The sequence below is a fragment of the Plecotus auritus genome (assembly GCF_963455305.1).
Source record: "Plecotus auritus genome assembly, chromosome: 7".
NCBI lineage: Eukaryota > Metazoa > Chordata > Mammalia > Chiroptera > Vespertilionidae > Plecotus > Plecotus auritus.
Window position 1 is genome coordinate 86,179,735 of NC_137774.1, and position 532,768 is coordinate 86,712,502.

Here is a 532,768-nt window from a genome sequence, read left to right on the forward strand (position 1 = left end):
CACTTATTTTTCAATTGCTGTTGACATACAACATTAAATTACTTTCAGGTGTACAACATAGTGATTTAAACATTTATATAACTTACAAAGTGATCACCCTGATAAGTCTAGTGCCCATCTGACAGCATGCATAGTTATTAGAATATTATTGACCATATTCCCTATGCTGTACTTTACATGCCGGTGACTATTTCTGTAACTGGAATTTGTACATATTAATCGCTTCCCCTTCCCCTTCACCTCTACCCCCCTTCAATCTGGTAACCATGAAAATGTTCTATCTCTGAGTTTGTTTCAGTTTTTTGTTTGTTTATTTTGTTTCTTAGATTCCACATAAGTGAAATATTGTATTTATCATTCTCTGACTGACTTATTTCACTTAGCATAATACTGTCTAGGTCCATCCATGTTGTCCCAAATGACAAGATTTCATTCTTAGCTTAAAAGTAATATTCCATTGTGTGTACATACTACATCTATATCCATTCATCTATCAATGGACATCTAGGTTGCTTCCAAATCTTGGCTGTGGTAAACAATGTTGCAATGAACATAGTACATATGTTAGTATTTTTTTTCTTTGATAGATACCCATAGTGGAATTGCTGGGTCATGTGGTATTAGTCTATTTAATTTTTTGAGGATTCTCCATACTGTTTTACATAGTGGCTATATATCACTTTACAGCTGTCAGAACATCTATCATCAATAAATCAACAAGTGTTGGCAAGGATATGGACAAAAGGGAACCTTCACATACTGTTTGTGGGATTATAAAATGGTGCAGCCACTATGTAAAACATAATGGAGGTTCTTAAAAAAATTAAAAATAGAACTACCACCTGACCCAGCAATTCCACTTCCTGTTATTTATCTGAAGGAATTCAAAACACTAATTCAAAAAGACACATGCATCCCTATGTTTATTGCAGCCTTATTCACAATAGCCAAGATATGGAGACAATCTGTGTCCATTGATAGATGAATGGATAAATAAGATGTGATACATATATACTTTGGAATATTACTCAGCCATAAAAAGAATGAAATCTTGCCAAATGTGACAGCATGGATGGACTTAGAGGGTATTGTGCTAAGTGAAATGTCAGACAGAGAAAAACACATACTATATTATTTCATTTATATGTGGAATCTAAACAAAATAAATGAATAAAAAAAACAAATCCATAGATACAGAAAAAATTCAAAGGTTGTTAGATTAGAGGGAGTTTAGGGGAGTAGGTGAAAAATGGAAAGGGATTAATATGTATAATTTTCCAGTTATAAAAACAGTCACAGGTATGTAAAGTACAGCACAGGGAATATAGTCAATAATATTGTAATAATCATGTATGGTGTCAGATGGGCACTAGACTTATCTGGGTGATCACTTTATAAGTCTCATAAATGCCTTATCACTATGCTGTGCCCCTGAGGCTAATATAATATGTCACTTGTAATTTAAAAATAAAAATAAAACATAAAAAGCGTTCAAAGTAGACTGAAATAAATGGAGTGACATACCATGTTCATAGATTGGAAGAGCCAATGTGGTAAAAATGTAAATTGTTTTCAAATTCATCTATAGTATATGTAATAAGAAATTTGGCCTTACCCAAAGAGAGGTTTGGCCATTGTCCCTGGCTCACTTATAAATCTTTGACATTTCCCAACTATCTTTGCTTTTCATGGTGAGCCCCTCAGACCAAACATAATAGTTTATGGTAATAAACCTCTTCATAGTTGAATTCCTGGGAACTCAATATCCAGGGAGTAGTGTGTGGGTACTGGAGATTGAGTTCAAGCCCTTGGTCAATGAATAAATTAGTCATTTCTTCATAATTAAACTTCAATAAAATCTCCGGACACAAAGCTTGAGTGGATTCCATGGTTGGCAATTGTTTTTGTATATTGTGAGATGTCATGGTTCAGAAGACATAACCCCATCAATGGCTTCATGGGGAGAGGAATGACTCAGACCAGACTCTGCACTCTGTGCTTCTTCCTTTGGCTGGTTCTAAATTGTGTCCTTTCCTTGTGATAAATTTGACCATAAATATAACAGTTTTTAATGAGTTCTGGAAATCTTCCTAGCTGATTATTGAACCTGTGGGTGGTTTGGGGAAACCCCCAAACTTACAGTTGGCTTCAGAAATCTCGAGCAGACTTGGCAGTCTAAAAGATTTTGCTCTCAAACTTCACAGTCTGGCTAACTTCAGATAAGTATTATTGCAGTTTCTATAAAAATTCCAGGAGGAATTTCTTGTATAAGTAAGTTGATTCTAAAACTTATATAGAAAGCCAAAAGAAACTAGAATAGCTAAAGCAATTTTGAAAAAATAAAAATAAAATCGAGGACTCACACTATCCATTTGTAAAAATTACTAGAGAGCTACAATAATCAAGACCATATGGTATTGTTAGAGGGATAGAAAACACATCAATAGACTAAACCCACAGAAATACAGCTGACTGAATTTTGAACAAGATGTAAAAGCAATTTGATGGAGAAAGGATCATCTTTTTAACAGATGGTGTTGAAACAATTGGACATCCATTGGCAAAACAAACAAACAAACAATCACCTCAACCTCAACGTCACACCCTTTACAAAATATGTCCTCAAAACTGATCATAGAAAAAGTTAAACTTCTGGATGAAAACATAGGAAGAAAATTTTGGAAACCTGAGGATATTTGAATTTCTTAGACATTACACAAAGAGCACAATTAATAAAAGATGAAAAATGATAAATTGATTTGATCAAAATTAAAACTTTTGCTCCGTGACAATAATGTTAAAATAATGGAAAGAGAGCTACAGACTAGAAAAATATTTGTATATCATACATCCAACAGACTTTTATCTTGAATACATAAAGAACTCTCTAAACTCAAGAGTAAGAAAACAATCCAATTTAAAAATGGGCAAAGTACTGGAAGAGATATTTCACCAGAGAGGATATAAGGATCAATAATAAGCACATGAAAAATGTTTAATATCATTAGCCAAATCAAAACCTTGATGAGATACCACTGCATATCTATTAGAAATAGCTAAAATTAAAAATACTGACAAAATCAAGTGATGGTGATAATATGGAGAAACTGGAACTCTTATCCACTGCTGGTTGGAATGCAAAAAGATATAGCTACTCAGGGAAACACTTTATCAGTTTCCTTAAAATGTTAAATATATACATACTATAGTACCCAGCAATTTCACTCCCAAGATAAATGAAACTATGTTCACACAAAAACCTGTACACAAATATTTATAGAAGCTTTCTTTGTAATTTTGCAAACCTGTATGCAACTCAAATGTCCTTTGATAGATCAACAGTTAAGTGAAATATGGTATAGTTTCATTTATCTTGGGAGTGAACCATTGATACATGCAACACATTGGTTGGACTTCAAGGACATGACACTGAGTGAAAAAAAGTCAGACTCAAAAGGTTACAGATGGTATGATTCCATGATATAATATTGTAAAATGACAAAATGATAGTGTTGGAGAACAGAGCAATATTTTGCCAGGGTGAGAAGAGGGTGTGATCTTGGAGAAATAGCATGAGGGAGTGTTTTGAGGTAATGGATATTTTCTATAGCCTGATTGTGGTGATGGTTACACAAATGTGTATATATTATAATATTCATAGAACTAAATATGAAAAAAACACACCCAAGTACTTATAAAACTTGTAAAATCCAAATGAGATCTATAGGTTAGTTGACAGTATTGTATCAATGTCAATATCATGGCTTTGATCATTGTACTACAGTTATGTAAGATGCTAACATCAGGGGAAGATGAGTGAAGCACACACAAGAACTTTAGACAATGTTTTAGCAACTTTGATATAAATCTAAAAATATTTCAAAGTCGAAAGTGGAAAAAAATTAAAAGCAATTGGATCCTCAGCTCTTTACCTGGCTGTGCGGCCTGCACTTCCTTCCTCTCCCCCTGGTGGAAGAACAGAGATTTATTACCTAAGAAGTAGCTGTGGGTTGTGGTGGATGGGGGTCATCAGCCCAACCGAAGGCAGGTGAACTGTACTGAAATAAAATGAACATTTATATTCTGATTCAGAGGCCCACCCCCAGTCCTGTTCCCTTATTTAAGTCCCAATATTGCAGACAACTTCCTGCAGATGATCCTGACCAGCCCAGGGAAAAAGACTTAGAGATCCTGACACAAAGTTATCTTCAATGAAAGGGCCCAGTCAGACCACCTTCCATGCTAGGCCATAGTCTGAGGGTTCACTAGTTCCAGCCTGTTCCCTAGCCCTCAACTCTTAAACATGAGTAGAATGCGAAGGAATATCAGATGGCTAAGGAAATGCTCTAACGTGAAAAACTACTACAAGCAAGCAAGCAAGCAAGCAAGCAAGCAAACAAACAACAAGCATCTGGGAGGAAACAGACAATTCAGGAAAAAGAACACACACACACACACACACACACACACGCACACACACACACACAGCACCCAGAACAAAAAGGGGCGCCTAGAAATTAAAAGTTAGATAGAAGACATGACAAATTCAATATAGAATGTTTGGAAGATAAAATTAAGAAGTCATAGACAACAGTATGGTGATTGCTAGAGGGAAAGGGAGTGGGGGTAGGTAGAAGAAGATAAATAGGGAATAAATAGTGATGGAAGGAGACTTGACTTGGGATGGTAAATACACAATACAATATATAGATGATGTGTTATAGAATTGTATACCTGAAACCTGTATAACCAATATCACCACAATAAATTTCATTAAAAAAGAAAATAAGAAAAAATGAGGGAGAAAACCTAGAAATAAAAAGACCCGAGGCCCAGGAAATAGGGGCTCCCACCCTGGTGCCTGTCACCAGGACCAGGGGGCAACAGGTCCCAGGGGAGAGGTCAGCAGACACCCAGAGAGAGTTTTTCAAGAACATGAATTTGACAAATATCTGTTGCATAGTACTATGAGGAGAGAGGAGTTGCAGACAACTGAGAAGCATTTAGTTTTAATATAAAGCTAAGTATATAGCAAAGTGCAATGAGACAGTAGGAAGATCAATGGTTCTGCAGGAAGGGAAGGAGGGAGGGATGAATAGTGGAGCACAGGGGATTTCCAGGGCAGTGAAACTATTCCATATGGTACTGAAATGATGGGGAGAGAATCTACTTGTCAAATAGATTCATTTGTCAAAATGCACAGAATATACAACACAAAGAATGAACTTAATGTAAACCATAGAGTTCAGTTAGTACTAAAGTATCAATATTGGCTCATTGATTTTAACAAATGTGCCAGAGTAATGCAAGATGTTAAAATAGGAAAACTGTGTGTAGGCAGAGAGGGAGTACATGAGAACTCGCTGTACTTTCCATTCAATTTTTCTATGAACCAAAAATGTCTCTAAGAAACAAAGTCTATTAATTTTTTTAATGTGCACTGAAAAAAACAAGAAATGTATTAACTCCAGGGGAGAAAGAAGTTGTGTTTAACAGGAAAACGATTCATAATATAGCCAGGGAGTACCTGTGTAAACAGCATGCTATTAGCATACTGTGAACATTGGGGATGGGACCAGTATATGGGAGTGAACAGGGTGTGAAAGAGCAAATCCTCATCTTCCATAGTGGAAAGTACATAAAATGGCGGAAACCCCAAAGCCATGAAATAGCCATATGTCAGGGAATTGGGTGTGGGAGGTGGGGAGAGTCTTGTAGAACTATTTGTCTTTTTAGAGTGTGTACAACACTTTTTAGTCAAAAATAAAACCTTTGAAGACAATTCTAGATCAACAATATATTCAATGTCAATGCTATTAAAAATCTCAGAGAAATTTCTTAAGTTTATGTTAGATACTAGAGGCCTGGTGCACAAATTCATGCACCAGTGGGGTCCCTTGGCCTGACCTGTAGGATCGGGCTGAAACCAGCTCTCTGACATCCCCCGAGGGGTCCCGGATTGTGAGAGGGCACAGGCCAGGACAAGGGACCCCACTGGTGCATGATTGGGGCTGAGGAGGGACACTGGAGGTTGGCCAGTGTGGGAGGGAATGCGCGAGGGCTCCAGGGCGTATCCAGCCCATCTCACTCAGTCCTGATCAGCCGGACCCCAGCAGCAAGCTCACCTACTGGTCAGAACGTCTTCCCCCTGGTGGTCAGTGCACATCATAGCGACTGGCCGACCGGTCAACTGTCTGCCCCCTGGTGGTCAGTGCACCTCATAGCAAGCAGTTGAGCAGCCTTAGCATATCATTAGCATATTACACTTTGATTGGTTGAACGGCCAACCAGACACTTAGCATATTAGGCTTTTATTATATAGGATATTCCCGTTGTCGTTTTGAATAGATTCTCTCCCCACTTTCTATTTTTTCTAAATGGAAAGCATTAATTTGAAAACGCCTTCCCTCATATTGAATTTTCTTGCTAATTTTCAGAGTTTGATTTGGACACTTTGGATTTCTTAGGTATTTGATAATATGTGCTAATATTTACTCCTTTGTGTCTGTTTCAAATCTTTTTGCATCAGTCAGAACTTCTAAAACTCTGTAAAATTGTAATCATGCTGGCTGACATCTTTGTATTACTCTTGATTTTATGGAAATAGCCCAGTCAAAAGTGTTCTGTACTGTAAATTATACTGTTGGCTGTTGAATTAAGATATAAAATCATGCTAGAGAGGAATCTTTTTAATTTTAACTATTGTGTTTCATCAAGAATAAATATTAAATAGCATAGGTCTTTGAGGCTTCTTTAAAATTGTGATATGATTTTTCTTATTGGTCCCACCTTTTGTGACTTTTCATAATATTAGACATCTTATTATTCAACTGTCTTGCATTCTTTTTTCTTTAAAAATATTTTATTGATTTTATTACAGAGAAGAAGGGAGAGGGATAGAGAATTAGAAACATCGATGAGAGAGAAACTTCAATCAGCTGCCTCCTGCACACCTCCTACTGGGGATGTGCCCGCAACCAAGGTACATGCCCTTGACCGGAATCGAACCTGGGAACCTTCAGTCCGCAGGCCAACTCTCTATCCACTGAGCCAAACCGGTTAGGGCTGTCTTGCATTTTTGAGATAAACTCTAGGTTGCCATGACTCTTAATGTATCATTAGGTTTGGTTTGCAATTATTTGTTATTCTACATTTGTCAATGAGATTTTGGTAGAGTTTTCCTTCATCCTGCTTTTCTCCCCCACATTTTGACATCAGACTTCTTTGCTATATAGCATCAAAACCACTTATTCCTTGAAAAGCATAAGGTGTCTTGTTTAAGGGTCAGCCTGCACCCACATTTGCCTTTCCTGCCTCCTTAATTCCCTTTGAAATGCCTGCATAAGGAAGTACAAAGAGATGAGTACATTGGTCATGCATTATGGGGTAGAGAGAAACCTTAGCTGACCAGAGATGGTAAGAAACTGCTGGGGGATCCTACAGCATTGGTCTAAGAGCTGCTACGGTGGGGGGGCTCATATGCTCAGTGGGGTCCTGGGGAAGTCTTAAGCCCACAAAGAAAGATGGCAAAGGGGAAGAGGGCACAGATTTAAGTACAACCTAAAGACTTGTCAGGGCTGTAGCCTTGTCCTGTCCCGTGAGTGTGCTACTGGGAAAGCCTGCCTGCGGTTTTGATTTGTAGTTCCCTGATGTTGAGCATCTCTTTGTGTGCTTATCTGCCATTTGTATGTCTTCTTTGGAGAAATGTCTGCTCAGATTCTTTGCCCATATTTTACTTGGGTTATTTGTCTTTTTATTATTGTGTTGTAAGAGTTCTTCAAATATTCTGGATACAAGTCCCTCATCAGATATGATTTGCAAAAGCTTTCTCCCATTGTACTGGTTGTCTTTTGACTTTAATGGTAATGTTTGTAGCACAAAATATTTTAATTTGAGGGCCAATTTATCTATTTTTTCATTAGTGACTTGTGCATTTGGTGCCATATCTAAAATCATGAAGATCTCTCCCATGTCTTCTTCTTAGAGTTGTAGAATTTTAGCTCTTACTTTGGATCTTTGATTCGTTTGAGGTATTTTTTTTTTTTGTATACAGTGTTAGGTTGGAGTCCAAATTCATATTTTTTCATGTGATACACAATTTCCCCAGCACCACTTGTTGAAATGACTGTTCTTTTATCATTGAATTTTCTTGGCATTTTTGTTAAAATATCTATTGACTGTAAATGTAGAGATTTATTTGGGAAAGTCTCAATTCTCTTCCATTGATCCATCTGTCTATCTGTATGCCAGCACCACTTACTGGCATTTTGAATTCAAGAGATTAAGTTTTCTAAATTTGTTCTTTTTCAAGATTGTTTTTGTCTATTCTGGATTCTTCTAAATTTTCATACGAATTTTAAGACCATTTTTTTTTTCCCCTGCAAAACGTCCATCTGAGTCAGCTCACTTTTTACTTATGCTTGGGAATGGCTGGTTCATCCCATCCACTCTCCTTGTTCCTTTGTTTTCTATGGTTTTTGTTATTGGATGGTTCTTATGAACTGTTACACTTGTTCTGGAAGTTTTAAAAAATATATCATATACATATATATAGAGAGAGTGGGGGGAGGGAGAGGGGGAGAGAGAGAGAAAAACATCAACGAGAGAGAAACATGGATCAGCTGCCTTCTGCAAGCCCCATATTGGGAATTGAATCTGCAACCCGGGAATCGAACCAACGACCTCTCGATGCATGGGATGATGCCCAAGCAACTGAGCCATTCTGGTCAGGGCTGTTCTGGAAGTTTTGATGAAGGCACGTTTAATATCTGAATGTGTTTGGGGCAGGACAACTAGGCCCTCTGTGCCACTGGCCAGAAGTGATTGTGAGTCTTCAACTATTGACATACATTGATTTTAGAAAAGTGAAAGTGTGAAAAGAATGTGTGTGTTAGAATTGACAAAATATGGTACCTGATTTCCTTTTTTCATCCTTGCCCCAAAGTATACTTTGGTATAGAACAATGGGTTGAACCATATAACTTCTTGGCTTAAGGCCTTCTGATGACGACCCATGTCAGTCATTACAAAATCCAAACTGCCTACCATTGTGTCCAATATTTTAGGGGATGTGATTCCCATAGAAAATCCACCTCTGAGATGGCTTTTCCTGCAGCTCGCCCTCTGACTGCTCTGCTCTGGTCACCCTGGCCTCCTTGCCACTCCTCAGGCACACCAGGCACGTTCCTATTTCAGGGCTTTTGCACTCGTTGCTCCCACTGCCTGGAATGTTCTTCCTAAGATACCTACACAACTCATTTCCTCACTTCATTTAGGTCTCTGCTCATTTCCTCCCAGAAAGGCCTCTTGCCCAACTGACCTAGAAGAGCCCCTCCTCCCAACACTGTGTCCTTTATCCCTTGTTTTTTCATTTTAGCACCATCCCCTTCTTCCACAGTGTAATCTCTGTGAGAGCAGGGAATTTTTCTGGTTATTACCCTGTGTTTAGAATGACCAGCGTGTATTAGGTGCTCAATCAGTATGTGCTAAATAAATGAAAAGAAGTACAGAGCACACGGAAACAGCGGTGTTTACTCCCTTGTAAAACAGAGTGGCCCAAACTTTGGAGCAGGAGCAGAAAATTCAAACCTGTGAAGAGGCCTAAGACAGTAGGGAGCAGTGGGGACTGTGGAAAACTGGAGAGTGCAGACCCCACTCAAACGTTTCTGTTGTTAATTTTTCCTAAAGCACGTTTGTGGCTGGATTTGGCTGTGTGTGTGTGTGTGTGTTGGGGGGCGGGGAGGGTTGGAGAGAAAAGAAGCAGATTCTGATAGAAGGTGAAATGAAATTGAATGACTTGCTTGGGCATGGTAGGGTCCCCCAGGAGGGTGTTGGCATCTTAGAGCCAGGGTTTGCAAAGAGACTGTTCATCAGGTGAAGTTCAAGGCAATCCACCAACCTAAGAGAAGGAAACAGTAAGACTTTTATTTATATCTATTTTTATGAAAATAAAAATTGAGCTCTACTGATATTTACCATATAGATTAACCATGGCCTCCTCACTTTCTGCCTGTCTGACAGCCAGGGATCATGGGCACCACACAGGGGCTCTGGAAGGAAGAATGGGAGTAAGAACTTCAAAGTCCTCAGTGCCTCCCTCAGTTATTCACTTTCAGAACATTGTGGCATATTGCGATGGTTGAGTAGGTATATAGACTATATTGTCTGTTTTATACTGATATCACCCTCACAAAATGGACAAGTGTTTTCAAAATGTTCTGCAGAGAAATTGTAGATGAAAGGTAATACTAATCAAAAAGGAACATTCACCACAACAAAAGAGCATGGCCATCACTCATCACCAAGTAAGAACAAGAACAATCACTTCAGATTTATACATTCACTTCCTTTGTTATGATAATTTGTTATAGGTAGTATAGAAATATACTTTTTAACCATTAAACTTGCTAAGCTAAAAATAAAAGGCCTTTCCAAATGAGAGGCAACAAGCATTTATTAGAGATCAATAAGAATAGCCATTTAGGACACACTGATTCAGGCAGAGCCCAAATAATGTTCTGATTGGGAGACAAAGCCAATGGGTATTTATGAGGACGGGAAGGGGAATAATTACATCAATAGAAGAAAGGCATTTCTGTTGATGCAGATAACATAACATATTCAAACAATGTTTTAAAATGTTCAGTCTGGTGGTAGCTCCAGCTCCATTTTAAAGTGGCTTCATTTATTATTATGTTTTTATAGATTAAAACAAAAATTTCCTCATATTATCTGCAACCTGGGAATCGAACCAGCGACCTCTCGGTGCATGGGATGATGCTCAAGCAACTGAACCATTATTGATTCTTTGGAAAATCCTTTTATAATTTCTATTTGTGTATTTTTCATGCACATAATAAACTAGTACATTTGTACATGAAATTTGTAATTAATTATACATATGTTGAGATAGTGTGCACATTTTAAAGTTTCTACTGGTAAGGCTGTGATGTTGGTCCGTGGGAGCAACATCACACCCAAAAGCTTAAAGTGAAGGCTGCAGATTATTCTGTTGTTCACCTTTCCAAAGTCACAGTGGAAAGGGTGTCCAGAAATATAAACCAATTAATGTCAGAAGAAGTAAGATCAGCTTCCCTTATTAAGCAACCTAGACCTTTTTACATAATTGTAAATGACTATTAAGGATCTCCACATATTTTAAGAAAGTCAACAGTGTATAAGACAGTAAATTAATTAGAAGGTAGCCGGTGGGGAGGACTGGGCAAGATGGGCCAGACATGCCCTGGAGCCAACCTCCCATGTTACCTCTCTGACCGGCTGCACTTGGGATGGCGCTGGGGCTTAAAGGGTGTCTGCGGAGTGAGTGGGGTCCCTGCGGGGATCGGGCCAAAACCGGCATTTTGACATCCCCTGAGGGGTCCCAGAGTGCAAGAGGGCACTCTGCAAAGTTGCTGTCTCTCAGCAGCTCCTGCGTTGAGCATCTGCCCTCTGGCGGTCAGTGCACGTCATAGCTACCGGCCAGTTGGCTGGTCACTTAGGCTTTCATATATATAGATATTAGATATATTAAATATATTCCTAAATTAATTTGTACATCCAGTACCATCTCAATAAAAATACCAATAAGCTTCTTTTTTTTTTTTTTTTTTTTTTGAACTAGGCAGGTTAAAACTAAATCCCCAAGTCATTTGGAATTTATTCTTATATATGGTATGAAGTATGGATCTAATTTTATCTTTTTTCAAGTAGCTAACCAGTTGTCCTAGCACAATTTATTAAAAAGTCCCTTTGCCAACTGATTTGAGATGCCACCATTATTACACACTGAAATTCCACAGGTACTTACATCTATTTCTGGATATTCTATTCTTGTCCACTGGCCTATTCTCTGTTCAGGTAGTAACACTCCACTATTTCAATTAGCAAAGCATTGTAGTATATTTTAATATCTGACAGGGCTAGTTGTCTCTCATAGTTTTTATTTTATAGTGGTTTCTTGGCCGTTATTGAATGATAATTTTTTCACATGAAGTTTATTATTATTTACTGATATCTTCTTTGTTACTTATATGATCAGTTATTATAAATATTCCATGTGTGCTTGAGAAGATTAAATTTTATTATCGATGGTACAATTTAATACATATTCATAAGGTCTATGTTTTTTATTATGATACTAGTTTATTTTATATTCTTACTTGTTTTTGCCCACTTATTTAAAGTCATTGAGCAGGTGAGACTTATCCAAGGGATACTTTGATCCAGATGACTTTGGGTTTTAGCCTTTTGTTCCATCAGTGAGAGATTTTTCATTGGTTCATGCTGTGTTTTGTAGAATTTCACCTGGATACTGTTTATGCAGCTACCTGCTCTCCTTGCCTTTTTTCTTAGATTAACACTGTGATGCTTGGCTTCTCTTTCCTCCCACATGCCCATCATAAGCTTATTTTTCTGGCATAAAATTTGTGGTGATCCTGAGCAATGTCTTAATACCATTTTTATAATTTCCTATGTGTACATAAATCTGGGAAAGACAGAATATTTTGGGATGTGGTACTGAGGCACTTGTGGGACAGAGGTGAGCTGAGGTTTTTGTATGTGGTCATAGGAAGAGAGCCGGGGAGTTTCTTGGGAGCTTTGGGTATTTGGTAGCCTGGAAATGTGGGACCAGTTCTGGGGGCACTTGACAGAAGTGAAATGAACTTCATGTCAGCCTCTTTCTGTTTCTCTGGGTTTGCCTTCAGCACATCTGACTCCCAGAAAAACCTCTAGAAAGGGGGTGAGGTCAAGCATGGCAGTTTGAGTGGATTTTCACCGCCCCCCCAGACCCTCGAGGATGTCTTCATCCAATAGTTAGCAGAGACCGGCAACTGGTGATAAAGAGGATGGACTTTTCTTCATGTCCCAGTAGACTGAAGACCTGGGCACTGGCCCTCCTCCTCATTCCACCACCCCTTTATAACCCATTTTCTTCTCCAAGGTGTCTTCTGTAAACCTTTTACCTGAATTTCCATATTGGGGTGGCCTGGGTGACTGGCCTCACCCCCACTTTCCTTCTATGGCCTCAGAGCTATGGGGCCAGCCCCTGCACATGCGCAGAAGAGTAGAGAGAAAGGGGAGTGCTGAGGGCTGCTCTGGAAGGAAGCAGGGAACTCATTTGCAGACAGAGGCAAAGCAATCTGAATTACAAGCGAAAACCTATATTATGAAAGAAAATTATGCTGCCAACCTTGAAATAGGGAACCCAGATGACATCCATTTTTCTAAAGCCCGTGTTTTGATCCATTTAAAGCCCTCACTGGAGTTAGTCTTGTAAGTTTCATAATCCATCAGACAGCTGGCCTTGTAGAATGATATTTCATCATGAAAATAGACATCAGGGAGGGGTAAGAGGAATCAAAGACACATGGGATTTATGAAGTAATCAGTTTGCTGTCATAATCTTAACTTCTGTTGCAGGAGTCTCGTCGGAGCCTCAGCTGTGGCCACCCACGGTGTCCACCGTGATGTGGGGTCTACCCACTTGGGAAATGGATGCCCTAGGGGAGAGTCAGGACATAGCAGGACAACAGGCCATTTGTCTTTCTCTCTCTTCTCTTCCCCCTTTTTATCCCTCTAGGGGTGACTGGATTTGTTTCCAGACTCTTGGTAATAGGAGCAGCTATAAAAGGTATGTTTTTGTGGCAGTCTCTGTGAGCCATTAATAAACCTAGGCATTTCCACCTTGACTGACAGCTCAGGTAAAGCATTAGCATCCCCAGCACGTCCTCAGCTCTGGCCATAAGCCCTCAGAGATCCTCACAGCAAGCGGGGATGAGATAATGTGTGTGAATCAAGGGTGCTGTGGGATTCACATCTGGGTGCTGCTGAGGAAGCATGACTGTTTTCATTTAATAGACTGGGAAACAGACTCAGATAAGGCTACTGGTACTGGATTAAATGGTTTTCAAGAAAAATCATAATACAAATAAAATTTTGGAAGTTGGAAATAAGAAGAATGAATGGAAAGGAACTTGGAGAAAATTGGAGAAAATAGAAACTTGAGATTGCAGAGGGGAAGGCTAAATGCAACACGGAGTTGCATGTCTGAACTCCTGAAGGCCACAGGTATCTCTGAAGGTGGGGATACAGCCTGGACTCAAATAGATTGGTGGAAAGTGTATAAGAAGAAGTTGGATCCCCAACAGTCAACTTCAGTGACTCTGCCTATCTTAACAGAACATGCACTATTCCTCTTAGGAGGGCTTGATCCAAATGGAACCTGGACTCAGGGACACTGGGCCAGGGGGATTAAGTACAAATGAACACATTGAATGGTGCTGGCATCCCAATCCTTGCCCCTCATTCGCCACCTAGAATAATTCATAGTCAGGAGTATACAACTACCCGTGTTTTCCCAAAAATAAGACAGTGTCTTATATTAATTTTTGCCCCCAAAGACATGCTAGGTCTTATTTTCAGGGGATGTCTTATTTTTTCCTTGAAGAAGAATACGGTACACATTTATTGTTAAATGAAAATAAAGGAAATTTATTACCTGTATACGGTACGGTAGTACAGTAGTTGTCAACACAAACCAGACAAACTGTGAATCCTACAGTATCAAGAATTTACTCATTTATTCAATGACAATCATGTCATCATCTTCTGGAACATCATAACAATCCAATTCCTGAATTTCCTGGTGAATTTCTTGTGACTCCATTTCTTTCAGAATCAGTGAACCAAATCTCTCATGTTTAGCAATAGCACTGTCTTTAAATGAGTACTTCTTGTCAAGGTAGCCTGCTCGCAGTGCATTTGCAATGCAAATGTCAGTGATTTTCTCCCATGAATTCCTCACCCAAGTTACAACTTCTTGCAGTTTAGGTTTCACAAAGTTTCCACGCTCATTTCTCTACATTCTATTTTCAATGTAGTCATTAATTTCCATGCGCAAATTGTCTTTGAATGGCTTGTTTATTGCAATATCAAGAGTCTGGAGATAGGCCGTCATTCCTGCGGGAATCATTATCTGATCTATTTTTCTTTCGTGAAGAAATGTCTTCATGTCTTTAGCGCGGTGAGTGCTGGCTGCATCCCAGACTAGCAGACCTCTTTGGCTCCCTCGCATAATAAGCGGCAGCATTAAATCGACCCACTTCCTTATAACTGCTTGTGTGGCCCAGGCTTTTTCAGTTTCAAGAATAAAAACGCCCAAAACACGTTCAATCTTTTCCTTCTTGCCCTTAGAAATGATTAAAGGTGGGATTTTAGTGCCATCCAGATGAATTGCCAAAATACAGGAAACACGTGCACTTTCGTAAGCAGTGGAGGGAATGTACGCTAAGGAGGCACCCCGCTGTTCAATTGTTGTTTGAGATGATTGGCCCATAAACACTACACTTTCATCCATAGCAATCATGTTGGAAAGATTGTATTTAGAGAAGTCAGCATCATCAATAAAGGACTTGAATGCAAGTGCTCGCTTAATAACTTGAGTATCTTCCAACCTAAATAATGTTGTAGATCTTCTTAAAGACAGTTCACTTCGCTGAAGGAAATTATCCAGCCAGTGTTGTTATGCTTTGAAATCTTCGGGGGCTATGTCAAACTGTGGTGCCATTGCAAGGGCAAATTCTTGAATCTGAGCCCTATTCACAACCAAAGCCTTTGCTCTCCTGTCAACAACCCATTCACAGATCAGGTCTTCCAGCTCGGAAAATAATGGTTGCCGACCTGATCCACACTTGCGCTTTTTAGCATTTCCCTTTCCACTTGTTCAATGAGGTTACCATACTCTGCTCGCCATTTTCGGACCAATCGGATACTCAACATCTTCTCTTTGCAGAAAGCAGTAAGATTTTGGCCCCAAGAGTCTTCCACGATTCCTTTCTTGTACTCCACGGAGTAGCTTTTTCTTTTTGCGCTCATTTCTAGGGGTAAAAAAAAAAGGAATTGGGGTATCAAGGTGGGGGGAGGGGGATCACTCAAAATGACACAGGGGGGATCAGAGGGGGGAATCAAAATGGCACAGGAGAATCAGAGGGAGGATTACCATTTTAGTAACCCCTTTTGATCCTCCTGTGTCATTTTGATTGTCCCCTCTGATCCTCCTGTGTCATTTTGATTGTCCCCTCTGATCCTCCTGTGTCATTTTGATTGCCCCCTCTGATCCTCCTGTGTCATTTTAAGTGATCCCCCTCCCCCTACCCCTGTGCCACTGAACACCTTCACCAGACATCCCCCTACCCCTTTATCAGACATTTACCCCCTGGGGCCTGCCTGGGGACTGTCACTGGGCTTGCTGGGGCCTGGATCTGGGCTGGAGCAGGGTCTGCCACTGACTGAGAACCTTCAGTCATCATGAAGGCAGCCGCGAGCATCAGGTAGTGTCACCAGAGACAGACCAGCACTCACCACCTTCGCCGCGTCCCGTCTGCTCTAATCCTCCTGTTCTTCTACACGCATCTGCGAAAGTCTCCTCCTCTCTCCCGCCTCGCGCTCACCGCTCACTCCGACCTCCGCTCCGCCTCCACACAGCAGTGACGTCAGGACTCTGCGTAACATCACTGGTTGCTAGACGCCAGTCGGGGTGGCCCTAGCGACCAGTTTACGGTAAATTAATTTTCATTCTGAGACAGAGCCTGGTGCCTTATTTTCGGGGGATGCCTTATATTTCACTCAGAAGGGAACCTGTAAGTAGGTCTTATTTTCGGAGGATGTCTTATTTTCGGGGAAACACGGTATATACAATTGCTGATGGGGTAGAAAACGAACACATGAAAATATGAGACAATCATTCTTTTTTAAAAAATTTCTTTATTGAATAAGGTGTTACATATTCCCCCATTACCCCCTCATCCCCCCTTACTCATGCCCTCACCCCCGTGTTGAGACAATCATTCTTAACTCTAAGAAAATGTTTATAAGAGAGAAATTGTTTCCATGGAATGCCCTCAGCCATGAATAATGCCATATAATAAATAGCTAATATGCTAATTAGACCGAACAGCAGAACAACTGTCTGGACGACCTTCCGGACGACCTTCTAGATGAAGCTGGGGCTGCGAGGGCCCGCCGAGGCAGGTGGGGCTGTGAAGGCTGACCCCTTGCACGAATTTTGTGCATTGGGCCTCTAGTACTTATATAAGCACTGAATATTGATTTAACCAAAAATCATACTGGAACAACATTGGGAGAATGAGGGAAGATTTATGAGGAATTTATATCCTCATCTTCCATATTAGAAAGTCAGTAGTTAATATCTGAGAAATCAAGAAATAGTAGGCTAACTATGCAATTCTATAATGTAAAAGTAAACACATGTACATACTCAGATGCAAAATGGAGAGAAGTATTTACTCTGTGCAGCAGGAATGGGGAATGGTGGAATTTACTTTAAAGTTTTGAATATGTGTAATAGTAGTTAATAGAGACATGATAAGGTGTTTGAATTATAATCATACATAATATATGTTATATACAATATATGTGAATACACACATAATCTGTAGTAGGTGGAGAAGATGTCACAGATTGAAAGATATGTCAAAGTGCTCAGATGTTTAGGAACTTCTACCTCATAATTTTAGACTTCAATCATAAAATATCTGAAGATTCTAAAGTCAAACATCTACCACCACTGTATTTATATGAAATAATTTCTGCTAAGCAACTAGGCAATGAAAATGTAGCATTTAAACCTCCCACCTCCCAATATTAATAAGGTTTCTTCCAATAAGTACAGCAGGAAAATAAATTGCAGTAATTTATGAACATGTAACTCAAATAAATCTTGAGGCCCTAAGTACCCACAAAGAAACAATAGTCAACAATTAAAAAATAATCCCAGTGTTTACTTCCATCACTTAAAGAATATTATAATGGATCCATTCATAGCCCAGATCCACGGCTCTTAGAATGTCCTTTCTTTCCTTCAGTTCCCTTTCATCTCCAGCTATTCCAAAGTCACCCAATAGTGAACACTTTGATTATTCACTCTTTATCCCAACTTACCTCTAAGCCTTTTACCTCTCCAGTTATGGCATCTTTACCCATCCTTCTGATTTGGTGTCACCAAAGCTCCTCTCAGAAGGTGTGGGCAGAAACGAAAGACAGAAATGTCTTCAGCAGATTAAAAAAAGAGAGAGGTCCTGGCAATATTTGTTAATGAATCTTGTTGTCATCACAAATGCAGAAATTTATTTTTAACCAATTTCTCATTATGATAAAGTGATAATTTAGGCATTGTTTCTTTGAATGTTTTCATATAAACATCCTTATAAATTATTCATGTAGATTATTATTATTTTGAAAAAATTGTTTAAAACTAATGAACTCATACACAGTGACTCAGAAATGGAAATAATTGGAAATTTTTAACCAAAAGTTTTAAAATATAGAAATGCATAAAGAATAAATAATAACACCAGTGCCTCACTACTCAGAAGTAATATAGGCTACCAGCTTTTTGTGTTTGCTTTAGGCATTTTTTAATTTTAAGAAACAAGATTAAATTAAGTAAGTTACAAATTAAATAAAATAAGGACGGGGAGGTTATATAAGTGGGGGTGGGGGTGGTAGGGAAGAGAAGGCAGGGCGCAGAAGTGTTCTGCAAGTGAGTCCAGGAAGCACACAAAAGACAGGCACAGAAAGTTAAAGCTGGAAACTTCCAGCAAAAATTGTAAGTAAAGGTGTTAAAACTCCTTTCTTATAGAAACAATTGTTTATATATATTTGCCCACATATTAACTATTTCCATTACTACTCATTTCTTTTAGATTTAAATTTCCAATAGTATTATTTCCCTTCAGCTTAAATAACTTTCTCTTGCACTTTTTGTAATGTGAGTCTGCTGACAGAAAATTATGTCAAATTTATCTAAAAATATATTTTTTTGCACTCATTGTTAAAGACTAGTTATAGACTTCTAAATTGACAGGATTTTCTTTCCACACATTAAGATATTCTTTCATTGTCTTCTGGTCTCTATTTACCAGGTGAGAAGTCAGCTGATGGTCATGATAGTTCTCATGAATGTAATAAGCCTTTCTGCGTGGCTTCTTTTAAGATTTTCTGTTTAACTGTGGTATTTAACTGTGATGTGACGAGGTATAGGTTGTTTTTAGTATAGATTCTCTTTGGAGGCTTGTTCATTCTCTTATATATGATGTTTATAATTAAATTTGCTTACTCCCTAAGACCATTGTACAGTTGTTTTAATATTTTGTCTATAATCTATAATTGTCATCAGCAGGTGAGTTTTGTCTGATACAAGCTACCCTGCCATTATTAGAGATGTAAGAAAAAAAATTTAAAAAGAAAGTAGTATCACTACTTCTATTCCACATTACACTAGAGATCTTAACAAGTGCAATAGAATAAGAAAAAAGAAAAAGTATATGAATGGAAAAGAAAGAAATAGAATTTAAATTATTTGCGGATGATATGAAAATTCAAAATAGTCATTAAAAAGTTTTTAATAATAAGAGTTAAGGAAGGATGCTAGATATTAGAGCAACATTTACAAATCCATTGCTTTCTATACATCAGATTCAGGTCCCTTAAATTATATTTTAAGAACAATAAATATTTGTCTCAGATTCAGGACAACCTTACCATTCCAATTCCCATTCATGTTTATCTGGTATCTTGAGGCAAGTTGAATTTTGTTCTCTGTTATTTGGTACCAGAAGAGCTTTATTTTTTTTTTTTTTTTTTTTTTTTTTTTCTTGAGAATACACTAAATGGCATTCTTTTTTTTTTTTTTTTTTTTCTTTCTTTTTTTTTTTATTTATTTTTTTTAAATAAATCTTTATTCAGATTATTACAATTATTTCTCCTTTTTCCCCCCATAGCTCCCCTCCACCCCTTTCCCACCCCACCTTCTGCCCTTACCTCCCCCCCACTGTCCTCATCCATAGGTGTATGATTTTTGTCCATTCTCTTCATGAACCCCCCCATACCCCTTTCCCCCTGAGAATTATCAGCCCACTCCCTTTCTATGCCCCTGATTCTATTATATTCACCAGATTATTCTGCTCCTCAGGTTTTTAATTCACTTGATTTTTAGGTTGGCTTGTTGATAGATATGTATTTGTTGTTCATAATTTTTTCTCTTTACTTTTTTCTTCTTCCTCTTCTTTAAGAATACCTTTCAGCATTTCATATAGTACTGGTTTGGTGGTGATGAACTCCTTCAGCTTTTTCTTATCTGTGAAGCTCTTTATCTGCCCTCCAATTCTGAATGATAGCTTTGCTGGGTAGAGTAATCTTGGTTGTAGGTTCTTGCTATTCATCACATTGAAAATTTCTTGCCACTCCCGTCTGGCCTGCATAGTTTCTGTTGAGAAGTCAGCTGACAGTCGTATGGGTGCTCCCTTGTAGGTAATTAACTGTTTTTCTCTTGCTGCTTTTAATATTCTCTCTTTGTCTTTTGCTCTTGGCATTTTAATTATGATGTGTCTTGGTGTGGTCCTCTTTGGATTCCTTTTGTTTGGGGTTCTGTGGGCTTCCTGGACTTGTAAGTCTATTTCTTTCACCAGGTGGGGGAAGTTTTCGGTCATTATTTCTTCAAATAGGTTTTCAGTATCTTGCTCTCTCTCTTCTTCTGGCACCCCCATAATTCTGATGTTGGTACGCTTGAAGTTGTCCCAGAGTCTTCTTACATTATCTTCAACTTTTTGGATTTTTTTTTTTGCTTTTTGCTTTTTCGGTTGAGTGTTTTTTGCTTCTTTGTATTTCAATTCTTTGACTTGATTCTTGTGTTCCTCTATTCTGTTTCTGGGTCTCTGTATAATATTTTTTATTTCAGTCAGTGTATGTTTAATTTCTAGTTGGTCCTTTTTCATATCTTCGAGGGTCTCGTTATATTTATCGGCCTTTTCTAGGATATTCTTAAAAAGTCTTATAACGGTGGTTTTGAATTCTATATCCAGTCGTTTGTTTTCCTCCATTTCTTTCGTTTGTGATCTGATTCTTTGACCCCGCATTTTCACTGAATCCCTGAGTTGGTAAGGTAGATATTTGTGCTAGGTTTCCAATATGGCCCAGTGGGTCTGCTTCCCCAGTTAACCTGAGGTGGACACTCTTGGTGCACCCCTTTGTGGACTGTGTGTACAGCCTTGTTGTAATTAAGTCTTTATTGTTGTTGGTATCACTGGGAAGAATTGACCTCCGGGCCAGTTGGCTGTAAGGATCAGCTGTGTCTATGCTGGGAGAAGTTCGGTGCTGGAGACAGCCTTATAGGATTAGACTTGCCAAATTGCAATAGCCTCTGTGCTCAGCTTGGATGGGGTGGAGTCTCAGTCTTGGCTTCCTGTCAGCCCCGCCCCTGCGCGCATGTGCGCTTTCAGTCCTCCGCTTTCCCCAGCTCGAGTCTCCGCCTGAGAGTCCAGACTCCCCCCACAAGAGCGTGGGTCCCCAGGGGCTCGCCTGGAACTGGGGTTCACTGCAGTCAGAACTGGGGCTCGGTGCAGTCAGAATCCTCTGACTCCCCTCCACTAGGGAAAGCCTGTGGCAACCCCCGCAGCCTTTGTGCGCACCGGCGCGGCGCGTGTGCGCACTTTCAGTCCTCCGCCTTCCCCGGCTCCTGAGTCTCCGCCCGAGAGTCCAGACTCCCCCTACAAGAGCGTGGGTCCCCAGGGGCTCGCCTGGAACCGGGGTTCACTGCAGTCAGAACTGGGGCTCAGTCAGGATCCTCTGACTCCCTTTCACTAGGGAAAGCCTATGGCTACCTCCGCAGCCTTTGTGCGCACTGGCCCGTGTGCGCCTTCAGACTTCTGCCTTTCCCAGCTCGCGGTCCGAGGCTTCCTTCCCCCTTCCGCCAGAGGAAGTCAGCCAAGCTCTCAGCCGCCCTTCCTCTCTGCGCGCACAAAGCCCCTTTGCCGTACCTCCAATTCTCTGTGAGCTTTTCTCCTTCCTTCTAGTTGTAGAATTTTCACTCAGCCTGCTTTCCTGTGGTTCTGGATGGTGTCTGTTCTGTCTTTTAGTTGTAGTTTTGAAATTGTTGTGCGAGGCAGCAGTTTAGGTGTTTACCTATGCCGCCATCTTGGTTTCTCCGGTACCAGAAGAGCTTTAGCTAAAAGAGAAAGACTTTATCTGAAGTCAGGTGTAGAGAAGATGGATAAAGGGTCCCTTGCTCATGCGGTGTGTCATGGGCCTGCTGGGACAGACTGAGGAAGCTAAACCAAAATAAGCTTTTGGAGGCAAAGACTGTATCTCGTTCACTGCTGTATCCCAGCAGCTAGCACACCAGGCCTGGTGCAGAGAATGTATCAATCAATGCTTATTGGAGAAACAAGATTATTATTTTTAAGTATTTGAAGGTTTCAAAAGGAGGAGACCTTCAAATACTTCAAACTTTCAGATGAGTCCAGCCCCCCTGACATCTGACTACAACTTTACAAGATACCCTGAGGCAGAACTTCCCAACTGAGCCATTCCTGAATTCCTGACCCATGGAAACTATGAGAGATAATAAATTACTATTATTGTTTTAAGTTACTTGGCTGTAGGGTGATTTGATACCCATAACCTTTAAGGACAATGGAATCTCACTCCAATTTTCTTTGGCTCTAACAATCTATGCCGGTTGTTTACATTTTAGCGCCTCTCTTCTAGTTGCCTTTGATATGGCATCAGAGACAAGTGTTCTGGGCAGGGTCCAGTTTCAGCAAATTCCTGAAGTTGGGGAGGTTGTGTTGAGCAGGAGTCCCATTAAGCATGTGTCTGAACGAACTTCTCCTCTGATCAAAGAGTTCCTGGAGGACAAGACTCACACCCCATGTTTGCATTATTACCAGCACAGTGCCTGACACAGCATAGGTGCCCTCTAAGTGTTATTTGAATTGAACAAATAAAGGTGAGCTTGTCAGAAGCAGGTCCTCTGGTATCTCTTGTTCTTCTGATTTTCAGTCTTCCTGGCATACTCCTCAGCAGAGGGCAGTGTAGCGCATCCTGGGAAGCATGAAAATTCATCTATTGAAATAGGTTTTCCCAAGTTTCATGGCTCTGTTACTTGAGGGATAATTTCTTTTTGCAATAAGCCCTAGATTTATATATATGACTAGAAAGCTATACCCATAGAACACAGCTAAACATTCCTGAAGCCAAGGCATCCAGTGGCTATAGATATAGATATACAAATAGATTGTAATTAACACAATGCCACCTACATTAGCTCACTAAAAGCTTGGATAAATAGAATTTATTTTCATTCTGATTTACAATAGCAACCAAAATGTTTGAAGCTGGCCCAGAAGGCACTGCAAGATCTAGAAAAGATGCTGTAAGAACTATGAAAAGAAGAATTCATCTACAGCTGTGATTTTCAACCAGTGTGCTGCATAAATTTTTAAAACATGCAATACCTGACTATTTAGTCATGGGCACTGACCTCTTTTCTCTTGAATTGTGAAAAAAAAAAGACAGCCAACAACAACAGCCATACGGGGACATGAATAAAAAATTATACCAATTTTTTTTTATCGTATTGGCATAAAATATATTTTTGGTGTGCTGCAGCATTCTAGTAATTAATTTACATATGGCATGAAATGAAAAAGGTTGAAAATTGCTAATCTACAGCATGGATGAACCGTGAAAACATTATGCTAAGTGAAAGAGGCCAATCACAAAAGACTGCATATCATATGATTCCATTTCTATGAAATATCCAAAATAGGCCAATCCATAGAGACAGAAAATAAATTAGTGTTCTAGGGCTGGGGAAATGAGGGATGACAGCTAAGGGATGAGGAGTTTCTTTTTGGGGCTGATTAAACATTCTCTAAAATTAGATTGAGGTGATCATTGCAAAATTTTGTGACTATACTAAAATTATTAAATTGTATATTTTAAATGAGTGAATTGTATGGTGTGTGAATTATCTCTCAAAGTTGTAAAAAAGAATTCTTAACATTCAGCTAAATGTTTACACTTATCTTGTTATCCCCTTGGTTTAGTCTCTGAAAACGTGTTAGTTTATGATGGAGATGGTGGCTTTCTAAGGACCAAAGATATCACTGCCCATACGTCCTGGATAGCACATGCCAGCAGGGATCCATGACTCTTCTGTTGCTGGGCAGCCAGTCTGCATTCTGGGCACTGGTGCTGTGAGGGACTCATCTGTTGTCTCCTTTCACAAATAAAGACGAGGTCAGGATGAGAGTCAGTTTCTCATTCTCATCATCAGTCCCACTACTGAGCCATGGGGGCTGACCTGGAGGTTGGCATGGAGCCCTCCAGCCCTGCGGGCATTAACGAGGGGCCTGAAAGAGCCTCTGGCCATGAGGAACAGCAGTCCCAGGATGCACGCAGGCAGCAAGGCTTTGCTTCCAATTCTCACTCAGCTTGCATCCCAGACCTACCTTCTTCCCATTAGCATGACAGTTCCTGTAACAAGCGCTTTCAAGGAGGTGGTACTCTCTGGACCAACAGTCTCAACGAAAAAGCAAAAGCCATCTTTAGAGGAAGCGTCCCTGGCTGGGAATTAGGAGGCTTGGCTTCTAGTCCTGACTCTGATAGTTGAATTGACCAAGATCACTCCCTGAGTTCTCTCTGACCTTGAGCGAGTCAGTAAATCAAGCTTCCTATGGGGCATCTAGGCTTAGAACTGTAAGGTCATTCTCCATCCTAAATTTCATGAGCTAGTGGTTCACACTCTTGGAGATAAATGTAGTTCAAGTGTTGAAGGCCAGCAGAAAAGGTGGCAAAACTCTAAATGTCTCTTTCTTGTCTGCTCTCCCTGCTGCTTGTAATAGTCATAGTTTGAGAAGCTGTGGTTACTTTGTCTACTTCCCAGCCTAGGTGCCTGATGGGAGGGCTGTGCCTGACGGGGCACTGGAGACGCTGCCTTGGACAGCTTGAGCCTCCTGTGTGGCCTCCAGGGTTTAACCCATATATGAGTTAAGGGGAAATTCTTTCCGTTATGTAACATTTGCAGGGAGAGAATACAACTGATTAACACCTGCAATTTTATGTAGCCTGAAATGGCATCTCAGCATTTTCTTTTTAATATATTTTTATTGATTTCAGAGAGGAAGGGAGAAGAAGAAAGAGATAGGCACAGCAATGCTGAGAGAGAATCACTGATTGGCTGCCTCCTGCACGCCACCCACAGGGATCAAGCCCACAACCCAGGCATGTGCACTGACCGCGAATTGAACCTCAACCCCCTGATTCATAGGTCAACGCTCAATCACTGAGCTACGCTGGTCAGGCTCAGCATTTTCTATTTGCACAAATATATGACTCTTGATGTTCTTTGGGCCTTTGGTCACTTAGTGAGAAGAAAACAATGCAAATGTGTGCAGCGGCCTTCCTTGCTGCTTCCGTGGTTACCATGATCACATCCCATCCCCACTGTAGCTGACTGCATGGAGCAGTGGCTGTTCTAGCAGAAGCAAGCCTTCTTTGCACACAGCAGGCCTGAAGACACTGTGAGGACCCTCACTGAATGAGCCCAGGTGGAAAGAACTCTTCTCAGGGGGATGCAGAGCACGCAATGTATGTTCATTGTACAAAATGTGGACAATCCAACAAGAAAACAAAAAAAGAAAAAAAAAAAAAGAAAAAAGTTACCCCTAGTCTCACCATGCATAAGCCACAATAATCAATAGTTTCCCATTTTTGAGCATTATTTTAAGTACTAGGCTCCCTGCTGTGTAATTGTATACATTATGTAATATAATTTTCACAACAACTCTCTGAGGTATTATTTATATGCTGTTATTTCCTTCTGTAGAGAAGGTAACAGAGCGTCAGAGAAGTTAGACAACATGCCCAAGGCAGCTCAGCTGCTAAGTGCCAGAGCTGAGATTAAAATCCAAGTCACAACCTTCCCTCCTAACATCGTGTAGTACTTTCTACCAGTCATCTGTCTGCACAGGTTTTGTTTTGTTTTCTCCTTGCATAATTGTTATAGTGTGTTTTCTAGAGGTCTTTGACCTGCCAGACTCCCAAGCTCTCATGACTCTTGGGTATTAGATCTATGCAGAAATTCACACTGTAGGGTGAAAAAGGTGAAGGGATTAAGCAACACACACACACACACACACACACACACACACCAAAAAAACTCATAGACACAGACACCAGAGGGAACGGAGGGTGAGGGGAGGTAGAAAGGGGTAGAGGAGGAATAAATGGTGATGGGAGGAGACTTGACTTGGGGCAGTGAACACAAAATACAATATACAGATGATGTATTATAGAATTGTACATCTGAAACCTATATAATTTTATTAACCAATGTCACCCTAATAAATTCAATTAAAAAAAGAAAAGAAAGAAATTCTGCTGTAGATGAAACCATTTCTGGAGGATTCCAGTGCATTCTATTTGGCAGAAGAAGTCATGGTCTCTTTTTCAATCTTTCTTCAGTCCCTAATCTCTGAGGCTTTACTTGCAATTCCTTTGCCTAAAAATGCAAAGATGCAAAAGAGAGTTGTGTGTTTCTGGATGATCTCCACTGGGCTGCCCAGGGAGCCCTGGCTGGGAGCCAGGAGGCCAGCTCATGTGAAGGCCCAGGCATGTGTGAGCTCCTTGCTCCCTGAGATTATACAACAAACATTGGGGTACACGTCCCAGCAGCCCTGGAGTGCAGGGGTACTGAGAAAGGGTCTGTGTGAGGCCCCTGCAGGGAATGCAGCCCGAATGCCACGAGGGAGCCAGCACCTCTGCCCAGTCAGGGGGCTCCAAGTTGGAGCTGCTTCGTGGATCTGGCCCCAGACAGGGCCTCTCCCCATTGGGCTAAGCCATTCCCACTCATCCTCATACAAATGCTTGACTCCAGCAGCACACTCTATTGCCCTGCCCCCTCTCCCCTTTCTTGTTGTTTCCTCCAGCTTTCAGGAATATCAAATAAAGGCAGAGGATCCCTGGGGGCAAACAGCCAAGAAGCAACATTTAGTTCTGTATTTCCTGCAGGTGAGCCAGCCTGATGGGATTCAGCCATTTCAATAGAGAGAGGCTTCCTGGAGATTAGGCTGTGCTGGGCCTGATCCCTCACATTGCATAGGTCATCAGGCTTAGGCTGGGAGAAACATCGCATGGAGAAAATGTGAGTGAGAAATAAAAAGCTCCTGTTAGGAATATTTACAGATCAGATTGTGTCAGATATTAAAGCCCCAGGGGTCCAGGGCCATGGGTACTTAGCAAGCACATCTTGAATTGAAGTTAGAGAAGCTATGATGATTCTTTGTGGTAAAAGGGGGGTGGATTGCCCCTTTTTGTGTGTTTCCAGAGAGGAGACACCCTCTGGTCAGTACCCTAGAGGAGGAGTGTTGCCGTGAAAGCCTCCACACTGATTCCTGCCACTTGGGCAGGGAGTGGCTGATGTACTCACAGGGCCCAACAGTCATTGATCCATGTCACCAGGGGTTGAGTCACTGCTTCAGAAACGAAAAATATTCCACTACATCTGTCTAAACCGTCTGCCTCATATGGGTAAGAGAGTCCTTGGGCTCCCCTCAGCGCAGGTTCCCATGAGTAAGCACACTGGGCCAGGACAGGGGCTGGTTTCCAGAAGTAACTGGGCATGTGAGGTAGGCCCGTGGTCCTCCACGAAGCAGGCAGGGTAGGAGGAGACCCATTAGGAATCTGGTCCATGGCGAAGCTCTAACCATTCAGCAGAGAGCCCTATTCTCCGGGGTCACTGGTACTACTTGGTCCATTAATAAGGCTGATTCTCTGGTATCCACTGAGTGTGTTCTCAGCCGGAATCCTGGAGAAAAAAGGGAGTGAACCTAGTGAGCCTCTACGCACCAGAGTGTCCAAGGAACTTACTCATCCTTGAACTCAGGCTCTACCTGGTCTCCAGGCTGCTTTCTACTTTCTCATCCCCCAGTGGGGCTTTCTCTTCTCATCTCGATGCCCAGAGGAAGCTTCTCCCTCACTCTTTTTATGTGTGTCAAACCTTATAGCCTCCTCTTTTGGTTCTCCTCCAGTGCCCACTCATCTTTTCTTTTTTCATACTATTCTCCCCAATGGTCTACCCCTGTGGATCTTTGTCCATCAATGACCCACACTGAAGAGCTAGTAGAGACACACATTACATCTATGATAATTATACTTAAGCGCACCATACTCCCTGAATGTTGCTGGACTTTGAGCCCTTTAACATTTTTAATAGAAGCAAAATAAATGGTTCCCCAGATGCTTTTATAACTTTGTAATTAAAGGAGCCATTAAAAATAAATTTGGGCTCTGGCCAGTGTTACTCAGTTGGTTGGGCACCGTCCCATGCACCAAAAGATTGCTGGTTTGATTCCTGGTCAGGCCACAGGCCCGGTTTGCAGGCTTGATACCCAGTAGTGAGGTGTAGGAGGCAGCCAATTGATGTTTCGCTCTCACATTGGTGTTTCTCCCTCTCCCTCTCCCTCTCCCTCTCCCTCTCTCTCTAAAAATCAATAAAAAATCCAGGCTTGGGAAAGTCAAGGATTTCATGAAGTCAGCACAGGAGTAATCCAGATGAACAGGTGGAGCAAGAGTGTTTCAGGTTCAGGAAATAATGAGGCTCAGGCAAAGTCCAGGGTGGAAGAGTCCAACCAGTGTGTTCGGGGATTGGCGTGGGTTAGGATTCCGGGTGCATGTGCAGAAGCACCTAGAAGAGGGCTGGTGAAGGGCTCGGTGCCTGCAGGGCTATGTGTGCCCTGCCCAGGACTTGGCAACAACCAGGTGTCCCTATCAGATTTCAAACACTGCAGGTCCATGTTTAAAGACATCTTCATAAGGGCTTGGCTTTCCTAGGTCTTAGGGAGACTTCCACAACCCATCCATTGAGTTAAGAAAAATGTCGAAATCTTGGAAATAAGGCAAAGAAAGGAAAACATCTTCCTTCAATGTCACACAGAAGCACTGTTTTCCTCCAAGCAATATTTAATTATAGGGGAATGTACCTTTGTTTGACTCATTAGTCATCATTGATTAAAACCCCAGACATTGTGGAGTTACATGTTAACTTGATTTTTTTCCTGGTAGAGATGCAATTGATTTCTGTCTGATAGAAAAGGTAAGTCCAAATGTTATGGTTTTATTGCATTATCAGGACATTTACCAGTTTTGTATCTAACCTAACAACTTTATTCTAACATCTTCTTTCAAAAATCTATAGATACCCAGGTCCTCAAATGCTATTTGAGTCAGCTTTACCCAACCCTCTAATTCTCTCATTAACAAGTTGAATAAATCTGATGTGCATTCCTTTTACATTTTCATGAGAACCATATTGTTAACTTTTGGAAAGTCATACTTTGACGCTGGTGTTTTGGCCAAAAATCCCTGCGAAAGAGTAAGTGATGGAACAGGAAAGCCTGGAACTGCTTTATCAGCCTGAGACTCAAGATGCCCAGCTGAGAGCTCCTTGCTCCCTGGTGCTCCTTGCACCAGTGTGCTCCTGAGATAGTGGGAAAGGTTACTTTGAGGATTAGGAGGGGCTGTCTCAACTCACGATGGCACCCTGGGACCTCAGCAGCTCTGATTGATGGGCAGGGGAGCCGATTTGCTAAGCGTGGGTGCATGGGGTTTGGCTGGGGTCAGCAGATAGGACAGGTAGGGGTTTCTGCGGCAGGTAATAGCCAAGTCAGAGCAGTAGTAGCACCCCTCCTGATATGTTGCTAGATGTAAATCTATTCAAGGCAGGACTTGAGCCAACAGCTGGCCAACATCCAGGGATACAGGCAGTGGGTTCAACCCCTGTGGGGAAGGTAGCAAAGGTGTTCAGGCTGCAGGAACTCACATTTCAACGGGGAACTGAAAACAAGGCAAAAGCTGCATCTTTCAGATCTGGCCAATGGATTGGGGGTGGGTGAGAGTAGGAAGACTACGGTTTAGGAATATGTGAGGTCCTGGGGCTCAATTCCAAATATGCCAGATATTGTGCCTGAGGTGAATAAGATCTGCCTGCATTATCTCATTCATTCGTTCGTTCATTCATTCATTCATTTGTTCATTCAACAGGGATGAATTGCCTAGCAAATGCCAGGCTCAGATGGCAGGTGGGAAGGTTTCTGTGACTATGGTTGATTGCACTAGGGCAGGTGGCACTGTCATATCCTATGTTTCTATTTACCCAATTCCCTTGCCCTCACTGGAATGAGGTTGGGAGGAGAAGAGCAGTATTCTGTTTACCAAGACTAAATAGGACCTCATTATGACAACCCCATAGTGGGCAACTGTCCTTGTTAACACTTAGCTCCTTTGACCACCTAACCTGTGTTGGGAGAAATCCCCACTTGATGGGACAGCACCTCCCCAATGTAAAGCTCAGGAATAAGCTTCCCCAGCCACCGCTGAGGCTGGAGGCCGGCATGCAACTGAGGCTCTGCGGGTCTCATGCTCCCTGTACAAACTTCAGTTTGAAAGCAATAGCCCACAGAGGGAGGGTCCGCATAGGCTTCACTTTGTTGATGGTGGTGCAGACACATGCAGCCCTCAGAAGCAGGGCAGGTCCAGCCTGTGTCCAGCGATGGTGTGGGCATGTGTCCTCAGGAATTCTCAGGAATAAATGCCCACTGGTTGTTGGCAGTCCCTCTGCAGCACTTGGCTCAAGCTGGTTGCCCTGCAGGCCCTTAGTGGGGTACTCCTCCTAGGACCGTGGTCGGCAAACCGCGGCTCTTTGGCCCCCTGAGTGTGGCTCTTCCACAAAATACCACGGCCTGGGCGAGTCTATTTTGAAGAAGTGGCATTAGAAGAAGTTTAAGTTTAAAAAATTGGGCTCTCAAAAGAAATTTTAATCATTGTACTGTTGATATTTGGCTCTGTTGACTAATGAGTTTGCCGACCACTGTCCTAGGAGATCCAATTCATCAGTCTCCAATTAAGGATTTACTTAAACATCTCAAGATTTTTCACACAAAAGAAATTCTGGGAAGCAATTAAAAAAAAAATTCTGTAAGCTCTATCTTGCCTGTTTCTTTACTAGAAGTGTGGGATGATGAATGATATTGCATCCCTTCCATCAGGGAGGATCAGTGATGCGCTATCAATGGAAATAGACCCTCATTCAGGATAGGAGTTTGCCTTCCCTGCTCACCAAGCTTCTGACAGCAACAATTTGTGTGGACTTTGCAGCAAGCATTGCTTAGTAGTATGCTATTCCATATAACACTTAAAAATAAGTTAATTAGCCCTAACTGGTTTGGCTCAGTGGGTAGAGTGTCTGCCTGCGGACTGAAAGGCCCCAGGTTTGATTCCGGTCAGGGGCATGTATCTTGGTTGCATGCATATCTCCCGTAGGAGGTGTGCAGGAGGCAGCTGATCGATGTTTCTCTCTCATCGATATTTCTAACTCTCTATCCTTCTCCCTTCCTCTCTGTAAAAAAAATCAATAAAATATATATTTAAAAAATTAATTAATCAAGGAACTCATTTACAGCAAAGGAAGTAAGGACATATAAAAGACTAATTCTGTCTCTTCCACCTGGCCTGATTCAGGATGTGCCCGAGTCAAAAGATCTATCCTCAATGCACACCCTTCTAGAATAGGCAAATCTGATCATGAAGGAGTTAGGATATGCCAAGTTTCCATGGTCATTTCTCAATTCCATTTTGTGCTATTTATTGAGCAGAAACACTGGGCCAGGTGCTTTATGTACATTATTGCACGTATGTAGTTATCACAGCAGCTTTTTTCCACATGACAAAGCTGAGGGCCAGCGAGGATAAGTTGCCCAAGACTACATAGCTAGAAGGCTTCAGAGTTGGGCTTGAAACCCACTTGTGCCCATGTTCTTTTCACTCTATCATTCCCTGCTTTCCATAAAGAACTGAAGGAGGCAATTCTCTTATGGCTCTTTCTCTTCCCTCTCCTTCCTCTTACTCTGACTTCAGATTAGAGCTATAATCCACAGTTTCAAAGGACGTTTTAGAGTTAGGTGTGATTTATGATGTATTCAGTTGGGAAAAGGAGCACTGATTCAGGCCACTTCCCCTTGACTGGTTTAGACAAGATTAAGGAAAGAGATTTTACAACTTATTATAAAGCTATAGCAATCAAAACAGTGTGATACTAGCACAGTATAGATAGCTATACCAAGGAATAGACTTGATGATCCAGAAATAAGCTCCTACAGCTATGGCCAATGGACTTTTGACAAGGATGTTAAGACCAATCAATGGGAAAAAAATGGTTTCTGCAACAAATGGCGCTGGTACAAGTGACAATTTGCATGAAAAAGAATGAAGTTGGACCCCTACCTCACACCATATACAAAAATATAAATTCAAAATGGATCAAAGATCTAAATATAAGAACTAAAACCATAAGATTCTTAGAAGAAAACATACGGGTAAATGTTTATGACCTTTAATTGAGTAACGGAGTCTTAGATATGACCCCAAGAGAAGTATAAGTAACAACAACAACAACAAAAGGATAAATTGGATTTATCAAAATTTAAAGCTTTTGTGCACCCAAGAACATTATTGCGTAAATGAAAAGATAACCTACAGAATGTGAGAAAATATTTTCAAATTATATGTCTAATAAGCATCTAGTATCCAGAAGATATAAAGAACTCTTACAACTCAACCACAAAAAACAACCCAATAAAAAATGGGCAAAGACATTACTATGAAGAAGATATACAAATGGCCAACAGGCACATGAAAAGATGCTCAACATCATTAGTCATTAAAGAAATGCAGATCAAAACCCCAGTGAAACAGCACTTCACAGTTTCAATAATGGCTATTAAGGAAAAAAGTGTTAGTAAGAATATGGAGAAACTGAACTCATATATTGCTGGTGGGAACATAAAATGGTTCAGCCACTTTGATGATTCTAAAAAAGTTAAACATAGGAGAAACCAAGATGGCGGCATAGGTAAGCACCTAAACTGCTGCCCTGCACAACAATTTCAAAACTACAACTAAAAGACAGAACGAATACCATCCAGAACCACAGGAAAGCTGGCTGAATGGAAATTCTACAACTAGAAGGAAAGAGGAAATCTCACAGAGAAGGAGCGGCAAAGAGCTGAGGTATGGAGACACATGCGCACAGAGAGGAAGGGCGGCAGAGTGCCTGGCTGTCTTTCTCTGGCGGGAGGGGGAAGGAAGCCCCCGACTGCACTGAACCCCAGTTCCGACTGCACTGAACCTCAGTTCCGGGTGAAACCCTGTGGACCCATGCTCATACAGGGGGAGTTTGGACTGTCAAGTAGAGAGAAAGGCACATGGAGACTGGGAGACTCAGGGGAACTGCGGCGTCAGGGGTCTGGAGGTGCGAGGGTGCACAAAGACTGACTGTGGAGGTTACCACAGGTTATCCTTAGCGGAAGGGAGTCGGAAGCTCCTGACTGCACTGAACCCCAGTTCCGACTGCACTGAACCGCAGGTCTGGGCGAGCCCCTGGGGACCCATGCTCTTACGGGGGAAATGTGGACTGTAAGGTGGAAACTTGGGAACTGCGGAAGGCAGAGGTCTGGAGACTCGCACGTAAGGGCAGGGTTGATGGGAAGCCAAGACTGTCTGCCCCGCCCTGAGACTCCACCCCTTCCAAGCTGAGCACAGAGGCTTTTGCAATTTTGCAAGTCTAATCCTATAAGGCTGTCTCCAGCACCGAAAATCTCCCAGTGTAGACACAGCTGATCCTCACAGCCAACTGGCCTGCATGTCAATTCCTCCCAGTGATACCAACAACAATCAAGACTTAACTACAACAAGGCTGTACACATAGTCCACAAAGGGGTGCACCAAGAGTGTCCACCTCAGGTTAACTGGGGAGGCCGACCCACTGGGCCATATAGGAAACCTAGCACACAACTCAGGGAAGCAGTGAAAAATGGAGAGATGAAGAAACAGATCACAAACGAAAGAAATGGAGGAAAACAAACGACTGGATATAGAATTCAAAACCATGGTTATAAGGCTCTTTAAGAATATCCTAGAAAAGGCTGATAAATATAACGAGACCCTCGAAGATATGAAAAAGGACCAACTAGAAATTAAACATACACTGACTGAAATAAAAAATATTATACAGAGACCCAACAGCAGACTAGAGGATTGCAAGAATCAAGTCAAAGATTTGAAATACAAAGAAACAAAAAACACTCAACTGGAAAAGCAAAAAAAAGAAAAAAGTTGAAGATAGTGTAAAAAGCCTCTGGGACAACTTCAAGCATACCAACATCAGAATTATGGGGGTGCCAGAAGAAGAGAGAGAGCAAGATACTGAAAACCTATTGGAAGAAATAATGACAGAAAACTTCCCCCACCTGGTTAAAGAAATAGACTTACAAGTCCAGGAAGCTCACAGAACCCCAAACAAAAGGAATCCAAAGAGGACCACACCAAGACACATCATCATTAAAATGCCAAGAGCAAAAGACAAATATTAAAAGTAGCAAGAGAAAAACAGTTAATTACCTACAAGGGAGCACCCATACGATTGTCAGCTGATTTCTCAACAGAAACTATGCAGGCCAGACGGAAGTGGCAAGAAATATTCAAAGTGATGAATAGCAAGAACCTACAACCAAGACTACTCTACCCAGCAAAGCTATTATTCAGAATGGAAGGTCAGATAAAGAGCTTCACAAATAAGAAAAAGCTAAAGGAGTTCATCACCGCCAAACCAGTATTATATGAAATGCTGAAAGGTATTCTTTAAGAAAAGGAAGAAGAAAAAAATAAAGAGAAAAATTATGAACAACAAATACATATCTATCAACAAGTGAACCTAAAAATCAAGTGAATTAAAAATCTGAGGAACAGAATAAACTGGTGAATATAATAGAATCAGGGGCATAGAAAGGGAGTGGACTGATAATTCTCAGGGGGAAAGGAGTGTGTGGGGTGCAGGAAGAGACTGGACAAAAATCGTACACCTATGGACAGTGTGGGGGGAGGTAAGGGCAAAGGGTGGGGTGGGAACCAGGTGGAGGGGAGCTATAGGGAAAAAAAGGAGAAACAATTGTAATAATCTGAACAATAAAGATTTATTAAATTAAAAAAAGATTATAAATAACAAAAATAAAATAAAATAAAATATTATGTACTTAAAAAAAAATAAAAAAGTTAAACATAGAATTATCATATAATCCAGGAATTCTACTCTTAGATTCCCACTTCACAGAATTGAACCAACAAATAGCTGTTCCTGAATTTTTATAGCAACTATACAATAACCAAAACTAGGGAAAAAACCCTCACAAAAACAAATGTCCAGCAGTAAATGAATGAATAAATAAATTGTGGTTTATAAATATACAATGGAATATTATTTGGTCATAAAAAGGAATGAAGTGCTGATACATGTCACAATGTGGATAAACCTTAGAAATGTTATGCTAAGTGAAAGAGACTAGACACAAAAAATTACATATTGTATGATTCCATTTATATGAAATATCCAGAATAGGCAAATCCATAGAGACAGAATACTAATTGTGGTTGTCAGGGCCTGGGGGTGAGGGGACTGGGAAGTAACTGCTTAATAGAGGGTTTCATTTTATAATAATGAAAATATTTTGCAACTAGATAGAATGGTGGCTGCACAACATTGTGGATGTATTAAATGCCACTGCATTGTCCATTTTATGTAATGCAAGTTTTACCTCAATAAAAATTGTATTTAAAAAAAGATTAAAGTGAAACAACAGCCAGTCTCTTTGCAGAGTACTCTAACCAGAATGTGTTGCTGATGGGGTCCAGCTCAGAGTGAAGCAGCAAATAGAAGATCAGCAGGGGCATCTCCAGAGGAATGGGGAAGGAGGTGCACCCCACCAGCCTGGCAGGAGCTCTGCATGGGCATAGAAGGTGCCATCAGCTTGCTGGATCCACAGCTTCTCTGGAGTTAATCTGACCCTCTGGAGGTTTTATAAGGCTCTCTCTCCAGCTCCTCCTCCACCTGCCTGTCTGGCCACGGAGAACTGGCTGGGCTCCAGGATGCTCACAGTTCACTTCTCCCTCTTGCAGTTGGAGTAGGCAGCCTAGCCAGGGTCTGGCACAACTTCATTGGCTCCAAGGGGCTGGACTGGGGGCAGCTCTGGAGTGGGGCTCCCCAGTGTGCGGACACTGCAAATCTATATTCTCAGCCCAGCTAGCAGGATTGGGACCTTTTTGGCAGATCCAGGGAAAGGTTTGGGAGCCCATCCAGGAACACAGGTAAGTGAAAAGGGCCTCATAGGGGAATTGACAGGCTGTAACACATCCGAGTGTGTGACCCCACACTGTTTCCTTACCTTACACCTGCAGGAGGGCCTGTAGCTGTCCTCCAGGGGTGGGGGTATTGCAGGGATGGCTTCTGGTTAATTTCTACTTGTTTTTCAGAGCTCAACAAGGACATCGCCTTCTCTAGGAAGCCTTTCTGAGCCCTAAAGTATCCTTTCCCTGTGTCCTCAAAGCATCCTGAACTTTTATAGCATTTTGTATATTGTATTTTAAAAGCCTAACGACCCATTGGTTTCCCATAGATACTCGTCTGTGGACTCTCATGTTGCTGAGTGCCCTCCACCAGGCATCCCCTTACCCTCACATCAGTGACCCTATAGGTGTCTTGGGTGCCTGTTATTGACCAAAGGAAGAATGGGTAGTTCTTCGCGCGTGCGCGCGCACACACACACACACACACACACACACACACACACACACACACACACGACCTCTAAAAAAAGTTCAGTCTCTTTTTCAATCCAGGTCCCAGTGATAGAATTTAAACTCTACAGAACTGGGGTGGCAATGGGCCAAGGTGTGGGTATTGTGGCCTCACAGAGCAAACCCAGATTCACAGGTGATTCAAGAAGGTAGAGCTCTGTGCTCTGCTGTGGGGGACGCAGGTGGCGGAGGAACGACACCTGTATTAAATCCACATGAAACCCTTGCATAATACCAAGTAATGGTATTTAGGGTGTTGTCTCCCATGTGAATGTCCTCTTGGTTGACCAGCTATCCCACTTGGACCTATTTTTCATCCTCATTCTGCTCCATTTTGCTTTCCTCCTCCCCAGGCTGGGGCTATACCCTTGGTTGGGGGTGTCCCAGCTCCTCATAAGTATTAGAGTCCCCATTCATTTTACTGCTGCTGAGAGTGAGGGGAAGCTTGGAACCTAGAGTCAGATTGGAGAAGGGAGAGGACCCTGCTCTCTGGATAGAGGCATGCTTTTTCTTTCTGTTCCTTTATGATCATCCCAAAGTACTTTATATATCAAATCGCTTACACTGAAAGTGTTCATCTCATGCCCACAGACTTCAGTGGTCTACATACAAGATTCATGTCTTTCTGCTAGCATAATTTTTGGACTTTATTATCCCGAAAGAGTGTCCGACTCTTTCCCAACCTTGCTGTGACATTACAAACTCTTCTTCTGTTGGTTTGGCCTTGGGAGCCCTGTTTTCAATTCTCACTTCTCATTTTCCCAGGCTGTAGCAATTAGGGGTTGGGTGTGAGTGGAAAGATGTTAATCTTGGTACAAACAGACATAGGCCATGTATTAAAACTCAAATTGGAGCTGGGGGTCCCCAGGCCCCCAGCAGATGAAGAAGGTCACTTATATAACCTCCCGTAAGGGCCAATAAGGCCAACCCCTTGGGGCTCAAAGCACACAGTCTAGCATGTGTTTGAAAGCAGAGGGGTGGCCAGGAATTTACAATATAATGTGATAAGTCTAGATAAGTACACGATGCTTTGAGAGTGCAGGGAACAGAAGCCCAACCTTGTGCATGACAGAAGACTTCCTGATGAGGTGATGTCTGAGTTGAGCCATGAAGAACAAATAAAAGTTATCCAGGAGCATGTTCATCTGCACTCTGATCTCCGAATTCTCATTCTGGAAAGACCAGAGAGAGGCCCTTGAGATACCCTGCTGTGCTTTGTCCAGGATATTTGGGTTTGGTAGCCTGGACTCTGAAGCATTAGCTGAACTGGGAGTGCAGCAGTCATGTGGAATGAATAAGAACTCTGGCCAGAGAAAACATAAATCCAGTCCGACCTCAGAGTGGACCATGACAAGTGGCTAGGCTGGAGTGAATCACATGGGAGTCTTTTGGTCTGGGAGGAGAGTGGGTGATTTGAGCATCCTGGCAGCCCCATCCCTTACCCCACTCAAACCTCCCTGCATAGCTCCATCTCTTGGCCAGAAAGACCTGGATTATAGGGCTGTTTGGGGGTTACTCACACCCCCGTAAGGGTTGCCTTTTGCCCAGAACCTCATAGCTTGACTGTTGCTCTCTCTCCACAGTGGGTTTTCTGTGTTTGGACCCAGAATACTGAGGCCAAGGACATAACTCTCCTTTGCTTCTGCTGGTCCCAGCTTGTGTCCTTACACACAGCTTGTCTGACTGATTTGTTTTCTTAGAAGCCAATGGTTTTATCATTGAGTTTGGCATCTCTCTGGCTAAGAGATAAGGAGAGGAAGTTGGGCCTTTGAGCCCGGTAGATGGCCTTGCCAAGTGATAGCAATATGATTTAAGGAAATGACACTGACATTCAAAATACACATTATCCAGAGTGCCCTGATGGGGCCACTTTATCTACTCTGAGAGCCTTGCAGTAGGGCATAGCCAGCTGTGCTGGTGGCCAAGGGCAGGTGGATGGAGTAAGGTCATTCATCAAGCTGTTTGTGAGCTGCTCATGGCCTCCAGGAAATTCACCCGGCGATGCCTCCCTGCCTCCCTGCTTCCCCACCTCTGAGGGCTGCAGCATTAGCCAGCATGCAGCTTGGGAATCCAATGTCTGCCCAGGCTGCACCTCTGTGTTTGGATTTAGAGGGGCATCCTGAGGCCCAGAGGTCACCATGCTCTGGGAACAGATTTCACTAGTGACATTTTTATCCTTCACTTGTCTAGTGCATGCCAGTCTCTCAGGAGTGGGGTAGAGAGAAGGAAGGAGGAAAGAGAGGGAAACTGGAGACAGAGGAATCTGGGATGGTTGGAGAGAACAAAACAGGGTGCTGTTTCTATTATTTGCAAATCTTCTGGGCCACAGAGCAAACCCAGATTCACGGGTGATTCAAGAAGGCAGAGCTCTGTGCTCTGCTGTGGGGGATGCAGGTGGTGGAGGAACAACACCTATATTAAATCCACATCCTTCAGGTAAATGTGGCCGTGGAGCGTGACCCAGGATATGTCAGAGAACAGATCCTAAGAGCTGATCAAGAAGTTAGATCTGGACTCAAGGGGATTTTGACCAAGACTTTACATTTATATAATTGATCCAATGTGTCCACAAAAATCTCATGGAATGGGGATTTTTATCTCCACTTTATCACACGCGGAATGAGATAGGCATCTTTCTACTTTCATGGGAGGAGGCTGTAAGTTGGTTCTTTGCCTTAAGCTGGTGGCTCCACACCTTGTGCACCTGTACTTCATGCACATGGAAGCCATGCTGTGTTGGACCTCTTATTCTTTAAGTTGTGATCTTACACATTTCTTTTGATTTAGCAACTCCTGGGCAAGACTAGAAGAGCAGCTCCCAGCAGGAGACCTTTCGTTCTTGCATTTGGGCCAGTCTACTTCTGTGGGTAGGGACACAGTGAAACAACTCTAGAAAATTTGACTAATGCGAGGGAAATGATAAAATTAAGAAATGATGACTTGCGTATTATTTTGTGTGTTATTCTAACAAATAAGACAATTACGTACTTATTGAACAGACTTTCCTTGGATTACAGGCTATTAATGGCTACAGATTGTTGACTTTATTAGAACTTCACAGGTGTGAGTTTTATAAATTTTGCACTTTACATCACTTAGCTTATCAATGTGGAAATATATTCTTCAGTTCCTTTTAATCAGAACTTATTGTGGCACCACCCTATACCAGGAACTAAGAATAAGTAAGTAAAGGACACCTGCCATTACCTTTATAGAGTGGGAGACAGTCATGTGGGAGGAAAAATTGCTATAGGAGAGGCGGGTTCCCCTTTCTGCCTGGAAGAAGAAGGTGGTAGGGGAAAAGTTGGTTATAGAGAATGTGACATCTGAGTAGGGCCTTGATGGATAAGTAGGAGTTCACTGGGGTAGCAAAGAAGGATATTTCAGGCTGAAGGAACAGCATGTGCTAAGGCCCAGAGATGAGAGGTAACAAAAGGTAGATTGGGGCCAGCAGCTTTAAAAAGGCCTTTTAGGTAGATTAAGGAGTTTGGTTTTATTCCAAACACCATGGGTAGCAAATGATTTGTATTTTAGAAGGACTGACCCAATTGTAAACCTTGTTCAATGTGCAGCGGATTCTTCAGCACTCCCATATGGATGAAGGCTCTTTTGTAAAGGTGCCTCTCCCATTATGTCACAATCCAACTTAGCTCAGTAGCAGCTTCCTTTCTCCCTGACCATGACATCTACAGACCTCCAGAACGCCTCTGCTTACTTCTTCATCTGACCACGAATCAGTCTCTCCTTGATCAGCGTTGGCTTTCTTCCATTCTCCATTCTTGCTTGGTGCCTCAGAGCCTGTTCTGTCTGTCGAGAGCAATCTCTGCTCCATCAAACATCAACACCTACTTATCTTCCAGGTCCCAGCCTTACCATCCTTTCAGGAGCCTTTCCTGACTCTCCCAGAGTAAGTCAGTCCTGTGATGAGAATCGGCGGTGGCACTCTGCACGTCCTGTCCTTTGTCCTTGTCTCCTTTGCAATTGATTGACATTTGTCTTTCTGCCAGCTCCTGAGATCCTCCAGGGCTGGGCTTCATCTTCCCAGTTTGCCACCATATCTCTGATACCTAGCAGGACACTGGGAAGTATTTATGAACAAATGGAGGTAGGGGATTCATTTAGAAATTTCTTGCAGGAGATCAGATGAGAGATAAAAGGGATCAAGTGAAGCCAGCTGCAGTGGGAATGGGGAGGAAGGACTGTGTAGGCCAGACTTCTAGGTAGCACATGCTGGATCCCACTGCATGTGGTGTCCTGGAAGAGTGGAAAGAGGTAAAGAGGATGATGTGAAGGACTGCAAACACATTTTTAAAAATATGTATTTTTATTGATTTCAGAGACGAAAGGAGAGGGAGAGAGAGATAGAAACATCAATGATGAGAAGTAATCATTGATCGGCTGTCTCCTGCATGCCCCACACTGAGGGGACTGAGTTGGGGACTGAGCCCGCAACCCGGGCGTGTATCCTGACCGGGAATCGAACCGATTTTCTGGCTCATGGGATGACGCTCAACCACTGAGCCACGCTGGCCGGGCCTGCAAAAACATTTGCCCACTCTCCCCACATCCTTACCCCTGCCAGTAGAGGAGGGAATGGTTTTGCTCTCTGTGATTTGCCTTGCTGCAGCCCCTCTCTATAACAGCCTCCCAAGAGGAAGAGGGCTTGCTAATCACCAGGCAGAGCCCACACATAGATGCATGGGCAGGGTCTGGTCCCTATAGCCAGAAAGTCATGGCCATGCAGGGCCACTGTGTGGCTCTTCCTGTCTGTTTTTGCAGAGAAACCACCCCCTACTTCCCTCCCCGGACAGGGCCTCGTTTAAAGCAGGCCTTGCTGCCCCTCTCTATCTGTGTCTGGGCAGATGTCAGACCACAGCTTGCTCTCAGGTCGCATCATCAGGCGTTCGGTGTGGAGGAGAAGGCACCAGGGTCCTCCCTCGAACGTCCCAGCCTAGGGCACGTTGTCCAGGCTCTGTCCAGGGGTCCTTTATTCTCGGTAGACTGTTCTCAGAACATAGACCCCTGAGGGGATGAAATGAGAGATGAATTAGGCTCTCCAATTGCCTAATATTCTACATTGCCCAAGTCCCAAGATATTAGTGAAATGTATTAACATTTACCTGACGCACCTAACATAGCTAAATAATAAGCAGAATGGTAATGTGCACGCTACCCAGAGTTCTTCCCTGCTGGGTTGGCATTCAGTTCAGGTCTCTCGAGGTTGACTTCCTCAATTATGCCTTAAGATTCTTTTGTTTTGATCTAAATTTAGTCTGGGAGCCTTTTTTTCTTTTTGATATTTGCAAATGTGGTACAATAAATAACAAATACGTAATACAAGGATGTGTCAATGGGCTCCAACCTGCAGAATGATCTTAAAACTTTACTCTCTCTTGTAATTCCTTGTAATCTGTTAACATGTATATGACGAAATATGTGACCTGTGCCAAAATGTTCTGATTATGGCTTGATCATGACTATTAGAACACTCCAATTTGGAAAATTCTTGTCCAGTCAGGAAAACAAACCACATTCCATGTTTCAAACAGATGGCATTTAGGCAGAGAATTAGTTACACTGGACGTGCAAAGTGGAAATAACCCAACAATTAATAATTGCAGAACAGCTTCTATCCCCAGCACTGGGGAAACAAAAGAGAAGAAGTGGTCTCATCTGGCCTAGGATGCTCAGACCCCTGAGGGAGCCGTCAACCCAGCAGGATTGCCATGCTGAGGGGCAGAGGGTGCGGGGTGGACTGTGACATGGCTGGTGGCCTGACCACCGAGGGTCATAGCCTAGTCAGGCGTCCTCAAACTATGGCCCACGGGCCACATGCGGCCCGCCGAGGACATTTATCCGGCCCGCCGGGTGCCGCTGCCTGTCCTGCTTAGCAGCCGACTCGTCCCGGGCCCGCAGTGCGCATAGGAATTTGTTCATAGTTTTGTTTTTTTAAACTATAGTCCGGCCCTCCAACGGTCTGAGGGACAGTGAACTGGCCCCCTGTTTAAAAAGTTTGAGGACCCCTGGCCCTAGCTGCTACCAGCACCGCTACAAGGAGGGCAGAACTGGTGCTGGACTTTGAAGGGGGTGCAGTGAGGCTGGTCTTAGCAGAAGGTAGCAAAGAGATCCTCTGCGGCTTTCTCCCTCCTGGCCTGCATTTCTCCCTCTGAGTCCTCGTTTGGCTGAACCAGCAGGAAGCCAGCTGAAGGGGCATAGAGAATAACCAGAGTTGCAAAAGCAGATTTGTGGACAGGCTCATTTCAAGGCCCCACAAATCACTCCTACCTTCAACCGAGATTAGGCCTCCTGAGTTGTATTTTGATAAGCTTATCTGGTACAAGTCCAATAAAGTTAAGCTCCCACAGATAGGAATGAAGAGGTGCAGGTTCCCACTTGTCAATCACAGGAGAAGAGGCAGGTCATTATTAAAGGGTGCAAACAGTGAACCTTGGACTAGAGGGGAGGGTGGTCTCTTCAGTTTGACCTTGGAGAGGTCGGAACACTCTCAAGGGCACTTCTTGGTGGTGGATGTGGCAGACAGCCTCCCTCTCCCTTACTCAGCCAGGGCTGAGGCAGAGCTGCGTAAGCCACTGGCTTTCTGTTGCTCTCTGGGTTCATAGCCCTTTGTTCTGAGGAACCCCAGAGAGAGTGTGGAGGAAAGACTTACGGGGCACGGAGGCCCATGGAGGGACCCAGGACCAGCTCCCGAGGGCCCTCCAGGCCACCCTGGCATTAGCTATAGTAACGTGGGGAGAGACCTCCATTTACCCTAAGCAAAGGGGGCCAGGCTGTTGTTCTTCCCCACGTGAATATTGTCTTCGTTGTCAGTCTGAGAGTTGTGGGACTTAACTTGATTCATGAAACTGGAAAAGAAATCCCAAGGGTTTGGGGGGCAGGTAGTAGGAACAGAGCTTGGAATTCCCCTCCAGATGTTTCCTTGTCCAGTGGTTCTTGGGCATCTCTGCCATGCCAGCTTCTACCGACTCCAGAGTCCACCTTCCTGGAAGATGCCCATGAGGAGTCACAGGGCGCTGGGGTGGTGAGTCTGAGAACGCTTTGTGTCGGGCACACATCTCCCGCCTCACCCCAGCCCCGAGCTCACTGTTTTCCTTACTCACTTTCTGTAGCGAGAGAGGGTGCCATATGCACGCCTCTCTGGAAGAAGGAGACAGGAAATTACATTGAACTGATGTCTCAATGGGCGATGGCAGATTCTTTGACAAGGTTTTTATTGCCAGTGGATGGGAGGACTTTGGCATCGGAGGTGAGGGAGGAAGATGCCAGGCAGGGGTAAAGTGGGCACAAAGAGCTTTTCGGGAAAGGTGGGGAGAGACGGTATTGCTCGGTGATTTTGCCTGAGGTCAGCCGGAAAGGGCTCTCTCTCTCTGACCTTGGTCAGTCTGAGTTGGTTGCCCAGGCCCCGCCTCTCAGAGCAGAGGCTGGATCCGGTGAGTGTGTGCCCCACTCCATCCCTCGCTCACTCTGAGGCCCTTGGGGACGATTTCACAGTGTTTCTCAGGATTTTTTAGTGCATGCCCTCTGCGGTGTCTGTCCGCAGGAGCCAAGATTTGGTTAAGCTTAGAACAAGCTTTCTAAGGTCTGTGTTTCGACTTTTGCTTCCTCTTTCTGTTAAGAGCATTGCTGTTTAGCTTAAAGCTGCCGTTTTACAAAGGAGAACATCCAGGCTCAGGAGGGGAAGGGTCACACATGTGGGCTCCCTCCTGGCCGCGCTCTGTGTCACAACCATTTCTCTTGGTGCTCTACCTGTAAGATACAGGTGCCTGGGGAGGGCGTCTGGCTGGCTGCACGTCACGTGCCTTTGCATCTGGGTGTTTGGAAGGTGGGCATGTGTATGTGCATGGACAGGCATGTGTGTGTACATGGGTAAGTATGTAGGTACATGGGCAGACGTGTGTGTTTAAGGGTAGGCACGTGTGCATGCAGCTTACGTGGTGGCTGTCACCAGCAGTGCTCCCAGGAGAGGAGCACAGCAAAGACCACTCCGTCCTGGGGCGCTGTCCATCAGTTCCAAGTCTGGAGAGGGTGTCCCCGAAGCCACTTGCGCCCAAGGAGGCCGCCTTTCTCGCTGCTCTGGGAGACAGCACGTGGACCACTGATGCCCTGTGGTTCTGATTCAAACTGTGCAGCCACGACCTTCCTGCCTGCACTTTTCCACCTTCACAGCTCCGTCTCCCTGCTGAAGGGAGGTCTGCAGGACGCTGTTCCAGCAGCAGCCACGGCAGCAGCAAGAGCAGCACCGGCACCCTCCAAATTGGGACTCTAGCCCTTTAAATCTGCTCAGTTACCAAAAAAGAAGAGGCACCAGACCCTGTTAATTAAAGCTCGCCCTGGTCCATCATTCTGAGGAGCTGCAGTGCTCTGCTCCTTCCTGATGGCTTAGAGATTCTCCTTAACTCCCAGCCATGGATCTTGGAGAATTTCCCCCGAGATCAGCAGGAGGTATGATCCTTATCGATGGCACTCTGGGGCTTATGTGGCTCAAAATCAATAATACAACCGACTGCATGGATGCTGCCTGGCCCCCCTTCCTTTCCCTCTTCCCCTCTGCCTCCTCTCCAATTTCCCAGCTTGTGTTTAGTTGAGACAAATCAAGTTTTCATGGGTTTCAGAGGAAGGGGAGGGGCCGGGGGGTCTGGAGGTAGCTCCCAATGTGTTCGCTTCGGTCCTGGCTTCACCCGGCTGCCCCAGGGGCTTGAAAGAGCCAGGAAAGATGTTTCTTCAAGCTCGGGATCATGCAATACCATTCCCTCCTGGCCGGGTCCCCTCCCTCAGGCTAGAATGAAAAGGGCATAACCCTGACTTGACTGGCTCCTTAAATCAATGAGCTGCCTCTCGGTCGGTCGGTCTGAAGATGGCTGTGCGGCTGTGCCCGTTATTGGGAAACTCGTTGCATACAACTTTCTCTCTGTGCGTTGTCCCGGCAGGAACACCTGTCCCCCAGGCTCCCCTCCCCTGTACTCTGAATGCTGCTTGGTGAAATGCTTGCTGCAGGATTTCAGGAATTCATACCCCTTTCCCTGTGCCTTTTGAGGAAACTCACTTCCAGACGAGTCTAAGGTTCTGTTGCAAAGAGTTGTTTTTATTCAGGAATCTGCTCTAGCCTGGCAGAGAGGGAGAGATTTATCTTCTTCTTCTTCTTCTTTTTTTTTTTTTTTACATTGCATTTTGCAAATTGTACTAGAGCCCAGAGAACATCTATCTGCAAATCCTTCTTTGATTTGTTTTTGCCCCCACGGCTTCCTCCTGGGGAAATGCTCTTCTTGAGTCTTACCCGAAGGAAAGGTTTGCCCTCAGTCAGCTTGACACGACTTCGCAGATGTCCCTGAAAGCCAGCCCGGTGGAGGGAGTGGAGCTGTTTTCATCGCCCAGGGCCCAGAGCAAGGGTCCATGTGCCTTGAGAGGAGGCTTCCCAACTGCCCCCTGGCCCCCCAGGAGCGTAGCTTAGGAGGGAAAGCACTTTGACTGACTTTCCCAGGAGCTTTAAAACACTGTGGGCGATTAACATTGCTGTTCGACCTTTGAGAGGGATCTGAGCCAAAACACAGCTCACAGGAGTGGGGATTTCCCCCCAAAGTTACTGCCAGCCGGATCCTAAACTGTTTACACAAACAGTAGTTATGGTGTGTGCAGCGGAATCCTTTCCAATCCCCCTAGCATAAGGCTGGGAACTTTCTCTGATGAGTGTCCCGGAAGCCAGCATGTCTGCCTCCCAGATGCCACGGGTTCCATGTGATTCCAAGTCTCAGAATAATGAACTCTCAGCTGTGGCTCCACTTAGGCGACTAGTCGCAGCTTGATGGAATTCCTGATCACCGTGCCCATCAGTGGACTCCATGGTAGGTTCCCAGGGAGGCAGCCCCGGGGGGAGAGGTTTCCTGCAAACGGAAGCCACCGTGGAGGGAGGATGAGGGAAGCCGGAGCAGAAGGAGGAGAGGAGGCCTGCGGGAGGCGGCATTCTGGGCGCGCTCCTCCAGGCTTTGCTTCCCAGTGGGTCTGTGAATGGCTCAGTGAGGGGTGACCTGAGCTCATAGATGGAGGGCCCAACCCATGAGCTCCTCTCAGAGCTCTTGTCCACGACCCTCTGGGGAACCGACCATCCTGGGCCCCCTGCCTCTCCAGGTGCTATTGCTCAAGAGTCAACACCTTCTTCCACCCGGAGAAACGGGGCTTCACAAAACCCTTCGCCGGGCAGCGAGAGGCCAGGGTCGATGTCACTGTTGTGTGATCATGTCCTTGGACTGGTGGGATCTGAGAACAGTGAGGAAAGGAGTAGACGGTTCCTTTGTGTCCATTTTTCTTTGCAACTTAATGATGTATGTATGTGTTTTGTTTTTAATTTACTGGATGGCTGCTGGCTCTCGAGCTGTAAGCAGATCCTAATGGAGTCTGCTTAGACCTGGCGACTTGGTGGTTTTGTGGTCCTCGGGTGTTCTTTCCGCAGCCTTGGCGGTGCTCCCATCACCAGGGTGTTGGTGTGGAAAGGTCATGGCCTTGGGGAAATGACAGGTCTTCATTGGCCTCTCGGTTCCACGTACTTGTGTGTGGCCTACGCCATTATCTAATAATCTCTTGAGCCTCAGTTTCTTCATCTGTAATGTGGTGAAGTTGTCAGGATTAAATGGAGTAATTTAGCTAAAGTCTGTGCACACAGAAGGCACAAAATAATTTTTTCCCCTTCCAATTGCAAGCATCTGCCTTGTGTTAAGTAAACCTTAAGGGGAGGGTGGAACCATTTAAACAGGTCCAATGGCTCCTTCACTGACCCTGGACTCTGACTTCTCTGGGGCAGGGGCAACCTCTTCCGTGTCATCACACCCTCCTGATGGCTCGCATAGGACCCAATGTGGGGCTGAAACTGCATAAAACATCTATACATGAAGGTCTGTGGACATTTAACCTTCAACATAGGTAGATTTTTAATGACTAAGCGAAACCACTTCTCCTTCAATTCATTTAAGAAATACAACTGAGCCAGACAGATCAAAGAGTCCCATGACTGTAATACATTCAGACTAAAATATATCCTTTTGAGAACTGTAATAAAAAACACCTTCTGCACAAGGACCTGCGCCAGGTGCCTGTGGATTCCTAGAGCACCCCTGGGGCCAGGCTGGCTGCTGAGGAGAGTCCAGGTGACCACTGCCTTCCCTGGCCATGAGCTGCTTTCCCTTCCTCATGCTCTGAAGAGAAGAGGCTCTGAAGAGAGAAAACAGCTCTAGTTGGAAGGAGGCACATTCCCTGTCTCTCTGCTGTGTAGAACAACTCAATCAATATATCAATCAATTAATCAATAAGTCTATCTGTCTGTAGCCACTACTATTGGGGTAAGTCATTGATTTAATAAATATATATCAAAATAATGATAATAATAACAACAAATATCACCACTGCCACCTAATATTCACTAGGGTCTCCTTGGCTCCAGGCTGGGGGTACCGGCCCGAGAATGACAACAGCTCTGCTCCGGAGCAGGGGACCAGGAGTAGACAGTGTGCCCCTGGAAGACTGGTAGAGGCTATGACAAGAAAGAGCCAAGTACACTTGGGAACACAGGAGAGACATTTAAAAATGGTTCTTCTAACTACTGTGTTGAGAAAAGGTTGTAGGTGTCAATGGTGGAAGCAAGAAGGCCAGCTAGGAGGTACATAAAAAATCCCAGTGCGAGGGGATATGGCTAGACCAGGGGGAACAGTGGAGGTGTGAAAAGTGCTAGGAATCTGGATTTTTGAAATTTTTTCTCCTTCCTTCCTTCCTTCCTTCCTTCCTTCCTTCCTTCCTTCCTTCCTTCCTTCCTTCCTTCTGGATGAAGGCAATGGGATTTGCTGATGGATTGGATAGTTGTGTGAGTGAAAGAGATGAGTCAAGGATGACTCAAGCTTCTTTGGACTCCAATGGGGATAACTGGGGGTGGAGCAGGTTTGGGAGAAGATCAGGAATTCGATGTTTCTCCTGTTAACTTCAAGAAGGGTTTGAGCATTCTGGCAGAGATGTTGAGTAGGCAGTCCTGAGTTCATAGCAGAGATCTGGGCTGGATACAGAATCTTAGGAGCCGTTAGAGCACACTCGGTATTTAAAGCTGTTTCAGATGAGATAATCAGAAGGTGAGTTATGGATGGAGAAGACTAAGGACTGGATTTTAAGGCAATACAACTATCTACAGGTTAAAGAGAGGAGGTGAAGCCAATTGTGGAGACTGAAGAAGAGTGTCTCTTCTGTTTAAGACAATTTACCCCCTTCTTATACTCTAGCTCCTCCCCTCTCCTGGGAACAAGATTCATAAATCACCCTCTCCATTTTCAACTTAATCCCTTTCTCCTGGTTTCTTCCCACCTCCTCGGAGACCTGCTCAGATGGCTCTCATCTTAAAAATAACCTGTTCTTGACTCCTAAGTGCTCCATTGCTTTTACCCTATTTTTCTCTTTTCCTCTACAGATAAACATCTCTTTCTTTCAATATTAATTAAATAACTACTATATGCCAGGCAAGAACGATGTACACACAAAAAATAGACTTTATCTACTTGAAAGAATATCTATTTATTTCTACCTTTTCTACTTCCATAAACCATTTTTGATAGCATTTTGGATGTATAATGGGATATCTATCTATATAAAAGGCTAAGTGACTGGCAGACTGGCTGGTAGCTATGACATGCACTGACCACCAGGGGGCAGACTCTCAATGTAGGCGCTGTCAAGCAACAGCAACTTTGCAGAGTGCCCTCTCACACTCCAGGACCCCTTGGGGGATGTTGGACTTCAGGTTTTGGTTCGATCCCTGCAGGCCAGGCCGAGGGACCCCACCTGCTGGAGGAACCCTACTCACTCTGCAGATGCCCTTTGAGTCCCTGTGCCGCCCCAGGTGCGGCCAGCTGGGGAGGGACCATGGGAGGTTGGCTCCAGGGCATGTCTAGCCCATCTTGCCTGGTCCCACCCCACCAGCCACCTTTTAATTAATTTCCTTTCAATGTGCATAAATCCATGCACCAGGCCCGTAGTAAAATATATAATTGTAAAGCAAGCACAAAAATTCTATACTAAAGAAAATACAATTTAGAATAGAAGAGCAAGATCAGAATAAAGGTCAACAGGTGTATAAGAATATAATTGAGCCACCAATCTGATCCTAACTTCCTTGTCAGTAAGAGGAAATTCCTTAAAAAATTTAACCATCCAGGAATTTTTCATATCATGATTACATGGCTCCATACCTTTTACAAACTGAACACCCTCTTTCACCAGCACCCAGAGCAAGAAATGGGACATAATTCACACCCCACGCTCTCCCTTTGTGGTTGTTTCTAGTCAGTACTCTCCACAAGGGCCGACATGATCAATTTCCCTATTTCAAGCTTTCTGGGAATTACTTTTTGAGTTTCATTGCTCGTGAGATGATATGCTAGTTCCTCAAGGAAACATGTTTTCTGGAATTTAATTCTCAAAGAGTATTTTTTTCTGGGGTTTTATTTAAGAGCCACTGAAAAAATTAGATAGACTATACCTTGGCTATTTCTATAACATATTCTGGATGGCATATACACATATGTGTTTATGTAATGAAATATAAAATTAGAAACTAAAGATAAAAATGGGCAAAGTGTGGCAGTTATTTAGTATCATTTGAAGTCTGATGGTGGACAGTCAGAAGGTAGAACCTGCAGAGGATGGTGTGTTAAATGCCAGAGGGAGCGAGCAAGACAGGGGCCGGGGAGTGCCCCTCGGACTTGGAAAGTAGGAGGCAGCTGGCCCAGTTTCCTGGAGTGATGGAGGCAGAAGCCACATTGAGGGAGGACAAGAATAGACATGGAGCTTTAAAGTGATGGCTCTGAGTTGAGACCTCTATTTCTAGAAGGTCCATTCTCATGGGAAGGAGAGGGTGGTAGGCAGTGAAAGTTGCAAAACACAAAGAAGGGTTTGGTTTATTTCTCAGTAGAATGGCAGAGACGGAATCATGTTCTTGGAGAAATAGGTAGTCAAGAGAGAGAGGAGAGAGATAAAGGGGAGAGGAAAGAAAAAGAAGCAAGTACCTAGATAAATTCTCATACTGCACATGCACACACATGCACACAGACACATGCACACAGACACACACACACACACACACACTCAGCCACTAACTTGGATTCTCCCTCTAACTTTTTCTGGCCATGGACCCCTCTCCTTGCCATCGTTCTCCTTTGTTTCAAAGCCAAATGGCCCTTAGCAACCGCACACTCTGTGGGGGCTCCCACAGGATGTGATCCAATTGGGCCTCTCCCTAAAGGGAAGGGCACTGTGGGATCTGCTGGACTTGATTTCAGCCATCTGTCCCACAGTGTCAGGGCTGCAGGGGCCTGCATGTCCTTATTTTCCAAATGAGGACACTGAGGCCCAAGCCTTCCTATTGAGGAAGAGCCAGCAGCAGCAGAGCTGAGCCCCAGGCCTCTGGGGGTCTTGGTTGTAGCCTCAGCAGGCATTTCCAGAGTCCTCCTTCTGAGCTCTCAAGCTTGAGCATTTCTCAGATTTCAGCAAGCATCCACATCACCCGAGGGTTTGTGAAGACCCAGATTCCCTGGGCCCCAACCTAGAATTTCAGATTCAGTGGGACTGAGATGGGGCCAAGAGTTTGCATCTCTAACAGCCCCCCAGGTGACACAGAGGCTGCTGGTCAGGGGGCCACGCTCTGGGGACACTGCAGGGGAAGTGCTGTTGGCGGGGTGACAGGGAGGGAGCAAAAGGAACCTGGATCCTAGGGGCTTTCCCTTTGGGCTGCTCTCATTTCCCAAAGGTGAGGCCCGAATGAGATGGAGGTGGCCAGTTGCCAGCCCTGAGAAGATGAGATACCCCCGCCCCCCCCTCACCAGCCACCAAAGATCCAAAGAATGCGGTGGGGCAGGCTGCACTCTGAGACTAATCCTGGCAGAGTCAGGCTGTTGTTCACCAGGCTGTTAACCGCAGCACAGCCTGGGCCATGACATCCCTCCCCCACCCCTGGAGACAGTCACAGGGAACCTGCTGGTGGGCCCCAGGCTGGGGCTGGGAGAGTACACTCCGCTTCCAGCAACTGGAGAGCAGCTCCCTTCCCTGGGAGTGCCTTGCTGGGTGGGACCCAAGGTTTTTCTTCTGCATATTCCATTATCTTGGGGCTCAGAGCATATGTCAAATGAATTCTGTGTCTGGCAGGTTATTACGCACTGAATTAGTGTGGTGAAATAAAAACTATAATAAAGCCGTACCAGACTCTTAAATTGTTAAAATTTATTATAAAATGTGCATAGTTATTAACTGATTTTTGCCCGTGTGCGTTTGCCCGTGCCTGAAGGCAGGGAAGATGAAAAGTGACTCTGTCAACGGGAGGCCCGGAGTGGCTCCTGGAATTCTCCACAGTCCCAAAGGGCAGCACATGCCCAAGTCCCTGGGAGCACTGGGCCTCTCCCCATGCTGATGCCACGGCTCTCCAGGCTGCAAGTCTCGGTCCCAGGGGAGGGAGGCTGTCCAATGCAAGAAGATCCCGCTGAGGGCGGCGTGCGTACACGGGGCCTTGCGTTTCTCCAGTGTTTACACCCGGAGGCTCCCTCACTCACCTCCAGTCCTGGGACCCAGTGTTCAAGCTCTGGGAAGCTGTTGCAAATGGGCTTCCCCATGTTCTTTCTGCCATAACCTCAGGCCTGTTTCCTACTCTGCCTTTTGAGAACCTTAGAAAGTGCCAGATTTCCTTGGCTCAGCTGAGACTGTTTTCCTGATTGGCCCATCCCCGAGGCGCCAGGCACTGGGCAGCCCAGCCTCCGAGCCTTCTCCAGGAGTGAGCGTGGTGTTTTCCCCGCTGTCTCACTGTGGAAGGTGGAGGATGGCGCTGTCTCTGTTGCAGGGAGAGATGCTCTGGAGTGACCCCAGGATGGAAGGGGCTTCCCGCGCATTCTGAATCAGGTCCTGGGTTGCGGTTGTTGACCCTGATGCCACCCCCCTGACAGGGGCTTTTGTGATTTTGAGCGACATCCTCCTTGGTTTTTCAGCCTTATTAGCCACCCGGAGACCAGCTAGACCGTCAATTCACTTGAAGCTGGAGATGCTTTGGCTAAGAAAAAGTGGGCGAGAAAAGCTCAGAATGTTTCCCAAACATAAGGCTGAAAGTGTTCTTTTGTCTCTGCCACTGTACCCTGGAGCTGCCCTTGGGGGCACTGCGGATTCTACCCCAAGCATCCAGGACCACAGGCACCATCTCCAAGTCCCGGGGGCACTGGGCCCTGATCATGGGGACTCTCAGCCTTCCCTGTGTGGGCCATGTGAACTGAAAAACCCAGGGCCAGCGTGGGAGACCTCCTTGGTCCCTCTGGGAGGTGTTCTCCAGCCTGTTTCTATTTAGTCCCTTTGTACAGGCACTGCCCACGTCTGAGCCCGAGTTCACCATCAGTGCACCCCAAAGTTTGAGGTCCTGCTTCCTGTGGATGTATTGCTTTTGTTGGGACCCCAGTTAACCCACTTTCTGACCCTGGGACACTCAGACTGCCATTTGAGTGAGGAGTTGTGAGGAAGGTGACCTGCATTTTAAAGACTATTGGATGGTGCAGGTTGCTTTCTCCCCTCCAGTACCTGATTTGGAGAAAATGAAATGATACCAGCAGAAATGTGAGCCACCTAAGGTCCAATGCTGTCCAAAACCCTAAATTCTCCCTCTTCTTCCCTTTGCCCCATCAAAGCCGACAGAGAGTCCACGGGGAGCGCAGGGAGAGTAACAGTGTTTGGATTCAAACAGAGTGATGGGTTCATTCCTTTCCTGCCTCCCCTTGGCAGGGCGGCGGGGTGCACACGGAGCATAGCAAGATTGCATCAATATGTAACAGGGAATGAAATCTGGTAAGTGCATCAGTATCGTCCTTTGGCCTGGCAAAGTGATTTCCTAATTTTAAAAGACAGTGACGTTGCTGATGTGAGAACTGGTGCCTGCGTAAGTCGATCATAAAGTGGCCAACTTTGGAGAGCCATTTATACTAGTAAATTCCCACATTGTCCCCTAGAGATGCAATGTGCTTTGCACTGATGCCTATGCCACTGCCAGACATAAATCAATGAAGTTCAATGGACAAAGACAATAAGACAAGAAAAGCAAGTGTGGATCCAGGAAGGAAGTTAGGACACAAAATTCATGACATCAGACCCTGTAATTTGCTAGAGGTGGAACTCTGAGCTGTCCTGAGCTTTCTCTCAGCCAACACAGAGAAGTAAACAGTCCCTCATTGCAGACCCAGCATCCTTGCAATAGAAGCAAAGCAACTTGCTCAGAAAAGGCACAGCTATTCCTGGTACTGGTGGCAGGGAGAAGTCTCCCCCTGGGTCCTCACAGAGAGGACATGTCTACTGCAACAGTGTCCCAATGGCCTTACTGTGCACATGGCAAGGAGTTTGCTAGGGCGACCTCTTGGAACATTCCTCAAGGAAGGGGGTTGGGTCGGGGGATAGAGCTGAAGGTCTGACTCAGTCTTAATCAGAGACTAGATTACCAATGATGGGCTGCCTTTCTTTAAAGCAGTGGTTCTCAACCTTTTTAATGCCGTGACCCTTTAATACAGTTCCTCATGTTGTGGTGACCCCCAACCATAAAATTATTTTCGTTGCTACTTCATATCTGTAATTTTGCTACTGTTATGAATCGTAATGTAAGTATCTGTGTTTTCCGATGGTCTTAGGCTCTACAGCAGCGGTTCTCAACCTGTGGGTCACGAGCCACAGGTTGAGAACCGCTAGCAGGGTCACCTAAGACCATTGGAAAACACAGATATTTACATTACGATTCATAACAGTAGCAAAATTACAGTTATGAAGTAGCAACGAAAATAATTTTATGGTTGGGGGTCACCACAACATGAGGAACTGTATTAAAGGGTCGCGGCATTAAAAAGGTTGAGAACCACTGCTTTAAAGCCATTTCATGAGGAGTGGTTCCATGGTGTGGTGTCAGAGGCTGCTGTGGTGTCTAAAGTGTGTGTGTTGGGATGGTGAAGGCCAGGGGTACACTGAGGGGTTATGTACCCCAAGCCCTCAACCTTGTTCCTCTAATTTGTGTACTGGGGTTCCTCATAAGATTTACTTGAAGGGGGAGGGGTCCCCACTACTCATCATGGCTTAAAAGTCATCATTTAGAAAGATGGATTGACGTAATTCGATGGGTGGTTGTTTTCCCAACTGTGTGAGCACTGAGCAATGAATTTTGAGCTAATTCTCCTTGACAAGTGCCTGGAGGGCAGCATCCCTGGGCTGCTGGTTGGGTACAACCCCATATGTTTGAACAGTTGGTGGAGCTGGAGGTGGCCCTGAAATCCTCTCATGAACCCCGAGGAGGTGACCAGGACACCTTCCTGCACAGAACACCATTCAGGATGTGGCTGCTGCCAGGCCTGGCCCTCAGAGCTGGCATCTCTCCCAAATGGTCAGTGTTCCACTAGCACCCATCTCGACTGGGCAGTGCCTACCCCCTCAGGGCTGTCACGCATTCTGAATGCCAGCCTACCTGGGAGCAGGACTGCGGGCGTCCTCCAGGAGAATTAGGGGTCCCATGCGGAGGCCAGGCCATGGTCTAAGAGCTCCCCAAACTCTGGTCATGGCAAAAGAAACTGCCACCTAGAAATAATGGAAACAACTACCGCAGTCAACAACCTCTTGATGGAAGCCCATTATGTTTCCCTGCAGACATCATCATTTCCTCTGATATACACCGGCCACAGATTAAACACCTGGATCCTGGAATGAGCTGACTTCACACACACAATTTTTACTCCAAGGCAGTTCAGTGATGACAAGTATTTTTGAAAAATGATGACATTGGGTTTCAACATAGCCGATCTACATGCTTTCTTTTTGGCAATAATTAGAGATCAAAGTCACTTGTCTGTGATTGCCACTACTGATTCATGAGCATGAAACGGTGCCCTCTGCTCAAAAGAGAACACGATTACTCTGTTCTCTGTCAGTGTTCAGTTCATCGAGGAGGGCCTCAAGGTTTAGGAGAGGAGATAGAAGGAAAGATACAATTCTGCTTTGCAGCACAGCCATATTTTTGGGTGCTTTCTCTGCACCCTTTGCTATCCTGGTTGCTGGGGAGCGAGCAAGGCACAGACCGATAAGGTTCCTGCTCTTAGCTCACACACTTCTGTGGAAGACAAGAAAACCTTAGCAAACATATCTTTTATGATTTGAGCTAATTCCAAAATCTGAATCCACTTGAGGCTGGTGTCCTTCAATTTCCCTTTCTCTCGAGTGTGGATCCCATTTTCCTGTTGGCTTGTACATCCAGTAATGCTGAAGTGTGCCCTGGACTGTGGAAATGCAATGTCGTAGAGACTTGGGTTCTGTTCTGTTCATCTGCAGAGAGTGTCGAGCTGTTTGTCGGCGTGTTTGCTTAGCAGGAAGTTACCTTGGCTGAACAGCATCTAAAGTGTCCGTTCAGTCTTGTGAGGGTTAACGGGGCTGCTTGAGTCTTGCCCAGGGAGTCGACCAGAAGTTTGGCAGAATTATGCTATTGGGGTCTCCCTCTCTGTGATCCTCTCTGTTCCTCATACTTCCTAGCTGCTGGGGATGCTCTGAATTCTGTCTTCTGAATCCTCGGCAGTACGACTCCAATTTCTAGCCTCATTGGTCACTGGCTGGGGTGAGCGTGGGGAGGGGGCTGCCTTCAGGTAAAACCACAAAAATGGGAATTCGCCTGGAGCCTTTCTAACTTTCTAATACCAACTCCCCTTCCGTTTCTTCCTGCTGTTGGTCCCTCTCCATGGCCTTTTGGGCACTGTCTTTTATGTAATGTCCAGAATTTATGGTTTCTACTTGTATGAGAGTTGATCTCATATGAGCTACTCTGTAATTATTAGAAGTAGAACTCCCAAATGTAGCAAACAAAGCGATCAGGTAATCTCAGATAGTGACAAATGCTATGATGGGATAAAATGGGACAGAAGAGTGTCTGGAGTGTGTATGTGGTGGGTGCACTTCACCTGAGTGACTGGGGAGAGTCCTTAGGAGGTGACATTGAGCTGAGACCTGAATGATAAGGAGAAGCCAGATGTTAATGGATTTTGCAGGAGCGCTCCAGGGGGAGCATCAGGTAGACCCATGCTGAGGCAGGAGAGTGTGGTGAGCTGGAGAGGCAGGGAGCAGGCCGTGGGGACCAGAGAGCAGGCCGTCAGAGGAGGGCGACAGCTAGAGCTCACAGGGCCTCACAGAGCATGGTGCAGCAGTAGTGTTTTATTGCACGGATGATGAGAAATCACAGGAGGATTTTAAGCAAGGCATCATGGGATCTATTTTATGCTTTCAAATGATGGCTCTGCGGAGACAGGCACGAGTGGAAACAGGCTGCTGTGATCATCCAGGTGGGGAAGACAGAGGCTTGGGCAAGAGCAGTGCCCACAACAGGCCCTTCCCGCTGTGGGTGATGGGCCCCAGCAGCATAGAGTCTGAATGAGCAGCAAACAGGGGTCAGTGCACACCTTCGCTGGTCACTGTTCCCAGAACCGAGACCAGATGAGGTTGACAGAGGGGTTCCTAAGAAACCACTCCTAGTGGGTAAGTACAGCCCAGTGGTCACAGCAGAACTGCCCTGGCCCGCCCTGCCTGTCTCTGCGGAGCCTGGCCTGGGAAGGTCAGGCTGGAGGTGTTTCAACTAGGAACTTCGCAGGCATCAGATGGGCCAAGAGCCTGTCAGGCCAGGCTGGGTGGGGCCCACACCCACTCTGGGCCTCAGCCAGGTGGGGCTCTTCCAGTCAGTCCCGAGGTAAGTGGACTCAAGTCTAGGCCTCATAACCTGCCAGTCTGGGGGTTTCCTTCACTTTCTGGAAGAAAATAGCAGAAAATCCCTCCTGGTTTCCCAGTCTAAGCTGGGGTGCCAGCACAGCCAACAGAGAAGCCCCAACTGGGGCAGCAGCCCACCCTTGGTCTGAGCACTCTGCTCCTTCTCGACTGGGGTTCTTGACATGTTTGGCTCCTTTGGAGGCACCGTGGAAAGAGGAGGATGGCAGTGCAATGACGGAACCTCTTTCCCAGAGCCAGCAGGGCCGTCTTGCTGGGCTGAGAGGGGCAGGGGGCAGCTCAGGCTTTGGACTCTGTGTACAGACGGGCCTGGGTTCAAATGCGGCTCTGCCACTCTCTGGGTGTCCACTATCACCTACATTCTGCAACCTTTTCAATCCCTGTTTCCTGATCTGCCAGTGGACCGAAACCCCTCCTGCTGCCATGTGGGGAGAGGAGATACTAACAGCTGTCTGCAAAGTGCTGGATGGGACTTGGCAACAGGAAGCGCTGAATCAAAGTGAGCGGCAATAATAATGATAACATATTGCTTTTCTTAAATAAGGCTGCTGATCACCAGAAGGAGGATGTACTGCTCACAGTGTCACAGACCAGAGGGCCTGCAGCTACGCCACAGCTCATGACCCAGGAAGCTTCCCCCAGGGGCACCTATGTCTTGAGGGCCACAGTCCCTGGCAGGAACCAAACAAGAGGCGCCCTCTGTGACGCTGTGCGGGTGTGACAGACACGCAGCAAGTGCTCTCTGTCGAGGTCCTGTAGCAACGTAGGTGCTGGCAGAGGGGTCAGGCCAGTGAAGCTGGGCTGGAGAGTTGATCAAATCACCAGGCAGAGAGTTGATTAAATCTTACCTCCAGGAGCGAACCCTCAGAGAGGGGTGCAGCCTCAGTCCCACCTCAATCTATAGTTCGTCTAGAATGGGCCTCAGTAACGAAGGTAGAAGCTAAGAAGGGTGGAATGAAACAATCCTGTTCTCCACCACATTTTTATTTTTGCAGGGCCCATGGTTCGGAGGCAAGATGGGTAGGGTTTGCGCATCTAAAATTCACCCACACAATTTACAGGTGCCACCAGGTTAGGGCACTAAAAGTTTTGGTCTCTAGTTCTAGGAGTTTTAAACTTTAAAATACTTTAAATATGTGAAAGCCCCGGATGTTGGCACTGAAGCTGGGCCTCTGCTGTAGGAGGTGTCTCATGCACTTGAAGATGGACGGGGCACCTTTTCTGTCAATCACAGTGACATGCAATATTACATTCGTTTCAGGTGTACAACACAGTGATTAGACATTTATATACCTTACAAAGTGATCCCCCCATAATTCTAGTGCCCATTTGACACCATACGTAGTTATTACAATACTAGAGGCCCGATGCACAAAATTCGTGCAAGGGGCTTGCCCCCCCGCCCCCCCCCCCCACCGCCCCCGCCTGCTGCGGCTACCGCCACAGCTTCATCCAAAAGGTCGTCCTGAAGGATGTCTGGTCTAACTAGCATATTATGCTTTTATTATTATTGATTATTGACTATGTTCTCTAGCTGTACTTTACATCTGTGACATTTTTATAACTGGCAATTTGTACTTCAGAAGTATCTTCTTAAAATCCCTCAAAGCAAGGGGTCTCAGTCTGGAATTTGTCATACCTTGGGGGCTGGTGCTGGCGTCTCTTTGCCGCCTTCCTGGGACTCAGCCTGTCTCAGAGGCTCCTACTCGGGGTCAGGAAGCCAGACCCTCCCACATCTGGCAGGAGGGAACACCCTGGGATGCGTGTATTTTCCAGGAAGCTGATTATAAAATGTGCACCCCCCTTCTCCTGTGCCCAGATGGCATGGGACGTGGGGTGCAAGCCCTTCCTGCAGAGCGGCCTGTCTCCTGTAGGGAGGTCACAGGTGCACCCCTGTCCCAGGGGCAGTTTCCTGGGTCTCTGGAGGGGGTGGCTGCCTGGAGAGCCAGCCCTGGAAGGACTGGACCGAGGGAGGAAGGTCCCCTAGCTCACCTGTGTGAGGCCTGGCTGTCCCTGCAGTAGGGTTTGGCTTTCTGCTGGCTCCTCAGAAAAATAAGAAAGAGAAGCAGATGAAGAGAACCATGGGGGCTGAGTGGGGGGCACATGAGTGTAATGTGCAGCAATGGTAGAAAGTAGAAAAATTGCAATTTGACATTGAAGGAAAAATAAGGGAGTGAAGAGAAAAGGGAATAAAATAGAAATGCAAACTCTGAATAATTAAACATGGTGATAAAAATAAGATGAAGTCAATGAGATTGGTGTCAAAGATAAAGCCAACAAGATAAGTTAATAACAGAAAGGTTAAAAAAGAAAGCAACAGGATGAAAAGGTAAAAATTTACAAAAGGATTAAGGGTCAGAATGAAAACCAGTCAGGGTTGCTCTGGGGGCTGGGTTTTTGTCAGCTCATGGACTCACGGACTCACGGACTCACGTTCTTGAGCAGAGGTGCTGGGCAGAAAGGAAGGCGCAGTGAGGACCCGCCAGGTTTCCATGCCCAGGGGTCCCCGCAAATAGATCAGCCCTCAGCCCCAAGCGCTGTCGCCCTTCCTGCCTTCCTGCGTTTAAGAGGGAACTCGTTCCCCTGGGGCCCAGGTGTCAGGTGAGTGCGGAGTCTCCCCTTCTCTGTACCTGGCTCCCTGCCCCTGGGCACTGGGGATAAAGGAGCCCTGAAATTCAAGTCCATCCGCAGGGAGTGAAGCCGCTCAGGCAGCCCCTACCTAGCGAGAAGCAAACATGGGCCTGTTGGCGGTGCGACAGGCCGTGCTGCCTGTGGGATGAGGGCCAGATCAGGGCGTTAGTCCATCCTGGGTTGGAGCAAAGCTATGTGGATTGTTGGTTGTGTTTGAAACGTATGCATCGGTTGCATCTTGCCTTCTTTTCCCAAGCTGCTTCCTGGTTAGGTCTTCATACAAATCGAGGGTCAGGGGGTTAGTGGTACAATGAGCACCTGATCTGCATACCCGCCCTGGGAATGCTGGGAAATAGGGCAGGTCCCCAGGATGACTCCGAGCTGGGGAAGAAGTGTGGTCTCTGGGACACCAGTACTCTGCTGTCAGAACTAAGAGAGGTAAACAGCGCTCCCCAAACCCAGCCTCGGAGGGTTACCTGAGGAGATCCAGACAGGAGCCCTGACTTAAAGATGATCCACAAATGCCTTGCCCTATGCACCACAGGGTGCTAGTAAGGGAAAGCCAAGTAGAGTTGGGGATGTTGCTTCCATTCTGAAGGAGTTGGGGTCTGCCAAGCCACCGAAGTTACCCTTAAGGGATGTAAAGAATTTGAACTACTAGAGGCCATCCAGGTATGGTTGGCTGAGAAAGTTATAATCCATGTGGGAGGTTCTAAGCTGGAGGAGGCCTAGGTGGGTTGGGAGAAAGACTGGCAAGTGTGTATTTTCCAGGAAGCTGATTATAACATGTGCAGCCCCCTTCTCCTGTGCCCAGGTGGGGGTTGTCTAGAAATGGTAAATGTATGGCTATAGGCATCCCTGTACCAGGTGCTGGGGACAATGTGGTGAATGTGGAGACTATTGTCCTCTGGAGGGGGTAGTGGACAGTCTTACCTAAGATGAAGAGTGGGCAAGAACAGCCAGCCAGGGTGGGGAGCTCCAGGTGGAACTTGGTTACCCCAGGATTCCTGGTTGGGGCTCAGGGCACAAGGTCGCTGTGCTGGAGTCTAAGGCCTGTCCGTGTGTCTCAGGGCAGCATGGTTACCCCAACCCAGTGCAGCCCCCACCATCATAGCCAAGGAACACAAAGAACTCACGGGCTCCTCTCCTCACCGTCCTCGGAGCTTCTGCCAACACTGCCATCAAGAGTAATAAGCATGCAGGAACTAATTATCACATCTGAACAAATCTGTTTCAGTCTACTGGATTGGACATAATCATATTAAAATATAATGAATACAGTCAAACACGCAATGTGTGATGGAATAACCATTTAGGAATCAGCACACTGTTGGTTTAGGTCCTAATCTATTGCCTCCCACCCCGATGCAGGCTTGTCCACACAAACTAGTGGTGCTTCTGCGCCCTGATTTTGCCGTCTGGTGTTTAATCTTTGTCCCATTTGGAGTGTAGGGGTGGAGAAAGGGTTGTAGGATGTTTTTGGCATTGTGGGGACCACAGCCCTCATCCCTCTGAGCAAAGTCCATTGTACAGGTGGCCTTGCCAATCACATTCATTGTGTGGGAGGCCTCGCCCACATCTTCCCAAGGGAGGGATCAAATAGCACTGGTCCTTCCCAGACCCCCAGCTTCCAGATGCCAGCCTGGACCTTCCTCGGCTGGACTGACTGAGCACAGCCCCGGGTCTCAGCCTGGATTAGACTCAGGCCTCTCCTGGGAATCCCTGAGATGCCCAGCCTCTTCTGGCAGCTGACCTGGCACCTGGAGCACGTTTTGGCTAAGCTACAGCCTTGGGTTCAGCTCCCATGGCTTCTTCCTGCTGCCCTGCACTCTCTGCCTCCTGCCCAAGCCCAGCCCAGCCCAGCACAGCCCAGCACAGCCCTCAGCTGAGTGCAACATCACAGGTGGAATTGGAAAGTGCTGAGTAGAGTGAAGGCGGGGGTGGGGGGGCGGGCATCTGCGGTCAGCTTCGGGAAGAGCAGCCCTGCAACATGAAAGCAGATGGATTCCAGGCCGACGCTGTCTGTGTCGGTGCTGCCCCTAGATGGGGGCCCTGGACCCTGGGATACACCTGAGACAGGCACCCGGGAGACGGCGGGCGAGGGAAGCCACAGGTGAGAGAGCCTGGCTGTACTTCCCAAAATGAGAAATCAACTGATTTACTGTTTGAACAGTCTGGGCTCCCAGCTTCTCTTTAAACATTACCCCTGGAGGTGCTGGGCCATACCCCATAGCACCTGCCAGCTGGTGGCAAGCTGTGGCTGTCCCTTTGGACAAGGCGAGTCATTCCACCATGCTGTCCTGCCACTTCCTGGACCCCATTCGGCTGCTTTGCTTCTCTCCAGGGCTGCCATGGACTGGGGGTGGAGTGGGGGGGGGCATACATAGCAAACATTTCTTTTCTCACAGTGCTGGAGATGGACCTCTGAGACACATGGAGAGAGGGAGAGAGAGAGAGAGAGAGAGAGAGAGAGAGAGAGAGAGAGAGAGAGAGAGAGAGAGAGAGATCACTTCCTTTTTTTTTTCACTTCCTTTTCTTATAAGGCCACACATGGTCCTATGAGATTAGGGTCCTATCCTTATGACCTCATTTAACCTTAATTACTTCTTTAAAGGCCCTGTCCCCAAATATAGTCATATTGGGGGTTAGTGTTGCTACCTATAAATTTGGGGGGAGGCATAATTCAGTCCAGAGCGTACCTGGGATTCAGGATGTCCATTTGGAAGCAAAAGGGCAGCTGTGGGGAAGAGAAAGTAAATGACCCCTAGGAGTCTCTGGCCACCAGGCTTGCCACGAAAATGGTAACAGACACACTTGAGAAAGGGATGAACTGGAAACTGGAAGGCTGGGGGCACAGAGCACAGGTTCCCTGGCACACAGCTCCTGCCTCCCAGCGGTCCCAGGAGACGTACAGTGCATGGAAAATTTTGCATATACTCCCTCAAACATTTGCTTGGACTATCCTTCTTGGCAGTTTATACTGGACATTTCCAAACTCGGTTACTCTGTCGTATCTCTGGAGCGTTTGGTGCTTCCACACTGGGGTGAGGAGGAGAACGGTGGTAGGATCAGGGAGAGTGATGTGAGGGTCCTCCCCCCACCAATCACGAGACCCCCTGGTGTCTGGCATCAGGAAGGCCTCTGGCCTGGGCGAGAAGCTGTGTGATCTTTGGAAATGTCTCAGCCCCTCTGAGCTCCAGTCTTCCCAAAGTGAACGGGGAGTGCCTGGGTTGGTCTCCTTCACAGGTTGGTTTTTGGATTTTCGCATGTAATTGTAATCCCTGGTTAAGGCTCCAGCCCTGTTGTGGGCACACAAAATGAGTGACCCAGTACCTGTCTCACGTGGACTGTCCAGGCCTCCTGTTACACTCCCTGGATCTTCCCATAATCTCATTCCAGAGTGTGAATTAGCCTTCCACCCCACTGCTCCCACCTGGTGAGGGCGATGGGAAGATATGGTATTAGCTCACAATTAAGTTATTAGCTACCAAAGCTTAATTGCTCTTGGGAGTATTTTAATTTTAATAGGGGGCTCTTAAAAACAGAGAGCCTTGGAGAGAGTGGAAGGAAGGAGAACGTGTGTGTGTGTGTGTGTGTGTGTGTGTGTGTGTGTGTGTGTGTGTGTAGCAGAACCTGCTTTAGCAACTTCCTCCAGGATGCCCAGCAGCAAAAAAGCAGATACTAATGTCCACCCATGCATGAGGCCGCCACAGGCCTGAAGGTTGATTCCTGGTGGCAGCCTGCATGGCCTTCAGGGAGCTGGCAGGAACAGGACCTGCTGTGGGCAGGAGGCAGATGGATGAATATTATCCTACCTGGAAAGCCAGGCCTGGGCTGAGGCCTCCGTGATCTGGGAGCTTCTGTTGGGAGCGGGAGAGGGGTCTTCCAGAGACTGCTGGGGACTCTGGGGGTTTCTCTGGATTTGGAATGTGGGGTATTTTTGATGTCCCAGTTTGTTTTTCCCAAACTGGGTTCAGAGGGGCAAGGTGGGGGATGGGGCTAGGGGGTCATCGAGTGGCTGGCCCTGGATGGTCCAGAAACCAAAGGGCACTCAGCTCACCTGTGTTACAGATGACAACTGGGTCCTGGCTGGGCCGGGGGCGGGCAGGGTAGGGAGGTTCAGGCTGCAGTAAGCCTTCTGAGTCCACATTTGGGAGCCATCTGAGTACCTTTGGTTGTCTAGGGAAGAGCTCCAATGTGGCCAGATTCCAGCCAGGGAGCCTGGTGCCATGGGGGCAGGTCCCTAGTGAGGGAACATGGTGGGGAGGCAGCGGCTGGAGCCCATGCAGGGTTCATGACAAAATACAGGGTGCCCCAAAGCAAAGGCAGCGCTCCTGTCCCCAGAGTTGCTGACATGCTTGAGAGAGGCGGTCGAGTGCCATATCTGCCAACCACGGTCACGTCTTGGCACACATGGCAGATGACAACATGTGTGCAGTGTGCTAGGTTAACAGAGAGGCTGCTGGTGGCCAGAGGGACCCTGCCAGGACACTCCAATGAACCCTAGGGCTGGGGGAGGGACACCAGCCTGGCACTCCCCGAGCCTATTGGCAGCAACTTCATGGGCCCTGAAGGGAGAGCGGGTGAGAAGCATGCTTGGGAGCACAGCTGGCGAGTTCCTGATCCCTCCACTCACCAGTCCTGGGCCTGGTGCCTCAGTCTCGTTGTCTCTAAGACGTTAATATCAGTCCTTGCCACCCAGGGTTGTTATGAGGATTCAGTGAGTAAATTCATGTAAAGTACCTAGAAGTACGCCTGGCATGAGGTACTTAATATGTGCCAACTATTACCAGGTATTTAACCCAACTCAGGACGTCAGTGGTTGTAAAAGGCGCCCTGGTTTCGGAGATGCTAAAACATGAAAATAATGAGTCTTGGAGCTCAGTAAGTACGGTATTGTTTTGTGTTCATTATGAGGGAATCAGAACAAGGGGACTTTGCATAAAGGGAAGCCAGCTCCTGTGAACCATGCCAACACAACAAGTAGGACATGATTCGACTTGAGTCCCATGCCCTCAGGTCAGAGGATGGATGTGGGGCCAAGGTGGCAGTGACGGTGAGATTAAGGTGGTGGGGAGCAGCATGGGGCCCAGCATGGCTCTGGGGCCTGGAGGCAGGCTGGTAGAATTACTGAGCACCAAGTCCTGCGGGGCCAGCCAGCCACACCAGAACCTTGGGCAGGGCTGAACCTACCAGGGCCTTTGAAGACCAGGGCAAGGCCACAGATGTCCCCTCCTTTCTCGCTATTCCATGCAAGATTCTCTGATTATGTTACTACTAGTGGCCAGGTGCACGAAATTCGTGCACGGGCGGGGGGGTGGTGTTTCTCAGCCCGGCCTGCACCCTCTCCAATCTGGGACCCCTGGGATGTCCTACTGTCAGTTTATAGGGATAGGGTCTAAACCGGCAGTCGGACATCCCTCTCGCAATCCAGGACTGCTGGCTCCTAACGCTCAACTGCCTGCCTGCCTGCCTGACTGCCCCTAACCACTCTGCCTGCCGGCCTGCTCGCCCCCAACTGCCCCCCGCCGCAAGCCTTCTCGCCCTCAAATGCCCCCACCGCCAGCCTGATCACTCCCAACTGCCCGCCCTGCTGGCCTGCTCGCCCCCACCTTCCCTCCCCACTGGCCTGCTCGCCCCCAACTGCCCCCCTGCTGGCCTGCTCACTCCAAACTGCCCCTCGCCCGCTGTCCTGATCACCTCCAACTGACCCCCACTGATGGCCTGCTGGCCCTCAACTGGCCCCCCTGCTGGTCTGCTTACCCCCAACGGCCCCACCCCCCACCAGCCTGATCACCCACAACTGCCATCCCATCCTGGCCTGATCACCCACAACTGCCCTCCCCTCTTGGCCTCTAACTGCCTCTACTTTGGCTCCGTCACCATGGCTTTGTCCAGAGGAACGTCCAGAAGGTCTCCTAGAAGGTCTCCCAGTCTAATTAGCATATTACCCTTTTATTAGTATAGACTAGAGGCCCGGTGCACGAAATTCGTGCACAGGGGTGTGTGTCCCTCAGCCCAGCCTGCACCCTCTCCAATCTGGGACCCCTCGAGGGATGTCCGACTGCCCGTTTAGGCCTGATCCCGGTAGGATCAGACCTAAACGGGCAGTCGGACATCCCTCTCACAATCCAGGACTGCTAGCTCCCAACTGCTTGCCTGCCTGCCTTCCTGATTGCCCCTAACTGCTTCTGCCTGCCAGCCTGATCACCCCCTAACCACTCTCCTGCCAGCCTGATTGATGCCTAACTGCTCCCCTGCCAGCCTGTTTGCCCCTAACTGCCCTCCCCTGTAGGCCTGGTCACCCCTAACTGCCCTCCCCTGCAGGCCTGGGTTCCCCCCAACTGTCCTTTTCTGCAGGCCCCGTCGCCCCCAACTTCCCTCCTCTGCCAGCCTGGTCACCCCTAACTGCCCTCCCTTGCAGGCCTGGTCCCTCCCCTGCTGGCCTGATTGCCCACATCTGCCCTCCCTTGCAGGCTTGGTCCCTCCCAACTGCCCTCCCCTGCTGGCCATCTTGTGGCAGCCATCTTGTGTCCACATGGGGGCAGCCACCTTGTGTGTTGGAGTGATGGTCAATTTGCATATTACTCTTTTATTAGATATAATAGAGGCCTGGTGCACGGGTGGGGGCCAGCTGGTTTGCCCTGAAGGGTGTCCTTGATCAGGATGGGGGTTCCCTTGGGGTGTGGGGCGGCCTGGGAGAGGGGCCTGTGGTGGTTTGCAGGCCGGCCACGCTCCCCAGTGACCCAAGTGGAGGCCCTGGTATCTGGGATTTATTTATCTTCTATAATTGAAACTTTGTAGCCTTGAGCAGAGTCAAGCCTCCTGCTGGCTCCGTGGCTGCAGCCATTTTTATTGGGATTTATTTATCTTCTATAATTGAAACTTTGTAGCCTTGAGTGGAGGCCAGGGCCAGCCAGGGTGGGCGGGAAGCTTGGCTTCCTCCATTGCCGGGGAAACCCAAGCCTCCTGCTCACTCCAGCTCCGTGGCTGCAGCCATCTTGGTTGGGTTAATTTGCATACTCACTCCTGATTGGCTGGTGGGCGTAGCAGAGGTATGGTCAATTTGCATGTTTCTCTTTTATTAGATAGGATCCTTGTACTATGAAGTAAGATTAATGATACACTTCTCTTTTTTAAAAATTGAATTTATTGGGTTGACATTGGTTAATAAAGTTTTATAGGTTTCAAGTATACAATTCTATAATATATCACCTGCATATTGCATGTGCTCTCACCAACCAAAATCGTATCTCTTTCCAACATCATTTATCCCCCCTTTGCTCTCTTCCACCTCCTCCCACCCCCCCCCCCCCCTTCCCCTTTGGTAACCACTATACTGTTGGCTATGTCTGCTTTTGTTTTTTTTTTGGCTTATTTCTTTTACCTTTTTCACCCAGTCCCCCAACACCTTTCCCCTCTGACAGCTGTCAGTCTATTCTCTGAGTCTATGAGTCTGTTTCTATTTTGTTTGTTAGTTTATTTTGTTCATTAGACTCCACATACAAGTGAAATTACATGGTATTTATCTTTCTCTGACTGGCTTATTTCACTTAAAATAATACTCTCTAGGTCCATCCATGTTGTTGCAAAAGCTAAAATCAATCTCTCTCTCTCTCTCTCTCTCTCTCTCTCTCTCTCTCTCTCTCTCTCTCTCTCTCTCTCTCTCCCTCTCCCTCTGTAGTATTCCGTTTTTTAAATGTACCACAGCTTTTTTTTTTATCCACTCATCTACTGATGGGCACTTGGGCTGCTTCTAAATCTTGGCTATTGTAAATAATGCTGCAATGAACATAGATAGTGGTGCATATATTCTTTTGAACTAGTGTTTTGGATTTCTTTGGATATATTCCCAGAAGTGGAATTGCTGGGTCATCAGGCAGTTCCATTTTTAATTTTTTGAGGAAACTCTATACTGTTTTCTACAATGGCTGTACCAGTCTGCATTCCCCCCAACAGTGCACATCCTCACCGACACTTGTTGTTTGTTGATTTAATGATGATAGGCATGAGGTGATATCTTACTGTGGTTTTAATTTGCATTTCTCTGATTATTACTGACATTGATCATCTTTTCTTATGTCTATTGATCATCTGTATGTCTTCTTTGTAAAAGTGGTTGCAATTGCCCATTTTTAAATTGGACTTTTGTTTTCTTAATGTTCAGTTGTATAAGTTCTTTATAAATTTTGGAAATTAACCTCTTATCAGATATACCATTGGTGAATATGTTTTCCTATTCAGTGGGTTGTCTTTTCATTTTGTTGATGGTTTCCTTTGCTGTGCAGAACCTTTTTAGTTTGATGTAGTCCCATTTGTTTATTGTTATTTTTATTTCTCTTGCCTGAGGAGATATATCAGAAAAAATATTGCTATGAGAAATGTCTGAGATTTTACTGCCTATATTTTCTTCTAGGATTTTAATGGTTTCATGACTTACATTTAAGTCTTTTATTCATTTTGAGTTTATTCTTGTGTATGGTGTAAGGAGCTGGTCTAGTTTCATTTTTTTTTTGCATGTATCTGTTGTACTTTTCCCAACACCATCTAATGAATAGACTGTCTTTACCCAATTGTATGTTCTCGCCTCCTTTGTCAAATATTAATTGACTTTATAGGCATGGGTTTATTTCTGGGCTCTCTATTCTGTTCCATTGATCTACATGTCTGTTTTTATGCCAGCACCATGCTGTTTTTATTACTATCACCTTCTAATATAGTTTGATATCAGGTAGAATGATACCTCCAACTTTGTTCTTCTTTCTCAAGATTACTGAGGCTATTTGAGGTCTTTTGTGGTTCCATGTAAATGTTTGGAATATTTGTTCTCCTTCTGTGAGGCATGCTATTGGTATTTTCATAGGAATTGCATTGAATCTATAGATTGCTTTGGGTAGTATGGAAATTTTAATTATGTTAGTTCTTCTAATCCATGAACATGGTCTATGCTTCCTCTTATTTGTATCTTCCTTCCATATCTTAAAATTTTCTGAGAACAGGTCTTTTACCTCCTTGGTTAAATTCATTCCTAGGTACCTTATTTTCTTGGTTGCAATTGTAAATGGGGTTGTTTTCTTAGTTTCTCTTTCTGAGAGTTCATTATTTGTGTATAAAAATGCAATAAATTTCTGATGTTTACTTTATATCCTGCTACTTTACTGAGTTCATTTATCAGTCTCACTAGTTTGTTGTTGTTGTTGTTTTTTTTTGCAGTAATGATACACTTTCCTTAAATTGCTTTACTATTATTAGTAACAACCTGCTTTCCACTTACTTTATAAGTGACAGTTATGACTCCACTGCACAGAGACACCACGTTTGAGAACAATTGCTTTAACAATGCCATGAACAAAAGGAGTGTCTTTAACTGTAGAAATTCTAGCCATTGTGATAGGCTGTGACAGGGATGGGTGGGAGTGGATTGTTTGGAATGCATCACAGTACTTCCTGTAGGTAGTTGACTTTATAACATCTGACACTCATTCAACAAACATTTATGAGGTGCCTACTAATGCCAAGCCCCGAGCATATTTGTAGGGACAGGCCTAGCTACCATGTCAATGATCACAGCTTGGGTGGCAGAAACCCTCTTATGCCATATTATTCATCCCAGGAAAGCTAAGAAAAGACCCCTGACCTGTGCCCTAGTTTCTAACCTGGCTTCCCCATCTCCAAAGCTGCTCATCTTATTCAACATTATTGAATTTCAGCTCCACTTGAATGCAAAACTGACCGTATGTGTGTAAAGCATATTTCTTTTCCCTTAATTTACACACAAGATATCTTGCCAAGATCCAACTCACCAAGTTCTTTTTCTAAACATTAAAAAAAAACACCACCTTCTTATTGTGGAAATTTTAAAATATCCACAAAAGTAGAGAGACTACTATAATAAAACCACATGTATCCAAACAAAAACTTGAATAATTAATGATACTCTCCCAATCTTGTTTATGTTTCTTGTATAACATACTAGAGGCCCAATGCATAAAATTCATGCACTGGGGAGGGTGTCCCTCAGCCTAGCCTGCACCCTCTCCAATCTGGGATCCCTCTCACAATCCGGGACTGCTGGCTCCCAACCACTCGCCTGCTTGCCAGTCTGATCACTCCCTAACCACTCCCCTGCCAGCCTGATCGACACCTAACTGCAACCCTGCTGGCCCAATTGCCCCCAACTGCTCTCCCCTTCTGGCCTGGTCACCCCTAACTGCCCTCCCCTGCTGGTTGTTTAACATATTTGTTGTTTAACATATTTGCTCTTTAACATATTACTGGTCACCCCTAACTGCCCTCCCCTGCAGGCCTGGCCACCCCTAACTGCCCTCCCCTGCAGGCCTGATTGCCCACAACTACCCTCCCCTGCTGGCAATCTTGTGGCAGCCATCTTTGACTACATGGGGCGGCCATCTTGTACAAGGGTGTGAGGGTCACTTTGCATATTACCTCTTTATTATATAGGATAATTTCACATGTAACTACTTCATTGTGTATTTCTCACAGATAAGGATGCTTTTATTTAATATAACTAAAATATCATTATCACTCCCAACAGAATTAATAATATTGCTCAATATCATCTCTATGTTCTATTTTCCCTGTTGCCTCAATTATACAGTTTACTTAAATCAGGGTTTAAAAGGCCCACAGCTCACAACTGTAGTTCTTTTAAGTACCATAACAGTGTCCTCCTTTTCTTTCCATGCCCTTTATTTGTTAAAGAAATGGTATAATTAGTCCTGAAGGACTCCCTGCATTCTGGTTGTGGCTTACTCTATTCTCCTGTATTGTTTAACATATTTCTCGATGCTTTTAAGACCTTAGATTTAAATCTGAGGGCTTGATTAAAGTCTTATTCTGTTCTTCTAGGTTGTGCTGTGTGCTTCCTCTTACCTCACTTCAGAAAGCACTTAATATCTGGTTGTCCCCCTTCATTCATGTTAAGGTTGAGGTTCTGTTAGCTTGATTCATCCATGATCAAGTTCTCTATTAACCTTACACCTAATGATTTTAGTAGCCATTGATGATTATTACCTAGATCTATTATTCATTGGAGGTAGCCAAATGGTAATGTTTTAATTCTATCATTTCTTCTTAATTAATTAGGAACTTTGTCTCATCAACTATTTTTTTACCTTCTAATACAGTCTGCATAGAAAAATGGTAGTTACAAAATAGTCATGGGGATGTACAGTACAATATAGGGAATTTAGTCAATAATGCTGTAATAATTATGTATGAAGCCAGGATTTATTGGGGGACTCCCTTCATAAATTGTATGTATCTAACCACTATGCTGTATACCTGAAACTAACATAATATTGAATGTCAACTGTAATTGAAAATAGAAAAAAAAAACTGCATGGTAATTGCTTGATACTTTCTTTCATTTATCATTTAAAAATAATAATTAATTGGTGCCTTAGCAGTTATATTCCTATCAATTTTCAGAATAATGAACTGTCCCATATCTGGCCATTGGACATGTCTTCAAGTTGGTTCCTCTGTCACTTGACATCACTGGGAGCTTACCTGTGTTCTTGACATCACTGGGGCCTTATCTATATTTGGGCCTGACAAGAAGTCCCATCCTACCTTTCACATTTCCTCCCCTGGAGCTGATTATTCACACTGGAAATGGCATTTAGAGATCACCGATAAAGTGCTAGTGGTGTTCATTGCAACTGAGTTTTATTACTTTGAAGCCTTTTCAATGACAGACCTGGGACCTACATATTCTTGAAAGAAAAAAATAAATTCTGAGTTCATACTAATATTCTTATTCAAATTAGATTTCTGGTTTTTTTTATTGTACTTTAAAATTTTATATAGATCTCTTTTCTCTAATACAGAACATCTTGTTTCCTAATGATATTAACTTATTTATGTCTTTTTCTGTGGTTCTTTTTGTCCTTAGCATCTGCCTCACAGTCAAAATATTATGTTTTAACAGAACTGAAAAAATTCTTCTTTCCTTAGTTAAGCCATTAACCTGAAACACAGTTGTATTTGCATGTTTTCATTTGTTTTCTATTTTTAAGAATTGCATTACTTTTCCATTAAAAAAAGATTTTTAAAATTGATTTTTAGAGTGAGAGGGAGAGAGAGAAACATCAATGTGAGAGCAAAACATGGATCAACTGCCTCCTGTACACCCCTTACCGGGGACCAAGTCAGCAACCTGACCAGGAATTGAACTGGCAACCTTTTGGTGCACAGGACAATGCCCAACCAACTGAGCCACACCAGCCAGGTGTGGCTTTTCCATTTGGTATATTTTTAAATATGTAGAAGTTATTTATTTAATTATTTTTTGCCATTGTAAATGGGTTCTGCTCAGACATTATTTCTTCCCAGTATATGTTTCTAATAAATTCTGTATGTTACTCTTAAATCCTGCAAATTTACTAAATTCTTTTATTATTTGTAATAGACCTTTTAGGGATTCTTTGGGTTTTCCAGATATATAATCATATTATCTTCAAGGAGAGATAGTTTTATTTCATTTCTTCTTTTCCAGACTTATGCCTTTTAATACTTACCTAGTCATATTGATTCATGCCTACAATACAGAGTTAATAGTAGTGGAGACAATGAACAATATATGAATAGTAAGGATGACAGTGACTTTTTTCTGCTTTTAGCAATTAAGTCTCTGGTGTTGCCTCAATAGAGAGGCTGGATGCTGGCTTTTGGATTAATGTGGATTTATGTAATTTGTGCTAAAAAAATCGATTATTTCCTATTTTATTGTGATTTTCAACTTCAGTTGCTCTAAACCATTCCTAGTCTTGTTTTTCATTTTGAGGGACCAGGGTTAGGATGTACTCTCCTGAGGGTCTGAGCCAGGACGTGGAGGGACATGGGGCTCCTGAGGAACAGCCTTTGCAGAGTCGTAATGCAGGTGCTGCTGAGGGGTCAGGTCTCCAGACGTGGACTTAGGATTTTGCCTTTGCCTGGGTACAAATTTTATCTTCATGATATGAAATTGGTTTTGGACAGAAATAGGGAGAAAAAGAACGTAAAAATTAAATTTATTGGGGTGACATTGGTTAATAACATTATGTAAGTTTTAAGTGTACAATTCTATAACACACCATCTGCATATCACATTGTGCTTACCATCCAAAGTCTAGTCTCCCTCTGTCACCATATATACGGTGTCCCAAAACATGTATACACAAATTTCTGTAGATTCTTTTACATTTTTAAAATGAATGTTAATAAACTTTATAATCATTCAGAGTGTATACACGTTTGGGGACACCCTATAATTGACCCCCTTTGCTCTCTTCATCCTCCCCTCACCCCTTTTCTCTCTGGTAACCACCATACTGTTACCTACGTCTATTGAGTTTGTTTGTTCATTTGTTGCTTTCTGTGTTATACCCCATGCATGAATAAAATCATATGGTTCTTGTCTTTTTCCATCTGATTGATTTCATTTAGCATGATACTTCCAGATCCATTTGTTTTCACATGAAGTTTAAGGTAGCATTTAGCTTTAGCTGGTGCTTTTGCATTTTTCAGGAGTTCAGTGAATATTTTCTACATGCTAGACCAATGGCTTTTTTATTTCTTAATTCTCTCCCAAAGATATTTTTCCATTGACTTTTAGAGAGAGTAGAAGGGAGGGAGGGAAAGAGAGAGAGAAACATCAGTGTTAAAGAGACACATCAATTGGTTGCCTCCCTCATGAGCCCCGACCTGGGCCAGGATCCAATCTGCAACCCAGGTACGGGCCCTTGACCGGGAATCGAACTCAAGACCCTTCTGTGCTCAGGCTGACACTCTAACCACTGAGCAACACCAGCTAGGGCACCAGCAGTTTATTTTTATCTTTTACCTGCGCTTTGAATATTCCTTAGTATTAAACTATTTTAATGGCAAGAACAGCCACTTTTACAAGATGACAGTGTCTCAGACTCAGTAAACAGAGGTGCATTGGGTCGACTTGGTGGCTCTTCAGCACTTGGAGCTGAGTATTTGCTTCTTTGACAGCCTCTCTTGTGTGGAAGGAGTCTCAGTGCTCACGTGTTCCGGTCAATGTGAGATTCCTTGGCTTTGGGGCTAGCAAAACCTCACACCCAGCCTCCGACTTCCTGTTCTCAGCAAATTGTACTCCACTAAATATCATGTGGCATGACTCATTTCACTCAACATTTTGTCCAAAAGGTACCTTCAAAACAGAATTAAATTAAAGGGAACACTCTGCACCCTTGGTGAGAGTATAAATTGCTACAACCACTATGGAAAGGAGTATGAAGGTTCCTCCAAAAATTAAAAATAAGACTACCATAAAATCCAATAATCCCACTTCTGAGTATATACCCAAAGGAAATAAAATCCTTATCTCAAAGAGATATCTGCACCTCTGCATTCTTTGCAGCATTAGTCACAGTAGCCAAGAAAAGAAAACAACCTATGTGTTCATCAATAGGCAAATGGATAAATAAAATGTGGTACATCTACGCAATGGGCTATTAACCCCACAAAACAGGAAATCCTGCCGTTTGCTACAATATGGGTAAAACTAGAGGGCAGTATGCTAAATAAAATAAGCCAGACATAGAATGACAAATATTGCATGATCTCATTTATATGTGGAAAAAAAGGGGCGGGGGAAGGGGGGCGGGTGGTGGTTACCAGGGGCTGAAGGGTTGAGGGTTGAGAGGTAGGAAAAAGGGGAGATGTTGGTCAAAGTGTACAAATCTGCCCTGACTGGTTTGGCTCAGTGGATAGAGCGTTGGCCTGCAGACTGAAGGGTTCCAGGTTCGATTCTGGTCAAGGGCATGTACTTTGGTTGTGGGCACATCCCCAGTAGGGGGCGTGCAGGAGGCAGCTGATCGATGTTTCTCTCTCATCGATGTTTCTAACTCTCTATCGTCTCCCTTCTTCTCTGTAAAAAATCAATAAAATATATTTAAAAAAACACAAAGTGTACAAATCTTCAGTTATAAGATCAATAAATTAAATTTTACTGTGGATCAAATTTGATGGCATGTTGTGGAGAGTTTTGAAAGAAAAGACCCACATGCAAAACCCTTGTCAAGCATTACAGAGGATACAGTTATGGTTATAATATGGCCATCAACAACTGGAAGATGTAGCAGGGGCCACAGACACAAAAGGCTCTAACCTAGGGGTGGGCAAACTTTTTGACTCGAGGGCCACAATGGGTTTACTGGACCAGAGGGTCAGAACAAAAGCATGGATGGAGTGTTTGTGTGAACTAATATAAATTCAAAGTAAAGGAGCGGAGGGGAGAGCAAGAGAACCGGATAGAACAGCCGGATCCGGCCCGTGGGCCGTAGTTTGCCCAAGGCTGCTCTAACCTGATGATGTCCCATGTGGTCAGAATGCAGGGAGCGTTTCATGGGAACATTTAAACTGAACTTTGGAGTATCAGTTTGGGAATTACTGTTCCTTGGGGTTCCCAGAAACTAAGTAGTACCATCTACCCCATATTAATAGATTATTTATGCTGGTAAAAATTAATCCTCATACACTTTGCTCATAAGCATTAGATTTTCAGCCCCTGTTCCCACAGTGATTATAATTTTAAACACTCCAAAAAGGACCCAAATCCGTGAAGGACTGAGTTTCCCTGTGACTCATGCATCCCACTGAATGCTCATAGCCACATGCTAGGGTGACGAGGTTGACCAGTTCACCCAGACTGTATCCATATATCTCCCTTCCTCAGAGGCAGGAACAGGGATCCATTTAGGAGCATACTTTGTGGGATTGAAGAGGAGAATCAAAATCTCTTTGTTTGGTTACCTCGGGGCCAAACTGACTCTTCGAACTGAAGGAGTAAGGAGCAGCCTCCTTCTCTGGTCTGTGTGTTGTGTCTGTGCCCCTGGCTTGATTCTGAACTCCATGAGGCTGTATCTGTGGTGGATTCACTCTGTAACTGCCCCCTCTATCCCACTATGGGTTCAGCCCAGCACCCATCTGAGCAGAGTGGGTGCTCAGCCACTGCCTGTTAGGTGCAAAAGGAAGGAATGAATAATGATAGCTAGCACATGTAGTACTTACTCTGTGCCAAACACTTGATTATAATCATAAAAATTAGGTACTATTATCAATCCCATTTTGCCAATGAAGGAGCTGAAGCACAGAAAGGTTAACTTGCCCAAGATCACACAGCTCATAAGCGACAGAACTAGGATTTGACCTGCATGATCTGATTCAATTAGCCATGTTCTTTAAAAAATATATATATATTAGAGGCCCGGTCCACGAAATCCGTACATGGTTAGGGTCCCTAGGCCTGGCTAGCGATCAGGGCTGATCAGGGCCTTCTGGCTGCGGGCTGGGGCTTCCCTTCCTCGGCTGCCAGCTGCTGGCTGTGTCCTTCCTTCATTCCACACTGCCCCCTGGTGGTCAGTGCATGTCATAGTGAGCCATCGAACTCCCGGTCTCCTGGTGGAACTCCTGAGGGGACACTTTGCATATTAGCCTTTTATATACACTGAGTGGCCAGATTATTATGATCTCTGAACACATAATAATCTGGCCACTCAGTATGTGTGTGTGTGTGTGTGTGTGTGTGTGTGTGTGTGTGTGTGTGTATGTGTATATATATATATATATATATATATATATATATATATATATGTATGTATATATATATTAGAGGCCCGGTGCATGAATTCGTGCATGGATGGGTCTGGCCAGCCTGGCCAGGGGGAGGAGACATGGGTGGTTGGCCGGCCTGCCTGCTGGTCGAACTCCTGGTTGAGGGGACAATTTGCTTATTAGCCTTTTGTTATATAGGATATACACTGAGTGGCCAGATTATTATGTGTTCAGAGATCATAATAATCTGGTCACTCAGTGTATATAGACTAGAGGCCTGGTGCATGAATTTGTGGACTATGGGGTCCTTCAGCCCAGTCTGCACCCCCTTGCAGTCCGGGACCTCTTGGGGGATGTCTGCCTGCCGGCTTGTGGCTGGATGGCCTTCTGTTGCTGCACGGCCTGCTGCTTGAGCTTCAGCAGCTGCTGCACATGCATGGGCTGGGCCACCACGGTCTGTCCTGCGAACACCATTGAGTGGGTGAGTCAAGCACAGAGGCAGGCTTACCCTGAATTCCCTGCACTTCCTGAGTCACTGAGTTGTTCAGACTGACTGCCTTCTATAGAGAATGGTACCGGGATTGGGCCTAAGATGGCAGTTGGACATCCCTCTCACAGTCCGGGACTCCTCGGGGGATGTAGCAATGTGCCAAGTGGCAGGTGGCCAGGGAGGAGTCCAAATCGGGGCCAGGAACTGCACTGCTCACACTCATCCTGGCCCGCTGTGCTTGCTGCCACAGCTCGGTAGTGCTGCCGCGGGTGGAGTCGGGAGAGGCTCCCACTGTGGCAGCTGCACTCGCCAGCTGTGAGCTGGCTTCTGGCTGAGTGGCACTCCCCCTGTGGGAATGCACTGACCACCAGGGGGCAGCTTCTGCATTGAGCATCTGCCTCCTGGTGGTCAGTGAGCATCATAGTGACCGGCCATTCTGGTCGTTCCGCTGTAACAGTCGCTTAGGCTTTTATTATATAGATATATCCATACTAGTAAGAGGGTAATATGCTAATTAGACCAGATAGACTGGACGTCCTTCCTGACAAAGGCAGGGCCTGGCCTGGGGGAAGCCGCCCACGGTCCTGGGTGCCTGTGGCTGGCCCGGGGGAAGCCGCCTATGGTCCCAGGTGCCTGCGGCTGGCCCAGGGGAAGCTGGCCAACTGGAGGAGGGACACCTGGGTCCCAGGTGCGGGGGCTGAGGCAGAGGTGGTTAGGGGTGATCAAGCAGGCAGGTGAGCAGTTAGGGGCGACCAGGCAGGCAAGCAGAGGTGGTTAGGGGCAAACAGGCAGGCAGGCAGGCAGAGGGTTTAGGGGTGATCAGGCAGGCAGACAGGCAGGCAAGTGGTTAGGAGCCAGCAGTCCCAAATTGTGAGAGGGTGAAGGCTGGGCTGAGGGACCCGCCCCTCCCCCCCACATGTATTTCATGCACCGGGCCTCTAGTATATTTAATAATTCTTTTTTTTTTTAAATTATATTTTATTGATTTTTGACAGAGAGGAAGGGAGAGGGATAGAGAGTTAGAAACATCGATGAGAGAGAAACATCGATCAGCTGCCTCCTGCACACCTCCTACTGGGGATGTGCCCGCAACCAAGGTACATGCCCTTGACCGGAATCGAACCTGGGACCCTTCAGCCCGCAGGCCGACGCTCTATCCACTGAGCCAAACTGGTTTTGGCTAATAATTCTTTATTGTTGAACGTATTACATATATCCCTCTTTTTCCCCCATTGAACCCCTCAAGCCTGTCCCTGCCTCCCACCCAGGCCCTTACCGCCCCATTGTCTGTGTCCATGGGCCACACACATATACATACAAGGTCCTTGGTTGATTACCTCCCACCCACGCACTCCTCCCCCGCACCTCCCACCACCCCGGCCTTCTCTCTGAGATTCTGCACTCTGTTCCATGCTTCCATGTCTCTGGATCCACGCCGTTTATCAGTTTATTTGTTACTTAGATTCTACATATGAGTGAGATCATGTGATACTTATCTCTCTCTGACTGACTTATTTCACTTAGCGTGATACTCTCCAGGTCCCTCCATGCTGTCTCAAAGGGTAAGATATTCTTCTTTTTTACTGCTGCATAGTATTCCATAGTATAAATGTACCACAGCTTTTTTGTCCACTCATCTACTGATGGGCACTTGAGCTGTTTCCAGATCTTAGCTATTGTAAGTTGTCAATTAGCCATGTTCTTAACCACATCAAGAACATGGGTTGGTAAAAGTTATGGAGCTGATAGAACACCTTGAGGGCTGAACCAAGTCAGTGTCACTTTCTGGGTGGCCTGGAGTGCCTCACACTAGGAGCCAGTTCTCAGGGAACATTTCAGGTGCTGAAGGAAGTTGATGGGGTCATTTGCTGAAACAAAACGTGGAAAGGACACTAATGTGGGTCCAGCAGTTAGCACAAAGCTCTAACTTCGGGACCTGGGCTCACAAACCAGCTCCTGGCCGACCTTTCAGATGATTATAAAGGTAAATGGACTTAGTGGGGAAATTCTGAAATTTACCTGCCCTTAAGAATCTCAGCAGGAAATGAGGCAACCAGTTAATTTGGGGACCAAGACTCGGTTTTCAGTAGGTATTTACGGTGGGTGCCAAGGTGCACAAGGCCACTGAAAACGTGGGAGGTGTGTGCATTATGGCTCTCCTCTTCTAGAAGCTCCTAGTGCGATGGGGAGATGCAGGTTCATCTTCTACCAGGGGTCCTCAAACTATGGCCCGCGGGCCACATGCGGCCCGCCGAGGACATTTATCCGGCCCACCGGGTGCCGCTGCCTGTCCTGCTTAGCAGCCGACTCGTCCCGGGCCCGCAGTGCGCATAGGAATTTGTTCATAGTTTTTTTTTTAAACTATAGTCCGGCCTTCCAACGGTCTGAGGGACAGTGAACTGGCCCCCTGTTTAAAAAGTTTGAGGACCCCTGTTGCAGATGCCACCTTAGGCTATTTCATTAGTTGGCTGTGGTTGGCCAGTCCCAGCCCGTGGAGGGCAGCTTGGCTTCCCCTGCTGTGTGCCAGGCCAGCCATGACCTGTAGAGGAGCATTCTGGTGGGATGGCTTCTGGCTGGAGGAGCCAGCCCCCTGGCTTTGTGATTTTCTGGCACAAAGTAAGTGCTGCAGTAAAGGGCATCAGAGGCCGGCCGAGCAGCAGGAGCGATGTTCCTTATGGAGAGCTGTCACCTCCAGGGCCACGCTCCTGTTGAGCTCAAGCACATTCCAAGTAATTAAGTGGATTAGGTTCTCAAGCCGTTGTGAGCATCAGCTTGGACATCCTTGCCAGGAGCTCCTGGCAGGTCCCATAGCTGGCTTGGCAGCCAGACCAGCATTGTGGGGTGCCCCTGCCCTGGTGCCCACTCTGTGTGGAGGGGACTGATGAGAAAGTACACTCAATATATTTGCAAGGTTTTGTGTATAGGGAGCTAATTACGTTCTTTTAAAATCTACTTGCCACCAATCACAGCTTTCATGGTGCTGTGACTGTCATGGCAACTAAAAGCATATCTGAAAATAACATGTCACTTTTTTTTCATTTCTACTGTAATGACACAGGAAAAAATGCTTTCCTTTTTAACTTAACATGATAACTAGAGATGAGTAAAAAAGTATAGGTGTGAGTGCAGCTCATGTGGATAAGCAGGTGCCATAGTATTTGTGAACACATGATTTATGTGTGTGTGTGTGTGTATGTGTGTGTGTGTGTAGCTGTGTACAGCTGTGTGGCTGTGGAGTGAGTCCTCCTTGTGTGTATGTCTAGGACAGGGGCTGAGATCACACATAGTCTGTGAGTGTTTGAAGACTGGTCTGTGAGCATGTTTGTATGTGTACAATACTGATATGTGTGTGTGTGTGTGTGTGTGTGTGTGTGTGCACGCGTCTGTGTGTCTGAAGACAAGTGCTGTTGCATGGGTGTGTTAACCTTGTATTGTTTGGTAAGAAAAGGCTTCTGCCTTTCTTTCCATAGGGTGTCCCTGTGGGAAGTTCCACCCAGTCACAGGAGATAGAGCCCCTCTTTGGGGAAGGGCCCACCTCCTTGTCATGACCCTAAGAAAACCAGAGCTCTCACAGGTCAGGAGCACCCAGACACCGTCTGGCCTGGCCCTGATCTAGAGTATGGGGTTTTTGGTCAAGGTGGATGTTACAAAGCACAGGGTCAGTTTATGCGTCTGTCACTCACTCGTTGCAGTACCTGACACTTGTTATGTCTAGAGCTGAGCTTACCTCACTTGACCGGGATGGGACTGACAGATTTACAACCCTAACTTACAACAATAATGACATTTGCACACACCTCTGCAAGGCTTCATGCTTCCTAAGGTCATCTTCTTAGTCCCACCTCCTAAGGGCCGGCTTCCACAGGAGGACACTTCCCAGGTGTGGAAATGCACCTCTGGTCAGACTCAAGGGGATGGAAGCAGAGCAGGGAGCCTCTTCCCAGGATGTGATACGCAGCCTGAGCTCCAGGAGGGGGCTGCTTGTTGCAGGGAGAGGCCACTGCCCACTGCAATGTGCGGCCGTCCCCTGGGGCCAGCTTTCTCGGACAAGGACTCCATCCATGATGCCAAGGCTCATTCTTTTCATCACCAAAATGCTTCCAGTTACATTCTGTGCTTTACATCTCTTGAGATTCTTTGTTTTGTTACTAATTTTTAAACGTCAATCCAGAGGACCAATATTGATTAAATGTGAGTTTAATAAGTGTTTATTGGGCACCAATTATTTTAAGGTTGTCCCTGCCTGGGCCCAGATGACACAGCATGCATTGGAATTACTCTCTGCCTGGAGCTTTTCTCAATGCAGTGTCGTGGGAAGAGAGTGTTCAGCAACCAAAGTAGGCACAGATGCGGGGTGCCTTAACATGAGTGGATTTGTAAAGGACAAGTAGGGGTTAACCAGATGTTGGGGAGAGATGGTGACATCCAAGGAATGCAGCGGCTCCCTCCCTGTGGGAAGCAAGTCTGGACTGGAGACATAAAGGGACTCTGGTCCTGGATGCTCTTTGCTTTGTCTGAGGAAGTTAGGATGACACTGTCTTGGGATCATGAGTAGCATCCCAGGCTTAGGAGCTTTGACAAGAATCTTCTCCGTAAGGCAGTTATCCCTAACTCTGCCCCCAACTTTGTTTCTGTGGCTCTGTTAATGCCAGCAGCAAGGAAACAAATTATGTTGGCAAGGAGCTGGGCTTTCTTGTGAGTTGCAATCACGTTGCTGGCTGTAGCTCTCTCCACATCGCTTCTACTACAGCAGTTCCCACGGGAGTGTGAATGGTAAAGTACCTGTAAATATTAAGGTTGGTTCCAAAGGCACATACTGTTTTATTGTGTAATACCCTCTGGTGACATTGAGGCCTTATTAATAACTAAACAACTGTCATGACTGTAATTATATTTCTTGCGTCCGGATTGTGTTTCTTTCATTGTCCTGTTTAAACACGGAAGGGAGGGTGTGAATTATTTAGGCAACTGACTGAGTAAATGATCAACCAGCACTGTGCAGGCAGTAAGTTTCTGTCAACTCCTTGCAGAGCCTCAGTGTCACCGCTGACGTTTCCTTGATGTGCTCACAAATCTCTCTGAGAACATCGCCCTGGACCCCCGATGCGGCTGCCCGAGCAACCTGGAGAGGGGAAGCCTGAGCATGAGGAAAAGGGGGGCAGAGGAGCCCCTGGAGGGGGAGAGGAGCCGCCGAGGAGCCAGGCCCCCGACTTCCCTACTTGGCAAGTCTTCTCCCCCCAAACCCCCTGGAGAAACGAGCTTTCTCACGTGTTTGCTCAGGATTGATTGTGTTCTGCCCTCAGGTAGGGGGTGGTGCGGGGGCTGGGAGTCTCTGCTGCTGAGTGTGGGGGGAGAGGAGACCTACAGACAGGACATCTGGGAGGGGTCCAGAGGGGTCATGTGTCTAAGCTGGGTACAGAGATGAAGTCCTGAGCCTGACAGGTTCAAGGTGTGTGGTGGGTGAGGGGATGGGTTTGCAAGCTGACTCTCTCAGGTGCTGGTTGGGTTGGGGTGATGCTGGTGGCTAGAAAAGCAGCAACAGATATCATTTAGAGAGTGGGACTGTGTGTCAGCATCGAAGCGGGAGTGTCACATAGGTAATTTCAACAAATCCTCATAATAACCCCGCAAGGGTGTCATTAACACCGTTTTTACAGGAGAAAAGTAAGACAGACATTAATCAACTCACTCCAGATCGCACAGGCAAAGGTAAACCTGTGATTCCTGCCACGGATCTCTGAATCCAAAACCGAGGTTCCTAACCACTGGGAAACGCAGCCCCTCACTTACAGGTGAGGAGGTCAGTTCAGGGGGAGGGGGTCTCACGTTACCAAGCCACTGGCTTCCCTGGCTTTGACCCTGCTTTCTTTCTTCTCCCTGGAGACATTCATGGCTGTATAAACTTAAGAGGAATTTCAACTCTGGGTGGTTTTGTATAGAAGGAAATTTTGATCTGTGATGCTGGCATTGAGGAGTTGGTCTGTGCTGAGTCCTATAAACGGTTATGTTTGAATGGTCTCCTTAAGGCTGTTGGAATGGAATCGCCAGACCTTTCTGCCACCAACTCCTCATGGTGGCCGAATGTGTTGATGGGGGGGGGCCATGAATTTAAGTTTAGGCTTAGGAGGGAAAAAAAGAACTAGAGATGTTTCTAACTGTATCTCCTGATTTTTAGAAATTTCTCCCAGGAGGGGCTGGGCCTAGCACAGGAGGCTATAAGTATCTATTTAGAGCCATTGTTTGGGAACTCAGAGGTGGGAGCTAGTGAGATCCCTGGCCCAGGGCCTGCTGACCTGTGGGTGAGCCCTTCTCGTCTACTCTGAGGAAAGATCTGGAAGGAGGTGACATGAGCTAGAAAGGACACATGCTGCAGGGCAGGCTCAGCATGAGTTCTGCTCAGCAAGGCTGGTCAGGGACCAGAGCAACCTGGGCGGGGCCTCCTCAACCCAGCTCACCCTTTCCAAGAGAGGAGCCTGGTCGGAGGCATGGTCTAGTTCAAGGGTAAAGTTCCCAGTTGGCCTTTCCTCAGGCTGGCATAAGTGACAGCATCCTGGGCAACTGTCGTGGAAAAGGGGGGCATGTTGAGGAAAAGAGGTAAGGACTGGGGTGACAGATGTTTCTGCATGTCCTACAGAGGCTGTAACAAATGACAAACATGGCAGATGCCACAGAGGGAAAGGACAGGTTTCTACCTTAGTAGAAATGAAGGTATCATATAGCAAACAGACAAAGAAGTCTAATAGAGTTAGATAGACGGTTTTTGCTCAATATACTCCCAAATTTAAAAAAAAAAGTTTTTCTATTTGTTCCTGTGACTTTGGGATTTAGAATTTTGGGGCCAGAACTGTGATGGGCATGAATTAGGCAATTTAATTTCATCTGTCTTTGGGAGTAGCACTAGCTCAATTGGAATGAACCAAACCATCAGCTTCTTCTTGGGGCATTAACCCTTTTTGGACCCAAGGCTGAGGGTCTCTAGGGCTTCTGGCTTGTTCCCCTCACACATTCAATCCCCCTCCCCCACATTACACTTTGCTTGCTCCTTCCTTGGGAGCATACCCACAAAGATTTCTTGGTGCAGTGGGCAGGGAGATACAGGTCAAAAGGAGGGATGGAATGGGGCCGTGAGAGGGAGTCCTGAGGTTCTGGCCTCAGCGCCAGGGATTGGAGAGGAGGGGAAGGAAATACAGCTCATTTGGAGCATGGTCCCACATCAGTTTCCAGCAGTGCGGTCTCTCAGAGCAGTGGTCGCCAACCTTCGGACCTCACGGACCACCAGTGGCTCGCGGACCACCGGTTGGCCACCACTGCTCCAAAGGTTTCCTCAGAGTACATTGCCTCCCTGTCCTTCAGTCCCTTGGCTGGGACCTCCTTCAGCTAAAGCACAGGCTGGGTACTGGGTTAAGCCTACAGAGCATCAGGGGCCTCCTCAGATCTCAAGCCCTCTGGGCAGTTGCCTAGGTGCTGTGCCTGGCATGGGCAGGGTAGGCAAAATTATAAACTAAGGAGTCTCTTCAACGTGTCCCATCTTCCCACCGGATCATTTTCACATTTCCTTGTACCATTTTGGTTGCAAGTAACAGAAGTCCAGTAGAGCTCTCCTAAGTGAAAAGAGAGACCTATTAGAAAGACTTCAGGCAGGGGTTGGGAGAGGTGTCTTATAGAATACAAGGCCTAAAGGATGGATAACCCATAGGCCTAGAGGGATTTTGAAAACCAAATAAAGCTGTTCCTCTCTACCTGTCCACACTTCTCTGGTTTCTCTGACTATATGAAAATTGTTCTTGTCAAAAAGCTCCCAATTTGTCTTCCAGGCTTGGCTGGGAATCAGTATTGTCTCAATTCCAAATTCTCCATGAACAGACTCATTGCTGCCCACTCCTGATCAAATAAATAGTATATAGGATAGGAGAGCCAGAGGTTATTAACATGGCTGCTTCCACTATAAATATGTGGATGGAAAAGGGGAGAGGCAATGGCTAGAGTGGTGGGGCACTTCTTCACCACAGTTCCTGGGATAGTGGTTTTGTATTCCATTCTAGAAGTTGATTAACTATCCATTAGTGCTGATAAGGTGCTTACTATTAATGCTTTAAATTGCAGCCTTTAAAAGAAGGTGGTCCCTGCGAGACCTAGAAGACTATCACTGGTGGAACAAGCACAGTGAGGTGGATAAGCACAGTGGGCCGGGGGCTCTGCAGGGGAGTGTAGAGAGAGACCTTATACAGAGGGCGGGGACTGGAGAAGAAAGACCTACTCCCAGCCTTCCTCCCAGTTGTTCTCCTCCTGCTTGTCAGCTCAGAGGTTTGCAGAATCCCCCAGAGTGTCTTTTCCTATGTCTTTGCCAAGGTGTGGCCATGTCTGCAGGAGATAACTCATAGATGGGACCTCTTTCTTTTCTACTTCTTTCCCTTAAGAGTCTCCCAAGTACACACACAACAATGGAGCCCCGACTTGTCTTGGGCCTGCCAAGGTGCCAGCTTCTCAATCTGGTGACCTGAAAGGATGGTCTCTCCCTTCTGTCCAGAATATTATATCTGGGGTGCTCTCTGGGTCAAGTATGGAGCTGACTTGTGGATGGTCAGTAGGCCCAGAAAGCCAGCTAGGAGAGTGTCCCCAGGTAATAGAGAGATACCCAGGTGGCTTCATCAAATTACAATTAAATAAACAACCCTACTAGTATGGTGCTGCTCCAACCCAATCCAAAGGAAGCTTTTCTAATATGGGGAGAAATGGATGTGCACTATTGATATATGAGCTAAGAATAGCTCGTGTTCCAAACAAAGTGTTTTTTAGTATTTTGAAATAAAAACGTGTAGACAAAGCAAAGAATTAGAATGCATGACTCATTGCTGATTCTGAAAGCAATAGAAATTCAAAGGGAATTATTCTATTCCTATTTCTCCCTCCCACCCCTGTTCTGAATAGCTTATAAAAAGAGTCTCTACATAAACAGGACCCATAAACTCCTCCATGATTTAAGGTTCAACACAGTGAGAGGCAGGAGGAACTCAACCTTTATTGCTTGGTTACTAAGCTGGACTCCCCACTAGACTGGAATCATTTATCAGAGTCCTCCATGGCTTGTCCATCCTCATTTCTCCTCCTCTTGTCTTCCATTCTTTGGACCCACTGTGGCCACTGCTCCTCTCTCCCCCAGTGCCTGGCTCTGCTAGACCTCAGAAGACTCAACCCATCAGCCTTAACAAGGGTGTTTCATCAATAAGCATTAGCTCTATGGGCTATGTCTTAGGGGAGAGTGCCAACTGTATGGTATTGTAGCAGGATGCAGGATGTGGGCATCTCCATCAACTCACTGGGTAGTCTCGAGCTCATTTGTGTGTTGAATGGAATGGTTGGGCCTCATCAGTGATGTTTAGTTCTTTGTTGTTGTTGTTGTTGTTGTTGTTTTTGTTTGTTTTTTTGCTCATAAACACCTTTTAAAAATAAGTGCCTGTCCTTCTTATGGGGAATCCAATACTTAAAACAGAAAAGAGAGAGCCCATTCTGGTTGGAGAAAGGTGGTGTGTGTGTGTGTGTGTGTGTGTGTGTGTGTGTGTGTGAGAGAGAGAGAGAGAGAGAGAGAGAGAGAGAGAGGATGGGAGGTCCTCCAGGACCCCTGAGAGGAACAGCAAGATGTTTCACTTGAAGGAACTATTGGTCGACCTTCATGGCATGATTCCTTAAGAAATGTGTAAAAGTCTTACCTCAAACCTCTCCTTGCTGTCTCTTTTCATTTTGACCAATCTCATGCTCCTTGAATACTTACCAGCTTGTTCAGTCTTATATCTGTCTCAAATCTTGATGTCATATGGGGAAGCTGAGATGATCATGTGGATGACCAAGCAACATTTTCACCTCATGTTGCCTCAGCTTTAACTCTATGACTTTCTTTCCTCTTGACTTCCAGTCCCACGGCTTCCACCTTGCTCCTGTTACCCTCTGGAGTAACCCACCTCTGAGAGCTCACACGGAAATACTGGTCTCTTTGACAACCTTCGCTATAGCTGTTTACCATTGCTAGTCCTATTTTGGGATGAGGAGCATACTGAGAGCAAATCCTGTATGAATATGGGACACGGATAGTTGACCCTACGTACTCATAGCCTTCAACTCCAATAGGTCTTCAGTGTTGGCTCAGTAGTTCTTCTATTGGTCAGGTTCCACCCATTTTCTACCATGACTGTTTCAACCCCTACCCATTCTTCTAAAAATGATGTCACTTCCTCATTCACACAAAATACAAAGGTCCTAGGAAGAAAATTCTTCATCTTGTTGAACACCATCTCTGTCATTTTTTCTTTATTCATGTCCCTCTTCACCTCTACATGCCCATCATTGTGGAGGAGAGGACCCCTCTACCAGTCCAAGGACCATCTGCCACATGTGCTTGAATATCTGTTCCCCACCATCCCCTCTTAAGGGACCTATTCCATCAAATATACTTCCTCTGTTATTCTTTAACTTCTTGTTCTTCCTCTAAGCACAAACATTTGTTCTAATGTCACTCATCTTTTCTTTTTAAAGCAGATACAAAATTTTCTTCAAACTTTTTGAAAAATTGCCTACACATGTTTTATTTCTTCCCCTTTCATTTGCTTTTCACCCCTCACTCACTGAAATCTGGCCTCTGCTTCCATCAGTCCACTGCTCATATTCTGACTGGAACAAGGGATAGTGTTAGAGCAGAAGGAGCAATGCCAAGGAATGGGCCAGTTCAAAATTTAGCTCATCATCAAAATTTATCTACTGAGTTTATAAAATCTATATGTTCTTATAGGCTCTGCCTACTGAGTCAGAAGCTTTCTCAAGCAGGACCTGGAAATCTGTTGCCACCAATTCTCTTCTCATTGGGAACTTCATTGACAGCCCTGCCAAGTCCCCAGGGGTCCAGTCAGGAGGGTCTCTGCCATCACGATGCCACACCAACAATTGCGCTTTGCTCACTCTTGTCACATTGGCTAAATCTTTCTCCTTTCTCTTTTCTCATCAGTTCCAGCCATCCAATTGGAATTTCAAGTGATCTTAGCTAAGAAACATTTAATCACTCTTCTGGAGATTTTCTGACCCTGTCAACTTGGAAATCTACCTTTCACCCAGGACCCATTTACTTCCTTTTGCTTCTTCTAAGGCAACGTGCTACAAATTGATGATCCTCAGAACATCAATGTAAACAAATACCCTCTAAAAGTGCTTCACAGTCAATAAAATTCAAATGATGCTCTAGAGCTACATCTTGGAGAATATCAATGCACATTAAAATCTTAGTGATACCCTCCAGCAGAGAAAATGGCTTCTCTTTGGCTGACTCAGCTTTTCCAAACACAGTTTGAGCCAGGAACACTGGGTGTGAGTGAGTCTCTGTGTGTGTATAAAAGCCTAGAAACCACATATTAAGTGTTGATTCCATCTTCCTAGGACATAGCTATTCTCAGATCAATGCTAACAATAAGTAACTGACATCCTCTAGGCCCAGTGGATGGTTACCCTGGTATTCATTCACACTCCAGTAATTGGTGTACCAAGCTGTGTGTTGGGTGTTGGGGATAAAGCAATGAATACTTCAGTTCATAGGCTCATGGAAAAGATAGATTAGTACTCATATAGAGTTCATGTGTTAAGATAAATTCATGCGCAGGGTGTGCCTAGGAGCATGTCAAAGGACACACACACACACACACACACACACACACACACACACACACAGGCTGTTTTATAGCTCCAGGGTACACCATCTATATATATAAAAGTCTAAGCAACTGAAGGACCGAACAACTGAACAACCAGTTGCTATGACACATACTGACCACCAGGGCAGATGCTCAATGCAGGAGCTGCCCCCTGGTGGTCAGTGCATTCCCACAGCCAATCTCCTGCAGTCCCTCCCCCTGGCCAGCTGGCCTCCCTCCCTGTCCCCCTCCCCCGCATTGGCCCCCATCACCAGGCAGGCTGAGGGACTCCACCCTTGCATGAATTTATGCACCAGGCCTCTAGTTAACTTATAAAACAAGAATACGATGTGAGTAGTACTCCATGAAGTTATGGATTATAAAAGGATGGATATATATCCATCCAAATATGAATTGTTTGTTGTTTTAATAACAACATGTGGTCACATTGTTCTGCAAGGTGTTTCAACTCAATTTATTAACAACATACTTTTGCATTGCATCATGATTTATGTAAGCAGTTCGATATTGATGGTTATTTAGGTTGCTCTGTTTGCTTTCACAAGCAGGGCTACAATGAGCATCCTTGTATATTTATCCCTATAAACTTGTACAAGTATACCTAAATATAAGTTTTATAGAAGTAAAATTTCTGGGTCAGAAAGCATCCACATTTTTTTCTCTTGCTAGATTTGCCAAATTGCTCCAGAATTATTATCTAAGGTAGGGCTTCTGAGGACAGGGGATGCTGGCGTGGAGGGGAAGGAGGCTTACTTTCCGCATGATTCTTCTAATAAAACACCACGAACTGAGGCTTAACATCAATATTAATAAGTATTTCTTTAAAAGCACTTCCTGGTCAGGAACCCAATTGGTCCCTGGGAACCATATGTCTTTGGAAGAGCTTTGGGCGTCAGGATTCCACATGCCTGTCCTTCTGGAATTTGCACAGGGGATGTAACCACGGGGAGAGCCTACCCAGCATCAGAGATAAACAAGATGCATGTTCATGCAATGTCCATGTCACCTCATGCCAGGCAGTCTAAGCCAGTCTAATATTCAAGCAAAGCCTGGTATGTTATGGTGCAGAATGCTAGTTTTTAAGACAAAAATGTTGGACTTTAAAAGTGGTGTCTTGCTTGCAGGGGATTATTTTGGGCTATGACCACATAATTCTTTATCATTAGAAGCCCTTTAATGGAAAAATTTAGAATCACTGGGACAGGCCATATTCAACTAGTACATTCTTTGTGTTTGTGTCAAATTTTAATCAGGGCATTTTGATCCTATTGAGAAAGTGAGGGGGGAGGGGAGAGACAGTGGCGTTCATGCCCTAATAGACTTGCTGTTAGCAGAAGGCAGCACTTTACCTCAAGTTCAAGTCAGTCCTGCCCATCACAGAGTCCAAAGGGAACTGGAGAGACATGGAGGCTCCTCCTCCACTGTCTCCCCTGGGAACCGAGTCCAGCTCTCTGTCCATGGTCCACACATCTGGCCATTGCAGGAGCCTTTTCCTCCTGAACCTCTTGTCCCTTGGTCCAGCTACAATTGCTTTGTAGTCAACCACCCCAAACTCAATGGCACAAACCAGAAAACATCTTATGCTCATGGAGTCTCTGGGTCAGGAATTCAGTGCGGATGGCTTATTTGCCCCACAATGTCTCGTGCCTTTGTTGGAAAGACTCGGATGGCTGGGGGCTGAGATCATGTGGTCACTTGTATGCTTGGTACCTGGGCTGGGCTGGCTGAAAGATCACCTTAGCTGGGACCATCTCCCTATGACTTCTCCATGTGGTGTGTGCATCTCACAGCATGGCATCTGGGCTGTAAGATGGGCATCCAAGGTGAACCTTGCAGGAGGACCAGCTGGAACCTGGTTGGCCTTTTATGACTTCACTCTGTACGCATCACCTCTGGTATATTTTAGTGGTCAAAGCCATCAAATCCTCCTAGATTCAGGGGGTGGAAGCATAGATAGCACCTCTCAGTGGGGAAAGGTTAAAAAATTTTAGGACAATATAGTAAAACCACACTTTTCCTCCCTGGATCCTGGGTCCTCTGCCACCTGCTCCAAGTGATGCACCCCTTTTAGCACCTTCTGGTTTCCTGCTGGGTGGTGTGGGAGAATAGGATGCTGGGTAGTCCAGATAAGGGGTCTTTCCAGTGATCTGAGAATCCTCTTGATAGCTTGGAACATTATTATGTTAGAAGAATATTTGTCTCCTTAAGTTATCCTAACCTGGTGTTCCCGGAGGAGGAAGGACAGGGAGGAAGCACCTAGGCTGGCACATTAGGAACTTTAGACACATGGGCTGGGACAACCAGGACAGGTGTCCAGGGAAAGTGGTAACAAAGCACATTCAGGAGAGAGAGTGGCCGGGTCATGCATATCCTTATGCAAATGGTGGGCTCAACAGCTCTAGGGGGCGCTTAGGGAATGTAACTAATGGGCCGGGTCGCACAGACCTTTGATGGGACTTATTTAAGGGAAAGCAGTCACTGGTTTCACTGTGCTGCTGTTATTCAAGTGCCGACCAAGAGTCATCTTCCCATATTATTTCTGGGGAAACAGCTGGGCATCAGATCTGTACTGAGTCTATCCACCCTGCAGCCGATTCTGGTTACCTGCTCCCACCCACAGGCTTAGCACCATTTCAGCCCTGTGCAGCCTCACTCCAGGTCCACGCTGGGGACTCCGGGACTCCCATCTTCTTTCTCTCCATATGCAGCAGCCACCAAGTCCCAGTCTCTGGGGGGCGGTGCTGCAGAGAAAGCTCAATTTCCTCTGCTGTGCTGTGTCTCCAGTCCCCACAACACCACTAACACACAGCAGATATATATAAATCTCAGATTTTACCGAACGCTTGGGAATAACCGGGGAATTGAAATGTAGGAAGAAATCACAATATACAGAGCCATCATCTTAGAGTCAGAAAAATAAAAATCTTCTTAAGGGGACTTTCCATGCATAGATCCCTTTGCCAGCCTGGTGAAGTCTGTGATTTTATGTTCTTAAATGCATGTAATAGAGTAGTTAAGGCAACCACAAAGGAAATCAATTTAAGCATAGTGTTAAAATATTAAACAAAATAAATGTGTGATATAATAATACATGTGCTTCTTTGTTGATGCGTTAAATAACGTGATCCAGCAGTGGTGTAATAACTATCATAATTTTGAGGTGCTGGAGTGGAAGGGTAAACAACAGTGTGAAATAATGTGCGATAGCGGTAACCTGATAGGAATAGATTAGTGGCAAAGTCACGGTGCAGCTAATTCCACGGTGCCTGTGGCTTGCGCTGATAATAAAAAACCCCCACACATTCTATTTAGAGGTTTATGAAAATAAAGGTATATTCTTTCCCATTCAAATTCATGGACCCCTTGAATCCTGTGCTCAAGCCCCCAAGGTCCCTCAGGACCCCTGTCTGGTGTATTTTTCAGCCGTGTTCCCAACCTCAGTGGCAGCCCAGCCTTCTCTCTTTCCCTTTTAAAAAATATATTTTTATTGATTTCAGAGAGGAAGGGAGAGAGAGGGAGAGAGAGAGAGATCAATGATGAGAGAATCATTGATTGGCTGCCTTGTGCATGCCCCCCATTGGGGATCGAGCCAGCAACCCAGGCATGTGCCCTTGACTGGAATCAAACCCAGGACCCTTCAGTCCACAGGCTGATGCTCTATCCACTGAGCTAACCAGCTAGGGTAGCCCTGTCTTCTCTTGCTCAAGCCAGTGCTCCTTTTCAAAGCTTTTTAGGAAAATCTCCATCCCTCCTTAAGATACTGATACCCCACTACTGGATCCATCTCCCTCTGACTTCCTTTCCCACAGGGACAATCCATAAAACTCAATCCACTCTGTCCGTAGGCAATAAGAATGATATTCTGGCGAGGTGTCACGCTGGTGTGTGTTAATATTAATAAGCCCGAGTCAGGGACTTCTTTACCCCAGGTCAGAACAAGAGGGACTGGACCTCTTAGGGAGACAGGAGGCTTCAAAGCCAACCCTCCCAGGCAGAGAAAACTTGCAAGATTAAAGGTGCAGACCTCTGAATTCTTCTCCTGTGTAAGGAGGATCCCTCTGACCACCTCTCAGGTGTAAGGTGAGGCTGGAGCCAGGAAGAAGGAGCATATAACACAGAAGAAGTAAAGGAAACTTCTCTCCATTTTCTGGTGGGAGGTTAGAGGGAGAAGGACAAAGGATAAGGAGGTAGGAGAGTTGGAAGGATGTTCTGCTTCCACCTCTCTCTCGGCAACCAGGGACAGGGGCTCCTGCCTCACCCCTCCATGGGGACTGTGGGAGCCCATCAGACAGGCACCTGTCTCAGGATGCTGCCTCTGGTCTTGCTAAATGTGTGGAAAGTAGAGAAAGGTAGCTCCCCGAGTCTCGCTATGGGGCAGGCACTGAATGGAGAGCTTGCGAGTCTGCTGCGTGGGCACAGCAAGGTGTCTGTAGAACGGAGGGTGGACGCTCTGTTCCCTGGCCAGACCTGGATGGAGGGCAACGCAGACACCCAGGGATGAGCGGCCAAACAGAGAAGAGTGGAACCAAGTAGTAAGGGCAGGCACCAGGGTTCCTGAAAGCTTTGCGCATACTGGAAGGAGCCCAAGTCACCAGTTCCAAGCTTCAGGTTTGGAGGCCAGCAGGACATTCGTGACTGTATGACAAGACACATCACCCTGGGAGATGCTATGAGAGACTAGACATTCTTTAAAGTAAACTTTGTTTATGGGGGAACACTTTTAGATTTACAGAAAATTTGAGAAGATAGTAGTACAGAGTTTCCACATACCTAACACATGTTACAATGAATGAATCAATATTGATGCAGTATTGTTAACTAGGGTCCATACTTTATTCAAATTCCCTTATGTTTTCTCTAAAATCCTTTTCCTCTCCCAGGATCTCATCCTGAATATGACATTACCTTTAGTAGTCACATCTCTTTAGGCTCCTCTTTGCTGAGACAGTTTCTCAGACTTTCTTTGTTCTTGATGACCTTGAAGTTTTGAGGAATACTGGTCAGGTATCTTGCAAAATGTTCTCAATTGGGATTTGTCTCATGATCGCATGGGGGTTATAAGATTGGGGGCAGAAGACCACAGAGGTAAGGTGCCATTTAAAAAATATATTTTTATTGATATATAGAGGAAGGGAGAGAGAAAGAGAGAGAGATAGAAACATCAATGATGAGAATCATTGATTGGCTGCCTCCTACATGTCCGCCACTGGGGATTGAGCCCGCAATCCAGGCACGTGCCCTGATCAGGAATCGAACTGTGATTTCTGGCTCATAGGTCGACGCTCAACCACTGAGCCACACCAGCCAGGTGGAAGAGTGCCATTTTCATTACATTGTATCAGGGGTATATACTATCAATGTGACATCACTGTTGATGTTGATCAACCTGCCTGAGGTAATGTTTGTCAGCATCGTCCACTGCAAAGCCACTGATTTTCCTCTTTCCTTGGTGTCCCCTTTTGAAGAAAGTTCCTTTGCACAGACTACACTTAAGAAACGAGGAGGGCAGAGTATCAACTAAACTACTTGGAATTCTGTACGGGAGATCTTGTCTCTTCTCTATTCATTTGTTTGATTGTGTATTTATACATGTATGGATTCATAGATATTTATATTTTGGGTAATAAGCCATTTCAATGTTGTTTTGTTGCTCTCATTGCCGTCGCCTTGGCCATGGGGAGCTCTTGGTTCCTGTGTTTTGAGCACGTCCTTATTTTCTGGCACTAGAACATGTTCCAGGCTCTAGAATATGCTCCAGGCTCATCTTGTGTATTTCCTGTCCCAGTTCCCTGGCCTGGTTTCCTTTAAGAGAATGGTACTAGAAACCAAGATCTGAATACTAAGTGTGTTTGATGTTACTGTGATATTATTGCTTCTAGGCCCACTCAACTAACAGAAAATATACATGTGTGTATTAATACCTATGTACATGCACATATCTATACGTGTTTCCATATGTAACCATCTGTATCCAGATAGAAGTAAACATGGCTTTATCCTGATGTCTCCAACACTAATCCATTTCCACATGGATCATTCTAGCATCCTCCCCTTACTTACTTAGCAGGGTCTTTTGCAGATTGGATTTTAATCCCAAATTTTTTTTTCTAACAGTGAGAAAACTGGCTCCCACTATCCACCATCCATTTACACATTTGGTCGTTGAACATTGCAGGGTTTAGGAGCACTGACCCCCCATGCAGTTGAAAATTCATGTATAACTTTTGACTCCCCCAAAACTTAACTGCTAATAGCCAACTGTTGACCTGAAGCCTTACCGATAATATAAACAGTGGAATAACGTACATTTTGTATGTTATATATCTTATATACTATATTCTCATAATACTAAGCTAGAGAAAACAAAACGCTATTAAGAAAATCATAAGGAAGAGAAAATACATTTACTAAAGAAAATCCACGTGTAAGTGGACCCCTCAGTTCAAACTGTATTGTTCAAGGGTCAACTGGACTTGATTGTTTAATTGCAGCACAGATGTAGAGCAGTATCAGAATTGCTAACACACACCTGTGGGAAACAACTTCATCAACTATTCTTATGTGTCCTTCCTTTGCCCTTAGTTTTACAGAATCCACTCATTGCCAAAGTTACTATGTCAGCACTCCCGACACTGCTCCCTTCCTTGAGGTTGTTTCATACCTTATAATACAGATTAATTGGCCACATTCTATGTGTCATCCTGGGATTCTACTGACCTGCTCAATGACTTTTAAAATTTGCATACATTAAGGTTCACTCAGTGCTGAAGTTCAGTAGATTTTTGCCAAATGCATAGTCATGTATCCACAACTGCAGTATCATGTGGAATAGTTTCTCTGCTCTAAAAAATAACCTGTGCTTCACCTATTCAACCTTCTCTTTTACCCCTAAACTCCAGAAACCTGTGATCTATTTATGTCTCTATAATTTTGCCTTTTCCAGAATATCATGTATTCAAACCACACAGTATGTAGCTTTACAGATTGGCTCCTTTCACTTCCATGTATTCATTTAAGATTCATCCAGGTCATTTTGTGGCTTGATACCTCATTTGTATCACTGAATAATATTCCATTTTATAGATGCACCACAGTTTGTTTATCAGTTCCCCGCTTACGGACTTCTTGGTTCCATCCAGTTTTTGGCAAATATAAATAAAGCTGCTATAAATGTATAAGTTTCTATATACTTATATAGATTTATAAATAAACATTATGCTATAAAGCTGCATGCAGATTTTTGTGGGGACGTAAGTTTTCAAATTAGTTGGGTGAAAATTTGGGAGTATGATTGTTGGAAAGAATGTTAAGACTATGTTTAGTTTTATAAGAAACTTCCAAACTATTTTCCAAGGTGGCTGCACCATTTTTGCATTCCCACCAGCAAGGAAGAAAGCCCCTCTTGCTTCACATTTTCACTAGCAACCAGTATTATCTTTTTAGTTTTGGGTTTTAGCCACACTAATAAGTATGTAGTAGTATCTCACTGTTTTAAATTTGGTTTCCTAATGACATATATGTGGAACATCTTTTCATGTGCTTGTTTGCCATCTGTATGTTTTCTTTGGTGAGGTGTCTGTTAAAACCTTCCTCCCTCCCCCCCCTTTTTTCCCCATTAAATTGCTTGTTTTCTTATTGTTGAGTTTAATGATTTCTTTGTACAATTTGGCTATAAGTCTTTTATGAGATACATGTTTTTCAAATATTTTCTCTCAATCTGTGGTTTATCTTTTCATTCTCTTAGCAGGGTCTTTTGCAGATTGGATTTTAATCCCAATGAAGTTAAAGTTATCAACATTTTTTCATAGATCATGTTTTTGGCATTTATCTAAAAGCTCATTATCAAACACAAGATCATCTAGATGTTCTCCTATATTTTCTTCTAGAAACATTATAGTTTTGCATTTTGCATTTAGGTCTACAATCCATTTTTAATTAATTTTTATGGAAGTTATAAATTCTGTGCCTAGGTTAATTTTTTTCACCAATGGATGTCCAAGTGTTCCAGCTCCATTTGTTGAAATCAACATATGCCTTTCATTCTCCCTGTGGTCCTCTGGTCTCCCAGGACTGGGTCTTGTAGAAAATATGCATGCAGATGCACATTTGCCAACACTCACCTCCCAAGGACAAGCAGTATTCCCAGAGATAGCTCAGTGTAAGTCCACAGAAAAGGAGAAAACTATTTTATTCAAAGCAACATAGTCTGCAAAGTGTCCTCTGTTGATAATGGAGAAAGCATTTTGTCTCCTTTTTCTAGGTCATACTCAGAGATGCAATTGTGCACACGAAGCGAGGATGTTGTGACAATAATGTGACAACAGAGCCAACTGCTCTATATCCCATCTTTAGTTTCACTGCGGATTGCATATAAGCTGTGAAATCATTGCTTTTTCCATTGACTGGGCAGCAACCAATTTTCAGACAAGGCTTTTATCCTCTTCAGTATAAAGACACACTCCCTCCCCTTCCCAGAAACACCTCTGGGAGGTGCGAATAAAGTCGTGTGCTTGCAGCTCTACAAGGACCTTCTGTGCCAGCTGCTAGGGACAAAAGTGGAGATGGTATCACGTAGGTCCTGCTCTTCAGGGCTCCTATTGAGTTAAAAAAAAAAGCAGACTTGAGTTAAAAATGAAGTTATAAGAACAGTAACCAAGCAGCATTTTTCTGACTGCCTGCCAGTCATTCTTTCAGAACTAGAGCTTCCCAAAGTCTCCAGCAGTGTTTCTCACAAGTCTGTGCGCACGGGTTCAAGACACTCTTGTGTGATGGTTGCCATTGTCTCCTGTTACTGTCAAGGTGATGCTTCCTCTTCTGTGGGCTCCGCTGCCTGACCCAGAAGTGTCCACTGCTGACCCTCGTGGATGTGGCCAGTGCTGGGACACAGCTGGATAGTGCCCATGGATGTAATCTGCTGAAGGGCGTATCACCAACACTTACAGTTTTTATTCACCCAAGACCCATCTAAGAGACTTGGGTTTTCTTTGTTTTGGATTTTTTTCTTATCAATTGAGAGAGAGAGAGAGAGAGAGAGAGAGAGAGAGAGAGAGAGAGATATCAATTTGTTGCTCCACCTATTTATGCATTCATTTGTTGTTTCTTGTATGTGCCCTGACCATGGATTGAAATCATAACCTTGGCGTATCAGGACAATGCTCCAACCAACTGAGCTACCCAGCCAGGGCTATTTGTTTTGGATTTTTTTTCTTTTCTGGTCTATAACTCCAGTGATTTCCACCCCTCATCCTTGAATTTCAAAAGCTTTATCAGCACATATCTACATGTGAGTCTCTTCTTATTAATTTTGCCAGGAGGTGTGATCCACTGTAATCTTCATAATTACTTTTTAATCAGTTCAAAAAATTTTCTTTGGCAATATTTTTTATTATTACCTCTTTTCTATGGTTTGGGCTCATTTCTTGGGAACACCTCTGATTCTTAGGTTGCATCTCCATTTCTTTGCCCTACACACACCTAACACATTTTTCTTTCAACATGTTTATATCTTTGTCCTTTTCTTCTGCATTCTGGGAGAGTTCTTCTAATTTTTCTCCCATAATAAAACTTTGGTTTATTTTTCAATGAAATATCTACTCTTTGTTGCCTCTGATGTGCCTTTTTAATCTGCTGCCAGATGTTTCTTTCCTTCCTCTCATTTTCGCATCTGTATCTCTGCCTTCAGCTTAGTTTGTTCTCTCCCTGACTCAGTATCACAAAGTTTGGGCCTTCCTGTATCTTTTATGATGACCCCAAGGACACCGTTTCTAAAATTTATTTCCGTTTATAAAGATGTCATTTTCAAGAACAGTTTTCCTGTAACTTTTAAGACAATGTTTTCCTTCCTGCATGTTGCAATGTCATCTGATAGGCTCTACATTTGGCTTTTTCATTCTTATTGAAGCTTGGCATGTGCCAATTTGTGGACTTTGACTGGTACCCATTTGGACTGGGGCTGTGGGAATGATGTGGGATCTTCTCTTACTCTGATTGTTGGATTTCCTGACTCAGTTAGAGAATTCCTCAAATTAATAAAAATAACATGTACTGCTTCCAATTATCTATCAAAAATGCTTTTCATATATTATATTTCAATAATAAATAGCCTATTTACTGTTGGATTGGGGCCAGGAGGCATACTTGGGTTCTTACATACAGCATATGCCAGGAGTCATACTTGGTTTCCTGCATACTGAGAGTTGTAGTGACTTAAAGCAGAAAGAAGAGCTGAATTATGGGGAAGAGAGTTGCACATGATGACAGCTCAGAAAATATTCTTATTCTTATGCACCTGAGAGGTGGTCGCCTACTTTTCAGGTCCCTGCAGCCTCCATGTCCTAGAATCAGAGTCATGCTAAGGGACACACCAACTGGACAGCTGTTCAGGGTTTATATAGATAGATAGGTTGAATTATAATTCTATATCTACATATGTATAACTATATCAATCTCTATGCAACAAACCAAGTACACCTCCTGGTATATGCTATAGAAGGAAAAGTATTATAAATAGGATATTTTTTATTTAAAAGTATTATTAATATTTGATATTGAAATATAAAAATGTATTGTCACACAGAGAGATAGATATAGATATATAAATAAAGAACTATAATTATATCTAGCTTTCTATGGAGGGCTAAAACATTATTGAAATAAATGAAAAATTGGATGGCTGTTAACTTGGATTTTCACACATAATGCTTGGTAAAATATTTGTTCTACTGTTACTGAAATAAGAGTGCCTTCAAGTAGTGTGAAGAAAACTCCTCTTTGGTAGGGTCCAATTTCTGTTGGATACTTTTATGAATGTGTTTGTACAAGTTTCAAGGTGAAAGTTGGTCTATGTCACCAACACTGTGACTAGAGAAAAACTGGTAGTTACCGAGAGTTGACAGTCTTAGTCAGAATTCTGAAACAATATAATAAATGGTGTAGTGCTATTTACAGGGGTTGAGTAATTTTCCTGGTATAACGCTTGTATTAAGTGAGATAATTCAGAGAGAGCATTTAGCCCAGTGTCTGGCACATGGTATACACCTCATAACTGTTAGCTATTACCATTGTCATTAATTGAATGTACTTTATCTCAAATTAAACCTGTTAATGTGGCCTTTAAAAACTGTTTTATCAGAGAAAATAAGAATAAACTATTTTCATTAGGATAGACTTTGTCATACTAACCTAAAACCTTTATTGGCTTAACAAATGAAGAATATGTGTTACTCCTATGAAGTCGGACACAGATGGAGACCTGTTTCCCTATCTTGTTGCTATTCCATGGGGAGCACAACCCTTCAAGGGTTGTATCGCAGGGGAGGAGAGAGAGGAGGAGACACAGCAGATTTTAATTGCTTTGATGGAAGTAGTATAGGTCATTTCAGAATACAGTTCACTGGCCAGAGCTAGTCACTCGGCCCCAATCCAACTGCAAGAGAGGATGGGAAGTACAAAAGAGCTCATTGATAGATCATAAATCTTAATAGATTCTACCACAGACTAAAAAGTAGGAAATCTGAATTTTGGACAAGACTTCAAAATCAATTTCATGTAACTTATTTCTATATTTTCAGACAGATAACAAATTCTAGCCAATTCTGTGAGATTGCAAAGCATACAAATTAATAATAATTCAAAAGGAAAGGGTCATAATGTTTTATCCTATTAAGTACCTGTAAGAAACTCCTTATTTTGAGATAAGACAAGATCAGGCAAGTTCAGGGTGGTAGGATCTCAGAGGGAAGGCGGGGGTGGGTGGATGGGAAGAGATCAACTAAAAAACTTGTATGCATATATGCATAACCCATGGACACTGATGATAGGGTGGTGGAGGCCTGGGGTGGGAGGGGGGATGGGTTACAAGGGGGTTATTGGGGGGAAAAGGGAGGACATATGTAATACTTTTAACAATAAAAAATTAAAAACAAAAGGAAAAAAAACCTCCTTATTTTGAAAATACAGAGGTAATTCTAAAACAAAAGTTTAAGTCCCCAAATTCCCACTGAACATTGACCAATATCATTTTGAAGAGGGTCCAGATTATTAGCTTTCTGAGATACTCAAGTCTAGAACTGGATTTCCCTGGAGTCAGGAATAAATAGTAGGTCTAAATCAAATCCTGTTGAACATATTCTGAAATTACTTGTGCTGTTCAAATAAAGCAGTGAACATATAATGTCAACACTAATTTTTTTTTTTTTTAATAAAAATGGTGTTTCAAGAGATGTTCACTTCTGGTTAAGAAGGAATAACGTAAGTTGGATTTACGCTGCCTTCTGAAACAATCAGAACAACAGAAATTGGAAAAGTACATGAAACAATGCTTTTCAAGGTATTAAATAAGGCGGTGAAGAATAGTGAGACCTGAGAAACAGGAAGCAGTGAGTCCTATGTTTGTCCCAACGTAGCGCCTGAAAGGTTCCCAGGTCTCAGTTCAGGGAGGACGAGCTTAGACACAGCAGAACTTCAAAATGCGTGAAGTAAACACTGAGAGGACACCAGGAGAAATGGACATACCTGTCATAATAGTGGAGATTTTAACACTATCTCAAACTTGCCTTGTATAATGCTATTATTCAGCTTGACATAATTAGAATTTATAGAATGGTCCATCCAACAACAGAACACACATTCTTTTTAGGTAAATAGGCAACATTTACCAAGATAGACTATTTTATGGTATATAAGTAAATAAATAACTTTAAAAGAATTCAAATCATACAAAGTATGTTCATTGATAACAATAAAATTAAATTCGAAATCTATAGCAGGCAGATTTCCTTACATAACCTATGAGTCAAAGAAATCAAAAGATAAGTGGGAAAGTATGTTGAACTGAGTGGAAGTATAAATATATCTTATCAAAATTTATGGAATGTAGCTAAAGCAGTACTTAAGGAAATTTTGTAGCATTAAATATCCATATTAGAAAAGAAGAAAGGTCTCAAACCAGTAATACAAGATTCCACTTTAAGAAACCAGAAAAACAAAATACTGTGAAAATAATAAAGGTCAGAACAAAATCAATAAAATAGACAAAAGAATTGATGAAACCAACAAAACCAAAAGCTGATTCTTTGAGAAGATCAATAAAATTGATCTAGCTAGATTGATCAAGAAAAAAATGTGAAGTCATAAATTACTAATATAAGGAATGAGAGAGTTGATATCACTATAGATTGTATAGATTAAAAGAATAATAATAGAATATTGTGATTAACTTTATGCCAATAAATTGGATAATAGATTAAATGGATGAATTCATAAAAGACACACACCACCAAAGCCTCGATGCTATACTAATATCAGACAAAGTATATTTCTGAGTAAAAGATTTATAAGGCAACTCTAGCTTCCTCTTGATTAATATTTGCATTGTATATTTCTTTTCCATACCTTTATTTTTTAGCCTACCTCTGTCATTATGTTGGAAACAAGTTTCTTGTAGACAGCATATAGTTGGATATCATCTTTATCCATTCTGACAATCTCTATTTTTTTAATTGTGCTTAAACCATTTACCTTTAATAATATAATTATTGACATATTTGGGTTTGTGCCTATAATTTTATTGTTACTTATCTGTTTATTTCCTCTGTTTTTCATTCTCTTCCCTCCCTTCTTTTGGGTTTTTTAATCATCTTTTTAGTATTCCATTTTAATTTATTATTATTTACTATACCTTTTTGCATAATATTTTCACTTTTACTGTAGGAATTACAATATACATACTTAACTTTTCACAATCTCATTAGAATCCATGTTTTAAAAATTTGTTTATTGAAATGTATTTTATTGACATAAAAGATACATAGCATGAAATTCATAAAATTCATGCATTTTAAAGTATATAGCAGAGTGGTTGATAGTATATTTACAATGTTGTGCAACCATCACAACTATCTAATTTCAGAACATTTCCATGACCTCAAACAGAAATCCCATACCTCCCATTTCCCTCTTCTCTCCATCCCAACATAGCACAGATTTGCCTATTCTGGACATTTCTTATAAATGGAATCATGTTATATGTGGCCTTTTTGGTCTGATTTATTGCACTTAGCATAATGTTTTCAGGTTCAGCCATGTTGTAGTTTGTATTAGTACTTCATTCCTTTATTTGGCAGAATAATATTTTATTGTGTAGATATACTGTATTTTGTTTATTTAATCATCACTTGATGGACATTTTAGGCTGTTGCTCATTTTGTTATGAACATTCATGTACAAATTTTTGTGTGAACATATGTTTTTGTGTGAACATATGTTTTCAATTCTTTTTTGCATATCCTAGGAGTAGAATTGCTAGGTTCAATAGTAACTGTATGTTTAATTTTTTGAGGAACTGCCAAACGATTTTCCAAAGTAACTACTTCATTTTACATTCCCACCAATAATGCACAAGAGCTACAATGTCTCCACATCCTTGCCAACACACTTGTTAATTTTATTATTATTATTGCCATCGTAGTGGATTTTGGTCTCATTATGGTTTTGATTTGCATTTCTCTAATGACTAACAATGTTGAACATCTTTTCATATGTTTATTGACTATTTATACAGGGTGTCCCATAAAGATGTATACACACTTTTTTGTTGTTGTTGTTAGCTCAATTGATATTTCTTTCTTTTCAGATTTAACCCATTGGAATGAATAATTATTCAAAGTGTATATACATTATTTGGGAACACCCTCTATATCTTCTTTGGAGAATAACTATTTAAATCTTTTGCCCATTTTAAATGGATTATTTGGGGTTTTGTTGTTACTGATTTGGAAGAGTTCTTTATATTCTAGATATTAGACCATTATCATACACATGGTTTGCAAATATTTTTCTCTCATTCTGTAAGTTGACTTTTCATTTTCTTGATACGGCCCCTTGATTCACAAAAGTTTCTAATTTTGATGAAGTCCAATTCATCTATCTATTCTTTGGTTGTTTGTGTTCTCTGTGTCATATTTAAGAAGTTGTTGCCTAACTGAAGGTCATGAAGATTTACAACTGTTTCCTTCTAAGAGTTTTTTAGTTTTAGTTCTTAAATTTAGGCCTTTGATCCATTTTGAGTTAATTTTTATATGTGGTGTGAGGTAGGAGTTCAAATTTGTCCTTTGGCACTATGGATATCCACTTGTTCCAGCATCATTTGTTGAAAAGACTGTTCTTTCCACAATGAATGAATGGTCTTTGTACCCTTGTCAAAAATCAATTAATCACAAATATATAGGTTTTATTCCTGGACTCTCAATTCGATTCCATTTTATTCTTATGCCAATACCACACTGCTTTGATAACTGTAGTTTTGTAGTAAAATTTGAAATCAGGAAGTATGAATACTCCAACTTCGTTTTCTCTTTCAAGATTGGCTATTCAGGGGCCATGGAAATTTTAATGCATTTTAGGATAAGCCTGTTCATTTTTTGCAAAAAGACAGTTGGAATTTGATAGAGTTTTCAAATTTAGAGAGTATTGTTCTTTAGTTCTTTAGGTATAGTTTCTGTTAGCTCTTTGAACATATTCAAAGTAGTTCTCTTGAAGTCTATGCCTAGTAAGCCCAACACCTGGGTTCAAGTATAATTTCTATTGATTGTTGTTTTACTCCATAGACCATAGGGACCATACTTTCTTGTTTCTTTGCATGTCTTGTAATTTTTTGTTGCATACTAGAAATTTTGACTAGTATAATGGAGATAATTCTGGAAATTTAATCTTCTTCTTCCCCCCAGGAGTTGTCGTTGCTGTTTGTTTTAGTTGCTGTAGCTTGTTTAGTGACTTCTCCAAAGTACATATTGTGAAGTCTGTATTTTTTTGTCATGTGTTGCCACTAAAGTCTCTGTTCTGTTAACTTAGTAGTCAAGTATTTAAAAGAAATTTCCTTAAACTCTTGAAATCAAAATATCTCCCAGTCTTTGCAGAGCGACTCTGTGTATAGGCATGCCAGCAACACTAACTCAGGAAGTTGATAACTTTCCCTTAATCTCCAATGTTCACTTACATAGATTCTGAAGGTTCGCCAGAGGTGAGTACTTAGGCCTTCTCAGGTCTTTCCTTACAGCATGCTTTCACCCCTGGGAATGCATGTTGCCTCCTAAATCCCCAGGAATATGTTGGAGCTTTATAAAATGCTTTCCCCCCACTAAGTTTTTTTTTTTTAATCTAGTTAATGTTTTTCTTTCTTTATTGATTAAGGTATTATTTCACCTAACTTTCTGGTTAGTCTATTGTTTACCCTAATTGTTATCCATTAGCTCAGGCAGCAGTGACTAAAACATTTGCTTGTAAATGTTTTCAACTAATGACAACGGGGTAATGGCTTTCACACTGAGTGAATTTTAACTAAGGTGAGATAAAAATCAAGACTTTTGATTATTGTATGTGCCCTAACAGGGGAGCAATCCCACAACCTTGGCATATCAGGATGATGCTCTAACCAACTGAACTACCTTTTGCTATAGCATGGATAGACCTGGAGATTATTATACTAAAATAATAAGCTAGACAGAGAAAGACAAATACCATATGATCTCACTTATACATGAAATCTAATGAACACAATAAACTGATGAACAAAATAGAACTAGAGGCATGGAAACATGGAACAGACTGACAGAAGTCAGAGGGGAGGAGGAGGGGAGACCTGGATGAAAAAAGGTGAAGAGATTAGCCACAGAACATATATGCATAGCTCATGGTCACAGACAACAGTGTGGTGATGGCCAGAGGGAGGGTGGCGGGAGCTGGGTGGAGGTGGGTAAAAGGGGGGGAAATGGGAGACATCTGTAATAGTATCAACAATGAAAAAAAAAAAAGAGAGAGACCTTTGAGCCACTAGACAGATCAAAACAAAATAATTACAATTCTTTGTGAGTAAGGTTCATTTTGCTGTTTCTGGTACCAATACTGGCGATGTGAGCTGTTGTTTTTAAGGCTGCTAGTGGTCTGAGGATCAGAAACTAGGATGAGTTAACATGTCACAAAGCATATTGTTCTGACCAAAATTTAGCCGTTTGTCTTGAATAAGTGGTTCTGGATTTCTACAAGCTTTTGGCTAGTTTCCAGACTTCCCAAAAAAGTTAATTCTGATTTTTTGTTGTTGTTGCCTGTTTTGTATTACTTTATGGAGGGGCAGAATTTCAGTTTCCTATTCTGCCATTTTTGCTGATGTCACTCCCTATCGACTTCAAGTGGAATGTAGAAATTTTACTACCATACAGAATTCTTTATTCTCTCCTTTTATGTGGTAGTTGCTTTACATCTTATGTCTACATGCATTGGAAAGCCTTTCAGATAATGTTATAATTTTTACTTTCATACATTTAAGCATATTGCAACAAGAGAAGCATATAGTCAGTCTATTACATTAACCCAGATGCTTTTCTTTATGTTGTTTTCCTTTATTCCTAATGTTCCTACTTTCCCTTTTGCATCATTTACCTTCTGTTTAAATAACTCTTTTTCAGCAGTTCTTTTAGCGCATACCTGCCAGTAAGAAATTATCTTTGTTTTCCCGTATCTAAAGTTTTTGTTTTACCTGAATTCCTAAAGAATATTTTCATTACATATCAAATTCTTGGTTAATAGTTATTTTCTTTGAGCACTTTTAGAGTGTTGTTACATTTCCTTCTGCCTTCTTAAATTCTCATGAGAAGTTCAAAGTTATGTGAATCATCATTCTCATATAAACTATTTATTGCTCAGATTGCATAATTTTGATGGATCCATCTTTAAGTTCTCTGGCTCTTTATTATCTCGTTTGAAGCTTATCAAATGTGTTTTTATTTTGATTACTGTATTTTGAAGTTCTAAAATTTCCATTTGATTATTCTTTCTATTTTTTTAGTTCTTAGCTGAGACTTTCTATCTTTTCATGTTTTAAAAAAGTGTTCACCTTTATGTCTTGGAGCATTTTACAACTGCTTTAAAGCATTTGTCAGATAATGTTATTGTCCATGTCCTCTTGGCACTGGCATGTGTTGGCTACATCTCTTTCCAAACAAGTTTAGATTTTTCTGGTTCTTTGTATTTTAAGAATTTGGGATTGTATCCTGGACATTTAGAATATTTCTTATATGACCCAGGGTTTTGTTTACACTCTATGGACAATGTTTATTTTTTTTTTTTCTTTTAGTTAGTTAGGCAGTCATACCGGTTGGTTTCAGGCCACAAGTTCCAACCAGTTTTATATGGTTGTGATTCTAGTTTCAGTTAAGTTTTCAAAGCCTTTGCATTGCTATTCATATCTGTTCCGTGTGTGACACCAGTGGCTACTTTGGCAACTGGGCTAACACATTGTTCAGGCTTCAAAGTCTATGAGCTCATTAAGGGAAGATTAATCTGCTCATGTGCCATTAAGCTCAGAAGTTTACAAACAACTGAAAGTAGTCTTTTAGCGAACGTTTCCCTCTCCTTGAGTTTGTCGGCACTTTCCACTTCCCTGGAACTCTCCATTTTGGTCTTCCGACCAGAAAGCTGCCATGTTGGTTATCCCAGTCTGCTGCCACCTTCACGCAACTGCACTTGTGTCGGGGACAAGCGAAGGGCGGACAGAGGGACACAATGCATTGGAGGAACTCTCTACTCTTGGGAATCACATGTTACCTGATTACAGAGGAAGGTCTTCTTCCTCAAAGTTTTAGGCTCCTAGTGCTGCTTCTGCTTCTGCTTCCAAGACTTGTTTAGGGGATGAGATACAAGAGAATAGAGAAAGGAAAAGAAAGTGTGATGGAGAATTTCCATACTCTCTGAGTCTTAGGCAACCCCTTTCTCATTCAGCAAGCCAGACTTTGAGGCATCTCCTGGGGCTTTCTCTGCTGCGCTAATGCTCACTTTCAAATGTCAGGCTGCATTGCACTCAGGCCTGGAAATACCAGGAGAAAGAAACGATAAACTTATCACTGTGCTGCGCCAGCACAGCCAAGGGTTCGGCGAGCCTGAGGGAGGGCCAGCGAAGGATGAAGAAAAGACAGACAAAGAGAATAAGCTGGGTCGATCTTCTGTGTGTGACTGAGACCACAGAACAGATCCAGACTGCAAGCTGATGCTTTATTTTATAGTCAGAGGTAAACGAGGTAATTTACAATGTTCTTGTAAGTTTCACTTGTTTTGGCAGCACTTGCTGCACCTCCCACAGCCCATTAGTTACCCAGGAAAGATCTAGGGAGCAGTTACAAGATCAAGCTTAATTATGCTAAGAGGGCTGTGCCCTCTAAGCTGGGACTTGTTTGCGGCTTTGCCAGCAGGTCAGTCCGAGGCTTAACCCTATAACTGCTCCCTACACATCACAAGCTGGTAGCCCTTTGAATTCTTATATTCTTTTCTAGTCTTCCTGGTTGCGTTTATTTTCAGAGTCCTCAAATAGATGCTCCATGCATTCTCCCATAATTTTAGGCTGCACTCAGTGGGAGATACAGTATGCTCGCCTCACCCAGAAGTGAAAGCCTAGTCATTTGATTTTTTTAACAAAAATGCAGAAACAATTAAATGGAGAAAGGATAGTTGTGTTGACAAAACTTGTTGAAACAGCAGGATATCCATTTGTAATACATACATACATACATACATACATACTTCAATTCATACATCTGACCATATATAAAACTTAACTTATAATGAATCATAGACCTAAATGTAAAGGATAAGATTATAAAACTTTGGAAGGAAACATAAGACAACAACTTTGTGACCTTGGGTTAGCAAATATTTGAAAAATGTGATTCCCAAAGTATCCATAACATTTTATTAATTTAATATACTAGACTCATTTAAATTGAGAACTTCCTCTTTGAGAGACACTGTTAAGAGAATGAAAGGACAAGCCGCAGAGTGAAAATATTAGTAAATCACATGTCTTATAAAGGACTTGTATCTAAAACATATAAAGAGCTCTTCAAATTCAATAAGAAAAGAACCCAAAATTAAAAAGGGTAAAAGATAAGACCAGATAATTCACCAAAAAAGGTACACATATGGCAAATACATATGGCAAATAAGCACCTGAGAAGACATTCAACATTATCAACATTAGGGAAATGCAAATCACAAATACAATGAGATGAAATTAGACACCTATTAAAATGTCCAACATTTAAAAGACTAACTATACCAAGTGATGGTGAGAAAGTAGAGCCCCTGGAATGCTCATACACTGGTGGTGGACATGTAAAATGGTACAACTTCTCTGCATAAGAATTTGGCAGTTTTTCAAACAGTTAAACATACATCTTAATACCTTAATTAATATATTCTTAATACATCTGTCATATAACTTACTACCACTATGTATTTAGCCAATATAAATAAAAGAATATGGTCACACAAAGACTCAAACATGACTGCCTATTGCAACTTCATTTGTAATAGTCAAAACTGGGAGCAACCTAAATGTCCACCAGTGGGTTAGTCAATTAACAAATTATGGTATATTCATACAACAAAATTCTACTCAGCAAACTACTGTTACACACAAAATTATGGATGAATTTCAAAATAATTATGCCGAAATAAAGAAGCCAGATGACAAAAGTGCATACAGCACATTCTACTTATATAAAATTCTAGAAATTGCAAACTATAATAATTCTTATGGGTGAGGAGAGAGGATGAGAGAAGGAGGGTGAAGGAATTAAAAAGAAATGAGGAGACTTTGGGGGGCAATAGATATATTTATCATCTTGATTGTGGTGATGCTTTCACAGGTATATACATGTATTAAAATGTGTCAAATAGTGCAGTTTATTATATGTCCTACCTCAATAAGCCTGTTTTATTTATTTTTTCAATAAATCTTTATTCAGATTATTACAATTGTTCCTCTTTTTTCCCCCCATAGCTCCCCTCCACCCAGTTCCCACCCACCCTCTGCCCTTACCACCCCCCCTCACTGTCCTCATCCATAGGTGTACGATTTTTGTCCAGTCTCTTCCCGCACCCCACACATCCCTTTCCCCCTGAGAACTGTCAGTCTACTCCCTTTCTATGCCCCTGACTCTATTATATTCACCAGATTATTCTATTCATCAGATTTTTTATTCACTTGATTTTTAGATTCACTTGTTGATAGATATGTATTTGTTGTTCATAATTTTTATCTTTACCTTTTTCTTCTTCTTCCTCTTCTTAAAGAATACCTTTCAGCATTTCATATAATACTGGTTTGGCGGTGATGAACTCCTTTAGCTTTTTCTTATCTGTGAAGCTCTTTATCTGACCTTCAATTCTGAATGATAGCTTTGCTGGGTAGAGTAATCTTGGTTGTAGGTTCTTGCTATTCATCACTTTGAATATTTCTTGCCACTCCCATCTGGCCTGCATAGTTTCTGTTGAGAAATCAGCTGACATTCGTATGGGTACTCCCTTGTAGGTAACTAACTGTTTTGCTCTTGCTGCTTTTAATATTCTCTCTTTGTCTTTTGCTCTTGGCATTTTAATTATGATGTGTCTTGGTGTGGTCCTCTTTGGATTCCTTTTGTTTGGGGTTCTGTTCACTTCCTGGACTTGTAAGTCTATTTCTTTCACCAGGTGGGGGAAGTTTTCTGTGATTATTTCTTCAAATAGGTTTTCAGTATCTTGCTCTCTCTCTTCTTCTGGCACCCCCATAATTCTGATGTTGGTACGCTTGAAGTTGTCCCAGGGGCTCCTTACACTATCTTCATATTTTTGGATTATTTTTTCTTTTTGCTTTTCTGGTTGGGTGTTTTTTGCTTCTTTGTATTTGAAATCTTTGACTTGATTCTTGCTATCCTCTAGTCTGCTGTTGGATCTCTGTATATTATTTTTTATTTCAGTCAATTTATGCTTAATTTCTAGTTGGTCATTTTTCATATCCTCAAGGGTCTCACTAAATTTATTGACCTTTTCTAGGAAATTCTTGAAAAACCTTATAACCGTGGTTTTGAACTCTATATCCAGTCATTTGCTTTCCTCCATTTCTTTCATTTGTGATTTATTTCTTTGTCTCCACATTTTGGCTGCTTCCCTGAGTTGATAGAGTGGCTTTGTGTGCTAGGTGTCCTATAGGGCCCAGTGGCTCAGCCTTCCCAGTTACCTGAGGTGGACACTCTTGGTGCACCCCTTTGTGGGCTGTGTGTACAGTCTTGTTGTAGTTAAGCCTTGATTGTTGTTGGTATCACTGGGAGGAATTGACCTCCAGGCCAATTGGCTGTGGGGATCAGCTGTGTCTACTATGTGAGAACTTCTGTGCTGGAGACACCCTTATGGGACAAGACTTGCTTCAGTGGGGCTTTGGTGCTCACTGAGTCTGCCCCCTGAGTGTGTCCCTTATGGATCTTAGGAGTTGTAATCTGGATGGTCCTACTCTGACCCCTGGGTACACTGGCTCTTGGATCTCCAAGGAGGTGCTATTTTAGCCTCTGCCTGAGGCCACCCAGCAGGAGCTATGGAGAGATCTGCAGATTCCTCTTCTTTGTTTGGGGTTTGGAGGTGCCCAGATGAGGCCCAGCTGTGAAGCAATGCAAGCTGCTGCAGGGCCTAGGGCCTTCTTTTGGATGTTCTGGGTCTCACTGACTCAGCTGCAGTTTGTTAGGTAAGTTTAGATTTTAAAGGACCAGGTCATTCATATGCAAAAGCCTCTGCACACAAATGGGGTGGGGCGAGGTCTCAGGGAATCCACAGGGTGGAGCAAGCAGCAATGGTTTCGTGAGGTGGAATCTCAGGGCAGAGCAAACAGCAATGGCTTCCCGTCAGCCCTGCTCTAAGAGGCCCCTGGATCTCAGTGTCCCTTGGTAATCGCTGCAAGCACCTCTAAGAGAAAGCCACCCTTGAGTTCCGCCCGCTGCCAGACAGTCCAGTTTCTCCTCGTATGAGTCTGGGTCCCCAGAGTGTCGCCCGGAACTGAAGTTCAGAGCAGTCGGGAGCTTTTGTCTCCCTCCCACTTGAAAAAGACAGCCCCGTACTCAGTTGCCAGCCCTCTCCGCGCATGTGCATGCGCCTCCGTACCTCTGCCTTTACTTCCGCAGCTCCTCTGCATCTCATTGTGCTTTTCTCTTCCCTTCTAGTTGTAGAATTTCCACTCAGCCAGCCTTCCTGTGGTTCTGGATGATGTTCATTTTGTCTTTTAGTTGTAGTTTTGAAGTTGTTGTGCAAGGCAGCAGTTCAGGTGTTTACCTATGCCGCCATCTTGGTTTCTCCCATCAGAAAACTTTTCTCGATAAGCCTGTTTTAAAAATAGGTTTTCAAATTATTGTCTGTGATAGTGAAATCAGCATAAATTCCCCCAATTCTTGGCTTACAATAAAATTGCCATTTTCTACGTGTGTGTGTGTGTGTGTGTGTGTGTGTGTGTGTGTGTCTGTGTGTAAATTCATAATTTTATTAATGGTCACTTGGTAGAAAGTGTATCAATCACTTTTTTCTACCTTCATATTATCTGACTAGAGGCTTGATGCATGGATTCATCCAGGGTGTGTCTGGCCCATCTTGCCCAGTCCCAATCGGCCAGAACCCAGCAGCAAGCTAACCTACCAGTCAGAGCATCTGCCCCCTGGTGGTCAGTGCACATCATAGCAACTGGTCGAATGGTTGAACAAACAGTTGGACACTTAGCATATTAGGCTTTTATAATATAGGACTAGAGGCCCAGTGCACAAAATTCGTGCACGGGGGGGGGGGGGTGTCCCTCAGCCCAGCCTGCATCCTCTCCAATCTGGGACCCCTCGAGGGATGTCCGACTGCCCGTTTAAGCCCGATCCCAGTGGGATCAGCCCTAAACAGGCAGTCAGATATCCCTCTCACAATCCAGGACTGCTGGCTCCCAACTGCTTGCCTGCCTGCCTTCCTGATTGCCCCTAACCGCTTCTGCCTGCCAGCCTGATCACCCCCTAACCACTCCCCTGCCAGCCTGATTGATGCCTAACTGATCCCCTGCCAGCCTGTTTGCCCCTAACTGCCCTCCCCTGTAGGCCTGGTCACCCCTAACTGCCCTCCCCTGCAGGCCTGGTCACCCCTAACTGCCCTCCCCTGCAGGCCTGGTCACCCCTAACTACCCTCCCCTGCAGGCCTGGGTCCCTCCCAACTGCTTTTCCCTGCAGGCCTGGTCACCCCCAACTTCCCTCCTCTGCCGGCTTGGTCACCCCTAACTGCCCTACCCTGCTGGCCTAATCGCCCACAACTGCCCTCTCTTGGAGACCTGGTCCCTCCCAACTGCCCTCCCCTGCTGGCCATCTTGTGGTGGCCATCTTGTGTCCACATGGGGGCAGGGTCTTTGACCACATGGTGGCAGCCATCTTGTGTGTTGGAGTGATGGTCAATCTGCATATTACTCTTTTATTAGATAGGATAGAGGCCTGGTGCACGGGTGGTGGCCAGCTGGTTTGCCCTGAAGGGTGTCCCAGATCAGGGTTGGGGTTCCCTTGGGGCGTGGGGCGGCCTGGGTGAGGGGCCTGTGGTGGTTTGCAGGCTGGCCATGCCTTCTGGCAACCCAAGCGGAGGCCCTGGTATCTGGGGTTTATTTATCTTCTACAATTGAAACTTTGTAGCCTGGAGCGGAGCCAAGCCTTCTGCTTGCTCCATGGTGGCAGCCATTTCTGTTGGGACTTATGTATCTTCTATAATTGAAACTTTGTAGCCTTAAGCGGAGGCCTGGGCCGGCCAGGGCTGCATAAGCTTGGCTTCCTCCATTGCCGGGGGCAACCCTAGCCTCCTGCTCTTTCCAGCTCTGTGGCTGCCACAATTTCTGTTTGGATTTATGTATCTTCTATCATTGAAACTTTGTAGCCTTGAGTGGAGGCCTAGGCAGGCAAGGGCAGGTGGAAAGCTTGGCTTCCTCCATTGCCAGGGAAACCCATGCCTCTCTCCTGCTCTCTGTGGCGGTAGCCATCTTGGTTGGGTTTATTTGCATATTCACTCCTGATTGGCTGGTGGGTGTGGCTTGTGGGTGTAGCGGAGTGATGGTTAATTTGCATATTACTCTTTTATTAGATAAGATTGTCTTCTAGCTCTTATTTTCATTACTTCATTCATCCTATGTTCCGATTTTTATTATTTTTATAAGTTCTTGAGTTGAATGATCCGTAAATTTATTTTCATCCCTTCTGTCAAATTGTGTTTTTATATATATAAACCTATTGGTATGGACAAGTACACAGGAGGAAGCCAAAGTTGTGCTGAATACCCTCTCCAGTTGAGGCCACTATTCACATTTCTGCTAACATCCTTCCTGACATCTCTCTGTGCATGTATACCCTTTGTGTGTATGGACGTGTGTCTGTGTTTGTGTTTTCAGAAAAGTGCACAAATTGTGAATGTACAGATCACCACAAAGTGAACATCCCCATGTAACCAGCACTCAATCAGTTAAAAGAACATTGCCAACATCCAGAAGCCATGTTTGTGTCCACTCCCAGTCACAACCCACTCCCCACAAACCCAAGGGTACCTATTGTCTTAACTTCTAATGACATGGATTACTTTTGCCAGAATTTAAATTTTATCCACACTAATAAAAGAGAAACATGCAAATTAACCATCACTCTGCTATGCCCACAAGCCCCGTCCACCAGCCAATCAGGAGCGAGTATGCAAATTAACCCAACCAAGATGGCGTCTGGCCATGGAGCTGGAGCAAACAGGAGGCTTGGGTTGCCCCGGCGATGGAGGAAGCCAAGTTTCCTGCCTGCCCTGGCCTCCGCTCAAGGCTACAAAGTTTCAATTATGAAAGATAAATAAATCCCAACAAAAATGGCGGCGGTCACAGAGCTGGAGCAAGCAGGAGGCTTGAGTTGCCCCAGTGATGGAGGAAGCCAAGCTTCCCACCCGCCCTGGCCGGCCCTGGCCTCTGCTCAAGGCTACAAAGTTTCAATTATAGAAGATAAATACATTCTAGATGCTTTCTTCCAGATGGCCCTGGCCTCCGCTCAAGGAGGCACTGAAAAAAAAAAAAAAAAGTAAAAAAGGAGGGGCTGGGACCTTGGGTCGCCAGGGGGTGATCAGGCCAGGATGGGATGGCAGGGGCCATTGGGGGTAAGCAGACCAGCAGGGGGGCCAGTTAGGGGTGAGCAGGCCATCAGTGGTGGTCAGTTGGAGGTGATCAGGACAGCAGGGCAGTTTGGAGTGAGGAGGCCAGCAGGGGGGCAGTTGGGGGTGAGCAGGCCAGTGGGGAGGGAAAGTGGGGGCAAGCAGGCCAGCAGGGGGGCAGTTGGGGGTGAGCAGGCTGGCACAGGGGGCAGTTGGAGGTGATCAGACTGGTGGGGGAGGCCATTTGGGGGCGAGCAGGCCGGCGGCGGGGGGCAGTTGGGGGTGAGCAGGCCGGCATGCAGAGTGGTTAGGGGCAATCAGGCAGGCAGGCAGGCAGGTAAGCGGCTGGAGCCAGCAGTCCTGGATTGTGAGAGGGATGTCTGACTGCCAGTTTAGGCCCGATCCCTGTAAACCGGCAGTAGGACATCCTTCGAGGGGTCCCAGATTGGAGAGGGTGCAGTCTGGGCTGAGGAACATTCCCCCCACCCCCCCCCGTGCATGAATTTTGTGCACTGGGCCACTAGTTAAAATATAATCATGTAGTATGTATCTTTATCTGTCTTATTTGACACAACATGATATTTGTGAGATTAAGCTATATGGTTTTAGGGGGTTGTAATTCATTCACTATTGTTGAAATGTATTCTTTCTCCATTCTGTGAATATATCATAATTTATTTATCCATTTTATTGTTGATGGGCATTGGGTGGTTTCCAGTTTGGAACTATGATGAATACTGCTGCTATAAATATTCTAGTGCAACTTTTATGAGCATATAAATGATTTTTTATTGGTTATACACATAATAGAGATTGTTGGGTCTATACATGCAATTTAACTTTGAATAAATGGTATCATACTAGACAAAGTAGTTTTTAATTTGTTTTAATGATTGAAGAATAAGTAACAGGCATCTTTTCATGTTAATTTATAGTATTTATCATATGGCTGTACCATACTTTAATCATTTAGTTGTTTATTTATGAGCATTTACTTTGCTTACGATTTCTCCTAATATAAACAATGCTATACTCCATATCTTTGTTTAATTGATTTTTAGGATAAATACTTAGAATTGCATCTAAGGGTATGACCAGGTACATTTAAAATTTGATACACATTATCCAATTTGCATTTTGAAATGAGGCACAAGTTACAATTTCACCAACATTGACGAAGAGGGAACATTTTTTTACGTTCTCACTCACACTGGATTTTCTCTGTATTTTTAAATTTTGTCACTCTGATAGAAAAAGAATAACCTCACATTTTTGCTTTAAGTTATATTTCTTTCTTAGTGAATTTAAACATCTTTTTTAATAAGTGTATTTCTCATTTTATGTGCCTTGCTAATTATTTTATTATCTTTTTCTCATTGATTTATAGTTCTTTATATGTTCAGAAAAATAATTACTTGACTCATATCTATGTTGTGAATACTTAGTTCTGGTTTTTGTTTACCCATTAATTTGATTATATGTGTTGTGCTTGCCGCTGTTTTGGCACATTTTTTTTTTTCCTTATTACTATATTTTGCTTTTTCAGTAATGGAATCAACTTGATACTTCTTTGCCTTTATGGTTTCTGGCTTTGGTTTCATACTTATTTGGGGTGGGGGATCACTGTGTATTTATGCCTCTCCTAATTCCAAATAATTTCAAAATTTTCAATGATAAAATACATTTTATAATAGCAAGGTATAATGTTTTTCCGGAAAGGAAAGATATATGTTTTAAATTTTTTCTTTATTTTTAAATTATAGTTGACACTCAGTATTATATTAGTTTTAGGAGTACAGCGTAGAGGTTAGATAATTATATAACTTACAAAGTGTTCCCCTGAGAAGTCTAGTATGCACCTGGCACCATACATAGCTTTTACAATTTTTATTGACTATATTACCTGTGCTGTAATTTATATCCCTGTGACTATTTTGTAACTTCCAGTTTGTACTTCTTATTCCCTTCACCTTTTTTCTCAAAGCCCCCAACTACCTCCCAACTAGCAACCATCCGTTTGTTCTCTGTATCTATGAATTTGTTTTGTTTGTTCACTTATTTTGTTTTTTAGATTCCATATATAAGTGAAGTCACATGATTCTTGTTATTCGCTGTGCACTTATTTCACTTAGCATTATACCCACTAGGGCTTAATCACAAGGAACAATAACAGTCTGTAATTATTGGAATCGAGAGTCTAGGTCCATATTGTTGCAAATGGTAAAATTTCATTCTTTTTATGGCCTCATAATATTACATCACACACACACAGAGATATATATATATATATATATCACATCTTCTTTATTCAATTATCTATCAATAAACACAGGTTGTTTCCATATCTTGGCTATTGTAAATAATGCTACAATAACTATAGGGATGCATGTACCTTTTTGATTAGTGTTTTGGACTTTTTGGATACTTCTGTGTATAGTTGGGTCATATGGTAGTTCTATTTTTAAATTTTGAAGAACCTACATACTGTTTTCCAAAGGGGCTGCACCAATTTGTAATCACACCAACAGTTCATGAGGGTTTCTTTTTCTTCACATCCTTGCCAACACATTGTTAATTTATTGATGGTAGCCATTCTGACAGGTGTGAAATGATAACTCATTATAGTTTTAATTTGCATTTCTCTGATGATTAGTGACATTGAGCATCTTTTCATATGTCTATTGGTCATCTGTATGTTCTCTTTGGAGAAATGTCTATTCAGACCCTCTGCTCATTTTTTAATTGGATTGTTTGTTTTTTGGTGGTTAGTTGTAAGAGTTCTTTATATATTTTGTATATAAACCCAGTAACAGATGTATTACTGGTGACTATATACTTCCATTCAATAGGTTATCTTTTCATTCTGTTGATGGTTTCCTGTGCTGTGCCAACCTTTTTAGGTTGATGTAGTCCTCTTTGTTTAATTTTTAATTTGTTTTCCGTGCCCAAGAAGACATATTTAAAAAAATATTACTAAGAGCAATGTTAAAAATTTTCTGCCTGTTTTTTTTCTCAGAGGTTTATCAGGTCTTTCATTTACATCTTTAATCCATTTTGAGTTTATTCTTGTATATGGTGTAAGAAAGTGGTTATTTCATTTTTGCATGTATCTGTCTAGTTTTTCCAACATCATTTATTAAAGAGAATGTCTTTACCCCATTGTATATTCTTGCATCTTTTGTCATAGATTAATTATCCATGTAAGTATAGGTTTATTTTTGGGCTTTCTATTCTGTCTCATTGATCTATGTGTCCATTTTTATGGCAGTATCATGCTGTTTTGATTACTAAAACCTTGATATCGGGTAGCATGATACCACTAATTTTGTTTCTTTTTCTGAAAATTGCTGTGGTTATTCAGGGTATTTTTTTTGGTTTCATATAAATTTTAGGATTATTTGTTCTAGTTCTGTAAAAAATTCTACAGTATTTTCATAGGGATTACATTGAATCTATAGATTGCTTTGGGTAGTATGGACATTTTAATTATGTTAATTCTTTCTATCTGTGAGCATTGTATATGTTCCCATTTTTATATCCTCAACTTCTTTCTTCAATGTCTTCTAATATTTTGAGTACAGGTCTTTTACCTCCTTGGTTAAATTTCTTTCTTGAAATTTCATTCCTTTTGATGCGATTATAAATGATTGTTTTCTTAATTTTTTTCTGATGGTTTGTTATTGCTGTATAAAATGCAATTAATTTATGAATATTAACTCTGTATCCTTCTACTTTACTGAATTTATTTATTAGTTCTAATAATTTTTTGGTGAAGTCTTTAGTGTTCTCTCTATATAGCATTATATCATCTGCAAATAATGGTAGTTTTACTTCTTTCTTTTTGACTTGGATACCTTTCATTTCATTTTCTTATCTTGATTATTATAGCTCAGAATTCTAATAATATGTTAAATAGAAGTGGTAAAAGTGTACATCCTTGTCTTGTTCCTGAATTAAAAACCCCCACACTTGTAGCTTTTCCTTGTTGAGTATGATGTTAGCTGTTGTCACATAAGATCTTTACTATATTGAGGTATGTGCCCTATATTCCCATTTGCTGAGAGTTTTTATTATAAATGGATGCTGGATTTTGCTACCCCAACTTTTTTTGGTTTCCATTTGCATGAAATATCCTTTTCTACCTTTTTACTGTCAATCTGTGTGTCTTTTGACCTGAAGTGGATCTTTTCTAGATAGCATATGTTTGGGTCTTGTTTTCTTACCCATTCAGTTATCCTGTCTTTTGGCTTGAAAAATTTAACCCATTTGCATTTAAAGGAATTATTGATAGGTATGTAGTTATTGCCATTTTATTATTTATGTTTATGTTTCCCCCCCCCTTCTTCTTCTTAAAGAAGTCCCTTTAACATTTCTTGTAATACTAGTTTCGTGGTGATGAACTCCTTTAGCTTTTTCTTGTCTGGGAAACTATCTGTCCTTCTACTGCAAATGATAGCTTTGCTGGGTAGAGTAGTGTTAGTTGTAGGTACTTGCTTTTTATCACTTTGCATATTTCATGTCAATCCCTTCTGGCCTGCATAGTTTCTGTTAAGAAATCAGCTGACAGTTGTATGGGAGTTCCCTTGTAGGTAACTAACTGCCTTTCTTTTGCTGCCATTAAGATTCTCTTTGTTTTTAACCTTTGGCATTTTAATTATTATGTATTTTGGTGTAGGCTTCTTTGGATTCATCTTGTGTGGATGCTTTCTGGTCTTGTATGCCTATTTCCTTTGCAGGTTAGAGAAATTTTCCATCATTAGTTTTTCAAATAGGTTTTCAACCCCTTGACCTGTCTCTTTTCCTTCAGGTACCCCTGTGATGTGAATGTTTTTATGTATGATGTTGTCCCAGAGATACCTTAATTATCCTCATTTAAAAAAATTATTTTTTCTTTTCTGATAGGGTGTTTTTGCTACCTTGTCTTTCAAATCACTGATTTAATCCTCTGTTTTATCTAATTTGCTCTAATTTGAAATATCACTTGATCATTATCTGAAATCCCTAAATATGTGTGTGTGTCTATTTCTGTACTGAAAATTCATTTCCATTGCTTTGTTCATCCATTCATATGACAAATATTTATGTTCCAGGTTCTTTCTAAGCACTTGAGTTACATCAGTAAAAAAAAAAGTAGAGAGAGAGAGAGACTGATCTCTTCTCCTCATGGAGCTTACCTTACAGAGGGAGATATAAAGACAGATAATAAACCACAAACATTATTTTTATTTCATTTCCTGAATTACTATAACGAGGTGTTAATTACCTTAGATTTATGGTTTCCTTTAATATGTGGTAGAGCTAGCTCTTCCACATTAATCATTTTGCCTTTTTGTAAATATTAAATCTTACAGATGTACTTTAGAATCATTTGACAAGTTTCAATATAAATCCCATTGGGGTTTTTAATCGTGACTGCCTGGAATTTTGAACATCTTTACAGTAGCTTTTCTTATCAAATAATAAGGTATGCTTATCTATTCAAGTTTCCTTTTATTCAAATGTCCTTCTATGACCCTTAGTTGAATTTAAAAAATTTTCTCCATAGAGATTGAGTACCTTTTTTGTTTGCTATTGTAAATGGAATTTTATTTTTATATGTTTTATATCTTGTTATTGTTGTATATGATTTTAGAAAAGATTTTTATAACTTCCCACTTAAGTGATTTCCCATATGGTTCCTAATAATTTTTCAATTGATTTTTTCTTAGGTTATTTGTTCCATAATGGAACATTACAAATATCTTAACTGTGGGCTATACTCATCATTACTGAAAGATTCTCTTTGTCCCCTTAATCATTTTAATTTCCAATTCAATTTTTTCTGATATTTAAATTGTGGGCTTCATTTTCTTGTTTAAATTGGCCTACATTACCTACACTTTCACTTAAAAATGTTCTCCTATTACAAACTTTCTCTCTATATATATGTTATACATATAGTATATAGTATACATATACTACTATACATTTAGTATATATACTTGTTATTCAGACACCAAAAATTCTGTTCCAACCCCAAATGGTTACTGCAATTTGTTTCTGGCTCTGACCACCCAGAGTTAGCACAAATTAAGGGCTCAGTCCTCTATAAGGCTGCCCCACTTCAGGTGCCAGGCCTCATACTAACGGCAAACTGGGCAGGGTTCAAGGTCCCCTCAGTTTCAATAATTTGCTAGAATAACTCAAAGAACCCAGGAGAGCGTGTACTTATGATTTCCAAGGATTCAACGCAAGAACAGCCGAAGGATGAGACATGTAGGGTGAGCTCTGGAAGGGTTCCAAATGCAGAGCTCCCATGCCCTCTCCCTGTGGAATCAGGACACGTCACCTCCCCTTCCCCACCCCCCGCCCCACATCAGTGTTTTTATCAGCCAAGAGCTCTACCAAGTCTCAGTTTTCAGAGTTTTGACTGGGCTTTCTTTCCATAGGGAGGTTTGATTAAATTATTGGCCACATGATTGAACTTAATCTCCAGCTTCCTTCCCTCCCTGGAGATTAGGCTGGCTCAAAGTCCCAACCCTCTAATTACATGGTTGGTCTTTCTGGTGACCTGTTCACATTCTGAAGCTACCTTGGGGCACACCATGCGTTATCTCATTAGGGTGAACTAGGATGTGATCCAGGGGCTTATGAATAAAGACTCTTATCACTTGGGAAATTCCAAGAATTTTAGAGGCTCTGTGCCAGGAATTGGGGACAAAGACCAGACAAATTCCTTATTACACAGCATTCATGTAAAAGTTTAACAACATAGCCCTGGCTGTTGTGGCTCAGTTCATTGGGCGTCGTCCTTTGCACTAAAAGGTTGCTGGTTCAATTCCCAGTCAGGGCACATGCCAGGGGTTGCAGGCTCCATTCCTGGTCAGGAGCATGCAGGAGGCAACCGATTGATGTTACTTTGTCATATCGATGTTTCTATCTCTCTCTCCCTCCCCCTTCCTCCCTCTCTAAAAATCATAAACTATTTTTAAAAAGTTGAACAACATGGAAAATGTTTATATAGAAAACAAGTTACCTATAACACACAACCCAAAGAACGAATGGTAAAGTTGAAAAGTTGGTGAATGTTCTTGTAGAGTTCTCTGTGCACATATGAGCACATAAATAAAATTGCTTTTATGCAAATGTCACTATATTTAAAATATTATTTTGAAACTTTTTTTCTTTCAGTTGATAATTTATTTTGGGTCTTTCTGTATATCACTACATATAAGCCAACCTTGACCTCATTATTTTAAACTGTTGTATTAAATGCACCACTGATTGTTTTCTAAAACAAAAACAAAATGCCCTTTAGTGGGAATTAGGGTCATTTCTAGTTTTTTTCTCTTCTTTTGAAATTATGACAATTTTTTCTATCAATACCTTTGTGTTTTTGTTCAAATACACATTTAAGATAAATTCTTATAAAAGAAATATTTTGGTAAAAATATACATGCATTTAAAATTTTATCATTTATTGCAATTAGCCCTTTAAAAACAGTTCACTAATGCATATTCCTACCAGTGAATTCCTGCTATCAATTTTTTTACTTTCAACTTTTTGTGTCTATAAAATATAAAACCTAACCTGACCTTTTTTTTTTTTCTTCTTTTTTTTTAATCCTCACCCCAGGATATTTTTTTCATTGATTTTTTTAGAGAGAGAGAGTGAAAGGGATGGGGGCAGGGTGGGGGGGAGGGAGAGAGAGAGAGAGAGAGAGAGAGAGAGAGAGAGAGGGAGAGAGAGAGAAATGTTGATGTGAGAGAGACACATAGACTGGTTGCCTCCCACTCTTCCCCCTGGGGATTGAACCTACAGCTGAGGTGCATGCCCTTGACCAGGTATCAAACCCATGGCGCTTCGGTCAGTCCTCAGGCCAATACTCTAACCACTGAGCCAGGGCTGACCCTTTTTAAAAAAAAAGTATATTTTATTGATTTTTTACAGAGAGGAAGGAAGAGGGATAGAGAGTTAGAAACATCAATGAGAGAGAAACATCAATCAGCTGCCTCCTGCACACCCCCTACTGGGGATGTGCCCACAACCAAGGTACGTGCCCTTGACCGGAATTGAACCTGGGACCCTTGAGTCTGCAGGCCGACACTCTATCCACTGAGCCAAACCGGTTAAGGCCCCCCCCCCCACCTTTTTTTTTTTTTTTTTTTTAAATAAAAGGTGAATTTTATGTGTATTTTAAAATATGTGTCAAAAAGTCGTTTTTCTCTTTGGTGATTTGGAATGTATATTATATGTATATTTAGTTCCACTAATTTATAATTGTAGTTTTCATGTTTAAATTTATATTTTCAATTAAACAACTTGTTTAATTGAAAGTGTTTCTATTTGAACCTTTCCTCCGAAAGATAGGAAAACATCATTTTTCCCAGTTCTTCCATTTCTTTCTCCTCTGCTTTCTCCTCCTCCTCGGTTGACTTTTCCTGAGTTCACTATATAACTCAGTAAGCTTTTTGTAAACCATGCTATCATATAAATGTGACATCACTAGGTCCATAGTATGATATCACAGTAAATTTTTAAAAAATATCTACATGTACAAATTAACATCTAAATTCACAGGCAGAATCATTTTTATTTAACATCCGTTTTACATATTACTACGTTTTATGGGAAGTGATATTCAAAATACTTAGCATCCAGCCTTAGGGACCAATGTTATGCTTCCTGCTGAACCTTGGGCTTTGATATGGGGAATCCAGGGGCTCCAGGGCTGAGGTGAGGAGGATTGGGGGCTATGTGGAGAGACTTGGTGCTTAATCCTGATTTGCTCATGAATAACCTATGGAGATATTTTTTTATTATGAAAAGTTAGCTTTTTTGGACACAAATGATCAAAAACAATACATTCTCGGTGTAACAAATGCCAACAAGGCAGGGCTAAATAGAGGTAGGAATGTTACAGTATTTATTCCTCTATCCAACCCCCCATCCCCCACCCCCCCGCCACCAGGCTACCCCTCAGAGGTGACTGACAGCCAATGTTACCAACTGGTTTTTATTTAATACATTTTTTTTCTGTGCCCATAGAGCAAGTATGATTTCTTCATTCTTTCTCCGATTTTGTATTTAAAAAATGTCAAACCTAGAAAAAATTGCAAAAATTATATAAAAAAGCCCAGATACACTTCACATTTTCTTTCTTTCTCTAGCTATCTTTTTGGAACCATTTGAAAGTTAGATAAGAATACAATGAACACATCATAACAGACTTCACCCTTAAATATTTAACACATACTTTCAAAGAACAATTCCCATTGACCTTTCAACTGTGTGGGTCCACTTACATGCAGTTTTTCAATAAACCCATAATGTTTTCGATTCGTGATTGGGAGTCTGCAGATGCAGAGGGCCGACTGTATGCATTGTTCTATACCAGTGGTCGGCAAACTGTGGCTCCCGAGCCACATGCGGCTCTTTGGCCCCTTGAGTGTGGCTCTTCCACAAAATACCACGTATGGGCGCACACGTACAGTGTGATTGAAACTTTGTGGCCCATGCGCAGAAGTCGGTTTTCGGCTCTCAAAAGAAATTTCAATTGTTGTACTGTTGATATTTGGCTCTGTTGACTAATGAGTTTGCCGACCAGTGTTCTATGCCATTTTATAGAGGGGACTTGAACATTCGTAGATTTTGGTATCTTTGGGGGAAGGGGATTTTGGCACCAACTCCCAAGGGAACAATTAAGTTTTCAGGGCATTATACATGGATTTTTTATTATGTGGGGTCGGATCCTCTAACCCTCCCCCTCCCCATGTTGTTCAAAGGTCACCTGTACATTCTTCTACCTGGCCATCATATAATTATCACACTTAGGAAATTTAACAGTGATAGTAAAGCATATACAGGCCAAAATAAGGTTTCCCTGATTGTTGCCATAATTGCCTGCATTATGTGAAAGATAGGTGAAGGGAATGTGGAGAAATCAGGCTGCATCACGTTACTAATGATTAAACTTCATAGTGGGACATGTGGGCATTGTGTGCCATAATTGCCATAATGTCCTTTATAGGTGTTGGTTTAAACCCAAGATGCAAAATAGTAGCCGCCTACGACATTGAGTTGTCAGGTGTTTAATCCTAATGAGTTTCCTGGCCTCTTTCTACGTGTTTTATGGCATTGCATTTTTGCCGAGTCTGGGTCAGTGTTTTGCATAAGGGTTTATATGATGTTTCCTTGTGTTTAGAATCGGGTTATGCATTTTGGCAAGAATGCTACAGATGTGAGGTTATCTTTCTAGTGTATCACATTAGGAGGCACACAAAGTAAAGCAAACCCTTGCTTTAGTGATTGTAAAATGGTTATTCTTTCTACATTTATTAGTTGGCATTCTTCTACAAAAAAGAACTGTCCCTCCTCTCCTTCCTTAAAAATGTTTTTGGAATCAGTATTCAGTTATGCATTTGAGTCTATTTTTTAATGACTGCAAAAAATGCTGAATGTGTTAATTTATGATTCAGCTAGAATTTACAGAGTGCCGACTGTGCTAGTGACTGGGTATGCAATGTTAAACAGAAGTAGATAGAGTCCCTGTCCCCATGGGACGTACCTTCTAAGTGAAGGAAACGGGCATTAATGATCACAAATGAATGTATAAATGTAAACTTTGGGCTGTAATTAGTTCTGTAAAGGGGAGCTTTTATCAGAGGATATGAGCTGGTCAGACAGCTCCCTCAGGAGGTGATGGCCTGGCTGAGATCCGGAGGATAAGTACCATTACTTCTGAGAAGATGGGCTGTGAGAGCAGAGTCCTGAGGACAAGGGAGCGCAGGGGAGCATCTGGAGACGGGCAGGAGCAGGGCACACAGGTGGGCCTAAATGGCAGCCGGCAGTGTGGAAAGGCAGAGAGAATACAGAGTAAAGAATAGTGTCCAATGAGCACAGAGAGGTCGTGGAACCAGGCCATGGGGGGCGGAGGGGGGGGGGTGTCATGGTCCATGGAGAATTTGGATATGTTTCCTGAGAGCAAAGGAAGTGTGTTTTATAGATGGAGTGATGTCTTTGAAAAAAGCATTCAGCCAGAGTGGGGTGGCTGAGAGACCAGTCAGTCAGCTCAGTGAGGCTGGTAGAGAGGGATGACTACTTGGTTAAAGTGCTCTATTGGCTGTGAGAGAGGTCAACAAACCGAGAAATGTGTACGATACAAAACTAACGTGACTCTGAGTTAGTGATGGAAATAGTCCATATCTTGATTGTGAGGTGGTCACATGGGTGTATTTCTACCGAAATGATCAAACACCCCAAATAAGATCCAGGCACCTCACTATATGTAAATTTTACCTAAAAACAGTGCTCTATCAAGTGAGAATGAAAGGTGCAAAACAGTATATACGGTGCGGTGTTGTTTGTATAAAGAAGCAGCACCTATCTGGACAATAGCTCTGGGTGGACACACAGAAGATAACAGTAGTGCTTCCCGATGGAGGAGAGCCGAGTATGTGGGACACAGAGGCGCCGGAGGTGTTTTGCTCAGTATTATTTTTACTTTGGGATCTTGAACCATGTGAGGGGTCTTGGAGATGCATTGGGTATGGGGTCAGGGAAGAGAAAGGTGCCAAGAATGACTCCAAAGTGGTCTGGCCTCCAAAATTGAGGGTTGTGCCAATTATTGAACTAAAGGTATCAGGTCTAGTGCAGAATTGCTGGGAAATTGGGGGTGGGGGGTGGGGTGGGTTATGACCCTAAGCACAGAAGAGGGGTTGGCCTGAGGCAGGAAGAGACGGGGCCTTCAGTGGGGAAGGAGGACAGGATACATGGCCATGAAGGTGGCAGGCTTGTATGGAGGGGTGCAATGACCATGACTTTTCCGTGTAGCTTTGTTGACTTTGCCACTGCTGACAAATTGAGAGGGAACAATAAATTGCACTTTTTTTCTCCCTTTAATTGAAATTGTTTTGAGTGCTGGGGTCAGGCAGATGGGGATCAAAATGCCAGCTTTGTTGTACTGCACTTGGAATTGGGTAATTTACCACCTGGCCAGTCATTGGAAGTGAGGGACACATGCGAGTTCAAAGCCAAACAGTGTCCTGGCAAGTGTGAACAGCCCATGAGAGAGCTGGCGAGGCTGAGCTGCCAGTCCTTTCCCTTTTCCAAATTCACCAGGTAGAGGAGTGAGTGGGAAGCGGTGCTGCACTAATTGATATGGCTCCACGTGGAAACATGAAATCCAAGAAAAGCAGATTCCCTACCACCAACTTGTCCTTCAGTATTCCCAGAAACATTCTATCTCTACACTTCCCACCAAAATTGGGTGTTAAGAATACTTTAAAATTTTTATCTATTGATTGGGCTAAAAACGTAATTCATTATGGAGATATTTTTCAGCTACAGTTGCCTGGGACTCACTTGTGTAGATTCTGAGTCAGTTGGGTTGGCATGATTCTCCATTGTGCATTTAAAAACATTCAGAAATCTCATTCTTGGTGATCCTGGTATATAGTTAACATTGAAAAAGCTCTGACATTTTATTGGTGTTGGGTGGGTGGGTGCTGTCAGTAAATGCTTCTCTCTACCTTTGATGTTATGCTTTGATTAGAAATTTTTTTTTTTTCTAATCTAATCCCTCCCTTTTCAATCAAAAAGCTGGGGTTCATTAACATTGGTGGTGGTGGGTCACACAAGGTCCCCTCCCCAGCCTCTGCTCTGGAGCTGATCTGAGGTGAAGGGGAAGCCTGGCTCTCTCTGGGGCCCTCCCTCGCTCCAGATCTCTGCTCTAGCGTGGGGTGGGGGCGCTGTTAGGGAGGCTGCTTGGCCCACCGCACTGTGCTGGATCTCCAACTCAGGAAACGTGCTCAACCCCCAGCATCCGATTTCATTTTGGTTCAAGCTGTGCTATGTCTGGCAACTACTCTTCACCATTTGTAGGAAAAGGTTAAGGTTGTCCGAAGTCTCAGTTTAGTTTTCATTTTAATTGTTAGTGCCTTTGTTGATTTTTGTAGGTTTCATGGAGGAGGCTTTAAAAATGTCTATCTACTTATGCTGCCATAGTTCCTGGAACGCCCTCCTTTCTTCCCTGAATTTTAAAAAAAAAAAAAAAAGCTCAGAAGTGTTTATGCTGAAAAACAGAAATTTCTAGCTCCAAGCTTTCTCTCCAGCCCTGAGGCAACTATGTTTAAACAGTTTTTTCAATATGCACAGATTCAAGAATATGCTCAGACATTTTTCTTAATTTATAGATTTTAGTTAATATATTTTGATTCTCTCATATTTTTATTTCTGTTCTATTTTTAGATCTTTTATTATTTATTGGATCAGTCAGATTGGGCTAGGCTACTATTTTGCTTTACATATTTTGAGCATATGCTATTAGGTATATCTAAGTAGAGATATCTTCCTGGGAGATTGACACTTTTATCATTATGAAGTGTCATTCTTTATCTTTAGTAAAACCTCTTTACCTTAAAATTCACTCTGTTGGAAGGAAACCAGACTTTTGGTGGTGAGTATGCAATAGAGTATTCAGATTTTGAATTATGTTGTATACCTGAAATGTATATGTTGTTATTTAATTAAAAAATATGCCATAAACCAAAGATTATAATTAATTCAAGTCTGTGCCTCTTCAATCTATAAACAAACACACACACAAACAAATAGTAAACCAATAGAAATGGAGACTTAGAGGCCCAAACTTTCACATTTCTTCCCTGATCTTTCCATCAAGCTACTTCTATTTTTGTATTGTTAAAAGATGCAAATAAAGTTCACTGTTGAGACAAATAGGGGAAATTTTTCTCTGTGTTCGTTATTAGTACACTTGTGCCAGCTTTCTTTCAGTTAGTGTTTGCATATACCATCCTTTCATGTTTGAAAATTCTAATATTTAAAGTATTTATTATAAGCAAAATCTAGTTGGACATTTGTATATTCATATCTCACCCAACAATCTTTGTCTTGAAGCCAGAATATATTTAGCCTAGTAATACTGAATATAGTTGCTGATTTATTTGGATTTCAATTTAAAATCTTATTATTTACTTTCCATTCATCTCATCTGTTTTATGTTTCCCTTTTACTTCTTTCTTCCTTTTTGTGGAATTAAGTATTTTTATTATTACTTTTTCCTCTTATTAGTTATATATTCTTTTATTTTTTTTTATTGATTACCCTAGAGGTTGCCACATATACCCTAAGTTAGTATATTTATTGCTTTGATACGATGCAAGGACCTGAGAAAAGTTTAACTCCATTTACTTCACTTCCACCTTTTGTATGATTGTTATGTATGTGTGTTTTATTACTCACCTGAAGAGATGGTATTTTTTTTAATGCCTTTTTTTTTTTTTTTCAGAGAGAAAATGAGGGAGAGGGAGACGGGCAGGGAGAGGGAGAGGAGGAGGGAGAGGAGGGGTGGGGGAGAGAGAGAGAGAGAGAGAGAGAGAGAGAGAGAGAGAGAGAGAGAGAGAGAGAGAGAGGAAAGAGAGAGGTGAGAGAGAAAGAGGTGAGAGAGAAACATCAGTGGGTTGCCTCCTGTATGTGCTCTGACTGGGGACTGAACCTATAGCCTGAGTATGTGCTCTGACTGGGAATTGAACTTGTGACTCTTTGGTGCATGGGATGATGCTCTAACTACTGAGCCGTGCTGGCCAGGGCAACAGTGTTTTGTAGTTTTTAGTATACAGGTCTTGCCCTCGTTAAACTTGTTCCTAATATTTCATGTTTTTGATACTATTGAGAATGGTGCTAGTTTTCAAATTTCATATTCCAATTGCTTATTTTTGGTATTGATCTTTTATTCCATGACCTTGCTAAAGACACTTACTATTTTTAACAGTTTTCATTTGTAGATTCCTTAAGATTTTCTACATAATCATGTTGATTTTGAATGAAAACAGTTTTACTTTTTTCTTACCAACATATATGCACTTTACTTCTTCTAACTGCTTATTTCACTGTTGGAGTCTCCCAGCAGTGTTCAGTCGAAGCCCTGCTCCTGATTTTGAGGGAAAGCGTTCAGTCTCTGACCATGGGTGTGATGCCGCTGGAAGTGTTTTGTAGGTGTTCTTTATCGAGTTCCCTTCTATTCCTGCTTTCTAAGAGGGTTTATGATGAACAGGTGTGGACTTTCGTTCAGTGCTCTTCGTGCGTGCATTAAGATGAGCATGATTTTTTTCTTCTCTGAATATGATAAATTATGCAGATTCATTTTTTAAAAAATCTAAACCACCTTTGTTTGCCTGGGAAAACTTCAAATTTTAAGATATAGTATCCTTTTTATGCATTGCTGGGTTTGGTTTGCTAATATACTGTTAAGGCTTTTGCATTTGTATTCGTTTTCTTTTCTTGTAAAAAATTATTTGATTTTGGTAACAGGGTAACATTGGCCTCATAAAGTGATGAGACATGTCATGCTCTATGTTATGAAAGATTTTTTTTTTTATAAGATTGGTGGTTGTTCTTCATTAAATCTTTGTTAGGATTCACCAGAAAAGTCATCTGGGCATAAAGGGATTTCATTTTTGTTTTTGAAAGAAGGAGATTATTAATTAATTTCTTTAAGAGATATAGAGTTATTCAGATTTTCTATCTCTTCTTGGATATGTTTTGTCAATTTGTATTTTTAAAGGAGTTTTTCTATTTTATATAAGTTTTCAAATTTACTGGCATAAAGTTGTTTGTAATATTCCTTTGTTATTTGTAACGTCTTGAGGATATATAATGCATAATCATCATGCATAATATTGGTAATTTTGTTTTCTTCATATTTTAAAATCAGGTTATATAGAGATCTATCCATTATATTGACATTTTCATTAATTTTTTTCTATTGTTTGTCCATTTTCTATTTCACTGATTTCTGCTCTTCATTTTTTCCATTTTTCTATTTTCTTTGGGTTTAATTGCTCCCCCACCCCCAGCTTTTTAAAGTCAAATCTTAGAATATTTGTTTTAAACTTTTCATCTTTTTTCTAAAGTAAGCACTTAAGCTTCAATTAAAAATTTTTTTTTTTTTATTGATTTCAGAGAGCAAAAGAGAGGGAGAGAGAGATAGAAACATCAATGATGCGAGAGAATCATTGACTGGCTGCCTCCTGCACACCCCACACTGGGGATTGAGCCCGCAACCTGGGCATGTGCCTTTGGCTGGAATCGAACCTGGGACCCTTCAGTCTGCAGGCCGACACTATCCACTGAACCAAACCAGCTGGGGCCAATTTCTTCTTTAAGCATTGTTGTAGCTCTATCCCACAGATTTTAAAATACTGTGTTTTTATTTGGTTCAAAATATTTTCAAATTTCCTTTGTGATTTATTCATTGACTTATGCTTTATGTAAAACTGTATCTTATTTAGAAAATATTTGAGAATTTTCCAGGTATCTTATTATTATTGATTTCTAATAGGTATCTCTTATGGTCAGAGACTATTCTGTTTGATCTCAATACTTCACAGTATATTCTGTGGCCCAACATATGAGCTATATTTTATGAATATTCCATGTGTACTTGAAAAGGTTGTATGTCTTGCAGTTATTGATGAAGTAATCTATACATTCACTTTAGTCAAGTTATTTGCCAGTGTTCCACAAGTCTTCTATGGTTTTTTTTATGTTTTGTCCATTCTGAGAGAATTGTGTTAAAATCCACTATATTTATGGATTTGATGTTTTCTTCATGTATTGTGCTTCACGTATTTTTTAAAAATTATATTTAATTGGTGAAAAGTATTACAGATTTTAAAGCTTTATTATGAGTTGTTATATTTTCTCAATGAATTGAGCTTTTGTCATTATGTATTAACCCTATTTTTTTCTGGAAATATATATATATATATTAGAGGCCTGGTGCACGAAATTCATGTGCTCGCGGTGGGCGTGGGGCCCTCAGCCTGGCCTGCACCCTCTTGCAGTCCGGGAGCCCTCAGGGGATGTCCGACTGAGGGGGAGCGGGCCTAAGCCAGCAGTCGGACACCCTTAGCGCTGTCACGGAGGCAGGAGAGGCTCCCACCACCAGCCATGAGCCCGGCTTCTGGCTGAGCAGCGCTCCCCCTGTGGGAGCGCACCGACTACCAGGGGGCAGCTCCTGCATTGAGCGTCTGCCCCCTGGTGGTTAGTGTGCATCATAGTGACCAGTCATTCTGCCGTTCAGTTGATTTGCATATTACCCTTTTATTATATAGGATGGATATGTGTGTGTGTGTGTGTGTGTGTGTGTGTGTGTGTGTATAATTTCTTTTGTTCATCCTCACCTGAGGATATTTTTTCCATTGATTTTTTAGAGAGAGTGAAAGGGAGAGAGGGGAGGAGAGACAGACACATGCCCACTCACACACATTGAGTGGTTGTCTCCTACACATGTCCTGACAAGTGCCAGGGATCAAACCTGCAACCCAGGTATGTGCCCTTGACTGGGAATCAAACCTACTATGCTTAGGCGTGCAGGCTGATACTCTAACCGCTTAGCAACACTTGCTAGGGCTTGTGGTCATATTTAATTCATCATATTAAAACAGTTATTTATATTCTTCTAATATGAAAACAAACACAGAAACATCCAAAAACCTCAAAAATTCTCAACTCCTTGTGGAACCAGGCTCAGGCTTGAGGTCCTGGATCTGCTCATCTAAAGCGGGTTCAGGGAATGAGTCTCCCTGGGTAAAGTTCTTCTCAATATGAAGATCTGTAAGCTGAAGAGATGATTTATCTCCCCCCTCTCTTCCCTAAACACCCAACATACACTAGTGAGGCAAAAAAATAACTGTAATAGACACCCTATTCAGTAATGGAGGGTACGGGAGGTATTTCTTGAAGCAGTCACTGGTTCATAGCAATTTTGAAATCCATCTGGGAAAATGTCATCAGTTCCTTAATTAGGCCCCAGTCCTGCTTCTTGGGAATGATTCTTGGCATCACCTTTTGGGCTCTTGGTTCCACTATCTGAGTCATTCACCCTCTCCCATTAGAAGTGGTCCCTGTTCGCAGTGTGTTTATTGCCTCTTAGATTGGGGGTTCGAAGGTCTCCTTTCATTTTGTACTGTTTTTGTCCCTTAACTCTCAAACTAGTATACTTTCTTTTTTTTTTTTTTTTTTTTTCAAATTTTTATTAAGGTATTATATGTGTACATATCTTATCATTGCCCCCCACCCCCACCCCACTCCCATATATGCCCTCATCCCCCAATGTTTTGCATCCGTTGGTTACTCTTATATACATGCATATAAGTCCTTCAGTTGATCTCTTATTTCCCCCACCTCTCCCTAACCTTACCACTGTAATTTGACAGTCTGTTTGATGCTTTACTGCCTCTGTAACTATCTTTTTGTTCATCAGTTTATAATGTTTTTCATTATCCCCAAATGAGTGGGATCATGTGGTATTTTTCTTTCATTGACTGGCTTATTTCACTTAGCATAATGTTCTCTAATTCCATCCAAGTGCCTACAAATGGTAGTAATTCCTTCTTTTTTACGGCAGCATAGTATTCCATTGTGTAGATGTACCATAGTTTTCTGATCCAGTCATCTGCTGATGGGCATTTAGGCTGTTTCCAAATCTTAGCTATTGTAAATTGTGCTGCTATGAACATAGGGGTGCATATATCCTTTCTGATTGGTGTTTCTGGTTTCTTAGGATATATTCCTAGGAGTGGGATTACTGGGTCAAATGGGAGTTCCATTTTCAGTTTTTTGAGGAAACTCCATACTGTTCTCCACAGTGGCTGCACCAGTCTGCATTCCCACCAGCAGTGCACGAGGGTTCCTTTTTCTCCGCATCCTCGCCAACACTTGTCGTTTGTTGATTTGTTGATGATAGCCATTCTGACAGGTGTGAGATGGTATCGCATTGTTGTTTTGATTTGCATCTCTCGGATAATTAGTGACTTTGAGCATGTTTTCATGTGTCTCTTGGCCTTCCTTCTGTCTTCTTTCGAAAAGCTTCTATTTAGGTCCGTTGCCCATTTTTTTATTGGATCATTTATCTTCCTTTTATTAAGTTGTATAAGCTGCCTGTAGATGTTGGAAATTAAACCTTTATCAGTGATACCATTTGCAAATATGTTCTCCCATACAGTGGGGTTTCTTGTTGTTTTGTTGATGGTTTCTTTTGCTGTGCAAAAGCTTTTTATTTTGATGTAGTCCCATTTGTTTATTTTCTGTTTGGCTTCCATTACCCTAGGGGCAGTATCACTGAAAAAGTTCTTTTGGCATATGTCTGAGATTTTGCTGCCTGTGGATTCCTCTAGTATTTTTATGGTTTCCCGTCTTATATTTAAGTCCTGTACCCATTTTGAGTTTATTTTTGTGTATGGTGTAAGTTGGTGATCTAGTTTCATTTTTTTGCATGTATCTGTCCAATTTTCCCAACACCATTTATTAAAGAGACTGTCTTGACTCCATTGTATGCTCATGCCTCCTTTGTCAAATATTAAATGCGCATATTGGTTTGGGTCGATATCTGGATTCTCTATTCTGTTCCATTGATCTATATGTCTGTTCTTGTGCCAGTACCAGGCTGTTTTGATGACAGTGGCTTTGTAATACAGCTTGAAATCTGGTATTGAGATCCCTCCTACTTTATTCTTCTTTCTCAGGATTGCTGTGGCTATTCGGGGTCTTTTTTTATTCCAGATGAATTTTTGGAGAGTTCTTTCTAGGTCTGTGAAATACGCCGTTGGTATTTTAATGGGGAGTGCATTGAATCTATAGATTGCTTTGGGTAGTATGGACATTTTAATGATGTTGATTCTACCAATCCATGAACATGGTATGTTCTTCCATCTGTTTACATCTTCCTCTATCTCTTTTTTCAGTGTCCTGTAGTTTTCCGCATATAGGTCTTTTACCTCCTTGGTTAGGTTTATTCCTAAGTATCTTAATTTTTTTGGTGCGATGGAAAATGGGATTGCTTTTTTAGTCTCTCTTTCTGTAAGTTCATTGTTGGTGTATAGAAATGCCATAGATTTCTTGGTGTTAATTTTGTATCCTGCTACATTGCCGAATTCATTTATTAAGTCTGTTAGTTTTTTGATGGAGTCTTTCGGGTTTTTTATGTACAATATCATGTCATCTGCAAATAAGGACAGCTTTACTTCTTCTTTTCCAATTTGGATGCCTTTTATTTCTTCTTCTTGTCTAATTGCAGTGGCTAATACTTCCAGTACTATGTCAAACAGGAGTGGTGAGAGTGGGCATCCCTGTCTTGTTCCTGTTCTTAGGGGAAATGGTTTTAGTTTTTGCCCATTGAGTATGATGTTAGCTGTGGGTTTATCATATATAGCTTTTATGATGTTGAGGTATGATCCTTCTATTCCCACCTTGTTGAGAGTTTTTATCAAGAAAGGGTGTTGGATTTTGTCAAATGCTTTTTCTGCATCAATTGATATGACTATGTGATTTTTATCTCTCAATTTGTTTATGTGATGTATCACATTTATTGATTTGCGGATATTGAACCATCCTTGCATTCCTGGGATAAATCCTACTTGGTCATGGTGTATGATCTTTCTGATGTACTGCTGGATCCTATTTGCTAGAATTTTATTGAGGATTTTGGCATCTACATTCATGAGGGATATTGGCCTGTAATTCTCCTTCATTGTGTTGTCTTTATCTGGTTTTTGTATTAGGGTGATGCTGGCTTCATAGAAGGAGCTGGGAAGTGTTCCTTCCTCTTGAATTTTTTGGAATAGTCTGAGGAGGATAGGTTTTAGTTCTTCCTTGAATGTTTGGTAGAACTCTCCTGTGAAGCCGTCTGGCCCCGGGCTTTTGTTTGCCGGAAGCTCTTTGATGACTGCTTCAATTTCTTCCATAGTTACTGGCATGTTGAGCTGTTTAGATTCTTCCTGATTGAGTTTTGGAAGGTTATATTTTTCTAGGAATATGTCCATTTCCTCCAGGTTGTCCAGTTTGTTGGAATAGAGTTGTTCGTAGTATTTTTTAACAATCCTTTGTATTTCGGCGGGATCTGTTGTTATTTCACCTCTTTCATTTCTGATCTTGTTTATTTGGGTCCTCTCCCTTTGCTTCTTGGTGAGCCTGGCTAGAGGTTCATCAATCTTGTTTATCCTTTCAAAGAACCAGCTCTTGGTTTTGTTGATCTTTTGTATTGTTTCTTTGGTCTCTATGTCGTTTATCTGTGCTCTGATCTTTATTATTTCCTTCCTTCTGCTTACACTGGGCTTTTCTTGTTGCTCTTTTTCTAACTCTTTGAGTTGTTGGGTTAGGTAATTTATTACCCCTGTTTCTTGTTTTTTGCAGTAGGCTTGTAGAGCTATGAACTTCCCTCTCAAGACTGCTTTCGCTGTGTCCCATAGATTTTGGATTGTAGTGTTTTCATTGTCATTTGTTGTCATGATGTTTTTTATTTCTTCTTTGATCTCTCTGGTAACCCAGTCATGGTTTAATAGCATGCTGTTTAGTCTCCATGTGTTTGATTTCTTTGGGTTGTTTTTATTGTAGTTGATTTCCAGTTTTATGCCACTGTGGTCTGAGAAGATGCTTGATATGATTTCTATCTTCTTGAATTTGAAGAGACTTTGCCTATGTCCCAACATATGGTCTATCTTTGAAAATGACCCATGTGCGCTTGAGAAGAATGTATATTCTGTGGCTTTGGGGTGAAATGTTCTGAAGATGTCAATTAATTCCATCTGGTCTAGTGAGTCATTTAGGATTGATGTTTCTTTGCTGATGTTTTGTTTAGAGGATTTGTCCAATGGTGATAGTGGGGTATTAAAGTCTCCTACTATGATTGTATTGCTGTCAATGTCTCCCTTAATATCCTCCAGGAGTTTTTTTATGTATTTGGGTGCTCCTGTATTGGGTGCATATATGTTTACCAGAGTTATTTCTTCTTGTTGGATTGCTCCCTTTAGTATTATGAAATGGCCTTCCTTATCTCTTGTTATGTCCTTCAGTTTGAGATCTAATTTGTCAGAAATAAGTATTGCTACCCCAGCTTTTTTTTCAGTTCCATTTGCCTGGAAAACCTTTTTCCATCCCTTCACCCTCAGTCTGTGTGCGTCTTTTTTTCTGAGGTGGGTTTCTTGTAGACAGCAGATATATGGGTCGTGTTTTCTTATCCAATCTGTTACCCTATGTCTTTTGATTGGGGCATTTAATCCATTTACATTTAAAGTTATTATTGATAGGTACTTATTTGTCGCCATTCCTATTCTTTACCCCTGTGTTACTTCTTCGCTTCCTGTTTCTTTCTTTCTTTCTTTTTTTTTTTTTTTTACAGTAGACCCTTTAGCATTTCTTGCATTGCTGGTTTGGTGGTAATAAATTCCCTTAGTCCTTTTTTGTCTGTGAAGCTCCTGATTTCACCTTCAATTTTGATTGACAGCCTTGCTGGGTACAGTATTCTTGGATTCAGCCCCTTCCTTTGCATGACTTTGTATATTTCATTCCATTCCCTTCTGGCCTGATGAGTTTCTGTTGAGAAATCAGTTGCTAGTCTGATGGGGGTTCCTTTGTATGTAACTTTCTGTCTCTCTCTTGCTGCTTTTAAGATTCTTACTTTGTCGTTGGTGTTTGCCAATTTAATTATAATGTGCCTTGGCGTCGGTCTTTTGGGGTTCATTTTGCCTGGGACTCTGTGAGCTTCTTGGATTTGTGTGGGTTTTTTCTTCCCTATATCTGGGAAATTTTCTGTCATTATTTCTTCAAAGAGGTTTTCTATTCCTTGCTCAGCTTCCTTTCCTTCTGGAACCCCTATTATGCGGATGTTGTTTTGTTTCGTGTTGTCCCAAAGTTCCCTTAGACTCTCCTCCTGCCTTTTAATTTTTTTTTCTAGAAGTTGCTTTTCTTGGGTATTTTTTTCCATCTTGTCTTCTAGCTCACTGATGCGGTCCTCTGCTTCTTCTAGTCTACTCTTGATGCTTTCTATTGAGTTCTTTACAGCAGCGATGTCATTTTTCATTTCTTCTTGGTTCTTCTTCATTTCCTCTTGGTTCTTGCTCATATTGTCGAATTTGTCTTCCATTCTTTTCAGCCACCTTATGACCATTTCTCTGAATTCTTTTTCTGGAAGGTTGCTTGCCTCCATTTCGTTTACTTCCTTTTCTGGTGATGCCTGCTTTTCTTTCATATGCGGGCTGCTTCTTTGTCTCCCCATGGTCTCTCTTCTCTGGGTGTCTGGTTATGTAGTTCTCTCTCTCCTGGGTTGATTTAAAGGCACAAAATACAGCACTACCAGGTACAACTCACAAGGCACTGAACAGGAATGTATTCACGATATTAATAACCTCCAATAAAGGTGACCACCAGAGAAAGGCAAATTAGGTGATAGGAGAGAAAGAAGAAGAGGAAAAAAGAAAGAAAGAAAGAAAAAAAGAAAAAAGGAGTGTGAAAATGAAATTGGGAAAAGGGAAAGTAAAGAGAAAAAAAAAAAGTAAGAGAGACAAGAAAGTGACTAAGAGAGAAAGGGGAACAGACTATATATATTGGGGATAAAACTCCAATAGAACAATCACTAATCCCAGCAAATGCCAGCAACAAGTGCCTGGGGATTAATACAAACTACAACACCAACTAATATGGATTGAGGCAAGGGAAAGCTGAAGCACAAAACAAACAAAAAAATAAACAAAAGAAGAATAAGCAAAACAATCTCACAAAAACAGCATATAAATTGGATATAATCTACATTCAAGCAAACAACAACAAAAGGACAGAGAGAAGGACAAGTTTATGGATAGCTCAGACAGCGAAGGGAGAGGTGTATGTGGACTTGGAGCAGGGGATTAGAGATTAGATATGTAAGTAGGGTGAAATTTTAACAAGGGGTAAACAGAAAGAATAGGGAAAATCTAAAGCAGTAAAAGGGTAAGACAAACAGGACACTGAAAAGGGGGAGGTTAGGAAGAGAGTGATGGCCTAAAGGTAGAGTTGAGATAGAGTAAAACGATGCTAAAGGAAAGATAAAAAATAGAATGTAGAACCCTAATCCCAAAATAAAATGAAGAGAAAATAAAATGACACTTTAAAAAAAAAAAAAAAGATAAAATAGCAGTAGTAATAATACGGATTGAAAATAAAAATGTAATCATTAAAAAGGTAAAATCAAGTGATGAAAAAAGAAAAAAAAGTTTCTTGATTAAAAGATGCAAAAAATGAAAATAAAAAAAAATAAAAAAATAAAAAAATAAAAGGTAAAAATAAAATGTGAAGTAGTGAAGGTCATTCACTTCCTCTGTTTTTCTGTTTGGCACGCCTGTTTCTCAGTCCAGACAGTATTGCAGTTCCCTGCGATCCACTGCTCTTCGGTGTTGTAAGCCAGTCCTGATTTTAAGCAGGCGGTGTGTCTTAATTTCTCGTATTCCTTTATTTTTGATTACGCAAGAGTCAATTTGTGATTCAGCCCCTGGGTGGCAGTGTTTCTGGATTGACTTCCGGGTCTATCTATGGCCTCTCTAGGCAGTGTTAGAGCCTTCTTTCCCTGTGGCACTCGCCACCGGCCTGTGGGCGTGGTCTGCCTCAGAGCTGACTCTCTGATGGTCACTCCCCGCTCCGATCCCCAGGTTCCAGAAAAACAACTTTCCCCTGCAGTCTCCCAGGGTGTCCCCAACTGGGTGATCCTATGTATTGGGCTTAGTAATCAGAAGCAAGGATTTGAAGAGGAAAAAGCCCAAGTGTGCGAACTCCAGGACTGCGAGTAGACCCAGGCACAAAGGGAGCGCACAGGCTGCGCGTAAGTCTGGACAGCCTGAAATTCTTAGGGTGTCCCTGCACTTCAGATCAAAATGGGTTGCTTTTTAGAGTGCCCTTCTCTTAGCAGCTCTGAGGACCCCTTTCCACAATCACAGATCACGCCAGCCCCTACAGCCACGGATTTTTCTAGGCACAGACTTCCCTGGTCCTCCAGCTCCCGCAAAACGCGCGTTCCTCTCTCCCGCCGGGACCAGAGACCTCACCTTATCCCAGGCGAAATCTGACCTTTCCGTGGTGGAGTGTAGAGCTCCTCTGAACCCGTGTGCTTGCGCCAGTTGGGGAGCGTTGTTCTGGGGCTCGCAGCTGTTCCTGGGGTGCCGCAGTTGTGGATTCTCAGGCTTCAGATAAGCTCCACTTTCCGGATCAAGATGGCGCAGACTCCGCGTCCAAGCCCGCAGCTCCGGGAGGGGACCCAGCCGCAGTTGGTGCTGCCAGGTCAGGGGAACCCCGTTCAGCAGTCCCCCACCTCCTTCTGGAATTCAGCTGTCTCCCAACCAGCCAACAAACACTCCTTGTGCGTCCCTCAGCTGTTCTTTCTTTCTGCTCCGGGACAAGGCTCAGAACACGTCTGTCTATTCCGCCACCATTATTCCCTCTCACCTCAAACTAGTATACTTTCTTTAAAAACATTGAAGGCAGCCTGTGATTCAAATTACATCCACTTATTAGACAAAAGCCATACTTACAAATCTCTTTAAGAATAGGCCCTTCTCTATCTTTAGCCCCCACAAGGCTACAGAGAGACTATGTCTCTAAATTCCTTAGAAGCTCTTTTGGGCATGCTCTCAAATATGTGTGAAGTCTCAACAAAGGATCCAATAGCTTAATCTTTATACAGAGATCCCATTTTACTGCTCTGGATTTGAAGTTTTTGCTTGGAGATAGTAGAATGAGAAAGTTATCTTTTCTAACCCAGAAAGTCCTGGTTCTCTCTATTTCCTCTAAGTCCTACTAAAAAAACAAAGTAGTTTCTTCTTTAACTCATCTCCACTTGTCTTTTAGCATAGGCAACTAGAAAAACACAGTTTGCACTTTCTCATTCATCTTGGAACTCTCCCCAGTCAGATCCATGAATTCATTAGGTATCCTTTTTATTTGTCGCATAATGAGAGGCAACAGCTTTGCTAACTGTCCTACCAGTATGTGACTCAGGTGCTCTTTTCTCCAGCTTCCATGAACAGTTTTCTTGGTGTTCTTCAAGTCCCCCCACCCCCCTGCAAGAGTCTTCTGTTATCTTGCATCTTTCAAGAAACTTCTAGCTTTTCCCCAGTGTCCAATCCCAAAACCATGTTTTAACTTTTTGTTACAGCAGCCCTCTACTTCCAGATACCAAATTTTGTTCTGGTTATCTGTTGCTGCCTAACAGCATTCTAAACCTCTTGTCTCAAAGTAAAGAATGTATATTGGAAAGAATTCAAAGCATTCTATACTCTGTATTTAGTGGACTACATGAAAAACGTTACTCTCTAACATATGCTTGCCCACATGATTTTTCTTTTTCTGCCTATTTCTGTTCAGAATGTAACATACCACTTCATCACTCTCTGCCCTTGGCTGTCTTGGAAGTAGATTTATTTACTGAAGGCAAAACAAAAGAATGAAGGTTAGGGGAACAGAAGAGGTAGAGGCAGGAATGACTTTGGCCATGCCAGAAAATTATTACTGTGTGGTAAGGTAGCAATTTGTCCAGGTGTCTGATTTGTGTACCTCTGAGTCCCAAAGCTAGAGGCAGGTGGTTGAACAAAGTTAATTTCTAGCTGTCTTATGGAGGGCTGAATTTTTCTGGGTTGGAGAGACTACTTATGCTAAATCCAGCTGCAAATGTATAATAAAGGGAAACAACGCCCCCCCCCCCCATTTTGTTTTAGGATGACTTGAGCTTCCATTCTTACAATTGGTACAAGATTGTCTTTGGCATTTTAATAAGGAGCTGACGCATTTTGACTCTTAATTAATGTATTTTGAACAAAGCATAAAAGTTGAAGCAAGAGTACCAGGGCCTGTGAACCTGCAACTTCCTTAACATGGAAGTCTCAGAATCATCATACTTGGTGAGGACCAGGAGACTCCATTTGGCATTCTCACCAAAGTTTGACACCTGGCTTCTCTAGTTCTTGAGATCTCTTGAGCTTAGTATCCTTGATTCCCTCCCCTCACCCCCCCCCCCAGAAATGTCTTTGATATGTGTCAATTACTCACCAATAATGCCAACATTTATTGAAAGTTTACATTATGCCTGGAACTGTGTTAGCTGAGGGAACTGCTATTCATGTTATCACATTGAATCACAGCCACCATGGGGGTTAAGCACCATAATTATTCCCATTTTACAGATGAGGATAGTTGAGATTTAGAGAGAACAAACAACTTGCCCAAATTCATACAAGCAGTAAGTGAGAGCAGAGAGCTTCTGCCAGATGTGTCCCACCCTGGTTAAATGGTGACCCTCACATTCTACCATGTGTGTATATAGACTGGCAAAGGGCTTTGTGACCCTCACATTCTACCATGTGTGTATATAGACTGGCAAAGGGCTTTGTGACCCTCACATTCTACCATGTGTGTATATAGACTGGCAAAGGGCTTTGGTGACACAGTTGCCATCCAGAAAGTGACAAACAATTGCTTACATAAGCAACCGATTGTTAGAAGATGCAGCTTTCATCCAAACTAAGAGATCAGAGGGAAAGATCATACTGAGACCCCACCCACTCTTTCAATTCATCTGCCCAAGACCTGTCATGGAAACCCCTGGAAATGCCTTCTGTGCACCTCTCTGAACTATGTCCATAAGACTCAGCCAGTGCCTCAAAAGGTTATTAGCTAACTTGGGGAGTTGAGCTGGTACAAGAAAAAATAGTAAGAATACAGGGTAGCAAATACTAAATGACAAAGGTGTGATACAGTGAGTACTGTGGGGGTCTCAGGAACCACTCCCAGGCTGCAAGCCAGGAAGCGCAGATAAGGAGGGGACCCTGATTAACCTGTGCCACTGGCTGGCAGTGCCAGTGTCCACACTCCCTTGGCAGGTATACCAGCCAGCAGAGAGGTGATGGCCGAGCTGTTTGCATGAGATGCTTGTGGCAGTATTGCCTGCTTTGTTTCCGATTGGTGTAAGAATTTTTATGCTGTAGCTTTTCTTTGATTCTGCGAATTGGAGTCGTTTGAGCTGGCGAGCAGTCATTCTGCCACCTAGAGCAGGCAAGAAACGGGAGACCCTGGAAAGAAGAGTGCTGTAAGGAAAGACCCTCCTGCTCCAGCCAGGTGGGTGTCCCTTCTGCCTTGGTACACTCAGCGAGGAGCAGAAAGGAACTGGCAGGCTTCTGACTTTGTCTATGGGACAGTCTGTGAACCATCTTGCTATTTTTATTTTCATTTTTACTTGCAACACAAACCTTCGCTTCACTGTGCATTCCGTCAGCTTCTGGGCACATGAGAGGTAGGCAGGTGGGGACCAGGGATGGTGACTGGAGACTCTTAAGCAACTATGCTGTCCTTCAGGCATGGGGCAGAAGAGAAAAAAAGGGGTCTGTCTGCGAATGGACTTGACAGAGGTCAGCGCCCTGCAGGTTTCAGATAGTCTTAAAGATTTCTAGCTTACACCTGTGTCCAAGCACCCTCTTTCTCTCATCAAATCTATTTGACCTTGGAGGTTGACGGGCAGTGGCCCCAAACGTGCCTCCCTAGATAGTAGGGGTGGGCAAACAGAAGAGCTTCCACCTCCTCCACCCATTTCTGCAGCCCCGGCGAAGACGCAGGTGTGATTGTGGCCCAAGGGTGTGGGCGCCGGGGATGAATTAGTTAAGGCGGGGGGCGCCGGGGTGAGTAGTCCAATACAGAAGAACAGCAGTTTGCCAGAGTTAACGTGGGCAGCTTCTTTGGGTAGGAAAGGAAGGAGGACCGTCTGCCAAGCTCCAGCTCGCCCCCCGCGTGTGCCTGTGTGCGCGCGCGAGTGTGAGTGCGCGCGCGCCAAGGCGTTCCTCAGGTTGCGCTGCCTGGAAACCAAGGGAGCTTGGTTATTGGCAAGGCGACGGAGTGGGGGTGGGGGCTCCCCGACCCTCGGGGAAGCGCGCGGGCTGCCGAGCCGAGCCCTGAATACCGGCTCCCGGCGCGCGCTAAGGCAGAGTGGGGCGGGCGCTGCGAGAGGCCTCCAGGCCCCGGGGGGCTCGCCGGGGAGGAGCTGGGGAGGAGGCCGAAGCTGCATGGAGTTTCTAGGGCGCGCAACTCCAGCGGGGCCTCGGCCACTGGGCTCCCGGGCGCTGCGAGGCAGCCGCGCACATGGGCTGAGCCCGCGCGCTGGGGCTCTGCACGGCCAGCGGGAGCGGGAGGGGTAGAGGAGCGCGCCGTGCAGGGTGCGGGGCACGCGATCCCCAGACGGGAGCCGAAGACAAGGACAGGGAGGCACGCGCCCAGATAGTGCTCCAAGCCGACGAGGGACTCGCGCTGGCTCGGCGCGCGCTTGGGGAGCGGCCTGGGGCGCCGTGGGAGCCGGCGGCAGCGAGGATGCCGGCGCGGGGACGCGGCCGCTGGCTGGGTGTGTGAGTGTGCGGCGAGAGCTGCCCGCCGGCGCCCGCATCCGCGCCGCCCCCTCCCTGCGGGCCTCTGAGGGAGCCCCCCAGCTCCGCGCCTCCGCGCCTTGGAACCCGGGCTTCAGGGCTGTGGGCCCGCGCGGCCGGCCCTGGCCCTGCGAGAGGTGAGTGCCACCACCCGTTCGCCCCCTCTCCTCGTCTCCTGCCCTCGCCTTCCCCTGCGTTCTCACCCCTCTCCACGGTGCGCAAAGCCCTTGGCTGTCTCGGGCCCCTCTCCCCGAAGTGGGCGGGCAGGTGGCCGACAATGCCTCCATACCTGTTGGCCCGGACAGAGGGCATCCCAGCTCGCCTGAGCCACCTTGCTCCCCTTTGGGGTGGCTCCTGGACGCCGCCCGGGGGCGTGGGGCTGGGAAAGGGCCATGGGTGTCCCACTTGGATGTCCCGGAACTGTGCCGGCTGTAGGTTGGGGGCCAGGCGCCAGGGCGGAGGGAAGGGACGGGAGGGCAGGGAATCCGAACCGCAGCCCAGGTGGGAGGGCAGCACGGCTTCCAGGTCTTCGGGAAGCCGGGAGTCATGGCGATCAGGCGAGGCGGGAGGCGGGAGGCAGGCTTCTCTCCACCTCCAGCCCCTAGCGCGGGTTGCTCGCCTGCCTGGGCGCACGCTCCTCGCCTCCACCCGATCGGGGTCCGGGCCCTGCGGAGTTCGGGATAACCGGGGAGGCCTCTGGCAGCCCAGACTGGGACCTGCTGATGCTCAGCTGGCCTCTGGGCATCAAGCAGCTCCGTGGGTCCGGCGCCTGGGCAGCGGCAGGCTTCGGCTCTCAGGGTAGTTTGGGTTGAAACTCGTGTTCCACCCTCCCCGGACTGGCCGCCACAAGGAGTGAACTTCCTCAGACTTGGCCTGAGGGCTCCTAGGCAGCAGGTAGTTCTGGGGCCGGGCGGGGGACCAGGGCGAGCGCGGAACGCCTCTCACCTACAGGACGGTGGTGCGGAGGGTGGATGGAGGGTTCGTTCGTTTCGCCTCCGAGGCGCCAGCCACGTGCGCCCTCTGCCCCCGCCCGCCGCGGCGCTTCCACAGCTCTTTCTGATTTGGGGAGGAGTGTGTGAGGAAGGCGCCTTGCTTGCCATTGCCCAGGTTCCCGCTCTTAGCCCAGGTGAAACAGGGACTGCAGTTCCCTGGGTGCCAAGACCGGGGCGCCATCCCAACCCCTGAGCCCATTTTTCCGCAGAAAAAGGAGACTTAACCTGGGCTCAGAGAATAGGGGCTCATTGCGGACTGTGTGTGGCTATGTTGGGTCGCGAAGTCTGATTAGTTTTAATAGTTACATTCCAGAGTGAGTAAGAGCGGCCTGGTGATAGAGGTGAGGTGACCTCTGGAAGAATGGTGAAATTTCTGCCTTCTGTGTCCAGACACACCCAGCGTTTGTGCAAAAGGCAACACTTAACTCTCAGGATTTCCACATTTTGCTTCTTTAACTGCCGACTTTTAGTAAAAAAGATAAACTCTTTTTCAAGTCAGGCATCAGAGCTTTGGAAAGGGTTTTAAAGCCATTTGGTGTGAAATTGTCTGGAGGCTAGAGCAGGACAGGTTTTTTTTTTTTTTTTTTTTCCAAATCAAAGCCTGACTGCAGCTCTCCTTGGCTTGCTGGTGGTTTTAATTTCATCTTGGGAGGAGGAGTGTCCATGGAGTCCCAATTTTATTTATTGGAGGCTTTGACTGAAGCCTAGATGGCAGCTGAGACCTCCCTCCCCCATGCTTGCAGCTCTGGGTGGCATCCAGCTCAGGATTCATTCCTGGGCTCCCGAGCTGGGCGCTGCTAGTCCCTTAGGCAGTTGGTGGTGGCCCTGATGAGTGCCCCGTGGATGCTCTGGGCTGCGTTCCCCCAGCAGCAAGGCCCTCCTTGTTGAGTTCACTGCAGACCTGTGGGTTTTTCATGGCACCAGCTGCCTGGAGAACAGCTATGTTTACTGAGAAGCTGGTCTAAGACACTGACATTGGTTACTGGATCTATCCAAGTGGAGTAATGAAAACAAAACTGGTAGGAAACCCAATCCCTAGGCTATTTTATTGGAGGAGCGCTAAATCCTCTTAGAATGATCACCTTTCTCTGAACTCAGAATGTAACTATTGCCAGTAATCAGGCCTTCGGTGAGAGTGCAGAGTAAGGGCTTTTTAGAAAGAAAATAATTTAATTCAGCTGGTTCTGTGGAGAAACTGATGGGCATGACTCGATGAAGACACACCACTCTAAGGGGCGGTGGGGATTGGCATGCAGTGAGGGTGTGTGTGTGTGTGTATGACAGCTGCTTGGTTGACTTGAACGTTGATCTCCACGGTGGGAGGACTCTGATCTGTGCTTAATACTGGGGAGTGTTGGGCTCCAGTCTAGAAATTTCTTTTCCATGGTGAGTGGACAGTGTGCTCCGAGGTCACCAGCCAGTGAGAGAGGTTTCTGTGCACTTTAAGCCTGCAGTCCAGGCTTTGCCAGCCCAGTTCATTACAGGCCGCCCATGCAGTACTCTTGGGTGGCAGAAAGGATGCTAGTTCTTATGCTGAGAGGAATTCTCCTGGCTCTGATAGAACTTTGGACATTTCAGGTCTTTGAAGACACTCTTTATTCAGATGTCGGAGCCTCTGCTTACGGAAAGACGCTCTCACACATTTGAGCTCACATAATCCTAATTTTTCATATTTGCAAACGGATACTAAGGGAGGTTAGGTTAAGTAACTTTCCTGGGGCTGCGTAGCTTGTGAGAAAGAGGCAGGGTTATGGTTTGATTCTAAGAGGCTGGGCTTTCTGATCCTAAGTCCCGGGCTCTTTCCACACTGCTGCCTATGATCTGAAGCGTATTGGACCTTTGGTGCCTCTTTCGGAGTCAGACCCATAGTGGGTGCCCTGTCTGTGTTTGCTGAGTGAATCTAGGTCAGCGTCTCATTCCTCATTCCCGATGAGGAAGCTCAAGCTTGGGAGGGAGCTGGGCTTTGTGCAGTGGGTCAGAGGAGAAGGCCCTGCCCTCTAGGGGTGCCCCTATCCCAGGCTTGTGAGGTATAAGACCAGATTTGGTTTGATTATGGGCGACTGCTTGTTTGTTTGCATACTCCCTATCAGTGTGCTCACATTAGTGTGGGGTGGGTGGCATCTTTGCCCTTCACTGGAGGCTTAACCTAATGTAGTCAGAGTGTTTGAAACATCCTTTTATGATGAAGAACCATTAGGCAGTGCAATGAACAATAGCCTCCGATTCGTGTTAAAACTGTGCGCCCTGGCTCTCAAGCGATGAAACCGTCTTCAAGATGGGCAGCCTAGACTGATCCCTCAGTCACTCAGTTTCAGAATAATTCTGAATGTGGTTAGAAAGATGGAAAATTAAAACACAGTGGTTGTATCCGGCCTGTGGCTTTTAAAGTGAAGTAGGATTTTAATCATTTAAACAAGATCATCTAATAAGTGGTTAGTTGATATATTATCTAACAAAATGTATTCAGTGCCTGTTATGTGGTATGGATATTGAGATAAATATGACACAGCACCTGTCATAAAAATTCACAGGAGAGTGGGGAAGGCAGACCATGGATTGGGGGCACACATTGGTGAGCAGAGACAGCAGGCAGCTAGCTTAGGATGGAAGTGATGTCTGAGCTGAGCTTAAAGGGTGATTAGGAAGTGGTCAGCCTTAAATAGGTAATCCATGCAGAGGACATAGGGTAGGCACAGGGAGAGAGGTAAGAAAACATATAGAGAATATGGGGAAGCAGCTGGTAGTTTGGAGTTCCTGGAGCTTATAGGTCGAGGCAGAGAGTGACAAGAGAAGAAGCTAGAATGATAGATGGAGGTCTTCGGTCAGGACTGGAGGTGCCACATTTCTCCATTAGGGGATGGGCAGCATGGTCAGATTTGAAGTTTAGGTAAGACTTGTTGGGGACCTTGTAGAGAATGGATTTGGCAATCCAGCGGTATGGATACCAGTGAGGTGGCTGGTGCTGAGACCATGGGGTGTGGAGCAGAAGAGATGGATTGGGCACACATTTAGGAGAATTCTCAGAGTTCCTGGGTTACAAGCAACAGAAACCAACTCTGTATAACAACTAAACCAAAGAGAATGTATTAGCAGTATTGATGGGAACTCACAGGACTGAAGACACACCTAAAAAGCCAGGCTTGGAGCAGACAGGAATTAGGCAGAGGGGATATTGGTGGCAGGAATGGCCCATGGTTTCTCTCAGGACATTGTATGGAAGCAAATGATCTCCAGCCTTTTCCTCCTCCATCCTCCTCCATCCTCCTCCTCCTCCTCCTCCTCCTCATTCTCCTCCTCCTCCTCCTCCTCCTCCTCCTCATTCCCCTCCTCCTCCTCCTCCTCCTCCTCCTCCTCCTCATCCTCATTCTCCTCCTCCTCCTCCTCCTCATTCCCCTCCTCCTCCTCCTCTTCCTCCTTCCTCCTCCTCCTCCTCCTCCTCCTCCTCCTCCTCCTCCTCCTCCTCCTCCTCCTCCTTATTCTCCTCCTCCTCCTCGTCCTCCTCCTCCTCCTCCTCCTCATCGCATTCTTCTGTTACATTCAAATGCACAGAGGAAATGTCCACTTGGCATAGCTTTGGGTTTGCATGTTTAGTAGCACTTTTCTGAAATATCATTGGAATGGGGAGAGGTAGTTTTCTGAAAGACACGAATGACCCTGTGAAAACACGGCGACTTAGAAGTTGGGCATGTCCTCCACAGGAAGGGATGTTGGTGAGGCTTTTTGATTAATTGATGTAGGAGTAGGAGAAAGGAAGGGTACAGCATGACTCCTGGGTTTCTGATTTAGGTAATGAGGTGGATAAAAAATGAAACTGTGGCTAAGACTAAATAACTCACTTTTTCCCCCAATGGCAGGGCTATGGGCAGCATTGTCTGATCAGTCTGCCCGAGAAGGTGGTGACCTATTTTTAAAAGTCTCATTAAGGGGCTGTGCTCCTATCAATAAGACCATTTAAGTAGTTACTTTATCTCATGCCCCACAAATCTGTGTACTTTGAGTACATTGTCATCCATTCAACCAATATTTATTATGCATCTCTGGCTTAGGTCCTGGAGAAAAAGGTGAAATAGACAGAGGTGGTACACTCGTATTCTGGTGGTACAAGACAATAAAATAGAAAATAAAATTAGACGATCTGATGGAGACCGGTGCAGTGAGTGCTCACCAAGGAGCCCTATTTAAAGAGGTAGGTCAGGGGAAGACCTGGAGAAGAACTTCCAGACAGTGGGTGCATCCAGTGCAAAGTCCTGAGGTCTGAACATGCTGGGTGCATTAAAGGAACAGGAAGGAGGCTGGCATGACAAGAGGTGAGTTTAGAGAAGCAGGGACTAGTTCATGGGGAGCCTCAGAAGTCACCCTGTAGAGTTTGAATTTGATACTGTGTTTGAGGGAAGCCACTGGAGGGTTTTAAATGGGAGAGTGAGTGACTTAAACATGTTTTCGAAAGATCATACCCGCAGCTTTGCATTCTGTGTGCACTATCTTGGTACAGTAAAACGAGTCTTAATTAGAGTGTAAAATGAAACATGTAATGTTTAAGAGTAACAGATGGAGAGAAAATGCTTTGGTAACCTTAATTTAGTGGTTTCTAATGTAGCAATTAAGTGTGGGTACTGACAAAACCACATTTTAGAAGAATAATGAAAATCAGTGGTCTAAAAATGTTCATACTGCTTGTTCAAAGATGTTGGCATTTTGACTGATTTTTATTTTTATTTTTTGAAAATGAGCACATATTTATTTTATAATCAGAAAAGAATTGTTTGAAAATGTGGACACTGATGACCACAAATGTCTTGAATGGGTGTTGTAAGAAGCATATCTACGAAACACTTTTTCCTACCATTCTATTTCTGGACATATTTTGCACCAGCTGCCCCAATGGGTGGCTCTTTGTTTGATTCTTAAAAACATTTTTAGTTGCAAAAGCAATCATTTATTAAAAATTAAAGCAATACAGAAATGTTACATAAAAAGTGATAGCACTTTTCTGTTCTCTCATTCCCCAGACAATTACCATTCTGTACATATATTGTTAGACATTTTTCCTATGCATTCCAAATATCCTATATAATAAAAGTGTAATATGCTAATTAGACCAGGTGTCCTTCTGGGTGACCTTCCCCATGAAGCCGGAGCTGAGGGAAGCCTGGTCCCGGGTGCCAGAGGGAAGCTGGTGCCGGCAGCCAGAGGAAGGAAGGCCTACTCCTGCACGATTTTCATGCATCAGGCCTTTAGTATTAGTACATCTAATATTTTGTTGAAGGATTTTGGAATATTGCTGTAACAAAATTCCTTCCTCTACAGCTTGAAACCTAGGTGACCTTCCCCCCTTAAATCAAAGTCATCAGGAAACTTGAATATATAGCTTAGCTAGGAGAAGCTGCATCTTGCCTTTTTAGTTCAGAGTGTTCACTGAAAGCATACTTTATACTTATAAAGAATAGAGCAATTAAATATTCATTAAATGTTCATTTTTTGAGCATTGAAATATATTGCTCTAACATTGGAGCCCAGAAGTTGGTACATGATTACAAACCACTTGCAGTGTTTCATTAACAAAAGTTAGCCAATATGGAAGCTCAGAAGTGCAAATTAGGGAGCTTAGCTAATTATTTTGGTGACATATTTATTGCAGTGGAGTACTATCCTTTGAAAACAGGAAAGGAAAAACCTTCAATGAAGTGTTCCTTAGAGGCGTTGATGTGTTTGGGAAGAGCTGTACATTTGTGTGGTCTCATCGTGCAGACGGGGTGTGGGGCTGGTGTTGGGAATGAAACTCAGTGTTAGGGTAATTGAACAGTGTCAGATTGGTCTCATTATGTGATTCAGCAGAATTACTACTTTCTCATCATTATTTTAATTACATCCTTTCTTGGAGAAGAGAAGAGCCAATATGTGCTTAGAAGAGAATGGTTATAAAAGTAATAGAACCATGGAGTTTACGGGGGAGCGGGGAGCAGGGACCAAGGTTATCTCATTTTATAGATGGGAAGAATGAGGACCGCAGGAGTAAATGACATGCACTCTGTCAAACAGAGTCTATTTCCTCACCCTAGAACCTCTTCCCTGTACTCCGCAATGGCTCTGTGTTGTCAGTAAATGTATTTGTTTTGGTAAACCCAAGAATTAGAAAAGCACTCTGAAGCTGATGAAAAAATGGGAGGGTGTTTGAGCTGTTCGTTCATTCTGTAAAATTGTAATCTGTTTGTGTACTGATAACAGGCCCGACTACTGTGTAAACATCTTTATAGCCTGGGAAGAAAGCCCCAAACATCTGTACTACACATTGATGTAGCATGTCAGCCTCCAGCATTCCTACGGCTTGTCCTTAAAGCCAGTTGTTCTGTTTAATCTGGTCTATGGTGGCCAATTCATTTTATACACAGTCACGTAAACACATTCCATACCCAGCAGGAAGTGACAAGTATTCATCCTCCTCTGATTATTAGTATTTCCTCATTTTACAGATGAAGAAACGAAGATGCAGCAAAGCTGGTTAACTTGCCCAGGGTCCCAGGTTAGCCTGTGGTGGGAACCATAGAGGCATGTGATGTACTACCTGAAATCTCCACCTTCCATTGCCCCTCAAAGACAAGCACACTTTCTACACGAAAGATCAGACTTTCCCTGGCTGATGTGGCTTGGTTGTTAGGCGTCATCCCATGTACCAGGAGGTTGCTGGTTCCATTCCGGATTTCCGATCAAGGGGGCATGTCTGGGTTTTGGGCTTGATCCCCGGTAGGAGGTATGCAGGAGGCAGTCGACTTATTGACGAGGCCTTCTTACATTGATGTTTCTATCTTTCTCTCCCTCTCCCTTCCTCTCTCTCTCAAAATCAATAGACTATTCTTTTTTTTTTCTTTTTTTTTAAAAAATAGGAAGAGCAGACTCTGACTTTGTGAAATTGCTTTAACTAGTTGAATTACCTTTTGTCTGGGCAAACTCATGGATGTAGACCTGGAAAGATCTCTTCTGGGGATTGAGTTTTCAAGTCTGTTCTGTGGGTTGACCCCAACCCCTTCCCTTCATGAGTTACTTGGTGGCAGCAGGTTGAGGATGGATCATCTCTCAGCTGAGGCTGGTGGTCCTCTTTTCACTCCCAGACCCAGTCCTCAAGTTAGTTGCAAGGATGCTAACCCGCTTCTGAGCTCTGGTAGATCTAAGTACTGCTGTATTCCAGCTTGGCTCCTGTTTTATCTTTTAATAAATACCAAAGTTCTCTACTTCTCACACATAGAGAAATAAATGCTTCTTTCAAAAACCCAGAGGCACGGAATCTGTGGGGCCCTCAAAGGGCAGGAATCACAGGGGAAGGATCACAAAATTAAAAAGGAGGGAAATATAAATACTGGCAGATACTGTCAATGGGTCCTCACTCAGAGATCATAGCCTTAAATTTGTAGTTACGGTGCAGGCTGACTCAGAGTCTTGCACACCAGGAGGGACTGAACAAGGGCATCGCCGTGGACTCTTCTACTCCCTCCGTTTTGGCCTCTGGCCCTGGGGTCCATGTGCTTTGGGATCTCTGAATGAAAGGTGTTGCTGAAAAAGAAAGTTCTGTACTCTGATTTGAAATGGTGCAGTTGCCGAGAGAGAGAGAGAGAGAGAGAGAGAGAGAGAGAGAGAGAGAGAGAGAGAGAGAGAGAGACAACTAAAAGCTAAAAGATGGCTTTCTTTTGGAGTGAGCACCTTGCAGGAGCTTGGCGGTCCGGGGCGTAACCTCAGACGCGAATGTAAACACAAGAGGCAGGTTCTGATTCGGGATGGTGACCCATCATCACTTGGAACTTTAGTGGGTGATCCTGCTCTCTTCTTGGGAAGGGTGATACAGACCTTTCCAGAGGGAAGTCGGTTGACCCTGGATTTGAGTTTTAGAACCAGAAGTGGAGAATCTAGCTCAGTGTTTCTCAAACTTTGCTGCGCATTAGAATCCTCTGAGGAGCCTTAAAAATGTCCCAGTGCCCCATCACATCCCAGGAAAGTGACGTCAGATTCTTGGGAGTGATGGGACCCAGACCCCCAGGTGATTCAGTGCACTGTACAGTCAACTTTGAGAATCAGGGCTCTCAGCTGTTCTCAAACTGAGGTACCCTGCAAGTCCCTGAGGGATGTTGTTCAAACGCAAATTCTGATGCCAGGTCTGGAGCAGGCCTGGCGCCTGCGTTTCTAAGAAGCTCCAGGTTCTCCTGCTGCTTCTCATGGGCCACACGGGGAAGGCAAGGCCCAGGCAGGAGAATCAGGTTCCTGATCTGTTTGGCTTCACATGAAAGGCTTCTGGAACCATTGCCTTTTCATGGGATTATCTTTGGTTCATTCAGAGTAGGAGAACCATGAGCCTGGACCCTGCCTCCCCCTCCCTCTTTAATATTATAAAGAACAGATTAATTAAATACTCATTAAAAATTCATCTCTGGACATTTAAAAATTATTGCTCTAGTATTGGAGCCCAAAAGTTAGAATCATGACTATAAATCACTTGCACCTCTTTGTCCTTCAGAATCCAGAGCATCCTTCTGCCCCTGGTCAGCATTTATAGAGTCAGAATCAGAGGCTCAGAGAGCTGCAAGGGACCTTACCAATTATCTAGTCTAAACCCCTTAGTTTTGAAAGGGAGGAAACTGATTGGTCCAGGGCTGCTGTGGACTTGAGACCAGGAGGAGGGACATGGCAGGATGAGGCTTGGGGAGAAGGAACCCCTGCTGCTCCCCATGCAGGGGAATCAGGAGACAGAGGCACCCAGAAAGACAGACGATGTAGTCAGAGTAAAAGCGCCTGTGGATCGAGAGACATTGCTGTTAATTATACCTGTGATTTTCCATCGCCTTCCTCCAGCCAACTTTAGGTAACTGCACAGGAGCTTGACAAAGTTCTTTGCTTATGCGGTTGGAGCTGACACTTTGACAGATGTTCAGTAGCTTGTTCCCAGGTGGGATGCTAATGCAGGCTGCCCTACCTGATGCAAAATAATTACATTTACTGTTTTCACCCCAATATTTTCCTCCTGTCATTGAAACAAATAAAGAACACTCTTGACATATAGGTTTCTTGATGTCATGATGATTATTTAAACCTGTTGTAAGAATAGTTCCTAATTGATGCTCTTGGCATTTATCACCTAGATGTGATGTGTTCAGCATGTGATGACTAATAGATTATATTTTGTTGGATCCTTTCCTTCTGCTTTTTTCAACTGAAGGCACCTGTTTCAGCATGTCAGTGTTGACGGGGACAATTTCCTGCCTATCTCTTCATGCTTTGCTTCACATGAAGGTTCAGAGACTGAAGGGGACATTGCATGCTCAGGGCGGGTGTATTTCGTCCTAGAAGATCAAGTCTTTAAAATAGAGTAGGAAAAGACTTAGGGGCACATGAAAGTTAGCATAAAGGTTGAGGCAGTATAATTATAGCTAATGGTTATATAAGTACTCCTTTCTAAGTACTTCACATATGTTAACTCATTGAATCCCTTCAACAACCCAGGGAGGTAAGGTAGATGCCATTATTGTCTCCATTTGTGTAGATGAGGATGCCGAACCACAGAGAAGTTAAGTACCTTCCTGAAAGTCACACAGCTAATGAGTAGTGAAGCTTGTCTCACGGCTCTGGAAGCTGGGCTCTTAGGCCACTAGGCTGTACTGCCTCTGTAATGCCGATTGTCCAGATGTGCTAGGCGTTTCAGAGAACTTCCATCGGACACTTTTACACAGACTCCGACGTTCCCCTCTCAGAGCACCCTTTTACCTTCACGGGGGTGGGTTCTCCCTCACACCATTGGAGTCGGTCCTGCTGGTGTTGGCCCTGTCCTATTTCCCCAGTCTTTGCTTTTCTAGCTCTCTGTAGATGTGTCAATTGATGGGCCCACATGTGGGCAAACCCCAGCTCGTAAAGAAGAGAAGCCACAACAATGGGTAAGGTTGGAATGTCATTTGGGGCAACCCTGTGCACGGTAAGCACCAGATACCTGTTTTGCATTTGACTTAGAGACTTTACTACTGCACTCTGTTTGGTCTTAATCCTCCTTTGGTGTCTACCCTTTACCCATGTCGTCGTAGGCTTCCGAGACTGTGGCTCTGCTGTGTTTTGAGCACGGTAGCCTCTGTTTTGTACTTGCTGGATTGTTCAGATTGATCACATTACCCAAAAAGGAGTCTCAGTGGGGGTTCCATACCTGGTGGAGACAGGGGACCCCCTGAGTTCTCCTTCACTTCAGGTCTGCTCTCTGGGCTGGATTTTCTGAATCTGGTCCTTGCCTTGATTGCTCTGTCCTTGATCGGGGGCTGGTCTGCCTGATGGCTCATTGGTAATCAGCTGGCCTGGTCTTGGTGCTCCCTTTCTTCTCACTGGCCTGGTGTTGCCACCTGATTTTCACACTACAGCCGTTCGCTTAATGCAGTGGTCGGCAAACTCATTAGTCAACAGAGCCAAATATCAACAGTACAACGATTGAAATTTCTTTTGAGAGCCAAATTTTTTAAACTTAAACTTCTTCTAACGCCACTTCTTCAAAATAGACTTGCCCAGGCCGTGGTATTTTGTGGAAGAGCCACACTCAAGGGGCCAAAGAGCCGCATGTGGCTCGTGAGCCGCAGTTTGATGACCATTGGAATGGTTAGCAAACTTTTTTTTAAAGGGGCAGATAGTAAATATTTTAAGCTTTGTAGTAGGCCACACGGTGCTTGTTGCAATTACTCAGTTCTGCGATTATAGCCAGAAAGCAACCATAGACAAGATGTAAATGAATGAGCAGACTGTGTTGCAATAAAACTTTATTTACAAAAACAGAGGTGGACTGGATTTTGGCTCATAGTCGTTTGCCGCTTCTGCTTCTGGATAACTATTCACTGCTTCTCTCTGACTTCCAACCTGCAATGACTGTCTCTTCAGAGGTCATTAGCAAGCCTACTCTAGAATCCAATCACATTTCTGAATTCCCCAGATCCCTGTACTTGTTGACCTCCTGGCCTGTTGCTATATTCACTTTACAACCCTCCATCTAGAATAATATTAACCATTCACTTTTTCAAGTTCTCAGTCAGCTAAATTGATTCCATTAAAATTTTATATTGTTCAACTACACTTGAGCCCTAAATTATTTTTACTACTCCTTCTTTTGAAACCTTGGCTGATTTCTTGTCCTCTTCACTATGGCTGTATTCCCGAATCTCTTCTACTCTTCTGAATTTTCTACTCCCCTCGGATGACCTTGCCTCTGACTTTGATAGATTGAAGGCATGGACTCCATCACCTCTTCCGTTGTCTTCAACACTCTCCATCCTTTCTACTTCAAAATTTCTCTTTTCTTCCTGTTTCTAAGAAAGAAGTGTCCTTATTTGTTTACAAGGACAACATGGCTCTGCCATTAATCTTATCATTTTTCCTTTCTCCTCAGCTCAAATCTCAAATTTGCCTTTCCTTAGCTCATAAACATGTCTCCCCAAAACTTTGCTTGACCTGGCTGCCTCCCCAGGCTGCCATCTCATTTCACTCCCCGCTTTACTGCAAAGCTTCTGAAAATGAGGGTCTGCCCCTGCTGCCCTCACTGGTTCACCCGACTTGAGGCTTGTCCCTTAGCTCTTTGCTGTTGGCCAACCCTACGGTTGGTCTCTATGATATTAAGTCTTAGGTACTTAATATATTATGAACTTGCTTTTCAAAGCTCACTGACATCCTCACTTTAAAATCTAATGAGGTGGCCTCATTTTTCTTACTTGGCAATATTTGACACCGTTCACCAACCTTTTCCTATGGACCTGCCCCTGAATGAACTGTGCTGGCTTATTCTCACCCCTTAGATTTTGGTATTAGTTTTCTAGGGCTGCTGTCACAAAGCAGCACAATCTGGGTGGCTTAAACTACAGACATTTGTTTTCTCTCCGTTCTGGAGCCTGGAAGTCCAAGACCCAGGTGTCAGCAGGATGGTCCCTTCTGAGGGCCGTGAGGGAAGGCTCTCTGCCTGACCTCTGTCCTTGGCTTGTAGATGACTGTCTTCTCTGCATCTTCCCATGTTTTTCCTTTGTGTGTCTGTGTTCAAATTTCCTCTTATAAGGACACCGGTTATATTGAACCAGGGCCCACTCGACCTCATTTTAACTTAATTACCTCTTTAAAGCCTATCTCCAAATACGGTCACATTCTGAGGTTGGGAATTCACCATATGAATTTGTAGGGAGACACAAGTCAGCCCATAACACTTTTCTACCTCATGTTTCCCTTTCCAACCCTCAAATGTAGGTGTTCCCAGAGTTTGTGCATTTGCCTCTTTCTTTTCATGCTCTCTCTAGTTTCTTTCTTTGAACAATCTTTTCCTCTCCTCTATGCTTTAACGAACTCTTGAGCATCATGTCTTATCAGCCTTTAGGTGTAAATTGTCCCACAAGCACTCCAAACTCGACGTGGTCCAAGCAGAAGGGACCAGTTCCTTCCCAATCCACAGTGTGTTCTCCTGCCTGGCCCGAAGCCTCCAGCCCCATGGACACTCAGAATAAGAAGGCTGTTGTCATCTCTGGCTCTTGCTCCCCACCCACACGTGCTTGATTGATGTGTCAGTTCTGTTGTTTGGCACCAGTGTTTGACCCCACTGCCACAGGTCTTACTCTGGCCTGGACTTGAACCAACTCCGACTGGTCCATCCACTAATAACACAAGGTGAGTCATGTCACTCTGGGCTTCCAGAAACTTCCAGTTGCATTTCGAATTCTTAGTGACTTTCAGTTGGCCTCCTTGGGCATCAAACACTGCCACTTCTGTGTCTTCAAATTCCACCGAGACCGACCTATGTGTCCTTGCTGTACTCTTTCTGCTCCTTGTCATGCAGAGGCAATGTTAAACCTGACCTTCCTGGTGAAGCTGAATTTAATTTCTCCCTCTCTGTGTTTGTATAATACTTACTTACCTAGACATTTACCCTAATGCGTATTGGCTTGCACTAAATATCACAGTTAGAATAACAGAGTCCTGGAAAAGCACAATTAAAGAGATATTAGAAGACATCTCTTTCAATGAGGAAATAGACCCTCCATGAGCTAAGCTAACTTGCAGTCATATCTCTTCTTCCCCTTCTAAATTGTGAGCTTTTAAAGGGCTTGGTGTGCGTGTCACGTGTGGGCTGTGTATGTGTTTTCTCCACAGTTCTTGGCACAGTGCTTTGCCTGTAAGGCATGATTAGAGATGTTTCTTAAGTTTAATTGGAGGGCAGTCCTGTGGGGAACTAGCTGTGATCTGACGACTCGGACATCAGTTGGGAAGAGCAAGCCTGTGTTGGTTTGCAAGATGGTCTCACTGCAGTAATCTTTGTCTCCATCATTTGCTCTGTGATTATTTGCTCAGTGTAAAGCAGAGATAATACATCGGGCACTTCTCCCACTGGGGAGGTGACTGGTAGGGGAGGAATGGAAGTGAGTTAAATGAACTACTTCCTTTAGCACCTTGAATTCTTTGGAGAAGATGCAGGAGAGGAAACAAAGTAAAATCAAGGTATTTCTTGATAGAATTGTTTAGGTAGATCTGAACAGATGAGTTAGGGAGTGATTATTTGCACTGAAATTGAATAATTCACGGTAGGGGCCTCTTAAATAGGAACTCCCTCATAAATTTGAATGGAGTTTCCAGATCATTAGGTAATTGGCAGAGGGAAGGGAAGGCAGAGAAAATCATCTGTGTGAACAGAGAGTGCCATCAGAAATAGCAGCAAGCAGGTCAGATATTATAACGCGAATAGCTGGGAAATGGAGATTGATTTATTGCACAGAGTAAAAGCTTTTTTGGAAAGGGTGTGGTGGTTCAACATTCTTTCTCCTGCCTTTCCGATGCATGGAATCTTCATGTCTCACTTTTCTCCAGGAAGCTCTTTGGATCCCTGCATGTATCAGGGCTGGTACATGGTGCCTCTTGGGGAGCACTGAGCCATTTAGCCTGGAGGGGCTGGAAGTAACGTGCCTGCTGCATACCTCTCAGTCTTTCCCCCCTCTGGCTCAGTGCTTCTTGCATTGCCTGGGGGTGAGGGGATGAGGCCTGTCTGGGTGCCACAGGGACCCCCCCTTGTGGTCACAGCTCCGTGGATACTGGCTGTCACCAGTCTCCTGGTGGAACCAGCCAGGCAGTGCACACAGTTTCAGGAATAGTTGTAGCACCAAATTGCCCAGCTCAGATCCATTCAGCCTTCATTTAGAAATGTTTGGGAGCAGTCTGCCTTGTGGGCCACGACCTGCAGATTGACCAGCGGTGCGGGGCTTTCTGAAGGAGATTGCCGCCCTCTGAGCACTGTTTTCACGTGTGTAAATGTGAAGTACAAAGCAAAACATTTGTGGTCAACGTCAGCAAATAAGAAAATAGGAGAAAATAAAATGTACTTTTAATCCCATGATCCCAGAGATAACCATGGGCCACAGTTTGGGGATAAAATCTCCCAGAGTTTGTGTTTGGGTGTTTTGTACATTTATGAAGCCTTCCTCTCTTTATTAGAAGGGGTGGTGAGGGGAATACTCTTGTATAAGTTGTCTTGTAACTTAGTATTTTGTGGATGTCTTTCTAGGTTGTTACATATGCTGCTTTCTCATCATGTTTAGTAAATGCATTTTAGTCCTCAAATGGGTGTGTGTTATTTTTGACTTTATTGTTGAAAAATATTGCACATCCATTAGTGTTTTTCTAAGAATACATTCTCAGGAGTGGAATGATCAGGTCAAGGATTTGGGACCTTTTCCTAAAGATTTTTCCCATTACACTCCCAGTTGCAATATGAGAGGGCTCATTTCCACGCATCCTCACCAACACCCGATATTGGCATTAGCTCTTTTTGAAACTTGATAGCCAAAATGGTTTTGAATTGTTTATTCTGGATTTCTGGGATTATGAGCAAGAATGCAAATTTTAAAAATGTACTTGTTGGCCCTTTGATTTTTTTCTTTTGTGAGTTGCATATTGAAGCTTTATGTTTACTTTTCTATTGAGGTGCTGTTTTCTAAAAAAAAAAAAAAAAAAAAAAAAAAAGTAAGAATTCTAGTAGAAAGAATAGTACTCATCTTTGTTTATTAATGCTGCAAAATTTCCCAAATTTGCTGTTTATTTCTTTTATATTATTTTTAACTTACTTTTTTTTTTTAAAAAAAAATATTTAATCAAATGTTATATCCTTCCCTTTTAAATACTTAAGTTTTGGAGTCATGCTTAGAAAATTCTTCCATACCCCCCAAGATTACATAAATATTTACTTCTAAATTTAAAAAATTTCTTCCAATTAAAGAAAATCTGTTTTATTAATGTATTATATTTTAGATAGTGTAAAAGTTGAATAGTATTCAGCAGCTTCTAACACCAAGTGGCTGCCCCTGCCATCCTGGGAACCACGCTGGGGGCAAGGTTCCAGGGAGCTGGGTGCTGGATTCTGCCATCAGGCTGGGTGGGAGCCGAGAGCTCCTGGGTTCTGTGCACAGACTGGCCCCTGTGTTCTTGTTCACAGAAGGCACCTCACTCCACTCCCGCACTGGGCCTGGTGTGCCCTCTTTTTTATTTCTGCTGAGGCTGACCTGCTGGCTCCTGGACACAGGGCACAGGAGCGGGATGCTAGCTCAGGGCTAGGGACAGGGCTCTGTCTGTCTGCCTCTGACCAGGGCCTCCCACAGCATGGACACTACCAGTGTGTGCTTCTCAGGGTTCTGGTGCCGACTGGCTGGCCCCTTCCTAGTGTAGACCCATGACAGGCAAGAATCTGTCCTACCCTTCCCTCCGTTAAGGCCCTAACCTCCTCTGTGCTTTCTTACCTCCAGATCCCCTGGAGACCTCTCTGTCCCCTCTTCTTTCTCCTCCTGCCTCACAGAGGAATGTGTCCCTACCTCTGGTCCTTCCTCCTTCATTCTTACACTGAGTGGCCAGATTATTATGATCTCTGAACGCATAATAATCTGGCCACTCAGTGTATATATACATATATATTAGAGGCCCGGTGCGTGAATTCGTGCATGGGTGGGGTCCGGCCAGCCTGGCCAGGGGGAGGGGACATGGGCGGTTGGCTGGCCTGCCTGCTGGTCGAACTCCTGGTCGAGGGGACAATTTGCAAAGTAGCCTTTTCTTATATAGGATATACACTGAGTGGTCAGATTATTATGCATTCAGAGATCATAATAATCTGGCCACTCAGTGTATTTGTAGTGTTTGGGAAAGGAGAGGCAATAAACGAGTGAGATTGATTTGCCAATTTTTACCAGAGGTCTAATATATATTTTTATTGTTACATTTAAGCCACCTACTATTAATTGTGCCTGTGGTATGAAATAGGGAATCTATTTTATTGTGTTTTTTTTCCAACTGATTTTCAATCTTTCCAATATTACTTATTGACTAGTCCAGTAGTCAGCAAACTCATTAGTCAACAGAGCGGCTAACCACAGCTCGCGAGCCACGGTTTGCCGACCACTGGACTAGTCCATCCACTAATTGAGAAATGCCAGTTTTGTGTTATACCAAATAACACATTTGGGCTGAACTTCTGATCTGTTGGTTCTACTCTACTCTTTTCCAGTGCCACCCTGGTTTCATTATAGTAACTTAAAAAAATCCATGGTAGGACAAAATTTCCCTTATCCTTTCTCAAAGTTTTAAATTACAGGTTTTTTTTTCCAGTGAGAAAACAGTTATGATGGTCACTGTTTATCCAGATTTCCAGAGCCAACTTGCCAAAACCATTAAAAAAAAAAAAAGATGCAGTTGTCTTTTTTTTTAACTTACTTATCTTTCCTAAATTTTCTCAATCTAAGGTGCCATTTCCAAAATTATATTTTAAGAATGATATTTTTCAGAAAAAAAAATCCCCTGGAATGGGGATTTCTTGATATGTGTGGTTCACCCATGACCCCTCCACTCCAGAGCGGCACAGTGCTGTGTGTTATGGGGAACACAGCCTGTGGGTGCACCCCAAGTCAAAAAGTAAAAACACAGTAATATAATGGAGCGACTCCTCAAGACCCAACTTCTCGCCGTCTGGGGCAGGTGGCCCTAGCAATGCTGAGACACAGCTGTATGTCCCAGGTGTGAGCGAGCCTTCCCTGCTTGGAAATGGCTCCCTTGTGGCAGTTTGCTCCTTCACTGTTTGCTCACCACTTTCCTATGTGCATCTCTGGAGTCTTTCCTATGTCCTTGAATCATTCCTATTTTTCTTTAAAGTCTGGGCCCTGCTGCAGCATCCAAACCATTACCTCCCTCCTCTTAAAACATATCCAGTCCATGGTTTTCACTCCTTTCATAGACCCTTTTCATTTTCCTCTTGGCCACTCTACAACTTCGCACTCTGCCCTCGTGTGTAGGTACTGATGCCATCAGATGCATCAAAGTGCCCCATGGTCATTCCGGTTCATAGTTTATGACTGAGGGCTGCAATGCTCCCAGGTGCTGTCTAAAGCGGTGCCGGGTGATATCAACATCACAGCCCCAGAGGGCACACTCTTCTGGCTCCGCCTTCCCTCCCCCACCTGGACCTTCCTTATCCACTGCTGTTCCTGAGTGCTGCTGTGCTGAGGCCACAGCTGTGGGTATTTGGCAGAATCCTGAGTGCCCGGAGCTGATGTATCTTACCAGGCTCTGTGCTAAGTATTCTCTGGATAATTCCAGTTAATGCTCACTACCGGGCAGTGAGGTAAATACCTTACAGCTTAAATTTTATTGATGAGAAAACTAAGGCTTAGAAGGGTTGCATTGCAGGGCTTTACAGCTAGAATGTGGCAGAGCCAGGAGTGGGCCAGGGGTCTTTAGCTTGAATGCTAATCTGCCAAGCAGCTTCTCTTTATACGTTTAGGTACCTAAGGGTTTAGGTACCTGGGAAAGGCCCCCTCCCTGAGCACGTCCTTGAGCTGGACATAGCAGAAGGGCCACCATTAGCAGTAGGAGAATGAAGGGGTGCTGAGTGGGCAGGACTGGGAGAGCACCTAGGTGGGAGAGGGCTGGTAGGGGCCCCTTTGACAAGTGTCGGCATCTTGACTGAGTCTACGTCTTTCTTCATACTCTGGTCTGAAACCTCCACCCCCGACAGCCTTGGAGCAGGAGGTACAGTCTCAGCTCCTCCTTCAAACTTGGACCATCTCCTTGGACCTGGTGAGTAAGGTCATTTTAGGAGAGAGTGGAGACAAGATGACTAAATTAGGTTGGCTTTTGTACCTCTTTGGCATGGAGCGGAGTTTGGGAAGCGATCCAGTGTTGCTCTTCCTGGCTGGCTGTGGGGTAGAAGAAGACAGCAAACAGTGGGGGACCTTGCACTTGTGTTTGTTTTGCCTCCTGGACACCTTCCCTGCCTGCCATTCTGATCTGTCCCTCTGATGCCCTCAGCCAAGGACGTGTGAAGGTGGCTTCCTCTCCTCAGTCATGGAACCCCCTTGTATTCCTTGAGTCCCTATTTGTGTGACCATGTGAACGCCCCCCTCCCCATTCTTTTCATAGTGCCCTTTATACTCCTCATTACCTGGTCTTGGACTGCTTGCTCCATCAGAGGAGAGGATTCCGTTCCTGAGTTCCCCCCACCCTTTCAAGCCTCACACTGACTTTCAGTGTCTTTATTTGCAGACAGACTATTGTGTATGCTTCTGAGAGCAGAGGCCCTGCTTCATGTTGTAGCTTCAGAAAGATGAGCAGGGCCAGCAGTCAACACAAATTTCCAGGATGAGTAAATGCCTTTCATTGTTGCTCTCTTTCCATCCCAGGGACAGCTTCTGTAGATGTCGTCTATGTGTTGCTTCTGGAGCCAAGCCACTTGGGTTTGACTTCCCACTCTCCCACTTGCTAATTCTGAAGTTTTGGACCAGTTGTTTAATTCGTCTGTGCTTCATTTTCCTCATCTGTAAAATGGAGGTAATAGTAATCCTGCCTCACAAGGTGTAACAGAGATGCTAATTAACATTGCTTAGAATTGCCTGCCATGTAAAAATGTTCAATATTTTCATGCATGACCTATACTTAGGAATTTTCCTTTTGTATATCATGCCAGATGGTCATGGTCCCCAGAGAAACTTCTAGCATCATTATGACTCCATGAGAGTTTTAGCTTCCAAATTTTACGTTTGATAAGTAAAATTTCTGCCCCCACTGGCCCTGGAGATGTGATTTGCTACAGGAAAGTGGGTGAATTGACCTCTCTTGTGGAAGACAGAGTAGCTCAGAGAGGGATTGTCTTATTGCCTCTGTTATATTGGGTCTCAGAAGGAAAAGCTCCTTCATATCATGTATTCATTTATGCAGGCATGCATTCCACAAACATTTGTATACCTCAGATGTCTGATTCTGGGCTCGATGCTGGGAGAACACTGTGACCGAGGAGCTCATAGTGTGGTTGTACTTTGTGGACTCTTGTTGTTGATGAGGTTTTGTTTTTCATGTCTCTTGAGTATAGAAAGGCTTCTCATTTCTTTAGCAGATTCCTCTCCATCACAGGTCACGGTGAAGGTTAGGCAGTGACTCAGAGGTGGCCTCCTGGTGAACTCACCATCTTAGCTTGTGCTTATTGTTGGTTTCTGCCTTTTTCTTCTCCCATCAGCTGGGACCCTCCTCTTGCCAGCTGTCCTCAAGGTGACTGCCATCCTGCACTTACTGTCCAGCTGTTGGGATGACCTTGTGTCCTGTTTGTGGCATTCCTGATGCTGCCCACTGTCTTGGGCATGGCTGTCTACAGGGCACCAGTGTCTCTCCTGCAGGTGAGAGGTCTGCGCCCAGTGTCAGCCTCCCCACACCAGCTGGACTGGAGGCTCAGCTGGTGCTTGCTTCTGGGTGCCACTCTTCTCTGCCCGAGTATGCACAGTTCTCACAGTTACTTAATCTCTGGGACTCATATCCCAGCAGTTTTATAATTTTTCGAGGACATGGGCTGTGACTTCTGCTGCAATACCATCCTGGATCACAGCATACTAGATGCTTTGAGTGCCTACTGCCCAATAAATGAGTGGGTGAATTGACCTCTCCTGTGGCTAGATTGGCTTCAGTCTTCCCTGGGCACAGCCGCAGATTAGTGGCAGAATGAGAAGAAACTTCAGAAAAAGATGAAGACCTTGTCTTCAGCACTATGGTCTTATTTCCAAATATTTATGCGGTCAAGTGCAAAATAATGGGTAAGCTCCAAACCACTTTTCATCTGAATGATGGATTGAATAAATCTAATTTACATGCTTTTCATTTTATGTAAATTGGCCATAATGAGGCTAAATCTCCAGGGGCCTTATACCTTTCTTTATGATCTCTTATAGCCTTTTTCAGGTAAGGTAGAGCTAATTAAAAAAAAAAAAAATCAACAGACTTTTAGAGACCTGCTTGATTTTGTCCATCTTCAACCATATTTATTCTCAGCTTGGTTACTGCTATAAACAGAATTCTGTCCCTTCCAAATTGCATGTGATGGTTTTGGGGGGATAATTGGACTTAGATGAGGTCACAGCGGTGGGGTCTTCAGGGTGGAATTAGTGCCATCATAAGAGATACTGGAGAGCTTGCTTATATTCTCTCTCTCTCCCACCATGTGGGGACACAGCAAGAAGGTGGCTATCTACAAACCAGAAAGAGAGCTCTTAACAGAAACTGACCATGCTGGCACCTGTTACCTTGGACTTCTTGCTTCCATCACTGTGAGAAAATAATTTCCTGTTGTGTAAGCCACCCAGTCTATGATATTTGCTTATGGCAGTCCGAGCAGACTAAGAGAGCTGGTAAAGAATTGAATGTGCCATTCCAGAGAACTCTCCACAGTCAATGTTGGGTACTGTGTGCAGGCATTCCCCGCCAATTCAGGTCTTCTGCTTCCCCCTGTCTTTGGGTGAGGGCTCCTGACTCTACCAATAGGATCGCCCACCTTTGCAGAAAGTTGTCCAGGGCTCTCAGTTTGATACTGGTGCCTGAGCAGCCAGAACTGTCTAGAAGAGTTAGCAGGATAACCAGACGTGAGGATCTCAAAGGAAGATGCATAGAAATTTATTAAAGTTAAATCCCTTAATGTTCAACTTCTTAATTAAAAAAGATTATAATAGCCTTAAGGAGAAGCCTTAAAAAGCAGTTGAACTTTTTGTCTAATTATTTCAGAACTCAAAGCATCTGCCAAAAGCATCTCTGTTGGAAGGTGAGCCTCAGCATCCCTATGACACTGGTGGACAATTCCTTCCAGCAGGTTCATCCACCTAATGACCTGCTGGGCTTTGATCCTTGGAAATTCTTGAGGAGACAGATCCACTCGAAATTAAAATTGATGTAGGAGATGCACATCTGTTCTGGTCGACATGACCGGTTGTTAATACTAGCCCTTAATTAACATTCTCTGGCCAAGGCTCTCTCTGCTGAGGCTTGCGCTGCAGACACAGTGTGTGTGGGCACATGACGGCTGTGGGTCTCTTGAGCCCTGGCCTTGAAGCAACCTTGGTCCTGTCCTCAGGCTCCCTGGGGCCCAACCCCCATGTGGAGGAAATTCCAGGCAGGCTCTTTAGTATGTAAAATGATGTTAGTTTTTTCTAGCTATAAAAATGAATTAGACTCATGGTACTATGGAAAGTTCAAACAAATAAGAATAAAATTACATACAGTAAATCCATCACTCAGCCATAACTAGTATTTACATTTTGGTCTATTTCTTTCCAATAATTTTTCTTATGAATATATATATATATATATATATATATATATATATACACACACACACACACATACACACACACAGATATATGAATATACATATATATGAATATGCATATGAATATACATGTGACTAGGTGACTATATTTATATAGTTGTAGATATGCTTTACATATAATTTTATGACCTGACCTTATAAAAGTAATACAGGATTCCTATGTAATAAAAGGCTAATATGCAAATCGAACAGCAGAACAACTGGTCTCTATGATGCGCACTGGCCACCAGGGGGCAGGCACTCAATGCAGGAGCTGCCCCCTGGTGGTCAGTGTGCTCCAACAGGGGGAGTGCTGCTCAGCTAGAAGCCTTGAGCTGGATTCATGGCTGGCAAGCGCAGTGATGATGGTGAGAGCCTCTTCTGCTTCCATAGCAGCACTAAGGATGTCTGACATCCCCTGAGGGCTCCCAGACTGTGAGATGGTGCAGGCCAGGCTGAGGCGACCCTCTCTCCCCCCCCAGTGCACGAATTTCATGCACCGGGCCTCTAGTAAGATAACAAAAACAATATAAATAGTTACAAAAAAAGTAAGAGTTTCCACCAGTCAAACCCACATGTCAGAGGCAACTACTTTCAGCCACTTGTAATTGTTAATGCCGTAGGCAGATGAAATCACTCTACCTCAAGTGCTTCTGCATTGTTGATGGCACTTTAAATGGCATGTCTCCATCCTCTCTTATGAAAGACAAGGAGATCCCTGTTGCCTGTAGCAGTCCCTCCCCTTTCACCTTCCAATCTCTGCCAGTCACATTTTTATTTCCACATTGAGCTTTATTGCATTTATATCTTTATTTCTTTATTAACTTTAAACAGTACCTTTTGATCTCCCACTGTGAGAGACTTTGCACCACACATTCTTTTGCACTTCCCCCTTTTTCTCAACCAGTTTTATCAGGAGACTCTTAGGGTGTCAAGCACTTACACTCTGGTCTCTATCTGGAATTGAAATTTCTGTGATTTGTCTATCAATTTTGGATTTGAAAACAAAATAATTAGTGTTTATAATATGACTAGAGGCCCAGTGCACGAAATTTGTGCACGGCGCGGGGGCGGGGGGTGTCACTCAACCCAGCCTGCACCCTCTCCAATCTGGGACCCCTCGAGGGATGTCTGACTGCCTGTTTAGGCCTGATCCCGGTAGGATCGGGCCTAAACGGGCAGTCGGACACCCCTCTCACAATCCAGGACTGCTGGCTCCCAACTGCTCGCCTGCCTGCCTGCCTTCCTGATTGCCCCTAACCGCTTCTGCCTGTCAGCCTGATCACCCCTAACCACTCCCCTGCCAGCCTGATTGATGCCTAACTGCTCCCCTGCCAGCCTTTTTGCCCCTAACTGCCTTCCCCTGCAGACCTGGTCACCCCTAACTGCCCTCCCCTGTAGGCCTGGTCACCCCCAACTGCCCTCCCCTGCAGGCCCAGTCACCCCCAACTTCCCTCCTCTGCCGACCTGGTCACCCCTAGCTGCCCTCCCCTGCAGGCTTGATCGCCCACAACTGCCATCCCTTGCAGGCCTGGTCCCTCCCAACTGCCCTCCCCTGCTGGCCATCTTGTGGTGGCCATCTTGTGTCCACATGGGGGCAGCCATTTTGACCACATGGGGGCAGCCATCTTGGGTGTTGGAGTGATGGTCAAGTTGCATATTACTCTTTTATTAGATAGGATGCTTATGTAACTAACTATTCACTGCAGAAACAAATATTGTATCATTAATCTGTGCCACTTCTCTGTAGGAGAAATATTTAAAAGGGAGAGTGAAATAGAAAGGGGAGCCCATTCTACTTGTATTTGACATTTGATGTCAGCATTTGGCTTCTCCTCTCTTCTTGCTAAGAAGAGCCAGCTTCAGCACCCTCTTTGCTGCCCCAAATCCCTTTCCCTTGCCTTCAAATCCCTTTCCCTTGCCTTCAGCACTTGGCACTGTGGCTCTGATTTGCTCCTTCAGTGGTCTTCTGGCTGTACACCTCACTGTCAAATTTCACCCATGAGTTGGATTCCAGGTTCTCTAATTTCTTGGTTTCCTTTTGTGTTTTGCTAAGATAATTCATTAAGTGATTCTGTTAGGAAGTGTCTATGACTCCTAAACTTGCTAGGCCCCTATCTTGATTAGATATTGACTGGGTATAAGTTATTTTTTCCTGAAAGGTTTAAATATCCTGCTGTTACCTAGTATCTAATGATGCTGAACTGTGTCTAATAAGAGTGTAATTATTATTCACTAGAGGCTCGGTGCACGAAATTCATGCATGGCCTGCACCCTCTCCAATCTGGGACACCTTGAGGGATGTCTGACTGCCTATTAAACGGGCAGTCGGACATCCCTCTCACAATCCAGGACTGCTGGCTCCCAACTGCTCGCCTGCCTGCCAGCCTGATCACCCCCTAACCACTCCCCAGCCAGCCTGATTGATGCCTAACTGCTCCCCTGCCAGCCTGTTTGCCCCTAACTGCCCTCCCCTGTAGGCCTGGTCACCCCTAACTGCCCTCCCCTGCAGGCCTGGTCCCCCCAACTGCCCTTCCTTGCAGGCCCAGTCACCCCCAACTTCCCTCCTCTGCCAGCCTGGTCACCCCTAGCTGCCCTCCCCTGCAGGCCCAGTCGCCCCCAACTTCCCTCCTCTGCCAGCCTGGTCACCCCTAACTGCCCTCCCCTGCAGGCTTGATCGCCCCCAACTGCCCTCCCTTGCAGGCTTGGTCCCTCCCAACTGTCCTCCCCTGCAGGCCTGATGGCCCACAACTGCCCTCCCTTGCAGGCCTGGTCCCTCCTAACTGCCCTCCCCTGCTGGCCGTCTTGTGGCAGCCATCTTGTGTCCACATGGGGGCAGCCATCTTGTATGTTGGAGTGATGGTCAATTTGCATATTACTCTTTTATCAGATAGGATTATTAGATAGGATAGAGGCCTGGTGCATGGGTGGGGGCCACCTGGTTTGCCCTGAAGGGTGTCCCAGATCAGGGTGGGGTTCCCTTGGGGTATAGGGTGGCCTGGGCGAGGGTCCTGTGGTGGTTTGCAGGCCGGCCACGCTCCCCGGTGACCCAAGCGGAGGCCCTGGTATCTGGGATTTATTTATCTTCTATAATTGAAACTTTGTAGCCTTGAGCAGAGTCAAGCCTCCTGCTGGCTCTGTGGCTGCAGCCATTTTTGTTGGGATTTATTTATCTTCTATAATTGAAACTTTGTAGCCTTGAGTGGAGGCCTGGGCCTGCCAGGGTGTGCGGAAAGCTTGGCTTCCTCCATTTCTGGGGAAACCCAAGCCTCCTGCTTGCTCTGTGGCCGCAGCCATCTTAGTTGGGTTAATTTGCATACTTGCTTCTGATTGGCTGGTGGGTGTGGCTTGTGGGTATAGCGGAGTGATGGTTAATTTGCATAGTACTCTTTTATTAGATAGGATTAGAAAGTTGTCAGTTCTTCCTCTAGAAGCTTTAGAATGCTTTTTAAAAAATGTTAATCTTTGTGTTCTGAAACTGTATGAAATTTTAGACTATTTGACAGGCCTTTTCAGTCTGAAGGTTCATCAGCTCTGGAAATTTTTCTTGTATGATTTCCTCTCCTCCATGTTCTCTTTGTCTTGTTCTGAAATGCTTATTAGGTGGATGTGGTCCCTCTGCATTAATCCTTAGTATTTATTAATTAAATTTTCTCTCAGATTGTCTATTTCTATATTCTTTGTGATTTCCATGACTTTTGTCCTTAGGCCTTCTATAGATAATTTTAAAACAAAATTTTAATTTGCCTGAATTCTTGATATCAGGCTACTCATTTTTTATAGCCTCTCAGATCTCCCTGAAGTGTTACTTTCAAATTCTTCCAAGATATCTTTCTTTCCTGAGTCCTCATTGTTGGCGCTGGAGTCATGTTTTCTGTCTTGAGTTAAATATTTATATCTGTTTCACTCTAGGTTTTTGATTATTTGATTTTTTTCTTTGGTGATGCCGATTTTCTGACAATCTGCATTTAGCCATTGTTATTCTGACATTTCTGAAATGAAATCGGCCAATGTAAGGGTCAGGTTTCCCCTCAACACCAGTTTTCTCCGGCCTCAGAGGAATTGCGTTCTTATGAAAGACAAGGAGATGGGTGGGGCAGGATTCATTTTAGGCTGCAAGATGGGGAAGGGGTGAATAGGTTGCCCATATGCCAATGCCAAAGGAGCACCCACCCAACCTCAGGCACATCACTCCTTTAATAGGACCATTTCATAGGGGTGGGAAAACCATCCAGCTGTTCCAAGTATAGGGCTTTTATCAGCCACTCTCAGTTCCTACCCTTTCTCCATTCCACCACCTGGTACCTGCCAGCATGGCTGCTCTGTGGTGTCCCATGGCCTTCCCCTGACATGCTTTCAGCCTGGCCTCTCTCTGCTCAACCTTGTCCATCAAGATGAACAAAAACAATTCTGCCTTACAGAGATTTGCCAGTTTTTTGGCCCCTTTTCCGTACTTAATACTTTTATAAACTTATTCCATTTTGTTCCTCTGTTCCATGATTTTCATGGGATTTTAGGAGCGAGAAGTGTGTTCAGTTTTTGTACTTAAAACACTTTTTCAAGTTAACAGTGTATTATAGAGATTTCTGACATCATTAAAATTTTAGTAAACATCATTGATACACAACGTACTCTAATATAAATATACTTTGCCTTTAATTACTATATATTTTTTTTGTCTTCCTTCCTTTTCTTATCTTTGTTTTTCCATTTAAAATATAATGCAAAGCAATTTTTTGGTGCACAAGTCTTTGACCGTATCTAAGGATCGATTTTGAAACAATAGAGCCATTGGGTCCCAGGGTAAGAACCACTTTTTAGACTTTGTACACATTACCTTATTGTTTTCTCTAAGCGTTTTCTTCAGCTGCTATGGAGTCCCATTACATTCTCACCATCAGGTTAAAAACAAAATGTGAGCATCTTCCCATGTTGAAAAGGCAGATAATGGCATAAAAATTATATTTCCTTGGTTACTTGTAAGATCAAGTATTGTTTTTATATATTTTATTAGTTGTTTTTCCAGTTTTGTGGATTGTCTGTCATATCCTTTTTGTACTCCCTTTTTGCTTGTTACTTTTATTTATGCTCTTTATAATATTCAGAAGATTGTGTTTATGCTGGCAAGACTCTCAATCTTATCCTTTGTAAATTCTTTAAGTTACATTTCAACTTTGAATGACCTTTTACTATGCGAGATGACTTAAATTAGTTATATCTGTTTCATTCTAGGCTTTTGATTATTTGATTTTTTTTCTTGGTTTATTCCTTTTAAGTAGTCTCTTAATTCTGTTCATGTTTTACTGCATTAAATAGAATTTCTAGGAAAGTGTTACTTAATTATAGAAGTATGGGTATCTCGTCTTTTTCATCTTCACGACAGTATGTCCGCAGGGATTTGCAGAATGGGGTGTGTAAAGTATTCCTTGGGGGTACAGGAGGAGAAGAGGAAGGAATTACACTTTTACTAATTATCTACTGTAGAGTGATGCTGACACCTCAGTTGCCCATATGCTTGCTGGTCCAGTGTGGCGGGAATGACATGGTCAAGGAAGGGGGCCTCCTATACAAGGGTCATTGGCAGTAGGACTTTCCTCTTGTACTTGTTTTCAGCGATTTGTGACACAAGTGCCTGGTTAGGGGGACTGGCAGATTATGTTAATCAGTTTTCAGTAGACTAACACTCAGGGAATAGGTGAGACGTGTGTCAAGAAGCCCCAGCTTGTGGATCATGCTGATCGTGGAGACCCAAGTAGACCTCAAGAGAATGACCAGGTTGGCATTTCCTGTGGTCCCCAAAGTGACTTTCATCAGACACTTTGTGAATTAAAACACGGCCAAGCCCATCAGCTTGGACAAAACTTGGCCAAAACCAATTAAAAAACTTAAAAAAGACTTTAAGATACAGATCTTTATTCGCTTTCATGAATACTGAAGCCTGACTTAAGTCTTTGAAATGAAATGAAAAATGACTGCAGGTGGCTTTTAGATCCCAGTAAAAGGTGTGTCTTATTTCAGGGCAGAGTTCTTAAGAGAGTCATCAAACACAAAGATTGAGGAGGTAACTGCTTTTCAAAGGGAACTCGCTATGGAGAGAGCACTTTAAAAAATGGATGTGTTTTTGAGATGTTTCAATCAGTCTATGATTTTGTTGCATAAAAAAATTGATCTGAGTGTGTGACCTACAAGCCCAAATCTGTGAAGTTAAAAAAAAATCTGGAAACCGATTTTCTCCAGCTGTTTCAGAATCTCCCAAATGAATTGATCAAGTGCTTTGTAGACCCATTTGTTAAAAATTTGAAATCGGTCAATCAGTTTTCGAAACCATCCACTGACGTTAGGGAAGATGAAATGTTATGAGCCAAGTATCAGCAAAAATGTTGGCCTGCTTGCGGGATGGAATTGAAAAAGGAGCATTGTTAGCATCAGCATTGTGGGCTGCAGAGCAATTTCTTCCTGGCAGATGTCTATTGTTATTTAATTCAGGGAAGTATATATGAGGTTGTAATAAAAAAGAACTTTGTTAAGTGATTTTTAAAAAAAGGAAAAATGAATATTGTGATTTAGCAAATACCATCAATGACATTTTTCTAACATTTGGAGGTGTTAAAAAATCAGTATGGAAATACACCCAACATAAAATCAGATTTTCAAGTCACTGTATAACAAAGTGTTATGTCAAGATTTTTAATAAGCATGAATAATATTAAATTATATTTTTTTCTAATAAGAAAATCTAATTCCTATATATTGAGAGAAAAGCAGTTTTAAATTTATTGGTCTAGACTTGTACATAGAATCCTCATATTTCAGAGTACGGTCTACTTGTGCTTTCTCTATTTGTTTTAATAAACTTGTCATAAATGTGTTTGGTTTATTGCTTTTGTTTTAGAAATTGAACCAGCTCCTTCAATTTGTCTACTTTCTAATGCATCTCTTTCATTATTTCTTTACTTTCTGTTGTCTTTGTTTTGTTGTTATTTTTCTAAGAAGTTAGTGTTGAATACTTAGTATTTATTTTTCTCTTTAAAATAATGGAGCATTTGCCCTGGCTGGTGTTTCTCAGTGGTTAGAGCATCAGCCCACACACTGAAAGGGTCTTGGGTTTGATTCCCAGCCGAGGGCACATGCCTGGGTTGCAGGTTCAATCCCCAGCCTCAGTCAGGGTGGGTGCTGGAGGCAGCCAATTGATGTGTCTCTCTCACCGATATTTCTCTCTCTCTCTCCTTCTCTCTCTCTCCCCACTCCCTCCTTCCTTCCACTCTCTAAAAAAATTAACGGGAAAAATATCTTTAGATGAGGATTAACAAACAAACAAGTAATGGGAGCACTGACTACCTCACATTATACCTGAATATGCTTTTTAAATAAAAACATTTCAATTTTTTGTTATTTTAAAGAAAACCTATAGTTTTAATTATAATTTAAACTTTGATCTAAGAAGTGGTTAAGCGAGTATATTAAGTTTTCAATTTTAATATCAGGGCATCTAATACACAGAATGGTGATTATAGTGAATAATATTGTGTCATATATTTGAAAGTTGCTAAGAAAGTAGATATTAAATGTTCTCACCACACACACAAAAAAAGTGGTATGATGGAGGTGTTAGTTAAAACTAGGGTTGTAATCATTTTGCAATATGCAACGGTATCAAAGTATATCAAATCAACATGTTCTGTACCTTAAACTTATACAAAGTTATATGTCAAGAATATCTCAATGAAGCTGGAAAAATTTCAATTTTAGCTTTTAACATATTGAGTTTACAAATTGTTTTACTTATATTCAGCTGTGCCAAACCTGCACCCGAATACCTTTACCAAAGTTTGCTTTGTGGTCTTAGATTTGAGAAATTTTTTTGAATGTTCTACAGACATCTGAAAAATGGGGGTGGAGGCAATTGTTACACACACAAAACACACACACACACACACACACACTCAGCCTTCACAGAAAAATGTGTACTTATTCATATTTTCTTTGTTTTTATTTTTCCTCATTAAAGTCTTCATTCATTTTTATCCTCAGTTTTTAATCAGTTTTTCTTTATGCTGAAATTATTTTTACTTTAAAGCAATATGAAATATGACTCAGGGATTTGTGACTAATATATCATTTTGGATTGTACCCTTTTAAAACATGAAATGATGTTCATTATAGTTCATTGCTTTTTATTTTGAATTGTTTTGCAGTTAGAACTTTTCTTTTGCCTTAAAGTCTTTCTCCATAATTGAACTTTTAAAGTTCTTTACTTATTTTACTTTAAGGGACCCTGTAAAGGGTAGCTGCTTGCTATTCTGAGACCCATTTAGTTTGCTTCTTTGTGGGGAACCTGAATTTTCTACGTGGATACTCAGAGGACTTTTCCTCATCTTTGAAATTAAAAAATTGTCACAAGGATATCTAGTTCTGCCAGTGTGACCACTAAGCTAATGTGGATTCTTTTCCTGCTATAAACATAGAAATGCTGGATTAAATGTAATAAGATTTAAATGTGTCACTCTGCCAGTCATTTGCCTGCTTCCTTATATTTTATCCTTCTCCCTCCCCCTGCTCCACTCTGCCTTGTAGGGACCCGTCCTTGAAAGCCGTATTTCCAGATTCCCTGGCCAAAGGGTAGCTATAGCAGGCGATGAGAAGGCGGGGATAGACACAGAGGCTCCCGCCTCTATCTGCCCTGAACAGCTGCCTCCTGCAGTGCCTCTCTGTCAGGATCCTGCTGGATGCTGGCAGAGCAGAGGTCCTCCTTCCATGGTTCCAGCTCCCGATGGGCAGCCCCTACCATGGTTCTAGCTCCTTCTGGGCACCCCAACTTTGAGGTTCTGGTAATGCCTTCTTCTCCACATGTCCCTCCAGACTAGGCATGGGAACAACTTTCTGCTATTGCTCATTCCACTAACCATCCTCTCTGGGGCTTTTCAGCCCTTATAACGACACAGGAGATAGCTCACTGTTTTAAATCCTTTTCCTGAATTACCTGACATGGGCTCTGTTTTCCTGACTTCACTCTGACTAGTAAAACCACTTAATGTGGAAGGAAAGAAGAGGAGACAGAGAGATGGCCATTGAAGTATGTTGCTGCTCCTGCACCTGCCTCTTGACCCCCCTCCACCCCCCCAAAAAAAATGAGCTCTCAAAGCTTTGATCTAAAGATTCAGAAGTCATTGCTGTTCTTGCTACCATTATCATGACCTTCTTCAGAGCCAGGGAGCTGGAGAATGGACAATGCAATGTTGCTACAGGAAAAGCCAGAAGTGGTCGGGAAAAAGGCCTTCATCCAGTGAATCAGTGCATACCAGCCTGTGAAAGCCAGTTGTTAAATTATCAGGAATTTTATGAGCAGGTTCATGAACACAGCCATTCTTATATAAATGATAAATGAAATATAACTTACATTCCTAAATAAAGCATAAACTTATAATTAAGTTATATTAAAAACAAAGGTAATAAATAAAAAAAAAAGGCTGTCTCTTCCTCATTATTTGACTGCATTTTATTACCTACTAGAGGCCTGGTGCACGAAATTTATGCACAGGTGTGTGTGGGGGGGTCCCCTCAGCCCAGCCTGCACCCTCTCCAATCTGGGACCACTGGCTCCTAATGACTCACCTGCCTGCCTGCCTGATCACTCTAACCACTCTGCCTGCCTGCCTGATCGCCCCTAACCACTCTGCATGCCTGCCTGATCGCCCCTAACCACTCTGCATGCCTGCCTGATCACCCCTAACTGCTTCTGCCTGCCTGCCTGATCACTCCTAACTGCTCTCCCCTGCTGGCCTGATCACTCCTAACTGTTCTCCCCTGCTGGCCTGATCACCCCTAACCACTCTCCCCTGCCGGCCTGATTGCCCCTAACCGCCTCTGCCTTGGCCCCTGCCACCGTGGCTTTGTCCAGAAGGACATCCGGAAGACGTCCGGTCTATCTGGTCTAATTAGCATATTACCCTTTTATTAGTATAGATGATCTGTGGCAGTGTATGGTGGAAATAATGTACAGTGGTTTTCCTGGCATACTTCTTCACAGCTCTTCCTAATACGTGTTCAGTGACATCATGCTGGTAGCTTGGAATTGGCCATTTGGAAGTATTTACACCATGGAAGTGGGCAAATGCTGCAAATAAAGACTTTTTTTGAGACCCCCCCCTAGTTGGTAAACACTTACTAGTACACTACTGCTTTCATCTCACGTCTATATTTCAAACTTGTGCAAGTGCTTTTTTATTTAATTTAATAAATCTTTATTGTTCAGATTATTACAATTGTTCCTCTTTTTACCCCCATAGCTCCCCTCCACCTGGTTCCCACCCCACCCTATCCTTTACCCCCCCCCCCACTGTCCTCATCCGTAGGTGTACGATTTTTGTCCAGTCTCTTCCCGCACCCCACACACCCCTTTCCCCCCGAGAATTGTTAGTCCACTCCCTTTCTATGCCCCTGATTCTATTATATTCACCAGTTTATTCTGTTCCTCAGATTTTTTTATTCACTTGATTTTTAGATTCACTTGTTGATAGATATGTATTTGTTGTTCATAATTTTTATCTATACTTTTTTCTTCTTCTTCCTCTTCTTAAAGAATACCTTTCAGCATTTCATATAATACTGGTTTGGTGGTGATGAACTCCTTCAGCTTTTTCTTATCTGTGAAGCTCTTTATCTGACCTTCAATTCTGAATGATAGCTTTGCTGGGTAGAGTAATCTTGGTTGTAGGTTCTTGCTATTCATCACTTTGAATATTTCTTGCCACTCCCATCTGGCCTGCATAGTTTCTGTTGAGAAATCCTCTGACAGTCGAATGGGTGCTCCCTTGTAGGTAACCAAATGTTTTTCTCTTGCTGCTTTTAATATTCTCTCTTTGTCTTTTGCTCTTGGCATTTTAATTATGATGTGTCTTGGTGTGGTCCTCTTTGGATTCCTCTTACTTGGGGTTCTGTGCACTTCCTGGACTTGTAAGTCTATTTCTTTCACCAGGTGGGGGAAGTTTTCGGTCATTATTTCTTCAAATAGGTTTTCAGTATCTTGCGCTCTCTCTTCTTCTGGCACCCCCATAATTCAGATGTTGGTATGCTTGAAGTTGTCCCAGAGGCTCCTTACACTATCTTCATATTTTTGGATTATTTTTTCTTTTTGCTTTTCCGGTTGAGTGTATTTTGCTTCTTTGTATTTGAAATCTTTGACTTGATTCTTGAGATCCTCTAGTCTGCTGTTAGATCTCTGTATAATATTTTTTATTTCAGTCAGTGTATGCTTAATTTCTAGTTTGTCCTTTTTCATATCCTCGAGGATCTCGCTAAATTTATCGGCCTTTTCTAGGAAATTCTTGAAAAACCTTATAACCATGGTTTTGAACTCTATATCCAGTCATTTGCTTTCCTCCATTTCTTTCATTTGTGACCTGTTTCTTTGTCTCAGCATTTTGGCTGCTTCCCTGAGTTGATAGAGTGGCTTTGTGTGCTAGGTGTCCTATAGGGCCCAGTGGGTCAGCCTCCCCAGTTACCTGAGGTGGACACTCTTGGTGCACTCCTTTGTGGGCTGTGTGCACAGTCTTGTTGTAGTTAAGCCTTGATTGTTGTTGGTATCACTGGGAGGAATTGACCTCCAGGCCAATTGGCTGTGAGGATCAGCTGTGTCTACGCTGGGAGAACTTCTGTGCTGGAGACAGCCTTATGAGATAAGACTTGCATAAGCCTCTGTGCTTAGCTTGGATGGGGCAGAGTCTCAGGGCGGAGCAGACAGCAATGGTTTCCTATCAGCCCTGCCCTAATAGGCCCCTGTGTCTCAGTGTCGTGTGGTAATTGCTGCAAGCACCTCTGAGAGAAAGCCGCCCTCGAGTTCCACCCGCTGTCAGACAGTCCATTTCTCCCCGAATGAGTCTAGGTCCCCTGAGTCTCACCCGGAACTGGAGTTCAGAGCCATTGGGAGCTTTTGTTTCCCTCCTGCTTGAGAAAGCCAGCCATGTACTCAGTTGCCAGCCCTCTCCGCGCGTGTGTGCCTCAGTACCTCTTCCTTCTGCAGCTCCTCAGAGTCTCTGTGAGCTTTTCTCTTTCCTTCTAGTTGTAGAATTTCCACTCAGCCAGCCTTCCTGTGGTTCTGGATGATGTCTGTTTTGTCTTTTAGTTGTAGTTTTGAAATTGTTGTGCGAGGCAGCAGTTTAGGTGTTTACCTGTGCCGCCATCTTGGTTTCTCCCCTGCAAGTGCTTTTGAATATGGGAGCCAACCCTCATCTAGAACGCTTGTAGCAAGAGAGTCTAAAAAATGCAATTATTACCTTTTCAGCTTCTTCACCCATGGAGTAGGAATGGGTGTAGAATGAACCAATCAAGAGTACTAAGCTTGAATGAAGAGGACCAACCTTCATCTAATAAGAGTTTACAAAAGAGAGATTGTAAAGATTGGGAGAGAGCTTATATCTGGAAATGTAGACTTAGAATTGTCCAGAATGAGTCTTCACAGGTGAACAACAACGAGGCTTCTCATCAGGTACAAAATATCCTCAGAGTACCAAGGAAATAATAAATTTATAATTCTCTGCCAAGCAGATCTATAATTCAAATGAAATTGAAATAAAGACTTTTTAAAAGACAAAGACTTAAAAAAGATTTCCACTTACAGTTCCTCAATGAAAGAATTACTAAACCCCCCCATTAAGGAGGGAATTGAACCCAGGAGAGAGTCCCCGGAAAGAAGCAGCAATGAGCAGAGAAATAGGTAAACTTATGGAAAAGTCGAGGTAAGTGTTGGTTGTAAGATGTAACAAATACAACAGCTACAACAACAGCAATGACTAAAGTTGGGGGTTTAAAAGTAACGTTGAGCTGAAATATTGGACAGCTATACCATGGAAGAACAAAGAAATCCTAAGATGATAACCCAGTAGATAAAGATGAAAAGCAAATTTATAGAACAGGAAATCAGAATGGCCCCAAACTGTGCAATAAGATGCCCAAACTAGCAATCAAGGAGACCCAATTAAGAAAAAGGGAACAGTCTGATCATACCAAGTGTTGGCAAGGCTGTGGAGAAAAAGACACGCTGTTAGAATTATGGTGGGTCTGCAAATTGCCACAACCACTATGATGGTTTCAAAATTTGTTCACAGATTCTTTGATACTCCATGTTTGAATAGGTGGAGCCTAATTCCATAAGTGTGGGCTGCACTTGGTGACTTGCTTCTGATGAATAGAGTATGTTGAAAGTGACCATTTCTGAGACCACGCCATAAAAGTCCCCTCCTTCTGTCTTTTGAGTCATTTGCCTGGGAAAAGCCGGCTGCTATGTAATAAGAACACGTGAGCAGACGTATGGAGAGGCCCAAAGGAAGCTAGATGTTTGTGAACAGCCAGTGAGTGAATCATCTTGGAAGTGGATCCTCCAGCCCCAGACATGCCTTCTGAAGGTCAATGTCTTGACTGCACTTTCCTGAACCAGAACGAGTCAGCTAAACAACTCCTGATGCCTGACCCACAGAAACTGTGCGATAATAAATGTCTGCTGTTTTAAGTCACCAAGTTCAGGGGTAATTTTTTATGTGGCAATACATAACAATTCCAACCACTTTGGAGCAATTTGGCAAAATCTGTAATATTTAACCTAAGTACAGAGGCTAGAGGAGTTTCTGAAAATATATACAAGGAGTGACACAGGAAGTTACTCCTTGCACAATGCTTTTTCTTTCCATTGGATAACTGGTAAGTTGCAATGTATGTACACACTGGAAAACTATGGAGCAGTTAAAAATAAATTAACTAGGTGTATGTGTATGGATTTGGATAAATCCCTACAATTGAATAGTGCAATGTGCAAGGTGCAAAAGCATTTGCATGGTGTGATATTACTGATGTAAATTTAAAGCTATATACAGCAATACTATAATATATTCTATATAGTTACATCCAAATGTAGGAAAATTTAAAAACACAGACTGGAAGGATATATTCCACTCCAGAATAGAGTTGTCACAGAAGGAGGTGGAGGAATAGAATTGGGAATAGAGGAGTAAGTGAACAGGGCTTCCTTGTGTAATAGATTATCTCTTTGAACAACTCTAAAGCAAGTAAGGCAATATATTAGCCCATGTTCAATCTGGTTGGTGGGTCCATGGATGCCTTATGTTATTTGCTGAATTTTCTGTTGCTTTGAAACACTGTTGCCATTAATGTAGATTTCCATTCTGCTACTATTTTTGGATTTGTTCTTTGCAAAGGCCTGCACCTTTTCCATATCACCTTGCCTCTTAGCAAGCTCTCTTTTCTTTTTAACTTGGTATCTCCTCATCTTACCCTGATATTTCCTTATGCATGCGCCTTCTTATTTCATTGACACACCACTTTCTGAACTTGTTTTTAAGGACATCACCAGAAACTCTGTAAAATTGTCTTCTTTCTCATATTATTGCTTTTTTTGATTTAATTCTTGAAAGTGCTTCCTCCTCTAATGCTGCAGAACTCTCATACAGACCCTACATTGGTATCTTTTGCTTACTCATTCCTGTCTGATTTGAGCTCTGTCCAAACCCTGTTTGCCAATTGGATCTTAATAAGGGAACACAATCGTTTTATAAGTTCTCAGCCAAGTACCCAGTGTCTAGTGCATCTCTGCTGGATCTTCTTGTCCCCATGACTTAACTCTTGGACTCTGGGGAGGAGATGTACATTTCTGGGGTATCTGAGGTCTTATGCTATTCTTTCGTAATCAAAAGCAATGCATGAAAAACCAGGATGTCCCCATAGGTCATTGTTTCGAAGGTCCTTCTCATTGACACCTTAGCCTGCAGCACATTTTCACATCTTCACGTGCAGGGCCCATGCCTCTGATCCTTTCATTTTTTTAGCTATGTTGCATATTGGTAGGTATGATCCCTGAGTAGCCAGGAGAAGGGGGTTGCTGCTCCTCGCTGGTGCTAAGGACAGTGGGGATTTGGCCCTGGCTACTTTTAAAAAGCAATTCTAATTATAGGGTGATTGTCTGATGTCATAGGTGGTCATGCCCACCTTGAAATGGAAGAGAAAGAATCTGGGTGGCAAAAAACCTCTTCTTATCCCTTTACTATCTGGCTCTATTATTTAGTTTCCGAATTCAAAGTGTGGGTCTGCCACTGATTGTCATGCTAATGCTAACTGTGCAGACTTAATGGAAACTTCTTCTGCCCCTGTCAGGAACAGCATTAGTTTCGTGTGCCTTCATGAGTGTATGTAGGGGAGTTTGGCAAAGGCCCTGCCTGGGTTGGCGAGGCTCTTTAACTTGTAGGATGCAGGGCCTATGTTGCCCCTTGTATGTCTGGTAATTAGGAATTCGTGTGAAGGTTTCCTTGCACACTCTAGGCTCTCTCTACAGAGAGCCCCCACTTCAGATGAGGTCTTGCACCTCCTTTCCAAAGCCCTTCCCTTCTCTCTGTGGTCCTTTACAGAAACCCATGCAACTTAAATGTAGTACTTTAGAGCAGTGCTTCTCACACTAATTGTGGGGAAGGACTAGTTTTTTTTTTTGTTTGTTTGTTTTTTTAAATTCTGGTTCTTGGCAGACTGATGCTTTTGTAAAATACAGTAAGAAGGAATTACTGGAAAAATAAAATAAAGAGAAACCAAGTCAAATGGTCACATGCTTGGGACAGTGCTATAAACATTTCAAAGCGGTCTCTCCGTTCCTGTCCTTAGCTCATTGCAGACCAGCCGCAAGCAGTGTCTGCCTGGCAGTGGTCCACAGAGCACACTGAGTGGCCCTGCTGTAGAGGCCCCGCAGAATTGAGTGTTGGTACACTCTTTGTCCATAGTGACAATACCCGCCACTGGTAATATGCATGGGTGTTCGGTGCCACAGAGAGAAAAATGGTCTGGGTTTCCCGGAGAAACATAACCAATAGGATGGATGTAACTACAGAGGGATTTATTGTAAGGAATTGGCTCACATGGTTATGGAGGCTGAGAAGCCCACGGTCTGCAGTTGGCAAGCTGGAGACCCAGGAGAAATGATGGTTTTAGCTCCAGTCCGAGTCTCAGGTCCAGTCCAGGCAGAAGACCCATGTCCCAGCTTCACAGTCAGGCCGAGAGAATGAATTCTCCCTCCTCTGTCTCCATCAATGGGCTGAGGCGCAGCCATGTCAGGGAGGGCAACCTGCTGTACTCAGTCTGTGACTCAGACGTTACTCTCATCCAGAAACAACCTCACGGACAGCCCAGAATAACGTTTAACCAAATATCTGGGCACCCCGGGGCCCAGTCACATTGACACATAAAATTAACCTTCGCCGAAGGGCACCATCTCATGTCAATGTGAATGGGGTTTTTTGTTTGATTACTCCACTAAGAAATGTACCCGTTCCTTGACCCTTAAAACAGGAACCACCCCTTTGATTTTTAACCCCTGAACACCTCGTCCATTATGTGACCAGAGAATCAGGCCCCTGGTGCCCAGGAGATTGACTCTTCTTCAGCTTCTGTGCTTTCCATTTAAATAGCCCTCCTGCAGATGCAGCCAGCTGCTTGCTGACACCACTCTCCACTCACCAGGAACCCTGGTGCTGCGAGCCCCTTGCCCACCTGGTCCCTCAGAACCGTGGTGCACAGAGCCAGCCAGCTTCCCTCTGAGCCCACCCTCTGCCACGTCCTCCCTGACCTTCCTTCCTAACCCAGAATGTTTGATCTTCAATCCGATATACCTGTGACCTCCTCTTTTCCCTGTATCCTGCTTCATATAACCCTTAGCAAATAATTACTGATATTTATTGAGAATGTTCCTGGTGCTAAGTACATAGTGCTTTCCATACCTTATTTTATATTTATAAAAATACTATTCAGTAAGTATCAAAACCCTCATTTACAGAGGAGGAAACTGAGGCTTACAGAAGATAAGTAACTTATTGACATGGTTATTGAAGGCAGATGTAGGATTTAAATCTAACACTGTTTTTGCCCCCAAAGTCCTGATTTTTAAAAAAATATTTTTTATTGATTTCAGAGAGGAAGAAAGAGATAGAAACATCAGTGATGAGAGAGAATCATTGATTGGCTGCTTCCTGCATGCCCCCAACCAGGGATTGAGCTCGCAATCTGGGCATGTGCTTGCAAACCGTGACCTCCTGGTTCATAGGTCGAGGCTCAACCACTGAGCCACACCGGTCGGGCAAGTCCTGATTCTTAAACATGAAATCATACTGCCTTACAGAAGCTACAGAGAAAGTGTTCACATGATAAAGTCACTTAAATAATATTTCTCAATGTGTAAAGTTGTGGTGAAAATATTTGCATATATTTTGTGTTCATTGCCCCCCGCCCCCCCCCATAAGGATCCATCTTCAAGTTTTAGTTCAGGACCATGTTTGTCTTTGTTGATGAACTTGTGTGATTTTCTTCCTTCGCCAAAGAGAAAATCTTGGTTGGGTTTTCCCAGGTGGCTTGGAGTGAAATTTAGTCTTTAATTGCAGCTGCTGTTTTTAGCTTATTTGAAATAATGTTCTTCCCTTTTTTGAACATGACTTTATTTATCTGTATGGATGGTTCAATTGCACATGTTTTATTTCCTACTAGACATTGAACATTTTGGGTGCAGAGACCGAAAGAACTGAATATGTACTAATTTTGCAAGCTGCTTTTTCCAGAAGCAAATTATGTTGGCATATCAAATGGGATTCAGTTATGACCAGTTTTTTTTTTTTTTTTCTTTCTGCCAAGTACTCACTGTTTATTATGTGCTGTACTGGGACATGGCTTGGGAATGTTCGTTTGCGTATAACTTTGTTATTCAGCTGCAAAAATGTGTGTGGCAGATGCAAAGCTTCAGACGTCCAGGTAAAAGGTGATAAAAGGAAGGTATTTACAAAATGCTTGGAAGCTAGAGTGATGAGTGATGAAACAGGGAGGAATGTTTCCAGTGCTGTTACTGATCGGAGTGGGGCTCCTCCAGGTAGGGAAATTCATTAAGATCAGTGTTATCTTCCCATGTTCATGAAGAACTGAAATGACAGAATAACAGCAGGTGAGGCAGCTGAGATCCTGGGTCAGTGCTGAGAGAGAGAGCTGAAGGCACGCGGGAAGTGTTAGCCAGTATTGACTTCTCTCTCCCCGGGCCACGGGAATCCAGGCCTTTGTCAGACAGTCACGGCACCCGGTCCCCCAAATCCGGATTGGCTTCAGGAAAAGGGAGAGTGGCCTTAACTTATACGTCTGATACTCGCTTTTAAACCTGTTCTTTCTGAAATTTAACTTGGAGAAAAGAGGAGATGGCAATTGAATTGTTCTTGCAGAAAAAGATGATAGTTTTCTATTTATGTGAAAGGATAGATTTGGCTTGGGAGGGGGAAGTCTGGCTTATAACTAGCTGAAGGTGTACATTATATACTTGGCAAATGTGTGTGCTCTTTGTGGCCAGCATCCTGCCATTGACGATGGGCCCGTGGATGTGTGTTTTGTGAGCGGTAGAGAGTTCGTGTGGTTTGGAGGCTGACGGCTGGCTCTGGCCTCAGCCTTGTGTCTGTCTTACTGTTCGGGGCCCAGAGCATTTGTGAGGGTTGTCCCAGTTGTTATGATGAATGAAAAGTACCTTTGATAGAAATAGAGAAATCAGGAAGTGTGGCCTATATTTTAGGAAGATAATTAATTTGTTTTTAGACATCTTGAGTTTAAAATGAGAGTTTGACATCCGGATGGAAATGTCTTGGCTCAGCTGTGGCTGCTTCATCGAAACAACACTTAGGAGGCTTGTGTTCTGGAAAGGATTCTTTCACTAACGGGTTTTGTGCTCTCGGGCAAGCCCTGTAACTCTTAGGAGTCTCCTTGGTTGATCAGCAGTGCTCAGCCCCCACAAGGACCTGCTGCTGTGTTGGGGACAGAAGGGGCATGTCCAGCTGTGCCTGTCACTGGTGGTGTCCCAGGGAAAAGAAGACAGGAGCCCCACCCCTAGTGTGTGCTGGCTCCAGCATCCCATGAGCAGGGACAATTGCCGAGAGTGGATTCTCTCTGAGTGGGGTTTGAGGGTCAGCGAGGTTTGGCTGTCCTGAACTATCGTCCTCAGAGACTGGCCCATTGGCTGTCTTCCTGCAATTTATACCTCGTAGCTCAGCAGTGGCCACAGGGGCTGCTCCGGCCACTCCGGCTTACCCTGCAGACACAAGCTTTAGTGCCGGACAGGTCTCTACAAGTGACTTACATGCAGACTGATAGCTGTGTGGGGAGAGAGCAAGGGGTCATTCCTCTCCCTCAGAGCCCTGGCAGGGAGGCCCTCATCCTTGCTTGAATGCTCCCAGGGACGGGGAGATTACTTCTTCCAGGGCTGCCCAGTTCTCCTTCTGGGAGCCCTGCTAAGATGTTCTTTACCCACACCCTGTAATTGGCTCCCTGTACTTCCTACCTATTCCCTAGTTCTACTCAGTGGTTTATTAGTCCTCTTTGTCCCTTTCCAGATGGGGAAGCAGAACCTGCCATGCTCAGTGGCTCCCTCACTGTAACAGCACCAGGCCCTTTCAGCTGGGGAGGGCCCATCTTTCTAACTGCCTTTCCTCTTGATCCTTTGTACCTGCCCTTTCATTCTCCTCACCACACCTCTTTCCCTTAGCCTGGAGCTCTGGCCTGCCTTGCACTGTGGGGGAAGACCCAGTGGTGGCCATCTGGGCAGAGCAGCTTTGCTTGGAGGGTTTGTTAGTTGGGGGTAGAGGGATGCGTTAGTTAATTTCCCAGAGAGGGCTGGAAGCTGCTTAGTTCTGGGACACCTTGAAATGTCACTCACCTTTATAGTAGGGCAGGTTCGAGTCGGGCGTGGGGGCCGCTCCTCAGAGGGACAGATTGGTATGCATATTCACGCAGAGCCGTGCATTCCCACCTGCTTGGAGTGCTGTGTGAGTGGAATGCCTGCTTTGCCTGGGAAAAGTGAAACACTTGGACCTCTGCAGGGTCACAGCCAAGACATCCAGTCCCTGGGCAGCCCGACATTTCTGGGGTGCACAGTCCTTTCTTATGAGAACCGAGAAAGAGGTTGTCAGGCGAGGGAGAGGAGCAGAGGGTGTTCCTGTTTGCACGGAGACAGCTTGGTGATGACATGGTGTCCCACAGTCTGCAGGGACAACTCGCTTCAAATTCATAATTCAGTGGGAACAATGATGCAAGACATACAGTGGAGGAAGGGCTAGAACTTGAGTCCCTGTGTGAATTGTTCAGCCGTAGGTACCCCGGAGTTTTCTGACTTTCCCTCTAGATGTGTTATTAATTAAAAGGTAACACTGGCCATGTGAAAGCCGGGACGGTCCTTCAAGGACGGGAAGGAGGAGTGACTGACGATGTCTTTTTCTCTCGCCCCCCTTCTCCCGTGAACAGGGAGAAGATGCCTTTCCACCATGTGACCGCTGGCCTGTTGTACAAGGGGAATTACCTCAACCGGTCTCTCTCTGCTGGCAGCGACAGCGAGCAGCTTGCTAATATCTCCGTGGAGGAGCTCGATGGTAAGGAGCCCGCCCCGTCTGGGAGCTTAGCCATCCGGAGAGGCATTTGGGGCTATTGAGCATCTCAGGTGAAAGGCCCAGGCTCTGGCCACCAGTTGTGGCCCCGTCTGACCGTGGTTGATGGGAAAGAGTTCAGAGGTAAATTCTGCCTGAAGGACTTCTTTGTGTGGGATGGACCTTGAGGCCTGAAAGATCGATGGTGGATAGTTCTGTTTCCTTGGATACTGACTGGGAGGATAGCCTTCCACTCCCCAAGTGAATTTTCCAGTTTATGGAATCTCTATCACACATGGTGTCGTCCTGTTCCCGTATTGTCATTTACGCTGGGGCCCAGCTGTGGGGGAGGGTTTAAGCCTTGTTAATGGCTGTCTCTTGACTTGTGGCCATGTGCTTCGAATCCTGCCCAGATGAGAAATTGTCTGGAAGCTGCATCGAGGTGGACAGCAATAATTTTTATTGCCTCTGTTCCTTCGTAACACAGTTCAGCCCTGAGTATTCAGGGCAGAATGAGGGATGGGAAAAATCCCGAGAACGCAGTGACTGACTTCGTCCTGGGACTCTGCCCTGTTGTGTCCCCATTGGTAAACCCCCAATAAAAAGAAAATTAAAACGAGAAAGAAGGAATTTTTTTCTGGAATAGAGAATTAGGTTGATTCAGCCAGATGTTTGCCTAGGTGCCACATCTGCTGAGGCCAAACCAGAATCGTTTTTTTCCCCAGTGTTTTGGAATGCTGTGTTCCTTGTAACACATTTTAAAACACGAAGTCTACTAATTTATTTTCTAAAAGAGAGAAGCTGAAATTACCCCAGATGGCTCCCATCTCCGCTTTTAAGTGTAATGGTCCGAGCCAGCGTGCCTTCTCTGCGCTCCTCGTTCACCGGGGAAGGTGGGAAGATTCAGTGCTGGGCCAGGGAAGCCACACTTGCTTCATGATCTGCAGCAGATGAGGGAAGCGAAGGATAGGGCCGTGTGATCACTTTCCCTGCCCTTGTTTATTTTGTTGGCATGCTTCCCTAAAGGCTTGCTTATTTGCATGAGCGGGCAGTGGAGTGGCAGAGGTGGGTGGGCTGGGTCCAGGGGAGACTGGGGTGTCAGAGCGAGTGGGCAAGGCCAGGCTCCTTAGGGCAGCAGCTGCTCACTGTGGTCTGGACAGACTGGTGGCCCGAGCGGGCAGCAGGGCCCTCAGCTGTGCTGGCCTTCAGTTGGCCAGAGAACAGTCAGATGCAGGACACGGACACATGCCAGAGAGCCCTAACTGCCTGTGACGTGAGCCCACCTTCATTATTTTTGGCCGCGTTGGGCAGGTGAGGGGAGGCTCAGGTTCCCCCACGCCCCGAGGAGTTGGCCCCCAGTGGAGATAAGGGCAGGTGGTGCATTGATTTGGCAGTTTTGCACGTGTGTTTATGTAGGTCCCCTGGGTTTGTCAGTTAGCAGGAGCCCACTGAGTGGGTTTTGCTGAACAGAGGCCAAGAACTGGCAACTCAAAGATGCGAGATTACTAACCAAATGACGTTTGAAGATCCCCTGTGGCTGTCCCAGATCCTGCTTTCCACTTCCCTTCCTCTTCCCGTCTGCCACCCAACCTTGCCGAGAATAACCAGGAGATGATTTCTCCAACACTTCTCCGAGCAAGGCGTTTTCTCTGGTAAATCTGGGCCACCTCTGGGTGCAGCCTTTCAAGAGGATGGCTGGTGAGATTTCAGCCCAGTTCCCTGCTCTGAGCACCTGCCTGCAACATCCTGCATGTTCTTGGACAAACATCAGAGTTCACCAGCTGTTTCACCCAGGGCCAGGCAGCTGGGCAGGGCTGAAAAGTGCCTTCTGCCCAGCCAGCATGGCTCAGTGGTTGAGCGTCGACCTATGAACCAGGAGGTCACGGTTTGATTCCCGGGCTCAATCCCCAGTGTGGGGTGTGCAGGAGGCAACTGATCAATGATTCTTTCTCATCAAAGATGTCTCTATCTCTCTCTCCCTCTCCTTTCCTCTCTGAAATCAATGAAAAAAAAAAAAAGAGAAAAGAAAAGAAAGAAAGGCTCTTGTTTAGCAGGCGAGAGGAGCAGGGAGTGACTCCAGCAGTCCAGATGGGCAGGCTCAGGAGCGAAGCCCTGGTGGAAGGAATCGGGACTTCAGGACCTGAGGGCCCTGGTGAAGGTGTTGCTTTTGTCCTTCAGGAGGTAATCCATGTATTTTCTGATGGAAGATTTCTTCTACTTCTTTGTTTTTTGCCAAGGTGACCCCTGAGTTATGACTACTCATGTTTTCTTACGAGCATTGTGGGGCTCGGGCAGGGCTGTGCAGAGTTTAGAGCAGGGAGCAGGGTCTGAAAACCAGCTGGCAAGAATCAGTCTGGGTGACTGCCGCTGGTGCTTCGGGGAGCAGAGGTTTCTGAGCCTTTGCCTGCTTGCTGTTCTCTTGGGGCGGCCTGCTGTCAAGCTCTCCTCAGTCCTGCTGTTTGAGGCCACTCATTTATCCTCAGAGGTCTCACGGTGTTGCACAGGCACTTGATGTGTTTGACACTGGTGGACAGTGGAGCATCCTTTGTGGTCCGGCTAACTCTGGTGCAGACACTAGTTGGGTACCACCCTCACTTTCTGCTCCCCACCCCATCTCCTCATCCTGCAGCCTCCTGCTTCAGGATCACCACGGGGACAGGTTGGTTGGTGTTTATCACCAGGAACAGAATGGTTCTTTACCTTCAAGGTAAAGGTCAAAAGTGCCCAGTCCCTGGGTGGGAGGGGTCCCCACGGAGAACAGGCAGGACAAGAGCCTCTCTGCACGCTGCCATTCACTCTGCGAAGTTTCTGTTTCTTCTCTTTACACAAAGCTCAGGAGGAAATAGTGCAAAGCTGCTGCAAGTTGGCCAGACTGGATTGAGAATCACCCAACAAGCAAACTCAGCCACGATGAATCAGTTGAGACAATCATTCATTCATTCCTTTGTTCATTCCTGTTCATTCATTCCTCGCAGGAATGCTTACCCAAATGCTTTCTGGATAGAGGAAGAAATAAAATAGGTATAATGTTCATTGCCTGTCCCCGAAGAGTTTGTAGTATACCCAAGGAGTTCATGTATATTCATTAGCAGTATCTTGCACTTCTACAGGGTGTCATGTGAAGTTTTATTAGACATATGAATTATAATAAGAAAACAGTTTTTGAAATGCTATTTATTGAATAATCTAGTGATGCTATCTTAATCTTAAACTAAAATTGCCTCTATCAGCAGTTCATTCATTTTCATTCGTATATGGTATTCCATTATTGATACTCTAACTCAATTTCTATGTCCATTCTATTCAGGATGGATATTTGGGTTTCCAGTTTGGGGCTATCAGTATCTAACCCAGCGTCCCCCTTCTGTAGCAGCTGTGCTTAGGGTGTGCTCTCCTCAGGGCTTCCTCATAGCAGCTATGACATGTCTGGATGTAGGTATTTCATATTATTTTTGTTAGTAACAGTGTCAACCCCTTTGATAACTGTCTCCAATCTTCCTTTGAGCTTAGGTTCATTTGCTTTCACATCTTTGATGGTCATTATTTCTATATGTTCTTCAGGAATGCCTCTCATTTTAATGCTAGATTTTCATTCGTTTTTCACTTTACCTGTCTCTTCTCACATTATTTTTCTCTTTTGCACCTCTGCAGTCTGCATTCCTTCTTGAGTGTGCCTTCTACAACATTGATTTAGTTGTCTACTGTCATTTACAAATTTTAAATTATTTATTATAAAATTTAAAATAATTTATATAATGTATATTAATATAATGTGTGTATATATCAATGTAATATACATGTATATATTACATATATACATAAATTACATATGTATATATAAAGCCTTTTTATCTAGTCTAATGCTGCCTTTATTTTGCAATAGAAGATGTTTTTATATGGTCCCTTTTGCTTTTTTCTGTTCTGCTTTGTGATTCAACCATTATTGTTCTTTGTAGGGCCAGTGACTGTGAGCAAGCAAGGTTTGTAATGATTCTTTAGCCTTCTCTGTTCTATCTTCACTTTGCCCAGATCTGGGAAAATTTTCGCCTTTCCAGCCCCAGACTAGGGAGTCCTATTTCTAGAAGACATTCATCTGTCTCGCCCAGGGCTGCTGGGCAGAAGCGGGATCTTGATGGCCCAGTGTTGGGTTGGTTCCCTGTGCCACAGAATTATATAGGCCCTTTGTCCTTCCCTCTCCTGCTCTCCTTCCTGCTCCCAAACGGGAGCACAGCAGTCAGTGACCCCAGGTACATTTCAGTTCTCATCTGCCCTGCCAATGATCCAGGATGGCGCACCAACCCCTGGCTCTGCTTACTCTCAGAGGTGTGTTTTCTAAAGGAGCTTAGAAAAGGGGTGCTGCCGAGGTGGGTTTGGGTTGGGGAATAGATCACCATGGAAACAGTTGTTTGCTTTGGCGGCCACTGTAGCCTCTGGGTCCCTGGCCAGAACAAATAGTGGTGGTGAGTGAAAGCCTTCCTTCCCGTGGGCCGCTGTGGTTCTCGGCGTGGAAGTTGTGTTTCCCCAGTTTCATCAGTGTTGGGATTAGTGGGGAATTAGTGGAAGTTCTCCTCAGGCTCTGACATGTGGACATATCTCAAAATTACTATTTCTGGTGATGTGCTCACACATATAATTTGGGAGTATTTTCATTTCCGTTTTGGGGGTGCATGGATCAGTCTGCCACCTTTCCACTTCAATTGGACTGCTCCAGAGTTACTATTCATACAGCCACTCTCCTCAGTGACCCATCTTTGCCTCTTCCGGTGGACACTCAGTATTTATTTTTTCTGCAGCATCTGGCAGTGTTTGTCACACCTTTAGTTTTGAAGTTGTCACTGCCTTGGCATCATGTCACTAGCTGGCTCTCCTCCTACCTCTTTTCTGCCTCTGTTATTTTCACTGCTCCTTGTGTGCCCCTCACCTCCTGCCAACTCCTTACACACTGCTGTCTCCTAGAGTTAGTTTCTCTTGTCCTCCTCATGGGCGTCTACATGCTGACCACCTCAAGATCTATATCTTCACTTTCTGCCTCCCTCCTGAATTTTATTTATTTATTTATTTATTTATTTATTTATTTATTTATTTTATTGACCTCAAAGAGAGAAGGGGAAGAGAGAGAGAGAGAGAGATGTGAAAGAAAAACATCCATCATTCCCTCCAGCATCTGCCCCCACTGGGAATGAAACTCGCAATCTGGGTATGTGCCCTGACCAGGAATTGAACCCACCACATTCTGGTGTACAGGCTGATGCTCCAACCATCTGAGCCGCACCAGCCAGAGCCCTCCTGAATTTTACACTTGCTAACTATAGTCCTGTGTAGATGTCCCACACATTTCTTAAACTCCAAAGATCCAGAGCCCTATGGATTTCTTTTGTTCTCCCAAACTGCCCCTCCTGTGGAATTTTCCCCAGGAAATTATATCACACTAAAGGCCTGTTGCACAAAGATTCGTGCAATAGACCTTCCTTGCCCTGGCTACTGGCACCAGTTTTCCTCTGGCACCCAGGACCCGGGCTGCAGCGGAGCCAAGCCTTCAGCCTTCAGGCTTGGCTCCAGCCACAGCGGAGCCTTCAGTCTTCAGTCTTCAGTCTTTGCTCCGTGCCTGCGTATGCAAATTAACCTGCCATTTTGTTGGGTTAATTTGCATACTCACTCCTGATTGGCTGGTGGGCGTCACGGAGGTATGGTAAATTTGCATCTTTCTCTTTTATTAGTGTAGATTATACTCAGTCAGCCTCAGTGGTAGTTTGGGAATCATCCCTGATTCTTCTTTTTCTCTTACTTCCCACCTATAAGTGGCAAAGTCCTACAGATCAACTTATACGTGTTCCTTCCTTTCTGAGCACATTGCCATTGTCTGTGGCCACGTCCTCACATCTTAGACGCTGCAGTCACGGGGAGTAGATCTCCTTGTACCTCATCCATGACATCACCCTGTGTCAGTTCAGTTCCATTTCAGTGGAGAGATGCTTCCCCATTATATACTTGATGAGGTTATCCCTCTGCTTATAACGTTTTGTACTAAAAGCATATAAATATATACATATTTAATATTTATTTTAACTGTTAAAAACATTTCAAATCCACAGGGGTTTTGGATTTAATTGTTAATATTGCAGTGTTTGCTGTTTAGATTTTGTCACCAATTACTGATTTGCTTTATTCAAAACATGAGGTTCCCTGTCCTATTTGTTTTTCTGAATGGCAGCCCCTTAGCCAAGACAGATATGGATATCAGTTTTATTTTGGTGGAGGGAGAATAGATACGGGGAAGCATTTGCTTTCTTCCTCTCTACCTTCTCTCAACACATCACACACACACACACACACACACACACACACACACACACACACACAATTTTTTCAGTTCTAGAATTTTTAACTTGGTTCTTTTTTCATAGTTTCCATTTCTCTAATGAAACACTCTATCTGTTTACTCATTAAAGCAGTGTTTAAAAATTCTTTGGACCTATTTGCCTATATTTATAATAGCTCTTAAAAGTCTTCATGTACTAAATCCAATATCTAGGCTTGTGGTTGGTTTCTGTTGTCTTTTTTTTTTTTTTTTTTTTAGATTATGATCAATTTTAAAAAAATATCTTTGCAGGTCTACTAACATTTGACTGTTTACCGCACATGATGAATACTATGTTATAGAGACTCTGTATTCTGTTATCTTTCTCTGAAGAGGGTTGCTTTTTGCTCTTTGTTCAATTACTAGCTGACCACCTTCAATGTGTGTGGGTTTGGTGTTATGCTTTGTTAGGGTGTGTCTGTGGAAATCCCAAGGTGGCTCCCAAGCCCCTCTAACGTGGTAGAGACTCAGCCACCAAACTCCGCCTTCCTCCTGGATCTGGTCAGGGCTTGATTTTTGTTTGGTTAAGGTGGGTCTAAAGTAGGCCTTTATAGTGGTTCCTTATTCTTACAATGTGATCTTCCTGGTGTCTCAGCTGGATGCTTGTGGGTTGTCAATGAGGTTTTTTCAGACATCTCCTAGGGCTGCTTAAATTCTAGTATCTGTTTTCTCTTCTCAAACTCATAGCAGCTGCTTCCTGGTAGTCTGGTTTAATCTCAACTTGCGTAAGTGTAGCCCAGCCTTCAGCCAAGTATTCATAGGGAGCCCACACTCAGGCTTCTTCACAGTTTTCTTCTCTAGGCTGCCTTACCCCACCGATTCTAGCCCCCTTAGCTCCCCAAAGTACGAACTGTCACTGGAAAATTGTCCCCAGGCCAAGAGCCAGGGTGACAGGGGGCTCACCATGTGCATGTTTCTTCTCCCCACAATTACAGTCTTGTACTGACTATTGTGCAGGGCCTGAAAACAGATGCTGTATATATTTTGTTCAGTTCTTTGGTTGTACAGCTTCTGCTGGGAACAATCTGTCTACCTGGGAAACACATATTCATCTTTTAAGTTTCAACATCATCATTGTGGTCATGATCATGATCATCAACATCATCACAGCTGAGTCCTTACTGTGTCCTAGGAACTGTTCAACGTGCATTATATGAATTAACTAATTTAATCCTTTTAATAACCTATGATACAGGTACTATTATTAACCCTATTTTTGCAAGTGTGGAAAACGGGGACATTAAATCACCTGGTAGCATCACTAGCATGTGTTGGAACTGGGATGCAAACTGCCACCTGTCGTCAGAGCTCATGCCTTGTAACTTCTATGCTCTGAATCCTCCTCCCTGCTAGATAAGACCCCTGTGCCTTCCCCGCACCATCATGTCACCATCATACAGATTCACTGCCACCACTGTGACACATGGCTGAGAATTTGGCTGATGAATCAAACTTTCAGTGGGTGGAGAGATATTTTTAAAGCTCTGTGTGAGCCCAGCATGCTCCTCACCCAGAGCAGAGCTGCCCTGCAGCCCGGAAAGGGCTGGTGGTGGGCATGAGTTCATTTAGAAGGGGGCTGGCTCCTGTGCCATGCATTCTGAACGGCCCCTCCTTACCTCCACCCATCTGGTCCCTCATACGTTTTTTTGCAAAGAAGATTCTCCCCGACCCCTTTCCCCCCCTTACTTTTGCTGGTTGATTTAAACATCCTAGAGACATACCCTACTTGCCTTTTTTGAGACACTTCCTTCTACAGCCTTTTTATGGAGACAGAAACATTACTGTCATAAGAAGAGAAGCTCAGAAATCTTATTTAAGAAAGTTGATGGCTCCAAGTTCACTCCTCCAGAGGAGGCAATACAAGGGTAATACTGCCAGGTAGATAGCTCTGCTCCCAAGCCTGGAATTAGCTTTACCATGGGGGTCTTTTATCTCTGTGGGTACTTCCTCTTGGAGGCTTGATCTGCCTTTGAGCCTTGAAAGAGAAGTGTTTTGTGGAGAGTTGGGAAGCTTTGTTCTGATGGTGGCTGCTTCCAAGGGCCCACTCCTTAAAGGGACATTTGTCTACCTCTTCTTGTAGTTTTCTGCATCTTGTTCTGAAAATGTATTTTGATAGCCACAGCCAAGAAGGAAACCTGAGTACCGTCCCTGCAGCTTTCATTTTATTCATTTATAATCTATATGCTACCTGTTTCCAAAAGTGATTGAGACATCGTGTGATAAGGAAGAATAATGAACTGCAAAGGCTGTCAGAAGAGGAATAGGAAATAAAAAGCCCACATATAAAAAGGAAGAAAAAATATGACAGCCCTTAAAACTAATACACGTGGGTAAGCATTAAATTTAGCTCCAAGCTTTCAATTGGTTGGGCAAGATGGTAATAGGAATTTCATTATTCCAATGATAGCCTTAATGTGTCCCATTAGAATAATAGTCTTCTCATCTGTATTACAAATAGGTTCCCTTGGCCCATAATAAAAATACCCAGTATACAAGCATTTTGTATTTTTTTTTCCGAGATATTGGTGGCTTTCAACTTTTCTCACCCTCAAATTTCTGAGGATTTAAAAAAAACACACCTATTTCCACTAGTAGTAGTGGCTTATGATAGTGGTGATTGCCAATGAAGGACGAGGTGCTAATCTTAGACTCTGCAGATGCAGAGATGAGGGTAGGTTGTGGTCTGAAAAGCCTTCCCATCAGATGTTTCTAAGTACACTGTGGAATGTTTCTCTGGTTTCTATTCCTAAGAGTTCTGCTTGAGGTAGAAGGAAGAAGTGATATCTTGTGTGAAAATTTAAGAATCCACATCTATCATAAAGCATGACCTTGACTTGGAATATCTGAGGAATAGGAGTTACTAACCATTCCTTCTATCATAAAATAACTTTGAAATTATTCCTGTGGAACCTTTCACTTTCAACAGAAGTGCATCCTAATAGATCTAAGGTAATTAAGTCTCACAGTGCTTCCCCAGATAACTAAATAAGTTAACCCATTGAGTAGAATTGTTTAGCATTCTCCATCTGGTTGCTGAAGAGAGTTTGCCAAAATTCATTATTTTGATGTTGGCTTTATTGATACTGGGCTGTTTCTCCTGGTGGTAATTGGCCAACAGCAGGTTCAGCTGTTTCCTGGGACTACTCAGGGATGTGATGTTAGCAATATTTTCTAGCAGGAGGGTTCACAGGTCTTTCCTCTTCACAGTGGTATCCAGGGTATCTCATCTAACCGCTGCTCCAAATAATTAAAAAGCGGTGATGAGCTAGGACACAGCCATTTGAAATACAACATTTCTCTTTCAAGATGGTCATATCTACCTCTCGAATTCTCAAGCCAGAAGATCACTGAATTTACATTGTATTGCTATATTGCTGTGTAAGAAATTATTCCCAAACTTCCTGGTTTACAATAAAAATAAAAACAAAACATTTTAATTTCACAGTTTTTGTGAATCAGGAATTCAGGAGTTGTGTCAATGGCTGGTCTGGCCCAAATTCTTTCTAAAGGTTGCAGTTAAGACATTTGCGGAGACTGCAATCATCTGAAGGCTTGACTGAGGCTGGGAAATTCAATTTCAAGTTCACTCAAATGGCTTTTGGTTGGAGGCCTCTGTTCCTCCCACGAGGGCATCTCCACAGGACTGCTTGAGTGACTTCATGACTTAGGATTTGGCTTTTCCTAGTATGAATGATCATTTTATGACCTTGTCTCAGATGTCACAGATTGGACAACAGCAGGTTCAAGTGTGCCATGACACAGCCCACACTCAAGGTGGGCTGGAATTAGGCTCCATCATGATCATCAACATCATCACAGCTGAGTCCTTACTGTGTCCTAGGAACTGTTCAACGTGCATTATATGAGGTAAGTGGAATTAGGCTCCATCTTTTGAAGGGAGGAGTATCAAAGTATTAGCAGGTGTATTTTAAAAGCACCAAAGACCATAGAAATTAGCTTAGAGATAGTTCCTAGCTATTGAATTGAAAGCTGATGAAATGTTACAGAAAGTTCTAACATCATACTTAGAAGTTTCTTCATGCAGTGAAGAAGAGAGGACCAATGGTCACTACTATAAAAATAGGAATTAAAGCCTGCCTGATCTTTGTTTCCCTATTTATTTTTTACTAAATTTATTGGGCTAATACTGGTTAATAACACTATATAAATTTCAAGTGTACAACTTTATAATACAAAATGTCTGTACTCTATTGTATGCTCACCACCCAGAGCCTAGCCTCCTTCTGGCACCATATATTTGACCTCATTTACCTTCTTCATCCTCTCACCAAACCCTACCTGATCTTGATGGAGTAGGGTCTCTGGAGTTCCTCAGATCAGAGTTCCTATCTCAGCTGTACTGTTTAGCAGCCACAACAGAGATGGTTAGTTCTTCCCCAACATAACTTTTCCTTAGTAGCAGAAAGTTTAGCTGACAAATGGATGCTACAATAAAGACTATATTTCCCAGTCTCCTTACCTTAAGAGCCAGGTGTGGCCATGGGAAATTCTGGCCATTGAGATGTAAGCAGAAGTGACACTGGGTAGCTTCGCTGCTTGTTTCTTTCTATCCTTTTTCTCTTTCCTGGATGGGAATGTTATCATCTGACAGCATGAAGACAAAGAGTGTCATCTTTGGATGACAGACTGATGAGTTAGAAGGAACCCAGGTCCTGAAGATAGTAGAACAGAGAGAAACTAACTTCTACTTTTTCTTTTTATTTATTTTTCTTTTTTTGTCATCTGGACCTAAACCCACCAAATGAGCAGCTGTGTGTCCACAGACAAGAAATCCAACCTCTAAACCTATTTTCCAATATTTAAATTAATGTCTTACTTATAACACTACTTTCAGGAATCTCTTGTTTACTATTTTTTAAGAGGAAGTATTGTAGAAGATTTGGAATGATGGATCTATAATTTCAAAGCATCGGAGATTTATCATTTTTCTAATATATATATTGATTGACGATATATCAAGTTCATCTGCTGAAATGTGAAAAGAAGACGTTCAGTAGGGCCAGGGGTAGAGCCAGCAGAGAAGGCTGGGTGACAGAGACCCTAGAGGCCTTCAGGAGGACATTAATTTTGGGTGAGTTTGTCCTATTCTTGAGGGTGGGGTTCACATACATCATGTGAGCAAACACAGTGAAGGCATGGGCACATAGTGACTGCTCAGAAATACTGTTGAAGAAAAAACTCCAGGTCCTCTGATGAGAGAAGTTTATCCCAAAATGAGCTGATTGTTCCTGATTATTCATTCTAAAATGGATGGAATTGGCAGTGAAATGTGGTTGATGATACATGGCATATAGAGCCAGATTACCTACTTCGACGCTCCATGAGATTTGGTTTTCTCACCTGTACAATATGAGGGATTATATGCAAAGTGAGTTACTATTGTGTATTTGGCATATAATAAGTACCCAATAAATAATAACTGTGAGTAATTAATTGTTGCTATTGTTGTTATGATGGCAACAATGTTGATTATCATGACAAGACACACCCAGACAAATGATTATTCCCACCTTGGGGCAAGTTGGCTCTTTAGAGGAAAAAACAAAACACTAGTCATTATTATGCAATTGTCCTGTCAGGACAGGCACACTTCAGAATATGAGTGCCCCTGATAGGGAAGGCCTTACAATGTGGAAGTATCTGCACACCCCACAGTGATTCTCTGTGTCTTAGCTCTAAGCTCATAAGAATACCTTTCTGTCCAGCCGGAGTGGTTCAGTTGGTTGGAGTGTTGTCCTGTGCACTGAAAGGTTGCTGATTCAATTCCTGGTCAGGATACATACCTGAGTTGTAGGTTTGATTCTCAGTTGGAGTGAGAACAGAAGGCAACTGATCTCTCTCTCTCTCTCTCTCTCTCTCTCTCTCTCATCTCTCTCCTCCATTCCTGAGAAAAAGAATAAGGATCCTCTAAGACAGGGGTGGGGAGCCTTTTATCTTCCAAGGGCCATTTTGATATTTATAACATTATTCGCGGACCAAACAAAATTATCAACTTAAAAAGTAGCCTGCTATATTTGGTCAAGCATTTCATTAACTCACCCCTAATGTCTTGGCAGGGCCAGACCAAGTGATTTTACCGGCCTTATATGGCCCTCGGGCTGATGTTCCCCATTCCTGCTCTAAGACCTGGGCTTTGATGTGGGAACATCTGTGCCTGTTGGAGATTCAGGCCTTCCAGGTGCTCACCATGATGCTCACGAGGATCAGGAATGAACATGGTCATAAATGTCCTTTAAAGAAAAACCTGATATAATCCACAATACTTACTTCCTTCAACTTAGTGGGCTGAAGGAAAGGAGGATGGGAGAGGGGGTAGGGTGGGGTGATACCACAGCTGGATGACCAGACTCCCCTTCAGAAGGGGACATTGTCAGCTCTTTGAGTTCAACACATTAGAAGGAAGATTTCCCTTCCTTTCTCTCTGAAGTGGGAGGTTGTGTTGGAATAGTGTCAGTTTCTGGAAATGGAAGACCCCAACCATCAGTTTGTCTGGATGTAGCTTCTGCAGATATGTCCCTACTTCCTGTTGTTCCTTTTCCCAGCTTCACCCCACTCAGGGTTTCCCTTACCTTATTTGGTTAAAATTCCAGGTCATTTTTTGTCTTACTGTTTCTTCAAAACTCTAAACATTAACTTCAATATTAATTATTTGTTACATTAAGGTTTTATAGTCATATGAGAAAAATGTCCCATTTTCCCCCTAAACCGGCTAAAATAAATGGCCTAGGACATGAAGTATGGGGTTCTCACCATTTGCATGCTCAGGTGTAGGAATGGTCATCAGGCTGGTGCCAGGTGTCTGTGCTTCGTGGGTATTTCTCTGCTGATATCCAGTGAGATGAGCCTCAGGATATGTAGCTCACCGCAACCAGCATCTCTGCCTGGTTGCATTGTACGGAGGACAGACCTAAAATTCTTGGTCTGGTGCCCCCAAGCTTTTGTGGGAGACTTTTTTAGAGAGCTTAGTTTCTCTGCCAGCTGATATTGAGGTAGGGAAGGTGGGGAAGGAGAGTCGTAGGGACAAACCTGAGCACTGTGCTTCCTATACCTCTATGGTGCCTCTCCTCAGAAGGCCGTGTACAATTTCTCAGCCATCACCTTTTGGGGCTGAAAAACTTCTGAGAATTTAAGGTGACTGACTGATCATAATTTTATGCTAATCTCTTTAAGAACCCTTCAGAGGTGCCGTCTATTTCTGGGAAAAGTGCCTTGAGCTTCCTGCTGAATTCTCTTTCAGATTTTGAGGACCTTGAATATGCAAATTAAGAAACATGTTTGAAATTTTGAATCCCCAGAGACAGGTAGTCAGTCTAGAAGACAGGCTTCTGAAGAGCTATGAAGTTGATAAAGGTCAGGCCAAAGAATGTGCCAAATCAGGGGCTTTGAACCTGAGGTCTGTATTTCTCCTGGAATTTCTGAATATTTTATGTGTTTATGAGTTGTGCTTTTTTCTGTTCCTTTGTCAGATTCTTAAAGAGGCTCAACAAAAGGGTAATACCAATTACTAACCTACACCTATGCACATCACTACATAAAGTATTTGCTTTGTTTGGGAAGACAGGACTAGGTGTGTTTATGCATGCTAGTGAGGTCCTACTGGACTGTACAAAGATTTCATTGGTTGTGGTGTGGAGAAGGGATTTGAGGGCAGGGACACCACCAAGAGCCCATTGTCATAGTCAGGGGAGAAATGGCGAGGGCCTAACCTTAGCAAGTGGCCTAAACTGTCAGAGAAGTGGGCTTGGAAAGTTAAAAATGCAGACTCTTGGCCATGTTTATGGTTGTCCAGTTCAATGCCTGCATTAACTCTGGGCAGCCTTATTGTCCCCATTACACAGATGAGGGAAATTAGTGTGAAAGTAATGATGTTACTTGCCTGAGGTCACACAACTGATAATTGATAGAAGAGATTCATGCTCATCTTTCTCGGACACCAGGCTTCATGCCCTTCATTAACTGCCATGGTATACTGTCTCCACCATAGCAGGTCTTGATGTGTGGATGTGGGGTGGGTGAGGAAGAAGAGGAGTTGGGTGCACAGCTACCTAATTAGGTAATTAGTTAGGTGAGGGTGGTGCCAGTCACTGAGACCAGGGACACAGGAGTTGGAAAGGGTAGGAAGAAGTGATGAGAACCGAAGATCATCCCACTGGAGGTGACCAGTAGGCCCTTGGACATTGAATTATGACGGTGGTCGGCAAACTGCAGCTTGCGAGCCACATGCAGCTCGCGAGCCATGGTTTGCCGCTCTGTTGACTAATGAGTTTGCCGACCACTGAATTATGAGACTCAAAGGATTTAGCCAGGAGATAATGATTTTGGAATCTTCATTATATTGAAGTGATAGATAAAAGAGGACCAAACCCCAAGGCCCAGCAGGCATTCATTCCTTTGATCTCAGATGGTCCTGGTGATGGGGTTTGAGAAGCACCACTTCTCCAGCTAAGCTTCTTCATATCCTTTAGCTGGGCTTCATATGCCACGTATACTCCCCTAGTTATCATATTCTCAAAGCCAAAATCCACTTTCAGAAGGAAGAACTCTGCATTAAAAAAAAATAGGTCACCTAGTTGTGCCCAATCAATTTCTGTTGATTGACAGGGCCTCTCTCTTTCAAGTTTAGTTTGAGTCAGAAACTTGCCTAAACTAATTGGCTATGTTAGATGTTCAAAGTTCACTCCAGTTCTCAACCACAAAAATCACTTTTTAAGGGTATCATAGAAATACACTGTCCTTTACTCTGCTAAATAGACGTACAAAGAGACTGTTACTTCACAGGTTACTTGCCTATAATTAGGACGGCCCCAGGCAACCACCTGACCAAGGAGGAAAAGCTTGACTTCTTGCCTGCACTGGTGAATTCCAGGAATTCTGGAGTTACACTAAAGGTGATTCAAGTCCTGGATCTGTCATTTGCCACCTCCTTGCTTGTTGGGCAGGTTTTAGGCACACATACATATCTCAGTTCCTCATCTACAAGATGGGGTATATAGTACCCCCCTCATAGGAAAGGCATGTGGCATGCTGCTTTGCACGTGGCAGAGTGCTCTGTAGAGCTAAGTGTTAGTATTACTGCTTGGCAGACCAGGGGGAAGAATATGAGTAGAGAGAAGTACTGAATTTCTTTTTTCCTTCTCCTGACTGGCCAATTAAAAAGTAGTTGATTGAACCAAACTGGAAAGTGTGAAACATCCATTTCATTTAAAGTGAAAGAACAAAACTAAGTCTTATTAGTGAATCTGGAATTGGGTCACTTTTTTTCATCATCTTCATGTGTGTGTGTGTGGGGGGGGGGGTAGTAGGGGGAAGGGCAGAGGAGAGCCCTGATTCTGACCTTGCCCATGAGCCTTCTCTATGGAACCTCTGGAGGTCCTCAGATCACAGGGGCAAAGGCAATCCTGGTTGTATACACTTACAATTCAACAACATTTTGCTGATGTTATTGGGCTGGGCATGCATGGATATCAGGGGAGAGGGATCCACATTTTCTTAGTATTTATTTTGTGCCAAGTACTGGTACATATACTAGGCTATTTCACTCTCCTCCTCCTTCTTCCTCGTCCTCATCACCTTACAGAGTCTTGCTCCTCCCTTACCTCACTCTCGTTTTTCACCTTTCCTTACTTTGAACTTCAGAAACATGCTGGTCCTGCTTAGGAGAGAGGGGGGATGGGTAGGAGTCCTGGAGAGGAGGCTAAGATCCAGAGTTAGAAGGCCCAATGTATATTTCCTTATCTCTGAAGTGTGATCAGGGCCCGTTTTCTAGTGACTAAGGTGAGAATTATTCAAGATGGAATGTCTTTCTTGCAGTATAGAGCCAATAAAGCCTGCCATCTAATACGACACTTCTGGTGTCCTCACACGATGTTTAGCAAATCTCTCCTTAAAGGATATTTATTTAAGTGAACTAAGACGTGCGGATAGGAGCTAATGGCTTCAGGTTGGCTTGTAGCACGTATCACCATATCACCACTGTGAGCTCAGAAGAGAGGCCGTTCCCTCCACAGACAAACAAACAACCTGCAGGCGGGAAGTGTTTTCCTCTGAGCTTCTGATGACAGTTTTTGATTATAATACGTTTTTTGGTTCTAAAGCATTGCCCACTCACAGCAAAACACATTTGTCTTCATAGAGAAAGTGACTCAGTGTGTGTGTGCTTGAGGTGGTTACGCGTTACTCGGGGAGGGTGATGAGTGGGGTTGGCAGACAACAGACCCAGGAGAGGGGCCTCATACATCACGTTGGACCTTCATGGCCTCAATAAATGACCAGGCAGGGACAAATCAAGTACACTCTCCCTGATATGATCCAGTCCTGAGCCAGTTCTAAGAACACACACACACATACACACACACACACACACACACACGAAGGGTATGTATAGAGAAGACAGCTATAAAATTGTCCTCTGCCAGGCTAAGGAAACCCAATAAGAAACACCTCTTAGGGAGATTCTGCAGTGCACGGGCAAGAAAGACGGCAAGCTTCCTGTGTATTCTGGGCACGGGTTGGTCTAGTTTGCTGTCAGGCAGTGTGGCTCCGTGGGTGGGGCCTCAAAGAGGAGCAGAAATCGAGCCTCACCTTGTTTCCAAGCAAAATGAGGGTCATTTTCTGGGAGTCACATCTTGCCTCACAGAAGAAAGTTGTGAGAACTAAGCTACCAGTTACATGCAACTAATATGTGAGAAATAGTTACTGAAGTTGTTAATTACATTTAAAAAAATAGATTAAAAGTTGCATTCATTCTGCAAATATTCATTGCACCCTGCAATATCCAAGCACTAGGTCCAGATACTGAAAGTCAAAATGGTCCGCCAGACATGGATCCTGCGAAACTAATTTTAGGTAGAGCTGGGTGGATGAGACATGACTCCCATGCTTTGCAGGGCGCATTGACTTTCTCTGAGCTTTGTTTTACTTACTTGTCAAAAAATAAGAGGCAGTAATGTTGACTTCAGAGGTTATTGCCTTTTTAAATATGAAAGGCATAATATAATCTACTAACTTCTTTATTCACTCCGTAAGTATCCATTGAGTGCCTATGATATTTTAGACACTGTTCTGAGCTCCAGGATTCAGCACTGAACAAATCAGAAGAATTCTGTGCCCTCATGGAGCTTCCAAGCTTGTGGTGGGAGACAAAGTATATTATTTGAAGGAAATTTATAAAAGAAGCAGGAAAGGGGATAGGCAGTGTCGGGTAGAGGAGAGGCTATTGTGTTAATCTAGATGAGAGATGACGGTGGCCAGGGACCAGATGGTGACCATAGAGGTGGGGAGGAGTGGTCGGATTCTGGATCTATTTTGTAGGTGGATTTATTGAGGTTTGCTGATGGAGTGGCTGTGGAGTATGAGAGAGAGAGAGAGAGAGAGAGAGAGAGAGAGAGAGAGAGAGAGAAAGAGAGAGAGAGAGAGAGAGAGAGAAGTCAGGGATGACCTAAAGATTTGTGCCTGATCAACTAGAAGAATGGAGAGGAGATTCATTGGGGTGGGGATGGGGGTGGAGGCGCTCAGGAGCTCAGTATTGGGTATGTTAACTCTGAGATTCTTATTAGTTTATTCAGGTGAAGATTCTGAATAGGCTATTGGATAATCACATCTGGAGATCAGGAGAAAATTGGGGCTTATATAGGTAAAATGTCTTGTGTGGTGTGTGGCAAAGGTGAGTGCTGAATAAATTATAAATTCATATTAACTTTTAAATTCAACTTTTTATTGTAGGACAATTGAGAGTTACATGCAATTGTGAGAAATACAACAGAAAGGGCTGCTATATCCTTTACCCACTTTCCCGCAGTGGTAACATCTTGCAAACCTATAGACAATGTCACAACCAGGATATTGACCCTGATACAGTCCACATACAGAAAATCTCCATCACCACAATTAATCCACATGAATTTAACTCATTCAATGCCAAAGAACACAACATGAAATAAACTAGGAGTTCAGAGGAAGGAGCCGTCATGCCCTGGAATATGGATAGTGTGATTGTTCAGAGAAGGCTTCTAGCAGAGGGAGGCACTTGAGCTGGGCCTTGAAGGATGGGAAGGATTGTGATCTATGACAGAAAGGGCAAACTGGAAGAGATCTGGGATGGGAAAGTTGAGTGTGTGCTGGGCCTTGGAGGCTATTTGGGGTGTCCTTTTCTTTCTTTCTTTCTGAAAACCAGTGTGGAGGGTGAGAGATGGTTACATCAGAAAGCAGGGTTGAAAGGTTGGTTAGGTGCAGGGGGCCAAGGGGGCCAGGTCAAGAGGTGGGACTTCAATGGGCAGGCAGTCAGAGGAACTGAGCTTGGAAGTGGTGTGAGCCAAGCTCTAGGATGGTTGGTCTGGTCCCTATGTCTGAGGGTGCTGGAGCAGAGGGGATTTTGGGGGGACCAGAGAGGGCTAAAGGAAGCCGAGGCCCTTTCATTAGAGAGGAAGGAAGAACACCCCAAGGATGACTCTATTCAATGTATGAGTGGTTTAGAGTGCCGGCTCAGGAGCCCCACTGTGTGCTTGGCATTCCTCTCATTCAGTTCTTGTGACTGCTCCACCAGGTCCTTGCTGTTAATGAGTCTCATTCCTAGCTGAAGACTTGAAGGCTCAGAGAGGTTAAGTGGCTGTCTCAAGGTCACACAGCAATTGAGATAAAATCAGGTTACTGTAACTATTTTCTCTCTTTTCCGTGTCCAGCTCGGCTAGAGAGCCGATCCAGTTCCTGAGTAGAGGAGCTGGGGATTGAGAAATTAAAGAAAGAAAGAGACAAGACACAAAATGGAAGGAAAAAGCTGGGAACCGGGTGGGACCACAGCCCTCTTCTGCTGGAGAGACAGTGACCCAGAGCCCATGCAGCATGTTTATTTTATACCCCAAATACCAGGAAGTTTCACCAAAAGTCAAGAAAAAGGAGATTGTTTGCATTCTTGAGTAGGCCCGAGCATTCCTGGTGCTTGACTGGATTTACATATCAAAACACACTCCCCGACACCTGGGCTGAAATGAAGGTCAAGCTGATAACACCCTTGCCTTTTTGGTAAAGCGTGTTCCCAGGGCGTGGCTTTGCCAACGCCACTGGGTTCAGCTGACAATAATTAAAGAATGCCTATGTGCCTTCCCAGGCGTTCTCTACAGGTTACAGACCCAGGCTGTCTGCTCCTGAGCCCCCAGTTTTAACCGCTAATGGTTAGCCCCTCATAATCATATTATACAGATGATAGGATCATTTTAAGGAGAGGAGCCAGTGCATAGGAAAAACCTGAATGCATCTAGATAGAATGTTTTAGTTTAGTTAAGTTTAGGGAGTGTCTGAGAGAGCAGAAAGGAGCTGGAGGGGGATAAGAAGCATTTGGAATGAGGACTATAGGGAATCATGGAGAAGAGTCTAAGTTAAAGGAAAGCTTAGCAGGATCAATCCAGGTTCATTGAAGGTTTATTTTATTGTTGAACATTCTGTGGATGGATTTGATGGCTACTGGAGGGAAAAGTATACCCTCTGGATTAGTTCTGCCTCTACCCATAAGTAAGCATGTGACTTTGGGGAGGTTCTTGACTTCCTGGAGCTCTGATTTCTTAATGTGACAAAGGAGCAGGGGTGCCTGGTGGCCTCTCCACAGTTTTGGGATGATGGTTTTGTGGGATGCACATGGGCAAGTATCTGGTGCTTTGCATAGGAGGATGGTGCCTCTATGGCTTGCAGCTCGTTTTGCGGGGCTGGTGAGTTCCTTCGATTTTCAGCCACAGGGACCCTGAACGAGGCAGTGGTGGCCCGAGTCTGTCCCCACTCAGGAGGAGACACTGGGCAGTGATGAATCTGTATGTCCCTGTCTAATCAGGTCAGTTGGAACTATTTGAGCACAGTAGTACTATTTGTACCTTTAAGCACACACTATGTGGTTCTTCAATATTTCTTTAGTGAAGGAATCTGTGATCTGTGATCAAAATGTATGTGCTTTTCCATTATTTTGTCTTGCTTTCCTTTTATCTTCTTGATTACAATTTAAAAAATTTTTGCCTTTCTATTATATTTTGAAACACCTTAAAACTTAAAATACCCTTTTGAAAATATTTCCCTCAGCAACAAAAATGTACTTTATTACAGACTATCCAATAGATTGCCTTACTTGTCAAAAGGTACATTGCAGCTGTGATCACATTAGGGATTTTGAGATGAGGAGATTTCCCTGGATTATCTGGGTGGGAACAATGTAGCCATAAGGATCCTTATAAGGAGCACTCCTGCTCCTTTGTCACATCAAGAAATCAGAGCTCCAGGAAGTCAAGAGGCAGGAGGGTCAGAGTCACTAAGTGAAAGATTGGAAGATGCTGTGTTGCTGGCCTTGAAAATGGAGGAAGGGGTCACAAACCAAGGAATGTGGGTGGCCTCCAGAAGCTAGAAAAGATGAAGAAATAGGGAATACATTTGTGTTGTTTTAAGCCACTAAACAGTAGCCACAGGGAACTAATACAGATGTCTAGTGGGGCACTAAGTGGCCACATCTGTATAGGGGACGTGATAATTAAAATTTATCTTTCATAAGAAAACTAGAGGCCTGATGCATGAAATTCGTGCAAGAGAAGGCCTTCCTTCCCCCCAGCTGCCAGCACCAGCTTCCCTCTGGCACCCAGGACCCAGGCTGCCTTCCCTCCAGCCACCCGCAGGCACCGGGGACCCGGGCTGGCTTCCCTCCAGCCTGGACTTTGTCCGGAAGGATGTCCTGAATGACATGTGGTCTAATTAGCATATTACCCTTTTATTATTATAGACTAGTGGCACGGTGCACGAAATTCATGCACATTAAAAGGGGATTAATTAGAGGAAATAATTTAATATTGCTATTTGCCCTTTCTCTATAATAGAAGTGTCAGAGATGAAAGAAAATTAGTAAAATGTATATGAAAACCTTCCTCCTGTCAGTGTCTGGGGCACACAACAGGACCCAGAGTCAAGTCCCCGCCCACCCACATGCGCCTCAAAATCACGTGAGACCCAGACCCGGCCGGCCCCCCCCCAATTGGGATAGATCCAGACCTGGCTAGTCCCACCCTTGTCAAGCCCCGCTGGGCAGGGAACGTAGCCTCAGGTCCCCTGGCCTGGCGCCAGGACGGGGGGGCCATGGCCTGAGGTCCCCCAGCCCAGACCGGGGTCAGGGGTCGTGCCCTGAGGTCCCCCATCAAGTCCCGCCAGGCGGGGGCGGGGGGCGCAGCCTCAGGTCCCCCAGCCCGGCACCAGGAGGGGGGAACAGCCTCAGGTCCCCTGTCAAGCCCCATCACAGGGGGGTGCAGCCTCAGGTCCCCCCTGGCCGGGGGTCGCGGCCTGAGTTCCCCCGACCCAGCACTGGGGGTGCACCTTGAGGTCCTCTGTCAAGCCTTGCCAGGCAGGGGGGCACAGCCTCAGGTCCCCTGGCTCGGTGCTGGGGCGGGGGGTGTGGCCTGAGGTCCCCCGGCCTGGTGCTGGGGTGGGGGAGCACGGCCTGAAGTCCCTTGTCAAGCCCCACCTGGTGGGGGGCATGGCCTGAGGTCCCCCGGCCTGGCACTGGGGCCGGGGGAGCAGCCTGAGGTCCCCTAGCCCAGCACCAGGACAGGAAGCGCACCTTGAGGTCCCCCGTCAAGCCCCGCTGGGTGGGGGGCATGGCCTGAGGTCCCCTGTCAATCCCTGCCAGATGGGGGGCACGGCCTGAGGTCCCCCGGCCTGGTGCTGGGGCGGGGGGAGCAGCCTGAGGTCCCCTAGCCCAGCACCAGGACAGGAAGCGCACCTTGAGGTCCCCTTTCAAGCCCTGCCGGGTGTGGAAGGTGGCCTGAGGTTCCCTGTCAAGCCCCACCAGGTGGGGAGCGGGGCCTGAGGTCCCCTGTCAAGCCCCACAGGGGCAGGGGAGGGCTAGCCTCAGGTCTCTGCTGATTGCTTATTAAGGCTCCTTATGGGAACTTGGCCTCAGCTGTGGGTGCAACTGTCATTGTGATGGAGTGATGGTTAATTAGCATATTCCCTCTTTATTAGATAGGATGGTCTGTTGAAACCCCTGCCAGTTCCAGGATTCATGATTCTTGCTTGTCTACACTAATAAAAGAGTAACATGGTAATTGACCATACCTTCGTGACACCCACCAGCCAATCAGGAGTGAGTATGCAAATTAACCCAACAAAGATGGAGGGTTAATTTGCATACACAGGTGCTGAGTGGCCACGGGTGGGGTGTTCCGCACCACCCCAGCCACTCCCGGCCTCTGGGCAATGTGGGAAGGCGGAAAGGCGGCTCCGGCCAGAGCGAAGGCAGTGCCGCAGCCAGGGGAAGGAAGGCCCATTCTTGCATGAATCTTCGTGCATCGGGCCTCTAGTATGTTCATAAAACACCATGTAGTCTCTGCTTTGACTATTGGTGTTGGTGCAGGGAAGTGGAGGAAGGGGGCTACTGGCGGACACTGGGCTGTGTATGATTATATAGAACTTAGTTTGGTAGGAATGAGAACACTTGGCCTGACAGTAGAGGGGGGACCAGACAGTCCTGGGCAGAACAGTAAGGTAGCTAAAGGGCCACGTCCCTATTCTATGTCACTTTCAGACATTTAATATCCTTTCCCCCCATTACTCCCAGATCAAAACAAGCTCTCATAAGAAAATCTGATCATCTTGATGTACACCTGTATGAATTCATGAGTCCCATGTCCGTGGAATTGCAGATTCACTGAATGTCAGCCTGGGGGAGTGACCCTGAGAACCCCGAGGCCGACTCGTCTGAGTTCAGTGGGTGAGCCCTCGCTAAGGGATATGACTCAACCCAGCCACACAGTTCACTGTTTACCCCCAGGGCCAAGTCTTCACACTTGGAGTCAGTCCAGGGCAGTTTCCAGGAAACCTCACCCATGATGGCAGCATTGAAAGGCTACTTCCTAAGTTTGAAATGAGCTCACGTCCTCTGCCACAGACAGGGACTTCAGTGTACCTGAAAGAGAGAGGCAGCTTCTGTGATCCAGGGGCCACATTGCATAAGGAGTTGTGTACTTCATCCCAAGATCCAGTGGGAGTGGATCCAAGAAGACCTCATCTTAATAAGATCTGGAATCGCTTTTGGCAGATCACAGGAAGCTGTGGGATTGGGGTTGGGAGAAGGACCTGTGGGCAGGAAAGACACGAGAAGAGTCTAGGTACATCTTATGTCTGAGTGACATATTTTTTTCAATTAAAAATGTGGAGAAGGCATAATGATATGAACATTGCTGCAAGGACTGGGAAACTTCGTGGGTAGCTGCATTTCTTTGCCATTTGTTGCTGATGGAACAGGGAAAAAAATGTAGAGACGGTGACTCTCAGAATGCTTGTGTATACTTCCTGTTGAAAAAAGAATCGAGCTTCTGAGTTTTATGAGGTGCCCGGTGTAGCAAAGACCTGGGCTGCGGATTCGTGTAGACTGGGTGAACTCCCAGCTTTGCCTCTTGCTTACTGTGTGACGTCTGACAAGTCACTTTGGCTCTCTGATCTTGTTTTGGGATGGTCGAAGGTGATGATGAGGCAGGGTTACGTCACTTTTCATTTCCCTCTGTGAGAAGCAGGAGGTTGGTGAAGTGCCATTTCCATTGCCCTGTCCCATGGCCAGGGTAAAGCACTGAGGAGCTAGGGTTCGCATGAAAGGCAGAGTCAGATGGTTTGGTAGAATTTAATGAAATGGAAGAGTTTTCTCTCTCTTCCAAGTAAGTGCTGGGTTACAAAGTTATTGCCGGGTATGGAGTTGAGAAAGGCAATGATTATTCTCTCTGTCAAGGGATATACAGAAAAACCACATTTTTCTATCTCCAAGCTGCTTATATTTTCTCATCTGGGCAGCCCTTTCTGCCCATTTTTCTATCTGCTGGGATCCTACTCCACCCTTGTTTCTTCCAGTTGCCACCTTAATCTCTGAAATGTCTAAAACCCATCCGAGCTGTGCAGAATCCACTCTCTGTGTTCTGACTTGGCTTATTCCTCACTTCTATCACAACAACAGATTGTAGAGCTTTATTTTATTTTTTTCCTTTTGTATGTCTTTGTTTCTCTGCTAGATTATATCCTGGAGCCAGGAACTCATTTGTTTTTGAATCCCTTGTAGAGTTTACAACAGAGCCTTGCTCACTGTAGGGACTTAATACATTGCAGGGACTTGTTGAATTGCTTTGAATTGAAATACTTGAAATCAACCCCCAGAATTCGGAAAGAATCACATTTTGAGAGATCTTTGCCCTATCATTTTATTAGACTCTAGTAAAGATTTATTGACTGTCTACCATATGTTAGGCACTGGGAATGCAGTGAGATTTCTTCAAAAAATGTAACTTAGGTTTTCTTCTGGAGCTCCATAAAGGTGCAGACCATCTCTTGCACCATGTATGTCTCTAGTCCTGAGCGAGGAGATTTAACTTTCACAATGGCCTGACTCAGTTCAAGGAAGCAGGTAATCCAGGATGGACTCTTCAGCATTTCCCGAGAAGGTCCTTGTGTAGTACATAGAGATGGAACAGTGGGCACTCACAGTGACCGTGGGTGGGCCAGCAAATAAAGGTTAAAGAGAAAGAAGAGAATAATGTAGTATATTCTAGAAATATTTTCATTCAAATTTATTAAATAGAAATTGTCTCTGGACCTTGGTTTCATTTATTTAAATTGTTTATGAATAAGTGAAACCTGACATTTTCAAATTCACCACTAGAGTGGATTTTATTTTCTCAACAGTGTATAAAAATTTATGAATTTGTCCCTCTTACTCCCAAAGGTTAAAAATACATTTAAGATTTTAAACTCAAACATAGAATTACCATATGATGCAGCTTCCCACTTCTGGGAATAAACCCAAAAGAACTGAAAGCAGGGACCAAACAGCTCTCTGTATACTCATGTTCATGGCAGCATTATTCACAATAGCCAAGAGGTAGAAACAACCCTGAGTCCACTGACAGATGAGTGGATAAGCACCATGTGGTGTATACATACAATGGGACATCATTCAGCCTTAAGAAGGAAAGAAATTCGGACACATGCTACAACACAGATAAATCTTAAAGATATTATGGTCAATGAAATAATACAGTCACAGAGCACAAACACTGTATGGTTCCACTTATATGAGGTACCTAGAGTCATCAGATTCACAGAGACAGAAGGTAGAATGGTGGTTACGAGGAGCTGAGAGGAAGGGAATGGGCTGTTATTGTTTAACTAGAGGCCTGGTGCACCGGTTCGTGCACTGGTGGGGTCCCTCAGCGTAGCCTGCAGGGATCGGGCCGGAACCGGAAGTCCAGTGTCACCTGCCGTTCCTGCCTGCTGCTGCTGCTCATCCCAGCCCCGCTGCACCTGCCACGGCTGCTCGGTAGGCTCGCTGCCGCTCCATTGCGGTCTCCAGGCTGTGGCAGCCTGCCGTGAGCCATGCATCTGGCGCCTGGTGGTCAACTGAGCAGCGCTCCCACTGTGGGAGCCCACTGACCACTTAGGGGCAGCTCCTGTGTTGAGCGCCGGCCCCCTGGTGGTCAGTGCACGTCATAGCGACTGGTCAACTGGTTGTTTGGTTGTTCGGTCGCTTAGGCTTTTATATAGATAGATGGGGGCAGGGTTTCAGTTTGGGATAAATGTCCAGGATGCAGATGGTGGTGATGGTGTCACAACAGTGTGAATGTACTTTAATGCACTGAACTGTATGCTTAACCATGCTGGCCTGTGCTTTTCAGATAGCATGTGCTGCCTTCATTTGTAGAGAAAGCATGTCTGAGTCACAGTCTCTGTCGTTTTAGGCATAAAGATGTGTCGGGTTAGATGTCTTGGAACCTTCCTTGGTATGCGAGGGAGAAATAGAATGGTGCTCTTGTCTATCTTGACTTTTTAAAAATTATAAAAAACAGAACAAAGCAAAAACACCAAATGCCTGCTCATGGCTGGTACACATCTGGTGCCCAGTAACTGCCTGTTGAGTGGTGGGTGCTATACATTTTGGAGGGCTGACTATAAAGTAATGTGAGTGATTCCCATGCAAGACTACTATTCCAATCAGCAAATGTTAACTGAGAATTGACTGTGTGCCAGAGAGTGTAGTTAATGCCAGGTCTGAGTTGAAGGGGTTAAAACATAGTTTAACTCCATTTTAGTCCATTGAGAGAGGCATCTGTAGACATTGATGAGATACATGGTTATAAAGTGTGGTACGTGCCTCAGACGTATGTATGCACAAGACCAGAGAAGGGAGATTAATTCCTTAGGAGGCTGGTGGGACCACCCAGGAAAGGTTTCCTGGGGGGCCCTATGACTTCGCTGGGTTTTAAAGGATTAGGTGTTTGTTAGTGTAACAGGCCAAGGGAAAGGATATCCCAGGAAGAGGGAACAGCAGGGGCAAAGGCTCGGAGGCAGGATGCACTTGACAGGCACAGCTCGCTCTGAAACATAGTTCAGTCCAGTAGGACCTCCACAGTTTTCTCCAAGAAAGCTGCCCTTGCTCCATGAATGACGAGATCTCTTTTTTTGGGAGCTGACTGCAAGCCCTTGTGACATCCTTGGGAATATATATACTCACTGGTGACAAATCTCTCTCTTTGGAAAGTGAGCGTAGTTTAGCATCAGCTAATGGCAGTTTAGAGTCCAGTCGTGTGGGCCAGTTGACTGACAGCCTGGCCGTACTGCCTGTGTGGTTACACAGCCACCAGGTGGATGTGTGTTCCTTGGATACTGGTTTTCAAGGACATTCTGAAGAAGCCTCCCCCAAGTGTTTTGAGCAATGATAGGACTAGTAGGTCTTGTGTGGCCTCCCTAAGTGAAGCCCCTGCTCACTGGAGAGTCTGTGACCCTCTCCAAGATTCCTTAGTCATGTATGCAACAAAATGAGCTGGTTGTAAGAGTGTCGTTCACATTTAAACTTGAAATAGATTTGAGTGCTATAGTGTGGCTCAGGCAGAGCCCAGACTTGGAAAAGAAAGCACTAAGTGCTGTCACTCGAGCTTGAGTTTGCATTTCCCTATGTCTCCTGGTCTGCAGTTTCCAAGGTTGGCCTACTGTTTGTAAGTGAGGCACTTGGAGGGTTGTTCTGTTGGTTTTAATACAGGGGAGGGCGGTGCTCTAAGCTGAACACCCTGGCTGCTCCTGATCCTGCTGGTGTAGGGGCACATTTGGGAGCGAGCTGGTACGGGCTGATCATGCGGAATCATCAGACAAGCCAGGTTTTTGATTTTTCAGTAGAATTATTAGTCCACTGAGCCAACTGACCTACAGACCCACTTACGTTGGGGATTTAGAAAATTAACACCTTGGAAAAGTGAAACTTGAAGACTTTAGATTTTGCTATTTTCATATAAAATATAGCAGTACACTAAATTTTTACTGTAGGTTGATGTTACTATGTTACTACTGTGTAGGATTACTACATGCAGGATATGGGTGGTGGACGACCTAGATGAATAAATCTAAATACTACTTGAGTGTTTTGACTTTGAGCATTTTATCTGTTCTTATTTGGCTCTATAAACCAATCAAGTATTCATTAAGCACTTAATAGAAATACCAAATGTTAATGAGCCCTTACTATATGTAATAGGCATCTTGTGTATAACAACCCTTCAAAGTTGGTGCAACCATGAACCATTTTTAAAGATTAGGTGATTTTTCTCAGATTTAGCCTCTAGTATGGAAGGGGTGCGGCCACAATGCAATATATAGTCTTTTGGACTCTGGGGCTTGGCCTGAATCAGGACACTATCCTACCTTGGTGCTTGTTATTCACCTTGCAGGTGGTGTGAATACAGGTGTGTGAAAATGAGGCAGAGGGTGGGCCAGGCTCAAAGAGAGAGGTGATCATAACTTGACCTTCCAAGATTGTATGGTCAGGTTGGGGAGATGAGGCAGAGACTTGATTGACATTTAATAATAACAGGAGACAACAGGATGAGAGATGTGGTGGAGTCCAGGGTTGGGGGACCTGAGAGCTTTCCTTCTTGTTTAGAACTGTGCCAGGTCCCCTGAGAGGTGCTCGAGCACATTTGTAGTCTACCTAATGCGGGCTGCTTAGCATCCTTCTGCTGAGCATGATGTGTGGGGCTCTTTCCGGTGGGCCCATGAAGGGTTTCATTTGCAAGCCTATCTGTGCAGCTGTTAAATAATTTTTACACCATGGAGATATTTCTTTAACGGTTGTCTTCAAAATGGATTTCTATAAAGCAAACTCTTTTAAAAATGCAGGAAGGGAGGTCAGTATTTAAAGAAATTGTATAAGGCATGGTCATAATCTACTTCGTTTTATAAGTTTTTATCTATTGTGGTTCTTTAAAGCAAGTTTTAACCAATATGTAGGGAAACTGAAGTATTGTTTCTCCTTCATTCCTCTTTGCTACCCATCACTGGGCTCTCATTGGATGTTTCCTGAGACCCAGGATCTGGGGTGCGCCCAGGCTGCCATTAGAGATGGTCTCTGTCCTCAAGAAGTTGGGAAAATGAGACAAACAGCCTATAAGTAACACTGGAAGCAGCAGGTCAGGATTTATGACAAGGCCACCCTGATGATTGGCCTCAGGTATGTTAGACCTTGGGATAGATACATGGCTGGCTGGAGGTACGGTTTCACTGTGGCTGGGCTCTCAGGGAAATCTCTTTTCTTCTCGTGTTGACATCCAAAGTGCTCTGCTTTTCCCTGCTCTCTGTAAGGCTCAGCAGCCTTTCATACTTTTAACAAAGTCTATCTGTACTTTTAACAAAGACTGAGGCTGTCCAAGGTAAGCTCTTCTCAATGTTACTTTTTCCCTGCAAATATTGCTATATCCCTTTTTATTGTCACGGCCCCTGTCTTCACGTCTGTGTCTTGAAAGGAAATGTTTCTTCTCTTTGTTAACACCACCTCTTTCTCTCCCCTCAAATCCTTAACTTTCTAACCCCCAATCCTAATCTGTCATTCCCCCTGTGTTCTTCCCCAAGCATGTCCAGGAGCCCTTGACTGTAAGAAATGCTTTTCTTTCACTCTGTTCTGTGATCAAGCTACCATTTAATCCCTCCCTCTCCCCTCTCTGTGTTGCTTAAGAACGTGTCTCTTCTTTCTTCACACTCCTAATGTAGCTCTCCCTATGCGTCTGACTCCTACCATGACTACGGTGTTGAATTAGCCCCTGGAGGCTCACATGTGATCGATCTCCTTTAGACCCTCTTCTCCTTTGACTTGGACTCTACCTCCTGACTTGCTTCTTCTCCTTCCTCCAACACCTGCATGCGTCCATTACTCAGAACATCTCCCTCATGCCCTTTCCTGCCGTGCTGCTATTTTCTTCTGGGACCTCAGTCACTTTTGGCTTTCACCTCTGTACTCTGGTGTCCCAAAATGGCATCTGCAAGCCCGCCTGCACTCCTAGGCTTTTGACCCAGGTTGTAAACTCCTTGACTCCCCCACTGAGCTCATCCATGTCCCCACCTCCTCTCAGCATCCCTGGCCCTCCTGCTGCAGCCAGCTCTCCCAGCCCCCATGGATTGCATCACTGTTTTCCCTTGAGCCAGCCTTATTGTTCTCTTTGACTCTCTCCTTTGGCCCCCGCTTCAGGAGATTGTCAGATCATGCATATTCATTCACTCACTAGTCTAGCACATATCAGCTCCTCCACATACCCTTCCCCGCTGGTCCAGCTCCTTGCCAGTTCACCACCCTGGTCCACAGGAACAGCATCTGCCTGGCCACCTTGCTCCCTCCCTCCTTCTACTCCAGTGCATCTTACACACAGCCCAAAACCTAATCTCACAAAAATGCACCTCCAGTTTATCACTCCTTAGGTCTACTCCTACCCTGGCAGTCAAGCTTTCTGAAACATGGTACTTGTATTAGTTTTTTATTGTTGCTGTAACCTAATATGACATACTTTAGTAGCTTATACAATACAAAATTATTGTCTTACAGTTCTTGAGGTCAGAAGTTCGAAATGGATTTTAATGGGCTAAAACCGAGATATCAATAGGTCTGTGTTCCTTCTGGAGGTGCTGGGAGAGAATATTTCCTTATGTTTTCCAGCTTCTAGAGGCTGCCTGCATTCCTTGGCTTGTGCTCCCTTCCTCCACCTTTAAATCTATCAGCATAGCATCCTCCAGCCTTCTCTCTCTCTCTCTCTCCTACCTCCCTTTTCTATCTTTTAGGGACCCTTGTGATTACATTGGACCTACTCAGATAATTCAGGATAAATCCCCCTCTCCTGATCCCTAACTTTATCTCATCTGCAAAGTCCCTTTGCCATGTAAGGTGACATATTCACAAGTTCTGGAGATTAGGATGTGAACATCTTTGGGGAGCCATTTTTCTGCCTAAGACAGCACCCAGGATTTTTTCCACGTGAGTTTTCTCTTTCCCAAATTGTATCTTTTGTGCAAACAACAACAATAGTAAAACAATAAAAATAGCAGCCAGTCCTTACGGGGTGCTTAGCATGCTAAGCACCTTCTATGCATAACCTCATTTAAACCTCATAATTACTGTATAACATCAGTTCATATTGTCTTAAATTGTAGATGAGGAGACAGGCCCAGACAGGTAATTTTCCGAAGGCTGTGTACTAATGTGCTGTGGATTGAGGTATGATTTACCTATTTTAAGTGTACAGTTTAATGCTTTTTCATTTATTTAGAGCTGTGCATACATCTCCACTCTCCAGTTTCAGAACACATCTGTCACCCCAGAAAGATCCTTAGAGTAACTCTCAGTCCAGTAGGGAAGCCAGACATTTCAACTAGTGATTATTTAATGGCCTAAGCTCAGGAATAGTTATTTCTGTGTCTTACAGAGCACAGAGGGCAGGAATGTTGGGGGGAGGGAAAGCTGTCTAGTCCCAAGACACACTGCTTTGCCTGTGGCCCATCTACCATGGACCATGGGCATCTCATTGACCTGAGCCTAACCCTGATCAGGCCGCCGTCTTGACACAAGTTCCCATAAGGAGGGAAGGCAGGGCCGATCGCACTCCCTGCAGGGGTTCAGTGGTCCAAAACCTGTTCTGAACTGTGCTGGTTTGCCGTGACCCTGAAACTAACACTGGGGTGGCTCAGCAGAAATGAGACCAGGGGTCATGGAGTGCAGAGCCCCTCAGGAGAGGGCATGGGTGGCTCCTGGGACATAACATTGCCTGGCTAATCAAGGACCCAGCCTGGGGTCCACAGTGTAACCTGGGGAAAGCTGCCCCGTGTCTCGGTGTCTCCGAGTCTCACCCTCATAATGGTCCAAGAGCCTTTCTGCCTGCTCTCTTGTTCCTGTGGACCATGTGGATGGTGATGATACTTTCATCCTGCCCATTGAGGCTTGAAAACACTCAGGTGGTGAAGTGTGACCTTGGATGACACATCTGAGGGGAAATCCCAATGATGTCGAGGGTTGAAGCTGGGCCATCCTTGACCCTTGCAATTTTATAGGTGAGGAAACAAGAGGCACCAAAGGGCGGAGAAGGGACCTACAGATGTTTTAGACTCTGTTCCAGGTGCTCCATGCGTTCTGTCATTATGTCACCCGGGAGAGGTCGGCGATGTCGCGCTCACTTCACAGATGAGACGCTGTGGCTCAGAGAAGCCCTGCTTGTGAACAGTCTCCCGCTGCTATTTCTTTCCCTCTACCCTTTCGCCTAGCAGAAAACGTGCACAGTTGAAATTCATGCCGCAGACACGCTGGGTGCTTGCTGAGAAGCAGCAGTGGGGCTGGATTTTTAGCAAAGAGCACATGGGAGTGGGGAACACACAAGCTGCTGTGACATTTTATGCCCTTTCAGTGTAACTTGTACGAAATCATCAAGGTAGCACGGAAGGCTGGGCTTTAAAATAGAAGGCACGCTGAATTATCTGCCTTCAGAGACTCAGCAGTATATGATCCTCCTGTCCAGCCGCTGGTCTTTGGCACAGAAAATGGAAAATGACCCTTTACACTGTCTGTTCCTTATGAAGGCCGATAAACAAGGCTAAAGTCCCCGCTAAAGTCCCCTGTTCACTGCCCACCCCCATCCCAGGGCCTGGAAATGGGCACTAAAGTCAGTGGAGGAAGCAGGGACCTGCTGGAAGACAGCCTCTGCCCGAGGTGCACCCTGCCACACACACAGGGTAAATATTTTATTGGTTTTTACAGAGTGGAAGGGAGAGGGATAGAGAGTTAGAAACATCGATCAGCTGCCTCCTGCACACCCTCTACTGGGGATGTGCCTGCCTGCAACCAAGGTGCATGCCCTTGACCGGAATCCAACCTGGGACCCTTCAGTCCTCAGGCCAATGCTCTATCCACTGAGCCAAACCGGTTAGGGCATCCTGCTCTTTTGAAGAAGCAGAACTGAGTCTGCCTTTATGCGCTCGGTCTTATTTCTAAGCATGCGTAGCAGCAGCTCATGAAATCAGTTGTTTCCTTTTTTCCTCCCATCACGTCTGTCCGAAAGCCCACCCCCTTCCTACCACTTCTAAGCCGAAGGGGCGGTTTCTTGTGTGGGCGCCTGTCTCCCTTTTCGGTGTAAGACAATGTTTCCTCTGCGTTTCCCTCCTCCCGGCTTTGGAAGCCTCCGAGGTGTTAGATCTGGTGGTTTGATGGTGGCCGGGCTCCAGCATCCAATTCAGATCTAGTTCTGCTCTGCTGTTTCTGGAGGTGGATCCCCTCTCCCCACCTCCTGCTGACGGCCCAGCCACGTGGCAGCCAGGACACCCGCCATTCCCATTGGTGTGCTGCCTCTGACCCAGTGCCCACCGCTCTCCTGGGAGCCCACAGCTCACCCAGGGCACAGCGCCTGTCGCTCTTCACACCTGGTATAAAGACAGGTCCTACAACGTGGGGGAGGCTTCAGCACTGGCTCCTCCAAACCAGGCACCGGGTGGTAGAGATTAGGGCGGGCACCCCAAGGTTACTAGGAACTGGGGAGCAGTTCCTCATACGTGGGCCTGGCCACGTGCCCCACACTCGCCTCAGCCTCTAATGAAGTGCCAGTGTGGGAATTGTCATAAAGCCCATGCACAGACCAACAAGCAAACCGTAATCCTGGGTGACTGATTGTGTTTTTTTTTTTTTAAATATATTTTATTGATATTTCACAGAGAGGAAGGGAGAGGGATAGAGAGCCAGAAACATCGATGAGAGAGAAACATCGATCAGCTGCCTCCTGCACACCTCCCACTGGGGATGTGCCCGCAACCAAGGTACATGCCCTTGACCGGAATCGAACCCGGGACCCTTGAGTCCACAGGCCGACGCTCTATCCAGTGAGCCAAACCGGTTTCGGCCTGATTGTGTTTTGAGCCTTGGCAGCGAAGCATTGTTTCTCCAGAAAAGCCCACAGCATCTTGGTGGTGGGCGCTAAGGTTCCGCCCTCTGGCAAAGGTGGGCAGGGCACTAGGGAGCGTTGGGTGGGGTTGACCTTAGCTAGGGCTCCTTTTGTCTTGGCGGCCGGTGTGTGCCACCAGCTCTGCTTTCCAGTCCGTGTCCATCTAACTGGACGGGTCATAGAAGTGCCTCTGTTAGAGCTTCGGTCATTGTTTCTCCATTGGGAAGCGGAGAGACGCTGTCTCAGAGGCAGCAGCCAGATGCCATTTTAACCTGGAACCAACTGCCACTGATCGGGTCCCTAGTACCTGCCTGGCATCCCTGCCTCCGCTAAGCGTCCGGGAAGGGGGCAGAGGTACATGAGAAGGCGCAGGGATGGGACTGAACGGAGGCCCTTTCTGCCCTTTGAGGCCTCTCCGTCGGGTGGAGGAGACTCAGGACGACTGGGAAGGTGGAAAATGTGGATGCTCCGGTTTGAGAGGCAGCAGGGAGTGTCCCCCGTGACAGTTCTCGGCCTTTCTTATATAAAGCCATATGCATAGGAAGCATGGAAATTGCTATTTTATTTCAGTACTTGATAATAATGAATCTGTTCAGTGGAATAATTGTCTTTTTTTAATCAGACAGTAACAACTCTTTTACCCAGAGTGTTTCCTGCTCTGTTGAAGCTGTCTGGGGTCACAGCACTAAGTTCAGTACCCAATGTAATAATTAGTCACTCCCTGGTGTCTGGTGGCAACTACTTTTCAGCCCCTTTTATCCCTCCTGCTTCCATTCTTATTTTTAATTGTTCTACTTTTTTGTGGGTTTAGTTTTACAGGGAAACCAAGTCTTTTTAGCCTTTGGAAAGAACATAAGGTTGGAATAGAAATTCTCAATAACTCTAATTGACTAGTTTAATATCCCTCATCCTCATGTTTCTTTCTGTATTCATCTCCTCCTTGAGTATTTTGCTCCAGGTTACATAATTCATCTCAAATTCAGAAAGTAAGCTCCCCGACTTGGTTAGCTGGACTGACTGCAGCTCTGAGCAGGAGGGACAAAGCTGATTCAGGTCAGATTCTGCCTGCTGGGGCCAGCACAGGTCAAGGATGGTTCTGAATGGGGAGCACAACGCGGGAAAACTCCCCTGATGGAGCAATGGCCTTACCTTCATTTATTGAGTCCTCTCCTGTTGTCAGCCATTCAGCTGTATTTCCGCTTTTTCCTGATCATAAGTAATGCTGTGATGAGCTACTGTAATAAATTTTTGCCTGTATTTGTGATTGTTTTTTAAATCTAGACTTTACAAGTGAAAGCACTGGGTCAATGTGTATAAACGATTAGGGCTCTTATTATGTATTGTGAAATAGCTTCCCCTGTCTCCATTTTCCCTCCCAACTGTGTATGAAAATTCCCTTTTCAGCACACGCCCACCATTGTGTTTATACTTTTAAAAGTTTTTGCAAAAATTTGGTAAGTTTTAAATAATATTGTATTTTTGTTTTACTTGGATTACTAGTGAGGTTGAATTTATTTTTCTCTGTGGAGTTAGTCAAAGTATTTGCCTGCGTTCTTTGGTATGTATTTGTGCATGTACTGGTATACATGTATGTGCTTGCAGTGTGCTTGAATGTATGTGTGTATGTATTTCTGTGTATATGTGTGCATGTGGGGTGTGTATGTGTGTCTCTTCATGGATTTTAATGGAAAGTTGGGTCAGGAGGGTGTTGCACTTCTCTCCATGTTGACTCAGAGAAGTTTGGTTGACTTACCAATGAAGGGCATTTGACTCAATTACAGATGGCTGCAGGACTGTCACTAGAGAGGAGTTTTTCATATACTGTGCTCATGGTCAGATCTTAGAATGACTAAAATAATTAAGGAATTCAATAGCGGAGAGCTTATTTAATGAACGCATATTTGTTAGAAGTGCATGTCCTCAGACTTAGAGTCAGGAGGGGGAAATAAAGGTGGGCACATTTTCCTATTTCAGTGGGGTGCTGCCTGTAGCATCTGCAATTTTCTGCATCTGGTTGCTCTTAGAACAGGAAAATCAGCATCTGTCTTTCCCATGATTGATTATTTATTTATTTATTTATTTATTTATTTTTAATTTCAGAGAGGAAGGGAGAAGGAGAAAGAGATAGAAACATCAATGATGAGAGAGAATCATTGATCGGCTGCTTTCTGCACATCCTCCACTGGGGATTGAGCCTGCAACCCGGGCATATGCCCTGACTGGGAATCAAACCGTGACCTCCTGTTTCATAGATTGATGCTCAACCACTGAGCCACATGGCTGGGCTTCCCCATGACTTTTTACTTACTGATGAATTTAGCTAAAGCACTGCTGAATGGATCAGGAGGTACACTCCTCATATAGAGGAAAATCAAATGGTGGATATAGTCTATATTACAGACTGAATGCTTCCTCCCCACGCCCAATTTATATGTTGAAGCTCCAACCCCAAGTGTGATGGCATTAGGAATCAGGAACGGGGGCATTTGGGAGGCGATTAGATTTAGATGATATCATGAGGGTGGAGCCCCCATGGTGGGATTAGTGCCCTTACAAGAAGAGGAAGAGACACCAAGGGTTCCTCTTTCCACCACATGAGGATACAGTGAGAAGGCAGCCACCTGTAAGCCAGCAAGAGAGCCCTCACCAGAAACTGAACCTGCTGGCAGCTTGACCTTGGATTTCCAGCCTCCAGATCTTTGAGAAATAAATGTCTGCTGTTTAAGCCACCCAGTTTATGGTATTCTGTTACAGCAGCCCGAGCTAAGACAGTGTCTTACAGTTACTGTTTTGTAGGGTCACATCCACTAATGTCCCTAAGAAGCTCTAATGAGCACATTGCACCTATTCTTCCAGTGTTTCCTTCACCTCTTTGAAAGACAGTGATGTTTATTTAGACCTTGTGTATTAACGCCCAGTGATGTTTACTTTTTGGAAATGTCTTCATTGAGCACGCTGTTCTCTTAATGGCCAGCGTAGGGATTCCCACCAGTGTCCCTGCAGAACAGAAAACCAAGCGACCACAACAACACAATGCAGGACACTCTGGCTTGGACCTACAGATGCCTCTTACATCTCTCTTTCCTTCCCCAGACCTTCCTCGACGCTAACCTCTAAACTTTTACGTGGCTTTCTGGCCAACTCACTCATTTGGCACCACTTATTGCCTTCAGTTTTGTTTCTGGTTCCCAGTCTCCCACATTTTGCTCTTCGAAGTGCACTGGTTGCCATAGAAGTGGTGATGTCAGGGCCGGGGAGAGAGTTTATTGGCAGGGATAAGTGCTTTATAGAGTTGTTTTCTGTAATAACGTTGGAGGCTGGTGTTAGTCATACTACGAACGGTAGGAGGCCTAGTCTCAGACCTGCCACCACCCAAGGCTCCTGAGTTTTGCTACTCTCCCAGGCGCTCTGCTCTCCTGCCTTGGGAAGCTGGCTGGGCAGCACTTGCTCTCCTGGAACTTTCTTGTCCAACAGAGGAGTGGGCACAGCCTTAGGCAGAGCCTGGAGGTGGAGCAGGCCTGCATCTTTGTTAGTAGGAAAGCAAACACCCCCAGAAGGCATTTGCTGCCACCTCTCTGAGTCCTTTCTGGCATTCTCACTATTTCCTTTAACATCTTGTCATATTCACACATTGCTTTAAACCTGCTAAAATTCTGCCTCTTTTGGAGAAAGAGTTTGGAGGTGGGGAATGAACCACTTAACTACACTGTCCCCTGCTTTATTCTGGGATCAGAGGACTACCAGCTCAACTTCTGTGCTCAGTGCCCACCAGGAGGAGGATGTGCCCAACCCTAGGTCATTTCAGACCTCAGGGGCAAGAAGGCAGGTGAGGGTGAAAGATGATGTGGAGGTTACAGACACTCACCCCAGCGTTTCTTTCTCAGGAGATCCATGCTGATCCTTCTTCACCCGCCCCCCCCCCCCCCCAGGGCACTTTCCACTCGGTATGTGCTCTGTGACAGGCAGAATCATAATGGCTCCTCCAAACATGCCCACATCCCAGTCCCCAGAATCTGTGCACATTTTACACATGGCAAGGGGGAATGAAGATTGCAGCTAGAATCAAGGCTGCTAGTCAGCTGATCTCAAGATCAGGAGATTATCTGGGTGGGCCCAACATTACCAAAGGGTTAGAAGTGAAAGAAGGAAGCAGGAGAATCGGGAGCAATGTGATGCAGGAGAAAGACTCAACCAGCTGTTGTTGGCTTTGAAGATAGCAGGAGGCCTAGAGCCAAGGAATGCAGGCAGCCTCCAGCAGCTGGAAGAGTCAAGGAGACAGGCTTTCCCCTCTAGTCTGCAGAAGGAGCTCAGCCTAGCCGGCACCTTGGTTTCAGCTCAGTGAGTCCCTTTTCAGACTTCTGACCTTCCGAACCATACGATAGTTGAGTTAAGCCACCAAGTGTGTAGCAGTTTGTTACACAGCCATAGGAAACTGCCAGATACCTCAAGGGCCACGCCAATGATTTGGCCTTCCTCTAAAAGACTCCAGCCCCATAACACATAGTCCCCATGGACTTTCTCTCCTTAGGTTCATGTATCAGGACAATAACCCTTGCCTCGGAAGTGAGAGGAAGGCCAATGGCAGGTTTGGGTTTGGGATGAGCATAGAAAGGGGACATCACAGTGACTTTTAAGGTCACCAAGTGTGTCAGCTGGGTCTTCCTGGAAGCAGATGCTGAGGTGGCGGGAAGGGTTTATTTAGAGGGAGGGAGATAATAATGGCTGTAAGATAGGAGAGGGTGGAGGGAGGAGAACTAGGCAGGGGAGCCTAAGACGGTGATGAAGATCTGACAAAGCTTTGGCCAGACCAGTGGGAAATTCTGCAGCAAAGATTGCCCATTCAGGAGTCCCACGTGGGGAGGTCTGACCATTGGCTGGGGCTGCTCAGGGGGCGGGTGGCCATGGTGTCTCCACGGCAGATTCTTTCTTGAAGGGAGACCCTGGCAGTGCATCTACAGCTGTCACATGAGGCAGTCACTACTTTTGGGCTTGTCTCTTGGTTTTAGGACTTTTGAAGTATTAAGGAAAACAGTGATTGAGTTTGGGGCCTCACTGCCATTTCCTTACCCTGACTTGAATGTTTGAGAGAGCTGCTGAGCGGAGTTTGCCATTTCTGTTTGGGCCAGGCTTCCGTGTGACATAGCCTGGCAGTGTCCGGCATTGCATAGTGAATGCGACCCAGCTCACGCATCACACAGACCTGTGCCCTCAACCTCAGCCTCTGTCACCCCTGAACCCTGGGGTGCAAGAAGCCCCTGGGCCCTCTCTGGGCTCATGGGTGCAGGGGGATGGAGCTGGTGGTACCTTCTTCTCCTTCCCTCTCTGGGATATACAGGCTTGGGACAGAGCACCTTTAAGAAGGTGTCAGGTGAGGGGATGTGGCCACACAGTCTTTCCAAGTCTCTGTACCCCCTGGCTGCCGAATTCTCCTTTCCCTTCACTTTTGCTTCCCTGGGAATTCTGTCTTCCAATAAAATGTTTATATATACATATATAAGTATACAGCTTTACTGAAGTATACTTTATATGCTATAAAATTTACAGCACTGCACACCTATCACCAAAATCCAATCTTTGAACATTTCCGTCACCCCTAAAACAGCCCTCAGGACTTTACAGCCCTTCCCTGTCCCACTCTCAGGCCTGGGCAATCACTCATCTGCTTTCTGCTTCTCTAGATCTGCCTTGTGTGGCCCATAAACTTTTACCTCAGACTTTCTTGGGTAGGGACCCCAGGTTAAGACACAAAGCAAATGACCCGCAAAATTTCTTCATCTCAAAGGATTGCCACTTGGCGTCTTCTGAATCTGAGGCAAGAGGGCATTCTGGACAGCTTGCTAGGAGTGGAGGCCGAGACGTGTAAACAGGTTTCGGTTATTTTTAATCAGGCCATGAGGTGTATGAACGAGGACCTTCACAAGGCATCCTAGAACCTGGCTCAGAGCTAGAAAGCTTTCTGCTGAAACAGCCCCGTTTCCTGGGAGCAATTTTCATTCTGCCTAGAAATTCATCATGGGATTATATGTTCTGTGGAAAGGAGGGCCCTGTGGGTGGGGCTTGCTCAGGCAGTCTTGCCAAATCTTGTTAATTTTTTTGGTTCCCCAATCAAAAGTTAGCCTCAAAGAAGACTTTCTCCATGCTAAGGGTGATCCACAAACAGTTTTGTATTAAGGTGTTTTGCACTGTAACTCTGTACAGGTTAATGTGCTACCCTTTTTAGACATATGTTCATATTGAGTTAGGTCTTCAACATCTTCACCCTGACACGTGACTGGAGATGAGGAAGATATGTTGGAATAGCTGTGGTGGGGGATGGGGTGCTCCTCAATCCAGCCCTTAGGACTTCCCATGTTACTTTCAGATCGGGCAGGTTCAGTCCCTTTTTGGTAATTAAGAGGGAACAAATGGTTCTGATGTCTGGGAAGCATGAAAAAGGTTGTTTGTTAAGCCTCTATTCCAAGTCAGTCTTGAATTGTATATAGAGCTATTTATTGTGCCTTTAATGTAGGCCAGGATATGTGCCAAGTGTTGGCGCTCATTCTCTTCTTCAATCCTTTTAACAACACGATCATATTGCCATTTCAGAGATGTGGAAACTGGCCCAGCTTGGGTGGCGGAATATTAATGCAAACCCAGGCATGAACCCATGGCAGGGCATTGCATCTCAGCTGGCAACTTGGATAAGTAAGACGGTGCTCAGGGGCTCACGTTTCATAAGCATGGGACAGAAATACGAACAGGCACATCCAATGAAGTTTGATAATAATGTTTAGCTTTCGTTGAACATTTATGATGTGCCCTGCAGGCACTGTTTTTTGTGCTGTAGGCAAACAGGGAAGGGAATTTAAGGAAAGGGCACTTGAGGCAGAAGGCAGAGCTTTGGCAGAAGCAAGGCAGTGTGGAAGAGCATAATGGATTTGGGGAACTGTGCAAGACTCCCCTTGTCTGGAGCATGGAGAGGGCAGGAAAAGAGGTGCAAAGACTGAGGTCTGGAGGGGGTCGGGAGGGGCTGGTCAGGGACAGCCTTGAGGGTTAGGCTACAGGAAGTCTAGGTTAATTTTGTTGGCCATGGAGAGCCTTTGGGAAGAATTAATGAGAGCTATAACAATCACATTTTTATTTTAGAATTATTACCCTGCCAGCACAAAACATCTTAACACAAAATAATGTATTCTTCACTTTAATCCAAACTTCCGAGGATAGAATGCACACAAGAGAAGTCTTATTGGGGTGCAGGTAGGGGAGACTAGAAAGTTGGAACTGCCAGGGCACCCAGAGGGCCTTCTCTGAGAAGGCCTGTCAGCATGGCAGGGGGTGGGGGATGGTTGGGCCAAAAGGTGAAGAGGAAAGAGAGTGTGAGCCAACTTCTTGTCCCTACAGTAATCCTTCTCAGTAGGACAAAGGGAAATGGTGTGCTAAGTGGGCTGAAAGAGGTCCCCTTGCAAGATAGGTGGAAGGGAGGGTGAGTGAATTCTGAAGTGAGAGCCTCAGGTAGACATGACTGGAATACCTTCTTTGGACTTGTTTAAATTTTTATTGTTTGAAATTTTATATTAAAGTATCCCATATGCACAGAAAAGTACATAAGCATAATGTACAACTTAGAGGATTTTCACCAAGTGGGGAGACCAGCACCTTGTTCAAGAAACAGAACACAAGTCTTGAAAACATGATGCTAAATGAGAGAATGCAGACACAGAGGGCCACATATCATATCATCCCATTTAAATGAAATGTCAGAATAGATAGATCTATAAAGACAGAAGGCAGACTAATCAAACCCACAATATGGGACATGTAAACAAATCTGCAACATGAAAGGAGATAAATACATCCTGCAAGAAGCAAAGAAAGGGCATAATTTTAAAAAAGATTTTTCTTCAAAAACAAATTTGATTCAGCATCTGTTTTCCTTGTAAGGACACTTGAGAAACCATAGCTTCTAAAACAAGAGACAAAAATATAAGAAAGATAAGATTATATGATAAGGTAACAGACTAAGAGGGAAATAAATTTGGTAAAATTTAGAAGAGAAATAAGGAAGCATCATTCAGAGGCAAAGCTGTTTGGAGTGTTGGAAGCAGTAAGGAGCAGGCTTAATCTCAGAGTGAATCTTTTTTGTGATAGAGAAGATGGGTTGGAGTAAAGCCCTAGAAGGTGGAGGACAGGACAAGAAATTAAAAATTATTCATAAGTTTATAAATGCAGAGGGCAGACAGTGAAGATCCAACATACAGATAATTTATACTTTTGAAGAACAGTCCAAAACCAAATATAATAACATCTGCTATGTTTCAAATATAACAACAATAAAATTCCACTGGACATTTTTGGGAATGTGACAGAATTATTCTAAGGTTCATCTGAAAAATATTGCTGAGAAAAGCCAACTAAATCATTAAAAAACACACAAAAACAAAATGGTGAGTGGGCACTTGCTCTTCCAGATATTAGAATTCACTTTAAAACTATAATGAAAAGTGGTGCTAGTGTTCGAATAGGGAGAGCAATAAACGGAATACAGAAATTGGTGGTATATTTGAGTTTATGTGGTTAGTATACAGCAAGGATCTGAAATCAGTGAGAAAAGGATTCAGGAAATATGGGTAGGGAAATTTTTAATATTTGGGAAGAAAATTGTTAGTTTCCTTATGCTGATGCATAAAATGAATTGGATTTGGATTAAAGGGTTAAATACGAAATATCAAATCACAGAGAACTGTCAAGGATGGCAAGATAGGTAAAATATATCTAAACTTGGGTTTGGGAATGCCTTTCCAACTATAACCCAAAGTTATAAATTATAAAGAAAAAGTTTAGTAGATATGATATTATAAAATTTAAAGCATTAAAAATCAAATACTTATAAACAAATGTTTGTAATGATGCTAATGACAAACTGAGGTAAAATATTTTCAATATATAATATAAATTTTTGTCCCCAATACAGTTTTTATTTGTTTTTTTTGGCAACAAGTAGAAAAATACTCCTAACAAAAAATGGGTGAAGAACATGAATAGGTTTTACATAAAGGAAAAAATAATCAAAAGAATCAAGAGGCATTCAGAAAATATGGTCCACTTTATTGGTAATAGAAATGTAAAATAAGGTGACAATACTATAGTATGTCAGCTTCATCCACTATCTTAGCAGAGTTGTGGGAGGAAAAGTAGATATACAATGTTGTCAAGGCTGTGTGAAAATAGGCATCTTCATTCTTTGTTGTGGGATTATAAAATTGTACAACTTTTTGGTGTCAGATTAGACAATATGTACACAAGTTTAAAAATATGAATTGTTGTCCTGGCTGTTGTGGCTCAATAGTTAGAGCATAGGCCCAAGCACTGAGGGGACACGGATTCAGTTCCCAGTCAAGGGCATGTACCTGGATTGTGAGTTTGCTGCCTGCCTCCTGTCAGGGTGCCTTTGGGTAGCAACCAATCGATCTGGCTTTCCCACATAGATTTTTTTTTTAGAAAATGATTTTTTCAAAGGTCAAGAAAAAATTATTTCTATTCCTTTTTTCATTCGTTGATTGTTTTTGTCTATTCTATTCTTCAGAAAAAATCAATTATCTTTTTTTAAAAAAAATACATATTTTATTGATTTTTTTACAGGGAGGAAGGGAGAGGGATAGAGAGTGAGAAACATCGATGAGAGAGAAACATCGATCAGCTGCCTCTTGCACGCCCCCTACTGGGGACGTGCCCGCAACCAAGGTACATGCCCTTGACTGGAATTGAACCTGGGATCCTTCAGTCCGCAGGCCGACGCTCTATCCACTGAGCCAAACCAGTTAGGGCAAAAATCAATTATCGTTATATTGGAATTCTAAAATTGGTTTTAACATATCTATCATTCTCATTACTTTGACTTCTTTATCCTTTTCCTCTACTTTCTTTGAGAACCTCTCAAGTGTATTTTTAACATCAGTGATTTGATTTTGTGCGTTAGTCGTCTTGCCTCAGCTCCATGTGGATATTCTGATGCATTTTGATTTCTTACAATTCTTGTGTTACTCATATCCCTTTTCATCTCCTCCTCTTTTCTCTTCTGTCAGGCTGTTCTCTCCATATATATTTTTGCTCCTGTTTTGTGAAATTCACGTGTCCTTGAATTCTTTGGAGGCATGCTCTTCCCCTGGGACTCTAGGATATGGTTGTGCAGTAGTTTTACATACTGTTTTTACTCTTTATTTCAATGAAAGCTCTGTCCAGATGTATTCCTTGCCAGCAGACAGGGTATGTGGACTGTTTCAGGCTGTATTTCTGTTTACTTGGGTGATGGGTGGTCAGCTCTCCTTCTAATGCTGCAGCTAAGTGTGATGCACATGCTCCAAATTTAGGTCTCAGACTCTACTTGGCTTTTGCCTAATACAGCTACTGCTTTGACATGGTGACATCTTGTCATCTCCCCACTGTCTGTTCTCTCCTATTTTAAACCAACAGAGCACTTGGAAAACAGCCATCATCACCATATCCTACTACCCAGGCTGGCATTTGCTCCATTCCCATGTGTCTTCCTTTACCCGTGGTGACCACACCTGCAGGGAGGTAGCATGGTGTGTTGATACAAAGCCCCTCTTTCTGATGTCAGAGCTCAACTCAGTCCCAGTTCTGACCGTCCTAGCTCTGGTACCTTGGTGTAGTTAATAGCTTCTCTGACCCTTGGTTTGTTCATTCATATAATGGGATTCAAAGCATTTTTTGTGATGATTAATGAGATAGTCTTTGAAAAGTGCCTGAAACCTGAGTATTTATTATGGCCACACACTGTTCTGAGTACTTTATGTATTTTAAAATAGGAGGTAGGCATTATTAATATTTCCAGTTCACAGATAGGAATGAGGCCCTGGGAGGGTAAGGTACTTGCCTTGTTGCACAGCTAGTAGGTAGTGATGCCAGGATTCACCCCAGGCAGTCTGACTCCAGAGCCTGGGCTCTTCACCATTATGTCCCTAAAATTACTGCCGCAAAAATGTGTCATGCCACTTCCTCCCACTCCCCAGATTTCAGATTCATTAGGCTCTCTTTGGGTTGATTTATGTGAACATTTGAATGCATGAAGAAAGACAATGAGATATAGAGGAGAAGGGGTAAAGGGGAAATTGGGGTGCCCTGTATGCCTCAACTTTAATTTCTTCCAGCCCAGTTTTCTCTTGTGTGAAGACTGAGGGAGGCAGTAAGATGGCTCATGGAAGCGTCCTGCTGCCTTTCCCAGCTGGCTTTGTTTCATGAACTGAGTCAGACATGGGTAGTTTTGTCAAACCAGCCTTATAATTGGGCAGGGTTGGGGAGATTTGGGCTGTAGTTTTACCATTGGCTTAGATTTATTTATTGATTGATTGATTGATTGATTGTTAATCCTCAAGGATATTTTCCCATTGCTTTTTCAGAGAGAGTGAAAGGAGGGAGGGAGGAGAGAGAAACATCTATGTGAGAGAGCCACATCAATTAGTTGCCTCCTGCACATGCTCCAACTGGGGTGGGGATCGAGCCTGCAACCCAGGTAGGTGTCCTTGATCAGGAATCAAACCCGAGACCCTTCTGCTGCGACACTGTATCAACTGAGCCAAACCGGCCAGGGCAATTGGCTTAGTTTTTGAGGGTGAGCTGAGCTGCTGTCTTTTGGGGTTTTGGTCTTTCATGGGAAGCCGGGAGCATGGGCATTAGATGTTACCAGTTAAGCCTCTACTCCTTACTCTTCAGATGTTTCTGGAAAGATCTTTTCACAGGGTGCCTTTGAGAGTACAGAGCTCATCGTAGGGATTGGTGTGGGCTTAATGACCTAGACACCCTTCTCTGGTTGCAGCTCTCTTAGACTATCCCTGGCATTAAAAATCTGCCCAGCTTGAATAAAAGCAAGCACAAGATCCTAGATACCTCCCTGCCTTTCACTGTTGACTATACAGTATGTGGAATGACAAACTGGGCGCCTGAGGACCCTCCTGCTTCTCTCTAGCACGATGTTGATGATGAATTTTTTTGTGCTTCCTTGTTCTTTTTTAGGTTGGTGCCATGCTATAAATGTAGCCGTTGGAGGAAGGCAGAATTGGTGGGAGTGGGTTATTTTAAGGGGAGGGATGTGTAGCAGGCAGGGAAGAATGGGGAAGAGGGTAGGAGGGGTGGGAGGAGAATGATTTCTATCTATGATATACTTAGAAATCCTGTTCTGTAGACTTTGATGTCAGGGCAAAGTGATCCTTGATTGAAAATTGCACATGATTTTAGGAAAAAGCCTGGTGTGGTTTGATAACCATAATGTTTTTATCTAATCTCAGGTAATAAGTAAAGCAAGGTACCTGCAACACTTTGCCAAAATCCAAATGTCGAATTGATTATGTAAAAAGCAGAGGAAGCCAAGTCTTTTACAAGAAGTTTTATTTATATCTTTTTATGGCCATTCATTGTGCTGAAGTAAGAAGCCTTCCAAGTACTGAAATATCTGATTACAAATGTCTGGGTTCTTCCTGGTCTTTTGAATTACGGAGACATGGTCCTCTTTTAACTTCTAAGTGTTAAGAAGTTGCTTGCATTAAGAATGCATTATTGTGAAGGCCATGGCTATTTTTAAAATAATTTAAGAAGAAATTGGAATTTTCTTTTTTTTTTTTTTAAATGTATTTACTATGTCAGGCGAGCATTAAGCACCTCCTCTGTGAAGAGGTAATGAACCTTCCTTTCCAGAGTCCCTGGGGTTTTGACAAAACTTGGTAATACAGTAGATCACAAAGAAAATGTATTAAATCCCTCAGTGCAGAAACTGTGCAGACCACACTGTCTGGTCATAATGGAGTGCAAGTCTGAAGAAACAAAACTACCAACATATGGAAATCAAATATAGAAAAAACAAATTATTTAGACAAAAAATAATCATTCAGTCCAAACGACTTGTGGCCAAAGTTCACTCAAAAATGACACAGAAGTAATATCATAGATTTAAATACTTCCATTATTAAAGAAAATAATTCATTCAACTGAAAAATTCTTAAAGATTATATTTTCTTGAAGAAAATGAAAAGGGAAAAACTCCAACATACCCTTCCCCCCCAAGTCTATAAATAAGGCAAAGTGGTCAACAGTGTGGATTTTGGAGCCATTCTGCTTGGGTTCAAATCCTGGCTTTCACCTCCTACAAACTGTGTGCCATTGGGCAGATGACTGGAACTCATCTCTAAATAGGAATAAAAGTACCCCACATGGGAACTAAAGGAGAATGTACAGGTAGTATAGGTAGTGAATAACACATAGTAAGGGTTTAATATGGCAGGATGAGCTGCGTAAGGGTCTCCTTACTTCCCCTCCCCTCACTGATTGCCTGAATGGAAATCTAACATTAGTTAGGTCTATCTCCCAGTGTCTCTCTGATCCTTTCCTTTTAATCATTAGTGAATCATATTTGGTTCTAAATATGACATATTTTTGATAACAGATTTATTGAGTTATAATTCACATACCATACAACTCACCCATTGAGAGTGTACAATTCAGTGGCTTTTAGTATATTCATATAGTTGTGTGTTCATCAGCATGATCACTTTTAGAACATTTATATTAACTCATAAAGAATCCAGTACCCCTTAGCCTTTACTTCTGCATCCCCCTCCTCATGGTCACTGTCCCCAGCCCTAAGCAACTAGTCTACTTTCTGTCTCTATGAATTTGTCTCTTATGGACATTTCATAGGAATGAAATCATACTATATGTTGTCCTTTGTGACTGGCATCTTTCACTTGGCCTACTATTTTTGAGATCCATCCATATTGTAGTATGTATTGGTATTTTATTCCTATTTATAGTTGAATAATATTCCATTGTATGAATATAGCATATGATGGGCTAAATATGGCATGTTACAACTTATGACTATTTTATTGTTCAGATAAAATTTCTTTACTGATGGATATATTCACTGACGGATATATTCATTCACTGATGGATATATTCATTCGCCAAGCATTTATTTAGCGGCTATAAAACATTAGGTGCTATGTTAGCCACCAAGAATGAAAGGAATGATGAATATGATATTATTCTTGATTTCAGAATATTTATTTTCCAACAGCAGAAGAATTATGGATCTAAGCATGTTCCTGTGTTTAGATAATGAAAGCCCATACCTAGTTCACTGATATGGAGAGGGCAGTGGTCATTCTATCTGGGAGGGCCATAAAGGAAGGCACAGTGGAGCAAAGGCTCAGTTGAGAATGTGTGCACAGTTGGGACAGGCAATCTAGGCGAGGTGGCAGGATGAGCTGATGCACTGAGGGTACCTAACAATGTGCTATATTGGAGAACAGGAACTATAAAGTGATTTGACTTGGCTAAAGTTGTGGGTTGGAATGGGGTGCATGGCAAGAAATATAGCTGCCAACATGGATAGAGGCCAAACCATGAAGTGCCTTGTGTGTTAGACTGTGGAGTTGACTTTAACCTAAACCCTGTGGCACCCCAGAAACGTGAGGGAGAATAGTGGAGGATGGAAGAGGGGGTAGGGACAGAAAGTACAAGACAGCTGGGAGAACCCCTTTTTGTCCAAACCTGCTCCACTTGGGAGAGTTTTGATCTTGGTGAATGACCTTGCCCTCTTCATTCAATTAGTCATCAAGTCCTGTTGATTCTACTTGTTTCAGTCATTAGACCCTCCTCAGTATCCCCCTGTTACTGCTTTGCCTTTATTATATCTTAGCAGGTCTCAATGCTCCCAGTTTGCCTCTGCTCCAGACTGTCTTCCACATTGCGTTCAGAGTTCTTTACCATGATCTGATTGTGTCATTTTCCTGCTTAAAAATCTCCCATGGCCCCTGATTGAATGCAGTATAAAACCCAGACGCTCCTCCCCTAAAGATTTCCACATCTTAATCCCTGGTACCTGTGAATGTTACCTTACAATCCAATTGCAAGGCTCCTTATAAGAGGTGGGTGGGAAGGTCAGGGTGAGAGAAGGAGATATGACGACTGACACGGCGGGTCAGAGAGGAAAGAAGACACTACACCACTGGCTTTAAAGGTGGAGGGAAGGGCCACAAGCCAAAAAATGCACGTGACCTCTAAGCTGGGAAAGGCAGGGAAACATTCTTCCCTAGAACCTGTGGAGGGTATACAGCTCTGTCGACACCTTGATTTCAGCCCAGACTTCTGTCAGAATTCTAATAAATTTGTGTTGTTTAAGTTTGTGGTAATTTGTTACAGCAGCAGCGGGAAACAAATATAGGCTTTACCAGCCTCATCTGCCATCCTCTGTCCGCATCCTCTAGACCAGTGGTCGGCAAACTGCGGCTCGCGAGCCACATGTGGCTTGTAAGCCGCAGTTTGCCACTCTGTTGACTAATGAGTTTGCCGACCACTGCAAGGCATTACCCTTACCCAGAAGTTTTGACTTCAGGTTAAAGACATTAGTACATTACTAAAATGTTTTTTAAGTGTTTTTCCCTAAGGCAATGGTCAGCAAACTCATTAGTCAACAGAGGGGCAAACCGCGGCTCGCGAGCCACAGCCGCAGTTTGCTGACCACTGCTCTAGACTTTACCCTTCCTTTCTTTCCACGCCATTCTTGTCTTCTCTTGCTGATCTGTAGCCTCCTCTTAAATTGCTATGTGGTTCTCTATTAAATTTTAGGACCCAAAGCCTCTGAGGACAGCACCAATTTCTCCAGGCTGTTAATCATGCTATTGTTGTCTTCACAACCTATTTGCCTGCCTTTACGGCATCCTTTATTATGAGGAACCGTAATTATTTGTTTATGTGTCTGTCTCTCACAGTAGATCACGAGTTTCCCAAAAGCAAGAACCTAGCCATTTTTCATGCCTGTTTCCTGCCTGCAATATGCGGCATCCCAGCACGGCCATGGCATACCCAGCCCCAGGGCGCCTTATGTGCCGCGCCAGCACGGCCAAGGGTGAACCTGAGTGGGGGCAGCTGAAAGGCTTAGAAAAGACAGACAAGAGAATGAAAGCTGGGTCTCGGTGGGGCGATGCTTCCTGAGAGAGAGCGCCACGGACTATAAGCCGTGTCTTTATTTTATAGCCAGATGCCACGAGGCAAAGTAAGGGCGTGGTCAAGATGTTTACAACGTTCTCGTGGGTTTCGATCCTACTCAATTACATGCACCTGATCAAGCTTTGTTTACTTGCAGCCTATATCACTTAGGCACGTGGGGCCACGTGTTCGGACTATAGGTTCAAGCTTACAACTATAGCTGTTGGCTATAATTGTGCTGGGAGGGCTCTGCCCTCCGGGCTGGGACTTGCACGTGGCCATGAGAGGACTGTGCCCTCTCATCAGTCCAATGCTTGAACGTGTCCAAACACTGTAGCCGCGCCCCACAACAATAGTCACTTCAAATTCTTTGTTCAATGAATGAATGCAAATGATAGAACAGAATGAGAAATGAGAATATGTATATGACAATAGTTCTGAAGCATATAATGGAATGCGAATCAGGTTTTAATCTTTAAATAAAGGAACACTTTTTAAAACGGAAAAAATTACATTTATAAAAGTAGGATACTTGACTAGGTCTTGTTAAGTAAAGGCTGAGAAAGAGTTTGTAAAATTTATTAAAATGTTGCCCTTTCCCATAAAATATCTAATGGAATCACAAAGCATTCTTTCAAATTTTCATGGTATGAAAATGACTTTTATATTTAAAAAGCCCTTTGGAAACATGGACAAGTTTACTAAATTTATCCCATTAGGCATACATGATCCTGAATCCAACCCTCAATAAAAGTACTTCATAAACAAACAAAGTCTTGCTCTTTTTTTTTTTTTTTAATTCTCACCTGAGGATATGGAGAGAGGAAGGGGGGAAGAGAGAGAGAAACATGGATGTGAGAGAGAAACAACAATCGGTTGCCTCAAACCCACCCCCACCCAACAGGAAATCGAACTCAAAAACCTCAGCATGTGCCCTGACCAACAATTGAAACTGCAACCTTGTGTTGTACAGGAGGACACTCCAACCAACTGAGCCAGCCAACTAGGGCAAGTCTTACTCTTTAATTAACCAACATTTTAAAACCTGTTCTGGGAAATGTAAATAGATGTGCTGGGGAAAAGTTCCACAGTCAAATAAGTTTGGGAAATGCGGTTCCATCTCCCCCTTTTTGAGGTCCCCACCGTGTGCCAGCCTGTTAGGGCCTCTGAGTGTTCATGCAGTAGAGACCTGCTAACATTGTTTTAACCCACCATTTCTCAAGCTGGAGAATAAGCCCTTCAAAAAAAAAAAATCATTGCACATTTAATAACATCTTCCTGATTGGTTTAGAAAAAGCCGATAGAGGTACTAAGTGCAAAAGAATTTACGAGGGGACAGAATTTGGCTGTATGTGTTCAGAGTATCGCATCTGAAGTTGGGGAGGTTTGTTTGGGGAATGTGAGAATAATTCAGTGTGAGGTAATTCATTAACATAGTACATTTTATTAGAAGGTTAAGAAAGAGAAGAAAAATAACCTCTATACATATGGAAATGATTTAATAAAGTCGAATACTTATTCCCAAATAAAGCTTTGTGATTTTAATATAATAAAATCCTATTTGAAACCAGGGACCAAACGTTTAGTGGATAGAGAAACAAAATCATTTTCCATAAAGCTAGGAGTAAAGCAAAAATGTCTGTTATCCTATTAATGCTGTGAATATCATGTGGAATCGGACACACTAGAAACAATATACTACGTGGCTCCTGGACATCCACTCTAAGGATGATAATCCATGATGATTCTCACCCATGACTATGTCCAAACCATTTCTGAAGCTCATTTGTTTCTAACATGAACATTTCTGGAGGTTAAAAATTTCTTACTTTTAGCCGTGATCATATATAACAGCATCTAAGGACCACTGATTTCTTCTTCCTGATTCCTTTCTCACCCTCTCTTTTCATTTTTTCCCCTCTCATGGGAAGACCCACAGTCCTGAAGGCAGAGGCAGTCTTGCCCCCTGGGAACCAGGATAGGGCACATTGCCTGAGTGTGGTGGGGGCGTGAGGATGAAGGGCTTGCAGAACGATGCTTCCTACTGCAGCCCTCCCTATATCAAGCCTTCGGTTGGTTATAGTTTGGAAAGCAGAGTTACCCTGCTGTGCAACGTCCCCTGCCTGGGGAGAGTCCCGTGTCAACCTCACCCTTTGGCAAGTGCCGTGGTTTTGGCCCTGTGGTGCCTGGTCCTGAGGCACTACTGTTTGGTGTCACAAAGGCAGCTCCTAGGAAGCAGAATGGACACACACACACACACACACACACACACACACACACAGACACACATACACGCATGTGCCTTTGGGCTTTATTAGCAACATTACAGTTCTAATAAAATATTACAGGATAAATTTTTGAAAATGTGAAATCATTACTCTCCTACAGATATAAAATGAACATGTGTCAAAGATTTTATTGAAGTCATCAATTGAGGGAGCCAGTAAGATGATACAACTTGTTCAAAGGAAAAGTATAAGAACCACACATATACAGGCAAATAAGGGATGCTGAGGTGAATCTACAAACAGATGTATAATGGACACAACACTGGATCATGGTCACATTCCTTTGGATGCTATGAATCTGCATGCCTGTGGATAAGAATCACTTGCATTATTATTAGTTTTCTATAGCTTACAGATTGTGTAATAGCTCAAAGTTGATGAAAGGCTGAGAGAACCCACAAAAGTGTGTTAGACCAGACACCTGGGAATCCTTTCCATCCATTTCAAAATCTCACAATGCCCCCACCCCCAAAAGCATCTATAATAATAAAAGTGTAATATGCTAATTAGACTGGACAGCTGAACGTCATTCTGGACGTCATTCCGGATGAAGCCACTGTTGCAGGGGCTGAGGCAGAGGCAGTTAGGGGTGATCAGGCAGGCAGACGAGTGGTTGGGGGGGGATCAGGTAGGCAGGCAAGTGGTTAGGGGTGATCAGGCAGGCAGGTGAGCAGTTAGGGTGATCAGGCAGGCAGGCGAGCGGTTAGGAGCCAGTGGTCCCAGATTGCGAGAGAGATGTCTGACTGCTGGGATCGGGCCTAAACTGGCAGTCGGACATCCCCCGAGGGGTCCCGGATTGCGAGAGGGTACAGGCCGGGCTGGGGGACATCCCCTCCCCCCATGTACGAATTTCATGCACCGGGCCTCTAGTAATAATAATAATAACAACAATAATTATAACACCCACTTTGCTACTCCTCATTGGCTAAAGCATGCACATTCCTTTGCCAAATTCTATCAGGTTCAATTTGCTTCCACTTTCATCTTCTTCTGAACACCCCACCTGCCCCGTGTCACTTTAGCCCCTGGTTCGCCAGTTTGTGTGCTTCAACTCTGCTCTTTCTGTCTTCTTGCAAAATTCAGGGAGTGTATGTAACTTTGCTCCTAGTCCTTCCTGCTTTTTACCTGTGTCTTTGTTTTCTATTGCTGCTGTAAAATGATCACAAATTTGGTTATTTAAAACCACACCAATTTGTTACGTTCTAGTTCTGAAAGTCAGAAGTCTACGCTAGGCCAGCTGACTGTGCTCCTTCTGTGGGTTCTAGTGGAGAATCCGTTTCCTTGTCTTTCTCCTCATCTAGAGGAGCCTGCATCTCTCTGTTCATGGCCCTGCATCTCTGCTTCCCATCCTCCATCTCCTCTGACCCTCCTGCCTTCCTCTCTGAAAGGAGTTGTGATGACATTAGACCCATCCAGATAATCCAGGAGGATCCCCCATCTCAAGACCCTTAATCACACCTATAAATCCCCTTTTGCTGCATCAGATGACATATGCATAGGATGTGGACATCTTTGGAGGGCACAAGCATGTCAAACTCGCAGCCCGCTGGCCACAAGTTTGACATGTGGGTGGGCCTTGAGAGGGTGAATTCTGTGTCCTCCTCTGCTCATTTTGGAGCCTTTCCTGGAAAGCTTCCCGGACAATCCTGAAAAATCTCCAACTTTTCTCTACCTACCCTTTTATCATAGGCTCATCCCTCTTTTTTTTCTCTTCCTTTTTTTTTTTTTTTCCTTAAGGCAGTTGTTAACATTTCTAGCAAATGTTCTTTCTTTTTATGAGTCGGCGTACATTTTACCAAAGAGGGAACTCTATGCTGGGACTCAGGGTGAGCTGGCTGACCCAGAGAAAGGGTCTTTAGGCTTATAGTCCATAGGCTACAAATTCATCATACCCATTAAGAAATGCCTTGGGTGGTTCCTCCTAACTGTTGTATCCCTCTGCAGAATTCTCAGCCAATTCCTGAGCTTCCTTTGGGGAGCTCTGATGTACATTATAATATTTTACTGCAAAATGGAACAGAGGGGCAGGAAGCAGTGGTGGGGAAAGAACCAGAAAATCATCCATTTTTTGTATAACAAATGCTCTGTTTACCTCTCCAGCATTGTCAGAAGACACATGTAATAAGCAGTACTAATCAAAGCCAAGGGTTATTGAGTGTCTACTGTGTGCCAGAACTGTGTCAGCACTTGGAATATATTTATATTTAATTTACACAACACTGCGAGGAAGGGTTCTGTTACTATCCCCATTTTACAGATGAGGAAACTGAACCACAGAGATGTTAAAAAATTGCTCAAGGCCATTCAGATAGTAAGGGCCAGCACTGTGATTCAAGGCCGACGTCCAGAGCCTGTGTCTTTAGTGCGTACATGTATGAGATTATGGCCCCAGATATGTCAGTCTGTTTGGAGAAGAGGACCAGAAAGGTCACTGCTCTGTGAGGCTGTGTCTCCGGGGTTAAACCAGAGAGGAGGCATGATCATGGAGTGGGATATACATATTGAGAATTTTAGAAAGATTCTTGGAGAAGGTGAGATGCCCCCTGCTGGTTGAGCAAATTCATTTTTCTTTAAGTGAACCCAAATCATAAAGTCCCTGTTTAATGATCATTTCCCCTGCTCCTATTGTAGATTTGTGAAAGATCTTACTGAAAAAAAAAAAAAAAAAGTCAGCTTTTCTCTGCTCAAGGGGACTGGTTGCTAGGCAACCTGTGCCTCAAATTTAGGGATCTTCTTTGACTCTAGGGATGGCATACTGGACATTCATAATTTACTATAAATGGAACACTAAAATTTAAAAAATGGGGAAACTGTATATGTTAGTTGCCACGCGTGTATTTTCAAAATGATAGTCCTGATGAATTTCTTTCTCTGAGATGTTTTTTGTGACTTGTCTCTTTGCAGATTTACTCAATATTAATTCTTAATCAGTTTGCACTCTGGTTTGGTTAATTAGTAAATGGAATTGCATTTCAACTACTTCCTGTTTACTCTCAGAGACCTCAGAGTCATCCTCTAGTCTCCTCAGAGTCATCCTGTATTCTCATCCATGATTTCTCACATTTCCTCAGTCACCAAGTCCTATTAAGTTTCACCTTGGAAAAGCTTGATTCAATTTCTGCCTCCTTTTTTCCACCTGAAAATTCAGGGATGCTTCTAGGCCTTATAATTTTTCATCTGGACTATGGTAGGCTTCTAACTTAACTTTTTTCTTTACTTTCTGTCCATTTTTATTCATCTTCCTCCTTCCCCTTCGTGCCTCCCTTGAGTTTCGTTTTAAAACATAGATCTGACCATATTACTCTGGCATAATGAACAATCTTGACGGTTCCCCACAGCCTGATGATATCGTCCAGACTCCTTGTCGTGGGCATTCAATGCTTGCACCACAGGGCCCACCCAACTTTCTCTGCTACTTTGCAAACACATTCTGTCTTCTGGCCTCAGAAAACTTAGAGCTATTGTCCATACAATTGGCACATCTCTATGCTTTTGTACATCCCCTTGCCTGGAATGTTTTTCCTTTCTTTTTATCAACACTGTTTTTCAGTTGTTGTTCAAAGCCTAACTCATATTTACCTTCCCACAGAGATTTTTAAATCAGATGCTCATTGGTATTTTTATAGCATTGTGAGAACACATCACGTTGCATTATATTTATCTGATGACACATTTATCTTTCTAGACCAGCATGTTTTAGACCATGACATAGTTCATCAGTGATGTATATGTATGGGACACACTGCCTTCTATTCCTTGGTCTTCTGCATAATGGGATGAATTAAGATGGGAGGGATTGTAGGGAGAATATTGAACCTGTCCTCAATTTTTTTTAAAAAACAAGTCATTTGCAAACGTCCCTGCTTTTTTCTGTGTAGTAAATGATTTACAACAAACTCTCCGCTTGATCCTAAAAAGTGAGGTGCTGCGTTCACAGTTCTAATCCATAGGGCCCTTAGGAACAGGGAGGGTGCTGGGCGTTATCTGTCTTACAACATAACCACTTGAAAATTGGATTAGAACTGGTACAGATTAGGGATCTAATAAATTGTCATGATATTGATACGTTGAATAAGATGAATACATGTTCTTATTGATCATTTTAATGTGGGAATAAGTTTAGCTCTCATATAATCATAGATAAAAGTCATAGAACTCCTTACTATGAGCTAAGTGGTATGCTAAGTCCAAAGACTAATGGGTCAGCCTTGGCTGCTGTGGCTCAGTTGGATGAGCATCATCCCCTGCACCAAAAGGTTGATAGTTCTATTTCCAGTCAGGGCACATGCCCGGTTGCAGGCTCAATCCCTGGTAGAGGACATGCAGGAGGCATCCAATCAATGTTTTGTTCTCACATGGATGTTTCTCTTTCTGTCCCTCTCCCTTCCTCTTTCTCTAAAAATCAATAAAAAAATCTTTTTAAAAAATATTTTTATTGGTTTCAGATAGGAAGGGAGGGAGAGATAGAAACATCAATGATGAGAGGGAATAATTGATTGGCTGCCTCCTGCATGCCCCCTACTGGGGATTGAGCCCGCAACCCAAGCATGTGCCCTTGACGGGAATTGAACTTGGGACCCTTCAGTCTACATGCTGATGCTCTATCCACTGAGCCAAACCAGCTAGGGCAATAGAAAATCTTAAAAAAAAAAAAAAAAAGACTAATGGGTCATTATAAGGACTAGGAACCACAAAAAGAGGCTTTGCTGCCCAAAATGGGATAATGTAAGTATCAAAAGGAATAATAAATGCAATTGGTAGAAACTCATTGGAAAAAAATATATAAGTACTGATATGTATACATATATATATTTTAAAAAAATATATACTATATATATTTGCATCAAGCAAAGGTTATCCATGGAAGAAACCATTAGAAGAAAGGTAATGGGGAAATTTCAGGCCTTCAGCACCTGAACCTGTTGATTGTCTCTATAATTGGGAGATCCAGATATTGTGGGATCCTGATATGAAGTGACGTGAAGTGCATAGCACCAAATATCAAATTGTATTACCTAAAGAACAAAAGATGAACCTACTCAAGCCTCTAGAGCCAACTCCCATTTGCAGGAAATCTGAGGGTCTGAGGAAAAGGCTAACTGACACACAAAGGCTTCCAGAATGTGGGAGTCTGGGAGAAACTGTTTTCCTTTGCTGTCACACTACTACCATACTTACAACACTTGACACCTGACGTGTGGGTTTATTCCCACATCGATCAGTTCTCTGACACCACCAGGGTGGCCTACCTTCACTTCATTTCTGATCTTCTCTGCTTGGAGATAGCATCAGATGCCACAACTCAAGGGCTCAGTCCCACAAGGCTGCTCCCAGTTCAGACACCAATAGAAAGTCCCAGGTTGTCCTCAGTACTTCTGACTAACCAGCTATAAATTACAGTTCCCATGATTCTCTGTTTGGGTTTAATAATTTGCTAGAACAGTTTGAAGAGCTCACTTTACGAGGTTATTATACAGGGTGGGGCAAAACTAGGTTTACAGCTGTTCTTATGGAAAATAATGCAATCCTATATAATAAAAGCCTGATATGCAAATTGTCCCCTCAACCGGGAGTTCGACCAGGGGGTGGGGCCGGTTGGCCAACCACAGAAAGGGAGGCCCTGACCTGTGGCAGGCAGCTGGGGGAAGAGAGGTCCCGGCTGGCAGATGGCAGCCACTAGGGACCCGACCCATGCATGAATTTCATGCACTGGGCCTCTAGTCCTATCTAATAAAAGAGTAATATGCAAATTGACTATCACTCCAACACACAGGATGGCTGCCCCCATGTGGTAAAAGATGGCTGCCCCCATGTGAACACAAGATGGCCACCACAAGATGGCCAGCAGGGGAGGGCAGTTGGGAGGCCTGCAAGTGAGGGCAGTTGTGGGCAATCAGGCCAGCAGGGGAGGGCAGTTGGGAGGGACCAGGCCTGCAGGGGAGGGCAGTTAGGGGTGACCAGGCCAGCAGAGGAGGGAAGTTGGGGGCGACTGGGCCTACATGGAAGGGAAGTTGGTGGGGACCCAGGCTGGTAGGGGAGAGCAGTTGGGGCGGGGGGGAAACAGGCCTGCAGGGGAGGGCAGTTAGGGGCAAACAGGCTGGCAGGGGAGCAGTTAGGCATCAATCAGGCTGTCAGGGGAGTGGTTAGGGGGTGATCAGGCTGGCAGGCAGAAGCGGTTAGGGGCAATCAGAAAGGCAGGCAGGCGAGCAGTTGGGAGCCAGCAGTCCTGGATTGTGAGAGGGCAGTCAGACATCCCTCGAGGGGTCCCAGATTGGAGAGGGTACAGGCTGGGTTGAGGGACACCCCCCTCCCCGTGCACAAATTTCGTGCACCGGGCCTCTAGTAATAAATAATAGTACAAGAATAAACTGTATCAAACACTCACAACTATAAACCTACTTTTGCCCCACCCTGTATCATAAAAGATATGATAAAGATACAGGTCAACACCCAGATGAAGAGAAGTCTGGAGGGTCTTGTCCACGTGGAGTTGGAGTGTGCCACCCTCCCAGCACCTGGATAAATTCACCCTGGTACTCTGTACCAGGCACCCAGGAGCATCTTCTAGACCCTATAGTTTTGGTATTATTAAAGAGGCTTAATCACATAGGCATGATCCATTTGTAGCCCCAACCCCTCTCTGGAGACTTAAGGGGTGGGGCTGAAAGTTCCCAACTTTTAATCATGGCTTGGTCTTCCTTGTGACCAGCCCCATCCAGTAGAGTTGCTTCATTGGAACAAAAGATGCTTCTACTCACCCAGGAAATTCCAAGAGATTTAGGAGCTGTATGTCAGGAACTAGAGGCAAAGACCAAATATTAGCAGAAAACGAAGAATATGTATTCCTTTATTTTCACAGTGGGACTTTCTACAGGACTGGTGACTTCGTTTCTGTCACAAGTGAATGGCTTGGCAGGCAGGGGAGAGGGTAGTGGGTTCTAGAGGAAGACAGGTGATAAGGGAGCCTCATGAAGTTCACATAATTATGAAAGAGCCTTTTGCTTTGTTTGTATCCTGATTCCATCTGTAAAATGACCTTGGGAGACAATTATGGAGGTGGGGTTATTAGATAATTCTGAGGAATTATTGTTTATTTGCCAGTGTGATAACAGTGTATGGTTATGTGAGAAAAGGTTTTTTATAGATGTGCACTGAAGTACATAGGGATGAAGTGACATGATGTCTGAGATGTGCTTTAAATATTTCAGCAGTGAAGGCGGGGAAAGAACTGATGATGCAAATGTGGCAAAGTCTTGAAAATTATTGAATCCATGCTGTAGTTATGTAGAAATTCATATTATTATCTCTGTCATTTTGAGCATGTTTGAAAACTACATATGCATATACAACTATACATATATATGTACGCAGACACACATACATATATGTGAATATGATCTTTATTTTCTACTTGTTTTAATTTCCGTGATGGTAAATTAAATTATCCACAAATGTACCATGAGCCCAGACTCTGTTAGAGAAAATCTGAGTGTTAGTTGATGGAGGCTAGGTCTGCATTAGCGAGATAATAGTACTGGCCTTAACCTGCTTGGTTTTCTGGGGCAGATGCAGTCATCAGGGCCGGCCATTACTCTAAATCAGACTAGAAACTTTCAAGAAAATTGTACATACTTTAAAAAAGAACTTTTCATATTAGGCATATTAATCTTCATGCAAATGCTGTTAATTACTCATGAAACTTATTTAGTCTTTAGAGCTGTCCTGATTAGGCATATAAATAGAATATTATTATTATTGCTTTCTTTTTTTAATTGAATGCCCTTGAAAGTCATGAGGAATTTATTTTAAAGAATGTCTAATTAAGATCAATGTTTTACCCTAATAGTTTAATTATGTCTGAGTTCAACAAAGAACTTACTTGCATTTGATAAAATATATAAATCTTACTCTGTTACTTTAGTCTAAAAAATTACCAATTTTCACTTAGAATCTTGTTTGTTGGAAAGGAAATCATATATTGTTTTGGAGTTAGTCATGATGCCTAAAGACCAAAATAAAAAATATTTAAACCATGAAAAAGTTTGGACTTCAGATTTTATCAAACAAATATGAAAAATTTGATATAAAATACAAGTATTTCAGAGTTTACTGTTTATTTTTCGATGAATTCTAAATTTGGCAACATGAGTTTAGCAGTCCCTAATTGAAATAGACATGTATTATATGCTTAAAAATATAAACCATGGAAAAACAAAATAACATGTCAACGAACCCATTTTCAAATTATTAATCACATTTATTATGTGTTGGACACTATTCAATTCATTCTCTTGCACAAAGATTAAATGCAGCCTTTTACAGTGGTCATACTTTCTATTGCCTTTTCTTTCTTTTTTAATTTTTATTGATTTTCTGAGAGAGAGAGAGAGACAGAGATATCAATTTATTGTTCCACTTATTTATGCATTCATTGGTTGCTTCTTGTATGTTCCCTGACCTGACCTGATTGAGGATTGAACCTGCAACCTTGGCTTACTGGGATGATGCTCTAATCAACTGAGCCATGCCTGCAAGGGCTGAAATGCTTTCTTGCCCTCTCACCCTTATTTCTTATTTAAAAAACTAGAGACCCAGTGCACGAAATTTGTGCACAGGTATGGTCCCTAGGCCTGGCTGGCGATCAGGGTTGATCTGTGGGGCGACTGGTGGGGTGATCAGGGGGGCCCCTGCTGGCACCCGCCTTGGCTGGTCTGGGGCCTGTGGCCTGGGGGCAGCTCCTGCATTGAGCATCTGCCCCCTGGTGGTCAGTGTGCATCATAGTGACTGGTTGTTCTGCTGTTTGGTCAATTTGCATATTAGGCTTTTATTATATAGGATTGTATTGAAATATAACTTATCTCAATACAAACTGCACATATTTAAAGTGTGTAATTTGATGAGTTTTGACAAAGTATACACCTATGAAACTACCTTCGTAATCAAGACATCAAATATTTCCATCACACCCTAAAACTGCCGTATACTGCTTGCAATTCATCCCTTCCTCCATGCTCCCTCCTCCCTGTCCCCAGCTGATCTGCATTCTGTCACTACAGACTGGTTTTCATTTTCTAGAATTTTATATAAATGGAATCATACCCTATATACTCTTGTGCCAGACTTCTTTCTCTTGGCATAGTTATTTTGAGATACATCCATGTTGTTATGTATCAGCACTTTATTGCTTTTTATTGTTGAGGGGTACTCTACTGTATGGCTATCCCACAATTTTTTTCACCTTTTGGTGGATTTTTTGTGTGTGCCAGTTTTTGACTTCTATAAATAAATCGTTCTTGTACAAGTCTTACTGTAGACATATGTTTCCATTTTCTTAAGTAGACACCTAAAAATGGGATAGGTGGTGATATAGACAATGTTTGTATTTCCTCAATATTCATATATTGCACCTTCATCCCTGATGTAGTATTACTTGGATATGGGCTTTTGGGAGGTGCTTAGGTTATGAGGCTGGAGCCTTCATGAATGGGATTAGTGCTCTTACAAATAAGCATGGGGCATGGTCTTGCCCCTTCTGCTATGTGAGGATACAGCTAGAACATGGCTATCTATGAACCAGAAATATGAACCCTCACTAGCCACCAAATTTGCTTGTGCCTTGATCTTGAACTTTCACAACTGTGAGAAATAATTTCCTATTGTTTATAAGCTTCCTGGTCTATTGCCTTTTATTTTAGCAGCCCAAACAGACTTAGACAGGTGGATTGTTGTACGGTAGGTGGATATTTAACTTTTTAAGAATTTTTCAAACTGTTTCAAAGTGGTTGTACCATTTTACATCCCACCATCAGTGTATGAGATTTCCATTGTTCCACATTATTACCAACAATGATATTGATAGTCTTGAATTTTAGCCATTCCACTGAAGCAGTAGTGATAAATAATTGTTGTGTTTTACTTCCACTTTCCTAATGACTAATGATGTGAATCTTGTCATGTGTTTATTGGCTATTGCATCTCTGTTCAAATTTTGTATTAGGTTTGTTTTCTTATTATTTAGCTATGAGTTCTTTATATATTCTAGATATAGGTCCTTTGTCTGATGTACATGTTGCAAATATTTTCTTCCATTTTTTAACTTGCCTTTTCACTTTCTCAGCAATAGCCTTCAAAAAGCAATTTTTTAAAAAATAAAGTCAAATGTACTATTATTTTCTTTATATGGTTCATACCTTTTCCTATATGTGTTCTATCTAATGAATCTTTGTGTATCCTGAGGTCACAAAGATTTCTCTTAATTTTTTCTAGTGTTTTATAGTATTTAGTTTTTATACTTAGGTCTATGTTCAATTTGAGTTCATTTTTATTTATGATATGAGGTAATGGTTGGTGTTCAGTTTTTTTGTTTTTTTTTTAATGGGGCTATCCAGATATTCCAACAACAAAACCACCCAAACCTTTCTTTTGCCACTGAATTACCTTAGCACCTTTGTAAAATATCGTAACACAGCCCAAGTGCCCATCAATAGACGAATGGATAAAAAAGCTGTGGCACATTCACCCTGTGGAATACTATAGAGCTGTAAAAAAAAAAAAAAAAAGAGGGATCTCTTACCCTTTGGAACAGCATGGATGGACCTAGAAAATATTATGCTAAGTGAAATAAGCCAAACTGAGAAAGAAAAATATCATGTGATCTCAGTTATTTGTGGAATCTAATGAATAAAATGAATTGACCAACAAAATAAAACCCAAAGCAGGGAGGCATGGAACAGAATGATGTACCTCAATGTGGGGTTGGGGGGACGAGAAGAGATAAACAAAAGAACTTATATACTACTAGAGGCCTGGTGCATGAAATTTGTGCACTTGGGGTGGGGGGCTGGGTCCCTCAGCCCAGCCTGCGCCCTCTTGCAGTCTGAGACTCCTTGGGGGATGTCCAACTGAAGGCTTAAACGCGCTCCCTGCGGGGAGCTGGCCTAAGCTGGCAGTCAGACATCCTTAGCACTGCTGCCGAGGTGGGAGAGGCTCCCACCATCGCCGCTGTGCTTGCCAGCCATGAGCAACTTCTGGCTCAGTGGCACTCCCCCTGTGGGAGTGTTGAGCATCTGCTCCCTGATGGTCAGTGCGCATCATAGCAACTGGTCATTCTGCCATTCAGTTGATTTGCATATTAGCCTTTTATTGTATATGATATACATAGCCCATAGACACGGGCAATAGGGTAGTGAAGATCCAGTGGGTGGGTAGCGGCTGGGAGGAGGGGAGGAAAGGCGGGGGGGGGGGGATGGGAGACATCTGCAATATTATCAACAATAAATATATAGTTAGAAAATAAAAATAAAAGCAAAAAGAAAGAACACATATTCGTAGGTCTATTTCTTGATTATTCAGTTCCAGTGATCTATAAGAATTTTTTTTTTATTACTGTGTTTTTAAAATCAATCTTGAACTCAGCTAGGATAAGTCTTCTACCTTCTTTCTTTTTTAAAAAATTGTTTTGGCCTTTTCTAGGTTTTTAGCATTTTCGTATTCATTTGGGAATCCAAATGATCAATTTCTATGTAAAGCCTGATGGAATTTTGATAGAAATTGCATGGAATTCATAGGTCAATTTGGGGAGAATTAACCTCTTAACAATATTGAATATTCCAATCCATAAAGATGGCATATATCTCCATCTAGGTTTTCTTTAAGACCTAAATAATCTTAAACTGTAGCTTTCACTTTAGAGATCTTGCATACCTTTTGGTTAGATTTATTCCCACACACTTTACTTTTTCTTTTTTAGCACTTCTGTAAATTCTATTGGTATTTATAATTTCATTTTTCCTGCTCCTATATAGAAATACCACTGATTTTTTTAAAATATGAAACTTAAATTCACCTGTTAGTTCTGGAAGTTGTTTGATAGATAACTTGTAATTTTCTACATAGTCATATCATCTATAAGAAGGAACAGTTTTAGTTCCTTTTGAATCTTTATTTTATTTATTTATTGTTTACTTTATTGCGATGGGTAAGACCTATAGTCCAAATCTGAGTACAAGTGGTAAGAATGGGCTTCTTTGCTTTGTTCCCAATTTTGGGGGGAAGCCTTAAGTTTTCACTATTGTTAGCTGTAGGTTTTATGATACTGAGGAAATTACCCACTATCCTTAGTTTGCTTTAAGTTTTATAGTGAATGGTTTTTAAATTTTGCCAAGTGCCTTTTTTTTTCTGCATCTATTGAAATGATATAGAGGTTTTCTACTTTATTCTATTGAAATGGTAAATTATTTTTGAATATCAAATCAGCCATTCATTCCTGGGGTAAGCCCTACTTAGTTATGATGTATTATCCTTTTTTTATATTTTTGTACATCACTGGTTTAATTTGCTAAAATTAGGCTGAAGATTTTTGTATCTTTGTTCATTAGAGCTGTAATTTTTTACTGTAGTTTTCTTTTCCTGTAATTGCGTTGTCTGCTTTTGGTCCAGTTCGTGCTTAAACACAAAGGGCCCGGCTGGGCATGTCTAGCTGTGGGCACCTTCTGCCTCTGAGTATTGTCCATCACTGGTTGCTAGGAAGAAGAGATACATGGTTTGATGTGACTGAATAGGTGTCAAAGTGCTTTCCTGCCAGACCTCACATATCCTCATGGTATCCTTTGTAGAGAAGGATGACCTATATTTCCCCAGGCAAGTCTTGGAAAGTGAAGAGATAAGCAGTAAGTTTTTGAAAGGTGGCTCTTAAGAATTCAGCCTTTCTGTGGGGTCCCTGTCCTCTGTCTGATCACTGTCAGTCTGGGTTCTGTGGGTGTGCTCCCCTGTAGGTTCCCTTTTTCTGATGAGTCTGTGACTGAGTTGGAGAGTAGGGGTAGGGACAGCATCCAGGGACCCTGGTGGGTGTTTCCTGCTCTCATTCTGGTTCTGGCTGTGCCACTTCATACCTATATGACCGACCGGTGACAAACTTCTTGATGTTTCTGGACCTCAATTTCTTTGCCTTTCAAATAGGACAGTGGTCGGCAAACTCCTTAGTCAACAGAGCCAAATATCAACAGTACAACGATGGAAATTTCTTTTGAGAGCTGAAAACCGACTTCTGCGCGTGGGCCACGAAGTTTCAATCGCACTGTATGTGCGCGCCCGCAGGTGGTATTTTGTGGAAGAGCCACACTCAAGTGGCCAAAGAGCCGCATGTGGCTCGCGAGCCGCAGTTTGCCGACCACTGAAATAAGATAATGATACATTCCTGATAAGACTGTGAGAATCAAAGATAATGTGTGTGTGCCCTGGCCAGTGTTTCTCAGTGGTTAGAGACTTGGCCTGCACACCCAAGTGTTGGGTTTGATTCCTGGCACATATACCTAGGTTGCAGGTTTGATCCCCAGGCCTGGTGAAGGAGGCGACCAATTAATGTGTCTCTTTCAGGTGGATGTGTCTCTCTCTCTCCCTCCTTCCCTCCCTCCTTCCCCCCTCCCTTTCATTCTCTCTAATAATCAATGGAAAAATATTCTCTGGTGAGAATTAACAACAACAATAAAAGATAATGTGTGTGTGAGAGGGTCTGTGTGTATATACATGGTAACTTTTATTACTATTTCAGTATCTAAACTCTCTGAACCTTAGTTTACTCATATGTAAAATAAATGTAATAATAGGTAAAATGAGAATGATCCCAGTGTTATTTTGAGACTAAAATGATGTACCTGCCTCATATACAGTAGATCCTCAAAAAATTATTTCTCTCCTCTCCTTTTCTACTTGACTTTTTAGACCGGGTTGCAGGCATTTTTTTTTTTTTTTTTTCAGATCAAACAAATTTGTACTAAGAACATACTAGGCTAAATAATACAGGTTATTGGTCATTAATTTAGCCACCTATTCATCCAGTCATTTATTATAAATCATCTCTAGATCAGTCACCATACATTTAAGGAAGGTATTTTAAGAGACTTCCAATTATGTGCAGGTCTACAGCTCTAGTTAATGATGCTGAAGTAGGATTTGCTCAGAAGCAAGCTTGTCTTTTGGGGTTTGGGGTGACAAGTTTAAACCTGGCAAAACCTCACCTTGAATACATGAGGTCCTGTTCAGTGTTCATCATTGTATCTAAAAGTTTCCACAGGTATGAGTTATGTACTTATTCTTAGCTCAGTTATTCAGTTCATCTAAATATACGATAAAATATAATAAATAGCTCTTCTGTTTCTCTGAATAGATCAAAGGAACTGGGTGTGTCTAGATTTCTTAGTTGTTCTGAGTCCTTGGTAAAGACGTGGCAGTGACAGATGACTAAAATTAAACTGAGAATTACTCAGGGACCCTGTCTTGGAGCTTAGACTCTGGGGCTCTTCCTTGTGTCTGATGTTTTCTGTTCTTTGGGGGAGTTAGGGGGAGGATGCCACTGAGCCTAACATCCAGCCTGACATTCCTGAGACTTCCACTAAATTACTTAAAAATAGTCATGAACTTTTTTTTTTTTTTTTAAATCCGTTTGAAGTTGTTTTGCAAGTGGTTGCAGCTGCCACTCATCCAGTTGGCATAGAGTGGACCTCTTGTGATTGAAGACTGGATGTGGTTGCTGAAAGAATATGGGATGCTTTCTCAGCTCTCTTCAGAGTTATTAAGGCCATTCATATACAGGAGATTAGAACTAAATGGCAACAAAAGAGTAAGTTAGAGGGAGAGTGAGGGTGTAAACAAGAGGCAAGAGGGACCTGTAGAGAGTGAGTGAGAAATCCCATTTATTTTGGAGCCTTTTTCTCCTTCAGGTCCCTTTCATGAGAAGGAGATGCAATGTAATGAGACTTCTGGTTCTTCATTCAATAATTATTTGTTTCTCTCCCGCCACCTCAAGTATGTGAAAATGTAGAAAAGAGGGTGATAAAGAAAACATACATATCCCTGTCTGCATCCTTGAGGAATTTATCAACAAAACATACCACTGTGAAATGAGCAAGTGACGGGTACTATGGTAAATTGTATTGGTGAATTTAAAACAAAGAAAAATATGATAATAGACTGAACTAGCCTGGGAGGGAGCCAGGACACTATCCCTTTTACTCTTCTAGTTATTGTCCAAAATCTGGTTTTGCAAATATGTGAGTAGAGACAGATGGGCATTATGTCTAGATCCGTGCACACATTATAAATAAAACATTTCTTGTAATCCTTGGAATTTTATTTGATGCATTTGAAAAGATCTATATTTTAAAGCCCTGAGCTGCAGATTCACTCGAAAATGTAATTTCACTACTGATGCTAAACATAAATTCATATCCATGTAATTTTCTACAACTTGAATAACTTTCCCTCCCCAATTTATTCACCGTCTGCTTCACAAATAATCAACTTTTGCGTCTTCACTCTGAAGATTACTGACTTTGTGGATTGCGTATGTGAATATTTCATCTCAGGCCCTCTTCCCAACTCATGGTTCAAGTCACTCTTTGTTTTCTGTCTTTTTTTGTGCACAGAATAAAAGTGTGTGTTGAGAAAACGTCAACTAATGTTAATGTTGACTTCAGAAGAGGAGAAATAATTTTTCTGTCTAAACAAACCCATCACTGTATTCCCACATCAAATAAAGATGGTTTCTGGCCATTAACATAGATTGTCTAGATGTGACAACAAACCCACATCTTAGCCTAGACAGTAATTCCTTTCTGAAGTTCATGGCTGCTGTATTAGCATGTTTAGAGTGCTTAGGAAGCTATTATCTTTATTGACAGGGTCCTGTCTTCTGTATCCTGCATTGATCGTTTGTACCAAGTGTTTGGAACTTGGGATAATCAGTTGCTGTGGTTCCTTTGACATGACCATGATGTTTCATAAGTAGTTCATGAATTTTATAAATCTAGCCAAATTACTTGAATCAGACTAAGTAGGTTGGGAATTGGAATGTTAAATCTCAAGTGGCTCCTTTGTATACTTTTCTCCAACATTCACCTTTTTAAGGAAGAAAAACTACCCCAGGGGTATTAAGCAATTTCCCAAATTCACTGAGCGTGTGAATAGTACTGTCAAAACTAGAATGCTCATCTACTGATTCTCAGTCTAGTACTCTTTTCTCTATTACCCAATTTTGGTTGCACCCCCAGGTACTTGTTGGCTTTAACATGCTTACTGGCACTGTTCCTTGACATTATCATGGTACAGGAGTTCTCATCTGAATTGATAATGCAATGCATATAAATTGCCTAGAACTTAGTAAGCCACCAATTCTTAGTTTTCTTCTCTTCCTTCTTCTTTTATTATTAACTGCTATACTTTTACTTTAATATTTTCATGCAATAGGTTGCCAACAAGTTGAATTAGATCTACTCATAGCCCTTGAAGAATACTGGTTATATTTACAGTTCATTTGCCACTCCCTCTATTGCCTGTTTTTCTCTCTTGTTTGCTAGAACTCCTAGGCAGGAGGGATAAAGTTGTTAGTTTAATAGGAATGCATTTGACAGCAAGTAACAGAAATCTTGATGAACAACAGTTTAACGCAGGTAATTATTGTTTACTTAATAAGAAAGTGGACAGGTTATAGCAGATGTGGCAACATGCTGATGTCCTTTAGTCTTCAGGCTTTTCCCAGCTTTCTGCTTTGTCACAAGCAGCAGTTGGCTTTTTGTCTTCATGTCTGGTGCTTCATGGTCTCAAGACGGCTGTCTAGGTCCGTACGTCACACAAGCATCTGAAGCATCCAGGAGAAGACATGGGCAAAACACCTTTACCTCCTGAGGCTCTCTTTGCTTGAGAATAGGAGCTTTTATCCTAATGCATTTACTGGCCAGAACTTTTGACATGGCCAGCCCCAACTGCAAGTGAGAATAGAAAAGTGAATATTTAGCTTTAAATGAAAGATGATAAAGGAGAAGGAGGTTGGAAATGAGGTCAGCCAATTAAAAGATCTGTCATAGACCATATTGGTGGCGGCCCAGTACGATGCATGCCCTTCCTTCTTCCCTGCATTTTCTCTAGTAGGCACTCAATCTTCTAGGATGAGGCACCTTATTGCTGGAGTTCTATTTATTTCTAGTCAATTAAAAAAAAAACTTCACCCGAGTAGTGTGTGTGTGTGTGTTTATTGATTTTAGAGAGAGAGGAAGGGAGAGGGAGAGAGAAAGAGACATCAATGTGAGAGAGAAATATTGATTGGTTGCCTCTGGTAAGTGCCCCCACTGGGTATTGAACCCACAACTTGGGTATGTACCCTGACTGGGAATCGAACCCGTGACCCTTTGGTGTATGGACTGACACTCCAATCAACTGAGCCATTCTGGCCAGGGCTATTTCTAGGCAATTTAAAGACAAGTACTACAGCTAAAGATCTTCCCTAGATGCCATTTAAAAATTCTGATGATTCTTACCAGTTTCTCTAACTTTTGGGTTCTGCCATCCTTTTTAGACCTAAGTTTATGGGCAGTTTCCTTGAAGAAATGTGAAACATTAGGTTTTGGTGGGTTGATACCATGATAAATCTGTTTTTAGCAACCAATCTCATATCTTGGTAAGGTCTCTCCTTCCTTGCTTATACTTTCCTTAAAGCTTTTTTTTTTTAAATACCAATTTAGAAACAGTGAAACGCACACATCTTCAGTGCATGATTTGATGAGTTTCGGTAAATGTGTATGCCCATGTAACCTCATAAATATCTGTACTAGTGTCACCAGGAGTATTAGTGTCCTAGGGCTGCTTGCTGTAACAAAGTACCACTAACTGGGTGGCTTAAACAACAGAAATTTATTATCTCAGTTCTGGAGGCTGAAAGTCTGAGATCAAGGTGTCAACAGGGCCACATTCCCTCTGAACCCTGTAAGGACAAATCCTTCCTTGCCTTTTCCTAGCTTCTAGTGATATCCAGAAAACTTTGTAATTCTTTGGCCTGCATCTGCATAATTCTCTCTACATCCATGATCAATGTCCTTCTCCGTCTTAATGTGTGTCTCCGTCTTCATGACACCAGAAATTTTAGGGGTGCATCCTATTCTAGCATGACCTCACCTTAACTAATTACATCTGTAGGGATCCTTTTTCCAAGTAAAGTCACTGAGGTATTGAGATTTAAGACTTCACTATATCTTTGGCAGGGTGGCACATAATCCAACCTTTAATTCCATGTAAATATATTCCCCAATGTAATTATGTTACACCATGTAATTTATATATATAAAAAGCCAGCGACCTTAATGCTGTAACTACCGTCCTGATTGCTATGATGCCCACTGTGGCCAGCGAACCGGCCCGATAGGAGGTGAAGCCAGCCAGCCAACCTTCTGCAGCCCCTCCCCCTACCCGGCCCCACCCCAGATCAGCCCCCCCACCCTGTCAGGGGCAGGGCTGGCTGGCCAACCACCTACAGCCCCTACCCCTGGCGGTCCCTGCTCATGATGAGCCCCAACCACCCCATTGGCCCATGGCTTCTCCCCCCAGCCAGCTCTGCCCCCGATCAGCCCCCCTACTCTGATCAGGGGCAGGGCCAGCTGGCCAACTACCCATGGCCCCTCCCCCAGGCCTCTGGCCCCCGATTGGCCCCCACCACCCCAATTGGCCCATGGCCCCTCCCCCCAGCCAGCTCCGCCCCTGATCACTTTCCCCCCCACACACACACACCATTCGGTGTTGGCCAGCTCACCACCCACAGCCCCTCCCTACAGCCGGCCCTGCCCCCAATTGGCCCCCCGACCCCAATCGGGGGTGGGGCCTGCTGGCCAATCACCTGCAGCCCCTTTCCCCCAGCCAGCTGGACCCTGATTGGTCCCTGATGGGGGCAGGCTGGCTGGCCAACCTCCACCATCTTCTCCTCCCAACGGGCCCAGCCCCAATCCGTCCCAATTGTGGCCAGGCTGGCCAGACCCCACCCATGCACGAATTCGTGCACTGGGCCTCTAGTATATTACATATTGGAACAGGGATCAACAAACTTTTTTTCTGTAAAGGATAGTAAATATTTTAGGATTTGTGGGCCACACTCTCTATTGCACACACTGAACTCTGCCACTGTAGTGCAAAAGCAGCTGTGGTCAATATGTGAACAAGTGAGCATGCTTGTGTTGCAATAAGATTTTATTTAAAAGAATAGGAGGTAGGCTGGATTTTGCCAATGGATAGTTTGCTGCCTCTTATATTAAAACATTTCCATCAGTTCAAAAAGCTCCATCAGCTCCCTTCGTGTTCAGTCCTCACCCTCCATAGGCAAACCCTGTGTCGCTTTCTATCACTATCAATTTAATTTTCCTTGGTAGGTGCAGGTGTATAGTCAATTTTTCAGGCAACTGTCAAACACTTCTCTAAAGTTGTACTATTTTACACCCTTACCAAGTATTATGTTGTTCCACATCTTCATTAGCACTTGGTGCTGTCTTTTTAATTTTAGCCAATCTACTGGGTGTGTACTGATATCCCATTGTGAATTTAATTTACATTACCCTGATGGCAAATGATATTGAGGTGATTTTCTTCCATGTACCATCTTTTTCCTTCCCCCATCCTCCCTCCCTCTCTCCTTCCCTGTCTTTCCTATCAGTTCTTGAAAGAGGGATGTTAAAATCTCCAACAGTGATTGTATGTTTTTTTATTCCTTCCTTTAATTCTGTTGATTCATGTATTTCAAAACTCTTGTTATTAGGCACATAAGCATTTATCTTAGGATTGTTTTGACTTCTTGATGAATTGATTCTTTTTAGCATTATGAAATGTCCCTTCTATCTCTATTAATACTCCTTGCCTTAGAATCACATTTTTCTGATATTAATTTAGTCATACCAGCTTTCTTCTTTTTTTTACTTTGCTCCTATCTGTATTTTTTATTTAAAGTACATATCTCATAGATGCTATGTGATTGATACTTGACATTTTATCTTGTCAGAAAAATTTCTGCCTTTTTAATTGGAATGTTTAGTTCACTTACATGACATACAATTATTGTATAATTGTTTTATTTCTACCTTTTTGTTATTAGCCTTTGATTAGATTCATATGTACTCTTTTCTCTTTGTTTCTCCTTTTTGGCCTTCTTTTTGGTTAATTAACTTTAATTACTTCATTACATATTTAGCTTATGCTGCTTTGATTTGTATATGCTTGTGTGGTTGTTCTATGGATTGTAATATACATCTTTTTTAACAGTTTAGATACTTAGATTTAATGTGATTTTGTTTCATGTAAAATGTTAGAAATTCAACATTATGTATATATAGTAGTATATTACTTATACAGTAAGTCCTCACTTAATGTTGTTAAGTTCTTGGAACCTGTGACGTTAAGTGAAATGTTGTATAAACAAATCCATAGACTAATTGGTATAAAGAGTTAAGTTCCAACAGCATATTTCTAGTCACAAAAACATCACCAAACTTATAAATTAAGACCCAAAACACTTCTACTATTAAAGAAGAGGGACATGTCCTGCTGTGTGTCCCTTTTGTATGAGCAAGGAAAACCTTCCTAAGACATGCCTCTGCAGCCTCACTCTCAGGTCCCAGAGGTCGTGACTGAGTCCCTGGTCTATGCTCTCGCTAAGGAAGGCTGGAAGAGGGAGTTTCTGGCAGAGAGGGAGGGAAGGTTATTTTGGGGAGGCCTTCACTAGGGTCTGCCACATGCACACTCATCTCTCACCTGGACTGTGGCCAGAGCCTCCTCCTTCCTCCCTGTTTCCAGTCTCCCTCTCCCGTCAATCCGTTCTCCCCACACTCTGGCTACCAGAGGAGTCTTTCCAAATGTGTAGCTATCTGGTTAGTTTATTTGCTTACTTGTTTATGGTCAGTTTCTTCCATAATTATGTAAACTGCATGAGGGGAGAGACCTTACTTGTTCTGATCACAACTTTGTACCCTAGACCAAGGCCCCTCACATCAAAGGTACTCACGAGATGTTTGTTGGTCAGCTGAGTGAATGAATGAATGTAAACCCGATTCTGTCAGTCTCCTCTGAAAGTCTTCAAATGGTTTCCTGTTCCCTCTGGGATGAAGTCACATCTGCTGAAAGTTGCTTGTAAGGCCTTTTGTGGAATGATCTGTGCCTCTGTTTTCACTTCTCCCCTCTCCTCCCCACTTGTCCCCACTCCTCCACTCCGCTCCAGCTTCCTGGAACCTTCTTTAGTTTTGCAAACATACCATGTGTTTTCTCCCCTCTGCCTGCCTAGAACAACTGTCTTAGCTTCTCACTCTGACTGACTAAGTCCTTCTCTAGAAGTGAATTTCAGTTTAAATGTCACCTCTCCTGGGAAATCTTCCAGACCTTTCTCCCACTAGGCGTTGTCGGAAGCCCCGAAGTACTGGCCAGAGTACCTTGGCCTTTTCCATCTTGGAAGTCATCACATGCTTTTGTGACTTATTTAATAACTGTGCTTCTCTATCATCATGATGTGTTTTTTAAAAATCAGCTTTATTGAAATGTAATTCACATTCCATACTTTCATCTTTTCAAAGTATACAATTTAGTTGTTTTCTAATATATTCACCAAGTTGTGCAACCATCATCACAATCAATTTTAGAGCATTTTAATCACCCTCCTTTGCCCCCCAATACGCATACCCATTAGCAGCTACTTCTTATCTTCTCGCAATTCCATCAAACCCAGGCAACTGCTAATTTTTTTATGTCCATGGATGTGCCAATTCTGGATATTTCATAGACGGGAACTTAACCTCCGTGTGGTCAGGGATTGTGCCAGTCTTGTCACCACTGTATGCCCAGTGCCTCGCAGAGAGCCTGGTATATGGTTAGGGCTTCAGATATATTTGTTGATTGACTGGTGAATTGAATAGTTGGACATTTAGACATCCCCAAAGGCTATTTCTTTTCTGTGTATCTACAACATTTTTATACATGTTGCAGTTTTCATTACCCAGCAGTGATGTTTTTATGCACTTGTTTATCTTCCTAGGTCAGGAGCTTCTTGAGGACAAGGCCATGCCCAATTCATCTTTGCATATCTTGCTGAGTGCAGGACTTGGCATGCAATGTGTTTGACCAATATTTGCCCAATGGGTAATGAACGAATGGATTAGCTATGACCACTCATTCCCATATCATCCATCAAGGTCTCCCACTGGCACAGTGGGCTCAGTTCATTTGTTTGTTCATTCTGACAGTGTTTATTAACAAATTAGGACATTATTTTATACTTCCCATCAGCATTCTGTGACTACCCATCTCATCTGTGATAATCACCCCTCCCTGTAGGCAGACTCTGTAATCCTGGGGTCCTCTCAAGGCCTGCACAGCCCCTCACACAGACTTAGGGGCTCATCAAATGCTTTGTGATTTAAAGTCCATGACTTGGAGGCTCTGAGTCCCTGGACATTAGGGACAGGGACAGAATGCCAGATGGGGTTGTGATGTTTACCTCTGTCATCCTCAGACACTTGGTAGCTTCTGAGCCTCTGACACCCAGAGGACTTTCATCAGGGGAGGTCAGCCCTTAGAGTGAAGCAGTTATGAAATAGGGAGAACACTGCCCAGGTAGGGCAGGGCGCCTGTGTCTGCATCGTGGTGGGCATGTCCCGCTGTGTTGGGATACCTGGCTTGGGCTGCACCAAGCCCTGTTCCAGATGGTCACTACTGTGGTGAAAGGGAACAGTGGGCCTCATCTTACAGTGGCTCTCTGCTGGCTTCCAGTTACAGAGCTGGTGCCTCCAGGCCTAGAGGTGTGGGGCATTAGCCAAGCTTTGTGGCCTGGGTCCTGGTGCCATGGGCCCAACTGCCTGGCCCGAGGATATAAGGGGCTCTTCCTAGCATCCATGCACAGGGTCCTCTCTGAGCAGCCGGTCCTGTCCTATCCACACTCTTTTGCCTTTAGTCTGCCTGCTCCTGGTTTCCCTTGGAATGATCTCTCATTGTTTGGTAAACCCATGCCCTGCCCTACCCAGGGACCCATTGCTGGACCTGATAGCCTTGCAGACCCCTGTTCCCCTGGGTTTTGGCCTCTTGGACAGTCCTAGAATATGCTTGTAGATCAGACATTGCCTGTGGTAGGCTGAATAATGGCTCCCAAAATATTCATGTCCTAACCCTGGAAACTAAACATGTTACCGTATATGGCAAAGGGGACCTTGCAGATTGATTAAGACAGTGGTCGGCAAACTCATTAGTTAACAGAGCCAGATATCAACAGGACAATGATTGAAATTTCTTTTGAGAGCCAATTTTTTTAAACTTAAACTTCTTCTAATGCCACTTCTTCAAAATAGACTCGCCCAGGCCATGGTATTTTGTGGAAGAGCCACACTCAAAGGGCCCATAGAACCGCATGTGGCTTTCGAGCTGCAGTTTGCTGACCACAGGGTTAAGAGATTCTCCTGGATTATCTGGGTGAGCCCAAGGCCATGATAAGGGTTCTTAGGAGAGGGAGGTGCTTGCTCAGAGATAGAAGATGCTACACAGTCAGCTTTCAAAGTGGAGGAAGGAGCCATGCCTAGCCTCTGGAGGCTGGAAAAGGCAAGGATTCTCCCCTGGAGCCTCCAAAGGGAACCAACCCTGCCAGCACCTTGACTTTAGCCCTGTAAGGCTCATTTCAATCCTCCAACATCCAGAACTGTAAGAGAATAAATTTGTGTTGCTTTCAGTTGCTAAGTTTGTAGTAGTTTGTTGCAATAGAAAATTAATATATTGCCCCTACCTTGGGGTTCTAGTACAAAGGGTTTGTGCCTGGTCATATGGGAGCATTTATTTTTTGAATCCAAGTGAGGCAGTAACAGTCAACTTGGGCTGCCATAATAAAGTACCACACACTGGGTGGCTTAAAGAACAGATAGTTATTTATTTATTTATTTATTACAATTCTGGAGGCTGGAAGCCCAAGGTTAAGGTGCGAGCAGGTTAGGTTTCCGGTGAGGGCTCTCCTCCCGACTTGCACATGGCCGCTTCTTGGCTATGTGCTCACATGTGCTATGATCTGTGGGTGTGTGCACACAGAGAGAGAAATTTCTGTGTCTCTTCCTCTTTCTATAAGAACTCCAACTCTCTCGGCTTAGGGTTCCATTCTATGATCCCATTGAACCCTAATTACCTCCTTGAAGTCCCTATCTCTATCTAAATACTAGTATAGTCCCATTGGGGATTAAGGCTTCAACATATGAGTTTAGGGGGAACACAATTCCATCCATAACACAGGCCCTCTGTAGTCACAGCCATGCAGAAGAGCCAAACATTCCTCGGGCCATTCACAGCCCGGAAGCTCAGTACTCTTTGCAAATAAGAATGGTGTATGCCAGCACAACAGAATCTTTAAGCCGATCCCCAGGTAAGCACACCTCATGCTTTGTCATCCAGGGCTTCCCAGACAAATTTGAGGTATTTAGGGTTTTTTTTACTGAGCTTGTTTGGGCAAATGTAACCCCTCTGGGGCAGTCAATGGAAATCTACAGGGAGCGCACGGGGAGTTAGGGTGTGGAGTCCTTGGGTCAAGTTCTATTTGGCCCAAGGCCTCGCTCATGATAGTGTACAGCTGACAGCAATCTGGTAGTATGCTTCTCAGGTGTTGTATTATTGTTTCTTTTTCTGCTGCCCTGCTTAGGAAAGGAAGCAGTTTGTCTGGTCCTTAGCGGGGATTTCATTTTCTAGGTATTAGAACTATTACACATCTTCGTACCCCGATCTTCTCTGAACTTGCTGGTGCTGCAAAATGTTAACGGTTCAGGCGACCTGGGAAACATAAAAGCCTCATCTCAGGAGAGCTGGACACCGTGAAGGTGGATTCTAGACACCAAAGCCTGGGTTCTCCAGGCCTGGCCCCAGACCGACTCTGGGCAGAGTGCTTTAAAGCAGGAGAAGCTGCTGAGCTGAAGTCCCGTGATGGGAGCCACAGGCCGGGGGACTGCAGAGAACCCCTACTCTAAGCCTCTTGTTTGACAACTTTCTGGAAATCCCGCATCAGCAGCAGGCAGACAATTCCTGACCAAGACCCAGCTGCCCCCACAGCCACCCCAGAGATTCTCAAAGTGGGGGTTTAGTCAGGGCCTTTACTGTTGGAACAGTGGCATTTTGCTGGTAGAGGAGCCCACACTTAGGTGCAGTGGCCCTGCAGTAATGCCACACTGGCAGGCGGTACCCCTGCAGCTCAGCGGTGTCACAGGTGGATCCTTAAATATGCTTCTTGGGACAGAATTTGGATCTACAGGTGTAAGTGTCAGTCTTACCATTTGACACTGACTCATAAGGAAAGCCTGGGGAGCCCGATGCAAGTGCTGAGTTTTTATCCTGCTCTGGTGAGTGTCTTGATTTATGCTCAGCAGTGAAGGGACATAGCTTCAGGCACTGAGGAAACAAGCTATGTATTTGGGTTTATTTGTCCAAGTGGCCAGGGACAGTTTGGGGACTAACAATGCCTTATTTGGAGTTGTTTATTTTTTCTATACCTCTGCCCCACGGGGTGACCTCAGGTAACCTTCCCCAGCTTGGAAACACCAGCACCAGCTTATGTACAGCCTGGGGGAACCTGTCCATAGCTTGGGAAAAGCCTCCTTCACCTCCAGAACCCTGAGAAAAACTAGCAAAGACTCCAGTCCTGTCCTGGTCCCTTTCCCTTGGCTGGTGGCAGGGAGTTGAGTCCTGAGGACCAGGTTTTCCTGGGGGCCCTCTGCTTCCTTCAGGGCATCCTGCCACTCAATAGTCATTTACTGGGCACCACTGGTTGGAGGAGGCAGATGGTGGGCCAGTAGCTGAAGGAGCAGTTAGAGACACTATTTCAACTGGGACATGTGTCATGGACTGAAGTACTATTTGTCGGGGGGTTGGCATCAGTGCCTTCAGCCCTAGACTGACCACATCCTACCGGCAAGGCTGGGGTGCAGTCTCCAAGGGGGCTCCTTCCATTGTCCACTCTCGCTTGACAAATTGGCTGGGGAAATGCCCTCACCATGATCTCCCCTGAGAGGACCTCAGTATGGCTGCATGTGCCAAAAGCGTTTGGGCAGTTCCAGCAGGAGGCACAGAGGGGAGGGGAGGCTGTGGCTCAGGGCGCTTCTGAGCACCCTTTCCTCACTGCTCCTGCCCACTCGGATGGGATGTTCCACAGGACTCCAGAGGAGAGAGTGAGCTCTTCTCTCCCCTCTGAAGGAAACCTGACTTGAGCTGTAAATCTTAAAGAACACATAGAAAAGTGTCATTTGTGGAAGAGGATTTCTGAGTAACAAAACAGCCCATAGTGTGGAAAGAAAAGGTCTGCACTTAATACAGCAAAGAGCTGGTGTCTGCTGTGTGGTTTGGGGTGGGGTGGGGATGTGCTGAGATATGAGAAGGAGGTGGGCATGGCCAAGTTTGGGAGGACTCTGACACACCAAAGAGGGGGGTCCTCCCCTGCCCCTGCCCCATGGCAGTGGGCTCTGGCCCGACTTTGAACAGCAGACCTGGAAGTGCCTGCTAGACTAAGGAGCCAGTGGGAGCCAGTAAGGGATTGAATGCTGCAGCAGACCACGGTGAGATGTACTGTTCCAGGCCCACAGCTCTGGATGATGGGCATGCAGATCCCAAGAGGGGAAAGGGCCAAGGGTGACTTTTTGAGGTTGAACTATACTGTAGATGATGTCATGAAACCTATGGAATGTGACCAGGTAGAAAGACCAGAATGACTAGATGTTTTGTGGGTTTTATTTATTTGTTTGTTTATGTATTTATTTTTATAGAATGTGTGAACAGTCTTGGTTCACTACTTCAGAGTTAAACCAATGTCCCAACTTGTTTTTCTATTGAGAGAACCTCATTTTCCATTCGAGAGAAAGGGTAATGAGTGAGAGAGGGAGGACACAGGCAGGAGATTGGCTGGCCAGCAGTTTATTTATGAGTCATTTTTTATGGGCATATTGTTGTGAAGCAATTTCCATGTGGAAATGGCTTTTCTCCCCCCAAACAAATCGCCTTTTATGTTGTTGAATGGGATGGCAGGCACCCTCCTTGAAGATTAGCTAAGTCCCTGCTCAGCCTGTGCTAACATAAGCACCTTGTAAACCCATCTAGTGCAGAGTCGGGGACTGGCTTGCTCCTCACGGCCAAATTGATTGATAGGAGTTGGGAAATAAAGAGTTTCCGGAGGAATTGGGCCTAAGAGCAGATGCCTCAAGTTTTGTGAAAGATTCCCATTCTGAGACGTCAGATGATCTCAGAAAAGGCCTCCTCAGAATGGGGAGAGTGGCTGGAATCAAGCCTTCATTCACCGACTGCCTGCAGTCATCTGGAGTGTCACCACTGTATGAGAATTCACCTTTAAATTTTGTTGTATTTTTTTCCTGTTTTTCCCGTGCCCCGCCCCCCTGCACATGTTTTTATAGTTAAAGTCATCTTGCTTATATAATTTTAATCCTGACTTTTAAAGAAAATTGATTTTCTCATGTCATTTAGTAAACATGCATAATATTCTACCATATGCTGTAATTAAATTAACATTACATGGCCTTACTTGTTTTTACTATTTTATTTTCGATAATTTCAAATATGGAGGAAAATTTCAAGACTAGTACAATGAACTCCTCTATATTCTTAACCCAGTTCTCTGATTGTTGACATTGTCCACATTTGCTTTAACATTCTCTCTCTCCCTTCAAATAGCTACATTTTCCTCTACACCTTTGTAGAGCAAGCAGCAGACATGATGTCCCACTGCTCTTGAATACTCAGTGTATTTTTTCCACGCTCTTCCTGCATAGCCACTACATAATCATCAGACTCAGGAAACATTGTACAATACCACCACCTAAGCTACAGTCTCCATTCAGATTCCCCCAGTTATCCCAGTATTGTTCTTTACGGCTAAATCATCCAGCCCAGAATCATTTAGCACTTATCTGTGATGTCTTTTCAGTTTCATCCGATCTCAAAATGTTTCTTAGTTTTTGGGAGTTGTTTTTACATTCACCACCTGGATGTTTTTGAAGGTTACAGGCCAGTTATTTTGTAACATGCCTCTCAGGTTGGATGTTGGATTTGTCTGGTGTTTTTTCATGGTTAGATTTCAGTTATGCAGCTTTGGCAGAAATATTACAGACATGATAATGATGTGTCATCCTCACGGCATCTGAACAGGTGACACATGATGATGACTTGGCCCATTACTGGTGATATTAACTTTGATCAATGAATTAAAATAGAGTCTGCTAGGCTTCTCACTGTATAGTGACTCTTTCCCTTTTATAATTAACTAGAGGCTTGGTGCACGAAATTCGTGCACAGGGGTGGTGGTGTGTGTCCCTCAGCCCAGCCTGCACCCTCTCCAATCTGGGACCCCTTGAGGGATGTCCGAAAACGGGCATTCGGACATCCCTCTCACAATCCAGGACTGCTGGCTCCCAACTGCTCACCTGCCTGCCTTCCTGATTGCTCCTAACTGCTTCTGCCTGCCAGCCTGATCACCCCCTAACCACTCCCCTGCCAGCCTGAGTGATGCCTAACTGCTCCCCTGCCAGCCTGATTGCCCCTAACTGCCCTCCCCTGCAGGCCTGGGTCCCCCCCAACTGCCCTTCCCTGCAAACCCGGTTGCCCCCAACTTCCCTCCTCTGCCGGCCTGGTCACCCCTAACTGCCCTCCCTTGCAGGCTTGATCACCCCCAACTGCCCATCCTTGCAGGCCTGGTCCCTCCCAACTGCCCTCCCCTGCTGGCCATCTTGTGGCGGACATCTTGTGTCCACATGGGGGCAGCCATCTTTGGCCACATGGGGGCAGCCATCTTGTGTGTTGGAGTGACAGGCAATTTGCATATTACTCTTCTATTAGATAGGATAGAGGCCTGGTGCACAGGTGGGGGCCAGCTGGTTTGCCCTGAAGGGTGTCCTGGATCAGGGTGGGGGTTCCCTTGGGGCATGGGGCAGTTTGGGCGAGGGACCTGTGGTGGTTTGCAGGCTGGCCACACCCTCCGGCAACCCAAGCGGAGGCCCTGGTATCTGGGATTTATTTATCTTCTATAATTGAAACTTTGTAGCCTTGAGTGGAGGCCAGGGCTGGCCAGGAAGCTTAGCTTCCTCCATTGCCAGGGAAACCCAAGCCTCTTGCTCGGTCTGTGGCCACAGCCATCTTGGTTGGGTTAATTTGCATACTCACTAATGATTGGCTGGTGGGCGTGGTTGGTGGGCGTAGCAGAGGTACGGTCAATTTGCATGTTTCTCTTTTATTAGTGTAGATAGTTATTTGTGGGGAAATACGTTGAAGTTATATAAATATTCGATCTTCATCAATCTTTCACTCACTAGTGATTCTTGCCTGATTAAATTTTTTTCTGAATCAGTTATTATGGTGGTTATCAAATGATACTTTTTTCTGAATCCATCATTCCTTCTACACATACTGGTATTATGCTGTAAGCAAGAGCCTTTTCTTCATTCATTCACTCACTCATTCATTCAATCGGTATTAACACATGCGTTTCCATTTTATTCAATAGATCATGATCTCTTCCTGCCATTGTTTATTTTGATGTTAGAATTGCCCCCTCGGGCTGGTTTCTGGGTCTTTTTGGTATAATCCCTTCATTAAAAATGATGATCACACAGTACAGACTGTGTAGAAATTTATTTTGCCACTTGACAATAAATTATGAACATTTTGCATGTCATTAAGAGTCTACACAACTATTTTTAGTAATTGTATAGGGTCTATCAAGTATACTTAATACTTCAGCTTTCATAGTGGCTGAGATGGTCCAGGAGAGACCCCTCCCATGTGTGAAGACCCTCATTCTATTAGCCAGGGACAAGCATGTTAACAGAAACAGAGGTGGCACGCCAAGCAAGAGCAAGTCCGGTGTGGTTGGGTATATTTTTTTCCTGTCCACCACCTTGTAACTGCCTGTATAGCTGTTAGAGAGAGGCACTGTCTCCACAGGATGCAAGGATACTTATTGTGGGGATTCCTTTCATATAAAAATTGTCAGCAACCTATATGCCAATCAACTGAAGATGTATATTACATAGTAGTTTAAACAAAGTGGTTATATGGATCAATATGTGTGTATTCATTGTATTATATATAAAAGTACACACACACACGTATGTGAATGCATATGTATTCAGAATAAAGATGAAAAAGTCCAAGGCAACAATATGTATTGAAATCATGATAGTGGCTACTTTTGGAATGGAAGGAGAGGAATAAAATAGAGAAGTGATCTATGAAGAGCTTCAAACAATAATATACTTCCATAAAGCCAATTTAAAAGAAGATCTAAAGTAAATATGGTACAATGCACAGACTTGATAAGCCTGGGTTAGGTAAACACATGTTTATTATATTATTCTCTTTTCTACACTCTTATGTTTGAGGTATTTTATAAGAAATAAAAATTTTTAAAATTATGTATTTTTTATATTTATTGACTTGAGAGAGAGAGAGAGAGAGAGAGAGAGAGAGAGAGAGATTGGTTTGTTGTTCCAGTTATTTATGCATTCATTGGTTGCTTCTTGTATGTGCCCTGACTGAGGATTGAATTGGGCAACCTTAATGTACCCACAACCTCCGAGGGTTGAATGTGTAACCTTAGTGTATGAGAGAAAAGAGAAGTGATAGAGGGAAGTATGGAGAGCAGCACCAAGTGATGCATTGCTAGGTTGGCCATTGTTTCATAAGGTCTCAGCTATGCAGGATGACTCCAGATAGACTGTAGAGAAACACTGTTTGGGGACAGTCTAATGGAGAGACTAGAGAGGAAATTTATTTCTTAACTCTCCTTTATACTCTTTCTGATTGGTCAAAATTGAATTTTCAGACCGTTAACAGCCTGGGGCTCCTGGAATGTGTGTGTCATCTAGTCCATTTGGCTATCACTGAGAAGGCCTGATTGCATCCACAGCGTGGGGCTTCATCCAAACCTAGAAACTATGGAGGAGTGAGAGAGATGCTGGCAATGGCCTCAGGGCTTGGGGCCGAATGGCCCTAAAGGAGTCTGCTTTGAGTCCCCATGCTGGCAACAGCTACAGCAAAACAAGTGGCCCAGGGTATGGGAGATGGATGAAGGCGAGAGAATCTGGATTTCCATTAAATGAGTCTGATACAAATGCAATGGGGTACCTCTTTTGTCTAAAACCAGGGAGGAAATGAGAATGAATTTTGTAGTAGGTAAGTTTACAGGGGGAAGGGGGTAAAAAAAAATGAAAGCCTTTCTGGACTGATAACCTCTTTTTTCCCCTGAAGAGCAATGAGAGGACATCCTTTATTGAGAGTTTGAAGATGGATTTGGGAAGTAGGATTAAGAGTTTGTGGAAAATCATGAAGATCTTGAATAATAACCGTGGAGAAAGGATTGTGTCCAGCTACAGAAGTGGAGAGGCTGCTTGGGAAGCAGAGAACATGCTTAGCAGGAAGCTAGTAGGGGAATTGGAAAGAGAACAGTTGAATTGAAGTGGGCCCCAGGTAACTTGTCTAGTTGGGATGAAAAGGAAAGGAAGACAATGGAGGACTGAGGAATGAAGGTCTCAGAAGGCTGAGGAGCAGCCAGTGGTAGTGACAGCTGGAAAAATGTGAGGTCATAATATGAGAGACCTTAATATTTAGACCTTAATATTTCAGAGCAATGTTGAGTGAGAACAAGGACCAGACTCCTTACAGGGGCATTTCTTGAGTGGAAGGGAGGTGAAAGTGTTTAGAGAAGCAGTGGTTAAGGGTGTTGAAGTCACTTAGAACAGTAGCAAGGTTGTTGTGCTATAAGGTCAAAGCTTAAGGGCATGAGGAGGAGTGGTGAGTAACTTTGGCTCAGCTCTTCACTGGAGGACTAATGCAAATCATTAGGAACTGTTTTCCTGCTGAGTCATCAGGGGAGGCCAATTAGCAAATGGGGTCAGCTTTATCCATGACACTAAACTGAATCATCACCTATAATCTTGAAACTAATTACCATCCATCTTTAAGGATCTTATTCATTTTTCTCCTGAAAAAATTAGTTTCCTGCCATGACCTTCCTCTCCCTAGTTTTCTTAAGTTGTGGGTATTACAGCACTTATCACATACTGTGGTAATTGCCTGTTTGCGTTCCTGTCACTCTCCCCACCTGCCCCATCACTAGGGCTTTAAGGGCAGGGCCAGATCTTGGCTAGCATCTTGTCCTCACACTAATGTGGGCCCTGAAGATCCTGGGTGCTCGGCATGCTGGAAGGAAGAGGGCTGTGGCAGTGTCAGGCAATGAAGAGTCCCCAGGTCACCTTCTGTTTGATGGTTGAAACAAACTCTTTGATTAAGTAATTTCCTACTTTTTTTGCCCTTCTCACTGCCCCCCAAATTACTTAAGATGTTCCTTGTAGAATATTTGGAAAATAATGACCACCCATACTCCTGCCCTTTAGCAATAACCACTATGGAAGATATTTTTACAATCAGACATTTTATTTATTTAATAGATAAAACATTAATGGCACAAACTTCAAAAGTATACAGTAGGCCCCTTCTTCGTGGTTTTTATTTTTCATGGTTTCAGTTACTTTTGGTCAGCTGTGTCTGAATATATTCAATGGAAAATTCTAGAAAAAGAATTTGAAAATATTGAACTGCACCCCATCCTGAGTAGTGTGATAAAATCTCGCACTGTTGTGGCTCCATCCCACCCAGATATGAATCATCCCTTAGTCCAGTGTGTCCACACTGTAGACTCCACGTGCATTAGCCACTTGGTAGCCATCTTGGTTATCATATCAACTGTCTTGGTAGCTCAATGCCTATGTTCAAGTCACCCTTATAGTAGTCTAATGCTACATCACAATGCCTACGTTACTCACCTACTTCATCTCACCGCATGGCCATGTGTCATCTCCCATCATCACAAGAAGAAGGGTCGTACAATACAGTAAGATACTTTGAGAAAGAGACCACATTCACATAACTTTATTACTACATTGCTATAATTGTCCTAATTTATTATTAGTTATTGTTGTTAATTTCTTATTGAGCTGACTTTATAAATTAAACTGTATCATAAGTATGTATGTACAGGGGAAAAACCCCAGCATATAGAGGATTCAGTATATCATCTATGGTTCTAGGCATCCACTGGGTCTTGGAAGGGTCCCCCACAGATAAGGGAGATGGCTAGATTGTGAAAGTGTTCCTCTATTCCTTTCCCTCCTCCCCCACGTGGTTCCCATCCCCAGGAGAATCATAGCTACCTGTTTCTTGTATATTCATCCACTGACAAGCAGGTTTTTATACTAATTTTTTCTTCTTTTGCTGTTTACATGGTGGCATTTGATGCATACTTTTCTGCCTCTTGCTTTTGTCACTTAACATCTTGCAGATCGTTCCACATTAGGATAAAAAGAACATTCTTATTCCTTTTCTAGCTGCATACTCTTTTTAATGTTTTATTATAGAAAATTAAAGTCTAATGAATACCCATTACCTAGCTTTAACTTGTGACTAAGCTTGTTTTACTTATCCCCCATCTGTCAGCCCTCCTCCTCCCTCTATTGTTTTAAAGTACATCTCAGACATTATAGCATTTCACCTGTAATTATTTTAGTATAGACCCACAAAATGATTTAAAAAAACAATACCAGTATCACACCTAACACAACTAACTATAATTCCTTAATGAAATCTGATCTTTCAAAAAATATATAAACAGTGCTGCAACTGAGAGCCTGGTTGTACTTCATCCCATATGTGTGTGAGTTTATCAGTAATATACATTTCTAGAGGTGGAGTCGTTGAGGTAAAGTGGGCATTTGTAATAGAATAGAGATTGCCAAACTGCACTTAAGAGAGATTATACTAATAAATGCTTCTTCCACCAAAGTTTGAGAGGACTGCTTCCTCACAGCTTTATCCACACAGTGTGTTATTGTACTTTTATGTATTTATTTTTTTAATGTGTTTTTATTGACTTTAGAGAGAGAGGAATGGAGAGGGAGAGAGAGATAGAAACATTGATGGGAGAGAATCATCGATTGGCTGCCTCCTGCATGATCCCCATTGTGGGGCATGCAGGAGGCAGCCGATCAATGATTCTCTTTCATCATTGATATTGATTTCTTCTCGAAATCAATACAAATATATTTTATTTTAAAGTAGATTTCTTATCTTTAAAAAAAGTAGGTTGGGGCATATGGTGTAATGTACAGTTGTAACTTAATATTTTCCAAGTATAAACTCACTATTTTTACTCCATTATTTAGTAATCTTTCTTTCCTCCATGGATTGAAATGTGGCCTTTATCACACTGTTCCCCACCATGATCTGAAAATCCACAAGAACGTGCGTAGCCCCTGAGCTTCCTCCTCAACTCCCACCCAGGTTTCCTTCTCTTCAGTAAAGATATGCAGTGGTTTGTGCGGGTGTGTGCATGCCTGTTGGGTGCTCATGTGGACTCATTTAGGATTAAGTTTCTGGGTAGAATTCCTAAAGCAATCCCCCTCTTTTCTGAGTTTCCCTTTTCATATTGGAGAGCTGGACTGGGATCGGTCTGCCTCAGCTGATTTCAGTTTTATTTCTCAAGCTGGGGAGAGTGTGAGGATTTGAAATGGTCTTTTCAAAGGTGCAGACTTATTTTGATGGAAAACCGGCATGTTAAAACAAAATGAGGGAGTTGGCCATTGTAAGCAAATTGCTTCCTATTGATAATGGGCTATTCATGCAGCCTGCAGTGGAGAACAATGTCTTTCATATCCAGGCCCTTTATCAATTATCAGGAAGGCACAATGGAGTAGGCAGTAATGACGTGGGGAGCAAATGGGAGGGCTCTGCAGGAAATGGGGGAGCTGAGGGATGGAGTCTCTTTGCAGGCCTCCCCTGAACGGCTGTGCATCAGTCCACACCTGTGCCTTCTCCTTTGCAGATGCACACTTGGGCTCATGTTGTCTTAAATCTCATCTGGCTGCCTTTCTATCCGCAGCACTCCAGGGTCAATTTTATTTGCAAGGCCATTAGAAACATGACTTGGGCTGTGTTTACGTGTGCTCTTGCATGTGAGTAAAGGAAGGACAAGTTTGCTAAGAGTTACAACTAAAAAATTACTCAGCAGAAGGGGAGTTCTGTTCTGGATTAGAGCCAGTTCTTCCAACTCCCACCATTTGTCATTTTGCCCTGAGTCTCGGTGCCATGAATTATTTGGAAGATGACTTTATGAGAATGTTGTTTTCACAGGCTGAGCTGCCCAAGCAAAATTTCTGCTTGGCGTGGGCAGCAAGGAGTCTTTTGGGCTCTGTTTTAGGCACCAGAGCTGCGTTGGTCTAAAACGCTGCACCCTGGATGAGATAGGAGTGGAGAAGTCAAGCTAAAGATGTGTGACCATCACTGTCCTCTTGTCCCATTGGGGTCAGTGTGTAGGTAAATGCTTGTGGCGGGCAGAATCTGCCTGCTTCTGCCCTCTCCCTGATCTAGAGCAGGGGTTGGTCCAGATGGGGCAGAGGGCAGGGCAGGCAGTGGCTTTGGTCTGGAGGTGCAGCTGGGGGTGTTAGACCTGCAAGGAGTAAATCTGTCACTCAGCAGGTGCTGTGTCCTAAGATGGGTAGGCCTATGGGGGTCCCTCCATGTTGGTGCTTCTGGCCTCCATATTGGTGATAAGTCCACAAAATTACTTTGTTGTCTCAGATGTTAATTATACTCCGATCTTAGGATATTAACATTTACAGCTTAGGAACAGTGTGACTTAATGAAAAATTAATTGTATTGATTATTACCATGTTGTTCACAGATAAATTCCACTCAACTTGCTGCTTGCAGATACATCCAATATTGTCTTATGTGTCAAATGAGATGATCCCTCTTTTCTGTCTTGGGCTATGGGCCTTGTTTTCCCTGAGAAACTACTTGTTGCCACATGAGAAATGGCTGCTTTTATGGAGAAACGCCAGGCTTGTCTCCTTGATGCTGTCCAGTCTGCTGGACCCTGGGATATGGTCCATCTCCTCATAGGACAAACTACCCATCATCCTGCCCTGGAAACAGTCCCAGCCTGGTGTCAAGAAAGTGGCCTCTCCCCACTGCTCCCCTGTCAGGGGAACCCTTCCCTCTGCTCTGAGCATCAGCTCCATCTCAGCCATGTGTGGTCATTTTTTGGGTTCTTCTTTTGGGCCAGGCCCCAGGCTGAATGTGGGTCACTATGGTTCTGGGATTTCCAGACATCACCTGAATTGTCTACCTTGCCTTGAACTCTCCCTTAGTAATCATTTGAGCCTTGAACTTCAGTAACTAACTCCTAAGTGATAACTGGATGAAAGGAATATCTCATGGAGATTGGATTTCTGTGCATAAAAATGATGTGAAATGGAGGATGGTGCTAATTGATACTGCCTTTTTGGAAGGTGTGATATCCTATATAATAAAAGTCTAGCGACCAAACGGCACAATGACCAGAACAACCGGTTGACCAGTCGCTATGATGTGCACTGACCACCAGGGAGCAGATGCTCAATACAGGAGCTGCCCCCTGGTGGTCAGTGTGCTCCCACAGAAGGAGAGCCACTTGGCTGACTGGGATGAGTGGCTGCTCCCACAGTGGGCCCATCCCTGCAGGCCACACTCCCTCACGAATCCCATACACTGGGCCTCTAGTTGTGATATAATAGGAAGTACATATTGATCTTCCCTAGTTCTTGGCCCAGAGCTCCTAAAACCCTTGGACTGTCCGGAGTGATAAGTGTCTTTTGTATACTAATGAGATGACTGGTGACTGGGTCCCTAGATAAATTCAGGATGGGGGCTGGTTGCCAGAAAGATTAAGGCATGATTAGAAAGTTGGAACTTTTAGCCCCATCCCCCTACTTCCAGGGGAGGAAGATTGAGTTCAATCACCAATAGCCAATATTTAATCAGTCATGCTTAAGTGATGGAATCTGCATAAAAACCTTAAATGATGGGGTTTGGGAAGCTTCTTGGCTGGTGAACATATTGAGGTGCTGGGAGGGTGGTGCACTCAGAAAGGATATGGAAGCTCTATGCACTCCCCAATGCCCCATACCCAGCCCTGTGTATTTCTTCCATTTGGCTGTTCCTCATTTGTTATCCTTTATAGTAAACTGGTAAATGTAAGTAAAGAGCTTTCCTGAGTTCTGTGAGCTGTTCCAACAAATTATTGTGGGAACCTCTGACTTTATATGTGTTCTGTAAGAAGAACAGGTGGCTAGAGGGTCTGCACTCACTCTGTAGGGTCTACACTAACTCTGAGTGGGTAGCAACAGAACTTGGTATCCACAGAGCTAGAGAATTAATTGTGTGGGGGAAAACTCACACATTTGGTGTCAGAAGTGCTTGGAGTAGAAACAGATCATAGAGGACAACTCAATGTGCTTTAAAAATGTTCCTGACCCAGCAACATTAGGGTCTGGTAAACAATATGCAAGATTGAAATGACAGTGTGTTAAACAAACAAACAAACAAAAAGGATAAAGAACTATAGAGAATGCATGACCCCAATTTTAGAAAATTTATATGTAAACATTTTGGAATAAAATACCCTAATACATTAACAATGGTTATTGCTGACCTATGCAGTATAGATTTTTTTCTTGATAGATTTTTGGGAGCATTTTTCTTTTAGAATAAGTGTAAGCATAAATTAATGTGTAACCTGAAAAGATATGGCATTCCTGTACAGGTCTAGTTCTAGTCTTTTGAAGGGGCTGTCCTCACCCCGGAGGTCAGGTCCAGAACCCCATAAAGAGGACCACCCCCTTGCTAGATGTCCCTTCCTCTTTCCTCACTCATCACCATGACTTTTTGTCTAGAGACCCACCAGCCGTTCTCACTCTCATACATATCTCAACCTAATGAGTGGTTTTCCTTTCGGCCCTGCCAGGAGCGTGCGGTCCATCATAGGGTGCCCCTGGCTTGTGCTTTTACTGGTGGGGAATTTTTCCAGTAGCTTTAACTGACCTGGCATGCTAACATCAATTCAGCTTGATCTGTTGAGGTGTAAAATTTGGAGACAGATAAACCCTGTCCTAGCTCCTCACCCATACAAGTGCCCCTAGCTTTCAGCTCGCCTCATGCCTCCCTATTTTAGGAATGAAATTATTATTTTTCTTGAGTTGGGATGCTTAGTCTTTATCTGTATAATTTCACCACCTAGTAAGTTATTGAAATGCTTTTCTCTCTGAATGCTAGCGAGGGAAAGAATTGGCTTTATTTTTTAATTCAAATTGTCATTTGGGCCATGAGGTAAGGAAAAGAGGAGTGTGGGGACCCTGCATAAGGCCCTCCAGCCTTGATGTTTAGGCCTTTGAACCGATTTCCAACACTGCCCCCGGCCGGCTCTCAGGGGACCGGGGCTCCGGGTGAGTCTGGGGTGGGAGTTTACGGAGCCCTGCTGCAGCCCGGATTGGAACCTTAGTCACAGATGCAGGGATGCTCTCAGGGAGGGACGGTCACTGCTGCTAGCCTTGTCCTTCGCCAGGCTCCTCCCCACTGGGCCCTCACTTCCAGCCGGGGCTGGAGCCCGTGAACGCAGCCCCTTCCTCCCCTCGCCCGGGGTGCCTCCTGGAAGCCTCTCTGTTGCATTGACTCCAGGCCTCAGCCTCCTTCTAGGTTCTCTCACGCCTCACCTCCTCCCTGAGTGTTTCCCCAGTGTTTCCTAGTTCATCATCTCTCCTCTCACTCCCAGGCACTCGTCTTTTTTTCTCAGGTGAATTTTAATATTTTAAAACCTCCTATAACTTTTTTGTGAAACAAGAGTCAATTTAAATAAACAAATATATACAGAAAGTGCCCCCATCTCAGGGCGGACCCTCTCTGACATGGTTCTTTGGTGTCCTGCTGTAGCATTCTTCAAATCTGAGCCAGGAAGGAGCTCAATACACGTGTTGAAATGGATTCAGTTACACTTCAAACAGCAAGTTGCCTAGGAGTGAGGATTCTTTAACCCTTTAAAGGTGTCCTGAGAAAAACAAGCCAGGTTACACATGTGACTAGTATGCTGCCACCTCTCCCCGCTCCCATCCCTGTGGCCTGTCCCCAGCCAGGGTTATTAGCTGCTGGGGCACTTCTGAGTGTGTGTTACGCCCCGCCTCCTCCTGAGAGCCCTGTCCCCTTCATGTCTGAGCTCTCCCCTCTGTTCCATAATTGCTGGAACCCATTAGTTGTTTTTGTGGACTGATTGATGATGATGAAATTGGAACTCATTCACACTAAGACCTGCACTGGGACCAAACCTGTGTTTTTATGGCAATTGTGGTCATTCTATCCCCATTTTCTTCAAATGCTAGCTGCAGGTGTCCACATGCTCGCTAGATCACCTGCCACCCCTCTTCCCTCCCTGAAAACCTGTGCTTCCTCCTCAACTTTCTCTCAGTTAATGTCCCTGCAACTCACCCCATCAGGCAAACTAGCAACCCCAGCATCAGCCTTAGAGCCTCAGATCCTCCCTAGCCTCTGCGCTGCACGCCTGCCCCCTCCCCGCACGCCTGCCCCCTCCCCAACACTGACCCTCTCTCAGGAAAGCCTCCTGGGCTCTCCCACCAACTCCTGGTTGCTGGGCTCCAAGCTCCTGGCCTGCCCTCAACACTGTGTCAGCCTTCACGTGAGGCCCTGCTTCTCATCGCTTGTCATTCTCATCTTAGCCACCCCGATGCGGAGCCCTCAGTTTAAAAATCAATCTGATCCTTTTTCTTTTTTAAAATTTAAACACAGTGAGGGCTCACTGTGGCCTGCAGTGGGGTTCAGAAACTTTAAAGGCCAGAGTGTAAATATTTTAAGCTTTGTGGACCAAACCATCTCTGCCATCATTTCTCAACTTTATTTGTATAGTACAAAAGCAGTAGACAGTGGACAACAGACAGACACTATGTAAATGTGGTTGTGTTCCAGTAAAACATTATTTACAAATTGCCAACCCCCTGGGCCTTCAGGGTAAAGCTCAGATGGCTCTGAAGGCCCTTTGCCATCTTGCCCTAGTGTACTTCTCCACCCTCGTCTCGGTGTTTCTACACCCACTGTGCAGCTGGTGTGTTAGATGTGCCCATCTTGGCACTTTCTCTCCACTCTGCCTCCTTCCCCTCTCTCTGTGGCCTGAAGATGCCAAACAGTCAAGGGTGACCCTTTCACAGAGCTGTCTCTCTGTCATGCCTTTCACCCCCTGGGGGACTTCCGTGGGATTTTGTGCAGACTTGTGTTACTGAGCTTGTCATCCTGTGTGATGAGTGCCTGGTCACCTCTCTGTCTTTCCAACTAGAATATAAGCTTCATACAGCCTGCAAAGTTTCTTTTGCTTCCTATCTATTGTGGCATAGTATTGGCATATAATAAGTAAATAACAACTTTCCATTGATTAATCATTTCAATATTCATTTCTTGTCTTCCCTAGGGAAGGTGGAAACCCTTCTAAATATTTTGTCATTGGTTCAATGCCTGTCTTATTATTTCTTCTGAAAAAATGACCTCCAAGTTTGTATCTTCTATTTTCTGGTACATTTGTGTTGTTATTTAATAACCGCCTTGCCTAGCCTTGCTGAACTGCGTCTGTCTCCAGTGCTGCAGTTTCTCAATGACGTGCAGCAACGGAATTCATCTTGTGAATAGAGCCATCTCTTTTTGTGCTTTAGGCCTACAGTCTCCCTAAAGACACATTTCTGTGGAGAATAAGCAGGTTTTGCATGTCATGGAGATTGGGATGAGAAACTGTTGTTCTTCGTTACTGATCTAAGTTTGCACATTAGCGCTGTGAATTTCAGCCGAGTCTTCAAAGCCAGACGTGAGCCAGTGAATATTGGCTCTGGCTGAGGTCTGGATTTCATCTGCTGCACACTCTGTTCAGCGGCCTGATGGATGAGTCTGTTCCGTATGCTAGGTGTGCCCTTGCTGTTGTTATTGCTCCAATTGGCTATGTCCCTAGGGTGCATTACAGAACCAAGGCCTGGTGCTTAGAGGGCACTGGGTCAGGATACAGATGGTACCAGTGGTGGCTGTGGATACCTTTAAGAAAATAGCCTTGCACCCTGGCCGGTGTGGCTCAGATAGGTGAGCATCGTCCTGTGCATCCAAAGGCTGCTGGTTCAATTCGTGGTCAGGGCATATACCCAAGTTATGGGTTCCATCTCTGGTAGCGGGCGTGCAGGAGGTAGCCAATAAATGTTTCTCTGTCTCTCTCCCTCTCTCAGTAAAAATCAATAAACTATTCTTTAAAAAGAAAAGAAAAGGAAAGAAAAGAAAAGAAAGGAAAACAGACTTGCAGGCGTAATGAGAAGTAATCTCTTGTGCTCTAGAGCAGGACCATGTCCCGCACGGGCCTTGTTTGGCTCCAGACTGTCACATCCCTCCAGGGAGGAGAAGCCTGGATCCCTGTGGGAATGCGGATTTGATTCTGAGAAAGTCCATGTGCAGAGAACGGATTTCTTTTCTCAGAAGATGTGTCTTCATGTGTTCCCTTTCACACAGGGACTGTTGGGCAGGCTCTGATCCCCATCGCAGATGCCCCTTCTGGGAGTGGGGGTGGACATGCTGGTGCCTGCTGTGCATGTGTCGCGTGAGCCTGAAACTGAACTGAAAACCAAATGCACAGCACGCTTGCTCACGGGACGTTAGCCCAAAGAGGGGATGTATTCCAGTGGAAAGCACACCACATTACTGGGTTCTTTCTGAAAACTCGATCTGTGCTTCCCACTTCCCAGTGGGAGAGCGGCCAGAGCCCCTCCGTGCTGTGAGCAGGCCGCCTGTGCCGGAGGCAGTGGGACCTGGCCTGCTCCAGTGTCTCCGCTGGTTTTATGGGCATATTTCTCACACCCTGTTCTCTATTAAAAATAAAATGAGGCACACATCACATGCTCAGACTGCAAGACCCATTTCCTCCTAATAAGCTTCTCGTTTGGCTGGGCTTCCCTTACACTAACTCTCCAGAGGCGCCCATTATGGATTTCTAGTTTTGTACTTTTTTTTTTTTTTTTTTAACTCTCTGATATTTTGAAAGAAATGAAGTTAGTGAGCTTTATTCTGGAAGCTAGGAGCATATATTCTATGCAAACAGTGGAGGAAGGCTTTGTCCCCTTACCTGGGGGCCACAGAAAACAAAACTCTGAGCCAATATGTGCCCGCCTGCCCTGTGCTGGGCTGGGACAGGGCCTCCTGACTGTTACACACTGCAGATGGGACCAACCACGGGGTTTCGAGGCCTGGAAGGAGCATGTCCCTTCACAGCAGGGTAGTGCTGGGGTGACCCCTTCTTTGGTCTGCCTTATCAAATCCGGGAGCCTCAGGGTGAGGCAACTCTGGGAGTAGCCCAAGAGCTGGGTGGGGATCTGCAGGCACACACGCCAAGGCCTTCATTTCCAGATCAAGTTCTCCAATACCCGCAACCAGGCCCCTCTGGGGTGTCCAGTGTAAGGACACAGGCTCATTAATCGGAAAGGTCTAGAGCAGGGGTCCTCAAACTTTTTAAACAGGGGGCCAGTTCACTGTCCCTCAGACCATTGGAGGGCCGGACTATAGTTTTTAAAAAAAAACTATGAACAAATTCCTATGCGCACTGCAGGCCCGGGACGAGTCGGCTGCTAAGCAGGACAGGCAGCGGCACCCGGCGGGCCAGATAAATGTCCTCGGCGGGTCGCATGTGGCCCGCAAGCCGTAGTTTGAGGACACCTGGTCTACAGCATGTAGGGGGAGCACAGGAATGAGGCCCCGTCCTGTCAACAGGAGGACATCACCTTTTCTGAGTGATAGCAACAGCCCAGAGCGTGCAGGCTGGAATCTGAGGGATGGGAAGTGGAGATGGTGTCTGGGGAAGGGAGTGGTCCCGAGGACCCGGGGCAGGGCTCTGCCTGCAGCTGACCCTCCAGCTGGCTCAGCTGGCACCCTGGCCTTTTCTGTGATCTCCAGGTAGAGCCTTTGCCATCATCTGACATTTTCTACTGTTGCATAATACAAATCAGCCCCACGTAAAACCCTGCTATAAAAGCCAGAAGGAGACCCAGCCCAACCTATTTTTCAGATGGGGAAACCGATGGGGGCAGAGACTGTTTCAGTTTGCAGGGTAGAGCGGGGCAGGCTTCCTCCTGTGCTCACTCCCACCTCAGGGACCCAGTCTCCACATCCTTCTGCCCTTGGTGTCTGGGATCTGGGCTCAGGTGAGGCCGTGGTCTCTGCCACAGTGTCCTTGAGTACCGTGTGCCATGACCGCAAGCTGAGCAGCAGCACTAAGCTCTTCTCAGGCCGCCAAGGACTTGGTAGGAAAACATAATGGCCCCTTTAGGTAATCTTGGGCATGTTTTGTTGATGAGAAAGTGTGAAAGTGCAGACAAACCCCTTGATTCAGAATTTGGAGTGGACTGAAGTTTTTTTCTATATAGTCAATGGAAAAATGAGCATTTGAACAACAGATTTATAGGGCATGAAAGAGAACACAGCTTCCTATTCTTCTCTTAAACATTTTAACAATGTCCACTGATCTACAGAAAGGAGGGCTTAGGGATCCTCGTAGCTAACTCATTTTACACATGAGCAAACTGAGGCCTCAGGCTTTGGCTGCCAACACTTAATTAGCTAATCCACCTGGCCAGGAGCCGAGGGTCTTGCCTCACTGGCTGGTCTTGTCTCTGCTGGAGCCCACATTTATTTGCAGAAAGCATTCAGCGTCCTGAATTGGTATTGATGATGGATTTGCTACCAATGTACAATCCTAATTTATTCAGACCCACCATCCATTGAACAGCCGTCTGTCTAGCGCCTCCTTCTGAGTGTGGGTGGGAACATACAAAGATGAATGAAGTGTATGAAGAGCTTAGAGGAGAAGCCCTGGTTTCTACACCAGTCATCTTATTTCTAGATAGGTCATCTACATGTCATGTGAAAGTAATGAACGACCTACTGAATGGTTGACAGAAAGGGAGATGACTTTGACAGTAGTGAGCAAAGATGTTTTTGTGGGTTCCACAGCTTGTCCTTGTAGGACTAATTTGATTTGGCAGGTAAAGAGGAAGGCAGGTTGTGTCAGGTGAAAGAACTGGGTCGGATAGTGCAGCAGTCTGAAAAACAGCCCGTTCCCCCCCCCCCCCCCCCCCCCGCCAAGTATCAGGTGCTCATCCCGGGAACCTGTAAATGCTACCTTGGCAAAAGGGTTTTTGCAGATGTAATTAAGTTAAGGATCTTCAGATGGGGAGATTATCCTGCATTGTCTGGTGATCCCTAAATGCAAACATAAGGGTCCTCATCAGAGAGAGGCAGAGAGAGATCACAGACAGAAGAGGAGAAGGCAATGTGACCACAGAGGCAGATAATGGAGTGATGGGGCCACAAGGCAAGGAATGCTGCAGCCACTGGAAGGCGGAAGGAGGCAAAAACAAATTCCCCCCTAGAGCCTCCAGTGTCCCTGTCCACATCTTGACTTTGGTCCAAAGACACCGATTCTAGACTTCTGGCCTTCAGAGTGAGATAAATTTCTGTTTTTTAAGCCATCAAATTGTGTTCCAGAAGCCACAGGAAATTAATGTAAATAGGAAAGGGCGGAGCCTGTTTAGGAAAGGGAGTGGTTCAAGGTATCTGCTGGGAGCAAGTCAGATATTTAGAAAAGTGGTAACTAAATGGATTAGGGCCAAGTGTCCTGTAATAGTTTCAAGAGTTCCTGCAAGTTTCTGTGTGGCTCTGACCTTCCTGACTGGAGTGTCAGGCTCTGAAGGAGCACCAGGACACCCAGCAGGTGCTGGTTATTTCTCTGTGGTACAGACAGCCAATAATTGTTGAATGACATACAAAGGTTGGCAGCTGCCCTACCTGGGTTTGCACTGGGTTTACTGATGAAAAATCAAAGCTGGCCGAGTCTGGTGCTCAGAGACGATGGATGGATGAATGTCTCATCTTCAGACTGTGATCTCGAATTCATGTCATGCCTCACAGGGTTGTGATGTGTTAGGAAATGCTCAGCCAACCCAGAACTAGTGCCACAGGGGCTCTGGAGGGAGGGACTCTGGGTGGAAAGCAGAGCAAATCCGGTGGGGGTAGGAGGATAGGAGACCACCTGCCAGAGTGAAATGGCCTTGTTGATAGCAGAGTCAAATTCTCTGCCAGCCCCAGTGAATGTGATTAAAGATGGGTTTGTTTTTCTTTTGGTTTTTATGACACTCCTATCGATCTGAAGTTGCTTATAGGCATAAAACAACTGTAAATTACAGGAATGAAATAAAAACAGCAGGATACTTAACTACTATCCTACTATGAGGTTGAGAACCTCTCTGCACAGCTCCTGCAGCAGCAGGGAGCTGGGGTGTAAGTCTGTATAGGAATCTCATTCCCCTTTCCTCCTGATGGCCAAGGTTAAGAGGCAGATTTTCTCCTCACAGATGAAACCTCATCTTCATCCTTGCTCAGGAGGTGTCTTTGGTTAACGTGACTCTCTGCTGGGACCACTGTCTGTGTACCTACTACAGTGTTTTAGGATGCTCAGGGCCAGTTACCTCCTGTCCAAAGCTCTTTTCTTTCCTCCCCGCCCCTTCTGTCCCCTTTTCCCTCCTATCCCTTTTTTCCTTTCGTTTTCTCTTTCTTCCTTTTTTTTGGTTCCTCTTTTGGCCATTCTTTTGTTGAAGTAAAGGGTTTTGACATGTCACTATCTGTAAAATAGTTAGGAATTTTCAGTAGACAATCACCAATAATTTCAATGCTATAGACCAAACTGCGTGACCATTGGACTTTCTTTGCTTTCTCCTTGTAGAAATCCGAGAGGCCTTTCGGGTTCTGGACCGAGATGGGAATGGCTTCATCTCCAAGCAGGAGCTGGGAATGGCCATGCGCTCTCTGGGGTACATGCCGAGTGAGGTGGAGCTGGCCATCATCATGCAGCGCCTGGACATGGACGGTGAGACCCAGGCCAGCAGCCTCTCCCCAGATGAGCCTCCACTCATTAGCGATACTTTTGATTTAAAGGACCCTGCACTTGGAGTCAAAAGACGTGGGTTTATGTCTTGGTTAACATTTGAGGAGAAGAAACTTGGACTAGATCATTCCATTCAGCTCTAGGCGCCTGCAGAGCTAGTTCTGGGGCCACGAGAGGGATCAGGGTGAGGGAGGTCTGGTTGGCAAAGCAGTGAGAACAAGGTTGTTTTGTGTATGTGTGTTTTAAACAGCTTTATTGAGATAGAATTCACACATCATAAAATTCACCCATTTAACCTGTGGCACAAATTTGTGCAACCAATGCTATAATCAATTTTATAACATTTCACCACTCCAAAAAGAAGCCCTGTGCTTCTTAGCCATCACCCCAACCCCTCAGCCCCCCTCGGCCCCCCTCACCCTTAGGCAACCACTAACCTGCTTTCGATCTTTCTGGGTTTGCCACTTCTGGACATTGCACACAAATGGAGCCGTGCAGCATGTGGGCCTTTGTAACCGGCTTCTTTTGCTTCTCATAATGCTCGCAAGTTCATCCATGTTGCAGCACCTGTCAGTACTTCATTTGTCTCTTTTATGGCCAAATCGTATTTTATTGTGTGGTTATAACAGCTTCTTTTCGCTCTGTTTTACATACTGGGGGAAAAGAGTTTCATTGCATTAGATAATCTTTAAGTCCCCCCCACCCCCACCACACACACACACACACACACACACACACACACACACACACTAAAATCCTTCAAGTCTATCCCAAACTAGTGTGACCCTCCTGACATTTATATCCTGCCTGGGCTGAATGTCCAAGGAGGAGCCTTCTTATTTACTTATTTCTTGTTAATTCATATACTTACCCGCTCTGAAAAGCAGCTTCATTCCAAGGCATAAGGGGTGCATAGTGGTGGACTGTTGGGACTCTTGGTAGAACATGAAGTATAGACCAAGTGAAAGAAAGCAGAGAAGGGGCCCAAGAAGTCTTTCTGAACCAAGGCCATTGTAGGGAGATGTTTGCTTGGGCTGCAGGCTAATTGGAAGAATGGGGCTCTCTGCTAGTATCCTGTAGAACTTGGAAGATTGACAGTTGGGTGACCATATGGTGAGTGAACCACAGCACCGGCCTCCAGGTGTAATGGTGGACATTCCTTTTCCAGTTCAGGACAGAGATGCTATATCAGGATGTTCGGTTGTGTGAGCAGACCAAGCCTTGTCCTTGTAGCCTTGATGGATTGTGAATTGTCTTGCCTTTGCAGGCTTGACTGGACCTTTCTTGAATTTTAGAAGTATTTCTGAAAAGCTCAAACAAAGCACATATTGTATAGCAAAATCGCTTTCCCATTGACTCCCATCATTATTTCAGAGATACATTTCCAGAAAAAAAGTTTTCTCTTTAAAATAATAAACATTTTAATGTATACATCTGTATATGGAACTAAGGTTTTGTGCTTTAAAAGAATATCCTATATAATAAAAGGGTAATATGCAAATCGACCGAACAGCAGAACGACCGGTCGCTATGACGTGCACTGACCACCGGGGGACAGATGCTCAATGCAGGAGCTGCCCCCTGGTGGTCAGTGTGCTCCCACAGGGGAAGCACTGCTCAGCCAGAACCCTGAGCCAGGCTCACAGCTGGCCAGCATAGTGGCCATGGCAGCAGTGCTAAGGATGTCGCAGGCCAGGCTGAGGGGACCCTCCCCACCCCCCCACGAGTGCACGAATGTCGTGCACCGGGTCTCTAGTGTGTGTGTGTGTGTGTGTATATCTATCTATCTATCTATCTATCTATCTATATTTGACAGTATTACAGATGTCTCCCGTTTTTCCCCTTCTTTTGCCCCCGTCCACCAGCTTCTACCTCCTCCCTCTCCCACAGGCCTTCACCACACTATTGTCCATGGGCTATGAATATCCTATATAATAAAAGCGCAATATGCTAAGTGGCTGGTTGTCTGTTCAACCAATCAAAGCATAATATGCTAATGATATGCTAAGGCTGCTCAACCGCTCGCTATGGCATGCACTAACCACCAGGGGGCAGATGCTCCGACCGGTAGGTTAGCTTGCTGCTGGGGTCCGGCCGATTGGGACTGAGTAAGATAGGCTGGACATGCCCTGGAGCCCTCCTGTGGTCCCTCCCTGGCTGGCCAACCTCCCGCATTCCTCCCTGGCCCCGATCGTGCACCTGTGGGGGGCCCTCAGCCAGGCTTGTGCCCTGTGCAATCCGGGACCCCTCAGGGGATGTTGGAGAGCTGGTTTCAGCCTGATCCTGCAGGCCAGGCTGAGGGACCCCACTGGTGCACAAATTTGTGCACCAGGCCTCTAGTAAGTATATAAGTTCTTTGAAGTTTTGTGCTTTAATTCTCCCCACAACTAGTATAATAAAACCTAGTCAAATGGACTAAAAGCAAATGGAATTAGAAACATTTAATAAAAAACAAGCTGGAGCTATTGTTGGAGAGTAACTCTTAGGAAACTGACGGGTCTTCATCAAAGTCAATCCTTGTTCTTTGTATATTCACTCAATGTTCCCCCGCTTATGGGGAATTTTTACATTATTCTAAATCTTCCCTGATTCCTTGAGGCCTTCGAGTCCCGCGGGATCTCATGCGATGGTTCTTCAAGGGGCTCATCAGGACTCAGGCAAATGCTCTGTATGGGATTCAATTTAAGAGACTTCATATTTCACCAGGTGTTTTTTTTTGTTTTGTTGTTTTTTTTGCAACTTATACTCAGCCACCAGTGCCCGAAGGCAGAATTTATAAGCAAATCTTGCAGAGAATTTCTCTTCGTTCCTTTAACAAAAGCCCAAGTCATTTGCTATTTCACGGTGACCACATCAGGTAAAATCGCATTTATTTACTTTTGAAGCACAGCTTTCTCGAAATTCTGTTGCCTACAAAAGACTTAATACAGAACATCTGAAAACAGTGCTATAGTGTAGGCAGAGGAATTGCCGACACAATTTATTAAATTCCTCTGAATGTAAAGAGCTAAGTGAAAAATGCCCAGTCTGAGGCTGAAATGTGGGTCTTTACATGGTTTGTAAATGATGCTGATAAGTGAAATTTCTGGGGTACCAGGTTCTGAATGGTGCTTTTCAGTGTCTTTCTTTTAATGGGGTCTTTTGAGCTGTTCTATGTTTTAAAAAGTCAGGTTCTAATTATATCCTTCCTTCCTAGCTTCTGTAACTGAGAATTCTCCACAGAGATTTGGCCCTACCTAATTAAACTTCTCTTTGGCGTGAACCTTGTGGAATGGTAGAGATTTTTATGGGGACGATGCCAGAAAAAAGGAGTGCTTGGGCCAGAACTGATGACTCTTAGCTGTAAGATGTCTGTGCCTCCCGGCCCACAGGCCCTGACCCCTGGTCCTCAGGGGCTTCAGGAGAGGTGGCTGTCTCCGTCCGTCCCAGCCGGCTACCGTTAGGAGCAGGTCTGGCCCACACACCAGTCTTTTCTTTCTGGGGTCCCTGGTTTTCCCGACAGTGAGGTCATACCTTCGGCGCGAAGCCCTGCTAGAATTAGCCTGAGCGTGTGTGTGCAGCCTGAGTCAACACATGAGGCTTTCATTAGGTGGTTTTTTGGGAGTGGGTGCCTTGCTGGCTATGCCTGTAACAGTAGCCTCCCTGGATCAGGGAGCTCGGCAGGGTTTCCTGGACACAGAGCCTGCAGGGACCCCCGGTCCAGTCTGTGTGCGGAGCTGGTTTTCTAGGGAACAGAATGGAAGACAGGCGGTAGGGGCTGGGATTGCTCTCTTGGCCCGTGGCCAGTTTACCTTTAAGGCTGGGACTGTGTGTGTGTGTGTGTGTGTGTGTGTGTGTGTGTACACGCGCATTGCATGGGCTGAAATACTCAGTTAAATACTAAGTAGAAAACCAAATCTTTTGCCCAGTTCCTCGAGCTTCCTCTTTGGCCCATCACTGCAAAGGTTCTTTCTTGGAACTTGACCTACATTCTGCACTCCCTGGTGATCACTGTCCCACCCCTCTTTTCATCAGCCTCCGCAGCGAGGTTACTGCCCTAACGCCAGTCAGGGACAGCATTCACACTTCCCGGATGTTTTTTTTTGGGCCAGGATCTCTCCTTCAGATCCTCTCCAGTGCATCATGTCACTAGTTATGGCCCATCCTGGGAAGGATTGATAAAATAACCCCCCAGAAAGTATCTCTGAAGCTAAAGTCTTTTACAGAGGTGGGTTGAGAAAGGCTGCTTGAAAGTGACTCTGGGCCCTACCACGCTCCAGCTGCTCCCTCAGCTCTGTGGTCCCCCAGCTCCCGGGCTCTCCCAGCCTGCTGCATCATTCTCCGGGGGATACAGACTTGGTGTCTTCAAACCCAAGGGATATTTTTTTTACTGCTTTCCACAACCACACCACTGTGGCCATCTGGAGCGAATCCAGCTAGCTTTGCAAGTAGTTCCCTGAAACAATCGGACCAGACCAGGAGACGTTTACAGCAGTCCGTGGCCCTTCATTGCCCTGCTGTGTTTCCTAACAATTCTCTCTTCTTCCTAAAGAACGAAAGTTTCTCCCTCTTTGAAACAAACTTAGACCTTGCCTCTTCCTCCTTAATTCCCTTCTGCTCCTCCACGATGCAGAATCTCATGAAATTCCAACAAATTTGGGTTTTTTGAAAATAATTCTTGTCTCTCAACAGGTTTGTAGTGTTTTGTTTGTTTTTGTAGGTTCACCACGGCTTGAATAGTGGATTTGATTCAGTTTAGCTCAATTTAAAAAGGATTTATCTGGTGTCCATTATGTGTGGAACCGGCTTATTTTTATGGTTGGAAAGATTCACTTTTGGTTCATTTTGAGGCAAAACAGCTGCAAAGGACAAAATGATGGCCAGAGTCCCGTGGGAGAGTTAGCAGTGTCATCGCTGTTAGCCTGCATATCCACATCTTCCCTCGCTCACTACCCATCCACTGCAAGTTTTAGTCCTTTGCTGATTATTCCTATGATTCTGACCTATTTTCATTTTCGATCTCTTAGAAGAGAGAAGAGTGTGTCTTAATTCTGAGTAGCGCTCACTTCCGCTTCCCGTTCCAAACATGTTAGCGTGCTGTCTTGGATGCCCTGGGGCTAGCAGGGGTCTCCTTTGTGAGCTAGAATGCACACTTCTCTACTGGGAATGGGGGAAGGTGCTGTCCACAGACTGCATGATGTGGAAATGCCACGTGTGAGGAGGAAGCAGCTGGGGCTTTTTAGCCAAAAGCAGAGGGTCCCAAACCTGAGTGTACATCAGAAAATACCCAGAGGGTGTGTTAATAAAAATAAAACAGACGAATTGAATCAGAATCTCCAGGATGGGGCCCAGGAGCCTGCATCCTTTAACAAGCTTGTCAGATTATGGACAGCAATATGTGTGCATTGCTATAACTGGGGCCGCTTTGGTCAAAAGAAAAATCTAAAGCTAAAGAGAAATCTTCAAGCCTGTGAATATTTGAGCAAAGGGCTGAATAGAAGGTCAATGCCTGAAAAGCAGATAAGGTGTTTTCACTTTGGGAATTTGATGAAGGAAGCGGACAGGTCCGTCAGGCCTGCCTGAAAGCAGGTGCCCTGCTTCTCACATTCAGCTTTCTTGCTCCTCTAACTGGTCCAGGGACCTGCAGATTCCCCAGATTCCCCATCACCTAGGGGTTTGCTTAAAATGAGGCACCTCGCCTTTCTACCCCTCCCTCCCCGCCCCCAGACCTGCTGATTCAGAGTCCCAGGAGATTCATACATATGTTAAAGCTGGAGAGGTGCTCATGTGAGGCACACTTTGAGAAATGGGAAGCAAACCCAACTGTGTCTCCTCATTTGAGGGCCTCTCCAGGGCAGTGCAGCCCCTCCCTAGTCTCCTGCCATTAATTCAACGCATGAGATTTGTAATTCTAAAAACTGGAAGTAATCCACGGAGCCAAAGTTCTGGTGAAGGTCAGTTATAGGAAAATACCTCTCCAAATGTTTGCATTTGTGAATAAGCACGATTGTCATGAAATCATGGTGATTAAAAACATCCTTCTGTGTTAGTGGTTTATTGCCGAATGCACTTTGATCAAACCGTGGGAAGTCTTAACTGGGTAATGATGATGATAGCTAACACTTACGTAATGCTCTCCATGCCCCATAGTAACATTGAGTAACAAGGATTCTAGCCAATGCATTACAGGATCTTCACCATGGGCCAAGCACTGTACTGAGCACTTTATGTATTAATTTATTTAATTCTCATAACAGCCATAGGTACTCTGATGATCTTCATTTTATAGATGAGAAAAACGAAGGGCAGAGGTTTCAAGCAACTCGCCCAGGTCCCACTAACTAGTAAGAGCCATACTATATAATAAAGAGGGAATATGAAAATCGACCCTCACGCCGTCACAAAAGATGGTGGCTCCCACAGCCAATAAGGAGGGAATATGCTAATTGACTGCCACGCCCTCAAAGATGGAGGCTCCCACAGCCACAAGATGGTGGCACCCAGTCCCCTCAGCCCCGCCGGGGTGGCAGGCGCACGGCACAGCCGGGCCTGCCCTGTGCGCCTGCCTCTGGAGTCGCCCAGTCCTCTCAGCCCCCCAGCCGCCCAGGGCCGGCTCAAGGCACAGGCAAGCCTCAGATGGCAGCTGCCCAGCCGCCCAGGGCCTGCTTGAGGCACAGGCAAATCTCAGATGGTGGCTGCCCAGCCGCCCAGGGCCTGCTTGAGGCACAGGCAAGCCTCGGAGGGCGGCTGCTCAGCCACCCAGGGCCGCCTGAGGCTCAGGTAACCAGGGCCGGCCGAGGCTTGCTCTGCTGGCAGTGGCAGCAGTAGAGGTGTGAAGGGGCGTTGCCTTCCCCTGATCACCAGGTTGCCTCCCGCCCCTGAGGGCTCCCGGACTGTGAGAGGGGGCAGGCTGGACTGAGGGACCCCCACTCCAGTGCATGAATTTTCATGCACCAGGCCTCTAGTCTTATATATATATACGAGTGGCCCGGTGTATGAAATTCGTGCACATTAAAAGGGAATTAATTAGAGGAAATATTTTAATATTGCTATTTGCCCTTTCTCTACAATAGAAGTGTCAGAGATGAAAGAAAATTAGTAAAATGTATATGAAAATCTCTCTCCTGTCAGAGTCTGGGGCGTGCCATGGGACCTAGAGTTAAGTCCCCGTTCACCACCTGCACACGCTTCAAAAACACGGAAGACCTAGACCCGGCTGGCCCCACCCCCACTGTGTGAGACCCAGACCCGGCTGGCCCCATCCCCGTCAAGCCCCTCTGGGTGGGGAGGGGCACAGCCTCAGGTCCCCCAGCCTGGCGCCGGGTGGGGGGAACAGTCTCAGGTCCCCCGTCAAGCCCCACCAGGCAGGGGGTCGCAGCGTCAGGTCCCCTGGCCTGGCGCTGAGGTGGAGGGCGTGGCTTGAGGTCCCCCGGCTGGCACTGGGGCAGGGGGGCACTTGGCCTGAGGTCCCTTGCCCCAGCCAGGCGCCATGCAGCCTCAGGTCCCTGCTGTTCATTCGTGACGTTATGGCATCCTGGCTAATTTGCATATTCATCTATTATATAGATATATTTGTGATCTTCGTGGATATAGGTCACTTAGAGTGACAATGGGATACTGAAGCAGTGACTGAACAGAACACACACACACACACACACACACACACACACACAACACCTCACACACATACCCACCAAAGTCGTGATGTTACCTAGATATTTCAAACCTACTTGTCGGTGTTTTCGTTACCAATTACTGTTCCAAATAGCCTCCTGCCATCTCCTTTGGCTGGGTGAAGAAGCCTGACCCTAAAGCGGAGTTTGTGAATTGAAGATGGTGTCTTTGGATGTCTTGGTGCTTTAGCGAGGGGAGAGTCCTTCAGGCCCTCTTGGGATATGTAGTGGCGGTGGAGTTTGTGAAACTCCACTCCAACATTTCCATCTCCCTAGGCAGTTCCTCCCTCTGCATTGGGCCAGGAAAGGTCTGTCATCTTCATCCTATTGACAGTTGGCCACACTGAATCCAAATTTCAGCTAAAAACTTAACTGTTTGAGCCACTTCCAGCAACTTAAGCCAACATAATAAAAACGGAATTTCTGATATGTGCACCCATTTCGTTAAGATCATCTGCAACTAACATGATACTCTGTCTCCCTTGTTTTAACTCCATAGAATCCACAGCTAAACCTATCCCCAAGTTTACACTAATGTAAATTAGCTACACCTTGCAATGCTGTGTTCTTCCATATCAGACTAGAAACTTCTCCTGAGATATGCCAGTCTGGTTCCAATCACGGGTTTAGAGGCAGGGAAACATGGTAGGAGTAGATTTTGGAAACAAGCATCTTCTTTCAAGGCAGCTGCCTCAGCTGTGTTTATTACAGGTAGTCAGGGTCGCTAATTTTTCAAGCTGCTCTTGTCTGACCTCAGGGAGACATCAGAGAGGATATCAGGGAGACTTGGGCATTCAATTTTCTAACCCCCCCAAGACTCAGGTCTCACTCCTTTTCAATCAGTGCCCCAAATTTCACAAGACTTGATGGGTCTGTGGTTTCAATTTCTATTATAGTTCTACAGATTACACAATTAAATTTGGCGTCTTCTCTGAAGTTGTAGTAAATAAAATTATTTTGGGGGCCACCCTAGCTCTCTGTGACCCGAGCTGAGAATTAGAAGTTTTAACACCCGAACTTCTTGTTTCTTTCAAGGGCATTCAGAAGCAGCCATCCCATCCACAGTCCTTGTAGTCACCACTGCTACTGTAAAGGTCAGACATAGCAGCTACTAGTACAGGGGTCTTCATAGCCTTGCTTTCAATAATTAGTTTAGCCCAAGGAACCACAGATGATATTTAATTAATCATGATGACAGTGCATAACATAGGTACCATTATCCTATTTTTTATTAGTGAGAATGTTAGCATTTCATTTAAGATCATAGATAAGCAAACCAATTTCAGAAACCCACTTAGGAAGTTTGTTTCCTCCTGAGACCACATACTGTATCATCATGAAAAGACTCCATGCTGGATCTCTATAAGCAAGAGTATTATGTGAATGCTAAGAACGATGAAATCCTTCATCCTATATAATAAAAGGGTAATATGCAAATTGACCCTAATGGTGGAACAACCAGGAATGACCGGTTGCTATGACACGCACTGACCACCAGGGGGCAGACGCTCAATGCAGGAGCTGCTCCCTGGTGGTCAGTGCGTTTCCATAGGGGGAGCGCCACTCAACCAGAAGCCAGCTCATGGCTGGAGAGCCAGCCTAAGCCATTAGTTAGACATCTCTCGAGGGCTCCTGGGCTGCCAGAGGGATGTCTGATTGCCAGCTTAGGCCCAGTCCCCCAGGGAGCAGACCTAAGCCGGCAGGTGGACATCCCCTGAGGGGTCCCGGACTGTGAGAGGGTGCAGGCCGGGCTGAGGGACCCCCCCAAGTGCACAAATTTTTGTGCATTAGGCCTCTAGTACATAAATAACAGTTTTCTCAGGCGAGGATTTTAAAAAGGAATATGTGAGAATGCCCATCTTAGAACACCCTAACCAATACTGAGTATTATTTAACAAAATCATTACTAATATGATTGGTGAAAAGTAGGAACTCATTTTAATTTATAAGATGATATATTTTTTATATGTTGGTTTGGTTATCCATTTTTTTTCCTTTTGCAGATTATCTTTTTTTTTTTTTTAAATCCTTTTCAGTAAGGATAGGCTAAGTTATGCTGCAGTAATAAATACCCCCCCCCCAATATTAGCTGCCTGATGCCACAAAATATAAGCTCTAACTCATGTCCATTGTAAGTTGGCTATGTGTTTCCTCTTTGTCATCTCGTTCAGGAATCCTGGCAGAGGGAGGCTTCTGTGTCTGTTTTCATGACAGCTACAGCCAGAGAAAGAGACTGAAGGAATCACATAGCAATTCTTGAAGTTTTTGTCACTCCTAGTCACATCTCATTGGTTAAAGCAAGTCACATGGCTGTGCCTAATATCAAGGACCATTGGGAAGTAGAATCTGACTCCATGCCCAGAAAGGAGTGAACTGGAAATAATTGGTGAACAACACTAATGATGACTTGAGGACATTAGGCTTAAAAAAAAATTTAAAATGTCACTCACATTCACTGCAAAATTTTTACCTCAGGAAAAGCTTTTTGGAGATACTATGAATAGGGATAAAAACAATTATTCTGGGAGATTTTAAACTTTTCTTTTAGATTGATCAAGTAAATAAAACTAAGTAAATAATTTGATGACTTTGAATGTGTGTGTATATGAACATGTGTATGCATGTGTGTGTGTGCAACATAAATTTTGTACCCTTTAAAAGAGAACACCCTTTTGAAGTGATTCTGGAACATTAACAATTCATGGTTATTTATTAGACAACTTAATTAAATTCTCAAGGACAAACATTAGAGGCATATTTTTTATTACATGCAATAAACCAGAAATAACAAAAGTTTGAATAAGAATCTCACCCACTTAGCAACTGGAAAATTAAAAACCAAAAACCTTTCAATGTAATGAACAGATCCAAGAGCCGATTCTTTGAAAATAACAGCAAGATATTGAAAAATATAGCATATTTAAGAATTCAAGAGAGTTATCACTAAAATAAACTAGAAATGAAAAAACATGGGAAGGTTTTTACAAGAGTACTTGATACAGTGTTGTGCGAATACTTTTGAACATCTACATGAAATGGAGTTTTTCTGGAAAAATATGTTACTGAAATTGAATCAAGCTGAAGTAAGTAGTCTAAATCGGAAGTTGCATATTTGCAGCCTACCAGCCAAATACAGCTCATAGCTATGTTTTATTTGGCTCACACATCATTTTATATAGCAGAGAATCTCATATTAAAAATCCTCATTTCTCTCTCCTTTTAAAGTATTGGAGAATTTGGCAAAACTAGTTCTGCATTCCTTCACTGCAATAATTAGGTGGAGTTGAGTTGTTGTCTTTCTAGGCAGGGCAGATGCCACAGTCTCTACCATTCCTTATTGACTTGCTCCTTTTCGATGGACCATCTTGTTCCCATGGACTTTGTAGTTTGTGTAAATGAACCAGTGAGTGATGAGAGCGTCTTGTTATCATATTTTCAAATTCCCTTTGCAATGCTACAATTTTTAAAGGAAATTATTTTATAATTTCCAAGTCACTGGGATTTTAATTTTCTAGTTTACATTTAAATTTTCTATTCTCATTTCATATTAGAAAATAAATATGTCCCATTTGCTAGGATTTTCTCTGTAAGCAGGAATAAGATGAATTTTTATGAAGGTAATGCCTCTATGGTATACAGCTTTTATATATGCTTAGAAATTATCTTCATATTACCTATATCCCATCCACCTGTACTTTTGGTTGTTTTATTCTAGGTAAGTTACTGTGATGATTGAAGTCTTCCACTTCTTGTTGCTTCTTCAGTTTAATTTCAACAGTTTTTAATTTCCAAAGCTCTGCCTGCTCTCATACTGGATTTTATTCTTTATCAATGTAAATACCCTTTAAACGCTTTTGAGTTATGCGTCTGCTTGCTATTGATATTTGATGTATACCCTTTTTGCCTGTGTTTGCATTTCTTTTATTGCTATCTGTGATCATTGGGGGACATTCCCAAGCATGTGCCATTCTTTTAAATTTTTAATTATTCTGAGAGCCTTTTTATTGGCAAGTGTAACCTCTCATTTATTTCAGAACTTTCAGTTGGATCTTAATTCTTTCATTTTGTTTTACGCTGATTTCCAAGTGTACATACTATTGAATTTGTCTTTTTTTTTTTTTTTTTTTTTTTTTTTTTTACTAAAGTGTTTTGTGTGGTTTTTTTTTAAGTATCATCTTCTCAGTTGTTTGGAAGTTATAGATGTTACTATCACTTTTTCTAGTTATGGCCTTAAAGTTTTTGTGACCTTATCTCTAATTCCTACCATCAATTACAAAGTAATAATACTTTCTTTTATAGGAGATGAGAAATTAAATGTTTCTCCCTTTCTCATTTTAATTTCCATATGTGATTGTTATAAATATATCAACCGCCCTACCCCACCTTTTCTTTATAATTTTTATTTTTAATTTTAAAGAATATTGTCAGTTTTAGAATCATATTTTGAAACATTTTGCCTGTACCTTTGACTGGATTCTGTGCCTACACCCTGCCAATACTTAACTCATTTTCTGCTTCTTATTTCAATTAACATACATTTGTTATGGCATAAACTTTCCAAAATTTCTTCTTTTCAGGAAGTTTACCTTGATCCTAAATCTTCTGAATATTATAAATCTGAGAAAATCTTTCTCTTGACACATACAAATGACAACTTGATTTAGGTATAGAATTTGGGGGTTACAGCCTTTTTCTTTGAAAGTTCTATGATTGCTACTCCATTATTTTTGTTTTGTAATACTGTGACAAAGCACATGACCAACTTACCATGTGTTCCTGTGAACAACCTACTTTTTTTGGGATCTAATCATTCTCTGGGAAGTGTGGAAGTCTCACCGGTCTGCTTCCCTCTCTGCTGTGGTCGCCGGTGGTGGTTGTTGCTCTTGGTAGTTCCTTGCAACATGGTTCACACTCTCAATTTTTAGACTTTTTTCCCCTAGAAAACATTTCTTTGGCCCTTTTTGTTTTTCACTTTTGCTCCATATTTATTTCAGTCCCTCTTTCTAGCCTTATATACAGGTTCCATCTGGGCTGAGGTCTCCACATTTTTTTCCTTCATATCTGTCTTTTCTCCATCTTTTTCTCAAAAGATAAAATGCAGCTTTCTATGTATCTCATGTATATATTTATATCCTCCGCGCCCCCCCCCCCCCCCCGACTACTTTGCGGTTTTCCAGTGAACAGTCTACAGATCATGGGATTTTATATCTATACCAATCATTCTTATCTCTGTGTAGTTTTTTTTAAATCCTCACCTGAAGATTTCCATTAACTTTTTAAAAAAAGAATGGGGGGGGGGGGGAGCGGGGAAGAGAGAGAGAGAGAGAGAGAGAGAGAAACATTGATATAAGAGGGACACATCGATTGGTTGCCTCCCATTTGCACTCTGACCGGGGCCGGGTATTTAGCCTGCAACTGAGGTACATGCCCTTGACTGGCAATGGAACCTGCAACCCCTCAGTCTGTGGGCCAGCTACTCTAACCACTGAGCCAAATTGGCCAGGGCTCTGTGTAATTTTCCTTGTCACTTTTCTAACTTGGTTTATGACATCTTCTCAGTGTTGTTGAGGATGCAAAGTAGATGCGATTTAAACATTATTTGGTAAATCTATTTGAGAGCCAGGCACTTGCTGTGCTCTGAGACAGTGTTGACCTTTGAACCACAGCATTGGTCCCCAGGGCTCTCATTTTCCCAGTAGAGGCAGATCCAGCTTGTCTAATGCAGGCAACAGGCTCCAGCAGAGATGGACCTGGGACAGCAGCCAGATCCCCTTCCTGTGCCAAGAAAAGAATGGGAAGACATAAGGGAGTTATAACCAGCAACCTAGAAACTGAAGAAGCAGCCCAGTAAGTGTCTCCTATAGTCCCAATAGGCGCGGAATCCCTGTAAAAAAGGCTCCCTGCGGTTTCTGAGTCTGTGCTATGTGAGGTCCCTCTCATTTTCCATTTCTGTTTTATTTCAGTAGGTAGAATTTGTAGATTAAATAATAATGTGTTTTTTTTTCAGGCATTTTTTTCTTCTGATTTTAATGGAAATGTCCTCAGTTTGAATTTATATTTGCAAATGGCATTGATTGCTCTATGAAATGGATATTAGTTATTATGGTAGGTTAATATGCTATTTGTGGTTTATCTTTCTTAAGTCAATAATGCTACTGAATAACTTTTTGTCACATATTAAGATAATCCTATAGTTTTTATTATTTTACATGTTGATATGTATTTAATGGTATTTCCTAAAGTTAAAAAACACACACCAAAAACCTTTTACAGTTGAGGAATGAGTCCTCTTTAGGATGAGTTTCTCCCATAATACCTTGTTGTGTTGGACGTGCTGTTTTTTAATTTACATTTCTGTATATATGCCCATAAAAATAATTGATTCATTGCTTTTTTTCCATTTGGCAGGTCTTATAGCAGATGCAGTTAAAATGATTGTCTTCTTTATAAATTGATACTTTCATCATGATGAAATGTCTGATAAGACTTTGTCTTAAAATCTGCTTGTGTCATAATACACCCACACCAGCTATATTGCTTATCATGTGCATGGCTTACTCTTCTGTTTTACTTTCAACTTGTTACTGTCTTCATATTTAAAGTCTGTTTATTATAAGCTGCAAATAATTGAGTCTCCTCTCTATCAAGTCAGCTAATTTTTTTTAAAAATTGGTGTCCATTTACAATTTATGTAATTATTTATGAGATTGGATTTAATTCCACCATTGATAAATGCTTCTTCTTAGAACCATTGATTCTGTGTTCTCCTCCCTTTTTCCTGCTGTCTTTTTGGGTGTAATGAGAATATTTGAGTATAGTATTTTGTCCTGCTTACTGCCTTATTAGCTATATTGCTTTGTATGTGTGTATTTGGTAGTTACGGTGGAGATTACTATAGAGATCTTTAACTTACATTTTTTTCTTCAAGTAATCTTATTCTACTTCGTGAACAGTTTAATAATCTTACAACATATAAATGTATGTTGTCATTTATTTTACTTCTCCATATACTATGTCACCATTTTACTTTTTCTGGTGCTCTTTATTTCTTCTTGTATATCTGAGCTTTCATTGAGTTTCATTTCTTTCAACCTAAAGGTCTTCTTTTAGCATTTCTTTTACTGCACTTCTTTTTTTTATATTTAGGAAATTTAAAAAATATAATAAGAAATACATAAAACTCAAATATAACCTGATCTGCAGAAATAATTGTGGGTACCATTTTGCAATATTTCTAGCTAGTATTTTACATAATTTTGATCACATTCTATATTCTGTATGTGAGTTTCATATTTTTTCTTTTATTTTACTTCATGGTCTGAGCATTTTTTAGTGTTAGAAAATTATTTGAAAACATTATTTTTAATAGCTGCGTAATATTATCTTGTAAGGAAGTACCATAATTTCTTATGGGACATTGAGTTCAGCCTTGGCTTTGATTGCTAATTAGCACCAGCCAATGCCTGCTCTTTTACCATGTCTATTCTTACTTGGATGATCACCATCATGTCTTCCAGGATGCAACTGCTGTCCAGACAAACATTTTCTTTTACTGCACTTCAGCTAGAGAGGACTAATCTCAGCTTCTGATGGACAAAAATAATGTCTTTTAAGAATTTTTTTGAAATGTTTATTGTGATGAAATAGAGAACATAAAATTTGCCATTTTAAGCATGTCTTAGTGTAGTGCAGTGGCATTCAGTATGTTCATAGTGCTGTGCATCCATCAACACTCTATTTCTAAACCATACCAAACAAAAACTCTCTAAGCAGTAACTCATCATTACCCCATTACTCCAACCACTCGAACCTCTAACCTGGGGTCCTCAAACTTTTTAAACAGGGGGCCAGTTCACTGTTCCTCAGACCGTTGGAGGGCCGGACTATAGTTTAAAAAAAAACTATGAACAAATTCCTATGCGCACTGCGGGTCCGGGACGAGTCGGCTGCTAAGCAGGACAGGCAGTGGCACCCGGCGGGCCGGATAAATGTCCTCGGCAGGCCGCATGTGGCCCGCGGGCCGTAGTTTGAGGACCCCTGCATCCATTGTCTCTATGAATTTGCCTTTTCTAGATATTTTGGATATGTGGAACCAGACAATGTTTTTCCTTCGGTGGTTGGCTTATTTGGTTTAGCATAATGTTTTCAAAGTTTAGTCATGTTGTAGCATGTATCTGAGCTTCATTTTTTCATATGGCTGAATAATATTCCATTGTATGGCTATATCACATTTTGTTCATTCATCTGTTGATGGACACTTGAGCTGTTTCTACCCTTTGGCTGTTATGAATAATGCTGGAATGCACATTAGCATACAATTATCTGAAGAAGGTATCTTTATTTTGTCTTCATTTCTGAAGGATATGTGAAAGAGGGAAGATTTTAGGTTAACAGTTTTTTCTTTTAGCACTTTGAAGGCATTATTTTATTATCTTCTGGATGCCATGGTTCCTGGTGAGACATCCACAATTATTTTTAATGTTGCTACCTTTTGTTAGCTAGTGTGTCTTCTCCTTTGGCTGTTTTACGTTATTTTGCATGTTTTTGGCAGTTTGGCTGTGCTGTGCGTAGGTCTGGTTTTCTTCGCATTTATTAGGCTTGGTGTGTGTCAAGCTTCTTGAATTTATGGGATTTCTTTCATTAATCTTGGCAAATCCACAGCCAATATATATCTTGGAATATTTCTTTTTCCTTATTCCCTCGGTTTTCTTCTTCTGGCATGCCAATCACACACTTGTTAGGCCATTTGATGTTCCTCAGATCTTTAATGCTGTGTTTTTTTCCACTCTCCTGTTTTATGCGTGTGTTTCAATAGACACTTTTTATTGACTGGTCCTTTTATTTGCTGTGTCCAGTCTGCTTTTAAATCTAGGTAATGAGTTCTTCGTTTCTATGTTGTATTTTTTATTTATAGCACTTTGTTTCTTTTGTATGGTTTCCTTGTCTCTGCTGAAATTCTCCATTTGTTCACATTTTCTATCTTTCCCACTAAATCCTTTAGTTTATTTATTGTCATTATTTTAAAGTCTGATCATTAGAATACGTGGGCCATCTCAGGTCTGCTTCTGTTGAATTTTCCTCTCTGGACTATCAGTCACACTTTCTTGCTTTTTCTCATAATTTTTATTGAATGCAAGATATGGTGTGTAAAACACCTACCCCTATAAGACTGAAATAAATAGTTTATCTCCATAGAATGTCAGGACCCTCCTTCTGCCAGGCAGTAGAGTCAGAGTCTTAGTCATTCTAGCCTGTCGTTGAGCTGGGCAGGGGCTTTGTTACGGCTTTAGTTAGATTTGGTTCACAGTGACCTCAAAGGTCTTGAAGGAGGTGCCAGGACTTTCTCTTCACCAGGGCCTGTGATCTGAGCACCGATGAGACCCTGCAGATCTCTTTATGCTTCGTGGCTGAGCTGCCAGCTTTCTGAGGCATGCCAGCTTTCTGGTCGCTAAGGAGTTGCCTTTACGTTCCTTTTACCTGAGGGTATGTGAGTTTTCAGGAGTTCTTTCTCCATTCTGCTTTGTGTTCCTGGTCCTTGGAGAGCAGGTGCAGGCATTCCATGAATTCTGGGGCGGCCTCAGAGGGATTTCTCTCAGGTCTCCTGGCCTACCTCCAGCCTTCACCCTCCTTGCTGCGGTCATGTAGTTAAGTGGGTGGGGATAGAGTCCTCTGCCACCAGGCTCCTAGGGATTCAAATCTGTCACAATAGCCCATGTGCAGCTGTTACAAGTTGGTTGAAAGTTAGGCTGATTCCTCGTTCATTCCATATTGACCGTGAGTGAAAGCAGTGGTCAGTCTCTTCTCTCCTAGGAAGGTCTCATCACCTTCTGGAATTTGGTTTGTTTAGATTTCTTTGATTCATCTGCTTTTTGATGGATTACGAACAAAAGGAAGGAAGGGAGAGAGGGAGAGAAAGAGGTAGAGAGAGAGGGAGGGAGGGAGGAACTATGACTTTGTGACATTCCACTTGTTCTCATTATCTGAGGAAGATGGTCTCTGTGACCTTCTACATTTCAACCATAAGTGCAGCTCCCTTAGTTTCTCTTTGCTTGCCTTTCACAGCCCATGTTTCCTAGGAGTTTCTGAAGAACATGAAGTAGATCCTTTCCAAACATTTCTTGTGGTTTCTGAAGGGTATGTGCTCCTGAAGACTGTCTCTCTGTAGCAACATCTTTTCATATACCCTGCAGATACAATGCCACCACTGCCATAAATTGGTCCTTGAATGAGAAACTAAGGACTAGGCCTGACCTGACCATTTTTCGAAAGAGAGTGTATGTGGATTGCTTTTAGCCCATACTAGTAGTGTCTCAGATCTACTGAGCATGACCCTTCTCTCCATCCCCAGACTAAGCAGAACTCACCTGGAGTGCCCTGCTGGTGTGAGAGGGCATCCTTCCTCTCCGTCCAAATCAGAGAGAACAATGTGCATGGCACGCGCCTTCCCCGCGTCTCTCCAGCTCAGACTGTTCTGCAGGAGCTTCATCCCCCCTTTGCTGACATCTCCCCCCAACCCCCACCCGTGCCAAATGCCTTGGGACACAGTATACCAGCAACTCTCCCTAGGACTCTCCTCACACCCTCTACACCTCACACTCAGAGTTAACAGCCAATTCATTAATCCCACAAGCATTATGGAGCACTCCCAGGCGCCTCATACTGTCCTAGGTACTTGGCACAGAGCTGTCACACAAACAAACCAAATCCCTGTCCATGTGGAGCTTACATCCTACTGGGAAAATGCTCATTTCCCCAATTTTAACTCCTTTAATTTTCATAACAACCTTATGAACCAGGTTCCTTTATTGTTCTCGCTTTCCACCGGAGAAAATGGAAGCGTGGAGAAATTAGGTAAATTGCTGAAATGATACGGATGATGATTTCTGTGGGAGCAGACTTTATTTGCAGCGCGGGAGAGGCTGTTTCCTTCCCAGTCATTGCGGCCACTGACATTTTCTTACCTGAGCGCCCTCCTCCAGGCAGCGCGGTTGCTGGGCGGTCCGTGGATCTGGGCTCTGGTTTTCCCTGGTCCTCAGTATAAGTCACTGTTGCCAGCTTTTGTCTGTGTGTGGATTTTCAGGACATTTTAATTAGGAATCAGGGGAGGGTAAGTCAGACACTGCTAGCCTGCTTCCGGGATGGCTTGGATGTCTCTTAGGCCTTACTTACCCACATGGACCAACATTTGGGCTTGCTGCTTGTGAAATAAATGTTGGCTGCAGTTTTCTCCACAGGACACGGAGTGCACATAGCCTATCCCATGTGCTTTTGTTGAATTCCAGTTTAATCCTTATCAGATTAGCTGCAGATAAAATCATCTTAGGAGGCTACTAGAAAAAATAATCATTTCTCATGGTGACCTCTGAACACAAACATTCAACCAACATTTTACTAAACATATGCTTTTCTAATACCCCATCCCTCACTCCTGAAGCCTCCGAAAAGGGCAAGCACTCAGCACAACTGGCAAATGATGAATAGATTCTTCCCTCATTTACATGCCTATTCATTAGCTAGGATTGCCATGGCAACTGTGCCTTCCAGACAGACCCTTGGGCCCAGCACTTCATTTTGGAACCTGTCTGGGAGCCTTGTACTACCTTACAGTCCTTGACAGGTAAGGATTTTAGGGGGCCGGAGCCCCAAGGTTTCCGATGAACAACACCAATGTCTGTAAGTGGATATAGGAAGGAGAGCATTTTGAAGGGAAACAGTCTGCAAGACTTTGGCTTTGATTCCTTGCCCGTCTGACCTCTGAGGAGTCCTGCCCTTCAATGAGGTGCTCCCTGCTTGCCTCTGAGATTCAGCATGGACTGCAACTTCTCTCTGGAAATGATTCTGGTCGTGAGTTCAAATGGAATATTTTTCTTCTCTGAACCCACAGCTTGGTCCTTCATATGACCTCTCTGGTTCACTTTCTCAATGAACCGCCTTCAAAACTGGTCTTGACTGTCTTATCCAGAAAGATAGATGTATTTTTTGACCCTATGGGTTAGTCTTTTTTTTTTTCTTACATTAATTTTTATACTGAGATATAATTGACATATAAGATTGTACTAGTTTTAGGCGTACAACATAATGATTTGATACATGTACATATTGCTAAATGATTAACATCCATCACCACACATAGTTACACATTTTTTTTCTTGTGATGAGAACTTTTAAGATTAACTCCCTTAACATTGTTCAAATACATAATACAGGATTGTTAACTGTAGTCACCAGGCTGTACATCACTTCCTCAGGACTTACTTATAACTGGGAGTTTGTGCCTTTTGACCACCTTCATGCATTCCACCTATCTCCTGCCTCTGGCAACCACCAGCCTGTTCTCTGTTTCTATGATTTCAGGTGGTGTGTGTGTGTGTGTGCTTTTTAAAGATTGCACATATAAGTGACATCATAACAGTATTTGTCATTGTCTGACTATTTCACTTAGCATAATGCCTTCCTTGTTGTCACAAATGGCATAATTTCTCTTTTACACTAATATAATATTTTACTATACATATTTACAGAATTATCCTATATAATAAAAGGGTAATATTCAAATTGACTCTAACACCAGAATGACCAGTTGCTATGACACACACTGATCACCAGAGGGCAGATGCTCAATGCAGGAGCTGCCCTCTGATGGTCAGTGTGCTCCCACTGGGGAAGCGCCAGAGGTATGTCTGACTGCCAGCTTAGGCCCAATTCCGGGGGGATCAGACATCTCCCAAGGGGTCCCAGACTGTGAGAGGGTGCATGCCAGGCTGAGGGACCCGCCCCCCCGGAGTGCGCGAATTTTCGTGCACTGGGCCTCTAGTATATATATATATATATATATTCACATATGTAAATATATATGTATATATGAACTCTAACACTTCCTTTATTCATTTGGGATTGTCAGCTTCTTAAGGGCAGGGAACTGGCACATTGACATTTGATTCCCTCAGTTCATAACTGACCCCTCATACATAGTAGGTGCTCAGCAAGAGGAACTAAATTCAAGTCTAATCCCAGCTCTTATGTTCCCAGAGAAACACTTTTATGATAGCTAGCACACACTCCAGGCTAATGTTTAGCACCTGAATTGTAAGTTATTGAAGCCACAGTGGACTGGAAAGAAATGGGACTGATTGGAGGCTTCCCATCTAGCTCTGTTTTGGTCTCCCAGGTGAGCTCAGTCAGGCCTGGAAACAGGATGTGCCTCTGTTTTATTTTACGTCAAGGCTTTATGAACCAAACTTGCAATAGGCTTAAGAAACTGAGTCATGGATGTGGAGAGGCTTACTAAAACATATGACAAAGTTTGGGCCTCTCAGAATAAAGATGAGACAAAATTAAAATCTACAATATTGTCATTGTAGACTGTTAACCTAGGATTATGCATCAAACTTTGAAATTGATCTCCGGGGTCCCTTTGATCTTGAATGAGAGGTTTTAGATACAAAAAGGTAAGTTCTACTTCATGGGTACATAATAAGCTCAGGGAACTCTTACCCCTTGAGTGCAAGCAGATTCATGTAGCACCAATTGCTATGCAGAGCAAGTGGGAGGTGGTTAAGGTGCTATCAGGGGAGATTACCTGGCTGAGTCCCACACGCCTCTGTGAACAGCAGAATGCTTCGCCAGGTAGAGCCTCAGGGGCCTGAGGCAGTCGGACAAATTCTCTGTCCCAGAACACACTTCATGTATGCAATGTAAAAATGATGGCCTAGTGCATGTTTTTACTAACTTTTTTGGAAAGGAAAAGATTAGAATGTAATAACTGTTCTGAATTCCTGACAGCATTTCACCTTCATTTGCCCTCTCCCTTCTTTATGGGCTGCGGTTGACTGATTAAACTAGTCTTGACAGAGAGACTGTTTGCTTTGTAGTGACAAGAGTTTTTCCTAAAGCAATTAGGAAAAATTAGGTGGGAGGGAGAGGAGAATAAGATGGGCCCGGGCCCAGGGTGGGGCAGGGGGATGGTTGCCTGGAGACTCTTGGGCACTGGGATCCTCCTCTGTGCCCTCAGGGTTTGGGGACAGATGTTGTGTTCATGAGAAAGGATGCTCATTATGGGGGCCTCTTCATCCCCAGGAGGCCATGGTTGGGCTCTCCCTCCTTCCCTGACTGCTTTTGCACTCATTATGCCACTTATATAATACTTCCCTTTATTTGTACTGAATGCTATTACATATGCATAACTGTAGGATCATAGGCTCTCAGGATATAAGGAAACTGGGGAGAGGTATGGTAGACTGAAAAGTGGCCCCCAAAGATATCAGGTTCTAACATTTGGAACTTATTACCTTATTTGGGAAAAGGGTTTTTGCAGATGTGATGAAGTTAAGTGAGCTGAAGAGATGATCCTACATTATTAGGGTGAGCCCTAAATGCAACATGTGCATTCTTATAAGAGGGAGCAGAGGCAGATCTGATGCACAGAGAAGGCCGTGTGAAGACACAAGTGGACTGGAGTGATGCCAAAAGAGATGCAGGCAGACACCAGAAGCCAGAAGAGTCAAGGAATGCATTCTCCCCTAAAGCCTCTGGAGGGAGTGCTCCTGATTTTGGTTGAGTGATGCAGATTTCAGACCCCTGGCCTCCAGAACTGTGAGAGAGTAGTTTTGTTGTTCTGAGCCACCAAGTGTGTGCAGTGTCCATAATGACGCTCAAGGTTCCTTTAAAAGTTTCTATGTGTCATCAGGCCCCCAGGACAAACCTATGTCCTTAGTGCAGGGGTATTTCAACGGTTGGTCCTTACTGATTTCTGGCACTTCCACTGGCCTCTGCAGACAACAAATCACCCAGAATTCTGTCATAATTTTAGTGTTGTTTTTGTCGAAGATTTGAATCCTTCTTAAGATTCACGGAGTAATTGTCACCAAGGGCAGATCACATCATGTATGGTTGTGGTTGGTCATAGAGCGGGAAGCAGAAAAATACAGTTAGTCCCTGGAAACATTTGTTTTATTGAAAACATGTATACCTACTGGGAACTAGTGAGAATGGCTGCTCTAGACAGAGTGTATCTGGGTTTCAGCAAGGCATCCAACCGGTTTACTTTCAGTATGTAAAAGAAAAGAACTTGCTCCTACAATTAGGTAGGCTTATATCTGGGCGGAGAACTGTGCTCCCGGGAAGGCTCCCAGTAACATGCCACAGGGCTTTGTCCCCAACTTTATTTTGTTCAAAAAATTTTAGCTGTGATTTACTGAAGCCAGGGCATGGTGTAATTAGGATCCAAAAAGGTCTTGACAGGCTGGAGCAATTAGGCTGAATCCAACAAGCTGATATTTAGCAGAAACAACAGGAAGGTCTTGTACTTGCATCCCAACAAGCAATTGCCCAGAAATAGGAGGAGAAAAGCAGGAAAGAGAGGGGCAACTCTCAGCCCAGGTGCCAGTGCATGGCACTAGGTGTGGCGTGGATCCACATGATGGTGAAATTGCACTCGTGGGCTGCGCTGTTAGAGATATTGTGTCACAATGAGCAAAGTAATTATGTCCCTCTGTCCTCGCTGTCCAGATCACAGATGAAACATGGGATTCAGTTCTGGACTCCTGACTTTAAGATCCCACAGAACAAGGGGCAGTGGTGGAGGCCACTGCTGTGAAGGCAGAGGCTGATGTAAAGGAAGGAATGCCCTTACCACTGCCACTTCCAGCAGGCCACAGAAGATTGGAATGTTGTGGGCCTGTGCCTTAGAACTAGGAGCTAAGAGTTGATTGAGATTTCTGGCCAAGATTGAAGATATATTGTTGTTGATTCAAAGGTGGCTGGTGGATTTTTTTTAGATTCCAAATGTATAAGTGACAAAGATCATTAAAATGTAATAGCCTGATGTGTGGTCATACCTGAATTATAGTGGTCCTGGACCACATAAAAGCACAGTCAGGATTTCCCACCCCCTCCACCCCCGCCCCTAGATGAGTTTGGGATCAGCTAAATGCCTGAGCTAGCATCACTCAACAGTGACAAGTTCTGCATCCTGGAGTGTGAAGGAGATGACCTTGAGTTAAAAGGTCAGGATTTACAAACACTGCTTTCTATGTTAAAATAATATAGTTATTGAAAAATATAAAATTTTCAATGAAATTACATCATCATAGCTTCGCAGGATGAGCTGGCTACAAAACCCTCCTGCACCTAACTGGATGGGTTACCCAATTTAACAGAGTTGTTTAGAATTGTCCATCTGGAGAACAGAAGTACCTGCCAAAGTGATTAGTTTTATATTATGTTAATTGGCTGTGAGTAGTTTTCCAGTAAAAGATTCAATCGCACCTTGATGGTTCATAGAATCTTCATAGAGAATTTTTTTTCTTATTTCCTTTACCAAGAAGGCATATGTTCAATTCATCTATAAAAGCTATGCAAAGTAGTTCAAATATACATTCAGGTATACCATCCAACTTAGACGGCTTTAGCTGCCAGTATGTGAAATGATATGGCTTTATTAACTCTCATGACAAGTCTGGAGGTAGGATGAGTTACTGGCTGGTTAATTCAGCCACTCAAGGTGTCAGAATTTTAAGTCAGCAGCTCTGTAGTTTTCGTGGCTTCCTCTCATGGAGACAAGACGGCTGTCACATATCATATCTCCACAAGGCAACATCCAAACCAAGCTGTGTCCCGTTTTAAGAGAAAGGAAAACTTTTCCCAAGAGATCCCAACTCCCTTGCCTTACATTGCATCCCTTGTCACACCATTTTGAAAAATGAAACATGGTTTTGCAGACATTGAAGTCTGCCAATTCATGAAGTCTGAGAATTGTAGTCTGAAATCTGTAAAAGATTTCATTCTTTTTAATTTTGATTTTTAAATTAAAACAGTCATTCTTTAAATATTTTTCTTCTCTATAGCCTTTTTCATCTCCATTTGTGGTTCTGACAATGGACTTTTGGGGATATATAGCTCTATGAATTTTAACACGAGCAGATTCAAGTAACCACTAACTCATTCAACATACAGGTCGGCTTGATCATCCAAAAACCTCTTCATGCTTGTGTTCATGAGAGTTATTGGGCTGTAGTTTTTTTGTTTTGTTTTGTTTTTCCTTTTTATGTCTTTGACTAGATTTGGTATCAGGGTAATGTTAGCCTCATAAAACAAGCTGGAAAATGTTCCTTTCTCTTTTATTTTATGGAAGAGATTGTGTAGAACTGGTATTAGTTCTTTAAATGTTTGGTAGGACAAGCCAATAAAGCCATCTGGGCCTCCGGATTTCTTTTTCAGAGAGGTTTTAATTATGAATGTAATTTCTTCAGTTATATCATTATGTCTTTCATCTTTTGTGTTATCTTGAGGAATCAGTTCACTTTGTCATTCTTGCTCGGAGTTTATATATCTACCTACATGGAAAACTCCATCAGACATGTTATAATTTTTGTTTTCAACCATCATTCACTTTTTAAAGAACAAAATGGGATAAGAATCATGATTGTGACCTGACTGGTGTGGCTCAGTGATTGAGTGTTGACATATGAACCAGGAGGTCACAGTTGGATTTCCAGTCAGGGCACATGCCTGGGTTTCCGGCTCAATTCCCAATGGGGGGTGTGGAGAGGCAGCCAATCAATGATTCTCTCTCATCATTGATGTTTCTCTCTCTCCCCCTCTCCCTTCCTCTCTGAAATCAGTAAAAATATACTTAAAAAATAATCATGAGTGTGTATTATATTTACCCAGATACTTATCTTTTCTTCATTCCTGAGGTTCTAAGTTCTTTTCTGAAATAATTTTATTTCTCTTGAGGAATTTTCTTTAAAAATTATTTTAGAGCAGGCATTATGACAATTACTTTCTATATCCTTGTTCATCTGAAAATTTCTTTATTTTGCCTCCATTCCTGAAGGATATTTTCACTGGATATAGAATTCTGGGTAGAGCATTCTTTTCTCTTAGCACTTAAATATATTGTTTCACTTCCACCTGGTCTCCATGTTTTATGATAAGGAAGCACAGTATTTGAATCACTTATTTCCTATTAGTAATGCATCCTTTTTTTTCCTGTTAACAAATTTGGGAAGTTTTCAGCCATTATTTCTTTAAATATTTTTCTTCTCTATAGTCTTTTTCATCTCCATTTGTAGTTCTGATAAAAGGAGAAGAGAAAGACCTGTAATTTATATTGATATGTCTTCAACTTTATTAACTCTTTCTTCTATCATTTCCACTTTATAATTGAGCTTACCTATAGAGGTGTTTTGTTATTGTTGTTGGGTGGGTTTTTTTTTTTTCAGTTCTAAAATATCCACTAGGTTCTTATTTCTTTGTTGAAATTTTCTATTACATTCCTTTTAAGAGTATTTGCCCTCACTTGTTGCAGTATTTCCATAATGGTTGTATTAAAGCTTTTTTCAGATAATTTCAACATGTGTCATTGGCATCTATTGATTGTGTTTTCTTATCCAGGTTATAACTTGCCTGGTTCTTCTGATGCTGAATAATTTTTGTATTCTACTCTGGATATTTTGAATATTATGCTATAAGTCTCTGGGCCTTCTTTGAATCCTATGGAGAATGTTGATATTTTAAAAATGTTTTTATTGATTTTTAGAGAGAGGAAGGGAGAGGGATAGACTGATAGAAACATCTATGATAGAGAAACATCATTGATCAACCTGCTGCCTCCCGCAAGCCCCCCACTGAGGATCGAGCTCCAGCCAAGGCATGTGCTTTGTCTGGGAATTGAACCAATGATCTCTTGGTTCCTGGATCGAAGCTCAATCACTGAGCCATCCTGGCCATGCAGATTGTTGATATTTTTGTTTAAGTAGGCAATTGATTTGGTTGGGTTTAAGCCACAAATTCCAACTGGCTTTCTTTGGGCTGTGGTTCCAATGTCTGTTCAGTTTTCAGTGCTGTTCAGATTGCTCTGCTTATGCTCTACCCACTGGCCATTCTGGGACCTGAGTAGTGGTCAACCCTGTTCTCCAGGTCAAAGATTGTGGTATGCTGTTAGGGTCAGACTCATGCATGAGCAGCTTGTGGGTGAGTCCAGGATTCCATAAAAAAAATATTATGCAATAGCTTTGCCTAGCTCCTCACTCTTCCAGATCTGCCTAGTTCTTTTTTATTCCTACAGGCAAACATCTGGGTTTTATTTGTTCAGTTCTGTGGAGTACTTTCCATGGCCGTGCCAGCTTCCTGGTCCAAACAACAAGAGTATAGAAAGAGGAAAAAAATACCAGGGGTTTTCCTCTCCTTGAGACAATGCTCCCCTGATTAGAGGGGAAGGTCTTTTTACCTCGGAGCTTTCAGGTGCCTACAGGTTACCGTCAGTTGGGACTTGAGGGAATGGAGAAATGAAAAAATATTAAGTATTTCCGCCACATGCTGTAAGCATTGGCAAACCCCTTCCCCATCTTAGAAGCCAGAACCAGAGGGCTTCCCAGAGCTCTTGCTGAACACACCAGTGCCCACTCCAGCCTTCACACTGCATTGCATCGAGCTGGGAATACCAGAGGGAAAAATATAGTAATCTCTTTGCTGCTTTGATAGTACTTAAAGTTCAGGTCTTCTTCCCCAATTCTCCTGCTACTGTTTACTTCTCAGAATCTTCATATAGCTGATTCGTGCACTTGGTTCAGGGTTCATAGCTGCATTCCATGCAAGAGATGAAATGGAAAATTTTCACTACCCATAATCAGAGACCCGTGAAAAATTTTCACAAAAGTTTTCTTCAGCCTGTGGCTAATTGAAAGTTCTATCATAAAGAGGTCGCTATATGTGAGCCATGGAGAATTGGGGGTCTGTAAAATACTGAGTAGAAGCCACAGGACTCAACAGAAACAGGGACATAGCTGTCATGAGTCTTCACTGTCAGTAAACTAGGAGCATCTGGGTCCCTGATTGACAACCATTCTCAATCTTGATAGCTGAGCTCTGAAGTCTATTATAATTTAATTTCTTTTTTGAAATACTGTGTTTTTAATAAGGTTTCAAAACAAACTAATTTCCAAATAGTTTCCTTCAAATTTAAAGCACTGATTTTCTTTTCAGAAAGCTCTTGTCAATGCAAGAATTCTTAGTGAACTCCCTAAGTATGAGGAGTGTCAGGATTTTTAGTCAGTCTGTCCGTGTTTCCTTGGCACGTGTTATTAAAGAAACTTTCATCGCTAATATTCTCAGTGGAGTGTTGCTCTTATACACCATCCCTGCAGTAGCATTGCTAAGGAAGAGATAGGGTTAGTGCCAAGAAAAAGAAATCCCTCCTGACGCAGGTTAGGAGGCCTAGGCCTTGGAAAGAAATCCACGGAGAAAGACGCTGAACACCATAGACTGGATGGCATTCTTAAGAGTAGTTTGTTCACTTTCTTTGATAAAGATTTTTTAAGAGACCATTTGAAAGAAATAAATTCTGCATGTTTCTTGTATAGTGTAGGAATTTTTGAACTATTTTGCATACTTCTAAAGTGTCAGCTTAAAAATATAAATGAAATTGGATACTCACAATCCAGGAAGCGTAGCATTTATGTTTAAGTCCAAATCTAAAACCTTGAATCATCAACAAAATGGAAACATGTCAAAGTGATTATCCTTCTACTCCTCCCCCCCCGCCCCCCATACACATACCCTGTTGACAGCCAGGTTTTATTTATTTATTTATTTTTATTTATTTTTATTTTTTTCCCATATTTTATTTTATTTTTTTAAATCTTTATTCAGATTATTACAATTGTTTCTCTTTTTTCCCCCCATAGCTCCCCTCCACCCGGTTCCCACCCCACCTTCTGCCCTTACCTCCCCCCCACTGTCCTCATCCATGGGTGTATGATTTTTGTCCAGTCTCTTCCTGAACCCCCCTATACCCCTTTCCCCCTGAGAATTATCAGTCCACTCCCTTTCTATGCCCCTGATTCTATTATATTCACCAGATTATTCTGTTCCTCAGGTTTTTAATTCACTTGATTTTTAGGTTCACTTGTTGATAGATATGTATTTGTTGTTCATAATTTTTCTCTTTACTTTTTTCTTCTTCCTCTTCTTTAAGAATACCTTTCAGCATTTCATATAATACTGGTTTGGTGGTGATGAACTCCTTCAGCTTTTTCTTATCTGTGAAGCTCTTTATCTGCCCTTCAATTCTGAATGATAGCTTTGCTGGGTAGAGTAATCTTGGTTGTAGGTTCTTGCTATTCATCACATTGAAAATTTCTTGCCACTCCCTTCTGGCCTGCATAGTTTCTGTTGAGAAATCAGCTGACAATTGTATGGGTGCTCCCTTGTACGTAACTAACTCTTTTTCTCTTGCTGCTTTCAAGATTCTCTCTTTGTCTTTTGCTCTGGGCATTTTAATTATGATGTGTCTTGGTGTGGTCCTCTTTGGATTCCTTTTGTTTGGGGTTCTGTGTGCTTCCTGGACTTGTAAGTCTATTTCTTTCACCAGGTGGGGGAAGTTTTCGGTCATTATTTCTTCAAATAGGTTTTCAGTATCTTGCTCTCTCTCTTCTTCTGGCACCCCCATAATTCTGATGTTGGTACGCTTGAAATTGTCCCAGAGTCTTTTTACACTATCTTCAACTTTTTGGATTTTTTTTTTTTTTGCTTTTTGCTTTTTCGGTTGAGTGTTTTTTGCTTCTTTGTATTTCAATTCTTTGACTTGATTCTTGTGTTCCTCTAGTCTGTTTTTGGGTCTCTGTATAATATTTTTTATTTCAGTCAGTGTATGTTTAATTTCTAGTTGGTCCTTTTTCACATCTTCGAGGGTCTCGTTATATTTATCAGCCTTTTCTAGGATATTCTTGAAAAGCCTTATAACCGTGGTTTTGAATTCTATATCCAGTCGTTAGTTTTCCTCCATTTCTTTCGTTTGTGATCTGTTTCTTTGACGCCGCATTTTCACTGCTTTCCTGAGTTGGTAGGGTAGATTTGTGTGCTAGGTTTCCTATATGGCCCAGTGGGTCGGCCTCCCCAGTTAACCTGAGGTGGACACTCTTGGTGCACCCCTTTGTGGACTGTGTGTACAGCCTTGTTGTAGTTAAGTCTTGATTGTTATTGGTACCACTGGGAGGAATTGACCTCCAGGCCAGTTGGCTGTAAGGATCAACTCTGTCTACGCTGGGAGAAGTTCGGTGCTGGAGACAGCCTTATAGGATTAGACTTGCCAAATTGCAATAGCCTCTGTGCTCAGCTTTGATGGGGTGGAGTCTCAGGGCGGAGCAGACAGTCTTGGCTTCCAGTCAGCCTTGCCCTTGTGCGCGTGCGTGCCTGCAGACCTCTGCCTTCTCCGGCTCCCGAGTCTCCGCCCGAGAGTCCAGATTCCCCCCACAAGAGCGTGGGTCCCCAGGGGCTCACCTGGAACTGGGGTTCAGTGCAGTCAGAATTGGGGTTCAGAGCAGTCAGGAGCTTCGGACTCCCTTCTGCTAGGGAAAGCCTGTGGCAACCTCCGCAGCCTTTGTGAGCACTGGTGCGCGCGCCTCCAGAACCCTGCCTGCCGGGGCTCCCCCGGGTCTCCCCCAGGTCCCGAGTCTCTGGGTGCCTTTCTCTCTACCTGACAGTCCAGACTCCCCCTGTATGAGCCTGGGTCCACGGGGTTTCGCCTGGGACTGGGGTTCAGTGCAGTCAGAACTGGGGTTCAGTGCGGTCGGGGGCTTCCTTCCCCCTTCCACCAGAGAAAGTCAGCCAGGCTCTCAGCCACCCTTCCTCTCTGCGCGCACAAAGACCCTTTGCCGTACCTCCAATTCTCTGTGAGCTTTTCCCTTTCCTTCTAGTTGTAGAATTTTCACTCAGCCAGCATTCCTGTGGTTCTGGATGGTGTCCGTTCTGTCTTTTAGTTGTAGTTTTGAAATTGTTGTGCGAGGCAGCAGTTTAGGTGCTTAGCTATGCCGCCATCTTGGTTTCTCCTGTGACAGCCAGGTTTTAAGGCCAGACTGTTCCAAAAGTTGTTTATTTTGGATCCGTGTTTGTCCAATGCAGGATGTTATGGCTTCCTTTGTACACCACTGTCCCTCTGTGTTGCAAGATCTGCATGGAGCAGCCCTAACTGGTTTTGCTTAGTGGATAGAGCGTCGGCCTGCGGACTGAAGGGTCCCAGGTTCGATTCCGGTCAAGGGCATGTACCTGGGTTGCGGGCACATCCCCAGTGGGGGGCGTGCAGGAGGCAGCTGATTGATGTCTCTCTCTCATCGATGTTTCTAACTTTCTATCCCTCTCTCTTCCTCTCTGTAAAAAATCAATAAAATATATTTTAAAAAAATCTGCATGGAGCAAAGGCATATTTTTCACAGGGTATTTGGTGATGTTACCTGTACATGTGCCCCAACTATTTCAGTTCAGAAATCACCATCTTCCAAAGTCCCGGGCCCTTGGTCTTTTTCCCAGTGTGTGGACATGGAGACACCCATGGTGTGATGTGAAGACCCCAGGTGGTTTCAGTCTCCATCATCCCCAGCAGTCACACACAGTATTTACTCCTACTTTGTACTCAAGCAAGCTAATAATTTGGGAGGAAGAACAATTGAGCTAATTATCACCCAGGGACTTATTGGAATGAGATATATAGCATATATAGAGATTAATCATGTTGTGATTTTTTTATATGTGGTATAGCAATTAAGGCCCAGAAGAACAATTTTCTAGACAGTTCTGATTTTGAATGAAATGATCTGGGTGGTGGTTGTATAACACTCTATCGAAGATGAATTGGTGCCAGGTGACATTTTACTTCTGTACAGCCTGGAAGGCTTTGGTACATGTTCCACAGAGGAAGTCCTCAAGATCCAGCCATACGCTTGGTCCAGCAGAACCATTGCCCTTTATGGACTCTTAAGCCCATGCAGTGTGGCTCAGTGGTTGGGTGTCGACCTATGAACCAGGAAGTCATGATTCGATTCCCCGTCAGGGCACATGTACAGGTTGCAGGCTCAACCCCAATAGGGGGTGTGCAGGAGGCAGCTGATCAGTGATTCTCTCTCATCATTGACGGTCCTATCTCTCTCTCTCCCTTTCCCTTCCTCTCCCTGAAATCAATAAAAAATATTTTAAAAAGCATTAAAAAATGGAAATAACTTACTGTTTTATTATAACCATATTACATGCTATTATAGAAACCATAAGACCTTCTAGAAATAGGGAAAACCAATTGAGAAAACTATGGGTCTCTGTAAGGTGTTATATGACCAAGTATGTTTTAAATCCTATCTAATAAAAGAGTAATATGCAAATTGACTGTCACTCCAAGACACAAGATGGCTGTCCCCATGTGGACACAAGATGGCTGTCACAAGATAGCTGGCAGGGGAGGCACTTGTGGGCAGTTGGGGGTGACCAGGCAGGCAGAGGAGGGTAGTTGGGGGAGACCAGGCCAGCAGGGGAGGGCTGTTGGGGGGGACCAGGACTGCAGGGGAGGTCAGTTGGGGGGGGGGGTTCCAGGACTGCAGGGGAGGGCAGTTGTGGGCGATCAGGCCAGCAGGAAGGGCAGTTAGGGGTGACTGGGCCAGCAGAGGAGGGCAGTTGGGGGAGACCAGGTCAGCAGGGGGAGGGCAGTTGGGGGGGACCAGGCCTGCAGTGGAGGGCAGTTGCGGGGGAGGGACCAGGCCTGCAGGGGAGGACAGTTGGGGGACCCAGGCCTGCAGGGGAGGGCAGTTGCGGGGGGAGGGGACCAGGCCTGCAGGGGAGAGCAGTTGTGGCAATCAGGCAAGCAGGGAGGGCAGTTAGGGGTGACCGGGCCAGCAGAGGAGGGCAGTTGGGGGAGACCAGGTCAGCAGGGGGAGGGCAGTTGGGGGGGAACAGGACTGCAGGGGGAGGGCAGTTGAGGGGGCAGGCCTGCAGGGGAGAGCAGTTGGGGGGACCCAGGCCTGAAGGGGAGGGCAGTTGGGGGGGGCCAGGCCTGCAGGGGAGGGCAGTTGTGGGTGATCAGGCCAGCAGGGAAGGCAGTTAGGGGTGACTGGGCCAGCAGAGGAGGGCAGTTGGGGGAGACCAGGCCAGCAGGGGAGGGCTGTTGGGGGTTACCAGACCTGCAGGAGAGGACAGTTGGTGGGGGGGGGCCAGGCCTGCAGGGAAGGGCAGTTAGGGGTGACCAGGCCAGCAGTGGAGAGCAGTTAGGGGTGACCGGGCCAGCAGGGGAGGGCAGTTGGGGGCGACCAGGCCTGCAGGAGAGGGCAGTTGGGGCAATTGGGCCAGCCAGGGAGCAGTTAGGTGTCGATCAGGCTGGCAGTGGAGTGGTTAGGGCAGTGGTTCTCAACCTTTCTAATGCCGCGACCCTTTAATACAGTTCCTCATGTTGTGGTGACCCCCAACCATAAAATTATTTTCGTTGCTGCTTCATAACTGTAATTTTGCTACTGTTATGAATCGTAATGTAAATATCTGTGTTTTCCTGTCGTGACCCACAGGTTGAGAACCGCTAGCAGGGTCGCATAAGACCATCGGAAAACACAGATATTTACATTACGATTCATAACAGTAGCAAAATTACAGTTATGAAGCAGCAACAAAAATAATTTTATGGTTAGGGGTCACCACAACATGAGGAACTGTATTAAAGGGTCGTGGCATTAGAAAGGTTGAGAACCACTGGGTTAGGGGGTGATCACGCTGGCAGGCAGAAGCAGTTAGGGGCAATCAGGTAGAGGCAGGTGAGCGGTTGGGAGCCAGCAGTCCTGAATTGTGAGAGGGACATCCCTAAAGGGGTCCCAGATTGGAGAGGGTGCAGGCTGGGCTGAGGGACACACCCCCCATGCATGAATTTCGTGCACTGGGTCTCTAGTATTTTTAATAACATGGGAAATGTTCACAATAGAATGTCAAGTAGAAAGGGTAGGAGAATATAATTTCAATTATTTATTTGCTTAAAAGAAAATACTCAAATGTTATCTCCAGATGGTGGGTTGATTTTTAATTTTGTATTTATTGTCTTTATTCCTTTTCATTTTTCACTATTATTAATAATGCTTCAATAAGCAACATGGTATAGAGATATTTGTCTAAATTTCTGATTAATTTCTTAGGACAGATTCCAGAAAAAGAATTACTGAATCAAAGGAAAAGAACATTTTTAAAATAAATAAGGCATTTTTAATCTAAATGGCATTTCCAAATTAATATCCAGAAAGGCTGTGCCAAGGCCTGTTCTGATCCTTGTGAATGAGCAGTCTCGGCAAGCTGTGCATACTCCATCCTCTCTCTTAAAACATAAAATCTTCACTTACTTGCAATATGGAAAATGCTATCTCACTATTGCTTTAATTTGCATTTATTTTCAGACGATTGAAGTTGGACATTTTCCACGTTTAACAATTGTATTTTTGCTTTGTGAATTATCTGTTTATATGCTTTAGCATTTATGTCTTTTAATAAATTCCTTTGTACTTGAAGAGTATTATCCCTTTGCCATGTTTATTGCATAGTTTTCCTATTTTTTTTGATAAATGTTTAATTTAGTTTCTGATGTTTTTCAAATGTAGGGTATGTTATCATGTTTACAAATCTTTACTTTTCTGCTTTTATTTTATTGAATTTAAGCTTAGAAAAGTTTTTCCTTATGTTATATATATATTCCTCTAATTTATATCTTTGGTGTTTTAGAATAAAATACAAAGTGAAGAGCAAAATTGATTTTTCTTTCCAAATTCCTAACTTATCTTCCTGGCACCATTTGTCAAGTAAACCTATTTTCTATTCAATTACTTTCATTTATTATCTCTATTTATTGTAGCTTGTTTGTGAATAGTCCTGTTTTAATTATGTCCTATCCATTCCTACATCGGTACTTTTTTCATAGTTTTATAATACATATTATTGTTAGATATAGCATTGCTGTTCTTAATTATTTCTCAAGCTTTTCTTGTCTGCTCCTTCTTCCTAATGACCATAAGAATCGTTGGGAAAGCTTCAAAAAAAATTCCATAGCGATTTATATTGGAATTGCATTAAACATGAGAGTTAATTTGGGACGAATGAACATCTTTACAAAAATCTTTCCATCAAGAACCATAGTATTGCCCTAGCCAGTTTGGCTCAGTGAAGGGTCCCAGGTTCAATTCTGGTCAAGGGCATGTACCTTGGTTGCAGGCACATCCTCAGTAGGAGGTGTGCAGGAGGCAGCTGATCGATGTTTCTCTCTCATTGGTGTTTCTAACTCTCTATCCCTCTCCCTTCTGCTCTGTAAAAAATCAACAAAATATCTTTAAAAAAGAACCACGGTATTATTTGCCATTTTCTTTAAAGGTTTTAAAAATATCTCACTAAAGTTCTGTAGATTTCTTTCTATGGGCCCCAAATACTACTTTCAAGTTTACCCCTGTTTAGTTTGTCTCTTCTTTGTGGTATAAATTAGAGACTGTTCTCTTTACATGGGATCATTTTCCCTATTCCTTGTTTAATTATTCATTTGGCTTTGTGGCTAAAACCACAGATCCCGGAGTCAGGCTGCCCACATCCAGACTCCATCCAGCCCAGGCCTGGCCCCTGAAAATCAGGCCCAGCCTGCCCTGGTCTCTGCGTGCTGATGTAGGACATGGAATAGTAGAAATAAGACCTACCTCCTAAGTGTTGGGAGAGTTAAGCGAGTTAGTTCATGTAATTCCAAGCACAATGCATGGAAGATAGAAAATGCTTAATGACTGTCAGCCAGACATCATGAGTAACATCCCCCCACCTGTTCTTTCTTTGAATTCCCGTTCTTCTCAGGTCAAGTCGCAGGGCTCTGGGCTCCGGGTCCATCAGCCCAGGCTGCTGCCTCCGCCTTCACACTTACCAGCCTCCATTCCAGTGTCTGTGAATTTGTCTTTGGAAAGCAAGCTGTTCCTTCTGAGAACCTTTGGCATATTGTTTCCACGCTGAGAGCTCATATTCCTTTCCTGTTTTTCCCCCTCTAAGTTCTGGTCAGGCTCCATCCCGCAGGTGCTGTGAGTGGGAGCTGAATGCTCAAAGGCTCGGTTTGGTCACCCTTCTTGTCCCTGCACCCTGGAAATGGGCTGCCTTTCCTTCACTCACTTCTGCTTTTCTCTCCAACTCCACCACCAAGTCAGGGCCTCCTGGGCAGTGGCAAAGCCACAGGTAGAGGACACCTCCCACAAATTCCATCTTTTCTTTCCTTTTTAGTATTTTTTTCAATTACAGGTTACCTTCATCATTATTTTGTACTAGAGGCCCAGTGCACGAAATTCGTGTACAGGGGGCAGTGTCCTTCAGCCCAGCCTGCACCCTCTCCAATCTGGGACCCCGCAAGGGATGTCCGACTGCCCTGTAGGATTGGGCCTAAGCAGGCAGTCGGACATCCCTCTCGCAATCCAGTACTGCTGGCTCCCAACCGCTTGCCTGCCTGCCTTCCTATTTGCCCCTAACCGCTTCTGCCTGTCAGCCTGATCACACCCTAACCACTCCCCTGACAGCCTGATTGATGCCTAACTGCTCCCCTGACAGCCTGATTGCCCTTAACTGCCCTCCCTTGCAAGCCTGGTCACCCCTAACTGCCCTCCTCTGCAGGCCTTGGTCCCGCCCAACTGCCCTTCCCTGCAGGCCCGGTTGCCCTCAACTTCCCTCCTCTGCTGGCCTGGTCACCCCTAACTGCCCTCCCCTGCAGGCTTGATTGCCCCCAACTGCCCTCCCTTGCAGGCCTGGTTCCTCCCAACTGCCCTCCCCTGCTGGCCATCTTGTGGCAGCCATCTTGTGTCCACATGAGGGCAGCCATCTTTGATCACATGGGGGCAGCCATATTGTGTGTTGGAGTGATGGTCAATTTGCATATTACTCTTTATTAGATATGATAGAGGCTGGTGTACTGGTGGGGTCCAGCTGGTTTGCCCTGAAGGGTGTCCCGGATCAGGGTGGAGGTTCCCTTGGGGCATGGGGTGGCCTGGGCGAGGGGCCTGTGGTGGTTTGCAGGCCTGCCACGCCCCCAGGCGACCCAAGCAGAGGCCCTGGTATCTGGGATTTATTTATCTTCTATAATTGAAACTTTGTAGCCTTGAGTGGAGGCCAGGGCAGGCCAGAGGGGGCGGGAAGCTTGGCTTCCTCCATTGCTGGGGGCAACCCAAGCCTCCTGCTCTCTCCAGCTCCGTGGTTGCTGCCATTTTTATTGGGATTTATTTATCTACTATAATTGAAACTTTGTAGCCTTGAGCGGAGGCCAGGGCTGGCCAGAGCAGGTGGGAAGCTTGGCTTCCTCCATTGCTGGGGAAACCCAAGCCTCCTGCTCGCTCCATGGCCGCAGCCATCTTGGTTGGGTTAATTTGCATACTTGCTCCTGATTGGCTGGTGGGCGTGGCTTGTGGCCATAGGGGAGGTACGGTCAATTTGCATGTTTCTCTTTTATTAGTGTAGATTGGTTTCGGGTGTACACCACAGCAGTCAAACAATCACCTACCTCAAAGTGCCATCCCCATACCTCCAGCACCTACCCAGCATCTACATAGTTATTACAACAGTACTGACTGTACTCCTTGCTGTACCCCACATCCCTGGTGACTGTTTCTAACTACCAATGTGTACTTCTTAATCCCTTCATCACCTTCACCCAGTACCCCAAGCCTTCTCTGCTCTGGCATCTGTGGCCCAGCAGGGAACAAGTCTTGACCTCTGAGGGTGCAGGAAAAAGCCCTCTCTGTGGGAGTTGGGGGCCGGTAAGGGGGATACCCTGGAGCAGGAAGACCCCAGCCCACAGATCAGATTTTCTCCAGGTTGTGGGGAGTCAGTGAGGTCAGCAACCCCAACCTGCTCATGTGCACAGGTGAGGCCCTTTCCCCAGGTGAGGCAGGCTGGGTTTCTGCTGGCTGCATGGTGCAGGCCCTCTGTGTCCTCCTCCCACCTTCTCAGGAGCCCCACCTGCAGGGCCTTGCCCACTGCCCAGGGGACTTGCCAGGAGGCTGGGAGGGACAGCGAGTTAGGAACGCCTCCTGCTATCTGCTCAGAGGTCCCTTGGCTATTCTGTTAAATTTTTGAAATGGTTACTGCTGCCACACAAGAAAACTATTGATTTTTAAATGCCCGTCTGTACTTAGCCACTGTTACTAAATTCCCAGAATTACAGCTGTCTCGCTATATGGACAATAACACTGCTTTAGGAACAGGAATCATCTCGTCTTCTCCATCCCCTCAGACTTATATCTTACTTCTATTTCACATCACAATACTGGCCGGCACATTGAGAACAATATGGAATAAGAATGATAGCGAGCATCCTGGGGTCTTGCTTAGAGGAGCACAGAATCCTCCCTGTGTGAGGAGATCTGCTATTGTCTGGCCATAGATCGCTCTTAGTATCTTAAGGAAATATTATTCTTTTCCCAGTTAAAAAAGTCCAGAAGGAACATTTTATTTTACTCAGCTCCTTTGCAATATTCATAGACATCACTTTTGTAATTGTATCTATTGATTTGACTTGTCTTAGTAATTGATTTTTCTAATATTAAATTGTGCACAAGTCCTGGAATGATCTGAACTTGGCTATGATAGACTATGCTTTTACTGTATTTCAGTTGAGATTTTCCAGTTTAGGCTTTAGGATTTTTGTATTCGTAAGGGAGGTCCTATAGTTGTTTTCTTTTTGCGTGTTTTGATATCAGACTTATACTGACTTTTCGCTTTTTTCATCATCCTGGTACATGTTGATGCAACAGTTTATATAACATGAGAAATATTTACTTCTCAAAACCATGAAAAATCTCACTTCATGATTTTTCTTTTTGAGAAGCTTTTTGGGTTTTCTTTTTTCAGCTTAAATCTTATTCCATTTCTTTATAATTTTTTTAAGTACTGGTAAATTGTTCTTTTTAAAATGAAAGCAATAGTTTTACAAAAAATTTAAAAACATATTAGATTTCAGTTATACAAAGTATTTTATAATTTTGTTTCTTTTATATTTGTTGCTACCTCTTTTCTCAGCTGTATTTTTTTCTTTTTAATACTCAGTGATATGCTTTTTAATTGATATTTTAGAGAGAGGAAGGGAAAGAGAGAGAGTGAAAGAAACATCCATTTGAGAGACAAACATCGATCAGTTGTCTCCAGTATGTGCCCTGACCCAGAATAGAACCTGAGACCTTTAGGTATGTAGGGGTGATGCTCCTACCAACAGAGAACCTGGCCAGGGCCTCGGTTGTAATTTTATTTGAGTCTTTCTAGATTCAATATGTCAGTAATTTATATACTGTACAGTTTTTTCAAAATTTCTCTCATTTCTTTTTAAATATATATATATTTTTTATTGATTTTAGAGAGAAAGGGAGGAGAGAGAGATAGAAACATCAATGATTGGCTGCCTCCTGCATGTCCCCCCCCCGCCCTGGGAATTGGGCTAGCAACCTGGGCATGTGCCCTTGACCAAAATCCAACCTGGGACCCTTCAGTCCGCAGGCCTACTCTCTATCCACTGAGCCAGACTGGCTAAGGCTGCTCATTTCTTTCTTTTTCTTTTTTAAATATATTTTTATTTATTTCAGAGAGGAAGGAAGAGGAAGAGAGAGAGAGAGAAACATCAATGATGAGAGGGAATCATTGATTGGCTGCCTCCTGCACATTGGACTGAGCCCAAAACTCAGGCATGTGACCTTGACTGGAATCAAACCTGGGACCCTTGGGTCCCGCAGGCCGATGCTCTGTCCACTGAACCAAACCAGCTAAGGCTTGTTTCTTCTTAATACAGTGGTTATCATACTGTTTGTGTTTGTCCCAATTAATTAATTCTGCTCTTACCCCAATTTTATTATATCATCACCCCTATATCTTTATATCTAAGTTCTTTTCTAAGTTTTTCTGTTTTCTTTTCTTTAATGCTTTGAATTTACCTCTGAGGACAGCTTTGATTAGTACCTACATATTTGAGATATGTAATGTCCTCTTTGTCGTTTTCTTTAAAATTTATCTCAACTTTATATTCTTCATTGATCAGGAGATATTTTGCAATTACAGAAAGGTTTAGGGATTTTTGCTAAAGTGATTACTATTAAGTCCTAGTTTCTTTGAGTATGAGTGGGAGAATGTGGCCTGCTAATTTCAGCTCTGGAAAATTAGTTGCATATCAACCTATATTTACAAATGTTGCATGGATATTTTGAGAGGAGTAGTCTTTGCCACAGCATTCAGTATATGGCTGATAATTTAGTCATTGCAGTTATAGTACTTAAATTATTATCTTGGGTTATGACATGGCTCCACTTCTAGTACTAATTAGTGTGTGGTTTCCCCCCCCCCCCCCCGCACCAAACAATTCTCCAACACCAGCTGGTGTCCTGTAACTCAACTCAGATTCCCAGGTTAAGGGCTCACTCCCACAGACTGCCCCCACTTTATGTAATTGGACAATCAAGGGGTCCGGGCTGCCTGTCACTACTTGAGTCAATTAAGCAGAGACAGAGTTGAATCATATATGAGTGTTTATTCCAATAATGTTGGCAGTATGGGAGAGCAGCAGGTCATCCACAAAAATCTGCTCTGCACCCCACCATAAGCCACCTGCTTATATTGGATAGTAAAACAAAGATTACACGTGGAAGTATGGATTACAGGCATGGGAAAGTAGCACGGGCATAATCATTACAAGTTACAAGTCAGGCGGGCTGGGGTGGGGGGGTCGCAGAGGGTGGGTGCCTTCAGGTGCCCAGGGACCAGATTATAGGCATTAGGGGATGGGGGTTGTAAAGACAGGGTGCCTCCAGGACTAGATTGTGTCAGCCACGAGGTTGTAAATCTTTCCATAATGATAGGCAGTTCTCGGGAAAGGAGAATATTAGTTCCCATGACCCAGGGTGTACAACTCTCAGCCAGGTGAGAATATGCTTTCTCTAATCAGAAAAGAATCATCATGGTTAACAGAGCATGATTAATATTTCTTATAACTAATAACTAGTCTCCAATATTATATTTCTGCCCCTAACTTTTAAAAAAATATATATTTTTATTGATTTCAGAGAGGAAGGGTTTTTGTGGATGCTTCATTATACGGGCATGATTGATTAAATCACTGGTCATTGGTTATTGATCCAAACTCCAGCCCTTTCCCCTTCCGGGAGGTCAGGGGGAAGCATTGACAGTTCTGACCCTCTGATCACATGGTTGGTTCCTCTGGCAACCAGAGGGGTCCTTAGCTGTATTCCAAAAGTCACCTCATTAGCATAACAAAAGACACCTTTATTGCTCTTGTCATTTAGGAAATTTCTAGGGCTTTAGGATCTCCATGCCAGGAACTGGATGAAGACCAAATAAATACATATTTTTTGTTATATGTCACAATGGCCTAATCATGGAAAGAGCAAATGTGGAATCAAGCTCACCTAGTTCAAATCTGCATTTTGTTGCAATTAATGGCATAATTTTGTACAGGTGACCTAATATCTGAATCTCTTCTATGCCTTAGTAAAATGGGGATATCGATCTCTACCTTGTTGTTGTGAGAAGTAAATGAGGCCCTTTAAGTAAGATGCCTTAGCAGTGTGCCTGGCCTGCAGTTTGTCATAATAAATGGCAGCTATGTTTTATTATTGCCTATTGATTGGACATTGACTGGTAGTACATCAGAGTTATCTGTCTCAGCTCAGGAAAATGTCTTGTGATTATGGTTTGAGTATTCTTGGATACTTGTATTTTCCTTCCTTGTAAAATTTGTGTCTAATTTCTGACTTCTATCTCTATCATCATCTGTTTGGCTATTGGCGGGGTGCTTTCTGTGTCCCCACCTGTTGCTGGTAGGAGTGGGTTTCTTGGGGTACCAGGGGAACAGGAATTCCCGTGGGAGGATGAGGTATTGTGGAAAACTTTATTTCTGTGGAATCAAACTCCTGGGTTTCCAAGGTCCCATCTTTTTGTGTTCCAAAAATGTCCCATTTTGTCTTCAGCAGAGCTAGGATTAAAGCCATTGCCTGGAGTTTTCACTCCATATTTGCACAGTCTAGTTAGCATCTGGCTAGGTTACCTTGTGTTCCCAGCTATAGTCTATTGGTTGTGGGGTCCACATGGCCACACCATGTGGTTTCTGGGGCCACATGTTATAGAGGAAGCACAGGCAAGTGCAAGGAAGCAGGAGTGAAGCAAGAAAAACAAGAGAGAGAGGATTTCTTTGTCTGGGGATCATATATTCCCAAGTGGGCTTGCATTGGGGTCCGCCCTTCTAGCCAATGATCTTTGTTCCCAGGTTAGACTGACAGACAGGCACCTTCCCTATGTCATCTGACTTTACTGCCCATCTATCTTCCCCTTTGTTGGACCCCCTTCTCCCAGTGATTTGCAGGGAATGGACCGTGGTTCCCTGGGGAGTGTGAAACTGCAGCTTCCTGGTGAAGCTGCCCGGATGGCTATGCTTGTAATGTCTGGCCTTCCCTTTGCTTTCTTGCTATTATTAATATTAATAATCAGCTAGTTACAATGGTAACACTTTCACCATTTTATTTCTGTTGTTATTTCGAGTAAGTTTGGGCTGTGGGTTATTTATATGATTGTTTCTGCTGCTACTGCTACTTATTTCTGCAACTGCTATTGCTTTCCCCCTCACATAATTGATGTTATATTTTCCAAATAGCAGTTATGTTTGCCTGCATAAAATGAATATACTAATCCACTACTTTTAAGTAACATAAGAAGAGTATACTAATTAGAAGTGTGTAAGTAGAAAGTTCATAACGTGCAGCTTTCAGCTTTTCTAATATGCAGTGACTTCTCTTTTCTGCACCCTGCCCCTTCCTGTTATTTTTTTTATCATGTTATATGCATACACTGTTCTACTAATATTTTTTGGACCTTATGACACATCCCAAAAAGTAGAAATAGAAAGGATGAATACAAATAGATATGATGGAGCTTGTAATTGCATTCTGGCATCGCAGTGAATGTTCTTGAGCATCCTTGAGTTGCTCCCACCTTGGAGACCACTGTCATAGACAATATCAACTTTTGCTTCTGCAGCACTTCCTCACTTCCTGTTTTACTCGGCAATGGTCAAGTGATACTTTCAATTCAAATGTAATGTGTAAATAAAAGCATCTTTTCTATTTTGATTATTCTGTATAATGTATGCAAAAACTACTAGTATGTGCTTGGTGTTTAGCTCTCATGGAAAAGGGACTCTTCAGAATGCTGGGTTGCTAGTGGTAGGCACACCAGTCTAGGGTGTCTGGGCCTCAGTTCTGCTTTTACCTATGAGGTGAGGATGGGGCAGATCAGGATCTAGGAGAGCTGGATGGATGGGAAATTTCATGAATAGAAGTAGAGGAGGAAGAGACTGTGCTGGTGCTTTTGGAACAATGGCCAAGCGGAGTGTTAAATAACTCGGGTCTAGGAACACCCTACCTGTACCATTATTAGCTGTAAGACTGATATTAGGGACTCTGAACCCTAAGAAGCAATGCAGCTGTTCCTGTTCTAAGTGACAATGTTGATTTTGATAAGTGTCAGTGGCCTTAGCTCAGTGACTCGAGAACTTGGAATGAGGGTGAAGATGTATGTGGAAGAGAGTTAACACAGCAGGCTATCCTCAGAAAGGCCTGCTTGCAAGATTAGTCCTTGGCTGGCATCTGGGAAATTGGATTTGGGGAGGGTTTTCATCATTCCTAGAACTGATAAGAGTCGCTCACCATGCCTAAACTGTTTGGGCATGCAACATGGTTCATGCTAAGCACCTGCTTTCCTTCTGGAAGTCTTGAAGTTTAGTGCATGCCAGGCATAGAATGCCTACATAACCAGCCCCTATTAAATAGCTCTAAGGAGCTTTCCTGGTAGACAGGATTTCCCATATGTTACCACTACTTATTGCTGGGGGAATTGAGCATGTCCTCTTGAGTCCGCTGGGAGAGGATTCTGGAAGCTTGTGCCTGATTTCCTCCAGACTTAGCCCTGTGCATCTTTCCCTTTGGTGATTGTGCTTGATATTCTTTTGCATTAATAAATCATAGACCTGAGTAGGACCACATACTGTCCTGGGAGTCCTCTTAGCAAACCATTGAACTTGGAGATGATCTTGAGATTTCTCTAATACATATCCCACCTGAAAAGCTATAATCTCCTTGTAACCAAGTTGTTGCTCCATCAAGACAGAGAGTAACAGTTTATCAAAATAACACTATTATGTCTCACTTTTAGGCCATAAAGCACAGGAACAATGCAATACAATAAGTGCTAAGTTTCCCAAGAGCCCATTGTTCTTCTCTGCTTTATGTGTTAGTCAGCTTGGGCTGCTATAACAAAGTAACTCAGACTGGGTGGCCTAAACAACAAAACTTTATTTCTCTCAGTTCTAGGAGCTGGAAATCTAAGATCAAAGTCCAAGCAAGCCTGGTGTCTGATGGGAGCCTGCTTCCTGGCTTGCAGACACCACTCTCACTGTGTCCTCACATGGCCTTTCTCTGTGCTTGCATTCCTGGTGTCTCTTCCTCTTCTTCTAAGGATACCGCTCCCATTTAACTTAATTACCTCCTTAAAGGCCCTATATCCTAATACAGCCACATTGGGGGTGTTGGGGCTTCCAATTATGCATTTGGGGAGAGGGGGGGAGACACAGTTTCGCTCCTAACACTTTGAGATGTTGAAGTTGAAGCATTAGGCAAAACAGTTTCATTGGAGGGAACTGGTGGTGGGTTTGGGGTTTTCCCTAAACTCCTTGCAGTGGGGAGGGGGTGTTTCTCATTCAGTTTGAGCTAAAAGTATTTCCAAAGAGCCGCTCATAGAGACTGACCTGTGTTTGATGGAGTTTAATTTAGGGGCTGGTGTTAGTACCACATGTGAACCGCCCGAGGCCTGTGTTGGAGCTGGAGCTGCTGCCTGCTTTGGGTAGCCAAGTAGAGAGGACCAGGGCTGCTTTGGAAAGAGCTACCTTTCAGTGACACGTGGAGCAGAGCAGGAGCCAGTGTGGAGTTTAGGATGGCCTAGACTCTGCAGGGGTGGGGAACCTTTATTCTGCCAAGGGCCATTTGGATATTTATAACATCGTTCATGGGCCATACAAAATTATCAACTTAAAAATCAGCCTGCTGTATTTGCTCAAACATTTAATTAACTCACCAATAATGCCTTGGCAGGGCCAGACCAAATGATTCCGCAGGCCTTCTATGACCCGTGGGCCGCTCGGTCCCTACCCCAGCCTGGAGGGTTGATGACACCCAGTGAAGGGGAGATATCACCAGAAGCCCAGGGGCCCAGGGAGCGGGGGTTAATAAGCATCCAACGTGGTGGAGGTATAGCTGACTTGGAAAAACCGCTGCTTCCTCCTGAGCCTCTCCCATCCCAGGTGTGGCCAGAAACCACAGCTGGAGAATGGAGAGAGAGGTGGGCCAAGGAAAGCATGAAGAAACTGATCTCTTCTTCCCCGTTCAGGTCACTAGCCTAGATCAGGTCCAGGTGAAAGGAAGGAAGATGTTTCCAACTAAAGGAGGTCTGGAGTTATGTTCTTGGTAGACTGGACTGGAGTTTTATTCTTTAAGAGTCAATAACAAAGCTGTGTGACAGCCCAGTGCTTCCCCCAGAGCCAGAGAGAGCATAGCAGGGTGGCTTGAACAGGGAGTGTGAGGAAGGTTTTCTGCCCGCGCCCTGTGGAGCCTCGGACATCTAAGAAAACAGCTGTGTGGTGCTCCCAAGGCCCTCCTTGGTCTTTGCTTCCCTCTTCCCTCTGCTCTTGATGAGTTCATCCACATGGATGCTGACGTCTGAATTCATTGTTTCATTTTAAAAATTATCTATTTTTAAACAGATAATATGTGACAAGTTTCAAAAATCAAAAAGTATAAAAATATATTTGGTGAGAAGATTCGTTCTTCTACCCTACATGCCCAGACTTATCCATGAATAAACCATGAACTATTATTAATTTTTGGAGGGTAGTAAGGGTACACGTCCAGATACTTTTATGAAAAGATTTACTCAAAAAAATAGGTATATATATTCTCCTTGATCTTTTAAAATCAAATTGCAGCACACTATAATACAGTTATGTACCTTGCTTTTGTTTACCTGAGATTCTATCTGGGAGATCTTAGAGATCTTTCCATAGATCCTGAAGACTTTTGAATCCACATTTTCAGCTGTTAGTTACTTCCCATCCTCCCTTTGTGCCAGCACCTTAAAGCTAGCGTTTCCCAAATATGTGCTCCTCCTGACTTCTCCTGTGTTCCTACTTAACTCTACCTGACTTCCCCTTTGTTCCTAATTAGCTCCATGGCCCATCCACTATCCCAGACTCAAACCTCAGAGTCACCATTGCCTCTTCCCCTTTTCTGTCCTTGCAGTCAGTTGCCAAGTATTGTAGTTACCTGGATCCAGTCTTCTCTACCCCGCCTGCTTTACCTGGGCCTTCCTCTCCTTTGTCTAACTAACCCAACACCACTTCCTGGGCCAGCGCTGCCCCTCCCATCCAGCCTGTGCACTGTGACCTGGCTGATCTTCGGTAGGCAACACGGGGATTCTGATTCCCACTTTCCACTGATTCTAGATCAATGACATGCAGAGGCTTATCTTGTCCTCCTCCCTTCCCACACGAACTCTCAATCCAGCACGAAAAGAGGGCAGTCACTGCTTCCAACCATCCTCCATCCTTCCTGGTGTCCCTGCTCTGCTCAGGCTGCTCCCTCATCTCCCTTTGGTTTGTGATATTCTGCTCCTCTCCTCCTTAAAGGCTCACTGCCAAAGCACTGAGAATTTCCTAATTGGAGGTTTTGCTCCCACCTTCATCCTGCCTTAGCACAATGCTGTTAGGCCAGTCATGGCACCCACCTGATTCTGTCCTGGTAACAGATTCCAAGCACCTGGAGGGTCAGCCTGTGCCTTATTTATCTCCTGTTGCCCATAGTCCATGCCCACTGACCTGCTGCCTTGCAGGTGTGATTTGAATGGACTCTCAGACATCTTTTCTTCCTCTTAACTGTGTCCTTGTTGTCCTTCAGAGCTCATCCTTTTTATTCTTCCTTTTTTTTTTTCCAGTGATTTTTGTTATTATTTTAGCTCTTAGTGCAAGTTTCAGCTGGTTGGTTTTAATGAATGTTGCACAGTCCTGGCCCTCCTGCAGCTTCCTGCCCCAGTTCAAGTTCATTACTTTGACTTACATAGCAGCTAGACCTTAGCAGGTTAGCTTCCTGCACTTCCTGCTAAGTGGCTCATGATATTAGCAAGCTTGAGGAGGGAGAAGGAAGCCTGGTAGGGGTGAATTCCATTCTTTAATTCTGCAGTTACTTGCATGTTCAAAATTGGTAAAAAATTTAACCCAATGACATTTTTGCAGTCACGTTCTATGAAAGGTGGTGGGTCTGAGAAGATGCCCATCCTTTCCTTGGGAGCATGTGAATCCAGATTCCCTTCCAGGCCTGCACAGGCCTCCCTCATTAGACCAATGCTTTCAGGTGGAAGAGGTTTCAGACGCCTGGAAGGTTTTATGAGAGACTGGTGTCCGATAAGAATTGACCGTTGAAGGAGAATTACTGAGACAGCGACTGCAGGCAAAATAGAAATTTGGGGAACAAATAAGTGGCTTTCAGGCAATGATCTTTTGCATTAAAACCCTTGAAGGCCCTCTCTCCCAGTCTCCCACTAAATTCCTTCCTAAATGCCCAGATAGGACACCATGTTAGACTCTGACACTTTGAAAAAATATGAACCTGTGCCAGGACTTATGCTGGGGTCCCTGATGCAGAAGCGGGGACGGTACAACGTGGAGGTTAATATCAGGGTTCCAAGCTGATATGTGCTGCGTGGCCTTGAATTTGTTGCTTTTAACCTCTTTTTGCCTAAGTTTTCTCATGGTAAATGTGGAAGGGCAGAACCTGTTCATAGTGTTGGGATAAAATCAAACAAGATAATAAAATGCAAAGCCCTTAACTCAGTGTCTGGTGTAAAACAATTGTTAAATACATATCTCCTCTTTCTTTTATTATTAGTCTTTTAAATGAGTAAGAAAGACCTCTAGAGGTTGACCTGAGATGCAACAACTAGATCAGAGAGAGCAATGCAGATTTCACTTTGCCTATAGGTACCAGGCAGCCGTGTCACTCCCCTGCCAGGAAATGCTGGGGTGGGGGGAGAGAGCGTTCCAGACAGGCCCATGCATGACCCAGTCTCCTGAAATGCAGCAAAAGCACAAGCAGATTGCTGGGTTTGGAATCCGAGCTCTGCTTGTTGCATGAGCTTCAGCAGGCTACTGAACCTCTCTGTGCCTCAGTTTTCTCATCTATAAAATGGGCTGCTGAAAGACTTAAATGAACTAATGTAAAGAAATTTCTTTACACAGTGCCCAGCACAATGTGAATGAGTGCTTAGTAAATGTTAGATATTTCGAGTATCATCAGGCTTCCCAGACCTTACCTCAGCCTGGGAATGGTTTTCCTACAAGGGACTTAGTGAAAAACCTCTGTCTGAGATTCCATTTCTCTCAGTTCTCCTGAGATGATGGAGTGAGGGGATGGGGCTGTTGAGCTAGTATTCTGGGACCAGGATTGATAGCTTGTAGGGCGTTTCCAGTTCTGTTTGTTAAAACTGCAAACTGCTGAAGAGAGCTTTTCCTCACATGAAATCTGAATAGAACCTTGTGCTGTCAAATTGTGCAGTAGCAAGAGGAGCCCTTACTTATGGAAGGTCTACAGAAAATGTGCTGTGTACACACATCCTCAGGAGTCAGAGCTGAGGAAGTCCCGAGAGAGATACAGAAAGATGGGGACCCTCCCTGATTATTTCTCCTGCAGGAATCCCCCTTTGCTGGATGATAGTTAAACAGGAGCGGTGGAATCATATTTTCACCAATAAAAAAATCTGATCTTCCAAATGTCCTCTGCTAAGTAGCTGGAAGCAAATCTTCCATGAACTAGACCTCTTCTCCCAGTAGCAGAAAGTCTGCACCAAGCCACCTGTTCTGCTGCACTGCAGTTGGCACTGCCCACAGGATCCTGAGCACCCGGCCCCCAGCTCTTCCCCTCTGGCCAAGGATTGAGTCATAAAAGAGCAGTTAGCCAGCTCCAGGATAGTTTTGAAGCATTGTGTCTGCTTGTCAGCTTTGGGTTTGGTGTTCTCAGCCAAGGGCATCCTCTGTGAGCATTCCTTGGTGATTTGACCAGAGTTCCATGTGGGCCCTTGAAATGCACCAATTGCATGCTGCTTTACTCCCATCACCCTGGGGGGAGATTTCGGAGCGGTGGGTGGCCTCTCCTCCTACATGGAAAGTGGACTGTTCAAAGACAATCCCATTTTCCTGGCAATGAGAAGCAGGTGTTTTGCCATGTCCTATGGACCACTCCCCTACAAGGCTCCCAATTGAGAGACAGTAGTGCCCATCACACCATGGCCAGGAGCTTGAGTGACCAAACCTGATAGACATATTTTAGTTAAGGTCTCATGATTCATGCTCTTGAAACGCTAAGCCTTTATGAACTATTAGACCTCATCATGGGTGACAGAGAGTTGGAATAATGTTGGTCCACTGCTAATGAGCTCAGGGAAGGACAACCATAGTATTTGGGACATCTTCTAGTCCAGTGCTTCTCGACCTTCTTCTTTTTTAAATAGCCACCCCACCCCCAGGAGCCTTAGGACATTTGTTTCCATTGTTGCCCTACCCCCATGAAATTCTGATAGAAAGATATACTGTCTCTCTCTTTATGTACTGTGGTCCCAGGAGGGCCACAAACCATTATAATATCTAAGATATTTTTTTGTCCTCTAAGAATCACTTTAGTAAGGGAGATAGTGTCTCTATTGAGAATGGATATTTTAGTCTGAGACTCTTTGACCCTCCAGTCCCACCTATAATAACAGGGGTGTTTTGGGGTGAGCAGAAATAGAGGAAACCAAATATGAGATGGGTTGACTCCATAAAAAATGCCATGGCCTTGAGTCTACAGGAACTAAGCAGGGCTGTTGAGGGCAGGACACTATGGACATCACTCATTCAAGGGGTCACCAGGAGTCAGAGCCAACTCAATGGCATGTAACACAACACAGAGGGTTAGTGCATGTGCATAACAAGCGTGTCTGTCTGGAACGTGGAGCCACATAGAGCCAGCTCAGTGTGAATTTTAGGAAGACTTGGCATTCTCTTTCCCAGCTTCCAATTTTCCACTTTCACAAATACTAGATGATTATCTTTAGGCAAGCATCTTGGTCTGCATGTAAGATAATTTCCCTGTTTTCTTTTTTATTATTATTAAAAAGTAAAGTTATTATGTTAAAAAGAACTAGCATGTTACAGCACCTTAAATACTGCCAGTCAATATCCAATATTCAGATAAGTGTACTGGGAATGCAGAAGAGAGCCTGGCTCTTCCCTGGACCTCCGCCAGGCTTGAGCAGTATTCTTTTTACAAGTATTCTCTAATTTGAAAGGCAAGGTGGCAACACATTGTTGCTTGCATTAGCTTTCTTATGGTGATCAATGAGGGTGAAATTTTAGATCCCTTTATCTTATTGAAGGTTGAGAGATAAATCAGTTTCCTCTCAGTAGCCCACTGACTGCCCCACCCCATTTGGTGGCTAAATCTGTTCTTTCCTATTGACTTCTCATGCCTCCTATATCTTCTAGAAAGTCTTATCTGAATTATTGACAGCTTGATGATGACATCTGCTTGGATTTTTGAAATAGGTTTTGAATGAAGGCTCGGTAAAGGCAATTGCATTCTGGGGGTGGATCAATGTCTGCACTTTGGCAAATTGTGTGCAGACACCTAGGCTATCTTCATCGTTGGGAGCCAAGATGTGGTGAGCTCTTGGTGGAGACTCTCTCTTGGACAATACTTTCAAGGTATCGTCCAAGCCTCAGTGACTCATTAGGAATGCCACACTGATAAGTCATTGAGGCTTGGGCAATACCTTGAAGGTCAGCTTTTGTCTGCCTTGGCTCAAGTTTACCTTTTGGTCAGTAGCAGCTCAGGCTTAAAAGATCCAATGGATACTGAACTGAGCAAAGGAAGATCAAGCAAGAGACAGCATCTGTTCATTCCATAAGCACATACTAAGGGCCCACCACGGTGTTGAACGTACAAAGAAGTTTCAGAGTAGGTCAGGGACTCACAATCCAGGTGGGAGACAGGCATGCAAATCAGTGACTGAGATACAGGTGGTAAGTTCTGTAAAGGATGTACATTAAGTTAGTAGGAGAGATGGAAGAAAGTTTGGCCAACTCTGTCTAGTGAGATGAGGAAAGGTCAGGAAGAAAATGAAAAGAAACTGTGATATTTAAGCTCCATCTTAGAGCACTTACGGTGTTCATCAGGTAAACCAGTGGGGGAAAGCATCCCGGATGTACGGAGGCCTGAAGCTCTGAAAGAGCAGGGCATTTTGTGCAGAGGTGGGGAGCAAAAGGTGGCAATAGGGGTAATGGGACTTGAATGCTACCCTGAGGTGGTTTCCTTATTTTCAAAGATGAATTGATTTATGAAGCATGATCAGATGTGTTTAAGGGAAGTAAACTTGGAATTGTTTGGAGGAAAGTGAGGAGTTGAGAGTGTGAGGTCAGAAAGCAATTCTAATAACATTATAATGATAACTAGGAAGTTGAATCCTTGGAATCACTTTCCCACCATAGTCTTTGGAAAGGGATTAGCAGTTGGATTAACAAGAAAAATAAAACAGCCACAGATATCTAAGAGGTGAATTCAATAAAACGTGATGACTAAATGTATTTGTGAGTGACAAAGATGAAGGGAGAGATATGAATGAAGCTGCAATTTTTATCATCTATAGTTGGGCAATTTGAGGTGCTGGTAGAGCATTTAGATAGAAATACTGACAAGTAATTAGGGATATGTGGTATTGGATGTACTAATAATTACCAATAATTTATTGTGTTTCTTTTGGTATTTGAAGAATGTTGCACAGCTTTCAGTAATGCCACTAGTTATTTATTGAGGTCATGCTAAAGAGGAAAATATGAAGATGTTTATTTCATTGGGTACAATAGGTCAATTTCAACTACTTTTCCATTTATATTTATATCTTCTCCTTCCAGGAGATGGCCAAGTGGATTTTGATGAATTCATGACAATTCTTGGCCCGAAACTGGTGTCTTCAGAAGGCCGTGATGGTTTTCTTGGAAACACAATAGATAGCATATTCTGGCAGGTGAGTAAGAAATTTTTTAAAGATTTACTTTGACAGTAAACATGTATCTAGATAAATTTTTGATGTTGTGTTCTTGAGCTTTTTAGCACATGAAGATCTCTTCCAGGCTGGACTGACATGCATTCCTTGTAGTCTAAACTGAAGTACATACTAGGTCCTCTGAACAAAGAATCAAAACTATGCTCATTTAAGGCTGGGAGGAGTGAAATATATCCCTATTGTTTTCTTTTATCAAAAAGAGTTTTACATTTTGGAGAAATGAGATTTCTCTACTTCTGATTCACAAAATATTTTTCCTTGGGACATTTAAAAAGGACATATCAATATTATCTGAGTCCAGTTCTGTGCCTGGTTCAGGAGACCCTTGCTGAGAGGATGTCATGGTTCTCTTGTGTGTTGGGATCTTATCAACAATCTTGTCCTTAATAGAACAGGATGGTTTTACCTAAGGATTATGTTCAGTGCTTCTCAATTTGCTCCTATTTCTGTCTTGTAAAATCTCTTAGGAAATTCCAGATATCTACCTTTGAATTACTAATGTGCTTTGAATAATTAATCTTACAATATGATTATTATTTCAAGATTATGGAATTTGAGGAATGAATTATCAATGATTATATTAAAAATAATTTGACAAGTTAAATTGATTTATTGATTAGACATGTAAAACATCATTCAAACATAGCATGGTTTCTTTAATTTCTTGAAGGGTTTTTTTTTTTTTTTTCATACCAAAGATATTTCTGTAACCTAGGTAAGGATTGTAGTTGACATGTATTTTTTTTTATCGGATTCTATTACCGGTCTTGCATATAACCAACAAGTAGTAAGGACATGTCACATGCACTATAGTCTAACAGTCACTGTGGATTTTACAAAAAGATGTTTAAGACACAGTCCTGGCTATTTAAGAATTTGGTTGGGGAAGCACAGTTAAGAAAGAGGAAATAGCCCAGCTGGTGTGGCTCAGTACTTAAGCATCGACCCAATGCCTGAGAGGTCGCTGGTTTGATCCCCAGACTGGGCACTTGCCTGGGTTGTGGGCACCATCCTCAGTGGAGGCCATGCAGGAGGCAATGAGTAGATGTTTCTTTCTCACTGATGTTTCTCTCTCTTTTCATATCTCTCTAAAAACCAATGAAAACATATTTTTAAAAAAGAAAGAGAAAAAAAGAAGTTATTAACTGGTGTTATGATTACTAGACTGTAATCTCCTTGAAGCCCAGAACTTCACTGTTGTTGCCCCCTTGGCACTTGGCATATTGCACACAGCAGGCCCTCATTAACAATTTTCTTTGAATTGGAGGAATAGAAGTTCAAGAAAGGAGACAAATGTGGTCTTGAAGGGTCAGGTAAAGCTTAAGGAAATGGGGGTCCTTGTTTCAAACTTTGAAATATGAGGGGGATGAAGGGAGCAAAGAAAGAAAAGAGCACATTTCAGGCTTGTCAGGATGAGAGTTTGCAAAGGGTGGAGGCGCTGAGCACAGTCCATCATTGAGCATAACAAAGGTATAGTTTAAAGGGAAAGACCTCAGGACCACTGTCAGGATGGATTTAGGTCCTGAGGAAAGAAGATCTGAGATGACTCCAAGGTTCCCAGCTGGCTTTTATTGCCAGAAATAAGATCATGGAGAAAAGGAGTCTTTGTGGAATTCTAAATTGGACATGTTGAGTGTAAGGTGAGGCTCAGATAACCAAGAGGAGGAAAGTCTATGCACAGCTGAAATCAGGGATGGATCACAGGCAAGAGACCAGGGCTGGAAACCCTGGGATTCATCAGAGCTGGTGGCAGAGCTCAGCAGGGGAAGATGCAGGGATGAAGATGAGCAGAGACACAGGGCCAGTTCCTAGAGAATCCAGGGCCAGGGACAGTGATATGGGGCCTCTGATATCTACTCTGCTCAGACACACCGGGAGAACACTGTCTCCTCAAACTGTGGTCATGATCAACCCTGACTCTTTCTAGAGAAGGACCTCCATGACCCTACTCACCTCGTGATGAGAATATTTCACGTGTAACCCTTCAGGTATGACTCCATACTTGGAAGGGCAGACAGGTAGAGTTCTCTGACAGAAATAAAAAGAAACACACAGGAGGCTGAGAAATAGTGTCCCACCTGGCCATCTTTCAACCCATGCAGGTCCACTCTGGGTGAGTATCGGGAGTTCTCTCCCTGGTGCCCCTGCTTCTCTGCTCTCCTTTATTCCCGTTTTCTACCTTTTGCCTCTGCCTTCAGGGCCCACTCCAGCCAAGGAGAATGCTGCAAGGCTTTCCCAGCTCTAGCCTTCTTCTTGGCCCCCAACCTGGAGGGGAAGGACCTGCAGGTACTTAGAGCCTCACATCTTCCTGGTTCTTCATAGCAGAACTTCTATACAGTGAGGAAATGTTTCTCTTATAATAGCTTGATGGCCTCTACCATAATTTGGATGGGCTATTTATTATGTTCACAAAGCCTCTGTGCTTTTATCTCATCAAAGACTCTCCTCCTCACCTATGGTGGTAAATGGGATGGGGAAATGAGAGAAAAGGAGAAATTGCATTCTGGAATATTTAAACGAATTTGGGAATGCACGGATTTGTGGCTGTGGCTTTCCTCCCTTGCTCTTGCTCACTCAGCTCAGAATTATATGACTAGCAAAAGATAACAGACACATCAATCAATTCTCAGTAGTCAGCTGTGTTCTCCCCGCCCCCGCCATCTGTCCATTCAGAGACAGAGTGAAAAATAGTACTTAAAACATCCAAAGCATCTGGTTCTTCCTGGAAAAAAAGTTCATATTTTCAGCGCTTGAGTGATTTGGTGATTTTTCAGGTTTAAAAGAAAGTTGTGTGTACATGTGTGTATATGCATTTGTACATGTGTATGTTTGCTTGGCACAGTGGTTGAGGATGGTATGGAAGAAGAGAAGCAGGAAGGCAGGTTACTGCACTGGATATCCATATAAGGAGATACCAATATTCTGAAAGAAGAAGGCCATCCATTTAAGACACGCTGACAAGGCTTCCCACCAGGGACAAAGTCAGTTTCCTGCATTAATAGACTTAATGGTACACCTGGCAGGGTGCATTAATGATGCATTTGCTTCATAATACATTACACCAAATGCTAGTGACGTAAAATGACACTTAATACTTACTATCTCACACGGTTTCTGTGGGTCAGGAATTTGAAAGCAGCTCAGCTGGGTGTTTCTGGCTCAGGGTCTCTCATGAGGTTGCAATCAAGATGCTGGCCGGGGCTGTGATCATCTGAAGGTTTGACTGGGATGGAGGATGTGCTTTAGGCTCCCTCATGTTGATGGCATGGTGATGCTGGCTGTTGGCAGGAGAACTCAGGTCCTTGCCACAAGGACGCCTCCTCAGTGCTGCTTGAGTGTCCTTGTGACATGGCAGCTGGTTTCCCGCAAGACAACTGATCCAGGAAAGGACAAGGCAGAAGCTATGATGTTTTTGTATGACCTAGCTTTAAAAGTCAAACTCCATAATTTTTGCAAAATTCTTTTGGTTACATAGGTCATCCCCAGACAGGGTAGGAGGACAAACTCTGAGGCAAGGATCATTGGGGCCCTGCTGGAGGCTGGCTACCACAGGGTAAAGACTCTATAATTGGGCTTTAGCTTCTGATCCAACATTGCTGCCATAGCCTCCCATTTTCCCCCAGACTTTGGTTTCTTCCTATCTTAGAAGAGACCTGTGACCAGGGCTGTTTTCTGTATTCTGAGAAGTGATCCTACCAGGCACTGGGCTCATTTTGCTAATCAAATCTGTTTCCAGTGCTCCCCCCTTGTTGGATTTCTAGCCTACAGTGCCAAGATAAAAATAAAATAGGATTCTGCAAAAGCAGCTATTTGTCAGTTGGTGCTAATTCCAAAAGCGTGAGCCCCTGGCTCTTTGCAGGAAATTGGTAGCAATGAAGACAGAATGTAATTGGCTACTAAAGCAGCCTCGTCCCTAAGGAAGATCGTCTGAGGGCCATGCCCCAGAGTCTCTCTCCATCCTCCCAGGGTGTTCAACCCTTGGCGTGTGAGTCTCACAGATCTCTGGGCAACCACTTTGGACTCTAAATGTCCTGAACCTCTGTTGGCCACATGCAAGCTGGTTGTTACCATAGCTGGTTTACCCCACAGCTGTGTGCAATGTCTAAGACACTGTAAGTGACCTTAACATTAAAGTGTGTGGGACACCCATCCCCAGATTTGGTCCAGACCAGGGCCTGATTGTCACACTGGCTTCTCCAATAGCAGACCTGCTCAGCATCCTTTCCAGCTGACCACTCCTCCCCATCTGGTGGAATAATACACACAAGGCGTAGTGTATTTTATTCTTCATTCATCACGTTTTTGTGTGTTTTCTGTAACTGCAGTGATGTACTGGGGAGGGAATGTGAAATTGTGTTTGGAGCCAGCATTAGGACTTGATATATGTTGATGGTGGAGAGGAGGGAATGGTGGGGAGTAAAAGGACCCGGGACTCTGGATGGGGGAGTGGCTTTCATGCTCAGTGCTTCAGGTTAATTGTCACTGCTGAGAAGTGGGGTCCTCAGAGTCGCTGTTGTTCCACCATTCATTCTCACCGTACACCGTGAGTCCACTTGTACCCAACAATGAGAGTCTTTGATACAGTAGATGCCCCAAGTGGCAGAGGAGAGCTCTTCTGTGGCATCCCAAGGTTCACCCGAGTCACCACAGTAGCCCTTACAGGGTCTCCTCTTTAACCTCCACCCCTGCAACACTGTTCTGCACTGAGTGTGCAGACAGTGCACAATGAGAAGGAGAATGACAAGGATCATGGGAAATCAGACAGCTCTGCCAATCCAGGGGTCAGCCGACACTCTGTTAAACTCTTCTCCCTCTGAAGGAAGAGAAATGAGTCCACACTTAGCGAGGGGAGCTGAGCTATCTCTGTGTCTTTCTGTGGGTGCTGGAAGGAGCGAGTAAAACCCCCAGGCCACAGTGACTCTGGAAATCATCGAATGGGTGCTCTAGCACTGGGCTCCTTTGCTCACATTTTTATCTTATCCACAGGCAAACATCATTCATTACTAGTAAAACTTCGCTGCTTTAGAGGTTTTGTTTTAAGGAATGAAACACATTAATATTTACACAAATGGATCTGCTGACTGGATGGCGCTGGGTGTATGGGACTGCGTCTGGGACTGGAGGTCAAGAAACAAGGAACTCATGCTGGCTTCTTGGTCTTTATGTGTGTGCTGGAGAGCGTTGCCTAAATGTCCTGAGCCTTTGCTGGCCATATGCAAGCTGGTTGTCACCATAGCTGGCTTACCCCACAGCTGTGTGCAATGTCCAAGGCACTGTAAGTGACCTTAACATTAAAGTGTGTGGGACACCCATCCCCAGATTTGGTCCAGACCAGGGCCTGCTTGTCACACTGACTTCTCCAACAGCAGACCGGCACAGGATCCTTTCCAGCTGCCCACTCCTCCCCATCTGGCGGGATAATACACAGCAGGTGTAGTGAAATACCCAGAGCTGCTCCCAGGCTTGTCCTCTGTCCCTCCACCCAGAATTCTTGCTGTGGTCTCATGTCTTCCCTGGCTTTCCATTTCTGCTATGGTTCTCGACTTTTGATTTCTGTCCCATAAGGATTTGTAGGCGCTGGTCCCCAGGCCATGGCTGAGATGGGCGAGGAGCTGGACTTAAAATTCTTAACTCCTCGTCAGTTGAGAGCATTTGATGTTCCATGTTCATGATGTATGAGAGAAACACTACATGAAGCTACAGGCACAGTGTAATCCATATCTGTTTTGCATAAAAAGGACTGGAGAGAAATATGTCAGAACATCAGTGATTTTTCATGTGTGGTAGGATGATGAGTGATCATATCTCTCTGTATTTCCCAAAATCTTGACAAGGGGCATGTGTTACTTCTATAATCAGAAAAAGAAAAATGCAGTCCCCAGCCAGTTAGGTATCTATGAAATATCTATAATTTTTTCATCTGTAAAACTGGTTGATTACCTGTCTGATGAGGTTGGCTATTGATAAAACTTGCAGGGAAAGCAAATTTTTAAAAAAGACAGAAGAAATCATGTTTATCTCTTTGAGGCATTTATTTGTTGCTTGGGGCCAAGACAGAGAAAATACCACCTTTAGTTTTTTTTTTTTTTAAGGATAACTCACGTTCCAGGAGGAGGTCTCTCCTCACAGCAGATCTGGCACCAACCAGATTGTTCTCCCCTCAATATTTTGCCAATGTGCCACTCTATCAGAGTTTTAGATCCAGAGCTGCTGCTCCTCAGTTCTTAATCATCTAATGGAACCTCAACAGCTGTTAGCAGAGATGCCCATCATGAGGCCTGTTTGATTGACAGCCAGTGCTTGAATCCACAGAGCGTTTACTGCATTTGAAATATGGAGGGTGGGAAGCATTAGTGTTGGCAGTGGGTCTCCAAGTGCAGTTCCTGAACCAGCAGCAGAATCACCTGGGACTTGTTAGAAATACAAATGCCAGCCCACCCCGAAACACTGAATGAGAAACTCCAGAGGTGGGCCCAGCAGTGTGGGTTCCCCTAAGCCAGTGGTTCTCACCCTTTCTAATGCCGCGGCCCTGTAATACAGTTCCTCATGTTGTGGTGACCCCCAACCATAAAATTATTTTCGTTGCTACTTCATAACTGTAATTTTGCGACTGTTAATGAATCGTAATGTAAATATCTGTGTTTTCCGATGGTCTTAGGCGACCCTGCTAGCGGTTCTCAACCTGTGGGTCGCGACCTACAGGTTGAGAACTGCTGCTGTAGAGATATTGCAGGTACCATTCCAGACCACTGTAATAAAGCTAAAGCTAGTATCACAATAAAGCCAGCTGTAATTTTGTTGCCAGTGGAGGGTCTTGAGTTCAGTTTGTAAAAAGCTCAACATTTGTCCTGGCCAGTGTGGCTCAGTTGGTTGGAGCATCGTCCAGTGCACCGAAGGGTTGCGGGTTCATTCCCGATTAGGGCACATACCCAGGTTGTGGTTTCAATCCCTGGCCAGGGTGCGTACAGGAGGGTTGGGGTAAGTACATCAATGTTTCTCTCTCTCTCTCTCTCTCTCTCTCTCTCTCTCTCTCTCTCTCTCATCAGTAAAAACATATCCTCACATAAGAATTAAAAATAACCCCACAACGTCTGTGGCGTGCAATAAAGCAAAGCACAATAAAACGAGGAGGAATGCCTGTATAAATTTTAACTGTTTCTAAAAGGGTGGAAATTACATGCCAATAAGTAATTTTCTAATTTGGAAATGTCTCTCTAAGCATTAAAGTAATGGAAGAACTCATAAATAAAAACCATTAAATAATCAAAGTAAAAGACTGTTTCGAAACTAACCAACAGGAAAAACATGGCCATTGATAGACTGAAGCATATGTGAAGAGCATTTCTGAAGCAACATCGAAACCTCTTAACATGACAACAGAGAAATGGGATAAGGAACAGCATGCAATTAATGCATCTTTCAGTAAACATATTAAAGCAGTTGAACCTCACTGGAAATCTAAGAAATGTCAATTAAAATAGTAATTGGATAACATTTTCCTGCTATCAGATTAGAAAAGAATAAGACATATGATAATACTCAGTGCTGTCAAGAGTCAGATAAAATGTGCAAACTGGTAGAAATGTAAATTATAAAACTTTTTGGAAAGCTACCTGGAGATACTTTGCCCCAACTTTTCAAATGTTTCAACCCGATAATTAAAAATAATTCTATGTTCAGGACTTTATGATTTGAAATTACTCAGAGAGGTAGAAAATACAGTTACAAAGATGGGATATTGTACAGTTATTAAAAGTACCATTTTCCCTTTGCAGTCTGTAGAGATTGACTTTCCAGCATAATTACATTGCTGTTCTACATCTATTCTATTTCCTTTTATATTCACGGAGAGACAAAAACTGGAGAAAATGTAATAATGCTGACAATACTAATTATTATTGGTTGGCATAAAGGTGAATGTAATTTTTTCTTAATCTTTCTTTTTATTTTCTGGACTTTCTACAGTGAGACCAGATGATCTACTCTGTTATTATTCAATGAAATTAGCAACATCTCAAATTAACAAAATCACATTCTAAAGCAGCTGTTTTCAGTGGCAAAAAATGGTGATTAGAGTTTCTCATACATATGCTCATCGCTGTGGTCAACCAAGCACAAAGTTGATCTGAGAATATAAGAGGATATAATCAAAATGGCAGCCCCAGCCACCAGGAGGCAAGAGACGCTTTGGAGGCTTCTGAGTGACAGCTGCCTACCCAGAGCTGCTGTGGGAGCTGCAGGGCACACACGCTGGCTGCAGTGCCCCACATGTCAATCACCTTATGTCCAATTAGTATGCTGAAAGCACACATGTTAGGAGAACATCTGAATTGATTTTTATAATCAGAAACAAATACATGTAATTTTTAAAATCCCTTTTAAATAATTTCATGACTGCTTCCTGTGTCCAGGGTTAGGATGTACTGACAGGTGACCTCAGCCCAGAAGAGGAAAAAGTCACTGGTTCCATTATCAGGGAAGCCTGGCACCAGTGGCTTAATCCGCATATCCAATTGAATCTTCCCAAGTGTTATGTGAAGTTATTTTCTTTCTTTCGTCTACTTAAACTCAGGGGTCCAACCCACATTCTGCATACTATGTGTACACGACTCTCAGGAAAGCACAGAGTTTTCATCCAAAGTAACTTAAAGAAAGGGGACAGGAGGAAGAGGAAAGATGGTTGAACTGATTCTATCAAGGACAGAATCTTGCATTAAAGTTCAGGGGAGCAGAGAAAGGAGCAAGGGAGGCATGAAAGCTGTAGGGACGTCCTGAGGTCAGACAGACACATCCTCTGAAACCCACAACACGCAGCACCCAAAGGCAGGCTTCTGAAGGGGACAGGGGTCTCCTGGGCTTCAGGGGTGGTGGTGTGGAGACACTTAAAGAAAACACATTTTATTGAGTTATGATTGACATGTAAAAAGCTGTACATATTTAACGTATACAACTCCATGAGTTCGGGAATAAGTATACACTCGTGAAACCATCGCCACCATTAAGTCTATACACACATCCATCTCCTCCCAAAGTGTCCTTTCCTCTCTGTATTATTATTATTCCTATTATTGTTGTTATTATTTTGTATGTGTGATAAGATCCACCCTCCTAATAAATTAAAAGTGCACCATACTGTGCACGGCTGGTGTGGCTCAGTGGTTGAGCATTGACCTATGAACCAGGAGGTCAGAGTTCGATTCCTGGTCAGGGCACATGCCCCAGTTGTGGGCTCGATCCCCAGTGTGGGGTGTGCAGGAGGCGGCCGATCAGTGACTCTCATCTTTGATGTTTCTCTCTCTCTCTCCCTCTCTATTCCTCTCTGAAATCAATCTATATACATAAAAAGCTAATATGCTAAGTGTCCCTCCTACTGACTGACCAGTTGCTCTGATGCACATTGACCACCAGGGGGCAGACGCTCAACACTGGAGCTGCCAAGCTGCAGTGACTTGGCAGTGGTGGTTCTCAGGTGACACACCCCGAAACCAGAGAGGAAGATTCCCGATTCCTTGCAGGGCCCGGCAATACCACCTTTGGCCGTGGGTTATGTTGTTGCTGGGGCACTGTTGCCCCGAATCTGGTTTACTGCACACTTGCTTTTGCATTCCACACCCTGTACGACAGCAACTTTGCAGAGTGCCCTCTTGCACTCCGGGACCCCTCAGGGGATGTTGGAGAGCCAGTTTCGGCCTGATCCCAGCAGGTCAGGCCGAGGGACCCCACCTGCTGGAGGGACCCCTCTCACTCTGCATACACTGGGGCGGGACTGCGGGAGGTTGGGTGCAAGACGTGTCTGGCCCTTCTCACCCCACCAGCCACCTTCTAATTAATTTCCTTTCAATGTGCATGAATCTGTGCACCTGGTCACTAGTAAAAATATATTAAGAAAAAAATAAAATGGACCATACTGTTAGCTCCAGACACTGTGCTATGTGGACCTCAAGAGCTGACGTCACTGGCTGTCCATAGTAAAGACTAACGTGGACAGCCATGTTCCCAGCTTTTAAACCTGAGGGTGTTGTGGCTCTGAAGAAAGAGTGAATTGACAGTTAGGGATGAGCCCTCAGGTCCCATCAAGACAAAGAGTTTGGATGACGGTTGTAGTAGCAGTACTCATCAGAGTGTTTTCGGTGATGGAGTGGCATGTGATTTATATGCAAACGACACCACTGCCACTGTGTGGAAGGAGTGTAGGGAGCAAGAGTGGAAATGGGGATTTGGGGAACTATTTCAAGAGTTAGGCGGACAGCTGACGTCTCTCTAACACCAGGGTGGGAGCAGCTGAGGTAACGAGAAGGGACAGGTATAGCTTTATTTTGGAGGTAGAGCTGTTCATTAAATAAAATTGTGGTCTTTTCATTATGTATCTCCATCATTACCATTGATACCTACAAGTAGCCTTATTGGCCCATCCACTATTTTTGCCTTGAATGCTCCTTTTCGGATTTTAATACTAAGCATATCTCATCTTTTTAATTGACTTTACTGGGTATATACTTACCTATTCTTCTCCTTTAAAAATTTCTACTTTTGTAGATGCCCCTCTCTTTCTACAAATCATAGTGTCAGATTTGTTTTATAAGCCAGTCTGACAGAATTTGTCTTTTAATAGTGTGGTTTAGTATATCGGAAATCCTTTTGTAACTGGTATTTGTTCACAGTTCAATAGTTCTATTTTTTTTTTTCTGGTTTTAAGCTTTGTCCTTTGTTTTCTGTCTTTTGCTATACTGATTGTTTTGTATGCTTTATCTTCTAAATTAAATACAAATATAGCTCTTCTCTAATCCTTTTACTGATTTTTTACTTTTATGAAACATGTATTTAGAATTATATTTGTCTGAATTATTAAAGTCAAACAATAAATGACTTCTTACTTTTCTTGAAAGGATACTTGATTTTTATTTGTTATCTTCTTTCACTTCCCAATTTCTGTTAATTCAATCTGGTATTATATATACTGTTGTTTTTTTAAGGTTTGTCAAAAGGGTTGTAAGATTCGCATGCAGTTTTAAGAAACAATTCAGAAAGAGCCCATGTACATTCCACCCAATTTCCTCCAATGGTAACACATGCAAACGCCATAATACAATATATAAATGGGATTTTGACATTGATAAATCCACCGATATCCTTCGCATTTCCCTGATTTACTGTACTCACATGTGTGTGTGCATGTGTCCTGCCATACAATTTTATTGTATGTGTAGGTTTGCATCTCCACCACCACCATCAAGGTGGTGAACACTTCCATCACACCTCACACCTTCACCCCGCCCCTCACTGCTGCCAACCACTAAGCTGTTTTCCATTTTTAAAACTTTGTCATTTCAAAAATTTTATATAAATGGAATCATACAGTATGTAACCTTTGGGGATTGACTTTTTTTCCCCCACTCAGCATAATATCCCTGAGATTCATTCATTCATTCAAGTTGCTGCATAGCAATAGTTTGCTCTGTTCAAGTTGTATATGAATAATAATATATCATGGTATCGATGTGCCACAGTTTATTTAACCATTCGCCTGTGAGTACGAGCTGTTTCAAGTGTTTGGCTGTTATGAATAAAACTTCTATGAACAATTGTGTGCAGGTCTTTTTTATTTTATAAGAAACTGCCCACCTGTTTTCCAGAAAGGCGGTATTATTTCACATTTTTACCAGCAATGTGTGAGTGATCCAGTTCTTCCCTATCCTCTCCAGCTTTGGTGTCGTCATTCTTTTTATCTCAGCCATCCTGATAGGTGTGCAGTGATGTTTCATTGTTTAATTTGCATTCCCCTGATGGCCAGTCTTTCCCAGGGCTTATTTACCATCTCTATCTTCTTCTGTTCATGTCTTTTGTTCATATTCTAATTGGATAGTTGTTTTTGTTTTGTTTTGTTTTACTGTTGTGATTTGATAATTCTTTATACATTCTAGATACTATTCCTTTGTTAGATATGTTGTTTGCAAATACCTCCTCCCATAAATAGTTCATCTTTTCATCCTCTTTATATAGGCTTTGGCAGAGCCAAAGTTTTTCATTTTGATGAGATCCACTTCATCAATTTTCCCACTACAGACCATGCTTTTGGTGTCAAGTCTAAGAACTATTTGCCTAGTACTAAATCACAAAGATTTTCTCTTGTGTGTTTTTCAAAAAGGTATTACACTTTTACATATATGTCTCATATTGAGTAAACTTTTGTAGGAGGTGTATGGTTTAAGTCACAGTTTATTTTTTGCCTTTTGATGTCTACTTGCTTCGGCATTGTTTGTTGAAAAGGCTCTCTTTTGTCCAATGAGTTGCTTTGACAACTTTGTCAATTGAGCATTTTTCTGTGGGTTAAACTCTGGGCCCCTGTTTGCTCCATTGGTCTGGGTGTCTGTCTATCCCTCTGCCAAGAGCACGCTGTTTTTGATTACTGTAACTATATTGTACGCCTTCATATCAAGTAAACAATTCCTCCAACTTTATTCTTTCATATCAAGATTGTTTTAGCTATTCTAGGCTCTGTGTTTTTCTATATAAATTCTAGAATAAGCTAATCTATGACTACCAAAACTTTGCTAGAATTTTGATAAGAATTACACTAAACATATAGATGAATTTGGGGAGAATTGAGGTCTTTATGTCGAGTCTGCCAGTCCATGACCACAGTATGTCTCTCCATTTACTTTAGTCCCTTTGATTTCTTTCATCCACAAATGTGTAACTTTTCAACAAACTATTCTGCACTTGTTCTGACAAGTGTACACCTAGGAATTCCATCTTCTCTGGAACAAATGTAACATGTTCATGGGTAGTAAAAAGAAATGTGAGCTTGTTTCTTGGGATTATGATCTGCAAATAGAGACTGTTTTATTTCTTTCCTTCCAAACTGCATGTCTTTTAGTTTCTTACCTTATTAAGCTGGCTATAACCTCAGTAATATGTTGAATAGCAGTGATGAGAGTAAAGATTCTTGGCTTATTCCCAATCTCATGGTGAAAGCATTCAGTCTTTCACATTAAGTATGATGTTTGCTGTAGGATTTTTGTAGTTATTCTTTACCAAGTTCAGTTAATTCTCTCTTTATTCTTGTTGAAATTTTTTTTTTTTTAATATGAGTGATCTGTGTCAATTGATATGATTAAATGTTTTTTATTATTTAATAGTTTCCTTTGGTCTCAACAAAAGTCACATTGTTTTTATTACTAAAGATTATATCTAATGTTTACTAAAAAGTGATCATCTTTATTGCTAAAGAGTATATACTAATTTGAATATAATAAAGGTTTCTTAGCACAGAGCTTCTCAAACTTGTTTAAAAATGTGTTGATCACTTTTAAATTTACTTTTAATTACATTTGAAGTACAATATTATATTAGTTTCAGGTGTACAACATAGTGCTTCAACATTTACATACCTTACAAAGCCATCACCACAAGAAGTCTAGGAACCGTTTGTCACTGTGCATAGTTATTATGACACTAGAGGCCCGGTGCATGACATTCGTGCACTGGGGGGACAGGGGTCCTTCAGCCCGACCTGCACCCTTTAGCAGTCTGGTAGCCCTCAGGGAGTGGGCCTAAGCCTTCAGTCGGACATCCTTAGAGCTGCCCCAGAGGCAGGAGAGGCTCCCACTAGTGCCACTGCGCTTGCCAGTCATCAGCCCGGCTTGTGGCTGAGCTGCGCTCCTCCTGTGGGAGCGCACTGACCACCGGGGGGCAGCTCTTGTGTTGAGCATCTGTCCCCTGGTGGTCAGTGCACGTCATAGCGACCAGTTGTTCTGCCATTTGGTCGATTTGCTTATTACCCTTTTACTATATAGGATTAACTCTATTCCCTATGCTGTACTTTATATTCCGTGACTTATTTTATAACTAGATGTTATATAACTGGATGATATGGTGATTTTTTTTTTAAACTGTTGAACTTGCCTTGCATATCTGAAATTAATATGACTTGGTCAGGGTATATACTTTTTTTTTTTTAGATATTATTGGATTCAGCTTGCTAGTTACTTAGGATTCTTACATCTAAGTTCATCAGAGATAATTAGTCTGAAGTTGATTCTTTTTTGGTACCATTTATCTGATTTTGGTATCAGGTTTCATAAAGTCATTTGGGAAGTGCTTTCTATTTTATGGAAGAGATTGTGTAAAATCAGTGTTAATTCTTTTTTAAATGTTTGGTAGAATTCTCCACTGAAACTGTCAGGGCCTAGAGATTTATTTTCTCAGGAACTTTTGAATTATGAATTCAATTTCCTTAATGCTTCTAGCATAGTTCTATTTCATCTGTTTGAGGTTTTGACAGCTTGTGGTTTTTAAGGAATTGGTCCAATTCTTATGTTGTTACATTTATTAATGTAATGTTGTTTACAGTATTCCCTTCTATCTTTTAATGTTTGCAGAATTTATAGTGATATTCCCTATTTTAATCCTGATATTTGTGATGTCATCTCTTTTTATTTTTTGTCACTCTTCCTAGAGGCTTGCATATTTTATTCATTATTTTCAAAGTATCTGCTTTTTTGTTTCGTTTTTTTTTCTACAATTCCTGTTTCCAATTTCTACCAATTTCATTGACTTCCAATTTTTATTTTCTTTCTGTCTGCTTTGTTTTTTTTCCTGTTTTTGTTTCTCTCTCTTTTAAAAAAAATATTTTTATTGATTTAAGAGAGGATGTGAGAGGGAGAAAGAGATAGAAACATCAATGATGAGAGAGAGTCATTGATCAGCTCCTGCCTGCATGCCCCACTGTGGGGATTGAGCCCGCAATCCAGGCATGTGCCCTGACTAGGAATCAAACCGTGACGTCTTGGTTCATAGGTTGACACTCAAACACTGAGCTACACTGGCCTGGCTGTTTTTCCTCTTCTTTTTCTAGTTTTTTTCCTGTAAGAACTTATATTATTGGTTGATGTTATATTTTCACTTTATTCATTTCTCCATATTTTTATTAACTTTGAGTGGTCTCTTTTGATTCATGGGTTATTTAGAATTCCCTTGTTAAATTTTCAGATATTTAGAGACTTTTCTAATATCTTTCTGTTGCTGGTGTCTAGTTTGATTCCATTGCGATCAAAGAACACATTCTGATTTCAATTATTTAGATTTTTGAGGTTTAATACTCTCAGATAGAGTCTATCTTGGTGAACGTTCCATTAGAACTTTAAAAAGATGTACATTTCTCTGTTGGTGGGTGGAGTTTTCTGTGTATGTCAATTGAACTCTACTGGTTGATTGTACTGTTTTGATCCTCTATGCGCTTGCTGATTTTCTCTCTAGTAGTTTATCATTTGCTAGTGAGTGGTGGGGAGCATTGAAGTCCCCAACTATAATTGTGGATTTATTTCTCCTTTAGGTCCTAATCATTTTTGCCACATGTATTTTGAGGCTCTGTTTTTTGGTGTGTTCACATTTAAGGTCATAAATCCTCTTGCTGATCTGTTTGGTGAATTGATCCTTTTACTGTTATGTAATATCCTCCTTTGTCTCGTAATTTTCCAGCTCTTAAGATTACTTCATTGAATATTAATATAGCCACTCCTGCTTCTTAAAATTAATATATGCATGGTATACCTTTTCCTAACCTATCCATGTTGTATTGGAAGTGTTTCTTTGTAAACAGCATACAATTGTGTAGTGTTTTTTTATCCACTCTGTTGATCTGTTTTTTTTATTCACATACTTCGGCCATTTACATTTAAGTTAATTATTGAAGTGTATAAGTCTGCCATTTTATGTTTTCTGCTTGTTTCCTTTGGTTCTTATTCCTCTGTTATTCTTTTTTTTTTTTTTCTCTGTGTCTACGATGGGAGAACTTCTGTGCTGGAGACACTCCTCTGTTATTCTTGTTTTCCTGTGAGATAGTTGAACATTTTTAATTATCTCATCTTGATTTACTCATAGTATTTTTGAGTGTATCTCTTTGTATAGTTTCATAGTGGTTGCACTGGTGATTATGACATAACTTATGTGACATCACAGTCAACTGGTATCAACATTTTACCTGTTTGAGTGGAATGTAAAAAAACAGCATTTCCATTTAGGTCCTTTTACCTCCTACTTTTAAAATATCACTGCCTTGTGTATCACATGGTATTATGTGTTGTTGTTTTTTGCCTCAGTCATTATATATGATTTATAAAACTCATGAGGAAAAGGAAGTTTAATGTCTGTATCCACATTTCTACTCTTTCTGACATTCCCTCTTCTTTCTTGCTGCTCCAAGATTCTTTTATTATATCCTTTTTGTTTGAAGAACTTACTTTAGGCAGTCTTTAAGGATAAGTCTGAGAGTGATAAATTCTTTTCTTCGTTTGAGAATGTCTTGATTTCCCCGAGGATAATTTTGCCAGTTATATACGACAGAAAACAGTTCTCCCTTTTTCAGGATTTGAAAAATGTTGTGCCAGTTCCTTCAGGTCTCCACGATTTCAGATGAGCAGTGTGCTTTCATTTGAATTGTTGATCCACTATAGGTCACACATTGTTTCTCCATGGCTGCTTTCCAGGGTTGTTCTGAGTTTTTAATTATTTAAAGTTTAATTATGATACACTTTGAAATGGATGTATTTGGGTTTATACAGTTTGAGGTACGATTAATGTTTTGAATTACAGGTTTGTGTTTTTGGAAATTTTTGGTCATTACTTCTTCAAATATTCTTTCCCTACCACTTATGTCTCCTCTCCTGGGGCTCTGATGAGTGCTGGATCGTTTTATTGCCCCAAAGGTCCCTGCAGTTGTGTTATTTTTTAAAATCTATTTTCTTTCTGCTATCCATATTGAGTGAACTCTATTAATCTCTCCACAGGTTCACTGATTCTGACCTCTGTCATCTTTACTCTGCTATTCCTCCCAGCAGCTTGTTTTTTATTTCAGCCATTGTATTTTTCAGTTCTATAATTTCCATTTGTGTTTCCTATAACTTGCATTTCCTTGTTGAGATTTTTCTCATTTTTCATTTGTTTCAAGAGAAGTTATGAATGATTTTTTAAAAATTTATTTTTATTGATTTCAGAGAGGAAGGGAGAGGGAGAGATAGAAACATCTATGATGAGAGAATCATTGATTGGCTGCCTTCTGCATGCCCCACACTGGTGATCAAGCCTGCAACCCGGACATGTGTCCTTGGCTGGAATCGAACCTGGGACCCTTCAGTCAGCAGGCCAATGCTCTATCCACTAAACCAAACCTATAGGGCATGAATGATTTTTGAAAGATTTTTATGATGCCTTCTTTAAAATCCTTATCAGAAAATTTCAACATCTGATTCACCTCGGTGTTGCTATCCTTTTTCTTTTCTCATTCAAGTTGTGATTTTCTTGGTGTTTGATATGATGGGTAATTTTCTGTTATATCCTGGATATTTTGCCTAATGTATTAGCAGACTCTGGGTTCTATTTAAGTAGGAACTCACCCTGTTTAAGATTAGCACGCAGGCCCCACCAGTGAGGCTCCGTGGTTGAACGTCACTCATCCTGGGCCTCTGAGCCTCAGTATTTCATGCCCCGTTCTAAAAAGTTCATCTTTCATTTGGCTGGAGAACATTTTCTCTTTGGTAATTTTTTAAAGTGGGGGTTGGGGGTCATGCAGATATGTTTTTCAAGTCCTTGGCAGATTTGAAAATACCTTTCTGCTAACTTTGCTCATGAATAAATATATGGTTGAATATAGAGTTCTTGGGTCACAAAATGTTAATCTCAGTATCTTGTAGTCATTTTTCATAGTACTTTTCCATTGCCTCCTAGAGGGAAAAGTTCCTTGATCAAATAAATGGTAGAAATGCTTCATATTTCTTGGAGATTCAGAATGTACGTTGGTTTAGTGAAAACTCTCAGACAGCCTTCATTGGAGAATTTTGTTTAATTTTGTGTAACTTATTGTTTCTCAAATGACGCAATGACGATAATGGGATCCCTTTTTGTGCTTTTTCTGCTAATATATATCCTCAATGCTTTCTTTTCTGAGTAAGAGCATAGATTGAGTAGCAAAGACACAGATCTAACTTAGGAAGTCTGGGTGGCTGTAGGAATCTGAGCAGAGGCTCAGCCAGGTCATCCTGGGCCTCTGAGCCTCAGTCTTCCATGCCCCACTCTCAGCCTGCCAGAGGCTCATCTTCATTCATGTTGCCTTTTGGCTGCAAGGTGGCTGCTCCATCTTCAGAAACCAAAACTGTATTTGGAATGGGGTAGAGGTCTTGTTTCTGATAATGGGTATCTTTCTTATAACCAAAGGAAAGACTTCCTTAAGAGGCTCCCAGCAGGTTTTCCCTTTAAACATCATTGGCCAGACCAGATGTCTACTCCTAGGGGAGGCTGAGAAGATGGGTACCTGGCAAAGAGGAATGCGATAGCTTAATTAGCTTAGATCTGATTCATGTGTGGGGTTAACTCATTATTCTCTCAAATAAATCAAGTTTCTTTAGGAAAGGAAGATGGGAGGTAAGTGGCTGCTGGGTATGCCACAAATGGTGCCGCCACCACCTTCCTGTAAGTCAAATGGCAGGCAGAATACATCAGTGGAAATAGATGGAAGTATCTGTTCATTGTTTTTGTACTTTGTAGAGAAGTTGGAGAATGGCTTGATTAGAGAACCTGTTTTGTTCTGATACTTGTAATCTTTCTTGTTTATTTAAAATAGTAAATTACCCCTTTTTTATTTTGCCTGCATCTCAGAAAGCTCTTCTGAGAGGTAAACTCAAGCCTTTCTTCTAACCAATAGTTTTCTGTTACTCTTTTTAAAAATATACATATTTATTTATTTATTTATTTATTTCAGAGAGGAAGGGAGAGGGAGAGAGAGATAGAAACATCAATTATGAGAGAAAATCATTGATTGGCTGCCTCCTGCACACCTCACACTGGGGATCGAACCTGCAACCCAGGCATGTGCCCAGACTGGGAATTGAACCATGACCTCCTGGTTCATAGGTCCACGCTCAGCCACTGAGCCACGCTGGCCAGGCTCTATTACTCTTTATAATTATTGCTTCTGCTCTTATTTATTTCCCCTGTGCAAAAGATAAAATTCTTAAGTTAGACTTTTGTTCTTTTCCATGTTATTTGTCAACTTATTTCTCTATCTCTGTTTTATTCTTTTTCTGTCATAATTCTAAGAAATTTTAACGTCAGTTCTCTGCATATTAATTTTGATTTCTGGAGTGTATGGTCTGTTGTGTATGACTTCAATGAAATTTTAATTTTGCTCTTGCCTTTTGAGTTCAACATTCTCTTATTTAAATCCTTTTCTGTTTCTGTTTTTGTTTCAACATTTTTCTCCCCCTATGGCTTCCTATTTCTGTCCCACAGTGACCAAATCCTCTTGTATATTTTCAAGACTCGAAACTAAAATGTTTAAAGTATCATCATTTTCTGTGATCAGTGTGGTGTTTTTTGTTTTCTTTTCAGGGTTACTTCCCCCCCCTCTAATCAGGGTAATGTTTATATTCCCCTGTTCTTCATTATCTTTTCAAAAGTTCTATGTGAACATTTTTTTTCTAATCCACATTACCCAGTACCCTGGGACTTGTCACAGAGCATAGAAGTTATTTATCATGGTTTCCCAGCTTCTCTGGTCTGTGGTTTTCCTCCCATGGCTCGGAGGGTATATTTGGCATTTACTTCCTACATCCATCCCCGTGGCCATGTGGAAGTTCCTCCCAGATTTTGGCCTGTGGTCTTCTCCTATCTCCAGTCCACAGTCGGTACTGACTGTCTTCCTTTTTTATTTATTTCTGTGTGTATCCTTTGGGGAAATTAGCAAGGATATCTTGTTGACTCCAGGCCAGCACTCATACCCAGTTGGTAGACACTTGGGAAATTCCCATCAAGGCCGCTGCAGTTACAGGAAAAAGCACAGGGCTTCCCAGGCAGGCAGCCTTCCTCCAGCTCTGCGCCTTGCTTGCTGTGGACTGTAAGCCTGCTATGCCACCCCTCGGAGCCTCTGCTGCCTCGGCTGTGATAGGAATATTCTCTTGAGAGGTTGCTGTGAGGATGAAATGGGAAACCACACCTGAGGGCTTGTGCTTCCGCCGCCCCCCTCCTATTCCTGATGCTCTGTGCACAGATAGCGGGCATCCATTTGGACCTCCTGTCATCCAGCTCTGCTCTCATGGCCCAGCTCCTGGCCTGTGCCCAGACCCATTGGCAGAGCCAGGGCCCACTTCACATGTAGAGACATATTCCACATGGACTGTGGGCTTGGGATGTAGGATGTGCTGTCCCAGAGTCCCCCCTGACACCTTTTCTCTTACAGGCAGGACACTCCCAACATTCCTTCTTGAGAGGCAGCAGAGGGTAATGGTTAGCTTCATAGGCTGCTTGTGAATCCCAGACCTGCCTGCCTCTTAGGAGCTGTGGGACCACAGTCAGACTCCTGCTTCTTCTCTCTGCTTCACTGTCCTCATCTTAAAGTGGGGATATTGATGTGCCCGACTCATAGGGTTGGGTGAGCTCTGTGAAGCCCTTACAACACTTCCTGACACGTGGTATCTGTGTTCACTGCGGTGATGACGATGATGATGGCAGTCACCACCGTCCTTGTCAGTAGACCCTCCTGCTGCAGATGCCATATCTGGGCACACTGCGCTCGGCTGACCTGATGCATCCTTCCCTTGTTGCAGCTGAGCCTGCCCTCCTCTTCTACCCTCCCTGACCCCTGTGCCTGGTGGACCCCAGGAGCTGGGTCTGATCGCCTTCCCCACCTGTCTTGCCCTATGGCAGTCACCTCCCCACCCCCAGCGATACTCACTCAACCCATGAAAGATGAAGGATGGAGGCTGCTGAGCCTCTGTCCTTGGAGACACTGAGAAGGAGACAAGCCCGCCATCTGGAAAGATTCAGACATCTATCTGCCTCAAGGCAGGAAACGGAACTGGATGATCCTTCAAGGGCATGCCTCTGCTTAACATCTTTCAAAGATCCACTTCTCCCTCAGGACACGGCCCGAATTCCACAACCCTTCAGAACCTGCCCTGCTTTCTTCTTCAGCCCAACCCCTCACAGCACCCTCACAAGCCCACCCAGCCAGCAGCCAGAATTACTCACAGTCCCTACCACACTGCACTTCTTCGATCCTCCACACACACCGTCCCACTGGCCCTGACCTCTGCCCAGACAGCCCCTCCCTCACCTGGGGAAACTCCAGTGCTCCCACCCTGCGGTGATGTCTGGGTCTCCTGCAGCCCTCGCTGAGGAAGCAGACCCCTTGCGCTGGCCCTGGAACCTGGCCCTGGGACCCTGCCAGTGTCCTCGCAGCACCCGGCCTCGGCTTATGTAACACACTTGGGCCTCCAGCCTGAAAGCAGTGGTTTCTGATGGGAACAGGATGCTGAATAAGCACCGCTCGTCACATCATCAAAGCAACTTCAATTTTGTCCTCTGTTGCCCCTTTAAAACACAGCCAGTCACAGCCATGTCACTCAGTTCCTAGATGAAAACCCTGTGGCAGGCTGTGACTTTTTGTTCACAAGACTTTTAGGAATTAAATATTTCCCTCCTGTAGGAAAGTACAGAGTAAATGTAAGAAGTGCGCTGTTATGTAATAGATCACACATGTTGAGCAAATGGCACCACGATTGAGTATTTGCTTCAGAATTTCTTAAGAAATCAAATATGATAGACCTGGTCTCTTGTTCCTCTCTTTATCCCATTATGCTAATTTAAAAAAATTTTTTTTCTACTATGTATGCACATTCTGTAAACAATCATTTGCTCTATAGCTTTACATAAAAGGTATCATTGGAAGTGGTGTCTACAAACCCCTGTGATTCATTTTATGATCAAGACTTTGATCTCCACTCAGATTCCCACACTCTCTGTGTATCTAAAACAAGATCTCATCTTAATCGTCTTCAAATTTCATGTTGCCCGGCCGATGTGGCTCAGTGGTTGAGCGTTGACCCATGAACCAGGAGGTGGAGGCTCGATTCCCCATCACGGTATATGCCCACTTGCAGGCTCGATCTCCAGTGGGGCGGTGGGGAGGGGGGTGCAGGAGGCAGCCAATTGATGTTTCTCTCTCATTGGTATTTCTATCTCTATCCCTCTCCCTTCCTCTCTCTATAAGAAATCAATAAAAGCATTTTTAAAAATTTCATCTAAAGGGTGTAATAAACAACTAGCTGGGTTGTTATTTTTTACTCAGGATGCTTTCTAAGGTTTATCCATACTGAAGTTGTAGCTCTTGATCATTTTAGTGCTGCCGAGATTCCACTGTACTGTTGTCATTTTCAATGGCATACCATTCGTCATTTAGATTGTTTCCAGGTTTTTGTTATTATAGGTAGCCCTGCTCTTAAAGTCTTCTTAAGTACCTGTGCATGAGTCTCTGTAGGGCACATACCTGGAAGCAGAACCGGGTGCTCGGGGATGCACATCTTCAACGCCATTAAGAATTGCCAAATTGCTTGTTAAAGAGCTAGTTTCAATTTACAATCTCTCCGATGCTTTATATGAACTCTTACTTACCCACATCTTGGCAACGTAATCTTTGCTGAAATGCAGCCCATGAAATGCTATTTCGTTGTTGTTTCAATTTATTCTGCCTTTAATACCGGAGAGGGTGGCCATTCCCCCCTCTGTGCATTGGCCATTTGGGGTTTCTCTTTGATTTACCGCTTCATAACCTTTGCCAATTTTTCAGTTCGGTGGTGTGTCTTTTTCTTATTGATTTGTTTGACTCATTGTTTTGCTCCTTCCTCTGGGTGACTCAGTGCTCCTGGGTAATAGCAGAGGTAGAGAGAATAATTTAAGCCAGGCTGCTGCAAACTCAAGCCAAATCACCACATCCCCAGGAGGAAGAGAACTTCCACCTCTCCCCAGTAGAAGAATCTAGATGAAATGAGTACAATACTCAAGATAAGTGTGGCTGTGTGTCTGCAGGCTTTGCACTCTGATTTATCTCTTACACTGGCTTAGCCAGCACCCCTGGAATGCTGAAACTAGTTGGCATTACCTGGGTGCTTCTCTGAGTTCTTGGGGCAAATTGTTCCCCTCTGTCACATCATTCTTGCTGTTTTTGCTATTGTGATTCTTTCTTTTTTTTTTTTTTTTAAATATATTTTTTATTGATATTTTACAGAGAGGAAGGGAGAGGGATAGAGAGCTAGAAACATCGATGAGAGAGAAACATCGATCAGTTGCCTCCTGCACACCTCCCACTGGGGATGTGCCCGCAACCAAGGTACATGCCCTTGATCGGAATCGAACCCGGGACCCTTCAGTCCGCAGGCCGACGCTCTATCCACTGAGCCAAACCGGTTTCGGCATGCTATTGTGATTCTTAAAGGGGACTCACTAAATCTCTCTTCAAATTACTGTTTATTCCATAGAGTGAGTGAGTCTCAGAGTCAGCGTAACCCAGAATGGGTAACACACCTTGCAGCCTTGATCAAGCATTTAAATACTTGGCTGCATTCCTACTAGTTTTGGGGCCTCCTCATTTGTGTGGTCAGGAGAATCCAAACCATTTCTCACTTCTGCCTGTTCCTCTTGCTCTCTCCTGCCCTCTCCCATAAGATCTGACTTCCCACCAGGCCCAGACAAGCCATTTTTCCTGAATTTAATGACTTCACTGGCTAGGTAGCCCTGGCATTTTTCTTGATCTCTTTGTAAGAGACTGCCCCTTGGATTGTTTATACTTAATGATTTATAGAAAAATTTTGAGACGATTAGCTAGAGATCGATCCATGTTATTAATCGATTATCATTGGGTTTGGTTTATTACCTCTTTTTTTAGATTCTACTTTATTAATGTCTGCTCTTTATCATAGGCTCATTCTATTTATTTTAACATTTCTGTGTATTTTTTTAGGGTTTGCCTTTATAAGTAGCATGTAACTGGATTTTATCCAATCAGATAGTCTTTGTCTTTAAATAGATAAGTGTAATCCATTTCCTGAGTGTGTGTGTACATGTGAGATTATAGACACTTTGGGACTCATCTGTATTAGCCTTATTTTGTGTTTTTGGTTTATCCTTGGTTAGATTACATTGTTCCCTATTAAATAGGTTAACAACCCTCCTTTTTTCTTTTTCCTGATTTGGAAGCTATACATTGTATAAGTAATATTTTCATTATTTTACAATTAAAATATGAGCTTTAATATTTTTCTACAAAGTTAAAAATTATTCAGCATCTGTATGATCCTCATAAGTAAGAGAGTGACCACCACCCTCATGTCCTTGGTGATTATTGTATAGAATTTAGGTGACTGATGATGTCATAGAGCTAGTGTGACTGCCAGCCTGGCCCATGTCCCAGTGTGAGGTTTGCCTGCTTCCTCTGCTTCAGCCCCAGGGGGTGGTGGTAACGTTGTGGCCTCCTTTCCTACATAATAGGAGAGCTAGTTTCAGTGCCTGGTCTCAGCGAGAGAGCTCAGGTTCCTCATTTCATGAGGGGCAATTTTATCTCCTTTCCCACCGGGAGAGGAGCGCCTGGCTACCTCAAGTAGCAGGCCCTCAGGTTCAGCAATGTCCTGCATGGCATCTGGGTTTCATTTTTAGCCTATGGAAATGATGACTTTGTTCTTTGGTGGGACTGTGTCTTTCCTTTTTGTTATTGATATTGGAGTGGGGGCGGGGGAGTGCTGCTCAAAGCATGCCCCTTCTAGTGCCAACGTGACTGCTGTACTCCTGCAGATTTTGCGTTTCTTGAGGGGAAAATTTTCTTCATTTGAATACCCCTATGAGGACCACTGTGCCAGCTTTATAAAGTACTGTCAAGAACTGTGATGGGTCTGAGATTGTATAGTCCTTGCAAGCTAGCAAGTGAGCCTGCCACAGTTTCATGGATGCTGGCTGAAGACACGAGACACCTGGTTAGAAACAAGGACTATTACTGACAGTAATAGCAGTAGCTAGAGTATCATCATATTTAGCTGGTTCTCTGAACCCCAATTCCCATGAGGTGACACTAGAAGAGCCTGGCGTCACCTGCATAAAATTATAGGGGTGGACCCCTGAACTTAAGGAAACTGAATCTTTTATAATAGGCAGTAAACCTGCTGCATTTGTCTTGGAGAGACACGCCATATTGGACCTTAATAAAACTTGCCTTTTGAAGGGATGCATTCTATCTTGTTGTTCTCTCTATAAGCATCCTTGAGAAGATTATCCAGAGCAAAGACCATTAGTGCCTGCGCTATACGACATGCAGAAATGTGAGAGGCCCAGGGGGAAGACTCCCTGAAAGAAGGGCTGTCTAGGCTGTCTGTCCAGTTGCCAAATTTGCCTTTTTCTCTAGTTTCTCAGGCAACCCTGCTCAGGGACACTATGATGTCCGTGACCTTTTAGTCATTGCCATGACCAGGTGGGCAGCCTTGTTCTTCACCCTCATATGTTTCCCTCCATTTTATCCTATGACACTCTTTTGTTCTTGACTGAAATCATTGTCTAAACAAAGTCAGAGGTTGTCACAGGCCCAAACACTCCCCTCTTACGAAAAAATGTTTATCTTCAGACTCCCATAAATCATCTGTGCATTGTTGGAACTTGTCTCTCATGGAGCCCTAAGTCTGGCATAATTAGAATGTACTGGAGATCTCAAATGGAAACACCTTAATATAGCTGATTATACTATCTTTCATGCTGGAACAGGTATCATGAAGAGAGGATGAAAGAGCAAGAAGGCGTGAAAGTTAGTGCATAAGAGAGGGACCAAGGGGCACAGAGCCTTCGAGAGCACAAGCATTACCCATGAAGCTCATGGTAGATATTAGGCTTGAATCATGTCAGGAAACTTAAAAAGGGATGCTGTATGGGAGAAGGAATACAAATATTGATTCTGACATTAGACTTAAACTTCATTCTTTTTTTTTTTAGTATTTTTATTGAGATATAACTGATATGTAACATTATATTAGTTCAGGTATACAATAAAATGATTTGATATTTGCATAATTGCAAAATGATCACTGTGGTAAGTCTAGTTAACATCCATCACCACACAATTATAATTTTTGTTTTCATGATCAGAACTTTCTAGATCTACTCTCTTAGCAACTTTTAAATATACAGTAGAGTGTTATTAACTATAGTCATCATCTGTATGTTACATCCCCATCACTTATTTATTTTATAACTGGAAGTTTGTACTACTTTTGACCACCTTTACCCACTTTGCCCACTTCCCATCCCTGCCTCTGGCAACCACCAATCCGTTCTCTGTATCTATGAGTTTAGGCTCTTTTTTGTTTATTTGTTTGTTTGTTTTTCGACTCCATATATAAGTGAGATCATATGGTATTGCCTTTCTCTGTCTGGCTTATTTTACTTAGAATAATGTCTTCAAGCTCCACCCATGCTGTTGCAAATGGCAAGATTTCCTTCTTTTTATGGCTGAATAATATTCTATTAAGTCTATGCATACCACATCTTCTTTATCCATTCATCCATTGATGGCCACTTAGGTTGTTTCCATGTCTTGGCTACTGTGAATAATGCTGCAGTGATCATGGGGTGGGGGTGGGGTGCAGATATCTTTTTGAGTGAGTGCTTAAACTTCATTCTTTTAAATGACTGAGAACACAGATGCCACCCACCAGAGGAGCCAAATGTCAGGCAGGTGGCACCAGAGGGAAAGAGGCTGGAACGTGGCTCTGATTCACAGCTGGATGCACGCCTCTCTGTGGGCCAGAGCATCGCATCTGTGTGTGCATAGCACCCTTCTTTCCAACGAGGGGAAACTGAGCGGGCAACTAATTACATTCACTGGAAGGCCCAGCTCAGGAAGCTCTGCTGTGGGTGCTTAGCTGGAGGGCAGGACCTTCTCCCCCCAGACAGAAGGTTAATGACAAAGAGCAAAGTATCTCAGGAGCCTTGGTCCCAGTTCCAGAAACAGCTGCCCCAATGGAGCCTGTGCTGCTTCCAACCTAATTGTCAATCTGAGCAGAACCGCCCCAGCCCAGGCAGGGGCTCCAGAGCTGGAGCAGAGCCGGAACCAGGTTGTGACCAGCTCCTTCCAGCTGACAGCAGGGCTGGGGGAGAACATCTGCTCTTATATTTCCCACTCACAGCTGTCTCTGCTGATGGCTTGTTCCTTAGAACTTGCCAGCATGTGCCCACTTGTTCTTGCCAACTCATCTAGGTCACAGAGTATCACAATGGCCACAGTTGTCCACCAAATTGTGCCTTAGAGCCTTTAGGCACAGAGCGATCAGTTAGTGTAGCAGCAGAAGAAACAGCAGAACACTGGGAGGACCTGGCCACTCGCTCAGACAGGCCATTAGCAGTGGCTTCTCTGCCTTTGCTGCAAGGATGACCTAAATAAATAAAGATGATCGTGTTGTTTACTGCCTATTCAGTTGAACTGCTTCAATTCAGACTATGTAGTCATCCTATATTGGTTAGAGATATCTCATTACTTAGGCCAGTGGTTGGCAAACTCATTAGTCAACAGAGCCAAATATCAACAGTACAACGATTGAAATTTCTTTTGAGAGCCAAATTTTTTAAACTTAAACTTCTTCTAACGCCACTTCTTCAAAATAGACTCGCCCAGGCCGTGGTATTTTGTGGAAGAGCCACACTCAAGGGGCCAAAGAGCCCCATGTGGCTCGCGAGCCTCAGTTTGCCGACCACTGACTTAGGCTTAAAAAAATACCATTTTTATTTTATTTTTTAAAAATATATTTTTATTGATTTTAGAGAGGAAAGGAGAGGGAGAGAGAGAGATAGAAACATCAGTGATGAGAGAGAACCATTGATCGGCTGTTTCCTGCATACCCCACACTGGGGATCAAGCCTACAACCCCGGGCATGTGCCCTGACTGTGAATTGAACTGTGACTTCCTGGTTCATAGGTTGATGCACAATCACTGAGCCACACCAGCTGGGCTATGTAGGCATTTTTAAGAAATGGGGTTTTAACACAATATTTCCCCACATTCTTGTATATCTAAGGTAATTGGAATTAACTGCTAGTTTTAAAAAAGTGTTTTTAAAAGGAAGCTCTGAGACACGTGGATAATTAGCACCCTGTTACCCCTCAATTAAACTGCCAAAGTCCCTAGTAGTTTTCTTTTTTCTCAAGTTTCTTAAATAGAGCTCCCTAATTTTGTTTACTTGAATTGTTTGCCCAGGCAGCTCTTCTTCGATGGTAATGGAGGGGAAGACTTGTGCCCTACTCACATCAAGTTGTCATAAATTTTAAATTTGCCAGGCCCAGAATTCTGAATGAGGGTTTCCAGTTTATAAATGCCTCTCTGTTTTCAAAGCCTACGCCTTGAGCAAGGAGAAGACACATTTCTGCTCTCACCACACCATGAGTCTGCCCACAGACCCATATCTACTAGCTTATCCATTTTTCTCTATAGTGCAAACATTAGAACTAGGAGCTACTTGTCACAGAACTCAGGTTTCCGGAAATGCATCTGTTCAGTAGTACAGAATTATAATTATTTTTAATGTATTCAGTAGCTACTTGTGCTGGGTGCTATGAATCCACCGACCAGACTATATCAGTGTCTACCATTGAAGAACCCACCATCCTGTTTGGGGTGGTGTGAGAGGTTCAAAGGGCAAGCATGGCTGTGACCTGCTGGGCGCCTCCCTGGGTTCAGTGTTGGGAGTATCACATGACTGTGCTGAGCTGCAAAATTTGGGGAACAAAGGAGACAGCAGAAGGGATCCCACAGTGGCCATGCGCTTTGCAGGTCTCCAGACCAGCTTCTCCTGATTGCTGAGACAGCTGTTGATGGCTTTGCTGGACTCAAATTAGGGGAGTTAAAACACCCATCAATCACTGCCAAGCACACCAGCAAGTGAAGCTCAAAGTTGAAATCTGTTCGGTAATCAACAGAGATTAGCTCATTAAAATACATTAAATTCCCTAATTTGAAAATTGAATGCTGCCACTCCACACACCTTCTAACTCTCCTGACAACTTTGTTTGACATCATTTATCACTTGTGACAAAATACTAACAGAGAGGACACACCTTTGGCCAAATTATCACACTTTGGCTTTATTTCTTCTGTGTATGGGGGTTGACTTAACTCTCTCTTAGCAGACAAAAATAGAAGGAAAGGTAAAAAAATATTTTTCTTTCAGATATACTACTTCCCCTGTCCCCAGCCCCGGCAACCTCTCGTTCTATTTCAGCTTTGCTAGATTCCACATACACTGAGATCATACAGTGTTTGTCTTTCTCTGAAGTATTACACTTAGCATAATGCCCTCAAGGTTTGCCCAACAGTAGGATTCCCTTTCCTGCATTACCTATATTATATATACACACAAACACATGCCTTGTATTTGTGTGTACATATGATTATTATTTAGTCATATTAATATTATTACTATTATTCCACCACTAAAATGTTTGTTTACATAAAAAGAAGTTGGCATTTTCTTTATCCACTCATCTGTTGATAGACACTTAGATTGTTTCTATGCCTTGGCTATTGTGAGCAATGCTGCATTGAATATGGGGGTGCAATTATCATTTCAACCTAATGAGTTCATTTCTTCCAGATATATACTCAGAAGTGGGATTGCTATTTTTAATGGTAGTTCTATTTTTAATATTTTGAGGAACCCCCAAACTGTTTTTCATAATGATTGAACCGATTTCCATTCACACCAACAGTGCCCAAGGGTTCTCTTGTCTCTGTGTTTTGGCCAAGACTTATCTCTTGTCTGTTTTTTTTTTCTTCTATTTTTAAAAAGTATTTAGCAAAATAGTGGAAGGAAAGGAAAATCAATAGATAATACAAGGTAAAATGAATCTTTCATTCCTTAACAAGGAAGAAGGGAAAATGTATAAAATGTCAACATTAAGCTCAAGGCCAATGTTGGGGGCTGCTCCTCTGGTCTCATAAATCCTGCATCACAAGACAGAGATTACCAGCCATAAAGCATCTCAGTCTCACATGGTGCCACTTCCATAAAGATGGCATATAAAGAAGACCATGATGAGTGCTAACTCAGGTCACCGGGAAAAGACAAATGTTCAGAAAGGAGCTTTTGTTGTCAAAATGAGGTTTTATTATTTTTATATATTTTTTTTTCCAATTGAAGTTTACATTCAACATCATTTGTATTAATTTCAGTGTACAGCATAGTGCTTAGACAATCATATACTTTACAACGTGTTCCCCCTGATATTTCCAGCATCCACCTGACACCATACATAGTTATTACAATATCATTGTCTGTATTCCCTATGCTGTCCTTTACATCCCTGTGACTATTGTGTAAATACCAATTTGTGCTTCTAAATCCTGTCACCTTTTTCACTCAGCCCCCCAACTGCCCCCTAGCAAACATCAGTCTGTTCTCTGTATCTATGAGTCTGTTTCAGTTTTGTTTGTTTATTTTGTTCTTTGGATTCCACATATAAGTGAAATCATATGGTATTTGTCTTTTTCTGCCTGACTTGCTCCACTTAGCATCATTTCCTCTAGGTCCATCCATGCTGTTGCAAATGGCAATATTTTATTATATTTTTATGGCAAAGTAATATTCCATTATATATGTATCACAGCTTTTGTATCTACTTGTCTATTGATGGACATTTAGGTTGCTTCCATATCTTGGCTATTGTAAATAATGCTGCAATGGATATAGGGGTGCATAGATCCTTTTGAATTAGTGTTTTGAGTTTCTTCGGATACATACCCAGAATCGAAATCTGAGTCATTAGGCAGATACATTTTTATTATTTTTTTAATTTTTATTTTCTCACCTGAGGATATTTTTTTCCATTGATTTTTAGAGAGTGTGGAAGGGAAGGATGGGAGGGGAGGGAGGGAGGGAGGGGAGAGAGAGAGAGAGAGAGAGAGAGAGAGAGAGAGAGAGAGAGAGAGAGAGAGAGAGAGAAACATTGATGTGAGAGAGACACATCAGTTGGTTGCCTCCACACACACCCTGACAAGGCCCAGGATGGAACCAGCAACCCAGGTACATGCCCTTGGCCAGAAATTGATCCTGCAACCCTTCAGTGCATGGGCCAACACTAACCACTGAGAACACTGGTCAATTGGGGGGTTCCACTTTTAATATTTTGTACCTGTTGTCTGATGATATCCATTCTAACAGGTGTGAGGTGATATCTCATTGTGGTTTTAATTTGCATTTCTCAGATTATTAGAGATGTTGAGCACCGTTTCAGGTACAACCTTGGTCATTTATATATGTCCTTGGAAAAATGTCTCTTCAGGTCCTTTGTTTTTGGCTTTTTACTACTGTGCCTTCTAGTAAGCACGCCCATTATCTGCCCCCATCCTGCACCTACCAGTCTTCCCTGGCTCTGTGCCTGCAATTCCCAGCAATGACACAGGATTGCTTTTACTCTTTACTTTGCTCAGTTCCCAGTTTTGCTATCAGACCTAAAATGCCTTCAGCGTGTTTTTCACCAGTTACTCAGGTCTGTGGGGAATGCTGGGCAAACCCACGCAGCCTTGGAGCCCAGGCATTGGGGCCAGCCTGAAATTGTTCTCAGTTTTGCAGAACCAATCACCCTCAGGTCCCTCATGCTTATGGAAGTGAGTTTAAATCGTAGGTCTGGCTGTTTGGCAAAGGCTGGGCTTTGTCAAATGGGGAAGTGCAGGGATGGTGCTGGCTTGAGCTCTCCATGAATAAGGAGCACTTCTCCTTCTTTGCTTTGTATTGAAACTGTCAGGAGCTTTATTACCTAAGTGTTAAATCACAAGGACAAAGTGGGAAATCAAACTTCCATTCAGAAAGTGTTCTATTGCCCGGCTGTTTCTAGAGGACAAAAAGGACAGCTGGCTGTGCATGGAAAGGGGCTCTTTTGCAAATAGAATTCCCAAAAACTCTTTGTGTTTCTTTTTTTTAAGGGAACTTGTTTCATATTGGAAGGGTACTATTTTCTCATAGGATTAAGTAACTATTGAATATTGGTATTAGAAGGAAGTGACCATTTATTTAAATGAATCTTTGTATGAGACCTCAGCCAGATGTTATCCAACGTATGCCTGGTTATATACACCGCCAGAATCTCTCTTTCCTCAGACAATACATTTCATCCGAGCTGTGCTCCATTGCAAATATATGATTTATATTAAGCCTCTAGTGTTCCTGCTTCCTCCATACCATTCAGTTTATTTTTTCCTGATAATGCTATGTTTGATCCTCATCCCTCATAAAGGGAAGCATCCAGAAATGAATAAAACAACTTAGGTATTGCATTATAGTATACTTTAATGAATTGGGATTTTGTGGCCTGCACTGTTATTAATGTGTGTCAGGAGGAGCCACTTTTATGATTTATTCCATATTCGATGGTATATTTATTGATTTGATTATGTAGACTGTACCTTGATGGAAACTACTTAGTCTCTGAAAAGTACATAGACCACATTAAGCTAAAACAATTTGCCAGGAAGAAATCAGGTCAAAAGGCACATGAAAATAGGAGAAAATAGGAGAAACAAGATGATGTCAAAGGTAAGATGGATACCCAAATTACACATGGGACACCCAGCTTCCAGCTTTTCACAACCCACGCAAGGGGGTAGCACTAATCAGTTACATGATTCAGTCTCCAAAGATAAAAGCAACCCAGTACTCAGGAGTAGTGCACCCATTTGTGGTACTGAGACGATTCTTCTGCAGCTCCATGGGAAAAGGACACTGGATGGAGTATTTTGAGATAACATTTCCAAAATGTCTTTTTGTACACTTCTATGAATTTTAAAAAACGTAAACATTCATATAGCCATTATCATAATAAAGATAAGAAATACTTCCATCACCCCTAGAAGTTGCCCAAGTAATACTCCGCCAGCAACATACATGTCGATGGTTATATGCCACCTTGGAGTCAGTTCCCCCAACCCCAGCTCCTAGCAACTACTGATCTCATCTCACTTCCTATGGTTTTGCCTTTTCCAGGTCATATAAATAGAATCACGCAGTATGTAACCTTTTCATTGGCTTCTTTCATTCAGCAGAGCGCTTTCGAGATTCACCTGTGTTGTGGTTTATCAGTGGTCCATTCCTTTCCATTTCTCAGCAGTGGTCTCTACAGCCTGCACCCAGTTCATTTATCCCTTCACCAGTTAGTGGGCATTTGAGTTTTTCCAACTGGAGCGTGTCTTAGTCCATTTGGGCTGCTAGCATAAAATGTCATTGACCAGGTGGCTTATAAACAATTGGGACTGTATCGCTCACAGTTCTGGAGGCTGGAAGTTAAGATCAAGGCACCAGCAGGTTTGGTGTCAGCCTTGTTCCTGGTTCATAGACAGCTGTCTTTCCAATGTGTCCTCTCATGGCAGGGGCAACAAGGGAGCTCTCTGGGGTCCCTTTTATAAGGACACTAATCCCATTCACAAGGGCTTCAATCACCTCTCAAAGGCCCCATCTTCTAATACCATCACCTTGGGGGTTAGGATTTGAATATAGGGATTTGCGGGACACGAACATCCAGTTCATTGCAGAGTGATTATGAATAAAGTTGCTATAAAAATTCACATACAAGTCTTAATGTGGATGTATGTTTTCATTTCTCTTGAGTAAATACCTAGGTATGGGAATGCTGGATCACATAGTAGAGTATGATTAATGTTATAAAATAATTACCAAAATGTTTTCTAAAGTTGCTGTATCATTTTTCATTCCCTCCAGCCATGTGTGAGAGTTGGAGTTCCAGTTGCTTCACATCCATGTCACTTGATATTTTCAGCTTTTTCTTTCTTTTAAAATTTTGACACACTAATAGGCATATATGTGAAACTATACAGTATTTGTCTTTTCTGTCTAATGGAAATACTTTTAAGTTGGCAAGGACTAGATCCTAAGCTCAGTGTGCTTAGTCTCCACATCTTTCTTGTCCTCATTTCCTAGATCAGTGCTTATCACACAAAATGAAGGAAGAAAGGAAGGAAGGAAGGGAGGGAGGGAGGGAGGGAGGGAGGGAGGAAGGATAAGGAAGAAAGGAAGGAAAGAGGGAGAAGTAAGGAAGGGAGGAAGGAAGGAAGGAAGGAAGGAAGGAAGGAAGGAAGGAAGGAAGGAAGGAAGGAAGGAAGGAAGGAGTTGAATGAGTATTGCTTGGGCCCAAAATGTTGATACTTCATTGTGTTGTTCTCCAGATTAGATGAGTTAATGTAGGCAAAGCATTTAGAACATATAGAAAGTGCCCCGTGAGTGTTATCTATTTATAACCATTGTTATCAATGAATATGCATAAAGACAGGTATCAAACACTTTAGTAAGGGAAAGGGAGTGGTATTTGGAGATGGAGAGGGGAGAGGGAAAAAAGAATTTATTTAGAGCTTAGTTTGGGGTGGGTGACCTTTATTTGTGACACTGGGAAGAGTAAATTTTCTGTTTCCCTAGTATCTGAAATTCCAAAACTTCAATACCACTTTCAGATATTGGATGCCTGTGTCTAGACTTATCCTCATTATAGTATTTGAAAGTCAAACTTCAATCCCTGTGTGAGAATTTATTTTACCTGCACCATTCAAGGTTACTAGAAAGGTGATTAAGTGCTGAATTGATGAGATCTCTGCTGCTCGCTTCTGATTTCACTTTCCCTGTCACTTTGTTCATCTCATCAGGGTTTGTCTTTCTGCGGGGGCCTGGCATCCCTGACAGCACAGGCACTAGAAAGGAGAGACCACATTCGCCATGACATACTAGAGATAAAACTGGTTTTAAATTTTCAGCAATTTGTAGATAAGATGGGGAAGAGAAGTCTTTTCCTAAAAGCACCTGAGACAGAATTTTGAAAGGCCATTGAATAATGAAAGGTTTCTGGTGGAATTTGAAATCTTCCTAGTCAGTCTCATTCTTCTGAGCCTCTGCTCTTGTAAGACCCCCAGAGGGAGACCCTTACTCTATCCCACGGATCGACGGCAACCCCAATCATCCGCAGGAGGCGTCACTTGATGCAAACAGCAAGAGGCTTTATTCCAGCGCGCTGGGGCTCAACTCGTAACTCACACAGGAGCAGAGGAGTCGAACCCCGAGCAGAAAGTCTTACAAGTATATATAGGCAAAAACCATACATCGGGGGGGGGGTTACACATGTGAGGAGGGAAGAGAGGACAAAGCCGCCAGGAAATTCCAACAGGGCTCATTAATAACATGTTTAATGACAGGGCCTAAGTTTTCAGTCAACAGTCCCATCCGGTAATCTCATGTCCTGCTTTTCTTATCTGTCAGAGCACTATTTGCTCTGTCTGCTCTTAGCTTGGGGCTGTTTCCTGGGACAGGTTTAAGGGTCTTGTTCCCATCACTGGTGGAGGGGGAAGACCTTGGAGAGTTAAGATAAAACGGACAGCTGTAAAAAAAACTTTACTCTTTCAGTTAGGGTTTGCTTTTTTCCTGAAGCTCCATTTTTTATTGTTGCTTTTTAATCTCTGGAGTTAAGAAGTTCAGGATTTGCCCAGATAAGATAAAGTAAACAAAATTCTTTACCTTTCACTCTCATCAATGTAAAGGGTTAAAAGGAGAGGACGCACTCAATCTTCATATCATTCCTAATATCCATCCAGAAGTAGGCAGGGGCCAAATACCACAGGGTCTCCGTCAGCAGTTCCCCAACATGGAGGTGGTGTGGGTTGTGAGGTTTGTTACAAGTTATTTGCTTCTACTATCATTAATATAGTGTGCATATGTGAGTTGATTAAAGTTATTCCTCTGATAATTTCCCTCTCCATCACTTGCATTTTGTATCAGAATTTCATGAGGAAAGAGAATGCACCCAGATGCCAAGCAGGAAGCATTAATGAAGAGGCTGTTTACATAGCGTAGGCAGGTTGAAAGAACAAGAGATTGTAAGGTTCCCAATTCTAATGTAGCTGGAAGATGTCTGCCCCCCACCCCGCAAGGGCTTAGAGGAAGAGGTACTGGAACTCCATTAGAGCTGGGAGAGGTGAGGCTCAGGTGTGCCAGCATAGCAGAGCCCTATCAGGAAGTGAGCAGGAGGGAAACACCCCACCCTCGCTGCTGCTGCTGCACCCGCTCCTCCCCACCCCCCATCCCGATTTCCTGCCTTTGTCTCCCACTGGCCAAACCCTACCAGAAGCCAGTAGCAAGGTTGTCTAGGAGATGTAACCCACAGGGATCAGCTTCCCAGGGCCCAGGACAGAGCAGTGCAGAGGATGGGTTAGGCGCAGGGGTGGGCAAACTTTTTGATTCGAAGGCCACAATGGGTTCTTAAACTGGACAGGAGGGCTGGAACAAAAGCATGGATGGAGTGTTTGTGTGAACTAATATAAATTCAAAATAAAGGAGCGAGGGGAGAGCAAGAGAACCGGATAGAACAGCCGGATCCAGCCCGAGGGCCATAGTTTGCCCAAGGCTGGGTTAGGGGGGTGGCAAATGCAGCATTGTCAGCATCTATTTCCATTTCCTTTCTTTTTCTCCCTCCCTTCCTCCTTCCCTCTCTTCTTCCTTTTTTTTTTCTTCTTTCTTTAACAAGGAGAAAAAGAAGTGTGAGAATTTCGTTTAACTTATTAAATAAAGATATGGATGAATCAAACAAATGATAATGAAATATTACTACATGCTTATTTGCACGCTTAAAATGAAAAAGGGGGGGGGGGGCGGGTAGTGACATTAAATGTTGGCAAGGACACAGAGCAGCCAGAACTCTCATTTTCTGCAAGTGGGGGGATATATATTTGGGAAATCCTTTGGCACTCTCTCCTTATGCTGTGCTTACTGGACCAAGAACATTGCTCACTGTGCACTTTATAGAGGAGAGCGCACAGAGCACCAAGACCCAGGAGTCCAGTATCAAGAGGAGCAGTACCCCAGCTCTAAACTAGCGACAACCCAGAGAACCATCAAAGGAGTGAAGAAATAGATCATGGTGTACTCAGTTCCTGCAATATGCTAGAGTGATGAAAAAAGACAAACTACTGCAGGAGATGCAGGGGACAGAGATACAAGCATCAGTCATTGCAATCTCACAAACTTCCCAGGTGGACACCAAAGGGTATCATATTAGATTCAAAGAAAAATTTCCCAGTCTTAAAGTGAGAACAGTCCTATTTTTCTCCCCTGTTCAAGAAAATCAACAACAAAATTCCAGAGTATCAACTGGCTCATTTCTATCTAACTCTCCTCCTGGCAATTGGGTTCATGTGTCTGAGAAATGAAGTTACTTAATCAAAGGCTTGAGATGTGTGAGCTGAGGAAGGCATCTCAGGTTTGCAGTGATCAGTATAGGCGACAGCAGGCTGAGGGCCTTGCGGTGGGGATGAGAATGAAGGTCAAGGCTTGGGAGCGGTGTCATTTTGGGGTTTGAGTTTTTGGAGGGTGAAATATTTATTCTTGAGTTTCCTACTGCAAAAGACTGTCCCATGTTTTATTTTTCAAAACGTTTGTTTTACTTTTCATGCTTTTAGATCAGATTTCTTCATCTTTTCACCTTTCCAGAATCAATAAAGATAACTTTCTTGCAGTCAAGAAAAATATTAGGTTTAATCATGAATCAAAGAACCACAGTCCCACCCACCTCCTATAAACCTTACCAAAATGAGCAAATCTAAATTCTTTCACAGAAATGAAAAAGAATTGTCAGTCAAAGCTGAGAGTGGCTATTAGATTGCTCACGTGTCCAGATCACAACTTTCACCGAGATAAAAACAAGATGATTAATTTCAAAGTCTCTGTATCTCCTTTAGCTTTCCCCACTCTCTACCACTCCATAAACCTCCCATAAAGGGAGAGGAAGGGACTAACATATAAAAGTAAAATATAAATGCTCCTGCTTGCCATGTCTGCATGGCTAAGTTCAATCAAGACTTTGAATTAAAATGACACAGAATCATAAAGTTTTCAGACACCCGAATCTGCAGTCTTTGCCTTGGTTGCAGCTCCTTCCCCGCAGCATACACAGTGTTCCAATCACCCCATCTATCACAAAAAGGGTTTTCTTCTGCTATTAAAATTTCAGAGTTGTAGAAGGCTTGGTCTACATTTTCTAGGTTGGGGGCTTTCACTGTAGCTGCCTGCTCTGGGATCACCTGGGACCACCAGGAGACAGACTACACAGTAGCTTTCTCCTCCCCCGGGGACAGTTATCCCCACACTTGGCCTTCACCGCGTCATAGTCGGATCATACTAGAATCTGCCTCCTAGCCTGGGTGGCTCTCCTGAGTTCCAGAGCATCATGGCCTGTTGAGACCTATCACCCTCAATCCCTTCGGTCCATTCCATATCGTGGCCCGACACTGATTAGTTAGTTTTGGAATCTAAGGAAACCAATGTGCATGTCCCATTCCCCACATAGAACAGGGGGGAAAGAGCTCATGTTGGGGTCCAACAGACCTGGGTTTGAACCCAGCTGCACCATTTACTATGTTATCTCTAAATTCACTCACGCACCGTCCTCACTTATAAAATAGGAATCATGCCTACCTAACTGAGCATTTTGAGGCTTAAAGTAAAGAGCATGTAAAATGTTCATCATCCCATCCCTCTCCACTGTGTCATCCCCATTAGGATACCGACACACAAAGACAACTCTCATTCTAGAAAACAAGAAACAAAACTTTGTTCATGCCCCTGCCCCCTCGAGCTTCTAACTCATTTTCCTTCTCCTCTTGAACCTTTCAAAGTGTAGTCTGTGTTCACTCACTTTGCCGTTGACTCCTGAATTCATTCTGATTGGCTAGATTTCCATCCCCACAGCTTCGCAAACAGCCCTAGTCAAGATCACTGATGATCTCTATCTATGTTGCTAAATGCAACGGTCAGTTCTTGGCCTCTCAGCAGCCCTGGCACAGCCGGCCACACTGCTCTCCCTGAGACACTCCCTTTACTTGGGCTTCCAGGACTTGGCTTCTGTGCTGGCATCTTCTCCTCCACCTCCCTTTCTGAATCTGCCTCACCTCTTGCTGCTAAACCCCGAAGGCCCTGACTCTTCTTGCCCTTGGGTTAATTTCATTATAGACTCACACATGACCATGAATTTAAATACCTCTCTACGCTGAAGGCTCACAGATTTATACATCCAGACATTTCCCCTGGACTCCCCCAGACTCCAATGACACCCTCACTGCTGCTTTTGTCTCTCACGTACCACATCCAACAATCAGCAAGTCATATTGAAACAAATCTAGACTCTGCCTTTTCTCCCCATCTCTTCCTGGTCCAAACCACCATCGTCTCTTGCCTGGTCTATTGAAATGGCCTCCTTGCTGATCTTCTTGCTTCTGCCCTTGCTAGCTTCCTCTTCACCAACACAACTAGAGCCATCATTTTACAATGTGAGACAGATTATGTCACTCTTTTGCTCCCCCTTCAGTCTGTTTAAAAGCCAAAACACTCCAAAAGTCTGCTACTTTTCCTCCCCGCTCACTGTCACTGTGCTGCGGCCATATTGGCTTTCTTACTGCTCCTCAAACATCCCATGTGGGTACCTGCCTCAGGGTCTTTGTACTTGCCATTTTTTCTAGTTGGAAAACCCTTCCCCCAAAATACCTAAGGGCTCATTCCCTTGTTCTCTTCAGATCTCCACCCAGCGTTAGAGAGATCTTTGTTGATTGCTCTGTACAAAGTAGCATCTCCTTTTCCTCTCCTGGCCTTCTTTATTCCCCTTGTCCTGCCTTAAAAATAAAAAAATTTTAAAATATTTTTGTTACTTTATTATCTGCCTCCCCTAACTAAAAGATAAACTCATTCAGCAAGTAATGAAACCTATGTCTCAGTTTCCTGTCTAACCAAATGGGTTAAAAAGTCCATTTTCTATAGCCACCACCTAGGGACATTGTGAGGAGAAGACATGGTATTCACTATAGATGTACACTGAAAAGAATTAAAATTGCTACCCAAAAGTAAAGCATTAATTCCATCATGATCATTAGTTAAGGATATTCTAGAGTGTTTCTTGCTGCTACTCTCTTTGGGTACCTGCCTTGAAGGAAGGCTTCTCTTCTTACAACTGGAGAGGAAGCCCAGACTGCTCCTCACAGACTACAGACAGGATAGCTGAGGCTGCTGAGGAGCTGTGTAGGCCAGGAAATGGGATGAATGGCTGTGAACAAACCACAGTGTATTTCAGAACCATAATTTCCAAGTATGTCAAAATGAGGTATTTATGATGCCTCCTCTGACTTGGCTCTCAAAGTTGATAAGATTAAGAGAAATGCAAGTGCTTGGTCTATACAAAAGTTCTAGCAAAAGGACTAGATGCAGAATGCTAATGCCAACACCTTCTATTTGTCTAACCTATAACCTTGGGCAAGTTACTCCTTTGAGCTTCTGTTTCCTCATATGTAAAGCAAAGTGTTAATACAACCTGTCTCTTTGGGTTGTAGTGTGGTTAAGGCACCTGGAATATTACCTGTCTATACTAATAAATGTTACTTATCTTTATTGAAGCAAGAGAAAAATGATAGAAAATACAGAAAGACATAATTTAAAAGTCCATAACATGTGTATAATTGGAGTATCCAAAGGAGAGTTGAGAGTGAATTGGGCAGAAGCAATATCTGAAGAACCTCTAACTGAAAAATGTCCAAAATTGATGAAAAATACCAAGTCACTTTCATAAGTCACCTCTCTTCTTTGAGTCTCAGTTTCCACATTGTAAATTTGAGAGTAGTAATAACTTTCCTAACAGTTATTATCAAACAATAGACTGTCTGATACTGTGATATTAAGCAGAGTTGAGGGGTGGGAATACTGCAGTGAAAATAGATTAAATTATTAAGTACATATTGGATGCTGAAATTCTAGGAGGAAACTGGAAGGTTCTCTGGAGAATTTGTCCAGGGCAAGAAGAAAAATCTATAGATATTGACATCAAATATCCCACAAATAAATGTCCCAGCCAGACCACCGTTTGATGAACAATGGTATATGTATCCCACCTCAGGGCTTGAAGTTTCCCATCGCTATTAGTTTTTCATTCTTCAGTATAGGTAGACAACCAAGGATTGCCTTTCCCCTGAGAATATCTTCTAACCTGAAAAATAGAAATGAAAACATATAGACAGGAAAAAAATTAACTTGGAGAAAATAGTTTGTGGAAGGGGAGAGGTTTTAAAAAATGACTATGAATATCCTTAAAGAGACAAGAAAAAATATTGTACCCATGAATCAAGAGCACAATGCTATTTCTAAAGGAAAATTCAGAGAACAATAAGAACTATTAAATTTTTTGAAATATGACTGCAGAAATAAAAAAGTAGAAGAAATAGGTATAAAATTGGGGAAGTCTTCCCTAAAAATAGAGTAAAAAATCAGATATAGAAAAAAGGATACACACACACACACAGTAGGTCCTCAGGTTACGTCGGAGATATGTTCCTACAGCGCTAAGTAACCTGATTTTCACCATAAGTCGGAACCCACCTACATAAGCACCTTTGTCACTCACATGGAGCACATACACAGCAGTAATGAAGTAAAACAGTAAAAAAAATTTAAAAGAAAGATAATAATTCCTGACCTTTACTTGTGGTAAATAAGTAATAAAAAACATAAAGCATATATGTACATATGTGGAAATGACGGAACTTTTTTTTTTTAATAGATAAATGGGAGATGGTGATGTAAACACGACACGATGTATGTTGAGTTTGACGTAACCCAAGGACTGTGTGTGTGTGTGTGTGTGTGTGTGTGTGTATCTTAAATTAGAGAACCAGTCAGTTCAGGAGGTATTCCATCTTAATAATGGATTTTCTAGAGAGAAAAACAAAGGGGAAATACTTAGCAGTGAAATAATCTATCATGAGCTCCTGATTGAAAACACTTACTGAATGCTTGGCATAATAAGTGAAAATAAATCAACACCAGGTCACATAATTATAAACTTTTAGAACAGTGGGAAAAAATTAAGATCTCGCTAAAAACAATCAAACATAAAGGATCAGAAATCATAATGGCTTTGGATTTCTCAAATATTGACAGAAGGCAATGATGTAATGCTTTCAAATTCTGAAATTCACTTCCAACTGACACTATCATATCCTGCCAAATTATCAGTAAAATGTGGGGATAGAATAAGGTCATTTCAGACATGTTGTCTCAGCCAAATTTTGCTGCATAATGAGCAACCACAAGCTCACAAAGGCATATACAATAAGTGTTTTTATTCTTTCACACATGTTTATGAATTAGCAGTGATAATCTCCTTCAGGCTCTGAGTCTGCAAGGCAGCAAGTGAAGCTCTAATTCATGAGTAAATACTGAATATCAATCTAAGCAAAATCACAATATAGCCATATTTGGAGAATGAGCGGTTGGAAAGGGAGAATATGTGTGGTGGGGCAGGAGATGAAAGAGAGCTAAATCCTTACTCTGGAGACAGAGTACCATAGAAAAAAAATTTTTTAACAATAATAACTGCCCTAAAAATAATAGTAGTCACTCTCCATTCCCATTCTACCTTTGATTCTCTAGTGATAAAAGATTAATTGCAATTGTTCCAATAATCCAGGTTCTCTTACCTCTGGGCCTCAGATGTGTTTTTTATTTTTCTGCACTGCCAACTTCAACTTGCCTGGCTGGCTTCTCCCTTTCTTTCAAGACTGTCTTGAGCTTTTTCACTTCCTCTGGGAGAGGGGGTCCCTCCTGTGTACCCCTATGGGAACATATACCCACTCCCATCAGAGAAGCCACATGATATGAAAATTGCTCCTATACTTGTTGGTCTAATTATAAGCCTGGTATTTAGCACAATGCCTGGCACTTAAATAACACTTAGTATATAGTTGTCTCTTTAGAAATTTTATTTACAATTATTCAAAACACTGTTACACGCATCTTAGAAGAATTATTATGCATATACAATGCCATAACAGATGTGAAAACACCTTAGAAAGCTAGAAGTACTATGAAAAGAATAACACAGTAAAAATGAAATAGAGGTTTCATAGAAGCCTTGACAATGTATAAAGGAGCAAAAGAGACTACTACATCTTTCTCCTGCCAAGGATACAGCTACTTGATTGGCCTAGAGTGTTCATTTAACCCCTTTAAAATAATTAACCCATTCCCTGGCTAGAGATAGTCTTGAAAGAAAGGGAGGAGCAGGCCAGGCAAGTTGGATGTGTTGATAGCATCCACTTACTAGTGGGCAGGGCAGGGCACAGGCTGTTTGGAGGACACAAAGGTGGGCGACCGAGTGGAGGAGATAAGCCATAGGCACCAATAAGTGAGGGGAGAAAGTATGGAGGACTGAGACACAAAAGAAGAATAGAGGCATTTATGAAAGTTTAGAGGGGGCAGCACTTCCTACCACTAGAGGTATCAGAGAAGACTTGATGGAGATGACTTGAAGGATGAGTAGAGGCTGCAGAGGTTCTGATGAACTTTAAATGCGAAGTTGAAAAGCACGCCGGGAGCCCACAGTGCTGAGCTGGCAAGAGCATGCTGGGAACTTGGTTTTAGAAAGAACAATCTAGCAGGTTGTGTAAGGTGGACGCCTGTAATAGTGCAGGTAAGGGCTGAGAGGCTCTCGTGTAGATGGAGGCAGGGGCTGGAAACAGAGACATCTAGAGGGAGAGAGGATTGTGGTTCCGTGTGGGAGGCCAGTGGGAGAAAGTTGAGGCCTCAGGGAGGGAGCCAAGAACGTGGGGACCCTGAGCAGGAGGATTTCGTGGCTCGGGAAGGTGCCGCCAAGTGGCTTCTGACTTCTTCAGTTTAGCAGTTGGCAGTCAGCGTTTCCAATTCAACACATCAGGGACTTGACTGGGGCACAAGGAAGAAGCTGTTAGAATGGCGAGGCTGTTCATTTTTCACGCTTCAGCGAGCAATCGTTTCCCTGCGAAATGCCCCAGAAAGCTGACTCCGTTCTGGGGTGGTCCTGCCCTGGTTCTCCCTCTGCAATCAGCAGCCGCATCTGTTAGTTTGGGCAAGTGATTGATGGGTTGAGTCTCCCTTCCAGGGAGGAGAGGGGGAGAAAGCTGCAGCAGTTTGACAAACTAGAACACAGGAAAAAAAAATGGAGAAGGAAGAAGATCCACAATTTTTCAGGTCACTTGACTGCATTTCAAAGTCGAGAGCTTTGATTGCACATGCTGGCTTGAATGAACCAGTCAGAGCGAGTCCGTGAGCCAAAGCTGCTGGCTTCTCTGGGTGTTATTATGTTGGTCACAGTAATGCTATGAGACATCTTCAAGTCCAAGGGGTATATTTTGGGATGCTGCAACAAACCAGCTGAGTTTTCTAGGAAGCTGAAAGCCTTCTTTCCGTTATTCTTCACTGGAAGGGAGGTGTTTTCCTGAAGCTACCGGGTACCAGAGCTCTTTGATCAAATCCAATATGCCATCCAGAAAAGGTGTGCTGTGCCATAGGGGTAGCCAGGCTGTCACCTTTAATGGAGTAATTAAACCCATAGTTACTATGTGCCAGGTGGGTGTCAGGAACCAGCAGTGAATGAGAGAGGGGGAGACATATTAAAAAGAAGCTGCCACTTACTGCTAAGTGCTACAGTGAAAATGAAACAGGGTAATAGGACAGAGACTGGGGGCAAATTGGGGCGGGCTGGCTAGGGTGGGCTTCTTGGAGGAAGTGAATGGTTGGGAAAGGAATGAGCGGGTGGATCCGATTTGATGAAAGGAATGGCATTTTGTGCAGAAGAAACAGCAAGTATAAAGTCCTGAGGTGGAAAAAACTTGGCATGTTCCTGGAAAAGCAAGAGAGCCAGACAGGCTGGAGCACAGCCAGGCAGGAGGAGCACAGAGAGGGAGGAGGGACACAGTGAGGGAGGAGGGGAACAGTGAGGGAGGAGGGGCACAGAGAGGGAGGAGGGGCACAGTGAGGGAGGAGGGGCACAGTGAGGAGGAGGAGCACAGAGAGGCAGGAGGGGCACAGAGAGGGAGGAGGGGCACAGAGAGGGAGGAGGGGCAGAGTGAGGGAGGAGGGGCAGAGTGAGGGAGGAGGGGCAGAGTGAGGGAGGAAGGGCAGAGTGAGGGAGGAGGGGCACAGTGAGGGTGGAGGGGCACAGTGAGGGAGGAGGGGCACAGTGAGGGAGGAGGGGCGCAGTGAGGGAGGAGGGGCGCAGTGAGGAAGGAGGGGCACAGTGAGGGAGGAAGGGCGCAGTGATGGAGGAGGGGCACAGAGAGGCAGGAGGGGCACAGTGAGGGAGGAGGGGCGCAGTGAGGGAGGAGGGGCACAGTGAGGGTGGAAGGGCACAGTGAGAGTGGAAGGGCGCAGTGAGGGAGGAGGGGCGCAGTGAGGGAGGAGGGGCAGAGTGAGGGTGGAGGGGCACAGAGAGGCAGGAGGGGCGCAGTGAGGGAGGAGGGGCGCAGGGAGGGTGGAAGGGCACAGTGAGGGAGGAGGGGCACAGTGATGGAGGAGGGGCACAGAGAGGCAGGAGGGGCACAGTGAGGGAGGAGGGGCGCAGTGAGGGAGGAGGGGCACAGAGAGGCAGGAGGGGCACAGAGAGGCAGGAGGGGCACAGAGAGGGAGGAGGGGCAGAATGAGGGAGGAGGGGCACAGAGAGGGAGGAGGGGCACGGAGAGGCAGGAGGAGACACTGAGGCAGGCAGAGGGACTGGGCAGATCAGTGGGAGAGTACAGGCCCCACAGGGAGTTTGGTGGGGAGCTGCTGTGAGTTTCAGTAGAGGTGTGTCCTAATTGGATTCATGGTTTTGAAGGCCGACTGGGTAGCTGTATGAATCGGGAGTGTAGGGGCAATTATTACAGGAATTGACGCAGCAGGCTTGCTCAACACCACTGACATGTCACATGAGTGAGGTGTTAGTTCAGAAGCTGAGCTCCTCTCAGAAGGTGGAGCAGTTTCCCACTCAGGCTTGGCTAGTCCAGGCCCCAGAAATTTCCTGTTTGTTTTGAGTTTAACTCTTTCCGGTTTCAGGGATCTCAAGCCTAGAAAGTTGAATTAATTTCTTCTTATCAGTTCCGGGCCCACCATTACCACCAGCCCATGGAAGACCCCTCTCCACTAATTGATTTTAATTTTGCTTCTCCATCCTCACTCCCCCATTTTCATCCCAACTATATATACTCACTCCAAAAGTTTGAATCAAGTCTTTAAAAATAATACAGATGGTCCCCAACTTACAGTGGTCCTAGATTTTTTGACTTGATGATGATGAGAAAGCAATACACATTCATTCAGTAGGAAAGTGTACTTTGAATTTTGAACTTTTCCTGGGCTAGTGATGTGTGGCGAGATACTCTTCTGATGCTGGGCGGAGGAGAGAGCCACAGCGCCCAGTCAGCGAGTTTGGCTGTTGTGTTTTGTGTTTGCACACCCCACGATGTCTACAAAACACCCATGTACATCTCGGCTTCTGGTGAGAAGGCATTACTCCTGAGTTGAAACTTAAGAAGTTTCATCCTCAAATGTAAGCTCATGTAAGTGTTCTGAGCATGTTTAAGGTAGGCTAGGCTAGGCTAAGCTATCGTGTTCAGTAGGTGAGGTGTATTAAATGCATTTTTGACTTACGGTATTTTCAACTTACAATCGGTTTATAGGGATGTAATTCTTGCTGACTAACTGAATTCGCCAGGGCCTTGTTCTGAGCACTTCAAGCACATGTACAATGCTTTATCTTTTTTAATTCTCCCACCATGCTATGAGATAAGCTCTTGTTTCTGTTTAACAGGCGAAGAAACTGAGGCACAGGTATGTTAAGTCTCTTTCCTAAGATCACCCATTCAGTACATGGCACAGTGAGGACTCAACCCAGGGAACCTGTGTGCGGAGCCTGAGCTGCAAGCGCTCTGCAGGACAGTGCCTATCACATATTTATGTTTATAAAATGTGTTCAAATGCGATCATGCTGCTACAGATATCTTCCTACATCTTTTTTCATTCCACATTGCTTTTAAGATTCTGAACTATTGCAAAATGGACCTCTAGTTCATTGGTTTCCACATAGCATTCCATCGTACACATCCACCCAGCTTACTCTTCTTTCAATAGTGACAAACACAGTGTCTCCAGTCCCTAATCCTAGAACATTGCTGACATAAGCATCCTCATACATGTCTCCTTGTAGACCTGTACAAGGAGAATTTCCCTAGAATTTATTTTTTGAAACAGGATTTCTGGGTTATAAAGTAACAGACTGGTTTCTGGAATGCTTATTCCAACCCTCCCACCAGCAGTGTGAAATATTCTTTCTTCCCCAAATTCTCATCAGCATTTACCTAACTTTCCAATTTTTGCCAATTGGTTGAACATAAAGTAATATAACATCATTATTTACATTTCTCAAATCATTCATTTAGTTGAATACTTCTTCATAAACTTGGGATTTAGTTTACCTTTCTGTAGATTGCTTATTCGTAATTTTTGCTCATTCTTTTTATACTGGGTATCTTATCTGGTGTGTCCTAGGTACTAGCTATTTGTTAGTTTTAGAGGTTGCAAATATTGCCTCTCACTCTTCCACCCATCCTTTTACTTTGTCTGTGGTGTCCTTTGTTGAGGAAATTCCCAATATTGATATAATTATATCCACTGATTTTTTTGCTTTTATATTTGAACTTTGTATTCTTGTTTTAAAAATAATTCCTGTAGACATCACTTCTGGATAAAATAGAGTAGTTTTGCCTGACTAAACTTCCATCACAAAAACTATAAAACCTGGACAAAGAACAAAAAAACTCAAATGTTTAAAGACATTGGAAAATAACCACGTGAACTAAGGCTTGAGCATCTAAAAACTCTGAGAGAAGGGTTAGTGCATTGAAGTGAGCCTGATATTTGTCACAGCATTCTACCTCTAGAGAATTTACTATAATGAGTACAAAGGTTAAACAGAAATCAATGGCTCCTAGCTTGTGGCATTCCTACAGGGATGAATATACAAAATGTAAGTTGAAGGTACCAAGTTAGCCTGAACTTGAAGGACCCTCATTCTAGGAAAAAGAACTGCAATTGGCAACTCCTAAGTTATAAATATATATGTTTAAGATATCTTTGTTTCACCCTGGCTGGTGTTGCTCGGTGGTTAGAGCATTGGTCCATGCCCCGAAGGGTCATTGGCTCGATTCCTGGTCAAGGGCAAGTGCTTGGGTAGTAGGTTCAATCCCCAGCCCTGGTTGGTGTGCGTTTGAGAGGTGTCTTTTTCACATCGATGTTCCTCTCTCCCTCTCCCCCTCCCTGTCTCTCTCTCCCTGTCTTCCTCCTTCCCTTCCTTCCCCTCTCCTTCCTCAGTTTCCTTATCTATTAAATAGAGGGAATTTTCATGATGGTTGTTACCACCATCTATAAACACTAAGTGTATTAATACCACAGTCATTTCTGTTTCCTTAGCACTTAGCACCACATCTGGCAGATGGTAAGCACAGAAAAAAATACTATTACTATTAACTCCTGACTGACTTGCCCTTGTCTGTCATTTGCATAGCAAAAAGCTTAACATTTATACCTGCCTTTATTCTGTCCTCTTATTCTTTTATCAGAACTTTGCTGAAAACCTTTGTTTTTCTTCTTTTTTATCATTTTGTTTCCTTTCAGCATTCCATTTTAGACTCAGCTATTCATTTGTCCCTTCATCCTGAAAGCATGAAGTGGCTATCTCTTGCTCCTATAAGCCTGTGCCACCCACTGCAGCCCCACCCGGTCTCTCTCAGTCCTCCATGGGTATATGTGCCAATTCCATCTGTAGAGTGGGGCTTCTCTCATAAATCCAGTGGTCTTGATCCAGCATCTAGAAAGGTTCAGGAACCTGGAGAAGGTGCTGTGCGTAAATTAAATAAGAGTCCAGAGACGAAACATAATTTTGAAAGGCATTATAGGGAGTCAGAGAAGACTTAGCTAAAGGAACTAAGTTCTAAGTACTTCTAGTCTAGGACCCCCTTGCTTTTTATTAACACAATTTGACCTAAGGCAAGGTAGATATACACATCAAAGGGTAGGGTTTCCTATACAGAGTCCATTGTCAGAATGGGGAGAATTTGCCTACGGCTGTTCAGAGGTTTGGCCAGTAGGAGGCAATAACATGTAGATTAAGATGCCCTGAGCTGTCTGGCAGCAAGCAATCAATTTATGTATCCTTTTCAGGTTTGGGGAAATGCCTTTAGCCATTCCCAGATGATTCAGCCCTGCTGACATGCTGGAACTGGCTTCGGGCATTCTCACACGCCTCCCATTCTCATCTGGGCATCTCCCCCAGAGACACACATTTTTTGGCTATTGTGTCCCTAATAGCAAGCCCTTGAGAGCCTAATAAATGACCGCCCTGATTCCCTCCTTCCTTTCACTGACTTCACTTCATTCATTTTTGGCTCGTTCACCAAATGTTTTTTGAGCATTTTCTGTGTTCTGGGCACTGAGGATATAGCATTGAACAAGCAACAGATTTCCCGGTCCTCTTTGTGCCATACCTTCCTCACTCTCATTCTGGGTGGGGTAACCATTGATATAGAATGAGGGTCCAGCATTCCCAGTGTTGGGTAACAGAAGTATTTGGCCCCGTAGGAATGCATCCCCATACCTATGATACTCCTGATTTTATCTCTTGGGGACATTACTGATTCTTTGCTGAACTTCTTCTCATTCCACGAAGCCTAACTCAGATGTTGCTTAAAATGTTAAACCTTCCCTGACTCCCCCAACACACCTACATAAATCTGTGTTGCATAAATAATAGACTCAGGTAAATAGGTGTAATTTTGGAAAAGGGCCACCAGGTTGGTGGAAGCATGGGCTCACTTGAGTCCTGGTTGATGGGACCTGAATATTTTTTTCCTTGAAGAAGGGCAGGTAGGAAGAAGACATGAATACAGCCTTCAAATATTTAAAGAGCTTCCTAGTGGGGGTGGGATTGGTGAACAAAGTGGGAAATGCTTTCAGGAAGGTGGAACTGCCTTGGGAACAAGAGCAGTTCGTAGACAAAACCCAAATATCCACTTTGAGCTTCTGTCACAGCCCCACACCTAACGTGGCGAGTTCTTGTGTTCGGGAGCCCAGAGTCCAGGCCAAGCTCCCACCAGCACCTCCTGGAGACCGGAGGATGGCGTGAGTGGTGCCAGGGCCTTCTGGCTTGGTGAGCAGCAGAGCAGAGCCTAGCTCTGTGCACATCTCCTCTTAAGCAGACAGATTTACGCAGCCGTGGCTAAGAGGCCCTGGGAAACCATTTATTGTTAGATTAAACCTGTGGTTTCTGGAAGCCTTTTTCCAACTCAGCACGCTATGCTATTAGAGGCCTGACATGCTTTCTACTCATGCAGAGAAGAACTTCCAGGGTATTATTCAAAGAGCATCCCAACCCTTTGCACAAGTTCACCCAGCACATCTGGGAGTCTCCGCTACGTTGACAAGACAGCAGTCCCCACTGTCTCGATTGCCACAATGAGGTCGCAGGAGCAGGCTCAGTGAAGAGCAGGTACTGCAGAGCGCACAATTAACCTGCAGATTGCAGTTTGTGGCTGCGTGTCCCCCAACCTCCGTTACCACTGGGCAGCTGAGCATCTTCATTCGCTCAACAGCTGAAGGAGCCAGAAGGGGAAGCGTGGGCCTTGAGATGTGACAGGATGGGTGTCTTCGCTCACTCCTCACAGCTGCAGATCCATTCTTCAGGCGCCTTGCTCCTGGCACAGGGGCCTCTCCTTTCCTCGCTAGGGCTGCGACTACCTTGTCTTCCTTTCACTCGTAGATCATTTCTGTTCTGCTTCCTCGCTTTCTTCATTGCAACCCTCTCTGGTCTTGGAGGAGCTGACACAACTCCTTTTCCAGATGGACACAAATGCTAGCAGCCCTGTCCAGCTGTTCTCTGGCAAAGCCCCCCAACACTGCCTTGTCTTGGACCTCACAAGCCTTTGCATCTAGCCCAGACCCAGAGGCAACAACATCTGCACTGGTGGCTTTGGCTTCACACATCCCATGAGTACTAGCAACCTTCCCCAGGGTGCCCATCTATTCTAGTCAATAGAATGTTTTTAGGTTTTAGATATAAGAAAGAGCAATTCTCACTCAATATGGTTTTTGTGATAATTCAAGTTCTTTTGGGGTTTCAGAAGTATTTAAGACAGAAGTTGCAAACTACTGGCCCATGAGCCAAATGTAGCCTGCAGACTTTATCTGACAAATGCAAGTTAAATTTTTTTTGAATTGTTTGACAACATTTTAAAATAGGTTTGCTCCATATAAAACCTTAGATGAGCTGTTCTGAAAAGAGCAGTCCTGTATCCCAACATGTCAACCCCTCCTGAAGCTGAGCATAGCTGCTACCCTTGGGTGGATGTGATTTCTAGTTCCCTCCAACCCCACCACCTCGACTATTATACACCCACCCCTTATCAACCATGATCATACCAGCCTAGCCCTGGATTAACATCCCAATATTGCTATGAGCCTTGCACTGTGACCTAGAATATTTTACTTTAAAAAAGGTCTTGCCCAGCTGGTGTTGTTCAGTGGTTGAGCATCCACCTATAAACCAGGAGGTCACAGTTCGATTCTGGTCAAGGGCACATGCCCTGGTTGCAGCTCTATCCCCAGTAGAGGGCATGCAGGAGGCAGCCAATTGATGAGTCTCTCTTATCACTAATGTTTCTGTCTCTCTCTCCCTCTCCCTCCCTCTCTTAAATCAATAAAAATGTATTTTTAAAAAGTCTCTCAGCATAAAGCAGCTTCCATTCTAACTGGGAAACTGATTAATATTTTTTTATTTTTTTAATAAAGCTTTATTGTTCAGATTATTACAGGTGTTCCTCTTTTTTTTCCCCCATAGCTCCCCTCCACCTGATTTCCCATGTCCATACCCCCCTCCACTCTCTTCATCCATAAGTGTAAGATTTTTGTCCAATCTCTTCCCGCACCCCTCACACCCACTTCCCCCTGAGAATTGTCAGTCCACTCCCTTTCTATGTCCCTGATTCTATTATATTCACCAGTCCATTCTGTTCTTCAGGTTTTTGATTCACTTGATTTTTAGATTCACTTGTTGGTAGGCATGTATTTGATGTCATTTTGTTGTTCATAATTTTTATTTTTACCTTTTTCTTCTTCTTCCTCTTCTTAAAAAATACCCTTCAGCATTTCATGTAATCCTGGTTTGGTGGTGATGAACTCCTTTAGCTTTTTCTTGTCTGTGAAGCTCTTTATATGACCTTCAACTCTGAATGATAGCTTTGCTGGGGAGCGTAATCTTGGTTTTTGCTGCTCATCACTTTGAATATTTCTTGCCACTCCCTTCTGGCCTGCATAGTTTCTATTGAGAAATCAGCTGACAGTCGTATGGGTACTCCCTTGTAGGTAACTAACCGTTTTTCTCTTGCTGCTTTCAAGATTCTCTCTTTGTCTTTTGCCCTTGGCATTTTAATTATGATATGTCTTGGTGTGGTCCTCTTTGGATTCCTCTTGTATGGGGTTCTGTGCGCTTCCTGAACTTGTAAGTCTATTTCTTTTACCAGGTAGGGAAAGTTTTCTGTCATTATTTCTTCTAATAGGTTTTCAATATTTTGCTCTTCCTCTTCTTCTGGCACCCCAAAAATTCGGATGTTGGTACGCTTAAAGTTGTCCCAGAGGCTCCTTACACTATCTTCATATTTTTGGATTCTTTTTTCTTTTTGTTTTTCTGGCTGGGTGTTTTTTGTTTCCTCATATTTCAGGTCTTTGGTTTAATTCTTGGGGTATGTTGATCTACAGTTGAGTTTCTGGATTAATATTTATAAAGATGAATTAATTATAGAACAGAAAAACTTAGACATGCCTATACAGCCAACCTGGACATTCATGTAACACATTTCATTGACATCTTACTGACTCTCAGGCACCAGGGTTCAGAGGTGAGTAAGACAAAGTGCCTGCCCACAAACAGCTCGTAGTCTAATAGAGAAAATACACAAGAAAGCCAGCCATTTCTTTATAACACGATATGTGCACTGTCTGGAAATATAATTTAAATTTTAATCACTCTAAAAATAATAGACGTTTTAAAGCAAATATAGTTATGTGTGTTTGTAGCACATGTAAAAGGAAATGTTTGACAACAATAGAATAAAAGATGGGAGGGAAGAACTGGGAGAACACTGTTTTCAGGTTGTTATAGTTTGTATCACATAGCATTGTATTATTTGAAAGAAAATACATCATAATCAAACAGCTGAAAATCCAAGGTAAAGACAAATCATGAAGGCAGACAGAGGAAAAAAAATAGAAACATTATATAGAGAAAAACAAAATAAGCAAGGAATGAAAAACATAAAATTCCAATATTGTTTTATCTGAGATATGAGATAGTTGGCAAGAAGATGGGGTAGGGAAGACCCCCATGGGTGAATTCAGGAGTGTTAGTCGTATTCTGGTTCTCTAAGTGGATAATGGATTCATAGGTGTTTGTTTTATTATGATTTATAGCTTTGAAAGAAATATACATATACATTCTTTTCGTATCTATTAAATATCATGTATAAAATTGTGAGATTATTTAATTTTGTATCTCCTACCAAGAAAATGTATTCTGTATCAGGAAAAGCGGGTTTTGAGTTGGGGGTGGGGTGGGGTGAATGCTGTCACCTGCTGAAAAAAGACCTGGAGTCCCAGTCCTGGACACAGTGCTTCTGGCGACTAGCCCTTCAAAGCCAGTGCTGACACTGGGGACTTTTAAAACTCCAGTGGCCATCGGGGGAGGGAGTGGTGATTGTTGTCTTTTGTGATGCGCTAAGAAATACGTGCGTCTCAGTCTAGCCCTCTCCAGGGGAGATGTGAATGTTCTTAATGTGCCCTTTCTAATTTTTCATAGAATCTGTTAGTTATATGAGAATATTATCCCTGAGCCAGGTCATTGCTCTAAATTGTCCTGACACCCAGAGAAAGCAATGAACTAGCTCTTTATTTAAATTAGGTAATCACACTGTCTGCCCCACAGAATCACAAGGAAGGCGGTAAAGTGTGGGCCGCAGGTGGAATTGATTTAAGGAAGGGTTTGGAATAACAGAGTGAGTCTTCTGTCTGAACCGTGCTTGAATGACACACCCGTGAGGTTAATTGGGTGAATCCCACATGTTTGCTGCCTCCTTCAGTCAGAAGTGCATGGGAGCCGCCATCTCTTACAATAAATGCTTGCTCTAATTGGAAGCCATTGATTATGTTTGTGTTTTTACACTGTGGCCTGAGAGAACCAAACAGCCAAATAAAATTAAGTACCAACAGAGCATAGAAGTAATTGTTGTGAAGTTGGCTGTGGGCTTGTTCTGTCAGAGAGAACAGATGCAGGTGGGGAGCATCCTGTCTGCATCATGCCGTGTGAAGTCCACTGCGAGGCAGCTCACCACTTCACCCGCAGACAGCAGCGGGCACAGTGGGGCCGAAAATCAAGGAAGGGCTTCCAACAATTACCCACTGCTTAGGCCTGGAAATCAAGTGGCAAAAGTTGATTGAATATGCTGGCAAAAAAAAAAAAATTATACATATATATATATATGTATTTATATATATATATATATATGTATATATACACACACACTATGTATATGTGTGTGTGTACACATGTATATGTATACAGGGTGGGGCAAAAGTAGGTTTATAGTTGTGAGTATGTGAAACAGTTTATTATTCTATTGTTTATTAATTATTGTATAATTTTCCATTTGAATAAGTCTAAACCTACTTTTGCTCCACCCTGTGTATATATACCATATGAATATGATATATAACATCTACGCTAATAAAAGAGAAGGATGCAAATTGACCATCACTCCGCTACGCTACCAGCCAATATGAGTGAGTATGCAAATTACCCAACAAAGATGGCCACGCCCATAGCGGCCAGACGGCTGGCACCCCGCAGCCCCAAGACCCGCCATGGTAGCACTGGGGCTGCGGGGGCCAGATCGGGGACACAAACCCGCAGGGAGGCCGCCAAGCCCTGCCATGGTGGTGCTGGGGCTGCGGGGGGCCTAATCGGGGACACAAACCCGCAGGGAGGCTGGCACCCCATAGCCCCAAGCCCCGCCATGGCAGAGCTGGGGCTGTGGGAAGCTGGATCGAGACACAAACCCACAGGGAGGCCGGCACCCAGCAGCCCCAAGCCCCGGATGGGGGACACAAACCCGCTGGGAGGCCGGCACCCAGCAGCCCCAAGCCCCACCATGGCGGCGCTGGGGCTGCGGGGGTCCTAATCAGGGACACAAACCCACAGGGAGGCTGACACCCAGCAACCCCAAGGCCCGTAGCCGAGGCGCTGGGGCTGCTGGGAGGGGGTGGGCAGTGGAGACACAAACCCACAAGAAACCTGTGGGAAGGGAGATAATCTATCATAACTTTAGCTCCCTTTCCACAAGATGAGAAAACTGCCCCTGGTTTATTTAGTGATGTGGCCCACACCTTCTACAAGCACAGGGTATGTTATGACCACTCCCAGGAAGGTCTGGTCAGAATACTGTCTCCAGGGAATAATGCTACTGTGGCAAATCATCTAAGAGAGGAAACAAGCTTTTGTTGGGTTTATTCTGAAGGTCAGAGAACATGCCACCCCAACATATGCTGTGTTGTTATATTGATGATCTTGAGCTGCAGATGCTTGAAAAACAGCAAATGCATGCAGAGGCTTTCACTGAAGTCTCCTGATCTGCCTAAAATCGGACCCCCCTAAAGGAGCTTAAATGTCATAGGTCCCCTTGACGGGAGAAGTGTCATCAGGCAGAGAAGACTGACTGACTCCTGTCACAGGACAGGAGTGTAGAAGTTGACATCACACCCAAACTTTGTTACAAACTATATCTCCCCTAACCCCCATTCATCTTTCCTAAAAATCATTTACTCTCCTCTAAGAGGCCTACATCTCCCATCCCCTTTCCCTAGGAAGAAGGTATTTAAATCTGCATTCTAAACCACCTTGGGGAGTTACTCATTTTTCCCTGGGATCTCCCACATATACACGAGGTACACATGTTAATGAACTTTTGTTTTTCTCTTGGTGATCTGTCTTTCATTACAAGGGACTCCACTAAGAACTCAGAAATGTAGAGGAAAAATATTTTTCCTCCTCCATAATTCTATCTCAAGAAATCAAGTCCCCAGCTGAACAATGAGGTTGGCTCAAGTACCAAGCAGTCCCGGCTGATGGGAGGGAAGCTTCTAGGGAGAAATCAATGATATTGGCATCAAAGTGGGACGGAGGGCACACACATGGTTGCTGGTGGGAGTTTAAAGTGGTTCAACATTTTTGGAGGATGATTTGGCAAATTCAACAGAAATGTTCAAGGTACATCCAAGAGTCTTCTACTAGGAATCACATCTGCTGAGATAAAGCACAAGCGCATAAGCCATGGTCAGAACCCAGGATGCTACTGCTGGCTCCCCTTCCATGATAGGAAAACCTGGGAACAACCTGCATTTTCAGGACAAGGTGGCATCTATACTAATAAAAAGGTAATATGCTAATTAGACGGAACATCTTCTGGACGACCTTCCAGATATCCTTCCGGACGTCCTTCCTGACAAAGCCATGTTGGTGGGGCCAAGGCAGAGGTGGTTAGAGGCGATCAGGCAGGTAGGGGAGAGCAGTTAAGGGATCAGGCTGGCAGACAGGTGAGCGGTTAGGAGCCAGAGGTCCTGAGGGGTCCCAGATTGGAGAGAGTGCAGGCCGAGCTGAGGGGACCCCCTTCCTGTGCACAAATTTCGTGTACTGGGCCTCTAGTATATAATATATATGTATATATGAATATATAATATGTATAATAATGCATGTAATATATAATATATAATGATATATAAGATATATAATATGTATATATAAAATATATATAATATGTATATGTTTACACATGTTCTCCCACATTAAAAGAAGGCAATCCCTAAACTGTCACTAATTACTTGTCACCTTAGGCAAGGCCTCTGTGTCTCAGTGTTAAGCCATTGAATTCAGTCATTTATTCGTTCAGGAGGCAATGTGTACTCAACACACACAGACACAGCATTCTGCCAAGTTGCACAGATGTGAACCAGATATTATATTCCAATACTCCTCAGCTAGCAGACAAGACAGCAAAGTAAATAATTAAAACCAACCCCTTTGACTCTCTATTGCAACATCTCTTTTATTCTCTTATAGCACTTTCTCAGTTTGTAATACTTTACCTATTTGGTGCTTACTGTCCCATTGGACTCGAAGCTCTGCGAGGGCAGGACCACCTCTGTTTGACTCACAGCAGTGCTTCAGTACAAATGCATTCAATATCGCCTAATGGAAGTGTGCATGGGCTGCTGGAGGAGCCACGTGGGTGCTATCTAATTCACCCTGGGGGTCGAGGACAGCTTTACACGGGAAGGATGCTTGGGCTGATGTGTGGGAGTTTTCTGGAGGGCAGGTGAAGAAGTTTTCCAGGCTAAGGACAGAGCATGTGTCCCAGGCCACATACAGAAAAGAGCAGCTTCCGCACCTGCTTTTAAAAACCTGCAGATTAAGATTCCTTCCAAATCAATGTGTCACAATCTTAATCCTAACATTGTAGATATTTCTGTTTTCAAGACTGCATTTTAGATGACTTATTTTTGAACCACTACAGGACATTGAGTTATTCTGAACATTACAATATCTCATCTTAAAAAATCAGTTTGACCCTAATAAGATGTGTATTAAGGTTGTTTTTCCTTTGTTCTATTCCCATTTTTATAATTGCAAAATTTCATTAAGTGCTTTTCTGCTGAGGTAAACAAGAATCTTCTGAGAGCCATTGTAAAGAAACTGTGGTTGGCCGAGCTGGTTTGGCTCAGTGGATAAAGCGTCAGCCTGCAGACTGAAGGGTCCTGGGTTTGATTCTGGTCTAGGGCACATGCCCAGGTTGCAGGCTAGATCCCCAGTAGGGGGCGTGCAGGAGGCAGCCAATCAGTGATTCTCATCATTGATGTTTCTGTTTCTCTCTCTCCCTCTCCCTTCCTGTCTGAAATAAATATAAATATTAAAAAGAAAAGAAACTGTACTTGAATAAAACTATGTAACTCCTAAGGTTCTCACCATTAATTCAGCTGAGATATCAGCTTCATAACTGTTAGCCAATGATAATGAAAGGAAATTCTTTGATTGAGTGTGTCAGGCAGACCACCCTATGGAGAAAGTATATCATATACCTGTGTACTATACATGAGAAGATATTGTATAAGCATATATATGATATGCATATATGAGGAAACTGTCCATCAAAGATGTTAAGTAACTTGTCCAAAGTCAAACATTAAGGAAGTGATAGTGACAAGATTGAAAACTATGTTTGTCCCTGAAGCCCATGCCTTCATTTACAGGCCAGTATAGACATGCATAGAGTGGGGTAGGGGTATAGACCAGTGTTTCCAAAACTGTCAGTCATCCAGGAAGTACATGGTGGTGCCATTTTCTTTGGATAAATAGATTTGAGACACTTGAAACAGCTAGTTTTATTGAAAGACTTAGCAGAAACTTTCATATGCGTATGAACATTGTAGCTTTCCAAGGTGGAGGAGAGCATGTATTTACTTTGCAAAATTTTGACCACGAAACACTTTTTAAAGTTTTATTTTTGGTCCTCATAGTGATCTGCTTGATGCCTCTCAGAACCGGGTTCAGGAACACGGAACCAAGGCGATTCCAAATGAGGAGGTCTGGGAATATCTCAGAAAGCAGGGAGGGCTAGAGAGATGGACGGGATTCCACAGCCCCAGGCTGGGGCTGGATTGAGCATTTTGTGGACACCCAGCAGGGCCCGCCCTGATGACCATCAGCCAGTGTCCTTGGTCTAGGCTGGTTCAGGTTGGCCCTCCCCCTTCTAAGGACATACATTTTCTGCCTGGGACGGTGAAGGGGGGTCTTTGTCCCCACACCTTCTGCAAGTTGAAAAATATTGACGTAGATAATAAATGCCACTTCACACACCTCTGGGATCCCTTTTAGTTTGACTGCAGCTTCAACTATGTCTTCCTGAACCACAAAACGTCTGGGTTTTTCTACATATTTTTTCTCTCTGTGTCTTAAATGTCCTCTCTCTACCCCACACACTGGATCTCCTTGGAAAACCATCTCTTCTCTCCCTTTTCTGCCAGCCTTCCAGATTCCCCCAGGCCAACTTGTCACTGGCTCTTCTACACTCCCAGTATCTCTTGTCACTTAGAACTGTAATAGGCCCTTTCCTTTCTGCCAACCCACTGGGTAGTAACTGCATTGAGGTCAGGGACTGTCTTTTTATACAGAGATCCCTACCACCTAACACACTGATTGGCACATAGGAGGCAGTCAATGCATGCTTGATGAATGAATGAGCGAATGAATGAATGAATAAGTCAACTAGCCTCACTGGTTTGGGAATGGGTGGGTTAAATGAGTTTAAATTGCTGATTGCAGTCAGCTGGTAGAGAGTCTTACCTTCAAAGCTTTGAAGTTTTAGCCTTATCAGGTAGTCAGGGAAGCCTTTAAAAGATTTTGAGTGGGAAACTTAAATAATTTATTTTAAAATGGCATTTAAAGAAGATGAATCGGGGAGGCCAATATGAAGACAAGAGGTCTGTTAAGAAGCATTGCAGCATCCAGGCATTAGGTGGTGATAGCAAAGATCACCCTCATTGCTTATGTATAGGATTGGCTTGAGATGGATGATAAGGTGAGATATTTCATTTGAAAAGCAGATATCATTGTGGAGCAGTGTAAGGAACACAAAGATGAAAAATACATCCTCCTTGCTCTCCAAAGTCTCATAAGGAAGATAGATCCAAGATGCTCACAAATAATACACTATAGAAATCTAAGAATGCTGTATAGTGGTGCAAAAAAAAAAAACGAGAGAGAGAGAACTAGAGAAACCAAGGCGATTCCAAATGAGGAGGTCTGGGAATATCTCAGAAAGCAGGGAGGGCTAGAGGGATGGACGGGATTCCACAGCCCCAGGCTGGGGCTGGATTGAGCATTTTGTGGACACCCAGCAGGGCCTGCCCTAATGACCATCAGCCAGTGTCCTTGGTCTAGGCTGGTTCTGGTTGGCCCTCACCCTTCTAAGGACATACATTTTCTGCCTGGGACGGTGAAGGGGGGTCTTTGTCCCCCACATCTTCTTCAGTAATTTCAGGCCTATGTTTAGCAATCCCCCAGGTTTTACCATTCTGGCGCTTGTATGCAAAAATGAACAAAAGAGCAAAAACCTTGACATGCCTCAGTTCTCCTGGTGAGTAAGCAATCTACACATACACCTCCTTTAATGGTCAGAAACCTGATGAGGGCCGAGTTCCCCTTCCAGTTTGACAGACTAAGAAACTTGAGGCTTTGAGACAGTAGCATATGTGCTCAGTTCAGTCTTATATCAGCCTAATATTGAGGAGCCCTGATTCCCAGGGATACCTCTTTCCAAAGGGAACAGTTTCATCAGTAGCCTGCCTGACATCCCTCTGAGAGTCTTCAGCTGAAGAAAGATGGTGAGAGAGGCTTTTTTCTCCAATTCTCATGAAAATAATTCACTCATTTTACAAACTTGAGTTTTGGAAAAACAGTGTGGCAAATTAAAGAATTCCAATTCTGCCCCTCACTAGCTTGTACTTAGGCCAGACACTTTCGTCTATCACCTGTAAACCGAGGACAGAGGGTTTCCGACCGGCGCCCTCACAGGCTGTGATGAGGAGCTGATGGACAGTGCACTGAAACCTTTCACAACTCGGAAAGCACGGAGGGACAGGGGTCAACTCTGCCACCTCCTCGCTTGTAAAAAAAAAAAAAAAAAAAAAAAGAGAGAGAAGCCAGCCCCCAAATTCTGCCATTGGCAACTATGCAATGGGCACTGTGCATCTCCTCAGCAGAAACATTGACCCCTGGGGGTACTGACCCTTGATGTTTTAAATAATTCCCCATTAAGGGAGCTTTCAGAAGCCAGATCTCAGAATCCTGAGTCCCTATAGGGCTTAGCCCAGCAAGACACAGAGAGCTCCTCTCAGAGCATGCCCTCAAATTGCCTAGCCCTTCGTCTTGACAGGGCACAGTGTCTGCTATCCTCAACTGAGGCCAAGTGACTTGCTGCTGGAAGTCAGAACTGATAGAGACGGCCTCCATGCCTGCCTGGCAAGCTCTCTTCCCTTTTCTTCTCCCTGGGGGCGGGGGGGGGGAGGGCGGGGGGTGGAGAGGGGAGGAGATATCAGCAGCCACCACACCCAGTGAGATAGCCCTGAGGGACTGTGCACATCTGGTCTCAGCATCAGCCTTTAATGGGAAATGTTCATCATCTGCAAATGTTTGTGCTGGTGCTGCGCCCACCTGCACCATATAGGTGCTGGCTCGCCACCTGCTCGGCACCCCAAGGCTTCACTTGAGGACTCCTGGCTCAGTCCAGCATTGACTGAGCCGACTGCTGGGTCTGTGAAACTCTCATGTGCACATTATTTTTACAAGGTGATGTCCTGGAACTGAACCCTGAAAAACACAACTCAGAGCTGCCAGATTCAGAGTTAAGGCCAGAACAAATCACTGGACACCAGATTTCCGGATCCGGGGATCATTCCCCACCCCAACCCCCGCAGGGTCCTGCTTCAGATGTGTTGCTTCTCAGGTTGCATGGACATAGCTTACATTCTGCCAAATTCTTGGGTTCGTACGCTCTTGCCAAGGTCAGCAGGAACTCAGTTAATCTGCTGGGTGAGTCTAGCTGGGAACCAAAACTGGGGAGAAGCTGATGATTTAAAAAATCCCCTGCCTTGCATCAAAGATAGAGTGTGCCCATCCACATTTCAGACATCAAACAGAAACATGCACCTATTTTGCTTGGGTGACTTCTCTGGTTTTAAGTTGCTGCGAGAATAACAGTTGCAGTTGTATTAAAAAGGCAACTGCATTTGAAGCACGGGAGAATGGGAGGACCAAAGCGAGCATGCCCTCAAATTGCCTTGTTCTGACAGGGCCAGAGTCTGCTATCCTCAGCTGAGGCCAGCAGTTAACAGGAGCATTTGCTGGGCACATTCCATACAGACTTGGTGCCCAGGGAAAAGCCTCCGATTTCACACAAGTGGCTCTGGCTTGTCAGTACCTTCTGGAATCTCTGGGCAACTGGGTCTCGTCTGCTCAGCTCCTCAAGCCTTTTTTCTCACCTCATCCAGAAGAGTGACCTGCCCCGAGAGCCACTTTAAAATGTGGGCCTTCTTGTTCAGCCCTGGGGTGCAGAGGCCAAGATCCCAGATATGGAGCCCTGTCTACTCAGGTAGCTTTGTAGAGAGGAAAAGCCATCCACAACCAGGTGTTACCCTCTGACCACATCCTGTGCAACCAGCTGTCCCAAGGGTCCCTGGAACATGGTCTCCATGACTTGGTAAAGCCTCTTAATGTGTGTGAAAGACAAACTGTCCCCATTATTACTTGTCGGGGCAGGATGTCCTGAAAAAATCCCTTTAACAAAATACAAGAGCCACAGAGAATCTGCTTTGGCTGAACGCAGGAAGAATCATGTGTACAGAGAGGCCCTTCTGGTTTAGTGAGTCATTCATAACTCAGTGTATCACCCTTTTGTTCTGGCTAGGATTTTAATCAGAGGTGGAACTTATTCACCGGCAATGTCATCTAATTTTTCATATGTGCACCCACCTGCTGAGAAATACTTAGGATTTTCTCTCTGCCCAGCTCCTGGGGTTCTTCTAATCAGAGACTGAGAGCTGAGGGTTTTGTAATCATTTTTTATATTGTTATTACTGTATCACAATGTTCTGGAAATGTCAGGTTCTCCTACCTCTTGGGTACTAAGCTGACATAAATGAAGGACCCCAAGTGATGTTGAAAAACTGAAGGACCTCGAGTGCGATAAACAGGAACCAGCCTGATCTCTTCCATCGCAGGCCACCTCTGCTGCTGAGGCGAGGTCCCAGGCGGATGGCACCTCCTCAGATAGGCGCCAGGATCTCTGCCCATTTGAAATGTAAAATACAAACAATCATGATTTCCTAGGTCAGTGGTCGGCAAACTGCGGCTCGCGAGCCACATGCGGCTCTTTGGCCCCTTGAGTGTCGCTCTTCCACAAAATGCCACGTACGGGTGTGCACATACAGTGAGATGGAAACTTCGTGGCCCATGTGCAGAAGTCGGTTTTCGGCTCTCAAAAGAAATTTCAATCGTTGTACTGTTGATATTTGGCTCTGTTGACTAATGAGTTAGCCGACTGCTGCCTTAGGTTAATGAGATTCCAAGCAAATCTGTAGAGTTGGCAGGTTATTTATCAAAGTGTGGGGCCCAGAAACTGAAATGCAGGGGTTGTGCTTGCTTCAGTAGCCCCACAGTGACACAGGCATGGTCCACTGGAGCCAGAAAGGACTGTGAAGATCAGCTTGTCCCAGAGTCTTACTTCACAGATAAGTTTTGAGGTTTGTTCAAGTTCACACAGCAAGACAAGGGACGGAACTGAGACTGGAACTCAGATTTCCCAGCTGCAAGCCTGGTGCCCTCCCTCCCCCATTTCCCCCTGCAAGCCAGACCTGCCAGTCTGTCGCATAGCACCTCACAGGTCACATCGGCTGGATATTTTGTTCCCAGAAAATTATGGGTGCGAGTAATAGAAACCAACTCTTCCTAACCAGAAAAGAAATATATTGGGAGAGTAGGGGTAGCCCTCAAAACTCATAGGAAAGCTAAAGAAACCGGCTGAGCGAAATGGGGCAAAAAAGCAAGGGTAGCTTCAGGGGCACTGGACTGCAGAAAATAATGGTCATTACTAGCCAGGGCAGGCCTTTGAATGAGCCGTTTTCTTCTTCTTTCATGATTCCCCTCAAGAGCAAGGGTCCCTAGAGACCTTGATCTCCAGGCCTGGCTAATTCATTGGTATTGCAAGCTAAGCAAATGTCATTTGGGATTTGGGATTGCAAAGCTTAAACATTCGGTGGATTGCATTTCCTGGAGAGAGCACCCAGTTGGCCCAGTGTGCATTACCTGCCTGTTAGGTGTGGATGCTGAGCAGCCAACACCAATGTCCTGCGTGTGGACATTGCTAGTGTTCACCCATATTTTCTTATCTCCTTGAACTCCAGCACAAGAGGAATAGCTTCCCTATCCCCTGGAAGTAGACATGGCCATGGGGCTTGAGTTAGCTCATGAAACTGGAACAGAAGGGATGTGGGTCCCTACTGGGATGGAAGCATTTAAGAGCTGGCGTGTGACTCGGCACATTCTCCCTCACCTTCCACGGCCAACCCTCAGGCCTCATGTTGACACAACAGCTTCATAATCTCTGAGGATGACCCAGGTCCTCAACAGAGTCCTTGTGGTTGTTACAACTGCACAACTTGGACTCTAACCAATGCACGCGCTTACACAGTGTTTATACAAAGGGAACCCAGGGATGGCAAACATCCCACCACATAGCCTGGGGAGGAATCTGTGCAGCTTGAAGCCTCAGTGGTGTGATGACAAGATGGGTAGTCTGTCACTTTATCCCAATCCTGTCCGGAAGAGTGTCTGCGAATTTCATCCCATCAACCTGAGCTGCACAGGCTGAGAGGATTATTATTGAATAAGAAGCCAATGTGCCTAGGATGTCAGGCAGGAAGTGCCCCCATCAGCAGCCAGCTTGCTGTTTTAACTAGTGAGTGTTTGTGGAAAGGAGGAGTCAATGGTGGGTTTGTATAAAGAAGATCTGCCTCTCTCCCTACATACATGATTTTATCTCAAGGCGTGTTTGGAAGTGCTGGACCTCCTAAAGGAGAAAAACACAATGTGTGTGTGTGTGTGTGTGTGTGTGTGTGTGTGTGTGTGTGTGTGTGTAGACCCCTGATTTACCCCTGAATCAAACGACCCAGTTAATGCATTGGTACAGGGTGGGCATGACTTGGCACTATCCAGCCTAGGCTTCTGGGTTGCCTGAGCTCAGTTTCCTTGCAGAACACGGAATGAGCAGGACACTTCTGTGATTGCTTTTTCCCATTTCTTGAGAGTGTAGGAAAGATACCGAGTCAGACACAGGAGAGAGCGCGTTTTGTGCCGTGTTTATTTTTCAATGCATTTCACAGTGTCCTTTTAACACGTCTGCTTTCCATCTCCCAGCCCTGGCCAGACTTCGCAGGTCACCTCTAGGTTTGTCTTTCTCCAGGATCCTCAGAAACCTCCCACTGTTAACTTTTTGATTTATGTCCTGTCTCCATTTGACATTGAAAGTAGCGATTCTTAACTAAACTCTGTGCTCTGTGATTGGATCTAAATTGGAAGAAAAATAATTCCAAAATGAAACAAAGTGAATTAAAAATAATTATGGGGTGTATGTATAGGAGAAAAGGGTTGCAACACCTGCAGCTTGAATTTGTTGGAGACTAGCACCCATAATGGGATGACTCTGGGTGGAGGGCAGGGTCCGCGGGGGTCAGTAGGGAAAGAGAGAAAGCATTCAATCTGAGTCACTGCAGATGTGAAGTGAGAAGCTAAGAAAAGTCATGTGCTGAAGGGTAACAGAACCAGTAAAAATGGCTGGGACAATGATTGGAAGCCAGGACCTACAACCCACAATAATCTGGTATAGGAAACGTTTCCTTTTTTTATTTCATTTTGAGTTGGTTTCAGGTGTACAGCTTAGTGGTTAGATAGTCATATACTTTACATAGTGTTACCCTTGATATTTCCAGTACCCACCTAGGTTCATACATAGTTATTACAATGTTATTGATTATATTCATAGATACAGAGAACAAACTGATGGTTGCCAGAGAACAGCAGGATTGGGGACTGAGTGAAAAAGAGGAAGAGATTAAGAAGCACAAATTGGTAGTTACTGAATAGTCACGGGGCGTAAAGTGCAGCACAGAGAATGTAGTCAAACCAGGTTCTGACCAACCCCGTGATTGTGTTGCTGTCAAAGCCCTTCGTGGAAAATCCCTGGCCTTGGCGAGCGAGGAAAAGAAGGATGCTGTCCAAGGCCCCGCCCCTTTTGTCCTTTCGGTTTTGTGCGACGAGGCTTCCCAGGGAACCAAGTGCCGCCTTCTGAAGACCCTTGTGATGAAACACATCAAGCCTCGATGAAGTTTCTTTTTGTCTTTTACCTAAATTAATTTAGTGATTTATATGGTGCCGCCCTGGACCACACTTTATGTAGTGCAAGCATGTCAAACTCAAAGGCTACCACGGGCCAAATAAGCAAGGTGTAAGTTTATGTGGGCCGCAAAAAAACAAAAGCTTCAATTTTCATAGAAATGTAGTTTTATTTCGATAGAAACATGCTGAATACAAAGGACTGAAATAAGTAATCGTTAACATAAAAATTAATATTTTTCTTCAACATTAACCAGACACTGTGTAACTGCACAAATTAATAAGCATAACGCAAATAAACCTATTTTTCTTGTTCTCCGAAAGTGAAATATTTCCTGTTGTGCACACCAAACAAGTCAGTCCAAGACTAATGATGTGGCAGTCGGCTGCTAAAATATTTGCTGCTAGTATTAGTGGAGAGAAATGCCTGTGTGTAAGGTGTGTAAGGGAAATGAATGCAACATGATTATAGTAATCAGTCATTAGGGAACATTGTAGTTCATTATTAATAATTATGTATAACAGGATATTGTAAAAATTTAGTATTGAAATTTTTATTAAAACGTTTCTTACGCCCTGGCCAGTTTGGCTCAGTGGATAGAGCATCGGCCTGAGGACTGGGGGGTCCCAGGTTCGATTCTGGTCAAGGGCACATGCTCGGGTTGTGGACTCAATCCCCAGTGGGGGACTTGCAGGAAGCAGCCTATCCATGATTCTCTCTCATCATGGATATTTCTATCTCTCTCTCCTTCTTCCTTCCTCTCTGAAATCAATAAAAATATATATTTAAAAAAAATAAAAATAAGACGTTTCTTACATACCGTTATATTGGCTGGACCGCAAAAATATTCGTTGTGGGCCGCATGCAGTCCGCGGGCCACGAGTTTGACATGCTTGGTGTAGTGGAATGATCCCTTGCGTATTCCATTATCCTAAGTAGAAAGGCCTACAAAGCACTCACACAGCCACAGCTATAGCTCTGCTTGCCTCCACCCACAGGGCCTGGCCCAGGGAAAGCATAGGGCAGCACCTGGCTGGCCCTCCATTGTCACCTGAACCAGGCCTGGACCCTCCCCACCCAGACAGCACCACGGCAGGAAGGGCAGGGGTGCGGGTCTCAGAAGCACATGCCGCCATTTCTTCCTGCAGAAAGAGACATGCACCCGTTTGCACCGGAGCAACCTCATTGTCATCTGGGCTGCGCCAGCTGCACCTCCTTTCTCCCTGTTTTACTCTGGGAGTTGGAGCCCGCACCCTAACTCTCTCTGCCACGCTGATTTCCTTCACCACCTTCATGAAAACTTGCATTATTCTGTCTATTTGCCTGTTTTATGTTCTGGGCTTTTTTTTTTTTTTTTTTTTTTTTTTTTTTTTTAATTTCCAGCCTTCCCCACTACAGCGTCAGCTCCTTGGTGCTAGACTACACCAGTCCTGGCACCATTGAATTCCCAACACTTACAAGGTGCTTCGTCTGTAGTTCCCGCCTGATGTTATTTGCTGAGACAATGAATGAGCTCTTCAGTCCGGTTTTAATATGCCATCATTATAAGCTGTTTTCCTGGCTCCTGACTGAAGATTTGTTTTTGTTTTGTTGTTGTTGTCATAAGCACACTTCACATGCATCTACCCTCTTAATGTATTTTAAGTGTACATTACATTATCGTTGGCTGTAGGAACAATGCCGTCCAGCAGATCTCTAGAGTGTATTCATGTGCTGAACTGAAACTTTGTGCCCATTGTTCTTAAACTGACTTTCACCTGTGCCTGCTGTCCTGGGCTTTGGAACCCCAGGGACCTCCCGTGTTCCTCCCTGAATTCTGAACCCCAGTCCACACACATTCCCTGTCTGGTTCACTGCCTGCTGACTCCTGGCCCTGGAAATACATCGTCTACATCTGAACTGCACTTCCAAAGCCTGGGAAATGGAAAGTTACGCTTGATGCTGCCAAACTCCACAGCATAAAGGATTTATGTTATGGATGGACAGAGCATGCCAAGGAGGCTGCACCAAGAGCAGGCCCCCAGCCGCTGCTGAGAGGGTCCATTTCACAGCAGTAAACACTAGATTTTTAAAAAAGTTTTGCCAACTTCATATTTTTTGTTTGTTTGTTTGTTTTTTAAATATATTTTTATTGATTTTTTACAGAGAGGAAGAGAGAGGGATAGAAAGTTAGAAACATCGATGAGAGAGAGACATCGATCAGCTGCCTCCTGCACACCTCCTACTGGGGATGTGCCCGCAACCCAGGTACATGCCCTTGACCGGAATCGAACCTGGGACCCTTCAGTCCGCAGGCCGACGCTCTATACACTGAGCCAAACCGGTTAGGGCAACTTCATATTTTTTTAAGTTTCTTGTTTGAATTTGCCATTTTTAAGATAACTAGAGCTATTTGCATTTTCCTTTCTGTGACCTTGACTGTTTTACTATTGACCTATGAAACTCCAATATTCAAGATGTTCAAGGTCTGTCACACTCATGGAAAACATTTTGCAGGTTTCCCTTTGTGTTGTAGTTTTGTTTTTTTGTGTGTGTGTTTTTGAGAAAGTTGAGAGTTAACAAGTCCAGAATTTTTTTATTTGTTTACTTACTCCACTGCTTTTAGGACTAAAACATATTCCCCCAGCTAGTGATTACTGTAGTGTAAAAGTTACCTATCCTCCTAATTTTTGTGGCCTATAGCCTGATTTAGTAACATTAGATTCTTCATTCCTTCTCAAACTTACCTACGTTTCCACGATGAGGATTTCATTTGATTTCCCCCCCAGAGGTTCCTAATGTGCCTTATATATGTCTAGACATACTCTGTGCTGTGGGTACACATGTTGATTATTTTGCCATTAGCACATCATGTCAATTATTCTGAACGTTATTATGTACTTCAATAGATGAAGTCCCATTCCTCTGACACAATTCTTTCTTATTTTTCTTATTATTATTTTATTGATTTTTTAAAAATGTATTTTATTGATTTTTTACAGAGAGGAAGGGAGAGGGATAGAGAGTTAGAAACATCGATGAGAGAGAAACATCAATCAGCTGCCTCCTACATACCTCCTACTGGGGATGTGCCCGCAACCAAGGTACGTGCCCTTGACCGGAATCAAACCTGGGACCTTTCAGTCCGCAGGCTGACGCTCTATCCACTGAGCCAAACCAGTTTCGGCTATTTTATTGATTTTAGAGAGAGAGAGGAAGAGAGAGAGACACATTGATAAGAAACATCAATCGGCTCCTCCTGCATACCCCCTATTGAGGATGTGCCCCGACCTGAAATCAAACCAGTGACCCCTTGGTGCATGGTTTGACTCTTAACCAACTGAGCCACACCAGCCAGGGCCTTGTTTATTTTTCATATGGACTTTAGAATTTTTTTTCTAATTCCAAATTAAATATCTTTGGGGTGTTCATTAAATTACTTTAAAGGGACTGACAACTTTAAGATATAAGTTCTTGCCATCAGGAATGTGGAATGGCTCTCTAAATATTTACTTTTCCTTTAAGAATACCAGTAGAGATTTTCAATATTTTCCATAATAGTCCCATAAATTTCTTGTTAGCATTTTTCTTGATAGTTTATAAAAGGTGTGTGTGTGTTGGCGGGGGCGGGGGGGGGGGGGGCGGTCTGATAGGAAGAGTGAGAGAGAAAACTTGGGTGTGTGTGTTGTGAGTGAAATGTTCCCCTTTATATTTTATATTTTATTTTTTCCCCTTTATACTTTAGTATTGGCTTTATACTTTAGTATTATACTTTAGAGAAGCCACTGGCTTTTGCTGATTTTTTTAAATCCTATTGCATCTGAGTCTCTTAGGTTTTATAAATGTATGATTATATAGAATTCAATAATTACAAGTTGGTCTTCTAACTTCTGATAGTTATACCCCTTATTTCTGGGAAAAAATCCTAGGAAAACAGTCCCTTTCCAATTCTCATTGTGACAGTATCATTCTATCACTTTCTTGCTTCTATTGTCTATCATCTATTATCTGAATATTCTTTTTTTTAATTGATACATTTTATTTTATTTTAATTTCTTTATTGATTGTGGTATTACATATGTGTCCTTATTCCCCCATTACCCCCCAACCCCCTCCCATTCATGCCCTCACTCCCCTGTTGTCTGTGTCCATTGATTAGGCTTATATGCATGCACATAGTCCTTTGGTTGATCTCTCCCCTTTACCCCCACCCTCCCCTACCTTCCCTGAGGTTTGAGGTTCTGATCAATGTTTCTCTGCCTCTGGATCTGTTTTTGTTCATCAGTTTATGCTGTTCATTATATTCCATAGATGAGTGAGATCATGTGATATTTATCTTTCTCTGCCTGGCTTATTTCACTTAGCATAATGCTCTCCAGCTCCATCCATGTTGTTGCAAATGGTAAGAACTCCTTTTTTACATCAGCGTAGTATTCCATTGTGTAGATATACCACAGTTTTTTAATCCACTCATCTGCTGATGGGCACTTAGGCTGTTTCTGAATATTATTTCTTTAAGGGTAATCTGTCAGCTGTCAGTATATCTATTGCTTCCTTGAAAATAATCTCATTTTTTTTCTCTGCGCTTTTGGGCATTTTTCTTTGTCTTTGAATTTTGCAAGTTTACTACATGTCTAGTTGTGGATTTCTTTGTATGTATCTTCCTTGGTCTTTGCTCAGCTTCTTCAAATCTTGGATTCCATATCTCAGCCTTTAAATCTTCATGTATTTCATCTGCCCTATCCTCTCCCTCTTTTTCTTCTGGAACTCTGAAATTAGCCTATGTCGGATTGTCTCACTGTATCCTTTATGTCTCTTATACTCCTACCTTTACTTGTTTCATTTGTTCATTTCTCCTGACCTATATTTCAGTTTGTAAATCCTTTCATCAGCTGTGTTGAATCTGCTATTAAACCTATCCACTGAGTTTTTAATTTTTGGTTATTATAATTTTTAGTTCTCTTTCCTTTAACTTGCAATGTCTGTTATTTTTTATAGTTTCTAATTCATTGCCAACATTGTGAAGCTTGGTTTATTTCACCGTGAATTCTAAACTTCATTGTTTTATAGACTATAACCTCAATATTGAAGCCCCTGCAGGTCTATTTCTGTTCTCTGTTGTTTCTGCTGGTTCTGGCTCATGGTGGGTTGGCTCTGCATGTGCCACACTGTTTTTGATTGTTTGCTGGATGTTGGATTTGAATAGAATTTTGTATAGAAATATTTTGAGGCCTGCAATGATATTATCTCCCTCAGCCCCTCTCCTCATTTCCCAAAACAGGGTCTCCTTGCATCCTGTTGATATTGAGCAAATGCTCAAATTCCTTCCGTTTCCTTAGGAACTCAATTGCAAAGATAACATGCTTACTCTGAGCACTCCCAGTTACGTTCCCTTTACCTGGAGTTAGAGTAATGTTCCATGGATTCAATGTAGGATTTTTCTTTTCTACTTTTTTTTTTTTTTTTTTTTTTTTGGTCCTTGAACAGGAAGAAAGGTATGCAGAGCTAGTATTTACTAACACATAGCCCAGGTGGCAAATCATTGGTTCTGTTTACCGGCCCTTTGGGCGCTTGGTAGATTCACCCTGATATATCCTTGTCTGGATGAATCATTTAATTCCAGAATTGCTTGCAAATTTCCAGGGATTTGGTTTTGTTTTGAACAAATGTTTATCTCCTAAGATTCTGCTGGACTGAGATTGGGTCTTCTCATTGCCTGATTTTCTAGTTCCTTGAAAGATACAAAAAGATAAAGAACAGAAAAAATCTCTGTAACAGCACACTCCATTCTCCTCTTTGGCTCACATGCCCTGCTCCACAGGAAGCTCTGTAGTCTTCCCCTACTGGGGAGCAGTGTTACCTGAGAGTTGCCGACTCTGTATGGACAGAGAAGAGAAAGAAGTTGAGATGGAAGTGAAGGTGGAAGGAGCTAACAGACCTCTTTCCACTCCCCCACAAAAGACCCTGAAGGTGTGGGACCAGCTTTGCTGTTGGTTCACTCTGTGGCTCTCATGGCCTGAGGGAGATGCTGATGGTTTTCCAAAGCCTTTCCAGCCTTCCTTTCATCCTCTACAGGAGGGAGCTACACAAAACCTCCTATTGTGTTTCTTAACCCAGCAACACAGTCCTCCTGTTGTAAATTCCTTCAAGATTCTGGACTAATTTCAATGTATGTTGTTTTTTGTTCTTTCACAACTAGTATTTTAGTGAGACTTTGGGAACTCTTGTATCAGGACTTGTAAGCTGATTTCATTTCAACCGGCTCAGCTATTTTTTGGAAACCTAATCTTTTATTAAACATTTGAGAGTGCTGAGCTTGCAAGAGAGAAACTACTTCTCTAGGGACATGTGGAATTAATAAAGGGAGCTGATAGTTTTTGACAAATCATCCCTCAGTTGTCCAGTGTATATGGTTACAGATTTTCAAGTATTCATATTGTGTATGAGGTTCAGTGTCCTGCAAAGAAATGTGACATAACCTGTCAAGTCATATCCTTTCTCACATCTGGGCAATGACTTCAAATGAATGGCCTGCTTAAAAAAAAAGCATATATTATTGAAATGGAAACATACTGTATGTGTGTCATTTTCATAATTGGTGTCCTTTATAAAATTCAATCGACTTGTGAGACACAGCAGGCATTATATAGCAATCCTATTCCTATTTTAGATAGCTTACTGAGATCATTATTTTCAGGAAATAAGCATATTGAGATATTTTTATGGCCAGTGTGGTTCCAAGTTTATTAACTACTTAAATTTGTAACATCTCTCCAACTAGTTTAAGAATATAAGTTAATGATGTTGTGAAACCATTTATGTATTGCTTTGTCTTAGACTAAAATGGTTGTCTCATGGTTTTCTGGCTAGACCACATCCCAAACTCAGTGGATGCATTTCTGAAAGGCATAATTCTTCTCAGGTCTCTTCTTTTAAAGGTCCCTTCATATTATTTTGCTATTCTACCACAGCTCTTAGAAACAGGTTTGGTGGCCATGTAGGATGAGTATAGTATTTATACCAGAATTCAGGCCCCATGAGAGAAAATCAGATTTTCACCATGGAGTTGGAAAAATCAACCTAGGCAAAGATGAAATATGGGGGAGAGGGAATAATGGCGGCGGAATAGACAGACGTGTTCCGAGCCTTGTCCCGGAGCAGAAAGAAAGAACAGCTGAGGGTCGCACGAGGAGTGTTTGTTGGCAAGTTGGGAGACAGCTGAACTCCAGAAGAAGGTGGGAGACTGCTAGACGGGTTCCCCTGACCGGGCAGCACCAACTGCGGCCGGGTACCCTCCCAGAGCTGCGGGCTTAGACGCAGAGTCTGCGCCATCTTGAACCGGAAAGTGGAGCTTATCGGAGGCCTGAGAATCCACAACTGCGGCACCCACGGAACAGCTGCGAGCCCCAGAACAATGCTCCCCAATTGGCGCAAACACATGGGTTCAGAGGAGCTCTACACTCCACCACAGAAAGGACAGATTTCGCCTGGGATAAGGAGAGAGAGAACTACATAACCAGACACCCAGAGAAGAGAGACCATGGGGAGACAGAGAAACAGCCCGCATATGAAAGAAAAGCAGGCATCGCCAGAAAAGGAAGTAAACGAAATGGAGGCAAGCAACCTTCCAGAGAAAGAATTCAGAGAAATGGTCATAAGGTGGCTGAAAAGAATGGAAGACAAATTCGACAATATGAGCAAGAACCAAGAGGAAATGAAGAAGAACCAAGAAGAAATGAAAAATGACATCGCTGCTGTAAAGAACTCAATAGAAAGCATCAAGAGTAGACTAGAAGAAGCAGAGGAACACATCAGTGAGCTAGAAGACAAGATGGGAAAAAATATCCAAGTAGAGCAACTTCTAGAAAAAAAAAATTAAAAGGCAGGAGGAGAGCCTAAGAGAACTTTGGGACAACACGAAACAAAACAACATCCGCATAATAGGGGTTCCAGAAGGAAAGGAAGATGAGCAAGGAATAGAAAACCTCTTTGAAGAAATAATGACAGAAAATTTCCCTGATATAGGGAAGAAAAAACCCACACAAATCCAAGAAGCTCACAGAGTCCCAAGCAAAATGAACCCCAAAAGACCGACGCCAAGGCACATTATAATTAAATTGGCAAACACCAACGACAAAGTAAGAATCTTTAAAGCGGCAAGAGAGAGACAGAAAGTTACATACAAAGGAACCCCCATCAGACTAGCAACTGATTTCTCAACAGAAACTCATCAGGCCAGAAGGGAATGGAATGAAATATACAAAGTCATGCAAAGGAAGGGTCTGAATCCAAGAATACTGTACCCAGCAAGGCTATCAATCAAAATTGAAGGTGAAATCAGGAGCTTCACAGACAAAAAAGGACTAAGGGAATTTATTACCACCAAACCAGCAATGCAAGAAATGCTAAAGGGTCTGCTGTAAAAAAAAAAAAAAAAAAAAAAAGAAAAGAAATAGGAAGCGAAGAAGGAACACAGGGGTAAAGAATAGGAATGGCGACAAATAAGTACCTGTCAATAATAACTTTAAATGTAAATGGATTAAATGCCCCAATCAAAAGACATAGGGTAACAGATTGGATAAGAAAACATGACCCATATATCTGCTGTCTACAAGAAACCCACCTCAGAAAAAAAGACACACACAGACTGAGGGTGAAGGGATGGAAAAAGGTTTTCCAGGCAAATGGAGCTGAAAAAAAAGCTGGGGTAGCAATACTTATATCTGACAAATTAGATCTCAAAGTGAAGAACATAACAAGAGATAAGGAAGGCCACTTCATAATATTAAAGGGAGCAATCCAACAAGAAGAAATAACTCTGGTAAACATATATGCACCCAATACAGGAGCACCCAAATACATTTAAAAAACTCCTGGAGGATATCAAGGGAGAGATTGACAGCAATACAATCATAGTAGGAGACTTTAATACCCCACTATCACCATTGGACAAATCCTCTAAACAAAAAATCAGCAAAGAAACATCAATCCTAAATGACTCACTAGACCAGATGGAATTAATTGACATCTTCAGAACATTTCACCCCAAAGCCACAGAATATACATTCTTCTCAAGTGCACATGGGTCATTTTCAAAGATAGACCATATGTTGGGACATAGGCAAAGTCTCTTCAAATTCAAGAAGATAGAAATCATATCAAGCATCTTCTCAGACCACAGTGGCATAAAACTGGAAATCAACTATAATAAAAACAACCCAAAGAAATCAAACACATGGAGACTAAACAGCATGCTATTAAACCATGACTGGGTTACCAGAGAGATCAAAGAAGAAATAAAAAACATCATGGCAACAAATGACAATGAAAACACTACAATCCAAAATCTATGGGACACAGCAAAAGCAGTCTTGAGAGGGAAGTTCATAGCCCTACAAGCCTACTGCAAAAAGCAAGAAACAATGGTAATAAATTACCTAACCCAACAACTCAAAGAGTTAGAAAAAGAGCAACAAGAAAAGCCCAGTGTAAGCAGAAGGAAGGAAATAATAAAGATCAGAGCAGAGATAAATGACATAGAGACCAAAGAAACAATACAAAAGATCAACAAAACCAAGAGCTGGTTCTTTGAAAGGATAAACAAGATTGATGAACCTCTAGCCAGGCTCACCAAGAAGCAAAGAGAGAGGACCCAAATAAACAAAATCAGAAATGAAAGAGGTGAAATAACAACAGATCCCGCCGAAATACAAAGGATTGTTAAAAAATACTACGAACAACTCTATTCCAACAAACTGGACAACCTGGAGGAAATGGACATATTCCTAGAAAAATATAACCTTCCAAAACGCAATCAGGAAGAATCTAAACAGCTCAACATGCCAGTAACTATGGAAGAAATTGAAGCAGTCATCAAAGAGCTTCTGGCAAACAAAAGCCCGGGGCCAGATGGCTTCACCGGAGAGTTTTACCAAACATTCAAGGAAGAACTAAAACCTATCCTCCTCAGACTATTCAAAAAAATTCAAGAGGAAGGAACACTTCCAAGCTCCTTCTATGAAGCCAGCATCACCCTAATACCAAAACCAGATAAAGACAACACAATGAAGGAGAATTACAAGCCAATATCCCTCATGAATATAGATGCCAAAATCCTCAACAAAATTCTAGCAAATCGGATCCAGCAATACATCAGAAAGATCATACACCATGACCAAGTAGGGTTTATCCCAGGAATGCAAGGATGGTACAATATCCACAAATCAATAAATGTGATACATCACATAAACAAATTGAGAGATAAAAATCACATAGTCAGCCGAAACCGGTTTGGCTCAGTGGATAGAGCGTCAGCCTGTGGACTGAAGGGTCCTGGGTTCAATTCCGGTCAAGGGCATGTACCTTGGTTGCGGGCACATCCCCAGTGGGAGGTGTGCAGGAGGCAGCTGATCGATGTTTCTCTCTCATCAATGTTTCTAGCTCTCTATCCCTCTCCCTTCCTCTCTGTAAAATATCAATAAAATATATTTTAAAAAAAAATCACATAGTCATATCAATTGATGCAGAAAAAGCATTTGACAAAATCCAAGACCCTTTCTTGATAAAAACTCTCAACAAGGTGGGAACAGAAGGATCATACCTCAACATAATAAAAGCTATATATGATAAACCCACAGCTAACATCATACTCAATGGGCAAAAACTAAAACCATTTCCCCTAAGAACAGGAACAAGACAGGATGCCCACTCTCACCACTCCTGTTTGACATAGTACTGGAAGTATTAGCCACTGCAATTAGACAAGAAGAAGAAATAAAAGGCATCCAAATTGGAAAAGAAGAAGTAAAGTTGTCCTTATTTGCAGATGACATGATATTGTACATAAAAAACCCTAAAGACTCCATCAAAAAACTAACAGACTTAATAAATGAATTCGGCAATGTAGCAGGATACAAAATTAATGCCAAGAAATCTATGGCATTTCTATACACCAACAGTGAACTTACAGAAAGAGAGACTAAAAAAGCAATCCCATTTTCCATCGCACCAAAAAAATTAAGATACTTAGGAATAAACCTAACCAAGGAGGTAAAAGACCTATACGCGGAAAACTACAGGACACTGAAAAAAGAGATAGAGGAAGATGTAAACAGATGGAAGAACATACCATGTTCATGGATTGGTAGAATCAACATCATTAAAATGTCCATACTACCCAAAGCAATCTATAGATTCAATGCACTCCCCATTAAAATACCAACGGCATATTTCACAGACCTAGAAAGAACTCTCCAAAAATTCATCTGGAATAAAAAAAGACCCCGAATAGCCACAGCAATCCTGAAAAAGAAGAATAAAGTAGGAGGGATTTCAATACCAGATTTCAAGCTGTATTACAAAGCCACTGTCCTCAAAACAGCCTGGTACTGGCACAAGAACTGACATATAGATCAATGGAATAGAATAGAGAATCCAGATATCGACCCAAACCAATATGCGCAATTAATATTTGACAAAGGAGGCATGAGCATACAATGGAGTCAAGACAGTCTCTTCAATAAATGGTGTTGGGAAAATTGGGCAGATACATGCAAAAAAATGAAACTAGATCACCAATTTACACCATACACAAAAATAAACTCAAAATGGTTACAAGACTTAAATATAAGACGGGAAACCATAAAAATACTAGAGGAATCCACAGGCAGCAAAATCTCAGACATTTGCCAAAAGAACTTTTTCACTGATACTGCCCCTAGGGCAATGGAAGCCAAAGGGAAAATAAACAAATGGGACTACATCAAAATAAAAAGCTTTTGCACAGCAAAAGAAACCATCAACAAAACAACAAGAAACCCCACTATATGGGAGAACATATTTGCAAATGTTATCACTGATAAAGGTTTAATCTCCAACATCTACAGGCAGCTTAAGTGAAATAAGCCAGTCAATGAAAGAAAAATACCACATGATCTCACTCATTTGGGGATAATGAAAAACATTATAAACTGATGAACAAAAAGATAGATACAGAGGCAGTAAAGCATCAAACAGACTGTCAAATTACAGCGGTAAGGTTAGGGAGAGGTGGGGGAAATAAGAGATCAACTGAAGGACTTATATGCATGTATATAAGAGTAACCAACGGATGCAAAACATTGGGGGTGAGGGCATGTTTGGGAGTGGGGTGGGGGGGGGGCAATGGTAAGATATGTACACATATAATACCTTAATAAAAAAATAAAAAAATAAAAAATAAAAAGATGAAATATGGGATGCATTCCCACCAAAACCAAAAGCAAACAGATTATTAGTCAAATGATTAAAAAAGCAGGATAATCATAATTACTTGATATTCTTCTAAAATTTCTAGGCATTTCAATTAAATAAAAATAAGAGGAACAATTAAAATGAGATAAAATTGTCAAGAGAACCATTAGAAATAACACTGCAATTAAAAATGGAATTGAGTGAGTTTTCTGAATGCTGTATAAATATTACAGTCAGTTTTTCTTCTATAGAAAAAAACACACCACACACAATAAGATGGAAAAAGATTTCATTCCTCATAGCAAAAAAAAAAAAAAAAGAAGAAGAAGAAGAAGCACACAGGAATAACCTGAATAAGAAATATATGAAATTGAAATAAATCAAACTAACCTACTCAGAACTAAAATAATCATTGACTAAATGAACAAGCATATCATACTCCGAGAAAGCAAAATAAATATAGTAAAAATGTGGATTTTTGCTCATATTATGCATAGGTAATTCAATCTGACTCAAAATTTCAGTGGAATTTTTAATGAAATAACAGATGTATTCTAATTTTATCTTGAAGAATAAAAACTTGAGAATATGAAAGAAGAAAAAACTTTTGGTTGAGAGATGCCAAAAAGAATAATTAAGATTTGTTTAACAGGATATTAAAACACATTATAAAACTATAGTACTTCTATCAGTGAGGTCAGCAGAACAATAGTCTAGAAATAAACTCCTATGTAAATAAGGATGTAGGCTATGACTGAGGAGATGCTGTGTCAGAAAGGGAACCCCACAAGTTTGACTTGGGAATGTGGTTACGAAATTAGGTACCAGGACCCAGTTTCAGTAGCCAGGGGATTTTGAATTCTGGAGAACTTGACAGAGTATGAGACCAAGTTCCCAAGCTTGATAAATCTTGGGAGATTTTATCAACTTCATGATTTTAATCTGTGCAGCACCATGGGAGGCAGCCCACACCTGATCCCCAGGGAAACATTCACAAATCCCTCAGATTTGACCTTTGGTCCAGTATTATTTCCTCAGCCTCTCCTCAAGTCTGCCCGTCAAATTGAGATATTTTTACAGCCGTGTGGTTCCAAGCTTATTAACCACATAAGTTTGTAGCATCTTTCCAATTAGTTTAGATCTAAGTTAATGATGTTGCTGAATTATTTACATATTGCCAAAAGAAGAGTCAGAAGATGGGAAAATATTTCATTGCTAATAACAACAAATATATGAAACATTGAAGAATACTTAAATAAGAAATATACAGAATTGGTATGAACTAAACTAAACTACTGAGAACTAAAGTAAACATAGACTAAATGAAGAAGCAGGCTCCCTACTCCTGACCTATAAACTTGCACATGACTGACACTAAGAACTCATTCTCTTCTCTCCCAACCCACTGCCATAGGCATCTGTCCCTGGGCTTTGTTGGTGTCCTGTCACAGTCCTCCTAACTGGAAAACTCAGATTCTCTTTCTGGACCTTCAGCTCCATGTGACACACATACTCACTGTCTTCTTTTGATACTCCTTCCTCCTGTTTTGAAATAACAGTGTTATTCGTCTACTTCACCCATTTAAAGTGTGCAATTCATTGGTTTTTAGGATATTCAAAGATTTGTACAACCATCACCCCAGTCATTCTTAGAACATTTTCATCATCCCCAAAATGAACCTGTACTCGTTAGCATTCAGTCCTCCTTTGGTTTTTAACACACTTTTCCTCCCCTGGTTATCCTAAATGGTTCTTTCTTAGTCTTCCCTTCTTCTTCTGGGGTCTTAAATATTTCTATTTCTCAGCCTTCTTCTCATATTACTCCCAAACTCAAGAAGATCTTCTTCAAGCCCATGTTTGAACTTGGCACTTCTATGACTCTCATAGCTGTACCTCAATCCCGTACCTCAAACCTAGGCTTCAGTCTTCTCATTGCACCTTCCAAATGCACATGTCCATCCAGACTTCAAATGCTATAGGCGCAAATTGAACCTATCTTGCCCTTCAGGCTCACTCACCTATTCTGCCACAGATGTGCTCTTCCTCTAAAGCAACACATGCCATACACACATTGTCACGTTGTTCACTCTCACTCAATGTTAGCCTCGGCATCCGGACTCCTCCTTCTCCATCACCCTCCATATCCAGCCTGTCACCAGGCTCTGATGATTCTGAATTCCTATGCATGTCTGACCTGCATATTTTACCTGCCTCCCTCCTCTCTGCTGCACTGCTGCTGTCTTAGTTCACACATCTTTTACCCCTTGCTTTAATTCCTGCAAAGTCTGGTCTCGCTACCCCCAGATTGGCTCCCTCCCTAAACTGTAGACATAAAATCATGGCCTTGCTGGCCAGAGAGCCATCAGTGGTGTGTGGCCAGCGCATGTCACCTAATAGATCAAGCCCAAACCATTGAGTAGAGGGTTGCCAGCCTTAGGCAGCTGTCCTCCTGTACACCTACTCCGCCACAAGACCCCCGACCTTCCCCACACATGCCCTCCTTTTTACATATTAGCATGTTGGAAATTGTTTGAAATTTCCTGTTAAGAATTTCCCCTTAGCAGAATCTCTCTCTTCATTCTCTCCTCTGTTCCCACAATACCTTATACCTAATCATATCTTGGCATTTCCACATTTTTGTGGTTTTGTTACATGTGCCTGTGCCCTAGTAGAACATGAGTTCTTCAAGAACATGTACCCCCTCTCAGTCCTCTCGGATCCTCAGTACCTAATATCACACCCACAAAATAGAAGACATGATGTTGATTCATTGCACAGATGGATGAATAAATGCATGAGCAAAGGAACCTTTCTCTTAATTCCTTTCAACCCGGGACATGACTTGCCAAGGGGAAGCAGGAGTGGGTGACATATCGGACATTGAAAGGAAAAGCTGGCTCTGTCACTGCCTCCAGGGGAGCTTCAGGCCAGCATCCTCCACTGTGGCTGCCATGACTTTGAGTTGTCATACGGACCCAGCTGGATTTAATAATGAAGGTTTCAAAGGGGACATTTGCCGCAGGGGTTGAGGGCTTTGTAGGTCACCTGAGATGATGAATCACTCCCTTCAAAGCAGACAGAACTTGCTACTTTCTTTTAGATTTCTGTTCAAATGGTGTTGGGTTGTTTGCTAGGGCTTGGATCCCACTCCGAATTTCTGAGCTCGCTATTTCTCTGGACCCTCAGATTGACTTCACATTTTAAAATCGTGGCTGTGTTTGCTGGAATGGATCAAATCGACTCATTCTACTGGCAGCCCTGATGGTTCCGAGCCTGTTACTATGGAAATGAATTTGTTACTTCTGTGGTTTCTTCCTGATTTTCAGGCTGCACAGCAACATTTGCAACGCTCCTGCGAACCTCTCCCCACAGAGGGGAAGGATGAAAATAGAATCCTAGGGGTGGGGAGCCAGGGATGTGTAATAGTCATCAGCCTTTGGCAAATGTCTTGGTTCCAGATCAGCGCATCTCACTCCTGTTTATTTGTTTTGTTTATAGTTTATGTGCTAAGCTCAGCACTTCCCTGAGCTCGCTCACTCTGCCCAACATAGCTCACTCTATTAGAAAAAGACAATATTATTTTTCATAAAACGACTGTCTCCAACATACAGTACCATCACCAAGGGACTGACGTGGGAGTATGGTGACTTCATGGCCCCAGTACTCACCTCCCTAACTTGGGAGTATGGTGACCTCATGGCCCCAGTACTCACCTCCCTAACTCTGGGATCTGTGGCCTTTGTCCAGGTTTCATTCCATTGATTTTCATGGCATTCTGTGTCCTGGTAGGGGCAGCCTCAGCCCTATCCAACACTTTGATAAAGGGAAGGAAAGAGGGCGCTCAGACCTCCTGAGATTTTGGGCCATCTCCAGCCCTGCAGGTGGAAGCTGCTTCGGATGCCTTACCTCTTATTCATTGTACTGCTAACAATAAATAAGAGGAAGGGAAACAGAGATTTACAATTTTAGGACTTAAAAGGCTCCTGAGTTCTGAGACCTCTTAAAGGGAGCTCCTCATTCTTGTTATCATCTTACATTGTCAGATAATCAGGGGTTTGTTCCTTTATTCATACAGCATTAAATACTTTTGAGTACCTGTTTTGTGCCACACACTTTTCTAGACACTGGTGGTTTGACAGTAAATAAACAAAATGTGTGTGTGTGTGTGTGTGTGTGTGTGTGTGTGTGTGTGTCACTAACCACTATTCTCATAGAACTTAGTGTGGTGGAGAAAAAATAAAATGATCAAATGAATATGTGATAGGTCAATGATAAGTGCTATACACAATGGAGTGGGATGAGGGAATAAAGTGTGGAGGGAGTAATACGGGTTGGCAAGATGGTCAAAGTGAATGAAGCCAAAGAGTTGAGATGTGGATGTGGAGATGAAGTTGAAGTTAACCAGGTTGGTAGACTGAATAATGGCTTCTCAAAGATGTCCATATCTTAATTCCTGGAACCTGTGACTATATGTCACTACATGGTAAAAAGGGCTTTGCAGATAGATACCAGTAAAATCTCAAGATGGGGGACATAATCCTGGATTATTCAGATGGGTCCAGAGTAATCACAGGGTCTTTATAAGAAGGAGGCAGAGGGGTCGGTCAGCTAGATAAAGAGAAGCTATAAGGAAGCGGAGGTCAGAGAGGTGAGAGATGCTATGCTGCTGACTTTGAAGATGGAGAAAGAGGGAGAAAAAGGAGGAATGCAGGAAACCTGGAGAAGCTGGAAAGGTTCAAGGAAATGGATTCTGCCCTAGAGCCTCCAGAAGAAATAGCCCTACCAAGACCTCAGTTTTAGACTTCTAACCCTCCGAATTATCTATAATAATAAAAGCGTAATATGCTAAATGGACCAGATAGCCGAACAACCTTCCGAATGTCTTTCCAGATGACCTTCCGGATGAAGCCGAGGCTGCTAGGGCCGAGCCCCTTGCACGAATTTCGTGCATTGGGCCTCTAGTAGTAGAATAAATTTGTGTTGTTTAAGCCACTGACTTTGTGGGTAATGTGATACAACATCAATTGGACACTAATGCAGAGATCAGATTATGTAGCGCCTAGAAGAGCCTGGTATCCTTGTAGATAAGGATATTGAACTTTAATGAGTGTGAATCAAAACCATGGGAATGTTAGGAGCAAAGGAGCGCAATGACCCAATTTGTGTATTTGCATAGTCATTTTGGCTCTTGGGTGGTAGACCGGCTCAGAGAGGAAGAGGTTGAAGTACGAGACCAGTTAGAAAGAAAAGTGATGATGGGGTAGTGTGGGAGGCAGTGAGAAGAAGTCAGATCTGGGATGTTTTAAAGGTAGAGAGACAGCAGGACTTGCTGATGAACAAAACTTAAGGAATACAAGGAAAAGATATAGCTCCTAGCAAGTAGCTTGAGCAAGTCACGGGTGGAATGGAATTGCCAATACTGAAAGGCAAAAATCAAAACAAACAAACAAACAAAAAAACCGGAGGAAAGGAATGGGCGGAAGGGGGTTAATTATTGGTTACTTAATTTAAAAGTAAAATTTTATTTGCTATTTTTAGAGGATGGGAAGATTTAAAAATTTTATTTTGGATGTAAATTTGAGATGATCATTAGATGCCCAAATGCGAAGTTTAGTAATCAGTTTTATATATGTGTCTAGAACTCAGGTGTGAAATAATAGAAAACATATACTTTTGTTTTCTGCCCCTGGATCCTGGAACAGAGCTCCTAAAGCTCTTGTAATTTCCTAGGTCAGTGGTCGGCAAACTCATTAGTCAACAGAGCCAAATATCAACAGTACAACGATTGAAATTTCTTTTGAGAGCCAAATTTTTTAAACTTCTTCTAACGCCACTCTCTCCCAGGCCGTGGTATTTTGTGGAAGAGCCACACTCAAGGGACCAAAGAGCCACATGTGGCTCGTGAGCCGCAGTTTGCCGACCACCGTCCTAGGTGATAGGAGTGCCTTTTGTTCTAAAGAGGTAACTTCTAAATGGCTCCTGGATGGGGGCTGGCCACCAGAGAGACCAAGCCATGATTAGAAGCTTAGAACTTTCAACCCCACCCCCAACCTCTGGGAAGGCAAGAGGGGCTGAAAATAGAATTCATGACCAATCATTATCATCAGTTAGTTAATCATTAATGAAGTCTCCATAAAAATACAGGAAGTACAGAGTTTTGGAGAGCTTCTGGGTTAGGGAACACATCCTCATGTTGGGAGAGTGGCATAGCCCAACTCCATGGGGACAGAGCACCTGCACTCAGGACCCTTCCAGACCTCATCCTGTCTATCCTTCATCTAGCCGTTCACCTGTATCCTTAGCCCATCCTTTATCCTATACTAAAATAGTAAACGTGTTTCCCTGAGTTCGGTGAGCTATCCTTGCAAATAATTGTACCCAAGTCATGTGAACCTCCAATTTGTAGCCAAGTTGGACAGAAGTTGTGAATAATCTGGGGACCCACTATGTGGCATCTGAAGTAGCAGGCAGTATCATGGGAGTGAGCCCTTAGCCTGTGGGGTCCTCACTAACTTATTTAGGTCAGACTTGAGTGGAATTATAGGACACCCAGCTGATGTTACAGATAATTGCTCAGTGTGGGGAAAATCCCACACACAGCTGGTGTGAGAAGTGTTGTGAGTATGGTAGTAGGGTGAGACTAAAAGAAACACACAGGAGGAGTGTGTGTTTCCAATTCATCAGGGGAGAGGTGGAACTAAAGAAATAAATTTAAGAGTCATCCACAGAGCCAGAGAGGGAAAGGGAAGGAGATGAAGAGAGGTGGGTTGAGCCTTGGGACATTTCTGAATTTAGAGACCACCTGAGCCACACAGCCACAGGAGGCAGAGCAAAGTGCACTCAACAGTAATGCTGAGGTAATTACATTCCTCCTGAGCCGGAATCCAAGCTGGTAGAGGAAATAGAATCAGCCCTGGGAGAATGATAGACTGTAGAATTAGCAGGTTAATTTCGTTCCCAGCTGCACCTGAAGTTGATGAGCTCAATTTAAGGATCAAACCAATCAACCTTGAGCAGTTGTGAAACCCCTGCTTTTCATGGCTTTCACTTACATGCCATGATATGTTGTGTTCCTGAGCAGCTGTTAATTCACTTCACAATGAAGTTGAATCTAGTCCTAAGCCTCCCTAACCGGAGATGTTGGAGCCCCTCCTCATCCCTAGAGGTGTGTGAGCATCGAGGGCACCTGGAGCTCTGGGAGGTTCCTCCTGGCCCTGCTGTGGGGTGATGCTTAGAAGGCTTGAGTGCTTCTCAGAGTATCTTCTCCATTTGGCCCTCACTCCCTACGCTTGAGAAAAGCCTGGCTAGCCTACCCACCTTCCTGCATGCATGGCATCTGGGGAAGAAACTACAAGAGGGCCCAGGTCTTTACAACTTTCAGAAACTCCTCACGTTTTTGGCCTCTGAAAGGCAAGCCTTGGCCCACAGGAGACTGTTGCTGCCAAGAGTTTCTCTCCCTTTGCCTACACAGGCCTTGGCTTCTCCCACAGAATCTTCAGAGAGGAGGTAAGTAAGGTTACCTTCTGGATGCCTGGCCATTCCATATTGGTGCTAAAAGTCTAGGGCTATCAGTGGCCCCCAAGATATGGTGTCCCCTACTCAGAGCACAGAGACTGTTTTTCTAGTTGGAAGAGGAAAGTGCATCCAGATTTGTTTTATTATAATTCATCTAAATATTGTATGATTTTATGATTTCACTCTTAAAGTGAACAAAGACACTGGAAATAAAGCAACTCGGTTTTTGTCTCCCAAATGACCCTTAACTTTTTTCTTCCCCTGAAGTCAGGGGCGAATATGGGCAAATTTTTCTGGCCACTCTCAGAAAATAAAGCTTCTGTGCCATGGTCATTTAAGTACCATCTACAACACAGACTTTCCGTCATTAAAATGTCTGACAAAACTGCAAATTTGATTTAATGTTACTGTTTCTCCCAGACCCCCGGTCGTGGGGGGAGAGCGGTCGTGGGGGGAGATCGGCAGTTGGCATGTCTCTCTTTCCCACTGGCTCTCCAGCTCACTCTTCCTCCAGCTCCATCGCTGTGGGTTCTGAGCCATCAGGGGCTGCCTGGGCTGGGGTGCAGGGAAGGAGTGGAGGTTGTTCCTATTGACTGGCAGGCTGCGGTGTTGCATCTCAGCTCCCCAGAGTTGGCAGCTAGTGAAGGCCTCCTGTTTCTCACATGGGCGTTTTCATGTTTTTCGGACACTTCTGTTCTTCCTCAGGACCTCTCCCCTGCACTTCCCATGTCAAGTCAACTCCACCTCTACTCCAACTGGCACTTCCCTCTTCTTCATAATTGGGGTTTGGTGGGGCCTCTAACTTCTCTGCCCTGAGGCTCCTTGGTCCCCGTAGGCACCTGTTTCTCCTTTGCTCTCATACTCGCACTTCTGACACCAGGTGTGTGGGTTTTCCACACCATGCAGTTCTGACACTAACTGCCTCGGGATAGCATCAGATCCCACAGGTTTCTGATGCCAATCACAAGTCTCAGGATGTCTGTCACCTGACTGAGCTGCTTTAAATCAGAGTTCCCACTACCCCCTCCTCAAGTGACCCTCTAGATAACCTCATACCAGCTCTGTCTCATATGGTCATCTGGACCATGAGAACCTTATGCTGTGCCTACAGAAAGCATACATCCAATTTCCCAGAAGCATCCTGTTTATGCCTGTTCTTCTAGCATAACACTTGCAGGCTGAAAAGGATCCATTTCATGTGAAAAATTATGTGGTGGTTCTACCTATTTTCTACAACTTCTGGGGGTGGAGAACACCTAACGCAACCACCTTTTCCTCCTTCTACCATCCTTGACCACTTAGTAAGCCTTTAGATTTCCCAGGCAGAAGTCAGACCACAGTTCACTCTGCCTGAGCAGCAGGAACCCCATTGGAGACCCTTCTCAAGGCTTGAAAGGAGGGGCAGGTGTTCCCCACGCCCCCTTTCCAGTGGGAAGGCTTGCAGCCTGCTGGTGGCACTGCTCTCTGAACATCCTCTCCCAGTGGTATGGGTGCACTCAGTACCAAGTTTCCCTCGCCGTCTTTCTGATAAATTTTTCATGGTGCGAATCTACTAGAATGTGAGCTTCCTAGAGAGGGGGCTTGATTGTGTTTGCTGTCTAAATCAGAGCCTCATACATCATAGCTGTTTAATATTTATTTGTAGAGTAAATGATAAATGGAGTGTCTGGCACCTCACTTTTGAATATAGTTTCTATTGTCTTTGGATCTTGCTCAAAACCATTTTAAAATATCATTAATCATGGCCATGTGTAATTTTACACAAATGTGATAATATAATATACAGTGTTAATTTTTCAGTGCTGCTTTTTTCTTTTCATTTTGGCTGAGCTCCCCTACCCCTCTCTCCTCTCCCATTTTCATTTCCCTCAACCCATGTTAACCATGTATATACAAAATATAAATAATTACACGCATGCACACATAGTATTGTATTTTCTTTGAGACAATGTTATACAAACTTTTATGCACCACACTTTTCTTATTCAGTCACTCCTCATGGATAGTTTTTATTATTTATTAAATACATATATGAGGCTCATTTCTGGCTTCTCTAGTCTATTTCACTAGTTTGTCTGGTTGTTTGTTTGTTTTTCCTGCCAACATTCTGTTGACTGGTTACAGTAATGATTCCCCAAGAATATTCCCTAGTTACAAATGCAAATTATTGGCCCCATCCCAGATCCACTGAATCAGAAACTCTGAGTGGGGACCAGCCGTCTATGTTTTAATAAGCCCTCCAGCAGATTCTGATGCAGGCTAATGTCTGAGGATGCATCAAAATGGCTTTCTCAGATGTGCTTACATGCTGTACTCTCTCATAAAGTAAATTCCCCCTAATTAGTCTTTTATTTGAGTTTCTTAGCTCTTCTTGAGCATTTGTTTGTTCATATCACAGTAAGATAATTTCATCTGATTAAAAACCAAAAGCTTGTGTTGACATGGCCAGGTGGCTCAGTTGGTAGGAGCATTGTCTCATACACCAAAAGGTTGAGGGTTCGGTTCCAAGTCAGGGCACACATAGGAGCAACCAATAGATGTTTCTCACATCGATGTTTCTCTCTCTCCCTCCTTTCATCTCTCTCTCAAGTCAATAATGCATGTCCTCCTGTGAGGATAAAAATAAAAGCTGGTGGTTCCAATGAGAAAATGCAATAAATTACATAGAAATGAGATAATTGGAGTTTTTATAACATTAAGTATTTATATTTGAGAACATAAAAATGTCTTTTAATTAGTCATAAATTAGATTTCATTGCGTTATTTTCATAAAGATCACCTTTCTTGCTAAATTTATTAGTAAATATTATAGTTTGAGATCATTATATTGGGTTAAATACTTTCCCCATTTCCATTTCTAGATTCTCATTTCTAGAATAGAGAGAAAACTATATGATAACTAAATATTTTCTTATATATAGTCACTTTATTACATTTTCAACAAAAAGATAATTGTGTTTCTTTTTTCCTGTCTATATACTCTTATTGATTTATGCTGCATTCACTAACCCACAAAGCAGTGCTGAAAAAAATTACAGCAAAGCAAATGCACCTGTCCAGTTCCCAATTTAATTAAAAATGGCTCTACTGTTTCAACATTTAGAATAATATTTACTATTGGGCTTTAGTTGTAACTGGAACCAAGGTTCAGCTGCATGCCATCACAAAAAAAAAAAAAAAAACAACTCATGAGACAGATGCTGGTGAAAAGGGGAGAGGTTTATTCAAGTGCTGGGTCACCGAAGGAGATGGGGACTCTTGTCACAAAGCCCATCTGCATATCTCAGTGCAGGCAGAGGTTTTCATAAGGAAGGAGAGGTAAAGCAGAACAAACAAATCAAGGGGAGAGGTGTCAAGTTCTCTACGTGCAGGCCAGTACAGTCCATTCTGATAAGGGTCTCAAACCTGTCAAGTGATGGTCTAGTGTGCAGCATCCTGGTTTTTGTCATCCTGGTTCTATGGTCAAAGATCTGCAAATCTCCTGGAACTGGGATGACTGAAGGTTGGAGTCTGTATCTTCTGAAGTTAGTTCCTAGGATTCCTAGGCAAACATGCTATTTATCTGCAAGCTACGTATTAGAGTTAGCAGTTACAAAAACAATGTCAAAAGAATGGTGGGGTGGGTTACAATTTCCCACTATTACATAGTGGTAGTTAATACATTTGAGGCAGTTTCCTTCTGGTCCTATTTTAATTAGTAATGGCTGTGGATTTTTATCATATGTCTTTTCAGCATCTATTGATATTGGTATGTTCCTATATTTTTCCCCTTTAATATGTTGTAAATTTTTTTTGTGTCCTTCTGTAGCAAGAATGAAACACAAATTGCTATCTCAATCAATGTTCCTGTGTCATTGGTTTTACTTGAAAAAAAAAAAAACCAAAAAAAAACAAACCAGGGATTCTAATTGCTTACTTGGATAAGTTATTTGAAGCCAGGAGGCTGGGAGGAATACATCATGAGTCAGATTAGCTAACACACAAATGTAGGCACACCCAACTCTTGGTGCTCTTTCCTCTTTGATCAGCTCAACTAAGCAAAAACTACAAATAAAAAATAATCACTTGGGACAGAGATGGTGCAGTGGGTCAGAGCGAAGGTTTCCAGGTCAGACAGGTCTGGGTCCAGATTTTGGTTCTGCCACTTGCAAACCAGGCAACTTCGGGTAATAAAAATGGCTAGCACTTACTCAGTTTTGACTGTGTTTTTCTAACATTTTGTATGGATTCATTGGGTTACTTGCTTTTCCTCTCTAAATCACATTCTTCCCCTTGACTAAACAGAGAATATTGTATCTACTTCACAGGGTTGTTATATGAATTACAAAGAATTCAAAAAAGTTAGCTCTATATTCTCAGTGAAGGTTTATTTTTTTCATAAAAAGACTTTTCTTTTTCCTTTATAACTGCCAAAAATTAACCTACCATGAAGCAGAGGGAGTCACTTGTGTGGATTCTTGGCCAAACACCCAAAACCTCTCATCGGGTAAATAGTTTCCCGTGGAGGTGGGGTGGAGGTTCCTTTGCCTGCTGGCCTTGAGCCTGTGCTCACGGTCAGGCACATCTTCCCTACTGACCATGGTCCGTGGGCACTGCCTTTTCCTCACCACAATGGGCTGAACAGAAAATAACAAAAGTGCCAACAGACCACATTCTCCCCAGGGGGGCAGAGACTTATGGGGTTCCCGGAATTTGAGCTGTTCATCATGTGGGGTGAGAACCATCCCTGGGCTCCTTTAGCCCTCCCTCCTTCTTTCTCACCTTGGGATTTTCCAGATCCACTCTCCGTGTGCCCCTCACGGCAGCTGCTTACTCCATGGCTGAGCAGAGGATTTGGGCAGGCTATACCGCTTGTCTTCCCAGTGTCAGGATCCAGTGGTTGGCTTCCTGTCATGACCTCCTCCTTTGGCTTGTAGTTGGAGATGGCACCTTTGACTCAGATCCTCAGTAACTGGCTTCATTGTGCTACAGTTCAGCACCCACCGCAGCTGGCTTCCTACCACATTTCCCGAGGCTGCCAGCTGACTTGCTGTTGACTTCAGCTCCTACCTGGGAATCCAGGCTCCTCTGTAAACTTCTCTGAGACTCAGTGGCAGACTTAACCTGGCCTCAACTTTTGGGTCTTTTGTCCCAGTCCTGGTGGAAATCTAGACCCCTGCATTGCTCCTTGCATTTGCACATTTGCTAACACAGCTGGTGTTGCCAATCCTTGGAGACCCCATATTACCAATCCCCTCACCCCCTAACACAGCCCTCCTGACTATGCACTCCACCTTGCTTGGCATGGCTTCTGTGTCCCCACACACCTGGACTTCCCACTAAACCCTGGTCTCCTCTAGTCCCACCTCTCACCACTCAGAGTCTCAGAAATCACCGTAAAAACCAAAAGCTTTCCTAGGATCTCTCTTTGGTAAGAATGTCCCTGGGGAATCCAAAAGAGAGAACTGTTCTCTTGTCTTCCGGACCAGTAGACCAGTCCTGCCCCCACATCTGCTGAGGCGCTGGATCTCAGATCCCGCCTGCTCAGGAGCTCAGGCTGGAGAGTGAGAGTGCACCTGAAGTGCTCACACGTTGCTTCTGCTTCCAGTGACCTTGTTTAGCTTGGTTTCCTGTTATTAGTCTCGATGGCATTGATAGCCTCTTAGGTCTTCCTACTTGACGAATGGATCTCTCTGTTCCTTAGGAGGCAGTGAGAGAACCTAGAAATATTTTTTGACCTATAGTCTGTCATTGAAACACATTTTTTATTGATTCTATCTCTACTTACAGTATAGTACAGTCACATTAGTTGAACATATTCATATATCAGTGCTAAAAATCCTCATTCGGTTAGCAACAGAGCAGTTGTTACAGATTTATAAGTAGGGAACTAATAAAATAGTGTCGTTCTTCCCCCCATAGAATAAAAACAAGGTAGCTTATACTGCAATTCAGAAAGTAAACTTACCACAGTGGGTTGCAAGCTCTACTATGCATCAAAACTATAGCTTTCTGGGTCCTGGAGCTCCCAAGATTCTGATCTAATTGGTTTAGTGCGGAGCCCAACAGAGGTGATTGTTAGTAGATGGTTTTGAACCACACTTTTGAGAAAAACTGTTTTAGATTAGAGAACTTTGTGTTTTGTTTTTGTTGTTGATGGTGGTTTTTTAGATTCAAGAACTTTGGACTAAGAGGGAAACACTTGGGTTTTAATTCTAGCTCAGTGGCCTTAGGTTTCAATCCTTTGATTTTCATTTTTCAGTCTCTAAAAGGGGAATAGCAATAACTGCTCTTTTTGTTATTTCAGACATTATTTTCATGAAGGTTGTATGTACAGGCCACCGACCTCTTTGAACACACTATGAATGTATCCATAGTAAAAGTCATCATAAACCTTGTGCTTTTAACTCTGTGGGAGAATAGAAGTACTCTTGAGTCTTTTTTGGTAATTTCTTTGAAAAATAAACAAGGCACATACTGGAGACACCAGCAGGAAGAACTTAATGATAAACAGCCAGTTTGTAGACAGACTATAAAAACCTAGCAATCTGGTTCGGTTACTGAAGGGATGACATTAACAGTCTCTGAGAAAACAATTTATTGCAGCATAGCAATTTATGTACAGAAAAGTGACATTGAAATTGCAAAGAAACAATATATTCTGGTATTAAATTAAGAAAAGAACATATATAGAGCTTAGAACAATTTCTGAAAGTGTTTGAAATAAAAGCTTTGGCACTTAAAGTGATAAAACTTGAGGTAAAGGTTGTTCATTCCGTAAATATTTATTGCACATCTATTATGTATCAGGCACAGAGGAAATTGCTTTCATGGAGCTGACTTTCTCGTGAAGAGGATGAGGAGCTTATGGGTATTATGTCATAAAATCATATTTACAGGCAACCAACTCTTGAACAAACTTGTGGGAAGTTAAGTAAATTACAGTAGAGTATAAGTAAATTATAGACTTAGTCTATGCAATACAGTAGCCACAAGCCACATGCAACTATCTAAACTTAAATTTAAATGAATTAAGATGAAATGCCATTCAAAGTTCAGTTCTTCAGTTGCACTAATCACTTTCAAGTGTTCAACAACCACATTGGCTAGTGCTGTGCTGTTGGGACAGTGTAGAATCAGCTTTTCCATCTTTGCAGAAAGTTCCAATGGGTATGCTGATAGAAGATGAAACATGCTATGGCCAAAAGTAAAGCAGACACAATGACGGGGGAATTCTTTAAACAGGTCTGAGAATGTCTGTAAAAAGGGGACACTTGTGGGAAGACATAGCGGAGAGTAAATCAAAGGAAATCAGAGGTAAGAGCCTTCCAGGAGAGGGATGAGAAGGTGCAAATCCCTGAGGAGTCTGGAGTGGTCCAGGAATAGCAGGGAGACTCTGTGGAGTGGGGGAGGGGTTAAGTCAGAGGTAAGGTGGTGAGGACCACCTTATCTGCACAGTGAGGACATCCCTTCTTGTTTGAAGATGGATGGACAGCCATTGCGCTATTGTGTGGCACATAGACTGAAAGAGCTGAAGCAGGGACCAGTTGGGAGGTTTTAACACTAGTCCAAATAAGAGACAATGGTGACTAGGACCAGCAGGGTAGCAATGAGGCGGGAAGACGTGGCCAGATTCTGGATATACTCGGAAGGTAGAGACAAGAGGATTTTCTGGATATAAGGTGTGAGGGAGAAGAGTCAGGGCTGAGCCAACAGGAGTTAAGGATTTGAGCCTGAGTTACTGACAGCACAGGCTTGCCATTTGCTGAGATGTAGCAGACTATGAAACAAGAAGATCTGGGAGCACAATCAGAAGGACCTTGTAGGGCATGTCAAGATTGAAATGCCTAGTAGACTTCAAAGTGGAGAAGTGGATGGGATTCAATGGTCTGGAGTTCAGAAGAAAGGCCCAGGCCAGAAAGATATCTCTAATAATCATCTGTACTTTGGCCATGAGATTGGGTGAGATTGCTTACCAAGTAAGGGTGGATCAAGAAGAGAAGAGTTCCAAGCACCCACCCAGGCACTGGAACATGCTGATGTCTGAATGACAAGGAGGAACCAGCAAAAGAAGCAAATAAGGAGAGGGCCCAGGAGTGTGGTGTTCTAGAAGAGGAAAGAAGAAAGGATTTTAAGATGTCAAATTTTACCAGGTCAGATAGCCATACCTCCTTCCTGATTTGCTGGACCCGGCCCTGGAGTCCATGTTATCCTGTCTCAATTATTAATAGCATCCCTTCTCATTCTCAACAGTCACAGAACAGTGAATCATAACATGTTATCACCCCTTGGATAGATTTAAATGAATTAAATGAGAAATGAACCATTGGATTGAGCAACATGGAGCTCATTGGTGACCTTGACCAGAGAATGGAGTGGCGCAGTGGGATGGGTTCATGAGAGAATAGGGGAGAGGCTTTGGAGACAGTCAGCATCGTCTGTCTTAGGAGGAGTTTTGCTGAGACAAGAAGTAGGATGGTAGCTTGAAGGGAAATGGTGTCAAAACAGGTTTTCTTTTTCGTTTTTGTTCTTGTAATATAAGAAGAATAACTGCTCATTTGTATGCTGATGGGAAAGACCCAGTAGAGAGGAAAATTGATGCAGGGCAGAGAAGACTCCTGGAAAAATGAGTGGGGCTGTGCTAGGATGTACATGTGAGGGTGGGGGTGAGGAGGGGCTCACAGGGGCACAGAAGGGAGGGCCAGGGAACTGGCTCAGGCACAGGGCAGTGGGAGGGGCGATGGGATCATGTTGAAGTTCTCTTCTGCCTGCTTTAATGCTTTCAGTAAAGGAGAAAACCCAAGTCATCAGTTGAGAGGACGGATGGAGGAATGGGTGGGGGAGGGGAGTGAGGGCAGAGGAGGAGGGGTGGATCAGCTGTCTAGGGAGTAGGAGAGTGGACAGGGCTGGACTGCAGCACTGAGTGCTCCTGAGGATGGGATTGGGGCATTTCCAGTGAGACTGGGCACCGTGGTGGGTGTTTGTCTCCAGCCATATTCACTGGGCAGATGCAGCCTGGAGTAGGTGAGGAGCTGGATGTGTCCAGTACTCCTCTGAGAAAATTCTTCAGGCTACAGATACTGGAAAGATGAGGCTTTATGATAATTCACACTAATTGAAAAAAAGAGGTCAGTCAGTATTAGCAAATACACATTATTTTTCAAAGCTCTTTGATTCATTAAAAATTTATTCTGTAATTGATGTTCAGCTGGGTCTTGCTACAATGAATAAATAAAGCTGTATTTAATTAGCTACAATATTTACATTTCAACACTTAATGAGCTAACAGCTATTAAAACAGTTTGTTCTCTTGAGAAGATTGAGAATCTCCCTGTGATTTGGCTTACCTGTTTTGCTGAGTCACTCCTTCAGGAGGTATGAGTGTTCAGCCAGTCAAGGACCCAGAAATTACTGGAATGGAGATTTCCTGTCAGGAGAAACCAAACATGTAGGAAACATATCCCCTGCCTAGAGCACATATGTGGTTGGGCGACAGGATATAATAAGAATTAAGAATACAATGCCTCCTGGTACTAATAGGCAATTCTTTCTTCACCCATTGTGCAAGGTCTGACCCAATTGTCCACTAATTAATTAGAATAAGGAAAGTATAAATTAATGAGATTTAACCACATTTTATGCTTTGTCATTGCCCTTTTCATTTGCTATTTTATCAGCATCAACCTGATCCATTTTCCTTCTCAGTACCTTCCTATTTATCTCTGGTTGATTAGTTCTATGACTTTAAAATGAAATTTCCTAATTATAATAGTAACAAAGGCTAAATATAAAATGTTTGAAAACTATAGAAAATTGGGAAGGAAGAGAAAAACACATTCTACTGTTTAAAGACAGCCACTAATAATATTTTGTCTTTATTTAGACATTTTCCTTAAAAATTAATCCTTATTTATTAATCATTTCAAACCTACAGACAAATATAAAAATAATTAACAACCCAGACTAGCAAATGTTAACATTTTGTTATATTTGCTGTAGAGCATTGTATGGTTTTTTAAAAAGAAATTAAATATTGTAGTTTCAAGTAAAACCCATACCTTTTCTCACTCCTCCTTCTCTCTCCAGAGGTAATGACTGCCTTTGGCTACTCCCTGTGGTGCACTAATGAATGGCCGTCTGGGTTGGGTGTCCTGGTTTGGGAGTGTGAAGGAACCTCAAGGGTCTGGTCAGCAAAGCTGAGGTCATCCCTACCCCCACTCCCAGACTATTATCATAGTCCTCAGTCTCGCTCGCCTGTTATGACATGTTCCAATTGTACTACAAGATTTCATCTTCTCCTTCAAATTGGTTATAGTAACCCAAAGCCTGGTGCAAAATAGACTACCTCCTACAAATATTCCAGTCTGTGGAAAATGTGACAAGAATGAAATTATCCCCAGGTTAAAATGGTAGTAAAGTAGCCCCGTTGGCTCTCTCTACTTCAAATTCACATTTAAATTCTGAGTGTCTATGAGTTGGTAGCCTATAGAATCCTTCTGAGAGTGGGGCCCAAATCTGACTTTCATCTGACACTGTTAAATAATAGCTGAAGGGACTGAAAACAGAGATCTTATAAGCATGAGAAAATGCAGTGAAGAGAGCTGATTCCAAATCATGGGTGGAGCAATCATGGGCACCTTGAGGTCAGGGAGGGTATCCTCCTTCTTTGCATACACAGTTTAGTGCCCACCACTAGTAGAAACACAATAGATATCTATTGACTGATTTGTACTCACATAAGCATCACACACACACACACACACTTCATACATGCAAAGTAGCATTCCGAGTCAGTTGATAATCATGTTCTCCATGCACTAGAATTAAGAAATCCTTTTGGAGGTATGGGTAGAAAGTGTCCATTCTGGCTGGCTGCTCCTCTTTCCTTGTTCTGTCTCTGTATGTCTGACCCAAATGGTCCTCTTTGAAGATCTACACAGGACCATGTGTTAATCCAGTGGTCGGTAAACTCATTAGTCAACAGAGCCAAATATCAACAATACAACGATTGAAATTTCTTTGGAGAGCCAAATTTTTTAAACTAAAACTTCTTCTAACGCCACTTCTTCGAAATAGACTCGCCCAGGCCATGGTATTTTGTGAAAGAGCCACACTCAAGGGGCCAAAGAGCTGCATGTGGCTCATGAGCCGCAGTTTGCTGACCACTGTGTTAATCTAATAATGAAGTGGATGTTTTCCTTTGTTGGTAATTACGCTCAGGCATTAAGCGCCCTCCTTGATGGAGGGCTCCCAGACGCTTCATTTTGTGCACATCCATTGCTCTGAAGATATCTGCACTGCCTGTTCTGTCTTTCACCTCCACTGCCTCTCCTGGCAGTGGTAGGTGGCATCAAAAGCTTACAGCACATTGACCATTTTTTTTGTGTGTGTGGGTTGTGTCATAACAATGGGTTTTTGTCGTCATGGGCTCAATTGGGGTGAACTACCAATGCTGGTTTTCCATCCTACATCATTCAAATGCACTAGTGGGGCAGTGCCAGGCAGCCAGGAAGGGCAACATTTGACTTGGAAAGGGAAGAAGAACCAAATCAGATGTCTTTAGAACACGCCCAAATACAGGAGTCAATGCGTAGCCTTAAAGTCATCTTCCAAGTGTCATGATGTAAACTGGAGGTCAGAGGTTGAAGCAGAAATCAAAGTTCAGAGGAGCTGCTGTCTGGAGCAACCGACAACCTTCCTTTCAGAGACAGCAGCGAGCGACGGGGACACAGCCACATAGATGTGGGCTCAGGTTTACTGGGTGTCATGAGGTAAATTGACAAAGGAAACAATGTTCCTGCCATTCTGAGCTCAAGGAAGCTTGTTCAGTTTAAATGTTCCGTAACACTTTCACAGGTCCTGGTTTCTTACGTCCACGATCCTGAATTTCTTCGGCCTGCTTCCTTGATAGCAGAGACTCAGAATGAGCAGTGTTCCCGTGTGTGCTCTTTGGAGCCTGTGAACCATAAGGAACTCAGCTATTGCTTACCAGACCCTTGCCTTTTCTAAGTATTGCTTTATATTTCCTTCACACATATTGGTTAAAGATACTTTGGTCCTTGGGCCCTTCTCCAATGGAAGAAGTAAATTAAACCATTTGCTTTCTATTAGAATGAGTGAGGGAGTGCAGAGCCCTTGCCCGGGGCCATCAGCCTCGGCCACTGGCTTGATTTAGTGAGGGCAACACTGCAGCTGGAGAGAGGGACAGGGAGGGAAAGGAGTCAGTGAGAGTCAGTTCCTGGAGATAGAATGAAGGAATGGATGGGGCCAATCTCCCTGATGATTTTCAAGAGGATCAATCCTTTGAAATGCCCCGGCCAGCAGCTCTCCACCAGCACTCTCAGCCCCCTCCATACTTAACTTTCTTTGAATCATAGGCTGAATTCCTACTTCTTGAATTTCTTATGGATTCTTTATATTGAATTCTTAGCTCTGAGTAATAGGGAATTTGCTCTCATGTGCCAGAGGCACTAAGATACATCATGAATGTTTCTTCAAAAGTCTAATATCTCATAGCCTTATCAGATTCCAGAGCATGGATGCACCAATTTTTATTTCGCTTTTGCTGTAACTCATTTCTTTTGTGCTAATTGCAAATAGGTAAAATAGATATTTTAACAAATTTTTGTGTGAATTTATAATTTTTTAAAAAGAATGCTAGTCCATTTGAATAACAGGATGCCTTGACAGGTTTATAGCTTAAATCACACACACACACACACACACACACACACACACACACCATTATCCTGTCCAAAAGTAAGAATATTTTTATAATTTTTACTTAGACATTAATGTATATTTTGGGGAAGACAAATATTAAAATATGGAAATGTGGAAACTAAAACAGAGTAAATGGTCTGGTCTATTTTGTCCAGATTTTTTTTTTACTTCCACATACAGATGGGTGTATGTTCATATATAAGACTATTTTTTTTTCAATTTATACTATCTTTGACTCTAAAAATGCCATCTATGTGGCCCACCCTGCATGACTCAGTGGTTGAGCATTGACCTATGAACCAGAAGGTCACGGTTCAATTGCCGGTCAGGGCACATGCCTAGGTTGCATGCTCAAGGCAGCTGATCAGTGATTCTCATCAACGATGTTTCTATCTCTCTCTCCCTCTCTCTTCCTCTGTCTGAAATCAATAAAATCATATAAAAATAAAAATAAAACACCATCAATTTGCAAAGAGCTGGCAGAGAAATAAAAAACAAAACAATAATCAATAAGTACTGCATTAAATGCACATGTAATTGGGATGCTGAATGCCAGCCACAGAAATCAACTCAAGCTAATTTAAGCCGATTTAAATAGTAAGTTTATTGTAAAGATTCTGGGTAGCTCATGGAATTGATAGGAAGGCTGGTGGGCCAGCCTTGAGGAAGGCACAGGAAATAAGTAAGACTATGCAGCTACCACCAGAGGCAGATCACCCCACAGAACTGCTCCAGTGAGGCTCTGATGGCCCCCCTGGACTCAGCGTGCCACTAGGTACCACGACATTGCTCTCCAAAGCCAGATGGAACCTCCAGAGCAACTTCTCTGCAGCCCTAGCTCCATACTAAATGTCTGGGTGTTACATCTGATGGGCCATTGCTGAGTCACATGCCCTGGACCCAGTTGCATGGGAGGCTGGTGTCATGCATGGTCTTTGGGGATCTTCAGGTGAAGTGGGCGATACTTCCCATGACTCATAAGACAGAGGATTCTCCAAAGGCAGGAAGGAAGTTTAGGATTCTCCAGAGAACCAGACCAATAGGAGATGTATACCTTATGATATACTAAATCTCCTCATCTGTGAGCACTCAGGTGGTCTGCAGAGACCACACGTGCAGCACAACATTGGAGCACATACTGATTTTTAACTGACCGTGACATGCATTTGTGCATGCAGTTACATAACACTTTCTTCTTCATTAGCACAAACTTTGAGTTTAAACGGCATTCACATTTGGCATGAAGAATGTACTAAATCACTTCTGGCCGGCGGCCGTTCTTCATGCAGAACCTCAGAACAACACACAGCTCTTTATGGTCCATATTCTTCATCATGACGGATTTGGCATTGTTTTGAATCAGAGTATAATGTTGAGATATTTCAAAGCATTCTGGGGCCTTGTGATATTGTTGTTTAGGAGAAGCCATGGCTTCTTTTCTTTTCTTAATTGAAGTATGTTAGCTTCACATTAGTATCTCTTGAAAAATAAGCTTGGAGCTTATGGCAGATATTGCTCTCTGAGTGATAGACATTCACAGCGAGTGAATCAGCCACAGAGCTTCTCCAAGTTTGAAAATGTCTGTGATATTTTGAAAGAGACTTGGCAATTTCTGTTGCATTTAATGGCATTGTCTAGCATGGAACTGCCAACCTTCACTGTTCAAAGGAACTTTTTTATTGCTGTATCATGGTGTACTCTTACTTTTTAATTATGAAAATATTTTTTAAGTCAGAAAAAGAATAGGGCCTTTGCAACAAACACCAAAGTAGCCACTATGCAAAAATGACAAACATCACCAACTTCCTATAATTGCTTTTCTCTTAAAATAAATAACATTATTGACTGGTTGATATCCCTTTTCTATGCCTTATCAACCTCTACCCTGCATGCTTTTTCAAAGGAAACCACTGTTGTGAGTTTGGGGTGTTATCTTCTAGCCCAGGTTTTGTGACGATTTTTTTTTTAAGCAAAAATATAGAATCCAATTTAGGTTAAAATTCTACCATCTGCTTGGCCACCTACCTCATACTCTATACACACACGCAAATCAATTTATGGTGATTCATACACCCAAAAGACCAGAACTACAGAGTCTAAAGGAAAATAGGAGAGTATCTTCACAGCCTGGAGACAGGCAAAAGTTTTCTGGGCAGGACACAGAAATCACTAACTATGAAAAAATCAATACATTGAATTTCATCAAAATTTAAAATTTTGCTCTTTAATGAGAAACACTAGGATATGAAAAGTCAAGTCACAGATTAGGAAAAAATATTTTCAATACGTATAGCTGAGGAAAGACTCCCCCCCCCACTCTCTCTCTCTTGCCCCCCTACAAATAAAAGGCAAACAACCTAATAAAGAATGTACATAGTATTTGGCCACTTCACCAAAGAAAATAAACAAATGGCCAATAAACACAATAAATGCAAAAATTTACAACATAGTTTGTCTCAGAGAAATTACAGATTAAATCAGCCATGAGTTCATCACTTCTTGCCCACAACAAAAAGTCTAAAATTGAAAAGACCAACATTACCAAGTGATGGCAAGGATGTGGAAAAAACAGGACTCTCATGCATTACTGGCAGCAATGTAGAGTGGTACAACCACTTTGGAAAATTGGCCTGGGTCACCAGTTTGCCAAATCCCCCTGTAGGTCTTGGGTCTTACCAGCTTCCATCATCTCCTATTGGTTCTGCTTCTCTGGAGGACCCTCACTAATACAACTTCCCAAAGAACGTGGTTGGTGGCTTTCCTGCTCAGGAGACAACTGAAAGCCCTGTCCTCTCAGAAGGGTTAGTATTGTTACTTTGATAACCATGGGCAGGGCCTTGTTCTAGTCATAACCTCCGCCTGGCATCTCCCATGGGTCATCTAATCTTAGTAAAATAAAAGGATCAGAACTGCAAAAATTGTACCATTTGAGGGGGTTTCAATTTCCCTGCCCTTGATATAAATATACTAGAGGCCTGATGCACAAAATTTGTGCATGAGTAGGGTTCCTAGACCTGGCTGGCGATCAGGGCCAATTTGTCAGGTGACCTGTGGGGCGATCAGGGGGGCCCCCGCTTGCACCAGGTTTGGCCGGCCTGGTGCCACTCACTCTGGTGGGGTGATCTGGGGCCAGCGCCGGCCCCCTTGTTGGCAGGCCCCAACCCCCAATCAACCTGCTGCTGCCAACAGTCACCTCCCTCTGCGAGGTGACCAGCAGGGCAGTTGGGGGCCCCCTGCTGGCACCCACCTTGGCTGGCCTGGGGCCTGTGGGCTGGGGGCAGCTCCTACATTGAGCGTCTGCCCCCTGGTGGTCAGTCCACGTCATAGCAATCGGTGGTTCCACCGGTCGTTCCACCGGTCATTCCACCGTTTGGTCGATTTGCATATTAGGCTTTTATTATATAGGAAACCAAATTAGAAGTGCATCTCCCCTCGTAGATGACTCTTTGTGGGTATGTCCTAAGTGTCCCGGTTAGTGCTCAAGAACCAGCCTTCCCCATGTGTGGTGCTGTTAGTAGGAGTGGTCAGAAGCAGCTGGCAGGCAGAAAAAGATAGGAGGGGAGTGCCAATCTTAACCCAGAAGGAAATCCCAGGGCAGCAACAGAGGTACTGTGTCATCCAGATTCTGGGTGCTGGTTCCCACCCCCAGTCTCTAGATCAGCCATGGGCAAACTACGGCCCGTGGGCCAGATCCGGCTGTTCTATCCAGTTCTCTTGCTCTCCCCTCCGCTCCTTTACTTTGAATTTATATTAGTTCACACAAACACTCCATCCATGCTTTTGTTCCGGCCCTCCGGTCCAGTTTAAGAACCCATTATGGCCCTCGAGTCAAAAAGTTTGCCCACCCCTGCTCTAGATGGAGCCTGAGGATGTGCATTTCTAACAAGTTCTCCAGTGATGCTGATGAACCTATTGGTTAGGGGTTGGGATTGGGAGAAAGTGCTAAAATCAGAAGATCATAAATCAGAAAGTCAGGAGCCTTGTAAGAAGGTTAGTCAGCAGAGGGCAAGGTCAAAACCAGGACTTGGGCATGGACAATGCCAAAATATCAAGAGCTTGTTTACATTGGACACTAAAGTGGAGATGGGATGGGCTATTTAAACACACAGGGCCTGACCACACCTAAACAAAAATGCAAGTGTGAAGGTTACCCTGCCCAGGCCTCTTCCTCAGCCTGTTCCTTCTGAAGTCATGCCCAATTGGAAAGAGAAATGAATTGTGTCAGTATAGATGTCCAGTATTGACATTGATTTTTGGATTCAGCTTATTTTTTCAGGAGACAGAAGTTATGTGAAGCTGAACTAATAAGACACCTTATAGAACTTAGATGGGGGAGTATGTTGTATCCTGTTTATAATGTGTAATGTTTCCAATAAGTCATGGATCCTTAGGTTAAGGCAGAATTCATTATATGATGCTATTTCTTCCCTATCTCAGACATACTTAGGGGCAATGAGTCCATTTCTCAGGCTTCCTTCCTCCTCTTGCCTTCTACCCTTCCAGTCAAGTATTGTAGTTCCCTGTGTCACTCCAGCCCATTTAATAGTCATCCCTTTTCCATCATCTTAAAAACTTTAATTAGCTATTTTGATATATTTCCTAAGAACTCTGGAGTCTGATTCATCAAAGTGATAAAAAGAAGATATTTTGGGAATTTGTTCCAATTTAAATGACTAAATTATTTCCCCACTTGTTATCTATCTGCTTATGGATATTCTAATGCTTGGCATCAAATTCACACTCAAGAAGCTGGCTACCCACAAGCCAGCTTTTCCAGGGTGAGCGGGGCGCAAACTTAGAACCTGAGCTACATCTTGCAGAAACACATGTCTGAGTCATTAGGTAAGGCTGAATCTGAAGAAATTGGGCCTTGCTTGAAACCATTTCTGTGGGAAGAGCAAATCTCAGCTGTCATGACGGCAGTGACATCTGACAGAAAAGGAAGTAGGTCCCATCACTGAAGGAATCCAGCCCCAGTGTGAGGCTTCGAAATACAGCATTTGCATCGCAGGAAAATCAGTCCTCTTTTTGTAGCCTGTCGTTCAAAGGAAGAAAAGGCACATAACCAAGTGCTCCTTGTGCAAATGTGACACCTTCCCCACGTTCAGGGCTCGTCTCTACAAATGCCGGGATGCCCAGTGCCGCCATCGGATACAAAGCTGCTGAGACCTGTTCCCGAGGAACCTGCATTTTAGTGCCTTGTCTGCTGCCCTTACCCTCTTCCTCTCCCTTATATTAACCCTGAAAGTCAAGCTCACCATGTCAAGCCAGCCGGCCATCTGGTGTGCAGCCTTCAGTCCATGCCCAGGAGAAGGGGAGGCTGAGGGACGAGATAAACATTTATTGGGGCCTGCTGGTGTAAGGCACCATGCCAGGCATGTGACATACCTCACGTCAAAGCAGCCCAGGAGGTGAGGGTAATTAGTTGCATTTAGCCCCATTTTACAAATGAGCTTCACCATGAGGAGCTTAACTTAGCTCTCTTTCATAAATAAAAATACTGTAGTACTTTATACAGCAGGTCCTCTAATAACCTTGTTTTGTTATAACATTGAGATGCTGTAGAAACTTAACTCTTATTTATATCAATTTACCTATGGTGAAATGGGTTTGGTTATACATCATTTTGCTCAAAGTCATCTAGTGACAACGCTAAGTAGGGAGGACTAACTGTATCACTTATTACATATTGTGCCAGGCAGTGCTTAATTAATCCTCAAAACAGTCTAACAGCATTTTTGTTATTATCCCCATTTTTACAGCTGGGAACACTGAGTAACAGGAGCTTAAGTAACTTGCCCTCAGTCACAGGATGAGTCAGAGTAGAGCTAAGATCTAAATCCAGTCTACACTCTTAACCACTTAATATTACCATAGCATTTCTAGTAACAACACTGTGCTGTTAAATGGGATAATTGTTCACCAAATAGTAAGTGATGGAACCAGAAGTTTATCTCATTTATGTCTTACTACTGAATCAAAGAAGAGCTGGAAAAGTGTTTGAGATGGCCCAGTCACTTGAGACCAGGGCTTTATATAGATGGGTAACTTGGTTGGAGCCTCCACATGACCAGACCTGTTGTCAGATTTTAGCTAACATTGATTATCACCCTCCCCAGTTCTCTCTGAATCTTTATAGAAGTCAGTTAATAAGGACTCTGGATTTACAGGTCCCTAGTGACCTCCAACAGTGAGATAGTTCTTGGCCTACCCAGAAGAACCTGTTCACAATCAGCTTGAGATTTTCCTTCATGTTCCCCCAAGTTTTACTTGTCATCACCACTCATTGACAAAACAAAGCAAAACCAAAAATCCTCAAAGATAGGATTGAGAGGGTTATGATTTACTCCCAGATCATGGCTGTGATACCAGAAAGCCCACCTGATCCTGCTCACATAAATAGCAACCAGGGAAGGACTCAGCTGACTCTATTTCTTGTCCTCTTGTGGAAGATAGATCGTGTACAAGATGGAAATTGCATTTGAGTGCCTCTAAAGAAGACTGACTACAGAGACATAAACGCATAAGAATCCTATTTTCCTCACGTAAGGAGATGATCGAAGGGGCCAGTTTTGCTGTTGGTTCAGCAGTTCCAGATTGTCAGGGCTGAGGTCTCTGCAATTTGATTGCTCTTTCCTTCCTTGTCTTAAGATGACTGCTGTAGCTCCAGCCTTTGGGGTTAGGCAGAAAAGAGGAAGGAGGGAGAAAAAAGATGGCCCATACGTAAACTGAGTAACCTCCTATTCAAGTGCTTTCCCCAAACGCTACCACTACTTTGGCATATGCCTGTAAGTGAGGCTGGGAACCTAGCCACCCCAATGATGTAGACAAAGGGAGAGCAAACCTTGGTTAGGCAACAAGCAGTTTCTGCTCTACATTACTGTTGGCCCAGCACTAGGTTGTCATCACCTCTGGCCTCTCAATACTCCAGGTCTCTGCTGCCACTGGAAAAGCTCTGGGGACAGTGGGCTACTGCTGCATCCTTACTGGCTTAGGCCAACATTCTAGGACTTGGAGAGCCCAATATAGTTCAAACTGTGAAAGACCAAAAATCTATATTTCTAAAATGCATTTTAAATGGAGAAAGGACTGAATGTGTTGACTCTTACTCATGATTGGTGCATTGGCATGACTGGCTGCCGCTTTCCACATTTGTGAGTCAGGACCATGGTCAGTGCATCTGGGAGCTGCCCCACTTGTGAGAGACCTTCAGGAACCATAGAAAAGAAATACCTAAAGAGGGGAAGGCAACTGTCTCCTTGCTAATGAAGGGTACGGGAGAATAAGAATAAGATGTGGAAATTATGGTGGATCTGATTACTGTACACTATGTTTTTTCCCACATTTCTTTGAGGACGTTCGATGCCATTCCACATCTCTATCACTATTAGTCAATGCCTAGCAAACTACAAATTAAAAACAACCTCTCCTCACCCTATAATTCTGGGTATGTAGGATTGATGGTCCTTTGCTGATTTTCTAGGAAATATTGCAAAGCAGGTAAAATCTCCATAGATCATAGTTAGGCTAAAGTACAGCACCGTATAACATTGTAGTGCAGATACGTTATTACCGAAATGTAATTCCAAGGAGGTACATCAAAGTTGGCAATGTTGGGGGTGCAAGGAAGGACCTGTAGGCTTTGGGGGATAATTACTTACAGAAGTAATCCTAGTTGCGGGGTTGAAGGCCAGGAAAGCTCCAGGAGGCCCTGTTATTTATTGCTACCTCGCTAAGTGTGTTAGTGTGTTATGGAAGCTCTACAGCAAGCACAGCTTGTAGGCATTGCGAAGGCTGCAGTGGAAGCAGAGAAGCTAATGTACCGGTGCATTCTGCTGGCTGGATTCCAGGTGGCACGGAGGTTTTCTTAATTTAGAATTGACAGTAAACTCAGGTGTCTTGCTTCTGTGCCACCAACCATGCTGCCCACACCCAGGGAAGAAATCAGCTAAGCCACAGGGGCAAAATACCCAGCGCTCTGACTCACCCCTGGATGTTCTGAAACGAGTGTCGAGCCCCCTGAGGATGGATTGTGAGTCTCTGGGAACCCACACAGAATGGCAGCTGTCAACATCAGAGAAACTTGGAAGGGACACCCTGCAGATCGGAGTTGGCTTGTAGGACAGCGCAGGGGCCCGCCTTGTGTGCTCCCTGGGAGGTGGGTGGGTGGGAGGCAGCACAAGCAGCCCCAGTGAGGCAGCTTGGCATTTCTTTCTTGACTCATCCAAGTTCCCATGTTCAAGATGTGATTCTCCAAATGTCACTCTCAATGAGTCCTGCCCTTCCGAACAGATGTGTGATTCGATACACCCGATCTACCCCCAGTCTCTCTAAGTGAGGGATGAGCCATGTGCCTCTCTCTCCTTTCACAGACAGAGCCTAGGGCCTTTGACCAGGTTGTCTGTCTTGTTGGAACTGGCCCTCGGCCAGCCATTCAGTTTTCATTGGCAGGAACTGAATGGTCATGCAGAGCCCTTACCACCTTGTGCACAGAGAAGCAGAAAAAATTGAGGGTCTTGGTGTCCCAAGGGCGGGCAGGGCTGGAGGGGCACCTTGCCAAGGTCTGATCCTTCACTTCCTCTCCTAGGATTCTGTGCATCCTTGCCCCACCCCTGTATCTTTCTAAAACAGCCCCTGTGTATTGTAACTCCATTTGTATGGATTTCAGCTTTTTGCAAAATTTCTGCACTAAAATATTGAAGATCCTTCAACTATAACTTTGTGACAGATGCTTCCCTGATTTTTTATTTTAAAAGGGCATTCTTTCAGAGGGGGGGGAGGGAAGGTTACGTCAATAAATACCTTAAAATACCAAAAAAGTACCAAAAACAGCCCAGCTGGCATGGCTCAGTGGTTGAGCATCAACCTATGAACCAGAGGTCACAGTGCAATTCCCGGTCAGGGCACATGCCCGGTTATGGGCTCAATTCCCCAGTGTGCGGTGTGCAGGAGGAAGCCGATCAATGATCCTGTCATCGATGATGCTTCTTTCTCTCTCTCCATCTCCCTTCCTCTCTGAAATCAATAAAAATATATTTTAAAAATAACATAAATACCTAACACACACACACACACACACGCATGGATGCACCATAGTAAAATACAAAGAGGATATATCCTAAATGTGGTTTCCCCATTACATAAATAAATGCTTCATCTATTTCATGGTTAAATTGTGCTGGTAAAGGCCATAATTTAATTGTTTGCTCTGTGCCAGGCATGATAATAAACACTTTATAAATCAGTGGTTCTCAACCTTCCTAATGCCGCGAAACTTTAATACAGTTCCTCATGTTGTGGTGACCCCCAACCATAAAATTATTTTCGTTGCTACTTCATAACTGTAATTTTGCTACTGTTATGAATCGTAATGTAAATATCTGTGTTTTCTGATGGCCTTAGGCGACCCTGCGAACGAGGGTATAATATAAATGCTGGTTCATTTCATCCTCACAGTAACTATTAGTATTACTATTCCCATTTTACAGATGAGGATGCTGAGGCTCAGCCCTGAGAGGTTCAGTAAATGCCCAAGAAGACCCAGGGATCAAACCACAGGTCTCTCCTACTTGAATGTCTGCCTTCTTTACCAGTATATACTTGGCTCCGTAGGATACTAATAAGTGTTTGTTTCTGTTAGGTTGTTGTTGCTGCAAGTAGCAAAAACACCAACTGGAACTGACTTAAAGAGTAAGAAAATATCTCAGAAAATAGAAGTGCAGAGTGGGAGGAGCTTCAGGGTTGGTTGAGTCAGTGGCTTTGCCCCTCTTCCTCCTTAGTGTTCACATCTGTGCCAATTATATTCTCCAAATATGGCCACAGCACTACAAGGTATCCTGTGGTATGACCCTGCCAACCCGCCCATAGACTGGTGGGTCCACCTTCCCACCCCTGAATCTGGGTGGGCTAGTGACTTGTATTAACCAATAGAAGGCAGCAGAAGTGGTGTGGGGTGCCCTCTGGGGCTAGCTCAGAAAAAGCCATGTGGCATCTGCCTTGAATGCTGGATCATATTGTAGAGGAAGAAATCTGCCGACCCTGAGGCCGCCATACTGTGGGGAAGCAGCCACATGAAGAGGCCACTGGTAGGCTCTATCACTGACAATCTTGCTCTCGATCCTCCTAGCCCTGCAGCCAGACTTGCGAGTGAATGAGCCCTCAGATCATCCAGTTGTCCCCAGCTTTTGAGGTTTTCCAAATGCAGAGCATAGACAAACGGTGATAACCTGGACAGTGTCAGTGTCCTGACAGTAACAAGATGCCTGTAGCTATTCCAGGCATCACATCTCCAGACATGACAAGACCCAGAGCTTCAGGAGGGGCTGTCTCTCTCTCTTAAGAAAGACAAAATGCTTCGTAAGGACCTCAGCAGGCACCGTAGTATCTCCCTCTGGCCAAAAGTGGTCATATGTCCACCTGGGGTGTTAGAGGACAACCTCAATGTTTGCTACAATATGACCCAAGAAAAGGTTTCCCTGATTAATGATTGCCAAACACCTGCCTTAAAATGTTAACCTGATCTCGTTAACTCCAAGACCTCTCAGAAACATTTTTACTAATAATATTTTTCATCTCCGGGGAGCAGGGGATCATAAGCCATATTTCTCATTTATATTTATGATGAAAGTTTTTTTATTTCATTTTACTTTTTTGTTTTCTTGAAGAGCACTTCACTTCCTGAAACTATTTTCTACAGAACAAAACTTGGAAAAGACAATACAATTACAGTCTCTAAAGGCATTTCCATTAAAATCAGAAACGGGATAAATGTGTCTGTTACCACAACTATCATTTAACATTCATCTAGTAACCAGTGCAATTAAATAAGAACTTTGCCACCATTTAAATAAAGAAATCAGTACTTTTTCCTCCTTCTCTTTCCTCCTATTCCTACTTTTTGATCTTTGTTTTTGCAATATGGGATATAGATCCAACTTGTTATGGTTAAATTACTGGTTTTTCATATTATGTCTTCCCTTTGAAGAAGGAGCCACCTTAGTTGCATTTTGTCTAACAGTCATGTGCACAACATGGATCTTAAGCTCTAGAATGGCATGGTTTCAGTTCTCAGATACAGTCCTTTATGCCACTTGTTCTCCATTCCTGAACTCCTTTTCTTGACTCATCTCTCAGTGGGCTGGTGTGCCTTTTAAATAATATATTTAGGAAGGGTGGCAGATTTTATGCTTTCTGAGCTCTTGCATAGCTGGTTGATGTTCTGTTGCCTTTGCAAATGAGTGAATCATAACCCTGCCAGGTGTCAAATTTTTCAGTAAAAGCCTTTACCCCTAAAAACTCAGTGAGCCCTAACCGGTTTGGCTCAGTGGATAGAGCGTCAGCCTGCGGACTGAAGGGTCCCAGGTTCGATTCTGGTCAAGGGCATGTACCTTGGTTGTGGGCACATCCCCAATAGGGGCTGTGCAGGAGGCAGCTGATAGATGTTTCTCTCTCATTGATGTTTCTAACTCTCTACCCCTCTCCTTCCTCTCTATAAAAAAATCAATAAAATACATATTTTTAAAAAACTCAGTGATATCTCTTCACTGGAGATTGGAGTTGAACAGGACTTGCCCAAGAAGGCCTAGATCTCTTACCCTGTGGTTAACCTCCTCTTTATACCAAGATGTTGGGAGAATTTTTTTCTTTATTCTTGCATTTCTAACACATCATCAAGATATATCCAAGTGTTGACATCTTTCAAATTAGCTTGACAATAAGCCTTAAAGATCTGGAGAAATAAATTTTCAGAAAGCTTTTAATATATTTTTATTATTGCTGTTGATCTACTGCTTTTTGGCTCTTCTTCAGAAATAATGACTTTACATATATCTCTGTTCTATATTCTTCATATTTATCACCTCTTCCCATATGTTTTTTATCCCGCGATCTTTCCTTCTGCGTGGCAAAGCTAATGCTATTTGTTTTGCCACCTGAATCACTGAGTCCCTTCTCTGCTATAAATTTTGTCCTTTACTGCTTCTGTTGTCACTTCTCCTGTAGCATGATTAGATGATTAAAACATTACTTCTTATATATTAGCTAGTTCTCTTTTCATCAACAGATGTATGTGTGTGTGTGTGTGAGAGAGAGAGAAAAGATAGGGAATACAATGCAATTGCTATGAAAAGTTAACTCTTATTTCCTATACATATTTTTCAAAATTATGTTGTCTTCAATCTCCAAAGCGCTTGGTTCTCCTGCAGTTTTTATGTCTCAAATCCTTTCCCCAGGTTGCAAACTTTGTTTGTTTGTTCATTTCCTCCAGAACATCCGTCTTTTGCATAAAGATAAAAAATGGGATAGAATTTTCCATAAACCAGTAAAAGTCTCAGTGAGCTGGCAACGTGCCTTCAGTATGGAGAGAGCCAGGAATATGGGCAGGTCTGTTAGCAGAAGTTTATCTCTGCAGAGCTGCCTATCCATGAAGGTAGAGGCAGTGAGCCTGGGGTCAGCTTTTCTTCTCTTGTGTTCTGTTGGACCTGACCTCCACTCAGAGCCACACCCGGCTATGTGGCCTCTTTCTTCATGCTGCTTCCTGCTCCCATCAGGTGGTTACTCTTGCCCTCAGAAATTCCAGTCATATCAATCAATCAGTGTTGCACACTGATGCTGCGCAGCAGATCACCCCAGAGCTCAGTGACCTGTTACAGGAAGCATTTATACAGATGTGCATGGATCTGGCAGCCAGCTGAGTCCAGCTCAGCTGGAAGGCTCTGCTTCTAGTGCCAGTTGGGTGCGGGTCTGCCCCATGTATGTTCATTCGGGACCCAAGCAGCAGAAACTGGGGGGAAGTTGTTCTTATTGAGATGTCTTTGGTCCAAGAGGGCATGGCATGCCCAACTACCTCTGCTCAAGCCACACTCATTAGCATCTCATTGCCCAAAGCAAGTCCAACACCAATGGGGCAGGAACACACTCCAGTCACTGTAGAAGTGTAGGAAGCAAATATTTGCTTTACAACATTTCAAATTATAACACCAGGTCTCATTCAATGTGATGATCCACAGCGACAAGAGAACTTCAAGTGGACTCTTCTTGGGGTGTCCCATTGCTGCTCTGGTGCCCTCGCATTGCCAAATGTGGTGGGGTTGGTGTGTTTCTTCCAGAATCCTTCACCTTGTCTCCCTAACTTCCTCCACATGACTGCAGCCTGCCTTTTTAAGTGCTTACACGGAGCTGGGGATTTTATGGCCTTGCTTATCTTGTTTTTCTAAAATGTTTGTTTATCTTTAGCTAATAAAATTTCACAGGCAACAAATAACATTTAAAAAGCTGGGGCTGGGATATATAATTGAAATTTAAAAATTCAGCATTGCACAGTTTAGCGGTGTGCTCAATCAGTGAGCTGAGAGGCAATGCCACCTGCCATACGTGTGATCTGCTTATTAAGAGGGTGAGGCTCCAGTTTAGCCACAGTCTGAGTTTGTTGTTTGGTTCCTAAATTGGAAATTTCTGCCGCTTAATCATGTGCCGTGCTTGTGATCTGGTTACTAAAACAGAGAGTTGTAATTGCTGACCACGTGCCGCTTTCGCGATTTGGTGAGGAAACAGGAGCAAGTGTGATTTACCCAAGTGCCATATGAGTGATCTGGTAACTAAACAGATGACCAGAGAGTTCAACCACATGTTGTATTTGTAGCCTGTTACTAAAACAGAAGGCCAGGGGTGTATCCAAGTGCTATGTTTGTGATCCAGTTACTACAAGAGGTCAGGGGTGTATCCAAGTGCCATGTTTGTGATCCAGTTACTACAAGAGGCCAGGGGTGTATCCAAGTGCTATGTTTGTGATCCAGTTACTAAAAGAGGTCTGTACCACATTGCCACACACCATATTTGGGTTCCGGTTACTAAAACAAAGGGCATATGGCTTAACACAGTTTGCATCTGTGATCTGGTTCATGAACAGAGGGTCCTGGGCCTAACCTTGGACTCCTGTCTGGGTTCCTGGAGAAAGAAGGCAGTCTCTGAATTGTGTGTGGTTTCCTCTGGGAACCAAAATTGGGTCAAGTATATTGTAACTAACTTGGGATTCTGAAAAAATAACCACCTTAATTTCACTTCTAGAACAAAGTATCTTAGTTTTCTTAAAAATAAAAAAAAAGTTTTTATTGATTTCAGACAGAGGAAGAGAAAAGGAGAGAGAGATAGAAACATCAATGATGAGAGAGAGTCATCAATCAGCTACCTCCTGCATGCCCCCTACTGGGGATTGAGCATGCAACCTGGGCATGTGCCCTGACCAGGAATCAAACCGTGACCTCCTGGTTTATAGGTCGACGTTCAGCCACTGAGCAACACTAGCCAAGCTAGTTTTCTTAATTTTTAACATATAGCATCAAAGGGACACACTGCCCTACATTACCACTCTTTCCTATCACTTCTATATACTCATTTCTTTTCCACTCTCCATTCTGACCCATTTGATTTTTGTTCTTCTGATTCTTTGTCTTCTATTGGGTTACCTTTTCTTTTATTTTTTTAACCATTTTACATTCCATATTTTCTATTCTTTAGGTCTCACAGTTGTCACTCGGTTTTATTCAATTCCTCTTCTTGCTTTCACACTCATGTGTAGCCATGGCCCATATGGTTGCATACTTCCTTTTGCCATGTGCTTCTCTTTGGGCATGGGGGTTTATCTCAATGCATTTGCCCATTTCTCATGACTATGTGCACTCATACTTTCATTCAACAAATACTGATCTAGGACTAACTTTTGTTAGGTACTGTGGAGTTAAAACTTCCAACAGGACACATCTCTATCCTCAAGGATCTTATGGTCTAATGTACAAAACATAAATGTCAGCAGGCAATTTTCATACACTGTTGTAGAGCTGTGACAAAGTAATGTGTGGAATCCATGGCTCATGTGTGAAGGGAAGTGCATTCAACCTTGGGGAACTCAAGAGGCTCACCAGAGGAATGTCAGAGAAGGTGAGGCCTGAAGGAGGAATTTGGAGGAGGACATGGGTCAGAGAAAAGTGTTGTAGACAGAAGGAATAGGCAACATCCCCAAGATGAAGGAAAACCTGATGCATACAGCAGCTTTGAGGAGGTTAGGATGGTCAACACATGGAGGAGTCGGGTGTAGGGGGTGGAATGAGGCAGGACAGGTGGCAAGGCTTGGTGATGGAAAAACTTGAAAATCTGTGTTGAAGAATTTGGACTCTATGATGAAAACGCACTAGAATGTCATCAAAGGGATTCCAGTAGGTCACCTTGGCTTCTGGGACCTTGTTTCAGAACAAGTACCCATATCTAGAAAGGTCACAATCCTTGCAGGCTGAATCAAGGCCAACCCAAATTTCATTCATTTATTCGGCCCAAGCAGGTCTCCATCTCTTTATCTAAAGTTGCAGTTTGCTGCTGTTTTGCGCTTTTCCCTCCTCTCCCACCCCTTCAGAAATGACATTCCTCTCTATCTGAAGAGAGTCACTAAAACTTACTCGTCTGAGGTCGTGGGCGTGGTGAAACGAACACTCCAGAGTGAGACAAGCAATGCAATGACATCTCCTCCTATTGCTTCGAGGGACGCCAGATGGAAGCTGTCAAGAGAATCCTGAAAGCCTAAGTGACATTCTTTAAATGAGGAAAGAGCAGGTGTGCCCTAGCCATAAGGATCTTAAATCTCACTGTTCTCAGACAGAAGCATGTGTCGGCCAACTTCAGTCTCCAGCCTGCAGCAGAGATAGCTCCTATGAGCCTAACTGCAGAGACAAAATTGGGTATCATGAGTAGGCCTATCAAAATCATGTCTTCTACTGGCATTACCTTGCATTTTTATAAAAAGATTTAACACTTCCGCCCTGACCGGTTTGGCTCAGTGGATAGAGCGTCGGCCTGCGGACTGAAGGGTCCCAGGTTCGAGTCTAGTCAAGGGTATGTACCTTGGTTGCAGGCACATCCCCAGTGCGGGGTGTGCAAGAGGCAGCTGATCAATGTTTCTCTCTCATCGATGTTTCTAACTCTCTGTCCCTCTCCCTTCCTCTCAGTAAAAAATCAATAAAATATATTAAATAGAGTCTATCTTTAAAAAAATTTTTTTAAAAAGATTTAACACTTCCTATTTTATCTGATACTCACAAAATCTCTATGAGGTCAATAAGGCAAGTGTTCTTTCTATTATCGTCTCATTATTACCGTTATTATTATAGTATCTATTGATGGCATGAGGAAACAGATAATGAGCTATTAAGTGACCTGCCTAAGGGCACTTGGCTAGTTAGTGGCAGAGCCAGTCCTAGGTGATACACAGGACATTCCCATCGACCACCTGCTCGAATGCTCCGAGCCCCTTTCTGCATGTGTGTGCATGGGGATGCAGAGAACTCAGCTGAGGAATCTCATTTTCTGGAACTGCTGCAGGCGCCAAGGAAGGTGTGGGGAGAGAACTCTCAACTTGGGATCAGGCATCCGTCACTTAACTCTGTGATAAGTAACTGAATGAGCTGTGTTCCACTTACCATGTGTGGACCACAGCGAAACAAAGGGTCAGGAGAGCAAAATGTCTGAAGTCCAAAGAACTGCATTTTAGAACAAAAAGAGCTTTATCCAGAGCACACCCCAATGATGTAAACAGCGTCACCTCTGTTTCTCATAGGGGAAAACTTAGGAACAGAGCCATGTATTAGCTTTCACTGGGTCACACAGCAACTAGGTGACAGTGTCCGAACAGAAACCAAGGTCATGTACCTTTGCTCAATTTATCCCTCCTAAGAACTTAGACACACACCACACTCACCACACTCACCACACACACACACACGCACGCACGCACGCACGCACGCACGCACGCACGCATCCTGGCTTCCTTCTTCATTCCACTTTCACCGTCAGTCAGACCCGTCATACATGCTTGCCTTAATATGCTGCTTCACATTATCAACATGAGCCACTTGGGGCTGTCAGCACCTCCTTTTATATGTGCAAAGGGGAATTTTTTTTTAAATATGTTTTTATTGATTTTTTTAGAGAGACAGAAAGGGAGAAGGGAGAGAGAGAAATACCAATTGGCTGCCTCCTGCATGCCCCCTACTGGGGATCAAGCCCGAAACCCATTCTTTGAATGGGTGACCTCTTGATTCATTGGTTGATGCTCAACCACTGAGCCACACCAGTCGGGCCAAGGGGGACTTTTATGTTTTTTATTCTCAACAGCTGCTGTGAGAACATGAATATTTTCCCTGTGCCTTCCTGCTTGTTCTCTTTTTTCCCATTTCTGCATCCTCAGACATCACAGACTGCAAACATCGCCCAGGGATAGAATGAGTGAGGATCTTAAGTCTGCTCAGGTCTCATAGGAACCAGCGCTTTAGGGGCGTGTTCACAATTTACCCTCTGCCCCAAAACCACACAGTCCAGTAAGAGCCCCCCCTTGCCCAGCAAACCACAGTGTACCCTGTACCCAGACTCTCAAAGCTGAGATGAGTTCTTCCCAGACCTGGCAAAAAAGCCTTTACTATGTCAACAAAAGCCAAACATAAACCTTTGTTACATTGTTAGTGCTGCCATAAGAAATTACCACAGACTTTGTGGCTTAAAACAGCACAATTGTACCACCTCTTCCCCTCCCTCCCCGCCCCCCCCCTCCCCCCCAAATAAAAAGGTTTGAAGATCAGAAGTCTGAAACCAGCTTCAGTGGCTAAAATCAAGGTGTCCGCAGGGCTGTGTTCTGGAGGCTCTGAGGGGAGAATCTGTCTCTTGGTCTTTTCCGGCGTCTGAAAACTGCCTGTATTCCGTGGCCTGGGGCCATCTCCTCCAGCTGCAGGCCCACTGCTCCAATCCCTGCTTCCTTCATTGCTTTGCCTGGCTTCCTCTTGTAAGGATCTGTGCTTACATTTAGGGCCCACCCAACAATCAGGGTAATCCCCCCCCCCCCCCCGCCCCCGCAAGGTCCTTCATTTAGTCACATCTGCAAAGTCCCTTAGCCCTGCAAGGGAACAGATTTACCAGTTCCCAGGATTAGAACGTGGTCATCTTTTGGGCTGTTGTTCAGCCCCCACAACACCCACTTGAGGAGGGCAGAGGTGACTGCTCTCTGGAGTCCTTGCAGGTCCACAGGCCCAGGCACAGAGCAGGCTGGGGGAAGGCTGGGCACGAGTGAATTCTTACTGCAGTGGAGGCTCCCAGCACGATGGCCGTTGAAATCAGGAGCAGAGAGCTGCTAATGGGCCTGTCCTCTGGCCTGTACTCGGAAACCACACCTTCAATTTCCCACTGCCGCGCAGTGGTCATCCCATCTTCAAAGGAGAAACGCTGTGCTGGTTCATGGTGAGACATGACCCTTGTAGAACTGCGTGCCCCCGCTCCTGTCCAGCGCAGCCCTCGCTCGCTGTCCTTAGCCAGAACAGCAAGTAGGTGCCCGCCTCCGGACCTTGGCACTCGCCATTCCCTGCGCTTGGAATGCCCTCCCCCCGAAATCCACACCATCCACCCTCACCTCCTTTATGTCTCTGCCCAAAAGGCACCTTCTGGATGAGACATTCCCTGATGTGCTCATTTAAAACTGCAACACACAGCCCGCCCCAGCCTCCTTGGGGCTCCATTCGCCGCACAGGCATCTCATCATCTGATGTCTCTTCCCTTGTTTCTTTGTGTACTTTGTCTCCCACAACTGTAAGTCCAGGAGGACAGAGAATGTTCTGTCTCATTCTCTGCTCTATTCCCAGGTCCCAGAACAGCGCCTAGCACTTAGTAGGTTCTTAATATGCATTTGTTGAACAGATGCCAGAAAAGCATACAGAGAAAGAAATATCCCAGCCACAGGCAGGGTCTGGGTTGGCCCGTGGCTCTCTCCCTGGCCCAGGACACTGTGGACAGCACGTTTCAACAACAGCGTTGGGGAGAGCGAGGCGCACTCCTCCAAGACAAGTTCAATTTAGAGCAGCGGAGCAAGTGGCCCTTGCAGAGACAGAGCAGGACATGCACACAGGGACGGTCTGTGCTAAATCAAGCCTCTCGCTCCCTTGCTACTGGTCTTCAGCTACATCATTCAGCCTCTGAGCTCCAACATCCTCGTCTGTAAAGTGGGCATCGTGTGGGCTCCACCCCTCACCGCCGTAACCACTGTGAAGCTTAAATGAAGCTGCGCCTGGCACAGAGGACGCTCTCCCTGCCTCCCCTCCCACCTGCTACCAGACCTTCTAGCTGAAAAGTAGGCATTTGGCACCCAAATAGTCCAGTCCTGGTGGGCATCCCTTCTTAGACCTGCAGTCCGAGGACCCTCCCTGGGCACAGCTCCCACACAAGCTCTCTGCGTCTACAGGCCTTCATCTAGAAAGGCACTGTCTTTCCCATACTGTAGCATGGAGCCTGGGTTCTGTGACCAGGCAGAAGCTACTGAGAGTCAAAACGTGGCCCCAGTCGGTATGCACATCAGGGCCAGCTAGAGGCCACACGTGGTAAGACGCAGGGAGTGGGCAATGGCAGGACAGGGGCCTTTTCTGCATCCCCTCCAGCCTGCTCTGTGGTCAGAAGCCTTTGAAAGAGGAGCAGCTGGCTAGGATGTCTGAGCTGGGGGCGGGCTCCAGATTGCTCTCCTCCAGATTGGTGAATCTTCCAGGAGACAGAGCTTTTCAATGTCAGCTGCAGATTCTGAGCCACATGTCTGCCCCGCCACCCTGTCTGCGCCGTACATCGAGCGGTTAGTGGAAATTTTCTTCCAGACGGTGGCCGCCAGTAGGTGCTCAACCTTAATTTGGTGTGATGGTATGTTTTCGCGTTTTTCTGCACCATCGCTGCATTCTGGGTGGTGTTTGCAGAGGCTGAGCCACATTTATGACCTGATCCCTGTGCTAACCTGAACTCACTCCTTGCAGGGCCACGCACACAGTACCCTTACTCTCCCTGTCTCCTCGTCCCCACACCACGTCAGGGGCACATACCAGAGTCCAGATGGAGTCATCACAGCTGCCTCTCACTGTTGCTTTCAGAACTGTTTCCAACCTCCCATTCCTTTCCCTTCCTGCTCACCTTGCCCAAGGCCCCAGTGTGTCTGTCTTTTGCTCGTGGCAGGGAGGGTCTTACAGCCTTGCATTCCAGTCTCACTGTTTAACTCCTCCTGCGGGGAAAGTCTTAGGGCCAGGGAGGACTCTGGAAGTCTCTCTGGTTATGCTGGTGTTGCTCGTACCTCACATCTAGACACCACTGGCAAGCTGGTGGCAGGACACACCGTTCGGGGGGCTGGTTATTAGGGACATGAGGCTGTGTGGCTCATGGTGTGGGGAGGACACAGGCAGGAAATTCTGTAGACCGAAGGCCCTGTGTGATCTTGCCACATTGGTGCTTGTGCGCTCTTAGGAAATGTGTTTTGATGCTGCACCGAGATAAATGGGTGAGGGTGCCCAGCCACGTGGATGGGGCTCTGCCAGATGCCCCAGACTACAGGGGTTCCTACGGTGGCAAATGCAACCAATTCCACTGGCTGAGGAGCTCTGGCCCACGGATCGCCAGGCACTCCTCTCTGAGTAGGATGATGTCTTTTGTAGATGGACAGAGAAGGGAATAGAGGTGGGCAGTGTACCCGAGCTCATGCAGCCTATCCTTCTCTCCAGAGAAAGTCTGCCGTGAAATTAATCCCACACTTTCAGAGAAAGTTGCATTGAGTTTGGATTCATCTAAAATCTGGTGGGGGAAGACATGGCCCCCAGCCATGCGGGTCTGTGCATGAGGCCGGTCTGAGCCTGGAGGCAGAGGCCAGGCAGAGCTAGCACCTGCAGAGCAGAGAACTCAGAGCTTGGCCTTCCAGCGGCCGCATTTCATCTTATCAAAATTCCCGTCTGGACTGGAGTCTCAGGCACCCTGAGGTTCCTCTCGCAGCAGGAAACACAATTCAATTACCCTGCTCTTCCACCTTGAAATGGCAGAGAATCTGAGCGTGGCACGTCCCCTTGCACAAGGCCCCCTCCAGGCCTTCGCGCAGGTTGGGGCGGCTCTGTGGCTGACTGTCAGGCAGGGCACGCCCTCCCAGGGCTCATCTTTGCTGGCGGAGGCCGGCCGATAAACAGACAAATAACTCCCAGTGGGAGGAGCGGTTGGTGTTCTGGGAAGCCCCAGGCACTGATGCTGCCCCTAGAGAGGCCCCATGGACTGGGGAGAAGGGGGCTGGCATGCTCCTCCCTGGGAGTCAGACCAGGGTCAGACCAGGACAGAGGACCCCACAAAGGCAGGGGCATCCTCTGGCTCACCTCCCCAGTTTGCACCCAATTCCTGGTCGCAGTGACTGCCCGGAAGAGAAAACAGAGGGGTCCTGAGAGAATGGTTTTGCCCTCAGAGCCGCAGTGCTGTCTGTCCTCTGTGTCCCATCCCCTGTCTGCGCATCTATTTGGAGACTGCAATTCCCAGCATAACGAGGAGGAGACAGCCGAGCAGGAAGGCCTGGGGCATTTTGTCGCCATGAGGGACAGCCAGGGGCTGGGCGTAGATGCACTGGGAGAAGGGTCCTCTTTCTGGACCAGAACTTCATGTGCTTCTTCAAACCCGAGTGAATAGAGGAACCCCCTGGGAGCTTGTTAGGTGCTGGCTGCAGGGACCCACCCCCAGAGTCTCTGACTCAACAGGTCAGGGTGGGTTGGAGAAACTGCATTTCCAACCAGTGTCCAGGTGCTGCTGGTCCAGGGAACACACCTGAGAACCACCAACCACTGTGCTAGAGTTACAGGGTAAGCCTTCGGGGAACCCAGCAAGATCATCTGGATCCACAAGGCAGCACCTGAGGAACTGAGAGGGGACCTCATGGGTGTGCACTGCTCCTGCTGACCCACAAATTCCCCAACCAGCCGTGTGCGGACGGCCAAGGCCAGCCCACCACTCTCTCCTTTGCAAGCCCTGCATTTGGGTCGTCCGCTTCTCGCTCACATACACATAAACACAAACAGCAGCCACTGTGAAGGTGAGTTCATTGCACTCTAGCCCAGCCCCAGAAAGAGGGATGCGGTGGGGAGCACAGCTCTGAAGAGAGAATCGGGTGAGACCTGCAGAAGACGCCTGCTTGATGTTCTTTAATATTTTAATATTTAAAAGCAATGCAAGAGATTTGGAATTGTTTTTAAGCAGCAACCATAACAGTCTGGGGCACAAAGAGAATGGACTGAAATAATAAGTGCATGGAAGGAGCCAACCTGAAACTGTAGAATGAACATCTCTCCCAGCGATCGTAGGAGCAGTAGAATTAACAGTACAAGACATTGGTGATATGAAATACAAAACAAAGAGGTGAGGATCATAGAGGAAAGATGAAGAACAGGGATACCAGGAATAGAAACCCAATTAAGACTGATTTGTGTTCCCGAGAAAGGAGCCTATTCAACAGAACAGGAGAAAGACAATAACCAATGTGGTTTCAGGAAACTGTCAGGAGGCAGGAAATGATATGGGTGTAAATATTAAAAGACCCCTCACAAGAAACTCCAGCCAAGATTAATGCAAAACATATACCTTAACATAGCATGGAGAACATTTTTTAAATTTTCATGGAAAAAGAAATATTCTTCTGAGCGTTCAAGAAGCAAAAAGGAATGATCTTCAAAGTGAAAACCTAGGCCACCATCCAACCTCCTTGCTTCTCCCACATTAAACAGCGGAAGAACTGGAGACGGTGCAGAGGGACTTGGGCGCTGTTCTAGAATTGAAAGCCAAGCTAAGCATCTGTCCTGGGAGAGGGGGAAGTATTTTCAGGTATTAGAAGTCAGACAATGCAATGTCCACACGTGCTTCATTATCAAACTACTGTTACACGTTTCTCAGCAGGTACTTGGATGAGAGCCAGGTACTTGGTTGGGATGGTCATAGACAAATGGAAGTGAGCATTGAAACCAATTAAATATAACGAAGTAGCTGTAGTTGTTATACATTTTGTTACAAAATTAAATGCAGAAGCTAAGTACCATTCTAGGAAAAGATGCAAAGAGTAGAAAATGTCATAATAAACCTCAAATTAAGCTTCCAAAGACTGTAATGTGTCAGGTAAGAGGCAGGCAAGTAAGGCATATACATTTTCTTGTCACACAGGAAAGGTGAGAAAATGCAATTTCATTTCTTGAATTTGATAATACAAGAAAACATGGCTTAAGTAATGTATTTGATAAATGGAAAGATATCCACCAGTATAATCAAAACTAGGACAACTGTAGGTTTTATTTAGTTTTGTTTTTTAAGTAAAGAACTGAAGACTAGAAAGCTGGAGATGGAGTAACAAAAGTACAGCCCAACATGTTTAAAACAATATATGAAAATGTAGTTAGACCCCACCCCTGGAAAGCAAAAAAACCCCAATTAGATTTTCTAATAATTCAACTTCATTCTCTTTATAAGAGACGTACCTTTTTAAAGAGATGTGTTTAATGTAACACAATCAGTTTAAAAGACAAAGGGGAGACAAATATTTAGAAGAAATTCCACACGGGAAGAAAATAAACAGCCATATTGATATAAAAATTGGTTATTTTTTGAAAAGAAGGCCCTTAAATATTTTTAATGACTGATTTTGTATACTGATAAGAGGCACCCTGTGGTTCTGCACCCAATTCCAATGTGTGGGGTTTTACCCGACACCAGGCAATTCTCCAACACATGCTGGGAGCCCTTTAATGCAACTCAGTTCTGCCACTGTTAATCCAGGACAGGATCAGAGTCCAGAAGCACTCAGTCTCACAAGACTGCCCTTCACGCCCTGGCCAGTGTGCTCAGTGGTTAGAGCGTCGGCCTGCAGACCTAAGGGTCCCAGGTTCGATTCCCAGTCAAGGGTACGTACCTCAGTTGCAAGTTCCCCAGCCCTGGTAGGAGCATGTGTGGGAGGCAACCAATCAATGTGTCTCACATCAGTGTTTCTCTCCCTCTCTCTCTCTCTCTCTCTCTCTCTCTCTCTCTCTTTCTCTCTCTCCCCCTCCTCCCTCCCCCTTCTCCTCCATCCCTTCCGCTCTCTCTAGAAATCAATAGAAAAAATATCCTCTGTGAGGATTTTTAAAAATTTTTTAAAAGAAAAAAGACTGCCCTCCATTCAGCTGCCCATTGCAGGTCCAGGCTGCTCCCTGTGCTTCTGAATGAGTGGTTCCACAGGCACCTGCTGTGCTTTGTTTATGGTGTGTCCTGATATTGCATGTTTTACAGATTGAAGGTTTAGGGCCACCCTGCATTGAGCAAGTCTATCGGCACCATTTTTCCAGCAGCAATTTGCTCATTTTGTGGCTCTGTGTCACACATGTTATTAATTCTTACAATATTTCACACTTTGATGATGATGATGATTATATTTGTTATGGGCACCATAATGTGCACCCATATGATGGTGAAGTTGATTGATAAGTATTGTGTGTTCTGACTGCTGCACCGAGCAGCCCTTTCCCCCGTCTCTCTCACCCTCTCCTGGGGCCTCTCTATTCCTGAGACACAACAATATTGAAATCAGGCTGGTTCATAACCTTACAGGGGCCTCCAAGTGTTCAAGTGAGAGTGTTACCACAAAGGGACTGGGCAGGAGGAGGTCTGCCTCAGACCAGCTGGTAGTGTGTGGGTTCTTGACTTCATGCAGGAAAGATTTCACAACATAAGTCCTGGTGATTTTGAGAGGATGTTTATTAAAGACTAGTGGCCCAGTGCATGAAATTCATGCACATTAAAAGGGGATTAATTAGAGGAAATAATTTAATATTGCTATTTGCCCTTTCTCTATAATAGAAGTGTCAGAGATGAAAGAAAATTAGTAAAATGTATATGAAAACCTTCCTCCTGTCAGAGTCCGGGGCACACCACGGGACCCAGAGTCAAGTCCCCACCTACCCACATGCGCCTCAAAATCGCATGAGACCCAGACCCGGCCCCCCGCCCATTGGGATAGATCCAGACCTGGCTAGTCCCACCCTTGTCAAGCCCCGCCGGGCAGGGAACATAGCCTCAGGTCCCCTGGCCCAGCGCCCAGACCGGGGTGGGGGAGCGTGCCTTGAGGTCCCCCATCAAGCCCCACCAGGCGGAGGCGGGGGGGCATGCAGCCTCAGGTCCCCCAGCCCAGCACCAGGAGTGGGGAACAGCCTCAGGTCCCCTGTCAAGCCCCATCAGCAGGGGGGTGCAGCCACAGGTCCCCCCTGGGCAGGGGGCATGGCCTGAGTTCCTCCGACCCAGCACTGGGGGTGCACCTTGAGGTCCCCTGTCAAGCCCCGCCAGGCAGGGGGGCGCAGCCTCAGGTCCCCTGGCTCGGTGCTGGGGCGAGGGGTGTGGCCTGAGGTCCCCTGGCCTGGTGCCAGGGTGGGGGGCATGGCCTGAAGTCCCCTCTCAAGCCCCACCTGGTGGGGGGCGTGGCCTGAGGTCCCCTGTCAAGCCCTGCCAGGTGTGGGTGCGGCCTGAGGTCCCCTGGCTTGGCGCTGGGGCGGGGAGTGCAGCCTGAGATCCCCTAGCCCAGCACCGGGACAGGAAGCGCACCTTGAGGTCCCCTGTCAAGCCCCAAGGGGGCAGGGGAGGGCATAGCCTCAGGTCCCTGCTGATTGCTTGTTAAGGCTTCTTATGGGAACTTGGCCTCAGCTGTGGGTGCAGCCATCTTTGTGACGGGGTGATGGTTAATTAGCATATTCCCTCTTTATTAGATAGGATGGGGACAGTGACACAAGGAAGAGCTAGGATAGAAGAAGCAACAGGAGAGAGCATAGGTGGGGCTACTCTGGCTCTCTAGAAAGTCAGAAAAAAGGGGGCCTTGGAGACAGGTTTTTATCTTTCTCTTGCAAGCAGGAATCTGAGGGGAGGTCCTCAGGGCAGGGTTTCAGCAGAATATTCATCCGTTTCCCAGGTGTGCCCTTTCTGGGTTGTGGTCTCCACTGATTGGTCAGCGCCAGGGTAGGGGGCCCTCCATTAGTCATTGCAGCTGGTCCTGATGTAGCCCACCTGGTTTTGCTGCTTTTCTGGGCCTGGAGCTGAAATACAGCTGAGGCCTAGATGTTATCTCTAGGGAGGTGCCTTCTGTATCTGCTATAAATTGCTCTGCCAGTTTGTTCGGCTCTCTGTCTCAGTGTCTCTGTTCCACTTGTCCTGGCTTACTGCTTGTCACAAAAGGAAGAGTCACCTGTCTCTTACTAGAAAAGGCCCTGGCCGGTGTTGCTCAGTGGTTGGAGCATCAGCCCATACAAGGAAAGGTCACGGGTTCGATTCCTGGTCAAGAGCATATACCTGAAAGGCAGGTTCAATCCGGGGCCCCAGTGTGTGGGAGGCAACCAATCGATATGTCTTTCTCACATCGATGTTTTTCTTTCTCTCTCCCCCCACTTCCACTCTCTAAAAAAAAAACCAAATCAATGGAGAAACTATCCTCTGGTGAGGATTAACAACAACCTAAAAAAGCTAGAAATGATTAAGCTTAGTGGGGAAGGCATGTGGAAAGCTGAGACAGGCCAAAAGCTGGGCCTCTGTAGCACACAGTTAGCCAAGTGGTGAATGCGAAAGAAAAGTTCTTGAAGGAAATGAAAAGCAACACTACTTTAGTTAATACGCAAATGATAAGAACAGACCTATTGCTGATAGGGCGGGCGTTTTAGTGGTCTGGACAGAAGATCAAACCAGCCACAACATTCCCTAAGCCCAAGCCTAGTCCAGAGCAAGTCTTCAATTCTCTGCAGCCCGAGAGGTGAGGAAGCTGCAGAAGAGAAGTCCAAAGCTAGCAGGGGCTGGTTCCTGAGGCTTAAGGCTCAGATGATGCTTAGAATTTTTTAGCAGTGAAGTTTTTTAATGAAGGTAAGTACATTGTCTTTTTAGATATAATGTTATTGCACACTTAACAGACTACAGTATAGTGTAAACATAACTTTTATATGCACTGAGGAACAAACAAAAAAAATTACTTCCTTGCAATATTTGCTTTACTGTGGTGCCTGGAACAGAACCTGCAATATTTCTGAGGTATGCCTGTCAATCCGAGGTTCCTACCACCCCCTCCTTGGGTTCGATTCATTTGCTAGAGCGACTCGCAGAACTCAGGAAACTAGAATACTCACTAGACTATTACAAAGGACATTAAAGGATACAAATCAACATCCAGGTGAAGAGATGCATGGGGGAGTTTGTGTCCTTGTGGCGTTTGGGGCCCGGCATGGTGACACGTGGAAGTAAGGGTTCTGATTCACTAACCTAGAAGCTCCCTGAACCCCGTTCTTTGGGGTTTGCATGGAGCCTTCATGATGTGGGCATGACTGATGACGTCACTGGCCATGGTGACTGAGCTCAGTCTCCAGCCCCTCTCCCCTCCGAGGAAGTCAGGGGATGAGACTGAGAGTTTCGGCCCTCTGTTCACGGCTGGTTCCCCTGGCAACCAGCATCCCCATCTCTAGGGGCTTTCCAAAAGTCACGTCATCCACATCAACTGAGTTGGGATTGAAAGAGGCTATAACCAGACATCCATTTATGGCTCTGTTATTTTAGGAACTGAAGACAAGAGACCAACTATAACAAAAGGTGTTCCCATTGCACTTAACACTTAGGAGATTCCAGGGGTTTGGGGAGCTGTGAGCCAGGAATCCTGGATGGAAAAACCAAAGCATCTATGATAAAACCACTCACAATCTGCCCGTTCTAGATGGAGGCTGCCCTCTGTTTATCTTATGTCCCTCCATTGCCTCTCGAGGTTTTTCTCACTTCCTCGATGTTGTCATCCTTTCTGAGGACTTTTATTGTCATCCTTTCTGATGACTTCCAAAGCTGTATCATCAGCCCATATCTGTACATCCTACTGCCTCCTGGGCTGTGCTATCGGGCTATCCCTCTGGGATCTCCAAAGCACACCTCCAAAATTTAACTTGACACCTTGCTCTCTAAGCCTGTTTTTCCACTGTTACCATTCAGCTCAACCTAAAGCCCAGATGTCATACTAATTGGCTCCTTCTCCTTCACCTTCCACCCACGATGACTCATCAAGTCTTGCCAACTTCTCTCCTCCAGGGAATTCTCTCCATACCCATAGCCCATTGTGGTTTCTAAACCTGTTATTTCTATAGCCTAGTTGTCCTGCCCGATACCAGCAAAGGGTAACTTTGCTCAAGCTCAGACTTGATGAGGTCATTTCCCTGATGAAAATCCGTTAGTGCAGTGGTCGGCAAACTCATTAGTCAACAGAGCCAAATATCAACAGTACGATTGAAATTCTTTTGAGAGCCAAATTTTTTAAACTTAAACTTCTTCTAACGCCACTTCTTCAAAATAGATTCGCCCAGGCCGTGGTATTTTGTGGAAGAGCCACACTCAAGGGGCCAAAGAGCCGCGGTTGGCTGACCACTACGTTAGTGGTACCTCATTTTACTCAAAAGATAAAACCAAGCTTTATTCCTCAAAAACTAAACATAGAATTACCATATGACTCAGCAATTCCACTTCTGGGTATATACCAAGAAAACCCCCAAAAACTAAAAGCAGGGGCATGAGCAGGCATTTTCTCACCTGTGTTCATAGCAGCACTATTCACAATAGCCACAAGGTGGAAGCAACCCCAGTGTCCCTGGATGGATAAATAGATTAACAATGTAGCATAGACATACAATGGAATAGTGTTCGGCCTTAAAAAGGAAGAAAATTCTGCAGCATGCCACACATGGTGCACCACGGATGAACTTGAAGACATTATGCTAAGTGAGTTAGTCACAAAGGGCCAAATACTGTATGATTCCACTTATATAAGGTACCTAGAGCAGTCAGATTTGTGTTTGACTTTCTATAGACTGTAGACTGGTGGTTGCCTGGCATTGGGACAGAGAGGAGTGGGAAAGAAGTATCACTTGAGGGAAATGCTAAAAGTTCTGGAGATGGATAGTGGTGCTGATTGCACAGCCCTGTGAATGTACTCAATGCCACAGAACTATACACTTAAATATGGATAAATGGTAAATGTTATGTTATGCGTATTTACCACAGTAAAAATAAAAACAAATTAAAAATAACCAAGCTCCTCACCATGGCATATAGGTCTTTATGGATTAGCACCCCATCCATAGATCTCAGCACACCTCTAACACCTTGTCCTACAGCTCTCGGTCCAGCTCTCGGTCCTCAGAAGAAATCAGCAGGTGGCCATTCAGTGACCTGGGGTTTTCACACCCTAAGCCTTGGTATGGTGTTCCCTCTCCTGACATGCCCTTCTCCCCTCCCTCCCACCACCTCTCCTCTTCTCACAGCCCCTGACCAATTCTTTTCACTTACCTTCTGAATTTCAGCAAACTCTCTGCTGCTCAGTTTCCCCCGGCACCCCAGACCTTCGATTGGTCTTCTAAGAAATGGTTACCCATGTTCTGAGTCTCTTTGGTTTTGTCATTCGTCATCTCTGACTGTGGCAGGAGGGTACCAATATTCTCCTCTATGAGGTACGCACCATACACTCTGCCAGCCTTTTCCTTGCACCCAGGCTAAGAATCACATTCTTGTTCCCCTGTCAAGTCTAAGGCTCAATTCTCAGTGTATCTCAGTGTATAGTCAATAACCTGGGATGCAGAAACAAACCCGCTTTATACACTCCCCTTCAGTTGCTCTTAGTCATAGAAATAGCTTTGAACTTGAGTCATGTAGATGTCCAGCAAGTTTCAGTAGCCTAAGTTAATGTGTTAGAACAACAGGCACACTTAAAGCAAGGTGCCCGTTGTTTTACAAATAAAGCAGGTAACAAAAATGTCTAAAACTTTCTTTTATCAGGATTTAGACTAACTTAAAACATTGATTTCTGTATTCATTATTGTCTAAGTCATACTGCAGAAATCCCAAAGTCTTAGAGGCTAAAAACAAGGAAGGGTTTATCGCCCAGCTAGCATGGCTCAGTGGTTGAGCGTCAACCCAAACAGGAGGTCACAGTTCAATTACAGATCAGGGCACATGCCTGGGTTGCAGGTTTAATCTCCAGTGGGGGGCGTGCAGGAGGCAGCCGATCAATGATTCTCTGTCATCACTGATGTTTCTATCTCCCTCTCCCTTCCTCTCTGACATCAATAAAAATATTATTTTAAATAAGTAAATAAATAAAAAACAAGCGTTTATTTCTCACTCAAATTACATGCCCTTCATGGGTTAGCTCTGTGTTCTATTCATTCCAGGAGGAAGGAACAGCTCATATTTGGTGTATATGTTTTTGTGGCAGAAAAAAAAAGAGAGAGAGAAATGGCAGAATACACATGGCTTCTGAGATTTTCATCACTTTCATTCTCCTTTAATAGGCCAAAGCCTAATGTCAGTGGGCAAGGAGATATAATTCTGTCATTTCTACGTAATAATTGGAAATAATATAACCTGTTCCAGACCTCACTCTTGCTAATAAGTATTTATTTCCTTCCCTTCGGCCACAAAATATACTCATCCCCTCCCCAAGGGAGACACCCTAAAAGTCCCATCCAATTATAACATCAGACTTGAGATCTAGAATCCCAGGAGATACAGCAAATGTGGGTGTGGCTCCTCTTAGAGACATGTGAACTAATAAGTAAATAAATAAATAAATGGGAGCTATATAGCAGTCTAAGACTCAGAGCAATTCTGAAATCCTGTTGGACAGACCTTGGGGTGAGGAACATTCTTTAATTAAATCCTCATTCTGCATCCTGGAAATTACTCATGATTTCAAGCACAATGCCCAGCTTCACCATGTGGGGGCTCCAGCCTTTTCTACTCCCTATACTCATCTAATGAAGGCACTGGAAGTTGTGTCCTCCCTGGGGTCTACTAGTGTACAGCTTCTCCTCATAGTGCTTATGCCCATAGAAGGTTGGGAGCCCAAAGATAATAGGGTTATAGAGTCTTTTAATGCTAGGCCATTGGCTCTTGGCCAGTACAATTCTCTCCAAAACTTAGTCATCTATTTGATTCCAATTGGTGTATACTTATAGCCACGTCCACAATTATCTTTGAGACACACTTCTCTCTCAAGTTAACAGCCAGCTTCCTGGGAGGGTCACCTAACACATTCAGAGGTTTTGACAAGGGACGCTTGGATTTGTTTTAATAGGCCTGTATTGTTATTTAAATCATTTCTCCATTTTATCTCTTCCTAGTTGGAGGTGAGAAATAACTACTATCTTTCCTGCAAGTCCAGGAATTTCTGAGTTATGTCTAGTCCTGGCTTTCAAGCTAATCAGTTCTTTTCTGAGCTCATCTCTTTCTTGTAGCACCCTGTCAGATGCAACCATTTGCAACCAGAGTGCTGTTTCCTACCCTTTGTCCCCAAAGCCACAAAACCATTCAATAGGGATCTGTCCTACAAGTTACCACAGGCAATGATTTTACCAAGTGTTTTGCTACTGCATAAGAAAGGTGATTTTCTTTCTAGCCTCCAATAACAGTTTTCTCATTTCCCGCTGCCTGGAAGCCATACATCATACTTTAGAATTTTTGTAATGGTAGTCTGTCATTTCTACATAATAATTTCTGCATTGTTTACTTAAAGCACATTATGCTATGGTAGTGAAGAAGTCCAAAGTCTCTATGGCTAATAACAAAAAGGGCATTTCTTTTTTTTTAATTTTAAAAGTATGTTTATTGATTCCAGAAAGGAAGGGAGAGAGAGAAACATCTATGATGAGAGAGAAGCATCAATCTGTTGCCTCCTGCATGCCCCCCACTGGGGATCAAGCCACAACCCAGGCATGTGTCCTGATTGGGAATTGAACCATGACCTCCTGGTTCATAGGTCAATGCTCAACCACTGAGCCACACCAGCTAGGCAAAAAGGGCATTTCTTACATTATTTTTTCTTTTTGGGGCTATCTGCAGGAATTTTCCACTGTATCCTCATTCTAGGACCCAGACAGAAGGAACAGCCCCTACCTAGAGCATGCTGTTCTCATGGCAGAAGGAAAAGAACAAATGATAGAATCACATAAGGGCTCTTAAAGCTCTCAATGGGCGGTGGCATGTGTGACTTCTACTTACATTTCACTGGCTAAGAAAGTGACAGAACTGAGCCTGATAGAGATGCAGTGGGAAAGCATAATGCTGTCACCAGGAGAGACAGAGCATAACCAGGAACGCTGCACCTCCCTTCAGCTGCTCTTCCTCATAAACACGGCTTTGAATTTGCATTTTATCTTCTTAGAACGAGATACATACTTACAGCAAGCTGGGAATTGCTGGCTTCTGGGGAGATCATAAAATTTTTAGAGACATACGCATTGTTTGAAGTATGACACAACTACCAAGTATACAAGGGGTGACAGCAGATGGCTGGATGAGTAGGAAACAGAATTAGCAGGTGGCATTTTTTTCTCCAAGAGTCTCAGTGGAGGGGGATATGTTGTGCACACACCGTCTTCCCAATAAGTTCACAAATATGCTTGGAGCTGAATGTGATGGAGAACTGCTCATCTGATGTTCCGAAAAGCTGGGACAAGTTTCCATAAAAGAACTTGAGGGCTTGAGGGTCGTGCCCCAAGCAGAGTTCTCACCCCCATGTGCCCAAGCCCCTCTTACTCTTCTTTATCTTCACAGTTCGACATGCAAAGGATAACTCTGGAAGAGTTGAAGCACATCCTCTATCACGCCTTCCGGGACCACTTGACAATGAAGGACATTGAGAACATCATCATCAACGAGGAGGAGAGCCTGAATGATACCTCGGGGAACTGCCAGACAGAGTTTGAAGGCGGTAGGTACCTCTGTTTCTGCTTTTTCCCTGGTCTGGGACGGGCCAATGCCTTCACATCCTCTGTATGAAAAACGTGTTGACTGTCTCCTGGGCTGGAATGGCCTTGTGCCAAAGCCAGGAATCCAGGACTGAGGTTAAAAGATCCTTTTGGTAAAGATGCAATTGGTTTCTTTCTTTTTTCTATATTTTCCCCAAACTCTGCATTTTTGCAAAACCTCCATTGGCCCTGTTCTTCCTCCAGTGACTCTCTGTGGTCTGTGACCAGATATGTGGCTTTGTGGTGTTTGCCTTGACTTAGTGGGGGTTGCACGGGGTGGTGGAAAGGGCCTGTTTAGGCTGTCAGGAAATCTAGATCAACTTCCGTAGCTAATTGTGTGACTTGGGCAAGGAGTGTGCCTTCTCTGAGAGTGTTTCCTCATCTATGAACATCAAGATAATTATGCCTACTTCTCAGGATCTTTAGAAATGGAATACCTCTATGCTGTGCTCCCCAAATGCACTGGCCAAAAAGAGCCCTATTCATGAAAGGACTCCTGGGAACTTAGTGAAGTAGTTACAGAAGAATGAAGTAGTTACAGAAGAAGAAGGTTCCCCTGGGGCCAAGAAAGAGACCCCTGAGAGGCCATATTTCTTGGGCTCATGAAAGAAAACAAAAACAGCCTACCTTATCCCCCAATCAGAAGAGAGTTCCAGGGAAGCTTAATGATCTGATTCCTCTTTCCAATGTTGAAGATCAGAACTGCTTTAACAGCTCTGATGTGTAGAATTTTAAAAATTCTATTAAAGCAGCAAAGCAGACTTAACTTATTCAACACTGAGGTTTCTTACAGAGATCAGACTGTTTTTTCCTATTCCTTTTTTTCCTGAACATAATCAGAAGTTAATATCTACAGATGGTAAGCTATATAATTGTCAATATATATAAGACAATATAAATAAGAAGGTCACATAGACATGAGAATGGCATTTGGTTCCCTTGTCTTGGAGCTGACACATCAGAGCTGGCCGGGCCATGGCAGGGAGGCTGCTTGGGGCTGAGCTGGTCCAAGTGGCCACAGCGATTCATTCAGACCTGCCCTCTCTGCCCCCTGCCTGGACTGCACTGCTGGGTCAGTATTAAAGGCCATGACAAGAGGAAACAGGAGATGGCTTGTACTCCAAGGTGACAAACTAAATTAACTCAAACCAGGGAAATGGGGCATGGTAGAGACTGGGGTGAACTTGAGAGCAATGCCTCCTTGTAAAGACATTCAAATTTAACATGTTCAGAAGTGCTGTGAACAGCCAACAGAACCCAGCTGTGGTCCAGAAGCTTCCCTGGTCTCCTTCTTTGTGACCTGGGCTGTAGCATCTATGACCGTATTTGGAGTTGGAGCCACACAGACCACACAGGGCAACATGGTCACAGCCAACCCATTTCCAGTCAGATAGGCAAGGGGGTTGGGAGGGTGAATAGAGGTTCGAGGGCAGGGATTAGACTACAACTGGGGGAAACAGCAGGCCCGGACTCCAATTTCGTCTCTTTCCAAGCTGACAGACTATGTGCTCAAATAGTGGAAGCATTTGGGGCTCCAGCTCCCGTGTCAGCAACCGCTCATGACAAAAGAGGAAAGAGTATTTCTGGGCATCTCATTTTCCACAGGAGCCTCTGTTTGTGGATCACTGTTTTTTTCAGAGAAATGTCATAAGTCTTAGTAATTTGAGAAAGGTCAGACTGCACTGGGAAGTAATCTGAACTTTAAGCCATGCCTTTTTATTACTCAAAAGCTCATATATTAGTGAAATAAATGACTGACAAAAAGATTTCCAAATAGAAGTCTTACTGGGTCTGCTTTAATGATTCATACATATAACATTGGCAGCAGCTATCATTTGGGGTTGGTAAATGATAAGGGCCAGGGACTGTACTAAATGCTCTAAAATTCATGATCTTGTTTAATACAAGAAACATTGTTTTGTAATTAGTACAGTGCTTTTGGAGTGATCTCTGTGACCTTGATTATATAATCCCTTTTGTATATTTTCATTTCAGAGAGTTGGTTTTTCTTTTTTTTCCCTTACATATATACATATATACATATATACATATATACATTTATACACAGTCATCACTATTTGGCCCCAAAAGCAAGCTCATTGGTTTGTGGTTAGGTTTAGATTTTTTCACTCTCAGATATGATTGTACTGTGGGCAAAGTTGTCTAGGAAGAGATGATGCACAGGGACTGAGTTCACCCCTGATGCCCCAGGACTGAACAAGTCCATTTAAGACCCTGTGGTTGAACTTTACCTCCTCCTTCCCCTCTTTCTTGCACTACTGCTTTCCACAACAGGGACATGTTGGCATTTTTAACCTCTCCCTGCTCCCTACAGCAATCTCATGGCACAGTGGCATGGCTCATGCCTTCTAAACCTCCTCACCGTCCTCCCAGCCCTTTGGCCCTACTCTTCCCCACGCTATCAACTCCTTGCTGTCCTTTCTTGCCCTAGCCTAGGCAGCATGCCCTGTTCAGCCACTTCAGCCATACCCTCGCCAACATTTCTGATCCCTCACCCACCTATCAGCTTCCAACATGCCAACTCTAAGTAAATCCAGCATCGAAATCTGAAGACACAAGGTGGTTTCTTCTTTCAAGTGATGGCATGCATTTCTCCTTAGATCTAATCTTCATAACCCACATTGACCAATGAGAAGGAAGGAAGCAGGCAGGACACCCCCCACCCAGACTCCAGAGCCCCAAGCAGACCTCCTGTCTCTTGCTGCTCCCCACCCAGGAAGACCTTTCCTCCTGCTCTTACTGGAGCTTTGCTGCGGCAAGTACATGCTCACCTATAGAGCTGGGGGTCCACAGGCATTGGAAATCCTGCCCTATTTAATGTCAGAGGAAGGAATCAATGGTGAACAAAAACCTGAATGTGCAGGAGGTCTTTGCCTTAAAAAGGTGAAAGGGCACATTTGTCTGTGAGCAAGGAAGGAAGAGATGGTCCATGAAACAGATGTTTTATGGCTGAGTGGAATTTAAATAAAGCCCCCATTCCATGGCTGTGAGGTCAGCAAAGCTTGAGTCATGACTGAGATTCTGGAGTGTGGAAAAGGTTTGAAAATGTGTCCTTGGGCAACCTGTGTGCCACGGAGTCAGTTAGAGATTCATAGGGGATTTCCAAATGCCATCAGTATCATTTTATGTCAGTGATTATACTTTTACAAAGGTGTTCAGATTCTGTCCATGAAGTCAGGAAATGTTGATTATTCCTCCCACATGAATGGAAGAATGAAAAACAGAGAAATAGGCCAGGAGCCCCTGGGGTGTGGAGTCATTGATGGGCGAGGTTTGGGGTTTTTTGTCCTTTTAGTTCTCATTTTGGCTTGATTTTAGCCAATAGGATATTTTGGCTAAAAGTAGGAATTTCAGGCAATCCCAATCCCTCAGATCTTTTTTGAAATCTCTTATTAAGATAAACTATGCTTGATGTAGTTAGGTGTTAGTTGGCAACATTTGTGTTATAATTATTTTGAAAAATAAATGGGTCCATATCCACCAAAATGGGTTAAATACAAGAATATGTGACTACCCATGGTGCCCATTCAGTGTCCATGCTACATAAGAGGAGTTTTAAGATGTTTTGCTTTAGTTCAACCACTGTGGTCACCAGACATTTTGGTTTTGGAGAACATAAGCTCTGTGACACTGAGAGACAGATTCGTATTTTATTATTTGGTTCGAGTCATATGTGCAACTAAGTGGGCTTATAGTTGAGTTATCTATTTTCCTGACCCTGATCCTTATTAGTGATTCTTAAGACAAATTAAACTATATACTCAGTTTGGTAGTAATTGCTTCCAATGTTTACTGCTTCATCCCTATTGATGCAGTCCAGGAAGAAAGGGGTGAAGAAAACTGGTCAGCATGCCGGCCAAGGGCTGGTCATTTGTTAATACCTTCCATTGACCTGTCAGCACAGTCTGCGCGATAAGTTCTGTGGCTGCTGTGGTTCAGATGAGGAAACTTAGGCTCACCAAAGTGGAGTAATTTGTCCAAAGTCAAATAGAAAGTCAGGATTTGAACCCAGGTCTACCTGCTAAAGTCCTGCCCTGGCCTCTTCATTGTCGGGGCCATTTCCTCGGGTGAAGGCATTACAAAGTCTCCTTACAGAATGCAGCTTCATCATCCTTTCTCGTTTTCCATTCCATCACCCATGAAACCATATTATATTTGGAAATTGAGTAGAGACGCAGCAAGATCTGTGTGTGAGCCCTTTCAAGACACATACCCCAAGTGTTGTCCCTAAATGGAACACCAGCTGTCAGATTTTTCTAGACATTCTGAGAACATGTGCAGGAGAGGAAGTGAAGAGCATCAACTGGAGAGTAAGTTTCTGTGAAAGACAGAAGAGCTGCTCTGTACCATTCAGTGCCTCAGTATGAGGGACAAGAGGTATGATGGCAAAGGAGGTGACACGGGCCAGGTAGTCCCAGAGGATCCCTGTGCAGACTTGTGAGTTCTGTTCCCCGTCCTGGGTAGACTAGCTGTGTGACAGTGACTCTCGAAGCCTTATTTTACTTATCTGTCCAATGGAAAGACTGGACAACAACAGTCATACCTAGATTCAAAATTCTCTAGGCTCAGTGGAAGGTCAGAAAAAATTCACAGCCAAAGTCAAGGTCTCCAGCTCAGCCATCCTGCTGAAGTCACAATGTTCCTGTCTGGATGTCAAATGCACACCTGGATGGGAGACCTGGGTCATCACCTGGTCATGCACATTGGGCATTTCATGCCCATCAGAATAGAAAAGGCATGATGTGTCATCTATACCATCTGCTCCCAGCTCTCCTGCTGCTGTGAGTCTCCTGAAATAAAACCTCTTCTCCTTGGGTAGATGAAGGAGGTTAAGGTGTGCCTGAGGTTCATGGCAGGCGGTGAGACAGGACACAGTTTTCAAATAAATTGGGGGCTTCAGACCAAAAGGATTTTTTTTTTCTACTTGGGTACCCTTCCTGTAGGAAAGTTTTCTGTAGCCATGAGTGAGGGATAGTGAGATTCTGAGACTCCAGATAGATACCTAGAGAGATTTTCTTGATAAATGTGCATGATGGTTAAGAGTTCGAGCTCTGCATTCTGGACAGGGTTGACTTAAAATCCTGCCTCACCACATATTAGGTCATTGATTCAGGTAATAAAGTAAATGTTAGAAGCCTAATTTTCTTCATCTGCAAAAATGGGAATCATATAATGACCTGTGATTGTTACGATGATTAAATGAGGTAACACATGAGAACATTTAGCACAAAGCTTAACACATTAGTAAGCACTCAAAACAAACAGGCAAAAAAACAAAAAACTAGCCAGTCCCTAGCCCTAGTTCTCTTCTGATTGTTAGTTTTTCACCTGGAGACACTGTGTACTCCACATCTTTGAAGGATGGGGCAGGGGACAGATTTACAGGGTTTGAACCATCCTCTTCACACATTCATTCCTAACGGCAAGTCCCTGCTAACACTGGGGTTACCAAGAGTATTGGTCAACACTCTTTGGGTTTCAAGTTACAGAAACTCAACCCAGACCCCCTTAAACTAAAAAGCACTGGCTCAAATAATAGAAGTCAAAGAGATGTACTTCGGCTGACCTGGACCCAAAATGCTGATGCAGCATTCTCTCCTCACTCCCACCTGCTCTCTCTCTCTCTCTCTCTCTCTCTCTCTCTCTCTCTCTTTCTCTCTCCCTCTTTCTACTCTCCTTCTCTCTGTCCTTCTTTCCTCTCTGTGGGCTTCATTCTTGGGAAGGCTCTCTCTCCCTGAGGTGATGGGATTGTCTCTTTCAAGGTTCGCCTCTATTCCAAGTAGGTCCAGTGTGCCTACTGCTGGACCAAGCCAAAGACTAGGGAGACTCTACCTGGCCAGTCCAGTTTGTTACATTGGGAAAGGTGGGTCCCTAGATTGAGTCCCACTAGGTGGAGAGGTACAGATCCTCAAATAAAAGGATGGATTTTGTTACAAGAAGGGGAAGGACTTCTGGAAAAGCCACAATAATGCCTGCCACTACACCACAGGTCCATAGTAGGACCCTCAAAGCCAGACACTAGAAACCCAATATGATTTTGTGGTGAAAGGACCAGCTCCCATCCCCTGATAGAGTTGGCCCCTCTTCCTCTGAATAAGAGCATCACAAAACACCCTAGCCTCACTCCACCTTCAGGTCTTTTCTGATATCACGGATATATAGAAAAATCTTTCAAAAGCTCTTAATTAGTCCCACCTTAGACATGGAAATATGCAATTTCCTAGACTCAGAAAGTGTGAGACCTGGAAGGATCACAAAGCAAGAACAGTTCCCAGACCCGGTAGCTCTGGCTTATTGCGAGAATCACCTGCACTGGGTTTTGTAATGTTTTAACCTTCCTGAGCCCCAAATTCCCTGCCAGAAATGTCACTTACGTAGTCTATGTTGGGGCCATTCATCAAAAGTATAATGATTCCGACTTGCTTCACTTGGGAGCCAGTGCCTCTGAAGGCACACAGCCCTGTTTCCAAGCATATATTGAAGCCAGAGGGATTAAGAACCCGTTATATCCAGGGTCACCCAGCTGGTCAGGGCCCAAATCTGTGTGGACTCCTGTTCCCAGGAGAAAACCCAAGAGGCCTGGGACAAGGCGAAGGAGCATTCTGTGCTGGAGCTCAGACACCAGGCCCAGGCAGCCAGAAGTCTGTCGGTGTTTGGGGCTTGCTAGCAAGCTTTCAGGTAATCAGGAAACCCCACTTCCATGTCCTCCTGTGTCAGCCTTCCCCAACTCATACTTACTTTCCAGGCTACTTCCCTATCAAGCGCTATGCTAGGAAGGGAGCTCAGACCTTCTGGGAAGGAAGACGCAGGAAAGAGCACCAGCAGCATGGCCGCTTTCCTGTTCCTAAGGTCCAAAAGGAACAGTTTCCTCAGAAAGTTAAACATAAGTTACCATGGGACCCAGCAATTTGACACCCAGATTAGGACCCTGGAACCATGTCCACATAAAAACTTTTACACAAATATTCATAGTAGCATTTTTCATAATAGTAAACAAAAAAATAGAAACAACCCAAATGTCCATCAACTGGTTAATGGATAAACAAATGTGGTACATCCATTCAGTGGAATATTATTCAGTCATAAAAAGGAATGGAATACTGATAAATGCTACACATGGATGAACCTGGAAAGGTTATGCTGAGTGAAAAGAAGCCAGGCACAAAAGGCTAGCTATCATATGGTTTCATGTATATACAAGGCCAAGAATAAGCAAGCCCAGAGAGGCAGGTAGATTAGTGATGGCCAGTTGCTGGGGAGAAGGGGGAAGGAGGAAGTGACTTCTAATGTGGATGGGGTTTCTTTTGTTTGTTTGTTAATCCTTATCTGAGGATATTTTTTCCATTGATTTTTTAGAGAGTGGAAGGGAGGGAGGGAGGGAGGAGAGAGAAGGGAGGGAGGGAGGAAGGGAGGGGGAAAGAGAGAGAGAGAGAGAGAGAGGAGAGAGAGGAGAGAGATGTGAGAGAGACACATCTATTGGTTGCCTCCCAACTCGCCCCTGAAATTGAACCTGCAACCCAGGTATGTGCCCTTGACCAGGAATTGAACCCTCGGTCCTTTAGTATGAGGGCTGATGGCTCTAACCACTGAGAACACCAGCCAGGGCTGGATAGGGTTTCTTTTTACAGTGATTAAAATATTTTGGAATTAGGTAGTGGCGATGGTTTCACAACCTTGTGATTTTAGTAAATGCCACTGAATGGTACACTCTAAAAGGGCGAATTTTATGGTATGTGACTTCTATCTCAATTTAAAATAAATAAAAATGAACAGCTAAAGACCAGGCCCTTTGGGAGCAGAGTGTTCAGGAGAAGCCTCCTGGGAAAGTGAAGTTTGGGTTAGGCCCAGAAGCAATGCGAGGGAAAGTTGGGCACACCCCTTAGCAGAGGGAATGGTGTGAACACCCTGCAGAGCCTCCTGTAAAGAACAGCCAGAGACCTGCTTGGCTGAGACAGAGATTGCTGGGGGCGGGGCAGGGGGGAGGGTGGGGAGGGAGCTGAGGCGGGAGTAGTGGTCTAAGGGCAGAGGTGGGAAAGGGACAGGAGGTGATCTGGGGTCCTACACACTGAGCTTAGGAGCTGGATGGAACAGAACATGCTTCTCCCAGCACGGGGGCCTCTGCAGGAAGGCTGCAGGGGTGCGGATGCGTACTTGCGAAGCACTGCGTTGGGAAGGTGCGTCTAGCCGCAGTGCGGATGAATTAATGAGGGAAGGGGCGGATACAGAGGTTTGGATCCTCAGTGCTGTGCTGGAGGCTGCAGGGCACAGAGGGGGAAAGCAGGCCTTCCCTCCTGCCCTCCAGGGATCCGAGAAGGAAACCTTGCATTTCTCTTGTAATTCAGCGTTGGACACAGCTTTCACTTTTTTTTAATTAGCTCATTGATCTTTAAAAGAATTCTTGAGATCAGAAGGACAGTGATCATTAGCTCCTTCACAGGGAGAGAAACGGGTTCAGGAAGCCCAGGGTTTCTCCTAAGTGGCAGTTAGCAAAAGAAACCAGACTTCAACTCACAGTGCACCCTAGGCTGACCTGTAGTCTTGTTGGGGAAACAAAGCAAAGACTGTGATAATAAACAAATATTCACAAATATAGTGTGAGGCAAATGTGTGATAGCCAAAGACAGGCCTCAAATTATTATCAACAAACACATTAATTAGTGCCGGACTATACCCTGCCAATCACACCAAGTGTTGAAAGTGCATTTTCTTTGGATCTTTCAATTGCTGAACTCTGTCCTGTCAAGCAAAAGATTCAGAAGAGAGAGAGTGTGCCGAAATTTTGAACCTGGATCTTAAATTATACTTGTGCTCAAATCCTACCTCCACCTTTGCCAAATGGCCTTGGACTCCACTTCTTGGCGCTTCAGGCCCTTCACCTATTAAATGAGGACCCCCACACCCAGCTCAAGAAGGACTGCCACACCGCAATTCTGCAATAACGTAACCCATAGCAAGCTCACATGGGAGGGGGTGCTCAATACATAAAGGGGGGTTGTTTATTGCAAAAGGGAATTCACATCCTTTGGGCACAAACAATATTGCAATACCTTCGTATATCCTTAATCTTCACAACAAGGTAGGTTTCATTACCCCCTTTCTATAGATGAGGAAATTGAGGCCCAGGGAAATTAGCTTGCCCAAAAGTCACACAGCTAGGATGTAAGATAATCACGTTTGGTCTGGTTCTAGTTCTAAAGTCCTCATTTTTTCACTCTGCCGTAAAACTGATGGTGACAGCAGAATTGGGCATAAAAGGACCCTCGTCAAGGCAGAGTCTGAATTATGGACAAGTGATCTGTTTCAGAGCTCCCGGGGAAAAAGCTGGAAGCTCCATTCAGCTTGCAGGACTCTGGTCTGGGTTCCGATTTGCTTGGCCTCACGTACAAACTCTTGGCCTCACCTCCTTCCTCATCTCTCTCCTCCTACTACTTAAGGATTTTTAGGTCAAAGTGCAGCCTCTGTCCTGGGAGATCATCCTGTAACCTTGTTTTCTGAGTGACCTTCCCAAAGAAGGGCTTCGGCTGAAACGTTCTCCTCCTCCCAGTCACACAACCGTCCTTTTCCTTGAGCCCTCACCAGCCTCAGGATGGCAAGGCAGCCGGCTGCCTGCAGACACATTTTATGCTGAGGAGCTGCTCAGAATAAATTAGCCAGTCCTCAGGAAGTGTTAGATACGCTACTTCCACATCGCATTTTATTTCTGCTTCAGTCCTTTCCTGCTCAAGCGCCACCTCCTTTTCCCTTTCTGAGGACTGGCATCTTCACATTTGCCCATCCTGGGGCGGGGGGAGGCACAGCTCTGCACAAGAGAACTGTCTTCCTTCTGCTAAGAACCTATAGATTCTAAAACCTAGACATGATCAGCAAGTAAAGAACTGAATCAAAAAGACTTTCAATCACCCAAGGGAGGCAGAAGCCTAGTGGGTCCAGGAGAAATAAAGATACCAAGATAAAAGATAACAGGAATTAGAAATAACAAGAGATGATGGCAGCAATAACCAGCCTTCCCTGGTGAGGGAGCTGAGAGTTGCGCCTGGGCACTGGTCTCTGTGAAGTGTGGGTGCTGTAGAAACTCCCCGATGGATGGAATTTTTAGAGGCCCCTTGACAAGCCCCTGAGACCCCTTCTCTCAGGGAGAGCTCTGTTTGCCTTTGGACACATCACCGGACTCCTACTGCTTCCCCGTTATTTCCAGGGATCCGAGGAGCCACTGGATGTCAAGGGGGAGGGGTACTTGAAATGGAACATTTTTAAGGCTCTTTAAAGGCATGTCTAGCAGAAGGGCCCCTTTTTCAAACGAAAGGTACCTGAAAGTGTTCTGTGCCAGCATTGGGTTTCTTAACATCTGAATATGAAGAGCCATCTTCCCTAATACCCCCCACCCCAGTGCCCCTAACACACACACACACACCTCCTGTCCCCAGCAACTCAAACTCAGATTCTTTGGCTGTACCCACACATACTGAATCAAAACTCTGGGGGTTGAGCCCAGTGATCCCCTAATCACCTGTCAAGTTTATTAAAACACATTCCTGGCCTCCGCCCCGAGATTTTGATTCAGTAATTGTGCAGTGGGACCTGAGAATCCGCGTTTATATCAAACTCCACCTGGCGCTGATGCTGCTGGTCCAGGGAGAAGCTCTGGTGTAGGGAGCCTCCTGGCTGCCTCCAGGGCACAGGTTTCTTCCATAAACTAAGCGGTAAACCGTGTGCAAGATCAATGCAGGACAGGACAGGAGGGGAGGAGGTGTAGACAAAAAGGAGAAAGAAATCTGGCCTGGGAAGTGATGCCTGGAAAAGAGACTTGTTCTTTCTCAGCACATGTTATCAAAACTTCTTTCTTATTATTTCCATTTCCCAATTCCTGGTCCATATTAATAACCGACTCATTAGTGCCTTGTGGTTGAAAGCCACTAATGGTGGGCCTTAGAAAAATGGTGGTGCGAGAGCTGGCCCAACAAAAGGATGAAGAGTCCACAATCCCAGGACCCAAGGTCAGACCCCTGGGGCCGCAGTATCTTCACACTGGTCTTGTCTAGATGCATGTGGTCCCCACTTCTCAGACATCAGCATGCACCAGGATCACCCAGTTAACCCTCAGTCACTGACTCAGTAGATCTGGGGTGAGGCCCCAACTGAAAAGCTGCATTTAAAAAAAAAAAAAAAATATATATATATATATATATATATATATATATATATATATATATATATATATATATATATAATTGACTTCAGAGAGGAAAGGGAGAGGGGGAGAGAGATAGAAATAACAATGAAGAGAGAGAATCATTGATCGGCTGCCTCCTGCACACCCCCTACTGGGCATGGGGCCCACAACCTGGGCATGTGCCCTGACTGGGAATTGAACTGTGACCTCCTGGTTCATAGATCAACACTCAACCACTGAGCCACACCGGACACCAGCCGGGCTAAAAATCTGCATTTTTAATAAGCCCTGTGTGATGCAGACACTGCTTGCCCAGGGACCCCTCTCTAGAATCACTGGTGGGCACATATGAAGTAATGCCAGAAGTCGCTTAGAGTCATTTAGACCAGCAGCCACCCAAGAACAATTCTGGGAAAGGTAAGTTGCTTCCGGCCCTGCAGGGCTATGCAGGGCCCTCATTCTATCTGTGATCAGCCGCCTCAGGTGTGGCAGCCAGGCATTCTGCAGAAACGGCCACAGCAGGGCCCGGATGATGCCCTTTGTGAAACTCACTCTGAAATGTTCCATGTTTCCTCCCTCAGAAAGTCACGGGGACTCTTATTACATCTGGAAATCTAGACCTGACTCCCTGAACATCACATTTGTCACGGTCTTTGTTATAGAAGTCTCACCGTTTTATACCAGTTGCCAGAAGACGCGATGTTCAGAGTGGTCCCAGAAATGCTTGTGGACTTGACCTGACCAGTCTGCATCCTGTGGACTGGACTCAGGCTTGTTGAGGAAGAGGTGCAGCCTGTCTCATCTCACTGTGTCATTTCTCTCCTCTCTCCCCCTCCCCTTCTTCCTCTCCTCCACCCCCAGTGCACTCCCAGAAACAGAACAGGCAGACCTGCGTCCGGAAGAGCCTCATCTGCGCCTTCGCCATGGCCTTCATCATAAGCGTCATGCTGATAGCCGCCAACCAGATCCTGCGGAGCGGCATGGAGTAGCAACCTCCCGCCACCAGCCACTGCGGTCCCCGCTCACTGCGCATGCGCACGCCCTGCGGGCCGACTCTTCCTCCACAAAAGCAGATCTGGACGATGCAGACGCGGCACAGTTTGGTGAAGAACCCAAGGTTGCAGTGCAACCTCTGTTGCAAGTCCACTTCATCTCCTTGGCAGGGACACAAAAGGGCTGTCTTCAATGCTTTAATGGTTTTGTTTCCTAATGCAATAAATAGCCAGGAGTTCCGAATGATCGCTTCAACCACCTGCAGAAACTCCGAACAGGAACTTCATTTTCATCTCGGAATTCCAATGGCCATGCGGGCCAGTGGTAAGAGAGCAAGGGAGAGTGTGAACACGCAGTCACCTCCCCGCCCCATCCTTTCAGCCCCGGGGGGCAACTGGAGACCCCTGAGGGCAACCCAAGGGGTGACTTCAAGGTTGCCACAGAAGAGGCGGCTCTCCACCTGTCCCTGGCTTTCCTCCTCCACCTAGTGGAGCCCCCAAGGCATGAGGGGAAAGCTGTCAGAGGGGTGCAGGACCTGGAGCCTGCAGCTGCTCCCATGTTCCGTTCTTACAGCCTTTCTACAGGACTCTAGTTGGCAGAGCTGGGGAGTTCTCGGTTTCCATCTGCACTTGGCTTTCTGTTCCTAGAGCCCATCACGCACCAGCATTTTGGAATCTGCAGAGAGCCTTCCTCCCAGCTTTGCTGCTTGTGCTGCCATTAAAGAAAAAAGAAGCATACTCGTGGGCATCTCTATAATCACATAGACACGTAGATAGATGTACCTATCTGGCTTCTTCATGTGTGGCATCATTCTTCCCTAATCACTTACTCCTCATATAAGCTTATCCTCCGACACGCATCCCTGCCTCTTTTGGTTGGGAGAGGTCGTTTGGGGGACGGGGACTGAGACTTGTGGTGAGGAGGTGTTGCAGCCCACGCCCCAGTCGTCCGCAACAATGGAGCCTGCACACATCTCCCTGCCAGAAGACCTCTGTGAGTTAAGGTCCTCATGCATCTTACCTTTTTCTCACCTTACAGTTGGCTTGGTAAGTTAGTCTTCCCCAGATAAAAAGAGGAATACAATCCAGAGTGAAAAGATCAAACTATTGTATTTTCCATACCATCTTCAGGCATTCAGATCCTGCAACTGACTCGTTTCCGTGAGAGAAAAACAAAACAAAAAAAGATGTTAATAAGCTTAGCCAGCAGGACAGGCCATTTACTCCTGCCTGCAGAATACTTCTGTTGGGGAAGGAAACTGAATCCAGTAGTCTGTTTCCAACACCATTTCAAGTCTGTAATTTCCTGACTTTTCCTACATGTCATATCAGCCACCACTATTATTCAAGCTTGCATAGTCTGGTTAGCCAATACTCTTTCAATGGAACATTTCCCTTTGTACTTTTCCAAGCTCAGGTCTTTATTTCTATGATGGAATTGTCTTGCTCCTCTTGTATCCGAAAGCTTTGAGGTTCCAGAATCTTTCCTTTCTCACTGCAGCCAGGTAGGCTTTTTGGTGGGGGGTGTGTTCCTGAACCTCTCCTCGAGCCTCCCCTTCCTCTCCACTTTCTCCTTACTGCCTTCTCAGACGTGGAGCATCCACAGTCTCCGTTTAGGGTCTTCATCCAATTCACCTCTGCGCGCGCTTCAGGCAACAGCCTGGGGGCAGCTGTAGAACTCCCCCACTGTGGGAGACCGGGAATATCCATGATGAGCACAAGAAAAACTAGGGTTTGAGCCATAGTACAGAGGAGGGAGCGGGTGTAAGCTTTTGAGAGTCCAGGGGCATGAGAGTCTTTCTGTGAACATGTCTGGGGCCCCGCACATCCAGGCCAGGAAAGCACCAACCTGCCTGCCCACCCTGCCCTGCCACAGTACACCTGCACATCTGCCTCTCCTCTCTCCCCTTGCCTGACTCACCATGCCCCCCTCCCCCAATCAGAATCCTGAACAAGAACAGGTCCAAACATAGGATACTAATAGGACAGCTTCATCATTAGCTCCTGCCCAAAGCAGTGGCCTTCCCTATCTGGATTGAACTCAGGTGGGAAAGACCCCCTAAACCACTAGACTACATTATACTGGGGGAGGAGGTGCAGGATCCTAAGTAGACTAGATAGAGACCCCAGGGACGATTCTTAAAGGACTGTGCCCCACGAGAGGGGAGTGCAATGCTCTAGGTGAGGTTGGACTTGAGGGCTATGAAAGCATACTTCTTCAAAGGCTGCTGTTCTGCAGGTTCTTCCGCCTCCCGCTGGAGAACGGGGACCCTGATGATGTGAGGGTTAGCCTTTATTGGAAGACAGATTAGCCACCATGCAGGGGTGGAGAGTAAAAGAGTTCCCGAAAGGCACCAACAGCCTGTTCTCTACAAAGTCCTCCCCCCCAAAAAGAGGACTTCTTTCCTCTCCCAGTGACCTAGTGACTAGGAAGACAGCCATCCTACCCCAGAGAAAATCCAGGAGAGTGCATTCTTTGTGGGGGTTGCTAGGGAGAGAGGACACAAAGGAATCCACAGAACTCTCTTCGATGGGCTAGAAGTTAACCTCCTCCATGGTAACCTCAGATGTGTCCCACAGGCTGCAGTGTGTGGAGACAACTCAGTGTGTGGCCTTCCTGAGATTTTGGGAGCTAAGACCTCTTCCCAGTGACTTGCACCCTGGCTGCTTTGTCTGGATGGTCTTTGTCAGGCAGCTGAGGGTGTTGACTTCCCCCAGCCCCACCCCCAGTCCTGTCCACACCCGTGCACTCCAGGGCCCCATACCTGTCAGCATCCTTACCACAGGGATGAAGACTCTAGAAGATCCTGGTCCCCCATGCCTTGTGGCCCCAGTGGGAGGTGACCTCTGCAGGAAATGAGAGGGAGGACATCAACTCTCCCGCTGTGCTCTTAGCTAATAGACACTATTCTGAGTGACTGGCAAATTGAGTTTGGCTCATTCTTGTTGCAAGAATGGGTGCCCCCCAGGCCACACAGGGATGATCAAGGAGGCACTCTGCCTGAGAGACAAGAAATACAAACCCTGACGCCCTTGGCCCCCAGAGAAGCTGTCACCCATCACTCCAGAAGCAGACAGGACCCCCAAACAGGACTCAGCATGAGAACTATTAGCAGTGGCTTCCAGAATGTGTGTGTGGGTCCCATGTGACCAATCTGTAAAAAAAGGGGAAAAAAAAGGGGGTTGCCATGGCAACCCTTGCATTCCACCCAGAGTTCGCCAAGGCACACAAAAATAGGGAACATTTTCTTAAAGAACGCTTGGGTTCTGCCTGATTGCAACCTGACTCCCTGCATCCACATCCTGCTGTGGGGAAATTACCCTTAAAACATCTCCTGGTTTCTCTGCCTTTTTCTTTTGTTCTTGAACCTGCCCTCCCATTTGCTCAGGAGAACAGGAGCTACCTGGGAGCCAGGTGGCATCCTCCCTACTCTCCCCCTCCCCCACCTCCCAGGGCCCAGAGCAAGGACCTCTCAATCCGGGGGGAAAGTCAGAAGTGTCATCTGGAAGGCAAAACTATTTTAAGCCTCAATCATCCAAAGCATCTGTTTGCCGGTTAAGAAACTCTCCCATGAGCCAGAAATGTGAGCTGAAGTGAATGGAGGTTGACATGTGGTCTTGGGCAAGTCCAGTGGTTTCAGAAGACGCTGGGTGTTTCATTTGTAGAAAAGATGTGTCCTGCAAGTCTTCGTTCTTGATACCTGCTCCTGTCTCAGGTTTCACAGGACAATTGCTCCAGCAATTTCCAATCTTTTTCATCTCATGGCACGCATAAGCTAATTAATTCTGCGGCACACCAAAAAATATACTTTTTACTGATCTGACAAAAAAAATAGGTGTAATTTTGATTCATGCACACTGGACGGCTATTATGTTGGCTGTTGTCACTTTTTTATTTGACAATCTAAGGGAAAAGAGGTCAGTGCCCCTGACAGTCAGGTAGTGAGTGCATGTTTAAAAAATTTTTGCTGCGCATCAGGTGCCTCGGCACACCGATTGAAAATGGCTGGTCTGCTCTCTATAGTTAGCCAGAAGAACCTAACGAAAGATGGCAAGCACAGTTTGACAATAATGCTCCTCCCAGCCTCCCATCTACAGAATCATAAAGTGATATATCTAAGAACTGGGAGGAAGAAATTCATTTTATTCCAAATGCCTTCTCTAGGTTTAAGTCCAGATTCAGATCATAAATCAAAGACGTTTGCTCTCCACCAGTAGCTAGAGCCTCCCTGGGACCATATGAAGGCATGACTAGAAGAGTACAGGTGTGACTTCAGCACAGCTCCACCCCTTAGCTGGGCTGGCCCAGCCATGGTGGCCAAATGCTGTGGCACCCTGTTCTGCGGGGGCCTGGCTCTCTGGCCCTGTGGAAGCTGCTGAGCGCTGCTCCTCCCAGCTGGAGGTCTCGAATCATACTGGCTCATCCTACTGTATTTCTCCAAAGGCCCACAGGAATCACGTCACTCACCCTGCTCCACTGATATATAGAGAAGGTCCCGAACCCCACTGTAAAAAGGAGGTGCCCCTTTTTCTATAACGCCATGATAATGCAGATGGGCTGAGCTTAAGCTTCTAGACTACGGCACATACCAGTTACATTGCTAGGAGACTGCAGAGCTGCCTTCCCTGCAGAATATCTGTCTGAAATGACCGCAGGTCAGAGTTGTCACGTGGCCTCTTCAGCGACCTCTCAGGGCTAAAAGTCTGTAACCTAGAGGCCTTGCCATAGCCATCCTCCCTCACCACCTCATGGCTAAATGCCCCCAATAGGGGGAAAAAATCCATCAGAAATAGAAAAGAAACAGCAGCTAGGGTTTTCAATCTGAATTACTTAAAGTGATGGCAAAAGAGAGGATTTGGGCTGCTTCTTATGGACCCTGACTCCATGACAATTTAAATGTCAGAACTGTTCAGCCTCACACCATCCTTCCTTTGACTAAGTCACTCAGGGGACTGTCCTCAGTTAAGTGGCCTTGCCAGAGACACTTGATTTGGAGGAATAAGGTCAAGTACACAAACCATCCAAGCATTTCTCTTAGTATCCTATGCTCATTGCTATTGCACACAGTCTTTTGCAGCTATGGTTTCTACTTCATATTTATTTGGGGCCCTTTTTATATGGTCTCAAAGGACATTATAACAATGCTCCGAAAGTCTTCAAGGTGAAATTAATTTGATTCAGTTGGCTTGAAATATAGCCACAGAGAATCCGGTTTTGCCAGTCCCACAAAACAGTTCTCTAAAACTGGAAAAGACTTACCCAGCCTCCTGCCCCTCACCCCTACCTTGGGTAGCTTGCGGAGCCCCCTTGGGATGCTGGCGTAGCCCTCACCCACCTCTTTTCCTTGAGCATGATGGGCGGATGCTTCTGACATTGTTAGAAGTTATTGTCCAAGTGAAAGGATGCAGAGGCTGGAACTTTCCAGTGGAGAGGAAGAGCAGAATAATTAGGAAGAAATACCCCAGGGAATGCAAAATCCAAGTGTGATGTTGCCCCATGCCTGGACCTAAGAGAGAAAAAGACAGTGTTTAAAGGGCTGCAGAGGCTGGTCTCTGAATGTGTTCCCTGTCTATCTGGTCGGCTTTGGGAACACATGGGGCTGCTGCCATCAACCTGTTCCCAAGGACATGCACTGGGAATTTCAAGAGCAGGCTGGTAGCTCCTCTCTCCTTGGGGGGGTGCTGACAGTGGCCAAGCCCCCAACGCCTCCCCCAGGCTCTCTGTCTGGCCTTGGACCTGTTGAACTGAAGCCAGGAGAGCAGAGCATAGAACCAGGAGTGTGGGCAGCTCTTTCAGCTGGAAAGGGCACAGGAGGCAGGACCCCAGGGCCCCTGCCACCCACCAGCTGGATAATTTTGAGTGACTTCCCTTCTTGGCCTCAGGTTTCTCATCTCTAAAGCAAGAGGAAAGGTAAACCAGATGACCCGGAAGAGCCCTCCCCTTGTGACTCGTTTGTCTGAAACAAGTCAAAATGAATGCCCATACTTGACAGGGCCTTATATCCCCTATGAATTACATTAGTGACTGAGTTCCTTTTTTAACACAAGTGCCAAGAGGCCATTTGTAATAAAGCATCTCGTGTGGTGTCCATTGCCTATAGACGAAACAATGCAAATTGGCTTATATCAAATGTGTTGCGGACAAGAGGTTTCATTTACTTTCTAGGGTCTGGCTGATTCAAGGGAGCATCAAGAATATGTCTTGGCTTAGCCAGTGTGAAAAATAAGGGGCTTTGATCACCTTACCACAGGTTACAAGAATCAGAACACATGCAGAAGTAGGGGGAAACAAAGCCAGATTCCAGGAAAAGGTGCTTGTTTCTCCATCTGAGAAAGCCCAAAGAAGCTACCGAATAAAGAGCACAACTTCCAATCATTTCTTTCTTTCCTTTTTGTCTGGCCACTGGAATAGCAGTTCTAGTGTGTGTGATTGTGGTTTGCAGTTATTTGTGACCTTGCAGAAGGGAGCTGTGTGACCTCTGGTGACGGTCAGGAATTTTAGCTGATTGGTGAAGGAATCCACAGGGGCCTGCTGTAGGTGTGGGCCAAGCATGATGAGGGGGACAGGGCAGGAAGAGAGTGGTTGCAGGAACCCCCAAAGTCTCCAGCCCTTCTGCCCATAACAGCATGAACTCCTAGGTTTCAGTCATTTTTTTTTCTTTTTGTTTTTATTTCTATTCTTCCCTGGAAAGACCTAGATTGGCCAGGAAAGAGCCCTTTCAGCTCCTGGTGGAAATGTACACGAGCCCGTGTCTCTCAGCTCTCTCCAAGGAAAATCAAAGAATATTCTTTCTTACCCAGAAATCAGCTTTCGGGGGTCCTTGAATGGCTTCTTAATGGGATTTGATTTTCTTCCCCGATTCTGAATCCAGGAAGAGGCTATGTTGCCAAGGACTTACCAAATACAATGCCCTCAGAGGGGAATCAGACCCGAAAATCTGGTCAGGGTGTAGGGTTTGCAAATGATCATCTATTGGAGGTGGGGGATCTCTGTGATCCTAGGGGTTGTCAGACTTGAGATGTGAATCTTTCTCAAAGCACAGTAGCAAATGGCTGGATGCAAATCGGAGTGCAGCTGAGGACTGTTATAACCAGGACAACTGGAGCTTGGCCGCTCTTGTGTCCAGAATGGGCCACGAAGACTGAAATCCTGGGTGACAATCTTCCCTTTTACCTCGTTCTCGCTCCTTTTTTTTTTTTCCATCTAGTATCGGTTGATGATTTCTGCTATTAAGCGATGAGAGAGTCCGCAGACTAGTCAAAAGAAAATCTTTATATAAAGTGTAAATATTAATATAAATTAACTCGGCATGCAACTTACTGATCCAATGAAGCATATATTATTAATATGTTATCTCAGTGTATAAAGGAAAACTGACTGCCATATTTACCAGATGTTTTCTCTAACCAAACCTGTCTGTAAATATATAATCTGTATAAAAAAGAGTCTAATTTACCATTATTTATGCAATAGAAAAAAATAAAAGTTTTTTTTTCTTTTGATGAGAGATTCAGTTCATTATATGTGGTGTGATTTGCAAATGGATCATGAATTTCATTCCTGTTGCCCCAATAGGGCAACCAGATCTATTGGGATGGCAGTTCAGCAGCACCCCTTCCAAGAAGGTACCGAGGAAGCAGTCCATATCTGGTCCTGCAGTGGGTGGGGTTTTGGAGGGGAATGATTGACATAAGGAGAAATAAGCTGACTATGGAGCATATAAGAAATATGAAACATCTGGCCACAGAGGCACCCAAGCTAATGGCATCATCCTTTTGGTATTCCATTTACCAAATTCTTCCCAACATTAGCATGCAGGCATTGCATGTTTTTCCTTAAACTTTTGGAATTTGTAATGTTATTTGAGCTTCTTGGGCAGAGGAAAAGATACTCATTCCTTTATATCAATATAGACACAAGGGGGACCAAAAAATTAAGTGATTTGATTAAGGGCACAAGCAGAGATCCTGCCCGAATTTGGACCAGAAATCTCCAAACATCCTGAGGGCATCTCTTATTTCCTTTACTTTTCAGTGCTGTTATCACACATTTTTCTAAATGTCTTGTACCTAAGCCAAAAATCCAAGTTTCCATGAAAGTAGTATCTCCCAGACTCTCCCAGAGTCCCCAGTTTTAAGTGTTGCAATTCATATACTTTCTTAGGAGAAATTTATGAAGTAAAATCACTATACATTTGTTATTGCTTAAAAATTCTAAAAATAGAATTCCAAATTCTGGGCATAAAGCGCATGTCTTTCTCTCTGTTGAAGGGGAGCCCCTGGCAAATTCCAGTGAGATCATAACTTGTGTTTTATTCTCTCTGATCTGGGTTTTAAGTTTGTTGGTACTTTTTTAAATTATAAGTAAACATTTAGTCATGAATATTCATTCTCCTGGGAATGAATGGAGACACACTTACCAGAGCAGGGAGTGTCTTGCAGGACAAAAAGCCCCTTGGGACTGACCACAGAACTCAAGGCTCTGACCCCTAACCATAGCAACAGCAATTTAGAAGCTTGAAGTCTCATCGCCCAATCTTGGCCCAAACTCGATAATGTTCAAGGTAAAACAAAGCTTTCCCTTAACATGTGAATAGATCTTTGAATACCAGTGGGATTTTTCCATAATGTTGCTTATAAGTGGATTTCAAAGGCTTTTCTTTCAGATAAATGGTTGTCTGTGGTCCAGCCATGTACACAATTAAGAAGCTGTGTCTGTCCCTTTTGCCAATTCTGGATGGGTCTACCTGTAGCATGTAGCTTGGCCTTGAGTGGCAAAGGATTGGTGCCTTGGCTGATGTGAGCACCTGAAGCCATGTTTCCAGGCTTGGTTTAATTTCACCACAGTATACCTGGGCTTCCATCACTGGGCAATGGGCCAAGAGAAAGCAACTGTGCTCCAACCTACGCTAGTCAGAGTCCCCAGTTCCTGCAGCATCGCCCCCATGTGTAAGCCAGTGTGTGGTCAGAAGGCTTTTCTGGCTTGGGAGGTCTTCAGCAATCAGTCCTACAGCAATGCTCGGCAAGGGACTTGCTCTCACTTCTGAATTTCTTAGGACGAGGAAGGAGGGAAGATGCAGGTGCCTCCTTGAAGAGGAGCTTCAGGGCTGTGCTAAGATGACATCCTGGCCCTAGCCCTGGCTGATGTGGCTCATTTGGTTGAACATCAACCCGTGCACCAAAAGATTGCTGGTTCAATTCTGGGTCAGGACACGTACCTGGGTTGAGGACTTGATCCCCAGTTAGGGGCATTCAGGAGATGACTGATTGATGTTTCCCTCTCACGTCAATGTTTCTCTCCTTCTCCCTTCCTCTCTAAAAATCAATAAAAATATATATTTTTAAAAATGACATGCTGACTCAAACTCTTTGGGGCTCATCGCCCCACTCTAGCTCTCATAACCTTTGTCTTCTACTCTATCCCTGTCTTTCCTCTCTGCTGTCAGGATAGCTGACCTTCAAAGACTTCCAGGGTAATGTTCTCAGCCCTGGTTGCACCTGGAAATGGCCTGGGATGCTTTAAGAAAATGTCAAGTCCTGGCCCTGCCCCAGGTGTTCTGATTTCTGCTCTAGAATGTGGCCTGGGCAGCAGAGGGTTTCACTCCCAGCTGATTCCGATCAGAGTTAAGAATGAGAGCGGTGAGTGCCTAGTGTCACAGTGGTCGGCAAACTGCGGCTCGCGAGCCACATGCGGCTCTTTGGCCCCTTAAGTGTGGCTCTTCCACAAAATACCACGGCCTGGGCGAGTCTATTTTGAAGAAGTGGTGTTAGAAGAAGTTTAAGTTTAAAAAATTTGGCTCTCCAAAGAAATTTCAATCGTTGTACTGTTGATATTTGGTTCTGTTGACTAATGAGTTTGCCGACCCAGTCTTTCAGATTGGGGTGATTTCCGGAGAAGCAGGCCTGTCCTCATAGCAAATGGTTCTCAAAATGTAGTCCCTCAACCAGAGCCTAGGAACTTGTTAGAAAGGCTAATTCTCTGGCCACACCCCAGAAGTCAGCAACAAGCCCTCAAGAGTGAAAACCTCTGTCTTAGTGAGGGACATCAAAATCAATACATAGTTATGATTATCATTGGAATCATCAGGTGCTTTATATATGGAAAGATGCCTGGGCCTCACCTGAAACCTATGGAATCAGAACCCCAGAGGAGAGATTGCTGTGGGTCATTTGAGGAAGCCTAGGGACTATTCAGAAGGGAGATCTGAACTTGAGTCACCTCAGCAACCTGATGTGGCAGAGCTGGGACCAGCAGCCACTTCCTATGGTGACCCCTCAGCTACGTTTCTCACTCCTAGATCTTATTTCCTGGGCCTGGTCTCACATCCCCTCAGCACAGCAGCAGAGACCTCAGCTCTCCCTCCTAGGAAGGAGCCATTGGCTTATAAACTTCAACTAGAGGCTCTCAGTGGTCTTCCCCCCTGCCTTTCAACGTCAAAGCCATGGCTGCCAGGCTGTTCCTATGAAGCCAAGGAGTGGGAGTGGAGAACGCAAAACACATGACACTGCCCCACACTTTTCCCTAAGGTTAATCTGGATGAGAGCGAGTAACACTGCACACCAAGAGCCAGTGGACTGCATGGTGAATGAATTACAACTCAATAAAGCTACCCTAAAAGATGAGCACAGAAGTAGCAGTGAAAGAAAAAAGGAAGCAAGAGGTGCCGGTGCAGGGATGGCTCTGAGCCTCCTGTGTGAGTGTGTGTGAGCCTCAGGTTATGATCGGGGCAGCAGGCAGAGTCCCGGCTTTTCCCAGTAGCATCTCAGAAGCAAGGCTGACCAGGCCTGGGTTCACCCCCTGCAGGTGTCTCTCTGCTAGGGGCCTCCTCCAGCCCTAGCTCTCCCCTGCCTCAGCCGGATCCCCATGCATTTGAGGCTCTGTGGTCTAGGAACCACATGGACTGGTTCCTTCATGGCCAGTGTCACTCCAGTGCCAGGCCCCAGGCCTCCTCCAGCTCTCTCCTCTGAGGATGGCATGTCCGTTTAGAGAAGAGCACTTGGAGGGTGGGGGACTGGAGGTGTCTGCAGTGCCATCGTGTAAGGGAGGAAATGGATTGTGCTGTGCGGCCCAGAGGCAAGCTCTGCACAGACTCCAGTTTATCTGTGACCCTAGATGGACAAATGGCCTCAGCCCTGAGATTAAAATAAAACAAGCTTCTTAGCCACAGGACAACTCATCATTTGTATTCCTAGTACCTAGCCTGATGCCAAGCACATAGTAGGTGCTCAATAAATATTTGCTAAATAAATAAACCAGATTACTTCGCATTGCTTAGGTATCTACTTTCTCTGGCGGTGCAGGGTTCCTGCGCCCTCCCCTCTCTCTGCCACAGTCCTCCATCTGCATCCTCATGTCCCTGGCTCCCATACCTTTGTCAAAACCAGATATATCCCTAGTTTTGCTTTGTTCTGTGTTAGTTCCTCCAGCCTGTCCAGGAATTCTTTATCCTCTTTGAAGAGCCAGGTTCAGCCCCTTCAGCTTCTCCTTGAGGGTGCTCTCAGGTGGCAGCTGGTCTTCTTTGCCTAGAAGACAAGCCCATCACCCTCCCTAAGAGACACAGCATCAGTCCCCTTGGCTTGGTCCAAGCTGGGATCTCAATGGCTTCCCAGCTGCCACACATTGCCCTGCTGGGCTTGGCTGAATGTGGTTCTGCCATCTGCTTTACACAGCTCCCTCCTTTCCTCTCCGCAGGTCTCCATCAACACCTGCTGACTGCCAGTGCCACCAGGCAGCACCAGCCTTCATTAGATGGCTGGTGCTTTAGAAACTCATTCTAGTAACTAGCAAGTGTCTACCAGGTCCCCATAGGATTCAAACAGAGACACAGATGAACCACCAGGAATTTTTAGGCTAGTAGACAGATCTGACAAGTAAACCTGCAATTACAGTCCAGGGTCAGAAGCCCTATGGAAGGATTCACTACAGAAAATTATAGCAATGTAAAGGAAGGAACATGGCTCATTTAAAAACATTTTATATCTATAATTATGAAATATTTCAAACACATAAAAAATAATGTAACAGACACAGTATACCTATAATTCACAATTAGTAGATGTTAATGACTGAGATCTTCTACTGTTCTTTCTCTCAATAAATCCTTAGAGATGCAGCTAATGCTCCATCCTAATTCTATCATTCTCCCTCCCTTCTTCTTCTTCTAATGCAACCACCTTCTTGAAATTGATCATTTCCATTGATATTTTTGTAGGGGACTTCTTGGAGCAATAAGACAAAGAAGTTAGCCAGACAGAGGGGCACAGTGCATTCCAGGGAGAGGGATCAGCATATGCCAAGGCCCAGAGGCATGGCACACTCACCTGAGAGACTAGTTATGAAGACTTTGTATTAATCCAGGGGAGATATAATGGTGGCCTAACTTCAAAACGTGTGGGGACAAGAAAAGAGGGTGGGGCCTAGAGAGACTGAGAAAGGAGAGCCTGATGATTGATTTTCTATGTAGCTTGATAGGGAAGGAGGAGGACAGAAAAAATATCTAGGTTTCTGTTTTGAGAAGGGGTGAAGAAGATGTTGGATTTAGTTAGAGTCATGCTTAATTTGAGATACCTGTAGGGTAACCAAGTAATATCAGATAGCAGATAGAGAAATCTGCCTACAGCCTTGGACGAAAAAAGAAAGAGAAAGAAAGAAAGAAAGAAAGAAAGAAAGAAAGAAAGAAAGAAAGAAAGAAAGAAAGAAAGAAAGAAAGAAAGAAAGAAAGAAAGAAAAGAAAGAGCAAGTCGGTCTGTTTGCCCCTATAAGCTAGAGGAAAAGGCACCCAACTAGAAAAGTTTGTTTCCAAACCTTTTTTTTCTTTATTGATTAAGGTATTACATATGTGTCCTTATCCCCCCATCACTGTCAGAATGGCTATCATCAACAAATCAACAAATGACAAATGCTGGCAAGGATGCGGAGAAAAAGGAACCCTTATGCACTGCTGGTGGGAATGCAGACTGGTGCAGCCACTATGGAGAACAGTATGAGGTTCCCTCAAAAAACTAAAAATGGAACTCCCATTTGACCCAGTAATGCCACTTCTAGGAATATATTCCAAGAAGCTAGAAACATCAATCAGAAAGGATATATGCACCCCTATATTCATAGCATAGCAAGATTTGGAAACAGCCTAAGTGCCCATCAGCAGATGAGTGGATTAAAAACTGTGTTTTCAAAACTCTCTCATCCATTTGTTTCTTCCTGCTCCCCTTGTGGCAAGAGCGTCAGCCTGTCTTGGACAATTATCACTGTTCAAATGTTGTACATACCTGTACCCAGTGTTCAAATAAGTTGCTCACTTGCCTTCCAGTTCTTTGGTGTCACATAGACCCAGCATCAGTCTGAGAAAATGATGGAGTTTCCTGCCTGTGGCAGGCTGGAAGGTGGGAATGAAATCAAAGCCATCTTTGAGAGGTAAACAGGCTGGTTTCATGGAGACAGAATGTGGTGCCTCAGTTGCCTGCATTGCAAGAAACCCTGCTGCTGGTTTTGCCACTGTTGCCTTTGTAGCCACTGACCAGAGTACCATCCCAAGAAGAGCCTTTCTCTGCTCAACTCCTATGAATGGTTGGCACAGACTTGTTTAAGCCCTTTTCCAATGTGTGTACCTAAGCAGCCTGTCAATCACATTCTCAGCCATGATGCCACCACCCCTCCCCACACATTGCTTCATCTTGACCTTAGCTCAATTATTTAATAGATTCATTGCCAAACCTAGGCTTTCATAAATGATTTCCAGGAAATATGAGGGTTGAAATCAAGTTGAACTCATGTGGTTTTGCTCTTGAGTTTTTTCTGATTTCTGGAAGATCTTGCCTCTTAGGACTTCAGAAATCTCTGCTGGTTAGTTGTTTTGATTCCAGGAAGCTCCAAGGTAATCTATCCTATTAAACTCAAAGAGAATGTTGGCAAGGAAGAGTGTCAATATCAGCCCACACAAAAGGATAGTTTATCTTGCCTGAGAAGTATAAAATCAAATATCACGAGAGCCAATTTTCTTTGCTTGACTTTTAGAATAAAATATGCTTTGAACTCCTTTCCCAGAGGTGAAACAAAAAAAAAGTTACATTTCTTTGGTTGAGTCATTTTGGCAAGACCACTATCCCTACCTTGTATCTGCAAGTTTGGAAACTTCAGAATTTTTATGAGAGTGTCTGAGTGCTGAGCCATTTCCCAAGTGTCCTTACTGTAACTGCATATCACCACATGGCACATATTAAAGGCCATGCGAATTCATTTCTACCCACTTGTCAGGATAAAAACCTTTAGTGTAAGAACTGATGTGATATATGAGACCTTCACAATACAACTTGATTATTGGAATGACTTCTAGCTTTATATGGCTGTTTCTTAGTTTCCAAATGTATTTTAGCTCAACTATAAGAGATCTGTATGCCTATAGAGATTAGTACCCAGCCCTTCCTGGCAAACTTCCTCTCTGCCATTCCACAAAGGAGAGACAGCTTTTCATGGGGAGCCATATTCTAGTTTCTTATCATGGTGATTTTCTCCATGCTTTTGCATACTTCATTGCTTATCTGTGGTGTAAATGCCACTCAAGAAGTTACAAGCATTGTTAAAAGATAATGCTTCATTTTCTCTCTTCCAAGCTACCATTAAAATAATCATGAAGATGTGAAAGTAGAGGGGGAAAAATACAACACTGAAAACCAAAGATAAGAGTTTAGGGAGAAGTTTCTAAGAACCACAGAACCAATGAGACTGAATGAAAATATTCAATGGATGATCAATTCACATTCTACCTTCTGAGCCACAATAACTCCACCAAACCACAAGTGATAGTCTATCGCCAGCTTAAAGTAAAACAGGCTATGACTCACCTCTCTGACATAATAAGGGTCCCTTGTCTCCATTACTCCCCATAACTGTGGCTTCAGAGAACTAGAAACTCTCCATCCTATGCATAGTCACTATTTTCTCCTTGAACTCATCTGGGGAAAACAGACCAGGGCATAACAGCTGATTTCTTATCAGAGACCACAAAGGCCAAAGCTAGTAGGATAATATATGTAAAATGATGAAAGAAAAAAACTATCAATCAAGAAAAATTTTATATATAGAGAAATTAAAAACAGCATAAATATTTTTTATCTATAACTCATATTTTCTATCTGATTTAAAAGACAACTGTATAAAGCAAAATTTGTAATAACTGTAACAATAAACACACAAGATATAAAGGTATAATTTGTAAAAAATAACAGTATGGGGAGACAAAAATATATAGGAGCAAAGTTATTGTAGATTATTGAAAATAACTTGGTATCAATCTGAACTAGTTTTGTTTTTATACATTAAGATGTTAATTGAAATTGCCAGGGAAGCCACTAAGATAATAATTAAAAAATATGGTAAAACAAATGGCAAGGTCATTAAAATGGTACACTGAAAAAAATCACCATCTAACGCAAAAGAAAATAGGCAGTAATGAAGACTGAGGAACAAAAACGACATATAGAAAAAATTAGTAAAATAGCATAAGTTTTTCCTTATTGGTTATTCCCTTAACTGGCCATAGAGATAACAGAAGAGAAATTTCAGTGTGTATAACAAGAAACACACACTTTGAAAAAAGTGATTTAGAAAGTCACAAATAGAACACTACAGCCCTCAATGAGCAAGGTTTGGCAGTCCCTGAAGAGTGGGAGTATTCAATGTCCAGAGTTTCAACAACATAGTACTGTAAAATGTCCAGTTCTTAACAAATACACACACACACACACACACACACACACACACACGGATATACTAGAGGGCCGGTGCACAAAATTTGTGCACAGGGCGGCGGGGGGGGGGGGGGGGGGGGCGTTGTCCCTCAGCCCAACCTGCACCCTCTCCAATCCGGGAGCTCTCCACGGGGAGCGGGCCTAAGCCGCGGCGGTCTGCCCTCCCTCTGCAGGAGGCAACCGGGCTGATCAGGGGAAGGCACCCCCCATCACCCCACTGCTGCTGCCACTGCTGGCCACTGCAGCCACCAAGGGGTTTTCATCAACATGGACTCCAGTCCCTTCACCATGAAAAAATGACAACTTTCTTTAGGCATTTTCAAGAAGACTCTTTCATAAGATATGATCTTCCTTCCTTCCTTCCTTCCTTCCTTCCTTCCTTCCTTCCTTTCTTCTTTCTTTCTTTCTTTCTTTCTTTCTTTCTTTCTTTCTTTCTTTCTTTCTTTCTTTCTTTTCTTTCTTTCTTTCTTTCTTCTTTCTTTCTTTCTTTCCTCACCTGAGGATATTTTTCCATTGATTTTTAGAGAGTGTGGAAGAGAGAGGGAAAGACAGAGAGAAACATCAATGTGAGAGGGACTCTTCGATTGGTTGCCTCCTGCATGAGCCCTGACCTGGGCCCCAGACAGGGAGGAGCCTGCAACCTAGGTACATGCCCTTGACCAGAATCAAACCCAGACGCTGTGGTCGGCAGGCTGAGGCTCTATCCACTGAGCCAACCTGGCTAGGGCAGGATATGACATTTCTTAGCCCCTCCATCAGCAGACCTTCATTTTTTCCTCCAGGAGTGAGGTGGAAAAACCCTAGATCACCTTCTTGGATTCTTATTACACAAGTTACTCAGAACACTGTGTGTGGCATATGGGGAGCTTAGCCAATGAGCAGCCAGAAAAGGTGTTTCCTCTGCTGCTCACACGCAGAGGCAGGACTGCTGGCATGCCCTGGCTGGCAGGCCCTGTTCTCTGCGGGCCTGCTCGCTGCAGTGGCAGCTGGCAGGCCCTGCTTTCTGCGGGCCTGCACCATTCGTGGCTTGCCTCACTGCACAGCAGTCCCCTCCCACCCACCTGCGCACACAGCCTCCTCCTGAGCAGTTGTGACTGTTATGGCATCCCAGCTGATTTGCATATTACCTCTCTCTCTCTCTCTCTCTCTCTCTCTCTCTCTCTCTCTCTCTCGATATATATATTACAAAGAAACAGGAAAGTTTGACCCATTCACAGGGGGAATATTGGGCAGAAACAATCCCTAAAGATTCCTAGATATTGGAAATATTAAAGATGTTAAATCAACTGACATAAGTATGTTCAATGAGCTACAAAAAAAGTAGGCAAAATACTAAAGGAAATTAGGAAACAATGTATGAACAAATGAGAATCCATACAAGCATCAACCGATGTATGCATAAATATGTGGAACAAAAAATCTCTCTCTCTCTCTCTCTCTCCCCCCTTTCTCTCCTCTCTCTCTCAAATCAATGTAAAATATTTAAAAAAAAAACTATGGCTAATAGCATACTTAATAATGAAAGACTGAAAGCTTTCCCTCTAATATCAGGAATAAGACAAAGATGTACATTCTCACCATTTCGTATCAATATTGCATGGAAATTATGGGAGGAAAAAAAAAGTAACAGTTTGGAAAGGAAGAAGTAAAACTATTTCTAAATCCCCCATGTTCATTGATCAGAACACTTAATATTGTATAGTACAGAACTCCTCAAGTTGTCTACAGATACAACACAATCCTTACCAAAATTCCATCTGGCTTCCCCCGACACCAGAAATTTACAAGCTGATCTGAAAATTAGTTTAAAAATACAAGGGACCCAATGAGAAAAAAAAAATCTTTAAAAAAATAGTTACAGAATTTACACACCCAAATTTCAAAGCTTACTATTAAGTTGCAGTAAACACTACAGTGTGTACAGTGTGATGGTTAATTAATGATGGACAGCTATAACAATGGAATAGAATTAAGAGTCCAGAAATAAACTCCAGATTTATTGTCATTTATTTTCCATGAGGATGCCAATACACTTTTTAAAAATTAAAAAGCATAAAAGTATAAGAAATCTTGTGTCACACCATTAAATATATTAATTTGAAATGAATCATAGTCTTATCTGTAGAAGGTTAAATAGTAAATCTTCAGTGAGAAAAAATAGTATTTCCAACAATGATGCTGGGACAACTGAATATACACATGTGAAAGAATAAATGTGCACTCCTACCTCACACCACACAGAAAAATTAACTCAAAATGGATCAGAGATCTAAATAGAAAATCTAAAACTATACCATTCTCAAAAGAGAATAGAGGAGTAAACTTTGTGACCTTGTGTTTGGTAATGCATGGGATGCTGTATATATTCTTTGTCTTTAAAACTAGGTGAGAGACCATACAGTGGTCATCTATCTAATAATAGGATAATATGCAAATTAGTCAGGACACCATCACGTAACGACCGAACAGCAGGGACCTGAGGCTGCATGGCACCTGGCCTGGGTGGGGGACCTCAGGCTGTGTCCCCTACCCAGCAAGGCTTGATGGGGAACCTCAGGCCATGCCCCCCTCCCAGCGGGGCTTGACAGGGACCTCAGGCTGCACTCCCCGCCCTGGCACTGGGCCAGGAGACCTCAGGCTGCGCCCCCTGCCCCAGCACTGGGCTGGGGAACCTCAGGCTACACCCCCACCCAGCGGGGCTTGACGGGGACCTCATGCTGCACCCCTGCCCAGCAGGGCTTGACAGGGGACCTCATGCTGCACCCCCTGCCCAGCAGGGCTTGACAGGGGACCTCAGGCTGAGCCCCCCGTCCCAGCACTGGGCCGGGGAACCTCAGGCTACACCCCCACCCAGCGGGGCTTGAGGGGTACCTCATGCTGCGCCCCCTGCCCAGCAGGGCTTGACAGGGGACCTCAGGCTGTGCCCACTGCCCCAGCGCTGGACTGGGGGACCTCAGGCTGCACCCCTGCCTGGTGGGTCTTGACGAGGGACCTCAGGCTGTGCCCCCTGCCCTGGCACTGGGCTGGGGACCTGAGGCTGTACCCCCTACCCAGTGGGGCTTGATGGGAGACCTGAGACTGTGCCCCACACATGGTGCCAGACCAGGGGACCTGAGGCTGAGCCCCCTGCCCAGAGGGGCTTGATGGGGGTGGGGCCAGCTGAGTTTGGGTCTCCTGCAATTTTGAAGCACGTGCAGGTGGGCAGGACTTGACACTGGGTCCCGTGGTGCACCTCAGACTCTGACAGGAGGGAGATTTTCATATACATTTTACTAATTTTCTTTCACCTCTGACACTTCTATTATAGAGAAAGGGCAAATAGCAATATTAAAATATTTCCTCTAATTAATTCCCTTTTAATGTGCACAAATTTCATGCACTGGGCCACTAGTTTGACAATAAGAGGTAACCTGTACATTTATGTTTTGCAAACATTTTATATGCTTGTTAAATTTTACTATTTAAAAATTAAAAAGTATAAGAAATCTTATGTCACACCATTAAATATATTAATTTGAAATGAATCATAGTCTTATCTGTAGAAGGTTAAATAGTAAATCTTCAGTGAGAAAATAATAGGAAAATATCTTCAGGATCTTGGAGTAGGTAGCGATTCCCTAAGTAGGACACAAAAAAGTATTAACCATAAGTAGAAAATTTGATTAATTGAAGTTGGTCAAAATATAAGCATCTATTTATCAAAGGCACTATCAAGATAGTGAAAAGGCATGTCAGAGACTGAGAGTATATATTTGCAATACATATATCTGTAAATATATTACCGGAATATATTTTTAAAGACCATAAGAAAAACACCCCAAAATTTAATGGTTAAAACACCTAAACAGAATTTTGCAAGTGAGAATACTCTAATGACCAGTAAGTAAATGAGAAAGCACTCAATATTATTTCTGGTGGGGGTGTAAACTGACACAAACGCTTCAGAAAACTATTTGGCCCTATTTGTTAAAATTAAACATACATTTATTCTGACCCAGCAATTTAATTCTCAGATATATATCAAGAGAAATAAGTATATATATCCAAAGAAAGACTTCACGGTTGTTCACAGATTTTTTCATAATAGTCAAAAACTGGAGAAAACTCAAATGCAATTGATTAGAGAATGAATAAATAAAGTGATATACTCATGTAATGGGATACTATACGGCTAAAAGAAAAAAAACAATGTTACGTAGGTTACTCTCACAAATGTAATGATGAATCAGTCACATACAAAAGAGAACATATATGTTATTTCATTGCTTTGAAGTTCAAGAACAAGCAGAATCAGAATAGTGGTTACCCCTAAGGAGGAGGCAGGTATGAGAGGGCAAAAAGGAGTCTTCTGGGATGTTGAAAATATTGTACATCTTTTTTATTTGGTTGGTGGTTATATGAGTGTAAATGGATATAAAAATTCAAAAGCTGTACACAAGAACGATGTACGCTTTCTTGCTGGCAAGTGGTCCGTAAATGTATGTATACCCTTTAACCCACCCATTTCACTTTTTGTGAAATGAGGATATTCATCACAGTGTTATGAACAAATTTGAAGCAGTCTGCATGTCTGGATAGTGAATTGATTATATAAATTATGAAGTATTCATACAAAGTTTTACAATGCAGCTCTTAAAGTTGTTGTAGAATAGTTAATGCATAAAAATGTTCCTAAAAATCATGTTCAAAGTACAAACAATATGTTATTTTAATAAAATGTCATATCTGTGTTTTAACTGCATGGACAGGAATTTTGATTAATCTTGAAAAGGGGAGAGTGATGGCCAATCACAGCTGCCTGTGCAAGGAGGCAGACCCAACACCCCTGTGTTCCTCCCCTCCCACCTTTAGAATCCCAGTCAAATGTCTGCAAAGGTGGAAGAAGGCCATCAAGGACTCTGTGGTTTTTACAAGTCTCCAGACTGTGGAAGGGGACTACAGTGGTGGGTAAAAGGGCTTGTGGGGTGGGGGGGTTGGGGTGGGAGGGGGGGCAAGCACAGCAGGCTGGGGAGCAGGCTGCAGGGGGAGAAAATGTATCCTTCTGGGTGGACATGGGGAGACCGTGAGTTCCATGTAGAGTTTCCTGCAGAGAACAGCAGGACAACCTGAGTCAGTATTCAGGAATCTTAAAAGACTATTATAGAATGACACTATTAGTTGATCCTATCCAATAAAACACCTTATGAGTTAATTTGACCATAAAAATTATAAGCAAATGTTAAATAACACTACTCAGTATTAATGGCAGTGTGGAAAACTAGGTTAATTGATATCCTCATATATTGTTGGTGGGACTACCTACTGGAGAAGACTTTTAGGAAGGCAATTTGTCAGTACTTATGAAAATGATAAATATATGTATTCTTCAACCAGCAATTGTACTTCTAAATTTTATTTTATTTTATTTTTTAATAAATCTTTATTGTTCAGATTATTACAGGTGTTCCTCTTTTTTCCCCCCATAGCTCCCCTCCACCTGATTCCCCACCCCACCCCATGCCCTTATCCCCCGCCACTGTCTTCATCCATAGGTGTAAGATTTTTGTCCAATCTCTTCCCGCACCCCTCACACCCCCTTCCCCCTGAGAATTGTCAGTCCACTCCCTTTCTATGTCCCTGATTCTATTATATTCATCAGTCCATTCTGTTCATCAGATTTTTTATTCACTTGATTTTTAGATTCACTTGTTGGTAGGTATGTATTTGTTGTCATTTTGTTATTCATAATTTTTATCTGTGCCTTTTTCTTCTTCTTCCTCTTCTTAAAGAATACCCTTCAGCATTTCATATAATCCTGGTTTGGTGGTGATGAACTCCTTTAGCTTTTTCTTGTCTGTGAAGCTCTTTATTTCTGAATGATAGCTTTGCTGGGTAGAGTAATCTTGATTGTAGGTTCTTGCTGTTCATCACTTTGAATAGTTCTTGCTACTCCCGTCTGGCCTGCATAGTTTCTGTTGAGAAATCAGCTGACAGTCGTATGGGTATTCCCTTGCAGGTAACTAACTGTTTTTCTCTTGCTGCTTTCAAGATTCTCTCTTTGTCTTTTGCCCTTGGCATTTTAATTATGATGTGTCTTGGTGTGGTCCTCTTTGGATTCCTCTTGTTTGGAGTTCTGTGCGCTTCCTGGACTCATAAGTCTATTTCTTTCACCAGGTAGGGAAATTTTTCTGTCATTATTTCTTCTAATAGGTTTTCAATATTTTGCACCCTCTCTTCTTCTGGTACCCCAATAATTCAGATGTTGGTACGCTTAAAGTTATCCCAGAGGCTCCTTACACTATCTTCATATTTTTGGATTCTTTTTTTTCTTTTTGTTTTTCTGGTTGGGTGTTTTTTGTTTCATCATATTTCAGATCTTTGGTTTGATTCTTGGGGTCCTTTGATCTACTGTTGAATCCCTGTATATTCTTTATTTCAGACAGTGTATGCTTAATTTCTGACTGGTCCTTTTCCATTTTTTTGGCATTCTCATTAAGATCCTTAAATGTCTCACTAAGTTCCTCAGAGGTTTTTAGAAGATTCTTGAGTAACCTTATAAATGTGGTTTTGAACTCTATGTCCAGAAGTTTGCTTTCCTCCATTTCTTTCATTCGTGACATTTCTTAGTCTCCGCATTTTGCTGCTTCCCTGTGTTTATGGAGTGGTTTTCTGTGGTAGGTGACCAGTGGTTCAGCCTATTACCTGAGGTGGACACTCTTGGTGCACCCCTTTGTGGGCTGAGTGCAAAGTCTTGGTGTAGTTAAGCCTTGATTGCTATTGGTACACTGGGAGGAATTGACCTCCAGGCCAATTGGCTGTGAGGACCCGCTGTGTCTATAATGGAAGAACTGCTGTGCTGGAGACACACTTATGGGGCAGGACTTGCTTCAGTGGGGCTTTGGTACTCACTGAGTCTGCCTCTTGAAGTGTCACTTATGGATGTGAGGAGTTGAAATCTGGTGTCATCTCACACTGACCACTAGATACACTAGCTTCTGGATCTTCAATGGGGTGCAGGTCAGCTACTGTCTGAGGCCACCCAGCAGGAGCTACAGTGAGAACTACAGTTTTCTCCTCTTTGCTTGGGATTTGGAGGTTTTGGAGCTGTCTGACCAGAGCTGCAGTTTGTTTGGTTAAGCTGCGATTGGGCAGGCCATTTATATGCAAAAGCTGCTGCGTGGAGCTTGGGTGGGTTTGTGGATTGTGTGGGGCGGGGTCTCAGGGAGTCACTAGGCTAGGGCGTGGCAAACAGTGATGGCTGCCAGTCAGGCGTCTCTGCGTCTCCGCATTTCCAATTCCCCGCGTCCTGTGCCCCAGCGCAGTAAACAATGATTGCTGTGCGCACCTCTGCAAGAAAGCCACCCTCACTTTCCGACCCAATGGCAGACAGTCCAGTTTCTCCCCATAGGAGTTTGGGTCCCCAGCGTCTCCCCAGAGACTGGAGTTCAGAGTAATCGGGAGCTTGTCTCCCTTCAGGTTGAAAAAAGCAGCGCACCCAGTAGCCCGCCGCCAGCCCGATTCGTGCGCCTCAGTACCTCAGCTTTTCAGCGCTTGTGCATGTCTCAATGCTCTTTTCTCTGTCCTTCTAATTGTAGAACTTCCACTCAGCCGGCTTTCCCGTGGTTCTGGGTGATAGATGTTTTGTCTTTTAGTTGTAGTTTTGAAATTGTTGTGCAAGGCAGCAGTTTAGGTGTTTACCTATGCCGCCATCTTGGTTCCTCCCCATGACTGCGGTTCTGTACTTCTAAATTTTAAATGTCTGTTCTACTGGGAGGTTGCGGGGGTGGGGGGGGCGCATAAAGATCCATGTTACAGGAGGCACATCATGGCATTGTTTAGAAAAGCAAAAAATGTAATAGTGATCAAAACTCTGTAATGATTATTTTGAAATGATCATGTCCGTATGAAACTCATGACTTTTCATTTTAACGTCGGAACTGTCTTTTTCCATAGAAAGCACAAGAAGCACAGATTCTCTTAGAGCAATGAGGACACCTGGTGACCAGAGCTTGCTTTGTGAATGCTGCCAAAAGGAACCCGGTAGGTTCAAGGGCTGGGTTGGGAAAGGAGGAAGCGAATCTGGAACTTGTTGTTCTGGCATTAATTAAGCAACATTCAAAGAATAGTGGAGACATACCAGAGCTGGAACGAAGGAAATGCAACCGGCCAATCTGGACAATTGAAAATCAACAAGAGAAGAATGACTGTTATTGATTTTAACACAATGAATAAAATATAATGAGTTAGTAGTCGGAGAGAGGTAGGAAGGGGCGAAAGGAGAAAGCAAGCCTGAAAAACTGTTACTAATTGTTGAATTTAGATCAAGGGTATAGGTGCATTTGCTTTACTACTTCTTTCAACGATGTTATATGTCTAAAAACTTTACATATATGAGAAAAATAACAAATAATATTTAACAGAAAGTGGATAACTAAAATCCATAAAAGTAAATCTTAAAGCCAAATAATGAATGAGCTACCTACTAAAGAGCAGAAAAACCTCTTCATCAAGATGAATAAAAATTAAATGAGACTTCATTTCTAGACAAAATAGAGTAACTAGGACTGATCATTCCACTTGAAATAGGAACAAAATCAAACAAAAGGACAAATTATATGAAACTCTGGCTCCAAGACCCTGGACAGGGTGAGCCCCCCGATTTGGAGGAGTGCAACTGGGCAACGGGGGGTGCCAGGCTGCTGAAGTTTGCAGGGCAGAGGGCCCAGGGGAGAGTTGCACAGAAGGAACTCTGAGGACTTCAGAGCATTCCCTCCAGTGTTCAGTTGAGCACTGATTACTGATCAGCACATGTGTGAGGACAGTGCCAGAGGCTGGGAGAAAACATTGCTCAATAATGCCTGTTCCCAACATTTAGAGGTGGCGGCCTCATAATTCACCGATTGTAAGCATCAATTACAGTAAGGTATTAGTTTCCCCGGGCTGCTGTAACAAATTATCACAAACAGGGTGGCTTAACACAACAGAAATGCATTCTCTCACAGCCCTGGAGACTAAAAGTCTTAAATGAAGTGTTGGCAGGCTCGCTCTGAAGCTGTAGGAAAAATCCTTCCCTACCTCTTTCTAGTTTCTGCTGTTGTCACAGCTTGACGTGCCTTGCAGCTTACCACACCAGTTTCCCCTCTGTTTTCACACAGCCATTATTCCTGTCTGTCTCTGTTTTCTCTTCTCATTAGGACACCAGTCATTGGATTAGGGCACATTCTACTTCAGTATAACCTCATTTTAACTGATTACATTTGCAAAGACCCTCACATTCTGAGTTTCTGGGTTGACATGAATTTTTGGGGAGACAATGTTCAATTCTCTAAAACAACTAAGAAGGGTCCTGCCTCAGTAGTGGAAAAAAGTTACCCCTAGGTCTGTGGTCGGCAAACTGCGGCTTGCGAGCCACATGTGGCTCTTTGGCCCCTTGAGTGTGGCTCTTCCACAAAATACCACGGCCTGGGTGAGTCTATTTTGAAGAAGTGGCATTTGAAGAAATTTAAGTTTAAAAAAATTGGCTCTCAAAAGAAATTTCAATCATTGTACTGTTGATATTTGGCTCTGTTGACTAATGAGTTTGCCAACCACTGCCCTAGGCTAAAATGCTAATTTGGTCATATCTGACAAAGCTTAAAAGCAAGACCAAAATGTTCAAACTACTTCTAGGTAACTCAAGTACAAAGTTCAAGAATTTTGTTAGTCATACAAAAATATGCAACAACTGACAAGGTAAAATTCACAATATCTGGCATCCAATATAAAATTTTATTTGGAAAAATCATGTCTAAAATTTCCCCATATTTGATGAAAACTATAGACTATGGATCCCAGAATCTCAATGAACCTCAAATGCAAGAAACATAGAATAATATTACATTATGTTGCTTAAACCTAGTGATAAAGAGATCTTTTAAACATCAGAAGGGAAAGGACATCTATATATATAAAAGCCTAATATGCAAATTGTCCCCACGGGAGTTTGACTGGGAGACCAACCGCTCACTATGACGTGCACTGACCACCAGGGGATGGTGCAGAATGGAGGCCCCAGCCAGCAGCTGGAAGGTCCTGATTAACCCTGATCTCCGGCCAGGCCTAGGGACCTTACCTGTGCACGAATTTCATGCACCAGGCCTCTAGTTATCCTATCTAATAAAAGAGTAATATGCAAATTAACCATCACTCTGCTACACCCACAAGCCATGCCCACAAGCCACGCCCACAAGCCAATCAGGAGCAAATATGCAAATAAACCCAACCAAGATGGCTACGGCCACAGAGAGCAGGAGGGAGGCATGGGTTTCCCCGGCAATGGAGGAAGCCAAGCTTTCCGCCTGCCCTGGCCTCGGTCTCCACTCAAGGCCACAAAGTTTCAATGATAGAAGATACATAAACCCAAACAGAAATGGCGGCAGCCACAGAGCTGGAAAGAGCAGGAGGCTAGGGTTGCCCCCGGCGATGGAGGAAGCCAAGCTTTCCGCACACCCTGGCCGGCCCAGGCCTTGCTTAAGGCTACAAAGTTTCAATTATAGAATATACATAAGTCCCAACAGAAATGGCTGCCACCACGGAGCAAGCAGAAGGCTTGGCTCCACTCCAGGCTACAAAGTTTCAATTGTAGAAGATAAATAAACCCCAGATACCAGGGCCTCCGCTTGGGTCGCCAGGGGGCATGGCCGGCCTGCAAACCACCACAGGCCCCTCGCCCAGGCCACCCCATGCCCCAAGGGAACCCCAACCCTGATCCGGGACACCCTTCAGGGAAAACCAGCTGGCCCCCACCCGTGCACCAGGCCTCTATCCTATCTAATAAAAGAGTAATATGCAGATTGACCATCACTCCAACACACAAGATGGCTGCCCCCATGTGGTCAAAGATCCTGCCCCCATGTGGACACAAGATGGCCACCACAAGATGGCCAGCAGGGGAGGGCAGTTGGGAGGGACCAGGCCTGCAGGGGAGGGCAGTTAGGGGTGACCAGGCCTGCAGGGGAGGGCAGTTGGGGGGGACCCAGGCCTGCAGGGGAGAGCAGTTGGGAGGGACAAGGCCTGCAGGGGAGGGCAGTTAGGGGCAAACAGGCTGGCAGGGGAGCAGTTAGGGGCAAACAGGCTGGCAGGGGAGTGGTTAGGGGGTGATCAGGCTGGCAGAAGCAGTTATGGGCAATCAGGAAGGCAGGCAGGTGAGCAGTTGGGAGCCAGCAGTCCTGGATTGTGAGAGGGATGTCCGACTGCCCGTTTAGGCCCGATCCCACAAGATGGCCGCCACACGATGGCCAGCAGGGGAGGGCAGTTGGGAGGGACCAGGCCTGCAAATGGGCAGTCGGACATCCCTCTAGGGGTCCCAGGTTGGAGAGGGTGCAGGCTGGGCTGAGGAACACACACCCCTATGCATGAATTTTTGCGCACCGGGCCTTTAGTATACTATAAAGAACCAAAATAAGAATAACTGCAGATATCAAGAAACTGTCTAGTAGAGTTTGGAGAAATATCTTTAAAATACTGAAAGAAAAAATCTACTCATCTGGGATTTTTTTTACCCAGTGAAAATACCTTCCAAAGACAAGGGCAAAATAAAGAGTTATCAGACCTACAAAAGCTGAAAGAATTTTCAGCCAGCTTTCACTATAAGAAATGTTAACGTGGTCCTTAAAGCAGATGGAGATAATAAAGATCAAAAGGGAAAATGAATGAAAAGGAAACAGAAAAACAACAGAGAAAACCCATGAAACCGAAAGCTGGTTCTCGCAGAAGATTAATAAAAAGGACAAATCTGTAGTCAGACTTAAAGAGAAAAAAGTGAGAAGGTACAAATCATCAGTACCAAGAATGAGTTAGGTGATGCTATAGATTTTGTAAGTATTACTAGGATGAATTTTTAGTTCAAATTTTTCCCACAATGAAAACTTCAGCCCCAAAAACTTCAGTTATAAATGTTACCAAACATTTAAAGAAGTATTAATACTAAATCTACACAAATTATTCCAGAAAATTTACAAGGAAAGAATAATTCCCAACTTTTTCTATGAGGCCAGAATTACTCCAGTACCAAAACCAGAAAAGGATATTACAAGGAAAGACAATTAAAGACCAATCTCCTTCATTAACTTATATGAGAAAAAATTTAATAAAATCTTTAGGGAGCCCAGCCAACATGGCTCAGTGGTTGATCATTGACCTATGAATCAGGAGGTCACCATTCGATTCCCAGTCAGAGCACAGATTGTGGGCCTGGCCCCCAGTAGCCAATCAATGAATCTCTCTCATCATTGATGTTTCTATCTCTTCTTCTCCCTTCCTCTCTGAAATCAATAAAATATATATTTAAAATATGCATTAGGGAATCAATCCCAATAACATATAAAAATAATAAGACATGATAACCAACAGGGGTTTATCTCAGAAATGCAAACATATTTATCATTTGAAATCAGTCTATGTAATTAGACTGATTAATAACAAACTGAAGAAGAAAAACGTAATGGTTTTAATAGATGCAGAAAAATCATGTGACCAAAGCCAACGTTCATTCCTGATCAAGACTTTTAGCAAAGCAGAAATGGAAGGAAACTTTAACAACCTGACCAAGCAGGGGGGGCGGGGGGGGCCCCTACAAAAAGTCTATAGGTAACATCAGATATAATGGTAACAGAATGTTTGGTGCCAAGATCAGCAGCCAGACAAAGAGGTTCATTCTTACCACTTCCATTCAGTTTTGTGTTGGAGGCTTTAGCCAGTGCAATATGGCAAGACAAAGAAATGGAATGCATCCAGATTAGAAAGAAAAAAGAAAACTGCCCTTATTTGCAGAAGACATGATTATGTATATAGAAAATCTGATAAATCTTCCGAAAAGCCATACACCTCTGGCAGCAGTTTTCCTGGCCCAAGTGCTGGCTTCTGTGCCCAGAGTACCTTTTCTGGTACAGCGCTCGGCTTCTGCCAATCTCAACCTCAGCCTATGCCTGAATACCTCCCTGCCTATTCTGCGGGCGCTGCAGAGCTGTACCACTGGGGCTCCCACAGTGCCTCCTTCTGCCAGGACCCAAAGGATGTGACTAGAGGCCCCCAAACCTATTGCCTACCTTTCAGCTCCACAAGAGAAGGGGCTTTATTGAAGTTGCTGCTAAATTCCCAGAACCTGCAACAGTGTCTTGAGAGTAGATGGTACTCAAAAAATCATGGAATAAATCTCAACCATTTTAGCTCCTGGCTTTTGAGTCATACGGCCATTTCATCCTCTCTGTACCTAGGATGGGCCACCAGAGTCATAGAGTGTCAGCATTGAAAGGAATACTTAACAGTCCCTCATTTTACAGGTAAAAAAAACCCACCCACCCACCCAACCGATGAACCAAACAAACAGCCTGGTAGGCATGGCTCAATGGCTGAGCATTGACCTATAACCAGGAGGTCACGGTTCGATTCCCGGGCACATGATTTTCTCTTATCATTGATGCTTCTACCTACCTATCTCTCCTTTCCTCTCTGATTATATATATCCTCCTATCTAATAAAGAGGGAATATGCTAATTGACCATCACTTTGTCACAAAGATGGCTGCACCCACAGCTGAGGCCAAGTTCCCATAAGGAGCCTTAATGAGCAATCAGCAGGGACCTGAGGCTACGCCCTCTCCAGCTCCCATGGGGCTTGACAGGGGACCTCAGGCTGCACCCCCCGCCCTGGCATCAGGCTGGGGGACCTAGGCTGCACCCCCAGCCCCAGTACCAAGCCAAGGGACCTGAGGCCACGCCCCCCACCCAGCAGGGCTTGACAGGGGACCTCAAGGTGCACTTCCTGTCCTGGTGCTGGGCTAGGGGACCTCAGGCTGCTCCCCCCGCCCCAGCGCCAGGCCGGGGGACCTCAGGATGCACCCCTCATCAGGTGGGGCTTGACAGGGGACTTCAGGCCGCGCCCCCCAACCCGGCACCAGGCCGGGGGACCTCAGACCGCACCCCACACCTGGTGGGGCTTGACCAGGTACCTCAGGCCATGCCCCCAATCCAGCAGGGCTTGACAGGGGATCTCAAGTGCTGGGTCAGGGGAACTCAGGCCACGTCCCCACCCAGCAGGGCTTGATGGGGGACCTGAGGCTGCGCCCCCCCAACCTGGCGGGGCTTGACGGGGGATCTCAGGCCGTGTCCCCCACTGGCGGGGCTTGATGGAGGACCTCAAGGCACATCCCCCGCCCCAGTCTTGGCTGGAGGACCTCAGGCCACATACCCTGTCCTGTCACCAGGCCAGGGGACCTGAGGCTACACCCCCTGCCCGGCAGGGTTTGACAAGGGTGGGACTGGCCAGGTCTGGATCTAGCTCAATGCGGGGGGGTGGGGGGGAGCAGCTGGGTCTGGGTCTCACTCGATTTTGAGGTGCATGTGGGTGGGTGGGGACTTGACTCTGGGTCCCGTGGTGAGCCCCAGACTCTGACAGGAGGAAGGTTTTCATATACATTTTACTAATTTTCTTTCATCTCTGACACCTCTATTATAGAGAAAGGGCAAATAGCAGTATTAAATTATTTCCTCTAATTAATCCCCTTTTAATGTGCACGAATTTTGTGCACCGGGTCACTAGTGTGTGTGTGTGTGTGTGTGTGTGTGTGTGTGTGTATATATATATTTTTTTTTTCTTTTTTCTTAAGAAGAAACCCAGAGGCCCAGAGAGAAGTGCCAGGCTCAAGATCATGTACCAAGTAGCTAATGGTGGAGCTGGGAGAGGAACATGTCCCCCAAGTACTGGCCCTGCCTCTTCCCTCACAGCTCTTCCTCTCAGCATTTGAACAGCTGCAGAATCTCAGTTCCCAGAATGGGTTGGAGCCAGCACTGAGGATGCAAATCAGTACACTGAGACTGTGGCCCACATAATGTCACGGTTAGGGATCATCTCCTCCATCAGACTCACAATTTGGAGCGCTGACAGACCAGCAGCAGGATTCTGGACGCCAGCTCAGGCTGTGGACCGAAAGAGGAAGAGGGACATTGTCCTGGAGAAGGAAGGTTCTCAAGAAAACATGGATGCTGAGGAGAAAGGTGGAGCAGGAAAGCCATTCCAAATGGGGAAAGCTGCTACCGAGCAGGCCACACAGCTAGCATTAGATTGGGGGCATGCTTGAAGACGGGAGGGGAGGAACAGGCAGGAAGCAGTGGGGGAAAGGGGCATAGAGGCAGGGGAGAGAAAGGACCCCCTCTGCTTGGCATGCCCATTATCCACCCAGAGCAGGCAGAGGGTCTCATATGCTTTCAAGGGGGACTGCCCCTAAATACCACTCCATGCCCATGACCGTGCCTGTTACTCCAGCATTAGAGATATGGTAAGTTGTGGCTTCTCCGTTTCCAGAAGAATGCAAGTATTTCTTAGCAGGAATTAGATGACTTATTCAAATCATCTGGGGAACTTTGAAAAAACTCGGATGCAAAGCTCTACCGCAGACCAATTACAGTAGAAGGGGGTGAGGGAGCGGAGAGGAGCTCTCAATGTCAGCAGAGAGGAACCCTAGAAATCATCAAATCCCTTTTTGGCAGGTGGGAAACTGAGGCCCAGAGAGGGGTGGGGCCAGGGGATCTGTGGTAGAGATTATCTCCAGCAACCTAGGTAATTATATCCTGAAATTACGAGTTTACAGACGGGTCTGGAGGGCAGAAAGATGGGGTGACCTGCACGTGGTGTCACAGCACTTCTCAGGGCTGGCAGAGTGACAGGTGCCCCTGCCCCAGGCAGAGTCCTTCACTGGAATCCTCTTTTTGCCCCCTCCCCCATCCTGCCCTGGCTAGCAGTTAAGGAAGATGCTGGGCTGATGGGTGACACTTTCCCTGTCAGTGGAGGTGGAGGGCAGATGCTAGCTGGCGGTGGTCCTCTCTATTGGCACGGACTTCTGCCCACACCACAACCTGGCACATCAAAACCCAGGGGAACGCACTTCTCTGAGCCACCCTGCCCAACACAGACCTCCAGTTCTCCCAGATGTCATCTGTAAAGGTGTGCAGATAATCAGGCAAATGGCTGGACCGCCTCAGCACGGGCCTCTGGGACCAACCAGAGCCCAGAGGTGCCTGGAGAGTGGAGCCGAGGGGACCTCCGCCCCGCCTCTTGGGGCCACAGAAGGGGCTGAGTGGGTTGGCCACAGAGGGCAGGGCAGGGCAGGGCAGGGCAGGGCAGGGCAGGGCAGGGGTGGGCGGGCCCATCTGCAGGTTCTGGGCGCTCTCAGCTGCTTGCCTGGATGTCTCCACCTGCCCACCTTCCCGAGTGGCTTCCCACGGCGGCCGCCGCGCGCCCTCTAGCGGCTCTCAGTGCTCCCTGCAGCGCCGGTCCCAATCCCCGCCACACCCAGACAGGAGCACTCCCCTGTGCGGAAAGAGAACCCCTCCCCCAGCACGGGCTGTCCTCACTCCCTACCCCAAGTCTTAGCCCTTGTGCTGCCGTTGTCATTGCTTCCATTGCTATTGTGTTGCACTCCCATGGACTTTGCGTTCTGCAATATTTTATCTTTATTAAATACTTAACACTTTTCCTTTAAAAAATAGGAATTCCATGTAGAGTGAGATCAGCTGAGGCAGCAGGTGTGAGAACAGGAAACTGCTCTAACAATTTTGCAGCCAAAAGCAAAGAAAGAAACCCTTTGGTTAGTATCTGCTGCCACCAGCGTGGCAGAGTGTGACCCTGTGCCCTCATACCTGAGTGTGCCATCCCACACAGGCCTGGCACCAGGCTGGGTTCACGCTTGAGCCCTGGGACTTGCCACGTAGCCTCCTATTTCTGCTTCAAGCCAGCTGCCTAGCCAGCATGAGCCCAGGAACCCGCTGGCCCCAGACCCTACCCAGACCTCTTTCCCTATCCCTGATCTTAGTTCCCTTATCTGCCACATGGAACTCACAGTCCCTGCCTTGTGTACATCACGGAAGTGCCGTGCTATGAAGATTCAGTGAAAACATTCAGCGAATGTGCTTACACTGTGTAAGAAGTAAGAGTGTGTAAGCCATTGTGCTGTTGCCTGCCCCTGGGCTGTCCATGCACTCTCCTTGATGAACGCCCCCGCCCTGGTCTGCTCTGAACAGGGCACTCACCTCTTTGCCTTCACCAGGGGAGATGTGCATACTCAAGACTCCGGCTTATGAGTTTAGGTGGGATCTAGAAGGCTCCCTGTCCGACTCAGCCGTTCTCAGTCTTGAATGTACATCAGAATCACCTGGAGGGCTTGTTAGAGCCCGGAACTCTGGGACCACTTCAGAGTCTGACTCAGTGGGGCCGTGAGGGAGCCCAAGCATTTGCCTCTCTAACCAGTTTCCAGGAGCTGCTGTTCCCTGCTCTGGGGATGCCCCTGGAGAACCGCTGGGTTAGCTGTAGGCTTCTGAGCACCAGTAGCACTACCTGAAAGACTGAGCAAAATTAGAACAGCTTTCTTACACCTCCTAAATGCCCAGCACCAGCCCCACCTGTAATCAAACCAGCAATGTGAGCACCCAAGCACCCTTGAGAGGCAAAGCTCCCTCCAGCCCTCTCTGCCCACCAAAGCATTAGTGAAGCCCTCACCAGGATCCTCCACAGACACGGGACACGTGATGGAAGCAGGAAGGGAGTAAGCACACGTCGTGCGATGCCAGGTGCTGTCCCCGGAGGCTGGCTGAGAGGGACAGAAGCTCCATTGGCATCTCTGGGGCTTAGTCCCCAAGGCGAGAATATGGATCTGACTGCAGGACAGCAGCATCATGAAGATGCAGCCCCAGAGGCTACAGCAAGGCAGAGCATGATGGGGGAAGGTGCAGGTGTGGGCACCTTCAGTAAGGGAGCCCCCTGCCCTGTGCATTGTGAGGCTGCCTGCATTTATTTGCCCCATTAGCACATCATTTCCCTGGTAGAAGCACTACAAGGGCACCTTGGCTAACAGTGAGGGGACTTTACGATCTTTGCCAATCTTTGGGTCTGGCAAGCCCACGCCAGACCACTCTAGTTTATAACTTTCACCCTCCCACCCAGCCTGACTCGACAGCTGCCTTGGTTGGACCCTCCATGTGCATGATTTTCCTGAGTTTAGAAACTAGAACGTTATGTTCTCCTCATTTTTACAAAAATGCCGAAGCTGTTAACACCTGTGAGCTTCCCTAGCTTGCAGACCACAATCTCATCAACCATATAGACAGTCCTTTCTCCCCAGGTTGCAGGTGGGGGCTCTCAGCACCCTGACCCTGCTAACCACCACCCAGGGGGCATCTCTAACAGCCAGGCCACTGCCCATTGCTGGGTTCTTCCACCAGCAAGACCCTCATGCTACACCTAAACCCGGGGGGGACTTAGCACTGCTCATCATACTCAGTCCCTTCCTCACGTAGTTTCCCCGTCTTGAATCCTGAATCGCAGCCCTCTGGGATAGATACAAGAGCACCGATCTGGCAGTAGCAAACCCTACTCCTTGTCTTATCCTTTGTGATAAGATGTTGTCACATTCCCATCTCAGTGTCCCTGTGTATTGGATGTTGACAGGGGCCTTCAGGAGAGCCATGTCAAGGAAAAAGTCGCAGGGGTCCTCAAACTACGGCCCGCGGGCCACATGCGGCCTGCCGAGGACATTTATCCGGCCCGCCGGGTGCCGCTGCTTGTCCTGCTTAGCAGCCGACTTGTCCTGGGCCCGCAGGGCGCATAGGAATTTGTTCATAGTTTTTTTTAAACTATAGTCCGGCCCTCCAACGGTCTGAGGGACAGTGAACTGGCCCCCTGTTTAAAAAGTTTGAGGACCCCTGAAAAAGTGTATCAGACAAAGCTGAGCAGGCAGGAAGACTTTATTCAAGACTATTGCAATAGGGGAGAGAGGCTGAACTCGACTCTGCTGAAGCAAAAGCTGGGGGAGTTTCTAAGGGCCGGATGAGCTGGTGGAAAAGTACGGAGGACTCTGGGGTGGACACGGGGAGGTTGGTCAATGGGATGTGTTCAGCACATTGCGTTAGTTCTGAGTTTGCAAATGGTCTCTGGGGTTGGGCCATCTGTGTCTGCTAATTGGTGCCCATCATCAGGCTCCTAACCCTTCCCCCAGAAACTGGCAGATAAGGCCACTGTCCTCCTTGATGATTACAGTCAAAGGGACGGCTCCCAGGTCCTTGAGAAAGATTTCTCCGTGTTGTAAACTTGGCAAGAGGCTGGAGATTTATATACAGTTCAAAGGGGCAGAGAAAGAATTCCCAATGACAAGTTTTTAAAGTAAATGCTCTGTGAAAAGGGAAGCCAGGGGCATAGAGTCAGGAGGAAGCCCTTTTGAGATTGAGCTGAGGGAAAGTGGGAAGGGACTTGCCAGCCACCTCCCACCCCTGAAGCAAGAGGGTCCTCCCCAATCTAAGGAGCCTCCTGGTTGTGACACTTTGTCTCTTGGTCACTAGAGGGCACTGCTGCAGTGTTTGCTCCTGAAACCTTTGGGAAGGAAGCTCTGAGTCCCAGGCAGGCCCCAGAGGGCAAAACCAGGTCCCATGTGTCCATGAGAAGGACCAGAATGTTCTCTAACGGTATAGAGAGACACTTTGAGACAAATGCTCAATCGGAGGCCAAACCAGAGAAACATGTTGAAAATAGGTCATCAGCCCTAGCCTGTTTGGCTCAGTGGATAGAGTGTCCGCCTGCGGACTGAAGGGTCCAGAGTTCGATTCTGGCCAAGGGTACATACCTCGATTGCAGGCTCTATCCCAGCCCTGGTCAGAGTGCATGCAAGAGGCAACCAATTGATGTGTCTCTTTCACATCGATGTTTCTGTCTCTTCCCCTCCCTTCCACTCTCTCTAAAAATCAATGGAAAAATATCCTTGGGTAAGGATTAACAACAACAAAAATAGGTCATCAGAGTAAGTGACATTGTCAAGTATCTTTGGCCCAAGAAAACTGAGAGCAAAGAGCAACAAGGAGAGTCAGTTACCAGACAAATGCCAGACTGCGAGTGTCCTGCAGAGGCTCCCCCAGGGCAGGCTGAGAGGCAGGTTCCCAGGCCGCCTTCTGACCCACTCCCTCCAGGGACCTGGGTGTGGGTGCTGGCTGTGGTGACCCAGGAAATCAGCAGTGTTCTGAGCTATTGCAGGTCATCTGGGCTGGTTATGGGGTTTGGGGTGGGCAGATTGAATGAGATAAATCCCTTTGCATGATGCAGGCACGTAAGATGTTGGCCATCGTTCTTTTTCTAAAGTGTATTTCTATTGGTAACCAGGGGGTCCTTCCTTTGAATTGCTACGTGCCCTTAACCCTCTTGGGGTGTTGGCTCCCAGAACCCTGACTGGCATCAGGCCGTGTCCTGGCAAGGTAAGATGCAGGCAAGAACTCTACCTCTGCAGCTTCTTACCCTCAGGTCCACAGACTCCTCAAGTCTCCAGCTGTGGAATTTGGGGAGTCTATGAACTTGGATGGGAAAAATTATGCCCTTAGTTTCACCTCTAAACGACATTTAGCATTTCCTACAAGAATCAGAGTAGATAACAAACCATGGGAGATGAAAAGTACCTATACCTTTGTCATCAATGGAAATCACAGATCATTTCATGCCATATCGTAATTGTGGCAGAAGTTTTGCAATGTTACCTATACTCACACAACTTTGAAATTATAGTGATTAAATCCATCACATATTTAATGTGACCATTAAAAGGTATATGTATATATTTCTAAATTATAAAATGTGTCTATTTCAATGTAACTGGGTTTGTGTATTATCCTGTGTATTTTGTTTTACACATTTCTAAAATGTTATCCTAAGAAGGGGTCCATAGGCTTCCACAGACTGCCAAAGGCATCCATCCTGGAAAAGGTTAAAAACCCTTGGCAGGCCCTCAAATGCCAGGAGGTACAAGGTCAGCCCAGGCTGGCATGCACGGGGAGGTATGAGGCAGCTCTGATCTCCCCTGAACTGCTCCTCCTCCCCATCCCGAGGATTCACCCCAGCATTACAACCCCGCTTTCTTTGAACTCATTTCAGAGGAAAAGAGCAGCGGAAATCAATGTCAGGCGCCAGCAGGGGGTGCAGCTGCATCACTCTGGGCTGCCTTCAGAAGGCCTGACACCCACGGAGCACAGACCACATCTTTCCACACATCTAATCATCAACACGCCGCCCCGCCCCGCTGCACACCCTGCCACCATCCTTGGCAACCATGGCAACCACTCCACACACCAGGGATAAGCTAAGCTGTGGGCAACCCAGGGCGACTCACAATTCTGTCCTTTCAAACCGCACAGTTAGTTTACTGTCTTCTCTACAGGTGCCAGGATGAGATGCCCATGCCATTGAGGAATGTAATTCAAATGTCCACCGGGGGGCGCTGAGTATGCAGGTGCCAGGAGCACCCACCTGCATTTCTCCTTTCCTAAAACAGATTTGCCTGCAAAGACAGACCTGAGGTGACCAACCTGTTCTCTTCTGCTTTTTATCTTTGCCTGTCAATCTCACTCTTGCCTCTCGCCTTCTCATCTCTGTTTCTTTCTTTCTCTTTTTGTCGCTTTTTCTGTCTCTTTGCCTTTCTCTCTGAATGTCTCTTTTGTCTCCCCCTATTTTTTTTGACTTTTATTTTTTTATTATTTTTATTAATTTCTTTATTGATTAAGGTATCACATATTTGTCCTCATCACCCCATTCCCATCTCAAACCCCTCCCCACACATGCCCCCACCCCCCTGTTGTCCGTGACCACTGGTTAGGCTTATATGCATGCATACAAGTCCTTTGGTTGATCTCTCCCCCTTACCCCTACCCTCCCCTACCTTCCCTCTGAGGTTTGACAGTCTGATCGATGCTTCCCTGTCTCCGGGTCTGTTTTTGTTCATCAGTTTATGTTGTTCATTATTTCCCCTAGATGAGTGAGATCATGTGATACTAGAAATACACTTATAAGAACTGAAAATGAGACAAGCAATAATGGTTATGCTGGGAGGCAAATGAATCAATCTGTAGTGAGTTTCTTTCTGGGCCAACAGTTTTCTTGAGTCCCAATTTCAATGTCAAACAGTTCCTTATGTGTACATGTCAGCAATGATATTTCAGTTCTAGATGGTGGACAAATGGTGGTAATGCAGGTCTGACCCTCTCTGGTTTGGTCTTGGGCAACCTGCAGCAACGCACAGCTGCTGACTGCTAGTATGGCAAGGTGTCGTCAGCATCTTCCATCTCTGGACTGTTTCTCTTCTGTCTTCATGGCTGGAGCAGTCCTGTCAATTCCTCTCTGTTGCACGAATCCACATGGTCTTGGAGGTGTTTTCTGAAAATATACAAACATATTCTTGATCAAAAGTTAATAAAGGAATCTTTTCTATAAATTTGACTTGGGATCCTTTTTCATTTTTTGCCCAAACGATTTTCCTTTGGCTTGTTTTGACACCATGTGTGTTTTTCATGGGTGTCTTGCTGTTAGCATTACAAATGAAAGTTAATTTTCTAAAGTAAAAATTTTCTAGATGTAATTTACTTACAGGATATTTTTCCTTACATGATATTCTTCTACTATCCCCCCTTTTTATTTAAATATTAGGAGGCTTTGGGAAATTTTATAATGTAGTCTTGATAGCTTAAATTTTAATTTTTTGCATTAAAATATGACTGCTTTAGGTTCATTACATGTTACACAATTTTACCATGAGATGAACTACCAATAAACATTTTAGTTAACACTTTAGGAACAGCTTTTTTGTCCAGTACCATTAATTTTTTTTAGAATATTTGCTTATTTCACTTAGCCAATTAAAATTAGTCTGAGAACTTGACTACTATTTTACTTTCAAATTTAATACTCTAACAACAATCTTATTTTACCCTGTAAATATTAGTGGAAATGATTATTTGCCTTCTTGTGTAGGCCCTGAGCAATCCTGGTGCTAGGTTGGATTTAGATATCAAAAACCCACTTCCCCACACCATGGGTACAAGACAACTCAAACAAGTCTTGTTGCGGTGAGAGGGCAGCTGCTGTCGGCCAAGTCTCTGTCTGTTACCTGGATCCCGATTTGAGCTGGGCATGGGAAGCGATGCAGCCATGGGGGCAGGAGACCTCCCTCAGAAGGGGTGAGGGTTCAGACCCCTGCAAAGTTGGGGGGGGTGAGGGTCTGTGCCCCACCTCTGTTGACCCCCAAGTTCTCTCCTGATGGCCCCTCTGCGACTGTGCCTGTCTTAGGTTGTTCCTTCCCTGAGGAATCTTACCCGTCTCTGGCTAACCAGCCATCCTCCGGGGCCAAGCAGGGTGATGTGAGGTTCAGTTCTGTCTCCTTGGTGGCCTATGCCCCCGTGGCCTCCACGCCCAGCACCTGCCTTGGGATCCCCTCGCCTGCTGGCGGGGCCCCGGGCACTGATCACATATCTTGGGGAACCCAGGTTTCTTCTCCAGGGAGGGCCTAGCTCACCCCACTGGGCGAGAGACAGATCCATGGTAACAGCCACCACGAGGCTTCAACCTCAGGATGAACAGAAAGCACAGGCAACAGCTGTGGGCAATTGGATTGTGAGAAGAGGGTCCCTCTTGGCCAAAAGGGCAAGAGGGGCCAATATAGAATGCTCAGGTGCCTTCCCAGGGGGCCCTCTACACAGTGGAAGGGATTAAATCCTTTCATGTCCTTTTTAAATTGCTGCCAGACATTTAAAGAATTAGTTTGTAAGTTTGTTTGGGATAATTGTACATTATGCTGTTGTAATTCTAAAATATCAAGAGATGTGTTACCTTTGTCTCCAAGCACCAAAAAGATGATTTTTTATTGATTCCTAAGGGCGCGAGGTACTATTATAGGTAATGGGGGTAATACAAATCTGGGAAAAATTATAATGACATTGTAGAGTAATATCATGTAAGGATATTCTTTGCTCTAGGCCATGACAATTCCATTTCAAACTGGTTGTCAATTTCTTTTTGTATAGACAAGGTCTTAGTTACATTTTCTGCACCTCTCCCAGGAGCAAATAGTGATAGCCCCTTCCTTTGGTGTCCCCGCAAGCCAGAAACCTCTCTTTAATTTTACACACAAAGGAGCAGTGGTTTGATTTTGTGTCATATAAAAGGGAAGCTGGGTAGCAACCCCTGTGTAATTATACTTCCTTGCCCCACCCATGGTCCTCCTGGATGACCAAGGTGTTTGGTATTATTGGTGACTACATTAGGCAGGGGATCAGCCCACGTAAGGGCTCTTACCCATGAAGGGTCAGGAACTTAAGTCCAAAATACTTGCCCATTTTCCCCAGGTAATATTACTGTACAGCTGATGACTGCTAGCATGGCAAGAAAGATGTTCTCAGGCGTTCTTGGGGTTCTGGTTACCTCACAATTTCTTTTCTTTTTCTTTTTTTATTATTTTTACATATGTGTCCTTATTCTCCCATTACCCCCCACCCCCCTCTCATGCCCCCCCCCCTGTTGTCTGTGTCCATTTATTAGGCTCATATGCATGCACACAAGTCCCTTGGTTGATCTCTCCCCCTTACTCCCACCAACCCCCACCTTCCCTGAGGTTTGAGGTTCTGATGGACGTTTCTCAGTCTCTGGATCTGTTCTTGTTCATCAGTCTATGCCGTTCATTATATTCCACAAATGAGTGAGATCATGTGATATTTATCTTTCTCTGCCTGGCTTATTTCACTTAGCATAATGCTCTCCATCTCCATCCATGTTGTTGCAAATGGTAGGAACTCCTTCTTTTTACCGAAGCATAGTATTCCATTGTGTAGATGTAAGACAGTTTTTTAATCCACTCATCTGCTGATGGGCATTTAGACTGTTTCCAAATCTTAGCTATGGTGAATTGTGCTGCTGTGAACATAGGGGTGCATATATCCTTTCTGATTTGTGTTTCTAGTTTCTTGGGATATATTCCTAGAAGTGGTATCACTGGGTCAAATGGGAGTTCCATTTTTAGTTTTTTGAGGAAACTCCATACTGTTTTCCACAGTGGCTGCACCAGTCTGCATTCCCACCAGCAGTGCACGAGGGTTCCTTTTTCTTCACATCCTCACCAACACTTGTCGTTTGTTGATTTGTTGATGATAGCCATTCTGACAGGTGTAAGATGGTACTGCATTGTTGTTTTGATTTGCATCTCTCTGATGATTAGTGATTTTGAGCAGGTTTTCATATGTCTCTTGGCCTTCCTTCTGTCTTCTTTTGGAAAGTGTCTATTTAGATCAGTTGCCCATTTTATGATTGGGTTGTTTATCTTCTTTTTGTTAAGTTGTATGAGTTCTCTGTAAATGTTGGAGATTAAACCCTTATCATTGATATCATTGGCAAATATGTTCTTCCATGCAGTGGTCTTTCTTGTTGTTTTATTGATGGTTTCCTTTGCTGTGCAAAAGCTTTTTATTTTGATGTAGTCCCATTTGTTTATTTTCTCTTTAGTTTCCATTGCCCTAGGAGCAGTATCAGTGAAGAAGTTCCTTTGGCATATGTCTGCAATTTTTCTGCCTGTGGATTCCTCTAGTATTTTTATGGTTTCCCGTCTTATGTTTAAGTCCTTTATCCATTTTGAGTTTATTTTTCTGTATGGTGAAAGTTGGTGATCTAGTTTCATTTTTTTGCATGTATCTGTCCAATTTTCCCAACACCATTTGTTACAGAGACTGTCTTGACTCCATTGTATGTTCATACCTCTTTTGTCAAATATTAATTGGGCATAGTGGTTTGGGTCAATTTCTGGGTTCTCTATTCTATTCCATTGATCTATATGTCTGTTCTTGTGCCAGTACCAGGCTATTTTAAGAACAGTGGCTTTGTAATACAGCTTGATATCTGGTATTGAGATCCCACCTACTTTGTTCTTCTTTCTCAGGATTGCTGCAGCTATTCAGGGTCTTTTTTCATTCCAGATGAATTTTTTGAAGGTTCATTCTAGGTCTGTGAAATATGCCGTTGGTATTTTAATGGGAAGTGCATTGAATTTATAGGTTGCTTTGGGTAGTGTGGACATTTTAGTGATGTTGATTCTCCCAATCCATGAACATGGTATGTTCTTCCATCTGTTTACGTCTTCCTCTATCTCTTTTTTCAGTGTCCTGTAGTTTTCCGCGTATAGGTCTTTTACCTCCTTAGTTAAGTGTATTCCAAGGTATCTTAATTTTTTTGGTGCGATGGTAAATGGGATTGCTTTTTCAGTCTCTCTTTCTGTAAGTTCATTATTGGTGTATAGAAATGCCATAGATTTCTTTGCATTAATTTTGTATTTTGCTACCTTGCCGAATTCATTTATTAAGTCTAATAATTTTTTGATGGAGTCTTTAGGGTTTTCTATGCACAGTATCATGTCATCTGCGAATAAGGACAGTTTTCCTTCTTCTTTTCCAATTTGGATGCCTTTTATTTCTTCTTCTTGTCTGATTGCAATGGCTAGTACTTCCAGCACTATGTTGAACAGGAGTGGTGAGAGTGGGCATCCCTGTCTTGTTCTTGTTCTTAGGGGAAATGGTTTTAGTTTTTGCCCATTGAGTATGATGTTGGCTGTAGGTTTGTCATATAAGGCTTTTATTATGTTGAGGTATGCTCTTTCTATTCCCACCTTGCTGAGAGTTTTTATCAAGAAAGGGTGTTGGGCCCTGACCGGTTTAGCTCAGTGGATAGAGCGTCGGCCTGCAGACTGAAGGGTCCCGGGTTCGATTCTGGTCAAGGGCATGTACCTTGGTTGCGGGCATATCCCCAGTGGGAGGTGTGCAGGAGGCAGCTGATCAATGTTTCTCTCTCATCGATGTTTCTAACTCTCTATCCCTCTCCCTTCCTCTCTGTAAAAAATTAATAAAAATATATTTTTTTAAAAAAGAAAGGGTGTTGGATTTTGTCAAATGTTTTTTCTGCATCAATTGATATGACTATGTGATTTTTTTCTCTCAATTTGTTTATGTGATGTATCACGTTTATTGATTTGCGGATATTGTACCATCCTTGCATCCCTGGGATAAATCCTACTTGGTCATGGTGTATGATATTTCTGATGTACTGCTGGATTCAATTTGCTAGAATTTTGTTGAGGATTTTGGCATCTATGTTTATGAGGGATATTGCCCTGTAATTCTCTTTCATTGTGTTATCTTTATCTGGATTTGGCATTAGGGTGATGCTTGCTTCATAGAAGGAGCTTGGAAGTGTTCCTTCCTCTTGAATTTTCTGGAGTAGTCTGAGGAGGATAGGTTTTAGTTCTTCCTTGAATGTTTGGTAAAACTCCATTGTGAAGCTGTCTGGCCCCGGGCTTTTGTTTGCTGGAAGCTTTTTGATGACTGCTTCAATTTCTTCCATAGTTATCAGCCTATGGAAATTTTTAGAATTTTCCTGAGTAAGTTTTGAAAGGTTGTATTTTTCTAGGAATGTGTCCATTTCCTCCAGGTTGTCTAGTTTGTTAGAATAGAGTTGTTCATAGTATTTTTTTTAACAATCCTTTGTATTTCTGTGGGGTCTGTTGTTATTTCACCTCTTTCATTTCTGATTTTGTTTATTTGGATCCTCTCTCTTTGCTTCTTGGTGAGCCTGGCTAGAGGTTCATCAATCTTGTTTATCCTTTCGAAGAACCAGCTCTTGGTTTCATTGATCTTTTGTATTTTTTTTTTTTTGTCTCTATGTCATTCATTTCTGCTCTGATCTTTATTATTTCCTTTCATCTGCTCACTGTGGGCTTTTCTTGTTGCTCTCTAATTCTTTGAGTTGTTGAGTTAGATGGTTTATTACCATTTTTTCTTGTTTTTTGAGGTAGGCCTGTAGAGCTATAAACTTCCCTCTCAGGACTGCTTTCATTGTGTCCCATAGGATTTGCAGTGTTGTGTTTTTATTGTCATTAGTCTCCAGGATGTTTTTAATTTCTTCTTTGATCTCATTGATAACCCAATCATTGTTTAGTAGCATGCTATTCAGCTTCCAAGTGTTTGAATTTTTTGGAATGTTTTTATTGTAGTTTATTTCTCATATTATACCATTGTGGTCTGAGAAAATGCTTGATATGATTTCAATCTTTTTGAATTTGGGGAGACTTTACTTGTGACCCAATATGTGATCTATTTTTGAAAATGTCCCATGTGCACTTGAGAAGAACGTATATTCTGTGGCTTTGGGGTAAAATGCTCTGAAGATGTCACTTAGGTCCATCTGATCTAGTGTGTCATTTAGAATTGCTGTTTCTTTGCTGATTTTTTGTCTAGAGGATTTATTCAATGATGTCAGTGGTGTATTAAAGTCTCATACTATGATGGTATTGTTGTCGATCTCTCCCTTGATATCTTCCAGGAGATTTTTTATGTATTTGGGTGCTCCTGCATTGGGTGCATATATGTTTACCAGAGTTATATCTTCTTGTTGAATTGCTCCCTTTAGATTTATGTAGTGGTTTTCCTTATCTCTTATTATGGCCTTTACTTTGAGGTTTATTTTATCAGATATAAGTATCGCAACCCCAGCTTTTTTCTCTTTTCCATTTGCCTGAAAAATGTTTTTCCCTTTGCTCTCAGTCTGTGTGAATCCTTTGCTCTGAGGTGGGTCTCTTGTAGATAGCAAATATATGGGTCATGTTTTCTTATCCATTCAGCTACCCTATGTCTTTTGATTGGTGCATTTAATCCATTTATGTTTAACGTTATTATTGACAAGTACATGTTTGTTGTCATATTTTTCCTTAGTGTTTGTGTTTCTTCTTGCCTTTCTCTTTCTTCACTTTACAGTAGTCCCTTTAGCATTTTTGCATTGCTGGCTTGGTAGTGATAAACTCTCTTAGCCCTTTTTTGTCTGTGAAGCTCCTGATTCCCCCTTCAATTTTGAATGATAACCTTGCCGGGTATAGTATTCTTGGATTCAGTCCCTTGCTTTGCATCACTTTGTATATTTCATTCCATCCCCTTCTGGCCTGGTGTGTTTCTGTTAAGAAATCAGTTGATATTCTGATAGGAGACCCCTTGTAAGTAACTTTCTGTCTCTCTCTGGCAGCCTTTAGGATTCTTACTTTGTCGTTGGTGTTCGCCAATCTAATTATGATGTGTCTTGGTATCGGTATTTTGGGGTTCAACTTGTTTGGGACTCTATGTACTTCTTGCACTTGAAAATTTTTTTTTCTTGCCAATATCAGGGAAGTTTTCTGTCATTATTCTTCAAACAGGTTTTCTATTCCTTGCTTCTCTTCCTCTCCTGGTATCCCTATTAAGCGAGTGTTGTTTCGTTTTGTGTTGTCCCAAAGCTCCCTTAGGCTCTCCTCTTGCTTTTTAAGTCTCCTTTCCAGTTGCTGCTTTGTTTGTGTGTTTTTTCCTACCTTGTCTTCTAATTCACTGATGTGGTCCTCAGCCTCTTTTCATCCACTTTTTAGGCCTTTCATTGTGTTCTTTATTGCAGCTGTGTCGTTCTTCATCTCCTCTTGGTTTCTTTTCATGTTGGTGACATTCTCATTCAGCTCCTTATAGTTCTCATTGAGTTGTGTGTATTTGTCATTGAATTGTGTGTATTTGTCATCCATCCATTTAAACATCCTTATAACCATTACTCTGAATTCTATCTCTGATAAGCTGCTAGCCTCGAATTCATTTAACTCCCTTTCTGGGGGTTCCTCTTTTTCTTTCCTTTGGGGGTTGCTTTTTTGTCTTCCCATGTTTTCCTGTTAGTTGTAGATCCAATTGCTTTGCCACCCAGGTTCTTTTGGGGATGGTGCTACTGGCGTAATCTCTCAGTTCTCCTGGGCTTGTTAATCTAATGTAGCTCCATACTTGAGCTATTTGGGTTCTCTTGATGTAGGCCTGCGAGCTTGAGAGGCACAACTGTGGTGTCTAGAAGTCAGCAGCGTGGAGGGGAGTGTCCCAATTTTTGCTGTCTTGTACCCTTAATTAAAATCACTCGTGCCCACCAGGGACTCACAGTGGCACCCAGGAACCGTCTGTTGGGGTGATGGGGCTCAGGGGGCCTGCTCTCTGGAAAGGCATGACTGTGGTGCCCAGAGTTCTGCAGTATTGGGGTGGGCAGACCCAGCTTTTGCGGTTGCACCTGTGGTGGATAGGCGCTTACTCCCAGTGGTGGCTCACAGGAGCACCCACGTACGTTTGCCAGTGAGGCACACTGAAGGACTATGAAGGGCCCTGGCAGTGTAGCTGCGCAATTGAGGCGCCTGTGGGCTGGTATCCAGGATGAGTGAATTCAAAACTTCTACTGCTGAGGGGGAGTGCGCCCCCGCTTGTTCAAGATAGCACCCAGGGAGAGCTCACAGTGGCTCCCACTAGCGCCCTGTGGGTAGATGGGCTCAGGGTGCCTGCCTGTTGGAACTTCGCCTCTGTGGAGGTGCACTTGCCAGGCGCAGAGTTCTGATGCACTCTGAGGGGTCCTGGCACAGCTGTTGAGCCGCTGGGGTGAATGTGGGCAGTTACCCAGGAAGAGGGAATTCAGAATTTCTACTGAGGGGCTGCGCGCCCTTGTCTGTGCAGAATCACACCCTCGGGGGCTCTCAGCAGCTCCCAAACGCTGCCTAAGGAGTGGAGTGCCCTGGCTGCCTGCGCGGCTGGAAACACGCGAATCTGGCTGGAAACGTGCAAATCCGGAGTGGAGTGCCCTGGCTGCCTGTGGGGCTGGATATTCATGAATCTGGAGTTCTGCCGCTGGGGAGGGGGAGGTTGCACTTACTGCTGCCGAGCGGTGCTCCTTTGGAGGTGGAGGTCCCAGGGTCCGTGGGTCTGCAGCTGGGGTAGCAGGATTTTGGCTGGAGTGGCTCCTGGGTCGCGGGGCAGTTCCAAGGCCTGTCTGGGTGGTGGTGCTGATGAGTTCCTAAAAAAGGCTGTTCTCCCTTCAAGATGGCATGGGCTCCGTGCTGGAGTCCTGCCCTCTGGGGAGTGCCCGCAGCAGTGGTAGTCTCTCCTTGTCAAGGAGAGCCTATCTGCCAGCCCCTGCTGCTCCTGTGAGATTTAACTGTCCCTCCCTCACCCTCACTCACACACACACCACACACATCCACACATTCTCCTTTCATACCCTCACTCACTCACTTCCTCTCCCTCACCTCCGTCCTGCCAGCTGCCATCTTTTTTCTCTCTCTCCCTCTATTTTTAATTCTCTTTATTTCTCCCTGTAGTTCTGTGCTTCTTTCTCTTTTTCCTCTCTTCATATGTCTCTTTTGTCTTGTCCTGTCCCTTTCTGCCCCCCCTCCCATTCTCTCTTACACGTACACCCTCACTTTTCCCTTCTAAGGCTGCAGGCAGCCCGTTGGGGCTGGGGGCCACCCTGCAGCTCATGAGACAGGGACTCCGCCGAGGATTGCAGTGGGTGGGCTGCTCTCGAAGACTCTCACAGGTCTGATGGCTCCTCCAGGCAGCCTCACTGTCCATACGATGCACCTGCAGTCTGGCTGGCGGTGTGATAAGACAAACACAGGTGCTGGCGCCACACAGGCCTTCTCCATCTACCACTGATGGCCTGACTAACCCCAGACAAGCTTCGTAACCTCCCAGGGTCTTAGTTTCCTTAGTGTCCCAGAAAAATGTATACGCACTTTAACGCTGACAGCTGTAGATTCTATTGCACTTTGGAAATGAAATGCCTTTTGATAAACACTGCCTTTATAGTGTGTATACATTTTGGGGAACACCCTGTGTGTGTGTGTGTGTGTGTGGCAGTCAGCTTTTGAATGGCTCCAGTGATTGCTGCTTCTTGGCATCCAGGCCTTTGTGTATCTCCTCCTTGAGTGTGGCCGAACCGCATGGCTGACTTCCAGCAAATGGAATATGGTGCAAGTGATGGGATTTCACAGCTGAGGTTGGGTTACACGGGACTGGAATGCCCATCTTGGAGCTCTTGCACGTTCTTGTGTTCTCACTTGCTCTGATGGAAGCTGCCAGTGTCGCCAGCTGCCTTATAAAGAAGATCACATGGCAAAGAACGGAGGCCTCTGGTCTCTGGCTAACAGCCAGCAAAGAACTGAAGTTCTCAGTCCAATTGACTCATCCCAACAACTTTGGATCTTAGAAGGAGATTGTCCCCCAGTCGAGCTCTGAAATGACTCCAGCCACAGCCACAGCCAACATCTTCCCTGAAGAAGAGGAGCAAGCTAGGCTGTTTCCAGAAGCTGACCCAGAGGAGCTGTGCACTCACAAATGTGTTTTTGTCGCTCACCTTTGGGATCATTTCTTATGTAGCAATAGATAACTAATACAATATGCAAAGGATCTCATCTTAGCTAGGGTCGGCTAAAGTGCAGTAACAGACCCATTTGGAGTGGCTCAACAAAACAATCTTGATTTGGTATTCAGGTCAGTGAGAGGCTCTCTTTCATTCAATCATTTAGGACTGAGAATCCTTCCACCTTATGGCTCCACTGTCCCTGAGAACCAACTCCCCCGTTGTCTGCATCCAACCCAGAAGGGGAAAGGGAGCATGTTGGAGGCAATCCCACGTCTGAAAAAGCCCAGCCCCAAAGAGACACCCATCACATCCACTTACTCTCTTGGGGAAAATTTAGTCACATGGTCCCACCTATTTCCAAAAGAGACTAGGAACTGTATCTAGTCATGGCGCTAGAATCTTAGAGAGAATGGATATAGGTGGTATAGGCCTGTCCTACAATACTTAGTATATACTGGTCAACAAGAGCCTGGCCCTGGACTCCTCTTTTCCTGACATGAAATTGTCGGGCTTATCTCTAAGTGGTTCTTGCCTTTCTCATTCCTGGTTCATGTGCCCTAACGCTGCCTAACCAAGGCCTGGGCGTCTCTTCTCTCTTATGACCTGCTTCTATTCAGATTGTGGATTCTAGAGGCTGTTTGGCCTGCTTCAGGGAGCAGCCTTTGCATTCTGCAGTCGTTCATTTATTCCTAACTCACCTGCAAAATGATGAGCTCCACAAGGTTCCCGAACCACCACATCTTCACCTTCAGGGTTGACATTGCTCCAGACGTGTTAGACCACAGTGTTTCCTGAATCAGCAGAAATTCTGTTTCTGAATCAGTCTTTACTAATGGCATAAGTCAAGAAACTCAAATAAAACTCAAAATAAACAAAAGGTTTCGTTTTCTCTTTATTTGCCATTCTTCTGTACAGATTTGCCTCTTCCCATGGAAACATTGTAAAACGACAGAGTCTATGAGAATTCCTTCTTCTCCTCCTCTCATTGCTAGGCCTAAAATAAGCCTGTTGCATTTTTTTTTTGAAACAAAAACTCAGGGATGCACATTTTGACTTTGCCCATGACTAAATATTAAGCAATTAAAACAAAGATATCTTTGATTTTTCTCCTTGTGAGTCAGTCATCCAGTTAAATAAACTGTGAACTGTCAAGTCTGCTCCTCCTCTTCAAGAGTGACATGTAACCAGTATACTTCCCTCTCCCTGTTGGCATGGACCACTCCAGGAAAAGAGGGTATCCTGAGACCTGCTTCTGTCACCCCAGCACTGCTCCCATTCTTACCACTGTTAGAAGCTTGGACAGGAGCCATCAGAAGGTCACCTAAGAACAGCAGCATCATGCAAGTACAGGACTGAAGGCTACCCACTCTGCTCGAACCTCCCAGGAGCAGAGCTCGCTCCTCCTGAGACCTCTCTCCCTGCTCTGGGAGGCACTCTATTAGAAAGCAGATTCCGACACCGAGCTCAAAGCCATAGCCCGGCTTCCATCCACGTGGCCCCATGCTGAGTCACTGAGTCATACAGCACAAATCCAAACCTTGGCTTTTCTCCCATGGATGTTGTCCAGCCCCCATCTCCACGCCATGGCCCACTGAATCTTTAAGGCAGTGACCATCTCCAAGGCCAACACACTCAGTTTCTTCCTTGATAAGATGTGATTTCCAGGTTCATTACCACCCAGCCACTCTCCTCTGCATGGAATCCAAAGTGGTAGGGCAATCACTTTACCCTGCTTTTCCCACTCCATTTCCAACTGGCTTCTTCTTTTTTTTTTTTTTTTAAATATATTTTATTGATTTTTTACAGAGAGGAAGAGAGAGGGGTAGAAAGCTAGAAACATCGATGAGAGAGAGACATCAATCAGCTGCCTCCTGCACGCCCCCCACTGGGGATGTGCCCGCAACCCAGGTACGTGCCCTTGACCGGAATCGAACCCGGGACCCTTCAGTCCGCAGGCCGACGCTCTATCCACTGAGCCAAACCAGTTAGGGCCCAACTGGCTTCTTATATGGATACTGCTGACCCAGGTGGAGGCGACTATTAAATAAAGCCCATTTCATTTTATACCCCCCTAGCATACATTAGTACAGCTGGCTTTGGGGATCAAAGTGCAGGAACTTCTATTTATCCCATTAAATTTAATCATGTCATGACCCATTGTGTATTGTATATATGAAGTTATAGGGATCTTTATGCAAGAAATAAATAGGAAAGGATGTTCATAAACATCTCTGGATGGTGGGATTACCCGTGTATTTTCCTTCTATTATTACTTACTTGTACTTTCCATCAATTAATTTTTAAAAATATATTTTATTGATTTTAGAGAAGAAGGGAGGAGAGAGGGAAATAGAAACATCAATGATGAGAGAGAATCATTGATCGGCTGTCTCTAGAATGCCCCACACTAGGGTTTGAGCCCAAAACCCAGGCATGTGCCCTGACCGGGAATCAAACCATGACCTCCTGGTTCATAGGTCAATGCTCAACCGCTGAGCCACACCGGCCAGGCCATCAATTAATTTATAAATAGGTATTTGTTTTCCCTTGCTCTTGTTGGAGGGAGACTATTTTCCTAGATTGCTGAGGACTCATTGAACTGTTTCAGGCAGAACTGACCACTCTTCCTTGTGAGTTATCAAAGTATATGCATTTGTTGGCACTTCAACCTGAAAAGGGGGAGCCGACCTCTGAGGCAGGAGCGCAGGGCCTCAGGCAGCACTGGCTGTTCTGAATCAGCAGCTGTCTCCCTGGGACAGGTCCTCCCAGGGCCTGGGGACCTGTGCAATGAATCAGATGCTAAATAAATCTCTGCTCCACTCTGGTCTAGAGTTCACGGCAGAGGACCCAGACATAGTCCTGTAATGGCTTGGCCCCCTCCTCCTCTCATATCCGAGGCTTTCCTATCAGAACAGAGGCATGGAATAGCGTGGTCGGCTAGGCTGTGTTGATGGAAGTGGGAGTGTCTGGCCCATTGGTTATAAACAAGCGCTTTTGAGTGACACAGACTGAGTGTGAAACCCACACCTGCCACTTACAGACTCCGTGACATTAAGACACGTCCCTGATCTCTCTGAGCCTCCGTGTCCCCAGCTGTGTAGGAAAACAATAGTCCCTGAGAGGATGTCCACACATGCCTGGGTGGTGCCTGGCACACGGTATGTGCTCAAATAATGGTGGTGGTTAGAGTTATGGTGACAGTTACCCTCTTCTACCCACTCCCCAGGCACAGTGCTGGCTCTGTCCCACCAGCATATCCCATCAAGCATCAGCAGTGAGCACCTGATGAAGAAACCAGCCCACCACCAACAGAAGTCCCAGAAAAGCAATAAAAACAAAACAAACCCACCCTGTGTTTGAGAGAAACCCTTGCCTATACTTACCTTCGCCAACCTCTAGTCACTGGTGCCAACCTCCTTACTCCTCTGGATCATTCTTTTGGGGTAAGAAAGATTTTTTAAAAAGCAGAAAATTAAACCAAAACAAGAACCTAAAAACAACACATAATTTCCCACCACAATGGCCAAAAGCACAGGCTGTTTCCTTCTCGGCCAGAGATGGCAGCTTTCCTCCACCAAGCTGTCGTCCCTCATGTTTATGTCGCAGCATTGAGAGGCGGGCCCTGTGTGATGTGACAGCTCTTGGAGATGCCACATGCACTGGGAGGGCCCGGGAGAGCGCTGGCCCTCCAGTGGGGTCAGCGGCAGCTCAGAGCCAGGCTGTGTTGGAAGCGGGAGTGTGCGGCCTTCTCTCTCCTGGCTCCTGCAGAGCAGTTTCCTCTGTTGCCACCTGCTCTGAGCCGAGCGCTGTGCTCGTTCCTGCTTAGTACCTCACAGGAACTCTCCAGGGAGAACGCGGTTCACTCCAGGGGCCAGAGCAGCAACCCCACCCTCTAAAAGAACTCTAGAAGCAGCCCTGAGAATTCGCCTAAATGAACTTGGCACCTCGTTCATTTAGGCGAATTCGTGGTAAGTTAGGGTTGGGCCTGTCGGGGCAGAGGGAAGCTAAATTATAAAACGGTGGCAAGGAAATACAGTTTCAGTGCACATGGGCCCAGAACTGCCCTCTGGTTTCTGCCTTGGCACCGGGTGGGGGAGCCTCTTGAAAGAACAGCTAAGAAGTGGGTACAAATAGCAGAGGGGTGCGATGCAGGTCAAGGGGGGTCTCTGAGGCACCTAGAAGCCGTGCAGTTAAATAGCTTTGTGTGCAAACTCTTCATTTTTTAAACCTTGCTCGTTTGAGCAAAGACACGGGTGACTTCAACTCAAGTGTCAGGAATTCTGAATTGGAGAGGTTGGGACTTCCAATGACTCAGAGAAAGTCAACTCGGGCACCAAAAGCGTGTTCGGGTGACTTGGGTCAGGACGGGGAAGTTTCATCTCCCCTCATGGGTTTCCAAGGGCAAAAAGTCTGGGGCAAATGTAAACGCTGAGCAGCGCGTTCACTCTCTGGTTATCTTCACGACAGGATCCTAAACGCCGTTCCTTGGGAGGTTTCTGTCGAAACCCCAGCTTCTGAGGCTAGGCGAGCAGCAGGCACAGAAGGCCCCCTGGGAGAGCTGGTGCCATCGCCACATCCGGCGCAGCAGCAATTTCGCTCAGTTAGCAACGCTGCCACCAGTTTGAATCAATGTTGTTAACTTAAGTCTTATTGACTTTGGAGATTTCTTTGTATTGACTTGTACATTTCTTTTGAGTTCATAGTTGTAATGGGCCTGTGAGCAAAAGCTATTTTACATTTATACATATGTGAGAAACACTAAATTGAAAAGTAAGTTAGGTCAACCCTTCAGGTCTCTGAGGAATGTTTTCTTTTTCTTTAGGAGGACTCCATCTATGACTTTTCCTAAGAAATTGTACATAAGCATTTTCCACAACATATGCCCCAATCCTGTGGCCAATTGGGACATGGCTTCCCTAGCCAGGAAAGGTACTCATTTCTCCGGGAATTAACTCTGTCCACCAATAAACTTGCTGCCTATGGGATAGAGGTTGTTTCTCTCAGAACCAGCAGTACTCAAGCTTCAAGGTGGGCCCGGACTTTGAGGTGCACGGCCGATGTGAACCGCACAGCTGATGTGGACACACGGCCAATGTGAACAGAAGCTGATCTTGGTTGCAGAGCTCCAGAGGGAGGGACGCTGGGAAGAAGTTGCTGAGACTTGGCCTTTGCTTGGCTCACTGTCAGCAAGTTTTCTGCCCTAGAACAAGCTGTCTCTAGACTTGAGCAAGCAGATATGGGCTGCTCACCTGAACAGGTAAGCGGGCATCCAGTGGGACAGTGGATTAGATGTATTGATCCTGGTGCAATATGACCCTCTGACCACTTGTTAAAGATGCTGATAACAGCTGGCGAGGCCTGGCAGTCTGCGTTTTCTGGGTCCAGCAGCAGCATCGTGATCCTGCCTGGCTTTCTCATTCCTCAGCTTGGCTCTCTGTGCTTGGGAAGTGCTGGGAGCCTGTGGCAATAGGCAGCAGCCAAGCTGAGAGCTACACTGAGAGGTCCAGCCATCAGCTAGGGCCTCTTTGGGGAAAGAACACTGGAATCTGCAAATATGCTAAGACCCCCCATTTATGCCAATAGGTATAGACCCCATTTCATGTCTGCCCAGGCTCCAGTGGTGTGGAGGCCTAAAATATTGTGTCTATTTCCTTCTCTCAATATAAGCTTCAAAGGCCAAAGGTCATGATATTCATCACACATTTGCTCAATGTCCGTTAGCTCCTTCTTCCTGCCTCCCTCCCTGCCTTCCAAGAAGCGAACCACAGGATATGTGTCCAAATGTACTTGTTGAATTGAACTGAATGGGCCTCTAGAGTGTGATCCCCATACTCAGGTCTAGGAAACTTGCCTGATAAGTGGCAGAGTGGCCAAGAACTCAGCTTCGTGATTCCGGAGAGGAAGGGGCAGTGGATTAGGAGCGG

The 532,768-nt window shown here is 43.9% G+C and overlaps 1 protein-coding gene across 7 annotated transcripts; it reads left to right on the forward strand.

Annotated features, from left to right (window-relative positions):
* The first annotated feature begins 44,507 nt into the window (after positions 1–44,507).
* Positions 44,508–484,515, forward strand: CALN1 (calneuron 1). Of its 7 annotated transcripts, none has more exons than XM_080679981.1 (7): positions 44,508–45,003; positions 82,075–82,266; positions 186,829–186,953; positions 284,289–284,432; positions 335,931–336,043; positions 466,699–466,855; positions 478,945–484,515. In XM_080679981.1, exons 2-7 carry the CDS (start codon positions 82,148–82,150, stop codon positions 479,070–479,072), a joined length of 786 nt encoding a protein of 261 aa, XP_080536107.1. In that variant the 5' UTR covers positions 44,508–45,003; positions 82,075–82,147; the 3' UTR covers positions 479,073–484,515. The 7 variants fall into 7 exon arrangements, with proteins under 7 accessions (XP_080536107.1, XP_080536109.1, XP_080536111.1 ...); XM_080679979.1 differs by having other exon boundaries at positions 44,890–45,003; positions 82,075–82,270; positions 186,833–186,953; positions 284,289–284,525; XM_080679980.1 differs by having other exon boundaries at positions 44,890–45,003; positions 82,075–82,270; positions 186,833–186,953.
* Positions 484,516–532,768: the final 48,253 nt, after the last annotated feature.

Bases quoted from the DNA above. Each gene is read 5' to 3' on its own strand.
- CALN1 (XM_080679979.1), top strand. From the start codon at position 82,148: ATGCGGCTGCCCGAGCAACCTGGAGAGGGGAAGCCTGAGCATGAGGAA. The intron at 82,271-186,832 runs GTCTTCTCCCCC...GTGAACAGGGAG, and splicing joins CCGACTTCCCTACTTGGCAA to AAGATGCCTTTCCACCATGT. The intron at 186,954-284,288 runs GTAAGGAGCCCG...TTCTCCTTGTAG, and splicing joins CTCCGTGGAGGAGCTCGATG to AAATCCGAGAGGCCTTTCGG.